This window comes from Aspergillus karnatakaensis (genome assembly GCF_047715665.1).
Source record: "Aspergillus karnatakaensis strain CBS 102800 unplaced genomic scaffold BJY04scaffold_16, whole genome shotgun sequence".
NCBI classification, from domain to species: Eukaryota; Fungi; Ascomycota; class Eurotiomycetes; order Eurotiales; family Aspergillaceae; genus Aspergillus; species Aspergillus karnatakaensis.
In genome coordinates this window covers 65,306-560,906 of record NW_027395728.1, presented here as the reverse complement: position 1 = coordinate 560,906, position 495,601 = coordinate 65,306, and the positions used below count along the sequence as shown (strand labels likewise).

The window sequence follows — 495,601 nt, the reverse complement described above, 5'->3', positions numbered from 1 at the left end:
TCTCCTTAACTTTATTTATATAAAAGTACTTAAGATTACCTATAATAATATAAGTTATAATAATATTAAATATTATTATAAATACTAGAAACTTACTTAAAGTAAAATAATCTTTAATAAATATTTTTTACTAAGTAAATATTTTTAAAACTTTTTTTTTAAATAAGACAATAGAACTAAGTTACTATCCCTAATTAATAATATAATAAATATTAAGGAGATTATTATAAAATATACTACCTCTAGTACTATCCCTAATAATAATATTATTAATATATATACCTTATATTTTTAAATGAATATATTTTTAAAGGATAATCTTAATTATTTTTAAAACTAGACTTCAAACTTAATCCCTATATATATTAATCCTAACTCTTTTATATTATAAGTTAAAGTATTTATTAGTAAATTTAAATTATTATTACTAGATAAAAAAAAACCTATTTACATATAGTTATAAAGCCTTAATTTATATTATAAAAAGTAAAACTCTAATCTTATTAAGAGTAAATATATAAAAGAATATCATTAAGCTAATTAATATTATTAAATAAATTATTTTTAAAGAGTTTATATTTTTTTAATGTAAAAATAAGCTTGTTTTTCTTAAAACTAAAATCCTAGTCCTAGACTAGAATATAATATAGTATATTAAGTTTATTTCTAAAATATTTAATAAGCTAAAAAAAATACTAATATAAATATTAATTATAAAAATATCTTATAATTTTATTATTATAACTAGGCTAGAAAAGACTTTTTTATTTTATTTATATAAATATTTTAATTATTAATCTTATTATTATTATTCATAATAATACTGCTATTATCTAATAGCTAACTAGTATTAATCTTAATAATATAAATATTTTTCTAGATATATATAATAAGGCTAGTTAGTTTATTAGCTTGTTATTTATAAAATATAACCTTATACTACCCTTAATATATAAATAAAAAAAGAAAGTTACTAGAATAAAGGTATACTATAAGCTTTATTATTATAAAGAAAATCTTAATAAGCTTTATCTAGAATTTAATAATTATTTAGTATAAAAACTTAAAGAAAAGAAAAAAATATATATTATTATTATTTCTAGTATTTCTATAAACCTAGAAGTTTTACTTAAAGGAGATTATAATAATTTAATATAATTAAATACTCCTGCACCCCTACTAGTATTATTAATACTCTTTTATAATTATTAGGCCTAGTATATTAAAAGGTACTATATATATTAAGAATAATAGAAACTTACTATTAATAATACTACTATTACTTATTTAAAGAATTAAAAATAAGTTTTAGAAATTAATCCCTGCCTACTAAATATTAAAAGCTTAGTCACTTTAATTTATATCTTTATTTTAGCTTTTTAATATTTATAGCTTCAATATATATATATCTTCTCTAGTATTACGTTTTCTTAGGGACCCCTTACTATATTATTACTTAAAAAATATAAAGTATTTTTAATTAAATACTTAATTTAATATATACTAATTATTAAAAAAATTTCTTAATTAAGCTTAAAATATATTTTTTATTTAAAAATTAAAGAATTTATAAAAATCTAAATTCTATAAATCTTAAGTAATAAAAGCTGCTAGTCCTTATTAAACTCTTTCATAACTAGCTTAAGGTATAAATTATAATTATAGCTATAAGTATTTTTTATTTATAATATAGTTCTTAAAGTACTTCTTTAGCTATTTTTCTTTATTCCTAATTCTTCTATATCTATATATTCTTTGTGCTGTATTCTACTTATACTTCCTTGTAGTAGTTTATAGTATTAAATTACTGTATTTCCCCGGGTAGTGTTTTCACAGGTTACTATAGCCTGATAAGGTATCTAGCTTATATTTTATTTATAATTCTATATAAGGTACTTCTTTATACCATTTATACTTATACTTCCTTTTTAATTTTACTTTTATTATAGTTCCCTTATACTTATCTTAATTTATAGTACTTTATACTTTTAAGCTTTACTATATTACTGCTTTAGCACTTTTTTATATTATTCTTAATAATACTCTATTTTTTTTATAAGGTGCTTTACTATATTTAATATATAAGTAATTTAGTATTATAAGAAAGGGGTTCTCATGTGCCTGGTTAAATCAGTGTATTCAGGATTTAGAGGCTTAATAAGAAAATAAAGGCTATTTTTAAGGATTATATAAATAGTATAGATTAATACTAAGGTTTAGAATCTTACTTTATAAGGATTCTAAAATTAATATATACTTAATTAACCTATAGCTAAGTTAATACTAGTAAAATATTTATATATTCTTATAATTACTTTCTTTTTTTATAAGCCTTAGTTTCTAAAACTAGGGGTTTTTACTATTAAAATTAGATATATACTTAGCAAGTGCTAGTAAAAACTTTATATAACTAGTAAAACCTTTTTATAGAGAAAAAAGCTATTATAAAAAGAGAAAAGGCCTTTTTTATAAGTAACTTATTACTATATAATAATATATAAAGTTATTTTTTTAATACTCTCTTATCCCTTATAGATTATATAATTATATAAATATTTCTTATAAGCAGCCTTTATAGCTAGTATAACTTTATAAAATATTTAATAGTACTAAAATAAAGTATAAAATAAGTACTCAAGTAAAGTATTATTTTATAAGGTATTTATAGTAATAGTATCTTTTTTAAATAATAATTATATAGGTAAAGTTTAAATTTATCTTACTTTTAGAAGAAATAATACTATTTATAAATAGATAGGCAGATAAAATACTTAAATAATATCTTAAAATAATATTTATAAATTTATATTAATTTTAACTAGAATAACTAGGTTAATTTTTTATTACTTATAAAATTTATATATAATAACTTAAAGCAGGTATTAATAAATATTACTTTATTTTATATAAAGATAAGTAAGTATTTTTATATACTTATACTAGATACCTAACTAGATATCTAGGATATTATAAAGAAGGATATTATAAATTATATAGCTAGGCTATAAAAGATCTATAAAAATATTATTAAGGCTTTAAAAAAGGCTTGTAAGTACTAGAAAAAATATTATAATAAAAAATATATTATTAAGATCTTTAAGGTATTTTAATAAGTATATATAAGTTAGTATAAAAAACTAGTCTTTAATATAATTATTTTATAAGCTAGATATATTATCCTATAGAGCTTAGCAAGTTATTTAAATAAAATATATACTATTTAAACTTACTTATAAGGCTAGATATTTATAATATTTTTTATATTTTAATACTTTATAAATATTAGGAAATAAAAGGAGTTAATTCTATAAAATAGTTTCTTATATACTTTATAAAGGTAGATAGTAGTTATTATATATTTAAAGCTATTCTTATAAGGGAAAGAAATAAGAATAGTTATAGATAGCTATATTAAGTTAAATAAAAAAAGTATAAGCTAGATAAGAATAATATTATATAAAAGCCTTCAAGCTATTTAAGGTTAAAAGTAGGCCTGTAAGACTAGAAAGAATTATAATAAGAAAATTAATAAATAGTTATTTAAAAATTAACTTTATTATTAAGAATTTCTTTATAAAGCTTTATAAAGCTTAATAAAGTATTTACTTAAGCTGCAGGTTAGTATTAAATGTTTATTATAATAACTATAAATATCCTGCATATTATAGTCTAGGGAGGAAGGTAATTAATAGTATTAGCTTATAATTATATATTATTAAATAGTTATACTTAAGATTTAATAGGTTATTTAAGAGATTTAACCCTTATTAAGTAATAAAAAAGATAGTAAAGATAAGGAAAGCAGGACTAGTAATAGTTATTATAAATTTATAAACTACCTAAGGTTAGCTAATACTTTTATAAAGCTAGAAATAAGTAAGGTAATTACTAGAAAATAAAGTAAGGTAATTACTAGAAAGTAAGTAAGGGAAATAAGTAATATAAAATAAGGAATTAATAATAGATTAGTAAATTATAGAACTATATACCTACTATTAATATAATATATAAGGATAAAGAAAGAAAGAAGAAGAAAAAAAAGAAAGTTAAAAAAAAATCTTATATAAGTATATAATACTTAATAATTACTTAATCTTAAAATAATATATTGAGTTAGACTAGAACCCTAGTATAAAAACTAATCTATAATTTATTATAATATTTATAGGTACTTTATATAAGTAAATTATTTTATAAAGTATTATCTCTATAAGCTATACTTCTTTAATTATTTTATAAATAAAAATAAAATAAGTTATCTTACATAAATAATTAATGATAATAAGAATTATATTATATAATTACTAGTTAGGATTTATAATCCTTATACTAGCTAATAAATTAGTAATAAAATTTATATTAATTTGTTTTTATATTTCTATAAGAATTAGTAAGGGTTATAACAAGTTTTATTATTTATTATACTTAACCCTTATACTTAAGTATATTATATAAGTTTAATAATATTCTTTAATAAACTTATATATATATAACTACTAGAATTATTAATAAATAAGTTTTTAGATTCTTTTTAAAGTAAAGTATTTTATTAAAGAATTATTATAAAACTTTATAAGTATTTTAAGATATAAGAGTTACTAGTCTAGGATATATATTTTTTTTATAATAAAATATATTATTTTTATCTAATTAGAGGCTTAGCTTTAATTTACCCTTTTTAAATATAATATATTTAATATTAGAATTTACTAGGCCTTTATAAATATTTTATATAATAAGGTTATTTTCTAGTAGTATTAAAAGCTTCTCTAGTAACTTAATAAAAAAGTTTTTATAAAATAGTTTTTTATTATATAAGATATACTAGGCTATTACTCATATAATCTAATATTATTTAGTATTAAATTTATTAACTATTATAATATTTATAACTAGTTCTTTACTTAACTTTTATAATATAAATATTTATTCTAAAGCTAGTATTATAGCTATATCTTACTTTATAAATAAGCTAAGCTAGTTTTATAACTTATTAAAAATATATTTTTAATACTTTAACTTATCCTTATAATAAGTGAAATTTATATAATCTACTTTATATAATAGGCTATTTACTAAGTTAAGCTTACCTATATAATAAACTATCTTAAATCTAAATCTTGCTAAGAACTAGGACTAATAAATCTATATTTATAGAAGGCTTTAGTTTATAACTAAAAGCTTTATAATATTTTATAATTTATAATAATTTTCTTTTCTTATAATTACCTTCTAAATAGTATTATTACTTATAAAATAATCTTATAATAGCTAGAAGTTCCTGCTTATTAATATTATAATTATATTTAATAATAGTTATCTTTCTAAAAAAGAATATTACTAAGTATTATATATTAATTTTTTATAGCTAAGTTATTATACTATAAATATTATCTAGCTAGAAGTATTACTCTCTAATTATATAAGAAAGAACTTATTTTAATAAGTTAGCTTAACTATCTTATAAAAAGCTTCAATCTTCTAGAATAATTTGCGGGCTTTATTTATTATAATATTATTAGGACTCTTAATAAATTATAAGGTATTTTACTTGCTAGGCTTTTTTAGTAAATTTATAAATAAAGTTATAAAATAAAAGTACTTTTTTATAAAATATTAATACTAATTTATAAAGCTAATAAATATAAGAATATTATAAGTAGTCCTAGGTATAAGCTACTTCATAATATATACTTATTTATAGGGGTTTTGTCTTAATACCTTTTAATATAATTATATACTTCAAAAAGTTAATCTTTATTATTATAAAGCTATATTTACTTTACTTATAATATAAACTTATTTTATATAATTAATCAAAAACTTTTTTTACTTATTAATAATATTTCTCTAGTATTTATAAAAATATAAATATATTATCTAGGTATATAATAATATATATATTTAAGATATTACAGAATACCTAGTTTATAAATCCCTAGAATATTATAAGGGTATCTATTAAACTAATTAATATTATATAGTATTTATATAAGTTATATTTTATTTAGAAAGCTATCTTTTACTTATATTTATAAGTAATATAAATTTAACTAAATATATTATAAAGGTTAAATTAATTAAATTACTTACTAAGTCTTTTAATTATTTTATTTATTAATAATAATAGATACTAGTTCTTAATAGTAATAATATTTAGCCTATAATAATTTATATATATATAAATACTACTATTTTTCTTTATTATATAAAATAATAATACTCCTGCAGGTAACTTAGATAATTAGATCTACCTTCTTATAAGTATTATTAACATATACTTATGAATAGCTAGTACTTTATAGAAAGAGTAATTATATAAAAGGCTAAATAATAATTTTTTACTTTTTTCTAGTTTAATCTGCAAGTTAATTTCTTTATAATATAAAAATAATTCTTCTAATTTATAGTCTAAGAAAATATTTATAAATTTATAATATTACTTAAAAATATCTTTTATTAATAATTTATTTATTTAGATAATATTAATCTAGAAAACTTTTAATAGATTATAAGTAATACCTATTTTTTCAATAGTAATCATGAAGATATATAAAGAGGAACTATTATAGAAATTTAGGATCTTATTTATCTAGTAAGTCTTTAAACCATAGAGTTCTATTTAAATAATACTTAAGAAAGGCTTTAAAATATCTAGTAAAAATATAGCTAGCTTATAAAAGATTTTTTAGATGTTATAAAAATTTTTAAGCTTTATTTTAGCCTTTATAATCTCTTTATTCTAGAATTCCTAGTTATTTATTATTAATATATAAACTTAGTATAATAATATCTTCTAGCCTGCTTGTTTTACTAATATTATAGGTATAATATTTATTATACTACTACTATCTACTAATACTTATATAATATAAATAATATTATTATTAAGCTTAACCAAGGCAGGAAGCTACATTTATTTTATAAATAACTTAATACTAGTAGGCAAGACCTTAGTGTTATGGAAGAACAGACCCTTCTATGTCTTCCTAACCCTGGTAATCTCTTATAAGCTTATAATACTTAACTTAACTTACTTAATCCTTTCTTTAAATAGCTTCTTATCTAACTAGTATAAAAACTAGTTATAGTTAGGGTTAAGCTTAGTTAAAATAAGTAAGGCTAAGTATCTTATATATAAAAGACTTATAAAATTGTTTATATAAATATATTACTATTCTAAAAATAACTTTGAGATAATAATTTATAATTAATTATAAAAAATAAGTAAGACTAGATATAATAATAATAAGTATCTTTTATATTTTTTACTAGTATACTATTTAATATATTATTTATAGTCCTTTCCCTAGTCCCTTAGTATACTATATAGTAGACTAATTATAATACTCTTAATAATATATTTATATATAACCTTTCTTTATAAATATCTTATTAGGTAATCTTTATTATATAATAATTAGTATTTATCTAAGCCTGTTAGTATTATTAAGCCTATCTTAATATTAAAGGTAGTTACTATATTAAGAGCTTAAATATTATAATAGTATAATCTTTTATAGCTAATAATATTTCTCCTTTAATAATAATATCCTAGGATATTATTATCTTATTATAATATTACTAGTCTGTATTATTCTACTGTGTAAACTACTTTAGCTAAGTTCTTAATACTATCTCCTCTTTTTCTTGCTTTTCATCCTGGAAAGCATAAGTATTATAGATTCCCTATATATTTATAAGTTCTGTCTTTTTCTTTTATTTTCCTTATAATAGCTTACTATGCCTCCTAAGCAGAATTAGTACTAAGAGTGTGTTTATTAAGCTAATAAGATTCTTTCTAAAGGCTTCCCTATTAAATAATCCTGTAGTTATTACTTTATTTATGGTATTTTTTATGTTATAAACTTAAAAAGCTAAAATTATGCGTCCTGTACTTATTAGGGTTAGAAATATAAAAAATAATTTTATAGTAATAAGGAATAGAATAACCTAAGTTATAATTATATTAGGTTAGATTAAAAGCTTGTATAGGCCTTAGCTAAGCAAGCTTAGATTACTATAAAAGTTACTTATCTTTTTAAATAGTAACAGTATCTCAAGGAGCATGGTGCTAAGATATTAGATTATAATATAGTAGTAATAGATTAGTTAGATAAGGAAAATCCTTTAATTACTAAGAATTATTCTAAACTTAAGTATCTAGCTAATAAGTATAAGGCTATAATTATCTAGCTAGTTATAATATTAGACTAAACTAGTCTAACTTAAATAATTAAGTCTTTAATATTCTAGTAAAATATAGATTTTTTACTTTTAAGATCCCTAGTAATACTTCTAAACCTTCTTCTAGTAATTTATTAGGTTCTTAATAAGTTCTTATATATTTTTAAAAGTATTATATTTTTTTTTACTTTACTAGGTATCTAGTTCTGCTACTAACTTATTTATAGTCTAGAATCTTTTTAACTTTATATTTTATGTTATTTATTTTTTTAATTTCTATATATTTAGTAAGTTTAGTATTAACAGGTACTAATTCTAATAATAAAATATAAAAAACTAGGTATATATATTTTATAAAAGCTAGTAACTTTAGTTAATAATTAACTAGTCTTAGTTATTTCTTAAAATTTTAAATAATCTTAAGTAAATATAGTCTAGCTTTATACTTAGTTATTTTATCTTAATATTTTATTATAGGAAAAAAATCTTTCCTTTTTTTTCTAGATCTAGTCCCTTAAATCTTTTTTATTATAATAAGTTATTATTTATATATTAATAAACTCTAAGTCTCTTAATAGTTAGGCTTAGATTATCTTTAATTTATTTATAAAAAGTCTAGCTTTCTTAGTTACTAGTTCTTTTTATATTAGTTCCTTATATATATTTAGATAATATTTATGATTAGCTTTAAATAATATTATACTAGTTATATTATAAATTAAAATATTATATATAAACTAAGTTATTAGTAGATTATCTTTCTAGTTATCTTATATATAATTTATATAATATTATAAATATTACTTAATAATTTAGTTTACTTTTTTAGTTTATTTATTTAATTATAGTTAGTATATAATAATTATTTATAACTTAATTCCTATTTAGTCTATAACTAATTTCTAGAATTTTATAATAAATAATTTATTTCTATCTAATATAATATACTTTAGCATGCTATAATTTATAATAATAATATTAATAAATAAGTAACCTATATTTTTTATAATTATAGTTATTATTATTAGTACTAGGTAAATATATTTTATAAGTTAGTCTATAATAATTATAAGATAGTCCTTCTTAATACTATAATTAGTAAAGGACTTATAAAGTTAATTATAATTTATTCTTATAGTTTTATTAGTACTTCTAGGTTTTATAATTACTTATATAAAATATGCCTTGCAGGCTTGTTCTTAATATAGCTTTTATATTTACTAATATATCTTTTAACTTTTTTCCTTATATTTTTATTTTAATAATTTCTTATAATCTTTTTATATATTTTATTAATTCTAAAATATCCTTCTATTAAATTATTATAATATACTAAAATAATCTTGTTAATTAGTATTAATAAGATATATATTAATCCTTTAATTTAAATTATACTATTTTAATATTTAATCCTATTATTTAATATTTCTAGGATCTATTATATAAGTTTATTATTTTTAAAACTTTTTTAACCTTATCTAGGACTCCTAGTCTACTAACTTCTATTATTATAGCTAGGATTATAGGGTTATTCCCTAGTATTCTATTTTTATTAACTTATAGGATTACTAGTTTTAGACTTCTTTCTTTATTTTTATAGTTTAGTCTTTTACTAAAAGTATCTACTTGTATATTCTTAGTTTTTTTATAGTATATAATTTTATAATTAAATTATAATAATAATTTAGCCTACCTAGCTTGTCTTCTTATTAACTTTTTAATTATTTTAAAGTAAGTTAAGTTTTTATAGTCTAACCTAATTATAACTTAGTACCTTATACTTTCTAGATAGATTTTCTAGTATTTAAATATTATTATAATAGCTAGTAGTTCTTTATTATAAATATTATAATTTATTTTTAGTAGTATAAACTTTCTTAAGTAAAAAGTTACTAGTTTTTTTTATTATTAATTTTAATTTAAGTTATTATAGCTCCTAAAATATAATCTAATATATTTATTTTTATTATTATAAATAAGATAGGATTATACTCTTTTTAAAGTAGTAAGTTAATTAGCTTTTTTTTTAGCTCTTTTAAAAACTTATTATTACTTATTTATTTATTTATATAAGATATCTTTCTTTAATAGCTTAAATAAGGGTTTTATATTATAAGTATACCTCTTAATATAATATTAGTAATAGTTTAATAAACTAATAAATTATTATAATTCTTTAAGATTTTTAGGTATAGGCTATTCTTAAATTACTTTAACTTTTAATATTTTTACCTAAATACTATCCTTATTAATCTAGTACTCTAAAAACTTTATCTCCTTAATATAAAACTTATATTTCTTAAGCTTATACTTAAGATTTACTTTTTATAACTTTACTAATATTTCTTATATATTTAGTATATATTACTTGAAGGTTTTTAAGTAAATAATAATATTATTATTATATATATATATCTTAGTAAAACCTTCTAAAGAACTTCTTTAATATATTATTAAAATAATACTAGTATATTAGTTAGCCTAAATAATATAACCTAATATTTATAAAAACCTTATTTTATTTCAAAGGTAGTCTTCTATTCTTTTCCTTTCTTAATCTTAATATAGTAATATATATTAGTTATATTGAGTTTTATAAACTATTTTAATTTATATAATTAGTTTTAAATATTATTAATTAAGAATAAAGGGTACTAATCCTTAATTATTATATTATTAAATAATTAGTAATTAATATAAAATTACTTTTTATCTTTTTTTTAGTATGAATAAGACCCTATATCTTATTAATAATTTTAATTTCTAGATAATCCTAATTGGTTCTTTAATATTAATATATTCTTTTAGCAACCTATTATATTTATTATTTAATAAGATTATTTATTAGTAATCTAATACTTTTCCTTCTTAAATAGATATAATATAGTTATAAGGTGTTAAGACACAACCAGCCGCGGGAGCCTGACAGCCTATTAAGTCCACCGCCAACAGGAAGAACCCTGACCATACTAACAAGAACTAATTAGAAGGAGGAACCTTTATTGCACCACCAAGATATTTAGTATACGGGATAGTATATAGATAGTAGGGCCAAGAGTAGATAATATACTAAACTATTTACTACTAATATACTAAATAGTATACTACAGAGGATATTTAAGGACGCTTATTACTACTATATCTAGTCTTGCTAGTTCTTTGTAATTAATACTATATTATTATTTAGAGTTACCTTTAAAATAGTAATATACTCGTATAAACTACTCTACAAGTATTCTATATATAAGATACTTGGCCTTGCCTACTTTAACTAAGCTTAACCCTGATTATGACTAGTCTTTATACTAGTCGGATAAGAAGCTATTTAGGGAAAGGATTAAGTAAGTTAAGTCAAGCGTTGTGTAAGGACGCACGTCAGGCACGCGGTGCGGTCACGTGGTCGCTTACATAACCCGCTTGCGCTACTTAGTTAAAGTCTAGGGTGCTTGCAGCTAGCTTACAAGTAATATAATCTTTTAGTTAAGTATTACTCTTTATACTAACTTATTTAGGATTTGTATTATATAAACCCCTAGATTTATATATTTTATAATTTACTCGCAGGCTATAATAAAATAGTTCCTAAGTTTAATTCTAGGCAGGCGCGAAATAATATTTTTAGTTATAAAATATACTTAGTAAGCCTAAAAACCTTACTAATAATACCCTAATAAGCTAGCCTAATCTAATATTATACTTATTTAAAAAAAATAACTAGGGGCTATTAACTAAGCTAATTTAATTACTAGTAATATAAAGTCTAGTATACGCGTAGTAGTTTAAATATATAATTAAAGTAGGGCTCTTATATAATATATAATTAAAGTAAGGCTTTTATATAATAATAAAAGGCCTAAGGCCTTAGTTCTACTTATTATATAATTTTTTATAAGGCTTTAGGATAAAGCCCTAAAAAAAAGGTAATTATAAGGACGCACGTTAGGCACGTAATATAGTTATATAATTACTTATATAACTTACTTGCGTTACTTAATTAAAATCTAGGGTACTTATAGCTAGCCTATAAGTAATATAATCTTTTAGTTAAGTGTTGCCCTCCGCGCTAACTTATTTAGGATTTGTATCACATGAACCCCCAGATTCACGTGTCTTACACGTTGCGAGCTAACGAGAGGTTACCAGGGTTAGGAAGAAGCCAGAGGTTGGTTCTTCCGTAACATAAGGCCTTTATAATAATAGTACTAGGTTCTTAAGTTTCTTAAAAATATTTTAAAATTAACTATACTTTTCTAGGACTTTTTAGAGTAGCTTAATATTACTTATAACTACTACTAGCTACTAAGCTTCCTCTTTATTTTTTTTTATTTTTAATAATTTTATAATATTATCTTATTTTGCTAGTAGCCTAAATAGAAATATTTATTAAAATTATATTTACTTTAATAATTACTTTATTACTATAATAATAGAAATAACTAGATTTTTTTTTAAAGTTATATAATTACCTTTAGGTACTAATCTTTCTATAAGTTATTTAATTATTTATTTAATCTTATTTTTAAATATATTACTAGCTGCTAGCCCTAACTAGTACTTTTTTTATTTATAAGTATTTTTTTCTTTACTAGAGTATTTTCTTATTTTAGTTAATATTTAGATTATAATCCTTAAGCTATAAAATCTCTAATACTATATTATACTTACCTAAAGGGGTTATATTGAAACTTAGTTTATAATATTTCTTATATACTACTATAAGTAGTAATACTAATTTAATTATTAGTTTAAGAGTTCTTAAGTTCTTATTATTTAATTTATTAATTAGTATAAGAACTTTTTTTCTTATACTTAATAATTTATAAAAGTTTATAAATTTATGGTTTATAAAATTACTAGTTACTCCTAAATTAATTATAGTATTTACTAGCTATCTATTAACCTAAATTAATAATTTAAAATATTATTTTTATTATATTATTATTAAGGATCTTAGTAAGGCTAGTTTATTATTTTCTAGAGATTCTAGTCCCTAGTTAGGTACCTTACTATATTATAATAGTATTAATACTAGTCCTACCTCTTTCTTCTTTATAATATAATAAAGATATAATATTTTATAATAATAAAGCTATATTTTAAATATATAGTCTAGGTGCCTCTTATACCCTTTATATATATAGTTTATTTAATAATATAAATACTTTATATTATTTTTTATATATCTAGGCATGACCAGGCTATACTCTACTAGGTCTTTTAAAATATTATACTATAATACTAGATATCTTTATTTATAATAGGTAACTTATAGTTATTAATTATATTCTAGGTATTTAATATAATACTTATAATTATATTATTAGTAATAATAATATTTATAATTAAGTATGCTTTTCTATTTTTTACTAGTTTCTTTAAGTTATTATAATAATCTTAATTATTTTGTTTATAGGCTTTATAAACTTATAAATATTTATTATAAATTATTGTTACGGAAGAACAGACCTCTCTGCGTCTTCCTAACCTTGGTAACCTCTTGTAAGCTCGTAACGCTTGACTTAACTTACTTAATCCTTTCTCCTTATAATTTTACGTCTAACTAGTATAAAGACTAGTTATAGTCGGGTTAAGCTTAGTTAAAGTAGGCAAGGCCAAGTATCTTATATATAAGATACCTGTAAAGTAGTTCATACGAGTATATTACTATTCTAAAAGTAACTTCTAAGATAATAACTTGTATTAATCACAAAGAATAAATAAAACTAGATATAGTAGTAATAAATATTCTTAAATATCCTTCGCGTTATATACTATTCTATATACTTTTCTAAGGTATACTAAGTAGTATACCTAATAGGGGTACTCTCTTATTTACTATTTCTTTACTAGTCCCTGGTCTGCTAGATAATATTTATACGTGATTTCCCTTATAAGTATCTTACTAGGTAAGCTCTATTATATAATAGTTAGTACTTATTTATACCTGTTAGTATTACTAGATCTATCTTAATACTAAAAGTAGTTAATATATTAAGGGCCTAAATATTATAATAGCGTAATCTTCCGTGGCTAATAATATTTCTCTCCTGATAATAGTATCCTGGGATACTATTATCTCGTCGTAACGTTACTGGTCTGTATTATTCTGCCGCGTAGACCGCCTGGCTGGGTTCTTAATAATTATTTATATATTACTTAATCTTTATTAATCCTGTCCTAGTATATTAGCTAGATATAATAATATTAAAATATAATTTATTATTAAAGTTATTATTATTCTTATTTAATTTTAATCCTCTTATATTCTTAGTAATCTTATTTTATAAATAAAGTTAGGCCTTTTTTTATTACCTAATAATTTAAAAAAATCCTTAAATCCTTCTTATATAAGGTTTTTTATTAGGATTTTAGGTATCTTAATAAGTTTTTCTCTATTAGGATTAGGGCTTTCTACTTAAATACTAAATTATTTATTAAAGAGGCTAAAATCTTATATAATAATTTACTATACTCTTTTTCTTAAACTAGTTTAATAATAAATTTATTTTTATAAATCTTATTTAATCTCTTAACTTAGTTACTTTATAAAGTTTATTAAAGTTAATATTCTCTTATATAATACTTATATATAAGCTTATAAGCCTTACTATTATAACTAGTATTATATTTCCTAGCCTAGATATATATATAAGCTTCTAGCTTTATATTAATTATAATATTAAGAGCTTATTTATTTTATTTATTTTAGTTTAAAAGTAAGTTACTTAGGTATTCTCTTACCTTTAACTCTCTAGCTTAATATAATATATACCTAACTAGTTCTTTTATTTTCTAGGTAATTCTTATAGCTTCTTTATAAATTAAAAGTAAGTTACCCTCTTCTTCTAGGATTTCTCTAATAAGGATAATTTTTTTATTATATTAAATATTATTAGCTTTATAGTAGTATTTAGTTATTTTTTTTATTTAGAACCTTTATAATTTTTCTAGCCCTACTTTTTTTTTAAAAAGTAGTCTATTACTTTATAGCCTAATTTATTATAAGTAAAGTATAGATTCTTTTTTTAATACTATTCTCTTTCCTTCTTAGAAAGTATTATATTAAGTTTTATTAATTAAGGTTTATAAAGATTATTATATCCCTAATTTCTTAACTAAAATTATTATTTAATATTAGTATAGTTTCTTCCAGTCCTACTAAATTAATAAAAATATAGTACTTAGTATTTATTATATTATAATTAATAATAACCTTCTCTTCTTATTTATAGATCTTAGAGTTACTTATTAATTTATACTACTTACTTAACTATTTTTTTTAATAATTTTAGACTTATTTATAATAGCTATTTTTTTTTAAAGATCTCTTACTTAAGTTTTTTTTTAAATTACCTAATAAAGGCCTTGTTATCCTAAGATATATATAATTATGATTATATAAACCTAGATATATAGTAAAATATATTACTTATTTATCTTAGTTATTTTATCTCTTTTTTAGTATTTTAAGTAATATTTATATTACTAAAAGTATTTTTTAAGTATTTTTTAAAAATACTATAGTTTATAAAGATTTCCTTAATATTATTAGTTATATTATTTATTTTAGTAATTTAATATTCTCTTATAAAGAGTTTAAACTATTTATAAGCTACCCTAATAAAATAAGTAAAAATAAAAAAAACTTTATCTCCTTATTCTATAGATTTATTCTTATTAATATTAAGATAAGTATTTATCTAGGTCTATTAGTACTTAAGCTTAGATTAAGTATTATTAGTCTTAAGCTTTATATTTTTTTATAATAAACTAGTTATTAAGTTTAAGAACTTATTTTTAGAGCTATTTAATTATTTCTTAAGTATTACTAGTAAAAGTAGTATTATATTAATTAAGATTATTAATTAAGCTATTAATAATTATAGCTTAATTATTAAGTTACTTATTAAAAACCTAGCTAAGGTAGTTTATATAACAGAATAATACAAGCTAGTAATATTATAATAAGATAATAATATCCTAGGATACTATTATTAAGGAAGAAATATTATTAACTATAGAAGATTATGCTATTATAATATTTAGGCTCTTAATATATTAATTACTTTTAGTATTAGAATAGGCATAATAATACTAATAAGTATAAATAAATACTAATTATTATATATTAAAAGTTACCTAGTAATACGCCTATAAAGGAAGTTATATATATATATTATTTAGCAGACCAGGAACTAGTAAGGAAATAATAAATAAGAAAATATTTTTATTAGGTATACTACTTAGTATACTTTAGGGAGGTAGAGGGATAGTATACTAGCACAGATATTTAAAGATACTTATTACTACTATATCTAGTCTTATTTATTTTTTATTAATTAATTATAAATTATTATCTTAAAGTTATTTTTAAAATAGTAATATACTTATATAAACTATTTTATAAGTATTTTATATATAAGATACTTAGCCTTGCTTATTTTAACTAAGCTTAATCTTAATTATAACTAGTCTTTATACTAGTTAGATAAAAAGTTATTTAAAAAAAGGATTAAAGTTAAGTTAAGTATTATAAGCTTAGGAAAAGTTACTAGGGTTAAGAAAATATAGAAAGGTCTATTCTTTTATAATACTACTCTTATATAATATAAATAATAGACTAAAGTTATTTTATATTAGTAAAGGGTTAGTTAGCTTGCTAATTTCTTATAAAAGTTATAATAATATTTATTTTAAGTTAAGATAAGATGCTTATATTAACTAGTAATTAATTTATTATAAAAGAAATAAACTTTTTATATTTTCTTAACTCTAGTAATCTTTTATAAGCTTATAATACTTAACTTAACTTACTTAATTTTTTTTTAAATAATTTCTTATCTAACTAATATAAAGACTAGTTATAATTAGGGTTAAGCTTAGTTAAAGTAAGCAAGGCTAAGTATCTTATATATAAAATACTTATAAAATAGTTTATATAAGTATATTACTATTTTAAAAATAACTTTAAGATAATAATTTATAATTAATTATAAAAAATAATTAAGACTAGATATAATAATAATAAGTATTTTTAAATATCTTTTACTAGTATATTATCTAGTATATTATTTATAGTTCTTCTCCTAGTCCCTTAATATATTATATAAATAACTAATTATAGTATTCTTAATAATATATTTATATATAACCTTTTTTTATAAATATTTTATTAAATAATCTTTATTATATAATAATTAGTATTTATTTAAATTTGTTAGAATTACTAGGCCTATCTTAATACTAAAGGTAAATAATATATTAAAAGCCTGAATATTATAATAATATAATCTTCTATAACTAATAATATTTTTCCCCTAATAATAGTGTCCTAGGATACTATTATCTTATTATAATATTACTAGTTTATATTATTCTGCCGCGTAGACTACTTTAGTTAGGTTCTTAATACTTAAGTTTTTTTACTAAAATATTAATTATAATTATCTCTAGCAGGGGAGCTTAGTAAAAATACTTAATAAAAAAAATATTAAAATATTTTTATAAATAACTAACTATAGCTATCTCTAGTAAAGGAGCTTAGTAAAAATACTTATTTAAGGCTTTTTTAAATTCTTAATCTTTTATATAAATATAAATAATAAAGTTTTTTTATATAAAAAATTAATTTCTTTTTATATAGGGTAATCCCTTGCCTAGTACCTACTTTTATAATATTTATAATAAGTATTTTAATTTTTAAACCTTCCTCTATAAGATCCTACCTAGTTAGTAAGTAGTTTAAAATATTTATTTTATAAACTTTAGTTTTTAGTAAGACTACTAAGTAGCCCTTATAAATATCTTTTTAAAAAAAAATTATTATATTTATAGTTATTATTTTACCTCCTTATAAGACTAAGGTTATTATTATTTAATTTTTACAAGCTATTATTAATACTAGTATAGATTAGAGGTTAAAGCTTAATAAATATATTTATAAAATCTTATTATATATATAATATTTCTAGCTATTTATAAAGTTATTATTAGGTTTTATAAGATAATAATTTATAAAATATATAAAATTAAATTAGTTTAAGATTTTTTATATTCTTACTTAATTTACTAATTATCTTATTAAATTACTTAAAATATATAAATTTAGTTTTCTTATTAGGCTTTATATAAGTATAAAAAATAGTAAACTAAAATTCTTAAAGTCTATTTTATAGGTTTTCTAGTTACTTCTTAAAGAAATTATATAAAATATTCTAACTTTATAATATTCACACGAGCTTTTATTTTCTTAAGGTAGTAAGTATATTATCTAAATAAAGTATTATATAGTTTATCTTATTTTCTTTATTAAACTAGTTTATTTTTATAAGTATATTTATTTAGTCGAGGAATATCTAATAATTAGTATAATTAGTAGTTAAGTAAAGTATATTTTTTAATAATAAATAATTTTTAAGTAAATAATTTTTATAAGACTTTTATAAATTATTTTAGATAATTAATAAATATATTTATAAGACTTAAATATATTAAGCTTAGTAAGTTACTTATAAGTAGTAAGTTTATATTTAAATATTATAATATATTATTTCTTAATAATTAATAGTTCCTTACTAGCTATTTATAATTTAAAAGTAAGAGTTTTATTAGATATAGGCCCTTTTATTAGGGAAATACTTATTATAAAATTATCTTATTTTATAAGAAATACTTAACTTATTCCCTTAGAGATTTAAGCTAATTATAAAGATTTTCTTAATTTTTGTGATATTATAAATAAGCTAAGTTATAAGGGTTAAATATTAAATTATAAGAAAAAAGTTTTTATATATTTAGTTAAATTAGTATATTTAGGATTTAAAAGCTTAATAAAAAAATAAAAGCTATTTTTAAGGATTATATAAATAATATAGATTAATACTAAGGTTTAGAATCTTACTTTATAAGGATTCTAAAATTAGTATATACTTAATTAGCCTGTAGCTGAGTTAGTACTAGCAGGATGTTTGCGTGTCCTTACAAGTATTTACTTTATAAAACTAGCCTTTAACTTAATTACTTTAAAATAGTATTTTATAAAAAAAAATTTTTATTTATACTTATTTTTTATAACTTAAGCTTCTTTATTTTTTATTATATAATATATAAAGTACTAACTTTAAATAAGCTTTTTAATTAATATATCTAGCTATTCTAAACTAAGAAAAATTATAATAGCCTTACTTATTTTACTAATAATAATAAAAAATAATCTTAAGGGATATATCCTAATAGTAGCTAGATTATTAATTAATTTATCTTATTAGTTTCTATTACATAGTATTCCTGCCACTGCCACAACAAAGCTAAATTATATAAAGATACTAAGGCTAAATTATATAAGAATACTAAGGCTAAATTATATAAAGGCGCTAAGGCTATAAAGATAATATAAAAATAGAAGTACTAAGCTAATTTATATAAAGGTATTGAAGCTAGGGAAAAGTTATAAAAAACCCCAAAAACTAAAATAAAAAAGTAAGATATAAAGTTAGTTAGGTTTTACTAGTCCTTTTTAATCATATATATAAGAAGTAACTAAGTAACCAGAAAGACTTTAAGCAGGGAAAAAATAAAGAATAAAGCCTAGTTAAATAAAAAAAAAAGGCTATTTAAATTTTATAATAGATTCTGCTAGATTTAGGTTATTTAAGAAAGATATAGCTAAAAAGAGGTAAGGGCAAGGAGCTAGTTATAAAAGTTATATTATAAAAAAATATTAAAATATAAGTTAATAGCCACAGTACACTATAAAAGGGTGTAGAGATATAATCTATTAGTTAAAGGTAGGGCTTTAATTAATATTATACTATTATTAAGGTCCCCCCTTAAGGGACCTTAGTACTTTTATATAAAAGGTGTGGTTATATAACCTTACTAACTAAGCAGGGCGTGCCTTAGGCCTCTATAATTACACGCCTGAGGCGCTGTAACAGCTGTGGTGGCCCAACATAAAACCTAGGAAGGTATTATTAACACCTAATTACTCTAGTACACCCCAAATTTTAATATCTTATGTGGATGCACCTTTCTAATTTTAAGTAGTAAGTTTATTACCCTACCTGTTTTATATAGTAAAGTAAATATAGACTAATTTAAACCAAGTATTTTATATAATACTTTATACTTATAACCGCAACCTTTATAGTAACATTTTATAACCTCTATAATAACTATAACCTCTACAGTAACCTCTACAGTAACCTCTATAGTAATCTCTATAGTAATCTTTATAGTAACCTTTATAATAACCTTTATAATAATCTTTATAATAACCTTTATAGTAATCTTTATAGTAACCTTTATAATAATTATAACTTTTATAGTAATCTCTATAATAATTATAACCTTTATAATGACCTTTATAATAACTATAACCTTTATAATGACCTTTATAATAACTTTTATAATAATTATAACCTTTATAGCAACCTTTAGTAACCTTCATAATATTTATAATCTTTATAATATAAGGACTTTTTAAAAGTAATATACTTAGTAACTTATTTTATTATATAAAGTATATAGGGTAGTAAATATACTACTAAAAAATAAAGGGGTCCTTTAGTACAAATTTTTGGAGATTTGGGGTGTACTAGAGTAATTAGGCGGTATTATTAATAGCTTAATCTTAAAATTATTAAGCTTATACTAATTGATTGAATCACGCGGACAAGGGGATCTTAAGCAGATAAAAAAATATTAAAATAAGCTACTATAAGTAGGCTTTTTGATATTAAGGGCCCTAAAGGCATGAAATAAGGTACTAAGCTAATTATAAAGGTAAAGTAATAAATAAAGTTAATAAGGCATTTTACTTACTAAAAAAAGAAAAAATAAAGTTATTTGAGATACTTATATAATAGGAATACAAGGATTTTAGTATTATATTGAGAATATACAGCTAAGCTAGCATCCCCCCTTTATATAAAGTAAGAAGGAGGGATATCTAAATAGCTTTAGCTAATAAAAATAATAAAAGAGCTAGAAAGATTATAACCTATAAAAAAGGGCTTATAAAGAAAGAAAGAATGAATAGAAGTATTTAAAAATAGAAGATAAATAGATAAATAAAGCTATAAAAAGCTAGTAAGGAATAACTATCTATAATGGAGATAGTGAGAGAGGAGCACGTGATCCGACAGGATATATAAGTAATACCTATCATAAACTATATTATTATAAAAAACAGATCTTCCCTAGCTTCTAAAGAGTATTAAAAATAGGTTTCTATAATTTCTAGGTAATATTAGGGATAAATCTTCTTAATATTCTAGGATTATTAGGGGTAGGTATTCCCTAGCTTCTAGATAATATTAGAAATAAGTCTTCCCTAGCTTGTAAATAATAATCGGGGTAGGTCTCCCTTAATTTTTAGATAATGCCTAATATATTATTAATGTAGAAGAGGTGTTCTGGTTAATAGTGAGATAGATAATCTTATAAAGTTCTTAGAATAAGTAACAAGACTGGTAAGCAGTAGATCAGAACAGAATAACTAATTACTAGCGGTAAGCTAACTTCTAGCTGTACGGCCACGGTGTCGGCCACGGTGTCGGCGACAATTAAACCATAAAATAAGAAAACAATAAATAATTATTAAAAGAAATGTAGTATAAATATAAAAATATACCTATTATATATAAAAAGGTAGGACTTTTTAATTGTATTAAGGGTTTTTCTATATCATTTAAGATTATGCGGACCTCTCTAATACATACGCCGAGGTGGTAGCCTATTGAACAGCCTGGAGATCGTACAACACCGGTACTGGAACTATGTTGTACGTAGGCACCGAAACCCGGACTTGGCAGAGTTCGGCGAGTTAGAGCTTCATAGATATAGAACCTGACAGTATGGGCTTGGTGAGTGTCAAAACTTATAGAGCATCTACAATTACCCCGCCCAGTCGGCTCTACCTTGTACAAACCCAGCAAGTCATCCCGCCTGTCTCGTTCCACTCCATCTACGGTGGCATTGACTTAGGTCACTTATTAGGGAGACACGATTTGAAATGATCTGCTTGACAGTGAGACCACTATCCCGATTTTTACTTATTGACACACTGGAAAAGCATAGATAGCTAGCCGTCCAGGGCTCTGCGAAAGAGAGCAACAAGCAAAGGGCCCGACAAATCCCATCCTTAAACACTCTCCAAGACCTGCTCCTTGAACTCCCGCTCCACCTTTTGTCCCTTGTCATCGGTCGTTGACTCGCCGTGCAGGTTGAGTAGCGCACCGAGGTCAAACTTCGGGGCTTTGAGGAGCTTGACCTTGCGAATATGGACCTAATAACAATTAGATATAAGATTATATCAGCACGCAAGGGGAACCTACATGCTGCAGAGGGTAAATTCCCTGGGTGGCCTTCTCAATTTCGCGACCGATGACCTCGGGAATAAGCTTTGTTGTCAGCTGCGCGAGAGAGCAGGTAGAAGCTTCCCGTTGGATGATTTCGGTCATCTTCTTTCTGATGGCGCGGATCTGAGAAGAGCGAGCATATGTGGTTTTCTTGATCTGGTTGGGGCGTCTCTTGGTAAAGGCAATCGCGAAGAGGCGCAGCAGATAGTCATCGGTGGTCTTCACGGTAACATTGGCCTCGATAAGCGACTGCCATTTGCGGACGAGGGATCGCAGCTTGTCGGTGGTGAAATCCAGACCGTGGAAGTTGGTTAGACAGTTCTTTCCCTGAATTTCATCGACGCGAAGCTTGACCTTGCGGAAGGCGTGGTCCTCATCGTTCTGCAGATCGGCGAGCGAGACCTCGAAGATACGGCCCTTGAGCGAATCATTCGCGTTCTTGAGACCGCTAGTCCGGTTCACGAGAGTCTTTCCAACGCTTTACACACCTAGTCAGTGCACGGCTCCAGGAATAGTTCGACAATGCATTGCGGCGGATCGGTACTTGACTCACTCTCTGATCTGGAAGGTGGAGGGGGCCTATTCCTGGTCAACCATTGTGCGAGAATGTGGGAGTGACTCGATTACCTTCACGGAGTACTCATCCTTCCTGGTGAAAGGGTCGACGGTCCTCTTCTTGATACCCTTCTTGCCCTTCGACAAGCGCTTGTTCCTGGTCGTATATTAGCAAAAGGATCAACAATTCTGCTGACAAGTGACCGGGCGCTGGGATGCCGTACTTTCCAACAGCCATAATTGCGATTCGAGTCTATTCGTCAGTTGTCGAGAACAGACGAGAGGTTCACACCGCGCAATTTGGTGGAAGGGTCGGGTCGTTTCGTACTGCTTGCCGCGGTTTCGACAGACACAAGAAAGTTGTGAACGAAATCCCACAGAAAAGTTCCGCTAAGCGAGATACTGGCCCTATAGTTTTATTATGTAATTAGCTACCCACAGACCACCCTTGTGTCATTGGTCGAAAGCTGTCTATCACGTGACTACATACTTCAGATCTCCCTTGTCCATGTGATCCGCCTAACATTCCAGAATCAATACAGAATACAGAATACAGAGTACTCGCATTCCACTATCTATTAGTTATTTTGAAGCTCTTGTCTAGTAGATACTATTAACTGCGATGTGACACCTACAGCTCTAGACTATGCTCGACTGATCAAACCAATATCAGATGCTCAAATCTGCTCCAAGGAACCACGTGAAAGCAAAATGCTCCAGGAATGTCTATTGCATTCATTAGCTTTTGAAACTGAGGATCATTGAGTGTTGATTCGGAGCATTTGCTCTTCATCGCACCACAAACGTTAGGGCGATGGAATATATTCTTGTTTGATAGGCTCTAGCACTGTTTTTCTAAGGTGCTACCTTGAAAGTACTATTTATAAAACGCAGCTTAGTGTTCAATTATAAGGATCCATATGTCGAGCTGCAGGATGGGACTCCCAGCTTCAAGTACTTTAGGTACGTACTCCGTACTGTATTACCTACATACTCGGTAACTAGCGCTGTTGCAGGTGGGGTTCTACGTTGCTGTTCAGTGATAATTACTGAAGTAGTGAAGTGACCCCACCCACCGCCGCCCGGCGTCTAGAGCCATGGAGTGCGGCAATAGTTTGCACACTTTGCACCACTTGAACCTTTGCACGATACCTACACGCCTTGGACATCTTTAGGTGTATTGAACCTCCACCTATCTACGCCTTATTGCACGCGCATTTCTAAGCATGGTATGTCTACACCCATCCTTGAGCACCACCTGGCGCGACTAGACCACTTGGGGCTTCTAGTCTAATGTAATATTTTCTAGGGTAAACGTAAGAAATCAAGCCGCCAACCCCAGCAGCCTAGAAAGGTGACATTATTTCAAAGATCCCGTCTACTATAGAATTGGAGCTAATAAAAAGCAGAAAGAGCCTCTCCCAAGCACATTTGCGTGCCTCTTCTGCAACCACGAAAATTCCATTGTGGTCAAGTTGGATAAGAAGCTGGGTCTAGGGCATCTGTCGTGCAAAGTCTGCGGGCAAAGATTTCAAACTGGGATCAACTGTAAGCTTCAAATCGTTATTTGGAAGAGCGACCGTGGCATTGACCATCGTGCAATATTAGATCTTTCTGCTGCCGTTGATGTCTACTCCGACTGGGTTGATGCTTGCGATGCGGTCGCCAAGGACACTGCGAACAAATACGAAGAGAGAGATACTTTTGTCACGCGCCCCAATCACCGCGGCATTTCCCCAGATGACGAGGGTGGGGACTTCACAGACCACATTGATTAATATACTCTGGAATTCTGGATCTATCTTCAGGCATTCAAAGTACCGAACTGACGAGAACCCTGTGATTATCTTTCATACCTATAATCCACCTCGACAACCCTTTTTTTTCTCATTGAGCCCCATGCCCACGTATATACATGCGGATAAACCGCAAGTGCCGCTTTCGTGACGCTGTTGGTCTGAAAAGCATAGTCTATAGGGGAGGTGGTTGTATAGTGAGTGGGCTTTCGGATGCTAGAGTGTGTAATAACGGTCACCGAAGTCACCCAAGCCAGGGATTATATACCTGTAAGATGATATAGTGTTGTTAGTTGAGAAAGTCTGCAGTCGAATTTGAATCGGCAAGGGGTCTCACTTCTTTTCATCCAAGCCTTGGTCGATAAAGGCCGTAACGACTCTGAGAGTAGGGAACCGCTCTGCAAAATCGGCAACTCCTGAAGGGCTTGCGATGAGATTGAGGAACAAAATTCGTTCCTCAGGTACACCTTTGGCCTTTAGTATCTCGACAGCAAGCGTTGCGGACCCTCCTATTCCAGCTTAGTCGTGCACAGCATCTTGAGAGCCATGACACCTACCTGTTGCAAACATTGGATCCAGGAGCAGAACCCATCGATTAGATATATCAGCAGGAAGCTTCTCATAGAACAGCTTTGGCTTGCATGTTTCCTCATCTCTCTGGATGAGAATTTTTCCTATCCGCACAGACCGGCAGCAGTCTCTCAGTCCTTGTTCCATGGCTTCACCCGCCCGCATGATGGATACACCACAGATCTTCCCCTCGAACCTGACGCCGAGATAAGAGCGACCCACGGGGGTGGTGACCGCATGTTCGACAACCGGGAGATGGTTCAGCCCTTCTTCTACCAAGAGGCGGATTATCCGGTTCGAATAGAAGATGAAATCAGCTCGGCTAGTATTCTGGTCTCTAATCATACTACGAGACTGTTAGCAAAGGTGCAGAGTTATGGCCTAGATAAACTTCGACCCACGTCAACAGTGCTATCAATTGAGGTGTCTGGGGCAGGACGTGAACATTTTCGTAACCTAAGCTTTTGGAAACGGTGGCTGTTGGTTTTTCCCTGTCTGATCGGTAGACTGGGCCAACACCTTGTGCCGGCGAGGGTATGGATTTTGTTGTTTCGCTCATCATGCACGAGCTGGGTAGGAAAGATGTATGCCTTGCAGCCGAGTATATTGGCACTACTGAATGTGGCCGAGAGGTGTGTGCCGAAATGACTCTCAATAATCTAGAGAATATTTCCAGTCATTGTAACGCAGAAACCGCGCTGAGATATCCGATCGAGATTGAAGTGGGGAATTCGCGTTTGATAGAGATAAGGCACCTGCCTACTTATCCCGTGATCTTATTCTTTAAGGTAAGTACTATGAGACGACCCTCAGTAACCGGGTACCCAGGTAACGACATTATTTGAAGTTATAGGTGGTTATAGTAGTGGTTTGAAACCGGTGATGTTAGTGTTGAACAAGTTGAAGGCCTGCTGAATAGGTTAGGTCAGGGAAGAAAATCTTATTTGTACCGCAAGCCTGGAACGAGTGTGTATCTTCTTTTCATTCTTGTCCTATTGGTCACTGGTGATAACAATCCAACTAACCAGCCCGGTTCGTCCCTCTCAAGGGTTGAAGCATTGGATTATCCAGCTACACGACGTAGTACTGTATTGTGCTAAGTGGGGGATTCGGCAAATCCCGAGGATTACCTACGGTAGGTATACTCCGTATCATGGCACCGTGAAGTAGTTCATCAGTGCCATGCACAGATTTGGCCTGGAATCCTGGATGATCCGGAAACTGTTATGAGAATACAAACATTCGCCGCTTCGATGTGGCAGTAGATCAACGCTATTGTCTCCTTGCTTATTTTACACATTGTTCATCTGACTGTTCACTATTAGTCATCGTCCCAGGAGTGTACTCTATGGATGAAAGTTAAGTCGACCATTCCGGCCTTGGCTCGTGGACCTCATTTGATCAACTACACTGGGATTCGAGGACCAGTGTGAAATAAAAGCTCGCCAACTCACCGAGCTCGTCTCACATCTGACTTCCTTCTTTATCTTGACCAGAATGTCTCGGAATCAGAAGCGGCCAGTGACATATGGTAAATCGCCGTTGAATAGACTCGAAACTTATCTGGACGGACGAGACCAACCTAACAAGAAACCGCAATCGCCTGCCACTTATTTGGACTCAACAGCAATATTCACGTCTACCTCCTCAGTCTCTTCTGTCGGGATCATCACAAACGATCTAGGTTAGTACGTCAGATTCCAGTATTAACCACAAGTACATAACTAATTCACTGAAGATTATCAAAATGAGCACAATATTATGCAACGGAAGCGAAGAAGATCATCACCAGTCAAGTTTCCTGGCGCCGATATGGATAGTAGTATGATTCCAAGCGCGGCTGCGGATATGGACTTGGCGGACCTAGACCTTGATAACGATGGGAATAATCTTTCAACCATTCACCGGGCTGAGGGCGAGCAGGATGGCAAAACTTCGCTATCCTTCAAAACAGAAAAAACCACTGAAGCGAAACTAGCCCGCCCAGCCCAATCCCCACACTTGAGCTCTGCTCGCCGAAGGAAAGCCCCTGGTCATCCAAAAGATCAACACCACAGGAACCTTGGAGATCCCGTGGGTACAGACCAACTTGACGAATCAGCCCTCACCCGAAAGAGGCTGATCGATTCGTTAGGTGTGTCGGCATTGGAAAGCAAGGAGGTGCTAACCCCAGGATCGTTGGATGATGTGCCTGCATCCCCGAAACCGCCTGCTGTTGAGATCCTTAATCAAACAGCTTCGACACCTAATTCCCAGGAACGCCAAAGTCAGCGACCACGCAGGATTCCAGTATCTCCCACATCCCGCGCGATGCTGCGGTCCCCTGGGGTCACTTACTCGCGACAGCGCTCTTTTCTGGAAGAGTCCTTTAGCTGGACCGAAACTGAACCAAACAACGTGGAAATATCCCACCTGTCCCAGACTAGATTAGATGCCCATAATATGCTTACCTCTCGCCTTATATCCAACGATGATAATAACGGTGATAGCAAGCCTGTTCGCAGCATACATGAGCTTCGACAAGCCGGTGATAACGCTCGATATCGGGAGATTGTCGATTCAATATTTGAAGATATAGAAGACTTGAGTAACTCAACATCCGGGAGATGCGGTAGCCTTGCCGAGTTATGCCACAAGCTCCTGAATCCCCAGTTCGCCTATCGATTTTCTGAGCAAGGCTTCGACGAACGACTCTTGAACAGGTTTCAAAGAGGCTGTGATATAGTATCAGTTTCTCTTGCGTTAAGTGCGTTTAGACTGGTATTAGCTGGTGGCCGCAGTTCTCATGTTTTCTCTATAACTTTATTGTCATTGATAACAGATCTCCCCCCCCTAGTCTTGGACTCAGAAGATGATCTGAGTACCCTTGTACGAGAGCCCTCTCTAGGCCTTTCAAAGGCTGCACAGGCTTCGATAAGGGGAGTCCGGCCCCGTTTACTGTCTGCCATCGACTCATCGTGGCCGTGCCTGTCGCCTCGACTACTAGCACTTGCATGCATCAACACTTCCTTACACTCTCTTCGAGAGAGAGGGCACGCCATTCAACCTTTCAAAACAACGTTCCTGGAAAAGCTAGTCGATTTTCTGGTGGCCAACACCCCGAACGACCTACATACGCCTTTACCAAGAGAACAATCTCAGTTCTTAGAGCTGGTGTTCTCTATCGTCGAAGACTATTCGGTCTTATCTGAATCATTTGATCTTCACCATTGCAGATGCTTCCAGCGTCTTTCGCAGCTCCATAGGCTTTTGAGCTCAAATCACCCTGGCTGCAACCGACAGATCCGGCTGGCCTATATCCGAGTGATACTGAACCTTACCAATAAAGAGCTAACACTTTGTGGCAGCTTTGCCATACCAGAGCTTATTTCCGGACTTTCACGAATCGTTACTGAAGAATCTCGTGAAATCCCCCAAAAAACCCAAGCCGAGGAGAATAGCACGTTGACTGCAGTCATCTTGGCGCTAGGCACACTCATCAATCTGGCAGAGAAGACTGTGCAATCTAGGGTTATGCTTCTACGTTCCAGTGGCCGTACGAACGCGATTTTCCAACAGCTCCTTGAGCAGTTTTCCCGCAGCATTAGCTCTATGGACCAGGTAAGGAGACAATGTGGTAGCCGGTACTATTTTTAACACGATGTAGGCACACTCCGTTCCTGAGGTGCATGGAAATGTTGTGGCTGGATATCTGTCTATCCTAATACTTACAGTTTGCCTTGATGAGCACGCGCTTGACCAAGTTAAAGCGTCCGTGGAAGGAGACGGCCTCACTCCGGTTCTATCAACTGCCGAACAGTTCCTCCAGTATCATCGGGAAGTTGAAAAGGACACTCGTATGCATGATACCTGGGAGCAGGAAGACTCGAGACTCACAGCCAGGATAGAGCATATTATTCAACGAGTACGTACATTGCACCGATCCACAACTGGAGAAATAGATGAAGTCACATAATGCAGACAAAGCTAAGGGTGTTTCTCGATTATGTATACGTCCATTAATCAAAGCCCACATGTACCACGAGGGCCAGAGAATCCCGTTGGTAAAACTTTGTCGACGTACATGGTCTTGGCTTGATACCTAAATCGTAGGTAGGTTAACTATTCGCTAAGTTCGGAGTAAGAGCTGCGGAGTGCGAAACCCTGCGAAGTAAGCCCAACAATAATTGAAGGCGATGACTTCGATCCGATTGTGATTGGAAACCCCCGATTCAATGATTATAATGCACTGTAAATATCTACACCATAGTTGAGGGTAGAGCGAGTTCATCGACGGCCATACATTTGTGGGATGTGTTTGCGCCCGGAAGTCGCGACTTCATCCCAGTTCTCGAGACTTTGCCACCAACCCTCACCTAGGTGCTGCCTGAGTCAGCCATAACTAGTACCGCTCCTGACGGTCAATTGAGGCTTTATTCCACATTTCTGACGTCGCTCTTGAACATTCCTGCTGGCCTTTGTGGTCTCAGATTAGTGGTCATCTGTCCGTCACGAACCTGGCCAGCTTCGCCGGACGCATTGTATTTGTCCTCACGCACGAGTTCTAACCCTCTGCCATTATTATTATCCTGCTTTCATCTCCGCAAAAATGCCGAGTGCACCGAAACAACGAAAGATAGCCATCGTGGGGAGTCGCTCCGTGGGTACGTTTCGCTTGCTGTTGCTTTGGATCCTCACTCACGCTTACCTAGGTAAATCTTCTCTCACGGTTCGCTTCGTCGAGCATCACTTTGTAGAGAGCTACTACCCGACAATTGAAAACACTTTCAGCCGAATAATCAAATACAACGGCCAGGATTACGCAACGGAAATTGTTGACACAGCCGGTCAAGTGAGGATTGCAATAACGCGTTAGGCGCCCACGAATGGCTAATTCGAAGCTCTAGGACGAGTACAGCATTCTGAACTCGAAACATTTCATTGGGATCCACGGGTATATTATTGCCTACTCCGTGGCATCCCGCCAGTCTTTTGATATGGTAAGGGTTATTAGAGACAAGATATTGAATCACTTGGTAAGTGGTCTTACTTGTTCACCTAGCGTCTCACCTAGCTCAACGGCTTTAGGGGGCGGATTATGTTCCTCTTGTCATTGTGGGAAATAAGAGTGACCTTAAGCCGGAACAACGCCAAGTTTCCCTGGATGAAGGCCGGCAGCTGGGCGAAGAGTTTAGTTGCGCATTCACTGAGGCTAGTGCTCGTCTTGATTATAACGTTGCAAGGGCTTTTGACTTGATGATTGGTGAAATTGAAAAATCACAGAATCCTTCGCAACCAACCGGCGGCAATAAGTGTGCTGTAATGTGACGACAAGCCATGGAACTCCATAGACTGGGTCTTTTTGCTTGCTTTGCCCGAGCGTCATCTGTTTTAAAACTCCAGGTGACATGTCCTGCTTCCACCTCAGCATTTTCGGCGTTCACTTTATCTACTCGGGATTTCTGAACATCCTCCACCACTGATTCTATTTCCGGTTGTTGTAAGGGGAGTTTGTTCGCTGCAGAGACCGGACCCAGTTGAAACTCGAGAGAAAGTTCCGTTAAACACTAATTAGAAGCGTTACAATTTCCACCTGCTGGTGCATGTGAGTAATTTGGATAGCATCTGAATAACTGTCCCACTGGTCTTTTGTTCCTAACCATGCTTTTAATAGGAATTCGCCTGCTTCGACGGGTGTAATAGGTTTCTTATAGACATTGGCCTCGGGGGGCAAGGGCCTCGATCCTGCACAAGCAGCCTTCCCTTCTCGTGCATGGCATATGATGTACGGCTTTCATTTATAAGAACCATGTGGGTTATATCTAAATTTTGGGCTCATACTCGTAGATAGCCTGAGGCATCCGAACCATCGATGGCGGGAATGGGATAACGTGACGTTCCAGTGTTATTCAATTCTGCTCGATACGAGTAGACGAATCCATTAGTCCCTCACGGACCTGTTAGTTCTGACCCAGAACTGATAACGTTAGAGGCGCGGGGGCCCTACTATGAAGTAGCAATGGCAGTCTGTAAATGGGTATCGGAGAAATACCGCAGAATCCGTCCATGCCCCTCAAATCTCTCCCCGCTCGGGCTGAAATTTAATCGCTATCCGCACTTCAACAACATATTACCTCGAACTACAATCGTTCACACCTATCCCACTCTGGAAGCTAGAGCTCGCATAGAGGAACAAAAAAAATGCTCGACCTTGCTGATTTCATCACCGACCGCGGTGGTGACCCGAACAAGATAAAGGAGAGTCAGAGGAGGAGATCTGCACCCGAGGCTGCTGTTGACGAGGTTATTTCTCTATACGAGGAAGCTCGACGGGGTGAGCTCTTGCCACTGCGATTGTTTCTGAGCTAGGTCAAGTGGTGCTCCTGCAGGCTAATCCGGGACTCTGTTATAGCACGGTATGAGGTCTCTCAAATAAACTCCCAGCTCAATGCCCTCCTTAAGGAGATTGGGAAAAAGAAGAAGGCATGCTTTCCCTCCTTCCCTGGGCTTTTGACGCCCTGCCCCGACCATAGCTGACCATTTGGGCTTAGAACAAGGAAGACGCAAGCGGCCTCCTAGACGAGAAGGCCACTCTTGAAAATCGGCGAAAGGAGGCAGAAGGCCTTGCTATTGAAAAGGAAGTTGCCAGGGATAAGAAAATTCGAACCATTGGGAACTACGTGCATGACTCGGTTCCTGTGAGCAGCAATGAGGTTGGTCGAGTCCCGTGCAATTGGTGACAGATTGAGCAGTGCTGACAGCTCTACGCAGGACGATAATGCCATTGTTCGAACGTGGTCTCCTGATGATTTCGTCGCTGAAAAGCCCAACTGCCTGTCTCACCATGAAGTGCTCACTCGACTTGATGGGTACGATCCAGAGCGTGGAGTCAAAATAGTTGGACACCGTGGATACTGTCTGACTGGTTACGGTCTTTTCCTGAATCTTGCGCTTGTGAATTATGGACTGGAATTCCTGTTCAAACGAGGCTATACGCCGAACCAACCCCCTCAATTTATGCTCAAGGAAATGATGGCAAAAACTGCCCAGCTTGAACAGTTTGACGAGGAACTCTACAAAGTTACCGAAAGCGAGGACAAGGCAACAGACAAGTATTTAATCGCAACCTCCGAGCAGCCCTTATCCGCATTGCATGATGGCGAATGGATTCAGGACAAGGATCTCCCAATCAAGTATGTTATGCTGCCCGTTCTTTCGTGCTTCTAGCTCACCAGACGCGCACTAGGTATGCTGGATACAGCACTTGCTACCGCAAGGAGGCAGGCTCCCACGGCAAGGATGCTTGGGGAATTTTCCGCGTTCACCAATTCGAGAAGGTCAAGCACCGGCACCTATTGCGGCAATTCTTGGGAACTGACGAATTATAGATCGAGCAATTCATTCTTAGTAAACCCGAAAACTCCTGGGAGATCTTTGATGAAATGATAGCAACATCGGAGGAATTTTACAAATCTCTTGGACTTCCGTACCAGGTTGTTTCTATCGTCTCGGGCGCTTTAAATAATGCCGCCGCGAAGAAATTTGACCTCGAAGCTTGGTTTCCCTTCCAACAGGAGTATAAGGAGTTGGTATCTTGCTCGAACTGCACCGACTACCAGGCTCGGGCACTGGGCATTAGGTACGGTACGAAGAAGACCACGGACGTGAAGAAATCATACGTTCATGCTCTTAACGCTACACTGTGTGCGACAGAGAGAACTCTCTGCTGTATCCTTGAGAACTACCAAACAGATGATGTACGATCACTATATTCCATCTTGATCGAGAAGACTTTGCTAACAACGGACAGGGATTTATGGTACCTGAAGTCCTGAGGAAATATATTCCAGGCGCACCAGAGTTTCTTCCCTACACCAAGGAGCTACCAAAAGATAGCACGTCGACCAAATCACGAGGCAAGTCCACCAACAAGCCCGCGAGTGGTACAGATGAGGCGTCCAGAAAGATGCAAGGCATGCAACTGTGATCGGGCCCTCAACTGCAGCGCGAAAGATATACGTTGACGCTGCTTCCGTATCTGGTCTTTGAGCTCGATTTAGACTAAGTAGGGCGACAAACTGCCAAGTTACCCATATTCGAATTAGGGGGAAATGTCTTGCTGAATCCGAATCATGGCGTAGACAGGTTTCTATGCATAGTTTCTGTGCTTGAACTTTGTCATTTGAACTCAACAGCATCCATAACAGGTGCCAACACCAGTTGTTAATATATGCTCTACTCTCAGGACTCGCGAATTAAACGTAAATTTAACGCTGTTACCACAGTGACTTGACGCCTCATAAAGACCCATTGACCGCGACCGACCCATCCCACGACTGGTTAAAAAAACCAGTCAATAGCTACATACTACTACGCTACCTGCTACTACGCCCCGGCCTTCGGAGTGTCGATCGGAGGATGTTACGTACCGTAGCTGTTGTCCCCGGCTTGCCCCTCAATGTGAAAAGCGGCGGCCCGAAGTGCACATGATTGCCCCTCCAAGCCTCCGACTCCGGAGCTCGGAGCTCAATAATATTCGTGGTGCCAAAATGCCGCTCAATATTTTGTTATGTTATGGTGCTTGGTGCTTCAAAGAAATTCTATGAAAGCTATAGGTAAAAGTGCTAAGCCTTGGAAAGATACTGTAACCATTATCTTTCTCGGTTAATAATTAGTGTCCGAGTTGGTTGCATTTGCAATGCTTGACCTGATGATTCCGGCTGCGAACTTTAGTATGACTCAGTTTCCTGGCTGTCAAGACTCTGTTGCTTATTAAATTTTTCGTATAAAGTAGATAAAGAGAAACTTCCTTCGACACTGCCGCCTCGCCATTCTTCATTCAAGTCCCATCCAATTACTTCAAGACTCGAATCAATCAAAACGTGACCGGTGAGAACCCTTGATTCACAAGGGCTCCTCGTCCCTCTTTTCCCAGCTTCCCCATGCTACGAGATCCTTGAGAAGTCTAATAATTTTTCTTAAATTCTTTAGCAACCACTCTAACACCATACAACGACCCTAACCAAGTCTTCCTGGCTATAATTCAAGCGATGGCTGCCTCTGCTAGGGACATCAAGTCCAGCAAAGATACTCTAGGCTTGAGCGTATCGCAAAGCCAAAGCTTCTCGATGTCTCCGAATGCTTCTTTCCATTCTGGGCCATCCAGCCAAAGTGGCTCTGTTTCCGTGAACCGCACGGCTTCTGCCCTCAATGCGAAACACCTGAAGCCATTTGCTACTGAAGATATCAAAGTGTTGCTCTTGGAAAACGTCAACCAGACAGGCCGGGAAATTCTTAGCAAGCAAGGCTATCAAGTGGAATTTCTCAAGTCATCACTTCCCGAAGACCAGCTTATAGAGAAGATCCGGTAAGTGAGTCATGGGTATGCTGCTAGATCCTCCACTTATTGTCCCATTCTCGTCGAACAGAGACGTTCATGTGATCGGAATCCGCTCGAAGACAAAATTGACAGAACGCGTCTTAAAAGAAGCGCGCAATCTAATAGTCATTGGTTGTTTCTGTATCGGAACGAACCAGGTTGACCTACAGTATGCAGCAGAGCATGGCATCGCCGTCTTCAACTCTCCATTTAGCAACTCCAGGAGCGTGGCTGAACTGGTCATTTGTGAAATCATCGCGCTTGCTCGGCAGCTTGGTGACCGTTCAAATGAAATGCACAGGGGCATGTGGAACAAAGTGAGCAACAAATGCTGGGAGATTCGTGGGAAGACACTAGGTACTTACTACATCCTTGTTGTCTCTTTGGCATGAACTCGGTTACTGCTTCCTTCATTATGATCTAATGCTGATTCTAGGAATTATCGGATATGGTCACATTGGCTCCCAGCTGTCGGTTTTGGCGGAGGCCATGGGAATGTCGGTAATTTTCTATGATGTGGTAAACCTCATGGAAATGGGAACAGCCCGCCAAGTTTCAACCCTAGATGACCTTCTGTCCGAAGCCGATTTTGTCACCTGCCATGTCCCTGAGCTTCCTGAAACAAAGGACATGATAGGGCCAAAGCAGTTCGAACAAATGAAAGCTGGCAGCTATCTGATAAATGCCAGCCGAGGAAGCGTTGTCGATATTCCCGCCCTGATACATGCCATGCGGTCTGGCAAAGTCGCCGGCGCTGCCCTTGATGTGTATCCGAACGAGCCGGCTGGGAATGGCGACTATTTCAACAACGACCTCAACGCATGGGGATCTGACCTCCGTGCCCTCCAGAATCTGATCATAACCCCGCACATTGGTGGTAGCACCGAGGAAGCTCAGCGTGCGATCGGCGTAGAAGTAGCGGAAGCTCTGGTAAGGTATGTTAATGAAGGTACAACACTGGGCGCCGTCAACCTCCCTGAGGTTACTCTTCGTTCTCTAACCATTGATGAACCTGACCACGCGCGGGTATGCAACTCCCATTCCTGCATAATAATGGTGCCTGGGCGTGTTGTACTAACGCCATCTCTAGGTCATTTACATTCATCACAACATTCCCGGCGTTCTTCGCAAAGGTAAATGAAATAATTATTCTGCGATCGAGTGTCTGCTGACCAAAATAGTCAACGAAATCCTTGGCGACCACAATGTTGACAAGCAAATGACGGACAGCAGAGGTGATGTAGGTTGATTCTGTATTGTCAAAAAATCGCAGACGTTAACCATGGTCAGGTGGCTTATCTGATGGCCGATATAAGCAACGTCGACAATGCAACGATCAAAGAGTTATATGAAAGACTTGAAAGCTTGTCATGTACTGAACCCCACTTCACCAGTTGGTTTGTTCGTTGGCTGACTGTCATCTCCTTTAGCCCGGATTATGACAAGGATACTATATTAGCACAATTCGTGTCGAGCTGTGGAGCTTGCCTGTATCAATTATTGCACATAGATAAAATCTTCATTTCTATCAAAACGTTGGGCGACAGGCGGGCCGAGGGATTCGTGAGCATTTGTTTCGTCTTTGGCGGGGGTGGGGGTGTTCTCTTAACGGCATCTGTCCCAAATGCCACCAAAGCTTCACAAATCTTGAAGTTTTCCAGGTCGAATGCGCGTTTTGCAAGTTTCTGTGGACATCGTAGATGAAACCGTTTAACAAGTCTTTTCTCTGTGGGCATTTCTGTTCATGCTGGAGGTTACAGACCACAAGAGCGCATGTATCACGTCAAGGAGCTCCCCAGTGCTCGCCAGAGGGAGACATTGTAAAATTTGCCGGCTCTCGGAAAACGTTAAAGAAACGAGAAACGGCAACTGGCTGGTACGATTTTCACCAGCGATAAGAACTCCTGTCCATTCGGTCTCTATAGCTCGGACTTCGGCTTCGCTTCCTTGATGTATCCTCCCTCGAATAATCAGGCTTCGTCGCCGGATAGGATTTATCATTTTGAGAACCACGCCAATCTTGGTGGTTTGAACCATGATCCCTCTCGCGATTTCTATCACTTGTACTATAAGCGGGAACGTACGAATCAATGCTCGCTTCATGACCCGCATAACGTGTTCCATATGCTCGGTCCCGTGGCCCTTTCTCGGTATGGTTTGCCCAACTCTGGTGAGTCGGCGCAGGGGGTTTCGGGGGTAAGCCGCCATCCTTATGTCGAGGAGGGAGGTTCTGATTTGTCTCGTCATTGCCTCTTCTTTGCCGGGCCCTATGTGGTTCAATATTCCAAGAATCACGCCGCTGATTATCTTGACCACCACTGCCGTTGACCTTGACCCCACGCGCAGCACCAGGGATTCGCGGATTTCTGGATTCGGTGCCCATTCTATTACCCGAACTTGTTGACCAGCCCCCATTTCGGCCCATCCCAACTGAACCGCCGGCGGGTGCTGGGGGTATGGCGGCTCGCTGGCCACGGAATCTGCGCCTATCGAGCTCGTGCGAATCCTCGAAAGTTGGAAGGTCACCTGGTCGTGCTGGGAGCGGTGGCGTCGAGAAGTAAGGATGTTTCAATGCGTCAATCGCATTCACTCTTTTCCGCCAATCGAGTTTCAAAAGCTCGGTCAAAAGAGAAATGGCAACGGGACTTTGACTGTAACAGGTTAGAGCCGATTTGAAAAAGGGCTCATGGAGAAATTCATATCTTACTTTTTGAATACCTCTGCGAGGTTACCTGGCCTATTGCCGAAATTTTTCACACCTTCACATCCGGGGAGCGAGCTCCAGCCTGGCATGTTTTCTTCCGAGGGTGTACCAACGAGACTGAATATAAGCTGTGCTTGGTTGAGATCAGTGTTACCGGCAAGAATTGGCTTGCCCTTGAACATTTCCCCGAAAACGCACCTGTTGAAGTCAGAAAAAGCGAGGAAAGGGCATGGAATGTGACCTACCCTACGCCCCACATGTCGATTGCAGACGTATAGCGACGGAGCTGGAGAAGTAATTCCGGGGGGCGATACCATCTAGTAACGACAAGTGTGGTATAGTCTCTTTTCGCTTCCCCTCCGCCTTTGCCCGCCTGGGGTGGCGGTTCGTCGAATGGCCGTGCTAGTCCAAAGTCGGCGATTTGTAGAATACCCTCGTTGCTTATAAGCAGGTTGGCAGCTGTACCAGAGTCAGTAGGAATACTGGTTATACCATGGCAGTAAGGCTAGCCTTTCATGTCCCGATGCAATATGGAGTTCTGTACCAAGTTAGAAGAGCCGCTGTTCTCCGCATCTGCACGTGCAACAATACCCCGTGTAAGTACATCAAGCCTTCGAGGAGCTGCTTCATATAGCACTTGATTTGCGCCTCGGTAAAATGAACGGCGGGGTTCTCTAGGAGACCTGACAGGTCGTGTGCCATGTAAGGAAAGACCATATACATGCTGGGCTTCTTGCGTCCCTCTCCTTCACGAAGGTTATTCAGTTGCTTCGACGAAGCCACCAAGCTGCGCATACCTTTACTCCGCTCTACTGCCATTTCTCTGAGCCGCATGATATTTGTGTGTGACAACATTTTCAATAGTTTGATTTCTCGGAGAGCGGTTATCGGAAACTTTCAGGCTTGTTAGTTGTAGACCTATGAATGAAGCTAGATATGAAAATACCCCATCACGTTCATTGTGCATCAAGATTTTTTTGAGAGCGACAATGGTGCCGTCTTTCTTAGCCCTTGCCTTGTATACCTCTCTGACGAAAAATGCATGTCAGCTAAACTCAGGACAGCCAATGAAAAACCTACCCAAAAGTACCTTCACCTAATTTACCCAGGAACTCAAAGTCGCGGATGCTGTTACACCCAGTGAATCTCGCGTAGCCATTGCTATCTCGTTCGACTGGCGCTATACCCATGTTGCATCAATGTGTGGTTGGTAAAAGTAGTGGTGCATTTAATGAGACTTTCCACGCTGGGACACTTGGCTAGGGCATCGATGAGGAGCCGGATTATTCCTATTCAGTACGTGACTGAGGGTATTCGAATATAAGTTCAGGAAAGTGAGATAAGGAAAAATCGAAAGACTGTCAGAGTCTGTTGGCAAACGCCGTAAAAGGTGTGTCTGGAATGTGCTTGATTGGATGTGTATATGTTTTGGTATTTCTGATCACACGTTGAATAACTTCCAATGACTTGACTGAAAGGAAAGGGGTAGCTGGAATACAAGTCTGGATGTACTCAACCGGAAAGCCGCAGGCCGGTACCTACAATTTGGCGTAAGAACTGCCTGGTCACGTGAGATAAACGGTGATGGGCCTGACCTCACGGGGAGAGGGACCCGACCTCACTTGACCGCAACGGTTTTAGAACTCCCAGCGTTCAGCGTTATTGGTAACGCCATCAATCGAGTAAGAAACCCTACTCATGTTATTTCAAGCCTACTAAATAAACCTGTAGATATGGCTGCAAATCATCCAATCCACATACACCCTGCCCGGCCTCTTTACCGCTTCACGGCTACTGCCCTTGGCGCCAGCATGTGGTTTTTCGTGAGTCTGCCATTGTTCATAATATGCACCATCTGTCGTCACTAATTATCTTCTATTCTTGCAGCTCATGTATCGTGCGAGGAAAGACGGGCCTGCTCTACTCGGCTGGAAGCATCCGTGGGACCATTGAGGCCGTGCGAAAGAATATTATCCTCTTGTTGACATACCACCATACTGTCCCTTCGCTCTTCCAATGGAAATTGTATTCATATTTCACCTATATACTTTGCGTCTATTTCTCTGTCTGAGGTGGACCTTGCTGTTGAATATGTCTAGTGTATCACTTCGATCAGTTATGTTCTTGAACCAACCGAAGTCAGCTATTTCCTCATCTCTTCAAGCAGCATTTTGTACTGCCGGCGCTGCTTTTGATACCCCGGCCGCAAGATGGTCTTGAGGCGCCCAAGAACGCGAGCAAGTCGTGGGAAAAGCTGGCGCTCTGCCAGCCAAGCAATCAGAAAGCTCCCTATAGCAAGTCCGAACAGCCACGTTGCAAAAGCGTTAGATAGATAAGTCAGTTGCATAAACCGCTTGATCCAGGCCGAGGGAATGAAGAGCATATAGCCCGAGAAAATCAGATCTATCACTATAACGGTAAGGAAAGGCCCTGATTCAAAGGGTCAGCAGCTTCGACAATAGGTACATTGCAAGGAACACTTACTATTTGACCTCATTGATCTCCGGAAAGGTGGTCCCACGCTCAGAACAACACTAGCCAGTATATACTGGAAGCTAGAGATCAGAAAGAGGACCGTATTCTCCGAGTTCTCGATGTTTTCCTCCCCCAATTCGACGTCAGGAGCTCTAAACCTGCATAAAAGTGAGAAGGAGCCCCAAACTTTTGAGCCGGACTCCAAATACCATGGTTGTGACTGGACGGTCTTGTATGCTACGAGCTGAACCAAAATGGCTATAATGATTTGTCCAAGTAGCGGCGTCAAGACCTTACGGGAAACGAGGTCTGCAGTAGGACGCTTCCGAGAAAGGATTGGGTAAGGAGCGGTCCATCCCACTTGAGAGAGTAGAGCGTTAGATCAGAGCATCTGAGACAGAGATGCTTGGCTAGACTCACTGAAAATCGCAATTGGTAGTATTAAGGCAAGGTCGATGAACAGAAACTTATGACTATGTTTAGTGACCCGTCTGTCCATAACGCAAACAAACTCACCTGAAAATCTCCAAGGTTAGACGCGGAGGTGTACAGGAAACTGACGGTCGCAAATTGTATAGATGAGTACAAGCTCATATATTTGAAGCAGCAGAAACTCGTGACCAAAGAGCTCCGACCCTCTCTACGCAAAAATTAGCTGATCGTAGTTTGTTATAGAGAGGAGAGTATTTTACCTGATAAGTGTCGGCACGCAAGAAACATCAAACTGTCGACTGGTGAAGGGAGCAGCCACAGAAGCTTCGGCTTCGGACAGAGATATACCAACGTCCGCAGCCTTTAACGCTCCGCAATCATTGGCACCATCGCCACAAAAACCACAACAGTAATCGAGGGATTGAAGTTTTTCGACAAGCTCATGCTTCTCGTCTGGTGACATTCTCGCGAAAACATTCCCGCGGACAAGCATCTATATATGATACGACATGTTAGCAGACACTGTTAAAAATCCGGGACAGGATATTGCTGCTCTACCAACCTACCCTTTTTACAACAATTTCATCTTCATGATCCAAAATCCACCTGAAAATATCGCCACTAATTGCAAGCGAGTATTTGTGAGCATTGTAGGCATTTTCGGGAATGGACAAGTCGACTTCGCTAGCGCCCAGTGTTGGCTGTAGTTGGTCAATTTGGGGGTTCTTTATGATGTGGAATAGAACATACCATTAATGTCTGTGGGTTTAGCGTTAAGTCTGGGTTTTCTACGCTCTCCCAAGTCAGAGACCTTTTAGGATCATCAGGATGACCTAAATCAGTTAGTTATCGGGCAATACCGCTGCAGACAATGAATACCGACCCTGTAAAAGCCGTGGTATAAAACATTGTTCCTCAGTGCTCAATATACCACACTCTCGAGCCACGCTCACAGCAGTAAGGATGTTGTCGCCGGTGCACATGACAGTTCGTATGTTTGCCTGAGTTAGCTCTGCAATTGTCTCGGCGGATCTCTGTTTCAATTTGTTCTCGAAAATGATGAAGCCAACGAATTCCAGGTCAGACTCCGCATCCGTTCGTGTCATTTTTTGGATTTTCATCCAACTCAGTCTCCGTTCGTATCTGGCTGCGCAAGCAATGACACGATAGCCATGGTGCGTGTATTGGCTTAGAATTTCCTCAAAGTCCGAGGGCACTTTGCACGTAGATTAGTACAAACACGATAAACCAAATTGACCGAAACTGACAGCTACTTGGTACACATATATCTTTCACACTCTCCGGTGCACCCTTAACGAAGACAGTGGCACCGCTATCACCAAACTGTCTAACAATAACACTTGCACGTCGAAGTTGCGACACGAACTCAAAACTGCGTAGAAGACCGAGTTCCACAGTTCCCTAGAGTTAGGTTCCTCTATTAGTATTATATGTCTGGGGGGATCTTCTAGGACTGCTCCTTACAGTCATGTTGTTACGAGCACCATGGTCCAAGGGTGAGGTAGATTTGGGTGGTCGGGCGATAGACGGAACGATGGTTGCATGTTCATTGTGATGTTCAACCGCACTACTTCCACCTTCTTGGAAAGACCACCCTGTAAATTGAAACATTTTGACATCCAGAGGGTCACCTAGAAGCTCTTCGTCTACCACTCGCAAAGAGTGGCACGTTGCCATGACCCGCATAATCGTGTCATACTTCCCAGACCCCCGAATTGACTCAGAGTGTTCTTCTGCGAAATCCTGAGAAGACACGTCCAAGAATAGCTTTGATAATCTAGTAAAGTCAATGACAGTACGCAGAGACCGCTGGGGCCGACGGTTGGGGGGTGGGGAGCGGGCTAACCTCCGCTGTTCAGTCATTATGCGTATGCCAAGTACGTCTAGACCATCCTCAGTAAGAGTCCCTGTCTTGTCGAAGCAGATTACGTCGAGCTTCCCGCCCACATTCACTCTATTAAACTCGTTAGAATGAATGCTATGCGATCAACCATGCTGTCTGACCTCTGGGGGCTAATGCAGAATATCTTTCTGCCCTTTAGTCGAGATAGGGCAAAGTTGGTACCGATAGTTAAGGTGGCTGGTAGTGCTGGGGGTACCACGATTGTGATCAGGTCAAGGGCTCTGACGATAATCAAGCGCCACGAAAGCTGCTAGAATATGAGCCGATTAATTTGAGGAGATAATTGAGAGGAGACTCACCCCCAGGCGTATGAAGTTGACGAAAGACGCTATAAAACCCATGATGGCAATCACGCCCATGACAGAGATATAGCGAAACGAGTCCCGGTAAAATTTGAAGCCCGAAGGCTTTGGGAACAGCATCGAGCGAATAAGGGCCCCTTTAGTGGTAAGAAACCCTGTTCGCATGACGATCGCCAGTGCAATAGCTTCGTCGTCATCAACTCCTTGCGGGCGGCGGGCTCTTATTATCTTGGTCCCGTTGAAGAGAAAGTGCTTGGCAATATCAGGATGAACAGAAGGAGCACTCAGATTAAGATAATCCAAAGCGTCATCTGTTAATGGTGTCTTTGAGACTGGAACAGATTCGCCTAAGTCCTTATCAGCTCCCCTGTCGCGATCGGCACTATTATACAACATACCTGTAAGCATGCTTTCATTCACAATACAATCGCCCGATAGCAGGATACAATCACAGGGAACATGGGTCAGAGAGGGATCGGAGAACTCAAAAACATCACCAGGGACAAGCTCGTGAGATGTCACAGATCGCCCTATACACGTTAATCTCTGGCATGCTGATAAACGATTCTATACTGACAGAACCCATTTCTAAGGACACGGATATCACAATCAAAGAGGGACATCTCCTTCAAACGACTCGTTGTCTAAGACGATCAATGTTAGAGGCAGATTCATGGCAGATACGGAGCTTCTACTACATACCGCAGTTGTTTCAACAATTGTCGTTCCTATGCTTATAACTGAAATAAGAAAAATGCATGCAGCATAGTAATAGTAAGAGTCAAGAGACCAGAGCACAAGGCTTGCAAGCTGGAATATATAAAAAGGATGGAAGGCCTTTATCTGTCAGTACGACGAGTCATCCGTTTATGAGAAGCACTCACTTCGTCGACCAAGAGCTGCAAGACAGACTTTTGCTGGACATCAATAGCATTTGCGCCAAAGACCTGTTCGCGGCTGTCACGGTCTTCGGCATCAAGCCCAATTCTCATGGATTTCGCATTTGTCCATGACGGATCCTTCCAGCCACTAATCAAGAGGAACTTGTCCTCTTGGGGATGATAGAAGAAACGTAGGTACCTATAGTCGAGATGCCTTAAATACTCTACATTAGGGTCGCTGTCCTCATCATAGAGATATCGATAAGAGTCGGCGAATATGGTAGACAGCGGCCGTTCATATAGACGGTCGGAGACATCACATATGCTCAATTGTCTCCATTGGTCCTTTACATGATCAAAAAACTAACCACAGATCGGAGAGGGATAGCATCTCTTACCTCAACTACTACCCAGCTGCACATGCTTAGAGGCATCGGCTTTCCAAGTAGGCTTATTCTCCATCGTGGTAGCCAACGGAAGACGAGGAAAGCGAACCCAAGAGTGAAGGTACATAATAAGGAATAAAGGACAGCTCTAGCTGCGGTTGTGGTGAACCCGGTAATGACAATGGTCGTATCCTCTGAAGCGATATATATCTTCTGTTTCGTCCTGCCCTCGCCGTTCCATTCTCGACCTGTTGAGCCGACAGACAATGACCGTCGTGGAAGAAGCGGATCCTCGACTGAATTTCGACCATGAGGCGATTGCCTTGACCTGTACGAGATCTTGGTGCTTTCATCCCTGTCATCAACCTCGGAGCTAGTTAGCTCGTCGATATCTTCCCCGGGACTCAGAGACTCGCCAGGCGGCCAGTCAAAGGCCTCTTCCTGCTCCGGGTAATGCAAAAAGCTGGTGGTCGATTCTCTTCTATTGCGACGTCGCGAAAACGAGGCGATGCTGGATGGTACACTCTCGGATACTGGACCGTCGAAAATCTGTCGAGAAGATTAGATATAATTCAAAGTTTTTGTAAAATGAACGTACCTCGCTGCGAGCCATCCCGACGTCTGTGATAATGCTGTAACTGTCCTGATATCAGCCGAGTTAAGGTAGATTATCACAAGAGCATTGACCTGCTTCGCATCGAGTCACGTCGCCGCGCCATTGACATGGCCGTGGGTGGTGGCTGGACGCCCGGTCCTGAATGTGAATCCTCCATCATACAGTCTGGATGTGAAAACGCGTCTTTTCACGGCAAAGCATAGAGCATGATGTTTAGCCAAGCACCATCGCAGTGTGACCAGAATATATCTGTGCAGCTTGAGGAGGCTTCCAAGTGGTATTCATTAGGTATGGAGCCTGACGGACCTTGAAGGCTTTACCTTCTCTCTCCAGGTTTCCGACACGTGACAGTGGACACAAATTGACGTCTGTGTGGTATCAAGTGGGTAGCTACCTACGTACTCCGTAGGGTAGCCTTCCAACTTCCAAGTCTCGTGAACTGATAATAGTGCGGCCTCTTATATCATCAGTATGAATGTTTGATCGCGGTCTATAGCAATAATATATCATAGATTGGAATAGATCAGTCATTTGAGATGGCCACTAGTACGTGGTCCCCAAGGCAAAACGCAAATCCACTGGAGTATTATGTAGGTATATAAAATATCTACTCCGTAGACTATAATTATAATGTACGTGCGCCGCATGAAATATAGACCATCACGCCACTCCAAAAAAAAAAACTCAGCGTGGGCATAATTTATATTCAAGGTTCATTAGTTGTGGTAAGAGGTGGATATAGCCAATTTGAATCGGTGTCCCTTATAAATAATTCCCGTGTGGACTTGAAAATTGCCCTTATCTATTCTGGAGTTATCCTTGGATCTGATTATGCTAGACGGTTCCTAGTTCTCAACAGTCGAGCTATAGTTGAGAATTATTCCAGACACTAATCTCATCGATGATGAATGGGCTGAGTGTCGAAGTTGTGGAAATAAATAAGGGATATTTTCGAGTTGAGAAAGATCACCACCATCCACAGACCTGAGTGCCTGACTCCGATAGTCAACGGGAACACGCGTGTCTTCGCCAGCCCTTGGAGCGACCTGTGTGAAGGACAAATCTATCTACAGGTAGTTCATCGAGGTAATCAGTTGTTGGGGCTTACAGAGTATGAGAGATCGTGGCCCGGCACTGCTCCTCTAGTTTGATTTTCCCTCAACAGCCACGCCAAGCCCCTCGGCCCAAAGGCGCTAAGCCCACCAGGTGAATTCCAGGCCCAAAATCTCAGCGTATCAAATTCTTTCAACCCTTAACATCCCTCTCCGCGACAACCCCTCAACGGAATTTTATCTTTTTGAGGTCTCCGTATATTTTCGCCTCGAACCATCAAGATGTCTGAACCCATCAGGAATAAAAAGGCAGATTTCCCTGTTGCCCCGTATGTTACTCACCCTGCATTACTCGACGAGGAGCATGCGCTAGTATTTGTCATAACCTGGCTCTCTAACAATTCTGACAGGACACCCCAAAACACACCTGCCAACAATGCTCCCATCTCGTCCCATGCCCAGCAACCCGGAGTCTCCAGCATTAAAGAAGGTAAACACATACCGAATTCCAGGCTGAATCTACGATTATCCAAAGAGGTGCTAACCCGTCTTGATTATTTTATAGAGTCTCTTGACCATGCCGCAGCCGCTTCTCTATTTGCAAGAAATCCGGGACTCGTCTCCATGATTCAAGGCAAATTAGGCACACTTGTTGGCCGTTCCTCCGGATACATCGAGTCGTTACCAGTCTCTGTCCGTCGCCGTGTTGCCGGACTGAAGGGCATTCAGAAGGAACATTCTAAACTCGAAGCCCAGTTTCAAGAAGAGGTTCTTGAACTCGAAAAGAAATACTTCGCTAAATTCACACCTCTTTATGAGAGACGCGCCACAATCGTCAACGGGGCTACTGAGCCGACCGACTCGGAAATCGACGCCGGGAAAGGAGAAGACGAAGAAATTGATGCTAAGGATGATGCCGCAAAGAATGAGGATGAGGAAAAAGAATCCATTACAGCCGGGATTCCAGAATTTTGGCTTTCTGCGATGAAAAACCAGATTTCGCTCGCTGAAATGATCACTGATCAGGATGAAGAAGCCCTGAAGCATCTGACCGACATTCGCATGGAGTACCTTGATCGTCCAGGATTCAGGCTTATTTTCGAATTCGCCGAAAATGAATTCTTCACCAACAAGAATATCTCAAAAACCTACTACTACAAGGAGGAGAATGGATATGGTGGCGATTTTATCTACGATCATGCCGAAGGCACTAAGATAGATTGGAAGGCTGAAAAGGATCTCACCGTTCGCGTGGAAAGCAAAAAGCAGCGAAACAAGAGTGAGTTGGCATTCTTCAATCATATACTGGCAGGGCTGACCCATCAACAGACACAAAGCAAACTCGCGTTGTCAAGATTACTGTTCCAACAGAATCTTTCTTCAATTTCTTCGCTCCACCACAGCCCCCGGCGGATGATGATGATACAGTTGCCACAGACATTGAGGAGCGTCTCGAGCTTGACTATCAGCTTGGCGAAGATATCAAGGAAAAGCTTATCCCTCGAGCCATTGATTGGTTCACCGGCGAAGCTCTCCAATTCGAGGAACTGGGTGATGATATCGACCCCGAGGAGTTTGACGAGTTTGACGACGACGATGATGAAGACGACGACGAAGACGAGGATGGCAGGGGGTCTGATCGGGATGTTGATGACTCGGATGAAGAGGTATGTTCCAGCATATACGCAAATCTCACATTTGTGTACTCGTAGTCTTCGGGATAGATGCTAACCCTAGTCTTCCAGGATGGTACTTCAAAGCCTAAGAAGGAGGCCGAGTGCAAGCAGAGTTAAAGAAAGAGGCCGTTCAGCGTTCCACAGTCCTAAACCAAGTATCAGTTTGCCTCCATTGGCACGCAACAGGATTTTTCATCCATCTCTCTGTCTGTTGTCCTCGTTTCTCAAATTGTGCTTAATTACCTTGCCACCAAGGTCATCCACCGACCCTCTTCTGACAATCAGAGTATGTATCGAACATACAGGGCCCTGCAGTCGATAGATAGACGGACGGCGGCCATCTCTTTACTTGTGTGAGGTCGGCAAAGATTGTTTCCCCTCATTATTTTGTCACCTTTCTCGGTTTCTCCTTTTATATCTTAATGTCGAGTCATTAGTGGCGCGAGGAGTAGGTGCTCTCTTGTCTATTTGTTCTTGAACAATCGTGTTTTATAACACAAAATTAGCGCAAACGCATGATAAAGGCTCGAAATTGCGTCAATACCGAGGTCAGTAAAATCTCAAAAGATTGGATCTCGTGAAGTTCTGGTTCGTTGTTAGACTCCAACTCGTAGAAAACTTAAGTATAAGACGTTGCGATACCTATTGTTTACTCTACCAAGTTCTAAGAGGGAGTACGTAATGGGGAAACCTTCATGCAGACAGCTCCCTCGACACCAGCGGTGTACAAACGGGACTGTGAGATATGGATGTCACCGGCTTGGCGTTGGTCAATGTGTGGGGATCGGGTCAGCCAGTGGCGCGGACCCCGAGGCTCCTCAGGGGCTGCGCTGAAGCGGCCAGTCTGGTCATCCATCATTCTTGGAATTTCTGCTTCAGCGAAGCATGAGAGAGCTTTCTTCATCAGACCGACAAAGTGTTAACCGCCGCCCTGGAAGGCAAATTTTCCTTTCTTTTTCGTTTTCTCTTTCAAGTCTGCCATTCCATTTTCTGTTTCTGCTTCCTTTCTAGATGCCTTTTCTAGACTCGTTTTGAGCAACCAACGTACTACCCTGTCATTTCCGCATTCGAGCTCTGTACAAGATAAGGTTGTTACAATGGCGCACAATTATGAGGCTGGAACTAGGGCCTGGCAACCCGATGCGACGGACGGTTGGGTAGCCTCTGAAGTTAAGGAGAAGGTGGTAGATGGAGACAAAATTCGACTTATTTTTGTTCTAGAGAATGGCGAGGTTCGTTTTCGCTTATACCTTTTCGGGCGCCCCAAAAATAATGAGAAGTGCTGAAACTGATGATATAATTTGGAAAGGCCAAAGAAATAGAGACCACGCAAGCTGAATTGCAAGTTGATAACAATCCCAAGCTGCCGCCATTAATGAACCCTGCGATGCTGGAAGCTAGTGAAGACCTCACCAATCTATCGCACCTAAACGAACCAGCTGGTAAAATCAAGTTCTCGCATGTTCTACCGCAGCCCGGACTAACTTCGATTCAGTCCTACAGGCCATCAAGCTGCGTTACGCGCAAAAAGAGATATATACTTATAGTGGCATTGTGCTTATTGCGACCAATCCTTTCGCTCGAGTCGATTCGCTATATGTCCCACAGATGGTTCAGGTGTATGCTGGAAAGCATAGGGCTTCACAGGCACCACACCTTTTCGCGATAGCAGAAGAAGCGTTTGGGTAAGCAATTCTCTCTTCTTGCGAAGTACGGTGGCTTACTGATGGTCCTGTCATAGTGATATGTTGCGAGATGGGAAGAACCAAACAATCGTAGTATCAGGTGAATCTGGAGCCGGGAAAACCGTGAGCGCGAAATATATAATGCGATACTTTGCGACTCGTGAGTCCTCCGATCAACCTGGGAAGTATACGACGAGTAGAGCCGATGCGATTAGCGAAACCGAGGAACAAATTCTGGCCACAAACCCTGTTATGGAAGCATTCGGCAATGCCAAAACTACGCGCAATGACAATTCTTCACGATTCGGGAAATATATTGAGATTATGTTCGACGACAAGACCAACATCGTCGGTGCCAAAATACGGACTTACCTTCTGGAGAGGTCTCGCTTGGTCTTCCAACCCCTTAAGGAACGCAACTATCATATTTTCTACCAACTTGTGGCCGGTGCTACCGATTCGGAAAGGCAGGAGCTTGGACTCTCATCGGTCGAGGACTTTGATTATCTCAATCAAGGCGGAACACCCAAGATCGATGGTGTCGACGATAGAGCGGAATTCACTGCAACAAAGAAATCCTTGGGAACAATTGGCGTGCCTGAGAAGACGCAATCCGAGATTTTCCGCATTCTTGCAGCCCTACTGCAGCTGGGCAACGTCAAGATCACTGCAACAAGAACGGACTCGACTCTCCCAGCTTCTGAGCCCTCACTTGCTCGAGCTTGCGAAATGCTCGGTATCGATGCCAATGAGTTTGCTAAATGGATCGTGAAGAAACAACTCATCACAAGAGGGGAAAAGATCACGTCTAACCTGACGCAGCAACAGGCAGTTGTTGTTCGAGATTCAGTGGCCAAATTCATATACTCTAGTCTCTTCGATTGGCTTGTCGACAAGATCAATAGTGGTCTAGCAACCGATCAAGTTCTAAGCAAGTTCAAATCCTTTATCGGCGTCCTTGATATTTACGGCTTTGAGCATTTCGCGAAAAACTCGTTTGAGCAGTTCTGCATTAATTATGCCAACGAGAAGCTGCAACAAGAATTTAATCAGCATGTCTTCAAACTTGAGCAAGAAGAATATGTGAGAGAACAAATCGACTGGACCTTTATAGATTTCTCAGACAATCAGCCATGCATTGACCTCATTGAGGGCAAACTGGGTATTCTATCTCTACTAGACGAAGAATCTCGGTTGCCCATGGGATCTGATGAGCAATTTGTCACCAAACTTCACCACAATTTCGCCGCTGACAAACAGAAATTTTACAAGAAACCCCGTTTCGGAAAGTCTGCATTTACAGTATGTCATTATGCTGTCGATGTGACCTATGAGTCCGACGGTTTCATTGAGAAGAACCGGGATACTGTGCCGGATGAACACCTGGAAATTTTACGCAACTCCTCCAATGACTTTGTGAAGGAGATATTGGATACTGCTGCCGCTGTACGGGAAAAGGACTCGGCCGCTGTCTCTTCCAAACCAGTTTCTGCTCCGGGTCGCAAGATTGGGGTTGCCGTGAATCGCAAGCCTACGCTAGGTGGGATCTTCAAATCATCCTTGATTGAGCTGATGGGCACCATAAACTCCACTGACGTACACTACATCCGATGCATCAAACCTAACGAGGCGAAAGAGGCTTGGGTCTTCGAGGGGCCAATGGTCCTTAATCAGCTCAGAGCTTGTGGTGTCCTTGAAACCGTGCGTATCAGTACAGCTGGGTACCCGACGCGTTGGACGTACGAGGAGTTTGCTGTTCGTTATTATATGCTCTGTCACTCGTCGCAGTGGACATCGGAGATCAAAGACATGTGCCATGCGATCCTACGGAAGGCCCTTGGTGAGGCCACCCAGCAAAAGCACGATAAGTATCAGCTAGGTTTGAGCAAGATCTTCTTTCGGGCCGGAATGTTGGCATTTTTGGAAAATCTTCGGACTTCAAGGTTAAACGAGTGTGCCATAATGATACAAAAGAATCTCCGCTGCAAATACTATCGACGCAGGTACCTTGAGGCACGCTCTTCCGTACTTGCTACCCAATCTCTGGTCAGAGGATTTCTCGCTAGACAGCGTGCGGCCGACATACGCCAAGTCAAGGCCGCCACGACTATTCAAAGAGTGTGGAGAGGGCAGAAGGAGAGGAAAAAGTTCAATCATATTCGCAACAACGTTATTCTTCTCCAGTCACTTTCTAAGGGCTTCCTTTGTCGGCGGAACATTCTGGATACTATACATGGTAACGCGGCGAAGACTATACAACGTGCCTTCCGTTCCTGGCGGCAGTTGCGGGCGTGGCGCCAGTATCGCCGCCAGGTTATCATAATCCAAAATCTCTGGAGAGGCAAACAGGCAAGAAATCAGTACAAGACTCTCAGGGAGGAAGCTCGAGACCTGAAACAAATCTCCTACAAGCTGGAGAATAAAGTGGTTGAGCTAACTCAATATCTTGAATCCTTGAAGCGAGAGAATAAGTCACTCAATTCACAACTTGAGAACTACGAGACTCAGTTGAAGTCTTGGCGAAGCCGTCATAACGCACTGGAAAACCGGTCCAGGGAACTTCAGGCGGAAGCTAACCAAGCTGGTATCACCGCCGCTCGACTGACAGCCATGGAAGAAGAAATGAGTCGACTGCAGCAGAACCATGCTGATGCACAGGCAACTATTAAACGGCTCCAGGAAGAAGAAAGAGTTTCACGTGAATCCATACGATCCGCAAACCAGGAACTCGAAAAGCTCAAGCAATTGAACGCGGAGTCAGAGAGCGAAAAATCCTCTCTGCGTCAACAAGTTATTGAGCTCGAGGAACAGCTGGAGGTGGCGAAGAGGACTTTACCTGTTCAAACGATCAATGGAGACCCACAGAATGGAGGTCCGATTCTGCCACCCCCCAATGGGCTCATCAATTTAGTCTCCTCGAAGAAGACGAAGCCGAAGAGACGCAGCGCTGGCGCTGAAAGGATTGATACTGACCGGTTTAGCGGAGCCTACAACCCTAGACCTGTATCAATGGCAATTCCAAGTGCACTAGGCCGCCAGGCTTATTCCGGTGCAGCACTCTCCTCGGGGCTTGACTCCGTGGAGGCAGAGCTTGAGACCCTATTGTCCGAAGAAGACGATCTTAACGAGGAAGTAACAATAGGTCTAATTCGCAATCTCAAGATTCCTGCCCCAAACTCGACCCCTCCTCCTACAGAGAAGGAGGTTCTTTTCCCTGCTTATTTGATTAATCTCGTTACTTCTGAGATGTGGAATAACGGCTTTGTCAAGGAGTCTGAGCGCTTCCTAGCTAACGTCATGCAGTCAATACAGCAGGAAGTCATGCAACATGATGGTGAGGATACCATTAGCCCTGGGGCCTTCTGGCTTTCCAATGTGCATGAAATGCTTTCATTCGTATTTCTGGCCGAAGACTGGTATGAGGCACAAAAGACTGATAATTACGAGTATGATCGTCTTCTGGAAATTGTCAAGCATGACTTGGAAAGCTTGGAATTTAACATTTACCACACTTGGATGAAGCTGCTGAAGAAGAAGCTCTTTAAAATGATTGTTCCGGCTATCATCGAGTCTCAGTCCCTCCCTGGCTTCGTTACGAACGAGACAAGCAGATTTCTTGGGAAACTTTTGCCGTCCAACAACAATCCAGCTTTCAGCATGGACAACCTCCTTAGCCTCCTGAACAACGTTTATAAAGCGATGAAGGCTTTCTACCTAGAAGACTCGATCGTTACGCAGACCGTCACTGAACTCCTGCGCCTTGTCGGCGTCACTGCTTTCAATGACCTCTTGATGAGACGGAACTTTCTTTCCTGGAAACGTGGGCTCCAGATAAACTACAATATAACCCGCATTGAGGAATGGTGCAAGAGCCATGATATGCCGGAAGGTACTCTGCAACTGGAACATCTAATGGTAAGCTGAGACTTTCAAGCTTGTTATTGGCAGTATTTTAATGAAGGTATAGCAAGCAACAAAGCTCCTCCAGCTGAAAAAGGCTACGTTAAATGATATCGAAATCATTCAGGATATCTGTTGGATGTAAGACTGCCTGACCTCCTTCATATTGGTTGTGAAATGGCTTTGACCGAATTATGTCTAGGCTTTCTCCAAACCAGATTCAAAAACTCTTGAATCAATATCTCGTGGCTGACTACGAACAACCCATTAACGGCGAGATTATGAAAGCGGTAGCCTCCCGCGTTACTGAGAAGAGCGATGTTCTTCTTCTTACTCCGGTCGACATGGAGGATAGCGGACCTTATGAGATTGCTGAACCTCGAGTTATTACTGCCTTGGAGACTTACACCCCTTCCTGTGAGTTGCTCAAATATGTTGTCAGTGGCAATGAACCGACTTTCCCTAATACGTGTTTTCTTAGGGCTTCAAACACCGCGTTTGAAACGACTCGCTGAGATCGTTTCTGCACAAGCAATGGCTCAACAGGATAAGCCAGATACCCAAGAAACTGGGGTAGTTCCTGCTGATTAGCCCTTATTAATAACTATCTAGTCGTTCTCCACATCCAGCGCCGCGAATAATGATGAAGCCTTTTGCGGGCGAGCTCGACTGGTACATCCTGAGGATAAACACCATCTTGTCAGATATATGCTGAATTTTATCGGATGTCCTTTTTATGACCTATGTCCGATGGGATTGTCTAGCGAATAGAATCTTGTTGCCGCTGTTGGCTCTTCTTCGCAATATCATGGGCAGGAAATCTAGCTTGTAGGTTGAATAGGTTCCCACTACGTAGGTCTTAGCGATCCATGTGGGGATGGTGGAAACGCTGAGGTTTTAACATCCATCATCCGTGGCGGTCAAGCTAGTTCTCCTGCGCAGCATCTGCTTTCAGTGCTTTTCAATAATTACATACCGAAGAAGCAGCGCACAGTCTTACCCAACGAACACCGCTCTAGGAGAATCATAGCTACCGCGACCAAGATAATCCACGTACCGTTCACCGGACCAACAATTTGAGTCAGGCGCTGGTCGCTTATAATCCGTGTCGCAACCTCTAGGCGCACTTGGCAGAACCATGAAGACCCTTAACTTCATCACCGGCAACAAGAACAAATTAGCGGAAGTGAGGGCTATACTGGGCGACGTTATTGACGTCCAGAACCAAACTGTCGATGTTCCTGAAATCCAGGGATCGATAGAAGAGATAGCACAGGAGAAGTGCAGACATGCAGCGAAAGTGGTAGGTCGCTCACCGAGACGCCCCTTGTTGTAACGCTGAGATTATATAGACCTGCTAATACCGCTATTTTGATGATAGGTGGGCGGCCCTGTCTTGACTGAAGACACGGCTCTAGAATTCCATGCCCTGAAGGGTCTGCCTGGCCCATACATGTAAGGCTCACTCTTCGTTTGAAAGGAGACAACATCCCGTCCGCCATCCATTTCCAAGCTGACAGGATCACACATAGTAAATCGTTCCTCGAGACCCTGGGCCATGAAGGCTTAAACAAAATGCTTGACTCGTTCGAGACCAGAGGGGCAGAAGCCGTCTGCACGTTCGCGTTTTCTTATGGCCCTGATTCCCAGCCGATTCTGTTCCAAGGACGAACGGAGGTATGGACCATCAACGGAAATTGTGAAGTCCCAGCAGCTGACTATCTATAAAGGGAGCCATTGTAAGGCCCAGGGGCGCAGCAGATTTTGGTACGTTTCATTGCCGGAAACTGAATATTGACAAGGAAACGACGTTACTGAAGTTATCTCCTTCTAGGTTGGGATCCGGTATTTGAGCATGATGGTAAAACCTACGCGGAGATGACAAAAGAAGAAAAGGTGCTGTATCACTCTTTACTTTCTTCTGCGAGTATTTGCGGTCTAATCCCAAGCAGAATAGGATTTCTCACAGATACAAAGCTTTGGTTAAACTGCAGCAGTGGTTGGCTGAACAGCAATCATGAAGCAACGCTTGACAAGGTTGGTATCGTAATGTTACAGGAGTCTCTGTGAATACTTCACTCGGGGTTCTTTGCTTGATCGCTTTTCCAATTTTCCACCCATGAAGATATCCTCGCACAATTAGCTTCTACATCCCCATCCTCCTCACTACTTAGCTCAACGACGATCTCATCATCGAAAGCTTCTCGTGCTTCCTCAATAAGGACCCCGAATATCTCCGCATCCAGGTTCTCTTGTAGTTTGGTTTCATGATAACCTCTGCAAAATATTATATCATCAGGTTATCTTGGTTTGACAAATCACAAAGGAGGAACGTGAATTTTCTTAGAATTAAAGATGAACAATGCTGGAGAAAATTACCTTGAGTCAAGGCGGTCATACAATGTAGAGGTCGAAGGGCAGCGCAAGACCACAACAAGGTCGATCCAGGACTTAGGGAACAAGTCACAAGCATGCCAGTCTATTAACAGACCGCCTTGAAGTACTTCGTCTTCAATCGCATCTAGAAGCTGTAGGTAACCAAAGGTAAGTAATTATGGGGAATACGCCCAGCGCAGCGAAGTAGAAAACATTGGAGATAGACCAACCTTGTCCTCATCCACAACCCATGTCTTCAACTCTTCGTCATAATTCTCATAGCAACCGCGGTCCTTCGCGACTTGATTTATTGAGAGGTGCCGCAAGCCGGTGTCTTCGGCTAGTTGCTCGCAATGTACAGTTTTCCCAACGCCAGGAGTACCAGTAATAATGATATTCGGAGACGTGCGCATCTCGTATCTCTCCTGGAAGTGAGGTGCGCTAGAGTGGTTAGAGTCTAGGAGGTCGTCGTTTCGTTTATCTGATATGGATGGATATTTGTGACGGCAGGAAATTTTTGGCGGGGTTGTAGATCCTCAGGCACCAACCGGCGAACGAAAAGTGGGGCCAATCGGCTCACGATTATGCCATGCAGCCATACGGACTCTGGAGACGATCGCTTGAAAAGTTGAAATCCCAGAAACCGCTCAGATTGTCAGATAATGTGATTAGTTTTCTGGCGGAATACCCGGTGGCAAAAGTCTGAATTGTCGGTTGAGCTGCCTATGGCAAACCAGAAGTTGGGCACTTACCTGAGTAGTTCAAAGATTTGATATTTCTGCAAGTACTTCACGTCCTTTCTGTATCCCTTGAGGATATGGGCAGGGTCGGAGGTACTGATCTTAACGCTCGTGGTATGTTTGATCAAAGATGGTGTCTTGACAGCTGGATCAAGCACTAGAAGATTGGCTTTCCCTTGGTCCCGGATTTCGAGCCCAACAATTGTCATCGAATGTCCTGCGTGTTTCAGCCCCTTTAGTGATATTCAACGAGATAATAAATAATAAACAAAGGCTGTGAAGTTTACGAACCATGATGTTGGAAGTAAATCGGCGGCAGACTCGTCAGAGTCACTTTATCAGTGTTATTAAAAGGACATGCGCTTCTAAAATAGGTGGCGATTTGCGAAAGTAAGGCGCTATGAGCAGGCAAATCTTTCGTCTTTCCGATACTCCCGGCTTCGCATCTGCAGGTGTCAGAAAATTGTCTGGGCCTGCACTGAGATGCGCACATACTGGATACCGAGACTCAGAAACAAAGCTTGGGCCTGGAAGCAGGGAGTTAGATGGCGACACTCCAAGCAAGATCAGTTGCGATCATCGTACCTCGGAAGTACCAATGTATTTTCTGGTTCCCTTAATACCACCAGTCTCAGTCCTTCCCACGCTGTTGTATCCCGAATCCCAGGCGTGCTCAATCATATCTTGGAGTTGCAAGATGGTTGGCAATGCGCCCGGGAAATGCTCGCTTCCGGGGCTGCGGGACCCTTGCAAATAAGACACTAGCATTTGTATGTTTCTGTATCCACAGAATGACCCTTCTCTTGGAATTTTCGAGATATGATGAACGTGGGAACTGCACAGAAAAGCACGGGTAACGGTTTTATCTTGTATGCATAGCTGAGCAAGCGCTGGTATGATATTAGGCGTTTCGTTTTCGATGATGACATGCCTGGAGAGCCGGCCATCCTGTGTGATTTTGGTCAGGTTAGTTGTCGTGTTGCCTTTCTCGAGCATTCGGAGGAGCCACGATGGCATTTTCTTTTCATGAGCATAGGGCCCTAACTCTGCTCGCTAGGCTAGTAGTTAGTAAAGGTTTAATAACATGCAAACATAGAAACTAGAAGAGTAACAGAGGCACACACGCCGAGTGTTTTCATTCTTTCAGTGACTGTTGTGCTCTGCTTGGATGGTAAGGGTGAAATCTTATGACCATCAACTCGTGATAAATTATGATGGGCGCTTCTGTCCTGGGTGTGTTCACTCCGGGGCTGAGTACGGCGCACGGGTTGATGTTTGTCAAGGCTTGTAGATTGGTGTTCTTTCGTCATGAAGGCAACGGACTGCAGATACTCAGCCCTTCCAAGGGACATGTATGCATTCCCGTAAAGAGTTGATGCTGGATCTTCCAGGCGTGTTCCTGATTTTTCATGATCTGAATCATCTCGCGACCCATTCTCGGGATGACAATATTGTACGTGCTCGGTGACATGCGTGCTGTCCGGATCGGAGAATGGACAGAACGGGCATACCGAATCACTCAGGCCTTGCTCATCCATTCTTGATGCGATGTACCGGCACCTTGCTGGATGTGGGCCTTTTTTCCTCCTTGTGTTCAATTGAGGACAGAGAAGACAAACTAAGTCAAGAAGAAAGACAAATCGGAGCCAGTTAGATAAACCTATGCAAGTGCGCTTGGGGTGAAGAAGGAGTTTGTAGCCGTAGCCGGGTCGGCCTGCAGGGCGAGGCTCGCCGCTCAATCAGACTGAAGGAATAAGCATGGCCCAGAGTCAGGCTGATCAGCAGCCGGAAAGTGACGTCGCCGTCACTAATCTGTAACAGCTGCGAATTTCGTCAATCAGTGCTATTTGTCGCAGTAGTTGAGAATCTTAGGATAATGCCAGAAAGGATTTGTAGAATGCTGAAGGTAGCACTCCGTAATGCGTACCACTACCAGCTACTAAAGATGTCGTCGTCATTCTCTCGCGCTCAATCCAGCCCTCAGTTTCAGGCACCCGACCAAGCACTGTCAGTCTATTTCTGTCCAATCAACATGGCGACAAGCCCCCGACATCGTCGCTGTGGGGCAAGGAACCCTGGCGAGTTACTGGAGGACCTTATTAATGTGCAGCAATTGCAAAAGGTTATCGGTCTCCACATCAATGGCGGAAAAAGAAAGAAGAAAAATTGTCTCCTCCGCTTTCGCAACCCCGCCGGGCCACATAAAAAAGATCCCGCGGCCGGCCAGTCATAGTTATTTGCTTGCAGCTCCATATACTTGCAATCATACCTGCGATCAAGCCCTCTGAAGATGAACGGCCATCTGCAGTCAAGTCCAGATATTTTATCTACCTTAAATGATGCGCCAACGCACTCTACCACAAGCAATTGGGTTGTACAGAAGTTCGGGGGCACAAGTGTCGGGAAGTTTGCTCACAATATCATTGACCAAGTTGTCACGTAAGTACACATCCTTTCCAACCCCCCCATTCATGCAATCCGCCTCTGGCTAAACTGTCGTCAATATAGCCCGAGTTTATTACAACACAGAGTCGCTGTAGTTTGTTCTGCGAGAAGCAGTTCGACGAAAGCCGAGGGTACCACTAACCGGTGAGTCACACCCCGCTACATTGCTCCCCGCAAACCGACTCTCCGCAACATACGGAGGTTTTGGTGTATAGCTGACCCCGACTTCTATGCTTAGCTTACTGCGGGCCGCACGCGACGCCGAGAACTCCCAGTCGAAACAATACCTGTCCTTCGTTGAGGCAGTTCGGTTGGAACATGTTGGCGTTGTCGAGGGCCAGATAAAATCCGACGAACTAAAGGCACAACTCACATTGGAGATCAATGCCGAATGCGAAAAGGTCCTCAAGGTACTAGAGGCCGCTCAGACTCTGGGGGAAATCAGCGCACGGTGCGTGGATAAAGTTATCAGCACGGGGGAAAAGCTGAGTTGTCGGGTAATGGCTGCATTCCTTCAAGACCGAGGGATCGACTCGCAATATGTCGACTTGTCTGAGATTATCGATTTTCATATTTCCGGGCAAGGTCTTGACCAGGGATTTTACGACAATCTTGCCGCTGCTCTTGGGCGCAAGGTTCACGCTTGCGACAACAAGGTTCCAGTCATTACGGGATACTTCGGAACAATACCTGGCGGGCTCCTTGACCAGATTGGACGTGGATACACTGACCTCTGCGCGGCGTTAGTTGCTGTCGGTATTCATGCTAAGGAGCTCCAGGTGTGGAAGGAAGTTGATGGCATTTTCACCGCAGACCCTCGGAAAGTGCCTACTGCCCGTCTTCTACCAGCTATCACACCTGCTGAAGCTGCTGAGTTGACGTTCTATGGCTCAGAAGTAATCCACCCTTTCACAATGGAACAAGTCATCCGTGCGAAAATCCCAATTCGAATAAAAAACGTGATGAACCCCAAAGGCAATGGCACCGTGATTTTTCCTGATTCCACTCATGAACTGGAGAGAACGACCCCGGGTCATGATCCAAGATTGTTCCGCACGAGGAGCCCAAGTCTTCTACAGCGTCCGAAGCGACCGACTGCCGTCACAATCAAGCATAACATTCTTGTTATTAATGTACATTCGAACAAACGCTCGCTCTCACACGGCTTTTTTGCGGGGATTTTTTCCGTCCTGGATCGTTGGAAGCTATCGATTGATTTGATATCTACCAGCGAGGTTCACGTATCGATGGCACTTCATTCCGAGAGGCCGCTCCTGAATGGTGTTGGGCGAGATGAATATCAAATCATCGACGAGGATTTGAAGGGAGCTCTAAACGATCTCCAAAGATATGGTACAGTCGATATTATTCCTGGCATGGCTATTCTTAGCCTTGTTGGGAAACAAATGAAGAACATGGTTGGGGTGGCTGGAAGGATGTTTACCACCCTCGGTGAGAACAACGTTAATATTGAGATGATCTCTCAAGGTATTTGTCATCTTATCCGATTCTGCTTGACCTGGCCCTAACTCGCAGGAACTTATCAGGTGCAAGCGAAATCAACATTTCGTGTGTCATTGAGGAGCGAGACGCCGACCGTGCACTCAATATTATACATACGAGCCTATTCACGTTCCTGGAATAAATAGAGCTCACTTACGCGAATTCGTCCTGCCCTCTAGTTACCCTTTGTACAATTCAGCGAACTCCTTTCTTGTTTGGGATATCCACCATCTTCTTATCGGCCTCGAACCCTTGCAGCCTTGAATCTTCCTGCTGTTCGAGGGGTATTGAACGCCTTCAGCAACTTTTCTTTTTTGGTCCTGTGCATGGCGGCGTTCGTGAACTTATACATCTAATTCATCAGCCAGTTTTATAGTTTGTTGTTTTGATAGATCTCCTCCTTGTTGAGGTGTTTTTCAGCCTGCAGGATAGAGCATATTTTTCTGGGGATTTTTGAGGTGAAAATTTTGCATTTAATGTTTGCTGGTGGTATGTTCTGTGGTCATGGCCGATCTCGTGAAGGATTCTTAATGCACATTTGACTCCTTGAAGGGGTTCGAAACTCTGACTCTAAATAATACCTGGACCACTAGGGGACGAGTCATCTCCTTCCCAATTTCTATGTCTTTCCGTCTGTCGTATAAAGTATCACAGATGAAGGAGTGAGGGGCGGAGTGTCCCTTGATTGTCGTGAATATTGCCACTTCTTACCTTACTGAGGTAGGGAGCACATGCCTTGGAATAAGAGAGTACTGGAATCATGATCGTATAGAAGTACGACCTTAATTGCGATTACAATGGAGTTGAGGCTGCCACGGACGGACAAAGAGTACTGTGCGGGGTGTTTATGAAATGCTCTTATGGCGAAAGGCAAGCTGAATACATATCGGAGCGCATTGGAGCCAGGTGATCAGCCCAGATCGCCAACACATCGAAGGGCGGGCACGATAGTCTTGGTGGCGGATCATCAGCCGGCAAGGGATCCAACGAGAGCCACTCGTTGGCCAAGTCCAGATGGTCAATGCCCCTTTCAAGTTTCAAGCCAGCAGGCTGTATTTTGTGTTTTAATATAACGGTAATTTAAATTAGTTAGTTGGGCGAGACTGCTCGAAAACGCGTGACGCGCTCGCGTTGTAACCATACCATACTGAGTTGCGAGTCGCGCCGACATAGTCAACACGGTCAGGCCTCCAGGCTCGTCTTTCTTTCATTCCCCAATACAACATAGATTCATGATTCAGAAAGTATTTTGCACCACCCCACTTGGGCTGCGCAACCTTACCAAGGCAGAGGGAATTTGATTAAAAGACGAATCGCCCGCGATCCAGATTACCTCGCCCCTCGAATTCCTCTTCATTCTCCATCTATTCGTTTCGCGCCGTGACTAAAGCCTACCCGCGCCTACCCATCATCACCACATCCTCCACTTCATTTTAATCCCGCGCTGTTCATTCCGCAAGACACCGTCACTCCATCGCCTGACCCTGATTGTGTTCACTTGAGCCTATACGCGACTTTCATCGCAACCATACTCTATCCCGACCGTCAAACACACGACGGAGTGGGAGCAGGAGAAGTGAGAGACCGAACTACTTTGCCGGCAATCCTTAGATCCCAGCGCGTCACAGGGCTTTTGACCGCCGGCCCAATACGAATTAGAGTGCGCCATCACCATGAGCCCGAAACAGCCCCTATCACAGATACTGGAAACACCTTTATCTCTAGATCAGGTGGTCTCCAAGCCACGACCTCGCCTGGAGCCATCGCCATTGCCCCTACAACCTAGCGAAAGGCCTTTGTCGGCCAACGAATGCGTTCTGAGTCCAGTATCTATCAGTCCCAAAAGGGCGTCGCCGATGAAAGCATCGGGCGACTCGAAAAATTCACTCTCCTCTCAAGGGCGATTAGGTTTCGTTCCAATCACAGCTCCCATTCCACCCACCTTCACGACCGACTCTCCAATCAAGAAGATACCATTTGACACCTTCATCCACTCTACTACTTCGATACCCGCTCCGATGCCCCAGCCTGCCTTGTTCACCACATTTTCCAGCGTCAGCACCGACAGTCAGGCTTCAATAAACCACCAGCACGTTGATGTCTCCTCAGCGGAGACTTTTGCCGACTTTCCTGAGCCGTCTTCGCTTTTCAAGCAGTCTCTTAAGCGATCACTTTTAGAAGCCGCTCCACTAAAAGAGCGGTCAAAGAAGCAAAGGCGGGAAGAGACCACCACAATGCGCCTACCAGAACCTCATGAGCTACCGCCAGTTGAGGACGATGGCACGAAACCTCCTTACAGTTACGCGACGCTTATCGGAATGTCTATACTACGCGCTCCAAGCCGAAGGTTGACGCTGGCGCAAATATACAAGTGGATCTCAGACACCTTTTCATACTACAAAAACAGCGATCCAGGATGGCAGAATAGCATCCGCCACAACCTAAGCTTGAACAAAGCGTTTATTAAGCAGGAACGCCCAAAAGACGACCCCGGTAAAGGGAACTACTGGGCCATTGAGCCAGGCATGGAAATTCAGTTCATCAAAGACAAACCTTTGCGCCGGGCTACAATGTCGAGCGTCCCTCTCCCCGTGGTGGCTCAGCGGGAGCCTGCTCTACCCCAGACCTCAAGCACCACTACCTGGGCTGTACCTCCAGTTGTCCAATCAGCTGTTGCGAAGAGCTCTAAGCATGACGAATTGTCGTCTGACGCAACAATCCCTGCTTCTGATCCTGCTCTCCAGGAAGACGCCGTCGATGAAAATGCTAATGGGTGTTCAACTATCGCGCCTCCACCACGTTCTTCTCCTCCACAACCCATCCATTCTTCTCCTCCCGTTGCTCCGCCGCGCTTTACCCGCCCAGGTACACCGCCCACCCCATCGCATTCCGCCATCCCAAGCAATGTTCACCGGCATCGGAAACGAAAGTCGAATGCCATGAACGATAGCGGCTATTATTCGTCACTGGAGTCTTCTGCAATGCGATCGAATAAGGCAAGCCATATCCTCACATCCGACCTCGATATCGAACCTCCCCGCATCAAGCGTGGAAGAGCAGAGGAGGAGATTGCACGGATACGGAGCTCCTCTCATGACATTAGCCCGAGTCACACAAGCTATTTGAAGGACACCAGTATCACGGTCGGATCGTCTCCCATCCGCAACGGATATATTAGCATGCTTCCGCCTCCGATTACACCCCTGATCAAGTTCAAAAAGCCAACGAAGCCTCCGCCATCAGTTTCTCCAAATACTAATCTTCGGAACCACCGCAAAAAGATTCAACAAATGGTTAACTCCCCTATCAAGCATCTCGGTCTCATGGATGAGGACCTCCCTTGGAGCCCGGCCTTCAACATCCAGGACGAGACCTACACTCCACATGATAACCACCACACCACATTCGATGTCTTTGCCGACCCAGCAGAAGATCATATCTCTACGCCAGCTTATGGATCTCCTGAAAGACGTACCGCCAAGCGATCCCGCGTTGACGCAAATGCGTCAACAAGTAACGTACTGGCCGACATCACCGCGATGAGCGCCAACAATCGAATAGGAAGTTTCAAACCTGCCTCGCCTGCCAAGTCAAAAAGAGACCTTTTCCCTGAATCACCGTCAAAAGTTCCCGAGTCTGTACGTTTTCTCGACACCAACCACGATGACTTCTTCTCATTCCATCTGTTTGATGACAGCCCACAAGAGGTGGACGGCGTCGACCTTCTGCAAGGGTTTCAAAAGATCGGGGGCTCGGGCAGGGATGATACGTCAAGACTTCGCCCACAGGTTTCGCGCCCACAATTTCAACGCAACGGCAATGCATTGTTCTGAATCTTCCATCCACCCCTCTCTTTCTCGAGTTCGTTCTCTTAGGAAAACGTCTTGGTTCACGTCAGTCATGTTCTGTTTTTGATTATTTGCAACCGGTTTTTCCCCCTGTTTTTGGCGGCGCACACTTTCTTAATACCTAGCGCCTATTGGTTTCCAGATGGCGGATTTGGCGTTGGTGATATTTCGTCTTGCTTTACGGTTTAAACAGGTTTGCACATTATTTTTTTTCCCCTGGAGTTTTTTGTTGGGGGTGAGGTTAGGTGTTGGATTTGACTTTAGCCAGCCTCGAGACGACCTTATGACGACCTTTACGACGATATCTGCTAGGATGTATATGAATATGCGACGTCCAAATGAGCCTGTTCTTATTTGATTATCATTGTTTAGCATTTCTCTAATTCACTGCGCTTGTTTTTGTTGGAAATGGGCTTTTTACAGTACATAAAGATCATGAAAGAGGAACGATAATTCCAGTCAGTTCATATCAGATATGTCGTTCATGTTCAAAGTGCACCCTTGTCGCTCTGTTCCGGGTCTGTTTTGGCGCAGCATGACGCTTTCATGGCAGAATCTAACTGGCGACAGTGATGAAACAGGAGAGATCTTAACATCTCGAGAGAGTCCAAGTGCTGCGCGAAAGAATCAGTTCAGGTTGACCACAGTGCTCAACTTCATGACAACCATCACAAGGTTTCCGCCCAGCCGATGAGTAATTACCGAGTGATCTGTCCTGGTGAGGCCGGTCATTGATCAGGCGTCATTGCCTTCTACGTATACCTCTTTTGCGAGCCCTCGTCGACTTCAGGACTATAGCCGAAAATCCCCACCTGTCAATTAAGTTGGTAGCAGCAAAGATCAAGAAAAGCCCCCTCCATAGAAAGCCAAAGCGATCCTTCAAGAAGCCCATCAAAGGGCTGATTCGATAGCGCGGGAATGACCCATCAAGCTGGCACCTTAATCGCTACTCGCGCAACCTCGGCAACCGCAGCTGACACACTGTATGACTTGATCCTCCTTGAGCTGAGCCTTAGGCACCCGACAGATGCACGTAGCATTGAAATTGGTCTCTTTGGTTTGGATGCAGCGGAGGCAACAAAGCTATGAAGTAGGGTTAGTATAACACCCCCGGTAATGTCATTTTTCGGTCAATGTTCTGTAAGCTCATACCTTCTCATATCCCTGCTTCTTCCACTTCGCGATCAGATTCGCATCCCCATACCCATTTTTCAAGAGCCAGTCATAGAGTTGTTTCGAGATAGCTTCCTTCTCATAGTAAAGTTCGTAGATATACTTGGATCCTATAAGAAGATCGGTATTAGTTTTGCTGGTTTTCCCTCCAGTTTCGAAAAGAGAGGTAATGCTCACGCTGATGAGTGATCTGAAAGATAGGCCAAAGAATTTCGTGCTTCTTCTTTCCCTCATGCGACGCATTTTCGGCATCCTTCATCTTATTGCTGAATTCGAGGAGAGTGTCCTCAATGTCATCGAACCCTGCTGGAGGCGGTTTGCGATTGCGGGATGTGCGGACTGGAGGCATCTTGCGAGCGCAGCTCCAGCTGAAAGCGCAAACTAGGAACTAATGAACCAAGATTTCTGAGACTCAAGAACTATCTTTTTTTTTTTTTTGTAACAGAGGTAGATCTCCAGGTGAAAGTTCAAGATCGTTTCTGTTGTTCTTGCGAAACGCAAGGCCAAGAGATGTTATCGGACTTTAGGAACCCTCACCGCCTTCCACTCACTGTGCCCCCAGCCTGGATCTATCATTTTTTTCGGCGACACCCGGCAATCGCAGCAATATTTGACAAAACTACTATCTCGATTTACCAATTGTTTATTTTTTGTTCTCGAAAGATCAGCAAAAGCTAATTCCCATCGAAATTATCACTTTTTTTTTCTACCTACCTTATAATGGACCAAACCCTGGACGTCTCCAAGCTCAGCGAGGCCGACAAGAAAGAGCTAAGCCAGCATCTGCAAAACGAATCTCAGAAGGCCGCCATCCAGCAGAGTATGCCCCCTCCCTTATAGTCTGATTCCTGTCAACAGCATCTCAAAGACGACATTCCCGAAGCTTCGCTAACAGACACTCGTCATCTAGATGTCCATCACATCGCAGACACTTGCTGGAAGAAGTGCATTACCTCGAAGATAACCTCCGGTCGTCTAGATAAGAACGAAGAAGCGTGTGCGTCTAATTGCGTCGATCGGTGGATGGACACCAACCTTGCTGTTTTGAAACATCTGGAGACTCTGCAAAGGCAATAGACGTCGAAATGCATCTTGGCTAGGGTATATGACTTCGTTGAGAGGGGATATAGGGGACCGAGCAAGTGGCATCGCCTAGGTTGTTGTCGTCATGCAGTATAATCATGCTAGCGCAGCTTTCTCACGACGTGATAGAGCTAGAATTAATTGAGCGGCGGGTAGGATTGCCGGCAGACCATATACAATATCAAATGGAGTAAACTAATCTTGTTTGGGTCTCTGTAAATAGCCGAGTTCGATTACTGCCTGGAATGCATTTGGTATGGACAAGAATATCAAGCTCTCGGGGAGAGTCTACGCTAGTATCCACCATTGGGGCTCAGCCAGTTTGTGTTTACAAAACAAGATCATGCATCAAACTCTTTGTTTTATTCATTCAGCCATTGTGTACCGCATGACAGAAGTTAACTGTGAGGCTGGTATTTATGCCACCGCGCAAAAGAAAACCATTTCCCAGACCCAAAAGGAAATCAAGCACTTAGACGATAGCAAGCTTAGTAGCAGCAATGTCGAGAGCGTCAACATCGGGTGTAAGACGAGCAAAAGCCTTCTTCAGTCCATCGGGCCTGTATATCATTTATTAGAAACATCCTGGTATCATCTTAATTACTGCTCGCGGGGCGTACCTGACGAGGGTGTTGACCTTGACGGTCTCAACATCGTACAGCTTCTTGAGAGCGGCCTTGATTTGGCGCTTGTTGGCCTTCACGTCGACGATGAAAACGAGGGTATTGTTCTCTTCGATCTTCTTCATAGCGCTCTCGGTGTTGAGAGGGTACAGAATGATCTTGGCGGCATCGAGACGGGGTAGGTGAGGGACGGACACGCGGGGGTACTTGGGAGTCCGAGACAGCTGCAGGGTCTTGGGACGGTGGAAGGTGGTGGAGGTGCGAATCTTGCGAGTCTTGTGCGCCTGTATATATCGAATCGCGTTTTAGCCATGAAAGTTTCTCCGCAAAAAGCATCTTTGCTGGTGTAAACATACGCCTGCACCCTTCAAGACTGCCTTGGCAGCGGCGCCAGCCTTGTCGCTGGGCTTCGACTTGCCTATTCATAAAACGAATTGTAAGCGATCTGTATAGATTTCAAGTTTCGAGTTCCCGTTTGCTCTCGCAGATAGAACAGAGGAAACCCTCAAATCAACCATAGACATAGCGAGATCGAGGATATGTGCTGAAATGCCGTGTGCCATCCTCAGCTGTTTTGCGCGTAACGGATTTCATGATGGTAGCGACACTCCAGGCTCTCGCATATATCTCAAAAATGATGACAAGGGTGTCGCAAGTATGTGTAGAACATTTGAGTATGCATACCTGTCTTCTTCTGTACGGGGGCCATGGCTGTCGTTGGGCGCTGTTGTCGTGATTGTCGCAGTGTCGAAAGTCGAATTATTCGGAGTGTCTTCGCTTAGCAGAACCCTCGCGGCGTCCTCTGTGGGTCACCTGACCAGCCCGCCAAAAATCTTGGCATTGCCTTCTTGGCTTCACCGCCTTTTTCAGCCTGCAAATAGCCGAGGCGGTCTGAAGTTTTTTACTGTTCATCAATCCAGTACTTCGAACCTCTCGTTATAGCAAGTTCCGGATATTCTTCCTGAGAAGATAATAGGCTTCGAGAATACATTATGGCCATAAAAAAGCAGAAGAATAAGCGTCCCGCGCTTCTTTCTCACACTCGCCCTCCAACTGTCCGAAAGAGCCATGCGGCCTTATCAGCGAAAGCGACACGGTCTCTCATTCGCTCCCATCATACACTCCTCAAACAGCGAGCTCAGGCCCTAAAAATGGGAGACACTGCTTCAGTGGCCAGGATTGAAGCAGAAATCGACGCACGTGGGGGGCTAGAAAGCTATCAAATCGCAAGCAAACTCGGCCAGTCGATTGATCGCGGTGGTGACTCGAGCAAAGTCCTCATTGACTGGATCAACCCTGCTTTACGCGAAACAACCTACAAGCTCCGAGTACTGGAAGTCGGTGCCCTCAGCACGAAGAATGCATGCTCTCGGCATGAGCATCTCGATGTCACAGGAATTGACTTGAACTCTCAGGAACCTGGGATCCTGAAACAGGACTTTATGGAACGACCGCTTCCTCATGATGATAGTGATCGGTTCCATATAATCAGTCTTTCTTTGGTGCTGAATTACGTTCCAGATCCAGTTAGCCGAGGGGAAATGTTGAAACGCTGTGTACCCTTCTTGACCAAGTCACCACCAACTGGCTCTTCTGTATCGATCGTGCCCAGTTTGTTCCTAGTGCTTCCTGCCCCCTGTTTGGTGAATTCGCGCTATCTCACTCAGCGGAGGTTAGGCGACATCCTGACTAGCATCGGTTTCACTCTATCAAGAAGCAAGCAAACATCGAAATTGATATACCAGCTTTGGAAATACACGGGAAAATGTGAATACAAGCAATTTAAAAAGGAGGAGCTAAACCCTGGATCCACAAGGAATAACTTTGCAATTGTTGTCAAAGGCGGGGCCAGATGAAAGGGTCTTTGCACTATCCGCTTAGCTGCAAAGCTTCACATTGAAACAATCATTTCCTGCGGCAAGAATGCCCAAACGGTTCCAATGACCGCTAAAACGGAAGACGCCACCAGAAGAGACCAACTCAGGAGCCGCTCCTTCGGGCTGATCTCCTTGCCGAATATTTTCAGATAAAATGCGAGCGGCAGGATGATGCATATCGTAAAACACAACGCGGAGCCCATCAATGCCATTATGCGGTCGAAGGATGGGAAAGCGATTGCCGCGACGACGATCACAGCCACAACAATCACGCGAATTAAGGCTCTCAACGCTTGGCGAACAAGCAAGCCTCGACCTCTAAAGTCAGGACTGGAATCTTTGAGTGATTCCAAGCCACAAAGGACCTCGACCGTGGCGACGAGCGGCCGGCAGCTATTCCCCATTAGCACCTTGAGCTTGATTGTGAAGGTCTGAGACCGAAGCCAACTTACTTCAAGGGCACCTTTGTGATGGGGATGATAGCAATGAATATTATGATGCAAATGGATAAAATTTGCGGGTACTCATCCATCAACAGCACGTTTGCTGTGACTTCATCTCGAATCGTGCTCCCGAACATCATCCAGCCTATGATGGCCATCGAACAATCCAGAGAATACTATCGTGATCGTATTGGTTAAGCAAAAGACCACAAGACGATAAATGAACAAATGTTACTCACCGTAAATATATAGGTTGCCCACAGACTTCTTGCATATTTATGTGGATGTCTCATATCTCGATATATGTTAGGAAAAACACCATGGCCACCCCAAGGCGCTGAAGATTGTGAGTGTTCAGTTTGAATTGGTGGATTGGATAAGTCTTACACATGATAAGTCCAAAACTTAGAGGCAGTGTGCCCCAATTTTCAGGAAATAGGTAGGTTTGTGCTGGCTCGCGAAGTGAGCCCGGCGGATGTGGCTTAAAGAGACCATCAATGCATATTATAGCAACAACTAGAACAGTTAGCTCAGATACGCTTGATTAAGAAGGCAAAAGGTGGATGTACTAGATGTACAAGACAGTATACCTAATATACTTGTCACGCTCAAGAAGCGTAGAGGGACGAAGCTCAAAGGCACAAGCATTAGCCCACATATCATCTGCCATTGAGGGATGCTTAATCCCGGTAAAAGCACATGGAGGCTGTCTGCAAAAAGGACAACAAGGGCAACGCATGCCCCAAGCAGCTCCAAGCAGAATAAGAAACTTATTATCAAGCGAGCGCGTTGCCCAAAGCTGATGTATGCGAGATCAGCGTATGTGACTAGACTTCGATCAACGTCCAGACATTTTGCCAAAATCCTAGCTGTGTAAGCTGTGGCTATTGCCGCAAAGACAAGGAATAAGAGGCCGAGTAGCCACCCGGCATGTTTCATCGCCAACGGTAGACTTAGCAGCCCGACACCGATAAGTACGTTGACTGAGTTGAACACCGTCTGCGGCACAGTTGATTGGCCAACCACAATGTTTTCTCGTGTCCCATCCTCATGCTGCACTTGCTTGACGAGCAAAGATCCTCCATCATGGCCGACAACAGTATCGGGATGAGCTTGCTGTTGCCTGTGAAATTCAATCACATTTTTCCGAGCAGATTCACTAACACGCGAAGATATGGTCCCATATGAGGATCCGAGGGCTGGTTCCAGGTAACTATTGTTCAGGCCGCCATCTCTCTGGCCAAAGCTCGAGGCTCCATTGTCGCTCAACAGCGGCCGAGTGAGCGCCGGATCTAGACCAGCGTGCGGCGAGCCTTGTAGCCTAGGGAAGTCTCCAATGGAATGGTGCCAGTCTTCACTGGAGTCGGTTGTCAAGACTGACGGACGCCGAGGGAAAACCTCTGGAAAACATGCAGCTCTCTGCCATGACCGAGCAAAGCTATCGATGCTATTGACGCCGCCCACTTGTCGAAAGCGTATTGAGAAAGAGGCCGATCCGTGGAAAATATGAGTCCAAGTCTATGCCATTTGGTAGAGAGAAACATACCTCAATCTCTGGGGATGGTCATCAGTGTCACTCGGCCGGCGGTTAGATGACACCACTGAGTCCAGGAGTGAACTTGAAGATGGCGTCCCGTTAGCTGCTGGGCGTTGACTACCAAAAATCTCAGATTCTTCGTCAAACATCTTCCTTAACTCCCCCCGGTAGGTCTTGTCACACAAAAATCGTAACGTTCCAGATGTTATAGAGCCGAACCAAACGGGCGATCCCTTGATAGTCAACCTAGAAGGATATGAAATTTCATGCTTCAGCGAGACCTTGCCCAGGATCTTTCGAGATAAGAGACAATTTCAAGGCGAACCTACTCCGACATTCGGGGCAGAAAAGTGTGGGGATCTCCGATAAGGAAGAGCACGCTACGGAGCATTTAGGCGTACGGTATAGATAAGTTGACGGCGTGGCTTGACACCTACGTAGGTACTAACTTAAGTACTAAGGTACCGAAGCCACTGGAGTCTGGCAGCTTGTAGACATCAAAGTCTGGTAATGAGGCCCGGGTTACCACCTGATTCCTGTCACCTACTATGGGTGCTAATGTCAGTCAAAATATCTGTTTTACCATCCACTAGAGGCTATCTAACACGCCGCCGGGCGTTACATTACCCTTTCTCCTTATTTTTTCGACGCAGTGTCCGTCGCCAACCTTTACTTAGGGGGGGCTAAGAGGGTGGTTATTTTGTATTTTGTATACTTGCGAGGTTTCAATTCTCTGATGATGTGATGTGACGCCCATGATCCACATTTACAACTTAGGCTTTTAAAAGATCTCAAAGCACTCATAAACAATCATATAGCGAAAAATTAACGAGGGTCATATCCTCTTTAGCCATCGGACTGATAACAGATGGCTTTGAGTCCAATATCCAGCAAATTGTCTCGTACAAATTGGGAGTTGTCGTTGATCCCTAGCGAGCTTACATCATCCGGTACCGCGCCCTCTCATAATGCGGCTGCCACCCCACGGTGCCTGACAAATTTTGTTAAACACCCCGCTGGACTTGGACGGCAAAGTGACCTGCCCTGAGGTATGTCATGTCCCCTCTTCCCTTTCTGGTCTCTCATAGCGTTTCAATTTTCTGCTTCCACCGTCAGCTTGAAGTTCTCTCCCAAACCTGAAGAGGCTTCTCTCAGTTCACGGCACGGTACTGACATTTTACTCTAGACCCAGGTGGCCCACCTATAATCTTCCATTCAGTGCCACATAGCACCGTCGCCCTCGCCCAACATGAGCGCGGTCCAGCAGGCGAACGAAGCGGAGAAGAATATTGAGATATGGAAGATCAAGAAGCTGATCAAGCGCCTTGAAGCCGCCCGAGGAAATGGGACTTCCATGATCTCTCTCATTATTCGTACGTTTCACTTCTCTGCAAGCCCAGTGCTCTTGAAAAAACGCTAACTTGTTCTCCCTCTAGCCCCTAAAGATCAGGTATCCCGAGCCGCGAAGATGTTGGCCGAAGAATTTGTGAGTCGTACCTCCAGCGAAGTATGCTATAGTTGAGTAGTTTCTCATTATCACGCATAGGGAACTGCTTCCAATATCAAGTCTCGAGTCAACCGTCTCTCCGTCCTCTCCGCTATCACGTCCACCCAACAACGCCTGAAGCTTTACAATAAGGTCCCCCCGAATGGCTTGGTTGTTTACTGTGGTGAAATCATTACGTCTGAAGGAAAGGAGCGGAAGATTAACATCGATTTTGAACCATTCAAACCCATCAACACATCGCTCTACCTCTGTGACAATAAGTTCCATACTGAGGCCCTGAGTGAGTTGCTCGAATCTGACCAGAAATTTGGTTTCATTGTCATGGATGGTAACGGCGCGCTTTTTGGTACCCTGAGCGGTAACACGAGAGAAATTCTTCAAAAGCTAAGTGTCGATCTGCCCAAGAAGCACGGTCGTGGTGGTCAGTCTGCCCTTCGTTTTGCACGTTTGCGAGAAGAAAAGCGTCACAACTACGTCCGGAAGATTGCCGAATTGGCTGTGCAAAACTACATCACCAACGATAAAGTCAATGTCGCCGGAATCATTCTCGCCGGTTCTGCAGATTTCAAGAACGATTTGAATCAGTCCGACATGTTTGACCAGCGACTGCAAGCAAAGGTCATCAAGGTTGTTGATGTATCCTACGGTGGAGAGAACGGCTTTAATCAGGCCATTGAACTTTCTGCTGAGACGTTGAGCAACGTCAAATTTGTTCAGGAGAAGAAGCTTATCGGGAAGTATTTTGAGGAAATCAGCCAAGACACGGGGAAGGTCTGCTACGGTGTCGAGGATACACTCAAAGCATTGGAGCTTGGAGCATGCGAAACCTTAATTGTGTATGAGAACCTAGACGTTACTAGATGGGTCCTCAAAACTTCCGAGGGCTCTGAGGTAATTGTTCATACCACCAAGGCTCAAGAGGAAAACAATCGAGAATTTTTCCTTGACAAGGAGACAGGCGCAGAGATGGAGGTTGTGGATCATAGCTCCTTCCTTGAGTGGCTTGCCGAGAACTACAAGGACTTTGGAGCTGCTCTGGAGTTCGTTTCCGATAAGTCGAGTGAAGGAAACCAGTTTGTCAAAGGTTTCGGTGGTATCGGAGCACTTCTGCGATACAAGGTCAACTTTGAACAACTGGCGGATTATTCCGACGAGGATGAGTTCTATGACGGTAAGTACCTTCTTCATGATAAACTTTACTACACCTTGCTAATCATTTTCCTCTTTTAGATTGACGGTTGAGCGGCCTCGCAGGGAGCGAGGATGAAAAGCCAGAAGTTCCAAAGTCGGATCTTTTGACGGCTCGCCCGATGCAGTATATATGCGGCTCCGAAGCCAGACCCGTAGCATCCACGGCTATTGTGATGGGACCTGGACCAAGCTTTGTGCAGCTGCTCAGAGGTGTGTGCTTGTTACTCGAATCGTTCCGCGGGCTGCGCTAATATACTAGCAGGGCCATCCAAGCTTCAAAACATGGTCATTGAGGTTGCCTCGACCTCTAGTCAATAAGGGATAAAATCCGCTCAAGGACTGGACTAGATCAAGGTTTCCTAAAGCGGATCATTGAGCCAATTATAGTTTGAGCTGGCAGTGAAATTGTTTTGTTCTTTTAAAATTCCACCGCGACCAGAGTTGCCCTCGTTTATGTTGATCTCGTGCCCGATTATCATTATTCTTAAAAGAAAGGAAAGTCCATACCGCTCACAGTAGCTACTTGAAATGACTTTTCGTAATTTTCGGAGACCAGAAATTCTGATTGTGCCGCCGAGCTGCATGCAAGCTGATATACAACCCGGCTATGGGGCGTTGATAGGTGAACCGTCACCAGGACCTCGACTTAAGTTGGTTGGCCCATGTTCCCAGATGTCTACATGTCTCAGTAACGTTCCTTAGACTATCCATGACATCAGGCACCACTTCTCTGGTCTGATCAGTTTCGCTTTCCACTAAGAAAACATACTTCCAGGCATGTATTTGACTCGGTCGAGTACTTATGCTTGTAAGATTCATTCCAGAATCCTTGAATATTATCAAGGCGTCCGCTAATGTCCCAAGAGTGTCCTGGCGCACCATGAACGAGATCAATGTCTTCTTCGTTTTTGAGACGGTAATGGGTCTTTCTTCGGATGTGGGCTTCTTATGAGGTGACAGATGAAGAGACGACGTATGTTTCGAATTTTTATTCGCCAGAATCAAAAAGCGGGTGGTATTATTGGCGGTGTCCTCGATGTTTTCCTCCAATATATCAAGGCCGTAATGCTCTGCCGCGAAGCGACTAGCTATAGCGGCATTGACCTCCGTTGTCGTATTAGAGACTGCCTCGCCAGCTTTAGACGTAGACGACACATCCTGTCTTTCCACTCCCTTGAACGTTTTCCCTAAAAACCTTTCGCATTGGCCCCATGCTTGCGGATGTGTGTATAGCTTGGTGATGACGCTGTAATCATGTCGCTCTGCAGAAATGAGACCTTTCCGGGCCAAAAGGCAATGGTGGACCGTCAAATAATATTCACTACATACTTCCAAGTCACTGTAGGCCCCGTGGCGGTCCACGAGAAGATCTAGCGTCTGTACAACCGATCCATTGGTCGAATTCTCGAAAGGAACGATAGCATACTCGGCCTCCTCATTTTGAACAGCAGCAAGGGCGTCTGCAAAGGACAGGCATGGGACGAGCTCATAGGAGTCTCCAAATGTTTCAACTGCGGCCTGGGAGCACCCGATCAGTTGTGAACTTGGGGAGCTTGAATTGTATGCGGACTGGGTCTGACCTGATGGGAGAACGAGGCCATGGGGCCCAGGAATGTGACTTTGGGGGATGCCATAAAGTCACCAGCGGCCGTCCTGCGAGCTTCAGTTATGAAAAAATGTTTCAGTTTATAGCTTCAAACCATCAGATGGCCTGTATCAGAAGAACCGCGCAGTTGGTGCATTTTTCTTAGACTCTGCCTGACCTGCACATCATTGTGTGGGATTCCGGGGTAGGTAACTTAATTCTTGAACAAACAAGTCAAACTTCCGTTGCGGACAAGATCGTGGTTGGAGCTCTTGGTCCAACACGGTCTCTGCTACATTCATTCCAACTTCCAAACCTCCTGATGAAGAAAGCAAATTTGGGGCTCCTAGGCTCGATTCATCGATTCGGAAATGTGTGCTGCGCACGAGGCTACTCTTCGAAGCTCGAAGGACAATACGACGAATTGACGCTCCGCCAGATCCCCTTGTTCTTCGATTACCTCCATCCCCAACCTTCTCATCTTCTAGATCTAACATTAACGTCTTTCTTTACTAAGCTAGACACTTCTCCGCCTACACAAACAGCGCTTCCATCTATTACCTGCCCAGCACCTTTACCGCCGGCCCATCATCTTGTCTATTTCCCGCCACAGGTTACACTTTCTCAGCTCCTGCCCGATGGTACTGATATTTTACATTCACCCGGCGCACCGTTCAATAGGCGTCTCTGGGGTGGAGGTAGTGTGACGTTTGGCTCTACAAACAAGCTACTGCTCGACGGCAGCCGTGCTGTATGCGTTGAGGGAATTCGTGATGTCACTATTAAAGGTGAAACGGGACAAGAAAAGGTGGTTCTCAAGATACAAAGACGAATAGGGAAAGTGCCAAGTAAAGAAACGGAGTTCGAAACCAGAAAACGGATATGGAGCAATGAGCAGGATGCGGAGGGGCATACAGCGATCATCGAGAACAGGAACCTAGTGTTCATGCGTGATAAAACCCCCGACCAGCTGGAGCATGACAAGTCAAAGTTTTTGCAGCCCTCTAGAAAAATCAAATGTGTGCATAGCTCCATTAACAGACCATATACGTTTTTCAGCTAACATCTCTTGCTCCTCTCAAAGCACCCACGCGTGCGGAATTCTGTTATCATATCAAGCCTAGCAAGGCCCTACTCTTTCGGTTCTCCGCGTTGACATTCAATGCTCATCTAATTCATCTCGACCAGACATATACTCGGGCCGTTGAAGGCTATCGAAACCTTCTCGTACACGGGCCATTGACATTAACGCTACTCCTGACGGCTATTCGACACCATCTACATGGAAAAGGTCTGGCTATCATGAACATTGACTACAAAAATCTTGCTCCTCTCTATGTTGAAGAAGAGCTAGCGATCTGCGGCAAACCAAAGCCTACCAAAGAGGGCATATTTTGGGATGTATGGATCGAGGGCAAGGATAGCGGTCTCGCTGTCCGAGGGACCGTTCATCTCAGAAAGAGTCTTCAAGGAAGCTGAGTTTCGTGTCAATTCAAGTTGTTGAGCACCATTACCACTAGACCTCGTCTTCCGGAGAGAACAGGCAGGCCCTCCAATACTATTCCTGTATCTCGCAATCTCTGAGTTGAAACGGAGCAGCTTGGGCAAATTTTGAGAATATCACACCGTCGGGCCACTGCAAGGATTAAGTTTCTCATTCCTCCTCGCCCCGGTTGGTCGAGCTGGATGGTAGCAGGCCGCCACTTGAACCTCCAAGGTTGTGGTGCCTAGTCCAAGTCAATGCCTCCTGGTTCGTTAATCATAATTGTGGATCAAGGCGGCTCTAGCGGAACGGAAGAATGATATACCAAAAGGCCAGACAATCGCTTAAATCTCCAAGCTGAGTCTTTTTCACTTTCTTCTTCATCTAACCAGTTTTTTTGGCAATTGTCCTTCCACAAACTGTTCAGTTGGTTCAAGGCACAGAATGAGGTGTCGGCAACTGTAACTAATCACATCCGATACAACATTATCACACAAGTTAGCGTACAACCTCAAAGCTATCTACTTACTGTAACAGCAATGGACGACTTCTGGTCCCTTCCTCCTGTGTCCAGGTATGTGATTCTTTCTTCGAACTTCGTCTCCGTCCTAATATTAGTGGAACAGGACACTCACCGCACTCACCTTTGTCGAGTCAGCTTTGGTTCACAGTCAATCAATCAGTTACTATCTTGTTCCATTCATTCCCAAACTTCTCTTCAAGTTTAGGTCTGAAATATGGAGGGTCGGCACCCCGTTTCTTTTGACGGATCCAAAACTGAATTTTGTGTTCGACCTCTATTTCTGTATGGTATACTGTCGCTCCTCCCTCGTCGCTCATGCTAACGTCGATTCCCAGTGTACACTTATTCCAGCAGACTCGAGTCTGGCTCGCCTCGGTTCAGTACACCAGGAAGCTTCTTCGTGTATGTGCTCTTCGTCGCAACCGTGATTATGGTAAGTTTCCGATATCCGGATGAATGTATCTACCACATGAATTTCCACATGCTTCTTGGTGTCTGTTCGCGCTCTTGCTCTTGTCGTTTTACTACCGCTCTACACAAACCTCGCATATCTGCCCGCCCAGCCACAAACTAGCTGAAGCGGTTCCTGGAAACGAGGGAGATAACCCCTGCATCGCACATGGTACCTACTTCTTTGATCCTTAAAGGACCATGTACATGCAGGCATGGTGGGACTACCAGTGAGATAGCCTGCGTAATAAATTCGTTTACGCAGGTGGTTTTGGTGCCCTACATCACTCTAGACCATGTTTTGCATAGCAATGTACCTGACTTGTCGTAAAATCCTGTTTTTCTTCACGAATGCAAGCACACATTAGTGTAGCCCGGCTGATGCTGACCGCCTGAAGCTCACTGCAGGATTCTATCTGGGGGCCGGGGTGTTCACACAGGGTAAGCCCAGTCAATCTGGTATCCTACCTGATAGTTTGCTGACTCTTTGCAGCTCTAATCCTGGCTTTTGCCTATACGTACTCTCAGGATAACAAAGGCACTAGGACGATGTTCTTTGTGGTCGAAATACCTACTCTGCTATTACCGTGGGCGAGGCTTGCCCTGACTTTCGTTGTGTCGGGTTGGTACCGCGCTTCAATTGAGTTCACAGGAATAGTTGCTGCTCACTTGTATGATTTTCTTACACGAATCTATCCCACTTTCGGTGGTGGGAAGAACTACATTTCCACACCAGGGTTTGTTCGGCGCTGGTTCACGAGATCCTTGCGAGGTGGGCAGGAGCGCGTATACGGGCAAGCATTCCGGCCGCCAAATGAGGATGGAGAATCTTCCAGCGGTTGGACTTCAGCTGTACGAGGTGCATGGGATAGCAGAGGGTCCGGACGAAGACTTGGAGGAAACTGAGTGTCCTGTCCTTCAGGTTGATTTTGAAAAGCGCTGCACAGAGACTCTACGCGCAATTACTGTTGATATCCGTTGCCCAAATATACTTTATCTACATAGAATCGCACCTTGTTCTGACATGATCGATTGTTTAATCTGAGCTACGGAGTAGATCCCAATATTTTGTAGACATTATTGGCGTCGATGTCTTTCATGGTCACGTGACTGTATGCACTTTTTTTTGTGGACTAACCCAATCTGTCACTGGAGCTTCTTGCCGCACTTGAAATTTTTCTGGATCTTCCTCGCACGCGGCTGAACAAAATTTTGACCAGGAAGTGCCTTTTCCTGTACTTTTTCTCAACCTTAACATCTTGCCGCCTTCCTCAACTCAGTGAGCCAGCCTGTTCGCAATAGCAGTCGCAATGGCCCAGGAAGCGGTAGACTACACAATCAAGCCGGAGGCGACAGCCTCTAACATTAACACGGAGGACTGGCCGCTGTTGCTCAAAAACTATGACAAGCGTATGTTAATTGCATTTTACCTTGAAAGTGGTGCTATCTTGCATGACACTATAGCGATGCAGTTGATCTCATCTGAGAGGATTGGCACTGATGATTTTAATAGTCATGGTCAGGACGGGGCATTTCACCCCAATTCCCGCTGGTTCTTCTCCTCTAAAGAGAGACCTCAAGTCGTACATCAACTCTGGTGTGATCAACCTTGACAAGCCCTCGAACCCATCCAGTCACGAAGTCGTTGCTTGGATGAAGAGAATCCTAAGGTAAAGTCGTATCTCCGAATATGCCGCCGTTCGCTAAATATTTCTTTTTTCTTGAACAGGGCCGAAAAGACAGGACACAGTGGAACTCTCGACCCCAAGGTTACCGGATGCTTGATCGTTTGCATTGACCGCGCCACCCGTTTGGTCAAGTCCCAACAAGGTGCCGGAAAGGAGTACGTTTGCGTAATCCGCCTTCACGACAAAATCCCTGGTGGTGAGGCCCAGTTCAAGAGGGCTTTGGAAACTCTTACTGGTGCCCTTTTCCAGCGACCCCCTCTTATCTCCGCCGTCAAGCGTCAGCTCCGAATTAGAACAATCCATGAGAGCAAGCTTTACGAATTCGACAACGAGAGGCATCTCGGTGTTTTTTGGGTCAGCTGCGAAGCCGGTACTTATATCCGTACACTATGTGTTCACCTTGGTCTTCTTCTTGGTGTCGGCGCTCACATGCAGGAACTGAGACGTGTCCGGAGCGGAGCTATGGATGAGAACAAGGGCATGGTCACTCTGCATGATGTTTTGGACGCCCAGTGGTTGTACGACAACCAGAGAGATGAGACATACCTGCGCAGGGTCATCAAACCTCTTGAGTCTCTTCTTACAACCTATAAACGTATTGTCGTCAAGGACAGCGCTGTGAACGCTGTTTGCTACGGCGCCAAACTCATGATTCCTGGTCTTCTGCGTTTCGGTAAGCAGTCTCTTTCTCTTCCTATCAAACGAATCAGGGGTCGCTAATACCAATCCCAGAGGCTGGTATTGAGCTTGGAGAGGAAGTCGTGCTCATGACCACTAAGGGGGAGGCGATCGCAATTGGTATCGCCCAGATGTCGACTGTTGAACTTTCTACCTGCGACCACGGTGTTGTTGCCAAGGTCAAACGCTGTATCATGGAGCGTGATCTGTACCCTCGCAGGTGGGGGTTGGGGCCTGTTGCTTTGGAGAAGAAGAAACTCAAGTCTTCCGGCAAGCTTGATGTGAGTTGATCCATTTCTGCCGCTCATGAATTCGCTTTAGACTGACGTTCTCAATTCTAGAAATACGGACGGACCAACGAGGCCACTCCTGCAAAGTGGAAGTCTGAGTACAAGGACTACAATGCCCCTGAAGAAGACAGCTCTGCGCAGTCAGCAGCGGAAGCAGTCTCTAGGGATGATGCCGCACCGAAGGACGAATCATCCCCGGATGATACCAAGATGGATATCGATGATGAGAAGGACGATGATGACAAGAAAAAGCGCAAGCGCCACGAAGGCGAGACTGCTGAGGAGCGCGCTGAACGTAAGCGCAAGAAGAAGGAGAAGAAGGAGAAGAAAGAGCGCCGGAAGTCCAAGCAGGAGAAAGATGACAGCGACGACAGCGATTAGGTCGCTCCAGGAAGCCACTTGCCAGATCCGACCTCATCTCGCGAGAGATAAGTTGCTGAAGCAACCTCGGGCAAGGTTCCTGTATCATATTTGTTTTCTATTTTGGAGTCTCGGGTTGAAAAGGGATTGAGTTCTAATCATCTGTCTGCTTATTCACACATTTTTTACCGGATATTACGCAGCTAGTTCTCCAAAACGTGTATCAAGTTCTAGGCTTCTTAAGACACTTGTGTCTAGCATACAAATATTAGTGGGAACTAATCCCAAGTGTAGGTTCAATATGTGTGTAGTTCGTACGGCCTACGCTATTTATTGAGTGGAGTCGACTCAGCTTAAATAGGTAGGTGGTGTGACCTTCCAAGTTCCAACCTTGAGGATCTCCGCATTTTAAACATCTTAACGACGTACTTCTATCCATCGACTCCGATAACTATCCTACAGTCCACGGCCCACGGTGGTTGCTGCGGGTCTTGAACATTTTCCTTTCAAGTTCAAAGCATACTAGTGCGAATATCGCGCTTAGAGAATACTCCAATACACCATACCGCCATGACCGCAGAGCTCACGTCAACGAAGCTCAATGCGGAGAATCACCTCCTACTAGTACCACTCCAACCCCGCTGGAGTTATCCCACCTCAGTACTGACCAGATTGAATCTTAACAGGATCAGCCCCTCCTTCGGCTACCTCATGAACTTGCTCGACGAAATCTAAAATCAGTTCAGCGGATTGTTGAACGGGAGAAGGAGTATGTCCTCCCCGCACTCAAAGAGGCGGCCAAAGCCTCCATGTCCAAAAATCAATCACCGGACCAAGCACTCGCCACACTTGATGCCATGATATCTCGCATGCAGGGCTTAAAGCGGAAAATGGAAAATTTACAGCAAGAAGAAAAGAAGATACATCACCAGTCGAGGAAGCGTATACAGCATCTGGACCAACTTTATCACATTCCCAATCTGACTGACGTCAAGTACGACCAATGGTCAAGAGTTCGGCTGGACCGGCTGGTGGTCGACCACATGCTACGCTCTGGGTACACAGAGAGCGCTCAACAGCTTGCTCGAGAAAAGAATATTGAAGAATTAGTGGATCTCAACGTCTTTATACAATGTCAACGGGTCGCCGAGAGTCTCCGCCATGGAGAAACCAAAGATGCTTTGCAGTGGTGTAATGAGAATAAAGCAGCACTGAAGAAGAGTCAGGTCAGTGAATTCACCATTGGCGCACTGCTTCTGATGCATATCACCTAACCTTGTGACTGCAGTATAATTTGGAGTTCGAGTTACGGCTCCAGCAGTACATTGAGATGATTAGAGCCGGGAATAAAATCAAGCTTGCCGATGCACTCATCCATGCCAAAAAGTACCTCAGCCCATATTTGGAGACGCAGAGTGCAGAGATCCATCGAGCTGCTGGACTGCTTGCATTTCCCCCGGGTACAAAAGCTGAACCTTACGAGGTACTTCGATCCAGTTCCTGCAAGAAGATAGAACTAACATGCTATAGTCGATGTACGCATTTGAGCGATGGACGTACCTTGCTAACCTATTCATTCGCACACATCACGAACTGCTCTCTCTTCCTTCTCGACCTTTAATTCATATCGCTCTATCATCGGGCCTATCTGCCCTGAAGACCCCTTCATGTCATTCAGCTTACACCTCTTCGAGCTCTAATCCACACTCGACAACGATGTCTGTCTGCCCTATTTGTTCAACGGAGCTAAATGAGCTCGCTCGAAATCTACCGTACGCTCACCATACAAAAAGCTCCGTTGAGAGTGACTCGGTTGTCCTGCCTAATGGTAGAATATATGGTCTCCACCGTTTGCTGGATATGAGCAAAAACATCAGCTCGCTTGAGACAGGCAAAGTGAAGGATCCTACAACCGGAGAAATATTCGATGAAAATGATCTCAAGAAGGTCTATATCATGTAATACTCATGCTGCTCGACTCAAACAGTTCCTCTCTTCATGGCAAACACAAGGCAGGGACCTGGGCAATATCGTTTGTTTGTTGTACATATGATGTCTACAAGGTTAATTGCTATCAGAATCATCAGTTTCTGCGAGTGCTTTCTTCCTCTTTTCAGTGATACCAGTGGTATGCTCGTCCGTCTTGACTTCAAAGACGTACATCCTAGCTTCCCTATCCTCGCCCCGCCATCCCCCCCTTCCACCATTCTTCCCCTCTACTTCTCCCAGCGTCCGCGCGTGGGAGTACCCTTGATAGCACGCCCAAGGAAATATGAAACTCGTCACAACTCTCAACCCAGCGTGTCGTGCTAGGTCTCGAATGTTCCATAGCGTATATGGCTCCCCCTCGAACAGCGTGACCAGTACTTGGCCTGGTTCGGTCCTATGCTCGTTTTTTGCCCTAACAGTGCCATTACCATGATCGTTGTCATTATCGCCATCGCTTCGGCTCGCGCCCATGTTCTCATTGTCGTCAGATCCATTCTCCGTGTCGGATTCCCATTCGTCGTCCTCGTCCTCACCCTCATCGACCGCCTCAGGTCTCCCAGCCAAAAGCGGCACACAGGCCTTGAAGAACGAAACAAGAAGCTCTTGGTTTGCTCTAACCTGCCGATTCACATCCGTCGAGAGTCCACCTACATGCGGGAAATTGAAACAGATCATATCCCAAGGCCCTCCTTTATCTTTACCATCCCCTGTACTCCTCGTCTTACCCTTCTTCTCCCAGGCGGGAACTTTGCGCTCTTCTTTTGGGAATCCATTCCGAATTTCTTTCCCACCCCCAGATGGCAAACCAAGTTTCTTTGCGTCGACAGAGTATAGGACTTTCGCAGTATTTGAGGCCTCGCCAGTTTTAAAGACAGCCCTTGTTCTGCTTCTAGTCTTAGAGGAGTGGAGGATGCCTGCAATGTTCTTCTCCGCTTGTGGGTATTTCGAGCAGAGGGTTTCTTCTGAGTCGTAGCATGTTGCTACCAGATATTGGCACTGGTGATGCGTAGCTAGAGAATGCGCGAAGGAGAAGTCGCCTATTTACAGGGGCCAAAATATGTTAGCCTGGCCGCTCCAATATTTTTCATGGCCTATGATGCTTCTCGAACTTCAAAGGGCCCCGTGGGATAGAGTGTGCTCTCATCGAATGTGATCGTAGACTTCAAATGTATATGCGCGCGCAATAACCTGCCACAATTGGTCATGCCTCCGTAGAACAGGCCTCATTTGCAAGCTCTGCATATACACACGAAACCAAGGACAGATAAATAAACAGCAAAGTTGCCAAAGGAGAAACTCACCCTCCCCAACAAGTAAGATGCGATCCCCCCTCCGAAACGGCACAATGGGTCTCCGTTGCTGCTTCTGCTTCAGTTGATTCTTCTTCACGTTCTTATTGCTCGCATTAGCTTTGGCGCTAGCATCTTTATCCCTAGTCCCAGAACCGATGTTGTTACTGTTGTAGTTATTTTTGGTCGAGAGTTTCGCAAAGGAGCTCATCTTGCGGCGTTTCATGCCTGCGCCATGGCCTGTCGGGGCCGCATGGGAATGTTGTTGGGTTCGGGCTCGCTTCGATTTCGTCATTGGCCGTCTTGCTGTGCAGGTTTCTTTCAAGGGCGTGGTATATGAAATATTCAGCGTTTTGGCTGAGGTTTTGGGGTGGTTAAAAAAATTGCGGTTGGGAAAGCTGCCTGTGTTGCCGAAAGTTATAAATCCCGAGCTGAGAGCGCTCCGGCCCACGCGAGCGGGCCCTGCGAAAGGCAAAACTCAATATCTGTACTTCCGCAGTCTAGGTATAGGAATATATGAATGTCCAGGTAGTTAACGTATTTTGTCCAAAAACGAACGCTTTCTATGCCCTGACTGAGAAATTAAAAACAATATATACACCACTTATCACCAGATAGTGAAAACCTGCGGCCATAGACAAACCCACTCCTCTTGCAGCGCGTTGCAAAGCATGTCCTCGACCGGGTAGAAAGGCAATGGTAAACCTGAGTATTAATAAAGCATAGTCACGCGGAGGTTTTGTGGGCCGCAATGGTAAAGCCATTACTAGCATATAATGGGACGGATACGTGGTACCAGAAATGGGAAGCAAAGAGCACCGCGTCCAACTCAATCTTTGGGCACAATAGAATACAAGACCATCAACACCTACTAATGAGGAAGCAGTCACAGATCGGTCAAACCAGCAGAGTCACATCCGCAAGCATGAAACGTGATCACATATCACATACATCGAGTATAGATCGTTAGAATTGTTTGTCTCTCGAGGTGCGAGAGTATTTTATCGATCGCTCAGGAGCGTAGCGAGTCCCTCATGCTCTGGCTGCTAGCACTAACTGGGTTTGAGGTGGGCAGAATCCCGACCTTCGGCTTCGCGTTCTGCTTGATTTTCGCAACGGCGTACACGATACCACTGACGAACCCAATCATGATGGCGGACACGCTAGGGAAGGTGACGGGGGCGTCGAAGAAAATCAATCCAGAGAGGGCGATAGGAAGCTTGTTCAGAGCGCCAACCATGGAGTATGTGGTCGATGAGGTTACACGAACACACCAGGCGGAAGTATAGGAGATGAACACCGTTGACGCTCCGGACAAGATCATCGCGAACATAATGCTGTTACGATCGGCAGGAGGGAAATTCTGGGCGATATTCTTGGGCGACCAGTCTTCAAGAAAGCCGGAACAAAGGATAAGGACGGGAATGGAAAGGAGGTTGTTGTAGAACATTGCTATATGATTGTGTTAGAGGGGAGAAGCAACGCATCGTAGGGAGCACTCACTGTCGAAATCTTTGAAATTGGTCAGCTTAATCCGCTTGCGCATTCCCAAGACATAAGATGATGTGCAGAGGCAGTTTATCAGCATCCAAAGATACCCGGCATTAAGTGTGGAAACCTTTGAGGTTGCATCACCTGTGCTCTCAACAGCATGCTTGATATCGGCCCAGGCGGCAATGATGGAGCTAAAAACCATCAAGCCGAACGAAAACAGAGTGAGGTTCGTGACCGAGCCGCCGAACCAAAGAACTTCTCCGTAGGCAATGAGAATAATTGTCAGGTTCTTGAAGATAGTGTAGACCGGAATGGAAAGAAACTGCAGCGCCTTGGATCCGGTGTAGATCATGCCGATAAGGAGAAGAGTGATTGGGAACCCTATACAATTAGATCGTCAGTCGAAACAATGATGGCTCAAAGTTTCCTAGGACACGTACATTTCCTGGCCTCGTCGAGGTTGAAATCACGGTAGGTGATAAGACCAAATGTTTTGCATGTTTGAATCGCGAAAATACACACAAGAGACTGAGTTAGTCGCATCATGATCAGCACAAAGCCCGTCCGTGATTTTGGTCACTGCAACAAATACAAACATACCTGCACACACAGAAGGAAGAAATTGAGGTTAAAGTCTGCAGAAAGAACGTATTTATTCATCACAGTCATCAGAATGGACGAACCGCAGTAGGCGAGAACGGATAGCGCCGCATTGTTGACAACTGGACTCGAAGGGGCACTCCTCGGCTGAGGCGGCGGCGGCGCCTGAAAGTTTTTGTGCTGATCCAGCTTCCCCATCTCAATGGCGTACTCGTCTTGCTTCCTGCTGTCCGACATTTTATCACGAAAGGGCTGGGGTCGCTCGCCGGGGGAATGGGGGTAGTGGTGCGGAAATAGGACGACGAAGAGGACTTCGCGGCAAAGACTCTCAGAAGCACGTTAATGTAAGGACTCTATGTAAAGCTGACGAGAAATGCCGGCTGGAGAGCGGCGAGAATTTTGGGATAGGAGAAATAGATTGTATGCAGAATAATAGGAGGAAGGAAGTAGATCCAGAGGCGCTCCGGAAATCCATGCACTAGAAAGGAGGAAAAGTTGCTGGCTGGCTGTCGGAGACTTGGAGTAAGTAATTAATAACGTGACGATACGTACACTGCTTCGAGATTGAATAATGGGCTTTCCTACTTGGACTTGGCGGCTTTTCCGAAAACAGCACTCATTGCTTGTCCCCGCTGGCCGCACTCCGCAGCAACTACAGTCAGGTAGTTAGACACTTCAAAGTTCACCCAAGGCCTGTATATCTGGTGATAATGCTTTAGGGATAGTGTATATTTTACCTCTGATGAGAATAGATATGCTCGAGCTAAAATGGTTATGGCACTCAGGATACCTATAACCCTAAACTTACTGGTCGATCGAGACCTGTAAAGTACTGTACCTGCCAAGATCGTGTCTAGCTCATATGATCGTTTATATATATTTATTACAGATTATGAACTTTTGGACATTGAAGCCCTGATCTCTCACCCACCCCCCTTCCCTGCACAGAGCTCATTCCAACAACGAATTGGATAATAAAGTCAGTTGAGACACAAATGCACGGATCAAAAAAAGAAAAAAAAAAAAAATATCATAAGAAAAAAGGAACAGTCAGCCACACAATGCCCCAAGACTTTCCCTCGAAACCTCTTCAAAGAGACCTCGACGAGCGCGACCTGTCCGACGATGATGCCCTATTCAAGGCTCTCGAGGAAGAAGACGATAACAGCTACCGCGCCCATCGTATCGAACAGCTCAACGCTGAATTTGCCACAGCTCATAAAACCAGTTGCCAACGAACTACACTTGTCGAAGACTCTCTCTACCCCACGCTGAAAAGCGACCAAGCCCTCCTAGACCTCACGACACAGACGCACCGATGCATAATACACTTCGCCCACCCAGATTTTGCGCGTTGCGGCACGATGGATGAGCATATCCGGGCGCTTGCGGCGCGGCATCAAGATGTGCGGTTCGCGAGGGTTGATGTACGGGAGACGCCGTTCGTTGTTGAGAAGTTGAAAATCCGGGTTCTCCCTTGTGTAATTGGCTTCATGGATGGGCAAGGCGTAGAAAGGGTACTTGGATTCGAAGGGTTAGGGGCCGGGGGACGTGACGGGGCGAAGGGGTTCAGTACATCTACGCTGGAAAAGAGGTTTTTGTGGAACGGGATCCTGTCCCAGACGAAATTTAGGAACGGGGATGACGATGACTCTGAGGGCAATGGTGAAGAGGAGGAGGACGATACCAGGAAAGGGAGACGCGGCATCCGATCAGGGAATCTGAGGGCCACCAGGGACGATGATGAGGACGATTGGGACTAGAGTGAGCAGCTCCTGTGAAACCCGGAGCTCCGCTATAGAAGTGGATGTTTTCAGACCAGACAAGGCTCGGGCTGATGTCGGTTTTCGCTGCGCATGTGCGCCGATAGAGTACACCGATCTGTTATGAGACAATCCACCAACCTTTCTCCATTGGCCTCTCCTAGGGTCAACCGACTGCCAATTCATACAAACACCCTGAGGCTTCATTTCTACAGCGGCAAACAATGCCACAGCGGCACCACCCTCAAATACCAGTAGACTCCGGTTTGAGGCATACCGAAGGCCTACTGACTGGCTACATAGGCGGCTAACGACCGGATAGGGCACGCCTTCTCTAGGAGGAATAAGGCCAGCAGTGCCGTGCTGCCAAGGTAAGATTCGACATTAGATAGTAGTATAGATCTTAGCTTGCTAGACGTGCAATGCCCGATGGTTAGACCAAGCCACCGAGGAGGAGCAATTCTAGTAACTTGGAAATATAATCTTGACATAAGCATATGGTGACAGTAGCAGAGGACATGGAGTGAACAGAGGAAGCTAGAAAAATCGACGACTAGCACTGCATGATCGTGGAGATAAAGTTACACGCAAGGTAGAAGAACAGGGTGTCAAGCGTGACCAGACCGGGCGAAGATCAGGTGGTTCCCAGCAAGGCCATAGAAAAACAGGATGAAAGTTGAAATTTATACAAGGTTATCGAAAAAAAAATCTTCATGGACACCCTATCGTTTCCACATTTGCGCCGGATGCACTTCAGTCGTCAACAGCAATCAAAAGGCCGCGCGAAAACAATATGATGAAGCTGTTCATGATATCAGACCCAAAAAAGAAAGAGACTAGGCATACAACCACCGCCTAGATAGCGACATTCTTCATCTCGCCCAGGACCTCATTATCCATACCGGGCGTAGAGGTTCCCTGGTTCGATTCGCGTTTCTGCGTCTTCTCAGACTCCGTCTTACTTGCGGGTGGTTGGTCCCCAAATCCTTCGTCCTCCTTTCCAGAAACTTGAGGGGTGACGACCTCCAGTAGATCTTCACTACCGCGTTCTTTCGTGATCGGCATAATGGAATTATCTGAGGGCTCGGCCTCTGAGCTTGTGTGAACTGGGCTGGGAACCTCCTCGGTCACGCGAGCAAGGGGACTTGATAGGCCGAATTGTGTCTTGGGGCTTTGAGTGGAACCGCGATTTGGGAAACGGTGCGGGGATCTCCCACGCTCTTCACTTGGGCCGGGACTCCCGTACGGAGACTCCTTGCCAGACCTGCCGCTAGTGTTAAGTCCTAGACCGCTGGGCGCCTTGCGACGTGGCGCCTTCCTGCCATATTTTTGATCTGTCCTCCACCGCATAATTTCCAGGTAGGGGGGTTCCACATTTTGAGACTTGAACTCCAGAAGCTTCAGTTCGTTTGAATCCTCATCCACCACAGTCTTTCCGCTGCAAATGTCGTCCGCGAAGGCGGCGAGAAAGGTAGCCCAGGAGCGAGCGATCACATATTTACAATCGTAGTCTCGACCAAATATAATGACCTGGCCCCATTTGCCGGCGGGCCCTGGTGCTAGGTCAATCGCAATGCAATTGCCTCCCCAATCGCGAGCAAGTGGAATCCAGGCGGGATGTGCATAGGCCTTTTGGACTGCGCCCGGTGGCTGCGAGTCTTGTCGTTCAATCAGATCATGCCTCCACAATGGGTTTGATGCCTGGACGGGTGGCGTTGCAGACGAGGAGCTAGCCGTGGCCTTCGATATAGGCGTGTTGACCATGGTTGGAGATGTGAGAAATTCCTCGTTGACAGTCCTCCAATTCCTCCATTCTTGAACTATCTCCTCACAATCAAGCAGCATACAGCCGAAGATGACACCAGTGGGTAAACCTGGACGCTCCTGGCCATCATGATTCATCAGTGATTCTCGGACTTCTAGAGGGAGGCTGCAGTCTAGTTCGTGTTCTAGTTCATTAATGTCGTTCTGGGTGCAACCTTCGCAAAGATTATCATAGAGTTCCTGGTAATTATTCTCCAACCATCGTTCTATCTTTCGCCATGAATGGGTAATAGGAGGAGGAGGTGGTGCGCCATCGTGAAAGCTTTGCATTTGGATCTCCGGGATCCCCTCCGCGGCGTTATCTGCAGACTGTCGAGTGTTAGAGGACATCGACCGCATCCCGGGCGAATAAGGGCGGCTCGGAGAGCTGATTCCGTTTGGCTGCTCATCCTCGTATGGGCTAGTGAGATCCGGCCGGGACTCGATGGCGCTCGTTGCTATCGAAGTAAGAGGCTCGTGACGACTCTGACTAAGAGGGACATGCCTGCCGGTTCGATAAGGGGAATCGTGAGACGCGTGCCGATCGTAGGAAGTCATTGTATGCCAGAAGGAGCGCCATGCTGAGCCGAAGCTGTAGGTGAAGGGAGATATTAGCATCGGGAGTGAAGATACACTGAGCTTACAAGGAATACTCACGCGTTCGACATGTTTCCAGTTCAATGGGAGAGATGCAGGGTGATAGCAGAGAGAAAAGAGTCCCCAGTTCCAAGTCTTTATGCAGAGTGACGGAAGTTCATTGGGTAGTGGACATGCACGAAGGGCTTAGGCCGAGAGAAAGAAGTCGGGCGGCTAGGAGAGAAGAAAGGGAGAATCGGAAGGGTTTGATGGGGCGGAGTATGGGTCACTAGGAGTAATAAAGAGTGTACTAGGATGGGATTTGGTCTTGCTGGCGAAAGATGTGCGGCGATGAAATTCGAGAGAGGGGGGAAAAGGAAAGAAGGGACTTGAAGTTGAAGGTGGATGGAATGGCAATGCGATAGGAATGATGTCGCTGCTTGAAGAAAGAGGTGGGAAGAAGAAAGCGACCAAGCAATAATAATGATGATCAATGCCTGTCCTTCGAATTATTCTCCTGGGGCTAGTCTAGTGTGTTCGGTGAACTGGGCCTTTTTTTTTTTTTGCCAGTAGTAATATGAATTTTAATATTCTTCTGCTTGTCGAAATGATGTTAATTTTACTTCGCTCGAGTACCTAACTACTCCAGTCTCCAACCCCTGGGAAGGAGCACCCATCACCCCTGCCTGCGTATCTCGACTCTTCGTCACTACGGAGTACTTTGTTCCTCCCCATTCATGCTAGGTATTATCTATGCATAAGGTGCTTCACATACATATTTACTTACATAGATGATTGCTATATTTGTCAGGCCATTCGCTCACTTTTTTGGTAATCAAGTAGGTAGGGGGTGGGAATCTGTCCCGTGTTACTCCTGCTGCAACAAGCTCCTTCCCAGGGGATTTGGACGAAAACAAACACCCGCATTCCTGGCCACAATAGTAATCCCACATAGTCCTTAAGATAGTAATTACGAAAAGAGAGCTTGGAGAGTAATGGATCCATTTTGACATAAGAGAATGTGTGCATATTTAATATAGGGACTGCGCTGAGAGACTGGGAATCAGACAATCCAGTAGTAGATTGTCGAATGAAGCAAGAAACTAGAGGACACCGAAAGATAGATAGACGGAGAAGCAGACGGCTGCTGCCAGGTAAATAGGAGGATGAATGAAAGAAGTAGAAAGATACGGACAACGAGTGTCTGATCTAGAAGAGAGGGCGAGGAGCGTAGGTAAATCTAGGTTTGGTCAAAAGCCAAAGTCACAGCTGGAAATCGTAGAGTCAGAGAAAGGTGCAAATCCACGATGCCCCTCTTGCAGGTTACCCTTGAAACCAAAAAAGACGTAACGGACTCCACGCCTGATGCAACCAACGGTACATTTGATTTCCCATTAACAAACCAATCGACCTCGCTAATCGCAAAACCAGCCGCTGGTAACGTAAGCCTTACCGAAACACCGAACCCATACCACATAAACATTGATGCATCTAGCTGCTGGGGGAAGTAACAAGGGAGAAAGGGAAGGGCGTCGAATCTGGGATAATCGAGTCCAGCATGATCCAAATGAATGTCAAATTGTTGAGATTGAAAAGCTATTGCTCATATACACATATTGACGAGCGGAGATCGCTCATACCAATAGCGGTGATACGATGAATCATAATAGAAGGGCCATGTGCTTTGCACATTGCTCATGTCGAATTCGAACGACTGGGCTCACGCAAGTGAGCTTTGAATGCCGTTCGATGGGAGCCCCGAACTGCCGTCAATCTTCAGAATCCGCCGGAGGTCATCCTCCATCCTCTTGGTATCAAGTGCCAGAGTTTTTGCATTAGTGGGCAAATTCTGTGAAACAGGAGATTTAGAGTGGAGCTGAGAATAATAGCCTGGACTCTGCTGAGAAGTTGGAAACTTGGAATAAGGATAAGCGGAGGAGGGAGAGCCGTATGGTTGTCTCAGGGTGACTGGAGTATTTCCGGCATGAGAAGCAAGGACACCGTTCCCTGAAGTATGGTCTCGCGGGTGCTGCTGCTGTGGGGACATAAGTTGTGCATTATGAGGTCCGGGTTGCGGCCAGTAGCTAGAATGAGGTGGGTTTCTACCAATCGGATCTCCATGAGAGCTGACCATTGGCGGACCAGAGCTCGTTCTCATGGGAGTTGCGTAATGCGGTACCACAGGACTGAGAGCAGGCCGCTCTTGATTGTGGTCGAATTGACTATAATGTGACTGAGAAACGGATAACGGCCGCTGCGGAGGGGGGTTGAGCAATAATGACTTCAAAGCTGCGGTTTTCGCCTTTCTTTCGTCCTCGTCAAGATCTTGCAGAATCGGAGACGGAGAGCTGGCTGAACGTAGAGCATTCATGCGGTCTTTGTACGACGGGGCAAAGGAGGGTCCAATCTGGGAGTGATGTAGATCCGAGCTACCTAGCTCAAGCGAAAACATCCCATTACTTTCGCCATTGAATTTGCGACGTTGAATTGCCTTTGAATCGGTTTGCGGCGATTGAACTCGTGGGCTCGATCCGGGGCTTCGTTGAATCTCGGATTTCCTGGACTCGACTGCAGCTTTGAAGAGAAAATCAAGAGGCGTCGACTCACGTTTCTCCGGTGAGATGGACGGACGCGATTTGGTTTTCGAAGGAGTATTCTCGACATCGGCGTCGACATCGAAACTATCGTTATCTTGCTCTAGTGTAGGCGCAAGATCCGAGTCAGGAAATGACTTTGAGAAAAAGCTTGGAATTGGTAAGGCGGAGGGCGCTGGAGATGCATGAAAGGTTGGACCGGCATAATGTGTGTCCTTCAACTGAGGAGTGGTGATGTGATTGTTCGGGTGTGAGGTGGTGTGGCGATGGCTAGGTTTGTTGACTGGGGACGTTTTGGATACATCTCGGGGCTTCCTCGCGGACCGGCTGCCCTTCTTCTTGGACATAATCATAGCGCCTGAAGAATCAGTCGCGGTTTCTCGAGGACTCACAGCCCTTGGTGGTGAGGAGGGTGGTGTTGCAGGGGACGGGACATTCTGGACGGAGGGGGTCGCAGGTTTCCTCTGATTGCGACGATTATTGCGAGGACCTTTCGGCGTTAGAGGAGTTGGGGATTGTGTTGACATAGCGTCGAATCGGCTTAATAAATAAACAGCCTTATTTCGAGAGGATATATGACGCAGCAAGGGAAGGAATATCGTTGCGAATGATACCAATAAAGATGCGGCGATGCGAAAGGCAGTAACAAAAAAAGAATCACTTCCCGATAACCTGTACCGGAGGATACCTCAAACGCAGTATTGCTCTCAAGAATGGTGGTGGTGATGGAGGCTAACCTGGTCGAATGAATGCAGCTCCGTCTTGACTGAAGGAACAAGAAGTGGATAGGAAGGGCGGTTTATCAGAACTCGAGAAGACGCTCACATCTAGTATAAGCACACACAAAAGAAAGACGGTAATAGGACAGAGGCCAGGGCCATTATAATATGTTTGTCGGCATCAAGAAAGGTGTGTTCGTAAGATTGGAGGAGAGTTCAGGAATGAAGCCTTGGGTTGAGGCTGGGATGATGAATCGGGCGGGGATCTCATGGCAGGTCGCAGGTCACAGGTCGCAGACCGCCTTCGCCGCCACCATACGCGGCAGTCTTAAGCTAGGTAGTAAGCTGCGAGTTGTCACGTGACTATCCTGCTGTACCAGTAAGATGGTCACTAACCATAGGTTCTCGTACGAGCCCCGAAGCTAGTTTGGTATTTTAGATTAATATAAACTAGATACTTAACCTAGACCAGGTTATTACTTTATATATACAGATCTTAGTATTAACAAGATATAATAATATATAGCTAACTAAAGGTATCTATTATATAATAAGGCTTAGTAATAGAATTTACTAATAGGCTTGTAGTTAAAGATACGGCCACTTATTATATATATATAGTAACTATAAAATAGTTTTAATAAGTGATCTAGCAAAGGTTTACTTTATAATAACAAACTAATATTAATCGCGAAGAACTAAGAAGTAAACTAAGTATATATACAAGAATAAGTATTCTTATATTCTCTTATTAACTCCTAGTAGCTATAGTAGCTATAGCTACTATTTAATAGCTAAGCTATTATTTTAGTAGCTAGGCTACTAATTCCCTTAGCTAGCTATTATTATATAATCTAGTTTAAGTAATTAGTTTCTGCCTGTAGTATTATATTATCTTACGCCTAATTAGTTCGTGATTAATTAGTTATAAGTATTTCTTAGCGAACAGAGGCTAGCGTCGTAATATTACCTTCCCCTCTCGAGGTCTTTGTTCCTAAAGATATTTAAGTTTTGTCGGTCCCCCGAGTTGTAGTCCTTAATTCTTTCTTAGTAAGTAATATTATTCTTTCCTGTTAACTATATCTCTTAGTAAGAACAAGAAAACTAAGATCTATCGTGAGCAGCAGTCTTGCTGTATTTTTTAGAATAGTTTCCTCCTCGAATTCCCTTGCGCTTGTTGTGATTGTTTAGGTTAGTCTTGTATTATATTATTAAGCTATAAGAAGTACGCTGAGTACACGAAGCGTGGTCGTCCTTGTGAACGTCAGTTCTATAGTAATAGTAATTAAAAGAAGTTAGAGAAGTCTAAATAAAAGATCTTTATTAAGCTAGAGAAAGCTTTAGCTAAACAAGCTCGGTTGTCCGCGAAAATAAGCCGGTTATTTAAATAACAAAAGATATTAAAGCTGCGTGGTTCCGCGATATTAGGTTATGATGGTAAAGTATTAGATAAGATAGAAGAAAAAGTAGCTAAGGATTAATTTAATATTAATCCTCACGTGTTAGCTATAATAGCTGGTCCTACTAAGTTATTTAACTAGTTACTTGCGCAGATATTACCTAGTTTCTTAGAGTAGTTTGCTCTTGCTGGTAGTAACAAAGTGTTACGGAAGAACAGACCTCTCTGCGTCTTCCTAACCCTGGTAACCTCTCGTAAGCTCGTAATACTTGACTTAACTTACTTAATCCTTTCTCTAAATAGCTTCACGTCTAACTAGTATAAGGACTAGTCACGGTCGGGGTTAAGCTTAGTCAAAGTAGGCAAGGCCAAGTATCCTACATGTAGAATACCTGTAGAGTAGTTTGTACAAGTATATTACTATTTTAAAGGTAACTCTAAGATAATAATTTATAATTAATCACGAAGAACAAGTAAGACTAGATATAGTAGTAATAAGCGTCCTTAAATATCCTTCACTAGTATACTATTCCGGCATACCATCCCTATAGTCTTTAATCGGGTACCTAGGTACTATCCTGGTATACTATTCCCTTAGTCCTTTGCTATAGTATACGCACGTGATTTCCTTCATGGGCGTCTCGCTGGGTGGTCTCTATTATATAATAGTTAGTATCCGTCCGTGCCTGTTAGTATTGCTAGGTCTGTCCTAATACTAAAGGTAGTTAATATATCGAAGGCCCGAATATTATAACAGCGTAACCTTCCGTGGCCGATAATATTTCCTCCTCGATAATAGTATCCTAGGATACTATTATCTCGCCGCAATGTTACTGGCCCGTATCATTCTGCCGTGCAGACCGCCTGGCTGGGTTCTTAACACAAAGTATCATTCCCGCGAACCTCTCCAAGTTCTCGATAGTTTCCCATGTGTTTTTAGTATGTGGTTTTCCTTTTTATTTAATAAGATAGTAGTTGCGGTTGCGTATTAACTTTCGTCCTAATATAGATTCAGCTTCTCTAGTATTTTTATTTTCGACTTTTATATCTATTAGGAGTCTGGCGTTTTCTAGTACTAGTTCAAGTAATAAGATATAAAATACTAGGTGAATTTTTATATTTAGCGGTAGTTCCAATTTGAAATTTACTTATCCTCTTTTTTCTTTAATTTTAAATAGTCTAATTTTCGTGTAGTTAAGTTTTTTGTTTAGTTATCTAGTTTTGATATTATATTGAAGGAGGTAAACTCTCCCCCCCTTTTTAAAGTTAGGTCCCTTTTAATACTTTTTATTATAGTAAACTACTATTTATAAGTTCACGAATTTGATATCTCTAATAAGTTCTTAGTATATTTTTTTAAGTTTATCTGCTATTAGGTCTGCTTCTTCCGTAATTATTATTTTATTAAGCGGGTCTCCTAGTATTCTAGTATAGTATCTGTTGCACGTATAGAACAGGCTTGTCTGTGTTATTTTATTAAGGCTATTATTATATGCTAATTAGGTGATAGGTAGGAGATCTACCTAATTATCCTGTGGGTAGTTAATATAACATCTCAGGTATTATTTAAGAGTCTGGTTTATTTTTTTTATTTATCTATTAGTTTGCGGGTAGTAAGTTATTAATAGCTTGTGCTTAGTTCTAATTTAATCTATAAATAATTATTATAGGTTAGAGGTAAATAAGGTTCCTTTATTAGTTATAATCTTTTCTAGAAATCTATAGTGTGCGAAGATATTATTAAGTATGGTTATCACGAACTCCTTTGCATCTGCGTCTCCTTTAACTAGGATTATATATATATATTTTATAAGTTAGTCTACTATAACAAGTATCAAGTTATAGCCCCTTAAGTTAGGTAGTTTTATAATATAATTTATTATAACTTATTCTTATAGTCTAGTTAGTATCTCTGCCGCTTGCAGGTTTTTGTAAGGTTTATATCTGCTATTCTTAGTTTGATTATAGATATTATATTCTTTAATATACTTGGTGACTTTCTTTCTTATCCCTAGGAAGTAGTAGTGTCTGCTAATAAGTTTAATAGTTTGTTCGACCCCTTAATATCCCCTTATTTACTTGTTATAGTATTTCTTAATAACTTTTTAGACAAGTTTCTTTAGTATATAGACTAATCTATGCATGTAGGCGTATTTTTTTTTATCTAAGCTAATATTTGCTCCTTCTAGTAAGTTTTCTAAGATATCTTAGATTACCTTGTCGTCCTTTGTTTCCTATTAAATCTTTATTATAAGTTCCAAGGGTTCCTCTTTAATAGTTGCTGCGAGTACTTTTTTATTATACCCTATAGTTCTGTCTGGATTCTTTTTTAACATTACTAGGTATGCGTTCCTTTTAACTTCTTTGTAATCTAGTCTTTTACTAAGTGCGTCTACATGTCTGTTCTTAGTTCCCTTGTAGTATACTATCGCGAAGTCGTACTAAGATAGTACTTCCACGTATCTGGCTTGTCTTCTTATTAACTCTTTAGTTATTGTGAAGTAAGTTAGGTTCTTATAATCTAATTTCATAATAATAGTATGTTTTGCTCCCTTTAAGTATACTCTCTATTATTTAAATACTATTATTATAGCCAGCAATTCTTTGTCATAGATATTATAGTTTAATTCTACTAGTATTATTTTTCTAGAATAGAAAGTAACAGGTCTAGTTTTCTTATTAGCTCCTTGCTGTATTATTTTAGCTCTAATAGCGTAGTCTAAGATATTAGTTTTAACTATTATTACAAGTTTTAGGTTATATTATCATAGTATAAGTACTAATATGATCCTTTCCTTAATTTTATTAAATATCTTTTCTTGTTCTCCTGTCCACTTAAATAGTATATCTTTTTTTATTAATTTAAAGAGTAGTATTATAAGCTTAGTATAACCTTAGATAAATTATTAGTAATAATTAATTAGTCCTGTAAATTATTATAGTTCTTTTATATTTCTTAGCGCGGGCCATTCGCGTATTATTTTAACTTTAGTTTCTTTTATATGTATTCTATCTGTAGACACCTAGTACCCTAGAAATTTGGTTTCTTTAACATGAAATTTATATTTCTTGAGTTTACACTATAATTCTGCTTTTCTTAGTCTTCTCAGGATCTTTCTAACGTGTTTGACGTGTTTTTCCTTATCTTATAAGAATATAATAATATTATTAAGGTAGGCGATGACAAACTCGTCTGTTAGCTTATTATCCTCCTTTTTTTCTTTTTTCTCTTTAAGTACTTTATTAATAAGTCTTTGGAACAAGGCTGGTGCGTTAGTTAATCTAAATAGCATGACTAGGTATTTATAATATCTAAATTATATTCTAAATACTGTCTTTTATTCCTCTCCTTCTTTAATCCTTATACAGTAGTATGCGTCTGTAATATCAAGCTTCGTGAATATTTTTACTCCGCGTAGTTTATCTTAGATATCTTAGATTAGAGGTAACAGGTATCAATCCTTAACTATAATATTATTTAATAGTTTATAATCTACGCATAGGTGGAGTTCACCTCCTTTCTTTAGTATAAATAGGATATTATATCCTGCAGGTGACTTTGATAGTCGAATATTACTTTTATAAAGTTAATCTTTAATATATACTTTAAGCGCGTCGAGCTCCTTTCCCAATATCTAGTATAGTTTCTTGTACGTAGGCTCCTTGCCTTCCAGAAATAGTATTATATAGTCGTGCTTTCCGTGCTTTAGCAATTCAGGGGTTTCGGGTTGTTAAAATACGTCCTTGAATTCCTTATATTCCTGCGGTATGTTCAGCTTTGCTGCCGTATTTTTTTAGATTAGTCCTAAGCTTTCTGCTGAGGTAACGCTTTCCCGATTAAGCACTTCCCACTCTTCTTCTTAATTATTAAGGTTATAGAGGTCCTGATTTTCTAGCCTCTACTTAAGATACTGTTATCCTAGGCCCTTAATATATGCTTTTTTATTCTCGGGTGCCTATCCTAGAATCTCTTCGAGCCACGCCCTTTCTAATAGTCTTGTTATTACTACTATAACTTGTATTACTAGGCTGCCTTGCCAGTCTTCTAGATTACTATTATTTCTAGGTCTTAACCTCCTTATAAGTTGCTTGGCTTCACGCGGTGCCGTCACGTGCCGTGCAGTTCTAGGCCTTAGTATAAAACCTCTTATTAGGCTTTACTTCTTTCTAATACACAGGTTTCCTATTTTCTAATTAATTATTAGGTTATAATCCCTGAGTTATAGGATTTCTAATACTATATTATACTATCCTACAGGGAATACGTTAAAACTTAGTTTAAGGTAATATCCCTTAACAACCACTAGTAACAGTTCTGTTTTGAACTTTATAACGCGAGGTCCTAAACTCTTGCTACTTAGTCTAGTAATCTATTTAGCTACTACTTTCTTAACCTTTTTAATACTAATCTACTTAAGGAATTTAGGTTTTATAAAGTTTCCTGTTACTCTAGAGTTAACTAGTACTTTAACTAGTTATCCGTGTATAGTTACTTTTATTATTAGGTGCACTCCTTATTACGTTCCTGCAAGGTACTTTAGTTCCCAAGTAGGATTATATAGATTTATTAGTTTTCAGGGATAGTATCCTATAAACTTCCTGTTCTCGTACGTTTAATAAAGGTCTTCGTAGTATCCTGTCTAATATAGTTATTTATATTCTAGGTATTTCTAGTATCCTAAGCATAAATACTTATCTTCTTTATATAAGCATAATTTACTTGTGCCAATAATTCTTAGTCTTATGGGTTTATATATTAATATTTATTTAATTAGTCGGTGGATTTTATATTTATTATTATAATATATTATCCACGACTCTATATAGTGTCGAGGGTATTTAGCGTAGTACTTGTATTTATACTATTATATATTATAATATTTATACTATTTTCCTTAGTTTTTATAAAGAAAGACTCTAACTAGTGCCTAATAGTAGTCTATCCTGCTTCAGTCACAGATTAGGCAATATTTTAGATATCCTCCACATATCTTAGTATGTTTGTTTTATATATTAGTAAGTTTATCCTAGTATAACAGGTTAATATATAGGCACTCTTATATAGCTTTTTAGAGTTCTAAGTTTATTATTTTTAGGTATTTTTTAATAAGCATGCAAATTATATCTTATGTCTATAGTATCTTATCACGGGCATCTTCTTCTGTGGGGTACTTGTTACTTTTAAGATCTTTTTTTAGGGTTTCCGGGATCTTACTAAGTTCTTCCTTATTAGGATTAAGGCTATTTAACTAAGTCCCGTATACTTTATTAAGTAAATTAATTTATTAAGGCACTATAGCCTGCTAATTACCGTGCATCCTTGCTTGAACTAGCTTATATTAATAGATTTTATCAGACTTATCCGTCCGTGTACTCTCTATGCTTAGGGCTTCGCTTCTAAGTATATTAGTTATCTCTTATACAACGTCCTGTGTTTATACTAGATAATCAGGCTCTTCCTAGCTGCTCTAGAATTTATTACTATTTTCTAACTAGCTATTATTAACATAGTGCTAGGCAGCTATTTCCTAGTCTTTATTTATTATTATTATAACTTGTTTATCTTATAGCCCTTACTATAAGGCACTAAGGGATTTTATAATAGTTGCTTGCAGCTACTTTCCTTTATATTCTTTATTACTATAATAGGTCTTCCCTCTCTGTTAGTAGTCTTTCGAATAATAACCTAATTTACCGCAAGAGAAGCATAATTTCTCCTTTAGGCGCTATTCTCTCTTGCCTCTCAAGAGTATTATATCAAGTTCTATTAGTTAAGATTTATAAGGGTTATAATAGGTCTAAACCCTCCTACCCTTATTAGATCTATAGTTTTGTTGGCTTTAATTATTAAGGTTCCAGTTTACTATCCCCCGGATATATCTTATTCCTTGTTAATATAAGTTAAACGTTCGTGGTGGTTAATAGTCGTGGTATCCTTGCTTCCTAGCTCTTAAGTCCCTGAGCTAGTTATTAATTTATACTACTTGTTTAATGGCTTCCTCCATAGTTTTAGGTTATTTTATAGTAACTATTTTTTTTATAATCTCCTACTTAAGTCTATCTTTAAACTAGCTAATAAACGCTTTATCATCCTACTAGATACAGGATTATAGTTATGCGAATTAGGAAGTATATATAAATATATCACTTGTTTACTTAAGTTGCTTAATTTCTTGCTTAGTATTTCTAGCCGTGTTAATATCTCCGAAAACTTTCTTAAGGTATTTCTTAAAGATACTATAGTTTTTAAAGATTTCCTTAGTATTGTCCGCCATTCTAGTATTATTATTTTCGTTATTATTATTAGGAATCACTCCTCCATACTCTAGGTATTCTTTTAAGAAAGGTTTGAACTACTTATAAGCTGCTCTTTTAAGGCAGGTAGATACGTATATAACCTTGCTTATATTATTAACGAACTTGGTCTAATTAACATGGATATAAGTATCTAGCTAAGTAATAAAGTATCGCAGCTTAGATTAAGTTCCTTTAAATAGTTCGGGTAGTCTGACTTTAATTACTTTACCCTAAACCTAAACTTCTAAAAGCGCGATTTGTTCCTAGAGTTAAGACAGCATCTCTATAAAGTTAATCCCCTTATTAATAACCTGGCTGTTAGTGCTGCTTGCTGGAGTAGTAGGTACTATTATTATTTAATAGTTGCTCTAACTATATTCTGTAATATTAATTAGTTTTTAAATTAATCTAAGACTTTACTCGTGCTGACTAGTAATTAATATATCACGTGACTATCCTGCTATACTAGTAAGATAGTTACTAACTATAGGTTCTTATACGAGCCCCGAAGCTAGTTTAGTATTTTAGATTAATATAAACTAGATACTTAACCTAGACCAGGTTATTACTCTATATATATAGATTTTAGTATTAATAAGACGTGATAATATACAGCTAACTAAAGGTATTTATTATATAGTAAGACTTGGTAATAGAATTTACTAATAAGCTTGTAGTTAAAGGTACGGCTACTTATTACACGCATGTAGTAGCTATAAAATAATTTTAATAAGTAGTCTAGTAAAGGTTTACTCTATAATAACAAACTAATATTAATCGCGAAGAACTAAGAAGTAAACTAAGTATATATATAAGAATAAGCGTTTTTATATCCTCTTATTAGCTACCAGTAGCTATAGTAGTTATAATTACTATTTAATAGCTAAGCTATTATTCTAGTAACTAGGCTACTAATTCCCTTAGCTAGTTACTATTATATAATCTGGTTTAAGTAGTTAGTTTCTGCCTGTAGTATTATACTATCTTGCGCCCGATTAGTTCGTGATTGATTGGTTATGAGTGTTTCTTAGCGAACAGAGGCTAGCGTCGTAACACGAGTCACGCGCTTGCAAACAAGACAAACCTCAGCCAGAAGGTAAGCAGGTACCTAGCACATCTATCAGGAGCCTAATGTTCTCCGTAGCTTTGCTTGCTTCCATAACATCGTTGATCTTCTTGAAAGTACTCCATTTCTCTGGCTTTGTTCCTGTTCATACATGAGCTGACGCCCATAAGCAGTTCTCATCATCCACCCACCGCACCTGTCTGAACCACGCATCCCCAAGCTACGTAATCCGCCTCGTTCTGCCCCTCGTTCTCCGCCTCAAGGTCCCCGGTATCAGCAAGCCCTGTGTTCAAAATGGCCGACGTGGAAATGAAAGAGGCTTCGTCCTCTAAGTCGAAGGCTGCGTCGAAGGCCGAAGGAGCTAGCGATGGCAGGAAGAAGTTCGAAGTTAAGAAGGTACGTCTACACCGGCATACTTCAAGATAACATAGAATGTCCACAGACTAATTTGAGGGCTCCCTTTAGTGGAACGCCGTTGCCCTGTGGGCATGGGACATTGTTGTCGATAATTGTGCCATTTGTCGCAACCACATTATGGACCTATGTATGTCGTCGCTATGCTTAACTGCTGCTCACCTCGCGGAGCTAACATCCATTTTATAGGCATCGAATGTCAAGCAAACCAAGGCTCATCCACAACGGAGGAGTGCACTGTCGCATGGGGAATATGTAATGTACGTGCAATCAACATGGTCTTCGTTGAGAACGCATACTGACACTGCACTAGCACGCATTCCACTTCCACTGCATCTCCCGGTGGCTGAAGACCCGTCAGGTGTGCCCACTCGATAACAAGGACTGGGAATTCCAGAAGTACGGAAGGTGATTGCATGTACTGGAGGATAAGAGACGAAACTTTCTGATGAGGGACTGAAGGTTCTGGGGCGGCGTTTACGGTCATCGCTTTTTAGTTCCACGTGGTGTATTTCGCACATTTCCAGCTCATGACTTATGGACATGTAAACCACAGCGAAAAAGCATTGCTATTTCATGAATAAAACAGACTCCCCTGTGCACCTCAGGCGACCTTCAATCCATCTACCACGAGCCTTGCTCCACTAGCACCCCCCGACAACGGAACCAGCCATTTCTGGGGATGTTGATTGTACCAGGGCCACGGGGGGATAACAATGATTGCGGTGATCAGCGTGCCAACTAAACCGGACCAGAGCGTCAGGTAGATATCCTGGAATATGTACCCGGCAACTGAAGCAACCACCTAATGGTTGATCGGAGTCAGCAAGGGCGTCTTCTGGGAGTATGGGATTGAGCGGCTCGAACACACCCCCGATATTATCAAAAGCGTCGTAGATAGGGCCTCGGTGATTCGTTGTCCATGGAAATCCTACTCAAGGAGAAGTGGCCAGGTTAGTGCTGGGTAGGCGCGATGCTCATTGGAGAAGGGAGATGCAGCATACTACTTGGCCTTCGAAAGCATCCTGGATGGGAGCTAGGATATCATCCATTTTAGGAGAGTTGTCTTCAGTCGGTGGAAGGACCGTGTCTGGAAGCTTGAGGGTATAATAGTCATGGGCCTCAGATATGGCTTATTCTTGGGGCCAGATAACTGGTAGCTTTATCAGCAGTCCAAGTATGTTGCCTGAGGCATGAATATTTATCGCCTTGATATTTATGCCGGTCATAACTTTGTACGGAGTCCACCATAATCTAGTTAATACGTGTTGCCGAGGTAGTACCTATGCTTGAGGAAAGCTTCCTATCTCTGTTTTCAATAATCTCCACTGCGTCTTGCTGCAGTAAGTAGCTATTCTGCCAAGGTCGAAGCCATAGTTAAAGCATTATTAAACAGTCTAGGATATTCGCGAGCCATGATGGTCAGGCACTCGTTGATGCCATATGTGAGCTGAATGCATGTCCGAAATTCATGTCCAGATTCCAATCTATCTTGCGGGTGTCTACTGAGCTTGTGAGAATGTTTGATGGCTTTATATGGGTATATTTATCCTCGTTCTTCCATGGCTTCGAGGATCAACCGCACCGCAAAAAATCAATGTCTGCGGGTTCAGTAATGCACTGTGGTTCCATCCTGGGCGGGTTCCAGCAATTTCCACTGGCAAGAGATGTTCTGCGAAGTGAAGCGAGCGATGATAAGTTCTGCAATCTCGGAGAACCTATCCGTGGCCAGGGCCAAAATAGTCGGCCCAGCCCCTGATAGGCAAATACCAAGTAGGCCAGGTTGCGTGCTCGGTGTCATTGAGCGGAGGATTTCTGTGAGTCCGGGAATAAGTGTTTGACGGTAAGGTTGATGCACCTTGTCTTGCATAGCAAGATATATCATGTCCGGATCAGGGGGAGAAGAGCCTAAGGCAGCTGGAAGCAGGGCCGCACGTTGCAAATTGAACACCTGGGAGAGTTAGATGTCCATCTTGACAGAGAAAAATGCATGAGGAACTTAACGTACCACATCGGCCCGTGAATAGCTTGTTGGTAGGACATTGCGGGCATTTGCAGTAGGCACTACAAAGTCGGGAATGATAGCAATTGCCTTAATCTCCTTCGCCCAATGGAACTTCCTGTAATGGCCGATTCCGAGGGGTGGCTCAGGTGGTTGCCGCCCAGTATCTATTCCACCAGCCGGGGCGGGAAGTACCTCACTGAGAGGGATTTCCTTGCGAGCTACATCTTCCGGCTTCAGCTCGTTTAGGTAGGTTCCAACGAAACCTCCGAATAAGGACGCAGCGACGTTGTCTGGATGGCGCTCTTTTAATAAATTAGCGAGCTGGAATGCCTCTCCCTGAGGTCCAACTTACCAATCATCAAGCAATAATCCAGTAGCCGATCCTTGCTCAAGCCCAGTTGACCGACTTCATTTCCCAGCATTACACCCGCTACCACGGCAGTTCCTGACGACCCTAAACCTCGACCCAGCGGAATGGGGTTTACGATATGGACTCGAGTCTCAAGAGGGAATGCCCTTTGGTCATGGCATCTAAGTACGTATAAGGCTACACGAGTGATCAGGTTGACCTCTGGGTCCAGACTGATCTTTTCGGAACTGTTGCTCTGGTCGTCATATGTGATGGCACAGTTGAGCGGCTGTTCGGAAGAGGTCTTGGAAGCATCGACAGTCACCTGCAGCTCCAGGTAGAGGGATAAAGCGAGACCGATGACATCGAATCCGGGACCGATATTGGCAGATGAGCAAGGGGTCCGAATGACGAACGATTTTGAAGACATTGCGGGGAAAATTGCCTGAGTCGGAGGGGTAGGAGGGCGGACGGTGCGTGATGCAGTAAAGCTCAGCGGAAGGAAGTTGTCAATTGCACTGCAGTATTCAAGGGTGGTAACATTCGCAGCAAAGCTTCGTCTTCTACCCTTTCTCAAGCAAATGGGCGTGGCGGCCGGTGAACAATGTTTGATAGACTAAATAGTGAGCTATGACTACTGCTGGACTTGGCGCACCGAAAGTATTCAAAAAACTTCGGTTCCAGGCCGACTTCGGGGCCGTCTGTTGGCACTGGGCAGGTGCCAGGACTGTGGACATGGTTAACTTCCGTCGTACTCGGAGTCGGGACCTCAGGTTTGTTTCTTTTGCCCCTATCAGACCCGGAGAAAATCAGTCTGCCCACTACTACTGGGTCACTAGTCACTACTATCCATATCCTGGTGGCCTGGACGGATGTCTCCGCTGTTCCGTAGAGGACGAGATGACAATGATAGGGTATACATGGATATACTATAGATTGAGAGACACTGTTTCTTTCAGACCAGTTTCATTCCGGGTCCCAACCGAGTTTCAGTTGAAAAAAATGATTAAAAGGAATAGTCGCAGCCCCTGCCAGACTGACAATTCAACAATGATGTTTGTTTCGACTGCTTTCGGCCGTCTCGGATGCGCACTGATCTGAGTTGGGCTGGCCTTTTTTTTTTGACACACTAGCTCACACTCTAACATGAAGTCTTTCATTTTTATCCCTCAATGCGGAAATCTCTGCTCTCTGACTCGCCCTCTTTTTCTGCCATCTTCCACCCACTGTTCTCACCATCTCTCCTCGTCCTCATTTAATGAGACTTGATCTCTCTTGAGTCTCACCTTCAACTTCATTACTCCAGGACAACTCTCTGAGGTGCACCCTTGGAGTCCAATTTGTTACTTTCAGTTTCCAGCCAGTGTGGTTCGTGGCAAATTGTCTTCGTCTGTTCTACACTCCATATTTGCTGTACTCTGCAGTAACCGCAGGTGCCCTTCTTACTGTTAATATATTCAGCTGAAGGCTCGACACCGACCCCCTATCCCCTATCCCCTACTCTCGAGAGAGCGAACTTGACAACTCGTTTTTTTTTTTCTTTTTGAATTCTCAGTTGCGGGTGACCTCCGTTCTCCCTCGATCATTTCGAGCTACCGAAGCCCGATCGTTACGTCAAGGATAGTACACTGCGGTAAAAACTTGTCGCAGAACTTGCATCGAGGCGTTTTCCCATCAAAACACCCTTCCCATTGCAACCACGGAGCGCCAGCGCTTCTTTTCGCCTTACTCAGTCAAGTTGGCGGGCCTTCGCTACTCTCAGTCCTCTTTCTTGCATCCTCTCCTGGGCCCCAAATTCAGGGTCTTTTGCGGGGGAGACACTAGGCCTCCCTAACTAGGCCATACGCGACAACTTCGAATCTGGCACACGGACGCACATCGGTAATGCCAGGCCCTTGCGAGGGGTCTGGCTGATGGATGGAGGAGCAACTACTCAGGGATTAGTTTACTCCTTGTTCCTTCTATGATTGGATACTGCACAGATACTTGTGACTCTCCACGATATTGAGGCTCTGTGGTTATTTGCGCAAGCAGCAACAGCTTTCTACTTAACCAATCACTTTTCAAACCGGCAAAAGCTCCCGCAAAAATGTCCGAGTCGGCAAGGTCCGAGAAGTACATGGATCTAACCAGGTTCAGCACGCCGGTACCTGAACTGGATGATCATCGGTTTCATCTTGATAATCAGCCTCGCATCGATGCGGCCCCGGATGCGACGTTGAGCCGCCAGAATACCGCCCAGCAAGCGATGAATGAGGCGCCGCAGCGCCCCGACCTTCTTCACATACAAGATGTGTACAGAGACTCAGGGCCGTTCTCACGAGACTTTGAACAAGTGATAATGGACGATGATCGGTCTGTCAATGATCTCAATGCGATGGGACGTCGCTTCTCCGCCGATCCTACCGGAAATGCTCGTCATGGTCGGGCAATTAGCCGGACACATCAAGACGTTGGAAACAGGTCGCGGGAGAGTTCTGTCTCCGCTAGGTCTTCGTCGCCGCCTAATTCCGTCGACGCATTTGCTGACCCTCGTCGCCGCGAGCGTGCAAACACCCTTGAGAGTCACGCCGCGCCAGACTTAGAAGCTATTCTTCAACGCACTGTTTCTGGCGGTACGAGACGACCTACCTTCAGCAATGCCAGTGTCATCCGCCCGCAGCCAGGTGACATACAATTGGACTCTACAGAGGACACATGTGTCCCTTTCGAGGAACCTGGAAGGATTCCAGTCATAGATTATGAAGAACTGGAGGAATTTGTAGCCTTGAACCAGAAGGTGAAACCTTTAGTCGGCGGGCGAAAACAGAGTCTGGGTTCCCAGAACAGGTACTCACGCGTTTTCCACGACCTTCGGCCCGGTGTTGACAAGCCTCTTGAAGTCGAAGAAAAGCAGTCAAGCCCTGAACACTCATCGGATGACCTTGTTCTGCCCAAGTTCAATGAAAAGATATTTGATCAAACGAACGAGAAGGGATTGTTAGACAAGCTGAAGAACGAAAATGAGCCAACTCGGTTTGGCTTCTTCTCTTCTGAATCTCAGAGTACTGTTCACGCAGCGGAGCTTGGAGATCTTATTCTACCTGGAGACACCTTCAGGGACCTCTTTCAACTAGGCCCAGACGGCGGTGTCTGGTGGTTGGATGTCCTTAACCCAACGGAGGCTGAAGTTAGTGCTCTATCAAGAGCATTCTCCATTCACCCTTTGACAACGGAAGATATCCTCACCCAGGAATCGCGTGAAAAAGTTGAACTTTTCAAGCAGTATTACTTTGTTTGTTTCCGGACATTTTATCAACTCGACAAAACGAGCGAGCATTTTATGGAGCCAGTGAACTTTTACATGGTTGTTTTCCGCGATGGTGTTTTATCGTTCTCATTTACTGAGAACCCCCATCCAGCAAATGTCAGGAGGCGAATTGGTAAGCTCCGTGATTATGTGTCGCTCAGTAGCGATTGGATATGCTATGCTATGATGTAAGTTCTCTCTGTTTTCGATGACAAACATCGTGATGTTAACTTTTATTGTAGTGACGACATCGTGGATAGCTTTGGCCCTGCGATTCGGGAAATTGAAGTCGAGACCGAAGCGATCGAAGATCTTGTTTTCATCGCTCGTATGGACGACTTTGAATCGTTTTTACCTCGAATTGGCAATCTCCGCAAGAAGGTTATGAGCTTGATGCGCCTGCTTGGAGGGAAGGCCGATGTCATTCGCGGTTTTTCGAAGCGCTGCAATGAGCAATATTCGGTCACACCGCGTGGCGACATTGGACTGTACTTGGGTGATATTCAGGATCACGTCGTGACCATGATGTCTAACCTGGCGCATTTCGAAAAGATGCTCAGCCGATCGCACACCAATTATCTTGCACAGTTGAACGTGACAAATCTTGTGCTAGGGAACCATGCCAACAAAGTGTTGAGCAAGGTAACACTCATTGCTACTATACTGGTTCCGATGAATCTCATTTGCGGTCTGTTCGGGATGAATGTTCACGTACCAGGTGAGGGTGTACCAGGTTACGGATGGTTCTTTGGCATTGTTGGAGTGCTTGCTGCTGTTGTCGTGATCAGTGGCTTGGCTGCTCGGTTCTATAAGCTTGTGTAAGACAGGCTGAGCTCATGTGCGGCTTGTTCCTTGGTATATAAAATCAGTTCTTTTGTTTATAATCTAGTTTCCAAATGATCATGAGATTTCAATTCATCGTATCTACTCATACCTGCAAATTGTTTCTTGGCAGTATTCTCGACACCAGACATTCCAAGACGGAGTACTCCGTTCGTACTCCCGGTCTATATTTAGGGTGGAACCTGCCAAGACGTGGCGGTGCGCACTACGTACAAGCCTATCAGCATTCAGTAATGCTATAATGTGGCTCTGTGGCATCGCAGGAGCAGGTTATCTCCAGCCAGCCCAGGCAGAGAAGAATACTGTATTGAGACAGCTTGACTTTTTCCAATCGAGTCTTGTGAAGTTTGAAGAGTAGTATGAGGACGCCTCCTCCTTTCTACAGAACTGGATTCCCATGATATCACTGCGCGGCTGCATCGGATACCTATAGTTACCTAATGAAGCCACCTCCTTGAGTCTAGCGTATGACTCGGTCTCGCTCTCCTCAACTTCCGCCATCACCACTCGGCCGCTCCGCCGTGGGAGGTTTTTGCTATCATCCTTCAGCAATCTGATGATACTTTGATGTTTCCGATGGCCTTGGCCTGGCGCGGACCATCGGAATCTCCTATGCGAAGGGAAATCTCAGGCCGAGGGCATTTTTTCGGCGCGACAGTGTCCCTCACCATCCTCCTCGCCGTACACGCCTTGATTAGTCCTACATTAGCCACCGTCAACAACTTTGCAACCCATGGCCGTTTAATCGCCCAAGATGATACGCCTTCTGAGTTTCCGTATCTCAGCTCTTTCAACGGTTTGATTATAGAGGACGAGGAAGATGAAACTGGACAAGCACGCGGTTTGGATCTCGTCAGGCGAGCTCCAGATCAAGCTTATGCTCTTCAGAACAATCGCTATGAGACGAGGGAGATCTTGATGGGTGAAATTCAATATTTTTCATTTTCACAGAGTTTCGCGGCGAATAATAGTTTCGCCAACGCTACCAATAATCGAAGCAATAACACTTCTAAACGCGCTGCCACCACCGTCTACCTCTCCCTCACCATCTGCTCGAAACCCATTCTCAACGAATCAATTCCGGACAACTCACGCAAACTACCCCAACTCACAGCCTATGTCTCGACTTCAACCTCTCTTCAGGACCCAGGTCCCCACCAGAGCAACGCAGATCAAACGCTTTACCACTCTGACGAGGGGTACATGAGCGCGGTTGTGTCTACGGAGTCTGATGTGTACATTGGTCTAGTAGCTCCTAAAGACGAAGCTTTCTCGGGCTCGTATTCATATCAGATGGCAGCTTCGACGGTTGATTTCTTCCATGCTGTGGATGACCAGGACACTTTGATGTCGTTTGTTGATTCGGGCTCGCAAACAGCTCTTCTTGTTACTAACAGCAGCCCTACCAATGAAAACCTCAACGAGGAACAGCTGAATTTTCGGGAAAATAGCACAGGGGTGTATACCATCTTCATTAACAACGCGAATAGTACTGCTATATCCGGCATGTCACGGTCATACTGCGCGCTCGAGCAGCATTCACAAGCTAGCAAGGGCCACAATGTTCAAGCAAGCATGTCTACCCGTAAGGGAGTTCAAGAGCAATTTTACGTTACCGGCCTCAACCGCAGCTCTGCATATTTTGGTGTTCTAGCAAGTGGGAATTCGACCGGTTTTGAGAATGGTATTGTGGGTGGCGGAGGAAGAGTTTGGAAGCCCGAGAAATTCATCACTAAAGCAGGTAACCGGCTGTTCACTTGCCTCCTAGATATACCCACGACTAATTACTTTAGATGGCAACTGTGATCTCATTTACGACTTGGACTTTTGCTCTGAGGTTGCCTACGCGGTCCCTTCGAACCCATCAATGAACATGTCTGAAATCCGTACCAAATACGACAACTACGCAGCAGGCCTTTATGAGAACTTCAGCTACTCCCTCCAACAAGTCCAATGTAACACATCCAACGAAACCATCTTCTCCATGGCCGTCAACTGCGATGACTGCGCCTCCGCCTACAGGTCCTGGCTATGTGCTGTCACCATTCCGAAGTGCGACGACTACTCCAGCACCACCAACTCCTCTGCCGTCATGATCCGCAACGCCGCTCAACCTTTTCCCAATGGCACAGAAATCAATAATAAAACCTTACTTGACAACCCGCTCACGAACCGCCCAAGGAACACTGGTCTCATAGATGAAGAAATCAACCCAGGTCCTTACAAAGAGGTCCTCCCGAATTTTGAAGTCTGCCACAACCTCCTCCGCAAGTGCCCCATGACACTGGGCTTCGCCTGTCCAAAGGGTAAATGGCTAGCTTATTCATATGATACCAGCGCGGGCTCGAAGCTCCGGTTGCCAGATTCGTTCGGGAAGATTATGATGACGCCTATTGTTGTTACTCTTTTATTCTCGTTCTAGCGATACATTCACCCCATCTTTACCTCTTATACCCTCACACGCTGTGTATTGCTGCCTTTGTTCTCTTTCAGGGGTCAGGGTCAGTCTTCTGGTGTATTTTTTTGTAGCTTTCTCCTGAGATGTTTAGACTTGAACATCAATGAACCAGATAGTCCTCCTTTCTATGCTTCTTTAGCATTGAAGTTATAGGTTATATATGTTTTTTTTTATAGAAATGGTAGGAATTTAGAAGGTAGATATCTTTCATAAGAGGTATAGTGTGGCCACTGACAAATGTGGTGTTATAATTCCCCATCATGGTATCATCAGGTCAATCGATCGAATAGATAACAAGCAAACCACTTTGCTCCTTGGCGCCTCTCTAATACAAATGATTCTAAAATTTCAGGCTCAAAGCATCGTCACGTAAACAAATTAATAGAAGGAAGAAATTATCTCTGTTTCCTCAGCGTAGGAGTCCACAAATCTTTCAAGCCCGAAGCTGCCGACGAAGACGTCCCCCGCCCTGGCGTCCTCTCTACCCTAGACAACAGTCTCTGCGCGGCCGGCGTAAGCGCCTTATTCGCTCCCCCGGAGCCCGGCGTCGCCGAGACAGGCGTGCGCAGCCCAAAGTCCAGCCTTGGACTGCTTGCGAAGCGCGGCGCGTTGCCCGAAAGCGGCACCTTAATGGACTGAAAGACCTTCTCGGCCCGTTTTGCGCGGGCCACGCGGTCCACCATGCGGTGGTGGAGATCTTCGCGGCGGCGGTTCTCTTTGATCTGGAATGGATTTGGGGTGGCCTCGCTGGGGCCTAGAATATCAAGGTCGTTGTGGTAACCCGAATCGGATTTTTGAGGCTGAGTGTCAGGTTCGACTTCATCAACGAATGCGTAGCCGTTGACACGTGGGGTTTCGCCTCCGGTGTAACCTGCTTCTGTTTCTGTTTGGCGCGGCCGGCCAGCGATGGCGTCCTGGATGGCGGATATTGATGGCGAGAGTGGCGGGGCGTTGCTGGGTTCTGAGACACTCTGTTCTGGAAGTCTGGTATTATGATATACGACTCGCTTTGCGCCGGCGCGGGAGGCAGCTTCGGCTTTCTGTTGGATGGTCTCGTGCGAATCCTCGATGGATGAAGGTAGGAACATCAGCGAGTTCTGTGCTTCTGGTTTCCATCCATCCGGTTTTGCAGGCCGGGCGTCTAGATCTGTCTTAATAGCCAACTGTTTTTGCTGATCCAGGCTTCCACCCTGAGCTTCAATGCGTTTGGTCTCACGCTGATGATGAGCGATCTGTCGTGCGGTAGGAATCTTATTCCCACTCCAGAGCCAAGCATATTTCTCTCGACGCGTTGAATTCTGCTTATCCAACAATTTGTTGAAAGACTCATTATCCTCGCTGGTATATTTCGCCTGAAAGTCTAAGAGCCCTATCTTTGAAACGTCCGGCGCAGGGTCCTTCTTTGTGGTATCTGTAGCCGCTGTTGTCGCGGAAACTGTAGACATGGGTGTATCGCCGCCCCAGCTTGCTGGTGTGTCCCCCAATGCACCGGTAGCTTTCGGTGTCGCGCCCTCGAAGTCGAGTCGTGGTCGAGACCGTTCAGGAGTCATCATTAGATCTGTGAGCTTCTTTTTTGAACTAATGATCCATTCTTTGTCTTTCGAGTCCAGCGCATCGAGGTATTCCTGCTTCACTTGTGATTCTAATAGACCCGGGAAGTAGTCCCGGGCGATAATATGTGATAGAGCGTTTGTGTATACATCTTCGTCGAGGACGGTGGCGGGGCGTTTGATGCGCTTGGGTGGAGGGGGAGGCGGCATTAAGCTCGTCTCACTGTCACGCTTGACAACCGCCTGGAGGGACGACATATTGGCTTTGAGAGTTTCAAATAAGCATAAGCCAAAAGATGAGCGTTCTTAAGGAATGATGAAAAGAGTGAGCATTTTAAGAGAATCGAGAGAAGGCATTCGTTGAGGGGTGGTCTACAGAAACGAAGTCGCGAAACAATGATTGAAACCGGCAGAATACTCAAGGCGGTTGGTATATACAGGCGGTGAGCTTTCAGCTATGACATAACGCCGTGGTTGACCCCTTTCGAACAAGACAAAGATAAATAATATTGGGCCCTTGTGTTGCATTATTTGATTCTGGGGTTATTTCTCCAGATCGTTGAATAATAATGAGAGCAGTGAACTGACTCTCCCGTTGAATCTATTGTATAATGTAACATACCCAGACGTCGACCAACAACGCTGACGGTGAACAAGACAGACCAAAAAGAAACCCAGATTATTGATGTGAATGCGTCCCAATACAGCCCTCTTTTTCCGGTCCTTCCATGCCCATGAATAATGACCTAGTAGTACCCTTGATGTTTTGACCCTTCTGGAATAATCCGCTGAGAAATGCTAGGATGAATGCAAACAAAGAAAGTTGTCCGTTAACGATCGCAAGAAATGAATAGTGTCAGAAGGAAATCATCGCAGAAGATTGTGTGTGATGCAAGCCAGTATAGGAGTTCATAAAGTCGTTGAAAAGGTCGACAATTGATGCTGGAGACGCAAGGTCTCCGATCCTCATAGACCGATGAGAGGAGGCGAATGTGAAGCCCGACGAGGTGACTAGTTTGCGGGCGTGGAGAGAGGTGGAGTTGGGAAGAGGGAGTAAGAAGTTGTGCGACCTTTTTTGCGTTGCGCGCTCTTTGCGGGAAGCTCCGGCTTGATGGCCTTCGGAGCAGTTTCCACGTCGGATGTGGATTTGGCGCGATCATGAGCAGGGACGCCCATCAGCTTGGTCGAGTCGCTGCTGTCGTTGCCATCCGGGCGGGACATGATCTGAGTCTCGATCTCCCGTGCCAGACTTTTGGTTTGCCGGTGATGGGACGAATGTGATGAGGAGTTCTGGCGCACAAGGCCAGGTTGGTCTCCAGGCAGCATTAGGTCCGACACAGAAAAGTCGCGGCTGCTTGCAAGGCTATGAACTAAGTCCGGCACGCTCGTAGTCGAGACCGAAGACCGATGCTTACGCACGATCGAGGCAGCGCGGGACAAAATGAGGCTCTCTTGCGAATTATATTTGCTGATTGGAGAAAAGCTGCTTCGAGGAGAAACGGAGTGCTCTATAGCCTGGAATCCGTTTTGTGAGCAAAAAGAGAAGTGCTTGTCTGATTCTCCATCGGCCGCCAGGTAATCCTCGTACAGACAATCCGGGGAGATATGTTTGCCCAGAGCTCCCGACAAAGCAGAAGAACTAACATGTTGGAAAAAACCTCCGTCCTTCTGAGTACCCAGTTCATTATCGTACCCGGCACTCAATGGAGTTATGGCTGAGCGTGAGCTCGGGGCTGAACGTGAGCTCGGGGCTGAACGTGAGGAGCTAAGATCCAACTCAGGAGTCGACAAAACCGAGGTACTTAAGAGCCCTGAGTTTATTGAGGCCACCGAAGGTAGTGCTGGCATGGTAGCCGGGTCGGAGGCAGTGATAGTGACCTCGCCGTCTTCTCTGCGGGACTCATCTATCGAACTTCGCGCCCAGTCAAAGTCCGAATTAGACTCAGCTGCGTGTTCGTAGCAGTAGTCAATATCATCATCCCAAGACTCATATATGGTCTCATTGATAGTTTTTTGGCGGACCGAAGATTTCCTTTGCAGTGTCGACTGAGCACCTCGATCATCAGTGGGCATTGTGTTGCGATCAGATCGGTATTGGGGAAGGGTGGGTGACCCCAAGGCCTCGGTGAATTTCTTCGAGAGCTCCCTCGCCACCTGGATGGACAAGCGAGATTTCGGAGCGACAGTGGTGCTGTGCAGGGTTCCGATGGGATGGGGAGATGCTGGACTCTCTGAAATCGCTGGCGGCTGAGATTGAGGGCTGTCATGCCAATGAGTTGCTTCATCCTCTTCAGGAACATCTTCCAAATCCGAAGTAGGACTTGTCAAGGCTGATGCCGTTCTGGCATCCACAATCTCAACAGCCGCACCGGTAGTGATAGCATGACCGAAGCTAGAGTCAACCATGCCCTCCATGTTGAGGCTTACAGGGGAGGAGCCGCGAATCAGGTCATCCTCTGTGGAGTAGACGTTTTCCGGATATGTTTGCTGGGTGTTGAAGCCTAGAATCTCATCGATAACCCGAGGCGAAGGCTCTGGGATTTCAGGAGACGATGCTAAACGTGGTGAAGAGGCGCGCGGTGAAGAGGAAATTGATTCAACGCGAGGATATCTTGAGACGGGACGCGAGAAATTCTCATATATTCGAGACTCCCGCAGAGGCCGCTCTTGTGGGCTGGTAGATGTCGCGCCCGGGAAGCGCGGTGGGCTGGCGGGGAATTGGCGCGCATTGTCGTGTTCTACCACGCCATGAGTAAGATCCTCTGCGGAAGGGCTTCGTAGATGGAGGTCTTCCGCTCGAATGCCTATCAAATTGGAGACGGGCTTCTGGGAAGCTCGAATGGCGGAGAATTCGGTCACCAAGTCATTTTCACGGGTTCTTCCCAGTGCCTGAAATTGGGCTGGACTTGTGTGAGTTAGATGGTGAAAATCAAATGGGTCTGAGATCATTCGCTTCATATGCTCGTCTACAGGTATCAATTGAGCGCGGGTCAGCCATTATAACTTCGCCAGGACAGAGTACGGTGGTTTCTCTCCGAGAGCTTTGCTAGGTGTGGTAAAAGGGCACTTACGGGCATCATTTGGCCGTGATTTGGTGTTACGACCAAAGAGGGGCTTGTCGCGCTCCGATTCATCTTCTTCCTCCAGAGCACCGGCGATATTGATCTTACTCCCTTGACGGCGCAGTATCCTGCTTCCACGTAAGAGGAGAGACTTGGTTACACTCTCATGTCGGTCGTGGCGCACACCCGCTGCCGAGGGCGTGCGATCCTCCAGACCTAAGGGCAAGGCTGTGGTCTCGTTGGCCGTCATGGAGGAGGTGGGTGAACGGCGAGAGGAGATAGAGGGAGAAGTAGAGGTGGTGGTATTGCTCCGGGAACGACCACTGAAGACAGACAACCTCTTAGGGCTCTGGGCATGTGTAGACGACCTTGAGCGCATATGAGCGGAGTAGTCGGCGGATTCACTGTTGGACGCTCCGGTGGATGGACGATCGAGATCCTGCGCCATTGGGCGAGAGGCTGAAACAGCGAAGGGAGGGCTCAATGGCATGGTGGAACAAGGCTAATATCACACAGCACACACGCTGTTAAAATGGGCCGGAAAAATCAGAGAACCTTTTCGAGAGTCGATGAACCTTGGTAAGAAGAGAGTCGACTAGAAAAGTGACTGTTACGCCTTCAATGTGTTTGACCGGGCTCTGGCATGGGGCATGGTAGGAGTTGGTTGATGACTGAGACAATGGGATTGTCGCGGTGCAACTATGTTTATAGAGGAAAGGCAGAAGACTCAGAGGGAAGGTAAAGAGAGCCTGAGAGCAGGAAGAGAGAAGAAGATCAATTGAAGTCAAATGAAGGAATGGAACGGCGATTGTCACAGACACCAGACTCAGAGAGCGTGGAAGCGGAAGTCTGGATCAGAACAATTGGAAATTGGTGGAGGGAGCACACTAGTAGCCTCCGCAGGGTCAGCGATGAGACGGGACTACACGATGGTCGATGTATGGACTATAAAGACCGGGTTCTGAGGAAGGAGTGAATATAATGAGCGCGACAAAGGTCAGAATGAAGCGATCCAAAGAGTGATTGATCGGGTTGATTGTGGATGGGAAAAGGAGAGGAATGGGGGGGAAAAAGTGGGATAGCCCGTGTTGAAGAGCAACAAGAGTCGCGATGGTCAACTCAGGTTGTTAAGTGAGGGAATATCCGTGCTAATAATTGCTGGGAGCCCAGTAGAGCGAATAAAAATAAATACAAATTAGAATAAAATATTAAATAATATAATCCTGAGCCTTTTCCCCTGCTGAACTAATGCATGATGTGCGTAAGTATTCCAGCTATATGGGGTTTGGAGCACAGCACCGCTTGGTATCTACTCCAGTCTCCAGCCTCCAGCCCGCGCTCATGGTCTTTCAGTCCCTCACAGCAGCCCTTCGACTCCTGGGAGAAGTACGCTTGAGGTCCCTTCATATACTTGAATCCCATGTGAATCGCATTTCGCACCCTGGTCGACGCCACAGACACAGATCCCGTTGATTTGCCATGGCAAGGGGACAGCTGTGCATCGTAGGTAGGGAGACACGCGACGGCACCCTCTCGTGCATTATTGGCACGGACATCGGTATACTATTCTCGCGATGTTCCGTGGTACAGACTCGCTACCTCGTAGTGTGTGTCCCCTGGGCCCTGTCGATGTTGAAAGAACCAGAGTCGGAGTGCCCCGTCGACTTCAGCCGTCGATCGGATCCTACCTATCTATCGAGATAACCGCGTACCATGCAGCTTAGGCCGTCGTTCTACGGGTGCTCAGAAAAAAAGTAAAGAAAGCATCTGGGATCAATTGGCAACTGCCATCAACGAGGGACGGCAGGGATGTGACATGAGACTCCCGCCCCAGCCTTAGCCCCCAGGCTACGATGGCTAGTCGCTCCTGGCTGGGGCTGCGGGCTCAGGGCTGGGAAGAGTCGCCGCTGCATCAACGCTTAGTCTTTTGGGTTTGGGGGCTTGCCCGGCTTGGAGAGTCGACAACCCTTGCAAGTTGCACGGCGGTTCTGAAGCTGGGAATTATGAGTTTTGAGGGCCTGACGATCATCGCATTCCAGACTCGTTTCGCATCCCACACGCGGGACTGAGTTCGGTAGGTATCAGCAGTGGGTTCTTGTGTGCTCTCCGAAAGCAGAATAGATGATCCATGCTCCATCCAGATTCATGTCGCGGAAATTAGAGCCCGAGCTAAGCACGATGCATCGAATATCCATGGAAGAGATTGGCTGTGCGACTATCCCCTCTCGTGGGATAATATATTATAATATATCTGGAGATCTGAGAGAAGTTAGTCCAGAAACTCCGTGGGAACGCCTCCTCCTACTGTCAAACCATTACCCCTCCTTTATCTAAGACTGTTGAGCATTGAGCCATGGCTGCTGCTAAGCTTCTACCCCATCTCAGGAAAAACAGCCATCCGAGGAAGAAGCCCGAGAGAGCCCGAGGGTCCACGGCAAAGATATGGAAGGAAAAAAAAAAACCCAGAGAACTACTCCGTACTGAACACTGGAACAGAGCCGGAGGATGTCAAATGAAAGTCAATTCAGGCACTTCTTGGTCCTCATTCGCTTCCACCAGAAGAGTTCAACGTCCCCCCCACTTAGAGTTGGCCTATTGGTGGTCGCCCAGTGACAAGACGCTCTTCGAGCGGTTTGAAAATCCTGCGGTTTCTGGCTGTCGGAGAGTAGTATCGGTAGCGTGTTCTGGTCTGCCCTCTTTGTTTACTGAGATGGGCATGTCGATGAGATCCATATCCATAGTTCAGTCCTGACAGTTGTCCTCTCTCGGTCATGATCGACTACATCAGTACATCTGAACCTTTTTTAGCCTTGGAGCCTCCGAGGGCTTGAAGACTTCCATGGGAACAATAAAATTGCTGGGACGATCTCTATTCGAGAGTGTGCAAGAGCAGCATCGCGTTCAGCCTCGGATCGGAAAGCAGCATGTGTACCGGCAGTTTGCGACAGAACAACAACAGCAACAACAATAATATAATAATACAACCAACATCCTGGAATCAGACACATGCGGACGGACCCAACGCAGGATGACGCAGGACGACGCAGCACCACGAGGCATGAGCAGAGCAGTGCAGCTCTCCGTTCGGTCCAGGGCTTGGTCGATCACACCGCCAGGCGAGGATCAAATCAGTATCTGTACTGTACGTACCTGCAGCAGCTGTCTGCCCATTATTGTTACGAGATCTATCACCTCGTGCTCACATTCCGTGCTCACTTGCTTTTTTTTTTTTTACCATGCGGATGACGGCTGACCAGTCTCTCGGGTCGCTCAATTCTCAAACTATTGACAGGTTATTCCATACAAAGTAATGAATTTATTCACGCCCAATGCAAGGCTGTAAATGCTAGGCTGAGAGACTGAGAGTTCTGTTGAGTCGCCGGCCGAGATTTATGACTCGCGATCAAAATTCCCTCGTTGATCCACTTAAGTTTCAGTTGTCTTCTCCATCGCGATGGGTCTGACTAGGAGTCTGGACAAACATCTAGCCTTTGATTAGAACAGCTATTTTGGGTCTTTGTGTTGCCTGAGCCTCGCCTACATTGTAACTTGAGGCTTCTTTAACCTACCATAGACTGATAATCAACAATACCGCGCGTTGTTCCGACATTACAGATCTACAGACGCGCGTGTCCAACCACTTCGACAGGCTAGATACTAATTACGAAATTTTTCTTTCCTGGCTGCTGGTATCAGTAGTACATACCTGATATAGATAGTCAGACAAGGATGGCAGTGGTAGAACTCTCCGTCTCTTCCCCAGCTTTCACAGGTCTCCGGTGCTGTGAGTCGTGAGTCGTGAGTCGTGACAGGGGTTGATAGTTGATACAGTCCGTTGTCCAAGGGATCGGCTTAAAGGGACAGACGCTTTGAAAAGGGGCTCGCCGCGGCGTTCCATGTTCCAACCTTTGTCTTCGTCCATGGAAATGCCATTGCCTGCAGTCAGTCAGTCAGTCGTACCTACTCCATAACTAGCCGAAGGAGTTACTCCAGTCAGGAATCCTTTGAAGTTTGAGTTGACCCGACAATCATCCGACCTTGGGAGTCTGGCTGAAAACCACACCAGCGTCTCAGATTCGAACCTTAACAGCGCCTTCGCCCGTTGGTTCGTTCTTGACTTCTACTCCTGAACTGCACCTACGTAATGCTGGCGAACCACCATCTAGTAAAAAACTTCACAGACACGTATAGACTTTGGAAACTCCGGCAGATACGAACCGAAGAGTCGTCAGGTTAAACAGGGCCAACACGCCCATATCCGATCTGTAAAAAGTTGAGACCCCTTTGTCTTCGCCAAATTCAATAGTCTGATAGAGCTGAACACCGAGCCAGTGAAATTGGCATCGGTCTCGTACTCTTCTTGATCATCAGCGCTGTCATACTGAAAGTAGTCCTATTTGAACGATCGATCTTCAATCCCCTATCAAGACTCCAGATCGCAAGCTACCGGGAAAGGAGATCAACTGCCCAGATTTCGGATCTTGTGTATTGCACATTGCACGCATTAAACTCAATATAATGCTCAACCAAGCTGGAACAGGTACACCCATACCAACGCCGAAAGACATATCGTATGGGACAAGAAAAAAGAAAAGAAACAAACAAACATATGGAGAGTAAACTACATGGACATGAAATAGATGACGAGTAAAACGCAGAAAGATGAAAGAAGACGAAGAATGGATGAACTACTCATCGCCATCCTTCATTTCTGTGTCCTCCTCGTCTTTCTCGCTGAATAAACCTTCATCTTCTTCGCCATCACCAGCAGGCGGTGCGACCTCCTCCTCTTCGTCCTCATCGTCATCTGCAACCCGCCTTGAGACTTTCGCTCTCCGCCTCTGCACGACATCTTCATCATCTTCCTCATCACCAACAGCCGGTATGCCCGCAGCCTCTTCCTCATCATCCGAATCAACCACCATTTCGGAACTCTTATACTTGCCCTGTGCCTTCCCTCCACCCCCAGCAGCATGCCTCGACCTCCTCTCCAAGCGTCTCCGCTTCTTGGGCGCGCTCTCTTCCTTCCCACTCTCATCAGGCTCAGAGCTCCGATCGCCACCCGCAGCACCTCCATCATCATCATTGATAAAGTCGTCCTCATTGCGACGTCCCTTCTTGCGTTTCCCACCGCCACCAGTGCGCTTCTTCCTCTTGACCTTCTCGCCGGTTTCAGACTCTGTTGTGAGCTCGGCTGCTTCACGGGCTCGTTCTTCCTCCGCGCGCTGGGCAGCAAGTTTCTGTGCTTCCTCAACGAGCTGCTGGCGCTCTTCAGCGACGCGCTGTTTCCGCTCCCTTTCAGCTTCTTGGGCCTTTTGGACTTCAGCCTCGCGGCGACGAACCTCGGCTTCACGGGCTTCGCGGGCTTGTTGTAGTTTAGCGGCGTTCTTCTCTTCGTACTCCTTTTGGCTCTGAAGAGCGCGGTCCAGCTGTTTGATGATTGTCTTGGACATGTTGGCGCGTTGCTCTAGGGATTCGGCAGGATAAGGCGGGTTCTTGACCTGGGCGATACGCCCAAATGTCTCAACAGCTTGACGGAGACCCTCGGCAGCGTCTTCGACGTCTTGCACGGTGCGCTGTGTTTCAGGGAGGCTGTAGGTGAGGGAAGCGATTTGGTTTTGGACAAAAGCAACGTTGAACTCGAGGTGGGCTTGCGTGGGAGCCACGGAGTGCGCCCGCTGTGCGTAATCGAGGGCTGTTTTCATGGCAACGAGACTCATTTCTTGCTTGCCCCTTAGAAGCCAGACACGGCCGAGACACGCGAGAATTTGGGCGTCGCGGGCGCGGTCTTTGGAGAGAGCGGCCTCATAGTGCTCGATTGAGCGAGAGTATTGGCGTAGTTCTGCGTAGACGTGACCGAGATTGAGATATACACTGGCGTCTTTAAGGGAGTCGCGAATCTTAGAGAAGACGTGCACTGCCTGGCTGAAGTCTTTCTTGTCGTCTACCAAAGCGATAGCGATACCTTGTGCGGCGTATACGTTTCGAGGATCTAACTGTAGAGCTTTGTCAAAGAACTCGACGGCCCGCTCGTACATCTTGCGTCGCTTCTCTTTCTCCTGATCTGTTTCTCGGCGCATGTCTCGAGCAAAGAGAAGATGTACGTTGCCCATTCCAGTAAGAGAGTACCGATCATGCTTGTCGTAGTATTGCAGTGTGTGCTTGTGATGCCGCTGCTCGTGGTCCTCTGCGATGTTTGACGCCCGTTTCTTAGACTTACTTAGGTACCACCCAAACAGGGCCCGAACCTCAAGGTTGGTCGAGTCAGTCTCGTAAAGCTTCGCCATCTTCTTCGGCCCTTCGTCGGTTGGGCTGCGGCGAAGAGCGAGGTATGTCAGTCGTGCATTCGCCTCTGTGTAATCGCTATGCCGCTCAAGGACGTCCTCGTAGGATTTCTTCGCCTCCTCAGACATATCAGATGCTTCATGCGCCCGACCCAGGTTGTACCCTACTGTGGTGAGGAGAGCATCTGTGTCGAAGTCGCTCTCCTTCTCTTGCGACCGTACACAGGCGTCCAGCGCGGCTTGGAACATCACGCGAGCTAGACTTAACTTCTCGCTCTGGTATAGGAAGCAGCCCATGTTGTTGAGAAGTTGCGGTGGGAGTTTCACCCGGAGCGCAGCCTTGATTTCCTCTTCGTCTTCGACACCATCGGGTCGCTCTTCGTCAGGTATCTCGGCTAGTTGCATTTCTTCTAACTGAGTCAAGCACTGCATGCTTTTCTCGGGAGAAGACTGCTCATACAGTCGGGAGAGGTATACCAAGACAGACTCGTCTGGCGTGATCTTCTTGGTCTCATCCTTCCAGAGAGCGCGAACGCCTTCCAGCAGGGTGATGGCCTTCTTGGTCTCAGCCGACTTATCTTCTTTGGTTCCGCTCCTTTGCGCGGCGAAAACTTCTTCAGCGTGGAGAGCTCCAAGGAGCATCATGCATTCTGGGTTCTTGGCTTGTTGAATTATTTTCTCCAATTGGAACTTGGCTCCGTCATAGTCTTTGTTAGAGATCTGCATTTGTACCGAGCCAAATTTAGCCGGGAGATAACCACGGTCACCCCCCCCTCGAGCTTGGTCAGAACGATTGTAGTACTCTGCCGCTTTGGTCAAGTCGCCCTCATAGTGGCACTTTCGACCGAGCAGATACCATCCATCGCTGGCTATTTGCATCACGTCCGTGTTCTCAATCGACTTGCGAGCAAGGGTATCGACTGTTGAGTAGGACTTTCTCAGCAGAAAATAGCTGCCGAAAAGAGCGCAGGTCATGGGATACTCTTTGTCAAGTTTGAAGGATTTTTGTGTGTATTGCGTCATGGCCAGCTTGTACAGGGAGCCGAAGGCTGGATCTGTCGTGGCATGTCGAGAGCTGTCGTAGAGATAGTATACCGCGAGCAGTATATTGGCAACCTTGGAGTCGGGATTCTGTAAACAAGAAGAGTAACGGGATTAGTTGGATTGCGAGAAGTTCCATCAAGGTCATAAATAAACATACCAGTGCTAAAGCACGCTCCCAGGCAACCTTAGCTTGGTCCTTGAAGCCCAATTGCCATAAGCAGCACCCAATTCCAATCCGGGGATCTGGATCTGTCAAGCCGGGCATCCTCATCAAGACTTTCTGGTATTCTTCCAACGCCTCTGCATATCGGCCGAGTAGGTAATGCGCTCTTGCACGTCCGAGGATCGCCATCACATTTCGTCCACCGAAAGCTTTCGACGACTCATCGAATTGTTTGAGAGCTTGTCGCAGCGATTCCAAACGTTCTGAATTATCAACGGCTCCCGGTCGAACCGGCCGTGGGGGGTGCAATGAAGCGCGTAGAAGAGATAGCACACCACGAGCAAGGAATAATGGCGGGAAAGACGGGTTCAAGCGCGAAGCCTCGTTCAGTATCCCCGTCGCCTGCTGGATATAGTAGTCCTTTGTCTTTGCTTCCGATCCCAATCCGCCATCAGACACCACGCGAGGCGCTTGCCGGCCTTTAAGTAGATATAGCCAGCATACCCAGCCCAATAGACCCAGCTTTTCCTTTGTAGCTCCTTGAGCAACCGAGGCGAGACCTCTGTTCAGAATCTCAATGGCATGGTCTATCTGTTTTTGTTTGGCATAGGCAAGCGCGATAATCACCCAGAAGTTCTTCGCCGCTTTCTCGTTCTCTAGCAGTGTGCAGAGTTCGGTTGGGTCGTCGGGGAGCCCTTCTAGGCTGACTTCGACCTCGGTGTCGAGAGTAGATGCGGGAATGTCAATAGCAGAAGGAATGTCCGAGAAGCGAAAGTTGGCCAGAGAGCCAGATAGAGAAAGCGTATCCTCATTGATGCCATTTGAGTATCCGTTTTGCAGAGATGCCATAGTGGAAGTTTGCTGGCCCTGCCGGTTGAGCGCGAGCTAAGAGGCGCGGAGGAGATAAAACTTCGGTCGGAAGAGAGTGATAGGTCCTTGTGGAGAAGCTCAGAGCTCAAGTCATGTTCGTTTTTCCGTATCCAGATTCAACAGTCAAATGCCGAAACTGCCATGTGAGCGCAAGAGAATGTAATGAAGGCTTGAGCTGGCAGTTTTCCGGCGTGCTGTTATTGCCGCGAATCAATAATGGAGCGATTCAGAAGATTTGACGCCTGAGGCTTGAACAGGCCATTGCGTGGCTGTGTTGCACCGCCATCTGTGGCGCTAGCTATGGCTATATAGTTCAGTACTTCAAAGTAGTCAGTAGTATTTCATGCTTGAAAAAGACCCAGTCCTTTTTTCCATGAAGGTCTAAACGGACTCGAATAAAACTAGAACAAAAGGGTCCTGGGGTGGCTTATTAGAACTCAGGGAGCTTCTTGCTTGAACACATCATGTGTACTTCTAAATCTATGGATCGAACGCCTGAGCGGAGAAAATGTTAATTCCAACTCTAATCGGTAAAAATACCTAGTCATCAGTCATAAGGATAGGATATCGTTGACAGTATAGCAAGCCCAAGAGTAGGATGTGAAGTCAAAAATCTGTCCCAGTTTTAAGCATTCGAGCTTCCGACTCCCAACAGTTTCGGAACAACCTGGCAGAGAAAAGCGATGCCAAAGATCACTCTGAATATCCGGCCAACCTCAGTCCAATGCTTCAGCCGAACATGGGCTTCGACATACCCACTCTCGGCCGCCGCTAGCTGCGTGGCGTCTCCATGACCTACATCGATACTACCAGCCAATTCCGATGGGAAGCGTCCGGTTTCAAAGTATTGTTCCAATAGGTTATCCTTTTCAGTCCAGCGAGCCCTGAGCCACTCATCAAACTCTGTCTGATCATCGAGAGGAATGTCTGCAACCGCAAAACGTCTCCAGTGCATATTGACCGAAGTTGGCGGTCGCCCTTGTACATACGTTGACCGGAGTGTGAAATACTTGTCTGCATAACTGCCCCTTCTAACCAGCCCAAACAGCAGACGTCAGCGAACCTTCAGAGCGGGTAAGGAAGACCAAGAGTGCCACTTACGGGGGCCCTTCATAGCCGACAGTACAGTCGTATACCCAGTCAACAGTCCCTCGTAGTTGCTGTAGGCAGAAGAACAATCCGGTCGAACGAGGAAGAACCTGGTGCCGCAAAGGCGGGAATGAGTTCTTTGCACCAAAGGCATCACTTCGCCGTTTCGTGTTTATGGACAGGTTTGTTCCTTCCGGGAAGATCAGGAGCCACATAGGATCAAACTTGAGGACGCCTGAGTCAGAAACAAGGTGCCGTTTCTTCAGTTTTTCTAGACGGTGTTGGAGTCGTGGCTTGTCAGACAGCCATTTTCGAGCCATGAAGATGAAGCCATAGAACATCATACCCTGGCCGAGGATAGGAATGTACTTTAGTGACTCTTTGAGGATGATAAAAATATGGCCATGCATCGAATTGGAGTAAGCGATCCACCAGAGATATATCCAGTCAGTGTAGACCTGATGATTCGCAATCATTACCAGACGTTCTGGAAATGCCGTCTTTAGTCGACCATCCTCGGCAATGTGAATCTGTCCGCGTACACTCTTATCCCCGCTCACCCTAACATAGGTCGGGCAACCCCACTCGGTGAGAGCGGTTATAACTAGGCCGAATGAACGTTTCGTAGACGCCATATAAGCGTAATAGTACTCTTTGTTGATGAGATACAGGGGAGAGCCAATAAACTGCGTCACCAGAATTATGGCGCAGCAGCAGTTGAACCAAGTTGCGAGCAGCAGAGAGCGAAGCACTTGCATAGGGATTCCATGTTTGAGATGTGGCTCACTATCTTTCGAGGTCTGGGGATCGTTTTGTGCTCGAGCCGCCGGCTTCCGCTGTCGAAGTTCTGCACCGTTCATGATGGCGGGGGCTGCGGACTATATAGAGGGGAGCGAAGCACGTCACTATTTCTACTCGAGAACGAGAAGACTGTTTGACCGATAATCAGTTTTTTTTTGTTTGTTTTTCTTCCTCTGCTAGAGCCATCACGCGACCATGTTGCATGGGGGTAGAAGACCGGAAGGTACCATGTTTACTTACTAGGTCAGGTACTCTAAGAATAGCCCGAGTAGGTAGGTGTAGGGCGAGAGAAGGATAGCAGAAGGAATGATGAGTAGGCTAGGCCATTTCATCGGGTAAAGAGAAGGAAAAGAAGAGTAAAATATAAGAAGGGCATTCCAGAAGAATCACATGGGAGACATTGGGAGATCAAAGAGTTTGAAAGCCCAAGCATCCAGGAAGCAGAACGGCTGCTGCACCCGATCTTGTGGACAGCCCAACTTCGGCTAGCAGGAACGCCGCCATGACGTTGGAAGCTGCTAACCTTGCTAAGCCTCCAAGGCGGTCAGCCGAACTTGCAGATCATTCTGGGGTCTTTACTCTTTGAGTCTTTGGACCAAAGACTCTGGAGCTTCGATCTTGAACTCTCGCTGCAACGATAGCTATACATAACCAGATTTCGAATGAATGGGAACATCTCTAAAGCATTGGGAAGCCTTGGACCTAGCCTCTTTCTCTGCTATTCACCCTTTCGCGTGGCGAAAAGGATGCACCACGCTCAAACCTAGGTAAATCCCCACAGCCGGATTTTTAATATATATCGACTTGCTGAGCTGGAAAATGTCATGAGCGCATCAGTTCACGATATATGAGCAGATGTTGACAATATAACTCCACTATTGTCTCTCAATGATTGTTCTGCTGCTTCACCCCTTCCAAAGATAGAGGTCTAATTATTAGGCCGCTCAATTTCCGTCCACAATGCAGCCGGTGGTCTACCGCACGCGGTTTATGATTAGCCACACGCAACTATTATTACAGAGGCGGACCTTTTCAGTTACATCGCGGCGACGAGAAATTCGAGATATAGACTCGCTTCCCGCGCGCTTGATTCCCAGCTACCAAGGTGTGCATTACTCTGAGTGTCCGGCTTTCTTTTGCTGACTCACGCGCAATCTTAAGAGTCAAACGAGAACGACCTACTTTCCCTTCATTGGCCTGCACCTCCTAGGAACGTGTTTGTTGTGAAGAAAGACTGCGCCCCGGAAGTGACTCGGTCGCTGGTCGAGTTCATCAGGTACGACCGGATGAGACACTCAGGAAACACACACTAACCTGTTTGGAACGATAGTCACACCGTCTCTACATATCCTTCCATTGGTGTCATCCTAGAGCCGAAGGTTGCTGAAGAAGTACACTCATCTCTGGCCTTTCCTATTTATACGGCTTCCCTGGATAGGCTGCCTTGTGCATTGCATAAAAAGGTGGACCTAAGCGTTACACTCGGCGGCGATGGGACGATTCTACATGCATCCTCACTGTTCGCCACGTGCGTCAATGTTCCACCAATGCTGTCGTTCAGCATGGGGACTTTGGGGTTCCTTGGCGAATGGAAATTCAATGAATATAAACGCGCATTCCGCGAGGTATACATGTCTGGCGCAGGAGTAGGAGACCGCGCCTCTATCCTTGGGGTACCGCATTCCTCAGGCTCCGAAAGACAATTGGAAGGGATCACTGGATGGTCGTCAATCCGTGGCAAGTCAATGGGACTGAACAGGGGTGCCCGCATCCTTATGCGAAATCGTCTCAAAGTTGCGCTGTATACTGCCGACGGTAATCCCGTTGATGCGGATAAGTGCTCCGAGCCTAGCCAAGGGATAGGAAGTGAGGGTTTGTATGTCATGAACGAACTACTTCTTCACCGTGGAAAGGAGCCACACCTTGCCATAGTGGACGTGTATGTGGGAGGGAGATTTCTAACTGAAGCTGTGGCGGACGGGATCATCATTTCTACACCAACCGGCAGTACAGCGTACAGCCTCAGTAGCGGAGGTAGCATAGTGCATCCTCTGGTGCCGGCCGTGCTCTTGACCCCAATTTGTGCTAGAAGTCTCAGCTTCCGGCCTCTAGTTCTCCCAGCTAGTACACCGATCACACTACGGCTGAGTGAGAAGAACCGCGGGCGGGAACTGGAAGTTAGCATAGACGGTGTCAACTTGACCCAAGGAATGACAGCCGGCATGGAAGCCCGGGTGTGGAATGAAGAGATGCGGCACGGCAAGAACGAGTGGCAAGGAGGGGTGCCATGTGTGATGCGCAAAGTTGTGGGCAGTGAGGCTCATGATAGCGAAGCCCATGATGGGTGGGTAGGAGGCTTGAACGGGCTACTCAAATTCAACTATCCGTTCGGGGAATAATAATAGCCATGGTTTCTAGAAACTCGTTGAAGCTTCTCCACCGTCTTATATATAACAACAGCATATGAACATACGTTCATCGGGACATATACTCCCGGTCCTTAGCACGGTATCAATAGGACCTCTTGAGGTTAAATAATAGTGATTGCGGACAGTTTGCCGAGACTTCCTACGTCAAACACTGCATTGCCATTTTTTTATCGTTTTGACTCGAAAATTGGACAAGGGAAAGGTCTGGAGTGCGTGGGTCTGTTTATAAAACATTGGAAGTGGAGTAGTTAGTAGTAGAACCATTATCATCCATTTAAATGTCCATAAGCGTCCATAAGCGTAAGCTCGTAATCACAAGCATCTGGTAGTAATTGGGCTCTACATAATATTAAGATAGACTTGTACCTCATGTACAGGAACACTGTTGAGAAGGGGGATTTTATCCTACCTAATGCTCCTTGATACCGGAGCAGAGTATGTACGCTCAAGTTAGTACATACTTACATACGTACCGAGGAGTAGTATTGCTTGCGCCTAGGCCTGTGGGGTGCCTCCCTTGATTCAGATATGTGCCGATTTGCATTAAGAATGCCGGATCGCGATCAGATCGCTGTTTCAACTTCCAAGAGGTGAGTCGAGATGAAACATCGCGATGGGCTCGGTTCATGCTCTTGATTGAAGGGCGAACTAGGGTCGCGAATAATTATAAGCTGGGGTTCAGCCACCGTTGGGCAAGGTTGAAACCCTAGGTAGCGGAGACGGAAATTGGAATATTCTTTGGGATCTTGAGCCTGCTTCAATTCAAGTTCTTCCTTAAAAGTGGTTTATATCAAATTGGCGAGTCGAGGGAGGCTCGACACATAAAAATACGTTACCGTTATGATAAAAAGCATTGACTTCAAGAAAAAATAAGAAAAAGATCCAGAGGACAGAATCGAACCGTAAAAGGTAAGTTGATGTTGTTAAAAATGGAAGAGCCGCCGTCTCCTTCAGGGATTCTGGAGCCTCCCGAGTCCCCAGCCGGCGGTGGTGAAACCTCCCGTCTACGCCCTCCACCATCTACAACACTTCCCTCTTTCTCATCCCCTCTCCGGCTCAAGAAGAAGCCTGGATTCATCACCAGTCCGTCCCTCTTGACCTTCTTCTTCTCTTTCCGACTTTGCTCATTCTGTGGCCTGTCCCTCTGATCTTTTACTCAGACGGTGCCCCCCCCGCTCTTTGTTTAAGGAGTTACACCTCCCGATTTGGCCCCTGCTTCTTCTCACCCCGTTGAGACAAAGAATATTTGCAAAGGTGTATCCCGCAGTCGAGATACCGTCGCAAGCGCGGGGGTTATTGCTTTGAATTCCCGATAAGCGTTGGTAAGAACTCAGATCACCGTTGAGGCCCAACCCCTATTATTGTTCAACCGTGTCCCCGTCTCCGACCCCAGGCTTTCACTGGTTGATCCATATCCCCTTGGACATTGGATCCAGGTGCAAATGTGCCACGACCCTTGGATCGCAAGTTTGGCCCTGCGCAGAAGTCTCATTTTTGACGACCCTTAGAATGCTGATACACTTTATAGTCAGCTGTTTGAGTCTTTCACCGACCCTTCGAGTTCAGCCTCCCTCTCACACCCGAGGTGAACCCCCCCAACTGGGGCGCCCGCCATTCGAATCATAACACGGAATGGCTTCATCTTATGGAAAGTAAGTCAACATGAGCTTCCAATCCTCCCCTGGCCTCGCTGTTTGCAATTCGCTTATCAGTCTTGTACGTCACTATTGTAATTGCCAATTCGACATAATTGACTTGTTTCGCAGCATGTATTCTGCAGACCAGTTCATGAACCCTGGCCCCGCCCCTCGCCCGCCAACCGACCGTCCGAAACTCAACCTCTCCGCAAGCACAAACGGTGCAGTCACATCGTTTGGGCAAATGAGCCTAGATTCTCCCAGTACCCCGACCGCAAATCTCTCGCTTTTCCCGAACACCAGCAGTCCTTCTCTTGTTCGGACAAAGACAGACCAGTTAGGCCAGGGTGGTGTGGCTGTGGTTAAAGAGGGCCATGTTCGCTGCAAAGAAGATAAATTTTTGGCTACTTGGAATCAACGATACCTGGTTCTTCGGGAGTCCCGCTTGGACTTCTTGAAAAACGATGCAGGAAAGGTTGTTCTCTCCATTCCTCTATCCGCAGTCACAGGGGTATCTCGCTCAGAAGATACACGTATGGCATTTGAGATCGTCCGTTTAGCGAACCCAAAAGATGCGACATCTAAAACCGCGCTAATTACCCGTGATGTCCCCACGAAAAGCCTGACATGTGAGGTCAAGACGGACGAAGAAATTTACGACTGGATTGATAAGATCTACGAGCGCTGCCCTGGTATGGGAGGTGTAAGTAACCCCACAAACTTCAGTCATCGTGTGCATGTCGGCTTCGATCCGCGAACTGGAGCCTTTGTGGGACTGCCTCCCGAGTGGGAGAAGCTTTTAACTGCATCCGCTATCACCAAGGAAGACTACAAAAAGAACCCGCAAGCTGTTATTGAAGTCTTGGAATTCTACTCGGATATCAAGATGCGCGAACAAAACCCACAATACTACGCCGGCTTGGGTTCTCCTGCTGGCCAGGCGAAGCCATATGGTAACAACACAGTTGGGGGCTCGATCGCGCCTCCAAGGCCGCCTCCACCAGCCCCTTCGCAACGGTTAGATAGCGGCCAATCTTACTCTAGCCGCTCGGCCTCATCCGGCCATTCCCAAAGTAAATCTGGCCCTGATAGAAACATGGAGCAACAGCAGCAGTTGGAGAAGATGAAGGAACTGGCTGAACATGAACGCCGGCGGGTTGAGGAAGATCGTCGTAATCGGCAGCGCGAGGAGGAACAGAGCAGACTTGAGCAAGATGCCTACAATGCCTCTCTACCAAAGTCCCGTGTACCTCTCGCAAAACAAGAACTAGGAGGATATGGGCCTTCTGAACCGTCAATGAATGACCGTTACAAGCCAAGCCGTCCCGCTCCACAGGCCCCTGGCGCTGCTCGTCAGCCTCAAGATTCACCTCGTCAACTGACTGCTCAACGGCCAGCCCCATCCCCTCCAACTGCAGCACAGAGACCTGGCGAGTACGCATCCAATGGCGCACGAGCTCCGGCCTCACGCCATGAGGATCTATCTAGCTCAAGATATGCTCCTCACGATCCCCGGGCTCAAGCGCCAGCCGCTCGCACTCAAAACAACGGCAAGGCTCCGCAGACCCATGGCCCTCCTCCGAGCAAGCTTCCTGCTCCTGTGCAGCCTGTGAAACCCCTGAACATTGCGAACAAACAGGCCTCCAAGAAGACTCCCGATGGCGTGAAGCAGGCAGAGGCTGCTTTGACGAAGAAAGCCGATCCTCACAAGAAGGAGGTCCGCATGTCAGCCATGAGTGAGAATGAAGTAATGGACAGGCTCAGATCCGTGGTCTCCAAGGATAATCCAAATGAATCCTACAGCAAGCAACGGAAAATCGGACAAGGTGCCTCCGGCTCCGTATATGTTGCGCGGGTTAAAGAGAATGCAACTTCTGGTGTTGCTCGCGAGCTCTATCGGCAGTATGGCCCTCGGTGCCAAGTTGCCATCAAACAAATGGATTTGCGCAGTCAGCCACGTAAAGAGCTGATTGTCAACGAGATTATTGTCATGAAAGACAGTCAGCATGCCAATATCGTCAACTTTTTGGATTCCTTCTTCCAGGAGCAAAGCAATGAACTTTGGGTGATCATGGAGTTCATGGAGGGTGGAGCACTGACGGATGTCATTGACAACAACCGTGTGATCCAGGAAGATCAGATTGCTACAATCTGCGCGGAGGTAAGTCAATCTCCGCTCCTTTGAGTTCATCTTTGGCTAACATTTCCATTAGACTTGCAAAGGCTTGGCACATTTACACAGTCAGAATATCATTCACCGCGACATCAAGAGTGACAATGTTCTTCTGGACCGAGCCGGTCATGTTAAGATTAGTAAGTCGTCCTTATTCTCTCTAAAGAGAACCGTCGTTACTGACATATTTACTAGCCGATTTTGGATTCTCTGCGAAACTAACCGAGACAAAGAGCAAGCGTGCCACAATGGTTGGCACCCCGTATTGGATGGCCCCCGAGGTGGTCAAGCAGAAGGAATACGGTCCAAAGGTTGACTGTTGGTCTTTGGGCATCATGGCTATCGAAATGATTGAGTCGGAACCTCCATACCTCAACGAGGAACCTCTCAAGGCGTTGTATTTGATTGCTACGAACGGCACTCCCCGACTGAAGGCGCCCGAGAAACTTAGCAAAGAACTTAAGTCGTTCCTTAGCGTGTGTCTCTGTGTGGCGGTGGACAGCCGTGCTACAGCACATGAACTGCTGGAGCATGACTTCCTCAAGATGGGCTGCAGCCTCGCGAGCCTAGCAGAACTGCTCCGCTGGAAGAAGAACACCGGCCAGTAGTGCGGGATTCGACCACGTCCGTGAAGCGAGTCCGTGCCCTAGATCCTCTATCTTATGATTTACGCGTCCTGCCCCACGCACATGTGGACGACATCTACGCGTCGCCGAAACTTTACGACAACGACATGTGAATATTTCTTGCCCCGAGTGATACAGCTGGCTACACTTTTCACGTTCCTGCGCCGCTTGGCATTTATAAATTTGGCGTTATGTTTTGGCGTTTATTCCCCTTTCTCGTTCCTTCGTCTTGATCTTTGACCTTGAGCCTTATCGACACGTGAACGACGCTGGGTGCAATTCATGCTTTGTGTTGCAATTTCCTCACAACCCGAATAGCTCTCGGTGTTCAGGCCCCCGGTTATGATCCATCAAAATCGCTTTTTGACCTACTACTATACTACTGTGACCGGTGCTCATTCTCCCCACTCTAGGTCACTGAGTACAAGTTCTTCTTGAAAAGGCATACATTTGACTGAAAATAGGATAATCTCCCCATGTTTCTTTCTAAGTGACGAGTCCATGACGGAAATAGTTTGTTTATAAGCAGCCAGCAACTGCCTACCTAGCTTTTGCGTGGAAGAAACAATACATAGACCCCACCTATTCATGTCCCTAGAGGAGAGAATAAATCATATGTTTATTGTCCTGATTTATGTTTAAATAATTATCAATGTCTTTGTTCTAAAAGAGTATATGTATCCTTGTATTCTGTATTATCTGTACACGTACACTCGTAGACATACATATGTATCATTATAGAAGAACAGAAGCCAAGCAAAACTAAACAAAAAACATTCTAAGTTGAGAGAAACAAAATAGAGAAAATAGAGTAGGACATGACTATCATTCACTCCCTAGCGGTGTCAATGCCACCGGTATGAACGTCGCCATCGCCATCACCATCACCGCCACTAGGCTGAGGGCACAACTCTCTAAAGAAGATGCCTTGAAGGATCGACTCGTCCTCGTCTTCCTGCTGGTCCCAGAGACCGGAGTTGATGAGATGGGTTTTCCACGACAGGCGGTCCTCAGCAGAGAGGTCTGTCCATTGCCGTGCGGAATGAAGCGTCGAGTCCGATTCTAAGGAGTATGACTCTTGCGCCGTTTTCGAACCCTCCTCTTCAAGTTTAGAAGCGGGGTTTGGCGAGTGTGGCTCAATGCGAAGTTCGTTGTTTGAGGGGTTGCAGGAGATGAGGAGGGATGGTCCTGACTCGGGAATTATATCCTGGAGAAGCTGGGGCTCGGGTCCGATGACTTCGGGTTCAGCGGATATGCCTTGAGTCGTTAATTGTGACTCTGTGATGGGGGATAGAGGCGAAGGAAGAGGTGGTGGTACGTTGTATGGCACTGCAATGGCGTCGCGGATATCGGGTGGTAAGTACGTGCTTATACCGAGGTAAGGAGGCATGACACCTCTGATCTCTGTAAAAGCCTGGAGGAGGAAGATGACGAGAGCGATGGAGAGTGCAGAGGTGAGGGTACCGAAGATGCCCGTTAAAACGTCGGACTCGCCTGGCCGGACGAGAACGTAGCGTGGGTTGCGGCTTGAGGGCGGCGTAGGGGATAGGGCAAATGTGTGTACGACGACGGTGTTGCCCATGCTCACGGAGGCGAGCTTGACGTATTGTGGAGGTGTTTCGGGGGTCACGGGGTGAGGTGGAGGAGTGAATGGCGAGAAGCATATTCTTGTCATTGAGAACGGGTGAACATCACGGAGAGTCGTATACACTCGGAAACGTGAGTACCCTCTGCTAGTGTTTTCCAGGGTAAGGACCTCAAGAGACTGGTCACTGCCAGAGACAGCAATCATTGATTGCTGCCGGCCCTCAGAGTCGGCCCCTAGGTTGCATACATCGAGACCGAGGCCAATTTTGATCGACTTGCGAAGCTTATATCGACGGGTTATTGTTGCCTGAGAGGCAGCAGAACGTAGATCGAGAAGTACGAGTTCGGCACCCTTCCTTTCCGGGGCGTTTTGGAGAAGCAATAGTGTCGTGGGGGAAAGAAATCGCACTGCACGGAATCTTGGCCGTGGTCCCTTATCATTGGCGCCGGTTAAAGGAGAGTACACGCACTTCACTTCTGGTGCGGCATTCGATCGAGTCTCGGGAGATATGCGACAGGTGAAGACTTCGGTACCATTGGTATACGCCACAGTAAAAAGACTCTTTTCCTCGTGCTGACTAGCTATGTCGATATCCTCCGCCTCCTCGCCGCTCTTCAGACGGATCCTCCCAATTACATCCTTCTCGCTCGGTTTCGTTGTGTGGGCATTGAAGAAGACAATCTCTCCAGACGAAGCCAACCCCGTCGTGATCGCACCAACACGGCTAGCCCCCTCATCCTTCCAAGGTGACAATCGAGTAATCCTTTGATATGTATCTGTTGTGCCTTTCGGCCCAGCAACGGTTCTGAACAGCGACTCCTGCGACAAGCTTATAGTCTGTCCCGGTTTCCGGTCTGTGTTGGGCTCTTGAGAGGAATCTGTCCTGCGAGGAGGGTAGTCGATTTGGAAGGATCGCAAATGCCGGTTCTTGTTTTGTTTCTGCAGCGCGAGGGAACTGTTAATACCGACAAAAGCGACAATAGAGGCGTCGTTGGATCGCGCCACAGCTAGGGAAGTCGCTGAATCCTCATCGCGCGAAAGTTCGATGTCGACAACCTCACTGAGTTCGCGGCGTTTGTAGGCGTTTAGGAGCACCTATATCGAACTTAGTACATACTGGAGCCAGAATTCCAGTATCTGGAGGCCACTTACAATCTTATTCCCCACGCCGCTGCGACCTTCTCCGCCGCCACCGGCAACAAGAAGAAAGGCATGATTGCGCGGGTCAAAGTCGGCGGCGAATAAAGGGCAGGAGAGGGTGAGTTTGGCGGAGGGAATGTTAGGTGCCATCTTAAGGACCACCTGCAAGTCCTATGGCGCAGAAAATGCTTGTTGAACGACTGAGAGGTCGAATAGAAGGTGAAGTAAACGAAGATGAAGCCAACTTGGCGTATGTTTGGCCGGCCGGTATGACGTTTCGGCCTGGATATCTTGGCATCTAACCTACAGTCCAAGTACAAACTTTCGGCTCTATGACCGTACGATATGCTTTAATACTTCTGATTTGACTATGAAGGGGCTCGGAAGAGAATGAAAATTGAATTTTTTTGATAGAAGATTTATAGTCTATTCCACGTCCTGGCCAGTGAACTCGGGCAGGCGCTTCCGGATGTCCTCCCAGGTCTCCTCACCTTCCACCAGGGACTTGAGGGCCTGCAGAATCTCATCCTCACCCCCGCGCACCTGCTTCGTGGAGTCACGGTCACGGAGCGTGAAGGTATTGTCCTTGACGGACTGGAAGTCGACAGTAATACCAAATGGTGTTCCGAGCTCATCGTTGCGGGCGTAACGCTTGCCAATACTGGCAGACGAATCATCAACACGGCTCGAGACGCCCAATCGTCGAAGGCTAGTCGTCAGCCGTTGCACGAGAGGACGGAAGGCGGGGTTTGTAGATAGAGGGACGAGAAGAACTTTAGTGGGCGCAATGACCGGAGGGAAGGAAAGAACCTAGCGTCTAGTAAGTACATAAACAAATCGACCAAGAACGGGAAACTTACACCGCGGGCCTCATCGCCTTCACGGTACCAGTAGACGTGCTCCATAACACTGTATAGGATACGGCCGATACCGAAAGAGGGTTCGATCACATTTGGTGTGTACTCTCGGACATTCTCAACACGTGTGCGCTTCTCGATGTTGATGACGTCCTTCTCGAGCTCAACCTTGCCAGAGGCAACACCCTCGACATCAATTTCAATCTTGCCGTTTGACTGAAGGTCAAGAGACAGCTTCTCTCGAAGCTCCTGGGATAGGGCATCAATGGCAGCTTCAACGGTCTTGCCGTCCTTCTTGAAGCGAGGACCGAACTTCTTCTTGTCTAGGTCGATTTGCCATTCCTCAATCTTCAGTGGCTCAGAACGAACCTCACGGACAACCAAAGGAGCGCCAGTCTTGTTCTTGTGCACGTTTAAGTCATAAGCGCTGCGGTCAGCGCAGCCAACGCACTCAATCCAGCCATAGCTGGTTTGCAGCTCGGCATCCCAGCAATCGCAAGCGTAATGGGCCATCTCATTGGCCATATGCTGGCGGAAACGGAGCTTGGTGGAATCAACACCGAGCTTGAGTAGGAAATGTTGGATGCGGGCAAGGAAATATCCGAGAGTCTCATTGTCCACCAGGCCAGTCTCAACAGCCTTGCCGACTGTCATCTTCTCAGTCTGAGTGCTTCCAGATAGCTGCACTTCACGGTTGAGCAGCGTCAACTCGGTATCCTTGACCTCATCAAACCGAGCATGTTTCTTTCCACCCTCCGGGTCGACAAAATGTTCAATCTCGGCCATGAGGAACTCACGAACACGAAGAAGACCTGCACGGGGCGAGATCTCATTTCGGAACGACTTGCCAATAGATGCTGAAGCGAAAGGCATCGCCTGCTGGTTGAATTCAAGCAGCTTCTGGAAGTTGAGGAACTGTCCCTGGGCTGTCTCAGGACGCAGGTAGCCGGGCATGTTGCTGCTGGGTCCGATCGAAGTTTGGAACATGAGGTTGAAAGCCACGGGAGGAAGGACATTGCCGCCGGTAACAGGATTTCTGATGTCGTACTTGGCGATAATCTGCTCTAATTGAGGTCCGTCAAAGTTATCGATCTGAGCAAGAGTCTCCTCGTATTCCTTAACGACCACATCGTCCAACTTCACGGCCTCGCTCTTCGCCTTCTTCTTTTTCTTCGCCTCCTTCTCCACATCAACGACAACCTTCTCGCCTCGGGCCTCCTTGTCGCCCTTTAGACGAGCCTCAAGCACTTCCTCTACCAAGTGATCCGCACGGAAGATCTCTCCAGTTTTGGGATCCTTACACATCCAATCGGCGAACTTATCGACGTGGCCGCTGGTCTTGAGCACTTCGTGCGGGGTCAACATAGTGCAGTCGACCTCAAGCATATCCTCCTCCAACACGAAGTGTTTCCGCCATGTCTCGACAATATTGTTCAGAACGGCGCAACCGGGTGGGCCATAGTCGTATAGTCCGGAGACACCTCCGTATATCTCGAAGGAAGGTGTATAGAAGAGGCGGCGGCGGAGCATGGAATCGAGAACGGCTCGGTCAACAATTTGACCGGCCTTGGTGTTTAAAGTAGCCATGGCGGACTTCTTTGCGGACTGTTGGGAATTGAGGGCGCGGAGGGAGGGGGGGGAGGAGGAAAAGTGTCTTCTGCTGGCGGGGTACCAGCAGGAAATCTGTCGGCGGGGAAGAAAAAGAAATCGAAACGGCGATTGAGTCATCCGCCGACACGTGAGCCGTTCCTTGATGAAGTCAAGGAAGCTCAGTCCGGGCTAAATGGGGGAATAGATGGGGTGATAAAAGATAAAACCGAGAAGCCCCCGGATCTTAATGGTTATATATGCAAGAGAATCCTCAAAAACGCTCGGTTTCAATGTCAATTGAGATCACTTCAAGCTTCCAGGGGCAGGACTTCGGGTCAGCTCATAGCCTCATACAAAAGCTTCCTGTAATATATGTACGGTTAATACGCGATCTTACCGCCGGTGAAACATTTATCCCCCCAAAAATATCTCCGCAAAAAAAAGTTTAGATTGACGCTGTTGATCACAAGAACACATTCCATATCAACAACGCCCATCATGGTTTCCAAAAAGTCACTGTCAAGGCCTCCGTCAAGCGCGATTATGGACTTCAAAACGCGCAACAAGCAAAAGCGTCAACTCGTCCATATCAAACGAAAGCGCGCCAAGGACGCCGCTCAACGAGCACGACGATACGGAACCAAGAAGGAAGAAGCCAAAAATCCCAAGTTAAAAGAAGAGCGGCTCCGTCGAAATATTCCCCTGACTTTGGACCGCAAGCGTGTCTGGGATGAGGTCGATAGTGATGCTGAGGATCCATTAGGGTTGAGTGTCGATGTCGAGCGGATAAAAAAACAGAAGCAAGAAGAAGAGGAAGAGCTCAACCGTCCGTTAGACTCAGCGTCAGACGACAAAGACAGCGATGAAGAGGAGGACGAAGAAGATGATGACGACCTCGACAGTATGTTGGCCAGCAGCGACGAGGAAGACGAAGAGGATGAAGACGAAGACGGCGAAAGCAAAAAAGAGAACCGCGGTCGCAAGCCCTCCTCTCTCCCCACGGCCACCGAGCGCGCAACGAGTCCATCCCAATCAACTCGGAGCACAAACCTCAATCTCGCACCGGAAGCTCTCGCCGCAAAGTTCCCGTCCCTCTTCTCCCCCGAGTCTCAACGAACCCCGAAGATCCTAATCACCACTTCCCTTAACTCAACCCTTCACCACGAAGGAAAAATTCTCACCAACCTCTTCCCGAACAGCGTCTACATCCGCCGGACCGCACACGCCCACTCACATAAGTTTTCCATTCGAGATATCGCCCAATTCGCTTCCAACCGCGAATACACCACCCTCGTTATTCTGCAAGAAGACGCCAAGAAGCCCTCAGGGCTGGATATCGTCCATCTGCCCAAGGGTCCCATGTTCCACTTCTCCATTAGCAACTGGGTCGAAGGCAAGAGAATTCCCGGCCACGGAAATGCAACCGAGCACTGGCCCGAACTCATCCTTAACAACTTCCGTACTCCTCTCGGTCTTCTCACGGCACACCTTTTCCGTACTCTTTTCCCCCCTCAGCCAGACATCGAAGGCCGACAAGTTGTCACTCTGCACAACCAGCGCGACTACATCTTCGTCCGCCGCCACCGCTACGTTTTCCGCGAGAAGCGCGAGACCGAAAAGGCTGTTGTCGGTGCCGACGGAAAGGAGATAAAGGGCGCCGAGGGTATAAGAACTGGATTGCAGGAGCTCGGACCGAGGTTCACGTTGAAGCTGCGAAGGGTTGATAAGGGAATCCAGAGGGCGAGCGGGCAGGAATGGGAGTGGAAGGGGAAGATGGAGAAGAAGAGGACGCTATTTCAGCTGTGATTGTGTGCTTTATATTCACTTGCATCGCACGGAGTTCGGTTTCAAAAAGAAGTTGCTATCTGGTCTGGGTGTCGAATGTTCTGAATGTGTGTAAATACCACTTTGTAGCTGTTTTTAGACTAATCAACGAAGCATACCTGTCAACTACCAGTGCGAGTGGCCTGCGAAATATACTGTTCGGACTATTATATTCAAGGATATGAGTACATGGTCTAGGCACACCAGGCCGCGCTTTTCATCTATATAAAGAGACATAAAACCAAATGGGTATAAACTACAAACAACCGCCCAAGCTCGAGCCTCAGTCGAGCAAACAGTCAATCATGTCGAATCCACATTCATCTCGTCATCAATCTGCATCAACCGCTGCAGCATATCATTCTTGCGTGGCGGTCGAGTAAATGGTTTTCGAGCCGTTACCGTCTTCACGCAGCATGTACCCCGCCCCGCAGCCAAAATTTCCAGTTTCACTTTCTCGCAGAGGTCTCGGACGCCTTCGGCCGTCCAATTTCCTGTTGCGGTGAGATGGCGCAGGCTATATGCTTCTAGACCCTCAAGGATGGCGATTAGAGCCATCTTCCCGAGGGTTTTCTGGCGGGGTTCCTCGGGCCATAGTCCAACGGGCGTCGTGCGTTCTAGGACACGGACGTCAACAAATCCTGCTTCTGTAAGGGTGCTAGGGAGGAGATGGCGGAGATCGCGCGGGTGGCCTGCGGCGTCGGCGGCGGACCGCATAGCGGCTGCAAATATGCTGAGGTATGAGTCCCCTAAGCCGGGGATGGAGACCGAATCAGCAGCGAGATCTGCGTCGCTGATCTCGATATATCCACCCGGAGTAAGATGGCGGAAGGCTTGCTGATATATAGACGACCAATCCGAGAAGGCGCCCGCCATGCCGCGGAGATGAATGAAATCGAATGGCTCATGGTACGTCCACTCGTCTCGGGCGTCGTCAAGCTGAAAGCTCACATTCGGAAGATCGATGGTGCTACCGAGACCGCTATCGAAGACACCAATGTCCGTCGCGATGATTGTAGCGCTGGGATATGCGGCGCTCATCTCAATGGCCCAATCACCGGGCCCTGTGCCAATATCTAGGATACGGGGGTTCTTTTTGGCGAGGGGCACGTTGATCAGGTTGCCGTCGAAGAGGAGGAGCATAATCTGATGGGCGACGTTCAGTCGGGTTTGTTCAGCTTCATCGCAGGGCATGAAATATTCCGAGTTGGAATACAGCCGGCCATTCTCAAGTACAAATTCAATGTTTTGGGCTTCGAGCGACTTTGTAGATTTTCTGCCGCGGTTAGTTTCTGATTTGCATGTAGTGGAGGGATGAGGGATGCCAACATTGAGATCTCGTCAGAATCTGTATCAGAATCTGGATCCGGTTCCTCTTGGTCCGTCCACGGACGCTTTCCGGTTGTTTTGGCAGGGCCCGTCTCGGCAGATTCAGGCATAGTTCTGGTTGGCTGTGGGACGGCTGCCTCGTCCATGACATGACGAACTCTGACAAGCGACCATGTATAATATAGTTAGCAGCTTGGCAGATTGGAAGGCTGGAGAGGAGGAAGCAGAAAAACAGAACGATGGAGCTCAGACATGGGCGGGGGATGGAGAACAAATAATACCAAGCATGGTGTTGGCGGGATCTAGCGGAGAGTGAAGGGAGCAAGCGAAGTATGAAAGGAAAAGCAGGATGAAACAAGGGGAGAGGAAAAGACCCAGATGATTTGATGTTCTTTTCTGTCTAACTCGAACTTAATTATGGGACGGAAGATGCCATTCCATTGAGTGCTTGCACTTAGCTTGCCGGGCTAAAGATTTAGTATTAGTAGAATCAATCAATCAATCAATCAATCCCTCCTTGGGTGTGACAGCTGTACCAAACGAGGCTCTCGAACGCCTACCGACAAACGAGTTTCAGCTTTCCCCACCTCCCAGACTCTTGGATTTAACAAACAGGAACCCAAATCATGCAATCGCCCATTGTTTTTCCTCTGAGCACCGCACGCGGAAAGCGAGCGAGCCTGACAAGGTCCTGAAGTCTAGACTCAAATCACAGTGTCGATCTTCCACACTTAATATGACAGCAATAATGGCAGCAAATGAAGCCCCCCAGGCGGATCAGTATCTTCGTACTTCTGACAGATTGACGTAGAGTATTACCGTATACTCGGGCACCCATGAGGCATCACCACAGACGTAACATTACTCACCTATCACCGCCCATTGCCTGCCTGCAGCACAAAAACGTGCAGCAATCGGAACGCAGAACGCACCTGCAAAGCAGGCCCGTGAAGGTTCGACGCCGGATTTGCCAACCCCAGACATCCGAGTCATTCCACGATAGGCAGGACTCAGGGAGGAACAACCAACTTGAAAGTTCCAACCAGGTTCTAGCCAAGGCGAGCTAACGGATAATAACGATCCTTTCATACCGGAAGCTGGCTCGTGTAGCCCCGCGCTCCTGGGACCACCGTCGCCGTCTTTGTATGGCCGGGTGTCGTGGTGCAGGGTCGAAAATCGGTCCAACACGGCACGAACCCTGGCAATGAACCTGGACTCTGGAGCCACTGGTCGGACCCGACGGAGCGGAAGAAATGGGGAGAGGGCATTCCAATCAGATCTAAAGCTTGGTGATGTGCTGTTCGAGCTCCCCAGGGATTTGAAATCCAAATATACCTGACTCGACCAACCCGTCGATCTCCCGCCGCAGCATTCCGCTCGGGAGTCGGGACAAAAAAAAACCCTCGAATTTGTCAATGCCTCCGTCCCTGCTTCTCCACAAGATCACCACAAGGCACAAGCGAATCAAACCTTCATAGCCCACGGGCACACATCCCTCGGAGCTCGATCGTTTCCGATACTCCAAGCACAAGGAAAAGAAAAGCAAACCAGAATGTCCCGAGTCCCTCTTCGCTCGCTCTTCATAGCGTCGATCGGGAACCCTGGCAAATACCGCAACACGCGCCACAGCGCAGGCCACATCCTCCTCGAAGCCATCGCTCCCCTCCTCTCTACACATCTTCCTCCGGTCTATACAACATGGCAGAGTCCGTCCTACATGAACGAGTCCGGCAAGAAGCTCATCCGCGAACTCGAATCCTACAAACGAAATGACACCCTCTCAACACCCCTAACCCTCGTTATCCTCCACGATGAACTCGAGAAGCCGCTCGGCAAAATAGTGGTCAAGCGCGGGGGTCCAGAAAAGGCGAGTCTGCGCGGTCATAATGGGCTGAAGGATATTTTCCGCTGGCTGGAGAAGAAGCAGATGTACCCCGCGCTGTCGGTTCTGCGGGTTGGGGTTGGCATTGGGCGGCCTGAGAGCCGGAGCCCGGAGGATGTTTCTAATTATGTGCTCGCGGCTATGGAGGGGAGGGAGTTGGAGGCTGTAAAGAGGGCGGCGACTTTTGTCGTGGATACCCTGGTTGAGGAGGCTTGGGGAAGTGAGAAGGGGATTCCGACGCGATAAAGTCGCTGGGCGCAGAAGCTCTAGCGCAAACCCGTATAATATGACTGTGCATTATTAAGAACAATAGATAGATAGATACCCGAGCAATTCATGGTTTAATTTTACCCAGCAGCGATTGGTATGGATTGGCTAAGAATAATGAAATAGAGGACATATCAGCGTACAAATGAATTACGGTTGCTATCATACCAACCAAGTGAGCCACATCAAAAGACAGCCCTTAGACAGTACCCGCTATGCTCAAATCCCGAATCTCCTGCAGCACCTCTTCCACCCTGTTGTCCAGATCACCACGAGCATATTGATCTCTTGTCTCCGCATCGAGATACTGTTGCACCTGAGCCATACGCGAGTATGCTTCCGCACAGAAACGCAGTTGAATCTTCACCAAGGCTTCGAAACTCGGGTCGAGGTAGGGAACACGGAGGTCGATCAATTGAGGAAGTTCGTTGAATAATTGTTCGTTTAGCTGTTCGTACGCCTGCTTGGCCATCTCTAGTTCGCGCTCTGTGCGGGGTAGCTTTGTGGCATCCTTGTCGGGTTTCTCAACCAGTCGCTTGACCTTGGCCCTCATCGCATCGTAATCGAGCAACTTGTTGTTTCGCTTCTTAATGCATTCATTGACATCAGGGAAGTAGGCACAGAAGCGGGATATCGGTTCGAGCACAGTTGATCTGGTGCAGGTCAGTCAAGGTTGCAAACGCATCCATCACTAAAGGGGATCTGCACCTGTAAGGACCATCCAGCGCTTTGATTGTTTCGGCATCCAAGTCTTCGACGGCCTGCTTATAACTCCTGCTCACACCATCCTTGGCACCGGCGTCGCCGTAGAAGGCATCTATCGTCTCTGCAATGCGCATTTGCGAAGCCGTCATTGCTAGGAGAAATGAATCAGCACGCCCCGTCCGGAATCATCAACCAGTGTCGACCAACCTCGAAGTGAGTCCAGATAACCCTTGGCTTCCTTTTGTAGGCGGTTCGCAGCAGCCTCCATAGTCCGGTATCGTCTGCAGCGCATCTATTAGACACTCGTCGTTCCGTATGACTTCCAAATTCTCATACCGTTCCTCAATCTCATAATCACGATCATTTGTCTTCTCCACATGACCTGCACACCGCAAATAGCAATATAAGTAACCGCTTTCATCTCGTATCCGGACATCTCGACCCAAGTACATCGGTTTCTGCGGGTGTTTCACGGATGTGGCTGCGGGGCAAGTTGAAACATACCCGTCTTCATCATCACCTGCGTCGTGGCACGGTTCACATTCTTCTTAAAGCCTGTATACAACGCCTTTATCAGCATGATCTCCTCGGGAGGCCATCAAGCCACAAGTTGATCGCGTACCTGCCCAAGACATGATGGGCGCTTAATCAATCGTATTGTCAATTCAGCGACAGGGTGAATGACAGTCGTGAGTGATTCAAGCGCAAAAGTTGCAAGGCGGTATATAGTTATTTGTTAATAGAGCCGATGAATCAAATGTGAACGACCGTGGAGTTGAAGATCCGAGGGGAAATCAAGGCTGAAGCCTAATGCGGGACGATGATGATGTTCTTGTTCTCTAAAGTGGCTGTGATGTGGCTGTGGCTGTGTATTTTGATTACGGCTTGTATCATACTGGCAATTTCAGCCGCTGGATCTATAGTTCGCACCAATTTAATGCCAATGTCGAATCTATTGCGATTGAAGGGCATTTATGTTGTATAAATATTACTAGATCCACTAGATACTTCTCGAAGAGAAGATGGATACTCTGTTTTGTGTTGCGAAGCGTGTCTATATTGCCTTGGTTGCTGTAATCACGAAACGAGCCGGCGACACGGAGTATGCCCAATATTGTTCTGGCCGTGTATCTGTCCTTTTATTCAGCCAAATAGAATTTAAAAGCATTAACCATGTTCAGCTAGCATAATATTTGAATTCTGGTATGGGCAATGGTCTCTCAGGCGACGTCAAAGGCCTAGCGACATGCTCATCTTGGGTCGGCTGGGCTCTGAGGCCTGACAATCGCTATTGAACATATCATGAGCAAGAAGGCTGCGTCCTGGAACATCGCTTGCTTGACTTTGTAGATGATAGTCAAACTGGCGGGTAAGGAGCAGGCATCAAGTCATTTTACACACACCTGGCGCATCTGTGTCTTGCAGTGATGTGGTATCAGCCAATATGAGAGGTTGTGAAGTACCTTTTCTAGTAGCGAAGCTTTAGAACCAGTATAGCTGACAGTTGAGTGACTGTGAAAAGAAAGACATAGCTAGTATGTAGCACATATTTGCTGGATTGAATGCTAGAGTAGGTACTGCTGGAAGTACTGGTTCGATGTCATGAGAAGCCGCATACTCGACCAGCGGAAGGGCGCCGCCCCTGCAGAGAAAGCCAAACCACGAACTCGCAGCGGAACTGTAGCTATCGATGCTTGTTCTCAAGGACAATCCACTCATCCAAAAGCTTCCGCAGATAAGTTTTGGTCGGACATTCTAAGCACTTATGTGTCTTCGGGTCGAGTTTGCGGACTGCTGCGCCGAGTTCGAAGTTGGCACACTGATCCTTTTTCCTTTAGTCACTTTGCGAGCAACGCAAGCTGAGTTTAGAGAAAATCATGCGCCAGAGCTGAAGTATCGGGGTTGGGTGTTTGGCTGTTTGAATACTCTCTGCAACTTGTCGACTTGTCAGCTAGGTTGCAGACCAGCGAGGTCGGATAGGACCTCGAAGAGAGCTGAGCTTCCAAGGTCGATTGGTTTGGCTTCCACGGCCAGCCAAAGAAGTATCTGCAGTAGGCGCATGTACGGAGTATTGGAATGCAGTGAGAAGGTCGGCTGCCCTGATATTTAATCTGACGTCAGGGAAAGCGTTTCCCCTCTCCGCTGACCTCTGCTGCGCCATCTTCCAAGCGAACTTTAGCCATGATACAGACAGAAGGCAACCTACCTAACTGGTACTTGTGGTCTGGTAATTACAGAACATGACATGTTACAGAGCTAAACCACAGCACAGCCCTATGGAACAAAACAATGCCTAACGGCTCGGGGTTTCTTTGTGTGGCTTGCACTAGTCAGATGATCACAAATGCAGAACAGCAGCGCGCATAAATTCGAAAACAATCTGTCCTATCATCGAGAAGATTTGGTCGCTCAACAGGAACAGGTGATATTTGGCATGCACGGGCGTCCGATAGCCACGGTTTGCTTGAAGAAGCGGACTGTGTCCCCCAGACTCGTGGTGAAGGATTGACAACCTTGACCGAAAATCGTTGAACCGGAAGGCTGGTTCTTAAGGCTCTTCGTTAAATTATACATGGATCTCGAGATATACCATGAGTATGCTCTCGGATTCTACTTATATCTTGTTTGGCGGCCTTGATCACAGCACACACGCTTCGACACTGCACGCCCTGCTTGTGTTTGTGTCCATTGCCTTGCCCCGGTGAAGGCTAGACCTCTGCACCGCAGAATTAATGTGCTACTAAACTGGATAACGCTCCGGTCCGAATCTGAAGGCAAGATCTGACCCGGGCTCGGCCCAACGTGCTGAACATGCGACTCCGTACATCAGAGAGTCAGTCCCATGCAGTGTACGGCCTTGCAGCTGCTGTCTCACAGTTCGCTATAGTGGCATGAATCTTGTTGCCTGTTCACGCGAGGTCCATTGTACTCTCAGATGGAATCGAAGGGCTGGGCTATTGATCAAATCTCCCCGAAGGGAGAATGCGGTGTCCGCGGATTCAGCGTTGGTTTCGATACGAACACGGAGATGTCCGCAGTGGATCATACAGCTAGGAAATGTTCATAATACATGCGCCAGGCAGCCACTTTCAAGACAGCAGCGCTCGCCTTCGCACCTTCGTTGAGTTCGTGTTGGCTGTCACAGTCTCTTGGGCAAGATACGGTGTGGCCGGTGTGGTACAGACTGGAAGAAACTAGTTGCACTGGGTGAGTGTCTAGCCCTTTCACCGGTGCAGCACTTCTCGGCGCGTCTAGCTGGTTTGCGAATTGAACGAAGGTAGCTTATCGGACGCGGTAAATGCAGGCTAACCGTATCTTTTCAGAGTCATCATCGCCCAGTTCTCACTTCAACGGACAACGCTTCGGTAGAGCGGCATGCCAGGACATCTCATGGCTCTGACGCAAGATGAAGACTTTGCGCCGGATGGTTGCCCAGATTAGCCCATGTTTCACACTCACATATTAGTGCAATGTGCATAGGATCACAAGCAGGTAAGCTCAAGGTTTTGGGTCAACGTGCATACCCCTACCGACATGCCCCTTGCTGCTGAGCCGTACCAGGAGGATAGACCTAGGCTAGATCTATGCCGGCTTCTGTTGTTGTTCTATGCATGTCAGCAAACCCAAAGCCTGAGGTAGCATTGAACAGACAGAGCTGGGTGTCTAAATATTTACTACCACGCTACGAATTGGAGTTACACCCGCGACAATGTCACTTAGTTCTGAGAGATTGGGATTGAAATACCCGGAGTCGGCCACAACTGTAGATCTAAAGAGTGTTCTAGACTGTAAACTCCATGTTATTTGTTATGCCTGTGCCTGGAAGTCTTTGGTAGAGTTCGTTAGCCGCAACCTAACTTAATCTATAATTAGGGAACTTGAGCCGGACTACATTACCGTAAGACAAGATTGAGTCGAGTACGAAGGTTGCTGTGCTCTGGACTCCGTAAGCGTTTATAGCTGGCAGATACCTACGGACGAGACGCGCATCGGCGTTTCTAACCAAGTCACCATGGCCATCCAACACCTGGGCAACGTCGCTCCAGCAGCTAATGGATGCATTGAATGTACAAATAATGAACTATTTGCCACAATATAAGGGGTAAAATATATACTATCAATATAGCCCTAAACACACCGCTAATACTTGTACCCTCGATGCCCAGAGTACGCTGCATACTTCCAAGTCCGTAATATACCACCTTTGCATAAACCCTGCACAGATCTACAACCTGCATGGATTTAGTTTAACCCTTCCATAGAAAGAAAGTAGCTAAGCCCCAGCATGTGACAACCAACCATCAATCTTATATTCTGGGTATTATCGCCCTGACAATTCTTAGAACATTGACGTCTTCGATGCCGGGTAACCCCCTCTCTCATCCACCCCACAACGAATCTCCAATCCGGAAATATTAATAATGCACAAAAACGAATCTAGGTACGGCGTGGACCAAGAGCTCAGGCTGGACAAGGTACGGACCTAGGTAGGTTCAACCGGAGCACGGCTGAAAGTGGACCTATCTGAGATCCCCTTGTCACAGCAATACGATTGAGTAGGGATGAAGTCATCGCGACAAAACCGGCCGTCGAACCACTTAGCCCAGCCCAAATAACCAGTAATTAGTTGGAGCATAGTTACGTTAGCTAAAGCTAACCATTTCGGCCTGGAGTTCCGGTAGGTAGCGTCGCCATGGATGATGTTCCTCAAGACTTTATGTCGTCCTGGCCGGAAATGGTTAGAATTGAGGGGGATGATGTAATGAATGTCGGGAATCACATGATTTTTGATTTCGCGTCCATCGCGACAGCAATTGAATAGTAATCAATGTAAGTGGCGATGATGTATTCAAAGCAAGCAATGCAAGGTTGCTTGCTTTTCATGTATTGATTAATCTGATCTATTATCTCAGTAAAATGTAGTGTCCCAACCCATACCCTGAAACCTGAATAGAAACGCCGGAACCGTACCCTCGTAAAGCATGGCTAATTGTAGAGAAAGGAAAGGATGATCGAACAAAGAAACAACATAAAGGCCGTTAATATAGTGTATATGTTTGGACTGGGACCGAGACTAGTCAAAGGTCATGATCTTCGTTGCATTAACATGAGAACGTGACGCCAGACTAACCCCATAAACTAAAGGTGGGAAAGGAAAAAGACGTGGACAGGCATAATTTATAATAAGATCACAAGTCCTCCTTCTATGGTTGTATAGGAAGGATAATACCTCCAGCAGGAAAGAAAAGGGGAAACACATAACCACCCAATTCTATCGTAGAGGTAGACAGGATGGGGTAACCACCAGGGTTAAGATTGGACTGGCTGAGACAAGCCCGACACCCTCCCCGAAAACGAATACAGCGCTGAGTTGCTGCGAAAGGCCCTAGAAGCCTTCCTCGCCGGCTTGACAGAGCTTGATCTCGCGAAGCCATTCGGATTTCAGGATCTGTGAAGAGTTGATACGGCGAGAAGGATTAGGGTCAAGGATGGAATAGACCACATTGCGGCAGCGAGCCTGGGAAAGCATGATTAGCTGCGATACGTCGCTTCTCAGACTTGAGGCTTACCCGATGCAAGGTCTCAATAGGACCGTAACCATCCTCGTGCTTGCGACCCTCGAGGTATCTTTTGTAGAACTCATCCTCATCCTTGCGAGCCAGTTTCCACAAGTGCCGCCCAGTTCTCATAGCCATGTAGATAACACCGCAGGCCCAGATGTCGACTGCTCTAGGGTCAAACTCTCTTTCAATATATTCTTCAGGTGCGATGTAGGGCGCTGAGCCGCAGAGTCCAGCTGTCATATGCGCTTCCTTCTCCCAGGCCATACGGAAGCACTCGCCGTTTCCAAAATCTGTAATTTTTAGGGCACCGTGGGTGGTCAAGAGGAGGTTCTCGGGTTTGAGATCGCGATGAGCGACGCCCATTTCATGCATATATTCGACTCCTCGCATGAGTTGTTTAAACAGACAGTCCGCCTCGGCAACCTCTAGCTTTCCCGCAGCCAGCACAAGAGTGTAGAGATCACCGCCAGCACAATACTCCATAACTTCGCAGTAGTCGCCCTTGGCATCTTGTAACAGGTCGAGTGTGTGGATGATATTAGGGTGGCGAAGCGACGACGAAATACAGAATTCCGAAGTCAATCTTTTTTGATACTTCTTGCTTGTCTCTTGGGGACGACGGCGGAATTCTTTAACGGCGTAAAGCTGCTCGAGCTTGGAGTCCTTCGGATCTACCTTGTGAGAAATCCTGACAATACCAAAAGCACCGCGCCCGACAATCTCCTGGCACTTGCCGTACTTATCGACGAGTGAAGCGGTCGCATTGGGGCCGCCCTTCTTGTCGGCAGCCAGCTTATCCCGCTCGCTCTTGAACTGGTCAATCCAGGTCGACATCAAAGATAATTGTTGATCCTCGGCATGATCGTCCTTTTTCCGGCCACCAAGCATATCCCGAAGGAGATCGGTCAGCTTCTCCTGGCGTCGAGTACTTTTCAGATGATGGGCGTGGGTGTTGTCCGGGAACGCCTCGAAGCGCTTCTGTACAATCGATCCTTCCTTTTGGTCCTTACCTCCAGCGGATTTTGGTTTCTTCTCGTTAACATCTTTGGTAGATGTTTGCCGTGATGGTGCTCTCGATGGCGGCTTGGATGTAGGTCTCGAAGGAGGTCTCGACTGTTTCCCGGAGCCATTAACACCGGATTTGCCGCCATCAGAACTGCTGTCTGATAGTTCGCGCGACGATTCTGGTTCTCTAGGGGTGGACTTTCCGGTGCTCGAAAACATGCGTGAAATGCGATTTGCCATGGTTTGCTTGGGGGGCTTCACTGAATGAGGAAGCGCCGCATCCCCATTCAAGGCAGACAAATTCATGCCCGCCAAAGCCTGTGTTACCTGTCGCTCTCCATGGTCGCTAGAAATCTGTGAAGTTGCGGCGGAGGAGACTGTCGAGGGTACAGGAGAAGCAGTGTGTGGAGTCATGTGCGGTGAGTAGAAGGAGACGGCTAAAGAGGAGGGAATTAGATAGTCCCCGATGAGATGTATTGAGTCTCTGAGAGAGATAAGAGAAGCTTGGGAAGACTTCAAAGCCTACAGCACAAGGCTGAGAGGCCAAGTATGACCAAAAGTAAAGAGCTGAAAGTTGGAGGGAAAGAAAGAGGAGGTCAGGAAGGGCGAAAGGGAAATTATACTAGAAAAAAGTGGTGGCCGCGGCGGTGGTGTCCGGCGGTCGGCCTGAGGCTGCAGTAGTCTCTGACGGAAGTGACTCTGGGAGCTGCACGACCAAAAAAAGAAAGCAAAAAAAAAAAAAAAAAGAATAATAGAATAATGAGCGAGGCACGGAATGCCCAGATGGGACGGTGCTCAAGTGGAGAACCACACAAAGTCTTGGCTTCTATAGTCCCTAAGGTTTGAATCAATGCTCACTTGAGTCAGATGAAAGACTTGCTATTATTATGCGGTGAAAGGGGTGCGTTAGAGAAGACAAGGAGCTGAAGATGAATGGGAAGCAAGGTTTGCCTCCTAGGGGAAGAACAGATGGCAAAGGGAAGAAATAAGAGCAGAAATCAGGCGGTACTTGTGGTTCTTAGTGTAGTTATAGTACGTATAGTATGTAACTACGACACTGCCAGGCTGGGAATCGAGGTTATTTTACATTTTGCAGGTTGGCTGCGACTGTGGGAACAGTTTTCATCATCCATTATCCACGCTTTCTACCGCCTGCAGCCTGCAGCTCCATAGATGGTACTGGCTAGGAGGCCGCGGATCCCTGACTTGGAGGGTGTACCAGTACTTGCTGGCACTGCTGTGGCTGCCTCAGATACCGGTATGGTATCGAAAGAATCTCGTATCATACTGTTACAGCCACAGATCAGGAATCTTACAGCGACAACGTGGGTGGCAGAATGATCGACGCAGCGTATCATGATCTCTCTTCTCTATCAAATGACAATTCGACTCGAACAGCCGGCATGGCCAATGTTGCCTGTGCTGCTCATCAGCTGCTCGCATAGGTGGTATGATATCAACAGTACTTCTTCAGTATGCAGCGCTCCCAGAGAGACCAAGAGCTTCAACCACGATAACGCAGTGGACACACTTACTCCTACTTTACTCCATGCTCTGAGCTAAAGTGGCGCTCGTGTGCGGATTAATAATGCTCACGCATACTTCCACGACTTTCTCTCTCATCTGAAGCGTCGGCAATAATATACCAGGTGGCGCGCCGCTCTCCCTTCTCCGGGACGCTCCGCACACAACGTGCTCCATAAGGGAGCTGTATCCTCTCAGAGAATGGTGCCTTAGATGAAACTCTGGATCGTCGACTGCTTGAGTGATGTGTTGTTTATGGGGTAATCACTCTTCCACCTTTGTTTGGCGGGTTGCAACGGGATGGCGATTGACGAGGGACATACGCGACCAGTCATTGTGGTTCTTTCTCTTGAAAGAAGGCGGGCGACCTCGAAAACAAGTCGGATGATGCCCTCCGTTTCTGGTATGATGTCCTCCAAAAGGATTAGAGAATGGATTGATATGAACCAAAGAACCCGTTGTGACTACTTGTTAGTCAAGCCAATTCCCGACTCGAATGTTGAATTATTGAGGCTGTGCAGGAGTCAACTCCCCGCATCTCGTTATTTACTCCAGCAAATGGCCTCCCTCGGGCTGATTAGATGCGGTTCAAGGACCGCTGGGATTGGTGGCTGATGGTCGTTGAGCTACAACTGTGGCGGTAGGCCGAGAGAGCTTTACTCCGTACGCTGGTCGCCAAGATATCGCTCGTTCAAGGCATCTGAGGGGTAGCTCAGGAGGGGAGCTGAGTGCGATTACGCTTTCCACCAGACCATGATAACATTTTCGCTTCGCAGGTCGACTCGTATAGCACCTGTTACACTGACAAATTTGGCTAGCTTGGCCTTTTTCCTTATTCCATCTGCAAGCAACGGATGGATCTCTTGAAGGATGCCAAGCTGAAGTACTCGATATAAACAGGGTCTGGTTGGAGGAAGCAAATCTACAGATGACTTTATGCTGCCACTGTGCAGCTTTTCAGTTGCCTCGCACCGGCAGCATTCTCCTGCTTGACTAATTAGCATCTCTCAACATGCCTCGATTACGCAGAACCCTTTGAGTGAGACTGTGTGATCAGTCACGGGCCTTTTGACCGGACGAAATATGGTAAAGTATGGGAGATTGTCATCGAGAGCTATGCACATTTCCCCATTTGGTTGGGGATCCGTGTGGGGTTAGTTAGCATGTGTCAGAGATGCGGATGTACGTATTATGGCTGAAGTTGTTGCTATGGTTGATTATAGGATGGAATGTCTTCCTTTGCGCCCAGATAGGCAGTTCTATGATGGAATTAAGCGAGCAAGCAGTCCGCTGGGCCGTTGGCAGCTGGCAGCTCAGTAGTAGTGTAGACTCTTAGAGTCACAAACCCGGTCGTTCGACCTTGAAAGTCGACGGTCTGATACCGTTCCGATACCTTGGTTGGAAGGTGGATATATGAGGAGTATGCTCAGCTTCCATTCTTGCGTTAGACGCATAACCTGACTCCTGAATCACAACCATCATTTACTAACTATTATTCCCAAATTCTCCAGCTCCGAAGTACGGCTGAGATCGACTCCCTGTACCCCAGACCTCGGCCGTTAATCGGTCCCGCAGCACTCGAGGAGGCTAGCAGCACACAGCTGGCCGCGGGATGGAGTAGTAGCGACTGTCGTGCAACAAGACCTCGTTGTAGACCACCACGAATTCCCCCATGTGCAATTGCCAATGGTGAACCTTCTCCACTGACGCTCTGACCATGCTGCTGGGGATGGCAGATATTATCCCGTCCTAACGTAAGTAAGTAAAGCACGGTCGATAAAGTCCGGATGGAGCAACTCAGGTTAATGCGAGGGATTTTTCTAGGCCAATCAAAGTGAACAAAGATGGGGATCCAGGGAGAAAAGCAACGAGTGGTCCCGACAAGATGGGTTTAGCCACAGATTTCTTACTTTGTTTGACCACGATGCGTGGAGTGGGGCTTGCAGGATTTCAGCATTCAACAGGGTCGTTGTTGCTAAAGCTGCAGAGTTGGAAGGACAACTGTGCGAATCCTCGCAGCCTCGGGGTGTATCTACCTCTCTTTGACTGTGGTGCTGTCATGAACTTGAGGATGCGCACCCTTGTTGCTATTGCATATGCATACTGGAGGGTACTGCTCCGTCTGAGAAGCCGATTGTTATCTTGGCATATCTAGGGCCTTGACTCTGGATCTTCTATCGCCAGAGGGGTACTCGAAGTCTTGAATCCGTCTTTTGGTCGGTCCATGGTATTACGGTGACAATTCAAATTACTCTTATTTAGATATCCATCCAACTTCACCCGATCATGGCCTCCGCTTTTCCTGAAACTTGACGCGTGACCTCAGAGAAGAAGTGGCACGTTAGTTGGAACTCCAGGTCTATTTAATGATTTGACAAGCCAATTGGACTGATGCTGCCGGCTGAACCTCATTGATTGATCATTATCACCGACCGGATTAACTCAACTATATCGACTCCTCTAAGATCAAGGATCTGGCATAGGGTTTCTGTCCCTTGGCCCGTTTGATATAGCGGTGTCCAAGTTCCCTGCCTGAGAACACCACTCATCCTCTGAACTTTGAAGCCGACCATTTGCCAGACAAGGGCAACCCAGACCGAAATCACCATGTCTGAACCCAGTTTATCCCCCGTTCAATCCGGTAACGAGCCAACAAGCGGACTTCGGTCCCGTCGCGGAAAGATCCATGTTGAATCCTGCGTGGTTCGACCACACCCCGTATCTACTTAGTCCCATGCTAGTCCGTTGCCGCACCGGCTGCTTTGGTGTCTTTACTCCTGCGTCCTTCCCGACCTGGAAAGGGATGTCCATCCCAAGCTACGCAGCATTGATCAGATTATCTCACGCTGTAATCAACCTTAAGGCCAGAGAAATATACGCCTTCGATTGCGACCGTGGCAGAAGCGATTGGTTCAAGTGAAAGGAATAAACCGCGCATTCGTGCCGTGTGCACACTGCGGATGTGGGATGGATGGGGACGGGGTTGACTAACACGATTGAACTGACGGTGAGGCCTTCGCCGCAAAGGCTCGGCGACAAACCGACCATCGACTCCATCATCCGACATCCCAGAATTTCAAACTCCAGAAAAATTTGGAGCCTAAAGTGGAGGAGATGGAACCGCCCTGAACGAATAAAATCGGAACAGCCTACAATATGCCCGTTTCAACGGCTCAAGCTTCGGCTCTGCTCTTGAGCCAAGCCTTGCTAGGTACTGTGGATTTTGGACAATTCATCAGGCACTCCCTCGGACTCTCGTTCTCAGCCTTCAAAGGATTAAGCTGCTGGAGACGGGCAAGGATCAAATCCAAGCTGATCTTCATATCAAACTGTGATGGACCAAACTCGCAAGGGCATCTCACCGGCCGGCGGGATACCCTCCTTTCATCGGCTCTCAATCCCTCCTGCATGCACCTGCAGTGGGCGAGCTCGGTTCGGTTGCATGGAATTGGAATTGATCTGTTAGATGCATATGCAGCGGTGCTGTGGCGCCTGCCTGTCTGCTTTATATACCAGGCATGGTTCTTGGATTCGGCCGGTTTCTTTGTTCAATTTCCCCGTCGAGTCCTGAGCCCTGCGATTCCTGCACTCCTGTAATATGCCGCTCGCAATTATAGGATATAATGAGCATCTTATTGGTTTGTGGGCGGGGATGCTAAAGCGCTAAGATTTTTCTTGGCTTTGGCTTTCCCTCCGTTTTGTTGTGGAGCTATCCGAGCTCCGTTGAACCGGCTTGGAAGGAGTATACATCTGTAGTATTAGTAGACTGGCAATAGCTGTAGAGGTGATGGCAGTTAATTGAATCAGTCACAATGATGTATTGGAGTCGGCGGACTCTACCTGGCTATCAACTGCTCAGCATTCGACATTGCCCAAAGATATAACTATCAGGTTTCTACTGCATCCTTCTCGCTCTGAGGTATAGCAACGAATATCTACAAATCATGAAAATACACTGTGATTTATATCGAACCTTGACAGCCGCATTTCTTCTCCTCCATTTTCTTTCGATCATATATCTCATATTCTGCCTACCACCAATTCTAGCATGGGTTCCAACGGTTCGCCCGTCCACCCATGTCATCCAACCCTTGACACAACCCTGACGTGCGGTTGAAGTCAAACTTGCCTCAAGACCAGAGGTAAGAGAAGAAATGCGCGCGCATAAGTATGCGTCGTAGGCCGGAGTTCTTTCCCTTCGTTTCCCCCACATTCAACCGCAATCCAGACATCCCGAAGAACATAGCAAGCTAGCCAAAATGTCCAATCGCGCTGAGCGGACCGCCGAAGACGCCTACGAGCGTGAGAGCGACCGCACTGCCCCTGTCTCCGGCGACATCCACGACAACAGCTACGCCTACGAGACCGGCGACGCGACTTTCTCGAAGGGTATCCCTGTGCAGAGAGACGAGGCCGAGTATGATGATCCGATGCAGTCGCCCTTTTCAAATAGCAATCAGCAGCTGGGTGTGTCTTTCCTGTCGTAATCTTGCATTCTGTCATAATTTTGCCGTTTTCCCGTGTCGGCGCTTGGGCAGCTTATCTAATTCGAGTTTTGTGTAGCCAACGATGAGAGAGAGGCGATTGATAAGTCGAATATTTTGAGGGGTAAAGGAAGAACACGCCGTCATGCGAAACCGCAGGCTGCGAGTGGGTATAATGAGGGACCTGACGAGGATGATTTGCCTGATATGGCGTTTGAAACGGGTCGATCTGATACGAAGAGGACTACCTAAGTTGTCCCTGAGCGCGCTGGCGAAGAATAAAAATGTAATTCGTCTGTGATATTGTCTTGATATCGCTGGTTATGTTTCTCCCTTCTGTTCTGAATACATATTCGTTCTTCCCCCTAGTTCGAGGATATCGGCTGAGATTTCAAGGCCGCTTGCTTGCTTCCTGCTTCCCATGCGAGCTGCTACTGCCATTATCCTGACTCTGGCGACCGTTCGATCATATCGTTCGATCTTGGGGGCGCTCATCTTGAAGCGCTTCTCCTGGGCGAGGTTGCGGGATGTGCTATTGTAGTACGGCTGTTGGCATGACATGAGCAGCATCTGCCAAAAGTGGCATTTCTAGACTAACTTTTCGCCGCTTGGCTCGGTAGCCGAGGAGTTTAACACATGCGAAAGTGCTGTAATTGAGATGATGGCCTTGTGAATACCTTTAGGCAAGAACTCGTGTCTGCGAACGTTAGGCCATGATGGTACGACGTTCAAAAGATCGCATACCACAAATTGCTCAAGTGACTGTTCGAAAAGCTCATTGTTCACACCGACACCACCGGGGTGCTCAACGGGAGATAGCGGATTTTTGACCACTGCTTTCATTAGCTAAAGGGATTCCGGTCGCGAGATGCAAGCCGCTTTACCGTATTCCACGTAAAGATTGATGTAGATCTGTTGCAAAGCAACCCTCATATTCGGGCTCTTGGTATCCGTGAGCATCACAAACTTGATATTTGTAGGAGTCTCGTAGTAGTGCAGTTTATATTGGCTGGTGCTGTACGTGACGAAGCTGGAGTCGGTCAGTCGCCATCCGTTACTCATAGACAACCGTAGGTAGAGCTCTCACTTGTCATCCTCCCCTCCCAGCTTCCGCACCATATTTCTGAGTGAAAAGACCGTACCGAAAATCAACTTCGCATCGTCGTCTGTTGTTCGTGTGGATTGGTCGGCAGCTGGGGCTAGTCCATTGGCTAACGTCGGGGTATCGGAAGTAGGTCGTGATTTTCCAGCAATCGAGGGAGGCCTTGGAAGCCAGCGCCGTTTATATATGCACTCAGCTAGTAGTGATGACCGTCAGCAGCCGTCATGAAGTTCAAGGGCGTCGGGCCGTACCATGGCGATCGAAGATATAGAAGGAGTAGACCGTCATTGTTGAGTGAACGGCACACTTTCAGATTCCGAAACTGCAGGTCAAAATTCTCGAGGTGAGATTCCTAAGAACCAGGTAGATAAATTGCAGGTAGAGACAGGACTAGAGCTGCTTTGATAGAGGCAATCGGAGTCGAGCAGTGATGTGCCTGGAAGGATGCGGGGCGGTGAACGACGAATGTTTACATGCAACAAGCAGCTTAACAACAACTAATACCATTGATCTTGTCCTGGTGAGCACCTTTAGGGGAAATTGAGACTTTGAAGAATGCAGTAGACGCTGCAGCAGAGTTGAGAAGGGTCAGCTTCGCAGTTTATGGGGTTGACGTTCTAAATATAGGAGGGAGGGTACTTGTTCGAATTCACCAAATCATTTGATAGAATTTCGGCTTCGACCTTTCTCTTGGAGCCCCTCTTCATTCATATCCAACGGCTTCCGACAACAGAGGCTCTGGCAGCCATTTTGGTCCTTCTTTCGCTTCTTCCCCCCGATACCCTCATCAGACCTAATATTGCTATATAGCTCGGTGAAGTACACGCCGCAAGACCTCTTCTTATCTCTCCTGCTCTGCCCCTCCGCTTCCCCCACACATCTCCGATCCGACCAGGCAACCGGATTTCAGCATCCCTCTCTGCTCGGACTCTGAACATTAGTTATTATTATTACCACAACTGCCGTGCTCACACTCACCGCTGAATCTCCCTTTCCCGTTGCGCAACATTCGATGGCCAACGAGAGTGCTAGCTCTCTACAACAGGATGCTAGTCAAGGGTCCGCTGCCCATCCAGATCCTCAACCTCCCCGCCCAACTCCAGCTCGTTATGCGTAAGCTTCCCTTGAGGATGATTTCTTTTGATTTCGAAATATATATGCACAACTTCTGCAAAAGGTTGAAGCTGTAAGCTGCTGACAGTGTACTCTATCTCAGCTCCACTCCTTCTTTCGAGAGTCCACACAGACACCATCGCCGTAACCCAACAGCTCGACGTCCCGTAAAGGTTGCTATCTTATTTTCTCCTCCTCAAAACACGTAGTTCTCACTAACCGCAACCAGGAAACGCTCAATGCTCGCTCGGAGTACACTCTTAGCCAAGATGATGGCACTGCCGAACACAGGATCAACCAATATGTGATCAAACAGGAGATTGGCCGTGGCTCATTCGGCGCAGTGCATGTCGCTGTTGACCAGTACGGAAATGAATACGTAAGGCTGCCCAGATATTGACTTTTTACGGCGAAATCATGCCCACCTAACTGCCCATAGGCCGTCAAAGAATTCTCCAAGACACGCCTGAGAAAACGTGCAAAATCGCACCTTCTAAGGCGATCCCGTGGCCCAAAACGATCAGCCGAGGGCTTCAACTCACCCCTTCACAGGCAGGGGGCGGGCATTGGGGATGAGGAAACGAAGAATGCTCTCTACCTGATCAGAGAAGAAATCGCTATTATGAAGAAGCTGCACCATAATAACCTGGTCTCGCTTATAGAAGTCCTGGATGATCCAACGCAGGATTCATTATATATGGTCATGGAGATGTGCAAGAAAGGTGTTGTCATGAAAGTCAGTCTTGATGAAAGGGCTGATCCATACGATGACGACCGCTGTCGCTGTTGGTTTCGTGATCTCATTTTGGGAATTGAGTATTTGCATGCTCAAGGCATCGTGCATCGGGACATAAAACCAGATAATTGCCTGGTGACGAATGATGATGTGCTCAAGGTTGTCGACTTCGGGGTTTCGGAGATGTTTGAGAAAAACTCGGACATGTTTACAGCCAAATCTGCTGGATCTCCTGCATTTCTGCCACCAGAGCTGTGTGTTGTAAAGCATGGTGACGTCTCAGGAAAAGCAGCAGATATATGGTCTATGGGCGTTACCTTGTACTGTCTACGATATGGTAGGCTTCCATTTGAGAAGGAGAGCATCTTCGAACTCTATGAAGCCATCAAAAACGAGTCAATTGTTTGCGAAGACGAACTTGACGACTCGTTCAAGAATTTGATCACCAGGATCTTGGAAAAGGACCCTGGGAAGAGAATACGGATGGATGAGATCCGTGTATGTCCTCCTGATCTGCTTTGCGTGCTTCTCTAATCGAAATTGCAGGAACACCCCTGGGTAACCAGAAACGGCACAGATCCTCTTCTATCCAAGAGCGAAAACACAGCAGAGATAGTAGAGCTCCCGACAGAAGAGGAGATGAACTTGGCTATTACGAACAATTTCGGCCATGTCCTAGCCGTGGTATGTACCGTGATGTCTACCCGCATGGCAGAAGGGTTAACAAAGTATAGATGAAAGCTGTGAAGAGGTTTAAAAGTCTTCTTGGTTCGGTCAGGGCCGAAACACCCATACAAAGCATACTTGGCCAGGAATACGAGACTCATTTCGTTGAGCCTCCAATGGAAATGGACCCAGAAGAAAGTGTCTCCGTGCCTAGTGTGACGAGCCCAAACAAAAGCCAGAGCTTGAACACATATAACAGAAAGGCTTTGGAGCGTGATGACGTCCTCAAAGGGTATCATCAACAGCGGCGCGACCCTATATCAGCGCAGGAAAACGCCGAACCAGCGAGCGGATATAGTGGGATCATGAACAGGCCAGCAAGGAAAGACTCTGGCTCAATACGAAGCATCAAAATAAGAGAGGATTCCTTTGATGAAATTCGATCAGCGTCCCCCCAGATACCACTCTCAAGAGCCAGTTCAACAACCACAAAACGCAGTATTGAAGGGACACGAGGACATGCCCGAGATCCTTTGGAAGAGGACTGTCCCTTCTTGTTTATTGGGCCTTCAACATTCACCGGCTCGAAACCGATTGACATCAAGAGCACAGAACGACCGCCGATAATCTTAGGATCAAACGACCCTACATCCGCAAAACCTTTTGAAGCAGAACCAGATGAACTCGATTACCCCGCAGTAAGCGAATCACCCGGCGCCGCAGAGTTCGACATCTATGAAATCGCGTACCGCAAAGAAGTCGAGCGCATCCGAGCAAATATCCTACCGCGACAGGGCACCCTCCCGCCAAAGGTGTACCTAACTCGCCGAGTGGACGGAAAAGATGAATTGATGAAACTAGTCCGTGAAACCACCATGAGCACCCCCGTCGTAGGGATAGGCAGCCGAACCGCCGTGCCATCAGCCCATAGCTTCGGCGCTGCAGTAGGCATGCTCCGAGCGCAACTGAAACACGGTGGCCCCAACCAGCAAAAAGGAGACGAAGAGAACCCCAGGCCACAGTTGGAAGCCCCAGTGTCGATTGCCTCCCAGGCTGTCTCAGCATCAAGCCCAGAAGAACCCACCACATCCACCTCCACTATTGCCATAGCCGGCACCACAGTGGGAACAGGAACCCCTCCCCCAGAAGGGCACAGGGGTAAACTGCGCAGTTTTCTTGACCGTGCCAAACGCCATTGAACTTTGAAGCCCCTATCAAACGATCTAGATACGGAGCACTTGGACACACTTACTCCGCTTCTTGGCCTTGGACACACCTCCGCTACACATCCATATAACTAGACTTGAATAACAACACATTCCTCCCCCAGAACTCAAGGGAGTCAGTTCACTACCAATTATGCTCGTGCGATACCCAGTCACAAACTCTACCCAAAACACGTAAAGTAGGACCATCTCCCGACCTGTAACCACCGCCCAGCACTGAAACAAGAATCCTCCGCGCACTAAAACGAGCTTAATATAAATATATCTCCGACCCCCTAATGTACTAAGACACTAGCTCGAACCACTCTGATATCATTAGATCCTGTCCCTCCAGGTCTAGATTCTTGTCCCCCTCTAGCTCTCACATAAGTACTCCGTACTAACTCCAAGCTCATTCCGCAATAGGAAGGAGCTACTCGATTACCGTACCCCGCCCGCTGTCTACTAACAGCGTTAGGTAGCGGCCATGACCGTAGGGCCCCCGGCCTGCAGCCAACTTAGCGCGGCGTTGGTGAGATCGGGGCCGACGGAAGGTCCTGCCAGGATAAAAAGTAAGGAGTGGATGTTTGGAACTACCTACCCACTGATTTGGAATGAATGATATCAATGTGAGATGGAGCAGGCTGCTCCTGTATATACGCTACATTTAAGTAGCCCTTATATTGAGGCTCTCGCCCCCAAGACTAACCAGAAACTAGTAAATACATGTACATAAGACATTAGAATCTAGACACGTGAAGGATAATGGAAGACAATAGAGATTCATAGGTGTAAAAGAGGAGATCGGATCCAAAGCCAACAACGAAATCAAGCGGAACTGACCCAGAGTGCCAGTAGAAAAAAGAGACCCATGAGCAGCGTCATAATCATCAAAGCTTCCATGTCCATCGGTTCAAACGAGAAGGGAACAACGCTGAAAGCAAGCGATTGAGATGCGGCGGATCGCTTTGCGAAAAGGACCAAATTCGTCAACTCAGAGCGTCATGGAACAAACACATCAATGGGCAAGAGGTGCAAAAAACCAAATTAAGAATATGTCCAGGAAGGAAGTATGTCCGCGACCCAGTTGGCTGGATCGCAGAGCAGATGCGTGGCAAAGCGGTAAGCCAAAGTGGATTCCCCGTTCGCAGAGAATCTGGCTCACAAATAGATATATCAATTAAGAAGGTCACCGATATGAGCAATCATAAATCTCAGTCGAGCCGCCCATTGGAATAACAGAGTATTAAGTAAGACAGTCGAATTGAATGAGAGCGTAAAGGTTAAAAGCAGGGTGTCAAAGAAGATATTTCGGGGCAAAGACGGGCAGGTACTCTCGTAAGAGCATGCGTTAGTCGTAGTTTTCGTCCCTTGTGGGAAACACATAATTCGTTTTGATTCTGAGTTCGGGCGGATGTAGGTGGGCGAATCAATGCTATCTATCGCTGGTAATCGATGTTGTGTGTAGCTCATTCATCGTATCACGTTGAAATAGGAAATAAAAACATGGTGCCGTGGTTGTTTCGCGACGAGGAAGTCATTCTGTGCGTTTCTCGGCCGTTGTGGTTAAGGGAACTGCAATGTCTGGCGCGGGGCCTGCATCCGTGTGCCGAAGAGGGGGATGAACAAGGCTTCGCCGACTGCTATCTGTAAAAGGAAGTCTATCGGAGGGTAAAGGTTCGTATGGTCGATCACCAGGCTCTATGCGTGGGATGGTCTCTCTGGGGCCTAATTGCATTGCGTGGGGAGAAGGGAGTGTTTGTCTGATGTCTGTAGGGCGTGGTAGCTCTCGTAACGGTGCAGGTATGTCGCGATTCTGCATGGATCTCATCCGATCCTCACCACTGGGGCCAGACATCGACATCGTTCGTAGCGGTGGCTGAGGTACGTATCCCATCCCAGGTTGTGGTACGGTTGGAGGTCGAGCATTCATTTGAGAGGCAAACATTGGAGGACCACCAGCTTCAATGCCGGAAGGACTAGTAGGCGTGGAGGAAACTTTGACTTTGCCGGTTCGTCTCAGCGGAGGATACGTTTCGCCCCGGGCTTCGGCTTCTGCCTTGCGTCTCTCAGCCTCGGCTTTGCTTGGTCGGCCTCGTTTTCGTGCGGGTTCGCCTCGGGCCGTCACAGCACCTGTGCCAGGAGAAAGTATAGCCGGAGCACCACTCTCGTTGCTGTAAGGAGCGGTGCTGGTAGCCGGCCGGGGTTGGATTAGGGCGGGTCGAGGAGCTAAGTAGGGCTTGTCTGATGAATAGAAAGGCCGCTTTCTACCACCACCTTGGTCGGGATGGGGCATTTGCTGTACCGGAACGTGATGGCGTGGCGGAGGTGGCCCTACTGCATGATTGACTGGAGGGGGCGGCAGCTCATGGCACATATCCTGAAACGCTGACTGGCAAGAATTAAGGGAACGGCCTAGGAAAAGCTCATGTTTAGCAAAGGCCCAGACAAAGAGACCAACGTTTAATATAAGGTCAGGACTCTGAGGTAAAAGGGTAAGAATTTACCTGAAGGAAGAGGGATATCAGCCCAGCTTGGGGCGATGTTCATGTCTTTAATCATCTTGACAAGCATACGCGAGTGAACTCCTGCTTTCTTCAAGATTTCGGTAAGGAGGGCATACTGGACGCGTAGTCAGCTCGTCTCACTGTCTCAAATAAAGTCCTAGGATATATCGAGTCTGGCATTTGTTACATACCTTCTCGTCCTCAGTCCATGGTCTTTCTCGTGGATTCGACATATCCAGTTGACCATGGAAGCCGCGGATACCCAACTTTTCTCAACGGACAGACAGACCTAGTGCGTCTCTAGATCCAGGATGACAATGGATTTAAGAATTGACGCGTCGCGCGTACAAGCCGCTGAACGAACCACAAGTATAGAAAGGAACGTCAACGAGTGCAGGGTCAGCGCAACGACCGTGGATCTGACCTAGATACTAACGAATGTTGAAGCGAAAGGGAATAAAAAGGAAATAGAAGAAGAATAATAACCACAGAGCCTCCCAAACGGAATGATGCGTCTACACCAGTGTATCAACACGTGGTAGCTCACGAATGAATCAGAAATTGGGCTGGCAACGCAACGGAGGAAGACAGACCCGAATGACGACAATCAGTAGAGAGAATGAACAGCGAAGAGGAGGGGAAGGGGGCAATTATTATGCAATCGACAGTATACATTGAAGGCCAGGGCGGGGAACAAGAAAAGGAGCGGGACTCATAGAGGGTCTTGATGCTAGAGCCTGGAGGATGTGCAAATGCTCCAAATGAGGGAACGGCCAACTATCAAGCGGATAAGACGTGATGCTCAAGTGCGCGAAAGCAAATGGGTCAAGTTGCAGTTACTCATATGCTTTAAATCAAGGCGAAGAAACAGAATGATGGTATCCAAGGTTCAAGGGTACAAAGAATGGATCAGACACAGCGATAGGAAAAACAGAGTGGATCGTGACCCTGACCTCGAGAGGGACCGGGGGAACTGTCGTTGCTGGAGATCGAATCGACGTCAAGAAGAAACACCTTGAACGATGCACATGGTCACCAAACAGACGTAAGAATGGAATTGAGAAACACGGCAAAAGAAGGAATAATGGGGAACGGGTGGACAAAGTGAGGACGGTCGAAGAACGATAGACGCAAGAGAGACAAGTGACACTCTATCTCTCCCCAGGAACTTTCTCTCTTAGCCAAACGGACGTTCAGATCGAAATTGCACAGGCCAGTACCGGAACGGAAACCGTAGGCATGTGTCCGGAGGGGTGAGAGGAAAGCTGCAGGGACTGTGTCGACTTGACTTCTTCTCGTTCGTCTCTGCGTTCTCCAAAGTCGATGGGGAAGGAGCCACGGGGAAAGCAAGACAAGACTTCTCAGAGAAGAATAAACAGGAAGAATAAGAAAAGAAAAAGAAATAAAGTCTGCGGAACCAACCAGACCAGGGTGGATCAGGCCGTGTTCAACCTAGAAGAGAATAGTGTTTCAAGAACGATGGTTTCAGATGATTCCAAGCGCCCACACGCGTTCTGCAACGAGGTTTGAAAAGGATCCGGGAGGAAAGCAAACAGCCCTCTCGTTCAAAAAAAAAAGGGGGGTGTACGATGCGTATTTTGAGCAAGGGTGTGAGTACTCAGTACGGAGCAGGAGGAAAGGGCGCGAAGAAGTAGGGAAAATAGGGAAAAATGGACTAACAATGCACACGACTGCGAAGCGCTGGGTGGTTGACGGGGTTCAGAAGAGCAGGGGGGGGGGGCAGAACAACAGGCTGCGGCTACTGTTGTACTCCCTGACTACGGCGTCAGAACGGGTAAGGAAAATAGATTCAAAAAAAAGGGAAAAAAAAGACAAGATCATCCAAAAGCTAAACGCCGGAAAATTCTAAACGATTCAATCAAACACACTGCAAAGGCAAGTATGAAAAGGTTGAGAAAAAATAATGAAATATTGCACCATCGGCGTCAACAGCAAAGCAGAAGAGAACCTCAGCTCAGCTGGATGTCGTCTTTGCTCTTGCTCTTGGAATGGTCGCAGGAGTCAAGATATCCTCAAGGAAGCAGCGCATTCCGAATGTATATCATGGAGGGAAGGCGATTGGTGATAAGCGGATACTGACGCCCCAGGACGTTGGGTCCGGAGGGGGTAATCGACATGACGGGTGTTTTGGAGACAAAAGTTGCTCAAACTTCAAGGAGAGCGAGGTTCGGGGCCAGCTCCCGGAAACAGATAGCGCGGGCGATCCATCCCGACACCAACTCCTTTCTGCATGGTTTTATTATTAGCGATGATTGCTGTGAGCCTGTGCTCCATCGAGCTGCAGTTACAGGAAATGCAGCGGCGTGCATTGGCCCTATTGAAGATAGCGGGAATGCAGCCAACGATGACTGGCAGAAGATGGATGGCGGCGGAGGCAGTTGATAACCGCAGGCAGAGTGGGGTTGGGGGCTCCGCAATAGGCGCAGGCGAGACCAAAATCCTGAAGGCTGGGACTTCGGAGCCTTGAGGTCAACGAAATAATCCAGGAATCATATGGAAACAGTTAGGGCCGTGTCCGGCTCGCCCAGCCGTTGATTATAATTGGTCAAGGTCAAGGTCAAGGCCCAGAGGTCGTTGGAACGGGGAGTTGAGGTAAAATGCGAAGAAGGGCAGGCCCGTCTCATAAGAGGCCAGCGCAACAATAAGGTTAAAAGAAGAAACAAACCTATCAGAAACTTGGTCTCTGTGGCCCGTTGCTCCCATCAAGCGACTTGGATCGTCGTCAACCGAAATTATCATCTTCTGGTCGATGTTTTTAGCCAGGGAAAAGCGCCCGAGGGAAATATGTTCCAGAAGACTTCAGGCCCATGATAGTAGTGCTACATCAACGGGGACGTTGTAGACGGGACGTTGAACGAGGTAGCATCTGGCCACCTGGGGGCCGTTGGCGGGTTGACTCTTGACTCTTTTATTTCATGGATTATTATTAGTAGGATTTTTTTTTTTTTCATGTTTCGAGAAAGGAGATTCGATAATAATACCCAGTCAATAATGGTCCATGCACGAGGAACCATCGGCCATGCAGGAGAGGCAACGCCCCGCCGAGTTGAATCAACCGTCCGGGAGTAGCCCGGCAGGAGGATGCTGCTGCTGCTGACAGGTCGAGTTGCATTGAGTTGGAGAGAAGAATGGAGAATAATGCAAAAGGTGATGTAGATGGCGACACCCGATGCAGACTTCGACTGAAGAAGCAGCTGATGCTGGATAGAGAGGGTGGGATTGTGGAAGAGAGCAAAGGGATGTAAGTCTTAAGAATTGGAAGCAGCACAGGCAGCCAGGCGGAAAGCAAAAAGGAGGATGAGGAGCCTGGAGGAGGAGAGCCCCACCTGCTCAGGTACCCGTCTGCCTCATCCTCATCCTGATCCTCCTCATCGGACATCCTTGAATCCTTGGTCCTTGGTCCTCATCCTCTTCGCAATCCTCACGCCTATGCTCCAATTGCTGGTTAGTGCAACACCTCAAACACAAGAATCGTCCCGGCTACCAGGATAGCACTTCTGATCGTCCTCTGTGTAGCATGATGAGACACTCGCTGCCCTTGGTCCCCTTCTAGCTGCTTCTGAAGAACCATGCATTCCTCGTTTATTTATTGAGATGGTGCATGTATTACTCGATAAGGAGGACTGATGATTTGAGTTTCCCCTGATCAACTGCACTTCAAGGTTCAATCGGCTCGGTCGTTCATGCACGACTCTCCGTCTGGATTGGCGAAGGCCAGCCAAGGTCCACGACTCCGAGGCTAGAAGACGCCAGAGTCAACACCGGACAAATATCTTTTAGACTGCCTGACGGCCTGTACAGAATGACCAAGGTAGGTACTAACTCAGGTTCATCTACATACAGACTCTGCAGAGTACCTCTGCATTCTCACCCTCGCTCATGCAACATTGAGAATAGGATGCTTTTGTCCAATCGCTAAGCGCCGCAACCCGCACCAATGCGAAGGCAGTGGGAAATTCCCCGAGTCGTTTGCTCGTCAAGTCTCAGACCACCCTTGTTCACCTCTCGCCGCGTCTCATCTCAGTTTCCCTGCATATTATTCTGCCCATGGTCTTCGGTGTAGATTCGTTCCTCGTCCATCCCCGCCCCATGCCGCGTTGTCCTGACCATTCCGCCCTTCTGTGGCCTATGATTGCATGCTGACATGCAGTGGATCAGGGATTGGTTGGATGGCATGAAAATGTCGTCTTTGTTGCTGCAATGCAGAGTGTTGCCTTAAAACGCCGTCTCTTCGCTCGCAAAACCTGCTAATCTGCTCCAACCCACAGGAAGCTGAGATTTCCAACTTCGTCCACTATCTACACCCGTACTGGGGTACAATATCTGGCCACGTTTTCGCTGGAGTCCGACATCAGTGCCCATGGTGGCTTGCCCACCCACATGCGAACTGAACGATAAGGGTTAAGTGCTGAGACCAGCAGAACCAGATCCTCGGCCGCTGTCAACCGCCGTATCTTGGATGCTACGTCCCGGCAATTCTAATTGCCATAGTGGACGCTGAGTTCAAGAGTGGGAGTTAAAGCTCACGTTTGACATGCCCATCTACTTAGTGATAGAGAGAACCCCAGCCGAATGGATTCGAATCAGCTTTCCGTTCTCGCCCAGAGCTGACTTGTCGAGTATTGGCCGTCCAGTCAGCTTGACACGGGGGTGTTCTTTTCATCGGTGAATTGATAGAAGTTTTTGAGATTCAAGGGGCCTTTGTTGGCATCCGGGCTTTCAAACGACTCTCCATGATACTGACTTAACTGCTATACGGAGGCGCATCTGATGAGCGATGGCTGGGGATGGATAATGGGAATGGGGATGATGTTATCGGTGTTCTACAGGCAAAGATGAGAGTGAGATGTATGTGAGCAGGCTGAAGATAGAGAGTAGAGAACAAATATTATTTGTCTTGGCAACCCGCAAAAAGAAGCTCGACGGCGGCGACTTGAGAGAAAGAACAGAACCTCTACCAAAACTTCCTCTCCTCAAATCTCTCTCTCCCGCTTCAAATCTTCTCTTCTTACTCGCTTTACTCTCCCTTTTTTGTTCCACTCGACCCTCGAAATTTAACACCTTTTCTTTGTTTTTTTTTTTCTTCAACCTCCTTTCTCCCACGGCTTGAGCTCCTCCAATTCCCGTTCTGGTCCCGCGTGCCACGCCGTCTCTGGCTCTGATAGTTTTGCGCGCCCTGTCCGTGTCGTCATGTCCACTCATGACAACGCGGACCCTCAGTCAGAATCTGTCGCCGATGCAGTTACCGCGATGAAACTGGAGCCCTCCGAAAATGCTACCGAAGCTCCGATCTCTAATGGTGGAGGGGCCACGCTGCACCCCGACTCGCACGCCGCGTCGCCGGAACCCCCAATAAAGGACGAGAGGACGTCTCCATCCCTAGGCAAATCGCGCCCCGCTTCTCGAGCGTCGCTTAAGAAAGAAAGCTTAGAGACGGACGAAAGGGTCTTGAAAGACGAGGGTGAAGATGATGCGTCAGGCACAGAGAAGGTCGGGGGTGGCATTTCCGTCAAGCTGGAACCAGGGCAGCCTCCCAAGTTGGCTCGCAGCTCCTCACAAAAGGTCGTCCCGCGACCACCACAGCTGTTTTTGCATTTGCCGGATAGCACGAAGGAGGCTCAGAAGTCGTTCGAGGTGATCGACTACTGCCAATATGCCAACAAGTACATGGGCTATACGGAACACGCGATGGAATGTGACTGTGCGGAAGAATGGGGTGAGTTTGAATCTCTGCAATGTCTATCTTGCGACTTTGGTCCTCGTCCTTTTGCGATTTCATCCCAAGTATCTCATCGCTTAATAACTCAACAAATAATGGTTCTCCCCATACGACACCGATCATGGCTATTGTCGTATTGCTGAATGCTCAAACTAACAATTATGGCAAGACCCTTCTAGCTCTACGAACCGAGCCTGCGGAGAGGATTCAGACTGCATCAACCGTGCGACGAAGATTGAATGTATGGGTGACTGTGGGTGTGGTCCGGGCTGCCAAAATCAACGGTTTCAACAACGAGAATATGCCAATGTGGCTGTCATCAAGACCGAGAAGAAGGGGTATGGCCTCCGCGCTGAGGAAGACCTCCGTCCACACCAATTTATCTTTGAGTACGTCGGAGAGGTCATCAACGAAGGCCCGTTTCACCGCCGTATGAGACAGTACGACGAAGAAGGGATCAAACATTTCTATTTCATGTCCCTCAGCAAGGGCGAGTTTGTGGATGCGACCAAGAAAGGTAATCTGGGCCGATTCTGTAACCACTCCTGCAACCCAAATTGCTATGTGGACAAGTGGGTTGTCGGGGAGAAGCTCCGCATGGGTATTTTTGCTGAGCGACACATCCAAGCTGGTGAGGAGCTCGTCTTTAACTACAACGTGGATCGATATGGCGCAGACCCTCAGCCCTGTTACTGTGGCGAGCCCAACTGCACAGGCTTCATCGGTGGGAAGACCCAAACGGAGCGGGGAACCAAACTATCGAACGCCACGATTGAAGCTCTGGGAATTGAAGACGCGGATGGTTGGGACACTGCCGTAGCCAAGCGGCCGAAGAAAAAGAAGATGGGTGAGGATGACGAAGAATATGTGGACAGTGTGCAGCCCAAATCGTTGGACGAAAGTGGTGTTACAAAGGTCATGGCGGCTCTTATGCAGTGCAAAGAGAAGTGGATTGCAGTCAAACTTTTGGGACGTATTCAACGTTGCGACGACGAGCGAGTGCGCAATCGAGTGGTCAAGATGCACGGTTACCAGATTCTCAACTCTCAGTTGGGCATGTGGAAGGATGACCACAACGTTGTGCTACAAATTCTGGACATCTTGGACACATTCCCTCGCCTGACACGAAATAAGATCATTGACTCTAAGATTGAGTCAACGATTGAACCGCTTACAAGCTGTGGCGATGAAAGAGTAGAGCAGAAAGCCGCCGTCTTGTTGCAGGTATGGTCAACCTTGGAAGTCGGCTATCGGATTCCTCGCATGAAGCGTGATCCCAATGCTTCTGCACAAACGGTTAGCCAGTTTCAGAGGCGTGAGCATGTCTCAGACGACCGACAGCAACGACCCAAATCAAGATCACGGTCGAGGTCAATCGAGGCTCCCCGCGGCCCAGCAGCGCAGAAACGAGGCGTACCCCAGGGTCCAAGAAACTCGCATCACCACGCGCCTCGGCCTTTCCGTCGAAGATTTGACCCTCTGCCGCAGGGCTGGTTCGCGGCCGAGTCGAACGGCCGCACGTACTACTACTCAGCACGGGGAGACACCACGTGGACGCGGCCAACGAAGCCAGCTCCTCAACCGCCACCACCACCAAAAGAGTCAAGGGACAAGGCGCTACAGGATATCATTGATGGCATCATGAACGCGAAGGAGCAGACACCTAAGGAGAAGACTGGAACACCCGCCACTCCTCAACCTTCCAGGCCCACGCCAGACAGCAAGGACGGACAAGAAAAGTGGAAAAACTACAGTGAGGAGAAGCGAAAGAAGCTTTACGAGAACACGGTAGGATGGCTTTATATCACGTATGGCGGCTGGAATGCTAACAAGTATAGCTTTATCCCCATGTGAAATACGTCGTCGACAAATTCAAGCACAAGCTACCAAAGGATGATCTCAAACGATACGCCAAAGACGTGAGACTCCAATCCCCTAATTTCAAACAGCTGTTAACCACCTCCAGGTCGCCAAAAAGCTCGTCAACTCAGATTTCAAGAACAACCGAGTCACCGATCCCACCAAAATCGACGAAAAGCAACAAAAGAAAGTTAAAAGGTTCTGCAAGGAGTTCTTCGACAAAGCCGTGGCTAAGCACCACGCGCACGAGCAGCGCAAGGCCGACAAAGCCACGAAGGAAGGCGGATCCGATCCCAAGCCCACAGTACCAGCCGGAGGGCAGAGCGAGGGCGAAGACCGAACACCAGACGTGCAGATGTCAGACGATGAGGGCAGCACCGGACTAGGTGGGACGAACAGTCTCAAACGCAAAAGAGATGAACTTAGTGTCGGAGATGCGAATACCCCAGATGATACGCCCACTTCGTCAAGTAAACGGCAGCGGTCCTTGACGCCTCCGCCACCTCCGCCACCCGCTATGAGTCCTGGCAACGAAGACGACGAAGACGACGACACTAGTATCAGGAGCGATGAGCCTGACGCTGATGCTGATGAGGTCGTTCTCGTCGGAAACCCAACACCACCACCCCCTCCACCGCCGCCTCCGCAAGAAGATACCGATCTGCCAGACGCTGACGCGGACACGAACGGGCACGACTACGAAGACTACAACAGAATGGAGCAAACTCACCAGGCGCAGATCGGAATTGAGGGGAAGGTATAACAATCAACCACGTCCCCTTCCAACCTACCTCCTCTCCTTCATCCCTCGCTCACCCAAATCCCTAACCCTCTTTATCTTTAATAAACTCGAGACGGAACCTCCATCCTTTTCGAGACTTCAGGCATATCTTTTCTTGGGACGGTCGTTAGGTCAACAGGTCACACTCGGAGCGGCACGGCGGCAGCATAACTTGCATCAGGAACCGGAGTTCTAGTCTTTTTTTTTGCCCTCTCTTTTATTTATTCCTCTTTCTCTTTCAACTCCCTTGACCCTCCTATGTTATTTATTTACTTGATTTTATTGCCTAATTCGCGTCAAGATGGGGTTGGGGCTGGCTGCCTTGCTCTTTACAGATGAACCCTTTTTTTTTGCGCCTATATTGTCTATTTCTATTATCTTCAATATCTATACCCCTTCTTACCTTGAGAATTTGTTATTCCATATCCGTATCTTCGGCCTTACTATCTACTTACTCGGTGACTTTTATTACATGCATATCTAGGATGGGAAGGCATCCAGAAAATCCTTAAAGGAAGGAACGGAAGAGGATCCTTCCAAACCGAGACGAGGCGAAGCAGCATATTGATCTCGTGGCTAGCGCTGCTCGCTGCTCGCTGCTCGGGCGGCTCTTTACATCGAATGTATTAATAGCTTTACTTTTATAACTCTAGGTATACTGGAAGACAAAATGGGCTGCTTTTTCTCTCGGTTACTGCTCTGTGGGTCTGTAGTCTCTCTTCCCATAATATTGAGAGTAGAGAGGAAGAGGGATAAAATCGTGGTATGTACGTAGCTGCAGCAGAGATACCGCAATGCCATGGTTATTCATTTGTACCGTACCAGCTCGTACGGACCCTGGAGTTGCCGAGTCAAATTCTAAGAACCGACCCGGTCATCAATCAGGGACGATCATGTTCATGCTCATTTCCAAATCCATAACCCATCACAGCGACGAACAAATGCAAGAAAACCGCGGAAGAGAAGCAGAGAGAAAACCCTTAGTAAAAACTCTCCACAATGCTCTCCTTGTTCGCAGCATTTTGCCCAACACCCCTTGGACCCATCTCGCCGAGTCTGAAAACGCTCTCGATAACACTCAGTTCCGTAGCTGTTGTGTCGAGACCGGTCACGGCAAGCCAGTCGTTAACCACCATTCCTGCGCCGACGACGGGAGAACCGCGGTTGACGGAACCAGCGACGAGAGGAACTTGCAGGAGGGAGGAGAGCTCATCCTGGTCGCGAACGGAGGTCTTGGGGTGCACGATACCGCCCTGGTTCGAGAGGGCCATGTAGGAGCCTGTGAGCACGTTGTCGGCGACTGTTTGGCGGAAGACTTCGACGCCGAGGACGTCCGCAATACTATTCGAATGAGTTAGCCATAGCCCTTGAGAAGATGGTAGACATGAAGTAGGGAACATACATCTCCTCCGTCTCACGCTCCAGATCCGGGTGAATAAGCGCAACATGGTCATTGCAGCAGATGACATTACCCAGCGCCGACAGACGCTCCTCTATACGTTGAATTTTGACCTCATCCGGGAGCGTGTTTCGCAGGTGTTGCAGCTCTTGATCTGTCGTTGTTGTGGGGACGAGGAGGCCTTTGCGGTTTCTGCGCATGGGGTTGTCAGTATACAAGCGTCGCTTGAGGATACGGAAACGGGAGGGCAGCGTACCCTGCGGTTAAACGGCCGATAATGCGTGTTCCTGCAATTGTGGCATGGCAGATGGGAATGACATCTTGAAGTTCGGCTTCGAAGACACTGTAGCGCGTTAGGACTGGGGTTGGCAGATAATAATTTAAGTGGAAAAAAAAGTACCTGTAGAAGTTTTCCGAAGCACCAATAGCCACAAGGGCATATGAGTTGGTTAGTCGGGAGAAAACGCCGACCCTAGATATCGGTCAGTCTCATTGCTGCGACAAGTAATGTCTAGAGTACATACTCGTTGGAGTTCTCGAACTGAGCGCGGACAGCCATGGTTGAGTTGGGTAGGAGGAACTGAGGGGATATTATCGTCAATATGTCGGAGAGGCGGGGTACAAGCGGGACAGTCAGCAAGCGACTGTGCGTAGGGGGAGTGGGAGAGGAGGGAGGGGGATGTCGTATGATTAGAAGGGTATCAGGATATAACAGTAGTTAAGGATGAGTTCTCTGAGGCAAACAAAGAGCTAACCAGGTGTTTATATAGCAGTAGACGAGGCTGAGTCTCGACGATGGCGTAAAAATGAAAAAGATACAAAAAAGCTTCCGCCACACCGCCTACCGAATCGGAACAGGGAGGGTGGAGCAGCTCGAGTCACTACTGCGCTGCAGTCATCGCCCGCTCCGCTATGAGTCACGTTGAGCCATCCTGACCTGAGATTATGTTCAATTCACCAGGATGATCTTGAAGGAACAAGCTGAAAATACATTATGTAGTACATCGAATAGTTAGCCAACCCAACACCGCAATCCTTGCTAATTCCAGGAGACCAATTTCCAACAAATCTAGTACAAAATGCAATGCAATACAACCTAATATGGCGGCCGATGGGGTTGGGGAGGAGGATAGTATATCGGATGATGGTGTCCAGTCAAGTACCCCGGCAAAGGAGGCCGCTGGAAGTTGGATCCTGGCGGAGGAGGAAGCTGCGGTGGTCCACCGCGGGACGAGAACGGGTCAGGAAGGCCAAGAGACTCGTTGATCGGCGGAATCTGCTGGCCGGCGGGAAGCAGCCGTCGCGGTTGCCCCCGTGGAGTTGGTGGGGGTAGCACGAACGGTCGAGGTTCTGGATGCCCATGGTGTATTGGCGGTGGCTGGGGTGGCTGAGGGAGGATGGCACGATGAGCTGCAAGTCGAGGAGTAGGTTGCGATATCAGAGGCCGGGGCGCCTCCGCAGCAGCAATATCAGCCAGCGCTGTCAATGCTGTAGGTCGCACGTCTGTAAAAGCTGGGGGAGGGTACTCCTTCACAGCGACTCCATCCCGTACTTCAACAGCACCTGTGGCTTCTAGCAACATGTTGATAACTTCGGTAGCAGAAAGTCCCGCAAATGGACCGGCGTCTCTGATCTCTTTCATCTGAGGATTAATGTCATCGCCCAGTTTCGCTCGCTGAACAAAGTCGTCCCAGCCGAAAGCAGCACGCTCATAGGAAGTCGCGCCGGCGGGGTTTCGCACAAAGGACGATATGAATCCTCTATATACTTCTCGCGGAACTGGAGCTCTTCTGCCGCGTTCATTCTCTGTTTCGGAGCCGTCGGTCTACATTATCAATTAGCGCGAGCAGGTATTTAACATGGGATTACTGACCTCTGTATGTTCGTCATCCTCCGCAGCGCGACGGCCTTCTATGAACGTCATATACTCCCCATGGCTTGCAAGAAGATGCTCCTCTTGAATGTAGCGACTCGACACCTGTCCAGATCGTTAGCGATGTAAGTCATTGAGATTGTCAAACCTACATGACAGCGGTCTTCGATGGCTTCTTTGTTAGCTTGGAATAATCTGTGTTCCTGTGCGACCTTGAGGTCGTATTCTCGTTTAAGTGTGTCCTGCTTCTCGCGCAATTGTGCTTTCAGGATCGCGTTTATATCCTCGTACTCGGGGACAGCCTTGTGCGCGTGCTTGTCGCGAGCCAGGCGTTTCTCGGACTGTGTGGCGAGTACAGCCAACGCCAGCCGCTGAGCAGCCGCTAATCTCCTAAATGCCTTATCCAGTTCACGCTGGCGATCTCTCAGCTTCTGGGTAGCGGCACTAGGCGACGGCGAACGTTCAAACTCTATATCGCTAGACCGGTCATTCAGACGGCCAGTGCGTGCCGAGCGTGCAGCCCGGGTGCCTCCACGGCCTCGTCTAGTCACTCCAAAGCGCGCGGAGGTCCTATTTCTAGCTCCTCGGCCTCTACCTCGGGTACGTCCGCCGCGCGTAGCTTTGACAATAGTAGTCTCTGTAGCATTGTCGGGCGTAGTTGAATCGTCAGCCTCTTCTGTGATTTGACGTGAGCCCTCATCAGCCTTGGAGGCTACACCTTCGTCAGGTTGGGACAGAGCGTCTTCTGCTCTGCGCTGGTCACCGTTCTGCAGTTTTAACTCTGATGCATGATTTGGCGCGGTATCCTCTAGTTTCGGCTTCTTGCTTGGTGAGCTAGAAGTAGATAGAATTGCGGCATGAGTATCCGACTCCAGAGATTTGCGTTTTCGGGATAAAAGGGGACTAGATCTCGTCGACAATGGCTTCGATTCTTCTTCAATCTCAGGATCTAGATACTCGGCTCTGTCAATGTGTTGATCTAAAAATGCAGTACCCTTAGGCGACTCTTCAGCTGGTGGTGTGGGTTCTGGCGCATGAGAAGCCTCGACATCCATGGGTACGGGCTCCTCGACCGACTCCGGAGCCACATCTTCGGGAGGTGGCGATTTGACAACAGTGATTGGTGGACGACTACGAGTCGACACATTAGTACTAACATCCGTTACATGTCGATTGCGATTCCTCGTTCTAGTGGAGGCAACGGGTGCTGAGGGACTAAGGTCCAATTTGGGGGCGGCTGGCGTATCCGAGACCCCATTTTCCGCAAGCGTCTCATGATCAGTCCCTTTCAATCTTGTAGACTGTCTTGTGCTTCTGGGGGTTTCTTCGGCCACCGAAGGCCGTTTGAGGCGCTTAGAACGCGGTGTCTCGGGAGCCGCGGCGACGGAAGGTGTGCCATCGAACTGGCTTAGACTGGTCTGAGCCGCAGGAACCGCAGGAGTGGCGGAAGCGGCAGCCCGTGCTCGACTATTCCGCGTTTCACGAGTGCTGGCGGGAACACTGGAAGTGTGCGCGGCAGCCGAAGGGGTTGCAGGAGTCACACGGTTTGCATCTTTTGATAAGGTGCTCTTTGCGGGCCCATATTTGAGCGTTATGATGTGCGACGGCCGATTGCTGCCGTGCTTGTTAGTGGCATCACCCTTTTGATTGCCAGCGCTAATGTTACTGCTGGCAGTGGTGTTGGCCTTAGTATTATCATTCTGACCAGCACGCGCATCGCGGCTCGAACGTAAATTTCGAGTCACACGAGTGCTAGAAGAATCATTGCTAGCAGATTCTACGAGAAATTAGTGCTGAACTTATGTAAAAGGCACAAACTTACCTCTTGGAGTGTTATGAACAGTGGACGTGATGTTGGTAGTGGCAGTGGCTGAGCTGTGAGCAGCACCAAGCCGTCGTTTGACTCCTGCCATCGCTTTCCTCTATTTGCTGTTAGAACGATTTAGTCCAGATGGCTGATGAAAAGGCTATCGGAAACGGAGAAGAAAGCGACAGATGCGCCGCTTTGTCAAGGAGACACGCTAAGAGAATGGAAAGAAAAGTTCGGATACAAGGCTACAGAAAACGAGAGGAGACAATAGAAGGAAAGAAAACAGAGGGGGGGGGACGAACGGAAGACAGAACAAAGCGAGAAACGTCAAGACATTGAGCAATGAATAGAATTTAGTGGCAGGAGTACAAGGCGCTTGGCGGCTAATTGGGAGGCGATCAAGACCAGGTGCAGGGGAACGAAAAGTATGAAGAGTTCCGTCTGGCGTTATTGGGCGCCCATGCGATTGGCAGGGCAGACAGGTGGCCGTTCCGTGATCCAAACGTATGGCTGATGGGATGGATGCAAGGAGGATCAAGAGATAATAGAGGAAATAAACACAAAGCAACAGAAAAGGACAGGAAAAAGAAAAGAAAAAGCACAGTGCAGGCAATATGCGGTGCAGGAGAATAAGGCTGGGCTGGAGAAAATGGGGCCAGGGACAAGAGGAGACAGCGCGCGAAGACTTACCTCAACGAGGAGAATAGAAGCGCGACGGAGGAGCGACAAGAAGACAAGGATGGCAGCAGGCGTAGAAGAGGCGGAGATGAAAGGCGATGGATGATGGGTTGATCGGCGACTGGGGGAGGATGGGAAGCATGAAGTAAAAAGCGGGTGAGAGCCTGGTTTAGTGTTCTCCAGTGCTAGTAAGACTAGGTAGTTATCAGCCGCCGGATGTAGAAGTACCACTGCCGCCAGCGAGTAACAATAAACAGGTCGATGGCAATGTACAGAAGCTGCCAGGTGTGTCTTCTGATCGGAAAAAGAAGACAGAAATGAAAGCAAGTCAAATAATCCCTGTCGCAGCGCTTAGAATCTTCATCAATTAACAGACAAGGCAATGTTGTTGGTGACGGACAGGGGAAGGGTAGAGAGAGAGAGAGAGAGAGAGAGAGAGAGAGAAAGGGATGATGGAACAAGTAATAAGTGGAGAAGGGAATGAAAGACAAACTAAAGATTCGATCTCTCGAGCCGTCGTAATCCAGACTAACGACGCGACAGAGAGAAAAGGAAAGACGAAATGATGATGAGGATGAGGATAAGAGGAAGTGTAGAAGAGGAAATTTGACTGGGGTCCGCATTTCTTTCCACCTCCCGGCCTGTGGCGCAAAGCTATACTAGCATAGTCCCGGCTTCTAATCAGCAGACAAAACACTCAATCACGTCTTATCATTATATTGTCAGAATGTCTGTTTTCCAATTATTTTTCTTCTCATTCGACATGCAACCCATTGCAAGTTTCTCTCTGCCAGCTTTCCCTCCCTTCCTACCAGCGCTAGACGCAGCCTGGAAGAGCTGAACTAGTTTCTCGTGTCATCACGGCTGCCATAAGCGACAAGCACCCTCCATACAATCACAGATATCTGCTCAGCTCCTGACCATGACCGTAGACCCAGTGCGGCTGATCAAGGTGATCGTTTTACCTTGGTGAGCAGAGCGCGATATTGCGGCTGAGAGGAGAATGGAACGTCAGGAATGAATCTACTAGGTAAACTCACCTAACCATCCTAGACCTCGAGCACATCAGATACTAACTAGAATTCTTTTGTTTTTCCACTAATATATTGGCTACAGCTTTCACCACTGGGATTTTATGCTTAAAGGTCTCTCATACAGTATCTAGTTTCTGAGGTCTCTATTTATCAGGCCTGAGCTTTGAGATTCACCTTCAGACACCAGACAAAAGAAATGAAGGTGCTATAGAGAACATGATACTTTCAGATTATCAGATTAGTTTATGTGTTCAGCAACAGTCAATCCATGATTGACCCTCTGGTTGTTCACGCACTTGCCATGACACTCTCACGTACTAACCACACAGAGTCTTGGATTCCTTCTGTCCAGAGCTCTTTGACTGGGAGTCCTTCTTTACTTCCAGATTCTGAGTTTGTTTCATCCAATATATCTATCTACATAGGTACTCAGCACATTGCCGGCCTTCTCATCCTCATGGACATGTGTCTACAAGCTACATATATTCCTACTAATTTCCCTATCTCGTATAGTTGTTACCTCGACCTCACTTCACTGGGGTAACTGCCGGGGCCCTCTCTTCCATCGACTTTTGAATCCAGCAACTGCCCGTCTCTTTAAAGGCCATATGTTTCTTTTGGGCTCATGCCCAACCAACACAATGGAAAACATCAAATCAATGATTCTTTACGCCCATATATCCGGCATCTTGGTCTCGAGGTGTGGCAGGTGAGTTTCAGTCAAATATTCTCCATGAATATGTCTGCTAGAAGCTCATCTCAATAGGATTACCATCAATCTCTATCCCCAAATTACGGTAGGCGATCAACTTCCGCAAAGAGCCTGCCAAACTACAATAGATCTACAGTTGGATTAGAATGTCACCTGGGGTGGGCGGCAGTTTACTGTTACCAAATACATTCCAAAAAGAGGCACTTGGGCTGCTTGTCTCTGGAAATCAGCTTTGCTACCCCGACAGAAACATGGCGTGATTCTTGATGTGTTTTTGTTACCAGGTTTTGATTTTCCGGCAGAACTTACCACTGTTATTCATGGCCTCCTAGCGCTAGATCTGAACTCCTACTATCCAAGCTTGTGGAGGATGGAGGTTAGTGCATCCTCTGCTAAAACAAAGATTGTTGGCTAATAGTTTGTAAGTTGCTTCATAATTTGTTCTCCAAAGTTAACAGCTACATGAGTAGACTGGGCCATGGGTGATCTTAAGTATCTTGCTTTGCATAATGTGCTACCCAGCACTCTAGCCTTTTTTTTTGAAGCTGAACCTGAGCCACATCAGCTTCCTGCAACCAGATTCCCAAACTACACGATTACCCTTCGCGCGAGACAATCAGCGGCCCTTTCATGTACCTTAGGCTATCTCCAATGGGGTAGCTCTGCGGGAGCTTTATCTTCATGATGTGACATCATAACTAGATTACAGGCAACCAAAGCAGGAAGGTCCCTATTGTCGCTCCCTTCGAATAGTTCAAGAGTGCAAGTATCAGAGGACAGGTGCACATACATGTATACGAAGAGCAGAAGCGACTACTCTACTATAATCAACGGGATGCACCACACCTACGCTACCTTGGACTAGGATGGTGTCTTGGAAATTGACAGTCCTTCGTTCCGGGCTGAGGTTTCATGCTGCTGCAGGTACCTCACGGTTGTGCAGGGACAGTTTGAGCCTGAGGGTGCATATACCGTCCTGGATAGCTGTGAACTGTCACGAGGAAGTACTGACTTGCCGCGAAGGTATATGGAGCAATTATAGATCTGAATGAATATGGCTTAGTACTAGGACCTAGAAGGCTTTGGCGTTTAGTAGAAGTTCTGGGTGTTTGGTTTGAGAAGCATATCGCGGTTGATATTCCAAATGTGTCAGTGAGTGGCACGAAAAGTATGTATAACTATAGTTATGTCCCTGTACTACTACCGGTGGTTGTATGGTAATTACCACTTGATACCAAAACCCATTAATTTCCTTACGTCGTATAGTTACTTTTTTTTCTTCTAACTAACCTACAACTTCTTCTCCAACTTCTTACCATCCGACATAACCACCACAAAATAGCCAGAGCCGCCTTCCTTCAATCCCACACGCCCAGCAATTCCCTTACAGGCTCACATTGACTATCACAATGCCAACCCGCCCCCCCACAAAATCTGACTTCCCCTCCTCCCTAACAATAACCCTCACCCCACCCCCCCAATCCTCCTCACCAGCTACCTCCCGCCCACCCCCAAACATCCTCCTCCTCCTCCACGGCCTCGGCGACACCCACGCGCCCTTTACATCCCTCGCGCAAAACCTAAACCTAGCAGAAACCACCATCCTCACCATTCAAGCTCCGCAACCGCTCCCCTTCGACCTCCCCGGCTTCCACTGGGGCGACGACATAAACTTTGATTCGCGCACAGGCGCACTAGATATGGACGCCGGGTTCGAGAAAGCATCTAAATTGCTTGTCGAGGATATTGTGCGCGATATACTGGTAAAGAAGTGCGGGTATGCGCTGAGAGAAATACTGCTCTGGGGGTTTGGGCAGGGCGGGGTGCTTGGTGTTGTTTGTGCGGAGAGGGTGCATGGGTTGGGGCTGGATATTGTAGGAGATGGCAGTGGGAAAGGCGAGCTTGGTGGGATTATTTCGATAGGCGGTGCGTATCCGCTTTCGCTTGTTGGGAAGCGCACTGGGGGGTCTGCGAAGGGGAAGAGTCGGACGCCGATTCTGTTGATTGCGGGTCGGGACTCGGATGTTGTGACGGAGGGTGCGGTGAAGAGGACAAAGGACGTCTTTGAGTTTGTGGAGACGCATCATTATTCTAGGAGGGGGGATACGATGCCGCGCAGCCGGGAGGAGATGATGCCCATTATGCGGTTTTTGGGGAGGAGGCTGCGCAGTTGGCAGGGTGTTCCGGAGGGAAGTGTGGAGATCTCATGAGTTATTTTCAAAGGATTACAGAGGCTATGGTTACAGCTCAGAAGATTGTGGGAGATATGGTGGTACATATATTGGTATCAAGGCTAGTGTACATTATCGAGAGCTTCGCGGGCCTGGGTGATGGCCTTTCGGGCTTCGTGCGCTGTGACGGCGCCCTGGACTTTCCCGCCTTCACGCACGGTTGTGCGCAGCTGCTCTTCTGTCTCGAGAAGGGCGGTTCGACCGTTATCACGGACTTCCTCTTCCCAGAATGTTCGAGCGGCCTCCCATTTGCGCTGCTGTCGTCGGAGGGAGTAGAGCAAACCGACGGCAGCGATGGTGCAGGTCTCATATATTGATGAGGTCGGCAACGAGACGTAGGTCAGGATAGAGAGAGCGGAGGTCAGAGATGTTGTTGACAAACTGAAGAGGACTAGGCGTTGCGCCATTGCTTGCAGTGATGGTACCGTTGTGTCGAGCAGTCGCGCACGACTTTGTGAGATTTGCGTTGGCCAACGGATTTGTTCCTCCTGCGGAGTCTCTATAATGGCCACGGCGACGTTCTCTTTGCTGTTGTCAAACGGTTCCTCGGTAGGAACTTCCTCTGCAGCAACGATGACCGTCTCTTCTTTCACGAGCGACTCATGCAGGCCAGCCTGCTCGAGTTGACCAGCGGTCCAGATAATCCCCTTCTCAGCCCGAGGTAGGTAGTGCTTTTTTAGAATTTCAGAAGTGATCATACCAACGTCGTCGACACGCCAGAAAAGTTTCCACCAAGCTAGCCCGTGCCATTTCTTAGTCGCAAAACCCTCCTCCAACGCGCTGTTCAGTTCCGTATGCGCTTTCTCAGCCCACGTGGTCACGGTCCGGTTCATGCTTCCTCGGACATCTTCCGAGACAGATGCCTCTTCTTGTTCCTGGGCCTTCTGGCTCTCCGCCGCTATCACGCCCTGCTCCGCAGCGTCGATTAGAGAGGAGATCAGTGTCCTTATAGATGGATCTAGCTCCCCTTCTTTGCCCCGGAAAGAGGACAGCCAGTTTATGATCGATTGCACTCCACTCCCGGTCCACCCGCGCTCGTATAGCATTGCATTTTGCACGGATTCGCGAAACTTGGCTAGAGCCTCGTCCGCCTTCTCAGTATCCACAAACGCAAGTCGTTTGTCGTCGACGAGCGGAACATTAGAACCTAGCTCAACAGCCCCGAGAATTGAGTTCGCTTCATTCCTTAGATCAGACTGAGCAACCAGCCCACTGTAAGCGAGTAACCCGTCCACTCCTTGTGCGCACACAATGCTTTTGTGCACCGGATACCGCACCATGTTACTCCGTCCTGTATGCGAAGTTTGGATCGTCACCGTCGGCACGAGGAACGTATCGGCCGTTAACTGCGCGTTTGACAAGTCGGCTCCGGCGTTTAAGGTTGTAACTAAGATTTCTATATTGTTCTTCTTGAGGACCTGCGACGGGATCGAGATCGTAGGTAGCAGGTGGTTCGAGATGCTTTCTGAAACCTCGCCATATCTGCAGCTATTAGCCAATCCGCTTCCATGATTTGGCGAGTACAAGAACAAGAAACATACCTAATCAACAAACCTCTCTCCAAGCCCGCATCACCCTCCACAGAGTCCAACATATCCTCCCAGTCCTCTCTGCCTTTCAGCGGATCGGCTAGCAGGAGCCTCACCAGCTTTCTCGCCGAAGCAACATCATTCAATCCCAGAACTACAACCAACAGTCGAGTCAGTAAACAACCTCTCTAGTGAGCGAGGATAAACCAAGAACCCACCGGCAACCCTTATCAATGCATCCTCCGACTCTAAGCCCCGCAGCGCCAGCTGCACCCGACTCAAATTCACCTGTTCCGGTGCAACAGTCTGGATCTGCGCGAGAGATTCGTATAGGTCTCGTAACCGCGGCGGAACATGGCGGGCTGTGAGTGCTGATGACGGGGCGGTTGAGTATGAGCTTGACTTAGGGAGGGACCGTAGACATGGCACCGGACTACGTATTGGTGTTTGCGATTGCGGTATCAATGAGGATCGGAGGTGAGAGGGAAGCCGACGCGTAGAGAGGTTTCGACGTTGCGGAGGGGCGGCGCAGGAGGGACAGTGTGTAATTGCCCTTGATGCTGTATCTCTCTTATGTGGCAGGCTCTTTGGGAGCGAGCCGCGGAGTTTGAGAGGCATTGAGGGGGTTGCAGTGGTGGTTTTGGTTGTTGAGGTGGTCCGGGTTGGATTGATCTTTTATCATCGGATGAAGTTGGAGCCCGCAGGTCTTGGCGCGCGTATGCTAGCTTGCCCGTGACCCTCCATACAAAATGTATAGTCTACATCTAGCAGATAATTGAGGTCTACTGGGTTTCTGAGACTGAAAATTGAAGGTAAATTCATAATTTGATTCATCATCTCATACTACCAGCGTCACAGACGTTGGAGCTTCTGTGGAGGACATACAGTGGTGGTCTCCCGTGCTTGCATCCCCGGTAACAATATCAAGTACATATTCGTGTATCTCATCCGACAAAAGAAAGGCGCAGCGGTGGAGTAGAGTATATCATACTTCTCCACCATGCATAGACGGGCATTCTCCGATTCCCAAGCATTATGTCCCCTGCCCCGCGGAAGGGTTTCTATACAGGTCCGGTGTCACCAGACAACAACGGTCAAGGAAGCCTTTCGAGTCAAAAAGTCTATATAGGCAGTCAAGTCGGATCGGCATGATACTAGTCATTATCATTAGTTCACTCCCGGCCTGCGTCCCGTTGCCGGCGGCTTCTGCCTGAACCGGCAGACCTATAATTTATTAGCTTGAATGTTGATGATAAGGTTCGATGTACTCACATGCTAATACGCCTTGCGACTGTCGCCAGGGCGGGGTCGTTGTCAGCTTCCTGTTGGGCGCGGTCAAGGGCAATGCGTCTTTCTTCTTCGCTTCGGCGAACCACTTCTTCGTGCGAAGGTGGCAAACGCTCGTTCTGCAAATCAACCTTGCGAGCATCTTCAAAGTTCGTGATAGCCTGCTTGATACCCTCCGCTCCGAGCATCAGAGTACCAGCAGGAAGACGGCCTCCAGCCGCGGTCTTGAGCTCAGTAACGCGCTCGGACTCCTCACGCAGTACTTGGAAGACACGAGACAAACGGCCAATGGCCAGGATCTTGTTCTTGATAGCTCGTCGCTTGAACTCGGGGCTCTCTGTATCCATGGGCATCGGTGGGGAAGGCTCAGATGGCGACATGGTCGAGGGAGTCTCGTCCTCGAGCTCCTCCTTGGAGCAGGTGTTGAGAATGGCAATGAGCATGTCGGTGATCTTCTCACCAACAAAAGGAAGGGACCAGGTGAAGACATCCATGAAGTTGGGAAGCCAGTACGGGTGAGGGGTACAGTTAAATTGCCGGATGTTCATGACGTTGTTCTCATACTTCAACACGGCCGCTTTGTTGTTGTATACATCCAAGTAGTTCGGTGCGCTGAAGATGGTCATAACACTGGGGAAGCCTGTAGTCCGGGTCTTGCGATACATGCGGTAACCGGCGTCCTGTGCTTCGTGTGCTCGAATGACCGACAGCAAGTTGTTCTTTTCGAGGAAAGCGCATGCGGCCGGGTAAGAGAAGAAGTATGAGCATCCTCGAACACTGTTATGGATGAAGTAGTCGCCAGTTTTCTCTTGTCCAAAGTCCTCCAGCGGATCGGCCCAGAGAATATCACACATCAGACCGTGGGTCGGAGGCTCCCTGAATCGGTCAATCTGCAAAAGTCAGTTATTGTCTAACCCACAACTGATTCTGGACACTCACCGACTTGATATCCTCCAGGGTGTGCAACTCCGGGCTCAGACCTCCATGAATGCAGAGGAATTGCTTGTTCATAACAGCCGCCAGCGGCAGCGCGCAGAAAGACTCAATGCAGGCTTCGTAGATGCGCTCGCTATACTTGTGCTTGCATTCTAGTTTGAAAGTGAAATAATCTGTCAAGTGGCGACATTCGTGGTTTCCTCGCAGCAACCAAAGCGTATTCGGATACCAGATTTTCAAAGCCCAAAGATAGAGAACACACTGAAAGGTTAGATTAGCTTGGCAAAAGAGAAAAGCAGACTTACCTCAATACTGAAATAACCGCGATCGACGTAATCGCCCAAAAAGAGATACCTTGTTTCCGAAGGGTCTCCTCCGACTTCAAACAGCTTCATCAAATCGTAATACTGCCCGTGAACATCACCACATACTGTGATCGGCGCATCCATCTCTAGCAGATTCGGCTCCGCTTTGAGTACTTGAGTACCGGCCTGTATGATCCATAGCGCCTGGTCCTCAGTGAGGCGGCCTTCTCGATAGAAATGTTGTTTGAGAAATTGCAGGTTCGGCTTCGATGGATCCTCAGGGTCCCAGAACTGTTCGTCCGATGGAGTGTTCAAAGCGGGTGCTTGCACCTCTAGAAAAAGAAAGCATTGATCAGGATGGTTCCAATATAAAAATCAAATTTGTCACTAGTTGCTTGGGACACACCTTTGACAACACGCTCAAGGGTGGAGACCTGGGTGCCATCTTCCATTACATGGAGGGAGAAGTCGATCTCCGGGACCGGCTGCTTATCGGTCACAGCCCGCGCGATGTTGCGATCCATCTTGGGCAATGGAAAAAGAACTGGCAGACGTCAAATCGCACGAAGCTATAACACTCGTGGCTGGGTCGAGACAGGTCGAGCCGAGCGGGGAGGAGAGGAAGCGAAAAAGGGGAGAGGAGGCGACTGTTAGACTGTTGGCGTTGGCGGTGGTGGGGTTAAGCGCGGCGGATTTTCGAACACACGACAGAGTGAGCGTGGAGGCTAGACTCGGGCCAGGAACAGGTTTGTTTATGCTTGTCACGCGATAGGGCGATTAGGAAGCATATTCTAGCGGGGTGTCTGGTGTGAGGTTCGATCCAAAATGTGGCTGGGGAGGGGAAAGGAGGAAGAATTTGAGGAAAGGCGAATGACGAGAGAGCTGAAGGATGAAAAGATCAACGTTGGAGCTGAGAGGAGATGGAGGCAGCCTGAATATTAAAGCCTTAATCAGCGACACTACGCAGATACTACTCTGTACGTAGCTAGACCAAGGCAGCACTCGATGCTTCCCACAGGCAAACTAATTTTAACTCTGGAGTCAAGGACCCTGAATGCTGGCTGCTGCTGCTGCTGCTATACTTCGTACCACTTCCGATTTCTGGATAGCTTCGTCTTCAAACGTGGGAGCCTACCGTCCATCCACTCTAACCATCCCCACCACTATTATTACATTGTTCTATTGCACATTTGAACTCCCTTAACCGCCGCTCTGCCCACAGCATCATGTACGAATCATACCGTATGTTCATCGGAGCCCGGGACTTTCCCCCGCACCCCAGTCTAACGCATCCCAGGACCCCATCCACTACTCGCCCAGGTCCCTTTGACCGTCTCCCCCTTCATCAACCTCCCGACCACAGTCACCCTCCCTTACACTTACAAATCCGTGCCATCTACGCTTCCACCTTCCGTGACCGTCGACCCGAGTAACCCAGATGCAAAACCCCGCTACGTCATCTCAGCCAGCGGGGAGCATGCTGCATCGCCGGAGGACATCCTAGCCTCATGCAAGGCGCTTGAACAACACTTGAACAACACAAAGGCCGAGGCAGACAAAGCCATTAAAGATTGGCAAGAGTCAATTTCAGTCCGCGAACTCGCAGAGAAACGCCGGGTGGCTCCTGGTTGGCTTGATCGCGATGAGAAGCTCCTGCAGCCGGTTAATGCGTCGTCGAATCGACATTCACACAGTCAGCCCAGTGAGAGCTTACTGGACAGTGCTGCTCCAGACTCCGCAGCGGCAGACTTGCCGTCCATGTCTCCAAGGAACGAAGGTGAGGAATTGGATAGAGCATTCGGAGGGCTGGACTTGAAGTAACTGTCTCCCAAACTCATCGAAACCACGCCGGGTTGTTGTACCCAGAGGTCAGCAAAATAGACCTTTTAGCATCTGGTGGTCTTACTTACAATGTGCCTCGTAATAAGAGCTTCAGTAGTCTGATAGCAACCCATAGATGTCGTTTGGGACAGCACGAGGCGCAGACAGAAGCTTCCGCCCTACTTATCCCCGTGGTTATCCATATATATCTAGTGATGGCACCGGGTCAACGACCGATACGCATTTTACGCCTACGATTAGACCATCCAAGTATATGCTGTAGTATTTCTAGTATCCATAAATCGACTGTACAAGAAGAGTCTGCATCAATACAGGTGCAAGATAGCTCCCTAGATATTGGACAACCACCGAAAGCGGCTCCGCACTGCGCCAAATCTCCGCCCAAGCTCCAACCCAGACTTTAACTTTTCCGCTCCGCAACATCGTCCTTCTCAAAATTTCCAACAGTAGAAGAGACACCATGGAGTCTCTAAGTTCTCCCCCCGAAACATCCTCCTTCGTCCCCATCTCCGTACACCAGTCGCGCACCCCAGACTCCTTCGTCTCCGGCCCCGCAATCCTCCACTACCACGCCGCAAACTGCAAACTCGTCGCTCTCGAGCGCGACCTCACCTCAACACCCACCCTCAATGCTCTCCGCGGCGCCGCAGTCAACGGCTCTACCGCAGCCCAGAATGGCGCCAACGGAACCGAAGACGAAGCCGACAAGGAAACTGTCATCGAGGGGCTAGACCTCTGGGTGACTTCAGAGTATGTCCTCCCTTCGCTCAACACCTTCTCACCAAGTATACTAACAGGACTACAGCAAATTCCTCCTCTACAACACCACAACATCAACCGGCCTCTCAATCACCTACCCCTCCATCTCCCTCCACGCCATCCAGCGCCTAAAGCTCCCCACAGACTCAGACTCCCCAGCAACCGAACACCAGGGCCTCTACATGCACATCACCAAACCACCCGCGCAATCCTCCTTCCCGCAAGAATCCGACGAAGAAGATAGTCTCACCGTGACCCTCGTCCCGCCTCCATCATCCACAGAACCCCAACCCACCGACCCAGAAGAAGCCGAGTCGGAGCCCGAATCAGAAACCCAGAAACTCTACAACGCTGTCTCTGCCTGCTCGAACCTCCACCCGGACCCGGTTGAGGAGGAAGAAGATCAAGAGAGTGCTTTTGCGTCTGGGCTTATCTTTCCGGGGTCCGGCGAGGGAGGCTTGCCGCCTCCTGTTGATGGGAGTTCCGGGTGGATTACGGCGGATAATATGCATGAGTTTTTTGATGAGGAGGGGAACTGGATCGGGGGTGGGGAGGGGCCGGGCTTGCCGGGTGGTGATCTGGGGCCTGGGGCTGGGACTGTGAGGGGGAGAGAGGATGGGGAGGAGCAGGGGGGTGAGGAGGGGGTGGATGGTGATGGGGATGAAACGAAGTGGAGGAGGACTGATTGAGTGGTTGATCCCAGCTTTAGTCTGAAAAGGAAGAGCCAAAAATAAAAACTAGGTTAAGTTTCCCTGGTATAGAGACCTTTAGGCTTGACATAGACAACCAATTTCGAAGAGAGAGGTATTATTCAATTACTATCTAGAGAATGGAGCTCCCCAAACAAGAGCATGAACAAACTATACAACCAACCAGGGGAATTATGCGCAACGCCGCTAAATCATCACCCTCATACACCATAACCCAAACGCAAAAGACCCGAGAACCTACTCTCGCTCTCGTTCTCTCAAGAACCCATCCCCGTCATACAAGCTCCCCGGCGTCGTTGCGCCAATCCCCAGCCCCACAGCCTTCCGCGCAGGCGTCGTATATCCATGTTTCGAGTTCCGATAACTAGACATGCGCGCCATCCTAGTACCCTGACCGCGCTTCGGAGATGCGTCACTCTTATCACCCCCCTGCTGATCCGACGGGTCGTGAACGAGCGACACCGTGGATCTTCGCGGGGTAGACTGTGCGTTCTTCTTGGCTTGGTCTTCCCAAATCGGCACGATTGCTTTCACTGATGTACCGGGGGTCTTCTGCTGGGCAGTGCCATAAGACGACGTGCTGGTAGTATAATTGCTGGCTCGCTTCCGGTCTGCTTGGCTTGGGCTGCGTGGGGGTGTTTGGTCACGGGCTTCGCTCTTTACACGGCGGAGGGTCTGAGAGGGTTTCCTGGTTGACTCCTTGGTGCTGTTGGTGCGCGGTGCGCGACTAGATTGCGGAGACGCGGGTTTGGAGTCCTCGGATGGGATGAGTGATTGGTAGCTGTTGCGTGCTGGCTTCCCTGGTTGGCTGCGCGGGCCCATGACCGCTGACCGGCGCGGACTCCCAGGCGCTGGTGAGTTCTCGAGGGTAGCGGGTGAGACTTGGTAGTCGCCGACTGTCCATACGGGTGGATTTCGTTCTGGGGATGGAGTGTGAGAGAGGCTGTCTTTGTCTGTAGTTGTTGGCAGGCTCGTGAAAATTCCTGGGAGCGTTTTCTCGGTAACAGTGATGGTGATAGGGGCTGACTCTGACTGCGTTTGCCTCCTTTTCTTGGTTGGGCTGCCGTAGGAGTCTGTGCGGCTGGTATCGAGGGGCTCGATGATGCGCGAGATGGGGCGGTCCGGCGAAGAGCCTTGTATGCTGTTCCGGTTCGCGGTAGACATGGCCGATACGCTGGAGTTGCGGGAGACATTCGAGGTCGATAAGTCAGATATCTCGGACCGGCGGACATCGACTTCTTCGACTTCCTCTGGCTCTTCAACCATGGGTGAGAATGCTGGTCCTGCGAATGTTATGGGTGGGTGGATTGAGATTCGCACACAGTTCTGTCGTCGGTGCCCTTTGCGGTGCCCGCTACCTTTGAGAGCAGAAGTCAATGGCGGTTTGGATTGGCTGCTGGGATTCTGTGATGGTGCGTCTGGTGAGAAAAAGCTGCTGGCCCTTCTTCCTGAAGAACGAGGGTTGTACGTCAAGTTTTGCGGTGCTCCAGCCCCAACTCCATTGTAAAACGGATCATTATCCCTCGGGCTTCCATGCATCGAGTGGCGCTGCATTTGGCTGAAATGCGGTAGCAAAGCGGTGTTGCGGCTTGTTATATTCAGAGGAGGAATATGGTCCAGGTCCAGGTAAGGCTTTGGTGTAGTGTCTCTGGATTGCCTAGCGGATAGCGACTCACTTCGCCGTGGTGGTGGGCTAATACGTTCGGACGAGCGAGTCGGGCTACACGCCGTCAAACTGCGGCGAGGCGAGCCACGCTCGGAGTCTACCCTTTGTCCCCTGCGAGCAGGTGAGTTGGGAGGGAAAATATATGGAGCCGCATTAGCTGCTAGGCTTCTGCGATCATATCCTCTGCCGACATCATTCGCACTGTAGGGAGCGAATGTAGGGCAAGGGGGTAAGGCTGGCGATGTTAGGCTGCCTTCGATTGCAGAAGCCCTTCTGCTATCATCCAGGATAGAGCTATCTGCGGTTTCAAGGCTCACGGAAGAGAATCGTAGAGAGTCGTTTTTCGACAAGCGGAAACGGTTTGGAGGATATGCGCATGGCGGAGGTGGAACCGGCTGGTCTGGCGCCATTCCTGCTGTCTGGGATGTGATGCTGCTACCGCGGATTCGAGATCCGGCTGGGCCAAAGCCCTCATGGTGGTCCTCAAAGACAGGGAAGAGAGCACTGGAGCGCTCCCTCGGTTGAAGCAACGGCCAGGCTCCAGAAATCGGACGGATCGTATTTTCTGTACTCGATGGCTCTTCTTCTCTTTCCGGCGTTTGCCGGGGGGTTGTCTCTGTTGGCAGTTCCATAACGCCTTCCACCGCGGAGACAACCAGGTTCTCCTTTGAGGCAGATACTTGGTTGTGTGAAGCCTCAGACGCCTCCGCCAGTGTTGTCAATGATCCGAGCCTAATTAAATTCTTGGAATTCCGCTTCGACTTGGACGAGAGGGAGTGTTTAAGCGAGAAGCTGCGCGTCTTCTTTAGTAGCTGGACAGGGGACTTGTCGCCTGCTGATTGAACTAAGCTCTCTCTCGAAGCAAGTAGGCCCCATTCGGTCGGTCTGCCGTAAGGGAGTTGTCCATATTGGCGTAGCGCGGAGCCTTCTTCACGCGATAGCTCCGTCAATGTCTCGGCTGGGAAGGTCGCAAGTCCATGCGCATACGGTCCTTGTCTTTCCTTTATCAATGCAAGTGACCTGCGCTCCTGTCGTATCTTGACCCAAATGATAGTGATCACCACGGCGGAGACCATGAAGATAACGGAGCAGGTCACTGCTATCGCAACAGCGGTAGTTAAGGCGATCATAGTGCTGTTTCCCGCTTTGGAGCGCCGTATATCCTAGGAAAGCAGTCAATAGGGCTATCTCGACTGTTGACCCTGCTCTTCCTTTCCGAGTCAATGTCGAAGCCCGCGCGTCCAGGCTGTTCCAGATTGCTGCAACGTTCGGCTAGAGATGGCATAGAGACAGGACAGAGACAAAGCAAGGTTTGGAAGCGGGAGAACCGTCCTAGGGTGGGTGCTGGCGTTTGTTGTGGAAGTGTAGAGGAATGTGCCCGCATTGCCCCCTAAGGCGTCAGGAATGCGATGATAATCCATCCATCCCTTGAAAGCTCAGATAGATTTCTGAACTCTTGCTGGTACTACTACCTTGGGGGCGGCAGTTTCTTGCTTTTATCCATGATTTAAGTGTTCAACTATGCTGGAGCGTAGTTGACCGCAGAGAGAGGCATGGCAGCAGCTCCCATTGCTACTCGAAACAAGAAGAATAAGGAACATACCAGCGAAATGAAAGACCATGCTTAATGGCCAACAAGCTACGGTTATCATCGAATTATACTTCGTAGCGAGTCATGATCTCCAATGGGTTGTGTTGATCACACGCGAGCAACGCAGATGGAAAGCCGAAAGCCACATAGTGGGTGGGAGCCATTGGCGAGTAAGGGGCAGTGATGTAAATGGGTGATAAGTTAAGTAAGATTGAGCGTCACGTTGTGTCCGAGCTGGCACACCAGCCTACAAGTGCAAGGCAGCGATGAGGAGGGTGGGAGTGTCGTGACTGTCGTCAAGGTTCTCCGTATACTCTCAGTGAGTGTCTGACAGAATCACGTGAGCATAGGTGACCGGGGTCCGCTCTGATTAGTGATCCTTGGTCAGGCGCCCAGCCCTGATACCTGACGGTCTGACCAGCAGCAGCAGCGCTTGACAAGGATTCGACCCTGTCCGCCATTTGCTGCGGCTCTGGGTCGTGTAGCGTCATCCCCAGCCCGGGCCCAAATTAAGCTTGTGAAAAATGGGAAGGTTGGTGAGTGGGCCAAGCCTTTCCTTGGAGTACCAACACCTTGGCGAGGTCTGTTGGCTTCTGGCTGTGGCTCAGAGGGACAATTGCACAAGCGCCAGTTGGTATATAAGTCAGTTAACGTGGCCCGCCTGATCGTCGCTTCTTTCCAACCATACTTCAATTCTCTCTCCTTTCTTATATTCAGCTCTTTCCCACCTGTCTTCATACCATATAATGTCCGGCGTGCCCATTAATGCCCATGGCCGCCCTGTCCCTGGCAACAGTAAAGCTCCGGCGCACTCAAGTCTGCACTCAAAGTTCTCACTAAAGGGAAAGACTGCTATCGTGACCGGCGCTGGTGCCGGCCTTGGTCTTACAGGAGCGAATGGCCTCGCCGAAGCTGGTGCTAATGTTGCGCTGTGGTATACCACCGGCACGAAATGTCCTGAGCGGGCCCAGGAAATCGCCGACAAGTACGGCGTACAGGGTTGGTTTATGGGCCGTGATCGCTGAGACTTCACTGATGGTTATAGCCCAGGCCTATCAAGTAAACATCACAGACCCCGATGCGGTCAAGCATGCCGTCGAGCAGAGCGTGATAGACTTCAACGGCCGCTTGGATATCTTCATTGCTAATGCGGGAATACCCTGGACTGAGGGTCCTGCAGTCAACGGCCCTCTGACCCGCTACTCCGATGTCGTGGAGATTGACCTGAATGGTACATACTACTGCGCCAAGTACGCTGCCTACTACTGGCGGAAACAGAAGGAGGAGGGCGTTGACCTGAACGGTAACAAGCTCGAGGACTATACCTACGGTAGCTTTGTTGCGACACCCACCATGAGTGGACACAAAGCCAACATTTCTCAACTAAAGGCAGCTTACGACGCTGCAAAGTCCGGCATTATCCACCTTTGTATGTCGCTCACGAGACATTTGGTTTACCAAGCTAATGCTACTGACCTACAGGCAAATCGTTGGCCCTAGAATGGGTCAAGTTCGCTCGCGCAAACACCGTATCCCCCGGCTATATTGCAACCGAGACCTCCAGCTTCGTCCCTACGGAGCTGAAGAACAAGGGACGTGAGAAGATTCCCAAGCGTGGTGAGGACCGCGCCGAGGAGCTGAAAGGTGCATACCTTTATCTAGCTTCTGATGCGTCCAGCTACACGACAGGATCTGACCTGGCCGTTGACGGTAGCTGACGTGCGCATGAATAGTGCTCTGCTTTTACCCCTTTACCTCATGAATACCCCCTCTCGTAATACTCGATGATTGATTGATAAAGATATACCGAATGCTACAAAGACCCTCTCTAAGACCGCGCTATCGTATTACATACCCCTGTCTTGTTCCTAGATATATTCAGCGAATCATGGAACGGCTTGCTTCCCAGTAAAATAACGTTATCATCAGCCCTGCGCGCCAGGGCTCTGGTCTTCTTGAGGGGTCTAGTCAAATGTAACGGATGCAGCGTTTTTCTGCCTGACTAGATATAACCCCTAGCCACCAATGAGCCACATCAACGACCCCCCTAGCACCCGTTCCGCATACAGGATGGCCACTCCAAACCTCAAAACAGACATCAAACCCGCTTCTCACCCCCCACAACCACCACCGTTCTCGTTTCCGCGTGCTCCAAGCCCTTCTTGACAATCGGAGCGGCAATATGCCCCCCAAACAACTGATCCATCTGCTCAAGCGTCTGCCCCTTCGTCTCCGGGTAGAAGAAAAAGTAGCAAACGGCGGCGATCAAGTTCCACGCGAAGAAGAAATAGAAGAACCCGAATTCGAGGTCTTCGAGGGCTATCGGTGCGCACTGTGCGAAGACCAGGTTCAAGCTCCAGTTTGTCACTGTGGAGAGGGAGTTGCCGCGGGCGCGGATTTCGGCGGGGAAGATCTGATGGTTTCGTGAATATTGTTAGAGAATGACACGATCATGTGTTGTTGAGTGTGACTTGGGGCGATGTTGGGAATTGAAACTGAAACTTACCTCTGCAGGATATACCCAGGAGATAATGCCGATCATTGTGAAGAATAGGCTGAAGACGAAGTTCATGGCGACCATTGCGCGGAGGGCGTTGTCGTTCGGGGATGGGTTATTGGCTAGGACGAAGTATTTTGAGAGGATAGAGTTCACTAGAAGAGCGGCAGCCATGCCGATGGAAGAGATGATGAGAGGCTTGATGCGGCCGACTTTATCGAGAAGCCAGAGTCCGATGATACAGTAAACTATGGACAGACTGCCAGAGATACCGATGATTTTCAGAGATGTTCCTGTCTCGATCCCCAGTATCTCATAGATCTGGGGGCCATAATAGTTTCTATACTCCGATTAGCCTGGTTTGGAAGGATGAAAGTAATAGAGAACTCACATGACGTTGACACCAGATAACTGACCAAAGGCTTGAATGCCCATACCAAGCATCAGCCGCTTTCGCCAGGCTGGTCGTGCAATAAGGTCTTTCCAGCTCCAGACGGCGAACTGCTTTTCAGCAGTGATGGTGTCCACTATTTCACGGAACTCCAGTTCAAGAAAGTCATGATTCGACCCAGTTCCGTGTAATTTGTGCAGTACAGACTTTGCGTCCTCGAAACGATCCCTCTCTACGAGCCACCTGGGAGACTCATAGAGGAACCAAATACCGCAGCCGATAACGATACCAGGCACAGCTTGAAACGCAAGCGGGAACCGCCACTGAAAATGACTGTCCACCTGAAAGCACCCGTACCCCAGCCACTGGGCCACAAAGAAGCCCCAGGAGAGCATAAACTGCAAAAGACCAGAGAGCTTTCCCCGGTCCTGTGCTGTTGCAATCTCTGAGCAGTACATCGGAACAACAGCGGAAAGTAAACCGACGGAGAAGCCAGCAATCAGCCGTCCAGCAATAACCATTGCCACGTTGGCGGCGCCGCCTTGAAGCGCACTACCTAGGATGGAAACAATCGCGCCAATGAAAACCGACATCTTGCGTCCGTATCTGTCAGCAAGGAACGATACGGAGAGTGCTCCTAGGATGGCACCCCCAGTGAAGGAAGAGACGATGCCTCCTCTCTGCGCCGAGGATGGATCGTTCATGTACTCAACAAAGTGCGGCTGGGCTATACTTGAAGAGATGATACCACTGTCGTAGCCAAAGAGAAAGCCTCCAATGGCCAAAAAAACGGCGGTCCCGGCAGTCTTGAGGCGACCCATCGCGTAGCAGTAATAAAGAAGTGGTCAAAGTTCGAGCTGGCGTGAGAAAGTCCTGAGAGGCCATCGTACTTAGACAGATTCCTCTGCCTTTATAAACCAACGCCGCCATTGTCCGCCAGGGAGTCCCCTGCGTCCTTTTCGAAATTTGTCGGAAAGATCACTCGGGATTAAATGTGCCGAGTTGAACGTTTCGGCTCCTGTTGTCCACATTTACTAAGATTGGACGGCCAATGCTCGATGCCATTTTTGAAGCATCAACCTGCTATGTTACCAAACAGTGCGTGTATGTAATCGCAGACTTGACGGGATGCTGAAGCACTTAGCCCTAGAAGGCTAAACCCCCACCCCCACCCCCTCAACTCATGGAACAAGATTTCCCGAACACGCCCTTGCTGATGTATCTGCGTTGATTATAGGGCACCCTGATCACTTATACATTCGGGATGTGGAGATATCCGAGAAAAATCATCCCTAAGCAGCTGCAAGCCTTGCCGAAACAGTGACAGGGTTCTCCACGTTCTGACCCCGGAAATGAGGTGTGGAGTGCATGACAGATATCACGATGCAGGGTTATCAGATAGCGGTCAGATGTCCACCTTGGGGTATCCGACCTGCTATTCTTGGCAGCTGGTTCGCAGTGAGCGCTGTCAATGCCGTTTCCAAAATGGCCGTTGCCGATGACGATCCATGAGGTTCGGTGAGTAAAGCACCGAGGTTGCTGCTTTTTTGATATAAGAGAAGGGTGTTGCTGGGGCTTAAATAGCCCTCGAAGAGTACACTAACATTGACATCAATTCGATAATATTCTCCCAAGGTCAAAATCAAACATATTCAGTCACAATGACACGGCTATTCCTCGCTTCCCTTCTTTTGCAAGCCTGCAACCTTGCTGTCGGCCAGTATTTGGATTGGAGCACATACAAGGCAAACGGTGTCAACCTCGGCGGATGGCTCGTGCAGGAGTCCACCATCGACACGACCTGGTGGGCGCAATATTCCAAAGGGGCACCGGATGAATGGGGTCTCTGTGCCAACCAAGGGTCCCTATGCAGCGCTGTCCTCGAACGCCGTTATGCAACATGGATCACACCCGCTGTTATCGACGAGTTGCACGATGCCGAGGTTAACACCCTTCGCATCCCGACCACTTATGCAGCGTGGGTTAAAGTCCCGGGTTCGCAGCTACACTCTGGAAACCAGGTCTCGTTTCTGAAGAATATCGCCACGTACGCCATTGCAAAGTACGGTATGCATATCATTATCGATGTTCACTCGCTTCCCGGGGGTGTGAATGGAATGCCCTTTGGCGAAGCCGAAGGACATTATGGCTGGTTCAACAACCAAACAGCTTTGGACTACTCCCTAGATGCAATTGACGCGGTGATCGACTATGTTCAGACGTCTGGTCATCCGGGATCGTACACCATCGCGCCCATCAACGAGCCGGTCGACAATAGAGATATGTCCTACTTTGGAACACCGCTTGCGCTGTCCGATGATGGAGCCGCATGGGTTCTGGGGTATATCCTAGCTGTCATATCTCGCGTGGCTGCGGCGAACCCTAATATCCCGGTCATGTTTCAGGGAAGCTTCCGAGGCGAGGCATACTGGTCCCCACGGATTCCAAGCGATGCAAACGTTGTGTTTGATGTGCACCACTATTACTTTGCTGGTCGGGGAGTAACGAGCCAGACCATCACATCATACATCTGTTCAGACGCGGAAGAATCGCCGGGTGATGGCAAGTTTCCTGTTTACATCGGCGAGTGGTCCATCCAAGCTGAGATTGACAATGAATTATCTCAGCGAGCGCGCGCTTTGAACACCGGGCTGCATGCATTTGCCACTCACACTCGCGGAAGCTCTTACTGGACCGCCAAATTCTTCGGAAACGCACCTGTCGACGGAGAGGGCACCCAGGCGGATTATTGGAATTACTTGACATTTGCGCAGCAGGGTTGGATCAATCCAAGCGAGGCGGAGGAAGAATGCTCTTGATGTTCTGGGGATTTGTATTTCGGAGGGTGGCCTCGAGCTGTCCTGTCTGAAAAGCTGCAGAGTAGAGCCGACAGGGTTCAGGCACAAAGGCCAAGCCCGCTTGGGCTCTTAGGATAAGCATTACATCCAGCGAATAAAATCTCTTGTGTCCAAGCTTCCAGCCGGGCTGAAAATTGTGCTCTTCCCGAATTTCCTATAGACGTCTTGAAAAGTAAACGCGTGGTATCTCCGCACTGTCAACCCCGGATCATCTCAAATTTAAGTGTATGGCTGCGGGGGACTGCTAGACTGCGGCCTGACCAGAGATGAAAGTTGGCGCTTGAGTGAGCGCGTGCGAGAGGGGGAAACGATGATCGAACCCTCCTCCCCTCCATGTTAGTCGGAACTGGGCAGCAGGCTGCATCGGGATCTGCGCACCATGGAACGAGGAATGTGGGCGACCGTGGGAAAAGAGTCAGAGAGCCAGTCTCAGCATACCAATGGCGTCACTGGATGAGCAGCCTGTTACAGGCGATCGTCTCGAATTTTTGAGGGGGATGAAACCCCGCTCTTTTTCTTTCACGCGGTGAGGGTTGAAGAGGAGACTAAAAGACCGAAAGTGAAGAGGTTACTCCGTAGAGGGGACCGGGAAGCCGTACAGTAGTACTACTAGGAGTGGAACATGACGTAGAGCAAAGCAGCCTCTGAGGTTCATCTCCCGAACCACTACTGTAGCCCATTCAGCCATTCAGCCACTACCTGTCTAGCATTCGACGCCGGCCCGTGGCGATCCTACCTGGGCACTCTCTGCAAAAATTCTCATCACACCATGACCACAGTGAAGACAAAAGACATGACCCTTCCTGAATGAATTGGCTACAAGGTTGTTGCCAGACACTGACAGATGATGTTTTTGTCTCCTGATCATAGCGATGGAGAACATCAGAGACATTCATTCGCGGAGCACCACCAGCCGGTCGTCATCTCTCGCAGGAGCTTAACATCCACAGTCGACCCACCGCCGGCCACTTGCGATACCTGAAAGAGTGGGTATCCAAGTGGCCATCCTCGGTGGGACGCTGCCCTTTATAACGTCGATTCGTCCTAGTCCTTGATTCTGTGCTCCGTTTTTGAAGAATCATCATCATTGTGATCGAAAGGCTGCAAACGAGCCCGATTTCAACCTTGTTCCTGCTCGCTCGTCTTCCGTCTTTCTTTCATCTTCACCTCTATACATTGTCGAAAACTCTCGCTCGCCTTACTCTCTACAATCACATTGCCGCTCGAACGTCATTATGTCACGGACTACAGTTCTACTGATCGGAGCTGCGGGTGAGACCGGAGGCTCTATCGCAACGGGCTTGCTAGAGCACCCGACTTTTGTAGGCGATCCCGAGGTCTCTTTGTGATAGTAACAATTTCTGACTTATTATCGTTGTATAGGAGATCCACGCCCTTATCCGACCACGCTCTGCCCAAAAACCCGCAGTTCTCGCTCTCCAAGACAAGGGAGTTCATATTCGCAAATGTGACTTGAAAGCTTCCGAGGAAGAGCTAGAGAAGGCTTTGGCCGATATTGATGTTGTCATCAGCTGTGTTGGTTCTGCAGAGCAGCAAGACCAAATTCCGTTGGCCAATGCGGCAAAGAGAGCCGGTGTCAAACGATTCATCCCTTGCGGCTTCATCACTGTGGCACCACCCGGCGGGATCATGTGGTTGAGAGACGAGGTATTTGGCGATATTGATTACTATTCTATGTTGGCATAATCTAACAGTCCTCACAGAAAGAGACGGTTTACAACCACATCAAGCAGCTCCGCCTCCCATATACCATCATCGACATCGGATGGTGGTACCAACTCTCGTACCCCAGACTCGAATCTGGGAAGCTGGATTACGCCATGACCGCTGCCAACAACGAAATTGTCGGAGATGGCAACACACCAATGGCATTGACGGATTTGAGAGATATCGGTCGCTACGTCGCCAGAATTATCTCTGACGACCGCACTCTGAATAAGATGGTCTTCGCATACAACGAAGTGCTGACACAAAATCAAATATTCGCCCTACTTGAAGAAATCAGTGGGGAGCAGATCACTCGAAACTACGTAAGTAGCAGTGCCAGTTCCTCATGTAAACAACGCTAATTTGTCCACTAGATTTCGGAGGAGCTCGTTCAAAACAGAGTGCTCGCTGCTCGCCAGTCTAGCGAGACCTATCCTTTCGACCCGGTGAAATTCATTCCCCGTTACCTGGCTGAGTACCAGCTTTCATGGGGAATTCGCGGCGACAACACTCCGGACTACGCCAAGTACCTTGGATACCTGTCCGCGAAGGATCTCTACCCTGATTTCTCGCCTATCGAATTCAAGGAATACCTCGCCTCAGTCTTCGGGGGCACTGCAAAGGGTATTTACACAGACCGGACCATCTCCAAGGCTCAGCAACGCATGTTCCCACGAAGCGAGTCCTCCGACTCACTGCAGGGTCGATTTTTCCCGAGAACTGAATCTAGCGACTCTCTATACATGTCCCGATAGACGTTCATACGCCGCAGGAACAATTTACGAATATCACGAGACGTGTGAACGAGTCGCAGCACCTGTTTGAAGATAGATCGGTCCGACTTTTGAGGGTTTTCAGGTAATTGCTTTCTATTTATATGACTACAGGTTTCTTAGATTTCGGCGTTCGGACATCGTTCGTGATCCGGTTACCTATCGGAGATCTTTCTATACCTGTGGCATTCCTCTCTTCTTGGTCATAGATGTATACAATAGGGCTTCTTACAATATACCCTTTTATGATTTGTTACGACCTTTTCTACATATTAAGTTCAACAACAGCCTACGTATTCAGGGGAGGAAAGGACAACAAGGCAACCAAGCTGTTAGATAGGAAGGCACGCACCCGCCTCAGGCCCACAACAGTTCAAGCCCTCTGGTGGCCTTTTGTCATTAATGCTTTCATTCCAAATGCTGCAATCCCACTTCTTCTCATCCCCTGGCTGGACATGTCACCATCGGAATCTTCATCTTCACCTCCGTCGGCCGAGTTACTCACACCGAGCAATCCAGAATCAACACGAAGCCAACCTTCGTACGAGCTCAACCCCGATGCCAAGTTGAAACCGTACGAGGTGACTTTGATAAGTTCGTTCCTCTCCTGTGCCAAACGAGCACCCTGCTGAGTATCTAGCAATTGGAGGAGCAATCAATACAGGTCTGATGATAGCTTTTGGGAATGCTCTCTCACGGTAAGCCTTCCACTTCACTCATATGAACAAGCCCATTCCTGAACAACAGGCATAGGTCGGGTGTAAGTCTTCAGTCGAAACATGGGGTGCGTTCTGACCCGACTCAACAGCCCGCATCTACTTTGATATCCTACACATTCGTCGGTTTCATCGTCTTTCTCGTCCTTTCTGCCCTAGGCGAAGTCGCGTCCTTTTCACCTGAACCAACTACACTACATACTCAAGCGAATCGATTTTGCGGCCCGTCGCTGGGCTTTACACTGGGATGGATGTGAGTTCGCAATGGTCTATTCCATTGATCCTTGACTGATGTTGGTCATTGTTCTGTCCAGATACTGGCTGAAATATATGATGGTCATCATCAACCAAATGACAGCAGGCGTTGTGGTGATCTCGTACTGGACAACAGTTCGAGTCGGAGACAAAGCCGCCTATATTACAGTGTTTCTAGCTGTTATTATCGGCATGAATTACTGGAGTGGGCGCTTTCTCGGCCGCTATGAAGTTACTCTCTCCTCGTTCAAAGTTCTCATGGTCATCGGGCTTATGATCTTATCGCTCGTTCTCGCCTTGGGCGGAGGCCCAGATCATGAGAAAAAGGGCTTTCGCTATTGGAGATGGCCTGGGGCGTTTGCCAATGACGAAGACAAGACCTCTTTAGGAATCTTTCGAGCCATCTTCCGGACCTTCCCCTCAACCACGCTATCGTATCTAGGAACTGAGTTGATTGGAATGGCCGTACTTCACACTCAAGACTCTCGAAAGGCCGCGGCCCGGGCAATCCATCAAACCTTCTATCGGATTTTGGCCTTCAATCTTGTCATTGTGACTCTACTAGGTATGGCGATACCCTATGACGAAGATATACTAGCACTGCCTATATATACCTCGAAGCGAAGTGCTTCAGCCTTCGTGGTGGCCGTTCAAATGGCGCATGTTCGAGTATTGCCAGATATCCTCAACGCCTGCATTCTCGTTTTTGTTGTGTCTGCAGCAAGCCGAGCTTTATGTATGGCGACAAGAATCATCCGCGAGCTTTCCCTGGAGCACAATGCGCCTGTTTTCCTTCATCAGACCGACAAACGTGGAGTCCCAGTTTATGCCCTAGGAGCAAGTTGCGCTCCGGCCCTGATGGGATTTCTAAACCTCCTTAGTATATCGGGGCGACTCTGGAGCTACCTTGTCAACTTAGTGACCATGTTCAGCATACTGACTTGGGTGTCGATCCTTGTCATGCACATATCGTTTGTACGTTTCTGCAAAGCCAAACAAGTACCGGCTCAGGAGGTCCCATTCAAAGCCCCCTTTGGGATTGCCGGCTCCTGGATAGCGCTAGTGCTATGCATTTCCATACCCATCATGCGTGCAATCGAGCTATGCGACCGAAACTTTTACAGTCATGGGCTCGATATTGGCACATTCGTCACCTCATTCCTTGGGATCCCTCTCTACCTTGCTCTGGTGCTAGGATACAAGTTCGTATCGAAACAGAAGAAACTGCGAGCTATCACGAAGGCGGAGTCATTACCAACCGGTCATAGAAGGCCCAGTCGACGTGAAACCGAGACAGACGGCGCAGGACCAGGGACAGCCACTAAAGAGAAAACACCGTGGAGAGTTCGAACAATGCCTATTTGGCTCATATGAGCGCACCGTCAACTCATTGGGGCACCCTGCTATCGACCATGCCTCATTATAAGTCTAGGGCGCAGATGTTGGGGAGCGAGCGAAAGGCTGTTGAAACCAACAGCCTGCGAATACTCGAAAACCATCGAGAGCCTTTGGTAGAGTTTCCAGCGTGAGTAACTCTAAGCGAGACTGGGGTACGGAGTAGTCGCAAACATCTGTATATTCGGAGTATATATAGCAATTGATGCAATCAGAGAAGATCTTGGTCGACAGCCTCAGCGTCAAGAGCACCAACGAGAGTTCATCTCGCGAAGGCTGACTGCGGGTCCGCCTGCAGCTCTCCTTCCCCTCCATCACTTTTCCCCCTCTGCTCCTGATATTTGCTTCTTCGACGGTGCCATCCGGCGGCCTCGACACTTCCAGTCACAGCCACTGCCCTGCAACGCAAATAAATGCCCCAATGCGCCCGCCATGACCATTGCTGACTCTTGAACTTTGGTGTTGACACTTACAACCTTCCTTTGAATTTAGCGGGGCTCCGCCAAAGCTACCAACCACCAAAACAAACCCAAATCCATGGTGACCAGGTCAACGACTCTGCTGGTGTTCAATTGCCCCCGCTAGACAGCTATCATTACCCACACCATCGCTACCTTCAGGATATCCACAAGAACGGAAGAAAAAGAAAGAATCACAGTGGAAAGCTAAAAGAAAATAGAAGAATGCCCCTCTACCTCCACCACCACCATCAAACACAAACACAAACACAAACACAAACACAATCACAATCACAATCACAATCACAATCACAATCACAATAATGCTACAACCACCAACAACCCGGCTCTCACCACCACCCCAACGCAGAACCTCAATGTCTCACCCAACAACACCCCAGAAATCCGGCCAGGATTTCACTCGCATAATCACGCAGTTGAACTCCCAGTTTTCCCTGAACATCCCCAACCCGTCTTTCTACTCCCCCTCAACAACGAAAGAGAAAAACGCCGAGAATCCGCTATGGAAAGCCTACCACGGTCTGCAGATACTGTATTACAGTAAGAGTCCGGTTGTGGAGTTGGGCAATGTGCTGAATGGGTTTGAGGAGTGGGTTTGCTCGCGGAATGCGGGAGATGTGGTTCGGCATTGGGATGGGGTTGGGCGCAGTCGGTATGGAAATGGGAGTTCGAATGGGAGGGAGATCGTTGTGCAGAGGGAGAGGGAGGAAAGGGTGGCTTATTTGATGAAGTTGATCGATGATGAGCTTTATCTGCTTGGGAAGGGTTCATTTCCGAGAGGGAGAGTTGATGAGAGGGAAGAAGTGAAGGAAAAGGAGGAAGAGAGGCGGAGGAGAGGGCTCTCTGAGTCACCAGTGTTGGTCGCGAGGCCGTTGAAGAGGAGGTATTCTGTGGAAGATGTGTCGTCGGATGAGTATTTGACGGCGCCCAACTCACCAGAGAAGGCAGGGTACGATAGTGCGGAGTTCCTGGAGGAGTCGCATAAGGTGACAAAAACTACGAATGGAGCAAAGCAGACTTTTGTTGAGCGATTGACGGCAGGGTCTGAAAAGTCAACGCGATATGGTACCGTGGTTGCTGCACAGAATGGTCCCAACTTCAGTTTCTCGACCTTCACCGCGGACACGCCATCTTATCTCCTCGAATCAAGAAACAATCCGGTGCAAACATCGTTTAATTCAACAGTCACGTTTGCGACTGAAGCCGTGACCGACTCGGGGTCAACTTATGATGATTCAGTCGTAGCACACATTCTCAGTGAAGAAGTTACATTTACTCAAGACACTACCTCATCTGGTCTCTCCGAGTTGCCGCGTTACTCTGCTGAAGGAGACATAGTGTCCGAGCTGCTTCAGAGTGGGCCTTTTTCACTTGACCACTCCCTCCCACCTTCGATCTCCTTGTTGTATCGATATGAACTTGAAAGAATCGGGCGAGCATGGAACGTCCCATTCAATCGCATGCTAGTTGGTGACAACATGTCTTTCAAATACGACGAGTTTTGGGATTGGATTGAAAGGCATACTCAACGCAACGGAAACTCAGTGCCTGAAAAACCCAGCCGCAAAGCGTGGGATGCCGCTTGCGGGAGTTTCAGGACGGACAAGCACTCTGAGGCTGTTGTTTTGACTGGAGAACTTGAATGGTGCTCCAAAACCGAGCCCGGAGTATTGAAGCTCAAACTGAATCCGTTGAAAACAGAGCGATCATGTCGCTTCCATCGTCGCTTCGGGTCTGATCGGTTTCTGAGCCTGACTATACCAGCCCCTGCCCGTCCACCAAACCACCTTCGACTTCCATCCCATCCTGCTCTTTTGCGCGAAAGCATTGCTCTGTGGCTGACCCATCATTCGCATAACTGCTTAGGGAGAATATGGAAACCTTTCTGTGTGGAAGAAGTCAAGCAGAAGCGGAAGGTGAGAGCAGAGCCAAAGTTTAGGGTCGACTTTTTTGCTATCGACGGCATCGACTTTGTAGGCCGCTCTATGCCATCTTCAATGAGGCTGGCTGCAAAAAGTGAAACATCCGATAACCGCACTCCAATGACTCTGGAAAATCTCCTCGACTGGCACCTGGCCCCAAGGTCAAACAGCAATCAAACCAATCTGAAGCTGTTCCAACGCATGTCTCTCGCTTTATCCAAAACGTTCGCCACGGTTGTGTTGAAGCCGAAGCAAGTCTTCTATTTGAAAGACGACCCTAACCATCGTGTCATGAACGATGGTTGTGCTTTGATGTCTCGGCAACTTGCCAATCAGATCTGTGATTCACTAGGAATCACAGGAAACACGCCGAGTGCTTTCCAAGGTAGAATCGCCGGCGCGAAAGGACTATGGATGGTCGATGCGCATCAGTCTCAGATCATCACAGAGGATGACATCTGGATCCAGATTTCTGATTCACAAATGAAGATCAACCCTCATCCACGGGAGTGGCAAGAGCCAGTAGACGATGAGAAGCTGACGTTCGAAGTCGTCAAATGGTCGAAGCCCCCACATCCTGTAGATCTCAACATACAGCTTTTAGCAATCCTAGACCATGGAGGGCACATCAAAGAGTACATTGGGGACCTAGCTCGACAGGGCATTCAGGGCGTGGCACGAGACTTTGAAGAGGTCCTCAAACACAACAGCCCTATCCTCTGCCGCAGCCTTGCTCAAAAGATCCGACCAAGTTCGGACAGCGGTGCAGGCTTCCTTGCGCAAAGTGTGCGACGTCTGGAGCAGTGGATGACTGACGACGTGGAGGCGATTATTCGATTCTCGGAAGCCGGGTTTACACCTCGGGATTTCTATCCGCTGCGCAAACGACTTGGAAGGTGCATGAGGGATCTGCTGGAGCGATATGTGGAAGAAATGCGCATTGAAGTGCCATTGTCAACGTATGCGTTCTGTATCGCGGATCCATACGGAATTTTGAAAGAAGACGAAGTGCACTTTGGGCTTTCCATAAACTGGCGAGATGATCAAGGCCAGTTTGAAGACAACTTACTCGATGGTATAGATGTCCTTGTCGGACGCCTTCCAGCCCATCTCCCATCTGATATCCAGCGTCGAAAGGCGGTTTGGAAATCAGAGCTTCGTCATTTCAAAGATGTTATCGTGTTTCCAACAACAGGGGACATTCCGTTAGCTGATATGCTGTCTGGAGGGGATTATGACGGCGACACGCCCTGGATCTGCTGGGACCAGAACATTGTCCGGAACTTTTACAACTCGAGTCCGCCCAGCGGCCACGAGAACTACCCACCGGAGCATTTCGGGCTCACCAAGCATTCCGTCCCTATGGAGGAAATACAATCCATGGGCGAGTTCCTTGAAAGTTCTTTCACGTTCAACTTGACCCTGTCGAATTTGGGTCGGTGTACGGTGGAGCATGAGAAATTGTCGTACGATGAAACTCTCAACTCGCCGAGCGCAAAGGAGCTCTCCTTCCTTCTCAGCCATCTTGTCGACGGCCGTAAAGCTGGCGTACAATTATCAGAGTCAGCCTGGCAGAAATATCGTAAGAAAATTAGTCCTAGAGTCCGCTTGTTACCGGCTTATAAAAATACGGAGCGAAAGCCAAAACGTGACAATATAATTGACCACATCCGATTCAAAGTGTCTCACTCTGCGCGTGAGGAGGTATTGACCAATTTGCAAAGGGCGTTCCCTGAGGAAGAGCATTCTCGCTCCAAGGATCAAGACCTTATACGGCCGTGGAACGAGGCTCGAGAGACAGCGGAGACAGCTCGGCACGAGGGCGATGTGTCGCTCTATGCAATACTAAAGCAGGCTACTCGCGAGATTGAAGATCTTAATCAGCGATGGAACCGATCTCTTTCAGGCGGGACTGGCTCTTTCTCTCCTCTAGCCCTAGAGGCAGCTGAGCAAGCCCGAGCCATTCCGCCCCCGAAATCAGGAAAACATCCGATGCTTCACGCATGGCGGCATAACCAAGCAACGTGGCTGGAATTGCTGGCATCTTATGCCTATAGGAAACAGCCGCAGTCAAGTTTTGTTATCCATGCTTTCGGCGAGATCCTATGTCAAATCAAAAGCAGGAGTGCCCCATTCCGAACAGTATCAAATGAGATCCTCGCGTGTTATCGGATCAACAATAAGGTAATTGCACGCCTAAAGGTCAATGATGGGGAAGAGGAGGAGCAGAGTGAGAGTGCTGAGTATGAAGGGCATGAAGCTATTGAAGCGATGTTGTATGGAACGACAGGCGTAGGCGGATACTACGACCCTGACGATCGGCTTTCTGTAGAGTGATTTAGGTTGTCTTGGATACCCTTTGAATAGCAGTAAGGTAGTCAGTCATATGTAGAGTACTCTGGAATACATGAGACATCAAAAGTAGCTTGTTGACTCCTGCCCAAGTATAATATCACGTGAACCACTTCCAAATGGATGAACCATGCTCCTTCCTCTTTTGTTGCAGCCCGGGATACTACAGACAGCAGGCGGTGAGGCGGGTCAATACTACGATCACATGTGAGATCCGACCGATTGAGTTCGAAGGATGCATAACGCTAGTCCCCAGAAGAAAAAGGGCAGGGAAGATCCACCTGGGTGAGACGAGGGAATGCCCCCAGCAGATGATGATAAAAGCTCGTGAATGGCGCTTTTGCAGGATCTCAATACCTAGTAGTAACTTTCTATTTGCCTCTGGAGAGCGGCACTCTGCAGCGGTGTCAAATCAAAACTAGCGTCGACTGATGGTTCATGGGTCATCTACTCATCTACTGGTGGTACTCCGAGCTTAACATGTGATGTCAGATGCCGATGACGGTGCTTCCATCAATCACATTCACGATGCCTCCTCAAAGATGTTTGCTTCGGCTCAGACGGAGGATATGACGGATGCTGCTGTGATAGATCGCGCTTTGATCAACCTTGGGCATTCTCCGTGGGGAAGACATTCCTGGGCTTCGACTTGGAGGGGGCTGATGGCGTTAATTAATGAATGCTGCCTTAATTCATACTGTAGTTGCAGACCACCAAGTCGGGGGTACTTTTGTATGAGATCCGTGGTAAAGATTGGGATGAATCCAGCTCGGACTCGACTTGCCATTTCTTTGATAGTCTCTCCTCTGGAGTATTATCTTCATTTTTATGACTGTAACTCCAACTTCAGGCGCCTGTCCGGCTATTCTGCTGGTTTGACTAGTACAGGGAAAATTCTTCACGTGAAAGTGCTCTCAGCCAACTCCAAGTCTCCAACAGGACCAACCCTTTCACTCCCAAACGTCCACTCGACTCCTCCCACTCCTTGATTATTGTTATTCCTCTTCACGAGGAAGGAATTGATTGCTTGCCTCCGTCCTTGATCGTCCCCTCACTACCTCTCCCGAGTCCCGATTCGCACTGCCCTTTCCCTTCTCGACTTTCGCCTCTGGGCAAACGTCTGGCGATGGATCGGAGCTCAGACGGCATTGCTACCCTAAACACCTCCCTCTCTTCAGTCTCCGTCCAAGACGCCACCGCGAATCCTACTCCCTCAGCGGCAACGACTCAAAGCTACTCGTCTAATTCGTCTTCAACCTCCCGCGCTCCTTTATCTCTTTCTACCTCCGTCTCTTCGACTCCTCAACATGTGCCCTCCATGATGGAAGTGGATAGTACAGCCGTGGCTGAGGACCGCTCTCGTCGCGCTGCTAGTGTCTTATCTATGGATGACCTCGAAGCTGCCCAAGCTCTTGAAGGACTTCGCACGGGTATGTCTCCTCTATCAGCTTGTTGAGCAACATCAGGCTATAAGCAAAGGCTCATGGATTCAAACTCATTCCAGACTTCGGCGCATCTCCACGAGCATCGCAACAGACCACCGCCTCCCCCGAATCTCAATCACAGCCAGAACCGCTACTCTCGCTATTAACCTCCACACATCCCTTGATCTCTTCCGCCATTAACGGATCGGTTTCCGCCTATACCTCCTCCAAATCATACTCCCCTCGCTTCAAATCCAGCGCCGAATTCATCGAGCGAAATATCGGCTCCCCTGTCGCCAATACTGTGCATTCTGTGGGCCGTAAAACAGGCGTCGAGAGTGGCTTACGCTGGGCTTTACAAAGACACGCATCTAACTCATCCGAGTCGAATCGTTCAAAACGTCGCAAAGTAAATAGCGACAAGCATCCCACCGAACGCGATCTAGAAATCGGCTTGAGTGTGAACATGGATGCCAAGACACTACCAGAGACCCCAGACCTTTATCTCAACGAGGATCTGCCTGCGTACGACAATGAAAAGTCCCCCAACTATGACGAGGTGGACAGAGATGACTCTGCGCGCCAATCCACCTGGCAAAGCAGACTCATGATCTCGACCTCCGGCCTAGGAGTCGCCATGAGCGAAGAATCACTGAGAAGTTTACAATACTGCTTAACCTGGCTGAAGTGGGCCAATGGCCGGTTAGGAAACTCCATTGTGGCTCTGCAAGAGACTCTTAAAGAGTGGGAAGCTCTCCCGGAGAAGAACGGAGACGGGTCAACGAACGGCCAAGCCACCAACCAGACCCAGCTCTCACAGCGCATCCAAGCTCTTAAGCAAGATGTGCTTTCCACTTTGAAGCAGGTGGTCGATGTCGTCTCCAAGTACGCAGGCGGCGCGCTCCCTGAGAATGCGCGCAATCTCGTGCGCCGCCACCTAACCTCTCTTCCACGCCGGTTTCAAGTTGCGACCACCACCTGCTCATCGCCAGACGGATCTGGTGCATCTTCCGAGCCCTCTAGCAGTGCTCGTCGGATCTTGGTCCTCGCTCAGGAGGGGTTGGATATGATGTCGCAAGTCAGTGGTGTCGTCAACGATACCCTTGTCAGTGCCGAGCACTGGTGCGAGCGGCTGGGCCGCAAGCGTCCGGAGAAGAGCAATTCGGAGAAGAGCAGCTTGGAAAAGACTAATGAAGGCCAACCGGTACTACAGCAGTATCCTGCCGATGTCAAGCAGCCCATATCGGATGTTCCACGGGACGCCCCAATGGTTGATGTGGAGAAGGCCTAAGCATGTCTAGAATGTCAGATATCATACAGCACGAGCGCTACTTTAGTTAGAGCTTGCCGTGTCACCTATACTCCAACCTACACCTTTACCGTCATTTGAACCGACAAGAGACCAATCTGCAGCATCATTCTCTTACTTCATTTTATTTCCTTCGGTGCATAAGGAGTACCTACCTCCCACTTGGTTATCAATACTCCCTTGGTTAGCTTCCCAACTTCGAGGCTTTGAATCTCGGTCTAAATAGTTTGTCTACTGGTCACGCTATGTCAATGGTTGTATCGCATTGCTACTACTGTATCTAGCTCGGTATCAAATGCCAAAAATTGACGTTCATTCTGGATCGTGCTTGATCAAACATACAACCATTCTATGCCAAACAAAACTCTAACCCCGAATCATTCAAGCAAAAGTCACATAAACCGCCAACCAAAACTCGAACAGCCCTCTCTTTACCCAGCTACTGAGCACAAATTGCCCCCCTCCTCTCCCCACCCTTAGTCGCATCCACCACCCCCTTCTCACAACAAACCCTCCACATCTCTATCTCAACCTGCTCAATCGCCTCCTCCATCTTCACACTCTTGTTCGTCGCCCAATAATGCAGAAAGATATGATAATCCATCTTATACTGCGAGAACTCCCTCACATCGTCCTCACTCTCCTTGAGCTTCGCCACATCCTCCGTATTGTCATTCGGAAACAGATACTTGTCCACGCAGTCCGGCCAGATGATCGCCCCGATTCGGCAGTGGTATAGAGACTTTGAGCTGCCCTCCATGGGGATGGGTTTCTCGCCCGGCACAGGAGAGGGGAGAGAGGGTAAGTTGAAGGGGGATGTGGAGGTCTTGCCGGGTGTGTAGCGCCCAGCGCGCTTCTGGGCAAGGTATTGCGCGACAGTGGTGTTTCGGATGTGGGTGTAGGATGGGCATTTTTCTGCCTCGCAGTATATGGCGTTTTGTATGGCGGCGTTGTAGGTTAGGGACCTTTTGAGGCCGGGGAACTGGTCGAGGGCATAGGAAGGCATGATGATGGTAATGTTAATTGTGGGAGGTTTCTTGGTTAGGTTGAGATTGAGATTGAGATCAAGATTGGAGGTGTTGTTGACCAGAGATGGGTTGCTGTTAGGATGGTGGTGGATTTTCAGCCTATATTTATATCCAAGGGTTCTACGATGGGATGCGTGCTTCGAGACAGGAGAGATTATGTTTGTTCTTTGAGTAACATTCAATAGGTATATTTGGATTGTTTCTCTTTCTTTGTAGTGGATTCCCTGTGGTTAGATGATATGCTTGACCGTGCTTTGTTATCTGAATCATGATGTGTCTTTGGGCATTGTATGTTTTGTTTACTTGAAGAGAAACGGCTGTGATAATAAAGGCCGACGAAACGTCTTGTCACACAAAACTGTAACAGTTCATTTGTCTGATGGTTCTTGGCTGTGAAAGAGTAGGAGGATTGATGTCCTTGGAAGTACACCTGCATGGATTGATGTAGGAATTCTTCTCAAAGCTGTTTTAGATCCTCAAAGCAGTCCAACCCAATGAGTCAAGATCACACAGAACAAAAATAGCCATGTCTTTCTGCGAAACTCTGGCAGAAAATACTGTCCTGGAACTCTTCCAATCTCGGTGATATCGATACCGTCAGCGGCCATTAACAAGCCCCTGCGAGCGAAGCGACAAACACCATGTCTCAGCCACCACCACGAGTTGACCCCCAGGCGCAGCCGAATGCAGAAACTGGACCATTCCTATTCGTCTACTTCCCCTGGCTATGCTTAACACTTTCATTCGTCTTTATTACGGTAGTTTACTGGAAGCAGTTCGAGCAAACCCTGGGATATCTATGTGGTTTGCGTGAAATTGTCGCCAGAACGAAGGACTTCATTGAACGACGAACAAAAGGGGCTTACGCACAGGTTGAGGATGGCAATGAGGAAGACTTGGGTAATGATTTGCAGTACGTTGAAGTCTCTCTTTGGAGTACAATTGCACACCAGCAGAGCATCAACCGCTAATACTTTCCCAGAGACGACCAAACAACCACTCAGTTTACCTCACAAGCAAGCGAGGACGAAGACGACTTTACCCTACTTGGCGAAGATGGAATGGCGCCCAATAATTCAGCATCTGACTCCGACACGGATATTCTCTCCAGTCCGGAGACATCCATCCTCGACGAAGGTGTCCTTGAACCCTCATCTTCATCACTTCTGTTATCACGACTGGTATGGGAAAGGAATGTAGACGATACCGAGGATAAAAGCATCGATGATGCGGAGTCCAACACACATATATTCACCAGATCTTTCCAATCTTTCGTCGAGAAAACAGTGCAGTACTTCAAAAACCAACACGAAATGGAAGCCCCAACCAAGCCTCAAATCCCTGTAACCGACACAACAGAGTAGAAGAGGACATCCGGCTTTTACAGTGCGTTGGACTCGTATCGAATACTGAATAGCTTATGCCCGAGCTATCAATCGAGCGGTTAAGTCGGTGGATCAATATTCGAGTATACATAATGTGGTTGTTCTCTTCGCTGCTGGACCTATACACTTCGAGAGGCACTTGGAGCGAGGTTCCAAGACCTGCAGCTTTGCATCCATGAACCTAGGATTACTGAGATATTAGAGCCCACGCTAAGTATAATTACCACCATAATGGTTTGTAATACTCTGTCAATGTTTCTGCGTAGCTTCTAATAATTGGACTGCCACTTTGCACTCAATTCTTCGTAGTTAGATCTAGATGGCCGCCCATTCTATAGGCGAGCTCACCCGCGCTCCCCAATCTAGATTCTTTCATGCACCATCTAACTTGATTCTATTGAACGAAATGTAGTATGTGGAGCTTTAGGAACTCAGTACCGAGGGGCAGAATTGGCTAGCAAGTGTTTCCGGAGGCGAATCCATATATCTCCCATTATAGAGCAGCCAAAGCACCTAGTCACCGATACTGGCACTGGGGGAAACTATTAGAAGTAATAGAGAGAATGGATTTATCATTTCACTCACCATATCAACTGTATATGGTGACCTAACACTCAGATTTACCTCATTTAGTATGAGTCAAACTCAGTGGACAACTCTCTTGTCACCTTTCCCCAAGCCAGGAACACAACCATGTTCTTCCCTCGAAAGCTCCTCCGTCTACAATCAACATCACCCACAACGATACCGGGTGAACATCAAGCCATGTCTCTTCATTCTCTGCCCCCAGAAGTGCTTCTGGAGATTGTGAAGTCCCTCGACTCTCTCCCAGATATTTACCATCTTTGTTGTTCCAGCCGTTACCTCCACAACATTTCGGTCAACCACCTCTACTCAGTTGACGCCAAACACAATGGCAGCTCTGCACTCATCTATGCTGCATACAAGGGCGAAGAAAACACTGCACAAAGGTCTATATCTTTAACTACGGATCTAAATTCTGTTGGATACTCTTGCCCACCGAGATGGAATGGCAACTGGCCTTCCAGCATGAGATTGACGGAATGTCGACCTCTCTTCATCGCTGCGACACACGGATACACGAAAATAATAAAGCTCCTACTAAAGTCTGGGATCGATATCAATGCGAAAGATCGACAAGGGAGGACAGCGTTGGTGCTCGCATTGGAGAACGGCATGCCAGGCACGGTCAGGATGCTGCTCGGCGAAGCACAGGTTAGCCTGAGCACGAAGACCGCAAAGTGTGCGCTGTATGCAGCATGTAACAGAGGGCATAAGAAGATGGTTCGCCTGATTCTCAAACATGGTGGTCATAGGGTGGACGTCAACACGAGAGCAGGCCCTACGTCCAGCAAACCGACGGCGCTTACAATTGCATCGCAAAAGAACTATAGAAGCATGGTGCAAGCTTTGGTCGATGCAGGTGCTGATGTCAACGCCTCGAAATATGAGACAAGAAGCGCACTTCAATGCGCGGCCGCAAATGGGAACGTTGGTATCATGAAAATATTACTTGAGAGTGGAGCGGATGTGAATCGTCGATCAGAGTACTCAGGGCCTGCACAGCTTCTACTTGCCGCCGCGTCAGCGGGTAGTACGAAGGGCGTACAAATGATTCTGGAGCATGGGGTGATATCAACGCCTCGAGCAATGACCCATTGGTTCCCAACGCGCTTTCTGGAGCAGTATTCGCCTTCGAGGAACGAGCGGTTGATATACTTCTCAAACAAGGCGCTGACGTTGAGTCCCCGGCCAGACAATTTGGCCATGTGCTACAAGCGGCTGCCTACCTGGGACATTTATCCAGTGTGAGGTTACTACTCAAGGCAAAAGCGAACGTCAATGCACAAGGGGGAGACTACGGAAATGCGATCTGTGCTGCAGCATATCAGCGACATGTGGACATGGTTAGATTCCTTGTGAGCCATGGCGCTGATCTTAATGCCCCAGGAGGAGCGCTGGTCGGGTTTGCGAACTGTAGGGACGTGATCAGGGAGGAACTCGGGCACGATTTTGATATGCAAGATTGTGGAAATGGGAACAACCACAAAAGGTTTGAGACTGCCTAGCTATGCATAGACAAGTTCGAGACCGAGCCCTAATCGAAGAAATAACGCTGCACTTGACTATTTAATAGATCTTACCTACGTAGCTCTGGTCAAGCTGGCATAGACAACAACAACAACAATGCGCCCTACGACATGATGCGCCCGCCCTGCGACATCATCTTGGTATTATTCGATTGTATAGCAGGAAGTCGGGAGTATATAACTCAATGCTTCATTCTCGAACCAATAGTTTTACAGAGAGTCTTCGTCGTGAGATCAGAAGACCAGACTGCAGCCGAGCCATGTAAGAAGCAAAATACGAACAATTCGAATCTTAACCGCTGAAGCCTGCCTGACTCCAACAGTGGCAAACATGCAGCTGAAGATGCCGATCAAAGAAAACCCAAGAGATATATCACTTGTTCCAAGTTCTTTGTCATGATAGTCATGCGGTGAGTGCAAGAAACGGCGGCGTTTGCAGTAACTCCAATGCCACGTTTTCGTCGCATTCTAGTTCTGACTGCAGAATTGGGCTGTGAGTGGCTGGGAATTCTATGCTAGAATCTGCAAACTGCAAGCTGTGCATGGTGGAGACCGAAGAGTCGAGTTTCAGCTTGAAATTGCTTGGAGGTGGAAAGGTAGACCGCACCTGGGCAGCGTAGATTTATTCCTAAATGGGAAATGGTGAGGTTGAAATTTGGCCCGCGGGCTTTCTCCGGCTAATCACCTTCCCTTCCTTCTGCTCCCTCGCAGAGTCGAAGACTCTTCCGCCCTTTCTCGAACACCCCTGAATCGCTGATAAGCCGTCTCTCTTGAGTCATGACTCATACTACTATCTCAAGACAGATTGTTAATCTGTCCCCCGAATGATAGTTCCACCAATGTCTACGAAAAACATCTCTTGGCATCTCGTCGAGCCATGGCAAGCCCAGCCGGCTGTCGGCAAAAGCCGACTCTGAGTGTCCAGTCTCTGTCAAAAGACTCGGGTCTGTTGGGCGTCTGACACATTGTAAGTCAATACGACCTTCTGCTTGGCCGTTAGCGTGGAAAATTCTAACAGCCCAGTTTCCCCAAGTGGTCCCCGACGACCCCTAAGCAAGATCTCGATCAGTTCATCCATGATAGCTCACACAATCCCACGACGGGATGCAGATGCTACTTGAAACCACATGCAGCCGGCATGCCACGCCGGCCATGATGATGCGGACCTCTTGTGTCCGTGCCCAAGTTAGAGGTTGAAACTGTCGAATAGGCTACTCACCCCCAAATCAGGCTAGGATTCCATGTGGAGTATTTGAAGCCTGGGGCAAGGTTCGTTTTCCGTTGCCCCCTCCCCGACCCTCGCTAACTCGCTTGGGATTAAATTATAGTATGGCTGCTAAGTGTACCTTCCTCCTAGTGGGGAACACCACTTATCTCCGCTCCGCTGCTGGAAACTGATTTATAACAAAGATATTCCCTCAATAATCTAGCCTCTTTTCTATTATTATTTTGTTCTGCGCAAGCCCCCCGTTCACCAGCCCATTGTTGTTCATAGCACTACTGTGCTACTGCAGCCATGGAAGAGAAACTGGGGGCGTCTACCAGCTCGGATGCGGATACTCTCGATTCGAGGTTCGAGCAGAATCGGGAGTCGGTCCGACACAGCAACCCCCAAGGTGTTGTCTCTCACGACTCGGGCGTCAATGTTGAGAGGGCCGAACAAGAGTTCGCCGAGCTGAACAGAGAGCTTTCTGCCATTTCTTATCAGGCTCAGCGTCTCTCTAAGCACGCTTCTAAGGTGTCAAAGAATGAAATCCACAGCAAGGATATCGAGCGGTCCGCTAGCTCGACTGAATCAGTAGAGCCCTGGGACCTTGAAACCTCTCTTCGAGGGAATCAAGAAGCGGAATCAGAGGCTGGGATCAAAAGCAAACACATTGGTAAGTGGTGCCACTGCTTCTTACCCAGTCTACGCTGACGATTTAGGTGTTATCTGGGACAAACTTACTGTTCGTGGAATCGGTGGCTCCAAAAGTTTCATCAAAACGTTCCCTGACGCGGTGATGGACTTTTTCAATGTCCCGGGTTTGATAATGGACTGGACCGGATATAGCAACAGAGGCAAGGAGTTTGACATCCTCAAGGATTTCCGCGGTGTGCTACGACCCGGCGAGATGGTGCTGGTCCTTGGTCGTCCCGGCTCCGGTTGTACTACGTTCCTGAAAACGATCACGAACCAGCGATTCGGCTACACTGCGGTAGATGGCGAGGTTTTGTACGGCCCCTTCGACCACGATACATTCTCGAAGAGGTTTCGCGGGGAGGCGGTCTATAACCAGGAAGACGATGTACATCAACCGACCTTGACTGTGAAGCAAACGCTTGGATTCGCATTAGATACGAAGACCCCTGGCAAGCGGCCAATAGGCGTGTCCAAAACAGAGTTCAAAGACAAAGTGATTGACATGTTGCTCAAAATGTTCAATATCGAACACACTGCCAATACCGTTGTAGGAAACCACTTCATCCGAGGAGTGTCTGGAGGAGAGAAACGTCGAGTCAGTATTGCGGAAATGATGATCACAGCAGCCACCGTTTTGGCATGGGACAATTCTACTCGTGGTCTCGACGCCTCCACAGCGCTCGACTTCGCCAAGTCTCTGCGTATTATGACCAATATTTACAAGACTACAACTTTTGTTTCGCTTTATCAAGCATCGGAGAGCATCTACAAGCAGTTCGACAAGGTCCTGGTGATTGACAGTGGCAGACAGGTCTTCTTCGGACCCGCTAGTGAGGCACGTGCATACTTCGAGAACCTCGGATTCAAAGAGAAGCCTCGACAGACTACTCCTGACTATCTCACGTCGTGCACAGATCCGTTTGAGCGAGAGTACAAGGAAGGACGTGACGAAAGTAATGTTCCTTCCACGCCCGAAGCCCTCGCTGCTGCATTTGACGACTCGGTCTATAGCCAGAGGCTCGCTAAGGAAATGAGCAGTTACCGACAGCAGATTCAACATGAAAAGCAGATCTACGATGATTTCGAACTGGCCAACCAAGAGGCAAAGCGCAAATACACCTCCAAATCGTCGGTCTACCTCATCCCGTATTATTTGCAGATCTGGGCCTTGATGAAGCGTCAATTCTTTATCAAATGGCAGGACAAGTTTGCTCTCAATGTCAGCTGGATTACCTCGACTGGCGTCGCCATTGTTTTGGGAACTGTCTGGCTCAATCTTCCAAAAACAAGTGCTGGAGCATTCACCAGAGGTGGTCTGTTGTTTACCAGTTTCCTCTTCAACGGTTTTCAGGCTTTCTCAGAGCTTGCTTCAACGATGATGGGGCGACCTCTTGTCAATAAACACCGACAGTTTGCCTTCTACCGGCCTAGTGCGCTGTTCATTGCCCAGATTATCGTCGATGCTACATTCGCCATTGCCAGAATCCTCGTCTTCAGTGTCATAGTCTATTTTATGTGTGGCCTTGTTCGGGATGCAGGCGCATTCTTTACGTTTGTGTTGCTCATCTTTACTGGCTACATCAACATGACCGTTATATTCAGAACAATCGGCTGTCTCTCTCCGGCTTTTGATCATGCGATGAACTTCGTCTCTGTCCTAATCACCTTGTTCATTTTGACGTCTGGTTACCTTGTCCAGTGGCACAGCGCACAGGTTTGGCTGCGCTGGTTCTACTATATCAATCCATTCGGGCTCGGCTTTGCAAGCTTGATGGTCAATGAATTCAAAGGGCTCAACATGACTTGCACGAGTGAGTCACTGGTTCCTAATGGCGAAGGATACAACGATATGGCTCATCAGGTCTGCACCCTTGCTGGCGGCGAAGCGGGATCTCCGATCATTCCTGGTCAAAACTATCTGGCTACTACCTTCAACTATAAACGAGAAGATCTTTGGCGAAATTTTGGTATCATGGTAGCTCTTATTATTGCGTTCCTCGCAATGAATCTCTATTTCGGCGAGGTGGTTCGATTCAATGCCGGAGGAAGAACAGTTACCCCATTCCAGAAAGAGAATGCTGAGCGGAAACGACTAAACGAAGCCTTGAAGGAAAAACGAGCTACCAGACAGACAAAGGAACTGGATGGTCCTGGAGCCGATAATTCTCTAGCCTCGAAACCGGTATTGACTTGGGAGGACGTATGTTACGATGTACCTGTGCCGTCTGGTACCCGGCGACTGCTGAATAATATCTATGGCTACGTTCAACCTGGCAAACTGACAGCTTTGATGGGTGCGTCTGGCGCTGGCAAAACGACCTTGTTGGATGTTCTGGCGGCGAGGAAAAACATCGGCGTCATCACTGGCGATATTCTGGTCGACGGTGCTAAGCCCGGTACATCTTTCCAGAGAGGCACATCTTACGCGGAGCAGATGGATGTGCACGAACCTATGCAGACTGTCCGCGAAGCACTTCGCTTCTCCGCTGATCTTCGTCAATCCTACGACGTGCCACAGTCTGAGAAGTATGAGTATGTTGAGGAAATCATATCACTACTGGAGCTAGAGAACCTTGCGGATGCTGCTATCGGTTCGCCCGAGACCGGCCTGTCCGTGGAAGAGAGAAAACGGGTTACCATTGGTGTTGAGTTGGCTGCGAAGCCTGAAATGCTTCTGTTTCTGGATGAGCCCACTTCAGGGCTTGACAGCCAGTCTGCGTTCAATAGTAAGTTGGCCCTGATACCCACTAGTTGATTAGCATGTCTGACAAAAGTAGTCGTTCGATTCTTGCGTAAGCTTGCAGCTTCGGGACAGGCTATTCTCTGCACTATTCATCAGCCAAACTCCGCGCTATTCGAGAACTTTGACCGGTTGCTGCTGCTGAAGAAGGGCGGCGAATGTGTATACTTTGGTGATATTGGTGATGATTCAAGCACACTGCTTTCCTATTTCCGCCGCAACGGTGCCGAGTGTCCGCCTTCTGCGAATCCCGCTGAATGGATGCTGGACGCTATTGGTGCCGGACAGACTCGCCATATGGGAAATACTGAATGGGCCGATTTCTGGAGAGCGTCCCCGGAACTTGAGCAGACCAAGCGCGAGATCATTGAAATCAAGCAAAGGCGTGCTGAAGAGGCTAGACGGAACCAAGCGACAGATGTTGCTGAGAAGGAATACGCTACTCCGCTCTGGCATCAGATCAAGACTGTTTGCAAGAGGACCAATGTCGTCTTCTGGCGCTCTCACAAATATGGCTTTACTCGACTCTTCACCCACGTCAGCATTTCCTTGATTACCGGTCTCGCCTTCCTGCAACTTGATGATTCCCGAGCTTCTTTGCAGTATCGAATCTTCGTGCTGTTCAACATTACCGTTATTCCAATCATCATCATCCAGATGGTTGAGCCTCGGTATGAGATGTCCCGCTTGATCTTCTTCCGAGAAGCGGCATCGAAGACATACAAAAACTTTGCCTTTGCAGTGTCCATGGTTGTCGCTGAATTACCGTACTGTCTCCTGTGTGGAGTCCTGTTCTTCCTGTTCATCTACTATATTCCAGGCTTTCAAACCGCTAGTGACCGGGCAGGTTATCAGTTCCTCATGGTTATGATCACTCAAGTCTTCGCGGTGACTCTCGGCCAGATGATCCAAGCCCTAACCCCGAACAGCATGATTGCGTCTCAGTACAATCCTCCGCTTATGATTCTGTTCAGTTTGTTCTGTGGTGTCATGATCCCAAAGCCTCAGATGCCTGGGTTCTGGAAAGCCTGGTTCTACGAGCTCGATCCGTTTACCCGCATCATCAGTGGTATGGTCACGACTGAACTGCATGGCCGCTCTGTTGTGTGCACTTCAAGTGAGTACAACCGCTTCCAGGCTCCTCTTGGACAGACCTGTGGCGAGTACATGCAGGCGTTCTTTGACAGAGGCGGTATTGGGTATTTGGCCGACAACGCGACTCGGGATTGCGAGTACTGCGCGTACAGAGTGGGCGACGAATATTATCAAGCATTCGAGATGAGCTTCGACAACAGATGGAGAGATCTGGGTATTTTTGCTGCGTTCATTGGGTCGAACCTGATCATCTTGTTCTTGGCTGTAAGTTGCCTTCTATTCAAGTTTTTGTTTTGTCCAGTACTAACTGTTGTAGGCTCGCTACCTGAACTTCAACCGACGATAAGTCATTCAGAGGGGATAAGAAATGGGGGGAAGTGGGGGGGCTCGGAAGGATCGTATGATGTGTATAGAGAAAGCAGCTTAAAAGTACATACAAAAGTAATGAAACAAAAGTGAGGTTGTTGAACCCCGGATTCTCCCCGCAAATTAGAGAGATAGAGATTACAGACTCAGAGAGAGTGACCCCCACCGTCCCACGTCCCCCACCCCTCTCGATGCAGCTCCCTTCCTCTTTCCTCCTCTTCCTTTGTCCATCATCTCTCTTTCACTCCCATTCTTCCACCTATTAGCCCACGATTTCCAGCATTGATCGGCCTTTGTCCGACCATTCCTTGCCTTTTCCACCCAATCTTCTCCTCACACGCCGGTACACCCTCGTCGGAGTTCTCGCAGACTTCCGCAGCCACCCCGAGCCCAAGCTTCCTTTCACCCCCACGCCATGACATGGCTCTTTCACCATATGGGGGACCTTTGATCCCCGCGAATACCCCAATCCCGCACCTCCGCTGTGGATACAGACCAGTGGACCTCCGTTGCAGAGCTCCCATACACTTGACGTAGATCCGAGGCACTTCATCCATGTCCAAGAACTCTTTACCTTGGTTATTCGCGGAGAAAGCTCGCTCCTGTTGGAGACTTGGAGTACAGAATACGGGTCCGTATCAACTGATCGCCATAATGTCCGAGACCCTGCCCAACTTTATTTCCCCTACCCCAACATTCACGCATTTATAAATGGCCGTGGTCCACCTTTATCATTCTTTCTCGTCAATTTCCTTCTGGCGGATAAGACGCATAGAGCAATGCCAAAAATGGGTCTGACCTCTCGATTCCAGTCGCTCGGCGGCTCCGATATCAACAAGGACAACAACAACGCACCTACCGCCAACCATGACGAAGATGCTCCCGTTAAGCCTCCGATGACGGCTGGCAGGGAGGGCGATACTGCCATGGCGCTGTTCAATAACCCGGATGAGCTTCATGAGGAGGTTGACCCGGCTGAAGCGCGGAGGGTGCTGTGGAAGATTGATTTGATGATTTTGCCCTACTTGGCTGTTTGTTATGCGTTCTTTTACATTGACAAGGTATGTTCTGTTTATTTTACCTCGTCTAAAGCAAGATAGTTACTGACTTCTTGGTAGACTACGCTGAGTTATGCTGCTATCTTTGGGATTGTGGAAGACTTGAACCTTCATGGCACGCAGTATAGCTGGCTGAGTAGTATTTTTTACTTTGGTTTCTTGGCCTGGGCGTTGGTATGTCAGACATGATCGTGTGATAATGTCCTTACTGACCCTGTTAGCCTACTAATCTCATGCTACAACGATTCCCTATTGGTATGTCTTTCAACAACATACCTACAAGCAGAATGCTGATGACCTACAGGAAAGTATCTCGGCATCAACATCTTCATGTGGTAAGTTTTATTCATGTCATCAACCGCTCAAGGGTCACTAATGATCCAGGGGCGTCTTCCTCATGATCCAAGCGGCATGCCATAACTTTACCACTCTGGCCGTCCTCCGGGCCCTTGGAGGAGCTGCAGAAGCCTGTGCCGACCCAGCCTTCATGCTCATCACATCCATGTGGTACACGCGCCGCGAGCAGCCCGTGCGTATGGGTATCTGGTATACTGCGAATGGTCTGGGAATTGCTCTCGGTGGCCTGCTAGGTTATGGAATCGGTAATATAAAGGGTGCTCTTCCGTCGTGGAAGTACGAGTTCATTGTGATGTATGTTACCTGCAAGCTCAATGCAATCAGGTTGCTGATTTGAAGCAGCGGTGCCCTCTGCTCGACTTGGGGCATTGTCATGTTCATCTTCCTCCCTGACTCCCCTGTCAATGCTCCTGGACTTACTCCTCGTGAGCGTCGAATTGCGGTTGAACGATTGCGGGAGAATCAAACTGGTATTGAGAACAAGCATCTCAAGCCCAAACAGATCATTGAGGCATTTACTGATTACAAGCTCTACTTCTTCTTTGTACTTGGATGTGTTTGCAACATTCCTAACGGTGGTATCTCAAACTTCGGAACCATCATCATTCAGGGCTTTGGCTTCTCTACCCTTGTGACGACCCTGATGCAGGTGTGTGGCAATTCTCGATTCCATCTCGGGAAAGAAAGTCTAACTATAGAATAAGATCCCCTACGGCGTTCTGATCGCTATTTCTATCCTCGTCTGCGTGTATCTGAATGACCGCTTCGAGAACCGTCGCTGCGTCTTCGTCTTGCTCTTCCTGATTCCCAACATCGCCGGTGCATTCGGACTCCGCTACGTCCCATCAGACCGGACAGTCGGACGACTAATCTGCTACTACCTCACGGGCCCTTACAATGCGGCGTTCGTGCTTATTCTGAGTATGCAGATCGCCAACACTGCCGGTATGTCTGCCCCAAATTTTTCTACAAGCACAAAGACTGATAAAAAGACAGGCCACACAAAGAAAGTCGTCACAAACGCCGTTCTCTTCCTCGGCTACTGCACAGGAAATATTGCCGGCCCATTTTTCTATTGGGATAGCCAGAAGTATAGCCCCTCCCCTGCACCCTTTCTCGAACCCCACTCATCCCAAATGACAATCAATCCCAAACTAATGCATCCTACAGACCAACATACCCCCTCGGCATCTGGTCCATGATCGTCTCCCACCTCATTGAGGCAGTCCTTATCACAGCGCTAGGCCTCCTCCTTCGCTGGGAAAATAAGAAGCGCGATCGCATCCAAAGCCAGATGGAGGGCGGTCTGGAGGGGAGGGATCTTGGTGCAACGGCATTTTTAGATTTGACGGACCGGGAGAATTTGAAGTACGTACTTCTTTTCATTTCATCTTTCGTTTAAGACTGGAGTCGAGTGATATGGATTGGTTATGGGACTAATGATGTTTTCGTGCAGTTTTCGGTACATCTACTAGGTTCCTGGAACTGGAATTGAGCGGATTAGGAAGGAAGGGGCTTTACTACAGGAAGGAAGGAAGAGTGGTTAGCTGACTTTTCTGCCTTTTGCTGCCTCCAAAAGGTAGCAGGAGAACTAGACATGACTTTCAAGCTTGAGTAGTTCTTAGGTACACTGGATTTATACAGCAGGTGATTCTGTGACGAACTGGATATATACTTGGAACCCATATATACAATAAAGCAAACCAACTCCACGCAAGGATTCAAGAACAACACAACGCCCAGACATCCCAAAGACCATTTACCCCGAATTCTCCTCCCGGATATGATGTCTCCCCACAATCGTCAAAAACACCTGATCCAGCGTCGTCTGACTAACCGAATAATGCTCAACCCCCAGACTCGCCTTATTCATCTCAAGCCTCGAAAACAGCTTGCTGACACTACTCCTTCCTCTGATATTCTCACTCCCAACGAGCGTCGAAGCCCCAGAGTGAAGTGAAAGCGGATGAATTTCATCCGAAGCCGAACTCTTCTCATCATCCGTCTCTTTATCTCCAGTATGAGATTGCGACTGATCCGCAGGGACACTAAAGCGCAGTTGTCCATGGTATGTTTTCTGCTCGATCACAGCGCCAGGGAAGGTATCCGTGACCCAATCGCGGATCCTCTCCATCGCTTCATCAGAGGTATGCGGTGCAGCGGCATGGACAATATGCACGTGGTACATATTCCCGTACTTGCTGCGGAGAGCGTCTGTTGTTCCGAGCGCGAGCATCCGTCTAGCCATGATGCCCGCGCGATGCGCAAGGGCATCTGCTTCTTCCATCGAGTGCGTAGTGAGGACGATCGAGCGCCCCGGTGCCACTGCAGCGAGAGTCTTCCACATAACGCGCTTCGACGCCGCGTCCATACCGGAGGAGGGTTCGTCCAGGAGAAGAACCGAGGGGTTACCCATGAGCGCGATGCCGAGGGAGAGCTTGCGCTTGTTTCCGCCGGAGAGCTTAGTGGCCATGCGGTGCTGGAAGGGGGTTAGGCCGACGGCGCGGACGATCTCGCGGACGTTGTGGGTGACGTCTGGGATGCCGCGGATGCGGGCGTAGAAGATGAGGTGCTCGAGAACGGTCATTTGGTCCATTGCGTCGAACTGGGGACACACGCCTAGGCGGGAGCGGGCGGTTGCGAGCTGTTTGAGGACGGAGATGCCGGCGACGAGGATCTCGCCGTTGCCGCGGGTTGGTTGGATGTCGCCGCGGATGAGGGAGATGGTTGTGGTCTTTCCGGCGCCGTTGGGACCGAGCAGGGCGAAGACTTCGCCCGTGCCGACGCCGAAGGTGATGTCTTCGACGGCAGTGAATTTCTTGAAGGTTTTGTTGACGTGGAGGAGGCGGAGGTTATCTGTGGAGTTGGACGCGCGGCTGATTTCCTCGGCGATGTCCTTGTCTATAGGTTCTTTCTCTTCGAGGTCTTCTGGTTTGGATTTGGCTCTCAGCCAGGTGAAGATTGGAGAGCCGCTCTCGACCCAGACGAGTAATGCAAATAGAAAGGCGGACTGGGCGAGGAGATAGAGGATCGGTCCACCGTACAGACCGATCTCGCCTGGGTACGACGCGATTTCTCGGCCCGCAGCGCCTCGACAGAGGATGGAGAAGAGATTCAAGGAGGTGAACAAGGCGCGAAGCAGGTTACCTGAGGGGGAGACAATGGCGATTGTGTAATGAGCGATATCAAGGTAGGAATCGATCTTGTCCGTCGGCGCGTAGGTCAGAACCGACATATAAGCAATGAAATAGACGAGAAACATCACGCACTGGCCTCCTGCGGCGAATGCAAATGCTGCTAGTTGACTCTTTGTAAAGAGGCTCACCACATACGAGAACAATGTCCCGGATAGGCCGTAGAGGAAGAACACCACGAAAAGATATCCAATATGATACCAGATATCGGAAACGGCTCTGAAAATAATGATGGCCAGGACGCTCGAGGCCACGACCATGCAGAAGTCGAAGGATATGTATGCCAACCACAGGGATAGGCCCCTGACACCGTTGCTGTAATGTAGAGCGCGCACGTTCCGGAGTCGTTCAATGGTTGGGTACAATGCAAAGAAAGCCGGATACACAGACATTGCCAGGCCAAAGTACACAATGAGCTGCATGATATCGAAGAAGTCGGCCATTAAGGGAATGTCAAAGAACTCGAAGCCGATATTGATGGGCATGCCTGTTATAAGGCGGTCCAGCACATTCTGTGTGAGCGCGGCAAGAGGGAAGTTTGCGTTGTCCCCCTTCCATGCAATAGTGGGTTCCCAGAGCGAGTCGCCTAGGTAGACGCCCCCGGGGGTCACATTGTGATAGTTGTCGGCTATCCAATTGGTGAAGTCAGGATAATTGGCCGCAATGTGGAAGTGGGATTCGATGCTGGACTGGTTTGTGCCGTCTGACTCCCCTGGATCAGAGTCGAGTCGGTTACTCATGGACGAAATGAAGCTCTCGAGAAGTTCTGGCTGTACTCTATCTGCTGGGCCGATCACAAGGAGTAGCTCGTCCCACTGGTCCGCGATGGTGGACTCCGGTGTTCTGTATGAGTCTTCCCCTCCGCAGCCTGGTCTGGGAACTCCCTGGAGGAACAATGTCACTAGTCCAGCTGCAATAACAGGAATTAGGAAGGCAGCAAGATAAGGGAGAGGATTGCGACGAAGAATGGTCATTCGTTTTCGAAAAAGGAACCAGGCCTGAGATAACAAGCTGATACGGCGGCCAGTCATCAGTTCCAACGAGCTATTCTCGCCCTTCTCGCTTGGGCCATCGACGATATCTTTGCGTGCATGCTGAGTTGTATTGACGTTCTCACCAGAAGAACTCAAGTCGACTTCGCTCGCAACCTTGAGGAAGACATCTTCAATTGTAGGTCCACTGACTCGGTACTCGGTGACACCTTCTTGTTCCAGCTCCGACACAAACCGAGCAGCTTCGGCAGAACCTTCGACTGTATATACCGTCTCATCAAAGTGGACTTCCTTAGGAATGTTTGTGAACCGGGACCGAGTGGCATGTTCAGATCCAGGAACATTCAAAACATGGATACGATAACCGGAGCCAAGTCGATTCTTCAGCTCAACACTCGACCCATTGGCCTTGAGAACACCCCTCGAGAGGATAGCAATATGATCAGCAAGTAAATCTGCCTCATCTAGGAAATGTGTCGTCAAGACAATTGTCCTCGAGCCTCTCTCAGCCAGCAAGATATCCCAAATCTTCCTCCTCGATAACGGGTCAAGACCAGATGAGACCTCGTCAACGCAGCATACTGAAGAGCCACCCGTGAACATTATAGCTAGCTGTACCTTTCTCTTCTGGCCACCGGAGAGCGTCTTAGAACGTGCCTTGATCTTCTTGTTAAGGTCGCAATCTTTCAGCAGTTGCAAGATTTGTCCATCACTGTCCACTTTTCCCGTCGATTTGAGCTTGTTGAAGATCCTGACATGTTCCTTGACTGTTAGATTATCCCACAGAACATTCTTCTGCGGACAGAGGCCAAAGCTCGGGTCTTTCCGGCCATAGTTGATGCTGATGTCTCCAGAGGACAACTTGGATAGGCCTGAAATGGCATCCAGTGTTGTAGACTTTCCTGATCCGTTGGCGCCCAGCAACACCATAATCTGCCCCTTGCTGACGTCGAGCGAGAGGTTGTTAACGGCATGTACACTTTGGCGGTTGCTGCCAAACCACCTTCCAATCGTCCGGTAGAACCATCCTGGTTGGTATATTTTTGAAAACTCGTGGATACTCAGTGCGACGGAAGCGTCGGCATTGGAAGATTGTCGATTCTTTGACGCCGTTCCGTATAATATACGTTCGACCACGGCGGCCAAGATCGGATAGACGATAATCTGAACAATGAGGAGTATCCACAAAGCTATCCCAGGGAGGTTCCAGGGGTTGTTCGGCGCGGCTTCGGTCAGTGACGCGGCTAGGTTTTCTCTCTCCCAGCGAGCCACAAAGATTGAAAAGTAAACATAATTCATAGAAGGAAACAGGAGTCCAAGAATCACCACCACCCCATTACTAGATGCTGGCACCATCTGGGCTACCACGCCCAGGAGCAGACATGCAAGCACGACGGATATTCCACTGAGCTGCGCCCTTTTGAAAAAGGATGCACCAAATATAGAAAAGGACGAGAGAGCGAGACCAGTCAAGATGTGGTAGATTATCGTGATACCAGCCGAGGTTCTGGCATATACACCAGCTTTCAGGATCGCACCCATGATTATCCATCCCGGACCGTAAACAATATCCAATGCAAGATGGGCGGCGCAGAATCGAGCGGCTTGGGATTTCCAGGGTGATGAATTCGGCATCATGCAATCGATCAATTGACTCAATCCAATCTCCCTCTCCGATGCAATTAAACCCGTAAGCTGATAAGTCACACCCACTATGCCAATGAATATGGCCACCGCGATGACATCTATGATAGCCCCCATGTACCGAGTCCGGATCTGGTCTTCCCGTTCTTCTTCATTCAGGGAAGTGAATGGATACTCTAGTGTCTAGGTTGGGTTAGCATAAGACCGAGAATAGAGAATGAAGATGTCAAGACCTCTTGCGGAAGATCACTTGTATCGAACGACGAGTTAGTCCGTGCAATTGCCCAGTCTATCGACCTCTGGAAAGGCAAGAGGTAAATCTGCTGGTCGTTGTCCGTACTATCCACATCAATACCCTCGCCTAGGACTGCGTCCGTTCGTAATGTGTAGTTCCATGCCTCATCTGGGCCTTCTGTCGGGGACGAGTAGAAGATGGCCGCCGCAATGCAGCTGGACATACCGCGAAGCGACGTTCGACATAGCTCCCGCACCTCAGACTCATCGGAAAGTATGTGAACTTCATGCTGGCTTTGCCTTACCGGCTCCGCAACCTCGTTGATTACTTGCTCAATGGGGCCGTCGACGAAGCCGTTATGAACAAAGACCAATCTGTTCCTCCCTGCGCCAACAGAGCCAAGCGCATCACCGAACGAGCGTACACGGGTTGGATCGCCGATTCCGTAAGTTGCAGGTTGTATGAATAGGTTGCGCGCATAGGATCTGTGCCGATATTGTTAGATTCGAGTTTGATCTTGAAAACTTCAAGGCTAGGGGAGGCAGACATAAAGGCCACAAAAGCCACCGGCAGAATCAGGGCACGGAGTATAGTTGTAAACAGAGGACGGACGAGAACGACCAGCAGATTTTTAACCGTCAATGTCCATGTTTGACGAAAGAAGAGGACCATCTTCTCGCATCAACGGCCTGGTCGTGTACGGGAAACTAAACGCGGAGGCTCACCTCCGGATGCCAGAACTCACGCGACTAGAACTTCGGTAGAGTTCGAGAGAGAGGGGGTGAATAATAAGTTTAAATGGCATCATCTTTAGGCTAACAGATTCTGCCAATCGAGACGAGCAACTGCCAATGCCTTGTCCGGGTCAAAGAGCAGCCCTAGCATTATTGTCCGCAGGCCAGGATCAACCGTAATGGAGAACATCTCACTAGTGTCCGTCCCCAAGAATTGCGCTTCATTTAACGAAGTGACCTTCTGAAATCGATCCAATCAGTTAGTGAACATACGATGAATCGCTTCGTAAATTCCACTGACCAAGGCATGGCGCGGTTATAGTGGGTTGGCGCCCAGAGCCCGATCGGTTAGCTGGGGACCCCGCTCTCGACTGGACAAGGGGGAGTTGTCGAGGATGAATTAAATGCCGGCCGACCAACCTAAAATAACAATGGAGTCCATCATGCTGCTCGAAGTTGACGGTTCAAAGCCTCGCTCGCTGATGGTCATTTGTTGAGGGTACAGCTGAGCTGGTCCTCTTGACTTGTTTTGCGGGGAAAAGCCGCTGTCTCCTCGGAAGTCCACCTCGAGCGCAGTTCCTTCATGTGTTTCACATGTGCAGGATGGTTGAAAAGTAGAAGGCATGCTACATGATAGCGAGTCGGGCCACGGATATGGATCAAAGCCCTTTTCGAGCTTTTCGAGGCACCTTGACTCCCAATGCTTTAAGCTTCGGAACAAAATGAGAAAATCACTCTGGCAGCGCAAGAGATTGTGTACCTTGACGGGTATCCTGAACATTTGCGGTGGCCGCTGGATGTGCCCGGGTATTATGAATTATGTCGAGAAGGACCGAAAAAGGGTGTCATCATATTGAAAGGTTCAAATGTACATGTGCTGGTAGTAATACAAGGGTAAGACATCAAGACTAAAGGCAGCTGTATATGCAGACCACTACCTCTTCCCGCGGTGGATGGTCCTTTGACCTGTAAGAGCGGACTTTTGCCGGAGGTAGTTATTGACGATACCCTCGACGCTGCGCATGTCGTGCTTGGGCTGTCTATTAGGGCTATTAGAAAATCTCCTCGGAAAGAATGCGCCTGGTTTGGCTCCGGTCGGCAAGGTCTCGTCACGTATACGTACCTCATGAAGTACAACCTCGCCCTTCTTCTCCTCTTCGCAGTTCTCTGCACAATCTCGATACTTTCCACATTTGGACTGTAAACTTTGACCATCATCTCAACGCCGACTCTGGAAAGCTCGTTACGCAGAAGGAAGGACGTATCGACACCGCAGAGTTTGATACTCAAACAGACGCCGGAAAATGGATCGCCATTCTTGAACGTTACTCGGAGAATATCGCCGACTTTGACGCTCCTGGGGTTCCGACGGTAGTCAGCAAGCGCTGTGCGTTCCCCCGTGGGATCGAGTATCGCTAATTGTTGTTCCCTCACTGTTGTTAGGGGATCCTTGCACTTCGATGCGGCGGAGGGCGGAGCAGGGTAGACTTTGATCTTCTTGGGCTCTGAAAACGTTGACGTTAGATAAGATCACGTACTCTAGATTTGAATAAGGCGTGGGACTGGTATGTACCGTGAGGCCTGAATCGTGCGGGTATCTGAGAAAGGAATTGGGGTGGAAGGTCTGTAGGGATCGGCTTGTGCTCCGGTTTGGGGGTGTATTTCGTGGAGATCGACCGGCGACAGACGTCAAATTGAATCGATGGCTGAGGTTTCGCCAGTGACCTCAAGCAGCTCAGCTGCCGAGCCAGCTGTGAGAAATTCGCCATGGTTGTGCAGAGAGCGTCGTTGACTGACCACTCCGATGCTGGAAGGAGAACAATTGTCTCGAAGGCGGAAGCTCAAATTTCCGCCAAGACCAATTCCGTACCTCGTGATAACTACCGCCCGAACTTTTCTGCCGTCAATAGCTAGATTACAATTATCGGCATCAATTCCATCACTCCAACAGCCATCTAGAAGTCAATTGAGTGCAATCAGCTGTTCTCTGCAAAAGTATAATCTCTGCTGGAAGCTTTTCTGAGATACATTTGTGAACTGATATGGCGCCCTACGCCATGAGCAGCCTCCTCCGCGGCCAGACTGCGAACGGTTTCCGCCAATCCGTCTTCCAATTCACGCAGAAACGCAGCTGGTCGGCAAGAAGTGAGAATCCGCAAAGAAAACCTACACCCGTCAAAGGAAAAACCATCTAATGCTATAGCAGCAATCCCGTCGTTCTACCCTACCGCGTCTCCCGAGCTTGACAAAGCCCTCAACCGTTTCCGCGATGAAGTCTTCGTCCCTCACTCGCTAAACACCGAGCAGAAGCGTATGATTTATAAACAGAGATTTGCCGATAAGCTGAGGGAGAATCCGATTACAGTGTCAATTGGTCCGAAGGACGAGCCCTACCTCCTTCGTCCCATAGATGTGGAGGCACTACCGTCAAGACAAGATGCATACGCGGCGCTCTACCTTATGTTCGAGGCGAAAAACTGGTCCAACCTTCCCCTTTTCCTTACTGGGCTTTACAACGCAAACCGAAAGATCTCACGTACTCGTTGGGAGTGGCTCATAAGAAAGGCCGGCCAGTCCAACGGCCTTGGTGCGCTCCTTCAATGTGCGCAGACCCCGAAAGAGACGCATTTTTGGCTCAAAGACACTGAAATTGTCAAGAAGCTCTTTTTACAGCTCCACTTGCTCGCCCTGGAAGGTGTCTCTTCGGAGCCCGATGTCGAGAAAGCGCATAGACTCGCGACGCAATTTGCACTTCAGATGGAGACTGATGCGCACGCTGTCAATTCCCTGGAGAAAGACCCTAGGAAGAGTCCATTCGTGATTGGTGCACTGCTTGAGCTCAATGCTGCTTATGCTCTTCAAGAGCCAAGCAAGGAGCAGGGAGCGGAAGTCCTCAAATTCGCGCAACGATTCTTGGCTAGTTGGGAACCACCGGTTCAGCCGTCAGCAGATGCCAAATGGGCTCTGATTGATGAACTCCTACAAGAGATCGTTATGAGTTACAACGGCATGCTTCTTGCATTGAGAGTACCCGAGATTTCAAAGGCACAGGATGTTTCTAAGGGACTGAGGGAGCGGGTGGCGGAATATGGCACTTTTATCAAGAAGTTGAAGAAGATGGCACCTGCGAAGGTCGTGGAAAACCCTACCCTTGGTTTTAAGCAGGCTACCCTGCTGCATAAGGAGTAGAAAGTCTAGTGATCCAGGAACATTTTGTACATTATTCAATAAGCGATTTTTGAGCTGTATTACTATCAAATGAGGATTTCTTGATTACTTTCGATGCCTCTGCGAACTTTCCACTATCGCTGCGTACATCATCAACTTCCCTTAAAGCAAGCAACGCCGACATAGATACTGTGCATCATTCGCTTCGGCGCTAAAATATCTCAAACAAGATCAAACGTATTGTCATCACGAATCCGGGCCTGTACTGGAAGGGTTGTCTTTCCTGAGACAACAGCTGGTCCAGAAACCGTGAGCTAGTAAAATGAGTTAGCAAGACATCGATTTTAGACCGCGGACTATATCCGAATTGCACATACCTGTCCTTGCTCTGTCCCTTCAGCAACGCCTGTCAGGAGAATCTCGACGGTGCTCAATGGGGCACCGAAGTGGCTAGTCTCATTAAAGCGGCGGTAGTCAAAGACGTTCGTCTGAGAGATTGCACCAGCGACTCCTGGACTAGTCAAGGCGTACACCACACGTGCCCCGGTGAGTACTCTGAGATCAGTCAATTGCTCGTGGTCAAGACGAGCATCAGGCTTCTCATCAATACGGTGTGCAATGCAAAGCAAACGAAGCCTATCAAGAGAAAGCTCTGCGGTGGGACCAACGTTGGCTAGCCGACTGAAGAATCCTTGAGATGGCATGTTTCCAGCGTCTAATGATCGCACTTGAAACCAGCGCGCAATTGAGGAAAGGAAGCCGGAGTGTGGTTTCATGAACTTAGCGTGGTACTCAGATATCGTGCGGGAGGATGCGATGATGACAGTAGGGGACACTCCGACGGTAGCAAGAGCGAAATCAACATTGTCGCCAGCAACGGAGTTGAGTGCAACGGACGCGTTTGTGAAAAGGGCAGCCAAAACCTGACAAAGAGGGTAAAGTCGTGAGAGAGAGTCGATCGATAGGACCAAGTCGCTGCTATTAAATCGTTGTGTGCGAGGTAGGGAGTAAATCAAGCCGGCAATACCTGCCACCAGGTTCTGTTACGAGGCTTATCAGCAAAGCCGGACTTGGGAGAAATTCTGGCAAGGCAAAACAACTTACCTTTGGCCCATATTCGATGAATTCGCCGGACCACAGGGTGGATAGCGTAGGGGTTGGGGAGTTAGGGTCCCATTCTGGGATCTCCAGACCGGCCAATTCCTTCTTCTCATCGACAAGCTCATGCCAAACGGCAACATCAAGGCGACCTTCAACTTCCTTTGGCACGTCGTTCCAGTCCATATGTCTACTTCCAAGCTTTGCAACCCAGATTACGTGTGAAAGCTGTTTATTATTGCCAGCCACAAGGGTGAGGTCGAGCGAGCCCGCCTCCGCAATCAGCGAATCTGCCTGAGCCTTTTGTAGCAACCCAGAGAGTTCCTCCGCGCCGAGGTTGTGGGGAATAATCACGATCTTGAATCCATAGAAAGCTCCAGCTAGCCGGCTCATTAGCGACGACCCTAATCACAATGACTACCTATCAACACTCACCAAAGATAGAGGCCAAAAGTTCGACGGAATCGGTCAGACATACAGCGACAACCTTAGCCTTTCCGGACTGCAGACGCTTTCCAATAACATTGATTTCGGCTGTGATTTGGTCCAACGAATGCTCGACGGCCTGCTTTCCAAGCACCGTGTAAATCTTGCCCTGTTTACCAGAGCTAGAGCCGTCCTCTTCAACCTTTCCGCGCACAGCAGCCTTCCAAACATCACGTAGATCGCCGTTCCGCCCGCTGGTCCATTTGGGGGCACCCGGGTCCTTCACATTTAGACCAGATCGGAGGGGAAAGCCATGCGGCGTCTCCAGGCTCCTATGAGCAGCTGACTCACCGGGCTGTCGTACGGGAAACGAAGTCGACTGACGAGCGAGCAAGAAGGGATGGATTTCCGGGTCTTTGGAGGTAACGAACGAGGCGACGGCGAGGGTGACAATAGCGCCGGCGATTAAGCTCGTGTATATATTCCAATCAGCAAGCGCTTCATTAAGCAAGCCGTCAAGCTTCTCAGCAATTGACACTGGCGTAGCCATTTCGAGAATCAATAATGACCAGGACCTTCGCTTTCGGTTTCAATCATTAACTCAAGGCTAGTTCAACTCTTGCTTTCAAAAAAACCATGGGACGGAGATGTGTCGGATCATCGGATGACGTGAGATGGTGAGCTGGTGAGCTGGAGATGTGGGGAAGATGGGCGCGTCTACTGATACGGTGGTACCTAGGATATTTCCTGATTGGTAAAGGCATCGCGGTAACGGCGCTTGTCTCTCCGGTTGCCAGAGGGCTCTGGCCGTGCATTTACCAAAACAATCACCTTAACCCAAATCAACCCCAAATCAAGCAATCGTCAAACGAGATCCAAGCTCTCGTACAGATGGAAGAATAAGGCGAGGCCATTCATTTCATTCAGGTAAGTTCAGTAAATTTTGCGTTTAGTTTTCAGGTGAGTCCTTGTCCCATCCCCCTGTAGCCCTGAAATGCAGACTCACCTTTGACAGTTGTCTCTTTACTCAACTCCATGTCTTCTCTTTTCCTTCCCTCAACCCCCAAATCTGCGTTGAGCCCTGCGCCTGTCTCCGAGCAATCGCAGACCCCCGGAAAATGGCGCCATCCACATTTGAATGAGATTGTGCGACGACAGCATGCGGGGACTTTCGGAGATCGTGATGTGAAGAGAGTTATGTGGAATGGTGGTGCTTTGCTTGGTACTTGGGTCTTTGGGAGCACCTTCAGGCACTAGTACGTAACGGCATGGACTGTTTGCGACTACACCTTTCGCTAACTAGACTGCCCCAGCGCTCTTTGGATCCAGGGAAAGATCGAGTTTTCAACCTACCCCGATGTGTCGCTGCTGCTTCTGCGATTGATATTTATCCTCAATATCCTGGTGGCACTTTTCCCTCTCTTCCGACCCAAAGACGACATGTCCGATATTCCTCTCACCCCGACCCAGCGGGCCCTTCTCGGCCTCGATCCCTCCAAGTCTTTTGCCTCAACACCAGCAACATCTTACGCGACTCCCCCAAAATATAGAGTGTCGTCTGTCTCGAGGGCAGCAAGCCCTGCAAGTCTGTCTGGGTCGCCATTGTCTGCCAGTGCGAGCGCCTCCAGTCTTCGGTTCTCTACTAGCATGCCCTATTCTCCGTCTCCCAGCCCACTTCTGCACAAGATGGTCGCCAACGGTGGTAGGGAAAGTGTACGCAGGCCAAGCTTTGGCTCGTCTTCGCCGCACAGCCGGAGCTCACCTTTTAAAGACTCAATCTTCGTGCCGGCTAGTCCTTCTCCAGCGACAGGGAAGCGGGGAAGCTTGGGACTGAGCAACAAGTGGTTGTATGAGCGCAGTAGGCGCTTGTCTGCAAGCAATGGCAGTCTTTGAGCGTGTCGTATGTGGGCGAAGTATTCCTACATGCGAAATTATGTAAACCATTTCCACAAGGTGTTCTCGGGTCGGGTTGGATTTTTTATGTGTGGCGTATAGAGCATTGCTGGTTTTATCTGCTATTCCCATTTTATATTTAGAAAGAGTTCAATACAATGAGTCGAGAATCAAGGAAACTGTGTACCTAATGTTTGCTGTGACGTTATACGGTTATAGTGGCTCCTTTCCCATGAAGTGGTGGGGATAGGCCGCCCCGGATACAGATCTCCAGCTTTGAGGCCAAGTTCCCAACCTTCCAAGAAAGCCAACATTACGTCCCTCATCTGCGCGCCGCACCCGGCCGTCCGGTCTCGTTTTCAAAATCCCTTTAACTCAGAAAAATTATCTTACTCGAGAATCTTCAATAATTTACCACGCGCATGAAGTCAACAGCTCCCTGAACGTCATTGACGGTTCAAGATGGGAGCCTCGGAGTCGAAGCTAGTCTTCAAACAGGGGATCTTTCGCCTTTCGGAGGAAAAAGAAATCCCCGCAGACGATCAATACTGGGCCAGAGTCAGTGTCTCATTTTGATAGCTATCGCTTGGGCTGGGTTTCATCTGTTAACATCTACATGTAGTTCTGGGAGCTCCCCGAATCAACGGAAGATGTCTTCAGCCTGTTCACCCCGGCCGATATCCGGCGGACGCGCGACCATGCCTTAGGGAACTTCGAAACGTTGTTATTATCTATTACATCGCGTCTTACAGCCTTGAAAAACCATCCGTCCTTTCCAGACCCAGACCTGGCCCCCGACCGAGACGCATTGAACTGCATTCGCATCCTCACACGCCTTCTCCCATACGTGTACGAAGCCGATCATCTTGAAGACTGGGAGGAGAAATTCTTTTGGACTCGCCGAAGGAAAAAGACCAGGAAGGCCCAGCTGGCTGCAGATGTACTCTTCGACGAAGCGCAGGGCGAGGAGGGTCAAGATCAAGCATCACCTCGTGTGAGCGACTTTGAAGATGTCAAGCCCTTAGCTGAGGAGTTGATTGATACGCTCATGGACTTGCTCTTCTTTACGGACTTTACTATTCCAAAACTTCCCTCGGCGACGTCCAAGATTTCGTACTCCATCTGGCAGAGCGGTGTTGGCTGCAATACCTCGATGGGTTCGACTAGGGAACTGGAGAGCAACCGCTGCGAGGTTCTCCGATTATTGCTCACCATTACTGGAAAGGCAATGTACATGTCTTCTAGTAAGTCTCCGCCTGGAGAATTCCCGACTAGGACTAACCACAATGCAGGTCTACTTCCAGTTCAAGGTGTCAGAGCTATTACATACATCACCACCAACCAGGAGAAACAGCCAGTGTTGACGTTGCTATGCTCACTGTTGAACACAGTATGTCCTAGAATCATCATTGATGATGCGACCGCTAACTCTTTGCCTGCACTAGGCGATCAAATACAACCCAGCCTCGTGGAGAGTTCCGTATGACCATGTTGTCTGGAAAGATCCAAGACAGATATTGGTTATTTACTCCCTTCAATTTCTCCTTGTACTCCTTCTATATCCTGTGCCGGAAGATGGTCGGGGAAATCCTCCCAAGAACTATTATCGTCACTACTTCGGTCGCCTCCACCGACCACAAGACTTCCAGTTCTTGGTTGACGGCATGACCAGAATTCTTAACCAGCCTGTACGTATACATTATCCGCTGCTGATATCACTCCTAGCTCACTGTTCATCAGATGCAAGCAACGACAGCATATCTTCCAGGTAGCCAGAAGTCGGTCAAATGGGCACCAGAAATGCTGGTACTCTTCTGGGAAGCCCTGCAGTGCAACAAGCGATTTAGGTCTTTTATCATTGACTCGAACCGGTCCCACGACTTTATAATTCTCTGTATATTTTATAGCATCACATATAAATCCGATCCAGCGAAGCAGGGCGTTGTTCGGATGTGCATCTTCATCCTGCAGACCATGAGTGTTGAGCCTACTTTTGGAAAGAGTTTGAACAACAAATTTGAGGCACAGGAAACGCTACCCCAGACAGTTCGGATACCAGGCTTCAAGGGCTCCTACGCGGATTTCCTCCTCATTGTATGGTCCCCCTCGCTCGCTGGCCTCAAAGCTACTGAACTAACCGTTATAGTCTATTCATACTTTGATAACCACGAGCAAAGGCAAGCTAAACGCGGTGTATCCAGCCCTCCTTGCCGTAATCAACAATATCGCGCCGTATCTTGAGCACTCGGTTCCCGAAACCGCGTCAAAGATCCTGCAGCTTTTCTCGTCAATGGCAGCACCCAGCTTTCTGTTGGCCAACGAGACTAATCACGCGCTTCTGAGTTCTATCCTCGAATCCATAAATGCTATCCTGGAGAATCAGTTCACAAGTATGTCTTGAACCAGATTTTGCTTCTTCTTCTTCTTCTTCTTCTTCTTTACAAGACGTTAATGATGCATAGAAAATCCCTACCTAGTATATGCAATTCTGAAGCACAGGAGACGTTTTGAGGCGGTGCGGGAGTTTACTCTGGAGAGCGGCCAGCAAGAGATTGAACGTCAGAATGAACGGAGAAAAGCCGATAGTCGCGAATCTTTTGCCAGTCCGGTGCTCTCAGCTGCAGATGATGACTCGCGTCTTTCCTCGGGGACTCGGTCCCCTCTGGGTCGTATTCCTGAGGAAAACAACAATCTTTTTGCCATCGGTGGGGACGACTCAGAAGATGAGGGTGAAGGCCAGCACACACCAGCTCAGGACTCAGCCTCCGTGCACACCTCCCGCCGGCAGTCAATAGCATCAACGGTCGATGAAAGCGTGCCGTTGCAGCTACGTGGGATGTCCGAGAAGGCGCGGGGCAAGATGCCCGCGGGACAACCCTCTTTCTCGAGGCAAAACAGTATGACCAGTCAAATCAGCATGTCGACTGTGTTCCCACCATCGTCGAGTGGCTTCACTCCCACTACCGGTTGGGTAAGTAACAGTATCTCCTCGGTCTACATAATATAGTATGCTGACACCCAAACGATAGCTGGAGTCCTGGTTGCCAGAACTTCCTCTCCACACAATCCTCACCATTATTGCAGCCATCGTTCCAAACGTTCCCGAGTCCGCATTACAATCGTCTTCTAGCCCTGAAGCCCGTACACTCATCGGTAACCTCGAGCCTTTCGCGCAAGATCCGATGATTCGGAGTATCATATCAGAGCCAGCTCCTGCTCGCGTGCACTCTTTTGAATGGTCAGCACTTTCAATGGGGTGGTACGAATCGTTGCTATGGGGTTTCATCTTCTCTGCCGAAATGGTTGTTGGATCCGCATCCGGCGCTACGCCCGGTACGGTCGGTGTCTGGAACGGAACCTTGATCAAACTGTTCAAAGTCCAAGAAGCCGCTGCACAAGGCCCAACACTGCTCGCGCCGAAGGGTGCTGTGGATGCTGTGGGAAGCAACCTAGTGCAGCGGATCGGGAACTTGAGTCTGCGACGAAATAACACGGCGCCAGACTCTCAGAGTAACTCGCGGCCTCCATCTGTTCGTGAAGTCTAGCTATAACGTACGGCCTTTTACCTTCCCTTCATGTCATTTCCCAGATCGAGTCTGGGATTCATGTTACATAATCTATTTTTGATTGTGATTAATGACTATTGTTCTGTCTTATGATACTTGATGCATTGAATGAAGTATGAGCCGAATAGGCCCACGTAGATAAGCGCGCAATCAAGACAAAAACGATAACGTTCTCGGAAGAAATGATATCAGCTTGAGTACATACTCCATACCAAGCCTTGGGGCGGCAGCAAAAGGCGCAGTGTGGGTGAATGCTTGCTTCTTGCTGGGTTGCTGACATGCCAAGGCTGCCGGCAGGATGGCGACGATCTTTCATCCAATCGATCGTGCATGCTCTCAACTCTCGGCCGACCTACATAAACCCTGGGGAAGCTCTTCTTTGGCCCAGGATTCACCAGTTTCCTAGGTATCTTTTACATCCTCGACTATTGACGCAAGACTCGCAAGATGGTTCTCTCACGGTCGCTCCTCGCCGCGGTCTCCGCGCTGTACCTTGCATTGCCGACAGAAGCCGCCGCGGGCTCATCAGAGCTGCAGAGTATCTTAAAGAACACCCACAAGAGCTCCGAATACAGCTATCCCACGGATTTCACCAGGGGTATTTTGCCTGTAAGTCTGCTTTTTGCCCCTGGAAGAGATTTCGTGGATGAACCACGTCAGGAGACGGAATTGAACCACTAACTCAATTGCCCCTTATAGATCCCTGTTCACTCTCACAAGTAAGTTCTTTGTGACTCGGGAGATGCTTGCTGGTAGCTAACAACGCGCAGTGATTACTGGAGGGACATTCCTTTCTACACAGGTATTTCTTAGTGGCCAGTCATCTATGGCCGACTACTAACAACTTCGCTACAGCTCTGTCAAAGGGATGCATTTCAGTCGAGGCTGATGTCTGGCTGTACAATGGCACTCTTCATGTGAGTATAGCGTCTCGCAGTGCCCTGTGCTCATTAATTAACTTGGTAGATTGGTCACGACGAGTCTTCCCTGACGGAAGAGCGTACGTTCGAGTCGCTGTACATCAACCCCATCCTCGACGTGCTTGAGCGTCAGAACCCTAAGAGCAGATTCCTGTCTGAGCCTACAAACAAGTAGGTACATTGGCCCTCCCACCGGATCTCTACTGATTGATTACAGCGGTGTCTTTGACGCTTCCACCGGCCAGACGCTCTACTTGTTCGTTGACGCAAAGACATCCGGCCCAGAAACCTTCGAGGCCGTCATCGCTGCTCTCGAGCCATTGCGCAAGAAGGGCTACTTGACCACCGTCAAGAACAACGACACCCTCACCGAGGGCCCCGTTACCGTCATAGGAACCGGTAACACTCCTTACGACATGGTAGCTCCCGTCGCTGACCGTGACTACTTCTACGACGGTCCTCTTGCGACCCTTAACGAGCCCGAGGGCGAGGGTATCACCTCGCTCATCTCGCCAATTGCCTCAACCAGCTTCACCTCAGCTGTTGGCGAGCTGACTCTCGAAACCGATAGCGTTCTAAGCGAGGAGCAGATCGAAACTATTCGGGCGCAAGTTTCCGCCGCGAAGGAGAAGGGTATCCTTGCCAGGTACTGGGGTGCCCCATCGTACCCGATCAGAGCCCGTAACATCCTCTGGACGGCCCTTCTCAATGAGGGTGTCGGGTTGTTGAACGCTGACGACCTGGCTGCTGCTGCTGAGTACTTTTAAGTCCACAGCGCGATTCCATATATAATGAGAAACATGAATTTCTCGTCCTGCATATAGCATAGATCATTATAGAGATCTCCTATCAGCACGAGTAATGTTTATTGGTGTATAAACGCTTCATAGGAAATCCACAAATTTGAGAAAGCAATGAAAGAATGAGCGCATTCTGCAGTAGAGAGATGCACTCCCAAAACACAAGGCTGGGGGCACGTGATCCCAGGCGAAAGGAACGCGTCTCGAGGGGCAAAAGGAAAAAAAGAGGAGGAAAATGGCAGAGAAGAGAGAATCATTAACCCACCCGACCCTCAATTGATGACAATTCATGACTGGACACAGCGATGTCCAAGGTTGACGTTGATCTGGGAGATCTCCTAGCCAAGGTGCTCCCGACCGATGCAAAGGTCACTATCCGCCATGTCTCATCGACGCCCACCGCAACAACGGCGCTCTTTGCGGCGCCACCAGGCGAAGAGCCAGAGCCCACGTTCCTTGAAAATCACTTCCTTTCTGCGTCTGTGACTGTCACTCCCAAGGATAAGGATGAAGGAGAGGAGATCATCGTCTACGGCATTGAAGTATTGATTTACACAGCCGCGCATCTGACGACAATCTTCGTTTCCAAGGCGGACTCAACCGGACACCTGCATCTGCTGAAAGCCGCGCCTAAAAGCTCGATTTTGAGACTGATTACCAGTACTTTCCTTTCTTTTCTCGTCCACACACATCAGAGACCTGGCGTCCGCTTGGTTGTGTCTCTCTTCGCGCGAGCTCAGAATCAGTACCTCTTCCCAGGGAGCATCGAGAACTCAGAAAAACATGTCCTTGACGACCGTGGGCTAATCAAATGGTGGTGTCGCGCTCTTGACCCTATTCTTCGTGAATATGAGCCTGAATCTGCTTCCCGGGAGCAGGACAAGAAAGCTGAAGAGTCTTCCCGGAGCTCCGCAACGGCCTATCTCATTGTTCCTTCTTGCGACAAGTTTGAGACGAGAGGATTCTTCCCTAGCACGGCTAAACTTGACAATAAGGAGCGGTCTCGATGGCTGAACGCTTATCCTCTACGGCAGCTGTGTAGCAGGCCTGATGCACCGCCGCGGTGCTTGGTTCCGAGGTTTCCTGATGACCCCAAGACGCGCTTTCTCATCGATCTTGATGATGAGCTTCCTGATGAGAAGGACCTGAAGGGGGCGAAGGCGGGGCAATGGAGGAGTGTCAAGTCATTGGATCAGTTTTGGGAGATGATGTCTTTTCGCCAGGAGTGTTCGGCTGGGAGGTTGGTGGGATTTCTGTGGTTGGTTATTAACCCGCCTGGTGTGGTGAACTCGAATCCGATGTTGAGCAGCAAGACTGGACTCACGGAGATCAAGGATGCGCCGAAGGTGGAGGCTAAGCCTGCTGCTGCTGCTTCTGCTTTGGATAGCACAGAACAGACGCAGCCTTTGGAGGTCTCTACGAGCAGTGAAATTACGCCTGCTGAAGCCAAAGAGCCCAAGGCACAGCAAGCCAACGATGGAAGTGCCTTCTATTGGCCCCAAGCTGGGAGAGGCCACGCGGTACTGAGCGAGCAAGACTACAAGGCCGCGAACGTCTTTCTTCTTGGACAAGACTTTTATAACGAGGAGGTCTCTTTTGCCAGTACAAAGGCGTACAACGACAAGGTTGCTGCTCTTGCTGACGAGCTCTGGATAGGTCAGCAGGTTGTTGGAAAGGGGGTCGAGAAGGAGTCTGCGACCCCAGCACAGACGACGAACACAATACCCACTACATTGCTGGTACGAAAAAGAAAGAAGGACGAAGGCGAGGCTTCAGACAAGACTCAAGGTGCACCGACAGAACCAGCCCAGGCTTCCGGGGTCAATGTGCTCGGGGGTAACCTCATTCGAAAGAAGAAGAAACCTTGACGGACGTAGTCTGCTATTTCACGATAATGATAATGAACTTGGGGGCAATTGTACAATATCAATCTACAGACTAGGCTCAATAATTCATAGTTTTTTGAAGCTAAGCCTTTTTCTCATATATCCCAAATACCGCCATCAGCACTCAGCAGAGCTCAAGCAATCTCCAACTCCTCCACAAGCTCCTACTCATCGGGTCTGAGAGTCATCATGCTCCTGCAGAAGATATGCCGTTGCCAAACATAGCCACGCCTCAGCTGCCTCATTCTCACCGCAAGCGGGTCCAACAGGGCAAACCCGCCGTTATTATTTGCGGTCCACGATCCAAAACATGATCCGTTGCATCCGAAACTCCGAAAGGAACCTGAAATCGTCAAGCTAGGCATGAAATCGAATTAGCCTGAGCCGATCGTTATTGTTGCGCTTGCCAGTGACAAACAAACCACAAGTACAAAGACTGCGCTGACAGCCTGACACCAACCGCGTTTTCTTCTCCCTTCTCTTGTCTTCCCTCCCCTCACTCAACAACTCAGGGCCCTGTCTCTCTTTCAACCCTGCCGTCTTTGTATCGCCTAAATTATAGAATGGTTTATTGCTATCGCAAACGCCTATGATAAAGCTTCACTTGTTTTTGGACGCCGTCGGTTTAGGATCAGCCACCCGCCATGGCGGATTCCAGTGGTCGATCGCGCTGGGGTGGATAGGTCTGATCTGGTACTCTACCGTGACGACCGTGTGTGCTCTGGGCTACTACAAACTGTACTCCTCCCTCATTCGTTTCAGCCGCCGCTGGAATCAATATCCGCGACGATCCGGACTAATAGTCTCTCCTTAGATGGAAACACTGCCTCCGCCGACCTCAGAAGTCCTATTCCGCCACGGCACCAGATGCGCCTCATGTCACCGTCATTCGACCAGTCAAAGGCCTCGAAGCGAACCTTTACGAGTGTTTAGCGTCGACTTTTCGGCAGGAATACCCCCGCGATAAACTTACCGTTTGCCTTTGTGTGTCCTCCCGGAGTGACCCTGCTTACGCGACACTTGAGAAACTGGTTACCGATTTCCCGCACGTTGATGCGCGCGTCTATGTCGAGGAGGAGGATCCGCTTCTACAAGATGGGAATGAGCAGGCTTATGATCTGGGTCCTAACCCGAAGATTCGGAACATGAGTCGCGCGTATAGAGAGGCGAAGGGTGATATCGTTTGGATCGCAGACTGCAATATCTGGGTTGGAAAAGGTCTCTGCGGCCGGATGGTCGACAAGTTGTGTGGTTTTGGTGCCGATTCGGGCAAGGAGAATAAATTTGTGCACCATCTGCCGGTTGCTGTGGATATTACAGGCGCCGACACTTGGAGGCAAGAGCAGCATGTGCTGGCTACGAACGGGGCTGGAGATGGCGCATTAAAACCGGGCCCACTGGCTATGGGCGGCGGTCGTCTCGAGGAATTGTTCCTTTCTTCCTCGCATGCTAAGATGTATACCGCGATCAACACGGTCCTGATTGCGCCATGCATCGTGGGCAAGTCCAACATGTTCCGCCGCTCTCATCTGGACTATCTGACCGCACCTTCTGATGGCCGCCGACGCAACCCGGGAATCGACTACTTCTCCAACAACATCTGCGAGGACCATTTGATTGGCGATTTACTCTGGAAAAACAAAGTTCGTGAAGAGAAAGAGGAGGGCAGGCGTCTTGGAAAGCATGCGCTTGTATACGGAGACCTTGCCTTTCAACCCATTGCCAACATGAGCGTTCGATCATACATCGCGCGCCGGGTCCGGTGGCTGCGCGTCCGAAAGTACACCGTTATCCTCGCGACGCTCGTTGAGCCTGGCACGGAGTCCATTCTGTGTTCGCTATATGGAGCTTACGGCGTCACCACCGCACTAGCTCAGTATCTCCAAGACAAGGGTTTCCAGTTCGCCTCCGACCTCTCCACCTGGAAAACATTCTTCACTGCCTTCGGCCTCGGCCTTTTGACATGGAATCTTATCGACTGGACTGTATACATCATGCTCCACTCCGGAAAAACCGTTGAACTGGACGAAAATACCCCTACCTTCGTCCGTCCTCCGCAAGATACAACGAGACGGCGGTACCGGCACTGGCTTGCCGCTTGGCTCGGCCGCGAAATACTTGCCTTCCCTATCTGGTTTTGGGCTATCTGGGGCGGTGAAACTGTTACCTGGCGTGATCGCAAGTTCCGTGTTGGATATGATATGAAAGCCCATGAGCTTGGAGGTCAAGATATCCAGGCCGAGGGCTCCTTCCCGAAGGGTACATCCGTACTCTCATCATCTACGAAACGTCAACGCAACCCACGAAAGAGCTAGCATGTATAGAGATAGAAGCATGGGTATGAGCACGAGCATGGCATGAGCATATAATGAAGCATGAATTTAATCGCGTTACCGTCTATGTATATCAAAATTTTCCCTCCTCCTTAACAACTCATACTAGTCATAAATGCGATCAAGCCGGTCCATCATTTACTTCTTCTCAGCTTCTCCCTCCTTCGAATCCTCCCCAGACGCACCCACCTTCTCATCCTGCTCTGCAGCCAGCAGCCACTCCGCAACCTCCCTCCCCTTCGTCACCGGCGCCTTCTCCTTCTCCTGTTCATCCCCATTCCCCCCCTCACCAGCCCCAACATCCAATTTCCCAATCTCAACCTCCACCTCCTGAACCCCCTTCTCTTCCTCCTCCTCCTCCTCCACCCCCTCAGGAAGCACATCCCAATCCGCCCTCTCCGCCAAGAAAACCGCATCTAGCCCCGCCTCATTCTTTACCCCCACATCCGCCCCAGCCTCAACCAGCGCCTTGACACACTCCAAATGCGTATTCAGGGCCGCCCAGTGCAGGGCCGTGTTTCCCGAGTAGTTGCGGTGGTTGAGCACCTTCTGGATTTCTTCTTTGCTGAGCTCGGTGGCTGGCGAGGAGGTAAGCACGTTCAGTAAGTGGGAGAGGATCTCGATGTTGCCGTTTGCAGCGGGGTAGTGCAGCAGGCAGGAGCCGCTGCCGCCTTCTTCGGCGGGCGAGGTGTCGATTGCCGAGGCGATGATGGTGGATTGCGGGACGCTGTGCTGCGCGCTTAGCGTTGAGAGGTCGGATTGCAGGGATTCGAGGTCGCCGGCGCGCGCGGAGTAAATTAGATCGTCGATTGAGTCGGGGGTTAGGCTGATTGGGGCCATGTTGGGTGTGAGCTGGATGATGATAGCCTGAAGATGACTTCTGGTGCTGAAAGCCGGTACTTGAAGGTCTTTGTGGACTTGAAGTTGGTGGGCGTTCAGATAGTGGGGGATATATATTTGATATGATCCCTTGATTTGGTGTTGATGTTGGTATTTGGATAGTAAATCTGTGAGGTGGTTAGTTCCAGTTCGTCCGGTAATGATGCCATAATATCAGATAACGAGCTTCAGAATGAAGCGAGAAAGTTGATGTCCTTTGTATGCAAGGTCAAGTCAATGGAGCCATAGTCCCCCGAAGACCGAAATGTCGAGATGATACGCATTACAGTTCAAACATATAAGATGCCAAGCACAGTTGACACCAGTGATAGGTAGCCTCTTTTAAAAAAAGACCCTAAGCCCGTGTACAACAAAAGTGCATGTTGAGTGTTATACTCTGTATATCACCGGCATGCATGTCGAGGCTCAAGCCAAACCGCCCAGCCCGCACGACGAGGGAGCCGGAGAGGGCGAAAACAAGGTGCCGGACTGAGTACCAAGGAAAGATCAGCTTACCTCAATGATAATGTCTTAAAACAGTGCTGCTCGTAGTGTAACTGTATATCAAAATTTGAATAATTGGGTAGAGAACTTTGTGAGGATCATGTGAAAATCTAACAAGGACCAATAGCAGCAGAGCCTTTCAATGTCCACAAGGAGGGGTCACTATAACTGCACATCATGGAAATCAGATTCATAAGTCACAATAGTGAACAATCAAAATGTTGCCGTCAGCGTGCCCGAGTGGTTAAGGGGGCAGATTCGAATACTAGCTTCTGATTGGTCGAGCTTTCTTGACCTCTGATTGGCTTATATGTCTCGACCATCTGCTGGTTTCGGCCGCGCAAGTTCGAATCTTGTCGCTGACGCTCCTTGTTTTTTTGTTATCTTTTTGCTTCTGATGCCCACGATTCTCATTCGTCTTTAAGTAGAGCACTAAATATAAGTATCAATGTGAGATTACTCGTATGACTTCAAGTTTTATCTTACTTTCGTTATCGCATGGCAGCAACCCTGGGGGTTAGTTTTCGTGGCTTGTGATTGGGCATGTATCTCATAGGTCAGCGGAACAATATTGTTCCTGGTCGCTCTCCGCATGAAATCATCTCCAGCTCCGGTTCTCACTTTCATTTCTGGATTACAATCATATCGCGTATAACATCGACCATGTCCGAGAGCTCAAACAAAGCCGCCCCTCGAGGCGAAGCCCCATCTCAGTCTCCCCAGGCTGAGGCAAACGACAACACACCCACTGACCCGACAGTGACGACACAATCGCGCAAGCAGGAAGAAGAAGAGGAGGAGCACACACGAAACCACGACTCAGCACAAAAACAAGCAGAAAGTGACGGCAACGACGACGACGAAGAAGAAGAAGGCGAAAGACAAGAATCCGAATCCGAGGCACCCCCATTACCGAACGAGATCCCACCACCCCTCCCGAACGAAGCGCCCCCAAGCGACGACGACGGCTGGGAACCCGTCTGGGACGCAACCGCACAGTCATACTACTTCTACAATCGCTACACAGGCGTCTCGCAATGGGAGAACCCCCGGGTTCCGAACTCAACTGCTCCTGCTCCTGTTTCTGCTCCAACTGGAGCTCTGGAACCTGCGATTCCCCCTGCCCCAGGCACGGAGGATGTAGCTGAGAAGACTGAAGCACCGCTGGGCGGGTATAACCCGGCCATTCACGGTGATTACGATCCGACTGCGCCGTATGCGCAGCATTATGAGCGGCAGGAAGAGGATGCGTTGGGGGCTCCGGGAATGGTGAATCCTGCAGGGTATGAAGCGGTTGGATCGTTTAATCGGTTCACGGGGAAGTGGCAGGGGGATTCGCAGAATCCGGACTATCACAACGATGAGAATAAGTCGCGGCGGCAGATGAATGCGTACTTTGATGTGGACGCGGCGGCCAATTCGCATGATGGGAGGAGTCTGCGGGCGGAGCGGAGCGCGAAGAAACTGAGCAAGAAGGAGCTGAAGATGTTCAAGGAGAAGCGGCGGGAGAAGAAGGAGGAGAAACGGAGGGCTTGGCTACGCGATTGAGGCTTCTTCTACACATTTCTTGAGCTCCTCGGCTCCGTTCTGCTTTATTTCCTTTGAGATACCTACTGGATTAGACCTCGAGACATGAGAGGTTGGGCGTTGGCGGCATTGTATCATTGCATATCTCTTCCTGCTGCATAGAAGCGGCCGGCACAGCACCGGCATGTATTTTACTATCATCATTGAATGAACATCATCATCACCATCATCAATATCATCATCATCATCATCATCAAGTCATGAAGACATCCCATCCGTAATCGAACACAATGGATTACTCCTCCCTCAAAACCGCCCTCTCCCTCAACAAAGCAACCGCCTCATCCGCCCACTCCTGACACCTCCTCAACCTCTCCTTCGGAAACAACCTCTTGGCCCCCTGAAACTGCTTCTTCGGCACCTCGACCTCCTCGCAAATGGCCTGGACCTTCCCGCTCTCGTAGTCCTCCATGGTGACAATGCCGATCCTGTCTTTGCTTTGGAAGACAGGCTCGTCCTCGGGGACTATGCAGGGGCGGTGGTTGAAAGTCATTCCTTCTTGGATGTTGCCGATGACGTGGAAGCGGTGGCCGGTGAGGGGGCCGTCTTCGTTTGTCTCAATGAAGATGTAGTGGTGGTCTTGAGGGCCGAGGGAGGTTTCGGCGATGCGGTAGGCGGAGTATGTAGATGTGGATGTGGGTGGGGTTGTAGAGGTCATGCTGGTGGTTTGTGGTTTGATCCAATGGGTAGGATGAGAGGTTTGAGGATGTTTCTGAGGTAGAGGAGTGGTAGAGAATCAGTAAATAGGATATAGAACTAGAACATATATCTTGTGTTTACTCAAGGAAAGTACCGTGTGGTAGCTGCCTTGACTGTTCTTCCTTGGTGACTCGATATATATATTTCACTTCAACATCACAACTGCAGTAATCTACTACCACAAGAATCAAACTGATATATACACCGGCACAATGCTCATCTTGTTTGACCAGTGTCCGAGAGCTTAACTTACTGATTGTCTACACCCACCTCTATTCTCACAGTATCTACTATAGGTAGCACGTGCAATACATACAAAGTCGACGCACCCAGCATCTGAGAGCTAGCACCTGGGATGAAGCATCTACAGAGTACGCTACCAGTACGCTAAAAATCTCCTGCCGGGTGGCTCAGAAGAACCGAAAGGCGGGTAAAGAAAGACCGCCTCGCTGAGAGGCTATCTCTAAAGACCGCTCTCGACATGAACTTAGTCGCCCCAGAACATACGCGCAATTCATGACACTTCTAATCGGTAAGCCAGCTTGGTCATGCAATGCTATCAAGCCACTGACGTAGAACCAGTGGGCTCATTCTTGAAGCAGTTCATGGCTCGTCTTGAGCAAGGATACATGTGATTACCAAAAACAGCACGTCAAAGTTCTGAATCTTCGAAGAGGCTATGGACGCCTCAATGACTCGATGACTGTCCAGTGTCTCGCCCGTGGTGCTACCTCTAGGATCGACAAAGTAAACAAGGCCGGAACTGTAGATGATCGACATAAAACCTGGAGTACATGCAGGAGGTTCCTGTCTCCCTAGCTGGGAGATTACCATCATGCTGCCCCTTGCCTCTCCAAGGCAAAGGAAATGAAAGGTACCAGCGCCCACATGGGTTTATGTCTTGTCGCTTGCCCGAGCTAACCCCTTGCAGATCGAGCATGCAGTAGCAGCCCCGAACTTTGAACCTTGATGGTCGACTAACCTCCGAGAATGCCAGAGTCATTACCTGCATACCGCACGAGATACTGCGGCTGATCTGTCATGGATGCAATCAAATCTGCGCTTAGCACGCAATACCGTGGACACGCGAGCTATACGTCCATGGAACATTATCATATCTTGACACACTATAGACAGACGGAGAGATTCTGATGCAACGTAAACGAAGAGACTGCCGGTTGCATAATGATCTACAGAGACTGGCGCACGGAATGAGACAGTACCACACGCGCAGCGCCCACCAGTCTCGCCGAACTAGGTCACCGCCACTCACTGGAGGGTATCAGCTAGCTGATCCATACCTCTTACTGGGTCTCAGCTCCAGGTACGGTGCGCCCTTTGGCGAGAGAGGAGCTTCCAAACTTGAGAGGCTACATCCTTGCGTGGTGCATTCCACAGGGGCTTCCAATGAGAGGAAGAATTCTCTGAGCCAGGGAATGCTTGCGTCCTCGACCAAACTCAGGACCACAAAACACTCATCGGACAGCTATATAAGGGCGTTGAGGTCAGCAGTCAATCCTACTCATCATCACACTCTCTTTTAGCAAGACTTTCCTCACAGTCCAGTCTCTCGTTCCAATTTCTTCTCAAAAAAAAAACCAAATTCCGTTCTATCCAGCCAAAATGAAGTTCTCCATCGCTGCTGCCGTTGTTGCTTTCGCCGCCTCCGTTGTGGCCCTCCCTCCTGCCCACGACTCCCAGTTCGCTGGTAACGGTGTCGGCAACAAGGGCAACAGCAACGTCAAGTTCCCTGTTCCCCAGGATGTGACCGTCAAGCAGGCCTCCGACAAGTGCGGTGACCAGGCTCAGCTCTCTTGCTGTAACAAGGCCACCTACGCCGGTGACACCACCGAGGTCGCCGACGGTATCCTCGCTGGTGCTCTCAGCAACCTCATCGGTGCCGGCTCCGGCGCTGAGGGTCTCGGTCTCTTCGACCAGTGCTCCAAGCTCGATATTGCTGGTATGCTCTCTAGTATTGATGATCCAAAGAAACATGCTAACAATACCAGTCCTCATCGGTGTCCAGGACCTCATCAACCAGCAGTGCAAGCAGAACATTGCCTGCTGCCAAAACTCCCCCTCCAGCGCGGTACGTATTCAGTCTTGGACTCACCATAACCACCGTCTAACATCATCCAGGATGGCGATCTCATCGGTATCGGCCTTCCTTGCATTGCCCTCGGCTCCATCCTCTAAGCTATTCATCGTTGGTGGACTTGGGCTGGAAGCAGTCTACAGATGGAAAGTCCGGTCCCTCCCTGCTTAGGGGAGCGGTACTGGCGCTTCTCTATCTTGTAGGACTGTCTTGATTCCTGTTGACATATTTGTATCTTAATTCGTCATATGACGCCGGGAAGCAGACTGTTCTTTGGATTGTCTTGTTGTGCATTGGTGACTTGCCATGGCATATATCCTAATTAGACTTGGTTTTGTTTTATTTTGGATCTGCTTTGCCGTAGCCACTTGAGTCTTCCATCTTCCTTATTTGGTGACTGGGATGATTCCCTCGAGGCATATCCTCACGCCGACAGCCCATAATCTGCAATCCTTTCTTCAAAGTACACCTCCCTGACCCTCTCAAACCCAACTCTCGGTCCGCTCACTGGCCACGGCTCCCCATTCCCACTCGCAAATAGCCCAAACATAGCACCGCTAAACACGAACCAGTCCGGTGGCGCAGTCGCCAGATATGACGAAGGAAATGAGGTGAGCCATGTTACCTCAACATGCGAGTCGGAGTATCCCTTGCTCGAACTGTAGCTGTACCCCATCTTGTACTCATGCGGTGCTGCGCGGATATACAGGGTTAACCCATTTTCCTGTTTGCCATTCGACCGAGTCCGAAGGGGATGCTCAGTGTACTGCAGCATATCAGCATCAGTTTTCTATGAAGAAACAAAGGAGAAATACATACCTCTCTCGTCCCATTATTCAACATCTCCACATAAACACACAACCCACCCCGATTTCCCGTTTCAGTCCGACACCCCGTAATCCCAATATCCTGATGCTGCAACTCACTCAGATAAGCCGACACGCCCACCGTCTGTCTCGGCCCTAAGCTACCCCCCTCGAATGGAAGCAGCGTAGCAGCAAACGTCATATTCAATGACGTCTGCTTCCGAAACACCGCAGCTGGCGTATCCCTATCACTGAGAGAGAAGACATTAGGGCGCAGTATCAACCCGCTAGCCCTCCCCTGGTTTTTTACCACTGTCTTGCCACGACCCTGAGGAGGAGAAGGAGGAGGAGGAGGAGGGGGAGCAGGCCTATAAACCTCCGCATACGGCGTGCGAAGCAAATACCACGAGCTCCCCAACGCCTCGCCCTCAAACTCATCCACAAAATCCCCCGGCACAGCTTTCGGGTTCTCCTCACTATTTAGCAGAATCGGCCCGCCACGATTGAAAACCGGCCACCCACCCACCCACTCAACAGCACACAGAAACGTCTCCCTCCCCAGCGGCGAAAAACCATCGATGTTCCGCCTCGCAAGGAAAACTGCACACCAGTCGCCCTCCGGCGTATCGAACATCGTTGCGTGCCCTGTAGACTGCACAGTTAGGTTCGTGAATCCATACGCCCCGTTATACAGGAGCGGGTTGTCTGGGTTCGATTCCCAGGGCCCCGTTGGGGATGTCGAACGCGCGATCGTCGCGCGGTGAAGTTCGTCGGTGCCGCCTTCGGCGATCAGGAGGTAGTAGTATTTTCCGCGCTTGAGGAGTTTGGGACCCTCGGGGCGGGAGGAGGGGGTTTGCGGGAGTGTTCCGTTCCAGATTGAGCGGTAGGGGGAGAGGCATGAGCCTGTGTGCAGATCGACTTCGCATTGCGAGATGCCCCAGAGGCGGTCAATGTTGTTGTTTGGTGCCATGAGGGTGAGGTATGTTTTGTTTGTGGCGGGGTCGGTGAAGAGATCTGGGTCGATGCCCCAGGGGTCGGCCCAGATGGGCTCGGACCAGGTTTTGAGATCGGGCGAGGTGACCCAGAAGACGCGCGGCCAGAGTTTGGCGATGGGGTCGTAGGTCCAGCGGATTGTGAGGGTGAGGTGGTATGTGCCGTTTATGAGGGAGAGGGAGGGGGCCCAGGCGCCGGCGGCTGTGGGGATGCCGTGGAGGGGGAGTTGGGTGGGGGTTGTGAGGGCGTGGGAGTGCAGGGTCCAGGTTTGAAGGTCGGTGGAGTGGTAGATGGGGATTCCGGGGTGGTATTCGAAGGAGGAGACAGCGAGGTAGTAGTCGGTGCCGACGCGGAGGATTGCTGGGTCTGGGTTGAAGCCGGGGAGAATGGGGTTTTGGATGGAGATGTGGGCTGCTTGGTTGCCTTGGGCGAGGTAGAGGAGGGGGAGGAGGGCCCTCAGGATGAGGGGGAGCTTCATTGTGGAGAGGGATCTGGGGTAGAGGCTGTGGATGTAGATTGAATGAGGGTTTGGGTTGATTTATGGGCACTTCTGTTGATCTGTCCGGTATATGGGCCGGCCAACGGACGAAGGGCCGGAGGGTGTCCGCAAGCTGCTGTAGGTCACGGAAATCAGGAATCGAATGTCTAGCCATGAGTGATGACTAGAGATAGTGGCCAAAATCATGGATGGCCATTGAAAAAGGAGTAAATGAATCTTGAGGATGTGGTTGTCTCTAGCCCTAACTCGGCGCAACAATATATGGTAGATTTCTTGAACAACACGAAATTTCACACCAATCTACTAGGGGCATAAACACAGACACATGACCACTAACTAAGCCTAAACACAAGAGTCTGATACGCCTGAAGCGTACGCTCAACAGACGCATTGCTTCCCCACGACTTCCCAGACCACAACTCCCTAGCACGCACCTTTCCACGGATCCCCAAGCCCAAATCCTTCAACGAGACAGACACGTCCTGAGGATAACTCTTCTCATTAAAGACCAAAACAACACTCCCCTTCTCCAACTTCCCCGCCCAGACCTGAATACTCCCTTCCTCACTCACACCCTCCACATAATGAACCGGCAGCCCCAACGGATCCTGATTCAAGGCAATAATCTCTTTGTTCTTCAAGATCTCAAGAGTCTCTTCGCTGAGACTGCGTATATCTGCCCCGATAATAAGAGGCGATTTCAGCGCAGCCCAAAAAGCAAAATGTGTCTGCTGCATGTAAACAGTCATATCCCCCACGCCAACCTCCAACATATCCATATCAAGCCAATGCCCTTTCTCTTGGTAGACGCTAATCTCACGCATCTTGCGAATAATGCTCGTGACTGAGCACCCCGCATACCCGGTGTTCAGACAGTACGCCGTCTTGCACGGACACCCCGTCTCATTGATGAACGACGCCGTGATATCTCCGGACATCCGATACGAGTGGCCAATCCCTGGGTATCGACTGTCAGAAGCTAGCACATAAAGGCTTCCATATCCTCTTTGCAAAATAAAGAGGAGAGAAGAACATACCTCCCCCCCAATGCCACGGAAACTGAAAGCCCCACTCACAAACCGAATAGAAGATCTCCCTCCCACTGTCCATCAACGCCCTCGCCATAGTGTTAAACCTCTCCTGCGGCGCATGCGTCATTGCTTGAAAACCACCGCAGTTATCATATTTCCAATAGTCCACCCCCCACTCCGCTAGACTGTTCGCATCCCGCTCTTCATACCCCCAGCTTCCCGGCCGGAATCCGCATGTTAGAATCCCGCTGTCTCCGTACAAACCGAGCTTGAGACCTAGCCTGTGGAGCCGGTCAGCGAGGGGTTTGATGCCGGAGGGGTAGGTGGTTTGGTTGGATTGGAGGAAGCCGGATGCTGTGCGGGTGTAGTCGGACCAGCCTTCGTCGAGGATTAGGTAGGTGTAGCCGGCGTCTTTGAGGCCGGAGGAGATAAGGGTTGAGGCAATTTCGTGAGTGGTGGATTCATTGTGGTTTGCTTTGAAGGTGTTCCAGGTGTTGAAGCCCATTTGGGGGGTGGAGGCGAGGGGGGGCGCTGAGGCTGTGGTTGTGGCTGTTGTTGCCAGCGCAAGGAGGAGAGCCTGTAGGTACATGGTGATGCTTAATTCTCAGTGATCAAGCGACTGTTGACTGTGTAGACGAGACATCGAGGTGAAGTTCTGGGTAGGTTGAGGAGGAGCTTAACTATACGGATGGGGCTCCGGTACTTAGTCCGGGGTTGGAGCTGTGGGGTAACTCATCCCCGCGGGGATATCTAGTTGATCCTGACTCTGGATAGACTGAGAAGGATTGATAGATCATAAAACCATTGTTGACTACGGTCTAACTCCCGGATCGACCCCGTACACACTACAAGTATATGACCGCCACAAACCCGATCCAGCCCTACCACATACAACACCACCCACAACGTCGAAACCGCAATGAAGCTCCCTCCGCTCCTCATCTCTCTAATCCCCTTCCTCTCTCTATCAACAGCCCTTTACTCCTCTCCCTCCTGTGACCCCCTAACATACCGCCACCTCGAACCAGCCTACACCCTCCCCAAACCCGCCAACGCAACCACCCTCCTCGACTTCATCTCCTCCCGCCCCGACCTAAGCCAGCTGCGCGCTGCTCTCAATCAAAGCGGCGGATTCGAAGAAGCCTTCGACACAAATCCAACATGGAAATTCACCTTCTTCGCACCCAGTAATGCCGCGTTTGAGAACACGGGGAGTTATTTTGAGACGTACAGGGAGACGCCGTATGTCCCCCTCTTCTTTAAGTTTCTCACTACGTATGTAAAAGAAAGGTAAATGACCGATTGGGTGATGATGATGATAGGAAAGGGAAATGGTGGCTAGGGAACACCATCATCCACCATTATATCCCGAACTCGGTGCTTGAGATGTCGGCGTTTAATGAGACTTATCAGCGGATTCAGGTATATTCTATTCTCCATTTCACAGAGGGAAAAATTCTCATTGATGAATGGAATAGACAGGGACATACCTCTTCATTGGCGCACAGAAGCAGAACGACGAGCTGGTGTTGAACCAGGTTGCGCGGGTGGTGGAGGGTGATATTCCGGTTACGGGGGTGAGTTACACTCGATGATTCACTCTCGTGAGAATAGGTATGAGGGATGAACAAGAACTAATTAACGTGGTCAGGGAGTCGTGCATATTGTTGACAGGATTCTCGAACCTGCCGCGCAGATCCACGAGGCTGATCTCCCTTGGCTGAAGCAGACGTTTATTGCAGGAAGTTGTTCAAATCCGTTGTTGCCTTATTGTTAGAGCTGGGTAAGAATGATCTTGGCTTGTGGGTTTGAAGATATATGAGAGGTAGGGGATGTTGATATTAGGGCTTGGTAAAGGACTATCTACAAGAAAAGACAAAAGGATACTGCTATCAGGCCTGACCTGCACCTAGACAGCAAACCAACTATCATCAAGTTCTTGGTACATCATCAAAATTCACATCCACTTACCTATCCTCTCTGGATCACAGATCAATAATCACCAAAACGGCTGCTCCTACCACTGGCGCACCCGGCGTGATCAAGGCGAAGCATGGCGTCGAAGAGTCCCTTGTGGAGGATTGACCCGGCTCGTTCTTCTGTCCCCATTGGTTTCGAGCTGCTATCCTGCATGCCTGACCTGCAGAGCGCAATCCAGCGCTATGAATCGGCATATCTTCTTCTGTCTCAGCTATCGCGCGGGGTTTCGTATATGTCGGAAGTGGGCAGAGAGTATTCATAAATCACGAACACCCCCGAGCCTCTTCAGTGTTCGAAATCATGCCATATTCGGCGAACTCGCGGGGCCTGGGCAGGAACACCGGGAGTCGGACCTTGCAAAGCCGCAAGCTTGCTTCTTTCCAAAAAAAAAATAGCTGGAAATAAGGTAAGAACACGACCCAGCTCGTACGAAAATAGCTGAGTTTATTCGACAACCAAACTACGGATGAAGGCGCTCAGCACCCGAACGGGGTTCGATACCACAGCTTCTGCTCAACTGCAAGCTCAGCCTCGTATTGACGACCGAACGTGCGCCACCATATCGAGGTCATGACACCGGGGGCAGCCATGGAAGAGCCATACATAGCTTTCGTGAACTCCTAATACTCAGGTCGAAATCCTGCGGATTCCCAGTCCACTATACCGCTCAGGCGACCATTCACAACAAGCAAGTTGCTCGGGTGTAGATCTGAGTGGGTAAAATAGAAGTGCTCATGCTTCCGTACAGTCAGCTTCTCCAACTCCGCAAAACCAGAGAATGGTGCGCCAAGGTGACTGGTGAGGAAATCGTTGAAGTCGTCTTCTGTCTTGAGGGGCCCTCCCAGCCCATCATTTGGAACACGATGGTCACGAATCTGCCCACCCAGCGAGTCACAAATCAAATACGGGGTGGTGTTTGGTATTTTGCGCAATTGTTCCACGCAGGCTCTCACGTCTTCGGCAAACTGCTCACGTTCGGTGTACGACATCAGGTGGCAGATGTCGCCAACCCGCGCACCAGGAACACGCGTCATCAGAATTTGGTGGCGACCATTATGCTCCCAGGCATCAATTAGACGGGGCGCTGGGATAGATGTGCAGTTTTCTATAAGTTTGAGGGTATGTGGTTCATTTGCGGGGGCCCTGGTGCATTCCTTCACATACAAGCCGAAGGGAAGGCGTTGCGCCCAGAGTTCTGCTTCGAGTGGGTATAACTTTCGTCCCATAGTCCCAAGTAGCGTGTAGCATAATATCCGCAGGCGCTGAGGAAGACATAGCCATAAAGTCTTGAGCCGTCGTGTGACTGGCCTTGGAATGGAGAATGCTGGATTGAAAGGAGTTAGCTGGGTGTACTCGAATGGGGCTTGCATTCTCACATGGTGACAGTCGCGGCCATCCACGGTCAGCTTTATCCTTAATAAAAAAACAAATGCAATCCCTCGGCAAATTTGAGGTGTAAGTTCAAGAGGAACTTGCTTGGTAGGGGGAAACAATCGGGATTTGAGGTTGACATGTGCCAAAAATGCACTGTACTCATGAACTTGGTTCCGCCACCAAGATATAGGCCATGGACTGCCTCAGGGTATTGTCGAGTCATCATATACTTCGGCAAACCAATTAGAATACACAGGAGACCGGGCGACTCGTGTATATCACATACCTTCTCATAATACCCATCGATACAGCCTGGTGCGGAGCCGCCAGTACGTGGGTCAAACTGGTTTTTTATGACGACATGTCCAGCACGAAAGGCTTTGTGTATTGTTGGTGGTAGCAGCAGGACGTTGTCGAGAGAGGGTCTGTTCTCCTTCGCCTGAAGTAGACATCTGAGGCGCTCAACGCCAGCGGTGGAGATGAATGCCTCTATCAAAGCAAATAGATGCACCTTTTATTCCTTTAATGAATGTTTCAACATTGGATAACAGGAAGACACTCACATTTTCAGCCGATTCTAGACCCTGGAATGTGGACGGTGGTATTACATATGCAGGCTTTACATCTGAGTCTGGAACATGGCTTGGATACATTCTCATCGCAAATCCTTCGCCGTCCCTTTCGAAAACGCGGTCTCTGGTATCATCGGAGATTGAGTCGAATGCAGATACTCGGCACAGTCAACAAAGCTCGACCAGCGGAATATGATTTTATTCTCACTTTGACTCACAAGCGTCCTCTATCGTGACAGAAACGCGCGCAAGGCGACTTCTCGAGACTCTGTAAAGGTCGTTTGCGACAGAAGATGATGTGCTGCAGTCTCTGGGTCGGTAGCTTTTTCGAGAAAGTGTTCGAGGATCAGGTGTTCGGTCGGCGAAAGATCAGCCCCAAAGACGATATCTCGGGCTAAGTTGGAAGCCGACATTTAGTATTAGAAGTAGCAAGCCCTTTAAAAGGAAGAGGATTGATGAAATCCGTGGATGAGAGGGAGTTGAGAATGGTGTTTAATACAGGTTTGCCCGATGGGCCGCATGACAACAAAGCCTGTTCCGTCATCAGATTTGTAATTGCAAAGGAGTAGTTCTCATTAGGTCTTCAGTAGTATTAAATTACATATTCTTCCATTTTCATGATCTCCTCTCTTTTCCTTGAAATAAAGGCGAGTCACTCGGCCTCTTTCACTCAACCCCACGTCGTCAGGAAACATCACCTTGTCCCTCCGAAAGCAGATGCCCCAAATGTAAGTACACAACTATAATACATAGAAAAAGTCCCTCCCACAATATAATAAAGAATATAGGTTAACAAAAGAGAGAACCACCCTCACCAATCAAAAAGAACCCTACTCCAAACTCCCAAATCCCCGAAGAAAAAGAAACTCCATGGTAAAAACCGCCACAAACGCCAGCACCCGCACCCGCACCAACACCAAGCACCAAACCTAGCAAAAAAGAGATCTTCCAGAGCCCGTACTATCCCGGTTACTCGCGACTGAAGACCTCGACAGCAATGCCAAGGGCGGGAAGAGTACTGTGCCCATCCGACGCTCCTTTTTCGTTGTCGTCGAAGTAGCGGAGATTGTGATTGTGGTGCTTGGTGTTTGAGTTAGGGTTTCGTGAAGGGTAGCTTTTTCTTCCATGTGGGGGATGGTGGTTGATGGTGGGAGGACGGACATTGACATAGGTCTCTTCTTCTCCTTCCTCTCTACATCTTGATCCTGAGGGGTCTGAGTTTGGGTCTGCGCTTGCGTCTGCGTCTGAGACTGACTCCCCCAAACAGGCGGCAACGGAAACCTGAAATTCAGATTCGAGAACGAAAGCGATAAGCCGGGCATTCCAAGTCCAGCGCCTGAACAAGGACGAGAACTCGATCCTGAGCCTGAGCCTGAAGCGAAAGGAGACGAGAGATTAAACAGTTCGATCATCGACTTCCGTCGACTTGTCGTCCGTTTATGCCGTTTTGCTTCTTCTGCTTCTTGCTCTTTTATGCACTGCGCAAGATACTCGTCCTCATCTTCTTCGGGGATTGTTTCCTCGATGAAGCGGGTTTTGATCTCTGAGTGTTTTCGCGGGCTTGAGCTTGAGGATGTACTAGGTAGAGGCGGGAGAGGTCGATTTGAGAGCGTTCTCTTTATCGCCGGCTGTGGGCATTCGGGGAGGTCGAGGTCGATGTCGTCGTACCCCGATATGCAGGCTTCACAGCCACAGTCGTGGCCGTCTTTCGCGAAGTCGTGGTCGTGGTGGGGGCTTCCGCAGTCACATCCGTAGTCAGAGAGGGAGCTTGTATCTGCGTCTGAGGAGGTAGAGTCGTAGTCAGAGCTGGAGTCTGATTCCACGATGCGGATGGAGGTTGTTTGGGTTATTGAGATGGAGTTTAGTGTTGGGGCTGGGTTCGGGTTGTAGGTTGTTCCTGCTCTGGGGACTGGGGGAAGGGCAGTTGGGGTGGAGTATCGGTGAGTGCATGTACATGTTGGTGTTGTTGGGGTGGGGTGTGCGCAGGTCGAATCAGAGGAGGTATGTGGGATTGCATGGGGAGTTTTATTGCGGGATTTCTTGTCTTTTCGGGCTTGGATACACGAGAGAAAGAGGGATGATAGAGAGGATGAGAAGAGACATTGTGAGGAAGAGAAGGGAGTGGGAGATCGTGATGTAGACGAAGTGGCCATTGTGTGGTAGTATACATGTACACGTAACAGAGAGAGAACTTGCAGGGCAGTTGATGTCTTATATAGACTTCATAGTTTGATTACCTGCGCTTTGATGTGCGTTTACTTTGTTTATGAGATTTACAGCTTGCATCGCATTGCATCGCATGAGATGAAGATGTGCTTGTATTGAAGCAGAACACTGCAGCTGTGAGCAATTTGATTTCTATCATTCAAGAAGAGAAGCTTTATATCCATCAACCACGAGATTAAGAAAGATGGCATTGAATGCCTCAGTCTTCTAATAACCTCTATAATATTTGATGATATTGTAAATGAACCTGAGACCTGAGTGTTGTTTTGACTGTGTCATTATGATCCGCACGCCTGCTGCAAGGGTAACTCGAGCTTCAAAGCTAAAGGTTCCTCGTGCCATGCAAGGATCCGATTAAGCTTCTCCGTTAAAAATCGCGAATATTGAGAGTCATATTACCGATATCAAATTGACATAGTGCTCAAAGCCCAGAGCAAGGGGCGCAGATACACGCAGAGTGCATTTTGCACGCAGCACTTGGCAGTTCGGTTCAACGGCGCTTGGGATATCACTATTCATCATATCTTCACATGCAGGTACAGTTCAAGACAACTCATCCCTTGTTGAGTCGCAAGGGATATGTATCAAGCAGGGAGAGTAATCTAGTAAATACAAAGCATGGCGTCAATGTACGAGTCTAGCTCTATAAGCACAATCTAGAGCTTGCTTTGCGGCGTTGCCGTGTACAACGACTGTGTCTTGGCCAGTGTCTCCGAGGCCTCTTTTTCAATCCGAGACAGCAGCTCCCCGCATGTAGGGATGTCGTGGATCACTCCGATGACCTGGCCGGCGGTCCATACCTGTGAGTCGACATTGGTTAGCCTGGTCTAAGCCACAAAGATAACGGAACGGCTGATGGGTAAGACATACTCCAAAGTTGATATCTCCATTCAAGAAGACTTCTCTTCCGCGCTTTCCGCTGACAAACGGCGCAACCTCAGAAAACTCGCCCGTAGTACTCTCCTTTTCGACCTTCAAGGCCTGCTTCGTCACCTCGTTGGCAAACAATCGCGAGGTGTTCTTCCACCGCCTCAGAACCAGCGCCGTGTCCGTCTCCTCAGCGTTCACAATTGCCTCTTTCACCTTCTGGTGAATGGGTGCCTCCACAGTGCACATGAACCGTGTTCCCATGTTGATTCCCTCAGCGCCCAGCGCCAGCGCCGCAGCAAGCCCATACCCATCAGCGAATCCACCCGAGGCGATAAACGGCACGCCGAGATCCTGACGCGCGCGGTTGAGAAGGATGAAGTTTGTGATATCGTGCTCGCCAACGTGTCCAGCACATTCGAAGCCATCGATAGACAGGAAATCAACACCGAGTTTCACGGCCGACTTGGCGTGGCGGATCGTCGTGCACTTGTGGAGGATGGTGATGCCCGCTGCCTTGAGCTGCTTGATAACAGGGCCCGGGTTGTTTCCTGCGGTCTCAACAATCTTGATGCCCTCGTCGATGATCACCTGAGCGTAGGCGCCGTAGTCCGGGGGAACGAGAGCGGGGAGAAGCGTGAGGTTCACGCCGAAGGGGTTCTTGGTCATGTTGCGGCATTTTCGGATTTCCTTGCGGAGGTCTTCGGGGGTGGGTTGTGTGAGGGCAGTAAGCTAGAAGGCATTAGTCCAGTGGTCTTGGGCTTTTGGCTGGTTCAGACGTACGATTCCGAGGCCTCCTGCGTTGCTAACGGCGGCTGCGAGTTCTGCGTATCCGACCCATTGCATGCCACCCTGGACAACGGGCACTACTGTAGTCAGGTTGTGTTCTCCAGAAACCGAATGAGAATGCCAGACTCACCCTTAATCCCCAGCGCTCTGGTTAAAGCAGTGTTGAAACCCATCTCGCAATAGTTCGCCAAAGAGCGTCGATAACGATTTTCAAAGAGTTCAAAAGGAATAACACAGTCACAGAGACGTATAGAAAAGCAGAAGCAGAATGGAAGCACACGCAATACGAAAAAGGCCAATATTTGAAGTAAGACCAAGCCACGCGATTCTACCGCGGACCTCTGCTGCGACGCTGAGGGGGAGGAATTGCCGAGGTCTGGCTGGTGGAGGTCGGGCCGACCACTTTGATTTGTCTTTGAGTCGTCGGCTCGCGGGGGTGGACCGTCGGCATGTTTAGTCTGATTTAGATCATTGTGCTGATTGAGTAAAACGGCTCGATGGAGCTTCTGATGACACGCTGCAGCTGACTTCGTGGCCGGAATGATGCTAGACAACGGCCGTTGGCATGTGATCGGCTACTCTGCACGTATGACCTGCCAAGAAGTATTTGAGAAGGTCACTCAAAATGAAGGAAACACGGTCTAAGTAGAGTATTCATAGCTATAACCTCATGCTGCCCTGGATATTGATATTGCAAACGCCGTCCATGCAAGATAAGCCCGGAACTTTTCTATCTAATCAAATCGCCCATCACTGCTGGCTCGCCAGCCACGCCTCATGCGCCTTCTTCTGTCGCTCCCAGTCCTTGCGAAGCTTCTTCGCCCGGCTCTTGGTGATTTCTTCACCCCCAGCATCACGAGTCGGCAGACCCTCCTCGTCCCACGCGCTGTACTCGTTCGTCCGGAACATCTCCAGATGGCTGAGCTTGCCCTTTTCCAGCTTCTGCTGTGCCTCCTTTGCTTTTGCCTCCTTCTCGCGCTGCTTCTGAAGCGCCTGAGCGGCCTTTTCTTCACGCGCCTGGATGAGATCGCGGCTCACGGGGCGGACAATGGCAGGTAGGTTCTCTCGGTCTTCGAGATAGACACCTAGGTCAAACAGATCGACGTCACGAACGCGGTCGCAGAGCGAGAGGATCTCCTTCTCGAGGTTCGCAGATCCTAGTGAGGAGACCTTGGTGCGGAAATTGGTCACGAGGGTGGCATAAGGCTGGGTAGCCTCTGTTACTGTATCCGGCACGCTTCCTTGTTCTAGGATCTCGGAGACCTTCTCCGCGCTGATTTCCTTAGCACGCGCGGCCTGTCGTAGCGAATCACGCATGGTAGATAGGGGGTACAAGAATGGCTTGGCCTCCTCGGGAACGTCAATGCCACTCCATCCAATCTCCTGCGAGTCAGCGGGAGTTTGCCCATTGAGACCGAACATGTTGACTATGGAAGTAACCCATCGGGCAACAGCTTCGACATCTTTGGGATTGAGGGTTTTCTTGTCAGCACTGTTGTATTTGGTGATCAGCTCCGAGATCGTAGCCATAACGCCTGGTGTGTTAAATGAATCGGAGAGTTGCTCGTTGACGGCAGTCTTGGCAACTTCAAACGCTTCGGCAAGGCTGGTGTCTGTGCTTGAGGTGGTAACCTGAAGCGCCGCGGGGTCTCGAACACGGATGAAGAAATTGTTCAGCTTGTCCTCCCAGGAGTTACCAGCACTGACAAGCTCATCAGTAATCTCCACGCCATCTTTCCATCCACCAAGGAGGAAGACGATTCTCAGACTGCGTGGTGTCCATTCCTTCTTCTCCAGCGCCTCACGAATTGTCGTAAAGTTCTTCAAAGACTTCGACATCTTAGATCCTTGGATAGACAAGTGACCCATGTGCAAGAAGTAGTTGACCCACTGGTCGTCGTGCGAGTGCCAGTACGCTTCGCTTTGTGCCAGTTCGTTGTCGTGGTGAGGGAACGCAAGATCAATACCACCAGAGTGGATGTCCATCTGCTTACCTAGACGCGCAGACGCCATCGCGGAACACTCAATGTGCCATCCAGGCCGACCGCGGCCCCAAGAGCTTGACCAACTAGGCTCACCGGGCTTCGATGACTTCCAGAGCGCAAAGTCAGATTTGGACCGCTTCTCAGTGGTCTTGTTCGTCAATGCACCTTCTCCTTCGGCAAGAAGCTTGTTATCCGAACGACTCCATGGCTCAAGGCGCGCATAAGGGAAGCCAGCCTCCTCAAAAGCATTGATGTCGAAATAAACAGAGCCATCCGCGGAGACGTACCCGAATCTATTTTCCACAATCTTCTCCACAAAGTCTGCAATCTCCTGGCCATACTCGGTCACCCTCGTCAATTCGTCAGGTCGTAGCACGTTCAGGTCGTCCATGTCCTTCATGAATCGGTCTTCATACTTTCGTGTAAGCTTCGTAAAGATCGAGTGGTCGTCCGCGTCAATCGAAGACCCTTCCAGCGCATCAAGATATGGGAGCAGAAGGTCTTGGGCGTCGGTGTAGAATCGCTCAGGGAAAGCTCCCTGCGCAGAGGCGTCCAACTTCTCTCCCTGCGCGATAACGTTCGCTGCTGATAGAGCAGTCTTAATGTGCATCTTGACCTTTGCCTCGTCATCTCCGGCTTTCTCGTTGCCCGGTAGGGGTCCACCACTCAGTATGACCGCATAAGCTTTCTCCACCTCTTTTGCGTATTGCGCCGGAGGAAGCTCGGGGCTTAACAGCGGTAGGTTCTTTTTGAGGTACGCGGTATAGGCCTTTTTAGCAACATCCAAGACTTCCTCGTTGATCGTAGGGTGGGCCGTCACGAATCGGGTAAACAGGTGCTGTTGTCGAGCGCGGAGGATGATCTAACCAAGCCCATTAATACCACGCTCTACAGCAATGGCTAAGCTTGCATACCTTATCGTCGACATCGGTAATGTTCATAACAAAGTGGACGTTGAATTTGAAGTAATCCCGCATGATACGTCGAATGATGTCGGTACTGACATAGTTCCTAGCATGCCCCAAATGGGCATCGTCGTACACTGTCGGCCCGCAAGCATACCACGCAACCCTCTTGCCTTCTGGATCGATTGGGACGAAAGGAGTTTTTGATTTGGTCAGCGAGTTGTAGACCTTTAATGACGGCAGACGCGACTGCACTTCAGGATGGACAGGTGGCTGGCGCCATGTTGGCTGCTCGCGCGCGGTAGCCATGAATGTAGAAAGAAGCGACACTTGGGACAAAAGAACCGGCCGGGGTTTCCGAAAAGAAGAAAGCAGGCGAAGATGCCGGAGGGGGATGAGGGGCATCAAGAAGAAGAAAGGGACAGGAAAAGAGTGGGGGTAACGGAGGACTGGGCAATTATAGAGGGGTTTGACAACATGGGACACTCCTGCAAAGAGTCATACTTGATTGGTGGCCTGAATCTTCAGGGACAAAGCCACATCAGGCGGTGAGAGCTCTCTCCAATCACAGCGGATGACATAGCTTCCCCCCGATCTGCCACGGCCCTGAGCCCTAGCTGATCCCCCAAAGAGGCCTAGCCTCGAAGATTTGTCTAGATCTCGATGAATTCGTTGCGACAAGATACCAGCAGAGCCGTCGTCTGGAGATCTTGTCTATGACATTAAGCTCCTAAAAATGCCGTCTCCTTTCCTGACACCGAGCGCTACTTCTCAGCTCGACCAGCTGGCCCTCCTCCATCTCCGCCGAGACAGCACCGTCCCCACCATCCTCCGACTCCATGACGATGAAAACCTAGGATACAAAGAAGGAAACGTCACAAACACGCGCTTCGGCTCGTTCCCTCACAGCACCCTCTTCGAACAGGCATGGGGCTCGCAGATCAAAGCCTCAAAAGTCGATACTGGCTCAAGAGGCCGCGCTCTGCCCGCGCGCCAATTGAAGAAACGCAAGGCGAACGAACTTGATTCCGCCAGTGGCACACCCGGCGATGAAGACGCTGACAGCAGCAAGCCTGCACCTTCAGCTCCTGTCGCTGCAGCAAGCGGCTACCTCCACCTCCTCTGCCCTACCCCCGAGCTATGGACCGCCTCCCTCCCACACCGGACGCAGGTTGTCTACACCCCCGACTACAGCTACATCCTCCACCGCATCGCCGTCCGGCCAGGCTCAACACTCATCGAAGCCGGCGCTGGCAGTGGATCCTTCACACACGCCGCTGCGCGCGCTGTCTTCAACGGATATCCTTCAGCAGATACCACACCGAAGCGCCGCCGCCGCCTCGGCAAAGTATGCAGCTTCGAATTCCACGCCCAGCGTGCCGGGAAAATCCGCGAAGAGGTTCACGAGCACGGCCTCGACGGCCTCGTCCAAGTCACCCACCGTGACGTCTACACAGACGGCTTCCTCCTCAACAACCCCGAAGGCACACCCACCACATCACCAAAGGCGAACGCCATCTTCCTTGACCTCCCCGCCCCCTGGAACGCACTCAAACACCTCGTCCGCAACCCGCCAGCAGGCACAGAATCGCCCCTCGACCCCAAATCCCCCGTCCACATCTGCACATTCTCCCCCTGCCTCGAACAAGTGCAACAAACAGTCAGCGCCCTCCGCCAACACGGCTGGCTACACATCAACATGGTCGAACTCCAACATCACCGCATCGAAATCAAGCGCGAGAAAACAGGCCTCGAATACGAAGGCGTCCGCGGCGCAAACGTCTTCCCCCGCAATGTCGCCGATGCCGTATCTAAAATGCGCGTCGTCGATGAACGCTCAGTTCTCTTCCGCGGATCGCTCGGGACCACACAGGACCAGGACCAAGACCAGGATGACGAGAACGAGCCCACAACTACAACTACAACTACAGCGCCATCAGTGTCAAGAAGTACAATTCCCGAATCCGAATGGCCGACCTTCACACCCTCCATAAAAACAGATGATATCCCGCCTTACGCTCAAGGCCGTCTCGTGCATTACTCTGAGGCGAATCTGCGGACACATACCAGTTACTTAGTCTTTGCGGTCTTGCCGAGGGAATGGAGTGAGGAGGATGAAAGGAAATGTGTGGAGAAGTGGCCAAGCCAAAATGTTTCCGAGTCCGTGCAGGTGCCGGTCAAGGGGAAGAGCAAGAAGCAGATGAAGAGAGAGGCGAAGGGGGCGGAGAAGGAAGGGTAATGCGAAGGATATACTGAATCAATAGAAAGTATCGTATTGAATTCATTGGCAATACCCATGAGGCCAATATGCCCTAGTAAACCTACTGTACTATCCATCTTACTTTCCAAGTGTATATCCTATATCATAGGTACGGGAGGACAATGAGGACCGAGATCCGCGTTTAACACTTCTCTACCTGTTTGCTGGACTTATTGATCTGATAGATCAGCTCGTACTGTGCTGTTGATATGTGAATAGCTTGGCAAGTGCGATGTTATGTATATCTATGTACAGCATATGGAGTATACGTGGGGGAATATCTGCAAAAATCGTATCCAGCTCCTCGAACTGCGGTAGGTCTGTGGGCGCTAGGATCAATCAAGAGGAATCTAGTGGATAAGTTGTTAAGAGATCAGGCTGAGAGAGTAGGATGGGTGGGTTTGCGCAATAAACGTAAGGCTAATTGTCAAGACCAACAAGCAAAATGCATGCAAAGGTGTTTCTCATAGGTTATTCTCCGCCTTGAACTTGTCCCAGGCTTCGTTGAGCACGCCGAAGACGGCGCCCGCAATCATACGCTGCTCCGTCGTAGCGTTTGTGGGTATCTAGAAGTGTTGTTAGGTATATTCCGACATGGTAGGGCTGAGGGGAAAATACCTTATCGGGATGCACCTTGGCAATGCCCTTCATATACTGAATCTTCACCTTGCTGGGCATGATGAGTTCAGACATATTAATCTTCTTCCAATTGGCTTCCGGCCACAAGACTGTATCCAAACTAGCCAGCAGCGCGCGAAGATTGTCCTGCTTCCCGCCCTTCCACGCCGTCAGACGTGCATCGACACTGTCTGTCAGAGCAAACTTCTCGTCGTCACTGCGCTCGGCGGCTTGATTGGCCGCTCGTAAACGGTTGACAGCTTCGAAGGATGATGCAGAGTTGGATGCAGACGGGCCGCTTTGTAGGTCGTCCACGGCGGATACCTTCTTCTTCGGAGCAGGTGCTGGAGGTCGTCGTGCAGGCGCTGAAGGTTTCGGTGCCGGTTTGCTAATGCCAGCAGCTTTCTCGCAGCGGTTGCGGCCTTGAATACTCGTGCTTCCGCCGTGACCGTTCTCGACGGCTAGTTTCCACATTTGCGCGGCATCGCCCCATTTCTCGAGCTGTTCAAGAGCTTCGGCCTTGCGCATCAAAGCTTTTCCGTAGAAATCCTTCATTGGTTTGTGAGCCTCTCCGTTGCATAGATCAATGCTTTCCGTCTCGCCCTTTGCGGGGCCAATAAGATCTAAAATCAAATCTGCGTCGCTAATCGCGACTTTCGGCTCGCCGACTTTCAGAGCGGTCATCGCACGGTTGCTACGGATGACGATGATGATAGGATGCTTTTCAGGAAGGCCATTGAGTGCAGCCGTAAACGCCTCGTGTGCAACACCGTAGTCTCCCCTCTTGTAGGCTTCTGCTGCCTTTTCTCGTTGAGAGTGTACTGACGTAAGTGCGCTACTCGAAACCTGGGGTATATTTCGAGGCGGGGCTTTTGGCCGTGAAGGTAATGACGCAGCAGAAGGGGTAGGTCGTGAAGGTCGAGATGATGGCGGTGGGGTTGGCCTCGTGGCAGGTTTCGGAGCTTCCGAATCGAATAGATCAATGCCCTGATCTGCTGCCGGCTGAGGAGAAGGAGTAGTTACAGGGCGTTTCCGTCGTGCAGGGCTCACATAAGCCTGTGCAGATTGCTCTTCCACTGCTAGTTTCGATAATCGGGACCGCGAATCCCGGTGTTCTAGTTGTGGTTGTTGGCGCATGAAGGCAGGCTGCTGCATGCGCTTTTCGCCGAATGAACTTTCCTGTCGTCGAGTTTCACTGTTGACACGGTCTGCGGAACGTTCGTTGGATCGTGTAGCTTGACGAGGTGGTCGCGGCGGACGAGGCGGGCCGTTCGATTCAAGCAACATCGCCTCGTCTGTGAAATCGTTCCGGGCTGCTTGGGACTGAGGGGCCGCCTGATGCTGGGGGCGTTCCCTCGGGAATGCGTCTGGCGTGGGCGCAGTGGAAGCATCTCGCATCCATTTTGGCTGGCTTGGGTCGTGATCCGCATTGAACTCATTCACAGCTTGTTGAAACTTTTTGCTGCCAGTCTTCCAAAGCGAGTTTGCTGTCTTCAGGAAATTATTGCCAAATTTTGCGGCAATTTGTGATGGATCCATTTCTGCAGATGAGGGTGATCTCGCTTCAGTACGGCTGTTTGGGGTGCGCGAGCGCTCAGTCTGCATCCACGACGGTACATCACGGTCTGGTCTCTGGCTTCGGTCTCTACTCTGGTCTGGCTGATTGGGGCGCCGGTCGGCAGAGCTTGTTCTGTTTTGCGATTTTTGTCGGGACTCCTCGTGCGCCTGGGTGAGAAGTAAACCAACGGCGGCCTGTACATCCGTACCTGACGATGTCATACTTAGCGCCTGGCTAGCTTTGTCCGCGGTAAATCCCATATCGACTAGTTCCGCAATAGCACGATCAACCCCGTTCAACGGCTTTGGAGACGATTGATCCTCGGTCTCAGTTCTCAGTGTCGGCTTAGGCGGTTCTGGTCGTGGCACCTCGGATATGGGCTTGCCCAGCAGGCCCAAAAAATCATCATCGTCCGCTTGAGAGGGCTGTGGCGCAGGCTGTGACTTAGGCTTGAGCTGGTTGAGACCGAAGGGATCATCATCATCTGGAAACGACATATCATTACTTTGGTGCAATGGGCTTGGTCGAGTTGCGCTTGGCAGCCCGCTTGTCGACACTTGTGGGGAAGGGCTGTGACTTGGGATTGGAAAGTGAGTAGAGGCATCCACGGGTGCAGAAGCATTGAAGGCAGCAAGAAGGTCATCCTCATCCGGTGATGAGGCGCCTTGCCGTGGAGGTCCAGCGCTTGATGCAAAAAGATTGTTGCTCCCTCCTTTCTCTAATTTATCCCAAAACTGAGCGTTTTGCCCTCCATACTGTGTTTCGTATCGAGCACGGTTCTCTGCTTCTTTTCTTGCCTTCTCCTCCTGTAACTTTTTCTGTTGCTCAAGAAGCGTGAGGTTCTTATTCGAATTCGACGAGCCAAAGGAAACCAAGTTCGCAAAGCTGTCCCCGCTGGGAGTGGCGGGCTTGGATGGGGGGTTCGATGGCCCGGAAGAGGCAGAGAGAGGGGTGGATCGGCCGGAGACATTTTTACGTATCGCCGTTGGAAATAACGAGGCGGAACTCATTGGTGGAGGCTTGCGTGGCTCATTCTGAGAGCTGGAGTTCCAACTAAGGCCGTTCAGGTCATCCATCGTGTATGCGTGTCAACAGGTGGTAGCTAAGAGTCTAGATATGTTAGGCACCTCCGACGACAAACGCTCAGGGCTAGCTCACCATCAGAGGTCAGATTCGTCCGCGTAGAGAGTAGCTGGTCTATGAAATACAAGACCACATCTATGCCGGATTGAATAGATCAAGAAGCCATATAGATAGAGCTAGCATCAATTGAACTTTCCCCTGGAGCGTCATGGCGGCGGCTCATGTGGCTTGTGGGCGTGGCTGATTACTTTACCGCTTTACTGATAGCAATATTCTGCCTCGTATTTCACACCGCTTTTACTATCGCCGTACACTCACGTGCACTCTTCTGAGTCCACCTGGCAGCTTCAAATTGACATCCAAGTAGAAAACGATGCGAGGCTTCAGTCACCAGTGCCCAGGAGGCAGGAGCACAGTCCATCAGGAAGGGTAGCATCTTCTACCGGCAAACATTCAATGATCTCATATTGGATATTTCGCAAACGTTGACTTCACAGCTCAAAGCACTCCGCTCCGAGTCCTTTCAAAGTTTCAATACGTTTAGTACGAGGCAGCCAATCATTAAAATTTCCGAGAGTCAAGAGAAGGTTTGGAACTTTGGATAAATGATGATAATTGATCCCATCATCGAGGATGATGAAAGAGGCGCCTTCATTGACTCCACACCCAATTTCAGTAGTTTCACGTTGGCAGAGCAAGACCAGCTCCCTGGAATCTGGCATCCGCGATGCTGGAAGCTGGAGAGAGCTGACCAGGCTGTGCGTCTGTGACTACTGAGTCTGACTGACTGTTGGAGACAGTGGGGACAGAGCTGTGCAGTTCTCTCATTTCGATGGAGGCCCAAGGTGGGCCAAGCATCGAGACTCTCGCCTCCATAATAGATCCATTCGTGTCATATTATTCTTTGCTCCCTTTTCAAAGAGCAATTGAGTACAGAGACGCTCTGTGGCATAACTTCAGGCATAGCACGATTTTCGGACAAGGATAAGAAAATCATTGCGTGCCGGAGAAAGCCGGAAACTGCGACTCGAAGAAACTTCCTGATATCGAGTAGTCTTGAACCTTGTTATCCAGGTACAACAATACATATGAACGGACCACCGTTATGGCTATGCACGTCCAGAATCGGGCACAGTCCGCTGGACCGCACCGTCAGTGCTTAAATGAGGGCGGAGTCTCCGTCCGGCGTCCACCTAGACACAAGCAGTAGTGAAGGACTGAACGGACTTCGTGTTGAAAACAGAGAGATTCGTTGAAATCTCATGCTCTAACTGATTTGAGGGTGCAAACTTTAAAGATGAAACGGCGCCGGCTGACCCAGCAGTATGGCCAGGGCAAAGACTCCCGCATTAGCGGCCGTCCAGGTTGTCGACATTTAGAGGGGTGGTGTGAGTGTCATACTGTCACTGTCAGTCGTCTGTTACTGAAATACAGGAGATGAGAAAGTAGTATCATACGGTTCGTCCCGACTCCTCCCATGTCATCAAGGCTCAAGCAGCCTGAAGGATTCATCAGCGCTGTCAACGACTCAACGGTACAAGTTTCCGGAGGGTCGCTAAAGGTGGGCCCACAACCAGACACTCAATGCCAAATAATGCTGAACTTTTGGCGAGGCATTTTCTTGGGTCAATAATTATTAATGTTGGCCTGGATTTGCATGTTGAGTGCTCTGCTCTGCTAAAGTGTTGGATTCACGGCGGTAACTCCGGCCGTTCTCCGGCACCTAGCAGTCGAAGGCACTACTCCTTTCTGGTTTCGTTATGGTGGAAAAGTCACTGCAGAAAATCCGAGAAATAATACTAAGTATAATATGATAATAAAGGATGCTATAGGCATGGAATAGTGCCCTCATCCCGCGCGTACCTTGCATGGTGAGTCCAAAGTCCAACAAGACTACGGAGTAAACGAGGGGCCTAAGCAGAATAGTATCGGAGTGTTTTCTAGGACCGTTCAGCGCTGGATTCTAGATCTGCAATCTTTTCCCAAGAGAGTTTTTGTTCGCGGAAATAGCAGGATCACCAGCATAAGAATGAGCATTGTGCCATACTGGAAGGGGTTTGGTGGGCAGAGCTATATCAGACGCTAGGCACTTAGACGCCCTGCAAGCTCCCCACCTCCCGACTCCGAGGTTCTCCCAATTGACGAGTTATAACCAACTATAACTCTGCCTCGTCCAGGCCTTTTGTCATTAACGAAAGGAACCACCTCCTTACCCCCCCAATTCTGGCCCATCATGGCCTCTTAAATTCGCCTTTTGCACCAGCCCGCCCCGCTCTGGCTTCTGCCACCAAGTGCCACTATTTGTCGCTCCTCAGGTACCACGCCCACCTCTGCGTTCCCCTACCACGGCTCTCCTTCATCTCCTCCTCCATACTTTCGGACCCTTTGCGATTTCTCTGTCCTCCTTCATCCGCTGTGAAAAGGGCCCTCGGACTCTCTTGCAGAGCATGCAGTTGACTTAAGATCTCCTCCGAATCGAGAAGCGAAAAAGAAATCTAAAGGAATCGCACCTAGCGGGCAGTCCTGCAGATCATTATCTTTTCATGTATCTCCCCTCCCCTCTCCTATCCGAACATGGTCCTCCTGGATCGATGGTGGTTGTGCATCTCCACTAACATGCCGGGGCTTCCCTCTTTAGCTCGACCCTCCTCAGCCTCGCCTGCAGCACAGAAACAATTCGATTGTCCTCCCCCTCAGCAACAAAGCAATTCTCGTCTTTCTCTGTCGCACTGACCCCTTCACGCTTCCGCCATGGGTATCTTCAAGCGCAAAGACTCCAAGAACTCAATCCCGCCGGAGAAGGACGACCGTGACTCGTTCGTATCCGTTAACAGCGCCCGTACATCTAATGCCTCGTTGAAATCGCCGGGCTACAAGGGGGGCGGCTTACCCTCCTCTATTCCTGAGCTGTCTATCGCGAGTCCCCCCGATCCGGCCCTAGATCCAGCAGCCTACTTGCGCAGTATCCATGCCGTTCGACAGCGAGCCCATGTCATAACTAGAAAGGCCAAGAGGAACGCTCTGAATCATTTCGATGTTGACATGACCAAATTCGCTGAAACGGCGTCCTACGTGGTGTCGATTATCAAGGTGAGCTAGCCCCATTATCCATGCCATTGCCCCTCCAAATCATGTGATACTCTTCTCGCTCGCTTTTCGATGTCGCTCACATTTTCTTTTCTTGCGACAAAAGCGAGACTACGCTCCCGATTACTCGTCCATTCCTCCTCATGGTCGCTGGCAACATTTTGATGTTGGCGGAAGGCCTCGTGTCAATCAACTACTTCAATCATGGCCGAGCACAATCGATGCGCAGGAACGGACCCGCCGATTGATCGATCTTTTCGTGGTGTCGGTGCTTTTGGATGCCGGCGCGGGGAACAAATGGTCGTACAAATCCAAGGAGTCCGGTAGAGTTTACTCTCGGAGTGAGGGTCTAGCTGTGGCCTCGTTGGAAATGTTCAAGAGTGGACTGTTCAGCAGCGACCCAACGGAACCTTGCCAAGTTGATGGAGCAGGGCTCAAGAAGATCAGTGTTCAGCTATTAGCCAAGGGATTCCAGCACTCAGAGCAGAACCCGCTCGCTGGAATTGAGGGCCGTGCTGGGCTTCTTATAAGGCTTTCCGATGCGCTAAACCACCAAGAGTTCTTTGGTGTAGATGCACGGCCGGGCAACATGCTCGGTATGACTACCAGTCTTCAAGCTTTGTGATTTCCAGCTAAACGTCTTAGATTACCTCCTTTCCCACCCATCAACTTTAGCGTCTTCGGTACCGATCGTCCCGATAACAACACTATGGACGGTTCTCATGGACGGTTTCGCTTCAATTTGGCCCCCGTCTCGGACGAAGGTTGATGGGTTGTCCATTGGAGATGCCTGGCCATGCTCCGCCCTTCCTCGGTCGCCCCCAGCACAATCCTGGGAGAACATTGTGCCCTTCCATAAGCTCACGCAGTGGCTATGCTACTCAATCATGGTTCCGATGTCAAAATTGATGAAGATCCATTTTGCCGGCAGCGAACTCCTTACCGGTCTCCCAGAATATCGAAATGGTGGTCTCCTCATTGATCTAGGGCTGCTGACCCTCAAAGAGGCCGACCTCGAGCGAGGCCTTGCAGCATACAAAGAGAATGCGCGAATCAAAGGGCAACCTAGCATGGAAGTCGTGCCTCTCTTCTCGACAGATGATGATGTAGTTGTCGAATGGCGAGCGGTCACTGTCGGTTTCCTTGATGATCTTCTAGACGAGGTCAATGGACAACTGGGGCTTCTAGGTGAAGACCAATTGACTTTGGCCCAGATGCTTGAAGCCGGCACATGGAAGGTATGCTCATATCTCATCTTTTCTGTTAGCGCTGCTTATACTGACGCACACTCTCAGGGTGGTCGGGAAATCGCCGAAGTCTCGAGACCGAACACGAAAGAGCCACCTATCATGATTCGCTCCGATGGCACTGTTTTCTAATTTGCGCATTCTGCCGAACTTCTGTTTAGATACCAGACACCATCAGCGTCATACTTTTTAGAATAGCTGGGTGTCATTTTTACGAAGTTTAACGACCATGTGTATGCTTTCTACTTTCATCCACCCACATTACTTTGTTTCCCCATACCATATTATCTTCATTTCTTATACACAATTCGTGTTCATTTGGTTTTTGGACGGTTCTTTTGTACGATTTCGTGACCATGAGGCAGCAATTTCTCCAATTCTGGGTTCTTTGGGGCTGGCATGATCATGGTGATAAGTGTGAGGTCTCAGCTACCTATACCAGAAAAATGACAAGGCTAGTCTAGCAAATCCGCACAGTGCATTGGCAAGACCTAAGGTTTATGATCCTTCTGCAAGGCCATCTGTATATCGTAGGTAGGCACGTGATAGCTCGGAAGATAGTTGAGCCGAAAATGCAACGATATGACGAGGCTGGTCCAGTGATTCGTCCCCAACTTCGAGGTCCATGCAAGCCATAACTACTTCCTTCATTACGAAGCTCCGAGTTTGACACATCTTCGACAGGCCCCGATGGGAACAAGAACCATTGGATCCTGAGCCTGAGGCCATACAAAAGCTGTTCCCCTCTCCAACGGCAGCTGCGGGGTATCCGTGTATCCCAGTAACACCTCCACACCACTGATAACAATGGACGGCCGGAAGAAGAAGAGAAAGGTCCTCTTGATGGGCAAGAGTGGCTCGGGGAAGTCGTCTATGCGGTCAATCATATTCAGCAATTATGTTGCAAAGGATGTACGTCGGCTAGGAGCAACAATTGATGTTGAGCATAGTCATGTCAAGTTCATGGGGAATCTGACGTTGAACCTCTGGGATTGCGGAGGGTGTGTACTCTTATGGTTACAGTATGCGATACTTGTACTGATAAATGTGCGTTATAGACAAGATGCCTTCATGGAAACATATCTCGCATCGCAACGGGGCAACATCTTCTCCGATGTCGCCGTTCTAATCTACGTCTTCGATATCGAATCCCGCGAAGTTGATCGTGACCTCGACACATACAGCGCGATAATCTCCGCTTTACGAGAGTACAGTCCCCACGCATACGTCTTCTGCCTTGTACATAAACTCGATCTCATCCAAGCCGAACACCGTCAGCGAATATACGACGAACGCTCCAACCTCATCCGCAGCCGCACAGAACACTTCACAATTGACACTTTCGGGAGCAGTATCTGGGATCAATCGCTATATAAAGCTTGGGCGGGGATAGTCCACAAACTCATTCCAAATCTCACGATTATCGAACGATTCCTGCAAGCCTTCGCCAAGCGAATCGATGCCGAGGAAGTCATCCTCTTCGAGCGCTCCACCTTCCTCACTGTAACCTCGGTCTCGTCTGAAATCGGCGACCTAAACCCCATATATGACCGCCATGAACGACTATCAAACATCATGAAGGCATTTAAGCACTGCGCTGCTCGCAATACACACACAACCCCCGCCTCCGCCGGCTTCGTCGTCATGCATACCAAAACACCGCAATTCAACGTCTTCCTTGGCCGTTTCACAGACAACACCTACATCTTCATCGTCGTTCCTCCCGGAGAGGCAGCATACAACTGCGCCGTCTTGAACACCATGCTCGCCAGAGAAGGGTTCTCCAAGGCTGCAGGTGCCACCCACGGCGACGGCTTCCCGCTCCCTGCGCCTGAGTCTCCTCAAAACGACTCAAATGGCCACTAACCAAGCATCGCAGCTCAAAAATTGCATCAACATTATGTGCTCATACACAATCTCACCACCTTCTCTCGCCTCTCTATCACCCGCGAAGGAAAGACTGTCCTATCCTATCCTACCTGCTTACATACCAACCCAGCTAGCCACCGTTTTGAGATACCCAACCATCCTTCAGACCCAGTACGATGGGAATTTGTATGTTTACCAAAATAAAATGAACCTGAAATGGAAAACATGATTCAAAATTCTTGATATCAGTAGTCACCACCTAATAGGTCGGTTTTCAGAGAGAGCTCTGGGCATGGTAATCAAGCTATTTGAGCCGGAACAGACTAGTTGAAGCGTAGGGTATAGTCTAGAACTTCAATGTATCTGACCTTCAGATTAGCGATTCTTATTTTTCAGTGTTGTGCTCTAGATCCCCGGCACTAAAAGTATCCGTGTTAGAAATATATATATTGGTGTCTCGGGAAAATCACAGTACATAGAAAAGAGATTCAAAGCCACCAGACTCGACCTACCAAGAGCACTAGTGTACATCAATCGAGTCCCTGAGTCAAGTTGTAATTCCTACATGTATTGCCTTATTTCATACGAATAGACAGGAGGAAGTTTCATACTTTCCTAAACAGAACCGGAACACAGAGTAAAGAAGTCATCTATTTCAACTACTGGAAACGCATATAATAGTCGCAGGCAAAAGGGAAAGGGAAAAAGGAAGTAAAGGAAAAGTAAAAAGAAAATAGAAGCAACAGAAAAAAAAAAGGCTTATACATCATTGTACATCCGGCATCCGGACCGCAATATCCCCCGACTGCGTAATGTAGCGAACCCACGGAAGCGAAGGGTATTGTAACTAAGTCGCATGAATGATTAGCATAAAGCTTCTGAGAATAAGAGAGGGTAAAGTAGGGAGGAAGTCAAACCTTCGGCTCCGTGATCTTCAAATACCGGACCTGAATCCCACTAGTCGTGAAATAAGGAATCTCAAACTTGACGTTGATTGGCCTTTTGGCTTTCCCCTGGAGCGTGCCACCCATGCTCCCTCCGAACCCACCGGTCATACCGCCGCCGTGCTCGTCGTCGCCCTTGACGGAGGGGAGACCGAGCTCGGCGCGCATAAGGAACTCCTTGCCGCCGCCGAACTGCTTGATTTTCCACACGATGGCGGACTTTTCGGGGGCGTAGTGGACTGTGCCGATGTTTGTGCGGAAGCGGGGAGAGTCGGCGTCGTCGGGGACGGGGACGACGATTTCGACGTTGTTGGCTGTGCTGCGGCGTTTGAATTGGGCTTTGGCCTGGGCAGTTTGTTAGTGCTGATTCTACAATTCAAGGGGGGAAGCATACCTTCAACATGTACTCCATTCGGGAACCAGAGTGTGATTCAACCAAGCACTCAACCCAGATAAGTGGCTTGACTTGTGTGTTTAGGCGGTAGCTCATCAGCTCGAACTCTCCGTCCGGCGGGATGAAGCTGATTGTGCGGTCGTTCTCGAATCGAGAGAGCCGGACACATTGATGGAATTTTACATCCTCCATTTCGACTGCCTTCCCGCGCGTGGCTCGCCCGGTCGTTTCAAACATGGCCTTGTCGTTTAGACCTAGACGGAGCTCTGGCATACCACTCAGATAACACTTCATCTTGACAGCGCCGAGGATCTCCGAGCGCAGCACGCTACCAGACGAGGAAACAAGGAGGTTAAGCGACTCGACCACATCGAGGAAGACTTCGTTCTTGCGGTAGCGAATTCCTTCGCTTCGCCAGGAGACTGCGTTCGTGACTGCGATGGGTGGCCGCGCCTGCACTTCCAACTTGTGTGATTCTTGTGTGATGTATCTTCGCAGAATAGGTTAGTTATGTTTGTCAGACAGTATATATCATCGAGCATACTCTTGTAAGATCTTGCTTTCTGTTGTTTGCGGGTAGCCGAAATCCATCATCTCATCGAGCAGTTCGTAGATAACCACGAAGTTGTCCCGAATACTCTCCTCCTCCAGCACCTTGAAGTACTCTGTGAAGACCTCCACAACCTTGTGGAGGAAGAGGAGTATTTCGGTCGCATTGGTGTTTTTCTTCGTTAAGGCGAGGATGTATAGGTTGCTGTGACGGATGTAGAGGTACTAGAAAATAGTCAGCACCCCGCAAGACATCTCGCTCCTCCTAATTATACTCCCAGCGTTAACTCCCCGCCTAATGTCCCTGAAAGCGCAGTTGTGGAATGCACAGAAATCACACCAGAGGGCGGGTTGCGGGGAGCGGCGGGGGAGCCGACACGTAAGGAGCTCGTCGCCAATCGCCAACAGCATCAGACGTACATTGATTCCTTCGTGGGAAAAACACGGCGGCACGGCGGAGCTTTCTTCTTCGGCGTCACTGAGGAGGATAGGGAATTTCTCGACGGCGGACATAGGAATGTCTCCGCGGTAGTTTCGGGCTAGGAGGGTCTACATTGGAAGAAGTCGGTCAGCATGAGCAGCAGGGACAGGCCGAGAGCTTGCGGCTAAGGCAATTGAGAGGAGATCTTGGTCTCAGCAAAGACGACATACCTTGCCCTTAAGATCGAGGAAGAAAATGGCCGACGCCATTGCGGAGGACGGGGGAGGAGTGGTCGAAGAGGTGAAGGCGGAGGTCAGGAGCTCTTGGGCGGTTTAGGCCAGCGAGACCACTAGTCGATCAAGTAGGGGAGAGCAATGCATACGCTTGAAGAGACGTGAACGAATGTATGGAGGAACGGTAGAGATGACGAGTTGCGAGGTACGAAGATCAGGTATATGATTGACCAGCTTTACTTTTTTGAGACTCAAAGGGACTAGAGCTGTAGGGCCCTTGTAGCCTGATTAGAGTGGCATCTATAGACGACTACGTAGACTGATATACGGGATTTATAGCAGAACTGTGCTTCGCGCATCAGTAATTGAGATATAAAAGATGCAGTCTTCTAAGATTTATGAGTTTTCTTCTAGATTCAACCCCTTGACACCTCATATTTAACAATCAAGACCCTGCTAGCATCTCGACCTGCGTAACCCCATCACGTGCACCTAGCCCAGTCCTGACCCAGCCCAGCGGCCAGCCAAGCCCAGAAAACCAGACTAACCGCATCGGACCTAGTGCATGGCTATATAAGCCCCAAATTTTCTCGCACTCTGGCTCGTTTTCTTTTTCGTACCAACGCTCCCACAAGACAGTGCAAGCTAGTATGCTCGCTGGTGTCCGGCATTCTGTCGGCCCAGCTCCGGGTTTTCTATTGCTATTTTGCGATACAGAGGTGCGCAGACGATGCATCGTTTATTCGAGGGTCCCATAAGAGCTGGCCGGGTATTTTGCGCTGTTACCCGGGCGGTGTCAGAGGGACCGCACATACTTTTTATCTTAGATCAGTATGATTGTGATTGTTGTCTTGAATATTTTGTTTTCCGTAGTGAGTGCCCGAGCTGAGCGTACTGTAAAGCGTGGTTGTCTGTTGTAGAAGTGGTGGTATTGCCGTCATATATCACAGACTAGGTAGTTAGTAGGTAGTTAGGTAGTAAAAGTACAAGTGGTAGTATATCCCCTGAGATTTCCGTCCCCTTCCTTCTTTCGTCCAACACGTACAGAGAAAATATCCAGAGAAACGAACAAAGATAAACGCCTTGAAAATGCTCCTGCAGCTATTTTCACACGAACCCGAACCCAACGATTTATGCCGTCACCAAGAACCCTAGAGGGGCTAATATCCGCTCGCGCGCAAGCTTGTTCGCGGCGAGCCCGCCCTTCTCCAGAGCAACGGCGCCAACAAGCGCGTAGAGAGTGTGTGCGAGGACGAGATCAATACCGGAGCCGTCGAGGTTATCGACCTGTTTAGGTTAGCATTATGCTTAGAGATAGTTGGAAATAATTGCGAGTGCAAGCCCACCTTCTTCGGACGCCATCTCAAGACCTTCCGTAGGTCGTGTCGGTCCGCAATCTCAGCTAGTCGGGACTTGTTTGTGAGGAATTTCTTGGTGCTGGAGGATAGGTTGTCTAGCCCGTCAAGGGCAGGGTGGGTGAATGGCTCGCGGCCAAAGGAGTCGGCAACTGGGGTGCTGTAGGTATTCGCAGGGCTTTGCGCGAGAGCGAGGGAAGCCTGGAGTTGGACGATGCGTTTTCCTAATGAAAGTCAGGGTTAGATCATGTACCATCGCCGGCATTGATTCGGCGAAACTGCGGAAAGAGAAACGTACCCAAGAAAGCGAGACGATCATTGAAACCTCGACGACCCTGATCGAAGCTCTTGTGCGTCACTGCAAGCCATTTCACCTCATCAGAGAGGACCTGGTCGCCGCCTTCGCCGAGAAAGTCAATGTAGAATTGGTTGAGCACCGCAGGATTTTGGTTGACAGGGAACTCGCGCCTGTTTGTGTCAAAGCGAATAGAGAAGGGAGCCTTCGCGCGAGGAGGTGTGTACGACCACCGCGGCTTGTCTGAGTAGTCGATTGGCGGCTCCTCAGCGGGTGTCGAGTAGGTACGGCGGAAGAGAGGAAGGGTGATGGACGCCGGGCTGGAGGAAACGAGAGAACGGCATGCGGAGCAGGAGATGGTCCTGGCTGCCCGAGCCGGGAATAACGAGGCCATGAGGTAGTGAGTTGGTGGGAGGAGCGGAGGCAATTGTCGTGATCGGGTCTTTTTTCAGAATGGTCGGCGTGGAATTCGAGATGTCTGGAAAGAATTCGGAGATGCGGCGCTAGTCCCGCTTAGGCTTAGCTTACTCAGGTACCCTCTACTTTGGCTACCACCAACATCATGCGATGTTTCGATGTGCCTTGTACTTGTGCTACAGCTGGAAATTTGGAAGAAAGTTTCGGTGTCTTGGAGTGTTCACACTGAGGTCTATTCCCTGAGATGGTTTCGGGCATTCTGGAATGACCTATCATCTTTCAAAGCGACCATGTTCGCCGGAAGACTGACTGGGCCCATGGTAGAATAACAGAATACACTCAAAAGTACTTCGTGCTTCTGACGGCCGGCCATGTTGAAAAGTTTCGCCATGTCTCTCACCGCAAGGTGAATCCTGGGGGTAGTTCTGATGATAAATCTGCCTACGAGAAACCCTGCCAGTGTGTTACACCTGAAGCTAGGGTAAGAGGCTGGAGACCAATGACGCCACGCAAACACCGCACCGAGCACCGGACAATTGCACGGCAAAAATAACCTCGAGACTCTGATGAAGCATTTGCGGCAATGAGAACTCGACGAAATGTGCATCAATACCCCTGGTTTAGTACTTTTGCTTGCGTGGTTCCAGCCACCTCAGGCTTGTCGTTGAGGAAAAGAAGGTTAGGGATAAGCGGTCTGCAAGCTGCAATTCCGGGCGTTGAGTATTTGGTAACATCCGGTCAGTAAATATGGAGCACACTTCTAGAATGTCGCCACAGTGGAAGTTCAATGTCACAGCCGACGGGGAATTTTGCCGTCGTGTACTTGCTCAGCAAGCGTTCTCCATAAGCGATACAAGAAAAAAAGAAAGGTTGAAACCCGCAGTTCCTCATTCTCGTCGGGGCGATCCCGTCGATTCGACTGAGCTTAAGCTGCTGAATCGCAAAGCAATCTTTATATTGGCCGCAGATGAAGCCGACTTGTCGGAACCAAGGCAGGATCCGAACCGTGTCCGCATTTGATGCAAGGATGGTAGACCGTAGGCCGGGTAGAAGTCAGTTGTTGGTGAAGGAAGGGTTCTCGCGTATCCGCTGCCAGTAGAGTATCTTGTCTTTCCGATGATTTTTTTGTTGCGGTTGCCGACAGCTCTTGCACCGTCAATTATCCGTGAACAAACTATGAAAAAGGCGTCAGATCAGATTGGTCAGAACTGATCTTCAACGGAGGTAGCTGTACCTAAGCCCTACTCACCGATAGGAAACCTGTACAGGGCTCTGCTATACCCGTTGTGCGACCCAAGAAGAGGAGCGATACGCTTCATGAAACCTTCCGCGTGTCCGTGTTGCTTGCAACGCGCAGCAACCTGAAGAGTCTGTGTTGTGCAGAAGCTTCCTTTCCGCCGTCAAAAAGTTGCAACTGCTCGAGCATCTGCTCCATTTTCTCGGAGGACCACCGCTCAAGAACCAGAACAGGGGTTGATCGGTTGGTGATCGGATGGAAAAAGCAAACCTCAGTCTGAAGGAGTCGAGAACCTGGGCCACACGGAGATTTGACATGGATCTGTAAGATACCCTAGGCAGTTGTGGATCTTGCAGGTTTCTGATGAGTCTTGCTTGAGACGGAGCATCTGAGTTCGAGGCTCGCCTCATTATCGAGAGTCCGTGCACTAGGCTGACGGCGAATTGAAGGCGGGCGAAGCTCTTTAAGTAGCCATAGGACGATACGGCTGTATCAAAGCGCAGTACAGAAACGGGATGAGGTAGATAGCGAGCTATGAGCTAGTGACTGGGACAGAAGTGTGGTTTCGGATATAGTTCAAAGAGAAAATCCATGCCCAACGGGTTGAACTTGCGGATTGTTCGCGGAAGAGTTCTCGTCAAAGAAACAGCTGGTTGGCCAGAAATTTTTATGATGACCACGTATGAACCAACCAGGTAAATCTTTTAGGAAATTTTCTGCAGCAAACCGGTAGACTCCCAGAAGCGTGGTGGCACTGATCAAGCGTCTGCATGTCTGGGTGACAGCGGTCAGACAAGACAACCGTCTAACCGTGCATAATGCAAGAGTGGAAAGCCCCTGTGGCAATGCATTGTGCAGTCCCCGATAAAGGGAAAAATGACCTTGTTGTATATGGGCAAAGTCGGCCGGGAGTAAGCACTCTGTCTGACCTCGGGACTCTATACAACTTGCCTTCCGTCGGGCCCTTGCAGGAGAGGAGAAGATGGCTTCCATCCAACGCCATCTAGAAAGCCCGAATGAGTGATTGCCATATCCACGCGGTTCCTTCCCGTCAATCGGATCCAGTAGTTCTGGCGGTGTACAACTTGTCTCAGGGGGCATTCTCTCTTGGGATCGTAGCTGGTCTCGAAACCTGGGAGTTTAAATAGGCGGTTAGGCTGATGGTAGAGAAAGCAGTTTCAAGATCAGTGTGAAGTCTGTTTTTCGTTTTGATCCTTAATTTCGCGTCGCAAAAGTCACTCTCATTGTACATTGACCCTAGCCCGCGTCAATATTTTCTCTCAAAATTCGCCGAAGACAGTCTTTACTCCGCATTGTGGCTTTAGAATCAATCAAGATGACTTCACCCATCGTGCACTGCATCTGTTTCGACGCTGCTTTGGAATACAATCCGAGAGCACCACGTACCCGCGAGGACGACTTCACGATGAAGGACTGCTCTGTACAAGACCCACCATCACCTCGACCGTTCCCACCGAACCCTCCTCCAAGCCCAGCCTAAATGCATGCCATCTGCAATCTAGGACTCAACTCGGGCAAAACGATCATAGGTAGGGTCTTTATGGTTGAATGCCGGATGACAGACTGACATGTCTCGCTTAGAGTAACCGAAGCATATCAACGGCCGTCTATACAACGATAATATAAAGCGTGGGCGAGCGACATCGACTTTAGTGCCATCTCGACAATGGTTAATCTGAGAAAATGCGGGATGAGGGGCGGATTATAGACTGTGCGAGGAATGATCTTAGACTGTTGCGGAGGAAGCAAGAATGGGCGATTAGAGACGGCACGAGCTGGTTCATTTGCCTGTTATTTCACTAGTTTTATGTCAGCAATCAAATAGCCATCCCTCCCAGACCATCCGCAAACCAAGCAAAAAGGTTCGCCTTAACTGCCGACGAGCAAATATCGTAAGATGAATCGTGTCCAAGCCTCTGTCGGTATCGAATACCTTCTCTTTTCCAAAATGTCAACCCTTTTCGTAATCTGCAACGAAGCTTTTCCTAGAGACACCCTACGCCTCAAAATGCTCTGAGTGAGCGAGCATCGCATCTGACAAAAAACAAAAGGATTTTCATTCAAATCAGTCCTCAAACGACCTGTATAAAATATATTGCAAGAAAGATTTTAAAAAGCAGAACTCAGAGGTATGGCACAGGAAAATCACAGCAGAGCAAGGAAAAGAGCGCTAGCAACGCTCAAGCCAACAACAGTCCAGCCGGTCTGGATGACCTGCTTGTTGGTAATACCACGGCCGGTATCCCACATCAAGTGGCGAAGGCCGTTAAGGGAGTGGAAGGTGAAGGGCAGGGCGAAAAAGCTCTTGATGCCGACTTTCGCGACGATGGGAAGGGTAGCGAAAGCGGCAGCGATGGAGGCGGACTCGAGGTGCCAGCCGAGCAGCGGCGAAGCGAGGTAGGCAGTCGCGAAGAGGTATAGAGGGCCAGAGAGGATAAGACCGGTAATACGGTTAAGACCACTGAGGTACCAGGTAATCTGGGGACGGTAGATGGTAAGGTGGGGAGCGACGGGACGCCTCAGGCGCTGCTCAGCGAGGATCTTGGTGGGATCTGAGGTTTTTGTGCTGGTAACGTTGTGTCTGCCCAGGTGTTAGCTCTGGTCCTCTAGCATGCTGTTGCGTATCGTCGGTTTCCGGTGCAAGGGATTCGGCGCATGACGTAGAGATCGGAGCCATTGCCAACATGCATCCACCGAGATACCACCATATGAAGCTTCGAAAACCCTCTCACCTTGTCTGAATGTTCCTTCCCATGGCAACGGCGGCGGGGGAGGCGGCGTTCATGAGAGACCACCGCATGGCATAGGGCTGCTGGACGGCAACTGGAAGAAGTTAGAAGCGCCAATTGCCGGGATCGCGATTGTTGGAGGTACGTACGCCGTCGCAGCGACTGCTGGGCAACCTTCTGAGAAATCATGACTATTTTGCTGGACCAGAACAACGACAAGGGAGCTGAAATCCACACGCGAGCTTGAAGGTCGTCGTCGTGAAGAAAGTGGCCTTGAATTCCCGAGCCTCTTCGTAACGGCTCGGAATCACGGGATGGACAACCTCGGGTTTAGCTTAGGTCACGAGACTCCGCTTGTTGCTGTCCTCGACCAATCATGACAGATGTATTTACCATACGGGAGATTGTTCTTCCACTCCATCACAGACCTTTTCTTTTGCTGCTCTTTTTCTTTTCTCTTTTCTTTTCTTCCCCAAGGGACTCAGCCCACGTTGTCTACCATCCGGGATGATGTTGACGTGCCCAGCGTGGCCTCACTGATTTCGGCATTCTGTCGCGATCGCAGAGGTCAATGAGTTTCCTGAGAGGAAATTTATCCCGTCGTTAATCGCCCAGTTCTTTCTTTCCATGAAAGGAAAGGGTTTCATATCAGGGTCACATATCGTTTGTAGAATCTCTTGTAGACAAGTAACATGATGCCGTGCTCTGTGTCTGAAGGCGTCTAAACGGTCTGACAAGAGCTGCAGCCAGCAATGGAATGACGGGTTCTCGTCCCGGGCGCGCCAAAGGTGTACACAGGCGACGGCTCATATCTGATCTGACCCTGGTAACACCATATGCCGGCAAGCATCTGCTATGGGCTGAGGGTTCGTTTCCAAGGCTTCTTGGTTAGAATCTTTCAGAGCGAGCAATCTCTCGAAAGCTTGTAAATCTTCTGTTGGATAAACCTTTCGTATTATTATTACTGGTCTGCTTCCGTGAGCTCTTTGGGATGTATACCAATCTTCCCGTTGTCTGTTTATGCTTTGAGAGGCAGTTTCCTCACTGGAGACGGATACAATCATGCAAATTGAATGATCGGGTTGCGCAACATGGCACGCCTCGGTTCCATCTGAACCACCTGGGCAGCTGATCTGAGCGACGAAGCTAGACTGTATTCCCAGTCCTCTTCTCGACTGACTAGCATACCTACATGCTGGATACCACAACCGTCTCTTACTGCCCGATGCTCTGGGGTATCCATCAGCTCACCACTTTGCAACATACCCTCTCCTGTGTTGATTATTATGGCGAGCCAAACCAGACTTGACCTCCTCCGTCAGAGGACAATCGTGGATTGCGACACATTGGATGAACAGGGTAAGCTATTTCAACCGAAGCCTTGTAGACCAGTGTTGTCGTCGTGTAGATGACTATGAACACGGATTCTGATCATTCACAGTTGTCAGAGACCTTGGGCCTTTTCAGGACTGTACCTCCAATCAAGTACGTGGTATGAGTTCGCCTGGAATCCATGGCTAATATACTAGGCTATTGCCTGTGGAGAGCTCTCAAGCCAGAACATACCGGGCTCATTCAAGCCTCCATATCTGATGCAGAATTTCTCGCTCCTCGCTTCACAGGAATCGAGGCCTTGGAGTTGGCTGTAGAGGTAGCGGTATGAAGTTTGTCCCATGGAGGGTTGGAAGGAGACTGACCAACGACACAGACGGCCAGACTGGCATTGAAGATCGTCCCTCTCATCACCGGTTATGTCCATATTCAGACGAACCCTTATAACGCTTATTCGACTGGGAAGACAGTTGCGAATGCCTTCAGTGAGTTCCGACTCTGTTAAATGAGCCAGATGTCATTGAACCAATCCTATTTTTCCAGGGATCATTTTTCAAATATTCCGTAACTTGGATCCCGCTGTTGAGGCTACTCGGATCTGTGTTAAGATACCGAGTACCTGGGAGGGGCTGATGGCATGCAAAATCCTCGAAACAGCAGGAGTTCGCACACTAGCCACAACTCTCTTCGCATTCGCGCAGGCCGCTCTGGCTGCTGAAGCTGGCTGCACCTATATCGCGCCATATGTAAACCAGCTCAAGGTTCATTTCGAGCTGGGGTAGGTCAAGCAAGTCATAGTCTCTATCAGTATCGGGAGCTTTTACTGACTTGCCTGAAGATTTGTAGACCGGCAAAAGCTGCTCCCACTCTGTGTCTCCATCCAGAGGTACTACGAGGCTATCGGATCCAGGACCCAAGTTGTTTCTGCCAGCTTGACATCAACTGATGAGATTTTTGCCCTAGCTGGCGTTCATCATATCACGGAAGCCCCTTTCCTGCCGCAACAGCTTTCCTCGCCTACTTTGATTCCAGTGGCTCTTTCTCTTCTTGATTCTGATCTACCGACAGCATCCTGCAAGGCAATTTCGTATATGAACAGAGAGTCTGAGTACCGGCTAGCATTTAGTCGCGCGGAACGCGGAGGGAGCGAAGGAAAGCTCACACAGGCCATCAACATCTTTTGTGAGATGCAGGATAATCTGATTGCGCTCTTCAAGGCGGCGTCATGCCAGTGAATCAACGAGGACATGAGCACATAAGGACATGAGCACATGAGCAAGGATTAGTACGAACTGCTCTAAGCGAATAAAATCTAATGAATTCGTTATGCATCGGCTGAAATACCTGTGAATATTAACCAGTGGTTTGCTTTGCTTACCCCGAATCCTTGAGGGCTCGACTCCGAGCTCGGAGCCTACGTCATCGCATTGAATGCTAAAGTGGCCAGGATGATACACAGAGTATCATGGATAATGATTGCTGGGATCTGAAGCAATTGACGAGAGCTATTTTCGGATCCAATCAAGTCCAAAGTATCAATCTGATAAGATCAAGAGGACACGCAATGTAAGAAACTTAGAAAGTGCAAAGCTGAACGCGCGGAGCCGGTCGGGAGTCGAAGCCCACCCGAACCGACAAAAATGCAGGCAGTCTGGCGTGAGCAGTCAGTCAGCGCATGTCGGGTTTTCTCTGCCGGATTAGTAGTTTGGAGATTCATATACGAAGAGGACCAGTCAACTTCACCTGATTTCAATTCACTCACACACTCTCTAAAAATCTCCCCTCACTTCTGCTCACTCTGTGCATTGCACCGGAACCCCGGACTCGACAGCATTATCGACGTGATGGGCCAGTTTCGTTTGCTGGAGAATTACATTGTGCGCCGTGACGAATCCGAGCTTGCGGATTACTAGTTTGATTATTTATTGCTTCCAAGGTTCCCCTGAGAGGCATTAGTGAAGCTTGAATCCCTGGCAGCGGTGGTTGAGCCGTAAGGTCGCCGTTTGGGGGAGATGCCGCTGACGCAGCCCCTGTGGTGGAGGGCCCATCCAGCACCACCAGCTCAAGCTTCACTTCTCCTCCGTCGTTCCATCTTGAGGAGCCGACCCCGTTCGACTCGTCCTCTGCTTGCGCGTTCGCCCTGTCAGTCTCGTGTCTTGCGCACAACAGCCACGTCGCTCCTTCGTCCCAAAAGTTCATATTCACCGACCTGTTCCCTCCCTTTGTCCTCCAATGTCCGCGTCCGTCCTCTTCCGCCATTATCCTTGTTGACCAATTCTACAACCTCCGCCGCGATCCCCACCACACTTCCGCTCATGGCGACACAGACAAGAGACCACGGTGGCCATGGCCACCACCACCACCATCATGGTGGAAATGCCTATCTGACCTCGACGAATAAAGACGACGCCGGCGTCCGGATCACCCGCCTTGGCCTGGTTGCGAATCTTGTAATGGCCATTGGAAAGTTTGTCGGTGGTTATTTCTTTCATTCGCAGGCTCTCATTGCGGACGCCTATCATGCCCTGACAGATCTGGTCTCCGACTTCCTCACCCTTGGTACTGTTGCCTGGTCATTGAAGCCCCCTAGCGAACGATTCCCGAACGGTTATGGAAAGATTGAGAGTATTGGTGCGCTGGGAGTAAGCGGGCTTCTCCTTTGCGGAGGTGTATTTATGGGTTTGAATGCCGGACAGGTATTACTGGGCCAATTCTTCCCAGATGCAGCGCATGCGATCTCTCATTTGGATCTGGGTCACAGCCACTCGCACAGTCACGGAGCCGATGTTCTTGGGCCTAGTATTCACGCAGCCTGGCTTGCGGCCGGCTCCATTGTGGTGAAGGAGTGGCTCTATCATGCTAGTGAGTTTGTCGTTCTCTTTCTTAAAACATCCGCTGACCGAAATCCCCACAGCAATGAAGGTTGCCACTGAACGCAAATCGTCCGTGCTCGCTTCGAACGCTATCCACCACCGAGTCGACTCTCTTACAAGCATTGTCGCGTTGTTTACCATTGGTGGGAGCTATCTCTTCCAGGACGCCTCTTGGCTGGATCCCGTGGGCGGCCTGCTCATCTCGCTGATGGTCATCAAGGCCGGATGGGGAAACACCCGCACCTCGCTTCTCGAACTGGCTGATACGACCGTGGATGATGATATCAGGGCCTCCGTACAGAAGGCAGCAGCCAAGGCCCTTGCCGTCATCAACGAAGGAGATGTGGTCAAGATAAGGGATGTGCAAGGCATGAAGTCGGGGCAGAATTACCTCATGGACGTCGAGCTAGCCGTCCCGGGTGTATGGTCTGTCCAGCGCTCTCGTGAAATTGAAGAAAAAGTTCGAGCGACTGTTGGGTCTACCGTTCGCGGCGTCAAGCGAGTCAAGATTCGATTCATTCCTCTTGAGCAGGAGAACCTGGACTTTTCCGAGGAATTCATTGCACCTGAAGTTACCAGCCAGGCCAACCCAGAGCCCGAGGAGAGCCTTGAAGAAGAGGCGCACCACGATCACGATCACGATCACGATCATGGGCACGACCACAAGCACGACCATGAGAGCAGTGCCCGAAAGAGGCGTTGAACCGTGAGCAAAACAAAAGCCAATGAATGGAACTCCATTCTCTGTATTCGTTACCGCGTTCCAATTCTTTCACTTCAGGTCCTGTTGTATTTTGACCCCCGAATCACCGAGGGCTTGGAAACCTTGATACCCCAAGTTCTTGTACAACATGGCACCCGCCCAGAATAGAAGCTTCAAGGCTGGTGCGAACATTGGTTGGATAAAGCACTTTTCGTTCCGAGGTTGCGTGATCGATGGTACCTCACTTAGAATGGCCCAGGAGAAGGGCAGAAGCTCGCAGCCTTGAGCCTGAGCTCGCGCAAAGAGCAGCGCGAGGTCACTGTTACAATATACCAGGATAGGATGGACCGGGCATGTGCACATTATCTACATCAGCATACAAGCAAAATTTCCAAATCAAAACCTCTTGAACAAGGATTAGGATCTAGATTCTAGAATAGTTCTGCAACAGTAGTGCACCAAACCGCTGGATCTCGGTTGAATTGCCAGCGGAGCTTCTGGTGGATGAATCCAGACCCCAATTTAACCGGGGAAATTCCCGGTGGGATGCCACTCGATCACCTGGACAATGCAATTGCCTGAGTCCGGAGGAGATTGGTATATGGATGGCAATTGCAAGATGGGATACTGTGTTCTATCAAAAGAATCCCAATCCATCCAGGCACACAACATGGCGGTGGTTTACGTAGGCTTTACCTCAGAAGGGTCCTCGGTGGGTGACATCAGCCGGGGATCACCCCGCGGTTCTCTTTGCCAACGCCGAACGGCCCTACACGATGGAGATGGAGCTGATCTTTGGCTAATTGGTCTATAGGGCGCCACTCGGTGAGTATCTGGATGTGATAATCATTATTTTAACTTACAAAAGAATAATAAAATTCAACCTTGTCATGGGGCAGTCTCCTCCGGTATAAAGCTTCGCTATCCCACCGCCACTGCGAAGGAGCTTGCATGCATTTCTTTTCTGCTCCTCTTTTTACCGAGCATTTTCTCTCTCAGCTTTCTAGACTTTAGACTTATCTCGAAACTGCATACCTTCGACTTATTACACACGATTCGTTGACTACGAGCTCTGAAGCTCGCGACCACTCACCCCTCACCCCGCAAAACCGCCCGACCACCACAATGTCCACCTCCGGCCCTCTCTACATCGGGTTCGACCTCTCCACCCAGCAGCTCAAGGGCATCGTCGTAAACTCCGACCTGAAGGTCGTCTTCCTCTCCATTTTCGACTTCGATGCCCACTCCAAAGGTTTTCCCATCAAGAAAGGTGTCATTACAAACGAAGTCGAGCATGAAGTGGTTGCGCCCGTTGCGCTATGGCTGCAAGCCCTCGACAGCGTTCTGGCCGACCTGAAGAAGCAAGGCCTCGATTTTAGCTTGGTCCGTGGAATTTCTGGCGCGGGGCAGCAGCATGGTAGTGTTTATTGGGGCGAGGATGCGGAGAAGTTGTTGAAGGGCCTGGATGCGCAGAAGGGGCTGGAGGAGCAGCTGGCCGGGGCGTTTTCGCACCCGTATAGTCCGAACTGGCAGGATGCGAGTACGCAGAAGGAGTGTGATGAGTTTGATGAGAAGCTTGGAGGGGTTGAGCAGCTTGCGGAGGCAACGGGGAGCAAGGCGCATCATGTAAGTCTGCCCTCAATTGAATTGATTACAGGGATGCTAACGAAGTTATAGAGGTTCACAGGCCCCCAGATTCTCCGATTCCAGAGAAAGTACCCCGACGTGTATAAGAAGACCTCTCGGATTTCGCTTGTCTCCTCCTTCCTCGCCTCTCTCTTCCTCGGCCACATTGCTCCCTTCGATATCTCTGACGTCTGCGGCATGAACCTCTGGAACATCCACAACGGCGCGTACGACGAGGAACTCCTGAAGTTCTGCGCCGGCCCTCACGGCGTTGACGACCTCCGCCGTAAGCTCGGCGATGTCCCTGAAGACGGCGGCATTGACCTAGGCAAGGTCCACCCATACTTCACCTCCCGCTACGGCTTCAGCCCCGAATGCACAATCATCCCATCTACCGGCGACAACCCAGCAACCATCCTCGCCCTACCCCTCCGTCCCTCTGACGCAATGGTCTCCCTAGGAACCTCAACAACCTTCCTAATGTCCACCCCTAGCTACAAACCCGACCCAGCAACCCACTTCTTCAACCACCCCACAACCCCAGGACTATACATGTTCATGCTCTGCTACAAAAACGGCGGCCTAGCCCGCGAACACATCCGCGACGCAATCAACAAGGCCCAAAACGACGACCACCCCTCAAACCCCTGGGTCAACTTCGACAAAATCGCCCTCGACACTCCCCCGCTAGGCCAAAAATCCCCATCCGACCCCATGAAACTAGGCCTTTTCTTCCCCCGTCCGGAAATCGTCCCGAACCTGCCCCCTGGTCAATGGCGGTACACCTATAACCCAGACACAAACACCCTGACCAGATTATCTGACAATGATTCCCAATGGACCGAACCCACCGACTCTGCCCGCGCAATCATCGAATCCCAACTCCTCTCCCTCCGCCTTCGCTCCCGCGGCCTCACCACACCCCCGAACCCAAGCCTCCCCGCCCAGCCGCGCAGGGTCTACCTCGTCGGCGGCGGGTCAAAGAACAAGACCATCGCCAAGATCGCGGGTGAAATCCTCGGTGGCTCCGAGGGCGTATATAAGCTCGAAATCGGCGATAATGCATGCGCACTAGGCGCAGCGTACAAGGCTGTTTGGGCGCTGGAGCGCAAACAAAATGAAACATTCGAGGAGTTGATCGGAAAGAGGTGGAGAGAGGAAGAGTTCGTCGAGAGGATTGCAGACGGGTATCAGGAGGAGGCGTTTGAGAAGTACGGACGGGCAGTAGAGGGATTCGAGAAGATGGAACTGGAAGTGTTGAAGGAGGTTGAGGAGAAGAAATGAAATCAACAAACACAGGTGCGAAGATTTGATCGTTAACTGATATAGAGCCGCTATGCACATTTGAATCGAAACACCCTTATTATAATACCTTTAGACACCCAAACTCCCCGTCTCAATGAATATCATCTCATCTTATCTCATCTCACGTCGTAACCCACGGCTCCCTTTTGATCATCACCTCGCCCGGCCCTAACCCGCGCTCCTCTTTAAATTTTATAATATGCCCGTTCGAACTCTTATCATTGCGGTTATTTCTGTACGAAAGATGCGGCTTTTCCTTCTCCTTCTCCTTATCGCTCTTTCCACTCCCACTGCTCCGCACCGAACCAGCCGATAAACTGGGCGTCCGGGGCCTCCTCAGCGGCGCAGGCTGGTTGGTTCTTCGAGACCCATTTCTAAGATTCTTCTTAGACTCCGTTACCGATTAGGATGTTCAGAAATGTATACAGTACCTCAAAGGCCTCGTCTGCCTCCCCGGCTTCCCCTCAGGGGTCTTGGTCAATACAGGCGGGATGGCTAGACTCCAGGATGGATCGTAGGAGAGATGGGAGAAGGGGTTGCGGAGGATTATGGGGAAGGGGAACATTGACAGGCTTTCTGTGGAGATCCTCAAGAGATTCCAGGGCTGGTAAATCCTAGATCTCATTTAGGTAGGGTAGGTAGAGCTGGAGCTGGAGAGAGCTAGGTAGGAGTTAAGGTTGGGTATGCGGGAAGCGGGGCTTGGTGGTGTTGAAGTATGGATAGCCGGGGGTGGCTGGACCACGCCATTACCTATACTTGGACTCGGAGCGTTTGCTATCTGTGGGTTGTTAATGGTTGCGTTAATGTGAGGCTGCTTACTTATGCTGGAGTTATTATTGGGGGTATGTTCTTCGTGTCGTGTCCTGGTTTAGAGACTCACTACCGTATCCTCTTACCAGGAGCCGTGATAATGAGTTATATATATATTGATCTGTATATTGTCCTCTCGATCCATGTTCCAAGCTTCCAAGTCCTTATTCCTCGCAATTAATACAAATCCAGTCCTGCTGGAACGGCGTCATCTCCACATGTTTGCCCTCTCCAACCTTGGCTTATACTCCATGATATTATAACTCGTGTCGTGGTGCTGGACTGACACGTCACACCTGCCCACTTCCACCCACCAGAGTACTGCAGTATTCCCGCCAGTATCGTATACTACTTACTACAACTGAAGCCTTGAGGCATTAACAACTAGTAACAAGGGTATTGTATACTTGAGAAACCGCCAAGGTCTCTACGTGGCAAAACCATTGCTTATTCTGCACTGCTTGACGAAGCGGGGAAACATGCTGCATACAGAGTACACGCTAGAGGAGAGGTTGTATGTATAGGGTAGGCTTGAGTCTAATAGGGTCATGACTTCTCCGGACTGAAGCATTGCAACTCTGGAGCTGGAGTTTAGATTAAATAGCTAGTCAGGTGTGTCGTTCCTTGACTTGACTGATCAAGTCCGCAGTCTATTTGTTTGTGGTGCAGAATGAATATAGATGTTAGGCTTTACTTCAGCTGAGTTTGAGTTGAGTTTGTTGGAATGCGTGGCCTACTGCCTTGAGCCCGCCCATGGGTCCGAATACTCTATTCTTATCTGAAAATGGGATTTGCCGAGCTTATTCTGGAGCTCCTTGGGGAGTCTGGGGCTTGAGATCAGGTTCCTTCGCTGTAAGGGTGATCTTCGATTCTCATGATCATGATCTATTCTTCTCTATGTTTATTGCAGGTGAGTTGAGGCAACTGGATATGTGGGCTTGGATTGTGTACATAGATAAGACCTAATGATGTTCTAGGTATCTCCCTTGATATACCAATCAATATCACTATCGAGCCTTGAAAGGACATGATCAAGTTCGCAAAGAAGTGTTCGGACCTATTTATCTCTATATTTTGAGTCCGAGCCTCACGAGATTGTGCCTAGCTTCCTACTACCTAAGCCACCAAGAATACGAGCCTCAATCATTCTCACCACTTACCGTATAAGTACCCAGGCAGCAGTCCCCTATTAGAGACATACCATCAATTAATCATCAAGAAGAGAGAGGAAAATTCACCCAAAATGTCGCCTACACTTACACTCCTCTCCCTTCCCCTTGAAGTCCTCCTCGCTATAACCTCGACACTCCCAACCCAAGGTGACATTAGCGCTTTATCTTGCACATGCCACTACCTGCATACCATTCTCTCAGAACCTCTACTATCATTTCACATCAAGCACCACAAAAGCTCCGCACTGCAATACGCCGCCTCAACCGGCAACCTCCCACTTACCCGAAGACTACTTGACCTCGGCGCTGACGTCGAAGCGACAGGCGAAGAGGACAATGAAGCGCAAGGGACGCCTCTCTACCTCGCATAATAAGCCGGACCCGCGGATATAGTTTCGTTTCTTCTCTCCAACGGCGCAGATCCCGAGGCTGAACTCGTAGATGGACGGACGCCATTATTCCATGCCGCTGCGGGTGGCCATAAAAGTATAGTGCGCATGTTGTTAGAACGGCCAGAGGTAAATCCGAATGGAGGACGAGCAAGCCCGGGTAGAGCGCACGCCCAGCTTGGCCCGACGCTATTTGCAGAGGCCTGCCATCGGGGCCATATAGGTGGGACGCGGATATTTCTTGCGCTCCAGAATCCGCGGCTGGATGTGACGCTGGGCGGGTGGAACACGAATCCGCAACTATTGGCAATCTGGAGCGGGGATATAGCGGTCGTGAGGACTTTGCTGGAGGATGAAAGGTCGAGATTTGAAGTCAACTACTATGACACGGAGCAGCATACGACGATGTTGATGTGGGCTATCCAGATGGGGTGGGAGGAGATGGTCAAGTTGTTGTTGGAGAAAGGGGCAGATCCAAATTATGGGAATTTGAGCTATGCGGCGTCGGCTCGGACAACAATATCGGATAGCGTGGAGTGTTTGAAGCTGTTGCTTGCCCTTGACGGCGTAGATGTGAATCGCCTGGACAGCAGAGGGACGAGTGGGCTGTTGCATGTTGTATTGGTGGGAGTGAGAAGATATCAAAGGCCCTGTTGCAGACGCCAGGCGTGAATCTGCTTGGAAAGAATAGCGAGGGTCGAAATGCACTCATGGTGGCTATTGACGCGGCGAGGATAGGTATGCTAAAGGTGCTATTGGCTGATGAGCGAATTCCCTTGGATGAGGAAGATAATGGAGGGCGAAACGCACTGGGATGGGCAGCTTGAAAAAGGGGATGAAGAGGTGTTGGAGGTGCTCGAGAAAGCTGGGGTGAGTTGGGCTTCAGTTGACCCCTTCGGCCGCACGCCGCTCTGTTGAGCAAAAGCGCCAGAGGTTGCTTCTTTCCTACTACAGAAGGGCGTCGAGGTGGACTCTAGGGACCACAAAGGTCGCACCCCGCTGTCTTGGGCTGCGCAACATGGTTCCCCTCAAACAGTGGCTTTTCTCACTGTCTTAGGAGCAAAGGTTGAATCTCAAGACCAGAATGGTTGGATACCCCTTTTCCACACACTCCGATTCTCCAGAAACAAGCCTTTTGACTTCCTCCTCGAGCATGGGGCCGATCCAAACCGGAGAGACCATGCAGGTTGCACATCATTGCTCATTGCCGCAAAGTATTCGTGGTTTCCATTAGGACGGCCGCACATTGTCAACGCATTGTAGGGGAAGGGAGTGGAGCTGAACGTGAGAGACCAAGATGGTCGAACGCCACTGTCATGGGCTACTGGCTTTGCCAATTGCGAGATAGTGAAACTTCTTCTCGAAAGAGAGGGGATTGACAGAGACACCGTGGACAACCAGGAACGGTCAGCTGCGTGGTGGGCTGATCATATGGAGGGTGAGGATTATGAGGATAAGGAAGAAGACGCGATTCGGGAGACAAAAGCACTGTTGAAGGAGTGAGGAGGAGCCCTAAAAGACACTCTAAGTCAGAATCATTCCCTAGTAGAATGGATGTCTAATGAGCTCAAGGCTCGTCTAGTCACCTCTAGAGATGGTTATGGCCTGGATATCGCCAAACTTCGTGGAATCTGCGGTGAGCATAGAATTGCATCAAGACCTCCCAGACGGCACAGCAGTGAGACCAAGGGTACAGCCGATTGTGCACTTTTACAATGAGACAAAGGGTGTGATTCAGGCGTTTGTTGTTGGTGTACTCAAAAAAAGGTGATCTATACCCGTCTGTTACTGGGGGCTCTACACGACCTTTCCAGCAGACACTGTCTTCCAAGCCTGTTTACTCTCTCGCTTAGAGTCGACTTGTCGCCCATGTGCAAACCAGGAGCCCTGTGACGCGCTGCTTGGCCATGTTGGTGTCTTGTCGCGTCAGTTGATGTGACGATGTGAAATGCTTCTGCCTGCTGCAGGATAGACCCTGCCCAGCCATGCCCCCTCACCCGAGACCCTGGCACGAGTCAGTCAGTCAAGCCTCATGCAGCGCAACAGGCAGCAAGATAACACTCCGAGAGCCTTGAATAGATCAGAATGTGGCACACCCGAAGGATGCCACCCTGCAGGGTCCGAACTACCTCCCGTGCACCAACCACAGAGTTCGCTCCAGGGTCCCGTCTGCGCCTGCGCCAATGCTTGGAAATAGAGTTATATTTAGTGACCAACCTTAAGTTATATTTCCCGAGTGACAGGGGATTATTACTAGCTGTTCCTGAGATAAAGTTCTGAGGGCTGCTGCAGGGTCTGTGGCAGTGTAGGTAGGCAGACGGATAACCGAAACCTGTCGAGTGAGGGTTCGGCGTTCTAGTACTTCTGGACCCTGCTTTTTGTTATTCGACCCCAGGATATCTCGGTTCCTAGACGGAGTCTCTGGCTGCTTTGTCCGAGACATGGCGTAGGTGGAGCTGGACCCTGATTTTGATATCACACCGCAGCTGAAGCCATCTATGCAAACATACAGCCACAAAATGAGGATCTGGAGAGCCTGTAGATAGTCTAGGAAATGTCACGAGGGCTGGGAAGTGAATGCCTGTGGCTGCTGTAATTGACTGCTAGCGCCCAGGGAGCCGAAATAGGGCCTTGGGGAGAAAGGGTCATCAAGCGCACTGGGTCGACAGACCTCCAGACTCCTTGGCTTGAAGGGTCTCGTGTTCCGCCTCCGCTATGTTATGCCAGTTCGTTTTGTTGCTGGTTGGGGCTGAGTCCTACCGGCGCAATGAACCGGTTGATGATGTTGATGGCATAACTGCGAGAGTAAAGTGAAGGAATAACACAACATACACCAGAGCCCGAGTATAAAAGCCTGCTTCAATCCCACTCAATCTTCTCCCCATCAACAGCAATACTCTCAAAACAAAACAACTTACTAGTCTCTCGTTAACTTAACGAAGCAATGCTTCTCTCCTCTCTTTTGGCCGTTGCTGGTCTCTCCCTCATCAATGTCGGAGTACCAGTCAACGCCCGTGTTACCCAGCCTTCCGCGGTTGGAAGCCTCCTCCATGGTCGTGAGGCCTGCGCTCCTGGCAGCGTCTTCTGCGTGAGGTCTGCTCGCGCTGACGATGATGATGACTGGGACGACCACGATGATCATGATGATGATTGGGATGATGATGACGATGATGATCACGTTGTTGTCCCCGGTCCTGCCTCGGTTGCCACTACGACGACCTCCTCCGTCGTACCGACTGTTCCTGTCCCTGTTCCTGTGCCGACTGCCGTCCATGGACATGATGATGATTGGGATGATGACTGGGATGACGATGGAATTCACGATGATGATGACGACGATGATGACAACGATGGCATCTGGGACAGCGACGATGACGACGATGATAATGATGGCATCTGGGACGATGATGATGATGACCACTGGGATGATGATCACCACGACGACGACTGGGATGATGACTGGGACGATGATGGAATCCACGACCATGATGATGACGACGATGATAATGATGGCATCTGGGACAACGACGATGACGATGATGATAACGATGGAATTTGGGATGATGATGACGATGACCACCATGTCCCTATTCCCGTTCCTGTCGTCCCTACCACCACCACCACCTCGACCTGGGTTCCTATTACTACTACCACATCAACTTGGGTTCCTACTACAACTTCAACCCGGACCTCAACGTCGGCTCCCACTCCGAGCACCTTCACCCAGACCACAACCTTCACTCGTCCTCCTCCCACCCAGACTCCTGTCAACGTCTCCCCTGACGACTTCCACGGCGATGACCCCCATGAGGATGCCGCCGGCATGGTTTCTGTGAAGAATAGCGCCGCGGCAATGTGGGTGCTCGGATTGGTTGGTGGTGTCTTCTTGCTGCAGTAGGGGATTGGATATACAGCTTAGGGTGGCCATGGTGCGGCGGACACTGGTGCGGCGGATATGGACCTGTTGCAGGTTTTGACAGATAATGATGGATAATGATCGGTTATAGGGCCTGATCAAGGGATAGCTCGAGAATTAGCAAGCTAGCTTGTGAGATTCGTCACTGCGAGAGTCTAGTCGATCCTTTCAATTCAGACTCATATATGTCAAGTCGTTCTTGATGGTATCAAATCAGGTAGCAGTAGCAGTGCTTCGAGGACTGAGCGGGTCTTTCAATGCCATCGAGCCCCTTAATGAACCCTTGGGGAAGTCTAGCAAGAGATCAGTAAGAGCAATTGGTCGGCACTCCGCCCTGGAGCAAACTACCCTATTAGGGATTGGTACTGGGCGTTGTTTTGACATAATTCAACAAAGGCCCGGGCATCGCACTGGGAGTTATTGATTTCGGTTCTGCGACTTGAGGCGTAGTATGGCCGCCTAGTCTTGAGCTGCTTGTAGGATACTCAACATCGCAGGTTCCGTCACTTCGAGCAATACCTTCAACCTTGTCAGACGTTGTGATGATGACGATGAATGCGGCCCTGACTCAGGCAGGATATTTTATACTCCGAGGTGCCTGAGGCTGAAGGCAGCGATCTACCCTTTTAGGCGGACCCAAACGTGCATCACACAACGTCAAAAATCGAGCAAAAATCTAGGTTGGAAGCTCAACGACCGTGGGGAAAATATCCTAATTGTATTTATGAACTTTCCGAGCTAGATCAGACCGGAAACAACTCTCGAATCAACAGTCTCAGTGTCTTTGGGAGACTGGAGGCCTTGTTGGTCGAAGCAAAGGCGCCGAAAGCACCGCCCAACGGGTCACCGTCACTCAAACTCGACCTTTCAACCAACTTTCTTTTCATGCCTCTCCCTCTGTATTTCTCGCTGTCCAAACAAACAAACAAGCCATGATCCAATAGACCTTTTTCTTCTCTTAATGTTATGACCATCTGCCGCTGTACAGAATATCCCTTTCTCTACGCTTGATCCCAGCCACTTTTCGCTCCCCTCGTGATATTTTTTGCTTTCCGGGGTCGCTCAAAGACTCTGAAGGCAACCCCCCCCCCGGCCGGTCGACGATGGAAGAGCAGGTAAGGACCGTTTGATCCTCTACGGAGCTTGTCTCTAGATTCCTTCAATTCCGACACATCCTCTCCCCCAACAATGGCAGCAAAGGACAGAAAACATTTGAGATTTCAACCCCGCTGTCTCCGATCTTCCCCTCGTGTGCCCCTCTTTGCCAGTGACGACGCATCTCGACATTTCCACCCACTTACCAACAAATCTGACTGAACTCTGATTACCTAGGTAGCAAATGCTATAGAAATCGCCGGGAACCCTACCTCCGACGCTACCCTCAAAAACCAAGCTTTCGACTACCTAAACCAGCTCCGCTCCGATCCCTCAGGCTGGCAAGTCTGCCTTGCCCTTTTCACCAAGGTCCCGCCGCAGTCTCACATCGTCCGCCATGTGTCGTTGGAGGTGGTCAACAGCGCCGCCCAGGCGGGGTTGATTGACCCGCAAGCGCTGGGATACGTCCGGGATGGGTTGATGGGATACGTGCGCCAGATGGTTGGCGGTGAAAATGCAAACCCGGACCCCCCGAATATCCAGAACAAAATCGCTCAGACCATCACTTTCCTGTTTTCTGCGCTGTACGGTAACGGATGGGAGACGTTCTTCGACGACCTACTCAGCCTCACGCATAAGTCGCCGGCCAGCACGACGCGGGACAATCCGCTCGGCATCATCTTCTACCTTCGCGTGATCAACTCTATCCATGATGAAATTGGTGATGTGCTGGTGTCACGCTCTCGCGTAGAGCAAGACCGGGCAAACGCGCTGAAAGACTTGATTCGAGTGAGGGACATGGAGAAGATCGCCAACTCTTGGCAGGAAATATTGTCGCAGTGGATGGATGGCAACGACGTTATCGTTGAGATGTCTCTTAAGGCGGTTGGAAGCTGGGTGAGCTGGATCGATATTGGATTGGTGGTAAACCAGACCATGCTCGACCTGCTCTTCCAGCAGCTAGGCCGGGCGCAAAAAGCCGATCTCCGCGAGGGAGAGGACAAGATTCGGGATGCGGCGGTGGATGTATTTACGGAGATCATCAGCAAGAAGATGAAGCCGGAAGACAAGATCGATATGATTGCCTTCTTGAACCTCGAGAACGTGGTGGCCCAGATCTCCTCCAGCCCTCCGCTCTTCGCCAACCGATTCACCTCCAAATACGATACCGATCTTGCGGAGACTGTTGCAAAGCTCGTTAATACCACCGTCGTTGATATTGTTCGAGTCTTAGAAAATGATACGGTGACGGCACAGTGCCGGGAGAAAGCCAACGGGCTTTTGCAGGCTTTTCTTCCTCATATTCTCCGGTACTTCTCTGACGAGTACGACGAAGTCTGCTCGACTATCATTCCATGCGTCAGCGACTTGCTTTCGTACTTGCGCAAGGTCGCCAAAATAAATCCTTCCCTTGCTTCTCAACACTCGTCCATCCTCCTCCCGATTCTCAAGGCAATTATCTCCAAGATGCGATACGATGAGACTGCTTCCTGGGGCGATGAAGACGACCAGACTGACGAGGCCGAATTCCAGGAGCTCCGCAAACGCCTTGGGACCCTCCAGCAGATTGTCGCCTCGATTGATGAGACACTATACATGGAAGCAGTGTCGGAACTCGTTGGGGCCACGTTTGAAAACATGCGTCAGCCCGGAGCTCAACTCGACTGGCGAGATCTGGACCTTGCTTTGCACGAGATGTACTTGTTCGGTGAACCCGCTGTTAAAAGCGGTAAGGGTGGAAGCCTATACACTAAAGGACAGCCAAACAATGCATGTGCGGAGAGGTTAATCGAGATGATGCTGCGGATGGTGGAATCAGACATCCGGTCTTTCACCCACCCAGCGACTCAATCACAGTACATGGAGATTGTCGTTCGCTACAGTTCCTTTCTCCAGCATCACACCCACCTGATTCCCGGCGTGCTAGAGAATTTCCTCCAGCTTGCGCACCATCCGATGAAGAAGGTTAAGACTCGAGCGTGGTACCTATTCCAGCGCTTAGTTAAGCAACTGCGCGTCTATCTTGACAATGTCGCTCATACTGTTGTTGAGGCACTGAGTGATTTACTTGTCATTCAGGCTGAGTTGCCTTCTGAGAATTCTGACGGGGACGAGATGTCATCAGAGGACCACGAGGGCTCCGCCGACGCCGTCTTCAACAGCCAACTCTATCTTTTCGAAGCGGTCGGCTCTATCTGTTCCATTCCCAACACGCCAGCAAACAAACAGGTTCTCTACGCGCAGTCCGTGCTCTCGCCTGTATTTGTTGACATGGAAAAGAACCTCGGTCCGGCGAAGTCGGGCGATGAGCGAGCTATTCTTCAAATACACCATGATATCATGGCCCTGGGCACACTGGCAAGGGGCTTCTCGGACTGGATGCCGGGGACTACCTCCCCAACAGGGCAACTCCCGGCGCCAGAAGTTTCCGAGGCGTTTGCCCAGGTTTCAGAGGCCACACTCGTGGCTCTGGAATCGCTCAAGGGATCTTTTAACGTTCGGACGGCTTCTCGATTTGCTTTCTCTCGACTCATCGGTGTTCTCGGTGCTCGGATCCTGCCCCAGCTGCCGCGCTGGATTGACGGCCTGCTTACTCAGACTTCAACGCGAGATGAGATGGCTTTGTTCTTGCGTCTGCTCGACCAAGTAATCTTCGGCTTCAAGGGCGAGATATACAACATTCTCGATGCGCTGTTGACCCCATTCCTGCAGCGGGTGTTTGCTGGCATAGCAGATCCGATACAGGGTACCGACGACGAGATCCATCTAGCGGAGTTGAAGCGGGAGTACCTCAATTTCTTGCTAGCGGTGCTCAACAATGAACTGGGCGCTGTGATCATCAGCGAGCGTAAGTCTTGCCCTTCTTCAGACCTAGCTCTATTTAACAATTTCCAGGAAACCAGCCCATCTTTGACACGGTCATTACGACAATCGAACACTTCGCGAAAGATGTCGAGGACTTTACAACTGCTAAAATGGCGTTTACAGTACTGGCTCGGATGGGCAGCTCTTGGGGTGGACCGGACATCGCCCCATTAGCTCCGAATGGAGCTGATGCTACACAAGTGGCGCTCCCAGGCTTCGGTCAGTTCATGATTACGCGCTTTTCTCCGCTGTGCTGGGCGCTCCCGGCAACCCCGTCTTTCAACTCGAAAGACCCATATGCGAAGCAGGTTCTCGCGGAGGCAGGAGCTTTGCAACGGACAATCTACAGCAAAACGGGGACGGAATATCTTGAGTACCTCCGAGATCGCGAGTTGCCGGGAATGGGTATGGGAGGAGATCTTGTAGAGGAGTACGTGGGAACTTTGAGTCAGTTAGACTTGAAGGCATTCCGGCAGTTCTTTCCAGTACGTCAACCAACACTCCCAAGCCTTTCACAAGATGGATAGAGTGCTAACGAACCTGCAGACATTTATCCAACGATTGAGCGCATGAACATTCTCGTCATCTATACATACCATACCGTGTTCTCCTACTTCCCAAATATCCCATTCTATTTCCAATTCCCTTGGTTTATTTCCACCTCTACCATTCTGTTCCAATCCTCTTAACTAGATATCCCCTCGGCTTGATTTGATGACTGATGTATGTTTTCCCACGATTCGACTCCCTTCCCTTCCTCACCCTCACCATGTCGGTGGTCTATATGTTACGTTTACCATGTTTGTCTTATTGCCATATCTCGCTTCTCATGAATACACGGGACTCAGCACTTGGGATAAAAGGTATATAGTTGCGAGGCATTTGCATGACCTGGGCGTTGCCTTTGTGCAGAGTATTACAGATTCCTCTAGCATAACAAGGGAGAAAATGAAATAAAAGAAAGATCAGCGAGAGGTATAAGTACTGAAGTGAAGTAGAGGTCTAAGATAAAGCTTGACTCCCCAGGTACCCGGTGCAGAGGAGACAGAAAGGCAACGCAATCGTTGTTGTACAAGTGACGAGGTATTCAGGGGAGGTCTTGACCAATGGTTGCCCAGTTCGGAGCGCTCGGATGCAGGCTGGCCTATGCTGGACACAAAGACAGCTAGCTCACTTCTTTTTTTGGGCTTTGGGGATCTTTGGGCGGATCTGCAGGGAGTTGGTGCTGTTGTCCGATACGGAAACTGGTCGTTTGACCTCGGGAGTTATGAACCATGGCTAAGGGATGGGATCATGGTGTTTTGCCAGAGATGGATTTGCGAAGAAGGTCGGTGGATAGATAGCTACGCGTCTATCAGTTCTTAATCTTCAGAGGATATTTTGACAAGCGAATTCTCTCCTTCAACCCGCAGTGGCTATGTCTGTTATTTGAGACAAAGAGGGACACAAGAAAGCCCAGGGGGACCAATGCAGCGTGATGACGGCAGCTGCGCCCTCCCTTCCCTTCATCTCTTCACTTCATCTCAGTTCTTATACCGCTGGCCTCCTCAGACAGCCTTGTTGTCTTGTATTCTTTCTTTTCTTTCCTGGTCAGCCTACTCTTACTCTTATGCTTTCCTATCTCAGCACTCTTGCTGTGCATTCTCTCTTTCCTGCGACCTCGTCTATTTCTACATCATGGGGGTGTTCAAGAACTTCCTTGAACCTGGAGGTTTGCGCCCAACTTCCTCGCACGCTGGGGGTAATGGCTGCTAATGTTCTGTTTCCCAGCCATCGCTGCTATCTTTACCGCAACGACCCTCTATAATCGCCGCCGCCGTCGTATCGCAAGAGCTTCCAACAGCCCAACCGTTGAATCGCCGCTGCTCCCTGATGCAGACGACGTGAAATCAATAGAGGAGGAATACGCGATCAGGTTCGCCGGAAACAGCCTAACAATCCAGTCTTGCATCCTCGCGCGCTTCCCATTCTTGATAGAGATTTGGTATTGGTTGTTGATATATTGGGTATGTGATACCTCTCGAAGGACGCCTCGTCTCACATCTCGCAGATCTACCAAGGCCTGCGCGCCGTCTCCGCACGAGCAATTAGCGGGCACGATGACATATTCGCAAGAGCCGAGTATCACGCCCTCCAAATCCTCTCCTTAGAACACTTCTTCCACATCGACGTCGAGTTGGCAGTCCAGAAACTCGTCCTCGTCAATGCGCCCTGGATCATGCCTTTTCTAGCACGCGTGTACTACTCGCACATCCTAATCGGCGTCCTCTTCTTCGTATACAGCTACACCTCCATGAAGCGCGACAAGTTCCAGGCGATTCGCCGGACCCTGGCACTTGAAAACGTCATCGCCTTTACCATCATAACCCTCTGGCGCTGTACATCTCCTCGTCTTCTTCCGGCAGAATACGGCTTCATCGATGTGCTTCACAGCAACCACGGTGGCTCCGCCTGGACGCAGAACAAATTCCAGCTCACTATTGCGGCAATGCCGTCTCTGCATTTCGGAAATTCGGTATTCATAGCGCTGTGTCTGATCAAATTTAGCTCTCATTGGTACCTGCGGCTAATCGCGCCGCTGTGGCCGATGCTCATGATGTTCACGATCGTCGCGACGGCGAATCACTTTGTCCTTGATGCTGTGGTTGGTGCGTGTGTGGTGCTTGTTGCATATCGGTATAATGGAGTCATGTTGGGGTTGTTGCCGCTGGAGAGGTTTTTGTTTAGGCTGTTACGCTTGGAGAAGCCCTAGATGTATTATCACGAGATCAATATTGAAGGTCATGATGGATGGAACTGATGTGATGAATTCGTAGAGTCAGTAAACATGTAAGTTAGTCACGTGTCGAAAGGAGCGGAGCGCTTTTCCGGCTTCATGGGCACACGACCTCGACCTATCGACTTATATGTTCGTATATCGTTGATCTAAGAGCTTGACGTGATACTGTGAGATGTAGACTTAACTGACAGGATTCAAGTCCCGTCTGTCTTCTGTGTGCTCACATGTCATGTCCGTCGCTGTCTGGCTTGGTCCACGATATATATTTTTGTTCCCGCCACGCGCGAGACCTCGAATCTGGGCAAGTAAATCTGTCATCCATGGATCGAAAAGCTACGAGGGGAGGCTCCATATAACTGAGTTGTAGATCTCGTCTTTTTCTATCTAGATAGTAGTCACAGCCAGTCACAACAGCAACAGCGCACTCCCAACACGCCCCTCGCCCAAAGCATCAGGCGTAACTCAGAAATGGATACTCTTCGTCTTATCCAACTCCTCCGGCCGCACCAGGTAAATCGGATCCACCTCATCCGCATGCCCACACACGGGGTCACTCATGGAATACCCAATGAATCTCTGCGTCTCGCGATCGTACTCGCGCACCCGATCCATCGGGACAGCCAGGTACTGGTTTTCTTCCTGCCGCAGGATACCCCGGATCACGCAGGTTGTGAATACGAGCCGGTGATCATCAGTGGTCGTGTTGTGCCCGCCGCCGTGGTATACGGAGGAAAATAGGATCAGCGCGTCGCCTTTTTCCATGCGCGCATGGACGCAGGAGGATAGCGGGGGTGCGGTTGGGCGGTCGTTACCCCTGGTTTATTCGTTTATGTTAACAAGTGCTAGAGTGGCCTTTGGTAGTGTGGAATGGACTGGCCTGGAATGGACTGGCCTGGCCTGGACTGGACTGGACTGGAACAGAACATACCATAGATGGCTCCCCGGGATGAGCTGCGTGCCTCCGTTCTCCTTCGTCACCTTGCTGCCAGCCACGAGCATGGTCATGGCAATCTGCTGGCGGTAGTCGAACGTGTCAGACTCGACGATGTAGTTGTGGTTTACGTAGTCGTCGCGATGGAGCGGCTGGGCCCTCGCCCCAGGCCCGACCCTAAGAGCTGAGGTTGAGCTGAGGCACGGGCGGGACACGGACTCGGTGCGTTCGTCGCCCCACCAGTTCCAGCTGCGTGTTGTCAGGAAGTGGTCGCAGAGCTGCTGGAAGAGTGGGTTCATCATTTGCGTTCGTGTGTATGTTGGGCTGATGGAGACTAGGTTGGGGGTTCGCTGGGTTTCCTCTGGCTAGGGTTAGCAGGGCTAGCATGCTTTTTCGGGTGTTATGCTTTACTTGGGAAGAATGTGCCGTCCCATCGTGGCCATTGTTCGAGGCGGGGATGGACTTCCGCGTATGCTTGGTCGACGTCGGCGGGGGTGACGAGCTCACGTACAATGACAAAGCCATCGCGCTTCATGTGGGCGATGATGTGCTCTAGGGGAGTGTCCTTTGTCACGTACTGGATGTTGGGACCGTCTTCATTGTTAGGTGTGGCCATAGTGGGAGTGGCTTGGGGCTATTGTTATGGTCTCAATGAGAGGGGGGTCTTCAGAGTAGCTCAGTAGATATTTGAATGAGAAACATGTATTGAATACAGTGCGGAAAAGAACGAGACTGTCGGAGGGCAGATACTTGGAAGCATATGTATTTGCATTAAGGTAGAAAGAAACTAGATTGTCTCATGGGCACCAAGCAGACTGGTATTGGTAGCGGCAATCTGCAGGGTGACGAACCTCAATAGATTCGAAACTGGACCAGATTGCTCCCCTGAAACAAAAAGTCTACTTGGCTTCCGAACATGCGTATATATGATGGATTGGACGATCTTCAGGAGAGGAACCGGTTACCGACGGCATCAATTGCTGGTATATTCTGGGACACTCTCAAGCGCCGACCTCTAGTTGTAAGGCTTCAATGCTCGCGACTTTGTTCTCATTAGTGACTGGGAGTTGCAAGGTGTATTCTGGTTGTTTGTATTCCGGCATAGAACTAGTTCGATCGCACGTCAGCGTTGCACAAGCTTCTTTCAGAGGATCTGCAGTCGGGATTGCGATCACATTTAATCCAACCAAGTAAATACCTTAGTTTTGGAAGTGGTCCTGCAGTTCGCAGTATTGACTCGCACGCACTTGAGCTTGGCGTGTTTAGAGGCCATAGCTGGAGAGACGCGGCAGCTCGAGCCAGCCAGGGTTCTATCCCTGTTTGACTCCACAAGCCAGGCACAGCGAGTGACAACCAGAAGCAAGACTCGTTAGTAGACGGCGAGGCGCGGTTTCGAGTGAATCTGGCTGCAAGCAACGTAGGCTGCACCGCGTATGCAGAGCAAACATCGATGAGAAATCGGATGACTGACGATCATCTTCGCAGGCAATCGACGTGCTTGGTGGCTTCAGAAAAAGACGTGCAGCTGTTCCGAGATGTCCGTAACAGACAGCATGCTATAGCGCCCCAACCAGACTGAGAAATATATCATGCCATTGCAACCCAAACACACTACCGTATGTCTTCCAACCTCTCTGGGTAAATCCAAGCTATCAGCAACAATGGACAGCAGTCTTTATGCTATTCCTGTGGGCGCTACGATTCTGGTCACCGGCGCCAATGGCTACATTGGCTCGCATGTTTGCAATCTTCTGCTCTCCATGGGGTACCAAGTTCGAGGCACCCTCCGCTCTCCTAAGCCCTGGTTAACCGCCTTCTTTGACGCCAAGTATGGTGCCGGCCGCTTTGAGCCCATCCTCGTCCCAGACCTGACAGAGAGGAAGGCATGGCAGATCGCCGCAGAGGGAGTCCAGGGAATCGCGCATGTGGCTTCTGACATGTCAATGAATCCCGACCCTGAGCAGGTCGTGCCCCAAATGGTGCAAGGAATACGGAATGCGCTGGAGACGGCAATGCAGCAGCCTCAGGTGAGGAGGGTAGTGTATACCGCTTCGTCAACCGCGGCGTTCATCTCGGTGCCGAATAAAGAAGGGGTGCGAATTACACGAGGTAGGACGGCAATTGAGCAAACTGAAAGGAGCTGACGCGAGCACCAGAAACTTGGAATAATGCCTGTGTTGATGCCGCCTGGGCTAAGGACACCCCGGACGACAAGAGAGGGTTTCTGGTATACAGTGCCTCCAAAACATTGGCTGAAAAGGAGGCGTGGAACTGGGTGCACCAGAACCAACCTCGGTTTGAGTTCAACTCACTTGTGCCCAATACCAACTATGGCCGCATTCTGTGCCCCGAGATATCTGCTGTCACTATGGTCGGGACCGCCAATCTGCTCCTTGGAGATGGCAGCATTATTCGACGCTTTCCGCCTCGTGGGTCACTACAATTCCCCTTCTATTCTCTGGCTGATTTCCCTCAGAGTGGTTTGTGGACGTAGAAGATAGCGCGAGGCTTCACGTTGTTGCTCTTCTCAGCCCGTCTGCAGTAGGAAAGCGCATCTTCGCGTTTGCGCAGCCATTCAACTGGACCGATGTCCTTACCATCCTCCGCGAACTTCGACCGGACAACACTCTTCTCCCACCATGTCCTGAAAATGAAGGAAGGGACCTCAGCGAGATCGAGGATGCTCCGGAAGCAGAGTCAATGATGAAAGAGTTCTTCGGTACCAAGGGCTGGGTTGGCTTGAAAGAGAGTCTGGAGGCTGCCCTCGAAGGGCGTTGGTAATCTGTATCTAGGAAACAGATGGCTACCAGGCTAGCATGTTTCGCTTGTAGCAAATAATGCGGCCCTTATGAGCTTGTCAGTTGATGAAAGCTCAAGATGCTCGGGTGTCGGTAGGTGTGCGTGTCGAATGCCCCGGTTGGGAATGATACAGGGGAGATCATGTGATCGTCAGGTGAAGCTGTTTCGGCCTTGTTTTCCAGGTGCCTAGGTACGACCTTCTCAAAAACCCCAAGAACACATTCAACCAAGGACATGAGTGGTGGCTAAACTCACTTTGCACTGTTACCCATGGCCCGATGAAAGACATTCCATCCCCTTAAAACATATATGACAAGAGCACCCGATGTCCGGTACCCCAATTAGGCAGGGCTAAGCACTCCCGCCCGCCTCCAGATCTCCAAGGGAGGGGAGCACGCGCGCTAGAACTCAAAAAGCACATCGCACATCATCCTCCGGGATTTATCTTCCTTCGACTCTTGGGCTTGGAGAGCATGGCATGTCCATCTCGGCCCGGTGAGAGAGTTGGGGAAATCTCCAATCCCCCCTCACGAGCGGTTCCGAAGTTTGCCGTAGGTGCGGAGTTGTATGACTACTGCGTTTTAGTCAGCTCGGTGGTTGTCCGTTTGGTATTTCTGTTCTCTTGCTAACAGATGACTGTTTTGACCGGTGTCGGAGGGTTCATGTCATATGCATGGACTATTGATCAATATGACTCTGTCTGTTGATTCTGTATTGCTGGCAGCTAGACGAGGGTAATAATGTACCTTCATCGGCGGCTCGTCCGATGTTTATCGCAGGTCGGGTAATATCGAGACAGTGAGGGGGCGGTGAGCTCGTGACCCTTGAGGCTTGGGCCTTGGTTGTGGTGGGTGGGTGTCACTGTCTGGGCCATGCCGGCTGTGCTTTTTCTGGGTTCGGCGGCACTTTGAACCTTGCCTTGCCGTTTGTTTCTGTTCTTCTGGTAGGGCGGAGGTTCGCCAGGGGGGCGTGCGCCTATTATCCGATCTTGGACTCTGACAAGGGGCAAAGAATAATAAGAGTTTTTTTTTTTAAACCCTTCAAAGACTGTGACAGCTGAATGGAAAGTAATATGTATGGGCAGAGATCCAGAAAAAGCAAATTGGCCACGTAGATTTTATTTGCTATTCTTATTGCTCACCTGATGAAATTTTCATCTGATATTATTGTAGGAACTGCAATCCATCTGTAGATGATCTGCCCCCATTTTCTCGTCCTCCTCTATAATTTCCCTTCTCCACACCTCTCTCTCTCTCCTCCATCCCAACCCCTTCCCTTTCTCCTCTCATTCGTCTTTCGCTGCATCTGTCTTTACTTTCTCTTTTCTATTCTTATATTGCTTGCTTTCCTAGACCGTTCTGTCTTGCATAGAGGATAGACATTTTTCATTATGGCCATGACGAGCGTCAAGGAAGCTGTTAAAGAGTCCTTGGTCGGCACCACCATTGACGAGCCGAACCTCTCCCAGCAGATCAAGGCCAACTTCCAGCGACACGCTCGAAAAGATGAAGAAACTGGCGAATTGTACATGACCGAAGCCGACTTTGTTGACGCCATTGCCCCGAAACACGAAGACTACGTGGGTGCCCCGATGTGTCATACGACCATTTGGCCGAAACTAACATGATTAAACTCTCTGCAGCATAAAATCAAACGCGAACACTACGGGATTCTCTTCAGAGTCGCTGACTCCCGCCGATCCGGCCGCATCAGTGTCCGCGAATGGGCGACCTTCGAGAACCTGCTTGCGAAACCTGACGCCGAGTATGAGATTGCCTTCCGCCTCTTCGACACCGACGGCACCGGCACCGTGAAATGGGAGACATTCCAGAAGCTGTACAACGAGAACAAGACAAAAGAGAGCATACCCTTTGATTGGAACTCGGGATGGGCGGCTCTTTACACGGGCAAGGCCAAGACCCGGCACGACATGACATACCCCCAGTTCGCGCAGATGCTTCGAGGCCTACAAGGGGAGCGCATCCGGCAAGCCTTCCACGTGTTTGACAAGGACGGCGACGGATACATCGAGCCGGAGGATTTTCAGCGTATCATCTTGGAGACCTCGAAGCACAAGCTGTCAGACTACGTGTTGGAGAACTTACCGAGCTTGTGTAACATCTCGACTGGAACAAAGATTTCCTATGCTACTGTGCGAGCCTTCCAGAATGTCATGCGCGAGATGGATATGATTGATTTTGTCATTCGTGAGGCGACGGATAAGAGTGACGATGGAAAGATTACTCGGTCTGACTTTTTGAATGCGGCGGCCCGCTTGACGCGGTTCTCCCTGTTTACTCCTATGGAGGCGGACATTCTGTTCCATTTTGCGGGACTTGATGCGCCGTCTGGTCGCCTCTCGCAGAAGGACTTCTCCAAGGTCATTGATGCTTCGTGGCGTCTGCCTGTGGCTGCTGCCGAGCAGGCTCTCTCGACTGCATCGGGTGCTGCGCACAAGGCGGCCGATACGGGCAAGTCTGTGCTCCACGGTATTTTGGAGTCTGTTCACCACTTCGCTCTTGGTAGTATTGCTGGTGCTTTCGGTGCTTTTATGGTTTATCCCATTGATCTGGTCAAGACCCGCATGCAGAACCAGCGGTCTAGCCGCCCGGGCGAGAGGCTCTACAAGAACTCTCTTGACTGCGCGAAGAAGGTCATTCGGAACGAGGGTTTCCTCGGGTTGTACTCGGGTGTTATTCCTCAGCTGATTGGTGTCGCCCCGGAGAAGGCCATCAAATTGACGGTCAACGATCTCGTCCGTGGATATTTCACGAACAAGGAGACCCATAAGATCAAATGGGGTCATGAGGTGTTGGCCGGTGGTACCGCAGGTGCCTGTCAAGTCGTACGTTTATCTGTCTTGATATATGGATATCGCTAACAAGCTAGATCTTCACAAACCCTCTCGAGATTGTCAAGATCCGCCTGCAGGTCCAGGGTGAGATCGCCAAAAACGTCGAAGGTGCTCCCCGCCGCTCCGCGCTGTGGATCGTCAAGAATCTCGGTCTCGTCGGTCTCTACAAGGGCGCCAGCGCCTGTCTCCTCCGTGACGTCCCCTTCTCTGCAATCTACTTCCCCACCTACTCGCACCTGAAAACCGACTTTTTCGGCGAATCCCGCACCCACAAGCTCGGTGTCGTCCAGCTCCTCACCGCCGGTGCTATCGCCGGTATGCCCGCCGCTTACCTCACAACCCCCTGCGACGTGATCAAGACCCGTCTCCAGGTCGAAGCCCGCAAGGGCGAAAAGGCCTACACCGGTCTCCGTCACGCCGCCGTCACAATCTTCAGGGATGAGGGATTCAAGGCCTTCTTCAAGGGCGGTCCCGCTCGTATCCTCCGCTCTTCACCGCAGTTCGGATTTACCCTTGCCGCTTATGAGGTTCTTCAGAAGTGGCTCCCCATGCCTGGCTCCCACGACGTCTCACCAACCGGCAACGTTGAGCCTGGCGTCGGCGTCCCCATTGCCAAGGAACCCCTGCCTTATCTGCGGTCACGGAACGCCCTGAAACTCATCCTCGACCTCGATGAGAATATCGGCCGCGTCCCCATTCCGGATGCCGAGCGGTGGCCGAAGTTTATTCGTCCCGGTTCATCGAAGCAATAGATTAGAGTAGAGAAGAGTAAGAGATATCTTGTTGATTTACTAGCGATGCGTTGTCTGCTTTACTTTCTTTTTCTTTCTTTTCTATTCTCATTTTCGTTTGGGATTGGGTTGGGTTGAAAATACTTGCTCTTTGTCTTGTGTATCTTGTGAACAGCGTCTAGCTTGTTCGGACGGCTTGAACTCAATAGTCAGCTTAAGCATCTTGCACCATGTACTAAAAGAAGATAGATTGGGGATGACCTACATATCCAATTGGACACGACGTACCATATTGACCGTTATCGCGCTGCGTTATTATATATCTCCTCGGCCTTGGGATTGCTTAGCCTCCTGAAATTGACCGGAGACTCTCTCCACACGTAAAGATAATTAAAAGTGTGGTCCTGTGTTGGTATTCATTGCGTTGATGGTATCGCTGAAATTTATAATACAAGGGTAGATTCTACATGGCAGTTCTTGACTAGATGAGCTGTCATCGTATCCTGCCAATGATGTTGGCACTCTTAGGGTTATATGTTGGGTGAGAGTGAGTCCACACGCGCACTAGATAGGCGTCCCAGGTATCAAGAGTCCCCGGAGCACTTCTGCCCCAAAGATTCGTAATGCCTGCTTGATTTTTGGTCAAAGCACAGTTCGGCATACGGTCCGGACATGCTAGAAAGTCTGGCCTAGAAAAATCCGGCCCTCCGTTTCGGCTGAGCGTCTATCGCCAGGTCGTCGCTCCTCGAAGCCTCCTTCGCTGCAGCCTGCGCCTGCGCTTGCTTCTGCTCCTCTAACTTCGCAGCCTCAGCCCTCTCCTCCTCCTCTAGTTTATCCCTTTTCGCCTTTTGCTTCTGATGCCATAGCGAATCCTCCTGCTCGATTTCCCTCAGAACTACACGGCACACCCGTTAGCAGCCACACCTTAACCCGAAACAAAAGAGAAAACCTACCCTCCTCCCACTCCCTCTCGACCCCCTCATCACCCTTCCCTAGCAATTTCTCAACATCTACGTCCTCCCCACTCTTCACCTTCTCAATGACCTCCCTCAGTAGCCGGATCTTCGCCTCCGTACTGCGCGTGTAAGCGGTATATTCGTTCTTGAGCGCAATCATCCGGATCGCTTGCGACCCGATCAAGATAAAGATAACAATATAGAAACTTGCGGGGTTCCACTCTGTGGATTTTGGTTTCGTGGCGTGTGAAGAGGGACTTGAGGATGAGGGGGAACGGGAGAAGCGCGAGCGCAGGAATTTCGGCATCATCGAGGACCAGAATGAGGGCGAGGCGATCTTGGGTAGGGAGGGAGTGCGGCTGCTGTAGGTTCTTTGCGTGGTGTAGAGGGTATGTGGTGGTGCTTGTGGCTGGGGTTGTGATCGATTGGCGAGCGAAGCGCGGGGTCGTGGTATTGAGCGGAGAGGGAGGTTTGTTCGAAGGCGTGTGGGGTTCATCTTGCCGGTGGTCAGGTCTGACTGAGTCGAATTGGGTTGGTTGGAAGTCGTAATATTGAAGAGGTTGAGTGAATAGATAGCCTGCGATGTCCGCGGATAATTTGCTCGCCGCCTCAGGCACCAAGGCCGAGAGCCGGGGACAAAGACCGCTCGCTCAGATACGCTAACCCACCTTCGGCGACGGTTGCTGCGACAACGCCGTTGGGACTCGGCTGGCTGGACCCAACTCACTCAATCGACAACGTCAAGCCCAAACCAGACCGACCTCAAATCATCACTAACCGCCCAGACTCAAAGGCATGATATAGACTCAACTATTATGGCCGTCACACCATTCCTATCCGATTCTCCTGTGGAATTGGTCAAACAGACCATCCAATCCACGTCAACATGTACCAACGCAACCGTCTTGTCGCTCCAAACACTATTCCGGAATTCACCTACAACGACAGAGAATGAAACTACCACGACGAAACGAACTGCAAGGGGAACGAAGACAACGAGCTCAAGTACCGCGTCATCAAGAGCGAAAACGACGCGGACACGGACAACCAAGACAGCGGTTCCGGAACAGATCACACAGGAGAATGCGCGGTTGTTGTCGAATCAGGAGAAGCTTGCGCTTGCCACGGAGGTATTCAATACGACGCTGAAGACGCTTTCTGAAGCCGTGAAGGTGGCCACGACCATTTCGAAAGAGCAGAAGAAGAACGCCAGTCCGGTGAAACGGGGGACGAAATCACAACGGTCGGCGACGGGGCAAGCAGAGGAGAAGAAGGAGGCTGATAACGGGGTCTTTGCGGTTGCGGAATGTGCGCGGTTCTCTCTTGCATCGTTGCGGATGTTGAAGGCCGAGCAAGGGCAGGGAGATGGGATGCCCAATATGCAGCTGGAGCAGGGCGCTGTTGTGCTGGCTGGGAGGTTACTTGCGCTGGGACTGAATGATAGCGCGTATAAGGAGCTGAGGGGCTTGAAGAGGAGGATCCAGAGTTATCTTGATGGACCAGTGACTGGGAAGACGAAGGAGGCCAGGGATGCGGAGGAAGAGCCGAAGGAGCGGATGTCCGATCTGTTGTCATTCTCGAATCTGGCCAATGCTCGGTCGGTACTTGGATTACTGGTTTCGTTTCAATCGAACGCGTTACGACTTATAGCTGCAGAAAAGCGACCGGCTACGGTGCAGAAAGTTCTCTCCTCGCTTCAGTTGACGGACAAGAGCAGCCCTGCGAATGTGATCACGGATGCGATGGAGGCGGGAGCTCTGCCCAAGGACAAGGCGGCTGTACAGCTCCAGCTGTTGGCCAGCACGGTTCTGACTCTTTCCACCCACCAACAGAGCGTTACCGGCAGCTCGGCCAAGGAACGCTTGAAACCGGTTACCGTGTTAATAGTACAGCTGTTATCCCTTGAGATTCGATGTTTGTCTTGGAAAGTTTCAGGCCATGTTTGCGAGGACGGGAAAGAGATGTGGGATCCTCTAGCACGATACGTCGGAGGTTTTGCGCAAGCGACGAAAAGCATTGAGAAAGCCGAATTCGCTAAAATCTACAAGGCAATCGTTCGGGTCCAGTCCGCCTTTGCAAAGACGCAATCGCGCACGGCAGCCAGCCCCAAGGACAATATTTCTGTTGCTCGGGTTGCTACAATTCTCGGAACGCTTGCACAGGATGCTGGTTGTTTCAATGAAGGTCAACAACTGTTTACGGAATCACTCAGCCCCCTCTCGGCCGGTCAGTGTCTCGGTTTGGCATCTGTCCGGTGCAAGATTGCATCCCTTCAATTTCAGGCGCTCAAATCCTCAGCTAAATTTTCAGCCGATATATCAACTACGGTTTCTGAAGCAACGAATGCATTGAGTTTACCATTAAAGGGAAGTGCCCAAGATCTGGACGAGCTTCTGGTCCACGCGGCGAAGCTGAAGAAGTTAGCCATGGCATGGTTTGGAGACCTAGTCTCAAGAGGAGAGGATGGCAGCGAGCGCGAAGACTTTTCACCTGTATATGAATATTTGAACGGCTTTGTACGATTCTTGCGACGATATATTGGTCGGCGGCCCGCGGATGATGAACTGGAGGCTCAGCAAGTATTTTACAAACGTATCGATGCGGCACAGAATATAGTCCTCGCAGCAGTGGATTCCACTGTCGCCATCGGCAAGCTCTCTGTCATGTCACAGAAGCCGCCATGGGACGACATGATTTCCACGTTGCTCGATTGCCAACGACTTCTCACAACCATTGAGCCCCAAGACTCAGAAGCCGGAACCGATATCACCGGCATGGCCCTTGTCAAGTTGTCAAACCTTTTCTGGTCGCGCTATATCAGAGAGAAGGAGTCTGGGAAAGGTGCGAGGGAGCTTTTGCCTCTGCTAAAACAGTCCACCAACTTCCTCGCCGGATGCTCGCCGTCTCAGCGAACGACTGGTTTTGCACCGCTGAAATACGAACGACTGGCGTATACATATGTGGAGGGTGGTATGGTCTCTGATGCTGAGGTTGCCTTCTGCCAGTCAGTTGGGGAGCACATTGCGGCCGGTGCCCTGGGAAAGCTCACCTCATCTACAAGTGGGCTTTTTGCCCATCAAACCAGCTTGGATCCGAAAGATAGTACGTTCACACTGGGACGAGTTCTATCTGCGTATCTCAAAGTGAAACTGCGTAATAAGAGGACCTCGGTACATGACATTTTCGACGACCAGACCCTGCCATCCGCACAACGTGGCCATGCTCTGGAGTGGCAGCTCGGTATTCTTACCGATCTCCAGATTTCTTCTTATAATGACGACATCTTCAGATCTGTGTTTAGGGAAATTGCTTCCCGACTTTTCGAAGTTTACTCTTCTGAGCAACATCCTCTTCGCCGCTTGCGGGTAGCACTCCTAGGGTTACGATTCTCCCTAGAGCAGCCTGGATCTGTGGATGCACCTCTGCTTAAGGTGTTGATGGAGGAGGCCGCAATTGGGCTGGAGAACGAGGATATAGGAGAAGACAACGATATATCTTCTCTAGGCACTCATTTACGGAACTCGATTCGCCTCACGCTCGGTCTTCTTCAAGGGACTCTTGATGCCGACCAAATCAACCTCTTAACATCGTCATGGAGCTCATTGTTGCGCAAGAGTCAGGATTTCAAGACATTGGTGGCATGTGTCGGAAACGTGGATTACTATCTTCTCCAGATGAAAGCCGTGGTTGACTATACTGAGATACATGGGCTCTGGAAACTCCAGCTGTCTACACTGGAGTTGGTGTTGCGTGTTGCCGAGCTGCAGGGAACGGTGGCGTTCTCGGAAGCCATCATGATTCTTTCCCGGCTTGTCCTTCAATACTGCCGTCTCGGACTCTGCACTAAAGCCCAATTGCTGCTTGGTCGAGCGGAGGGCTATATTGGTCATTCTGAGGTCTCATCTCTAGCAAGGCTATCTCTTGAGCTAGCCCGCCTAGGATTCTACATCGAGACTGGGGACATCCAACAAGCGGCGAGCGTTCTGTCGGCTGCTAGAATGGTGTACGAGAAGAACCCCCCAAGTCAAGACCTCGGCGTCTTGGCCAAGATCTCCTGGGAGAGGCTAGTGGCTGATGTAGCTTATATGAGCTCGCGGCTATCTTTTGCCCAGGGGTCGATCAAAGATGCGCTGTATTTCGCCAAGCTGGCCGTGAGACTGAACTGCCGGATCTGGGCAAAGGTTGAGAAGCTCGCTCAGAAGAAACAGGAAAAAGCTGCCCCTGCCGACAGTTCTGAACTCGAAATTGTCGTTGAGGGGATGGCGAAGCTGGAGGTGTCTCAGACGCCCTCAACCTACTCGCAGGGTGCCCCATTTTGGCCTCATGTCGGATCACACCACAGCTCGTTACTCAACCTTGCAAATTTATCTGCCCATCATGGGCTGTTCCAGGATGCCATATACTACGGAGAACAGGCCCTCAAGATTAACAAGTCACTCAATGCAAATGCGCGCTTGATTGCTTCTCAGGCGCAGCTTGGTTCTCACTGGATCCTGGGCGGTCATATCTCTAAAGGTCAGGAGCTTCTTGAATCTGCCAAAGCGCTCTCCGAGCAGCTAGATAGCGGTATTGAGCTTGTTTCATTGAAGGTGGGTCTCGCTGCTCTGTACAGGTCACAGGGTGATTATCACAACGAATATCGATCACTTCGGGAGGCTGAAAAGCTTACCACCGGTTTTCTGGAGCCTGAGCTAGCTGCGACTGTGCCAGAGCTAGAGGAGAAGATGGACAAGCTACGGATTCGGCCAACGAGCAGATCGACTAGGCAACCTGCTACAATCGCCCCGAGGAGAACACGCAGCGGCACTAGTGGCACTACATCTACACGAAGTACACCAAAACCGCCTCCGGCCGAGGCGAATGCGGTTGGCTCGGATATGCTATCCCAGGTGAAGAGTGACATTCTGCGACAACAGGCTGTCTGTTTGCGTGCCGATCGAGAGTTTGAGAAGGCTTCAGCCTTGTTAGTTGAGGCTCGGAAGCTTGCAGTGACCCGGGACAGCAAGATATCTGTGCATTTGGGTGAGAGCGAGCATCTTCTCGCCGATGCCATTCGACACTTTGCTACGCACGCGGTATACTGCGTTCTACCTGAATCGACCATTTCTCTACCCTCATTACAGCCGTCAAGCAGGCCTGCTAGTGAAGCTAGCTCCGGCAAATCTACAACACGCAAGACTCGAGCACCGACCCGAGGAACACGCTCCAAGGCCTCGCCTGCGACAGAAGATTTTTCGGTCATGTTATACAAGGCTGGTGAATGCCTCACCGAGATATTCCAGACTGCCACTCATCTGGGGTCTACTCTTGATAGCCACTCCGCTTCGCGCTTGATGAGCCGGATCTCCATGCTGTCACATGTTACTGCTTCTCAAAACCAAGCTTCTGGGCCGCAGTCTGCCGCAACCATGAACGAAATTGGTCGCATTGGCGCCTTTGCGAGAGAACGTGCCGCCATTGGCATTGACAAACAACTAGCAGACTACTGTGACCCGCTTCTGTGGCCACGCTCGGAGCTGATGGAGTCAGAAGACGTCAACATCGATTTTACTACCGAGTATGTCGACATCCTACCGGAGAATTGGAATGTGCTCTCCCTATCTCTGAGCGCGGACCAGACCGAGTTTGTTATTTCGAGGTTACATCAGGGCCAGTCTCCGTTCTTGCTCCGCCTACCTTTGAGACGTGGAAACTCTGAAGACGATGAGGAGGAGCAGTTTACCTTTGAAGATGGAAGGGATGAGATGAAGGAGCTCATCCGACTAGCTAACGAGAGTGCCCACGCGGCAAAACTACAAATTGACCGACACATGAAGAAGGAGTGGTGGAAGAACCGGGAGGCGCTGGATCGCCGAATGGAGAATCTGCTCCAGAACATTGAGAACGTTTGGTTTGGAGGGTTTAAGGGGATTTTCTCTCCCGTCCCGCATGATAGCAAGTCTCTTGCACGGTTTGCTAGCTTTTTTGAAAATATTCTCGACAAACATCTTCCTTCGAGGATGAAGGGCAATCGTGCGGAGAGTCCAAAGCTGACGCTTCACCCGAACGTCTCGGAGCTGTTCGTGGGCGTTAAGGACCTGGTGGAGCAGGAGGATCCGGAAGATGCAGTCATGGACTTGCTCTACTTCGTCGTTGATATTCTCCAGTTCCAAGGTGAACGGAATGCTTATGATGAGATTGACTTTGATCTGATGGTCGTTGAAACGCTGGATCTCGTGAGGGCTTACCATGAGACAAACAAGAAGACGCGGCACCCGAACAACACTGTCCTCGTCTTGGACAAGTCTTTGCATCTGTTCCCGTGGGAGTCTCTCCCTTGTCTGCAAGGACTACCAGTCTGTCGCGTGCCCTCTTTGGAGTGTCTTCGTGATCGGGTTCTACAGTTCCGATCTCAGAAGAAGACCGGCTACGGAATTGACCGACAAAACGGTACCTACATCCTCAATCCGACTGGCGATCTGCAAACGACGCAAGCGACCTTTGAGAAGGATCTGTCCAGCTTATCCGGCTGGAGTGGTGTTGTCAATCGCCAGCCCACCGAAGAAGAATTTGAAGCGGGCTTACAGTCTAAAAGTCTCTTCCTGTACTTCGGTCACGGCAGCGGCGCACAGTACATCCGCGGCCGAACAGTGAAGCGCCTCGATCAATGCGCAGTAACCTTCTTGATGGGCTGCAGCAGCGGAACCCTTACGGAAGCAGGCGAGTACGAGCCATACGGAACCCCGATGAACTACCTCCAGGCGGGAGCCCCTGCATTGGTGGCCACGCTCTGGGATGTCACTGATAAAGACATCGACCGGTTTGCCAAGTCGACTTTTGAGCATTGGGGCCTGATACGGGAGGAGTGCGGAGAAATTGGAGATGATAGAGTAGCTCTGGACGCGGCGGTTTCGCAGTCGCGGGGGGCTTGTGTGTTGAAGTATCTGAATGGGGCGGCGCCCGTGGTTTATGGCGTTCCCGGTGTTTTTCTAGAGTAGTTTCGGGGGATATCCATAGAGGAGTTCTGTGCATTGTATATACGGAGTTATCAATATCATGACCATATTTTATCTTCAGTTCTGCACAAGACATGACAAGACAAGGAAAAGACTGCCAGAAGGAGACAACGGATGCGGGGGAGGGAGGGAGTGGGGAGCATTACGACAAAAACGAATAAAATACGGCCCCTCATTCCCCTCATCGCCCAGCTCTTTTCTTGACATCACAGCACTGCTCACCTCAACCTCCCTTCCATCCTTCCCGGTTCCTCTCTCACCATCAATCCTAGAGCAAATCCACATCCACAATGTCCGTCACAACAAAAGCTTCAATCGCCTCCTTCGGCGGCAAGCTGCTCAAGCTCAGCCACCCCGCCAAGTCCACAAACTGCGAAATGAACTTCAACCTGTACCTCCCGCCGCAGGCCCTGAAGTCCGACGCCGCCAAGATCCCCGTGCTTTTCTACCTCTCCGGTCTGACCTGCACGGCCGATAACTGCTCTGAGAAGGGGTTTTTCCAGCATGGGGCGAGTAAGAAGGGCATTGCGGTTGTTTATCCCGATACGAGTCCTCGTGCGTTTACCATTGGTTCCTTATCGCACTTATTCCTCTCGATGTGTAGGAAGGAGTGTGTTGAGAAAAATAGAATGTATGACTGACAAGAAAATGCAGGCGGTCTCGACGTCCCTGGTGAGAACGACTCGTGGGATTTCGGCACAGGAGCGGGGTTCTACGTCAACGCGACGAAGGAACCTTACAACAAGGGCTATAACATGTATACCTATGTCACTGAGGAGCTTCCTGAGACGGTGTTCAAAACTTTCCCGCAGTTGGATAGTGGGCGGGTTAGTATTACGGGACATAGTATGGGTGGGCACGGTGCTTTGACGCTGGTATGTTCTGTCCTCTCCTTGATAAAGCCGTTGAGCTGGTCCTTTCGGGCTTAGATGTGCAAGGAGTGCAAAGCTGACTGGAGAAGTTCCTCCGCAACCCGGGCAAATACAAGAGTGTTTCTGCTTTCGCGCCGATCTCGAACCCCATTAACTGTCCCTGGGGACAGAAGGCGTTCGGCGGGTATTTCGGTGAGGAGCAGAAGGAGAAGTGGAGTGAGCATGATGCGACGGAGTTGATTAAGAAGTGGAAGGGCGAGAAGGTTGATATCCTGATTGATGTTGTAAGTCACTCACCTTTTCCGGAGGCATTGTTCTCAAACAACAACCACCCCTGCATGAGACGGAACAAACCTAACGATAATAGGGCACCGGCGACAACTTTTACAAACAGGGCCAGCTTCTCCCCGAGAACCTCGAGAAAGCTGCAAAGGAAGCTGGCGTGTCTGGCGTGAACGTCCGGTACCAGCCTGACTACGACCACAGCTACTTCACCATGGCGACATTCTCAGACGACCATGTTGAGCATGCGGCGAAATATCTCTTTGCATAGTGGGTGATCCTCTCTCCCGCTCTCGGTCTGGGAGTGGATGTGCTGGGATGATGGTGTCTGATAGTGGCCAGCGACCGGCGGGCGAATCTTTGATATGAATGATATGGGCTGTGCTGTGATATAGATAAAATGGATATGTGATTGTGCCTGTGTGGTATTGGTGATGGTATCGAAGTAGGGAAACCGCGGACACGCCGAATGCCCAAATGTAACACTAGGCATCTGTCACCAGTGTGGGTAGAGTGGCGATGAGCGAACTATGAAGCGCTGTGTAACTTCCAGCGAGGCTATGCTATGCGATCAAGTTTTCAAGAGAACGGATTGCATTGCAGATGCTGGATGAGACCTCAATGCATATTGTCGCACTATGGAATGGCGACTGCTGTCCAAAGAACGACCAGTTTTTCATCATGATGATACACAAGATTTCTTCTCAGGAACGAGGGAGGCTGGGAACTGCCCACCACTCCAGCAATACCATCCGTTGCCACCCTCCAGAATCCAAGCACATCACTCCAAGTCACACACAAGCCCTCAAGGAGTCAACAAGGGCCAACCAAGCGGGGTACCGCAAGGCTTAACCCATCCTCGCTCCATCACATCCTCCCACTCCCCATCACCCACCCCACCACCTCCACCAACGGATCCTTCACCAAGCCTTGTAGCAACCAATTGGCCATATGCCGAGTGTATCACACTCCCAAACTCAAACTTCCTGAAGAATGTGATTGGGATGTGATGGCCTGCATGTGCACTGTCCCTCCCTGCCGTGCGTCCAGAATAGTGATGGAGGGGGCTGGGTATCATTGGCCCCATGTCCCGAGTTGAGTTCGCCCACCACTCTTGATTGGGAGAGGAGAGCAGTGATCGCGATGCAGACGGTATCTCGGTGTCTGGGAGGTGTTTGGTCGCGAGAGATGATTGGATCAGGCTGATGTGACGGTGTGCTGGGCGTGCGTCTTGTCGGCGCTTAAATAGGGCTAAGGGGTGTTATTGGCTAGCAGTTGACCACCCTCTCCAGCACCCCCATTGCTCTCCTCTGAAGCTGGTGAAGCCTTCGAAGGGCAAAAGGTATATAGCCGCCCAGCTCGCCACCATCTGCAGGAGCTGGTTTTTCTGAAACACGCTTCTCTTCTTCCCTTCCCCTTCCCCAGTGCCCACCTTCTATTTTTGTCCCTGGCTGGTCCAGATATCTTCTGTCTTTTGCCGCTGTTGGGTCATCGTATCTATTATTTACTACAGTCGACGTCGTTGATCGAGGTCTTCTTGTTAATTACTCCGTATTCTTGTCTGTCTGTCCGTCCAAGTCGTGAATAATACTCAACACTCACCACTATCTACACTACTGCTCTGCTCTTCATACCAACTCCACCTCCACCTCCACAACAACAGCCAAAATGATCCGCTCAACAAAACCCAAGCTCGCCCTCTCCATCTCCACCGCAACCTCAACCACCCGCCCCTCCCTCTCTCTAAACATGAACCTCAACCTCAAATCCCCCGGCCTGCAAGTCCACTCCCCGCGGAGTCCCCTGCCACCTTCCTCCCCCGCCACCTCAAAACGCTTCTCAACACTGCAAGTCCCCGCGCCAAACTACAACTACACAAACACCTGCTCGTCAAAATCCATCCTGAAGAAACAGACAGGCTCAACGAGCTCGGGGAAACGAATCCAGTTCCAGGGTGCGCCGACGGTGCATTGTATCACCCCGATTGAGAATGCCGATGCCGAGGCGTATTATGGGAGTTCGAAGCGGTTGAGTAGGGAGGAGAGGAGGTGGATTGTGCGGAATGATTGAGTTGGGTTCGGGTTTCAGGTTTCAAATTTTGAGGGAGGGTCTGGGTTGATGGATTGGCTGAGGGAGTGGGATTAATGCCAGGACGCCGTGTCCGGGTTGGCGCCGGCTCTGTCTGTTTACTTGATTGTCTGGTCTTCTGTGACTGGATACCTATCATTGATATTCGACGAGATGCTAGATGGAGCCGGGCTGCTTCGCTATCCCTGCGTCTCGCTGCATGGAGCGGGTTTGACCAGCAAGGAGGGTGGAAGAAGGAAGGAAGAGAGCAGCGAGATGGTGTATATTCGCGCCTTATGTACTTACGACTGACGACATGATAAGAGATGATATGATACAACCATACTGTGGCAGTTATGGATCCAATCCAACAATTTATTACTATTATACAGTCCTACCACCAATCGTCCTTCTTCCCATCCCCATCCTCTGTTGTTCCCTCCTCTTCTCGTCCCTGTCCCTCCCACTGTCGTATAGCCTGCTCCCTCCTCTCCTGCCTCAACTTCCCCTCCTTCTCATCCCACCCCCACCTATCCTTCGTCCACGGCGTCCTCAGTGGGGGCGGCTGTTTCCCTCCAACCTCGTCTCTCCAGATCTGCTCTCTCTCAAGCTCCTCCCCGCCACTCTGCACCCCCCCACTGACACCACCCTCCCTCGGCCACAAAATATCCGCCCTCTTCGTGACAACCTCTCTCCTCCTCCGGTTGAATTCCCTCCGGAACATCTTCTCCCTCCGGGCCTCCCTCTCCGTCTGATGGAATATCTCGCGCATCCTGATCGCTCTCTTCGCATCCTTGTACGTCGTAGTATTAATAATCTGCGGCCGCGTCACAGCCGGCATAGGCGGGAGCTCAATCGTCTGCTTTCCCCAGCTCTCGTCACCAACACCATCGGTCTCAAGCGACCACTTCTGTAGCGCCTTGACATCAATCTCGCCCCGCCAGCCGGACTCGAACATCTCGATGCCAGCCCACCCGATCATTGCCGCGTTGTCTGTGCATAGCCAGGCGGGTGGCGCGATGATTGTGATATGGTTGTACCCGCGCGCTTGGAGGAATGAGGAGAGCACGGTGGTGAGGTAGTTGTTTGCGCCGACGCCGCCGCTCACGACAAGGGCTTTGATTCTGCGGATGTTCTGCCCGGATGAGGAGAGGGCGTCTAGTGCGATGACGATCCGGGATGCGAGGTGTTCGAAGCAGACGCGCATTGCCTCGCGAGCGAGCAGTCTGCGTTCTTCTAGGCCTGCTGGAGTAGGGGGTTCTTCGGGTTTGGCACTAGGGTCGACGAATCTGTGGATGCCTGGTCCTGTGGCCTCAAAGGGGTCTTTGGGTTCTTCCTTTTTCTTTTTCTCTTCCGCGGGTGGGGCGGGTGGTAATTTGAGTTCTTTTGCCCGCTTGCGTACGATGTTCGTGACGGCTGTTTCGAGGGATGCAAAGCTGAATTCTAATGTTCTTGTTTGTGCGAATGGAACAGTCAGGTACCACCCGTATTTGCTGACCTTTTTTGACGAGTCAATTTCTTCCCCCCTTGTCGTAGGGGCGACGTAGTCTGCGTAGTCCGAGGGACCGTTGGGAAAGGCGAATTGTTCCAGATACTTCCCGTACATGGTATTCCGGCATTTCTCAAGAATCTCGTCTGGAAGAATCATCCGCGCAGCTTTATCTAGCGCCTCTCCCACCGCGATATCCGCCGTCTCCGCAAGGACTTCATGCTTCGTGAGCCCAGTTGAAGAGACGAGCATCGTATGCCCACCCGACGCAAGTAGCGACAGAAACGGGAATTGCGGCTGCGGGCGAGCGAGCCTGGGTTCGTCTCCATCCTCTTCCAATGTCTTTTTATCTGGTCGAAAAAAGGGGTGATCGATCACAGGACGGTACACGTTTGGCTGTGGGTTCGGATTTGCATCTGCATCTGCATCCGCATCCGCATTCGAGATCGAGGCCGAGGTCGAGGTCAAGTTTGCATCACCCTCAGCCGCTGTCTTCGGCTCCTTCAGATGCGCCACAACCGCAGAAACAAGCCTAGGCGTAAGCAAATGCGCCTGCATATGGTGCACCGCCATGAACGGAATCTGCCACGCAACAGCCAAGGCCTTTGCCGTGTCCAACCCCGTAAACAGCGACGAGCGCATCCCCGGCCCGCGGGTGACGGATATGAAGTCTGGCTTGCGCAGGTTCTGCGGGTTCCCGAATTTATCAGGCGCCTCGATCCATAGCGATTGGATGGGATGTGAAGCTTTGGGGTCAGGGCTGGGAAGGAAGGTGATCGCGTTTTGGATGAGCTTCGCGAGGTTCTCTTGGTGCGACTCGAGGGCTTTTATGGGATGGATGCCGCGGTATTCGGTGAGGTTTGCGGTGACATTTTGGCAAAAGTGGATTTTTGCGGTGCCGGTTTTCTGATTTTTCTCGACGAGGGCGACGGAGGTGTCGTCGCTGTTGGGTTGGTTGGTTAGTTGGTACGGTTGTGGGCTGAGGCGGAATGTAGAGGCAAGTGGACAAACCAGGATGTTTCAATGGCTAGGGTGAGAATCCCTCGCCGTCGAGGAAGGGCAGTCCATCGTGAGCTCTGCCAGAGAGGTTTACGATGGAAAGCGATTGTAGGACGTAGGGGGAGCATGAGGCATGAGGAGTGTTGGAGAGAAATTCTTGAGAGGCGGCGGAGTTCCAAGTCACTTCCGCTTCGCCTCACGTGCACGGACCACCTGCTCTCCCTTCTGAACTATGGAGGAGACCGCGTACTCCCTTCTGCTATCTGTTTCATTGCTATTTATTTCATCGAAGCAAGAGAAGCTCCATTCCAATCAATCTAGAAGCCAAGCGAAAGTTGCTATTTTATTATTGCGCGCGCCTAGGATGAAACCAACATGGCATCGATCCTCCTCCAATCGTGCACCAGGCTAGAACTACTTATAATATCAGGTTCGCATTACCATCATCTCATCTTTGTTTCGATTTCTACCTACACATTCTTCCTATATTATCATATATTGCCATCAACATGCCGTCGAAAAACTTGGGTAGAAAGTTTGTAACCCCACAGAAACCCAACGAACAGACTGCTAACGGCATACAGCACCCTCTCCAGTGGAATCATAAGCCTAACCGTCGGAGAAGCCTCAATCCCCTTTGACGCCCACATTGAGCTCCTCTGCGACTGCTCCCCTTACTTCGACCGTCTCCTGCAAGACCGCTACAGCGAGAAGTTCACTCCTGAGATCATCCTCCCGAATGCAGACCCCGATGCCTTCACGAACTTCCTCCGCTGGGCGTATAGTGGCACTATCGCGGACATAGACCCCGTTCTGGCAAACTTCACTGCTATCGTCCGCTTATTCCAAACATGGACTCTCGCTGGGAAGTTTGAAGCCTCTGCTCTGCAAGATCTGGTTTGAGCAAACCAAACCAGCAGCTCCAGAGTTCATTTTTGGGACCCCGCCAAAGTCTCCTCGGGGGTTTACTCCTTTCGGATACGAGGGTCTCACCTTTTTCTCTTCTGCTGGCCAGGGCAACAATGGTAGACAGGAACCAACGGTAAGGCCTTCAATGGTGGGAGCTTTGTGAGGCTGGAAGATCGATATAGAAGGGGGTAGTTTGCGATTCCGTAGGAGTAGCTCGCGGTTACTGATTTGTTCTCTGTGCTACTTCTTTGTACATACGAATGGGAATTGGCAGCAGGTCTGCATTGTATTCAGTCGTGCTTAGTTGCCGACAACCCCCTAGGGCATTATCACAAGAGATGTAGTCAGTTGCAGCGAAGGGCAAGCCGGCAAAGTAGGGACAGCACCACTCACCTCAACCTTTGGCTCCTATGAACTAGCTAATGTCATACTGTTTTCTCTGTGCTGACAATGGAGCTAACTTTCCGGCTCTCTTACATGTTTCTCTCGATGTTATTATGGGCCCCACCGGAATCTCCTGTACATGCCACTCCCATGGACTTTGCGAGACAACTGCACAGCAAGCCCTCCACGTTTTATTCCCATGACAGCTATATCAAACAATTAGGTTCCGCACTACATAATGTCTTCATGGAGGCTGAGCAGTGTCTCCAGCTTATGCGTAATCCCCCAATCACTAGTGACTAGGGACTTGAGTCTGCAGATGATCTATCTTGCATCATAACGCGTATCTAAAATCATATATTATAAAGTATACATGTTGACATCTCTCCCACCCCCACCTCAGTATAACCACAACATTATCATATTCCTATCCCAAAAAAGTGAAAAAAAAAAAAAAATCTATAACAACCCCCTCAAAACCCCCCATCCTCAATCATCCTCTAACAATACGTCGCATTCCGCACAATCGGATGCACAACGCCCTCCTCCAACAAATCCATAAACGACCAATAATCCCTCTGCATGCCCTGCCCATCCACAACAACCGAGGAATTATGCTTGATGTTCCAGAACGCGCCACCCTGCGCATACAACATCCACGCATACCGCTGCGTCTCAAACAGCGCCTGCCGCTCCTCAAACTGGTTGTTGTAAAGAGTCTGCAGCGCCCACTCGCCCACAAAGACAGGGAACTTGCCATCGCCAGATAGCACGGACGCCTGACCGCAGATCGCGCCATTCGCCCACTGGCTGTACACTCCCGAGGCAGCGAAGTAGTAGACGTGCTGGTCGATCACGAGGTTCGTCCCGGCAGGGAAATAAGGCGACCAGTGCTCCTCGCTGAGGAAGTTATCTTGGAGCATGAGCGGGATGCGCTTGTCGACCTTTGCGATGGCGGCGAGGGCCTTGTTGGTGTATTCGACGACGTAGGCGGTGCCGTTGGCTGTGAGGGTGTTGGGGCTGGCGAATTCCTTGGGGTTGTCGCTGGCTTCGTTGATCGGGCTGAGGGTGAATGCCCATGGGTAGCCGGTTTCGACGATGAAGGTGAGCATCTCGTCGATTGCGGAGAGGGAGTAGGCCATGTTGGTGGCGTTGTAGAACCAGCCGTTGTTGCCGACTTTTTCGCCGATGTCGAGGCTGTTGACGCCGCCGGGGAGGGAGTGCAGGCCGACGATGATGCGCATGTTGTACTTTTGGATCGCGTAGAGGGCGATCTTGCGGAGGTGGGCTTTTTGGTTGCCCTGGTAGAGTTGAGAGCCGGGGACGGAGATCCAGGCGGCGTAGGTGGTGGGGATGCGGAGGGTGTTTACGCCTGTTTTTGTTAGTGGATTGGGTTTTATTTCGTGAATACTGTTGCGGGAGAGAAAGATTGGGCTGGTGTACGTACCAACAGACGCAAGCTCGTCGATGTCAGCGGTGGTAACGAAGGTCTCGTAGCGCTCCTCGAGAACAGGGCCGCAGCGATCGCCGAGCATCTCGCAGAAGGTCCACTCGTCTTCGGCATCGGGGGCGTACTGATCCCACCAGTATTGGTTGAAGACGCGCTCCTGCTCGAGCCAGCCGCCAAGGTTCACGCCGTTGGCCTTGAACTTGGTCCAGTCGGTCCATTCGCCGGCGTGAACGGTGGGTGTAGGGATGGCAGAGGCGGTAGCGGTGTAGGTTTTAACGGTGCTGGTGCCGTGGCCGTAGATGGTGGTGGTGACGGTGTGGGCGGGCTTGGTGGTGGGACGGACGCTGTACAGGTCGGTGTTGATGCCGGTGCCAACAGCGGAACCGCCGGCAACTGGAGCGTCGGTGGTGGAGGTGGAAGGAGTGGTCTCAGATCTATGTATGAGGGTTGTTAGAGGGCTCTGTATGAAACGGGGTGTGAAACTTACGATCCGGCAGACTGGGTCTTGGTGCTGATCTCGGTCTTGACGTTTTCGCTGCTGCCGTTACCGTTGCTGTTGCCATTGCTGCCACCGTTGACAGAGGAAACGACCTCGGTGTTGGTGTCGACTTCAGTCTTCGTGATATCGACACCGCTGCCGTTGCCGTTGCCGTTCACAGCGGTGACGGGAGCAGTGGCAGGGACAGTGACAGTAGGGGCGGAGATGGTTTTGGTGATGGTAGCAGTGCTAGTAGCATAGACAGTGGTATGCAGACGAGTAGGCGCGTTGGTCACACCAATAAGGAGCGTGTTGTCGATAGTAATGACAGTATCTTCCTTGAGCTCGACATCAACGATGATTGGGTACTCAATGACGTTCAGTGACAGGTGCAAAACCTCGCCGGTGAAGAGCTCGTTCGAGCAAGTCTCCTCAGACCGACGGGGGATAGCTCCTGCGACAGCGAGGCCGGCTGTGGCAGCAGCGGCTGCGACAGTGGTGAAGCGCATGGTTAGTAAATTCGCAAGGAATGACTGAGGTAAGGGTTCAACGAGGGACTATGGCACAAAAGCCAGGAAACGAGCGCACAGTTTTAAGAAATCAGATCTAGGAACTCATTCAATTTATAGAGACAGAACGTGGTGAAAAAAATCAACAAAATCCCAGCTGAACGGTTCGGAGACGCACGGAAACAACAAGAACCCGACTTGCATCGCCAACATTTCCCTAACGGCCATCCAGAAACTCGGAAAACCCGAATCTAGGCACGACTCGCCAACGGGGTACCATGGACCCGTCGGCTGGCTGCCACATGGCGAGTCGCAGAAGAATGACTTGAACGTATCGGCAAGCTTTGCCATGCTTTGGGATCCACAAACCTTGGAAGTTGAAGAGAAGCTAAGCTTTGGTGCCGGAAGCAATAGCCCTAATGCGGTGTTTCCGCCGGTTGGTTCCTGATTGTGGCATCAAAATGGTTCCTGGTCCCTGGGCCTAGCGATGCTCGATGATGTAGTGGCCCACTTTAATTCAGATTATCCAATGTCCGGAGTATTGCCGGCAAGGCGATTGCAATCTGTTTATTCCTGACCTTTCGGTATAAATGTCAGCTGTAGAAGAAGGCGAAATGAGAGGCCCGCTTGTTGCTGTCAGGCAGATGTCGATCGCTCTTACTATTGCTTTCTCGGTGGAGACTGCCGGTAATTGGTTGTGCGATCGGTTAGCCGACTACACCTGAATCGCTGGCATAAATGAGATCTAACTCTTCGTGCTGCAGATTCATTACTGCCGTCTAATGATTGTGGTGTCAACCTCGGCAGAAACAATCGAATTAGGGTTGTGTGAGCCAATGCCCTGACTCCATACCCGATCCCCCAGTGTAAACGGGGCAGTTTCGATGCTCAAGCGACAAATTTACGCAGTAGATAAGAACTTCGATTTCCATACCTAGTTCCCTGAAACAAATTGTACGGAACTGCATTAGCAGCATGACTGAACCAAACCTTACGACAACAATACTCTCGAAACACGCATGAGACGGACGGCGCCCGCGGGAACCCGCGAGGACCCCTCGCTGATGGGACCATGAATGTTAGACATTAGTATCACCATGCACGGATTGTTCCTGTTTCTTCTCTGAGTCTGGTGCCACGGGAGCAGTATTCGTCCGTTGAAACATTTGTTTGATCGTTTCTTTCCTCTGTGACCAATCCATCTCCTTGAAACCCTTGAAAGCGCTGGCTTGGAACGCAACAATCATGAAAAGCCCCGACACTATGGCGGAGGTTCCGACTGGAGGGGTAGATGGTAAGTGATGGATCACCAATAGGGGGTGTACTACATACATAGGATCGGAAATATCCACCACCCCTGATAAGCAACCTCGTCGCCTTTGTGGGGGAAGCTGCTGATGTTGAGTGCGAAAAGACTGGTCAGGAAAGATAATGGGAGCTGTAGAGATGGAAATCGTCAGTTTATGGCCGAGACACACAGTATAGGCTCGGAAACCACGGGTGCCGTACAAAGACAATAGTAACCATGGGAAAAACCATTATGATCTCAGACTGCCTAGCACTATTCTCAGCCTGACGAGCAGTAGTCTCAGCCTGCTTAGCAGTATTTTCGGCCTGTTGCCGCGCAAACCTCGCCTCGATAAGATTGGCCTGCTTCTGCTTCAAGTCGAGAAGACTGTCTATCGATTGCCGGACAACCTTCGCTTCGTGGATCATCTCCATAATATTGTCTTTCACTTCGGTGGGTGTAGTATATGTAGATAGGGAGTGTGAGGCAAGTTTTGACTTGCAGGCTACCCTCCACACGCGTTCCTGATCTTCTGCTAGATTCTTGAGAATATTGAGCTCGTCGCATATATCTTTGATTTCTTGCAGTAGCTCAGTCTCTTCGGTGATATCCTGATGCTCGTTATCATGCTCTCCTTGACTTTTATCGTCCGTGCTAGCAGCGTTTTTGGTCCGTTCCATCCGGCTGAGTCTCTGATTCTTCGCAGCGTTAACCGATTCTTTAAAACTCTGGTAGAGGGTGGCCTCTTGGTTGCGCTATAACAGCTTAGTGATAGTCTGTTCAAAGACATATAGGCTGCGATACTCACGACTAATCGGATGGAGTTACTGAAGACCTCAAGGGGGGACACTTTGGTTCCATTAACGTCGATACGCCTCCTGTCGAAATAGCCGACAGAAACGCTGAGGATCAACTCAATCATTGATTGGGCTGATACCTCCGAACCTTTGCTCTGGGACCTTAGCGCATCAAGCATGTTCTGCATGAAGCTATTGTCTGATCCGGGAGCTTCCCTGGTCGTACCAATGATGAGGGTTTCTATATTGATGCTAGTGTTAGGTATAAAAGAGTAACTAGGAAGAGACATACTGTCATCTAGACCCCATAGCCACAGCTGATTGACTACGAGGATTTCTGTTGGCGTGTCCGGCGTATGGGCCGCGTTGTTTTCTGGCGCATTGCAATTTGTATCGTGCTTGGTATCATCCCCCTTGACCTGCTGTTTTATTTTTGTGATGTATCTGCTTAGTACCTGATCCTTATCGCGTTCTTCGGTGTTATCAAGGGACGCGTAATAGTATTGGTCCAGGGTCATTGACGTATGTTCAGGTACAATCTCTGGTTGCATATGATTGTCGTTAACCATTCGCTCAGATGATGCCCTGAGTGGATCAACGTCTGGTGGAGGTGGCAGGGTCCAGGATATATAGGGCATCTAAATTAATGGGTTAGTGAGCCTTAAAAGCCAATCACAATATAACATACGTAGAGAGCAACTCTGGCTCCGCGGTATATTCCAGACGAGTTTACCAGCTCATTTGTCGGCTGTTTAAGAGGATCCGTCGCTTTCTTCAAATGTGATTTAGGGGTAAATGTTCCTCTAGCTTCGCTATCTGGCTCTTGCTGCTGGAAACTCACGACATCGAAAAGTTAGCTACTGACTCGAAATCTTGAGGTTACATGGCATGCTTAGCGTACTACGCAATGCGGCTTCATGTAGGCCTTTTTACCCCCAGCTGGTAGTTGAGCCCAGCTTCGACGTAGAAATTCCGCTAGTGGTCGATGCTCTTTGTTTGGTACATTCCTTTCCTGAGATATAGCAACTGTGAGATTCTAGGAAGAATTAGTTTTGAAGCAGCAGCAACTTGGTATAGAGTACCTCAAGAGCTTGTAACTGGACCATGACTATCAGCTGATTTAAATCTTAAGAGAATCTTGGGAAAGCACTAACGTCGTTGATGGGAAGATGGATCCACCTTAGCTCATATTCTCCCGCAGGAACCTGGTGCTCTTCTTCTGCTTCTGGTGTTGAAAGGCCCATTGATTTCGGCTCGATGTGCTGGGAGCGATAGCCTTCGTCGACTCTCCTCCCAAGGTAATCTCGAAGTGATGAAAGGGAGTGGAACTTGGTGTGTTGCATAATCCTTTGGGGGCCATACTAGTATATCAGGTCGAAAACCTCGCGTCGCTTGCACTGAAATTTGGCCCGATTTGTATCATGATAGTGGTCAATGATGGCCCCGTATAGGTTCTTGAAATTGAGCGGATTGCCTCGAAACGTGGGGTGTTCATGGTCAGTTCCGCTGTTTTGGGTCTTCAACACTGGCGGGGGATCACAAAGCAGAGACTCTATGACGGATTCGGTTTCTGTGGACTGTATCTCCCTTCATCTGTCTAGCGTGGGCGAGATCGCGTTCGCTAAGATATCCTCCGTTGGCGAGAAGCCACCAAACTACAGTAGGGAGCTGGTGGTAAACAGCCCAGTGAAGAGCGTTCTTTCCGGCTTTTAGTGCCAACTTGTCTGAATCTTTGGGTTCAATGGTAGGTAATTCGAACATTATCTCAGAGAGTTTATGTAGGCGGACTTCATGGGCGGGAGTATCGACTTGTGCAGCGAGTTCGAGGAGGCGGTTGCCAGCAGCTCCCGGCTCAAGAAAGAAGCTCAGTATTCTCACAGAGGGGGTTTGCTCCATGTAACTGTATAATGATTTCCATAGAAGCTCGTTAATTTGCTTATGGTTTTCAGTGCTCCCCGATGAAGCTAACCCGAGTGGTGTCTTGTGATCAGCTGTCTCCATAAAGCGGTATGCAGAAGACTGTCAGTGGCACTCGTTTGCTTATCATTGTGTGATGGTCCAAGCAGAATTAATACCATGTGCTTCATTAAATCGAGATTGCCGACTTTTGCAGCAACATGTAGAGGAGTTACTCCATCATCGAATGGGGCAGTCACATCGACCTTGGTCTGGAAGAAAAATCTCCCTAACTCGACTGCTGGACATAAAGCGGCTACATGTAACCAATCGCGTTTCTGTGAACCCATATCAAATATGTCTTTGGATTCTAGAAGCCCCATGTGTCCGTTCATAACGGCCCAATGAACGATGGATCGTCTGTGCAATTGAATTTGCTCGGGATGCTCAGGGCCTACTTCGGCTTTCCACTTCATCAGCACCTCTCCTACCTTCCGTGCTTCTGACTGACTGGACTTCAGTAAATTGCTTTGAAGAAGGAGGTATGGACAATACGCTGCATCAAGAAGCAAGCGGAGGATGACTTCAGGGTGATTTTCCTTTGCAGCAGACATCAAAGGCGTGTCACCAGCCAAATCGGTCTGCGCGAGGGCCTTCCTAGTAGCGTTCGGGCTGTCTTAAACTGTATCTCTAGATAGCAAGTTAAGTATAGTGTCACAAACCTTGACATGACCTTTATAGCAGGCTGCGTGTGGAGCATTTTCAACAAACGGAGGAAGCGCGATAACCCTCGCCCCACCTTCAAAGAGTGCTTGAACAACGTCACAGTGACCTTTGCTTGCGGCAATATATAGTGCGTCTTTCCCGTACACATCGCGAGCAGCGATTTCGGCACCTTTAGACAATAAGTAGCCCACAGCCTTCAGCTTCCCTTCATAGCTAGCTCGGATCAATGCAGTCCATTGCAACAAACCCCGCGTATTTAGAAGAGCTGCGTTCATGCGTAGGAGAGCTTCCATGACCTCCGTTTGATCATTCCCGGCTGCATGGTGGAAAGCATTGTGTCCCAATTCATCTTTCTGCGAGGCTAATTCCGCTTTATGACTCAAAAACATCTCCACCATCTCCAGGTGCTCTGAATAGACAGCATCTAGGAAAGGGGTGAGGCTGTCGATTCGATCGACATCGCTAATTGCCTTCTGGCCAAGCGCTTCTTGGCTCTCCAGTATCTTTTTGGCCTCATTGATATCTTTATCTTCCACGGCCTGCGTCAGCTTGGCTGAAAGACTCTTCCCATCCACCCCATTCGATGTCGTCTCGGGTGCATCGTCATGAACCGTCGGGGCATCCGCTAATGCATCCTGCAGGTGCCGCCGTGTCAGCGACTCCGGGTACAAGCACAAGAGACACAAGAGAATAGACTTACAATCGGGGCTTCGTGGTCAGACATTGTACGAGCGAGTCGAGGTTTCAAAAAGTTGTGTGTGAACGATGAAAAACAGCCCAGCAATTGTCAAGAAAGCCAGCTACGGAAAGAATTTCAGGTGGAAGTGGCTCACCTCGGCATGAACCCCTCTTTACCATTTTGCGATCAGCAAGCCAAAAGGCAAACATGCAGGCTGAATGCATAGACACGAACCATACCCATCAAGTTCTTGGATTCAACCAACAGATCATACATATGCACCTAAACTGCGCTACTGCAGCGGGACGGCGCGTGATTAGAGTTCTTGGTGATAGTAATGGATGGCCAGCATTGCGTGAGATTCAATGTAAGCCAATCGTTTCGAGATCTTCGATCAGCCTTGTGTTTTCATGCATCCGAACCCGCCTTGAATCTCCCGTTGTGTTCCGGTAGGAGCGTCTGTGAACTGACGGGCACACACACATGTTAAGGTGTAGTAGATACGAGGCAAAGAAAAAAGCCGGGTGAGTCTGTCGGATACTACTCACAGCGGTGATCTTATAAGCTCGATAAATGATTGTAGCTTGCTGCTGCAGCCCGTTGAGGCTAGATGTCCTGAGCAATGCCTTGCTTACATGCAACGAAGCTGGTGTGCTTCTAGCTCTTACTTGTACAAGGCTGCTGAAGGGTGTCTTACCGTACATAGGCCACGAAATCGATTGTCGTATTGAAATCATGCTATATACTATAGCTGAATGTATGAGGTTCAGGTAGCCGGATCACACTTATTTCACTATCGCTATCCCTATTATACTTAGATAATTCAGATATGGTTTTACATGGAATAATTATACAATCAACGAAAAATGATCACCCAAGTAATTCCATGTTACAATCAACCCATAGCCTGCCTCACAATGCGTATCATGATTATTTATCATCCTCCTCATCTCGAGTCATATTCTCCAAAGCCGTAGTAAGATACTGTTTCCAAACCTTCGTTACAGCCTTTGAGATCTTCGAGACCGGACCCTTGGGTTTCTTTCCCGACTTCTTTCCACTCTCCTCTCCCTCCCAGGCGGTATCATCACATTGGGGATCAAATGAGATGGCATGGAACAGCACGTCAATCAACTGGTACTATTAGTCACGCCCTATAGAGCACGAAGACGTCATATGTGGTGCTCACCCATTTGTCAAATGCCTCCCCAGGAGGCTCGAAACGTGCGAGTATTTCGTCGAGAGGTTCTATCACAGGTGTCAGATGTGATCATAAGCCAGATCAAGCTGGAAATAGTTGAAACCTACCTGTTTCGCAATAAACTATGCCGCGCAGAGACTGATCGCTCTGGACTTTCTGAAGAATTTTGAGTGCACTCGGATCTTTCCCAAACCGCGAAAGGATGAATCGGACAGCTACACTTCCAAGTTAGCTTCTGCAGATACTAGGGGGAAGAGAACAAACCACTACTAGGATATTCAAGCTCATCCAGCGATTCCATACACTCGACCATAGTGTCACGGAAAGACTTATACTCCACATCCGGCTTGCCTCCCCCAATACCAACAAAAACGAGCAGTGGCCGAGTGAACGTATCGTTCTCCATTGCCTCAAAGACGAGCGGCTGTAGTATCTCGTTGGAAAGGCGGCTACCTGCAGAAATCGATGTCTTCTTTGATGCCAAGCTGGTGTTTTTCATACACATACCAAGATCCGACCCCGTCAGGTGTTTGGCTAAAGGAGGTGTTCCTCCTGAAAAGCCGAGATGGACACCCTCGGAGTCAGCGCTCGGTTGAGAGAGCATGGTCGTGAGGCGCGCCATGCGTCTGACGATAGTCGTTTGGTTGTCCATGAGTTCCAGGTTCATCCCTGGTGGGCGGTTATCTTTGAAACAAATTAGTGGATTGGGCGCAGAGAGGATTGATTCATTGGCAATTACCGCAATAGAAAACCGGCTGGTATAAAGCTAAGGAGGCCAGCTTGATGAGTGGGTCACGAGCCGTCAGACCGGTGCTTTCTTTGTATGATAGTTTAGCTGCAGACTCGAGCACCGATTGAACGTGAGCATCCCCGGGCTGGAAGAATGTTTTTAGTTGCCGATCCTGGATGAAGAAGTTTAGATCAGCAGTGATAGTCTGCAAGCTGTATAGGCGTCAGTTTTCAGAATCAATTGGTTTGGCAGGGAAGGTATTACCATTCCTGATAAGTACGCTTTCTCTCTATGGACTCGTTCAGGGGGCGTATCTCCATGGGCAGTTGCGCTGCAGAGTCAGACAGAGATCGTGGAGCTGTATCTGGGCTCTCAGACTGGCAATCATCATCATGGCAGAGTTCTCCAAGGTCTGACGTACGACGCCCCATCCCGTGGGGGTAATCTGTGAGAGGGCGCCATGGGACATCAGCTGCTGACGGCCCTGAGCGGCTGCTGCGGTTCGAAGATGGTGGTTGTGGACGACTCAAACAGCCATCCTGTGTATAGCCTTGAAAGGATTAGCTCATCGTATGAATTTCGGGAGCTCGCGGCTTACTGCGCTGAAGATGGACTACAGAATCATTCCACGGTAACCCTGGTTGTTGATCAGTCATTTTGTTTTGGCCTTGGAAGCTTCATGGTTACCTTGAGCGCTCGAACCCGGTGATATCGGTCTCTCTTGCTGGGCTGTGCTAGGTAAGCATCGTGCAATAACTAGATCAAGGTCTGAGCATAACTCACGGTACTCATCAGGGTTTGAAAGATGGCCCAATGATGCTAGTAAGGTTAGAGAGACAGAAAGGTGGCTATGCTCTGGGAGAAAACGCACGGAATCTTGTTTGTACTGTGGACACTGCTTGTCGACGGATATCATCCAGGTAAACCTGTATAGTCCAATAGTTCTTGTCAAAGGGGCCGCAAAACTTTGGCAAGTCTGAGTGATTTTGATTGAAGCCTTCCTTATCATGTTTGATGGTTGTAGGGTAGCTGCCTTGAGCAGACTCACGAGATACTAAAATATCGTAGTCTCCGGTCAGCTTCCAATCGCCAGGCTCCTCTTCCTGTGTATCCGTGACTAGTAGGTGTTTTAAATAGTGATGTTATGCTTCTTACTTTTGCAGTTTTGCTAGACATGGTTTCGAAGATTGTGATGACCCGAGAGCCAGGAAGCTGGCTAAATATCCTCTCAACCTTCTTCGTCAAGTCTCTCAGATACAGCGCTTCTGGGTCCAGATTATTGACGAGTCGTTGGTTTGGCTGATTCGCGACGATGGGGCGCCAGTGCGAGGTTTTGATGCCCTGGTGCGGCACGCCAAAGAGCATCAACGCGTAGACGCTGAGAAAGTTGTGGCTGTGCTCACGAGATTCAAAAGCTCTGCAGACGGCCTACCGATGTGAGTTATAGGTTACAGCTAGGATGTAAGCAGTATGAGTACGTACATCTCTGACGACGATTCCTCCCAGACTCTGCGCGATGAAGACTATGGGCCTTGGCTCGTAGTTGATCTTGCCCTATGATTCATTAGCCGCGTGCTAACCTCACGGCATGAAGGATACTCACAGACTGAGGGCGCCGGATTAGGTTGATATCTTTCAAGAGGCTATCGGCGATATCATCCATGTCTTGGAATGACGTGCTTCCGACTACAGTAAGACTCGAGCGCCTTTATGATTTCTGGCGAGATCGTCTCTGATCCACATGAACTGGCTGTTTCTGGCTTTCCAGGAGCCGAAAGGATGGCTGCTAAGTCCGCTGATGGCGATAATACTACAAGATTTTAGTTTGCCGTTCTGATCTATTCACTTAGCGACAGGGGACTAATTACTTACTCCATTTTATGCTCCTCGTCACCCTTCACTGAGTTGAGGGGAGTGAACCCCAAGAAGCGTGTGTCAATTGAAATGGTTATACCGTGTTTTGGCACTTCAAAGTTCCATTCCCCAGCCTGAAGCTGGTCGACGGTCTGTGGTAAATCTCTCAGAATCTGCTTGAATCGAAGAGTGGCAACAGTGTGTACATCACGTCCAGGACTAAGAGGGTCGAGACCGACTGCGAATACAGTAGGAAAGGTTTCACATTCCTCCTGATCAAGGACTTCGGAAAGGAGGTTCTCGATGTCCTTGGCCAGATAGTTGGCTGGGAACCCCTGCGCCCGGAACGTCAGGTCTGTCGGTTGAATGGTCATGGCGAAGAAATTACAAATGATATGGCTGTAGTAACATTTGTAGTTGGCATGAGCAATTAGAGAGATCGACTATAACCGACAGTAGGTCAGGATTTCTAGCCGGGGATATATAAGAACGTTACTCTCAGTTTCACTTCCCCAGAAGAACCACAGCCATTCTTCGCAGCAAAAGCAGAACCTATAATTAGAAAGAGCAAGGCTGCCAAATGGGCTAAGCCAGACTCCATGGCCACTGAAGGGGGTTTCTTATGCTGACATGCAGTTGACAATTCACCCTGTCGTACAGTATCACCCACCTCAATGTTTCATCAACTGCGCGTATCCAGTCTCCAGACCTACATCATTCCAGTGTTTTGCTCTGCTCCAGGCTTGACCATCGATTGTAAACTGTGAGGCTCTGTATCTCCTATATTATCCCAAGGCAGAAAGCACTATTATTAGACCCTTGCCGGGGCCACGTTGACCAGGGCATCAAACCTTACCGCTTCGTCACAGCCTCGTCTCAGCCATGAGCTGCGCATCTCCGAAGTCTATCCTTCCACACTATCCATCGCTCTCCAGCCCTGGCATTAGACACTTCTCCCCAGGACCATGCTGGACGAGCACCGTATTCGTCATATATCAAAAGCCAGGATTTCGTTAGCACTGCCAGCTCCAACCCTCTGCGCTTGAAAACCCGGGGCTGTAGGCGTCAGAATGAATCCACCGTTCGCGAGTAGGAGGGGATATTCGCCTTGTCGTTTGAAACCCGAGCCTTCCGCACCCTGACTCCCCGCACCCCCATCTTTTGTCTGACCACTCTTGTCCAAAATTAGTCCTTGTGTACTACGATCAGAAAAGAAGGTTTCGCACTATAAGAAGATCCGACACTATGGTCCTTCAACAGTACCTGCGCCACGATTTGGATGTTTCACGTCTGAATCAAATGCATAAGTATAACTACCGTACGCTGCATAGCCAGATTGTCATACGACGTGTGGTTACGAAGGAGTCAGACCTTCATCTTGTTTGGCACGACAACATTATCCACTTCGAGCCTCTATCCGACTATCCTCTCGAGCACGGCATATGCAGATATCGTATTACCGAGGACAAGATTGTGTCTGAAGACGCCCGGGGATTCTTTCTTCCTTACGTTAAATTGGTATGCACAAAGATCGACTTAAAGATTGCGCATGACTACAAGCTGATGTCGCCAGAGGTTGATTGGGAGAAATGGACCGCATTCAGCGCTGCCGTCCTATCACCCATCGACTGGGAGCAGCTCAGCGATGTCAACCCCCGTTATCTCTACGGCGAGATTAGACTCGCACGACTGAATGTCATCGATCTTGGGGCCTTTGGCTCTTTTCGCTCTAGTGGTTGTTTCACGGTCCGCATTGGCATTGTTCAACATCCGATATGCTCTGAGAGAACGGAATAAGTCGATCAGAAAATACCCGCTGGTTGTCTCTAGCGAGAGGATCAGAGAACACTAATAGCACGCGATGCGCTCACCCCGGTTAGGTTGGCTAAGATAGTAGTGTCTAGGCAGGACTAGGGCGACGCTATGAAATGAACCTCCCTGACGCGCGACGAACCTTGGCTCAGCAACAACGCATGAAAACGCGTTCGCGACACCACGCTTGATTTCAAGATGTTATTCCTCCCTTTACTCTTAGTGGCACAATGCCAGTTGTCGTTGGGATATATCATACATGATCCAGGCACCGACTGCTCACCGAAGCCATGGCTTCAGCCAATTCGATATTCCTCGGATCAGACATTGTGTCAGTGATATTCCACAGTTCTTAATCAGGCTCTAACCGTGGTAGAACCGCTACCTACGCCGAGTCCGAAAAGAATGTCACCACAATTGCAGCTCTCCACCCGGTTGAGGGATCCTCGCCTTTAACCGAGTACCGTGAATTCATGACCCAGTTGCGCATGGAATTTGTGGAGGATTACTATGACAGAAACCACCCAGATATTGCTAATGCAATCAAAACCCACGATGAGACACTGAAGCACGACCACGTCTGACCCCCAAAGGCTTCAACGACCCGCTGATACGGGGTATGGGTAATATGGGCCCTCAGCACGTATCCCTCCTGAAGGCTTTCACCAAAGCATTCCAATCCCTAAAGGACACCGTCGAGAGGGGATACAATATAACGATATCCTCTGCTGTGATTATACAACCTGAATTTCTGGATCGATTCTTCGAACCTATGGTGTTGAAAGCTGCCATGGATGCAGGGATCAGGCCTATAGGCTCACTGGTTACGTCAAGAAAGTTGGTTTACGAAGATTTTGTGACGTCGCTGTATTGGAAAAATCATTCCGGTAATGGAGGGAAGAAGCCGAGTCTGCTATTCTTTAATCAGGGTTGGGGGTGGTTAGAGATTATGACTGCGGGCCGGGATGGGTGGGAGTTCTATCCCGTTGATCATCTTGGGTGTCAGTGGGTCACCTCAATGCTTGTAGAGAGACTGCTTGAGAGGAGTTTGGTGTTAAAAGAGGACGTTGAGAGGGGTGCGGATGAGTCGATGCTTGCGAAGATCATACTGCGCGCACGAACCAGCTTGTTGGACAACATGGAGAGTCCGACGGAGGCAGCAAACGACCAAGACGACCAAGCACGAGTGCTCGAGTGGCCTCTCGATCTAGATGGCTGGCTGGTCAGCGAAGAAAGGGAGCAAGTCAATCTACACTGGAACGATATCGACGCCGTGAATACAGGTTATGTGGACGAGCTAGCCAGGTCCCTAGGCAAGGCTTTTCGTGTCCTCAAGAGTCAGTGTGTGAGCCCGCATCTTTGAGGGATTTCGATGCGGTGGTGATTCTCGGAACATCATGTGATAGATCTCTTCTTATTAGATCTATAGAGCAAGTTTTCGGGGAGGAGATACAGATGTTTAGTGGTTTCTCGCCTAGCGATCTTATGGCAGCTAACATTGGTGCTCGGGTTGCGATGCGGGAAGTACAGGGGGTGTGTGCGAAGGAGAATGGGCATGATGAGTTGTGATATTAGACAAGTCTGGGGTTGAAGCAAGAATGTTTTGTTTTATTTTTGCGGTGGTAGTCTAGGACTATATATAGACTATATATATCCACTTAGGGCTTCATGGATATCGCGCCTCAACTCAACAAACAGCGCCACACTCTAGCAAAGATCAACCCATATACTCACAAGAATCCCAATAAGATAAAAGACAAAGCTACATTACAAGAACAAAAAAAGCCATCAACCGTCACACAAACCCCCCCGATCGGCGCAGCTCACCCTGTTTCAGCCGCGGCACGCTAAAGCGGCAGCAGCCAATCGCTTGCGCATTCTGCAAGCTCAAGCTCCAGCTCAAGCTCCAGCTGATCGTTCGCATTTCGCCGCGTCTCACTCTCCAAACTACGATCCATCGCGTCTAATCCGCAGGCGGACTTAGACTCCATAAAGAGTAAACAGAATGGCCGCTAGAAACCGTCACTTGTCCGATCGCGCTATCGGCGACCGAGCGGAAGTTATCACCACCCATGTTGACGTTGAGTCCGGATCAGCATCAATCGTCGAAGTCGACACGAATTTGAACACGACGAACGGGGATTCCCATGGGGAGTCGGGGGTAAGTTGTGCTCTTTTCCATATCAGAGCAAATAAAGAAAGCCAACGACTAACGCTGACTAGAAACAACCCATAACTCAGCTCAACATCCAACTCCACCAAGCCGTCTCGCAGGGAAATCTAGAAGAGCTGACGAGACTCCTCTCCCTCGGCGCAGAAGTCAACAGCGCCGACGAGAAGAATGGTGAGACGGCGCTGCATAAAGCGTGCTCTAGCAATCTGGGCCCAACTTCCGAGATTATAGCCGATGCGCTTTTACAACACGGCGCAGAGCCAAACCTTCGGACCTTTCTAGGGGACACGCCGCTTCTTCTTGCTTGTTTGGCCGGCGAAGAATCTCCAATCCAAAGACTCATGCGAGCAGGCGCGGATGTGCGCGCCGCGCATAATAATGGGGATACGCCGTTGCATATTGTGTCTCGACAGGGTAAGATATCTATGATGGGGGTATTGTTCGGCGGAGGAGCGAGGGTGGATGAGAAGAATAATGCTGGGCGGACGGCGTTGCATGAAGTTGCCATTGCAGGTGGGGAGGGGGCAGGAGATGCAGCGAAGCTCCTGCTACAGTCTCTGGCGTTTGTTGACGAGACTGACCACTGGGGGAATACGCCGATGCATTTGTCGGGTTTTGGCAAGAGTGTCGCGGTTATGCAGGCGCTGTTGGAGTATGATGCGGATGTTAATAGCAGGAATAGCTATGGGGAGACGCCGCTGCACGAGGCTTGTCGGTTGGATTTCCGGGAGGGAGTTGAGTTTTTGCTGAAGAATGGTGCTGATGTGAACCTGGCGGATGTTAATGGCGTCACGCCAGAGAAGGTCGCGATGGGGCGGAGGCTTGGTGGGATTGTGCGGTTGATCAACCAGTGTGCTGCGTCGTCGGATTCAGTATCGGATGAGAAGGGCCCCGATGAAGATGGTGATGAGCCCGAGTCTCCGAAGCGATATGAGATCGAACGTCCTACACAACAAGAGCCGGAGAGCCCTGCAACAGAGAAGCGATCGATCGAGCCACATACCGACGGCCAGTTATCGAATACAGCTGATTTCCCTCAAATCTCAGATCTGGTCTGGGCCGGCATCCGGCGCGACAACGGCGACGGCTTTACCCTAGCCACCTACAACAAACACGACATCAGCTTCGACGCCAAACTCGAATCAATACGGCCATGCGTACACGAAGGAACAGACATGCACGAGATACAGCTGCTCGTCAACTTCATGAGACCATACTCAATGGACTATCGCATTCGCTACGCAGAAGTCAACGTTCTGCTGCACCCCAAGGACGAAACAAATGCACCCCACCTCCGCGGGATCATGCCGCAGGCTGACCGGGTCGAAGTCTCTGACCAGGAAATCACATCAGGGAAAACACTAAAGGTCGGCGCAGCGGGAAACGGCGGGCCGTCAAGCGTCAATATCAGTATGGAGGGATCCAAGAGCCGGACGTCGACTTTCAAAGGCGTACGGATCATCCACGGCGCTATCAAGGACCGGATGCACGCTTGCTGGCGGATGTACGAAGAACCAGGGAGTAAGAGCGGATTGCCGGAGATAGTCCGGCTCCTCATGCTCGTCCGCTGCGACGGGGAGTTTCAACTCCGCCTTAACCTCTCCGTCAAGGCGTGCCACTCCTTTACGTTCGGCATCCCTCGCACACTGACAGCACCAGCTGGCCCTACCTACAGCATTCCAGATTTACCCACCATAGCAAACATGGAACAAGCATCTCGGCTAAAACAGATGCTCGACGTCGCAGACCGCGCAGCAACCGTCGTCGAAGAAGCAAGTACCTTCGAAACCCGCTTCGCGCACGCAATCCGCAACCATGCAAAGAAGGATCTCATCATGCAAGCCGGTATGAAGGAAAGCTATCTGCAGGAATGGACGGATATCCTCGACGCATCGAAGCTTTCAGACTTTACAGTTCTACGAGATAAGCTCGTTGAGATGGCTGAGAAGGAAGCGCCCCGGCGGGTTCGCGAGCACATCGTATACGACCGGACTGAGCGGAGATGGTCGCCTTTGGATGAGGATATACCCTATCGAGATCTACCTTATCGGCGTGAGAGGGAGAGATCGAGAGGGAAGAGGCGGGGGTATTCGTATGTGCCGGATCGGATTGAGATTCGCGGTCCTTCGCCGGATCGGCTTGCACGGGTAGAAGGGTATGAGTACCGCCGATCTCGGAATGCGCTGCATGGGTTCTCGGCTGTTGGGCCTGGGTATCATGTGTCGAGGTTGGCTTAGAAGTGTTTGGAAACGCTTGGCCTGGAAATGTATGAACGTCATAGGGAGGGTCTTGTCGGGCAGCTCACCACGAAAGTGGATTATGAAGGCAGCTGGAATATCCCTGGACAAGGAGGACTCAGCCCGAAATAGCTTAGGCATCTTTGGAAGCGTGTGGCTGCTGTGACTGTTGTACATTTACGATCGATGCAACTGCTATCATGTGGTATAGATAGTAAGATAACAAATGAATAATGGGATGTAAAGTTTAAACACCGACTAGATCTTCTCATCGTTCATCCTCGAATATCAAGCCCTCCGCTGATCTAGATATCGACTGCTGATCGTGTACCGGCCATCGGATCCTTGCACTCAGGAGTAAACTACCTCGCCACCATAGCCTTGAAGCAGCCGGTCACAGTCTGTGTGATTAAGATTGTTTGGCCGTTGAGCAATAGTGCGGCTCGCCTGCGCAGCTCGCTTGCAATTTATGTATAAGCAATGACCCTGTCACCCAGAACCCAAGATCCAATGCGGGTTGTGCCTTTTTGGACACCCAAATAGTAACCATCACCGAGGGCCCCGGTAAGGTATCGCAGCAGTAACAAAATATGATCTCGAGTGATGCACACAGTCACTGCCCGCGGTAGACGAGGGATGATCCGCACGATGAATGAAGGGCCATCGAAACTGCTGCGGATTGGAGTCAGTAACTGATATCACAGCAGCAAGCACAAGCCAACACTCCGCACCCTCCACCTGGAGCAGTGTGGAAACTCACCTATACTGTCATGTTCAGTGTATTGCTGACAAACTGATTTTCCCCCTCGTCTGAGGTTACCCCTAGGGTAATCGTTTTATTCAATCCAACTTCCGTCTCTCAACAAACACTATCCTCCTCCCTTCCTCTTGTATTCATATGCATCCCCCTTCCACCCCATCCATCCCTCCCAACCTGCAGACGAAGCATTTCAAAGTTCCTTTCCCGAACACCACGCATATACCGCCGCTGCTCATCAAAATATTGATTCACGAGATCCCTCTTCGGCGGCTTGACGATGCTGTATATCGCACTTGCGCCGGCAACGGCAGCGAGAAGACCGAGGAGGATGAAGAAGATGATCCAAAATTTAGACATCGTTGAGGTCTTGAGAGGTCCCTAAGGGGGTTGAAGCGTGGTAGTCCTGAGTCATGAGAGAGGCCCGATATGGTCCTCCGGATGATATTGTGTGGTTGTTCTGCAACTGTGGTTGTAGTTCTGAGTTCTTCATAGTTCCATCCTGGGTTCTCAACGATATTTATACTCCCAGTCGAACCGCGATCCGGAATACGGTGTGCTCGATAGTCATACGACTTCTTCGACAGCCTTTGGCCTAATTCATCTGCCCTAGATCTCAGCAATTACAGTTTTGTAGGTAGATCTCCATCATCAGCCTCAGTCCAGTGAATAGTTGTTCCTGGATCCGGATGAGGCGTTTAACCGCTAGTATAATGCGCCAGCCTTGGCAATAATGACCAACCAATAGTACTGTACAGTCTATACGAAATACGGTACGCTAAGCCTAAATGAGTGGTCAGCCAAGGGAGACTAGAACTTGCCCAGCATGCCCAGTCTGTCCTGTGTCCAGTGCTGGCCTTTATATCATCTGTATCTATGCCCGGCGTGGCACTGCCTGGATTGCGGAGTTGTTTGTTGGTGTCTGTGTCTTGAGGTCCTAGCTTTTTATGATCTCACTCGATGGCATTGACCGAGCGCAAGGGATAGATTAATGCGCAGACATACTCAGCGAATAGCGACAACACGTTGACGAGGCCGGATACGAAGAAGATATTATGCTCATTTCCATATAGGTATGATCTCATAGGATATCGCTGACGGACCGACTTAGTCTGAGCGTAGGAATTAAAGCAGCAGATAGGTAGCAAGATTAATTACATCCATGGCAGAACCTCCAACCTGACAGCACAAATACTCAACCACACCGTAACTCCAGACCATTACCCCCCCTACCCTTTCTAAAAGACGCCCGAGATAGAACAGAAACCCAAGACAGCTAAGCTGCATCCCGCCCCGGTCCATCTCACGTAGAAATCATACATGCACTACCCCCCGTAGCAGGACAGCTCGCCAGCGCCGCCTCAACAACACCGATTAATCCCTCCGGGACAGCCTCCTCGTACTTCCCCGTCAAGAGCTGGCGGACAAGGAGCAGACCAAGGTCGCTGAATATCCAGACGTCGCCTGTACCGAGATGCAACCACACCGCATACGGTAGGAAGATCAACCTCGCAATCAAGTCTCCTTGTTTAAGGAGCTCGATAAACGGCTGTGGAACGATGACCGGCCAGAGAAGCATAGAGTCGTGTCCGGCTTGCAGGGGGAAGGAGTCGCTGATGATTGGCTCTAGGGAGAGGCGTGCCTGTGTGTATGCGTCGAGCCGAGATTGGGAGATTGGGTGGGGGGAAATGTGGAGGAGACGGTCGACTTGGTCGAGGACTACGGCTGCGAGGTCTCGAATGCAGGAGCCGATGCGGGAGAGTCTGGGGTAAAACGTTAGCCAGTCAGTCTAGAAAATAGGAAGGGATCGGGAACGAACTAACCTCTTCTGCCATTTCTTGGGCATCGCTTGCTCTCCCGCTGGTGTCCCGGAGTTGTCTTCCCACGGGAGGGCGGAGGCGGTCTTTGCGGATGCGTGGAGGAGCATGCATCCGCGGAGGAGCTCGCGCACTTGGATGATTTCCGAGAGCGGGTCGCGGAGTTCAGGCTTGGCGAGGACTTTTTGCTGGCCGAGGAATCCGAGCAGGATGAATGTTGAGCAGACGAAGGCGGGCTTGATCATGGAGTTGGAGATGCCGATGATGACGTTGCGGAGCTCGGCACTGGCGGTGCTGTTGTACCGCAGGGCGACCTTGCCCCAGGAGTGTCGCTGGCTGGGTTGGAGGTGGGCGAGATGGAGGGCGGATAGCGCTAGTAGGCTGTCGAGGACGAATGTGTGGGCGATGGCGATACTGGGGAGCGTGGTCTGCCATCTGTAGAGGGATGTTTGGTCGCCATCCTTGGTGAGTGATTTGCAGGTGACGGTTGAGTAGTGGTGAAGGAGGCGCGAGTCGAGGAGGCGTGAGGTGGTTGTGAATGGTTTCTCGACCTCGGGGTGTATGAGAGTGAGGTCTGGATCGGAGTGTTTGATGGAGAGTTTATGACGCGAGGCGTCCTTGGGGCCCTTCTGGATCCGGGCGTAGCTGCACTCCAGCTGGCGGGTGGCGCAGAAGGTGCACTTTGGCAGGCCCTCGTCGCACTGAAGGGTGTTAACAGATCCACAGTAAGCGAGCGTTAAGCTAGCAAACTCACCTTGATGTGTCGGACCTTGCATGATTGGCACCCGTTGCGAGACTTGCGGTGGTGTCGTCGTGGGGACATAATGACTGGGATGAAGTGAGTGTCGGGTGACTCTGAGACAGAAAAGAGGGAATCAGAGGGGGAGAAATACGAAAGCAGGCGTAATTCTCCGTGGATGATGATCTTGAACGGTGGGGGCCGAAGGAATGATAGTTAACCCTAGCAGTGCCTTGGCTCGGAGACCCCGATTGGAGTTGCTTGCACCATTCCCTGAAGAACAAGGCAGATCTCAAGATTAAGCAAAATTAAGACCCTAGTCCATGCCATCTCAATCTCGTTGCCGCGATCTCCTGAGATTTACTGGACTCCTGCAGTGATTTGGAATTGTCGATGCCCATGTGGCCGCTGATCTCTCTCCACGTGCTTGGGTTCTGGCACTTTCAGCCCCATCGAATCTCTGGCTGAAACAACGTCTGGGGGCGGAGGGACCATGTTATGGTAAGCAGACCCGTTATCTCGTTGGTTTGGACACGTCCAAGCGGCATTTCCGCTGCACAATGATACCATCCGCCAGACTGTCACCAACAAGTGCTTGCGGCGCAGTCGCCGCCAAGTGTCCGAGCGACATTTTACTGTAGGGATTTGGCTCCTATCTTGCTATCAAAAGGCTAACGTTGAGCGAATCGAAGTCGTTGAGAAAGACATTCGTAGGAAATCGAGCCCTATCCCTTCCAACCTGGCACGCTTGGCTATAACTAGTATACAGCTCGTCGCGGTCAGTCCTCCAATTCCGGCCGTTCCCCGTCAACTTGCAGATTCATACTCGTGTTTAATTGAGAACAAGCGTGACTGACCCCATGGAGGATCCCAATGCTTGTTAGGAATGACCAGCATGCTAGAAAGTGCTAGAAGAAGTTTCTTTCGTCGAGGATTGGAGCGGGAAGGGCAAACTTGAAATCGAATTCAATGCGCCTAGCTTACCAATGTGGTCTCTCGAATCTAGATCAAAGGCAGTGCAAGAAAGGCGGGTTATTGAACGCCAGGTTTCATTCGCCGGCAGCAAAGACGACGTCTATTGAATCGACTCAATAGCCCATCTCTCAGGCGGAGAGTAGCCATGGACCCCAACATTGACAACATTGGGGCCAGGAGGATCTGAAAATGACAATGCTCTTGCGATATCTCCATGTAGGTCACACTTGAGAACGAAACCCCATTAGAAGCACACAGATTGGTGAACGTGAAGAGAATGAACGATGCAGCTAACCAACCCTGTTGGAGTCCCATTGGCTCCCAGAGCGCTGAATGGTGCTACTCAAGGACTCAGAGGTCTACACACGCTTGTATGCTTACTTGCTAGCATATAGTAAGAAAACGGTATGTTTTATGCGAAGCACTAGAATCCAATCATCCACCGTCACCAACCACTACAGAAGCATAAATAGCCCGATGTGACGCTCCAACCAAAGCTATTAACGGCTCGGCCTGAATTTCCAACACCCACCCTGCACCCCTTTAGTCTCTATCCCTCCTCTGACTCGCACTTTCCGTCCCCCATGCACAAGCCACCCATCCTGCTGCAATACAACCGACCCAATCGTACCCCCAGGAGTACAAAACTCAAGATCTTTAATCCCACCCGTGCCATCCGCCCTGATCTCGATCGAAAATCTGCCTTTCCCGGTCCTAAACCCCGTCTCAATCCTCTTCAAATCCCCAACAAGCGGCTCGACCCGCCAGCTAGATCCCCCGTCCTCAATATGGATCCCACCCACATAGCTCGTGAGAAGATACGTCGGCGCCGTAGACCACCCATGAGCATGACTGATGCGGGAGTACTCCCTGTATGCCCGGTACACAAGACTCCCGTCCGTTGAATACCCTTCTACAAAGGTTGAGTTTGTCATCGGCTCGCCGTCGAGCATGTATCCCCATTGTAGACGGATGAGGTCTAGTGCACGACTGGCTTGCTTGATCTGGAAGTTTGCTTCGCATTCAAGACCGCTGATGAAGGGGGAGATTGTTGTGCCGTAGGCCTCTGGGGCTGGGGCGCCGTATGGACCCCATCGGGATGCGAGGGCGTCGGAGATGGCAAGGGATTGGGAGGGGGTGGATGTGAGGTTTGAGAGGATGGCCCAGACGTTGCCGTCTTGCGGGTGGAGGGTTGTTGTTTCGTTGTCGGTGTAGAGGTTGGCGGCGGCGTCCCAGTGGTGTGTGAGGGTTTGGGTTTTGATGGTTTCGGCGTAGGTTGACCAGGTGCTCACGGCTACGGCGTCGTTTAGAGAGTGGGCGAGTTTGGTGCCTAGGTTGAGGATGTGGTAGAGGATTGCGTTTGCTTCGATGTTCTAATGAGGTCAGTGTTTTGTTTGTGAGGATGAATCAGTGGGAGACTTACATGGCCGCCCATGCCGACTCTTAGCCAGTCTCTATTCGACGTAACATTCATCAAGCCCGAGTCGTCGATATGACTCAATGACCAGTTGATACCTCTTTTGAAACTCGGCCACTTCGCGGCTAGGTACTCATTGTCACCGGAGTATCTAGCATAGTGCCCCAGCGTGATGAGGTTGTGGAGGTGGTACGTAAACGAGATATAGCTGTGTTTTCGTCCCTGAAAGTCCCAACCAAGATACGGTAGCATTCCATTGTCATGTTGCCCATAGAACAGAGACTCAATTGAGTCTCGGAGCGGAATCATATCGTATGTGGAAACAGCTACCGTCTGGGCTTGGACAACGAGGTCACCTGGCCAAACCAAGCGGTCTCGTTTAGCGCCATCAACAAGGCAAGCAGCTTTGGATTCGCAGACTGTCGTGTTGAGCGACCATGTGTATGTTCCTTCTGCCGTTCGGCCACCAAATTTCGATTCGCCTGTTGTTGGGTCGATGGTGTTCATTTGCGCCGTGTATGCACCTAGTACAGTGCTTTAGCTTTATTTAAGAGAGTGCAGTGGGGCTCAAAACATACCTGCGTACCATATCCGATTCAACAACTCGTCATCACTGTGGAAGTACCCCGTGTAATCTCTCGGGTCACGATGGGGAACCGGTGTGTAGTGAGTCGTGAGGGAGCGGAGTTTGATTGCCTCGTCAGTGCTCAAATTGACTGACAGCGTGACAAATCGGAATCCTCCTCGAATCCTATCCTTGGGTAAGGTGTATCTACCCTTGCCATCCTTCACGTTGAGATAGATCTTCTCGCCTCGTCCACCATCTGATTGACCATCGCTTGAGTTCGGGCTAATGAAAACCGAGGATTCGGAGAAGGTGATACCGATGAAAGCATCTGCAGGCTTTCCTACCAGACCCGCAACGTCGATAGAGAGTAAGCCCCCTATGTTCTTGCCGTAGTCGAACGTCACCCAGCTATTCCCACTAAAAGTGGCAATCCCTCTGCCTCCATCCAGTAGGAAATCTGCATGATGAACAGTACCATTAACCTCCCTAACAGAAATAGGCTTCAGTGTCCTCGATTTGGGCGCAAGGATGTACTCTTCGTAGGGTATAGCCGTCGTAAGAGCACAGCAGGCTAGAGCCGAAGCTAGCTGGTACAGCGCTTGGAGTCGCATCCTGGAGAAGATTGAATCTGTTTTTGACCAGACTAGCTCAACACGAACCCCATGATCTACTAGAGCCTTGGAATTCTTTTATATGCAGCCTCGGTGAAATAGCAGCCGATATTTAGCCTGACGCCAAGTGCCAAAGATAATACCCCAAGGCCTCCCCGCGTATTACCCCCACAAACAACTACCCCAACGGAAATTGCAGGCGGATTTCGGGGCATTGCGCTGCCCAGGATCTTCTATTTCAACCGAAGGGACTTCCTGCCCAGGCAAGATATGCTCTCTGCCACCTGATTGGCTGGTTCAGTTGCCTGGCTCGCGTGACTAAGATCCCCGTCATCTAACTAGTTATCGGACATGCGGACTTCCCTTTCCCGCCCATCTCAACATGTCCAGTCCGAAGGCCCCATGTCCGCTCCAATCCAATCAGACGGTGTGGACGATCAAAGATCTAGTCCTCGTACCCGACCAGAGGCTATCTGCCGCACCTGCGGGAACTGCCGTCGGAGAAAGGTGACTCCTCCTGTTTTGCACCCTTCCCAATGCGCTGACACACCCGGACAAAGGTAAAATGTGACGGGCAACAGCCAGAATGTAAGAAATGCCAACTGCGGGGACAGTTGTGCGAGTATCCACAGGATGCCAGGAAGACCGCCAACCGATCAAAGAAGACGAATGTACGGGCGCTGCAACGGCAGCTCGAGGATCTGAGGGGCCAGATACAGGAGCAGATTACCTCAGAGCAGGCGCGGGAAACTGAAGCCTCAATACATGGCAATCGTGGCCTGAACCAGCCGATTCAACTCGATCATGGACACAAGAATCTGCGCTCCGCAGCTAGAAATGCCCGGCAGTCCTCTACTGCAATACACAACGACCAAAGAGGCCCCAGGCTGCAGACGGCAGCGCCTCACTCCCCAGTCGAACAACGTGTCGATGGACAGAAACTAGCGACTGGCCCTGAGCCCGCGAGAGATGCATGCGAAGTGCAAGTATATGGCGTCACTAGTCTGCTGCAGGACCATGCTTCTCATTCGTCTCTGCCAAACCCACATTCCCAACAGAGTGATCAACAGAATGTCTCAGAGTGTGCTGTACAGGATCGTCTTGTTTCAAACGCCGTGCTAAGCCAATAAAAAGAGATTACGCTATATGTCACCCCGAGCATACTGAAAAACATAGACTTCGACGGCGTTTCGGCAAATCTGGCACTGCATTTGCTAGACTTGCACTGGAATCGTCTACATCTGTTATATCTCCTGACATATCGCCCCGCGATTATGGACAGTCTCATTAACAATGGGCCGTATATTAACAAGCTGCTCCTGAATGCGATCTACCTACAGAGTAGTCTTTATACCGATTGCGTTACTGGGGATGTGCATTCCCGGCCAGAAACAAGCGGACTAAGATTCTATGAACGATTTAAGAATCTACTCGTGGGGTACATTGATCAGCCAAACATGCCGATAGTGGTTGCGCTACTGGCCTGTGGCGCCTGCTTGTTACAATATGGCAAGCAAAGTGCTGCCTGGGTCTACTCTGGCATGGCTCACCGGATGATCTTGGATCTCGGCTATCACTTAGACGGCGTCTCTCCTCAAGGCGAAGCTGAGTTCACTACCTCCTGCATTGAAACGGAAATGCGACGAAGAGTCTTTTGGGGCGCATACGCCAATGTCAAATTTCAATCCCTCTTCCTCGGCCGACCGCCATCTATCCACCAGGATGACTGCAGCATCCCACAACAGTATCTGGATACATACGAGGAGATGGAAGAATGGCGGCCTTATGTAGATCCTCAAACTCCAGTGCTCGATTGCACCACACCTTACCGAGGTCGACCGTCATATGCGATTTCCACGTTCCATTCTCTCCTCCGCCTATCTATCATCGCGGCGCAAATTATAGATTCATTCTACTCAATCAAAAGCAGTAAACGGTCGATATTGGATCACATTCAGACTCGAGGCGAGATCCGCGCAACACTAGCTGAATGGAAAGACACTCTACCTCTCCACCTACGATTCGATCCTAACGTCGACGATACCCCTCCGCCGAACCAGATAGCCCCCCAGTAAGAGCCCCAGGTTCTAGCATAATTGATTCGTGCAAAGTACATATGCTAATTACTACAACAGCACCACCTACTACACCCTGATCATCCTAACCGAGCAGGCATTCCTCTCCGGAACCTACTTCGACCACACGTCCAACCTAACTCCCGCCGAAGGCAGGATCAAGTGTATTGACGCCGCTTTCCGAATATGCAAGCTGATCGAAGCTTACAAGAAAGCATTTACTCTGCGGCGTGTACACTACGGGATCTCCTATGCAACATACAGCGCCGTCCTTGTCCTTCTGCAGCAGAGCGCTCACATTCAAGACGGTGAGCACGAGAAGTACCTTGAATGTATCCAGTTCTTCTGGACGGCGCTGCTAGAGATTGAGGCAGGGTGCAGCCACTCCCTCAAGCGGCCAATGAAGCTACTCAGGACACTCATGCGGCGGGTGAAGGGCGTGGCGGAACGAGTTGACATGGACGGGCCTAGTACCGATGGCAATGGCAATGGCACTGGCAACGGCAATGACCTGACCATGAACAACAATCACCCCACACCTCCCCTTACTGAAATGTACGGTATCTCGGGTCTCGACGGAACGGCACCCGCACATCCAGACAACTGGGACAGCCCTTGGTACAGCTCCATTGCAGACGACACGATATTTGGCATTTTCACACAGGACTAAACCGACAGCAGCATGGACCAAGTGAGTCACTTACTTGACATACATCCAAAAGCAATGACACAATGCCTACTATTCACCGAGGGCCAAATCATCCACCCCCCTTTCCACACCACCCGCTCCCCTCTCTACCGTTCCATTCCTCTCTGCCCTCCCATTCCTCTCTACCCTCCCGTTCAGCCAACTCACATAAGACTGCCAAAACACCGCCGCAACCCCCGTAGCAACCGCCCTCGACCTCGCCGGCACATACGTAAAGTTAACCGCCGTCACAACAGGCCAGTAGAGAAAACTCCTGGGAATACTCTCCGGCACCGTCTGCCGAACCCTCTTCCACGGCACCATCAACACCCTCACCAGAGAGCAGAGCATGAAAGCCAAAGAAATAAACATTAAATAGCGGCGTCTAGAACAGATGGTTCACAATGACCTTCGCACCCGTTGAGAGAACCGCAGAGGAGGGGTAGTTGAACTGCCGACCCAGGAAGAGGAACCACTTGTAGCTTGGCAAGGAGGTTACCAGGCCGATGATTATGCTTCGAAGGGAGCGGTGCGGGTCGTATGTGTCTGGGCCGAGAAGCTGGGCTGAGAAGTCGCCGAGGGAGTAGATCACCGGGGTGCTGCAGAGTTGGGTGGTGTAGGGTCTGTGTTGCTGCTGGTGGGCGTACCAGGTGAAGAAGCGGGTTAGGGGTTGGAAGAGGCGGTTTAGGTTGCGGCGTGTGTTTTGGGCGTTGGGACTTGCATGGTTATTGGGTTTGGAGGAGGTGTAGCGGCGAGAGACTGGGAGTGAGAAGACCGTGCCCGTGCGCTTGAGCGAAATGCTAGCCGTTGGGTGGCGGGAGATGGAGGCTGGCAGTGCTTAAACATTGTTGTTGTATAGGTATGTGTCAGGGTCGTGTAGTGTACAGAGCTGGGCTGCGTGACTCTTGAGAAAGTTCTGAAGTAGCAGAATATCCGGGCCCTGGCTGGCGACTTCTATTGGGTTCGGACACCCTTCGGACTTTGTATTGCCGAACGGGTGATGTTGTTGGGCTGCCTTCGATCATCTGTTTGACTCGTGCAGTAATTACGGCTTGGGTATAATAGCCGGGCAGATGGTTCATATAACTTTATACTTGGATCTATATTCGGGTCGAGTGGCCTACTGTCTGATATCAAACTATAGCGAGCTTATTTGGGTGCTATGGGAGGGGTTGCGGATATCCGGACGTACATGTCCGAGCGAGTCGCTTACAGAAAGCTTGCGATTCCTATCGACGAACTGGGCTGGAACCTTTGGAATTAATTAGGAAGTGATTCAAAGGAGTATTCCCACAGATTTCGAGCATTGCTTTGGGCGTAGGAAGCGATTATTAGGGCTATCACCGGTACTCGAATGGATCTCCGAACATATACACCCCCTCGAATGTTTAGTGTGATCCAAACGAGGAGTGAAACGCCTCAGCAACATCTGCCTTCTTGAACCCTGGAGCTCGCCCAAGTATAACGAGCCCATTCAGCAGTCCTAGCAGGGTTAGAATGACGTTAGTCCAGGACACGGAGCAAGGGCACAACATACTCGAGATGAAAAAGCCCAGATCAAAAGCCCGATTCCCCAAGCACTGGATGTTCTGGGAACCACCGACTCCTTGCTCACGGAGATAGCCCTCCACATCTCGACAATCAAACCACTCCCCATTCATGCCCCAAATTTGTAGTAACTCCTGTCTGTCTCTCTCGCCTCCGGTAGAAGCTGGCAGGATCCCTAATATCCGGCCCGGCTTCCTCATATGCTCAGGATATACCGGCTCGCCGGCGTCATCGTGATTAGGATAATGCGTACCTGCTCCGCCGAGAGTATAGAATGGTAGACCGGCTACCTCCAGCGGATCGGAAGAGCCACCGCTTAAAAGCTGCTGGAGCCGAGGGAGCATTTGTGAGGGGTCTTTGATGCAGGGAACTAGTCTGAACATGCGGTACACTTCGTGGGGGTGTGAGTGGGGGCTTGTGAAGGTTTGATATGCTCGCTCAAGAGCATGTCGCTGTATGCGGCGTGATAGCCGGGATTCGAGATGGGAGTATGTGTGGTCAGACGTGCTCAGTGTATAGGTGGGTGAAGGGGTATTTGGTGTGGTGGGGATGTTATGTTCGAAGTGGATGACTGGTTCAAAGGTACAAAGGCTTGCGTTGCCACTGGTACCATACTGCATGATTTGAGACCCTAGTGCCTCGGTATCGTCAGAAAGACTCTGTTGCATAGGTGCTTGACTTGCTTCACACGAAGACCCACTAGTTGCACCTGGGGGTGGCGTTGCGATCTGGGCGAGGGACTGGCGGATCCGATTTAGTTCCGTGTATACACCAGGATGCGAGAACCGGAGATCCTGGCATTCGGGGCCACCACAGAGATCATTCAGATCCCGTGAGAGTGTCTTGAATTTAGCCTCCAGCTCCTCAACCCGTGCTGTGGCTGCACGAAAGACAGCCTCCTTCTTCACCCGGTAGGTGCGCTGGGCGCGTCGAATCTGGGTCCGACGATCATCCGACAGCACCGCTTGGCTATTTGGGTCTAGACGAGGCCGGCCTGTATGCTTTGAGGCGGGTGTTGTAGTCGGCATGATAGGGTTTGGCTTGGAGCTATTGTCGAGGGGTTCATCGGTTGTCGCCAGTGAGTTTGTCGGAGGAGCTTCTTCCGCCTCTACGGTGATGGACCAGGCCGAAGATGACAATACGTTTCTTTGTATGGACATATTGTGCTGTCGGCTCATACATTCCCGGCTTAAGTGAATTCTGAGTCGCTCAGAGTGGTCGAAGTGCAGGTGGAGAAGGAAAAAAAAGCTGATATTGTAATCATGGCTCCTACCTCGGCTATCCAGAGAACCCTCAACGTTGGGAACTGCAGCGCTCCTAGCAATCAAACAGAGCAAGAACAACTCTAGTTCTCATGAGCTGGATGTAATTTAAAGTGCTGGGGAAATTGACATGTTCAAAGTACGCGAAGGTATAGAACATTCAACCTGGGTGTCGTATAGGAATTGCAGTCCAGAACCTTTTTCTAAGCAGCCCTGGGATTCTGAGAATCAGGAACAAACCTGGTTCGCTGCGCGTAATTTCTGGCTCTACTGGGTTATTAGCATCCCTCTGACGATTCTTACCGCGTTGACCTGGGTCTATTCGGACTATTTAATGCATCTGTCTCGACTAGCCCGAGCATTCATTGGTATCGCGATAGGAGTTGCACAGCCATTGGAAGCCAAGTGAGAGGGCGAGCCGCGTGATCTCTAGCATAGGCTGGCCCTCGGGCTACAGAATATAGCAGGGAGCAGAGGTTAACAGAAGCGAGGGTACTATCAAAAGAATATTGCTTATAGAAGCTTGAAAGGAACCTCACTGTTAGTATACTGCGTCTGTGTCCAAGATGCAAGTTTCCATGATAGAAAATTCAAGAACACAATGATCGTAAGGGCGAGACAGGGCTAGCCTTGGAGCTTCCTAGGTGGCAGTCGAGAAACACACAGGTTGGAAAAAGCAAACCATGCATGCGCACCATGGGCGAATCAAAGCGCCAGCCCACACCTGTAACCTATTGCACAGCCCTATAATATACCTAATAAGCATTGCATTACCCCGCCATGAAGGCACTGCTACCTGAGGCTGACTTTCAGGCGAGCTCACCTACCATCCAGAAAGCTGACTTTGGCTCTGCATCAATCGTTCCCCAATACTCTCATCCAGATATAGCTCTTATTGCCCATCTACAATGTCTGACAAGATAACCAAGACACTAATCGGCTGCCTGCTCGATGTATCAGGCTCCATGCGCGAAGTACTGGAGTCGAAAACGGCAGACGAACGCCCGATCGATCGTCTTCATGCTGCTATTTCGGCAGCCCTACGGGTCGCTGAAACCGAGCTGCAGAGGGATCTGCAAGCCGTGATGTTTGTTGCTGCTTTTGGGCTCAAGGAAGAGCATGGACGCCCATCGGCTGTTGACCTGTGTGGGGTGGCAGAGGCTCTGCTTGGTAACCAGGATGGTGGTCGATCAGGTCATGATAGGCTGATCGAACTAGCAAACACGAGGAATTTGTCGCACATTACTGAGTATATTAGGTCGAAGCTGACGAGCAGCGAAGCCGGCATCGTCCACGCGTACCTCGATGTCCATACCGGCCGTATTGACGAGTTTGTCAACGCGATACCGACGCAAGAGCAGCTCGATGGTATACAAAGTGGAACTAGGGGTACCGGTGCTGCTATCGACAAGTTCGTTAACGGCGCAGTCTCTCAGGTCCCTGTCGTGGGTTCCTATATCCTCGACATGGTCGGGACGGACAATGGTAGAAGGCTCGGTACACACGTCGAGGATTTGATTGTCGATTCTTCGAAGGCCTTGAAACTTGCACATGAGATATGCAGCGACTGGCTGCAACAATTTACCGAGTTTGTTCCTCGCCCTGTGGAGGATGTGGTTCACCTGCTTCAGAGGCTCAACGCGCGCTCTGCTGCAGGCAATACCGATGCCTTGAACAGCCTAGATGAGTTCATCTACGGGGAAACGCCCTTGCAATATGCACTGAAGCAGGCTCTAGCAACATTTCAAGGTACGCCTGTCACTGAAACCCGTCTGCTGCTACTCGTTTCCGATGGAATGTCAACGGACGTCGACTACCCATTGCCTATGGCTCGCGACTTGAAGAAAGCACAAGTCACTATCGCGAGTTTGTTCCTTACCAATCATACTAATACTATCGAGCGGCGACTCTACGATAGAAAATCCAGTAAATGGCACAAAGGTCAGAAATTGCTCTTTGACAGTGCCAGCGTCGTCCCCGTGGACAAGCATCCAATCCCCGTCCTCACTTCGGTGGGCTGGGAAGTTCCCTCGTCTGGCGAGTGCTCATTGTACGCTTCAGTCTGCAGCACGACAGCACTAGATGAATTTTGCTCGCTTCTCGTATCCGCACAGCTTGGTAAGACCGATGCAATGCTGGACATTATCGGCCGCATCAAACTGGACAAAATCATCAACAGCAAACTGGTCGAAACATGCCAGGACCCCTCTGATCAAAAGCAATCAAAGACCTGCTATGCCCATGCCATCGCGGCAGTAATATACATGGCTCTTTTGCGCATTTACCAACCTGAGGGCGTTCATCGCAAGACTGTTGAAGAGATCAGAAACCCTATTCTCAAGTTGTTTCCACCCCGAGAAAACGGACGTGTCACAGAGCAAGTTCTGAAAGCAGCAGTAGCAACTGATCGCCTTCATTATCGTCAGGTGGATGAGGCTGGCGCACGACAAGCAGTACTTCGTCGCCGACCGGTAGTAGCAACGTTCCGTTTATTGAAAGCGGGCTATGGGCAATTTAAAAAACACTTTGAGGACCCACAAACTTGTACCGAGATTCTCACCTACGCTGAAATGGAGCCTTATCACAATCAGTCTGATGGCGGTGGGCATGCAGTGGTACTGTACGCCTGTACCCCGACATCACTCTCTTTCCTGAACTCATGGGGTAAAAAGTGGGGGCAGAATGGCTCTTTCAGCATCGAAAGCACAAGGGTTCTCGAGAACTCGCCCGAAATAGCGAAGATGCGTTTCTATGATGTCTTCTGGTACGAAAACGATCTCTCTGACCAGCAAAGGCAGTGGTACAGGGATAAAACGAAGCAGGATGTGCGGAACTGGACAAGCTCATATCCCAGTTTACTTGAGATCGCGGCGCGGTGTCCTTGTTGTCAGCGCGACTCTCCCGTCGGGGATTTCTCGGGCACTATCTACGAGGCTGTGTGCCCTCATTGCTCAAAATCGTTCAAGCCAGAGCCGGGATATCTGGTGCAAGCTTTGTATGTTCGTGCTGGGATGGGCCATACGGCGTAGTCTAGCGAGCGTACTTGACTTGTATAGAGCATTGCTGGGTACTCAAGCCAGATGTCGAGACTACTGAAGACTATCAATTCCACTGTCGACTTGTCCAATGGCGAATATCTGCTAGCAAGGGTTCGCTGGCTGCTGCATGGTCACCAAAAGTCCAGCTGCTCACAGGAAAGCTTTTGCCAAATAGCAAGTATACCAGACCGGCCGTTGGATGTTTGACAAAACAGCTCCAGAGGTCTATTATACATGCTTTGTTAGTGCTTCTTCCGTGCGCTGGAAGCCAACTCCCTTCAAGACACCGCTCACTCCCACATATCAGGATAGACTATTGAGATTCGTGCTTACACCAGCTACAGGTGGCACAGATCCAGTATACTTACTCCCCCAGCACTCCCTCACCGGGTTATGATTCTAATTCTTATTTCGCTCCTCTAAATTCTAAATATCCTCGAGACACCGCTCTACCCTGCTCCAGCGCGCGCGAGTACTCAGCACCCTGCGAGAACTTTCCATCTCATGCTCGGAGTTCACACTGGCAAGCGCCGCAACTTCACAATATACCGTCCAACATGCAGACCAAAAAAAAAAATGAACCAGCCTGTCTTTTCCGACGTGCCACCTGCACCGCCGCAGACCCCATCCGCGGTGCATGGGAACTGCCGAGTCGGACTCGAGGCGCGGTTGGTATTACTCTAAAATCCCAGGCGCCCTAATGCAAGGCATGGCTAATGACGTCCATGGTATTTCCCAGGTTTGCAATGCACATGTAGGGGCTGTACGTGCTCTGGGGGACTTGCGTGTTTGTCCATTCGTCTTGGCCACATTCGGCCGGTCCAACTCAATCTACGACATTCTGGCCGTACGTACCCTCGACGAGTTACGCGCGTGTCCGTTCGTCTTCGCCACAATAGTCCCATCTATCTCAATCTACGACAGTTTCGCCGCCCGTCCTCTGGAGAACCTACGCGTGTGACAATTCGTCTTCGCCACGATTGTCCCGTCCATATCAATCTACCTCAGCTTCGCTGCCTTATCACTCACGGTGCAAGCCTTTCAACGGGAAGGATTATCCGACCGAGCATATTCGGAGAATGCACGAGGCTTTAGTGGGGTATAAGGGACATGTTTATGGTTGTTTGCGTTCGTCTATCGCGCGTTTGGTACTTGGCCTTTTTTCCCCTTCTTCCATTTACCAGTGTGTCTACCGACAAACAAGCCTTGGGGATAAATTTGATTTAACATCAGGACTATGAGTGCCACGAAATAAGACCCGTCTCAAGTTAGTTATGATTTTACCAAGAAAGTTTTTGGCCCTGTCCCTACCAGTTCACCGTAGAAAAAATCAACTAGGTCGCCATCCCGCCCAGTAAGCCCAATAGATCATTCAAATGACTATCAAGGCGTTTCTTGCATCATGTCCATTCTCAACATCACTAGATCAGCCAATCCACGAAGGGGCTCACAAATCAGTCCAGATTTAATCAGACGCACTGTTGTCATTTTCTCAAGGAATGAACAAGGATGGCGACGTTGAGACGTGATGCTTTATCTGTCGCTCTACCGCCCCCGTTCTCTCCTCTCCTATTTTACCTCGAGTCAGTCCATGGTTGGGGGTTTACAACATCCCGCCCTATAGAACTTGGCTAACAGTACTATCTTAGGTTCCAGCTAAGCTTCGTGCATTGACTAGGATGGACACTTTTCAGGATGTTTATTTCATAGTCTACAATAGCCAGCTGCAAGCTCCTTTGCCCATTTTAGTTCTGTTACGGGAATCTAAGAGTGGTACAAGGAGACTGATCCCTCACCTGCGGTCTGTTCAGTGTACATAGTAGCATCTACCCGACCAGCTGGCAAAGACAGTGTAGTGGATCATTTCAACACATGACCTTGCTGTTCGAAGAAATCCAGCCTTATTTTCATCTGCCAGGCTTTTCGATAACTGAGTTGTTCCTCTCACATATGTACAGAATACCCGTCCTCGCAATTCCCATTCCGCCCACCCACGACAACCCTTGCAATTACCATCACACGCACACTCACACACATACACACAAACATCAATCAACACCCCAAGCTAGAACGCGCGCCCTATCCACTCAGGGCTCTCAATTTTGATTTTCTTAAAAGAATCCTGTACACTTCATACTCTTCCACCCGCCACCCCAGTTACTCTTGCAAGCGGTCCCAAACTGCGACTGCGTTCCCTGGCAGCCCTTCTCCTGGTAGAACGTGCATGTGCATCCCAGGTACCCCTTGCAGTCAGCGATCAGGGCGCTGTTTGTCCCGGAGTAGTCGTAGTCGTAGCACTCGTCGTTGTCGTAGGGCCAGATGGAGGTGAGGTAGTTGTCGCAGCCGCCGTCGGAGTAGTAGTTTACTTTCAGTTCGAAGGCGAGGACAGAGGTTGTTAGGGCGGACAGGAGGGGGAGGAGGGCGAGGGAGGCTTTCATTTTGAGGATTGTGGTTGTGTTTGTGGTTTGGTTGAGTTTGGTTTTGAAGGGAGGCTGTTGCTTGATGATTTATGGCTCGGTGAGGGGCTATGGGGTTTTAAATATTCTTGATTCCACGTATATGTCGATCTTTGGTGAAATGAAGGTCTCAGTATACCGTCGTTACTCAGCGATTATGTCTCAATATACTATATGTTTCTGCAGAATCGTTAGCCTAACCCAAACACGGTAAGATGTATTGTCCAATAGAAATCCACGCAGGGAGCTTGTTTCAAGCAAGAAGTGGCATGACAGTGGAGCTGATACTCCAAGAGGGATAGTAGCGTAGTATGTGGAGATCTTAGGAGATCATTACATGAGAGACCGTAAGCGAGCGGTGAGTTGACTTGGAGGTCGAAGATTAGATTAGATTAAATGGTATGTTGAGCCCTAACCTTTCATGACTCTATGATTATGTTGGTGATTCTATTGTGTTTTTCCCCATACTGATATTGAGGAGAATGAAATGAAGCTAGGAAAGCTGATATGAAATTAAGGAATCAGACGCTCATAATGTGTCTGGTTCTTCAACGTCGGATGAGAATGTGACTCTCATGGTGGTGACCCAGATGCATGCGGGCTACTGAGGTGCCCTTCAACACCCAGCACCATCTACAATCTCAGGGAACAAAAGCACTATCGTCACAAGGCGGCACAAAAACATCCAAGTCCTCCGGATACACCCTCCCATTGGGCGTGGTAACACTGACCCGATTCGCCGCAGGGCCCTGCCCATTCGCAAATATAAACGTGAACGGCAAGAACTCCCCCGCTACAAGCTCATACGCAACCGTATTCCCAACCCCAGAGATAGCCCGCGGCACCGCGGCGCCGTCAACATTCTCATCGCCGAATTGTGAGTATGCCTTCTCTCCACCCCACCAAAAGCCCGCGTTGTCTTGCCAGTTTGGTGAGTCGGCGGCTGTGGGCGAGTGCACGGTGTATACGCCAGGGACAGATGCGAAGATGAAACCCTGGAAGACGACGGTCCACTGCGTGCAGTCTGTTGCGGAGGATTGGCCGGGGAGTTGGCAGACTGCGGGGCCGGTGGGCCAGGTGGGGGATTCGAAGTTGATGTTTCTTGCTAGGCCGGAGGTGTAGTAGCTGCTGTTGAAGGACCAGTGGGAGGATGAGAAGCCGCCGCCGCCGAGGCCGGTGGTGTCGCTGTTGTAGTTGTAGCCATTGATGTATTGGTAGTAGTTTAGGCCTGTTTAGTTAGTGATGCTGTGTGAGGGGACATGTTGCCTGAAGATGAGTATTTACCATCGTGGCTTGTTGGTGTTGGCTGGATCCAAGTTTCCGTGACTGTTTGGGTTTCTGTTGGAGTTGTGGTTGTGGTTGAGACACCCTGTGTTGTGGACGTCACAGTGGTAGTGCTTGACCCGGTATCAGCTTTATATAGGGTGTAGCAAAAGAGAGACATGCGTGATATCGAAGTCGCCGTCAATGCGAGTACAAGGCCCACTAGACACAGTTGGGGGAATTATAGTCACTGTTGGCACCGACGGGCACAGGGTAGGTAGTGTGATCTGTGGAGCCCGCACCTCTAAGGTTCCCAACAGGGCCGGGTAAGGCGAGAATGTCGTTGCTGTGCTGAGGCAGGTAATCGATGTTGCGCTTAGAACAGTGGTCGTAGATCGCACAACAGATACCTACTATGGTCAGAGACAACAATGCCATGAAATGGACAATGGACATACACTTGGAGGGGCCGTCACTGTGATCGTGCTGGTGGCCTGGGAACTGTTAGCTGAGGCCCATTATCAGAGAGATGATACACACCGATGTCACGGTACTGGTAGAGGTCACAGTGTAAATGCCTCCCAGGGTGACAGTAGTGGTCGAGGCACAAACAGGCAGAACCGGAAAATCAATAAGCAAAGGCTGGCCATGTGCTGCTAGGAGGAGCGAGAATACAATTGGTAGCCACTTCATGATATTGAGAAGGTTGGTCGACAGTTTGTTTGGTTGAAAGGAAAGTAAATTCTGACTGCAGAATACAGGTCTCCTCTGCCATCGACTGTGTTCCTTTTATATTCATCCAGACTCAATCACGTCAGGTTCCATCTCCGCTATAGTCAGATGGACACTTCCTACCCCACTTGCCATTCTCGAGTATTGTGATGGAAAGGCATCTCCGGGGTATGCTCACCCCGCGCGTGAGTAGTCATCTCTCTCCTACAGAAAAAAAGAAAGTTCAGCAAGCCATGTGCCTTGCCTTTCCGTATGCTGGTCCAGATTGCTATACCGCAAGTGATCATCTGATTGCAGACCAATTGCGATGAGCTGGCTGTAGTGATACTGCACGTCCGTGCATATTCACCTGCATAACGACCAATGGAAAGCCGATAATCTTGAGAACCGGTTGTTCCGCAGCCGCATGGTCTCGAGCTTGTGCTACATGCACCGTCTGACCTGCATCTGTCAAATCTCCACTTCGTGCAATTGTGCATAGCAGCCCCCAGCATATAACCGCCATTCAGTTGTGAATTCGACTGCTTGCTCAAACGATGCAGCACATAGGCGTCTATTCAGGTCAGATGGGTATATGCTGTCTCGGAATCATGGAATATGACCAGCATTTCAACCTAGTATGAGGAGACCACACAGGTCATACCATTCCACTCAGCCAGCCACTGATCAATTATCAGTTTGCTGGGCACTTTCTCACTCTCAGCCCTTGTGGAGCATGGCCATCACCCCTGCAACACCCATCTACCCCTCCCCCTCCTCACCAGCGACACCTCAATGCCACCGGCAATGTGCTCCATCCTATCCAGGCTCTTCCCAAGAGAAAGTCCTTGCAATGGCCCTGATCCATCTCTTCTACTACTTCCCTCTTGTCCCTCCTCCCGATCACGCGCACGCAACTCTATCCCCTCATCATCCGTATCCACACCCTGGTCCGACGCATTCCTTGCCAACTTCCCCTCCTGCAACCCGCCAACAACAGCCCCCACCAACGCCAGCGCCGAATTCTTCCACACCCCGACCCCTCTCCTCCCAGATCTCTTCCTTGCTGACATTGCAACCGTTAATGCAAGAAGGACGGCCACCCCAATCTCCACCAAGAACGTCGGCACTAGATACCCCCACTCAACCTGGATATACGTATCCGTAGATGTACTCCGCCCTTGTGCTGTAGTCCGCTCGAATCCCGGCGGTAGCCTCTCGGGGTTTCGAATATATGTCGTGAATGACGTAGCTAGGTTCTCGAAGACAGTTGGGAGTCCGTCGATGCCCTCTAGTGCTAGATACTGCATTATATCCGAGTCGTACTCCGTACCTGATGAGATTTCGTCGGAGTTTGTTGATACAGTTCCTGATAATGTTGTGTTTAGGAAGCCGGCGAGGACGATATACGATGACGCGTCGATGAAGAATGGCGGTCGTTCAGTGCTGTGCGGTGGTGCTGTGAGGTTGAGGAGTGGGTTCGGGATATTGGTGATTTCACTCGCTTGCCATCGCCACGGGCGAGTATCTGAGCTCGTCTCGTTGGGATTTCTGGTAAATGGGGAAGTCCAAAGGAGCTCTTCCTCGAGTCGGCCGTTTATCACAGTGGCGTTGTACTCGTTGACGCAGAAGTAGAGCGCGCATTCGATTGCTTTGTCTCGTTGTTGTATTGCTGAGATGTTGAGCACGGAGGTGTAGTAGGCGTTGAGGGTTAGTAGGTCCAGCCCGCCTTTCATGACAAAGGTCTCGTTTAGGATTGGACCGGGCCAGTAGGTTTGCGCTGAGAGGCCGTTGGGAAGAGTGTACGTCTCGTAGTTGGAGTCATTGTGGAACGTTAGTTTATCAGAGAGGTCGGAGCATGTGCTGCACATGGCGAGGGTGGTATATGGGTCTGACCAGGTGCAGTTTCCTGTCGGACATGTCGCTTGTGTTCCGAGGACGGTCGTGGAGTCGTTGCCGTTGTATAGGATGCCGCGGTAGACGGGTCCAATTGTACTAGTACTGAGTCGTGGGACTGCAGAGACGGGGTTAGTATGCTGGCGACGCAGGGGTATTATAAGACTCACGTCCTCTACTCTCCCTTGTCAATGATGGGGTGTAATATTGAGACCACGGGAGAGAAACATCCCCAACGGTGGTGGTTAGTGACGGATATGTTATAGCTTGCTGGGCGATTGTGCCTGTTGCGACAACCAGAATGGCGAGGAGCGATGCGACCGAGGCTAGAATCCTAGAGTGCCATGTCAGCGAGAGATACACTATTAGCGTGGCGGTACGCACGCAGTTGGCCTTTTGAATAAGAACATGGCAGCACCCCATGCACTTCGGCTCGCTTCGTCGAAGATTTCGACGTCGAGCAACGCTCTTTGCTTCTCTGAGAGCCACAGCCATTTCAACTGACCGATGCAACACGCGATGGGGAACACCAAGGCAGCTCGCGACACGGTTGCTGCGAGAGAGACGAGTGTATTGAGCGTGATTCCGTGCTTCCATGACGAGAGGAGTTCGTCGTCGTAAGAATCTAAAGTTACAACCACGCCGATCCAGAAAACAGCGCTTAGCAGCCAGGCGAGAACCTCAAATACCCACCAGTCATTACTGAAGTCGTACCATGAGAAGCCTTTTCTACCTGTCGGTTGATATGGTGCGATACCATCATTTCTTCGGCTTTCAAACGAGGCTAATGGCTGCAGAGGAGGAACTTGCTCGGTCGGTTGCCGATTTCGATCGTCAAGTAGCAAAGGAGATATTGGGGGCGATTCGCGAGCATCTTGCTGCGCTGGTTCATCGGTATTAGGTAGGTCTCGTGGTACTTGGTGATAGTTGGACTCCATGTCTGGGCCGAGTGGAGGCAGAGGTGGAATTGTAGACCTGGCTTTGGACGCGCGGTCGTTAAGATATAGGAGAGTTTGGCAGGCAAACTCAGCCTTTAGCTTGGAGGCGCAGCTCCACACAGGATCGCATTGACGGAGACTAACTGGAAGGCGTCATCGTGATTCGACTGTTCTGGTTGGGGGCGCAGCATAGGTACGCCGCTTAGATAATGGCCGGGCGCCTATTTACAACTGACGCGATGGTGTCTTTGCAGAGGTTATAGAAACTAGACCACCTACACGGCAAGTATAGGTACACGAAGGATGGAACCATAATGGGATCAAAGGTCGACTGCAGGTGGCAGCATGGGGTTAGACATCGAGGGTCCCCGCATGGTATGACTTGTTAGTAGATGCCGGTCATTCTTTTGCCTTACTTACATCTATAACCTTTCTCCTCAATCCATAACTCTCTCAGACTTCACCAGTACGCTACTTCAATGCCATTCCTTGGCATATAATCTCCCAACACGACCAAAGAGAGGACATCCCAGGTAGTATACACCAACCACGACGGCCGGTCTTGACTCTAGCAAGAACCACACATTTATTACTTTTTCACTTAGAAGACAAATAGTTTTGATTTGACAAGCAACGAACCGAAGTCCTCATCATATGTCATTCACAGTTGCAGCTCAACATAAAACAACAGCAATACATTTTGGCTAATTCTAACAAACAAAAGAAAATCGAGCATTCATTATACATAATCACCCCCAGGTCTCCTCTCAGCTCATCACACATTTCACACCAACCCTATCGAAACCGCCCAATCTCCCTCGAAACCCCCAACATACTCCTGGGCCACCACCCCTCCCCGCCCTCCTCCCCACCCACCGCCGCCCCACTCGCAATGCTAATATTGATCGCCGTCTCCCCCGGCCAAATCCTGCTCACGAAATCACTCCCAAAGCGATTCAACATGCCCGCCAGCGTGACGTCTGCTAGTTTCCCGATCCACCAGCTCTCTTCTTCGACGAGCAGCATGAGCACGGACCAGTGCGCGTAGATGTCGAGTGCGAGGGCTTGCTCTTGGGATAGTTCTGGCGGGAGTGGATGGCCTTGTGGTGAGAGCGGAGTTTCGAGGCGTTGGTCTAGCAGCGGGAGGAGCAGGTCGAGGTAGGATTGCGGGACTTGGACAAGGAAGTTGAGGAAGGGGCGGGTGAGGGGTTCCGTTGGGGAAGGGGGATCAGGCCGGGCGGTTAAGGTGAGGAGCCATTGGGGGATGTGTGGGTGGGTGATGACGGGTGGGTCGGATATGGAGGTGTTTTGGAAGAGGATTTGGAGGGACGGGGAGAAGGTGCCGGAGCGGATGTCGGAGAGGACGTTGAAGGCGGCTGCGCAGGCGGAGAGGTCGTCGTTTTGGGTTGGCGAGTAGAGGATTGCCGAGTCGAGGCGGTCTTGGAGTTTGGAGAAGGCGGCGGCGGAGGTTGAGGCGATGATTGGGTACATGGGGTGGCTGTGGGAGAGGGGGATTGGGGATGGGGGCATGCTGGGGTCGATCAGCGAGGGGGGGTCGTCGTCGACTTCGAGGTCTTCGAAGGGCTGGGGTGTTGCGGGGGAGGGGGAGGTGCTGGGGCTGATGTCGCCGGATTTCAGGGCTATTAGGGTTGCGCGGATGCCGCGGGTGATGATGATCACGTCGCGGGGGGTGGTGGAGAGGCGTTTCAGTGGCTGTGGGCCGATCATGTTGCTGGAGATCCAGTGGTTGATTTGCTGGCTGGATGTTGCAAAGGGGACCAGCAGCGGGGGTGCGGCGAGGAGAGGGCCGGCTTTGGCGGCTGTTGGTTTAGAGATCAATTCTCTGATCTTCTCGCTCGCGGCGTTGTAATGGTGGTAGCCAGTCATTAGGACTTGGTGGACAATGTTCACATCGGGGGGATTTTCTCTTGCGATCATGTCGCAGCACATGCATGCGGCGGAGACTGCCAGGATGGAGTGAAAAATTGTTTTGCTTCGCAATGCCAGTGTTGGCAGGCCGATTTGCAATGCATACAAGTCTTTGGCGTTTTGAGTCAGATTCCGACTTGTATGTTGCAGGTAGTGGTGGTACAAGCCGGTGTCGGTCAAGTCAAAGTCAAAGTACTGACTGGGAGGACTACTTGATCCTGCAAAGACCGGTGGTGATAGTCGCGGCGCCTCCATTGAGGACGATCGCGATGGAGACTGAGTCCGCGGACTTGGAGTCGGTAGAGTCAGGGACAGCCCCTCGGGTTGAAGCTGGGCGTCGTCCTCAATAGATGATTGAGATGCCGGCGGCCAGATACATGGCTGGCGAGTCAATACACATCGCGAGCATGACGGTTTCATCTCATCGCACTGGAAAGATGTCAGTAGAGCTGGTGTCACCGGTGCGGGGAGCTCACCTTGATCCTCCGACGCTTACATTCCATGCAGCCATTCCTCGACTTGCGATGGCGGCGACGAGGACGGAATTTGCTCTGGGCGTCAGCAGTCAACATTGTGTATACAGATTGTTCGTTCTCGTTTTCGTTTTTGGAATTGTCGAGTGGATGAATTGTGGGCGAGGGGTGGGTTAAAATCCGCAGGCCTCGACCACCAAGCCACACCCTGATCATCAGCCCTGTTCTTCAGCCTCGGGCACCTCTTGACAATTTGGAATACTTTAATTGTTCTGGTGGGTTGGAATAGCCAATGGAAACGCTGGACATTCTGTGGGGGCCGAGCTCGTGTTTAGGGCATCGATTGGACAACCCCAGCCAACACTGCCCCGGTTGGAGCAATCCTCAGTCTCTGAGTCTCACCGTCTTTCTTCACGTCGATGTGAGAGCCTCAGTGGGATACCGTGAAAGATTGATAATCACCAGCGTTGCAATGCAGAGTGTGTGTATTGTGTTCATGCACACTCACGTCAGCTGCCAGCCACGTTGATGGAAGTCATGAGTCATAGAGAATTATGTTACATTTCACTCTTCTCTCGTTGTTCTAGAAGCCGCGGGGCCTCGGAGGCTCCGTGCCCCCGGATATCATGGAAAATATCCAATACAACCAATAACTCCCTCCCACCGCTTCATCCTTCCCTTTTCCACCATTCCCTGGTGAAGGATACCCAGCAAACAGATGCCGCTCACCACTTTCCTCAACCGGAACCATAAACCACTTCAGCCCCCGAATCACCTTCCCGCCAGGCATATCCCTAAACAACCCCGTATCCACTCCAGACGGGTAAGCATGGACGAAGCTCGTCCTCGGATATCTCGTCGCCATCCCCTCGAGGTAGAAATTATTCATCAGACTCGCATGGTCCCCACACGTCTTCAACGAGAAGCTATCTTTTAAACTTGGATCCTCAAAGTTGAGCCTCCCTGCACCACCAGCCCGCACACTAACAACCGGGTCAAGCACCGAGACCACACGCGACAACCCCCCGTCTTCCGAAGTAGTAGACAGTAACGGAAGCAACCGATCAACAAACCTCATCCGCGCATAATAATGCAGCGAAAACTTCCCATCTAGTCCTTCGGACGTCTCATCTCTCCTTTCAGTGTCATATACCCCGGCGTCATGAACAAGAGATTAACCCTCTTCTCTCTCGTTGCGATCTCCTCGCAAAATCTATCCACATTCGCGAGCAGGGATATGTCACCCTGCAGGAACGTGGTCTCGGCGCCCGGGTTTAGGGACTTAATACTGGCTATGGCCGAGTCGGCGGCTGGTTGCGAGCGGCCGACCAGGTAGATTTTCGGCGATAGCGTGTCTCGGGCGAGAGCGAGGGCTGTGCTTAGCGAGATGCCGGAGGTGCCGCCAACTGTGGGAGTAGGTGGATGAGAAATAAGCTCTGGTAAGACATGCGGCTTGGTTTGCTTGGTGGAGCGTGATGTGTAGATAATTGCCTACCGAAGACTGCGACCAGGCCAGGGGCTAGGGATTGGAGTGATGCGTTGTGGGAACGGATTGCTTGCAGGGTGACCATTGCATCGGATACAGTAACTGGAGAATGATAGTTAGAGTTGACGATGTTCACACAAATCTAGCTATACAAGCATAATGCGGTCTTCTCATATCCAAATGGCTGACGTGGCTGATAAGAGCCATTACACAAACATTCTACCTATGTGATCTCCAGAACCAAACACCAAAATCCAAGTCCATAACTCCTGATTAACGAAGGCAGAAATACAGAATCATCACTAGATCTTCTCCCCTGCAGCTGACAAGCCCCACTCAGACCCTTGACTGCTTAATCTCCCTCCCGGGCCCGAAACCCCGTTCCCGACGTCATCATGCTCTCCCGGTGCAAGTTCACGGTACTAGATCGCTGATCAGTCTCGGGTTACACTTTCCGCAAGCACAAACGGTGAACTCACTGCAGGCGGACCCATATACGCCGGAGGAGCCTCATCCATGTCTCGTTCTGCTTCGTTCTCTGACAGCGACTCTGACCCCGTGACAGAGCGGTTTCGCGATCGGCGGCGCTCGTGCCAGTAGCGTCTTGTCAGGATGTCGCGTTTTGACAGGGGCTTGCTGGATGGCTCTGACTCTGTGGTGTGGAAGTTTGCGCTGTCGTATTCGATGATTGGAGAGTCGGCGATCTGCTCCTGCAGTCCGGCTTTCTTCTTCTCGTGTTCTTCGGCGACTTTGACGGCGATGAGAATGCCCGCGATGAGGAGGATAGAGGCCATTGGATGAGGTAGTATTCAGATAAGGATAAAAGTAATCTGAGAGGATCTGTAATGCTTTGAAGCTTGATTATCTGTATACTTTCCCTCCATCAAGATTCCCTTCGCCAATATATATATCCATCCAACCCCTTCCATCGCAAGGCGCAGCAACCCGCTCCACGATAAAGCTCAGCCCAAAGTATCTTCTCTAAACGCATACACGTTGAGGGCATTGAGCGTATACACGAATTCCAAATCTCAAAACCCTTCAAGCCTCAAGGACCAGGTCCAAGGCCAACTCCAAGTCCAAGGTGGTGGACCCCTCAGCGTAAGCGTAAGCGTATGCGTATTCGAATGCGCGCGTATTCGCTGCCAAGCATCGCACCAGCCACACCTGGACCCACATCGCCGTCTAGACGGTGGGTCTGTTTGTCCTGGACATGTCTCGTGCAGGAGTCCGTGGAATGCGTGGGAAATTCCGAAGGATGAGGATTTTTTTCAGGAAATTGGAAGCTTGGAGTGGACTTGGCATATATATTATTCTGTGTCCTGTGGGATTGACAGGACGTCGACGTTCTTGATAGTGTAGACGGATAGTATTGTCGAGCATGGACTGTAGGCTCTTGTCGATCACTTATTCTGCAGGGTACCTGAAGATAGAACTGAAGATGGAAAGTGTCTTGACTAGGAGTCCTGCGGGAATCACCTGCAGTCCATCTGTCTCTCGAGCACGAGTCAAGCTTCTTGGCACTCCCGACGACAACAGCATTGATGTAAAGTTCTGTGATGGCGTGAGGAAGATATCTGCTGCATCGGAGTGCAGGTCCATACCACAAGAAACAATAGAGCTATGTAATCAATAATTAGAGGAGAACGGTCTGCTGCTCAATCACCGGAGCTCTGAATTTCCTGGCTGAGAACACCAGATTATGCAGTACAGCCATCCTGTTTCTTTGGGTGTAAGGAATAGTCCAACAAGCCTACGTTCGGTCCAGGTAAGGAGGAATATATAGAACATCTCAAAGAAACTTAGCTATTATCAACTGCTCTATCCAGTCAGGAGCTGTCTAGTCGCTCTGGATGCTCTAAAAATGCACATAAACAATGCATGCTAGGTAGATCCGGGAGTTCGAGTCACTCATAGCATACGCAAATCCATCGTGATAAACCTTGGTTACAGTACCACGGATATCACGAGCAGAGGAACATTTATGCTCAAAGCTCCCGCCCAACATTTCACATACATACCATACCCACTTCCACTGCCCCAGCGAACAACGAGCTCCGTAGGCTGCACCAAGATATATCCACCGGTAACTGAGTATGTATCTGTGGATCCACGCCGTGGCAATGCAGCTCGGAAACTAGTGAATGCACAGCCTAAAGTCTAAACACTGCATCAGCAAGGACCCGTCCCAGTCCACACCTGGAAGCAACCCGATACGGCCCATGTATCTGGGTCACAGGACACCATCATCTGCAGAGCACATACTGATGCACATGAGCAGGTGGCTGTGCAAATACTCATTGAGCTTAGTCTACAGAAGAGCTGCAGGTCCCTCTGGGCCCACGAGGGGCCGCGGATACATGCTTCGGTCGCCGGGGGGAGTTGTTTCCCCGGAGCTAGCGGGTCAAGATCACTGTGCATCATGCCACGCGCGTATGGGATGTGGTTTTCTCGTTCTGTAGGGCAAGGGAAGTCACGCTGATGCGTGGTGTCACCTGATCTTGAGGATTTGGGGCTATTCTTTTGTGTGTTGATGGATGAAGGGGTGGCGATAGGGGCTGTCGTGCTCGTTCTCTTAGATTACAAGCGTTTGGCTAAAGGATTTCAATTATTCCAGGCTGCCTATACATATATTTATAAGAATGAATCATCAAATATGCGTGGTACCTCCTTCTATTCGCTTTGTTGGTTGTCTAAAGCGGGTTGCTGGACTATGTTAGGGTTATATGCGCCCGTGACCCGTCCGCAGCCCATGCGACAGTCCACCCACCAGGAAACTGATGCGATAGAATCGCACACTCCGGTAACACGTGTGCTCTATTTCAATGCCTTTTATAAAAAACAAGTTTCAGGAGCTATATCCTGCTCCAGTGGAGGCTTGGCTGGCTAATCCGAATACCTTCACGGCCCGCGATGTAAGCCTCTTGGCTATCGGTGACCGCGTTCAATTTGGTTCGAACGTGAGAGGTTACCTATATCTATATAATGTTAGTATTCTCTTGAGAATGGAGTTTGTTTAGCTAGTGCTCCCGTCGTTTGGGATGAATGCCGGATTTGAGGGCATGTTATTATGCCTCCTGTTCTAAGACGGGTGAAGGGTGTATGATCAGCGCTGCGTGGTGGGCACGAGTTCATCCGTTTTCGGTCACCGTGGGTAGTCTATGTAGGGCTGTGAAGAATGCCCAGTCTGCGGAGGAGGACAACAATCGTGGCAATGCGTGTAGATATATGCTGCTTGACGATAGGCAGTAAAAGCATTGGTCTTATGGACTGGGGCATTGGCGGGGAGGTGCATCTAAATGATGGTCTGATTAACACAAGGCTTCGTCGTTTGCGAGTCGTTTACAGTAAAATGTTTACCTATCAGATAACTGTGCTGCTACGATGGTCAGAGTGATTTTGTGTCGTAATGCAATGAATGCGCTTTTGATTATGTACAATGGAAGCGGTATGAATCATGCAGTGTATCGGAGCAACAATACTGGGGCAAGCCTACTGTTTACGTACTGTTTCTGGCGTCAGGAATTCCCAGTGGACAACCAAGATATGTACACTATTCCGCGACCTTCAACTCCAGAGCCTCCCTGACGGCATCCAGGCCGGAATGCTCCAGAAGCTTGTCAACTCCCAACCCAATCAATATACTCCTCAACGGCCCACCAAGCCTGAAGAAGTCGAGAGCTCTGCTATAGAGCCCGACCACCTTGAAAACCAACAACCCGACTGCCGTGACAATGCGGAAAACTAGGTCAAATAGCGTTGCCCACAGGCGGCTTACCCTCCCTCTCGCATGAGGTATAACTGCCAGTAAATGCTTCGGCTTTTGCATCAGGTCGAAGACGGTCTGTAGAAGTTGCCGAACAAGGTCCGCTAGCTGGTAGCCCAGAGCGAGCCTCGGAGATGCCCCACGAGTACTGATAAGGGCGGCAAGGTCACCGTCTGGGTCGATCGCTTGCAGGGCACTGTTGCACTCTTCTAGCACATTGCCCGCTTCTTGAATGAGTGGTGTCAAGTCATCTACGACTTGGTCTTCGTCGATGCCCTCCTTCGGAGCTTTGGCTGCGTTTTCGATGTGCTAGAGATGTAATCGGCGCGGTTAGCATGCTTCGTCACACGGAATAGGTCAGGCTCAGGCTCACCTTGGTGATCTGGACACTCAGAAGGCCGACCGAGTCCTGGATCCGCTGCACGACTTCGCACATCCTCTCTGCCACTTGCGTATCATCGTGCTTTTGATCTGTGACACGTCCGTCGGGAGACAGCGTAGGGTCGGACGACAGATTCGAAGGGGACTCGAAATTTAAGCCTTGTGGAGTGTTCCCGAGGGTAGCATCATCGACATCAGGTGCTTCCTTCTCCACCAGCCTTTGGAGGTTCTTCTCTGCTAGCGTCTGCACCATCTCCCCCTCTGCATCGTGCACCTCGACATTGAGATTAACCTGGCAGCCCGGCATGAAGCTGACGTCGTGAGGTAGACCTTCTGGTATCCAGCGCTCCGCCTGGCCTATTTGCCTACCAGCTTCGTCGAAAAGTTTGCCGTCCCCGTTAACGACCTGTCCTTCCAGCGCCTCGGGTTTCCCATCTATCAACCTCCTGACCACCTGTCTGGAATGGTCAAGCACCATACCATCCTTTCCCACGGTAAGGCTCTTCAAGTCTGAGAAGGTGCAAGATGTCCCGCGCTCCTTCTCTGCTAGGGGTTCAGCCTGTCCGATCAGCTTGCTAGCATCACTCCAAATCTTTCCCTCTCTATCGACACGACGGCCAACGAGCTTCTTGGGCGCTCCAGCTACTACACGTCCAACAATCGAGCCTTCCTCATCAACGACATTGCCCAGCTTGTTGACCGTCATTCCATCTAGAGCCGAGAAATCCTCGATAGGCTGCTCGCATCGCTCTGCGAGACCTTTTATTTCTCCGTCTTGGTCCACGATTTCCCCGCGCCCGTGGACTGAGGCCCCTCGAACAACCCTCGGATCGCCCTCCACTATGCGGCCAACGATTGTCCCGTCTATGTCTTCGACAAACCCGGATGCAGTTGCCACAAGATCACCAAGCCCACCGAACTGTCCCAATTGCTGACGCTCATTCTCTGATATCAGAGACACCCGCCCAACAACCTCCCCACCATCGTTCCGGATCTTGCCATCTTTATCAATGGGCTTTCCAGCAGCGGCTGCTTGATCGCCAGTGTCGACTTGAGCTATCGGGCCTTGAGCCGAGACAACAAACCCCTGCTTGTTCGGCGACAATCCTTGAAGAAGGCTGAGATCAACAACCTCTGATTCATCCCAGGGCTCCGCGTGCCCTATCACATTCCCTCGTTGGTCCAGAATGTCGCCATCCTCGTCCACTGAAGACCCCACAACTCGAGACGCATCGCCCTTGACAAGCTTCCCTACTCGCATACTTTTCTCATTCTGAACCCAGCCATCCTCAGCAACAAGAAGACATCGTTGTTCCGCAAACGGAGCAGGCGGTGCATTATCAGCCGAGATTGGCCTTGCCGTTCCTATTGCCCTTCCTCGATAGTCCCGAAACAGTCCTTGTGCATCCAACTGGAATCGTTCACGGCAAATACGCTTCAGATCACCGTCGATGAGCTCTCCTACAGCGACTCCATCTGGAGTGACAACATTCCCAAGGGTGTTGCAGGTTAGTCCCTCCAGTGCCGAGATATCAGGCATTCCCCCGTCCGGACTTTCGTCATCGGCTTCGTTGTCATCTTCGATCGCTTCCTCAGGCACCACGATTGTCTCTCGAATATCGGGTTTCCTGTCTGGTTCAACCTTTGAAGCATTCTGTTCCATCGGCATCACAGTGGGCCCTCGACTGGGCTCTCGATAGTCCTGCTTCTCGGCAACTGGAAGGTACTGCAAGTCCCGCACCCCGCCCTGAGCGCCACGCCGTGATGGATCAAGCATCCGGAGCCTTGCCTCGGCCGTATCAGGATGAAGAATATCAACAAGCCCAATCAAGTCGCCATCCTCGTCTAGTATCTCCCCGTCGCGACTCACAGTCTGTCCTAACAGATCTGCCGGGTCGCCTTCAACAACCTCGCCAATCGGTCGACCCAGCTCGTTGAGAATGTTTCCGCCATCGCCAACATGGAGGCCGTTCAAGTCGGATAGTCTGGGCACCCTATGCGGCGTGCTTTCCGCCGTCGTTGTGGAGGGCACATGTACACCATCCAGATCATCCTCAATTGGACCAAGGAGATCGGCGTTTGATGGACTGACAATGTCGTACGATATATCCTTCACTGGTCCACGAGCGCTTGTCCCTGACTTCTCTTCACCGCTAGCTGTGAGCTTCCCTAGCTTAGGGAGGGCGGGAGTTCTCGGTGCGTTGAGGTAGGAGGTGCTCTGATTACTCGATCCGCTGGCCGACCCAACATACGGCTGACGTTCGTGCAAGAGCCGTCTCTGTTCTCTAGTAATTCCGTATCGAGGGCTTCGTAGATTTGCGTCCTTTGCCGAACTGCCGGGGTGCGGTACGGGTTTAGCCGTTATAAGGGAGGCCATGGCGACCTCTATTGCAGGGATTGGTATGCTGGAGATCTTGTGGTGTATGTGCGCAGTGCTCATTGCTGTAGCTGAGGAATACGAAATGCTGACGGGCAATATAAATACACTCAACACGAACGCTAGCACAAGCCATATGCTGCCTGCGTGATATGCAGACGACCCCCAGACCAACCAAACTGACAGATAATTAGCCCCAGCAGCCGCAGCTGCATCCACCCTGCCATCACCACTAGAGTTACAGACCTAGGTACACGAATCCGGGGATCTCAAACCTCCAATTACGTTGAGTTACCAGATCGATCTGCCGTTGTCTCTCCGGAATCAGATGGCTCTGTCAACCTTGGTGGGTTCTCTCTGGGGTAGACAAAAAGTGAACATATTCTAGTCAATCTCACTGGTGGGTTCTAGACCGATCTCAGATCTATCTGACTTTGGATGAGGTGGAGGGATTGAGATTAATCTAGCCAGCAGACCAGTCTGGAGGAGCATCGATGAGACCTAGGTTATGGCCGGGGTGGTTCAAAGCTAATCTAGATCAACGCTGCTCCTTCCGAGGGCCAGAACCAAGAGGCTCTCGCTAAATATAGCTATGTTGAAGGGAGCTCTTATGCTGCGTTGTGCCATAATGTACAGTTATGCAGTTATACAGTCTCAAGCAGCTCACCACCCGTTGGATCTTGAGTCTCATGGAAGGGAGGTTGTCTGGTATATGTAACGAAATATACCAGTGGACAAGGAAAGTTATGAATTAGAGATTAAGACATAATACGAGATATGAGTGGAAGAATGAAGGATGCAGTGCTTTATATTGTACAGCTATATATGCATGTCTGAGTTCACGTTGATGTTATATTAATGTGCATGTTCCTATAACCCCAACGCCCAAACACCAAATCGTTATCCACTTTCTATAAGCCAACAATGCCAATAGCATGTCACGACCTAAAGATAACCATCCATCAGTATCAGTATCCAGAACAACGGACCTCTAGCCCAAGAAGCCTGATATTCCATATCAATAGCCCGAGTGCAGGAGTCAAGAACAGGAAGAAGGAAAGGTGAAGAACACACAGCAAAGCCAACGTCAAATCCCCACTAATCTTCGCCTTCAGCTCAACCTCGATATCGAGATTCAGATCCAGCCGCAGTTTCAACCCCGACTCTCCGCCCTCGAACACCTGCACCTGCTGCTTCTCTGACACCTCCTGCCGTTGAACCTGCCCGTTTTCGTCGGAGACTGTTGTAGACACCCGGCGCGAGCGCACCTGCGAGCGGTCGTAGCGTTGCATGGCTTGCGCGTCTGGGTCGGCGGGGGTCGCTTGGAAGGGGTGTTCGTTTGGGAAGCTGGTTATGTTCTTGGCTGTGGGGCGGGCGCGACAGCGGGAGAGGGAGGGGGATGGAGCGTATTGAGGTTGAGGGTGAGGGTGAGGGTGAAGCTGAGGCTGGGCCTGGGGTGGGTATTGGCGGTGGACTTCCTCTTCGGGGGAGGTGAGCGGTGGCGAGTAGGCGTCACCACGGTTCATTGTGGGTGTGTGGTTGTTGGCGTAATGCTTGAGTCGGAGGCTGATGTGGTGGGATGCAGGAGGGAGCGCGGGTTGCTGGGTGAGGTAGGGTGTTATGAGCAGCTCGGTGTGAAATAATCATGTTGGAAGGCGAGGGGATTAGAAAGCAGGGGGCGTGGTCGTGCTGGGTTGGGAGGTAGGGTGGGATATATGTATGATGCGGAGAGTATGTCAGGTGTGGTTGCAGTAAAGTTTGGGGAGACCATGGATATGGCAGCTTCAGGTGTTCATGTGAAAGAACGAAAGGACGCAGGGCTCGGATCTGAACCCTGCTGTGAGATAGATTGGATCGGATGACTTCCCTGCAATCAGTGCACTGCAGCATACTCGGAAGGTCCCTGGTCCGAGAGATCATGGGCTTGTCCCTTGGCCACGCTGGGGTCGAGCGCCTGTCGAGCGATCTAGTCCCAGTGACACCGTTGGCTTGACCAGATCTGGGCTAAACTATCCCGTATCGAACTCCCCAAAGGAACCAATGCTGTCGCAGTCAGCCACATTGACATCAATGGCGTTGCCTACCTGCACACAATCACCGTAGCTAATAGCAAGAATGTCAGCTGTCAGGCAAAAAGTCTGCCCGCGTATATAGGTGCTCCTGCACTCGAGAATGGTAACGGTTATATGCTGAAGCAGCATACATACCTCAATGTTTCACTTGTACTTTAGACTATAATGGCGGAAGTGCTACGACAGGAAACCGGATCAGACGGTATCAGGAACAGCTCCATCCTGGAGGCCCCCACCAAGCGACGCCCACCAAAGCTTAAGCGCAAGAATACGGTCGAGACACGGCCGGACCATAATGCCCAATATCAGTTTGGGCGCGGCACACATGAGCAAGGGTTCTTTGACAATGTAACATCTAGCTTGCCAGGTGTTCCACAGTCCAAGTCCGACTCTGATTCACCTTCATCTGGGACCACCAACTACTCAACTCCTGCAGCCCAGATGTTGGAAACAGCCAAGGGGAAGCAAGCAATCGTCTTTGAGCGGGAAGTCGGGTCTTCGCCTGACACATCGCGCAGGGGTAGCCAGCTCACGCAGCAGCTTGTGCAGGTGGATGATGTGGGTGATGCTGTCAATGGTGCCGGGGAGCTGGTCCAGGATGTAGGGACCAAGACTGTCGAAACTGTTGGTGATACTGCGGGCGGTGTTGTCAGCTCGGTTGGGAACGCTGTTGGTGTTCGCGGAAATAGGTCTGAGACCGAGCAGTTGCGCCTGCGCCTGGACCTGAATCTTGATATCGAGGTCCAGCTGAAGGCGAAGATTCACGGTGACCTTACTTTACAGCTACTGTGAGTATACTTCTTTTAGCAGTACTCTTCTGCCCTTGACTGACTGTACGGGGTGATAGAAACTAAAACGCGTTTATGTGAGTGGTCGGTTATCTAAATGCAAAAGGTTGATACCCATGCTCCTGTCATTCTGTGGTGAAGACAGTTTGACTGGACGGCAGGCAACGTCCAGCTCATGCCATCTGGGAAAAGCAAGCCATGTATGACTATTCTAAGCCGAAGTCGACAGCTCAATAAAACCGAAAACCTCTAGCGTTAGTTCACATATCATCATCCAATAACAGAGTCTTACCATTCTGGCCATCTCGTATTCGAATTTCAAGCATGTGGGTAACTGCTATAAGTATTCTTTCAGCCCGCGGATGCCTGCTCGAAATCGATCTTCTTGGCCCTCGCACCTTGACTTTATTACCATGGGCCTACCCTTGAGCACCGCGAAGTTCGCGAAAGTCGGTCCAGCCATTGGGCCGTCGTCAAGTCGACAGCTTCCTCAGGCGAGCAACAGACGATCTCGTCTCCATATTGCCGCCGAAGAAGGATCCGCCGAGCTGGTGCAGCTGCTCCTGGACACCGGTGCCGACACATCATCTACGGATTTTGTACTCGGGCAAACGCCACTTCACGTCGCCGTAACATTCGAACATGTAAAGGTGGTTGAGAAACTACTGAATGCTGGGGCACCTTTGGATATTCCCGACTGGACTTACAGATCGCCTATACACCAGGCTGTTAAAGCGAAGAATATCCAGATTTTGCGACTTCTCGTCAACGAGTTTAGCAGGCGAAGCACCATCAACCGCTCTACATTACAAGGATTCGGCAGAGAGCATAGCGGGGAAGATCCATTCACCAGATGGCTACCCCAGTACCACGCAGACGGCACGGTTAGCTACTTCAACGCGGGCTCTGCGCTCCACGACGCGGCCATCCACGGAATCGACGACGCAATTTTACTTCTCCTCTCACACCAACCTGATATATACTCACTTGATCTCTACGGCCGAACCGCACTCGATTATATCCCGGACACCAACCCAGCGCTCCGAAACGGGATGCTCGACCACTGGAAACAACATCCTAAACCGAATAGAACCGAACAACAACGAACCCTCCATCGCACCGTCAAAGTCCTCTTCAATAACCTCTCACTCTCTCCGTCGCATCAGAGCTCCCCAGAGACCGACATCCATCTCTACGCCCTCGGCAAATCCCTTCTATACCTTGATAACGAACAAGCTGCGAAAACAGTCTTCACTCTGCAAGGCGACCCCAAGGACTGCGAGAATGCTAGATACAGCACAGTAAACTGCAGACGGTGTCGCAAGAATCCAACCGTATCCGGCGGCCGATGGGTGTGCAAGACCTGTCCGGATGTCGATCTCTGCAGCCGCTGCGCGAGAGCCTACGCCGATTACCTCATCGCGAGTCCATCATGCGTTGCTCATCAATTCTTGGAAATCAGACCGGAGGATCAAATCGGTCTCGGCCGTGATGGGGGTTGGAAGTGGAGTGCAACGAAGGACTTGTTAGAAGGGATAACGATTACGGGGATCTCGCGGTGATATATAGCCTAATGCAGAACCTTCTTTCCCCATATTACAAGGCGTGCTGAAACGATAGCTGTAGAATTCTGCATCACCGGACGTTCATCACCCCGAAGTGAGCGGGAAACGTATTACCTAAAAGAGAAGCATTTGGCGCTGGCGGATGGCAGCTTACGCCATGATTAGTTGATCCTCAGGAATGGTCTAAGGCTGACGCCTGGGCATGCACTGCCCCGACGCTTGGCCTGGCTGCTGCGCGGTTTAGTCTTCTGTTAGTAGGGCTGAGCGGTGTTGAAGATTCTGTACCAGGGTCTGGCGGGATTGCTGCGCCAGCTGTCGCTACAATCCTCTTTCTTTGGCCTCAATGCACGCGTTTAGTGTTGATTTTCTTCAGCTGGCAATATAGGGACAGTGACGATCAGTAATAGCAGCCAATTGGAACCTAGGTTTGCCGAGTCTATAGATCTTGGCCTGTGTTTGCATCTGGCGAGGATATGAGTATAAGAATGGCCCAGCGGTTTACTCTATCTGCAAAACAACACCTCTCAAGACAGCCATTGAATGTACATCCTTCACCATGCTCACAAAACATATTCTGCTCTCTGCACTCGCGGCCATTGCCTCCCTGACCTCCATTGCCACAGCGCAAGAACTACCACCCGGCATGACAATCGGCAGCGACGGCCCCGCAGACCCCGAGACAAAAGGCTACCACATCTACCACACAGGCCTGAACGTGCGCGACCTCAACGCAAGCAAGCACTTCTACGGCGAAATCCTCGGCATGCGCCACATCTTCACAATCCAATACACACCCTCGTTCTCCCTCACCTACATGGGTTTCGCGCAGGGCGGGAAGAACGGAACGGGGTTCCAGACCGGCCCTGAGCTGTTACAGGAGAAGAATAACAGCGGTGGGATGGTGAAGTTGCTCTATTTCAACAACGGTCCGGAAGAGACGTTGGTTCCTTCGACGAGGAAGACGAATACGTTTGCGAATCTGGGTCTTGTTGTTCCTGATATCGAGGATGCGCAGGAACGGTTGGATCGGTTTGGGGTGAGGGCCGTCAAGCGGTTGGGGGAGCGCACTGCGGCGTTTGATTCGGCTTTGGCGAATGCGACGAATGTTGGGCCGGGGTCGACGGGGAATCGGGGGGAGATTGAGGCGTTGATTGAGGGGTTGCTGACGACGGACTTTGAGAATATTATCTTTGTGGAGGATCCGGATGGGAATTTGATTGAGGTTGTCGCGCAGAATGGGTTCTAGGGGGAGCCCAGGAGCAATAAATACTAGGATCTCAATCCGTTTCTAGTCTTTGAATACGTGCGATGTTACTGATTCATGTTCAGCCTGGCGGGTGGTATGCAGCTGGTCTTTACTCTTTATTTAGCTGTGTGTTTAGATTTGCTTTGTGTAGGACATGCTGCAAGGCAGCTGATGCACAACATACTAATAACGACCAAGATATATTGAGCGACTAGTGAAAAGTTCGAGGATTATTGGCGATCTTCAGTATCAGCGCCCTAGATGTAAGATGGCATGTTAGCTGTGCCCCTAGGTTTTGACTATGTACTGTACGTCGTTGATCTAAGGGTAGTTTGTGGACACCACACTGGCTGATAAGCACTACGTAGTCACTACTTGGCTCGTGGATAATAGATGCTACCCTTCACCCAAGCAGATGTTAATCCTCTTATTCATGACGCTTGTACTATGTTGTTGTTGTTGTTGGTTATATACCAACAAGCTAGTGTACCCACCTAACCACATGCTCTCTGCCTAAGAATCTAGGATTATTTAGTATTAGCGGCTTTTGAGCGAGATACTTAATGGGGGCCTATCCCACGCTTTCCGCAATGACTCAACATGGCGCATCAAGCGCATGCCATCCGCTGGAATGTCCTGGTCGCTCACCTGCAATATCAACCTCAATTGGATTTACATACCGGCAAGCGTTGCGACATCGTCTTTGGCTTCCAAGGAAACCAGGGGAAAGATGTCGCATATTCTGCCAATTCCTTTGCTCGCAATATCACCCGTCACACCATCACTGAGCGTGCTAAATACCCAGACATCTGTGAGCCACCAGAGACAAATAATATCCTTATCAGTGAAAAAACCGCGCAAAGAATCGTAACAACAGTCTACAAATGGCGGCGAGCATATGCGAAGAAGATTGATCTTCCGGTTCATCCGCGGAATGGTATTGGCCACCATGACCAAGACACAACGGAACCTCTTCCAGCAGACAGCCCCAGGCAGAAAAAGAAACAACAGGATAGCTTTTCGTTCGCTTGCACCTGTCCAGTGTCATTGAGAGAACGCAAGGCATCTGCCTTCCTCTGACAGCATGTCGACAGCGCCTGCTATCGCTTCTACAAGACTAATCGGGGAGCTTTCCTCAACCTTGAGCTTGTCAAGACATCACTTATCTACGGCGAGACGTCTAGATGTGGGTTTTGCGCGGTGCAGTATGAATAGACATCACTTTAACAAAGATTGAAAGCTCCTAGGTAGGAGAAACAACAAACCCAGTTATAGAGCACCTCTTCTTACGATATCTTCAACAAGTAGCCCGGCTAGCTCAATCGGCAGAGCGTGAGACTCTTAATCTCAAGGTTGCGGGTTCAACCCCCGCGTTGGGCTTTCATTTTTGCATTCTTCTTGCTTTTTGGTGGTGGTGGTGGTGGTCGTGGTTGAATTTTTTGTGGTGGGCCGGATAGGGACGGACGGTTTGGGACCCACTCGTTCCACCCATGCCCTAGTTGAAGGATTGCGCGGTGGAAAGAACTTACGGAATGCTATTGCTCTATGGGCACCATGGAACTTGGATCGTCCACTGTAATGCAACGAGCGCTGGAAGCGTATATTGGGTTCAACATAATCTATTCTTTGCCAGGTCTATGGGGTAAGGAGTCTGAATGTCAACAACAGTCACAAATAACGACATCCAGTAACTTGACAATCGCTGATGAGTTCTGCAATACCGCAACATATCAACGTATGGTATATTGCTGTACAAAGCCAGCTGCATCCGAGGTAGCAACATACCCACACAGGGAGTTCCTTACAGCGGCTGGACCACACCGACTGGGCTACAGTGCCCGGGGCTGAGCAGGGCACCCCACACTCTGAGCCCGGAAATCGAAATAGAAGTTGACGACTTTCTATTTGGGCAGATCCTGTTTGAGGTCTTTCTGAACTGCCGGAATGCCTCTCCTTATCTACCCTCTTAGGGCGATATCAACGAGGTGTCTGCCGTTCTCTACAGTAAGCACATGCGCACAGAATTGGTCGTCCGAACCCTCAGACTTGCAGAGTACGATACAACTCGACGCCGGCTACCTGTCGCCCACGACCCTCTACACCCGGCGAATGCGGAACAGTTGAAAAAGTACCTGGCATACTGCTGGTCAACGCTAGTGCGGTACAACATGTTTGCTCGAGAGCTGGAGATGGAGATAAACTGGAAGTTGGAAACTATAATCTGTCTGTCGAGGATTGTGGGAGTTCCTCCGGGCCGGAAGCTGTTTTATAAGGGTGGGCTGGATCACAGGATCAGTGGATGTATGAATTTCGGGATGCGCATGGGCAGAATGTCCATGTACTCCCCGCTGGTGTTTAGTGACCTTTACACAATGTGATCGACGGCAAAGATCCTGCTTGAAGAATCATGTGCCTATTCAGTGCAACTCAACGAGCTACTGAGGCTGATGTAGGATTTGGGGCCGCTGTGATGTCTGAGTTTGCATCATTTATGTTAAGCGAATGGCATAGGGAAAGGATACCAGAAGCCCAGGACAATGTACGGGAAATAGATGGCACTGTCGCAGAATTAAACCATGGTGATATGCTGGAAAGTATCAATTCAGGAGAATATACGTATTAATTGTATTGAGGACTTAGGTTTAATCAAAGGTCACTCCCCCTGTTGTACTGGGACGAGCTTATCACCGTCTACCTGGCCAAATCCCTCACCACATTCGCACTAGAACTCGCACATTTCTGGCAATATTTCGCTCCCTTCGGATTACCAGTCGTAATGGCCATGGAACAGCGGATGCAGTTGTAGCACCCGGTGAGAGAATCCTCGTTGATCTTTGACACGGCGCAGGTGGCGCATTTGCTTGCGGTGGATGACAGGGTGTTGTGGCTGGTGAGTGCAGTCCAGCACTGATCGCAGGCATCTGCACCGGGCATTGTTATTGAACTGCTGATGCGGCTGATGACTGGGTGCGGTATCTATCAGCAGAGTTCAGATATTCAAGTAGTAATGTGGGGCCAAGAACGTGCGACACGGGAGAAAATAGCTCGAAGCATACCGGAACTCGGTAATAGAAGGATGGTATGGGGCAGTTATCCGTGGACTTAGACCATGGAATGGGGTTCGGTCAATTCTTCGCGGGTAGGGACAGCCTACTTATATTCCGTTGTCAGTCCCTTTCGTTGGCACGAGGCTGGCGAGGCTGGCGAGGCTGACGCTTATATATGTCGGGTTTTTGCTTTTCATCATGTACAGTTGGACACGTATAGCCTATCATGTTACGACATGTCACTAGGAATACGAGGGTGCCTCTCTGGGCGAGGCTGACAAGGCTGCTATAACCATTGCAGCCTCGTCAAATTCCCGAGGTCATGACGCCAAGAATCCAGATATGGCGAGGGCGGCCGTCTGTCCGTGCCTATTGGTCCTAAGGTACCAGTCTTGGTTGAAATTCGGTGCAAACGGGGCTTTTAAATCATCCCTATGCAGTTGATCTGCTTGGCGACCCCGTTCGAAGAAGACCCGAAATGCAACGGCGGGTGAGAAATTGAGGGAATTGCCCCCGCGTGCTTGGAGCTTGCAATGACTCTAATAGTTACTGTATGAATGGACAGAAGGGTGCTGACCGTGATTAGTCCCATCGGTGCTAACGAATATGATCAATTCCTGTGATGAATGGACAATCTCTATCAAGCTCCTGCAGCATGACGTACACGCGTCGGTATCATCACTTTTGCTCTATTGATTATTGTGGATTGAGTGAGTCTGCGAGCTGAACTGTAAGGGCGAGAAAGAGACTCCATGCATGCTCCCGCTTGCGTATGATAGATGAGCCAAGAATGGCTCAGATGATCGACATGCCCCCGACATGGATTACTGATTTCCCATACGTGGCAACTGGTAACCGTTAGCGGATGCCTTGGTCAACAAACACCAAAGAGGGGCATCTAATGATCGTCTGTCGTGCCCTCCGATCGTCATTGGATTAAGGCTTCCGCTTAGAGGTAAGCTTACGACGTCGATCAGGGGCGACCTACTGCTCTTGTAGGCCGGCAAACTAGCCAAGAATATGTCTACGAGGCAACAATTTGCATGACGGTCAGTAGATGCTCACACGCACAGCCGAAACTTTCTATCCCTGAATTACCCAAGTATCACATTGTACACTTTGAAAGCATGCCCTCGCTGTACGCCGCTGGTCAGGCCAACTAATAACTTGAGCCGTTCGACAGCTTGCGAGCTTACGGTTCCCCTAAGCTTGTGCAACAGGTTAAAATGAAAGAAACTCAAACACTGTGGGTTAATATATATGGTCGACGTCTTTTATTCCTGTCTCTTTCTTCCTATTCTCCGCAGCAATAATGGCCTCTTACCTCTTCTACGCTGTGGGCATCCTGAGCCTCTGGACGGCCGCCACCCAATATTCCTGGCAGCGACCTCACACGACATGCCAACAACTTTCCATCCTCCTCAAAGGAAAGGTATTCACTCCAGAGACCTCATCCTACCAGGAATCACTCTCCTCGTATTTCAGCCTCCAGGAGCAAAGCCTAAAGCCTGCATGCATCGTCCGCCCAACATGTCCTCAAGATGTGTCCACCATCATCACGACCATGGCCACCGCGCACCGCGAATCCGCCGAGAGGTTCGCAGTCCGCAGCAATGGACAAGCAATCTATGCCGGCGCTGCTAATATTGACGCTGGAGTAACCATTGACCTCCGCGCTATGCACGACGTCCGCATCGCCAACGACCGGTCAACCATCGAGATCGAATCCGGTGCCGCATGGCGCCAGGTCTTTACCGAGCTCGACCCACAGAATCCCACAGTGGCAGGCGGACGGTCCGGCAAGATCGGAACGGGCGGATTCCTGTTTGGTGGTGGCTCCTCCTTACTAGGCCCGGCTGTGGGATGGGCCTGCGATACCGTGCTGGCGTACGAGGTTGTCCTCGCCAGCGGCGAGATTGTTACCGCAACAAAGGACATGCACAGCGATCTCTTTCTCGCTTTGAAGGGCGGCTCCAACAACTTCGGTGTCGTCACCAAATTTATAATGAAGGCATACCCATTCCAGGGTCTCTGGGGTGGTCTCCTCGTCTACGCAGGCGAGCAAATACCGCAGCAGCTCCGCGCGTTTTCGGACTTCATGAAGCCAGGGAGTCTCGACGTGCATGCCAACCCAATAATCAGCGTTTCCTGGACATCCGAGTATGGCGTGTTAATGGGGACGAATGTCCTCTTGTACGCGAAACCAGAGGCGCGCCCGGAGTCATTAAAACCCTTTGCTGACGACGTCCCCGCGCTCTTCAGCACACTGCGCACGATGACAATGGTCGAATTCAACGACGAGGAGGACGGGAATCAGATTCCGGGGTACAAGTAAGCCCTTCCTCTGCTGACTGCTGAGATGATTTGGTATTAACGGACTACACGCAGCACACTGTACTATACGACAACATTCGCGCACTCCCCTGCGGTCTACACGCCCATAATATCCGCCTTTACCGACTCCATCCCGCTTGTCTCATCGGTGCCAAACATGCACTGGCATATTACTATGCAATCTACCCCCGCTCTAACCGGTTCGAATAGCCTCGGTCTCGACCCTAAGGATGGCCGACTGGTTGTATTTATGCTTATCGCGTATTTCCCCGACCAACAGTACCGAGATCACGTCCGCAAGGCCGCGGCACAAGTCCTTGACTCTATTGAGCTTATCACCAAGGCAGCTGGCGTTTATCGGCCTTTCAAGTATATGGGGTATGCGGACGATACCCGAGATGTAATTGGGGGATATGGGAAGAATAGTGTGCAGCGCCTGCAGGCGGCGAGCAAAAGGTATGACCCTGACGGACTTTTCCAGCGAGTTGTTCCGGGGGGGTTCAAGGTGTTTCAGTGAGCATATCATACAGCCGACTGGACTAACTGTCACTTAGATGTTGAAGAGGTTGGTGGTGTCTTGATGAGTGTTGCTTGATTACCCACTCTGGTCAACCCATCACAATGTAGATTTGTTCTATACAGATACAGGGCTTACTTCCTATCTGTCATGCCAATAATAAGGGATTGTATATTTTACACCCGCATGAGGGAAGGCAGCGGTGACGCCGACCCTCGTGCTTGGCCCATGCGATCTGACACTATTCTGTACCAAGTCCCCAGGTCCCTTCTTCGCCTGTACGTCACCTTGCCCAGTGGGCATTTGCGGAAGTTTGCGCTGGTGATAGAAGGTGTCAAAATACAAGTTATTGCGCGCGAATCATGGGTAAAGGACTGCCGGCATTTCTAGGCTGTAATTGAAAGCGGGAACCGATGCGTCCAGTGTGTGGGGTTCTACGCAAAGGAGTACATCAGGAAGACATCCCAGAAGGCATGACTACATATTCGACAAGAGACAAAACTCAGGCGGATACTTGATGGTATTCTATTCTCCGACTATGAAAGATCCCTGAGCCGCAGAATCGGCAAGAACAACGGCAGGACAGGAAAGGGAAGCAATTACCCCCTCCAGCTCTCTCCCAAAAGCAAATATCCTAGACTATACTGGTGTGCATTTAGAGAACACAAGTCGACCCGCACATGCCCGCCCAGAACTTCATCTTCATCAAACACGGGTCATGCTCGTCCACTGACGACTTCACGCTCCACCCCCGGCTCGATATTATCCTCTCCATATCACCCCAGCTCTCAAGGATCCGATCTACAATCTCCGGTATCGCTTCATACGGCTGCGGGAAATCAATCATGAACTTAAACCTGACTGCACCTCTAGGAGAAGGGTCCAAGGTCCAGTGTACATCGACGTTGGCACCTCCGCAGGCTGCAGAAGCGCGTGGCTTGATGATATCAGTCGTGAGGTACATGACGTCTTCCAAGTTTGGGCGGAAGGCTACCTCGCGCTCGAAGATCATGGGGTAGTAGTCGGGGCTGTAGCGCATTAGGATTTTCTCTGGAACCTGGGTTCGGAGTGCGGTGATGTAGGCGGAACATTCGCCGCAGTAGCCGCTTTGGGAATTGCAGTCCTTGAAGAGGTCGATGTTGGAACTCATTTTGGCGTTGTCGGGTTTGGGATTTCGAGTTGGTTCTTTGGACTTTGTGTTGGTGGTTGGTCGAGGAAAGAGACTGAGAACCCGGTGAATTTGGTTTATCTATACTTGCGATCGCTTGCTGGAGTGCTTGAAGTCTTTGTTTACTGTCCGAGTTTCCTTATTCTTTGGTGAATGGTAGTCTTTATGATGGCAACAATGGGATTGACTTCGATCAAAAAGCAACAAAACGATCTTTTGAACCCATTAAGCAAACAGACCGTATCAGAATTGACTGCCCAAGACTCATTGTGACAAAGCGCAAAGAACTACACTGTAGTATCAAGGTAGCCATGCTCGTCAGAAGTTTAAAGCATCTCTCTTATGTTCCCAATACCAGGCTGCCCTCTCACACTCCCCACTACGGATATGATGTAGCAGCTGTTTCCTTCCATACCACTCACACGCCTTGTATTCCAAATCCTGCAGCTTATTTCTCCAACGCGCCTCTTCCTCACGGTCAGGCAAAGAGCCCGTCAACGGATCACAAAGCGCGCTGTAGGCATACCCCTCATCCGCCAGCACACACCAGCAAACACGACACGCCCGTGCAAACTCCACCATGTCGGTCTCGGAATCAATATATGCAAGCGGGACTCTGCAGAAAGTCGAACACCACCACTGCCTCTCTCCACCCGTATATGGATTACCACCCGGCAGTCGGGAAGCAGGCTCATTAAAATCCGCTTCGAGGACATATTCAGAAACCTCCCCCCATGATTTCATTTTCTGTAGGGTATTGACAATCGTCTGGTGTTCGGAACTGAACGATAGTGCCGGGATTACCCTGTTCATGGGTGTTGTCCCAATGCAGCGCCCACAGTATCTCTGACAGGTGAACACGAACACATCGCCGACTAGTCGGTTGCACCCGGGTGTTGCGCATGTGGGATTGCACAGGGCGGCATAGACACCTTTCGCGCTGAGGATATGCAGGAATTCCATTTCCCGCACGGTGTTAAGAAAGGCGTGGCCATATTCCAGGATGAGCTTGTAGTATGGTGCATTCTTGATGTAGCTTTCCGCCTTGGTGCTCGTCGCACACAGACGTGACAGGGAAGGATAGTCTAGTTGCATGAGAATAGTGTCGAGCAGCTCGGGTGGTAATATCTCAAAGAAGCTGGAGGCTGATGCAATGCACGCGCTGTACTGCTTCCTCGGCGTGAGGTGGAGCGGCCGAGGTTTTGTTTCTGGCTCCGCCACACCATGGAGGGGGGCGGGGATAATGCTGAGGAGTTGCGAGTCCGAAGAATCTTTGATATAGTGGGGTAAGGGCTCCATTCTTTCAGCTGGTACATCAGGGCGTTGAAGTTCAAACCTTGGGCGCGGGGGTGGATTGTTTTTAGGCTACGGAATGAATGAATCACAACACGAACCTTGGAGGGCTAATCCGGGCTATGCCATAGAGCGTTAGCCTGGTGCCACTTTCCCCTGATCGATCAGATCTCGCCGCCGAACCCTTTTTTTTTATTTCTCTGCGTTCTCGCAAATTCACACATCTCACCTTTTCCCGTCCGACCATCAGTAGAATTCGCCATGTTGATATCAGCATTCTCCTTGCTAGCGTTGTTCCGTCTTGCAGCAACGGAGGATACAGTAACTAGCATGTACCTCTGGGGCCTCCACACCACCAAGACGATCCTCGGCTCCATCATTGACAATGTCAGCTGCGCCACTCCCTTCAGACAGTCGTTTGAAGTTCGAACTGATTAGTCCATCAGGATGCAACCGCAATCACTTACTACCTGACCTGTCCGGCTGAGGAGCCCTCATTCTCGTGCGGGTTTGGGCCGGGCATTACGGCCATCGATGCAGGCGATACCTACACCTGGTGGGGTGGACGCGGTGGATATGGCGGGCAAAATGGGTAAGATTCGGAAATAACCTACTATCAATGCTCCAGTTGCTTGAGAGTCTCTTCTTTAATCTCTGAGGCCCATGCTAACAAGATCATATACAGTGACGGCACGATCGCGTGTACGCCCACGACCATGCACTCGGCCGTCTGCGCCATGACAACTGCCGGTATAGTGGATGACAATATCACGATCGCAAACATATGGACATGGCACTCGGTCACTGTTACTGCTGGGTCGACGACCGGCTCGATGTCTCGACCTACTCCGACCACCACTCGAAGGCCCGCTTGGACGGGTCCCTCGGTGCCTACTACCGCGAGTGAAATGAGTAATGACGAGTCAAGTACGACAGAATCCATTCCTACTGGGGCTGCTACGAGACTATCTAGTATCGGTGTTCATGGGTTGCTGGGTGCGGGTGCGGGTGCGGGCGTGTATTTGCTCGAGTCCTTGCTGTAGACTGTATAGATGTATGCTATCATGTTGACGAGCCTATCAAGGCGTCTCTGCCCTAGCCCTAAGCAGGCATGCAGACTAAAAGCAACCCTTTTCCACTGCGTACGCATGTATCGGTCCAGTGTAATATATCTCGTGTAATCTATTCCGTCCCCCAGTGGCTAAAACACCAAGAGTGGCGCAGGGCTTGGCTCACCTACAGGCTACCGTCGACCTCGAGCGTCGTCCTTCACCTCCACCACTCCGTCCATTCATATCATACAGTATGGATCGCCGTGTCAACCGGCCTGGCAAAGTTCGCCGCATTGGCGGGGCTTGTTCAAAAAGGCCCCCTAGACCAATCCAACCATCGCCGCAGCTAATATCAGAGAATGTGATTCCTCGTCGGCGAGTGACGATGACACTGGAAGACATCGCCGAGACCTCTGAACAGATATCCTATATGCAGCCATCTTCGCCGTTTTTCAATAAACTTCCCCTCGAGATCAGACACATGGTTTACTGCCAGGTCCTGGCATTTCCGGTGCCGCTCTCTCTGGTTCCCGCCCGCTGGGAAGACGTCATTTGGAGCGAAAGGGTTGATTGGGAATATATTGGCTCGATTGCTCGCCTCCCCAACAGATGGACTCTGGACCGTCTCCATAGACAGAGTCTGAACTGGACCATCTGGGGACTCCTTGCCAGCTGTCGTCGGATGTAAGTTCCACATATCGAGAATCCTTGTCCAGGCTACTTGGGCTAACCCCAATTCACAGATACTCCGAGTCAATAAGAATCCTCTACGAACAAAATACCATTCTGATAACAGACCTACGCACTACATCAAGCATCCCAACAGCCATTGTTCCTCACCGCTTAGTGACTATCCGTCTCTTAGAGGTTCATCTACTCTGGGATATCACGCGCATGTCAGATTGGGACTACGCCTGCTCGGTCTTTGCTACGATGACCGGTCTGCGTTCATTCATCGTCAACTACAAAGGCATAGATTCCCCAATCAACCCTGTGCCCTACCTCGAAGGCATGGAGTGTATTAACATACCTCACGTTGAGATTTTTATTGCAGCTGGCAAATCGTACTCGGCTGTGCAGGATGGAAGGTGGGTCTTTGCTGAAGGGCCATGGAGGCTACTCAAGGGGCCTCGGACAGAGTTCGATAGTCCGAACACACAGGTCGTCATATCGAGCTCCCGTTCGCAACAGAAAACGACTTCGGATTCTCGCTTGCGTCAGCGGGTATGGATATCCCAGTAACACCTTCCATCACAACCCCAATCCAATCAATGCACCCACTACCGCAGCCACCAAGACCATACGCGGCCCAACAATCCCAGCCGCATTATTGTTATCCTCATCACTCCCCACTACCTCTTCCTGCCCAGGTTCCTCTTCAGAAACTTCATCACCCCCACCTTCCACCTCGCCTTCAACGCCATCCTCAACCCCCATTCCTCCAGATCTGGAAAATGTTCATACCGACACCCCTCGGGCAGCCACTGCGCGTATCTCGCTTGTCCCTCCAGCGTGCAGTTATGCATACACTGCGGTTGCCCTGTTGCAATCAAAGAGCCGCAAATACACGTATCGACCTCCTCGGGGTCTGTCACGTCAGGGAGACAGACGTGGGGCGCGGCATAGTCGTTGATGCCATCTTGGATGCAGCGTGAGTAGTCGTAGCCGGTTTCGATATCCTCCTCTTGAGCAGTTGTGAATGCGAGGAGGCCAAGGGTGAGGGCGTGAAAGAGGGTGGTGGTCTTTGTGCGCATGATTTGCGTAGTCGTCTTATAAGCGTTTCAGGGTGTGGTTGAGGGGCTTTCTGCGGTGAGATCCAGGGTTTGCGAATCAATATGTACTGTCTTGCCGCACAATGCTGGGGATTGGTTAGGAGCCACGATACCTATTCTATGCTGACGGCCAGAGATTATCAATTTGTCTGAGCTGGGAAACCTCGGATTTTATACCACACGTTCATGGCCAGGGCGCCAAATTCCCAGCGCTCAAGGAGATATCTTTGGTCCCTTGAATCCTGGAGACTCTTAAAGGCGCTTGGTCTTTGACTCTTTCGGTGGTGTCTATTCAAAATGGCTGAAGCTAACTGTAGCCAGCCATATCACCGCCGAATACGAAGGCCAAGACGGCGAGTGCCTGGAGCTCTAACAAGAGAAAACCTACAAATATCGCACTCGGTTAGCCAGCTTCTGCTTATGTGCGTTCTCTTTCGATGTAACTCTCGATTGTGCAGTGATACCTTCGAGTTCTCTGGTCGTGTTGGATATAATCTCTCTCGAATTTACGCTGCCCGCTGAAAGACTTGCTCCACAGCCCTATTATATTATTTTCTGCTATATTGTTCGCTGATTGTATAAATCAGGACACTTCTTGCTGATCGTTCCTGTGTAGCTGTTCTTCCCATGGATTGATTCCAAACATATCCTCTGCTTCGAACAAATTGTGATGGATTATTCATGATATTTGCCCTGGAAGTACTAATCCTGCTAAAGATATACTTTGCACGGCATAGCCGCAGATTATTCAATGCCAGGCGTGCTTTGTACCCTAACTGAAGTAATCAGATATGCACTATACACTACCCACCAAAAAAGGGAGGGAATAAGGGATGACCTCCAGAGGGTGCTTACCAGTATCCCTGCCTACAAGGTGTCGCGTGACACGTTAAAGGGTCCGGGGTACAGCCAGCTGAGTCCACACCAAGTAGTCTATAGCTCGCTATCGAGGGCCGTGCAGCGTGCCCGATTCTTGACATTACAGAATTACCAACCTTGAAGCGAAAGTCGCCGCGAGGGCTGAGAACGCTTGTAGGGATTAAGCGAGGCACTAAATTCTCAGCCGCAGGGTTCCCCTCGTGTTACCTCGCTTCTATACGAGATGTTGCATCTACCAAACACTTACCATGCAAGCTAGAGTAGGCTGTGTCTTTTATCTCCACGGAGACCGAATCCAGTACTTTTACTGCATGCAAAGAAGCGATCAAAGCGTGGCCTCTGAGTACATAAATTTGGGGTTTTGCCCATCGTTTCTCAGAGACACAACAATCCCTCAACCTTTATTCAAGTCCCCGCGGATATTCTACACCCCAGCCTACCGGCTTATACTTCTTCACCAATTCTACCTATTACAGAAATGAAACTCAACTCTCTGCTTGGCCTAGCAGGCCTACTATCCATCTCCTCGCCTGCCTCAGCGGCAGCAGCAACAAAATGCAGTAAAGTCCAACACAAGGAGTTCGACACCATCGGATTCAACCTCGACCTCTCCGTCAAGCTTTGCGTTCATCGCAGCGCCTCCAACTACTACCACGCCTACGCTGATGTTTCGTGGAAGGACGGAGGCGGCGGGCTGAGCACGGGGATGGAAGATCTCGTGCTTAACCTGCGTCTTGAGCGAAACGACGCGGACAAGAGGAATCAAAACTTCAACATCGCGGGGAGTATCAACTACAAGGAGTCTGGGTCTCTCCGTATCACGGGCGACACCTTCCATAGCACTACTACTGGGGGGTGGACCGCGGACGGGCATGTCAAATGGGATATTCAGAATGATGGAGCGGGTGGGGGGACTTGGTCATTGGGTGGTTCGCCTAAAATTTGATCTTAGCCAAGTTAGGTTTGGGATGGTGAAGCTGGATCTGCAGCTGGGGCTTTGTTTCTGAGTCTGTTTTTGTAAGCAGTTATCTGCATCCTGTCGTTACGATTCTGAGGCGAGGTGAGGTCAAGTGCTTGAGGTAGCATATTAGGGTGGACCGCTTAGCAATGCATGTTTGTTCGCACTTGGGCCTATAAACAGTAGCAGTTATGGCGACCATTGACCACTTTCTGTCTTTTGTCGCAATCTCCGATCTGAATTGGGGCTATATTGCGAATACGGCGCAGTATATTTGGTTTTCTGTTGCGCTTTCATGATGACATAGGCGCAATAGAAAGTGCATGCAAAATACCAGCAAATAATTCGCGGACTGACCCGCTGTTTATTCTGTGCCTAAACTCATTCGCCATGTACTACTTAAGCTAAACCTGTGCCCCAGCCTCGAGGCTGCGTATTGAACCTCTCCACAAATCCCCTGTGGGCCATGAATAGCATGCCAGATAGCACTCAGCATTTCCCAAGAGCAGCTAGCGTTCTATTAGAGTGCAACAAAAACGCATTACTGACAGAAACTCACCAGCTGTACACTTGCTGTCGGTGTAATACCCATTGACATAGCAGTAATGACCTCCCTCTAGAGGAACCTGTTGCCAGGTGCTAACCAGGTGCAAATAATCTTAGACGAGATTTAACGCACACAGGCTAGATCAGACTTGACTTACCAGTTTCCCTCATAGCAATCTCCGCTCTGATAGCAGTTGAACGGATAGCTGTATCCAACCTTGACGGATCCCACGACACTAAACTCGAACCGGGGTCCAGACCGGCAGTTCACTGTGCTGGAGCTGGAGTTGACGATCTTGCAACGCACAGCACGCTTGACGAGGCCCAGGGCCTCCGGGGAGATATCCCTGACTTCGGAGACAGGAGACGCTTCGGCGACGTCGAGGTCCAGAGAAGACTCTGATGTGGGCGCCGCAAGAGCGGACGCGAGGAGACCGGCAATTGAAAGGAATTGGAGCTTCATGATTTGGTTCTCAACGTGGGTCGGGTAAATCTCTTTCAGTATGGGTTTGACAATGATGCAAGAATGAGGATATATTGTACATTCTACGGAAATATGGAAGCTTTTATATGTTGATCTGCAGAGGCTCATAGGTATCTATCCGCTGGGCCTGTTCACAGCACTCGTCCAGGCGAGCTGAAACTTTCGGGGGACGCTGCGTGACGAATTCGCCTGTTACCCGCGTCAATTCGTATTCACCAGACCGTCTATGGGGCTGGGGGCTGAAGAAAGATGTGATCCACATTTCTTCTGTAACCTCAATATATTCTCAGATGCTACGTTATGCAGCTGGTCTTTTCCCCTGCGGTGCAGAATGTACTATGTGGAGCTTGACCTGGATCACATAATTGACTGTATTTGAGTTCGAGACAACGAACGCCCATCAAAGAGTTTAAGCAAAGTCGAAGATTCATTGAATCTGGGCATTCGACTTTGAAACTGTTTCGGTCAATGTGTCAAAACACCACAATTAGTAAAACGATATGCTTTCCGATATGATTATGAGTCTGCCACGCATAGGGGTTATCAATCAACGCAGGACCATGCTCATGTGGTAAATATCCTGATCAAAACTATTTTTACATTGAAATGCGGAGAAAATGCTTCTTTTAGATCAATATGGATCTGCACGGCCTGGATACGAGATGCAGCTCGTGTTCGCGGCACCATATCTATTATCGAAAGGCCATCATTTCCAAAATCGGAAAATGCTCTATTTTCTAAGCCGCTTAGACCCATCGGTTGGGCGAGACCTCTACAATGTACTCTCCTATCGCATTGGGGACGCATTAGGGTTACATTGGGTGGAGCTGGGCGACCTCGGTGATAGCCTGCTGCCTGAAGGGCTTTCATGGTGAGCCTCGTGTATACGAACATTATTCGAGCGAGAAAGATTCACTGCCAGGCATATGTAAGAGCCATCAGCATTACCTGGGTCACCGGCAACAGCAGAGTAAACGCAAGTCCCCTTAGGCGTTGCAATACACATAGCCTCACCGAAGAAGCTGAACTTCCCCGGTAGCTCATGGAACTAAACTTCAAGTCTTAGAAACTGCCTTGCGGTGCTGTATGTCACTACAAGTGCTACGAATGGGTAACTTGCGGAGATACTTCACTTCTCAATCCACACATAACCCAAGTCTTCAATGTTGGGGTGCATAATAACAATGGATCCTTACGGCAAGCACTTGCATGGATGGATAGAGCGGAAAACCTCATGCACCACAGGCATCATGATGACGCTTGATATTGCATGGAGTTACACTCACTGGTGCTGTATGCGGCTCGTGCATGGATATCTACTTCGCCTCTCTCTGCACCTGTGCCAAATAAACAAAATCGAGCACGACGAGTCACTGTCCCATCAATTGTCAAAATACAGCGAAGTAATAACAAAACAAATATCTCAACATCTTTGGACAAACCGCAGAGCTAGCTAATCGCTTCCAAAAACCTCATCCAACCTCGAAACGTGTGCATATAACAGCACACACGCCATCTTCATCGCCTCACTACTATCCCCACAATCGCCCCCAAAGTTCGTCTCAAAGACCTCCCTTTCTGTCGCCGGCGTAACAAATTCATCATGGAACCTGAAAAACGGTCCATCTCGCGTAGGCCGCACGTACGCGTAGCCCACTCCACCATCAGCGCCCTCGTGGACAGCTACGCTGATAAGGCGGTATAGCATCTCGGACGATGGCTCTGCTGACTCGGACATAAAGGGAGCAAGATCGATTTGCTCGGGATACTCGAACAAATCTTGGATTTTGACATGGCGTTGTAGCCGGGGCTCGTATTCTATCCGGTTGAGGAAGAAATGAACAATAGGCGGGAGATGGTCGATCGTGGTAGTTTGTCTTGTAGGCCATCTGCCATGCTCAATTGGTTGTTTGGAGGGATTAGTATAGGCACGGAGACTGTCGGATAGCGCGCGGTATCCTTTGACATTGAGGCAGAGGGATAATTCAGTGTATGACTTAGGTCTCTTGCCGGATAGGTCTCTTCCTTTGATGGCGAAGAGATTACTGAGCCCGTGTTCTGACATTTCGGGCATGAGAGAGGTGTGCCATTCGCTGATCACGTCTTGGATGTCCCGTGGCTTGCTGGCAGGCCAGCCGCCTACCTCTAGTAGCTTGTCCGGAAGTACGGCGGTCGTAGAGGAGCGCATGGCCGTGAAGGTATGTGCCAGGGCATGTCCAAACTCTGTTGGTGTTGGTCCTGTCGCAGCGTCGTGCACCAGCTAAGTGAACCGTCAATAGCGTATGTATGTTTCACAGGGGTCTCATACAATTTTATAGGCAGTAATGGGGTAATATATCTGAAGAGCCACGCTCAGCCACCCGGTATTTCCCATGTTCTTTATACCAACTGGCTGTCTACCCGTCGAGAGGCCGTAGCTATTTCGAAGTCAGTTACACTTGAGCTAAGTATTGTCGAACGTTATAAGGCATTACCAAGAGGATGTCTTGTGCGCGCGGAGTAGCTTCAGATCAACCTTGATATTGACTTTTCGATCGAACATCCCGATCGTTTTGGCCAGGTCGATCCCGCGGCAAAAGCTTCTAAACCCCCAACTTGTCTGATCAGGACGAAAATAGTGGATAAGATCTAAGTGATGTTCTATCAGCTTTGAGTCCCTCTTGATAGTCGGCACAATCATACCGCGAGCTAGGTATCTTGAAGGGTCGTCGGGTTTAAGAAGAACGACCGCAAAGCGCACGAGACCCTGCCACGAAGGCGGCGCATGTAGGTATACAGATATATTCTTAGAGTTGAGCGACCCGCGGAAAGTCACTTTCCTTCAATATTTATTAGACTATGTTGACCGCATACCATCGGTTGTTCATTGGACCACACACCATTGGAGCGTGTCTTCCTCCTTGTCCCCGTCTGTTCTGAGCTCAAGATCATGTGGCTGGTCGATCATGTCAAGGTGCCAGGTATGGGTTAACCTGCGTGTGACCTCGATGAATGGGTCGAAAGGACCAGTTGAATACAGGAACTCCATGTCTGCTCGGTTTGCAAGTTAGCAGGTTGTCATATCGACCACTCTACGCTCCCATGTGTATAGTCTTCTTATAGACAGCTTTCTGGAGATAGAGCAGGATAATTGAACTCACAACCATCCTCTACAGCTCCAATGCCTTTCGAAGTGAGGCTCTGGGAGGACTCTATTGGGCCTCTGGCGGTCTTTTTCACCACCATTCGTGGATCGAACCCTGGCCGGTCCTCAACATGTGCTGATTTAGAGGCTCTTCCAATACCTGAACCTTTGGACGTGGACGTCTTGCGCCATCGCAGTTTACGCAGACCGGCTGATAGACGTTCGGACATGATGATGTGTGTGCTGCCTATAGCATGAGGCGCTGAGTTGGGAGATGACAGGTATGATGGATGACTGGCAAGGCAGACTCCGAGATGAGGCTGTGATGATGGGGCGTTTGGCGCCAAGTCGAGCCTGAAAACGTCGGCTAGCACGAATCGGGATGTCCTCTTGGCACCAGTGATTTGGGAGCATAGGGGATCTTCAGCGTGTCTTGAGCTGGCTCTTTTCTGTCCGGTACCATTGGCCTCCTCTTAGGCCAGTTTAAGAACTAGAGCTATGTATCTACTGCCTAGGGCCAGAGCAACAATGCACCTGCCTGCAGTCTAGCCTACAGGTTACGCCGAGTGAACAATCGCAAAGCTACTCGTCTCTCTATTGACTTTGGCTGTAAGGTGTCTGCCGACAGTCCTGGTATTCACTTCTAACAACCATGAGCTATACTTCTCTTTTAACTTAGTAGGCGTGACTTACATGTTATCCACCTAGTTTACAAAGAGCCAACCGCCCGCTAGGCCCCATTCCTACTCCATATGATCCTGTATCCCTTCTTCCACCAATAGCCACCGAATCTATCAAATCAACAAACAAACCATCGAACCCGATAGGGCCCGAGATATTGATTGCATGATTCAACGGCATCCCGAGACTCCACCGGGACGGGAAGCTTCCGAGTTAGCCGTTAGAGTGGGACGAACAATATCTCGATAGCCTATGATGACCATCGGTTTAATCAGCCGTCCCAAAGGTTCCTATCAGTAATCACCAATCCTTACAGAGCTGGAATGTATCCGTGCGTTGGGAATTTTTCAGCTGTGCCTTTCATCTCGCTGGTCCTCCGTGGAACTTTCCGGCGCCTTTAAACTCGCTGGATTCCCGTGGAACTTTCTGGCCGAGCCAACTATTTCGAGTCAACATGTCGCAACTCAATGGATACATCCTCCCGATTGAACTGCTGCAGATCATCATCCAGCTTCTTGATATCGACTCGTTTCATTCTGCTTCGCTGACGTGTGAGCTATGGAGGGCGATTGCCTTGAGCATCCATAACATGCGGCTGCAACTCAAGGACGTTCCCAAGGAAGTCTTACCACGCAACCTAATTTCTGACGCGACAACACCATGCCAAATAAACGCCTTATTCCGCAAAGTATGCCATAAAAACCTCATCGGCATGCGACGCACAGCTAGAATTCAATCCCACCACTCAAAACCACAAACACGCCGAGTAGGAGACATTCCAATCCGCTCTCACCAGCAACAGCTCCAGTTCGCGCGACTGCGCGGCCTGACACTCGAATTACACGGCCCAGGAGGCATCTCAAAAGCCACTGAAATTCAACTCAACCCATCAATATACCCAACCTTCGACGCAGTCCCGCAAATATGGAGCCATAACTACAACCAAAGGCTTTTTGGGGCCAGGGCGTCCGCTCGCTTCCAAGTTGCTGTTTCATCGTGTGGCGAGCTAGTTGCTGTGGCACTGGGGACGAAGATTAATGTATACCTTCTTCGACCTACGAAGGCGCAAACGGTGAAAACGCCGTTATTTGCGGCAGCACAGATAAGCGATGACTTGCTAGACTCGATACAGAGTCTTGAGTTTACATCGGACGACCAGCTTCTCCGCTGTGACATTCACGGTGCAGAGGGCGACTATGTGAAGTACCTTGGGAGCCGGGAGTCGGGTCGGAAAATCCCGGTCGCGGGGAGGGATATGTACTGGATGCGAGATTGCACGGGTGGGAGCGAGAAGGTTCGGCAGTGGCGGAAAGGTCTGACTACGGTCTACTTGGACTCGAGGATTGTTGAGGAAGGAATACGCGGTGGCCTTGGAATGGCTGTGTCGTTGCGTGGACTGAGGGTTTTTAACCCACCCGGAAGACCAGCGGGGGATCATCCGGACGAGTACGCTAGCGAGAGGTACTTCTTTGCGCTCCTGCGCGAGGGGCCTTGCGGGGACCGATACGTTGTTGGCAGTTTGACCGCTGAAGGCGCGGTCAGAATCCTACAGCAGATTCAGTCGCGTCCAACAGCCCAGGGGTACCTTGGTGGCTACAGTGTGACGGAGAAGGCGATTTCGATCGAGGAAAAAGGCGAGCAGGTAGACCGATGGGACACGGCAAATCTCCCAACGGCTTACTGCTACGATCCGTTACTCGCGATATCGGATGACGGGAAGATGCTGGCAATCTTGGAGCCGTCGCATGGCCAGGTACAGGGTGCTGGTTATGTTTGCGCGGCCGATCTATACCCCGATACTGAGACTTCAGAGCGGGTCAAGGCGTCGCCACTTGTTCTTTCCACTCTTGAACACGAACTTGACTCTTTACATATCAGTAAGGACCCAGACGCTGTTAGTTATACTGTCAGGGCCCGGTCGCATGAGCAGGAGATGCAGTGGGAGCTACAGTCGGTGTGAAATGGTTGAGACAGTTGATGTAATTCGCCACGGATGTGTAATATAGTAATAGTATCACGAATTATGAATTATGAACATTTGAGAACAACAGCGGTACTAGGAGTATCTCTCCGAAAACTCATGATCCCGGTGTGGCTAGATTGCCCGGTTCATAAGACAACATCGAGCAGTACCCGAAAATATATATCTTTCCACGTCCCCAGACCAACGAGCCTAATTACACCCGCAACCAGTTGCCATAATTAGTCCTGGGTTAGACCCTAATCATGGTTGAGATATATGTCACAAAACATCAGGAGAAAACAAAAACAGAACTAATGTCATGGCATGAAGCTTGTTGATAAACCCACTACAGTCCGTCATCAGGTATCTGGCCTGTCTCACACCTGGGCTTTGATCAATGCGGCTAGCATCGGAATCGTCCGTAAGGGCAGCCAAACTGCCTTGGGCAGAGACAAACAAAACGGATACAATGGAGAAGCGCCGATTTGCTGGTAAGCAGCCACTGAAGGCGCATCCATCTCAATTTCACGCGAAGGAAGGGTTTAAGATGCGGACTCGGCTTTCATTAGTGGCAGTTGACATACAAGTTGTGGTAGGTAGCACGGGGCTGAAAGGGACTCAACACAGCCTTGGTGGCTCATGCTAGCGTTGATGCAGTATGACGTGTTGATGGGGGTGGACGGATTGTGCAGTCTTTAGTTTGGTCATAAGCTCTAGCTCCCCTTTCGCGCTGGGTTGTGCGGACTGTCAACAAGGTCGATTATGAAAGGAAAATGGTTTGTTTGATCGAGCTAACAAAGAGAGTGGCGTTGGACTTCGGCGGACTGCGCAAGCGGGTTGTATGGAGTAATTGTTATTCGGGTGAGATTGGGGCTGCCGCATGAGAGCTGTTGTGGAACGCCTGGGGAATGATCGATGAGAATAATGCTCGAGGTGGCGGGGCGTAGCCAAGGGGGCTAGGATCTAAGTTGAAGAAAGTGGTCTACGATTAGTTAGCATTCTGATGGAGAAGGCTATGTCTGACAGGGGTTATACATCTGACAGTTCAGCCAAAACAGGTCCGACAGCGAGTTCGACGTAAACAAGATCATTTCCGTTCCCTAAGTGTGGCTTTTGTGGAGTGGTGAATGATTGATGATGCGAGGCCTTTGCCAGCTGTCGAGTGGACAGCCTTGTGCGTTCATTTGCCGTTTGTCAAGTCTTGTCAAATCACCAAGGCTGTATACCCAGATCCTTGGTCAAAAAAGCAATACATAATGGAGCTGAGAACCCAGTCTACCCGCAGCCTTACTCTTGGATCTCAACAACGCCAGCTCCCCCGCCTTTATCACTTTTGTTCTCATGGAAAGCAATGCCGTCCCTCCCCGTCAGTCAACGCCACGGGTTGAATTCGTCGCCAAGTTGATGCGTTCAGCTAGCAATTTGATCCCGACCAGAAGGCTCAGCGACCTGTCGGTCACCAAGTTGGTGAGGGCTTCAGGGCGATGGCTCAGTAGTTCCACCCTTGTCTCAGATCTAGCGCCCGTGAACGGAGTATGTCTATCTTCCTCTCCCTATTTCTATGCATGGGAATCCTCAGGGACGTAGCTTACTTTGAAGTCAAAGCAAGACAGGGAATCCAAGCGAGCGATTCTTCGAGAAATCTTCCGCAAATGGCTCCAGAGTCAGAGCGAACGAGATGGAAGTGACGGAAAGAACGAAACAATCGGGTCGACGACATTCGTTGCCTTGATCAAAGATGTTCTCCGAGAAAACCATACCCAACCTATATCAGTCGGAAAGATCTGCAAAGAAATCGCACGGAGGAATGAGTGGTGTCGAAACCATCAACGCGATGGCTGGGAGGAGACTGTTGCTTGGGAGCTGGAACACAACCCGGCCTTCAAACCCGTTATCGAGTGTCGCGAGGGTCGAATCAGAAAGATCAAAAGTGTGAAATGGCGACTCTCATCCACAGTCCCATACATGCAGAGATCCTCATTGAGCTTAGCCCGATATCCCTCAGCAAGACAGGTGGACGTGCCAGTGAGTATAATCGAGGAAGCGGCAGATACTACCACACTGCGTTCCCTTGATACCTGCAGCCCAAGTGCAACTCGTGTATCACCTGGATTCCCTGTGCCAGTATTGAGACGTTCCCGCCGTTTCTCTCCACCAACGAACTCTCTATACAGTCTAGGGGATATCACCTGTCCCAGCGAGTCGATCACCAAACCAGTCAACCTCTCGCCTATAGTGGAAACTGCCAGTGAAGGTAGTCAGAAATCGGCGGCGAATGAATCTGATTCCGCGGGCCATGGCTCAGGACACATGGTACACTCGATCGGAAACACCTTGTGGGCTGCCTCGCCCACTAGCCACCCCCAAGGCTCTGGGTCACCCGGAGAAGATAGGCCCATGGACACCGGTGGGAATGGTGATGGCAATGAGTCAAATTCCGCTCTGCTTGGGCAAGACAAAAAAGGCCCCAGGTTTCCTTGCGTCTATCACAAATGGGATCCACAGAGATACGGCCTAAGCGAGCGGAAATACAGGACATGCCCTGGTCCGGGTCCGCCAGGCTTCGAATTCATCTCAGGCGTGGTGTAGGTTCCAGCACCGCTCATCTTGATTCTCATGCTAACTCTTTAGCCGCCACTTGGAACGAACACACAAACAATTCACCTGTAGGAAGTGCTACCATTATTATCACAGCGAGAATGAGTGCGGCGCTCATATGGCCCAGTGCCGCGTCGAACCTCCGCAATCCCAAGAAGCCAAATGGGCAACTTTATGGCATGCACGGTTCCCCAATGTCCCTGTTCCTCAAGATATTGGTATATTTGTACCCATCCCTCCCCGACCAAGGGATTGCTGACATGTTTTAGGCCTTACGTCACGACAAACGACGTCTCTTCTTCCCATAGCATCTCACTCGCCAACGCCGCCTGGTCCGTCACCTGAAACCTTGTACCAGTCGCACCTGTTACCGTCATCTAGGGGAACATCTATTACACCAAGCTCCTTTGCTCCAAATGTCCACACTGATGAACAGGGGCTCTCCTTGTCGACGACTTTGGAGTCTCTGCTGGCCCGCGTCAGCTCGCTCGAGCAACGCGTTGCTACCCTGGAGCGGCCATTTATCCCTTCGCCTGACCCTATGCAGACCACGGCCCTTGATGGATTCGGAGATTCAATCCTCAATACAGCCTACGGGAACGACCTGTTTCCTGGGGCCACGAATCAGCCCACATCCCTCTTCGTTCCATCCACGGCAACGCCCTCCACCTGCTCTCTCTCGGAGCTCTCTATCGACAACCAGCCGCCGACAGCAAATACATCCTACCTCTTCAACGGCGACGAGATTTTTGGTAGCAACCTCGGCCCAGGCGATAGAGTTTACGGTGATGGCCAGTCGATATTTGGGGATATTGATCTCGAAGCCCGTGCCTCAGACTCGCTGCCCAGCTTTCTCTTTACAACCCCTTCTGGATAGAGGATTTATTCGCTTGACGAGATTCCCTTGTTACTGAGGAACGACCCTACGCCACGATTCACGATTATTTCGGTTATGTCCTTGTTCTACGCTCTTAGTGATAAAGTTCCATGATGCTGTGTAACTATACCAGACCCCTTTCTACAAGACCATTGTACTTCAGATTTGCCCAGAGCCAATATTTATTTCAATAGTATTACGGATTGGCTTTCACTTATGCGCTTTTCATCCCAGCTTGGCGGTCGTTCTTTCCAGGGTAGTCCTTAACATATGTAGTATTTTCCAGTAAATCTCTTGTACCGAAAAAGAGAAAGGATTGAGTATAATGGAGAAGGGGGTACGAGGCTCACTCAGCCCTGTTTGATGGTTCCGGCAGCCATGACAGGCCTTATAACCAGCCTTACACGCACATAGCGAGTGACAGTATTATGAAGTGTGCAGCAGTTATGATTGATTACCCGCAGGATGATAATTACAAGAGCTTCGAAGGGCTAGAGGTACTAACAGGAGTTGAACCACCCGAAAAGATGACATACTTTAATTAAGTTAAGGTCTATACCTAAATTGACGACATTGCTTGTCAAAGACTCCGTTGATCAGTGGTGCCTCCAACGCCTGGTACTGAGCTTCTTACTGGTTCGTTACGCTGCTCAATCAGCTGTCATGACTAACCGCGGCGGTCTCCCCCCCCTTGTATGATACTGAGCTTCTCACTGGCTCGTTGCGCTGCTCAATCAGCTGTCATGACTGACCGTTGCCGATGATCTCTGCAGGAAAATGTTAACTGTTCTATCTTTTGCTATAAAACACTCCGAAATCGAGGTTTTCTCATACAATGAACGATACCATTTTGACATCTCTCCTTCCGCTGATATGTCCCTTTCATCTGAGGCCATAATTGCTTTGGCCGCTCTCTTCATCGCATGTGTACCAGGGATAGTCTACACCGTCAAGCAACTTCGCCGTTGGCATAAAGCAAAAGCAGACGATGCAGTTTCCCTTCTACCTGTTCAAAGTATGATCAACTTCTTGCACTGCTCTCGCCATGATCGTTTATCCTGTCGAGTACTATGGAGCTAATCATGCTACACTTAGACCAAACTAACCACGAGGAGCTCCGTACGCTGCATTATACACAGACCAAGATGACCGCCGACAACGGCTCAAACTTGGCGGATCCTGTTCAGCTTCCCAGCCCGTCGTCGCATTTCTTGTTTACGCATCCGATAGATACTCCAATCGCATCCCAACAGCCCGACCTCCTCCAGTCACCCCGACCGCCTCACGGAACCCCGAATAGGGACCGACAATCGGTAGCTGTCGAAGCCAGATTTATATACTACACAAGCGTATAATACCATGGGTTTCGCAATGCGACTAGACACTCGTGGATGCATGGCGGGTGTTCTATTTGGACACTTGACCTCACTCACATACAATGATGCCTCGCACGGCATCTCTATATTCATGTTGCTATTGCCCTGGTCTGAATTGAATTTTGGTTTTTTTTTGAAGGTATCTAAGCGAAGCTTATTGAGCGTGCAATGTCATATGGTCTATAGATTTGGATATAAAGGTATTATATACTTCATTCTGCAGGTTCCTGAATTCGTCCAGAACTCATGAGTCGTAATGGCTTTCTAGCCAGGGAGCCTAGCCGTAAGCCTCTGGCGTTTCATACACCCGCAAAAAAGAACAACCTGAAATCAAAGAACTGAACTTAAAATTGAGATCTTAAAGGCTCACAGTATGATGGCGGTTTGATCTTTGAAGTACACTGCTACGGTCACTACTATCCGGGAAAGTACCAGGATGCTTTCTAGGAAAGCAAAAGTAATTCCGAAGGAGGTCGCTGGTCAAATTATAGAGTATAATCGATATCTCATAAACATTATATGCACATACTATCCCAATCCCATCTAAAAGGCACCTATTGAGCCGCCTCAGCAGCGGAAGTAAACGCATGAACACTACCCCTGGGATGGAACGTGACCCCAGCCGTTCCCCCAACAGCCTGATTTACTCGACCATTGACCGACGGATCCTCCTCACCCTCAAGCGGCCCCCATCCACCACCACCGGGTGTATGAATCAAAATCCTCTCACCCGGCTGCACAAGCAACTCCATCTTCCCTCCAATATTGATCACCCTCTCCGTCCCATCCTCCTCCTTCTTAACATAAAGATTCAACCCAGCCTGCCCACTCCCGCCACCATTCAACCCATACGGCCTCGTGACCCTCCTCTCACTCAACATCGACACAGAAAGCGGCATCCGAAACTCCAACTCCCTAATCACTCCATTCCCACCAACATACCTCCCCATCCCACCAGAACCCTGCCTGATCGAGAACTGACGCAGTATAACCGGATACCTCAACTCATAAACCTCCGCATCCGTAATCCGCGTATTCGTCATATGAACATGCACACCACTCGTCCCATGCCACGACGGCCCAGCCCCCGACCCACCACAGATCGTCTCCCCAACACCAAAACCAGGAATATCAACCCCGTTCTCATCCAATCCACCCATGCCAAAGGAGATAATATTGCAGCACCCCTGACTAGCCGCACACGCCTGGAAAGCACCAAGCACAACATCCGTGATCCGCTGCGAGGTAATCGGGTTCCCCGCACAGACAGCCGCATGGCCAGACGGGTTAATGAGTGTTCCTTCAGGGATAATAACCTTAACAGGCGCAAGACACCCCTCATTCAAAGGGATATCCACATCAATTAGTGCCCTGAGCACATAGATAATCGCCGAATGCGCAATTGCCTTTGGTGCATTCAGGCAATTAAACGTCTCCCTCCCCGTTCCAGTGAAATCAAACTCCGCAGAGCCCGTCTCGCTATCAATCCGGATCTCAAGCTTTATCTCTGTCCCATCGTCCATGAAATCGCTAAACCTTAGCGGCTTCCCACCATTTTCCTTTCCAATAGACTTGAGCAGATCCCGCACCGCGATCTCAGCGGTTCGTTTGATCGCGTCCATGTAGAAGTGTACGACCTCGAGAGTATTCTCCGCAACAAGCCCTTCGAGCAATGTCGCACCTTTGTGGTTCGCTGCAATGGCGGCTTTCAGGTCCGACACGTTGTCGTTGTAGGTGCGTGTTCCCGAGCACTTGGGGTATGAGGCTGGTTCGTCGTGCAGAAATTTACGGACCAGGGACTCGTCGAAGCGGCCTTCTGAGACGACTTTGAAGCCCATTGTTTGCGCGCCTTCTTCGTAGAGGAGTTTGCTGTTTGAGGGCATCGAGCCGGGGGCTATGCCGCCGATTTCGGCTGGGGTGTGTTAGCTTCAATAGATAATGGAATGGGTGTTGGTGGGAAAACTCACCATGGTGTCCGCGGGAAGCAACATAGAAGATGATTCTCGTGCCTTCTTGGTCCCAGACGGGGGTGATGATTGTGATGTCTGGAAGATGGGTTCCGCCGGCGAGCGGGTGGTTGGTGAGGATGTGGTCGCCGGGTTTCAGGTTGCCGCTGTATTGTTGGTGTTGGTAGCGGACGGCGTATTCCATGCCTGGATATGTCTGTGAGTATGCGCTTCTCGATATTATTGAGCTTGTATGAAGTAGACTTACTGCCCAGATGCACCGGTACATTCGGCGCGTTTGCGACTAACTTTCCGTCGGGGGAGAAGACTGCACACGAGAAATCCAGCCGCTCTTTGATATTTGTTGACACGGATGTTTTTTGAAACATGCGGCTCATCTGGTCAGCCACGGACATGAAGCGGTGTCCGAAGATCGAAAGCTTGATGGGGTCGACAACTGTAGGGTCTGCTGTTCGCTCCTGTTTCTTTGAGGAGCGGACATTTAGAATGACGTGGCGGGAAAGGACTGTTGCTGTTGCGTTGGGTTCGACGACGACTGTTTGCGTTTTGTCGATGATCATGGCTGGTCCGTCGATGAGGTCTCCGGGGGTAAGCTTGTCGAGGAAGAAAACGGGTGTGGTGACTTTTCCCGTGCCGGCGAAATAGACTTCTGAGGAGTCATCTTGCTTTTCACTACCAATGGACTTTGTAGTTAGGGTTGCAAGTTCAGGCTGAGGAGCTTCTGGGGGTACAGCGGTGGCCTTGCCGACACCACGAACGCGGATGTCTTCGACAAGAATGTTGCGACCAGGGAACGTAAATGAGAATTCACGGTGGTGCTCTTTCACGAATTCCTCGAGGAAATCGCCGTGCTCGGGTTGCAGGATCATGAGCAGGTTGTCGGTTCCTTGGTATCGCAAGTTGAGGTACACTTCATGGGAGATCTGTGTTGCTTCGATACCATCGCTGACCAATGCCTCTGTCACTTTAGTCTTCAAGGTAGTGATTCGCTCGTTGATTGAGGCCATGGCCTCCTTGGTCAGAACACCCGAGGCCGGCTCTTGGGACTCGTGCACCACATCGGCAAGCGCCATGCCATAGGCAGAGAGAATGGACGAGTATCGGTGAACGATCACGGTTCCAATTGATAAGGACGATGCGATAGCGCAGGCATGCTGACCACCAGCGCCACCAAAGCAAGCCAGGTTGTGGGCAGAGGTATCATAGCCACGGGCTTCTGTCAGGGCGCGGATAGGTTTCGCCATAGATTCGTTCGCAACCTGGATAAAGCCAAGAGCAATCTCCTCGGGCGTCTTATCCTTGTGTGACTCGGATTGTTTCGTCTCGGCGTTGATCTGGTTTGCCAACTCGGTGAACTTCTGGCGAACGATCTCAACATCTAAAGGCTCGTTTTCGTGGGGACCGAAGATCTTGGGGAAGTACTCTGGGAGAAGTCGCCCAAGGAACAGGTTTGCGTCGGTGACTGTGAGGGGGCCGCCCTTGCGATAGCATGCAGGGCCGGGGTGAGCGCCTGCGGACTCTGGGCCAACGACGAAGAGACCGTGGCGCCAGAACAGAATGCTACCACCACCTGCTGCTACCGTGTTGATATCGAGTTGTGGGGCCATCACTGTCACGCCTGAGATTGTGTTTTCGAATGTATGTTCGAGCTTGCCGTCGTATCGGGAGACGTCTGTGCTGGTGCCGCCCATATCGAATCTATTCATTGAATCAGTAGCTGCACGAAGGATTACAGCGAAAGGGTTCTCACCCAATAACAGGCTTTGCATCTGTCTCGTCATATGAAGTTCCTGCATACCCTACAACGCCTCCTGCAGGGCCTGATAGAACGGCTCGAAGACCGTTAAATCTGTCGTCGTGTTAGGTTCGGCTTCCCCAACGCCAGAAAAAATTGGCATACTTATCAAATGTCGCTAGACCACCATCACTTTGCATGAACTCGCATCTCGTGTCCGCAGACCGCAGACCGTCCTTAAATCCCGATCGGAAACCCTCGATATATCGCTGGATGACCGGGGTGAGGTATGCATCCGCCGTGGCCGAAGCACCACGCGAGGTCATCTTGATCATTGGCAGAAGTTGACTTGAGAGAGAGATCTGAGTGAACCCAATCTCCTTCGCAATGCGCTCGATAGCCAACTCGTGCTCTTGAAATGTATATGCGTGAACAAGACAGACCGCGACCGAGCGATATCCTTTCTCATAGAGTTCTTGCAGGTTCTTCCTTGTCGAAACCTCATCCAAGGGCTCTAGGACTCGAATAACCTCCCCACTCACACCTCTCTTGAGCGCTGCGTCACTTGCTAATGCTTTCTCTAAGCTTTCCTTGTCAGGCGAGGGATTCTGCTGGTAGTCTTCCACTGTAACCCTCTCCTCAACCTCAACAACATCCTCATAAAGCACATCCGGCCGCTGAATGTTTAGCGCGAATAGCTTCGGACGAGACTGTGTGCCGATGCGCAACGCATCCTTAAATCCTTTCGTGATCAACAATGCATGGCGTTCACCTTTGCGTTCTAGGAGGGCATTCGTGGCAACAGTTGTTCCCATGCGAATGCTTGCTGATGAGAAATCTGCAAGCGACAGTTTCTCTTCTCGAGGAAAAGGTTTCCCGGTCGCTTGTTCGAGAATCCGCCTGATACCCTCGATAGGCGCGTCGGCGTAGTTGGAGGGATCTTGTGAGAGCAGTTTCACGACGATGTCATCGCGGCCGTCGACAATGCCGAGGCAGTCTGTGAAGGTGCCACCGCGATCTACACAGTTATCATGTCAGTTCATTCCAGCTGTGCTGTATAAGGGAGGAAGCATACCGATAGCAATCTTGATGCTAAGACCATCGAGCTTGTGAGGAGACATAATGAGCGTAATTCGTACTTGGTATCTTAGTTTCCAAGCCTCCAAGCAGAGCAAGTGGCGCTTGGAGGTCTTATAGAGATAACCGAGTTGGAGTCAGTTGGAGTAGCTGGTCAACGCCGAGGAATATCCTTTCTTATCTTAGTCTCGTTCCGACCTTCCTCTCGTGTTGAAAGTTGGAGGCGATTGTTTAAGGTTATCAGCAGCTGCTATCTCCTATCTTGTCTGGATCCTGTTTCGTGCCGTGCGTGTCCGGGGCATTTATAGTCGCCTCAACCTGGCCTTCATCGCCATTCCATCTCCACTCGACATCATTTTCAAAATCATGGCAGACACAGCGAAAGAGATTCAAGCTGCTCCCCCAGAGGACTTTCAAGCCGGTGAAACCCTCGAAAAGCAAGACAATACCAACAAGGATGTTGCCGCGCAGTTCCTCTCCCGTCTCGACGCAGCCATCACCGACTCTCCTGTCACTGCAGAAGAGTCCCGGCGCGTATTGTGGAAGATCGATCTCATCCTCATTCCCCTCATCATGATCACCGTAATCCTCGCCGCCGTCGACAAAGTCATCATCTCCAACGCCTCCATCTACGGCATGAGCGACGAGACAAACCTCACAGGAAACCAATACTCCTGGGTCGGCTCAATCTTCTACTTCGGTTACCTCGTCTTCGAATACCCAGCCGCTCTGCTCATCCAGCGCCTCCCCGTCGCGAAGCTTTACTCCGGCATGGTTCTCGGCTGGGGCATCCTCATGCTCTGTACAGCAGCAACCCAGAACTTCGCCGGCCTCGCCTCCGTCCGCTTCATAATGGGCATGCTCGAAGCAACCGCCTTCCCCATCTCCAGCATCCTCACCGTCATGTGGTGGAAAACCAGCGAGCAGCCCCTCCGCGTCGCCTTCTGGTTCAACCAGCTCTCCTCCGTCTTCGCCGGCCTCGTCAGCTACGGCATCGGCCAAACAAACACCTCCCTCAGCCCCTGGCGCCTGCTCTTTATCGTGCTCGGCGCCTTCTCCATCCTCTGGGCAATCACCCTCTACATCTTCCTCCCCGACTCCCCCGTCAACTGCTGGTACTTCACCGACCGCGAGAAATTCGTCTGCCTGCACCGCGTCAAAGACAACAACACGGGAATGGAAGACAAGACCATCAAATGGTACCAAGTCCGCGAGTGCCTCCTCGATCCCAAGACATGGCTCCTCGCCCTGTTCGCGCTAGCTCAGAATATCCCCAACGGCGGCCTCGTCACTTTCTCCGCTATCATCGTCAACGGCCTCGGCTACTCCCGCCTCATCACCACAGTCCTGGGCATCCCCACGGGCGTCCTCGCAACAGTCTGGCAAATCATCCTCGGGTTTACGGTCTCTTACATCCCCAACTCCCGCTGCGCAATTATTTTCCTCGCAGACCTAATCCCCATGGTCTGCGCAATATTGATGTGGAAGCTGCCGCGCGAGAACAAGAACGGCATGCTGGCTGCTTACTACGTCTTCTACACCTACTGGGCGCCGTATGTCCTCTCGACTTCGCTGCCAATGGCGAATACATCGGGGCATTCGAAGAAATTGACTATGAACGCCATCTTCTTCCTGGCGTACTGCGTGGGGAATATTATCGGCCCGCAGGCGTTCCAGGAGAGCGACGCGCCGAGTTACTCGAAGGGGTATGAGGGGCTGCTTGCTTGTCTGGTTGTAGCGATGTTTTCGATTCTCGCGTATGGGGTGCTTTGCTGGTGGGAGAATAAGAGGAGGGATGCATTGGGTGCGGAAGAGCAGAGTGAGGTTGTGGCTGAGGGGGCGTTTTCGGATCTGACGGATAAAGAGAAGAAGGGGTTTCGGTATACATACTAGGAGATTGTGGGTTGTGGGTTGTATATGGGTGGTTTGTTGAATTAGATGGTTTGCTGCTCGTTAGGGTTGTATATCTGCTGATGTTGGTGGAACATACTTCGACCACCAGTACCAATGCCTTTTACTATGTTGGAATTTTTCCGTTTCCCGTAGGTTAGCCTTCTATCGATGCCTTTACCTACCCGTCCGTGTCATATTGATCCATGGTCTCGTTGCTAAACGCCTAATCGGACCCTCCGGTCAGAAATGCAACCTACCCCAACCCAACCCCAGGTTATCACGCAAGACCCACGTGGCATTATCTCCGATCCACCTGATCCTGATCCTGATATGCAGTTACCGGTTATCAGTTTAGCGGCTTGGTAGATAAGCTATCTTACTTGGCCACGGCAAAACGCTTAAAGGAAGGTCGGAGCGAGTTGGAGTAAGTTGTCGCCTCCCCCGCATCTTGACCAGTTCCTTTGTTTGCCAGAGGGCCAGGAAGGTCGGAGCGATGTGTATGTCTCTTATCTGATAATCTTGCATTTGGTGGTAGATGGAGTTCCAGGGTAGTCACTTGCTGTCAGTGGTCCTATCTATGTATCTATCTTGCGGCTTTCGCCATGGACTTTAAGATGTTTAAGCCACGAAGTAAGATAGGAAGCATACTTAGGGAGCTATGATCTTCACAATTACTTGGCCACTTATAGATTTATAATGTCTTGTCCCAAGTTGAATTCCGAAGCGGCGCGCATTTAGGAAGGTTGTGGGACATTTAAAGTTAAGGAGGGACACAGATAGCTTAACGCCATGCGGTTGGTATAAGTCAGATCGCTAAAGAGAAGGACAGATTGTATAGATGTGAAAATTACGTCAAACTCAATTTCCACCCACCCATCATAGTCATCGCTCGCTCCCATTCAAAGCGTGCCGATATTGTACTTTTATCTTGCCGTTTCCGCTCGTCTTGGGCAGCAAGATCCCGCTGGCGCCAGACCATCTGGACTACTTCCATGGCTGGTGCAATGTTCTAGCTCTGTCAGTATACTATAAATCAATTCCACATGTAGAACACGTACACCAAACCTCCGTCGCCCCTCTAACTCCTCAAACAATTGCATGACGAGAACCCGCTCTTCGTCGTCGCGCGCGCAGCACCCGGCAAGGAACAACGGCCATAAAGGCAAGACAGCGGTGCGCATCATGATTGACCGTTTCTCTGTAATGAGGTTTAGTATTTGCTGAACGCACGTGTTTCTTGATTCGGCGTCTAAAGTCGGAAGGCTCGTGCTGGCGTGTCTTTTCAATACCGTCGGTGACGAACAAACTTCGTGCAAGAGCAGAACGGCCCCGAGGCGGTTTGCTTCGGCTATGGCCACGCACTCGCTGTTTGTATTGCTGTCGCTCTCAACCGGTGGAGTCTGCCGTATTGAATCGAGTTTCTCTGAGAGGTATTTGGCTCTTTTGCTGTCGCTGTCACTCCCGGCTATCTCGGCGATCTCGTTGATAAGGAGTAGGAGGGAGTGGCTGAAGCCCATATATGGGTCAATGATATCTTCATCGTGAGGGGCGAGTGTATCTGGTAGTTGAAAAACGGTTTGGTCGATTTGGAAGGCTGTTCGGGCCAGGACGTAGTGAAAGGCGAAGTAGCGGTTGAAGAAGCTTGTGAGCTGTTCGCTGTGTGCTGATTGTGTAGACCGCTCCTGTCGTGCCCGAAGCAGGTCTTGATATCCGTTTAGATGTGTGACCCATGAGGCGGAGCTTTGGTTTGATATCTATTGAGGGTATTAGTAAAGTTCAAGAAGATACAATGTAATCTTAGTTACCTCAAACCAGCAGAGCATCAGCACTAGACCTGTCATCTCGTCTAGTTCAACGTCATCCCACACATCTTTTGCTAATAACAGTCGGAGATAGCCAAGAGCCTGATGGTGATGCTCTAGTGCTGAGAGACGATACGAAGGGTTCGACAAGCGGAGGGTATTCGCTGCTATAGCAAGGGTTGCGTGGTACAATCCGGGTGAAGTCAATGCCATGGGGAGAATAAGGTAGCGATAAGGATTGCAATGGGCGTCGTCAACAAGGGTTGAGCTACTGCAGATAGTATGGTCGAAATAGGATAGCAATGCGGGGTCATACTGTGTTCGAGATTCGACACAAGGTAGAGTGGTCAGCGAAGGAGAGAAGGAGAACGGTCGTTGCGTATCAGCCTCAGATAGTGGCTGGAGGTTGAGATACAACTCAAGATCTGTAGTGGAGGTATTTAGGAATACCCAGTCTCGAGCTGTGTGCTCGCCATGCGGGATTTTGCTTCGGTTGTGCTTGTGCTGTGGCGATCCGCGTAGATGATCGCCATGCTTGTCCCGCTTAGACCACACAGCTTCTCGTCCATGACAGACCCCTCGAGCTATGGACTCATCATGCCAGATTAGGCGCACTCCGTACCCACAGGGGACGTTGAGCCGCGCACATCGGCGGCAAATCGGACGCGCCTCTGCAGGGGTGATCAGCTGGGGGTTAGCGCAGACAGGGTCAGGACTTACCATCGCACTTGATCCTCCGGCCACGGCAAGTCCAACAGCCAGTTCGAGCACGGGAAATGGGTGTAGTCATCATGATAGTTTCGAGGAGGAGGCATAATCTGCAGGGTTGAATCAGAAGGTCGGGTGAAGACAAAGTGGGAAGATAAGGCCGACTCCAACTCCACGGCCATTGGGAGCCGCCAAGATTGCGGGGGAGATAAGCGATAAGTTCCCTAGAGCCAATGATACGGTATATTGACGCGTAGATAGTGGGTCAGGATTGAGGGCATTCAACACGCCGTGGAAGTGACAGCAAAATCACATGACACAAAGGCGCGACGCGTCGCCAGGTAACGTCCGTAGCAAGGGATCGGTGTCTTTTCATCTCATCAGCTCGAGCTTTGCAAGGATAGATGGGTAGATCAGAATGCCTTCATCCAGCTCCAGACGTCTCTTGAGCTTGCCAAATGAAGTGCTCTTGAGCATCTTCTACCAAACGTCTTCGATGCCAGATGCCTGCCATCTCGCGCAGTCATGCAGCCAGCTTTACCAGCTTTTCAAGAGCCCGAGGCGGAAGATGATGATCTTGCGCTCCGCGGCGGGATTGTGTGAGCGGCCTGCACTGAGCTTGCGTCCCCTCTGCTCTGGTAATACCTCTTGTCCAGAGCTATATAGTCTCTTTGCTAACAAAGTTGAGCGCTCAAACGACTCCCGCAGTCAAACTGGTACCTGAGAAGCTCAGAGTCCAAATCCTGGCTTCTAGTCGAGGTCAACTATGGCAGTATTCCACCGGAACAGGAGAAATATGCTTTCCATAGTCTATCCACGATTCCCAGTGCACCCGAAACCCCCACATTCCAAGCGAAACTACACGAATTCCTGCAACAATTTCGCTCGTTCAGCACACGCTGGAACGTCCAGCACGAGCATACTACCCAAATAATTCTGCAGTCTGCAGCTGAACTTCAAAGCGAGACTCTTCGACGGTTTGGAACGGATGCCATAGTAGCAACTGACTTGTCTGGCGAAAACACCATCTTAGCTCTGGCACTACACTGCTTCATCGTCACCAGGGATTTACATCTTCTCTACGGCGCAGTCCCGCCGAACATGGTCGAGTATGATCTGTTTGGAACAAGGGACACAGCCACTCCAGTTCAGGGGGGACTTGATGGGGAGGTCCTACTGCCTACTTTTAAGATTACCAAGCACAAGCGGCCGCAGACTCGCTACATTGCAAGGGTCGATGACCAAAACGGGACACGTGGCCACACTCTACCTCCCTGGCACCTCGACGCTGGGATAGAGGACATGGTTTCTCACATTGCCGAGCTATCATTCCGCTTACTGAACACGCAAGATCCACGGCACTGGCCGACGGTTTTCTACGTCCTTACTATCATTTACCATGTTGCCGCATCTCTGTGTTTCACGGTCCCATTCATGGAGAAGATGGAAACCGTCTCTCTATCTGTTCGTCGGGTATTCCGGAACGTATCGCGATATTTCTACATATCCACGGAAGGGGGGTTTATCTTGGACTCGCGCTGGGACGAGGATGCCTATGCAGACGCAGTGGGGAATGCGGAGCTTCCCATAAAGTATGCTGCGATTCTACGTGATTTTTGGACCCAAGATGGTGAGTTCACCGTGGACCTGGACCTACGCTGACTCTGCTGTTGCATGTGCATCAGGTCTGTGCTAATAAGAAGCAGATGGCCCAGAGCGCATTACTGAGTGGGGTAGTGGGAAGGTGTACGAGGGTATCGATGGTTTCTCGAAGAAAGTAGGCTTTTTTGCTCGCGCGCTCTTCCAGTAAAGGCTCTTATACGACATTGCACGAACTGTCTGGGGTCGGATTACTTAGTCTTCAACATCAATTCGCGTCCAATCATCTGCCTTTATGTCTTGGAAGTCCATCACCTTGTTTGGTCCTCCGCTTCGTCCCTGAGTCGAATACCAGTCGCGGCCGATGGCTGTCTCCGGACGCCAACGTACGCTATCTTTTATCTCTGCTGAGAGATTTCCTTCTAGCGCATCCGAAATGAAGCCTCCAATCGACGGCATCTGCATCGCCCCATTGCCAGATCCACCAACGGCAACGATGAGAGACTTGTGCTCGGGATGCTGGTCAATCAAAAATGCACGATCGGGCGTATCAGCGTCCCAGCAGATCCTCGCAAACACCAATGGTCTTTCAGCAAGATCCGGCATTGTATCACGAAGAAAGCCCCTGGCGCGCTCTTCTGCTTCAAGAGGAATCTGCTCCTTTACAAACGGGACACTCCTCTCTTCGCCTGGATGCTCAGGATCCGCAACCAGATTGCAGTACCCCGGATGCTCATCGCAAATCTTCAACTGATGCATCTCATCATCCGGCTCCATGAAAAAGCCTTTCCCAAGATTAAACAAAACCGGCAGGTTCCGATACCTCTTACTCTCCTCCTCCGTCATCTGAATATGGCACAGCGTCCAAGCCGTCGGGCGGAGCTGCTTCTTAAAGTCAAGCAACCTGTCACTCCCAGCACCAGCAGCCAGAATCGTCCGATCCGCACGATGAATAACACCATCTGCCGTGCGTGCACCAACAACATCTCCACCCTCATAAACCAACTTCTCAACCATACCGTCCGGAGACCCAGCAATAAACTCAACACCAAGCCTCTTCGCTTCCGTATGAGCCGAAACCATCGCTTTCCGCGCGTGAACCCACCCCGTACCAGCTCGACTAATCCACCCCTTCCAGTTTGGAAAATCACCCGTTAGGACTCCCTCCGGCATGGTCTTTCGGAAATCCTCTGCTGTTTCGAGAGCCTCGTAGTCGCCATCATACACATCAACTTCACCCTCCTTAATATGCTGTACCAGCTCGGGTGTGTGCCCCGCAACGATGAACCCTGTTTCGTGAAAATAAGGCGAAAACACAGGATCGGTTTTCCAGCCTTGCAAAGCCGCCCGTGTGAATGTTGTCCAGGCCGAGGATTTGCCGTCTGCATATCACGTTAGTATATTGAGGAAGGTCTTTGCGGGCGAAGGGGCAAACCTTTCAGCTCCTTATGCTCCATAATCTTATTCACATCGTTGCCTGCAGCGATCGGTGAGGGGACTTTGTACGGATCGAGGACTTTGACGTTGGTGTAGCCGCGTCGAGCGAGGTGTAGGGCTGTGGAGCAGCCCCATGTTCCGCCGCCAATTATCAGGATTGAGGAAGTGGGTGTTAGTTGGTTTGGCATTCTTGTGGTTGTTTAGTTGTAGTGGCGAGATATGGAGGGGAGGGATGAAATATTTATATTGCGTGGTGGAGAACTGTTCGTGTGGACCTTCCTTGCGCTGTCGGGATGTGCCGCGCCAATCATCCTGGACTTATATCAGGCCATCATATTATGTAGCATCATCGTTGGGTAGTTGTAGCACAGATGTAACACTGTGTAAACAGTGTATAGGGACTACCTATCTAAAATCCATCCAAACCACAAGCACAGCAGCACCCACAAAACTATCCATCACCGCCCACACCCAAACCCACATCCAGCTTCAAGGTAGACTATAAGTATGAATGAGTACAGGTGTATCTATATATGTATCTACATCTTAATACCCGACCACTACCCCAACGGCATTCCTGTCCCCACCATACGCCCCGATGCCCACCTCCTGCACCTGTTTCCCATCCACAGGGTCGAAAACCACAACCGCCGCCTCTGTGGTTCCATTCCCAGGACTCAACGCATACACAAACCTCCCCGCGACAGCGAGGTCAATATACCCGGGGTTGCTATTCGGGAGCAGCGTATTCGCAATAACAGTGCCATTCTTCGCATCAAGTTCAACGAGATTGTTGACCAGAACATCAGTCACAAAGACGCTGTTCCGCTGGCTGGAGTACGCAGCCCAGCATGTCGCTTGCTGGTTCGTGATGTTGATGGGTGTTGTCAGTGTTGCGACGTTAGTGTCAGGATTGACATCGAGGATCACGGCACCGAGGGTTGGGTCTGTTACTAGCACTCTATCTGATTCTGAATGTTGGTTTGAGGGAATCACAGCGGCGCCGAAAAGCAGTGGTGCGCTCGCGAAGGAGCTCCGCGTATCGTGTCTTCCAAGTCTCGCTTTCCCGGAGCTTTCGGGATCGGTTTTATTGGCGCGACATCCTTCCCCGCCATTTAAGACTGGGAAGACAGAGAGAAAGCCGTTGTTATCTGTGTTAGGAATGCCCTTTACAGTAACATATAACCGGCTCTCGTCGTCTGAGAAGAAAGCTTGCGAGACGGTGTTGGGTGGTCCGACTGGCGGGGTTGTTTGGTTGAGATTGTATGGCCGGAGAGCGTCGAAGGGGGCGATCAGGCCGTGGTCGTTGAATGGGGCGCAGGATATACCGGCTTTCGTACCGGTGGTTCCGACGCAGACGAGGCTGTGTTTGGGGGATGCAGCGACGGTGTTGGGGAAGGAGCCAGGGACTGAGACTGGGTCATTGAAGAGGGTTAGGGAGGTTGGATCGTCGCTGTTGGGCTTTAGGATGGAGAGGGTGTTGGAGCCGGGGTTGAGAGCGAAGATGAGCTGTTTATAATACCTTGTTAGGGGATGTCCAAGTCGATTAATATAGAGGTGTTGAGAGGAGAGCGCATACATCACCAGCAATAGCGAGTGGCGCCTGGCTGAAGAGGGCATCTGGACCGGAGGGTTGGCCCGGTCCGTTGAGGGCGGTTCCTCCTTGTCCGGCTGTGAGGGTGAAATGGCCCTTTCCAAGGGTTCCATCGCCGCTTATGGGGAGACTGATGATGGCGTTTTCAGCGGTGTTTCTTAGAATGTGAATGACCTTGGGATGGTCGGATGGCGAGTGAGGGTATGCCTGGGCGAGTGAAGCCACGAGAAGCAGGGTGGTTTTACTGGGAACACGCATGTTGAAAGTGCAGATATGTTCCAAAGAGATCCAACTTTTACACCGCAGTTGAGCAAAGAATGTAGTTGAAGGTATACCTGTATTCAGGAACAGGGAGGATTTATATACGCCTAGAGGCTCCAACCGTCGCACCAAACTATACAAAACCAGACAAGGCTACAAGGATAGATGACATATCGCCGCATTTCCCATTCAGGTCAAATATCCGTAGCTGCATAAGTAGCTAGGGCCTCTCCAGGGAATGCAGGCTCCGCCACACCCAAAACGGGGCGTCGGATCGCCGCAGGATGGAGCTGAACGCTTGGCTAGACAAGGCTTAGGAAGAGCCTCTCGGGTGAGACAAGATTACCTCATCTACTTATTTCCATCTTCAGCCCGTTTTCTACTTTCTTTCTTCTTGATTTCCACCTCTCCAGTGCTAATCCGAAGAACCTCTAGAAATGGATAAGATCAAGGAGTTTACGACCCGGTGGTCTCTGAAAGGTGACTGGCTATCTCTTGCCCCTTCAAGCCCCTAGGAGTTGCAGTTTCCTATACCAGAGCAATGCTAACCGACCTTGCCGAATAGACGGTGACAATGAGCCCAAGGACCCGATAGTCCGTCGCAAAGAACAAGTTCGGAAGGCCCAGCAGTACGTCACTCCACATTTTAGCGTTATTTCTATGAGCTAATCGAACTAGAAACTACCGCCAACGCAAAGAAGGCTACATCAAATCCCTCGAGCGGGAGGTGATCCATCTCCGGACCAGCCGGTCGGAGCTCCAGGGTGAGACCCGAAAGCTTACTTTCGAGATCGAGTGGCTGCGCCACATTGTCGCACAGCATAGCATTACTCTTCCTCCTATGCCGCCTGTTCCGGAACCAGAGGTTGGGGAGCATCCGCCAGTTTCCGGCTCTGTGTCTCCCGCTACGGTGTGTGTTGGGAGAGATCATTTGAATAATAAGCGGATGATTGTTCTGGGTGAATCTTCGGGGACAGACAGTCCTACCTCCACGCATGATAGTGTGAGGGCGCTGGATTTGGTGTCGACGGGTGCTAAGGGGGATGTTGTTGCTGGGATGAACTTCATTCTTAGGTGTGTTTCCTCTTTCGTCCCACTACTCTATACATTAAGTGAGATTATACTGAAGCGATATAGCCTCGAAGGCCCCTGCCTCGACCACGTCCGAGACGCGCTGGGAGCCCACGATCCCGAGGGCAGCCACGGGCACGCCCTAACCCTCACAGCATCAGTCTTTCAGTTCTACGACGGCCCGTCTGCCACACCAGCTGAGGACGAGCTCGTGAATGTCTCAAAGCAGACTCTCGATCGGCTTCTTCAGCTCTCATCTCAGCTTCCGATTGGAGAAGAGCTGACGCCGATCCAAATCTGGGCGCATCTGTGCCAGAGTGGCTGGGTGGAGTCTGCGCAGCCTCAGCAGCGGATGGCTGTTGCGGAGGAACTGTTAAATCACGTTAAGTGCCATGGGTAAGTTGACTACCTTGGGCTCGCGGTTTGTGCTGATGATCTGATAGATATGGCGCGGTTATTCCAAGGGAGGTTGTTATGAGTGTTATTGCCAGGATTATGAATGATAGATAATTGAGCTATATGTGATTACACGCAGCTTCAGCGTTATTTTTTAAATCTCTCTCAAGACTATGTGTATGTCTCTACGAGGCATTGTAGGTGATTTTAAGTACAGGGGCACAATTCTTTACACTTGGTCAAGAGTGCAATTTACTCTGATACAAGACTCTCTATTCTAGAGTGCTTACTATGCGTAGTGAGTGCCAAATCGAATCCACCGCCTGTACCATGTCTTTATCTCGAACATACTATTAGATATATATTCTTTTGCAAGGTTAAACGAGGGAAGCAAACTGAAGAATGCTATAGACGACACCGGAATAGAGTTCTGGGAGGGCGGTGCTCAGTGAGAAGCATAGGAGCAGCAGCCCCTGTGAGAGTTCGACCTCAAATCGAAACGAAAGACTCAATATGCTCGTGGTTCATCTTCACCTCGACGAGAAGCGACTTGATCAGGATGCTGACCAATCACCTCGAGATGCACGTGACCGTTGTACCTGATTACGTCATCCCAATACCATCAAATTTTGATTTCCAATCAACGCGCCTGTCTGCAAAGTCCCTTCAGGAACATTTCAACACCCCTTGTATATCATTTTCGACATGCCTACGACACGTAAATCAAATTCCCAGAATGAGACAGCGGCTCCCTCAAAACGACCGCGTCTTGAACCCGCTCCACCAACGCCTTTACCACGCCCACGAGACCAAGTCACCACCTGCGAGGAGCAGCGCGCTATCAATGTCGGAGTCGGAGTTGGAATTGGAGCCGATCCCTCGAAATGGCCGATTGCAGTTTCGTTGTCGCGGCATAAAGAGTGGAGGGGTGAGCATTTACCACACCTCGACCCATTTCATCTTGTGCATGAATGCATTAGTAACAGCCAGTAGAAGCCGGAAGCCCCCACGACACCATGTGCTTCGTGTGCTTCAAGCCGCAGAACCTAGAGGGCTGCGACACTTGCCGAAGGGCGTACCATACCGACTGTATGCCGGCTAGCGGGTCGAGAGGTCCTGGAGAGGGACCACGGGCTAAGGCTTGGTATTGTGATGTTTGTGTTGACCGTGGGTGGCATGAGAATCCGCCGATGATCACGCCGCCCGAGTCGCCGGTTCTTAGGCCATCTAGTACAGTACAAGCAGACCAGTCTCGCATTGAGGAGTCTCAAACGAGAGGACCTGGCAGTCAACAGCTTTCAAATCCGCCGGCGCTATCGGCTATTGTATCTCGTCCGGCTCAGCCGGTGACCACTCAATCGGTAGCAGCGCAGCCTATTGCTCGCGCGTCTAATGTTGTTTCTACGGCTAATGAAGGGGTGCGGAGAGGACCGAAAACGAATACGCCAACACCGGCTTCTGCACTGTTGGCTTCCCGCAAGTCGCGCTACAACACCCTGTCTGAAGACGTGGAGTCTGCGTTGACTGTTCTCTATCGTGAGCTTGAGAAGATCCCGTTCCTCGAGCAGAAGATTACAGACCTCGAAAGTGAGCTGTCACGCCTAAACCAGGAAGTCCGGATACAGCGAAACGAGTTGGCATTGAGCCGCAGAATGAACGTATCGACCACTGAGCTACAAAGACTGCGAATGGAAGCAGCAGGGAAACAAGATGCCGAGGATAAGGCTGCGCAACTACAGTCAAAGAATGAGGAGCTCGAAGCTCAACTAGCGGAGCTGCGAGACCAGTCAACGAAGTCTAATCAGAGCCTACAGGATTTGAAGCAGAAACTGTCCAATCTGATTGGAGACTAGCTCAGACGTCGTGCAGGTTCTCCCTCTCTATACGTAGGGCTAGCTATCTACGCTCTAGCCTTGAGAATCCACCCCGTCTTTGCCACCCTGGCAGCAACGGCAGCAACAGCACCAACAAGAATCGACACCCCCGCAAACAGTTGTGCATACAAATAATCGCCACCACCCCGTTGAATCAGCGCCCCCTGCACAGACGGACTCGTCAAACAAGGGACCCCCACAATACTCATAATCATCCCCAGTCTCGTCCCCGTCTTCTCCATATCCGGCGCCATTGTCGTCGCAACAGCCGGAAACAACGACTGCAACGCCGCGGCAACAACCCCATACACAGCCGCAAATGCATACAATCCGGCCTCCGTCGTCACACCCGCCCAACAAAACATCAGCACAGCCGCTGCAAAGCTCAAAGGGATAACCATATTCAGCATCCCCGTAACCCGATCCCCAATAACTCCGGGCACAATCCTCCCCACAACACCAACCCCATTCAACACCATAATCAGATTCACCGTCGAATCCACCCCAATCCGATCCCTTGCAAACGTCCCCAAATAGAAGAAGGCCAGATACAGCCCCCAAAACGTGCAAAACCAGCTCAGCGTGAAAAACACAAACGGCTTCTCCCTAAACGCACTCCATTCAACCAATGGCCCTGCCCGTCGCGGCGGTAACCGCGGCTTGAACAGTAATATGCAGGGGATCTGCGTAACAGCCATAATCAACCCAACAACCCTCATTGTCCACGCAAACCCAATCTTTTCGTGGTAAAGCATTCTATCCACGACAACAGGGTATATAAGCCCACCAACCGCACTCCCCGCCGCCCCAACTCCAACCGCAAATGCTCGATCACGCACAAAATAACTCGACATCACAGCGAGTCCCGACGTAAAGGTGAACCCATTGCCGAACCCCACGGAGACGCCCTGCGCAAGCAGAATCTGCCAGTATTCGGTACACAGTGAGGCCATGAATATCCCGAGGAGCTGCAGGAACACACCGAGCGTGAAGGTCTGGTAGAAGAAACCTGCGTCTGTGGCGCGGCCGGCGAACACGCCGATGAAGAAGAGGAGGGAGGTTTGCACGCCGCCGATCCAGGAGATTGTCGAAGGGGACACGGCGAGGGTGGCTGTGTAGAGGGTTTGAAATGTGCCGAAGCTGTTGGAGATGCCCCAGGTGTTGAAGCAGACGAGGTGCATGCAGAGGACTTGAGTCCAGGCGAGGAGGGGGCGGTCTGGTTGTTGAGCGGTTGGGAGTGGGTGGGTGGTTTGGCCGGATTCGGCTTCGGGGGGCTGAGTTGGGTCAGGTGAGGGCATTGGCGATGGCATGTTGAGACTAGTTTGTATGCAATGATGCTCTATAGTCTCGTAAGATGAATGTTGAGGCGAGGCGAAGTACTTCGTTAATCGAGGGTATAGGAGAGATTGAGCTTTGTGGTCAAATTTGTAAGCGAATTTCCCCTCACCAGATTAACCCGAGGGTATAGGTGCTGAGATTTGTCATCAGTTCTCAACAACCTGGGTTTGCCAATGTGCGAACAAACCGACCAATAACAACAGAACTACACTGTTCAGCCTTTTCCTGACATCCTTACTCGGCTCCCATACAAATACGCAATAAAAGTACCGAACACGCCAGGGATAGCGTACTCCATCTTTGCTGTCGAGCTTATCTTCAATGACAACCAGCGGAGTTTAAGGGTGCCGAGAGCGCGAGGGTCAGCTAGGTCGGAGATAATGCGCGCCTTAGTCATTTTACCACGCAGCTGTTATCTGATGGTGATTGGAAGAGTTAGAAAGCGTCCAATTAGGATGTTGTTTCGCAGGCCTACTCTCTTATGTGCCTGTGCCATTACCGTGTGTGTATCATATAGAGTAGCTGCATAGCCACCGCGGATGGGACAAAACGTGTGAGGTTAGAGAATACACTGTATTGCAATAGGATATTTATTAGGTGATGTATAGCGTCCGATGCATAACAATCCTCCTCGAGGTTGGATGGTAGACCTTCGGCAATAGGGCGCCAAGGCCGGGCATGATGAGAAATCAATAATCACGATCCGCACCTGACGTATGCGTATGTAGCACCAAGTAATTGGTAAGCGGTGTCAGCCCTAGGTACCTCCCACCCCAATCCACCAGCTGCATCATTCAGTCCCCAAGAATCACAAGAGGTCCCTGGACGTATATAAATCCAACCATACCCCAGAGCTTTAGACCCTGCATCAATCAGATCTCGCTTCAAGAATAGCCGGACTTTCAAAACTCAACAAAGAACCGCACAAACACCACCAACAACCCACCATGTCCCCCAAAACCGCCCTCGTCCTAATCGACCCCCTAAACGACTTCCTTCACCCAACTGGAAAACTCACCTCAGCCCTCCCCGACCTTGCGACTCGCAATACTATCTCCAACCTTGAGACCCTCGTCTCCGCAGCCCGCGAGAACCAAATCCCTATCTTCTACGGCTTGCACCAGCAATGGACCCCGCACGCCTACCACGACTGGCAGCACATGACAGACTCCCATGTCAAGCTCAAAGAGTCTAAGGCATTTGAGAAAGGAAGCTTTGGAGGAGAGATATACGAAGGTCTAGGACCAAAGGAGGAAGGAGGGGATGTGGTTGTTAGTCGGCATTGGAATAGCGAGTATGTTTTTCTCCCCTCACTCTGTGCAACGTCGGAGTGGGGTTGAAGTGTTCCAGCACGGTGCTCACTTAACATTCCAGCTCCTTCCAAAACACCGACCTGGACTTTCAACTCCGACAGCGCGACATCACGAACCTGGTTTTCGCCGGGTTGACGGCGAATACCTGTCTGGAGTCGAGTGCGAGGCATGCTTATGAGTTGTGAGTCCTTTATTTCCCTTCTTTTTTGATTCCTTTTTTCTTCCCCTGTTTCTATTGGTGTCGGACCTGTCGCAAGACTATTCGAAGAAGTATGCTCGCTGGGCAGGTTGACTGACAGATACGCGCTAGGGGCTACAAGGTAACAATTTTGAAAGACGCCACAGCTGGATTCTCGAAGGAGTTGACGGATGTCGCAATTGACTTGGTGTGGCCGCTGTTTGCGAGGGTTTTGAGTGTTGCAGAGTGTATTGAGGGGAACTTTGCGAAGGTGGATGGCTGAATAGCTCTTGGAGCTCACTCTAATTGTTGAGACGGAATATGTATTCGTGGTAGTATATGAATCATTCCGATGGCGCTTAGTACGGTGCGAATATGAGATAAGAATTCGTTTGTCTTTGGCTTCAGAGTCGAAACCTAGAAGCCAGACGTGATTAAGATGTGCGCCAAAAAGGAGAACGTAAAGGGAAGGCTAAGTTACATGGCCCCAGCGTTAGACGCCCAAGGTTGGTATGGTATAACAATTATAGTCCTCTCTATTTATGACCTCGGTGAAGATAAATGCACCGGAGTTTGCTCGTAACGAGATTCTGTTATGGTTTCTATTTGTACCAAGTCGTCAAATAATAAGTGGTATCCCTGCCAGGGGAAGCAATGTCTTGTCATCTCCTCCATGCACCAACAGAGGCTTAACGTCCTCATAGTATGTGGGCAGCGAAGTGACTCAACTGCAGCAGACAATGCGAAATACATCTACTGGCACATTTCAAGGATGGAATTCTTGGCCTCATTAGATGAAAATTATGCTCGAAGATGTGCAGAGGGGGAATCGTCCGCCAACCGTCAGGTGCGTGTATGATTAGGAATCCATCAGCATCCAGTCCGGTATGACTGTGGTCGTGTGAGATCTAGTATTTTTTAAAGAACAGATATTTCATTTGCTAATTAGACTTGACGCGAATCATATAAAAGTGACAGCCGTAGAAAGCTCAGCCTCCAGTGACTTTCGTCTCTCCAGGTCGAAGCCCTCGACACCTTCCAGCCACATTCAGCCTGCCCATGGCAATTCGCCAAAGCATCAACTCATCCAATCAAGTGGGTAGACCCAATAGAAGATACCAGTAAATTTGACCCCACATCGCGAGCAGTTCACTTCATGACCGGGACTCTCACTCTTTGGCCCGTTGTGCAGCACATCCGCCATGAACTCAGGGGAGTGGATGCCACGCGAGAGGGCGTTCTCGACCAAGTCGTCAAGTCCGGTGGGCTTTCCGCAGCCGGTACATAATTCGCGGTCTTGGACCATGAGCGTCGACTTGATGGAGATGTTTGAGGCTGTTTGATGAGTTGGGCTCTATCAAAGGAAGCAAAATGGAGATTGTAGACATACGATTGCAATCAAGCATCAAAGCAATATGTTCACGTTCCTCGGCAGTGAGAATCCAGCGATAGCCGCCATTTGGAATCGGCTCTGAGATGGGACCTGGGGCAATGCTGGCCATTGTTGCGTGATTATGGAACAGGTTGATTAGAAAGTGTCGTGGAAGTAAGTTGGGATTTTCAGTCAACAGAAAGGGTTTTCAAAACGGAATTTCCTCCCTTTTTATGTTGATGCTCTGATCGACCCCTGCCACTCATGATGACTCTGGGATTGGAAGGCTGAATTGTGACAAAAGTAAAAAGGGTCAGCTGGAGCCAAACACTGCGCTGGCAGCTGCATCTATTCGTAATACAAACTAGTCACACCTGTTCCGACTTGACCTGACACCAGGTCTAGTTGCATTTCTCGTCATGGCTGTTATGCATCAGTTTCTCATATACCATGTTGTCTAAAATGCGGAGGTGCTTTCTGCTACCTCGCACAAGGGAATCTGTTGAAAAAATGTGGGATATGCACCCACTCGGGCTGAAAACAGGGAGAAATAGGTGATACTGAGGTCGCCGGACAATGGCCAATACGAATGGTTCCTTTCGTCTAGAATAGACAGGGGTAGAACTTCAGCTGTTCTAAAACAAACTGGAAATACCCTCAGGATAGCAGTTGGCGATAGCGGAAGCTGGTATTGGCTGATGACAGTGGGACAAACCTGTGATAAAATCAGGGATTGCGAATATGGCCAGAAATGCGACAAGTAAGAGACTACGCTTCTTGTTGGCTTTCATCTCATCCTTAGTCTTCCCAACGTCCTGATGGTGGTAGAGTGTTGAATCTGGAATCATAACCAATACAACGCTCCATTTGTTGTACACAGCATGAGCCAATCGAATGCATCTGAGTGCAGTGCATTGACTGAGTCTTCATTGTGAGCCGGCAACGAGCAACCATGCCGCCGAAAACCAGAGCATCATGAGGTAAGCGGCAAAGTATAGTGAAGAGAGAAATGGTCAGCGAATCAATACCATTGCTGACTAGCGCTGATACCTACGCCTCGGGAAGTATGTAACAATTGCTTAGCAGCTGTGGTCAGGAGGACTTTGAGGAGGGGCACGAAATAAGTGAATGTTAATTCGAACTCTGAGCATATTACACAGAGTACCCTTATCTCAAATACCAAATACATATGACGAGTCTCTGATGTTATCGATAGTTGGCTGAAGAAGAGACAGTACAGTAACTTACGTACTTTGTTGGAGATAGGTACTCCTATTCGGATCCTGCCCTACCAATGATGCGTCCTTCCTTTTGTCAGTCTATTTGCAACCCCAGTTTACGGATTATCTTATTGAAACAGGGATCCCCAAACTGCCTGTTATGTTTTATTTCCCACATATTCCCGCGTACTTGCACTATAGCTCGTAGCGCTCGGATCAAGAGCTCTGAGATGCCCCCAGGGCTCCCTCTGGGTAGTGTTTCTATTGTCCATACATACTAACATGCACGTGTGTTTCCTGTCAGGTAACAGATTCCGCAACCTGTACTATTCTGAGCCTCCACCTCAACAATGTGAACAATACTAAGGACTTTCCATGGTTACACTGTCTGCGGCTCCAGGGCGATCAAACCTGATATGATGTGCAGTGGCACAAAGAGCGTAACGCAACTGGCCAAAAACAGCGGAAGCACGGGGTTGGTGGCGAAGGAGTTGCTTTGTTAGTGGTTCGCGAGTCCCTGTCACAAGAAAAGAAGCAATGCAACAGGGGGAGGCCCGAGCAATCCATGGGTTCCCCGTCTTTGTGGCTGCGGTGGTTTGCCTATCAGAGTAGGCGTGTGGGTAAATTTAGTATCAGGGACACACTTGGGGATGAATCTATAACTGCAGGGTCTTCTGCTTGTTGGTGATGCTCATACTCACATTCATCTACTATCTACTACTCCTCCTGCTATAAAGCCTACTATGGCCATGCGATCGAACAATATGCTTCCATCCTACGGAGATTCGACGCAACTTAGCGCTAAGCCGGTCTACGAGATCATCAAGTTGCTGAGCGAGACACGAGACACAGTTCCCTTCTGGGACTAGAAATCCTATCCTAACATTTATGCTACCGAGGGTGCTTTTTAATAAGTGTACTACACATTGCGCACTGCAGCAGCAAAGCTAACGGATGCATTATAGTCTCTACAGGCTTGACGCCTTCCCCACCTCCACCTCCACGCGCACTTTACCCTATGACTGGAGATACAGTACCTCTACTTTACCGCCACGGATGAATAGAACGCAACTGAAACAGACAAGGTTGTCGGAGGCCACAGGCAAATCCAGAGTCAAATCCAGCATTTATCTCCCCACGGAAATCCATACAAACTAAAAGTCAATACCAACAATCCAACCTCATCCCAACTTCGTCCAAACATCCTTCGTAAATCCCAGCGCAAACCCCTCCCTCTCCAGATTCCGCGCACTCACTCCCCCAGGCCACGTAGTCGCCGTCGCAACCTGCATCCCATGTTCCCTCGCAACCCGCAACCTCTCTATAACGAGAGCCCTTTGCACCCCTCTTCCTCTGAATTCTGGGACGGTACTGTCAATGTAGAGCTCAGCGACATTGCCCAGTTCCGTCTGTATAAGAGCCACCCCTGCGCATCCAGCAATCTTCCCTTCGATGCGCGCAAAGTACAGAAGCGTATCCGTGCGCTGGATTGCAATTTCTGCCAACGTTCTCAACAGCTCGAGGGGCTGATTTGTTGACTCGAATCCGAGAATGGATGATTTGATAAACTCTGGATATTCGGCTGCGGTTACGGGAGTGATGGTGATATGGCTGTCGTCGAGGGACTTTGCCGGCCCAGTACGATACTCATTCGTAGTCTTCAGATCCAAGTTCAAATCCAAGTTCAGATCCAAAACGTAAACACTCATCTTCGCAACAACCTCCCACCCCCTCTGCCTCAATACCTCCTGGGCACTCCCTTCAGCAAACGGACAAAGATTGATCTCCGGGTGGACGCCAATTGCGCCAAAGAGCTCTTCTACCCGCTCAAGGTCAGCCTCCGTCACAGGACCATTCATTCCAAAACCAGCGACATGGTTGAGCTTTCTCCCGAAGGATGCCTTTGTTACTGCTGCTATACCGCCGCCGACTTGCACGGCTTGAAAGCTTTCTGCTGGGCAAACAGCTTGTGCGCCTGTGATTTGCGCTGCTATGAAGGCGACTTCAGCAGTTTCGATTAGCTGGGCTGTTTGTGCTGTCGCTATTGTTTCGTTTGGGGGCTGTGGTGGGAGACTGGATGGGGGCATGGTGATTGCTGCTATAGGGAAAGCAGGAAAATCTAATGTAACGCAAAAGTGGGATTTTCTTTAGGAGTGGTTAGTGAGCTTCTTATGTGTTTACGAGGTGTCTTGGGGGGCAGCCAAGAAGATAAGTGCCGGGGATCCTCGTATTGACTCCGATACGACTTGACCCACCTTGACTCATTGTGTTCGAGCTAGAATAGTCTCGTGTGGGCTAATTGATGTATGGAGAAGATGAACGAGAAAGGTTAGTGCAGAGGATGAGATGGGTACTTCTTGCTGGAGGGTATGTGCCGTGGCTATTAACCATCGATATTATCTCGACATGCGGCTGGGATCAATATTATAGCCTCACTCAAGAGCTGCTAGGGCTGGTAGAACATATAGCATTGATTTGTTTGCGCCACTTCTATCAGGTATTGATCACACCGATCATGGGTGGATGACAACCTTCTCACCAGAAACACCCGCCCTATTCTTGTCCAAAGCATCATCAATCTTCTCCAAACCACCCTCAAACAGCACAGCACGGTTCGGACGGAACTTCCCCGTCGCGATCCAACCATCCTCACCACCAAGATTCTTCATCAGAGGCTCACTCAGATACCGCAAGTCCGGCTTGCTCCCTAGCCCGATAATCTGACGAACCTCCACCTTCTGCCCCTTCTGCTCCCCCAGCGCCTTCGCCTCATCGTTAACAGGCATGACAGTAATCACCGAGCTCGCAACACCAGCCGCAGCCAGAACCTCCACGCCCAAAATCTGCGTATCGCGCAGCGAAATCGAGTCAAAGACAACATCAAGCGGCAGTCCACCAATGGCATCGACATAATCCTTCGCGCCAGCGCTCTTGCGATCCAACACAACATGCGCACCGAGAGTTTTCAGAAGCTCGTGATGCGCCGCGCTCGACGCCGTTACAATCCGCTCATATCCCGACAGCCTGGCCAGCTGAATCACATACTGCCCAACAGACGAACTGCCACCGAGAACAACAATCGCCTTTCCGCTTCCCGCGCGCTCTCCACCTTGCTGCCAAGGCGGCGGCGTCAGCCCGTGCCCGGTCTTATCATACAGCCCGACCAATCCGGCAACAGTCGCAAGACAAACCCCTGCCGCCTGGTCATCTGTAATCGATTTCGGGGTCTTCGCGACCAATTCAGCCGGCATCACGCAGTACTCCTGGAAGGTACTCGCGTCATAGTTGGTGATAATGCCCTGGAAAAAGACGCGGTCGCCGACGGAGAAGGTTGAGACGTTGGATCCTACAGCGACGATCTCGCCGGCGGCATCGGAGCCGAGGACTGCCGGGTAGGATTGTAAGAAGACGCCGTAGTCCCTGACTTTCCAGTCGACGGGGTTAATTGCGGTGGCGGTGATGCGGATGCCGACTTCATTTGCGTCGAGGGGTTTCGGGGAGCGGGTGGTGAGGGTGTGGCGTGCGCCCTTTTCTGGCAGGCTGGCGGCTTTGAAGGAGGATGGGATGGACATTTTGGAGAGTCTACGAGGTGAAAGCCACTGAACTTGAAGACAGTGAGGGGAGCTCCTCATTTTAAGAGAAAAAGACGACTGGGTCCACATAGTGGGGGATTTGTGACATCATCATCTTATCTGTCTACCTCGGTTCAAATCGCAGCCCTAAGTCCAGTATTCCAACTAAATGGAGACATATACAGGTTTGTTTCTCTACGAGAGTGTACTCAGGCGAACACCGACCGGCTGGAGGCTGCGTGACATGGGTGTCTTTCCTAGGGCAAAACTCCACACCTAATTTGTATGACCCTCTCAACCTCGAAGATCGTAGACAGTCTTTGCTCGGTCTTTAGCATTAGTCGTATGAGCGCCTGGGCGGCTACCTGACGCCTCGTGCTAGATTTTACTTTGCAAATACGGTCGGAGGTTAACCTAACTACCCTCAGGCGCAAAGTCTTCAGGGAGCACTGGACGTTCTCAGGATTTTTGCTCGTCACAAGGCAAGAATATAGTGGCACCAGTCTGCAAGGGCAACCCGTTATGAGATCGCACTACCCCGAAGACAAAAGTCTAAACCATCTTTCAGACGGAAGCTCGACAAACGAGGCTATCGGAGGGAATGCGGCTCTCTCTGGTGCTACTCCAGTTTGATCCTGCCTTTTACTGAAGCAGCATAGTCGAGCTGTGAAGGCATAGGGCCTACGGGTACACCAAATCGTGCTAGAGGGTACCTAGCCACCGGGCCAAACTCACCCATTGCTAGTATCAGTAAGATGGCCTGTGATGTTGGGGTAATGCGATCTGGAGAGCATCTGACCAGACAAGCTATTGAGGATGATGCTCTTGTTATTGGGATAACATTCATTGCATTAGGCAAACCTACGTAGTGGTAACTGCTGCTTTCTCTTCAAAGTCACGCATTCCTCTATTTCTTTCACTATCAAGTACAGTAAGTGCCTTGGCCAGATATCTGTAGGACCCTATGCAATGGACAAAATCTATGCCAACGTCAAGCTGTGAATTTCATAGCTGCGCCGCAAAATACAACCCTTTCTTGGCTTGAAAATCGGGCGTAATTGGTTCATTGATCGAGTGCCCAGCCGCCGACTCCTCCTAGTTATAGTATCTTGAGGCCTAATAACGCTAGCAAGCAATGATACCTCTTGGCTGCTGCAGGTCAGGTCACGCCCCAGAATCCCCCTAAGAATCTTTCTTCCTTTCTTATTCTGTTCTTTTCGTCGCCTGAGAAATCAATAATATAACATCGCTATCCCATTTCGCCGCCCACTTCATCATGCACTGGTCCTCGGCGACCTGGTGGCTTTTGGTCAGTCTATGGGCTGTCGTTGACGCCTCTGACCTACTGGAAGTGGACCTGGTTTTCCCTCTCAACCAAACCTATGCACCCACCGAGTGGTTCCCCGTTGTCATTGGCTTCCAGAACCCCCAACTTGCACCCCTAGTCGACCTCAGCATCTCCTTCTCAATAAGAAACTGGGACAACAGCAGTGACATCATCCACTGGCCCACCGATATCGACTGGACCAACGATACCCGCCACGACCCCCACATCTTCTACGCCTACTTCCCTCAATTCCGCATCCCAGGTCGTTGGTGGCTGACCTGGCATGCGCATTGGAAAAGCTGCAGCGAGCAGAGCACCCCCGTCGGTCATCGCTGGGTAGAGCTTGCCACCAACTCCTCGGGATGGTCAACCATGTTTACTATCGAGGAGGGCTGGGAACAAGTCGATCTTGTTGCCGCGACGAGCAATACCTCCTGTCCTGACGAGTTCGCTGTTCCCATTGATCTCACTGGCAAAACTTTCCGCGTTCCTACGGGGGAGCAGTGGAATAGTGACGGGGACTGCGCGGAGGTGGTACCCTCGGCCACTTCCACGCCTGATCCCTGTCGGATCGATATCACCCCAGCTATGGTGGAGAGCATGGAAGCTTTCTGGCACGCTCGGGTGTGCAGGGCTATTAATCCACCTGATGACTGTCCGGAGGATGATGGGAATGGTGCTCAGCAACTCCTGGTAGTTGGGGCCTCGCCGGCCATAGCTGCGATATCGGCGGCTGGCTTTATCTTTATGCACATGTGATTGAACCATCTCTTGTATTTCTATCTAGCTAGTTCTTCTGCCGCTGAACCGTTGTGTGCGAGAGGTCTAGTGTAGGTTTGTTATGTGTTCTATTCCGACAGGACTTGAAAACTGCCAAGCAACAAATATCATTATGTGTTCAGGATCCCCATTTGAGAGCAGGGGTCTTACAGTACAAACTAAAGGCCGGGAGATATCAAAGATGAACTGTCATTACATGAAGTCGTGGACTATTAGACTTCAATATTGACATAGATTCGACTAAAGCACTCGCAGGAGCACAAGCAGCAGGCGTAGAGGAACAGACATATGCAAATATCTTAACAGATGGATGTCGTGATTTGTACTTCAATCAAATCAAACGGATACGTTCGCTTGTAAAATTACAGTCTTGGATGTGACTTCGTTGTCACTGGGACTGGGGTTTCGAGTGTTTAGATCATGACGAGCGGGTGCATTCTAGTCAAGATTAAACTGTTAATGTAATGGGTGGTTACTTCTTGTTACCAATACCAGTATATCTATCTCAACAACACTCCATACACTACTAGGCAATGGATAAAGAATCCCTTAACCAATGCAAAAGATACAGTCGACTGGTTCCTATATTATCCATGCCTGGAAAAGTCTCTGCTACGGCAAGCACCTCCATCTGTGCAGCTACTTTCATCATCCTTTTGATATCCATAATGATACTCCGCGGCGAGTTTGCCCCCTATTTATACAAGCATGCCAGCACCCCAAGCACCAACGCCTTTCATAGCAGGCTTTTCAAGATTAGCACGGTCTCTATACATTGTCAAGAGAACTAGCATACAAGATAAACGCAGCTTCAATTGTTATTGAGCAACTTCCCATACTCATCCTTATCCTCTTTCTTATCCAGATCATGCAGTATAACACCAAGCTCACGCAGCCCGTATATCTCACTTTCCGTCATACTCCCAGACTTAAAATTGTTAACCCTCGGCCAGACAACCTCCTCAATATACGTGTGGAGGGATTGTTGGGAATCGACATATCCATCGACGAACTCCTTGACAAGGGTCTCCAAATTCCGTACATTATCTTGCTGTTCTTTTTGAATCTCATTGACAATCTCTGGGTCCATAACAGTGTCGTAACCTTTATGCAGTTGGTGGCACGTATGAGTAAGATCAAGCTCGTGGAAGGTAATGTATCGGAGGATGACCTGTGCGATATTCGCGTCAAAGGAACAGTCAGTGGCCAAGAGTTCTGAATTTCGAATTCCCTCGAGCAATTTCCAAAGACATTTATAAGGGCCCCGAAGACCTCGTCGTGCACGGGAAATTCTCCAATCAAGACTCGTATCACACATCCCTTGAAGCAGTTTCGTGATGGCAGAGCACCCTTCGCGCGAACATGGACAGGAACAATCATCCCGGAAATTATCCAGCACAATGATGCGCAACATTGCTAATCCCTTGGATTTACCCCAAGACAGCCCGCGGCCGCAGATTACCCCGACGGCGTGGCTGAAGTAGAATATAGCGGGTACGTTTGACCGGGAATTTGGCAGATGCAGATCCGCGCCCTTGCTGATCAGCCACGCAGCCTTTACGAGCAGGTTTAAACTCCACGAGCCGCTCACGATACCCGGACCAGCCAATAGTGACCAGTCTGCGAGATCTATATCTCTGAAGCCCGCTTGCCACAACTGTTCGGCGACCTGGGTTGTCAAACACGTGGCATCATACACGGAGCACACGTCCTCTTGTTCCAGCCCGGTAATATCGACGCCGTGGTCCCGTAATAGTTGACATGCTGAGAAGGCGTTCCGATCTAGAAGGGTCCCAGGTCGGATGTTCAGGCTGGATATGAGCTCCGAAGACAGATTCTCCTCCACCAGATCAATCGCACGTATGTCTAATGCCAAGCTTATAGATTGAAGAATATTCTCCACGCTCGTGTAGCAGCGCTCGCTGCAGGCTATCTCGAGTGTCTCAAAGCTGGGTTCAATGCCTGCATCCAAGAGGATTACAAGGCCTTCAGGCCAGCCAGCATAAATATCAATCCAGGGTCTGTAGTCGACGCCCTGGCTGAGAAATAATTTCAGCTGCTCTGACGATTTTGAGACAAAGGGTGCAAGCGGCTTCACTGGACTGCCTATATCTTCGGTTACAAACATCAGTTCATCGTCAGTGCACTATTACCATTTAGTATGGGGAAGTTTGGATTACCTTGCAATCCATTTCTGGCAACAAGGGACCATAGAAGATGAACGGGAATACTTTGCGAGAGCTGACTCGTCCCTCTTGTTATAGAAGTTATTCTGAAGGCTTCTGACTGAGTCAAGCCAAAAGACATCGAACGTGACAAAAGAACCGCGAGATAACAGTTCCGAGCATATGTCAACTGTTGCATTAAGTCCCTTGGGATCTCCGTGATCCGTCTCATAGTCCGTCACGATGACCCTGAAATGATTTGCGAGGAGGTCTATAGGGGTTTCTCCACGATCGTTCACACAGTCTGGAGACAGGCCGGCTTCAATTAGTTCCCGGATAAGATCGAAGGCTGGGGAGTCGTCGGGCACGATAGCCCAAACTTGCAGATTGGGGCTAATGGAGCAGCCTCCTGCTCCCCAGGTAGCCTTCAATGAGGCCTCTATCGCGTATTTTAGGAACCTGTTGCACACAATAAACCGAGCGACGAGATTTATAGTCTTCTGACTCTGGGCATGTGTGCATTTTGGTCGACGCTGCTTCTTAGACCAGGCATTTTTGGCCAAGGAGGTAATGGAATCATAGTTCGCATTGTGATCCTGCATTAGCAGGCCCAGAGATGCGGGGCTAGGCGATGGTTGGCTAATCGTAGTACGAAGATTGGACTCCTACTCCAATTAGTAGCCAGCAAACTTCAAGCCTTAAGGTGGTGCCACTTACAATGTTCGTCATGCGATCATGAATTACGGCCAGCGATTTATCCAGTTGCGTCTGTCCCTGGCTGAGACCCTGGGCTATCTGCATCATTGCATTTGTGTTGGATGCCGTAGAAGATGAAAGTCCAACCAGCACGTCCATATTAGCCGTTCCGGAGCTTGACATAGCACTGAAGGGTGATCAGCCATCTGCGGCGGGAGAAAAAGGTGGAACCTGTCAACTCACATTTGCAGAAGCAACAATGAGGTGTTCACATTATCCTGGAGCCAGGTCACGGTGCCCATAAGCTTCACCAGCGTTTCTCGCCGAAAAGGGTAGAGCAGTCGGTTGAGCTGGCTAGCAGCCTTTGATTGCGTTGCGGGTGATTTCGAGCGACACTTGTCAAACATCCCATCAAGCTTCTTAATACCTTGACTACACGACTGCATACATTGCGTCGCTGCCTGGATGGACTGCGTGGTGGGCTGGGTAGGAATGGTAAGCAAACTGCTGAGGACATCGTGTAAGGTCGCCAAGAGAGACGATGCCAACGGTGCCTCCGGCGATGGAGAATGGATCCGCCATGATGGGCAGGTGCGGACGTTTGACAAAGAAAGCGGGGGAAGGAGCGAGATTTGAGCAAAATGAACAGTGAGGCCAGAGCCTTGTGCAACCTGGCAGTCACAGTCAGACTATCCAGTAGGCAGCCTTGCGAGCCTTGTGAGCCATTGGAAGCCTTCCTTCCAATGGGAGCCTTGGGCGCTGAACAGCACCTGCACCCAATCTCACCTGCCTGCATCATCCTTGTTCGCCGTCGCTTGCTATTCTCAGTTACTGGCTAAAGAGTCAACTGGCGGTAAATGTATCCAAGATACGAGCTCGCGTCCTTGTCGCGATCGCGATTGCCGCAACTGCAGCTGACCAAAAGCTTGATTCCCTGCCTCTTTTGCAAGCTATTACGCAGGAGGCGCTGGGTTATATCCGCAACAGGATCTCCTGGGAAGTACTGGGTCCCCGGCCCGGGAATGTGCGGGTCAGCGCGGAAGTGTCTGGGCGGCCCTTTTCTATATCCGAAGGCGGGAACTTGGAAGCCTGAGTGGTAACCAGATGAGCACTGGCAACCATTCCAGCAATGTGGTCTTAGGCCATTGGAACGGCCGGCGGGTATGCGGAGACTAGGCCTTATTCGGCTGCTTTTAGTGAGTGGCGAGATCATTCAAGCTTCATGTACCTCAAGTGCACAAAAATATAGAGCGATATCTACCTCCATAGTAGGTAGGCTTACTGAGAGTGGGATAGATCGGATCAGATACTACCTATCGGATTGCCGATCTATCAATAGGGATCTATCATTTAGGCCCTAACTGATAGATCAACAATCCGATGACGCAGCCATTGACCAGTAATGTCTGCAGTAGCCAGCGCAGGACCCGCACATAAGCAGTCTACAGAGTGGACCCTGGTCATCTTTTAGCGTGAGGAGTGCTATTGTCCGTCTTAACTCCAGGAAACCTTACGCGATGAAATCAGGGCAGGCATCTATAAGTATCCATACTCTCCCAAGGTCCTCTTCAATCCCATTCTACGCGCACTTATATACATACAACATGACTGACTACAAATTCGAAGGCTGGCTTGGCGACTCGCCCGAGTCAGTGAAAGGGCAGATGAAATGGGGCGAGTTCGAGCCCAAGACGTGGACCGAGGATGACGTCGACATCAAGATCACCCACTGCGGTATCTGTGGTTCTGACCTTCACACCCTGCGCTCCGGCTGGGGCGCTACAGACTATCGTATGTTCCCTCTGGATATTTCTACAAGGTCATAACTGACATTTATCAGCCTGCTGCGTCGGCCACGAAATCGTTGGCACAGTAGTCCGTGTTGGCAAGAACGTCAAGCAGCACAAGCTTGGCGACCGCGTCGGTGTCGGTGCGCAAGCCCGAAGCTGCATGCAGCCCGACTGCCCCGACTGTTCCGTCGGACAGGAGAGCTACTGCAAGATTGCCAACATCAACACCTACGGCGCCCGCTTCCCCGAGGGCGGAAAGTCCTACGGAGGCTACGCCGACTACCACCGCGCGAACCAGCACTTTACTATCAAGATTCCTGAAGGATTACCGTCTGAGCATGCCGCGCCGCTTATGTGTGGTGGTATCACTGTCTACTCGCCGCTAAAGAACCATGGTGCTGGGCCTGGCAAGGCCGTGGGCATTGTTGGTGTAGGTGGACTCGGTCATTTTGGTGTGCTGTTCGCCAAAGCGCTAGGTGCTGATAAGGTCGTGGGCATTTCCCGACGGGCATCCAAGCGCGATGAGGTGCTGAAGCTTGGTGCGGATGCGTACATTGCGACGGCGGATGAGGAGGATTGGGCGAAGAAGCATGCTTTGAGCCTCGATTTGATTGTCTCAACGGTTTCAAGCCCGAAGATGCCTTTGGCTGAGTACATGGGTCTGCTCAAGACCGGTGGCACCTTTGTGCAGGTTGGGTAAGTTGGACTCCTCACAATTCTTCATCGGATCATCCGTCTAACCGGGTTGTTTCCTGCAGAGCCCCCGACAACGGAGAACTGCCCCCTATCAACGCCTTCACTCTGCTCGCGAGTGCCGTTAAGGTCACTGGCAGTGCTATTGGACCCCCTGCCCAGATCAAGGAGATGCTCGACCTGTGTGTTGAGAAGAAGATCGTTCCGTGGGTGGAGACGCGGCCATTGTCCGAGGCTAACAAGGCCGTTGTCGACATGGAGGAGGGCAAGGCCCGCTACCGCTATGTTCTTGTCAACGAGAAGCATCTGTAAAGAGTTATATAGAGGTACTATAGATAGCGCGATTAATAGATTCTCTCTGTTTTAGAGTTCTGACAAGCCCCCACTCGGCCCGAACTTCGGCCGAGAATGACGCAGGCCTTCCGTTTTTTTTTTTTTTCGGCATCTTCGGATATACAGCTGCACCTTCATGACTCGCTGTAGCCGGAGTACATCCACTGCCAGTCATCATTCTTGGCTTCTGTATCTGATTGCTCTGTCAGTCATGGCTGAGAGTGCCTATCCTTACGACACCAATCGAGTACGCGAGGAACTGAAGCACAGGCGCAAGCGCCGCGGGATCCGGTCGTGCTTCCCATGCCGCCATCGGAAAGTGCGATGTGATGGCGATGTTCCTTGTGCTAGCTGTGTCTCGCGGAATCATCCTGATTTATGCAAGGTGCCTACATCGACCGGGGAGCAGGGACATCACGAACCGTTGAGGACTGTGATTTCGCCTCCACAGCCTGACATCCGAGTCAGTCATGATGTGTCGTAAGTGCAACAATCCTGAGCTTTATGTGGTCCCTATACTCACTGTTCTTATAGACAGCTCGTTTCAGAGGAACACTCGACAGATGCTGCGAGCATGATCGCCCGACTGGAGCAAATTGAGCAGCAAATCTCTTCACTGAAAGCAGATCTCACAGCAATCCATACTGCTTCTTCAGCATCTCCAACATGCGCCACCACAGTCATGGAACCTCTTTCGAGGGAGCACAACAGACCTTCGGGACGTCATGTCATTGAAGACGCAACAGGCGCTACCATTTTCCTCGGCAGTCATTCAGATACCCCATTGACGCTCGGATGTCGAGAAGCAGTGACTTCCGGTGACAGTATGCTTCACAACGCCATGATTGATCAGTTCGTTCCGCGAGCCTATCCATTCACGAGCCTTTGGGGTCCCGAGGCGACAGTCAGGGAGGTTTGCGAAACATTGCCAGATGAGTCAGACATTATTAGGTTAGTTCTTCTCTTGCATCCCAATTGCTCATGGAAACAGGATGTGCTATGCTGATTAATGTAGATACTGGCAAGCTTATCAGTCAACTGCGTATCCATTCTATCCGGTTCTTGTCGACGTTGATAACTTTGGGATCTCCATATTTGAGTTCTTGAATAATAGAGCATCCTCCCAAGATCAACCTGATCAGGAAGACGAACCCGATCCTTCTTGGTTAGCCCTCCTATTTGCTGTCCTGGCGTGCGGTGTACAATTCACCCACGACCCTGTCAGAGAAAGGGATCTGCGATCGAAGGTCTTCAGTATGGCTGCCTTTGCCCACGCCAGTGTCAAAGCTAACAGTTCAGTCTGCTCGTCCTTTCACTGCCTTCGCATGTCAAACTTCTTCAATCGCACGAACCTCAATCAAATCCAGGCCATGGCGCTGTTGGGCCACTGCCAACGCAATAACCTCGACACAAATAGTGCTTGGATCCTGATGGGTATGTTCCACACTCTTCTCCTTACGGCGTAGACTAACTGCAGCAGGCGCAACAATCAGACTGGCCCAAAGCATCGGTCTACATGAAACGTCTCCCTCTTTACCGGTGACTGATCAGCTGCAGCGAGGTCGGCTTTGGTATTGTTTTTCCTTTTCAATGAGATTGAGGCACGACTGACCCTCACAGGTGGACCCTTATATGGCAAGATACATTCCTTTCATTTACCTACGATCGCCCCCCCAGCTGTTTCGCCACCACCAGCTGCCCTATCCCCTACATCTCAGCCTCGGCCTTATCCTTCCAAGAGTGCATATTCAGGATCTGCCAGATAATCCTAGATAGCACACAGCTGAAAGCTAGAGCAACCGAGGCAACCAATAGACCAAGTCCCTCCAACTCCAAGAGCCAGCTTGAGGCTATCTGGAACACCGCAGCAAGCCATCTCAGCAGCAAAGCCCATTGCAGGTCACTCCAAGACCACCTCGGGCGGTTAGCACTAGGCATTCACCTCAATTATGCCATTTGTCGTGTCACCCAGGGAGATCTCGATATGCTCAATCCCGAGCCAATACACACTCCCGTGGCAATTGATTGCCGGCGTCGCGCTATGCAAGTCGTCGAGTGCTTCCTCGAGCTACACCGGTTCTCCCCTATTGTCTGTCGATCTTGGGCGTTTGTGCATAATGCCGTCAGCTGCGCCGTTATCCTACATAACCTACAGAACATTCAATCCGACGACCAAACAGACCCTACCTCCCTACCGCGACGGCTAGTCACGGTCCTTGAAACCGAAGCACGAGAGTCAGAATGGCACGACGCAGACACTAACGTGCGCTATTTCGGCCCTTATTCGCGCGCCCTCAAGGCTCTGAAGGAGATATACGGCGACACGCTAGGTCCACCAACTCAATAGCAATCAGAACGAAACTCTGTATTCGTACAATCTACACTCTGATTTATTTTCACAAGAAGAACATAATCTATCTAAGTCCTTCTTTTCGCCCTAACATAAAAATTCAACGGCCTCACCAGCTGAAACTCGGGATCATAATCCACACTCTCGACCCCCTCTCTCACAAACTCATACCGACTCACCAACTCACTAAGCAAAATCTTCACCTCTAGCAACGCAAAATTAAACCCGATACACCCTCTCGCCCCCGTCGCGAACGGCACATACGCGCATCGATTCTTGCTCAACATCTCCTTCACTTCCTCCGTTTCCCACCGATCAGGATCAAAGCGCAGCGGATCACGCCAGATCTTCGGGTTTGTGTGGATCGCGTAGAGGGCGGGGACAATGACACTCTCTGGTGGTAGCCTGTAGCCTCCTGGAAGGATTACGGTAGATTTCGTAGTGCGGCCGGGCTGGAAGGAGGGGTTGTGCAGGCGCTGCGTTTCTTTGATGAAGTTGTTGAGGTAGGGGAGGGAGTGCGCGAGGTCGGGTGTCCAGGTCGTGGTGTTTGTTTCTCCATTACTACGCACGATACCGTGTTCGATGAGTTCGGCGTAGAGTCGCTCCTGCGTTCCTTCGTAGGTTACCAGGCTGTAGATCAGCCAGGAGAGGAGCGCGGATGTGGTTGTGAAGCCTGCGCCGGTGACGATGATCATGTTTGCGAGGATCAGGTCCTGAGGGAAATGGGCGCCCTTGTCGTCTACTGCGTGCAGGAGGTAGTCGACGACGCAGGAGGCCGAGAGGGCTGCGTCGGCCGTGGGTGCGTCGCTGCTTGTTGAGGTGGCGGCGACGGAGTCCACGGCGTCTTGGAGCATGGTGTAGATTGTGTGCTGGACTGTGCGTAGGCGCGCGGGGTCGCCGAAGGGGAGGTGGCGGTACCATTCCCCGCGGGCTGTGATCTTCTTGTTGAGTGAGAGTAGGGAGGCGATGTTTGTGACGATGGGGTGCAGTTCTGAGTCGATGGACTTGAAGTGTCCGAATTCTTTCCCTAGTGAGAACGAGCCGATTGTTTCGGAGGCGAGCTTCACCATGTACTGGTACACATTCCAGCACTCGCCGCGAGTATCGAGTTCGTCGAAGATAGGGAGGGATTTGCGGACGCAGGTCTGCATGAGAGTTGTGTAGTGCCGTACTGCTTTTGGACCCATGGCCGGTGGAAGGTACTTGTGCGCGAGTCGCCAGTTTTCGGTTTCAGTGTCGCCTATGAAAATGGCTGTGTTGTCCTTTACGCCCCAGAGAGGGTGGTTTTCGTTGATCTTCTTCGTCATGTAGACTGATTCGGAGAAGCAGGTTGCGGCGACCCGCGGGTCGTCGGTTAGGTAGATGGTCTTGCCCATGTTGGTTGTTCTGATGACGGGGCCGTATTTGCGGAAGAGACGAGCGTGGTTTCCGAGGTGGTCGGGATAGATTTCATAGAAGCTGCCGACTAGAGGGAGGCCGGGGGGTCCTTGCGGGTCTTGTACAGGCTGGGAGTCGATCCGAAGGGAGAGGGGGGTGTCTGGGGTGGTATTTGCTGCGAGGATGGATTCAACGGTGGTGAGGCTTTCGGACGCTGCATCGTGGAAGGAGATTCCTGGAAACAGCATATCAATGATTGACTCGAGTAGTAGAGACATTTGATAGAAGACATACCCAGTGGCTGTGCGACGCGGAAGGCCAATCCTACCGCACGCTGTAGATCTTCAAATTTCCAGCCGGAGTGAACTTCGACTGCTTGTGCTGTAGATGGCTCATCGCCAACAAGGTAGAAATGACAGGCCATCGTTGGGGGATGCATTATGAAGGACTGGTCTGCTCTGAAATGAGGTGAAGGCGCCCATCCTGCAACTGCTTTTTATAACCTCTACTGCCCCCTTCGATGACGCTCTCCGAACAATGACCGATCAAGAACATTCGTCCTCTGGATCCTCCGTTTCATGTTCTCTAGTTTTTCTCGTCCGAACTTCGTACGAACTTCGGTCATCCACCGGATGAGCCGGGAGCGGATATGGGTAGGCTATACCAGCCCCATAGGGTAATAATCGATTTGAAATCCAGGCGTCTGGACCCTGCACCTGGAGAATAAATAAATCAGAAGATGGCTCTCGAGCATCAGTGCAAGACCGACAGCCACTTTGAATATGCCTTCATATACACTCGAGCAAGTTCAAGCGCACTGCAAGCCAAACGATGTCTGGATTATCTTGCACAACAAAGGTGTGTAGTTCTTCCCCCGAAAGCTTTCATTATTAAGAGATAGCAGTCTACGATGTGACCAAGTATCTTGAAGACCACCCCGGTGGCAGCGCGATCCTGATAGAGGTTGCTGGGGCTGATGCCACCGAGGCCTTTGAAGAAGTCGGCCACTCCGATGAGGCCCGCGAACAACTAGAGCCTTTCTACATTGGTGATCTACCTAACGAGGAGCACGCCGATGAGGTCGAAGTATACCGTCCGACCTTCGAACAGGTCTCGCAGTCCGCTGTGATTAACACTAAAAAGTCGTCTACCTGGTCGACTCTTATTCGAGCCGCAATCAGGCTCGGCCTGGGTGGCCTCTTCGCAACAGCTGCTGTAAAAGCCTATCGTCAAGGCTGGACACCGTCAAAGCTTCTACACCCTCTATCCTCTTCACTGCAGACGCTTTCTCCCTCGACCTCCCGGACACAAGGCACATCAGCCACTTTCTGGACGGGCGTTGGCATCGCCACCATCACCCAATTGTCCCTCACCCTAGGCCTAGGCATCTGGGCCTCCACAAAGCTTGACGTGCAGAAGGAGTTCACCCACTATACCTCCCATCTCCCCTCCTCTCCAGCGCGCCTCCTCCACCTCAAACCAGTCACTCTCCCTCCCAAATCCTTACCCCCCATCCTCAACCCCCGCCAATGGCGCCCCTTCACACTAACAGCGAAAACCCTCGTCGCACCCAACGTCTACCGCCTAGTCTTCGCCCTTCCGCAGTCCACCGACATTCTAGGTCTGCCCACCGGCCAGCACGTCGCCCTCCGCGCAACCATCAACAGCGTCACAGTCCAACGCTCCTACACCCCAATCTCAAACAACACCGACACAGGACGACTCGAACTCCTGATAAAGGTCTACCCACAAGGCGCACTTACCCAATACCTCTCCAGCATGTCCATCGGCGAAACAATCGACATCCGCGGCCCCAAAGGCGCGATGAAATATTCCCCCGCCTACGCAAAGAATATCGGCATGATCGCCGGTGGGACCGGTATCACGCCTATGTACCAGCTTATCCGCGCGATTTGCGAGGATCCGGCTGATAAGACCAAAATCTCGCTGCTGTATGCGAATAATACGGAGGAGGATATTTTGCTCCGGGAGGAGTTGGATGCCTTTGCGGCGGGATATCCGGACAAGTTTGAGGTGCGGTATGTTCTTAGTCACCCTGGTGAGGGATGGGAGGGGTATAGGGGGTTTGTGAATGGTGATGTGATAGAGAGGCATATTGGGCCCGTTGCTGAGGGTGGGAAGGTGCTGCTTTGTGGGCCGCCACCTATGGTGAATGCCATGAAAAAGACACTTGGGGGGATGGGGTGGGAGGTGCCGGGGGCTGTTGCGAAGGCGGGGGATCAGGTTTTTTGCTTTTAGTTTGATGTAGTTAGGAGTCAACAATATTTCGCTTGTTCATAACATTGAGTATTCCATTGGTTTCGATGTTTCAATCATTAGTCAATCTACGCATTGGGTTTAAGTTTTGCTCTTAAAGCTCTTAGAGCCAACCGCGGGCGGAACAGCATGCACTGTGAGGCCAGATTCATGTTGTGCTTTTATTATACTATCTAAAGAGAGTATACATAAACTGCACGGTGGTAGTAAGGTACAACTTTAGTTCTTGCAGAGACAGATTGATCTGGAACTAAACACTCCCACGAGACTTTGTATGTTCCGATATACCCGGCATGCCGATATCCGTTCGCTAGGACATAGAGACTGCATCGAGGAAGGGGCAGGGCGAATGAGGATCACTTGTTTCAACAGAAACTTCAGAGTCCAGCGCGAGCTTTGCATGAACCTCGGAGACATAAACAAGAAAGAAAACACGGGGTGGAGTAAGCATTTGTAGGAAGCGGTCCCGATGCGATCTGTCTCCGAACCGAGTCCGTGCCGTCTCCGAAGTCTATCCGAACTATACATCCTGTACAGATCCCGGTAGAGACGGCACAGGCAGAGGATTGTGTAATTGTCTGCAGTTACATCACACTCACCGGGAAGGAAGAGGCTCTCCGTATATCCGTATATAAACCCCGGGCTGGTCAACTCCGTATTTAGCCATACCATCACTCACCTTCCACCATTCCCTTGTTAAACCGTACCACAAACCTTGCAGCATTTGTCAATACTCTCTCTATTCCTCCCTGTCTTCTGCTGTTCATCTATTTCAATGAACTACACGCCACCCATGACCCGCCCAGTTACCATTCTCGGCGCCGGCGTCCTAGGCCGGCGCATCGCCTCCGTCTTCCTCGCAGGGGGCCACAAGGTGCACATCCGGGATCCCTCACCCCAAGCCCTCCAGGACACCGCAAAATTCATCGACACTCACCTCGCCGACTTCACCGCTATTCTCCCTCTCACCACTACCCCCTTCAGCACTAGTCCCCCCTCCTACGCAACCTTCACCGAGATCCCACCCGCCGTCGCAGACGCATGGCTGGTCATCGAAGCCGTTCCCGAAAAGCTCGACCTCAAGATCGCTACCTTCGCTGAGGTGGATGCGCATGCACCATCCGACTGCATCATCGCAAGTAACAGCAGCAGTTTCAAGAGCCGGCTGTTTCTTGACGGTGTGAGTGAGGAGCGGAAGCAACGGGTGCTGAATATGCATTTCACTATGCCGCCGGGGAATCGCACGGTGGAACTGATGACCTGTGGTGAGACGGAAGATGCACTGTTTGAGATGTTGAGTGGAGTACTAAAGGTGTGTGGGATGGTGCCGGTTGTTGCGAGAAGGGAATCGACTGGGTTTGTCTCGCGTTTCCATTTCTCTCAATCTTTCCATTAACTTGACGTCCAAGCTAATATGAGTGTGTGGAAAACAGATTCATCTTCAACCGCCTCTGGGCCGCAATTAAACGCGAGATCCTCTACATCCTTGCCGAGGATGTTAGCACAGCGCGGGAAATTGATCTCCTGTGGACGAATATGTTCCAGCTTCCGGAGAGTCTGCCGCCCTGTCAGTTGATGGACAAGATCGGGCTTGATACGGTGGCGTTTATTGAGGACAATTATATTCAGGAGCGGGGTCTTGATGGGTCGATGACTGTCGACTGGCTGCGGGAGAGGTATATCAGAGAGGGGAAGCTTGGGGTCAAGAGCGAGAAGGGTGGGTTATATGGACGTTCTTTGCCAGGTAAAACTCCAGGTAGTCTCAGCGACCAACAGCGGCCGTTGTATGTGCTTGATGTTGGGTTGGGCTCGAACAATTCGGATATCGCAAAGATACCTACATCAGGAAGGATCTTGCACTTTGATCCTGTTACGAAGGGTTTGACGACGTTGGTTAGTGGGCAGTCACTTCCAGATGGGATTGACATCTCTCGCTCTGCGGGCCTGATGTTTTGGACGAATATGGGTCATGCGACGTCGACGTGTGACGGCTCAGTACATTCGGCACAGCTTGATGGGACGGACATTCAGACTTTGCTCGCTCCTGGGGTAGTACATACGCCGAAGCAGTTAGTGGTGGACGATGAGTCCGGCCGGTTGTATTTCTGCGATAGGGAAGGAATGGGTGTTCACCGATTGAGCTTTGATGGCTCGCGGCATGAAGTCCTAATTCAGACCGGTAACACGGGAAATTCTGGACATCGGGGTGATATGACGAGGTGGTGTGTGGGCGTTGCGATTGACAAGCCCCGGGGGTACGTGTACTGGACACAGAAGGGGCCTAGCAAGGCTGGCAAAGGTCGCATCTTCCGCGCGGAAATTGAAATTCCTGCTGGTAAGACTGCTGAGAATCGGACTGATATTGAGTTACTCCTCGATGGGCTTCCAGAACCCATTGATCTTGAGCTAGATGTCAAGACGCAGATGCTCTACTGGACTGATCGAGGTGAGCATCCTACTGGGTGTTCGTTGAATGCTGTGGATCTTGGTGGCTCGGTCAGGCCAGAGGATCTCAAATCCAAGAGGAAGATACTCGCTCGCCATTTCAATGAGCCTATAGGTTTGAAACTTGGTGCTACCGGGGAGGTGTATGTCACAGATCTTGGGGGGAGTGTTTATTGTGTCAGGAACGGAAAGAAGACACTGCTGTTCAGGGATGACGCATGCTATACAGGAATCTCTCTATAAACAAGCATACATAGTTCTCAAAATATGATCAACGTTGTCTGTGTACAGGAAGTTACCTACATAGCCGCCTAGGGCTTCCCCTTCCAAACTTCCTCCAGAAAGTCCTGCGCCTGCGTAAACTTATAGTCAGGCAAGAGCTGATTCCACTCATCGGATGCATCAAACGACCCTTTCGCAAACCCCATCGCCATCCCCGCCGTCCCGAATCGACTGAAGACCTCAATCTGGTCCTTTGGAATAGACGGGTGATCAACCCAGGGGATCCAGCTCGTTTTCCAATTTCCGCTCTCAAAGTCCTCCGCCTTCACCTTCTCGACATTGAATGGCTTGCCACCACGCACCCTCTCACCGAGCTTGATCACATCTCCAATGGTAATCCTCGTACCTCGGATTCCGGAAGCGACTGGCCACTCCCCCTCGTACTCAACTGCCTTTGCCACGACAGTCGCAAAATCATGCACAGTTGTCAGGGTGATGTAGCCGTTCTCGCCGCCCTCCAAGATGATTGCGCGGCAGTTCTCAAAATCAATGGTGCCTTGAATCAACGTAATGTGCTTGGTGGTCTGATAAGGCTTAGCTAGGTAGTTTGTGAACAGACCGGGCTGGAAAAGCGTGTATTCGAGGACTTTTTTGTCCTTGTTGAGCTCGGCGAGGTACCCACGGATGTCGGCTTTGTACGCGTACCAGGGGAGGTGAGCGGTTTTCGAGCTAAAGTGAGGTGAATGGTTAGTATAATATATAGTAGATATATTATTCGCCTAGTTAGAGACTGGATGAGAACGTACGAAGCCCACTCGCTAGGCGCGAAACGTTTCACGCCCGCTTGGACTGCCGCGTCGATGAGGCGGCGCTGGATGGGACTGGTCTGGCTCTCTTGTTCGGTGACAAAGGAAAGAACGGTGTGGACTCCTTGGAGCGCTTGAGTCAGTTGGTTGGTTTCCTCGTAATTGGCCTTGACCCAAGTAATGCCGTCAGGGCCTTTCTTGGAGTCAACATCCTAACAAAGGGTCTCAGTAGGTGTGATCGATAGAATTACTGGCACACTAACAAACCTTTCTAGTAAGGATCACAATCTCGTGCTTGCCGGTAGCAACGAGGGCGTCGATGATTTCAGAGGCAACGTCTAGCCAGTGTGAGTAACATGAAGTCTTCTAGGTGTATGAGATGGGCGACGGAGGGGAGCATACTGCCAGAGCCACCTGCGAGTGCGATCTTGACCATTTTGAGACTAGTTATGTTCCTTAAAGAAAAGAAAAGCCTGGGTGTATTTGTTCGAATGATTGAAGTAACGGTGAGAGAGGAGCATGGTTCTGAACTCTGGAAGGCAAGCGGTTTATATACATCATTTCTTCCACCGAGGGTTCGGCCGAGCTATCTCTGACCACGATGGCATCAGCATCCACCCCGCTATTGCAATTACATTCTCGTGGCTACTCTGGCCCACTCATTCTCCAAACATCTTGCCTGTGTTCAGCTCTTTTGAAGACAAATCGCGCCCCGCGCATACGATGCGCTGAACCCCCAATGCCGGATCGACATTCCTGTGCAGGACTGTCCAAGTCACTGTAAAATGTGAGATAAGCCAAACTCTATTTCTTCATTGCCTGTTTTATTCTCCTTGTCCATCGCATAGATTCTCCCGATTTTGGGGTTATTTGGCGCCAGCATGTGAGTCTGACAGCTTACCCTGTGAAATCGTAGCTTGGCAACAGTAGACCTCCGTAAGCCAGCAAGCCAGGATGAATATGACGGCTGCCTACTTGTGCTTTTTGGATTTATGCTTCTATCACATCTGTTTAGACGCCTCAGGAGCATCTTCAGCTATCGGTTCTGGATTGTAAGAGCGCTGGCTCGATGTAAGGACTGTCGGCCTTCACTGTCCAAGACATCGGTGTCCGGTTAATATTTGCTTGTTCGTCGGTGTCAGCGCCCTACCACTTCCTTAGGACACGTTAAGCTTTTCACGGAGGGCCATGTATGCCGGTAAGCAAGATCGTCATGCGTCCGTTTGCATTTATCTCGGGGATTAACCCGTGTCGTGTCAGCTCTACGTAGGGTACTGGATTCGAGGCAGATACAGTCAAGGTCTTTGAGTCTCACCCCGATAATCTAGGAATATTTCTCCAATGATCGTTACTCGTCGAATGCTGGTCAGGGAGATACAGGGTTTACTATATTGATGGTCATTATTATATTTCTAGGAAATGGATCATCCATGCCATGAAGGTTACCGTACACAATGGAACAAAGGTTGAGGGCATAGGAAAATATATATCGTTCGCGCCAGCCGATCTCTTCGTAGCAAACACCCCCCCCAGGGTTCATACCAAGACTACTCAGCACAACTTGTTAATTTATGAGATGGGCAATAGTGAAAATCAACCGAGTAGCTTGTTGTGAATGTCAATGGCATCGATCTTCTTCCACCGAGGTTCGGGGATCGGATCGGCTGACAAATGCCTCTCCGACCGAGATCTCGGTCGAATGCAACCTCATCTCATCTTTCCAGCTGCATCCCATCCTCTCCAACTACATTAAATCATGCAATTTCATCTCAAACTCAATGAACTGGTCCACTGATCAGCGGCGCAAGGTCCGCAAAGGCACCCAGAGCTGCTGGGAGTGCAAGCGACGGAAGGTGCGATGCATCTTCGCTTCGGCCGAACACGCCATCTGCAACCACTGTCGGAGAAGGGGCACTGCCTGCGTCAGCCAGGACCTCCCCGACACCAGGATCCCGCCCTCATCCAACAGTACCACTGATGATGTGGATTTGAGGCTCGGTCGCGTGGAGGATCTCATTCAGCAGCTTGTCGATAATACTTCGACCCAGCGCCCGCCTACGCCTGCGCTTCCCGCTAACCCGCCCGTGACCGAAAGAGTGGTAGTAAGCGACGGGCGCCAGGTCAAAAGACCTCACATACCAACCGACCGAGAGACACAGATAGAGGGTACTCCTCTTCCAAGGTCTATACCCTCAAGCCGAGGTGCAGGGAAATATGATGAAATCTGTCGCGACCTCATCAGCGCGTGGCCGAGTGAAGAAGAACTCGATTTCATCTGTACGCTCCCAACAGGCATTGCGGCGCCTCTCTATTGGGGAGTCTGTGCACCTTATGATGACTTTATCATCCAAAACCCGCCCCCGCCTAGAGATATGCTGCAGTTACCGCCACTAGGTTCCCATCCAGTGCTGATCGCGCGCAAGCTGCTGGTCCTTGCTACTTTCTTACAGGGCATACCTCCTTCTGCATTGCGAGACCTTGGGAGCTTGGGGTCTTCATATCGTGAAATAGCATACCGCGCTATTGAAGTCGTCAGGCTCGTGACCACCAATGACGAGCTCATCTGCTGCGCCGAGGGCATCGAATGCGCCATGATGGAGACGATGTATCAGAACTATGCTGGGAATCTGGACAAAGCATGGATGGCTATACGTCGAGCGAGCGCAGCCGCACAGCTGATGGGCATGCAACGTGGTGCCAATTCGCCTGGCCTCAGGTTCATTGAGCCCGCAACCCGAGCGAACTTTGACAGCGACCATATCAGTTTTCGTCTTGTGCAGATGGAACGGTACCTGGCAGTCATGCTTGGTATACCGCACGGCCCGCTTGACGAACGTTTTGCTGCGCCTGAAGTTCTAGAGGGTTGTCGTGACATACTTCGCATGGAACGCATGCACTGCCTGATAGCCGGTCGGATACTATCCCGAACAGATGCGGTTATCAACGATCTCCCCAAAACCCAAGAACTCGACAGCCTGCTACAGACTGCAGCAGCGGAGATGTCCGCTCAGTGGTGGCTGAATCCTACCTTTGCCAACAAAGACGAAATCCTCGGCGACACAATTCGCATCTTGACCCAGTTCACCCACTACCACCTGGTTGCCCGATTGCATCTATCGTATATGCTCCGATACTCTCCTGACCACAAATACGACCACAGCAAGTTGACAGCCGTCAACGCGAGTCGCGAGATCCTGACCCGGTACATCACCTTCCGGTCATCGAATCCCGCCAACTTCTACTGCCGAGGCTGTGACTTTCTGGCATTTGTCGCCTCGACGATAATGTGTCTCGGCTACATCAGCTCTCGCAGTGAGCAGCAAAGCTCCGTACTTACCTTCCTGTCACACAGCCGTCTCAGCGATCGCGGATTAATGGAGCGCACGTCGGAAATCATACAATCCATGGTCCACGAAAACACAACCGATGTCATTGCGACCAAGCTAACCCGGATCATACACTACCTACTCGAGGTAGAAGCAAATGCCGCCAGTGGAGCAATCTACAGCACGAGCTCATCAACTGGTAACGAGGGCGAGATAGAGGGCAACCTTAGCCAAGAGGGTAAAGCTCTACACATCCACATTCCATACTTCGGCACGATAAACTTTGAACGAGGGGGCGTTACAAAGACGGTCCAGGCTGAGATAGATGATATTCCCCTCCCGCCTCCTATCGGAACAGTTCGCCCTTCACAACTCAATGGGAACGAGCATGAGCCGCTTGCGTGGCGGCAGAGCTACACCGATCTCGGAGTAGGCCCTCTTGACCTAGGCACACAGCCCACATTCCCTTCATTTTCAACCGCAGACGAAGACTGGTATCTCCAAGGGATTGACATAGCCCTGTTTGACAGCATGTTTCGCGGTATCGAGTTCCCTGACGTTGGTGGTCTTTGAGTGGGGATAAACGCATTGGGCGCTTCGTGGATATGAATACAACAAACTTAACCGCAAGCTCTGCGTTCATAGGAAGTTTTCGATGACGGTGCGTGTACAGAGGCCGTCGCAAAACGAATTGTACTTGGGTTTCAAACCCTCAGCACCAGTTTCGACTTGCAATGGATAAGCGAGGTTTTACTTGATGCAGCTTTCACCAACAACCCACCATGTCACCTCCTCTCCTCGCTCTCCGACATGAATTGTCGTGCCCGGGCAAATAATGTAATGATGAAAGCTGGATGGACCCCTACGCCCCGAGCAGCAGCCTCCAGGTCGTGATACCTGTTTCTGGTATATTACGCCAGCAGGCAGGAGATATCTATCTCGAGCCTTGATTGAGAAATCAGAACTGAGACTCAAGGAATGAGAGAGATATACGCCCTAATCCTGCAATGAATGTGTGATCCGTCATTTTATCTCGTTCAGCTGTATTTAAAGTCGACCATAAAAACCAGAAACATCATCCATACCTACTGCACGTTAAAACCACTCTCCAACCAGCCCCTAAACTCGCCATGCCCTCGCTATTTATGTAATATACCGACAAAATCTTCTCTAAAGTCCACGTAAGCAACTCAACTTCAAAGTGCGCAATCCGGCCCGAACCCCTACACCTACAATCTACAAGTCCATCCCGAAAACGAGAGAGAACCACCACTTCTGGTGAGTAGTCAAACACGGGCCGAGTTGGTGCGAGTGGAGTACCAGTAAGTCAACCCAAGGTGGATCAGCGTGAGCAGAAGTAGCCTAGCCTAGTAGTTAGTAGCAGGGTCTTTCGACTTATCTGCCGGCGGCCGTTAACTCGCAAGAGATGAACCTAGACCAAACAGCGTTACAGTATACCCTAGCGTGTCTGGAATGCTGCAGCTCTAGTACCAGACTGGAAATGTTAGGCGAGGACCCATCCCCCCCTACGTACGTAGCCTCCAGTTCTAGTTCTACTCCGTACGTCAACTAAGGCAAGCTAAGATTCAGGATCGAGGGCGGCGGGGCGGCGCGGTATGACTAACGGTCTGACTATCCACTCTGCAGTGCAGCGGCTTGACTGCTGACATGTACGTAACTAGCTTACTATACTAGTACACGTCTCCTAAACTATGTTGATGCCTACCGGCAGGTGGCTAAGTATAGAACTACAAACCTACGTAGAGATAGAGACAGTGGCAGTGCTTAGCAGGGCAGGGGTCCGGGTGGCTTCAGGATTATCCCGGTAGTACTGGAAGTATACGCAAGCATGCTAAGAATAGAATGGCAGGTAGCTGCGTTTTCCTGTTCTGTGCACGTTGCTGGGATAGTCACAAACTAGGTCTAGAGTATTTTCTTTCCTTACTGGCTCTTGGTCATCTGACTATCTACGTATGGCGACGGACCTGGAGTAGAACAGGCAGATTCCGAAAATCGTACGTGTGCGAAATACTGTGATATTGAGTTCATCAAGGGCGTTGATGGTCCTTACAAGACGACCATCATACACGAAGCGGAGCAAAATGGCTTCGCCTGTCGGCAGTGAAAGGCCTATGTACTGTACTGCCATGGTAGAGCGTCAAAGCAGATAGGGTATATTCGAGTGCTGTTTCCAAGGCAACATTTATTGAGAAGGGTTGGAGTACAGTATAGGCTATACAAGCAAGTAAAGAGATGAGGTTCGAAGGAATAACATTGAACCGGCCTAGTTCGGTGCAGTTCGTAGGTGTGGAAAAGGGGTAAAAAAGCCAGAGAGGTCCATACCCGGCGCTGTCGATTCCCAACAACTCAATGCTCTTCGACAAAATGCTGCCAAGCGTTTCAATACTTTTTGTGGCCTCAGATGGTACCTAGATATTCGCGACTGCCTGGCCCCGGATATGTGGTTTTGGCGCAATAGATCGATCTGCTCCATGTTAGCACCAGCACACGAACAGGAAAAGTCAAACTCACAACCCTCCCGAACAACGATCTCATTCCAAAGCGCCTCCTCGGCCTTCTTCTCCTTCTCTTGATCTGTATAGAAGAATCCTGCCAGAATCCACCGCGCTTCGTCCCACTCCTTCACACCCAATATCTGCGTGACTTCAATGAGATGGTTCACGAACCATGCGTGGCTCTTGTAACCTTGTGACGCGAGGCCGCCGATAAACAGGACCCAGAAGAGGAGGTCTGGAGATGTGCCGAGGAGGGTTGTGAATAGAGGGACGGGGGCTATGAGGGATTGCCGTAGGCGCTCGGTCATGAATTGCATGAAGCCGAAGGGTTGGAGATGCCAGATTCGCATGTTCAGGTAGATGAGGAGGGTGAGGCGGAGGGGTTCGTTGAGGGTGTGGTGAGTTTGAGGTGGGTTGGAGAGGGAGGACGACATAGTATCCGAGGGGGATGCGGATCTGGAAAAGGGGTCGGACGGTGAGGTAGAAGGTGAGGCTGAGATTTCGGCGTTTGGTGTGCTTGTATATGTGGTTGATAGGAGTTTGTGTTCGAACAAGATAAACAGATCGTTATCATTAGGCGTGACGAGGTGTGGGGAGAGCACGACGGATTCGTAGTAGATGATGAGACGGGAGAAGACTAGGAGAAGGGTTTGCATGGAGGGCTCGAGTTCTGGGTACCAGGGTGCGCTGAAGATTGCTGCTCCGAGAGCTTCGAGTGACTCTGGGGTCTCGATTTCATGTCCGTTGGGCTCGAAGATCTTCGCCTGTTGAACGATTTCATCGCGCCACTGGGAGATGATAGGGAAGGCGGGTCGGGTGTTCATCAGGGCTGCACTTTTGACATCGCACCTGTGGATGAAAGTTTAGGTCGATGCAATATAGAAAGCATAGTGGTCTTACTGGTACAACTTGGAGAGCCAGGTATGGTCTAGATTGTTCATACCACCGGCCAGGCTAATGAGCCTCCGTAACCCGGAGATGTGGGCGTTGAGGGCAGTGAAATTGGCATTTGCAGCCTGAGGGAGGGTCAACAAGGGGCAGTAAGTTGGATATGGCGGGACTCACCTCGATTGTCACCAGTGAGGCCACAGCGAGGGCGGTTGACTCGGCAAGAGCCCGCTGAGGATCCTGCATCACGCTGTTCAAAACCTTGAGAGTCTCACCCCTCAGGTAGAGGCAGTCTCTCATAGACTTTTGCACTACGCGCGAGGAGAGCCCATGGGTTGTTTCCATGGTCGCTTGGTGGCCCGCCGCCAGGAACAAGAGAGCCCGGAGGAGAGCAGGCTGGGTAGTACCCTTTTGCCACCACCAATTACTCATTCGAGCTGAATCAAGGGGGTAGCAGGCAGGCATAGTATGCGTACGAACTACAGGGAGTCAGCTTTCAGAGGCGAGATTCGGGGAAGCTATAGTTATCCCTACAGTGGTTCAGATAGAGATTAATCGAGTCCGAGACGGCAACCCCGCAGGACGAAAAAGGGTCGGTGTAGCCCTGGCTCACTTCCGGCATCAGGGACATCATTCCAATGCCCGAGATTTCGTCCAGGTCGGCGGAGTTTTTTGCACACTCGTCATCCTCGTCCTTGGTTGAGGTTCGGCGTTTAGCAACCGCCTGGTCGCTTTCAGCCACCCGGGAACGTCCCCGCGAAGACTCTGACGGTTTGAGTCTATCTATAGCAGCCTGCCTCCTGCGTCGGTTGTAGTTCTTCAGGAGGAAGGCCTGCTTCTGTTTCTTTAGTTCTTGGTTCTCCGGAGTATCCGCCTGGCAGTCGATGAACAGGAAGGCCTGCTGTTTCTCTGCAGGGGGCGGAGCAGGTCTGTAGGGTAACTCCGGGGAGGGACAATGGTCCGAAGAGCCAGAAGAACGCGAACTTTCAGAAAGAACCGAGTCCGAAACCGTCGATCCTGAAGGAGACGACATGACTAGCCGGCAGAGAATGCGATTGAGGGAATGAGAGTGGTTGTAGAGCTGATCTCAAACTGGGTGAGATGTCGCGCCCCCAACGGCTTATAGCGGCCGCGCAAATCGCGCCTCCGTCTTCCCCTCCTCTGAAGTTGCGGTGCAATGATCAGATGCTAGATGTCTCGGCCGCGTCAAGACTACTAAGCGAGCACTCTGCGACAATTTTCGGTGCGATCAAAATGCATGGACCGGAAACGCTTCCGGCCGGCTTCTCGGGCGCTTGCATCGATGTGCCGTACCTAGTCAACCTTTGTCGTTTCGTATTGCGAATATAAAATAGAAGTCGCGCTCGACCCATCTGTCCTGGGAGAGAAATGAATTGGGTCTGCTTCGGTTCGCTTTCGCCGGGGAGGACGATGAGGACGAGGAGAAGCGCAGAAAAGATCCATTCGCAAGCAGTAAACTCATCAAACAACGGCTACAACTTCCCCGCCGGAATGTTCTACCAGTCGCTGGCAGTGACAGTAGTGGGCAGTGCCTTGGATGTTAGGTGGTTCATCGGCAGGGACGCTGCATATTGAACGATGGAGGCTAGACTCCATGGCAACGCTCGAATCAAAGCGCTGCGACTTGCTTCCCAATCCGTCCAGCGGCCCAGTCGCACGGTGTCATTCTCACGTAAAAAGCTATTATTCGAGTTTCGCCTTATCGCTTCGGGGTTGGGATGATCGGTGGCGTCTTGGAGGGAATCGCTCTGTTGATCCTGCGGACACGAAATAAAGGGGAGGGAATAGACAATCTTAGGTCGTCCAAACGACCTGCCCGAATGGTACAATAATAGATAGTGCTGTCCGTTTGCTGCAGGAGCTGGGCTGGAGCCGGAGGTCAGCCGGGTGCGTTGATGGAGGGCAGGGAGAGAATCCAACGGCCTCCAATCACGGACGGCAGAGTGGAGATGGGCCTCATGGATAATATAGTACTAAGCAGGCGAAAGGAAAGTAAGAAGGGACAGGACAGCAGAAGCATCAGGGAAGAGTCGCGCGGAGCGACAGAGTGTTATAAGAATACCACCGCCGGTCGCGTTCTGAGGCGGCATTCTGGTGAGTTGATCCAGCCGGGTTTTCCTGAAGAATCATCAGATCCTCGCAGGACTGTCTCTGGAGTTGACCAAGCAGCAAAGGAGAAAGCATCACCGAGAAGGGATTAGTCCAGCCACTGCAGGAGACTGCTCGCTTCAAGCTGCTAATTAGGGCTAAATATACTGAGCCAATCGAACTGCAACACGCAGCGGGGCACCAGCGACTAGTGGAATTTGTCAAAGCTGACTGATTTGGATCGTACCATTCATTAAACTAACTATTATATCGAACTTTTGTGAACAACGCCTCCAGGACCGTCTATTATGCAAGGCTGCTAAATCGAGCAAACAAATCAGAATTCAGAATCGACCAGTGGTCAGGTGTTCTTGCTCTCCGGGATGAGCAGCGCATCCAAGCAGCGCAGATGCCCATCCAGATCGTCCACCGGCGGTAACCCAGCCTGCTCGCTTCCAACCAGCACCGACAGGAACTGCAAACTCTGCGGTCGCTGTAGCAAGAGAATCATCGTGCGCCATCGCTGTTTCAAGTTCTGAATCTCTGTTTGTAGCCCCTCATTCTCGCTCTGCAGTTGCGACGCCTGCTCCGTCTTCAGGTTGTATTTCTCCTCCAGCGCATCGTATTTCGCTTGAAGCTCCGCTGCCTTTTCCTGCAAGACCTTGTTCTGCTCGTCTCTGCGCTCGCGGAAGCGCCGCTGTGCTGCGCGGTTCTGTGTGCGACGCTTAGCCTATCAGGAGGGTTAGCTTAGAACTAGACTCGTGGTGAAACCGCCGCATTGCGACCATGCGACAGGAATATAAGAATAGTACAACGGTGGTACTTACAGTCTTTTGACCCTCGTCCCTCGTATTTGACTGGCTGTTATCCGAACTCAAGCCGCTTCCTTCCGAGACTGTTGGCGAGACCGCGTCCCGGCCGGAGCCAGCGGGCCTTGACTTGGCGGATGCAGGTTGGAAGTTGTGTCTGATCATCTCCGACCAATCTCCTTTGAAGTCGGAATCTTCACTCAGAGACAGTGGCGAGATGGGTTGGCTGGGGATATCGGTCTCTTTAACGATCGGTTGAAAGACACCAGAGGTGTGCTGTGCACGAAAGTCAGCATGAGTCAAGGTAGTCTCCTGCCTATCTGGGTGCACTTACCAGGCCGTAGGGCAATTGATATTGTGGCAGATCGATGCCTTCGGTAGAGAGCATGTGGAATGGTGGCAAAGGCAAAGTGCTGGGACCCTCAGTAGTGGCCCAGTAGGAGTAGTCTTCGAGGGCTTCCATTGTGTATATATAGAGTGGTGATGTGCAGCAGAGAGTTTAGAATGGAGGCGTAGTGACTTGGACGCTTGTGGCTCTGATGATCTTGATGATCTAAAAAATTACCCAAGCTGCTGGAAACGAGCTCTCTTATATTCGTCGCATAGTTGCATGTCCAGCATGTTTTCTAGTTCCTAACCGAATTTCCCGCAACCACAGGAGACGCATTCTGGCATCACCGCGAAGGGAATAGACTGGCCCCCACGAGCTCCCAGCATCCAAATCCCTGGATCGTCCGTCGGCGAGTACACGCCGAACAGATAGCTAACGGTGATCGACTGGACGCAGAATTGGTCCCTCGCAGCCCGTGCCAGAGCGTCCGCCCAAGGAGAGCGAGAACCAATGCCACCAGATTCGGTTTAGAGCAGGTGGCTGAGTTGCATCAGATAGTCTCGAGTTTCGACAGCGGTATTATCCGCCTGTCCACCCGTAGACGAGCCAGCACGGCCCAAGGAGAGCCTAAGCAGAGTGCACCTTAAACGAACTAGTCAGCGGTCCTTCATTCTTCATGCAAGTCAGGCAGCCAATGAGCATGCGCAAGGGATATTCTGAAAAGGGTTTAGTCGCCATGTTGGATCGTTCTCCAACATTTGATCGTTGCTTAGTGCCGCTGCTGGGAGCCTCCTGTCGCTAGACCAACCCTGGTCATGCCTGCCACTCCTCAAGTCATAAGGCTCTTCCTGCCCTGTCAGCTATGCCTAATCCGGTCATGCCTCACTCGCAGAGTCATTAAGCGCGGACTTAACGGACCAGATATGAGTCGGGATCCTCCAGTCTTCACGCACAAACTGTATTTGACAAACCTTACTAACAGCCATTCTAGACCTAGGATTCCCTCTGTTTCGTTTTTCCGGCAATAATCGTTGGGGAAGACCTTGTATACTATCTGTCGTCAGACGCCAGTAGCCCTTTACTCAGCATTGTGGCGTGTTTCTTAATCTAAGCTTTTGCTTCCTTGCAGTGGTTTCTCAGTCCTCCTCACTTCTCTCAACAAGGTAATGTCACATTCTGAAGCGAAAACGCCACACTATCACATATCCGCACTCAATGATATTTACATCCGAAGGAACCGTCAGAGATTTTTCCATCCTCTCACCGCTGCTGTTTTCCTCACGCTCTTCTTCCTAGCCCACTCTCTCGTGCACCCTACAACCTCAACACCAAACCATTTCCCCTTGTACTCAGAGTAGCTATCATGAGAGGCAAATAAATCACTATCCCCGTCTCTAACTATGCGAAACCCCGGTTTCACCATCTTAACCCCGTTACCCCTCAGAAACAACCCCTACACACAACGGTAGACCAACCCACCACCCGCCGAAACGCGCCGTCTGCGTTCACGTGCCCCTTGAGGAACCAGAGTATGAGATGCATGCATATGTATAATACAACAACTAACCTCTCCAATTTACCCAATTGGACAAGATCGATCAGATCATTGATTGGCCGCCATCCCAGCCCCGACCCGGCCGAAGATCTCACCTGCAAGCGCATCACCAGGCCCAAATAGGTTGCACATTCGCTTGGCTTTTTCTTGGCCTGGGAGAGTAATAACCCTGTCTGTGATAGAGTTGCTTTATGCACGCTTGCAGGCTGTGCGCTTGTTCGCACGGACAGGCAGGGATGGCAGGGTCATCGTCTACTAAACACGGTATACCTGTACCTCTCCACATGGCACCAGCGCACAGGCTTGGTGGCAGCTTACATGGACAGCGTGGTCTTCTGACAGGGTAGAGGTGCTGCTGCACTCGCCGGCACTCGCCGTCGAGGACCCACTATTGCTCGGAGATACATTTCCAGCGTCTCTATCTAGTTACTAGCCATGCATTGGTAGAGGAGGTTGGACTGCTGAGTAAGGAATTATCTCTTACAGCTGTAGATCCGCACGATGAAGGACTGTCGGCGTCTTGTAGCTAGAATGGGTGATGCTCGTGGTCGTTTCGTGTTAGCAGTAGTCTTAGTGATGACGCGGTTCCTGGTGCAATTGCAAGATAGAGGTCTGCCAGAACCAATACAGCCGTTGAGGTCGCAGAGGGAGCTGGATATCCAGATGCCGCAAGATTAGATCCCGTGGTTCCGGGTTTGACATGGTGGCTATTGCGCCTCTAGAGGGGGCCTGTAGTGTCACTGAGCAGAGCTCTCTGATTCGCACAGGGTTACAGGGTTCGTCGGGCTCTTGGGACTGAGACAGAGTCTAGGCTTCGGAAATATGTTACGCAGGGACAAGCTACCTAGTCCCAAAACGTAGATGTTCTGGAAGGACGTGAATCGATCGGTGTGACGATAGCGGCTGAAGGGTGGAGGAGCCTTGTCTAGGGCCAGCAGCAGCGGTGGACCCCCGGGGACCGGGCGTAGAAGGTTCTCAGTCCCGTCACCTGCACCTGCAGCATGGACCTCCTCCACCATTCGCTTAGGAGGCCTGACTCAACCTTTGGGCGTATGCAGTGCATCTGACTCAGCTCTTTAAAGACACGCCCGCCAAGCAGCACATCGCTTGGATATCCAAGAGATTTGTTAAGGTAAGCTGCAGCTGACAAAGCCCTTAAACCCTTCTCGAGCGCTCCTTGGATTCTCTTCAAGAAGGACTCAAGCCCTTGGTACGCGAATCCCCCCGCACAATGCCTTTCCATTCTGGGTTCCGCGCTGCGCTCGTTTCTATACCGTTATCTATATTGCGCTCTGGATATAGCTCTTTGTGTGCTGCCCACGTTACACTTTCCGGATTGCATTATCATATCCGGTCACTCTGCCCGTTCTCCTTTTCCTGTCTCCGAGCTTCTGTGTTGATGCTGTCCCTATACTGGCTCCATTGGCATGCCAGGGGCCCCTCGACACCGACTCAACCCCGCTGTAAATATGTCATGTCGAGGGCATTGAGTTGTTGCGCTGTTAAGAGACAAAAATGGTTCATCACACTTCCTTGGCTCCATTCCATGTCCAGTGATCTTAAGTGATACCCGTTTGGCATATCCCAACTCCATGAACCACGACCGCATGAATTGCGATATATACGGGGACAAATGAATTTAGACCCCGAGATCCTTCATCCTTATTTACTAAGAGCTGCTTCGGGGGATTTCATACTCACCCAAGCTCAGCAGTCCGTGGAATGTCATCACTAACCTCCACCATATGTCACAGGGAGTTGCCGGAGGGCATGACGGAGGATGGAAAGAGAAAAGGAGATCTGATGGGAGAGATCAATGGATGCACGTATGCCACCAATCAACAACACTATCGCCCTCATCACCATGGGTGGAAAAGTTAGAACTATGATTCCAACAAGCTACCATGCGCTCAATCCTGAACGCCTCTTTCTGCATTCATCCATTTCAAGAAAGCCCATAATATAAAACGAGTATTACGGCAATTCAACATGACGTTTGATTGTTTTCCGCAGATGCCGCCGGTTGTTTATCTCCACGTTTCAAAAAACGTGCATGCACATTCAGGAGAAAGCTATGAAGGGACGTACTGTGCGACCTTGAATGGTAGATGGCCTCTGCACTGTAGTCACTACCGCCCCCAGAATGTGCTTTGCCAAGTGCTTTGGGGATTCGTATTGGATAGGCTTGTCCCACGTATCTACAGAAGGTACAGGAGTGTGTGGCCCTTGATGTGTGGGAGCGGGGGCTTACAAGTGTAGTTGATTTTGGTAAGGAGTGTCGCAGGTGAAGTAGTTGGTCTGAATTGGAGACGTCTCGGCATCCTGAAGATCAAAGAGTGAATGATGAAGGCTGAAATATTTGCACGTTACAGCGGACACGTTTGATCTGCTGAAAATAGTAGTCAGGCTCGGTTGACTGATCCTGCTTTAGGAGAACACTTTATCGGCAGTGAACTGCTCATCATTTTGATATCCATGCATCGAAGCTGGGTTGCTGAATCTATATTGCTAGCTAACAGCAGAGGCTGTAGGAGTGCGAATAGAGAATTCTCCTTCTGTGTTCTTGTATCGCACATATCCACGAAATATATACCCCGTGTGTCCTCGGCCTGTCAGACTCCCGTCGCGTCCTGTTGTCGAGAAATACAAGCTGTGAGCGAATGGGTCGACACATCCTCAAAGCTATACTCGTCTACCAGGGCGACAGCTCGATGTATCCGCCGACATAATCTAGATGCCAAAGTTCTCCATCCATATGCACCACCTGAGTACGAAAGAGGGGACATATCACCCAGAACCAGCATGTCACCAATTTTCTCGTTTGACTAGCTTCGGCGTCCGATCGACACAGCACCCACAGATTAACTCTCCGATACACTCCCCGGAACAGACATGAAGGCTACAATCGATGCAGAGGGTGAAACTTCCGCAGCCGGAGAACCGGCGCAAAAGGCACAATGTGCACAATACTTTGCTCTGCATCCTATCGCAACCAGGAAAATATCTCCACATTGTAGATCCTCCAAAGAAGCGCTCGCAACCTCAAAGACAATACCTTGCTCTCCGAGACCCGCTATCTTATCTGGTCCCTCGCACACAAGTCGCAGCAGCATGCATCGGGCTTTGAGAAGATTTGATTCTGCGCGCAGCGCGGGGAGGGGGGGTTTATAGCAAGTTGAAAAATCAAAGAGGAAGGTGCATTTGCCATGATGAGTCTCAGTACCGACTGATTATTTCGGAATCACCCCCCTTCCTGTTGTAGACGACACTCAGATCCCACCGGTCAGTCCTTTCGGCTTCGAAGACGACAACTTTGGCGGTAAAGTGCAGCTGAATCTAAGGTTGGGAATACGCCTTGATTCTATTCCTCTGACCAAGCATTAAAAAGAACGTTTTAATCTTGGGGCGTTCCGTTCCCACTATATACCTCCGCATCAGGGCTGCAAGATGTTAAGGCATGCATGAAGAATTTACCTACTCGGTCCGGTACATCTCCATCATGAGCTTATTTTCCCGCCTGTCCCTATACATCGCCATGGAGAGGTCCATCTCTGATTCAACTTTCATCATAGGAGCGGAGTGTACTCGAATCGCTAGGTAGTTAGACCGTCTTCAACTGTGGCGCAGCACCTCTGACTCAACCATTTCGATCCATTCAAAAGACAAACGCTTCTCATCCACTACCTACTCTTCCAATTCAATCATGACCTCTTACTCCCCCTTCGAGCTCCTCCCACAGGAACTCCTCGAGGGAATTTTCCAGTACGTAGATATACACACTCTCCTTAACCTAGCAACATCCATAACGCGACTACGCCCACGACTCGAGCGAATCATTTTCAAAGACGAAGAAAGTCGAGACGATGCCATGCTCTGGGCATGCAAGAATGGGGCAGTCTGGGCGATTCACCGTCTTGTCACGGCATACGCTATTCCCGTGAGCAGCGTCGTGATCAAGCCAGTGATGTTCGACCGTCCTCCAACATTGATTGAGAAGCGCGGCTTCCGTGTCTTAACGCTCCAACTTGCTGCTGCATCCGGCAAGGTCGATGCCTTTAAGGGACTCCTTCAGTTGGGCGCCCGAGTTGATGTGGAAGGGCTTGAACGACACTCCATACGTCGACTCGTCGAGACAATCGCCGGGACAGGCCCAAGGGCTAAGAAGCTAGAGACTAAACCCTTGGAGCTGTTGCGTCTTTTCTACACCTCCGGGCTGGATACGCAGTTACGCGGTCGGTTCGAGTCCAGCATGTATCTCCCGCTAAGCAGGATTCTCACTCTACCCGAGGAGCCACTGGCAGACGTCCTCCAGATGCTATTTGACCGCGGCGCAAGCGTGGACGAGCTCCGTGGACGATACGGCAACCCCGGCCGTGCATACACAACGCCCCTAACAGCAGCAATCCGGCAGACTGCCTACGATCCAGAGCGTGTTCTCGACCTTCTCTTCCAGCACGGAGCCAACATCCAAGGCAGGCGCTTCGACCACCCTCTCGGCGACCCAAAGCACATCCCTATCTTTGCTGCCGCCGAGGCCCTCCATTCAACAGGTCCATCCCGTCTAGAGTGGTGTCTACGCCACGGCGCAGATATCAACGACCAAGCCCTCGTCTACAACAAATACTACCTAACAGACAAACGGACCAACTATTTCGCAACCCCAGCAATGATCTACGTCGACTCCATCAAGAACTGGCACCCGAACATAAAGCACAAAAGTTGTCCAACTCCAACCATCCGCCCTGTCTCCGGCCTCAAACTCCTCCTCTCCCACGGCGCAAAGCTCGACCCAGGCTCGGACTCCCCCTGACCAGAATGGATGACCAACCGCGACGCACCGCTGCAGCTAAACCATCCCAACGCACGACTCGACATCTCCAGCTGGAACCCGCCGCCGTGGTGCGCCGAGCTCCTAATCCACAAATGGGGGCTACCGATACCGACAAACGGCTCTGCCATCTCCTCCTCATTCTCAGAGACCATCCGCTTTCTATTCCGGCATAGTAGTGTCGACAACAAACACGGAGGCGAGGCTCTCGCGCGCTACGAGCACGCGTATATTCGACACATCCGACATAGCGACCGGAGCTGGGACCAGAGGGAGATAACCGAGGACCATGCGTCGAAGTGGCGGATCTTCCTGGAGTTTCTAATCCCGTCTGAGTTTGATAATGTTGCCCTCTCTACGCTGTTGACGTCGTATATCTACCATAAAGTCTCCCGGCAGGATCCGCTTGAGCGAACGACTTCTACGACGGTGACGTATCTGCAGAGCATAGGGGCCGACATCAACATGCCTGTTTCAGGGGATGGAGCGACGGTGCTGGATCAGTTGTACAGGATGTATGAGGAGATTGATGCTGAATGGCGGGATCGAGGCTACTATGGGCGGGGGTCTGGCAGGATGATGCCGGCTTGGCGGATGGAGGGGTTTGGGGATCTGCAGAAGGAGTATGAAAGGTTTATGAGGTTCTTGATGGGGAGCGGGCTGAGGTCGGTGTTTGGGGTGGGTGGGTGGGAGAAGTTTCAGGACGATGTTTGGAGAGGCGGGGTGGGGGGCCTATTGAGCAAGCTAACCATTGGGCTTTGATAATGGTGTGACATCTCTGTCTGTGAATGTGTATGTGGCTTTTCATCCTACTACCGTGTTTCTATACCCCAGACACAGCTCCTTTCTGTGTGATAGGAAATGAGAGATCATATGCTTGTGTTAAACACCACGACTAGCATCAATGTCATACAGTGTTCCATCAAACCCAGCAAGGGGGTAGCTGGGATCAAACAAAGCCATCAGATCAACGCCGAGAAAGCTCAAGTCATCGAACTGGCCCTGTTCGTCAACAGCCGGGAAGGGTGCTTCACTGCGATACTCATATTGGCCTATTGGCATGTCAAAGATTGCCGCCGGTATATCAGTGCGAGCTGAGATGAGAGCTTGAAAGGGTGCTTGTGTGGGACAGTCTGATGTGGCAGGCTGTTTGTTGGTAGATGGCAAATCAGTTACAGTACTGCTGTCCAATTCCTGGCCCATGGGTGTGATAGAGGATGAAGGCGTCATGAGGCCATCGCTTTGTTGCTGAGTACTGTTCTTCCGTCTATATAGATGGGAGTGTTGGCGGTGGCTCATAGGCTCGCTACCGGTCGATGAACCCTGTTGGGAATTATGTCGCCGATCATAGATATACTGGCGAGCCAGATGTGTGAACTCGGAGATCAGGCTTCCTGGAAGGATGCCTTTGCTGGCGTACTCCACGCGGCTAAAATGGCCGCTGGCAACATCAAGCATGGCCAGATTGAGGCTTGTTTCAGGGTGGGTGGGGTGTTGAATGACCAAGTCGAATAGGACAACGAGGGCAGACAGTGGAGTGAGAGCTAGCATCCTGATTTCAAGGTCAGCTCGGATGCAATACCTACAGACCTGCAACTTACCAAATCGGCGTCGAAGGCGCGACTTCGATATAGCTTGTTAGTTCAAGCACACTCCGAGCAGTGTGCATGAGGTCGCTTTTCAGGCGGGACAAATCAGCTGATTCTAGTCTGTCACTGCCGCAATGGAATAGAGTCCAGACCAAGGCTAGATGAGCGTAGTGGTAGTAGTAGCTGGCCCGGAGGGCAATCGCCATGGCATGAGGCTCTGGTAGCATTTGTGGACGGAAGCGCTCGCCAGGCCGAAAGCGAAGAGGTATCGAGCTTTTCCATCGCTCGAGTTCACCTTGTAGTGATTGCAAGGTTGAATGACATTCAGCCCAAGGTTTTGGAACAGATGTAATCCCAAGCAATCGGCCGTGAATCTGCGAGATGAGTCGAGAATATTTGACAAAGCTATAAAACCAGTCGTAGTCCGCAAAGACTGCAATGCCCTCGTCAGGCAAGGGACAGCTAATATGTGAGTCTTGGAGAGTCTAGTTTATGGCAATCATTAGGCCCGCGTGCCCAGCTCTGGAAAGATCGAACGCACTGGAACTTTGCCTGTCATGAAGCAAGATGTCTTTTCCATATAGTACAGAACCCAGAATGTCCGGGTCGACGAGCTTTCGATCGACGGCATGAATCGATTTATCCCCAGACTCTGGGCCATAACAGCAGCTTCTGCGATGACCACTGACTCGAGCCCAAATCCGGAGATTGATTGGCAGAAAATAGCCTGTCAGGCTGAAGTTAGTCTAAAATAGGAGACCAAACAGAGGATAAATGGAGCTACCATGGACATCAAAGCCTGGAGTATTCTTCTTATTAGCCTAGCACGAAGATGCAGCTAGAGAGGCCCATCGCATACCTGGATTGCAGTCAACGATGGTTTAGAAAATGTCAAGTCTCTGAAACTAGCCACGGCATGCTCGAAATAAGCCCATGCGGTGCCGGATTTGGCCTCGTAGCTTCCACCGTCGGTATTCTGACAGCCGACTGCCACCACAGCATAATATAAACAGCACCAGGCTTTATCCACGGCAAGGGCTTGAAGGTGGTCCGCCCCATACGCCTTTTTCTCGAACTCCTCACGACATAGAAATGGAAAGAGAGGGTGGATCATCTCCATATAGGCTTGTTGTTTGTGGGCATCAGCGTCTGTTGGCAGCGTAGGAGAAGCTGGGGACCAATTGCGCTCATACCTTGAACATATCGCCGAGACGAAAGGTCTTGTCCTGACTCTGATCCTATACTTGAGTCAGTTGTCAAGGCCTGAACAAGGCCGAAGCTCGTCGATGGCCCCGAGCTCTTCAGCTTGGTAGCGATCACGCCTCGAATAGATTCGAGCACACTCTCTAATCTATTATGGCCCAGCCTTTGACTGATAGCGTGGACTCGTCTCGCAGGGAAGAATGATATGTTTGGGCTTGGCCCTACAAAGTAAGTCACACTCAGTACGGCCAAGTGGATGAGATAGCATACCGAGAAGTGTGGTGAGCTAGAACAGGCCGACTGTGAGCCACTGACATCATTTGCAAGAGCCGGGTTGATTCACCTGATCATGGCTGCTACTAGGCTTATATGTTTCATATGACGTGCCACGTTCAAGGAGATAGTCAATGTACAGATCTGAGTTGGTGCTGGTTGCTCCCAACACTGGGCGCGGCGCTTGATTGGGATATTGCGTAGCCGGCGCAGACTCTCTTGCTGTTGTCACTCGGACTTTCGGCATTCAAGTCTTGTTAGTCTGGATCCGTGGAGCTCCGGACAGTAGCCGGAAATCAACTAGGGATAGGACACCACGAACAAATCTGATCGGGATTGGCTCGCCGTAAGCGGCGCTTCTGGTAGCTGAAGGTGCAGGCCAGATTATGGGACTGAGATAGCAATGCCAACTGTTATTTCCGTTCATCGCATGTGAAAGGGGGCGTACCTGACAGTATCCGCAACTAGATTCAGGTCGAGATTCTAGATGGAAACAATGGTTAGCTTCAGTCATCATGGATATGCGTCATACGTACTGCACTTTATCTTCTTAGCACGGCAGCGGTCGCAGGCTTTGTTGACAAGCGCCTGCATGATTGCATCGCAAGCTCGGGTCCGAAAAGGAGGAAGGCTCAGATTGCCAACGGGGCTTCGGAGCTTGATATAGAAACTTCGGCGTCCAAGTGGGGACAATGACATCTTTGGCTGGCTGATAATCCGACTTGAGCCCCCACTTAATTTCCGTGCCCAGAGGCTATACTCCGACCTCAATATAGGGCTTGCACCTGAGCGGCCGGTAAGTAGCTATATAGATCCCCTGCCGTAGGAAATCTTCATGGTAAACATCATGATTTGGAGTTTCATCGACGGGTCAGATATCCTATTCGAATTTGGACAAGAATGATGGTTTCAGAGGCGGAGAAGGCCAGGTATGGCGAGAGACAGGAGCCTTCGACAGACTCGAGCAGCACTCTTGAGAGGATTGACGGAGCCTTGAGCAGGCAGATTACAGCTGAAGGTCAGGACCGAATCTCACACCTCGCGCGCACATTATCTAGTCACTCGGTCTCTCGTTCCCGTGTTGGGATGCTGTCACCCAACCCTTTCCTCGACGCCAGTGATCCATCCCTTGACCCCCACTCCGACAAGTTCGACGCTGCTAGCTGGGCGAGGCAGTTCTTACGGCTGACCTCTGGGGGCCCTGACCTGAATCCAAAACGCACAGTTGGTGTCTCATTTCAGGACCTTGGTGTTTCGGGAAAGGGTAGCCCCGTTGCTTATCAAAAGACCTTTGCGAGTATCGTAACACAGCCTCTTGATTTGATGCTCAGTCTCGCGAATAAAAAACGACAGACCATTCAGATTTTGAAAGAGCATGATGGGCTTTTGCGGAGTGGCGAAATGCTACTCGTTCTGGGACGTCCTGGAAGGTGCGACACTCCGTCCTCCCCTCTTTATACAGTGCTTAACCTTGACTTATAGCGGTGTCTCAACACTTTTGAAGACAATCTCTGGCGAGACGAGGGGGTTGCAGCTTGATTCGTCATCAAAGTTCAACTACCAAGGTAGCACAACGGCAAACTTATACAAGGCAACAGTACTAAATAATACCAGGCATACATGTAAAAGACATGCATCGTGAATTCCGAGGCGACGCCATCTACCAACCCGAGACAGAAGTACACTTTCCCTACCTGACCGTCGGGCAGACGCTGCAGTTTGCGGCTATAGCCAAAACCCCACAGGACCGCCTTCCTGGTGTCTCGCGTGAGGTGTATGCGACTCATCTTCGTGATGTAGCCATGGCAGTCTTTGGCATATCCCATACCGTCAATACGAGAGTTGGCAACGACTTTGTGAGAGGGGTGAGCGGTGGCGAGCGCAAGCGGGTGAGCATTGCAGAGGTTGCCCTGGCCCAGAGCCCACTTCAATGCTGGGATAACAGCACGAGAGGACTGGACAGTGCAACTGCCGTGGAGTTCATTCGATCCATCCGACTGGCAGTCGATATCATGCAATCGGCAGCTATTGTCTCTCTATATCAGGCGCCGCAAGAGGCCTATGATGCGAGTACCCCTTTCGTTTCTGAACAATCCGGCTCTTCTAACTTCACATAGCTATGCGATAGAGTGACGGTACTATACGAAGGTCGGCAGATCTACTTTGGCCCCGCAGACAGAGCTAAGCAGTACTTTGTTGAGATGGGATGGCATTGTCCGGATCGACAGACTACACCTGACTTTCTCACATCCCTGACTAGTCCTTCGGAGAGGCAAGCTCGTGCGGGATTCGAAGGCCGAGTTCCTCAAACAGCAGATGAATTCGCTGCACGATGGAGGGAAAGTGAAGTGAGGAAAGAGCTACTCAATGACATTGCTGTCTTTGACAAAAGATACCCAATTGGGGGACCTACAATGCATGAATTCCGGTCTTCACGAAAGACTGAGAAATCTCTCATGATGTAAGCCATCAATCCTCGCTGTATTCCAAGTTAACACGCCGCGTTCGTCTGAGCAGGACATCCAAGTCCCCCTACACCATATCCGTCCCTCAGCAGGTGGCTCTGTGCGTTAGAAGAGGCTTTCAGCGTATACAGGGCGAAAAGATGTTTTTCATCGTTACCGTGTTTGGAAATCGTCTTATATCGCTGATTCTAGGGAGCGTTTTCTACGACCTCCCTGATAGCACAGAAAGCTTAAACAGTCGCTGCATATTGCTGTTCTTTGCGTTATTGTTTAATGCCTTGAACAGCTCCTTAGAAGTTGGTTCTACTATACAGTGGCTCAAACCTTGCTGATCATAATAGATCTTGGCTTTATATGCCCAACGGCCCATCGTCGTCAAGCACACAGCCTACGCATTCTACCATCCGCTATCAGAGGCCATATCCTCCATGATCTGTGACCTACCATGCAAGATCCTCAGTACCTTTGCCCTGAATCTCCCCTTGTACTTTATGTCCAATCTGCACCGGGAAGCAGGACCATTCTTTATTTTTCTGCTATTCGGCTTTCTGTCCACTTTGACCATGTCCTCGATATTCCGAACTATTGGTCAGTCCACTCAAACCATTGCGCAAGCATTGACGCCAGCTGCCCTGTTTGTGATCGCTCTCGTCGTGTACACTGGTTTCGTTCTTCCCATACGAAACATGCAAGGCTGGCTTCGCTGGATCAACTACATCAACCCTCTTGCATACTCATATGAGACCCTCGTCGCAAACGAATTCCATGGGCGTCAGTTTCCTTGCACCAGCTTTGTCCCTAGTGGGCCCGGATACGAGGACGTCCCGAATAATGAGCGCACCTGCTCGGTTGCCGGCGCGGTTCCTGGAAGTATTCAAGTGAGCGGCGATACATATGCAGCCGCCAGTTACGAGTACCAGTACGGGAATGTTTGGAGGTGAGTTGTGGATTTATATTCGATTCACGTCTCGATACGAATGCTTACTTGTAGAACAGGAACTTTGGAATCCTGATTGCCTATATCGTTTTCTTCACTGCGGTATATATCCTCTGTGCTGAGTATATCACCACCAACACATCCCGCGGAGAGGTTCTTCTCTTCCAGCGCTCCCACAAGCGGGAGATGGATGGCCCGGTTGGGCGCGATGAGGAAGCTGCTATTAATTCAGCTCCTCAAAATGTGCAGACCACAGCGAACCAGTCGCAGGCTAAAAAGAGTGAACAGACCAACTGCCTGCAAGAGCAAAGTGGTGTACTGCATTGGAAAGATGTATGTTACGAGGTGATAGTCAAGGGCGAGCGGAGGGTGATATCCGATCATATTGATGGATGGGTGCGTCCGGGAACACTGACTGCATTAATGGTCTGTACTTCCTTGGACAACATTCTGACCTCCGTCTCTCATCTCCCATCGTGCTGATCCAACATAGGGAGCTACAGGAGCAGGTAAGACGACATTGCTCGACTTGTTAGCGAACAGGGTCACCACCGGTGTTATTACCGGCGATATCTGCGTCAACGGACGGCCTCGAGACGCATCCTTTCAAAGGCAGGTTGGCTACGTTCAGCAGCAGGACTTGCATCTAGAAACAGCCACCGTAAGGGAGGCCCTCCAATTCAGTGCCTGTCTCAGACAACCAGCGAAGGTACCCACCGCGACAAAACTAGAGTACGCCGAGGAGATCATCACCTTACTTGAAATGGAGAAATACGCTGGTGCAGTGGTTGGTGTTCCTTGGCGAAGGCCTTAACGTGGAGCAGAGAAAACGACTTACTATTGGCGTTGAGCTTGCTGCAAAGCCCGACCTTCTCATATTCCTGGACGAGCCAACGTCAGGCCTCGATAGTCAAACAGCGTGGTCAATATCAACATTACTTCGAAAGCTTGCGGACCACGGACAGGCCATCCTCTGCACCATACACCAGCCATCAGCTCTTCTGTTCCAGCAGTTCGATCGACTGCTTCTATTAGCAAAGGGTGGTCGAACCGTTTATTTTGGGGATATTGGTGAGAACTCGAGAACACTGATCGACTACTTTACACGAAACGGGGCAGAGCCATGTGCAGCAGATCAGAACCCTGCTGAATGGATGCTCCATGTTATCGGGGCAGCCCCGGGCAGCTCGGCCATTTGTGACTGGGCGGAAACCTGGAGATCAAGTCCTGAGTTTACACAGCTTCGTCAAGAGCTGGAGTTGCTCGAGATGTCTAATGCAGACTCTGCTGAGCACGCTGTATCATCCCAGCAACAATATGCTGCACCTTTCTACACTCAGCTGTGGTTGTGCACCAGACGGGTGTTTCAGCAGTACTGGCGCACTCCATCCTATCTCTACAGCAAGCTGGTTCTCTGTTTTGGTACCGTACGTATAACTCCCCTCGCTCCGCCTCTATATTGACCATTCCAGGCACTGTTTATTGGACTCTCCTTTCTCCAAACAGACATCTCCGTCATGGGCCTCCAGCACCAAATGTTCGCCATCTTTATGCTTCTGGTGATATTTGCCTTTCTCGCATACCAAACAATGCCCAACTTCATCATGCAACGCGACCTCTATGAAGTTCGAGAACGCCCATCAAAGATCTACTCCTGGGCCGCGTTCATGCTCGCCAATATCGCTGTGGACATTCCCTGGAACAGCCTGGCTGCCGTGATCATCTTCCTTCCATTCTACTACCTCATCGGCATGGACAAGAACGGCCAACTTCTCGATAGCGCTCTCACCGAGCGAAGCTGGCTCATGGTCCTCCTCCTCTGGTCGTTCCTAGTCCACTGCGCAACTTTCACCATGATGGTCGTGGCCAGTGCACCAACTGCTGAAGTCGGTGCGATTATCTCCTTGATCATGTTCACCATGTGTCTGATATTCTGCGGGTATGTGCTGCCTAGTCCATCCCCACAAAGCCCCTTGTATATCTTATAATTACCTCCAGAGTAATGTCTCCCCCAACCGCCCTCCCAGGCTTCTGGATCTTCATGTACCGCATCTCGCCCCTAACCTACCTAGTCGGCGGGATGCTCTCCGCTGGTCTCGCGCGCACTCCAGTGACATGCTCCGCCATCGAAACCGTCCTCGTTCAGCCACCAAGCAACTCTACGTGTTCCGACTATCTCTCTCCCTTTCTACAGATTGCTGGTGGGGAAATCTACAATCCCAACGCGACAAAGAACTGCCAGTACTGCCCGATGACGGAGTCCGATACATTCTTGGCGTCTGTTGCTGTGGAGTATGGCAATCGATGGAGGGATTTCGGTCTCATGTGGGTCTATATTGTGTTTAATGTTGGTGCTGCGTTGGGGGTTTATTGGCTTGGGAGGGTGCCGAAGGAGACGGGGTGGTGGGGGGTTGGTGCTCTGAGAAGAAGACTGCAGATACTGTGGTATTCTGTTTGGAGTAGGTAGGGCATGGTAGGTAGAGTGCGAGAAGGGGGCGTAGGTACTCTTGGTCTCTCTTTGCTATTAATCTTTCTTTCTGTCTCGCTGCGCATCCATGCTTATTTGTCTCTCATTATCCTGCTAGGCCCCATGTCGAAGGGTTCATATGTTGATCATTTTTCTCAATTTCCTACCATGTATTTAGGCTATGTACTATGTAATTACTCACTCCAGTTCTAGATAGGCTCCGTCCTATTGTGCTTGTGGTAGAAAATGGCCTCACATAATCTGACTGGACGCCTTGCGACAACCAGCCGCCAGCAGCCATATCGGTACACCACTCTACAATGGATTCAAGTTACATTATCGCAGTGATACTCCGAGAGGGAAGACGGGCTCCGAAAATGCAAATGTAATCTATTTAAAAAAGTTCGTGGTCGTATCGAGCAACGAAAAGCTGGAGAAACAGAAGCCCTGATTCTAATTCGACGCCTCCTGCGCCGCAGCAAAGGCACTCAAACTTCCCGACGCCCTCGGATACTGGATCTTACCTTCAGGAGCAGGATTCCCTACTCCATTCTCTTTGATATGCCCATTAGCATGCCCATTTAGCTCCCCGTTGACACTCCGTCCAACAGGAACCCCCCACCCCCCACCACCAGGCGTATGAATCACACACCGATCCCCCGTCTGCATCCTCACCATATTCTTCGAGCCCATGTTCACCCACCTCCAATCCACACCACTTCCATCCTCCCTCTCCACACGTCTAACCCAGTAATTGGCCCCCCGCTCACCCCCCTCACCCCCCTCCATGCCATAAGGCTGCACACTGCGCCGCTCAGTAATAACACTAAAGCTCAGCGGCGCCCGGCACTCAATATCCCTAACCACGCCATCACCACCATTGAACCGGCCCTTCCCGCCTGTATTCGGACGAATCGCAAACTCCCGCAGGATAACCGGGTACCTTTTCTCCAGAGATTCGGGGTCTGTGATTCTCGTATTTGTCATGTGTGTGTGGACGCCTGAGGCGCCGGCGTGCGTGGCTGTTGCGCCGGAGCCGCCGCAGATGGTCTCGCCGAAGGCGTAGGCGTACCCTTTTAGCTTCTCGCCGGAGGCGGAATCTTTTCCGCCCTCGCCGAAGAAGCCGAGGCAGTTCATGCAGCCGTGGGAGGCTGCGGCGGCGCGGAACGCGCGCAGGATTACGTCGACGACGCGTTGGGAGGTTTGGGTGTTTCCGGCGCAGACGGCGGGGCCGGAGGAGGGGTTGAGGAAGGAGCCCTTGGGGAGGATTACGGTTATGGGGGACAGGCAGCCTTGGTTGAGGGGGATGTCGGTGCCGATGAGGAGGCGGAGGGTGTAAATGATTGCGGAGTGGGTGATTGCGGGAGGGGCGTTGATGTTGCTGAGCATTTCGACGCCCGTGCCGGTGAAGTCAAATGTTGCGGAGCCATCGGCGGAGATGGTGATGGAGAGGTTGATGAGGGTGCCGTTGTCCATTTGGTCGGTTGCTGAGAGGTGCGAGGAGAGTCGTTTGCGGGTGGAGAGGAGGTAGGAGCGTACGGCGAGCTCGGCGTTGGATTGGATAGCGCGCATGTACATTTGGACGACGGGGAGTGTGTATTCTTGGATGAGGGCTTGCACGAGGGTCATGCCTTTGTGGTTTGCTGCGATTTGGGCCTTGAGGTCGGAGATGTTGTCTTGGATGTGGCGGCTTCCGGTGCATCCTGGGTAGGTTCCTGGGTGGAGGAGGATGTCCGTGATGCCCTTTTCGTCGAATGTGCCGCCGTGGATGAGTTTGAACGAGCGGATTGCTGCGCCCTCTTGCCAGAGCTCGGTGGAGTTGGGGGGCATCGATGTACCACCTAGCCCACCGATGTCTGTGTGGTGGCCGCGCGAGGCGACGTAGAAGGCAACGGTGGTGGAGGTGCTGCTTTCAAAGACGGGAGTTATGACGGTGATGTCGGGGAGATGGGTTCCCCCGGACTCGGGGTGGTTGGCGACCAGTACGTCCCCTGGGACGAGTTTCCCTCTGTGGAGTTCGTGCTGATGTTTTACGGCGTAGCTCATTGAGCCCAGATGGACAGGGACGTGTGGCGCATTCGCGACCAGGTCGCCTTATAAAGTCAGCTCAGCCTTGTAGAGGGTTTAGGGATATCATACCTTCAGGTCCAAATAGGGCGCAGGAGAAATCAAGACGCTCTTTAATGTTCAATGACACAGCTGTCTTCTGCAAAGCCAACCCCATCTGCTCAGCGATGCTCATGAACCGATGTCCAAAGACAGACAGCTGGATGTGATCAACGACTGTAGGCCGTTCCGAGACTGCAGACTCTACAGCGGTCGATAGGATCTCTATAACGATATGCGAACGAAGAATCTTCGCAACTGTTCCAGGAGCCACAACCAAGGTCTGAGTCTGATCCACGATGATTGCTGGTCCTGGAATCGATAGACCAGGGGGCAGTTTCTGGACCAGGAAAACCGGCGTTTGCTGATGTCCTATCTTGGGGAAGTAGACAGAAGCCTATCACTGTTAGTAAGCCGTGTGCTACTGTAGAAGACTCTAGATAACGTACTATACTCTCCGCAGGATGCGTCTTTAAGGGCTCAAATGAGGTCTCGTTCAATTGTTGGCCAAGTTGCTCGCCCTCCCAGTCCTTCCTCTCACTCGTACCAATACCGCGTACCCTAACATCATCGACATAGATAGGCTTTTCGTCAGGGAAGCAGAAGGAGAACTCGCGAAGATGAGTTTTCTGAAACTCTTCTTTGAAGTTACCGTTTGGAGGCTGGAGGACCATTATTGATGTCTCGGTGCCCTGGTATCTCATATTGAGATACATCTCATATGCGATGTCTTCCTCTCGTACACCCTGGGAGAGGAGCTGATCTTTGACACTACCTCGTAGATTGGCCAGTCGACTTTCCAGTTCATCATGCGAAGCCTCGTTGTATGTCTCGTTGACGGGCTCCTGGGCTTCTTGGACGACATCTGCTAGCGCCATTCCTGCAGGCTGTCAGTATGACGAGTGACTTGCAGGATTTGAAGCTCCTTACCATATGCTGACAATATACTAGAGAATTTGTGAATGATGATAGTCGAGATTTTCAGCGTCCGTGCAATATCGCATGCATGTTGACCTCCTGCACCACCAAAGACAGCCAGGTTGTGGCTCGCTGATACTGTTAGCAGGGTTACGATCAAGGTGTCTCGACACATACAGATATTATATCCCTTGCCCTCAGTCAGCGACCGGATTGGCCGACACATGGCCTCATTGGCAACATCAAGAAACCCACAGGCAACTTCCTCTGGCGTAAGGGATTTGCCGGTGTCATGGTTAATCTGCGCGGTCAGCGCTGTGAATTTCTCCTTGACAATCTCCACATCTAGCGGCTGGTTCTCATCCTTGCCAAAGATCTTCGGAAATAGCTCAGGGATAAGTCGACTGAGGAATAGATTGGCATCAGTCACAGTCAATGGGCCCCCTTTTCGATAACAAGCAGGCCCGGGGTGGGATGAAGCACTCTCAGGGCCCACCACAAATAGCCCATTGCGCCAGAACAGGATAGAACCACCACCTGCCGCGACGGTATTGATGTCTAGTTGGGGGCATTGAATGGTGACCCCAGCTGTATTGCTTTCAAAGACGTGCTCGAAGTGTCCTCCGAAGCGCGATACATCGGTGGAGGTTCCTCCCATATCGAAGCCTACCACGGGTGTTCCTGAGTTACCGTCGTATGATGTACGAGCGTAGCCAACCACGCCACCTGGTTTGGATTAGCTTGACTGTGCCGGTGTTAATCTAAGGGGGGGTTCTTGCCTGCTGGTCCACTGAGGATTCCTCTTAGCCCGCTGAATCGGTCGTGGCTCACAAGTCCACCGTCCGACTGCATGAAATCACATCGAACTCCGTTCAGGTTCCCACCCTCAAATCCTCGGGCAAAGCCATTAAGGTATTTTTTGATCTCAGGGGTAAGGTACGCGTCGGCAGATGATGAGCTCCCACGGGGCACCATCTTGATCATCTTTGCAGCGACCGATGAAGACAACGAAACATGAGTAAAGCCTTCTTCTAAGGCAAGCTCCTGTATGCGGTTCTCGTGGTGTGGAAAGACATGCGAATGTGTCAGGCAAACTGCGACCGTATCATAACCTTGTTCGCGAAGCTCCCTCAGAGTTGCCCTGATCGTAATTTCATCCAATGGCTTCAAGATACGAACCATGTCGCCACTTGATGCTTTTAGAAGGACACCAGGGATTTCTTTGGTAGATGTAAACAACCCGTCCAAGTCCTCGTCAAATCCTTCAATTGTCACTCGCTCGTCGATCTCGCGTACGTCAGAGTAGAGGACTTCTGGCTTGACAATGTTAAGATCGAATAGCCGTGGTCTCGACTGGTATCCAATCTGCAACAAGTCACGGAAGCCCTTGGTGACAAGGAAGGCATGCTTGGTTCCTTTTCTTTCTAGAAGGGCGTTTGTCGCGACGGTGGTGCCCATGCGAATCGACTCGAGATCATCTTTGGGGAGAGGAACGCCGCGGGGGATTTCCTGGCCGCGATAGAGCGAGAGAACACGTCGGATGCCTTGAGAACAGCTCTGTCAGTTCAATCCTCGGTCGAGTGTTTCATCTCGTACTTGCCTTCGGTTGGGGCATCAGCATAGTTGGTCGGGTCAACAGACAACAGCTTGAGAACAACATCTGGTCTCCCAGGCAGACTTGCCCACACGTCTGTGAATGTGCCTCCGCGATCTAACCAAGCTCGAGATAAGCATTTTTCTGGCTCGAGTCAGGCCCTGGCAACCTACCAATTGCGATCCGCGCACCCCCGGTACTCGGATTAGCGACCGTCATTCTGTCCTGAACTGTTGGACGATTCAATCTGGCTTATCTTCATCACCTTCCGGCTATCAGTCTGTTTATATGTTGTTAAGCTACCCCTCATGCTTGACTCCAACTCTTGTAGAAGGTCGATACGGCCCCTCGCCAGCCTGTTCCATCGGGCCTCTTCCGAAACGAGCTAATCTCGAGCTCCGCTCTGCACGAAAAGTGAGGAAGGTCGATACGGTACTATCTGTCCAATTACAGCCCTGATCATCCCCAGGATTGGGCGTGGAGTGGGTCTAGTTCTACCCCAGATCCTTTATCAGAGTTGGAGTAAGCCGGCATGGAGCAGGCGATCTCTTACCGAGGAAGAACACCGTTATCAGCATGCTATACACGGGGAAAACTGTGTCAAACCTATAAAGTCTACCTCAAGCGGTCAGCTCCTAGCCAAACCATCAGAGAATTTTCATCTCACAATGGCTGACCCGAAGAACGCTCCCGTCACGGAGGCTGCGCAAGCAGAGAAGCAAGATATCCCCAGCGAGATGGACCAGGCTGCTCAGTTCCTGGCCCATAATGCTGGCCACACCCCGTTGTCACCCGAGGAGGAGCGCAAGATGATTCGCAAGATCGATTGGATTCTCCTTCCAATGGTATGTATCTTAATGTACAAGACACATCGATATGCTGACAGACAATCTATAGTTGTTTATGACTGCTACTCTCGGTGCTGTAGACAAAGTCGCCATCAGCACTGCAGCTATCTATGGACTCAAAGAGGACCTCAATCTTGTGGGCCAGCAGTACTCCTGGGCTGGCTCGATCCTATCCATTGGTGTTCGTTTCCCTTTCTTAGTATTGCTGATTGTACTCGCTAATGTCCTACAGGCAATTGTCGGAATGTGGCCTTCTACTTACCTTGTCCATCGCCTCCCGTCTGCCAAATACCTCTGTGGATGTTCGGCGGGTTGGTCTGTCATGGCCCTTCTAATGCCTGTGGCACGAAATTGGAGCGGTTTGATGGCTCTCCGGTTCTTCATGGGTATGTACACTCTTTTACCCTTAGGAAAAGTCCGCTAACGATACGCCCAGGTTGTCTCGAGGCCATCATCGTACCGGCTATCTCGCTCATCGTGGCGGGCTTTTACACGAAAACCGAACAACCCCCTCGAAACGCCCTTGTATTTGCAGCTGTTAGTTCTGTCTTCAATGGCTTCCTCTCGTGGGCTGTGGGACATATTCCATCCTCTGCCCCTCTGTCAATTTGGCAGTACCTGTTTATCATTACTGGTATGCTTTAGCCGTTATGTTAACAGCCATCTCACTAACTGAATCTGCTGTGTATAGGCTCTGTCTCTGCGGCATGGTCGATCTTCGTCTTCATCTTCCTTCCCGACTCCCCGATGAACGCTGTCTTTCTAACAGAGAGAGAAAAGTTTCACGCCGTTCAACGCCTCGCTGAAAATAAGACCGGTATTACAAACAAGCAATGGAAATGGGACCAAGCTCTCGAAGCGATCATTGATCCCAAGACGTGGATTCTGTTCTTCTTCAACATTGCGATTAACATTCCCAACGGCGGCCTCACGACGTTCAGCGGGATTATCATCAACAACCTAGGCTTCTCGCCGGTTAATACTTCACTTCTCAACATGCCGACTGGCGTCATGTCCACTCTATCTGCATTTGTCTTCTCCTGGATTGCGGCCAAGTGGAGTAACCGTCGTTGCCTTGTTACAATGATCGCGTCTTGTGTCCCAATTATTGGCGCTATTATCGTCTACACTCTTCCCAGAACCAATATCGGTGGGCAGATGGTGGGCATTTACCTGGTAAGCCAGCCCTTTCCACGCCTGTCATGTTTCTGCCCTAACGGTCTTTTCACCCCCAGCTGTACACCTACTTTGGTCCATACGTAGTTGGGATCTCCATGGCCCAAGCAAACACAGCCGGAAACACGAAGAAAACCGTGCAGTATTCCGTGCTATACATCGGATACGCGGTTGGCAATCTTATTGGCCCTCAAACATTTCGCGAGAGTCAAGCACCAGCATACACAGGTGGATTCATTGCTATGTTGGCATGCTACTGTATCTGCGTTGTTCTAATGGCTACCTACTGGGTCGTCGCATTGACCCTCAACCGCCGACGCGTGGATAGTGTCAATGCAGTTGAAGAAGAAAGCGATGAAGATTTGGTCGGCGCGTTTGCTGATAAGACCGACTTCCAGCAGAAGAGCTTCAGGTACACTACATAGATAGCCTAGTTAGTGATTGCGTCGCGTGGACCTTCGTCAATGATAACATATGCCCTGCTTATCCCTTCTAGAGCTCATTCCGGTTAGTTCCAAATCTAGTTTGCTTGGTCAAAGATAAAATCGCCACTAAAAGAAACTAAACGTGGAGTAGGCAGAGATAAGAGGGTCATTGGCCCCCGCATCGACTTGTCTCCAACTCCATCCCTCTTCCACCATCATGCCACGCAGAAGGCAGGATATCCGACGCCGGACCGGGTGTTTTCAATGCAAGGGTAGGATGAACTGCGCCAATCTGATGCTTAATGCTGATACCCTTTAGAGAAACACCTCCGCTGCTCCGAAGAGCTCCCGCGATGTAGACGCTGCGAGATACACGGCCTGCACTGCGTTCGGGGCCTCAAGTTGATCTTTCGCGAAGATGCTATTCAGCGAGGACTCGCATTCGGACGAGAAGGGATATATACACTCTACATGCCGCAGATATTTGACTAACCTCTAACAGGATTGTGGACGAAACACCCTCGGCCAAAAGGACAGGACAAGAAACCTACCTTTCGAGCTCAACCTTTAAACGACTATATCAATCGCTGGGTCTTTCTCAATGTGACAACAGATGATTTAAAGCAATCGTATGAAGCCAGTGACGCTGGAAGTCAATCGGCACGGCTCGAGAGCCACCATCACTTTATGGCCACCCCTACTCTCCAAGCATCCACATACCACCACCCCCTTCACTCCTTCCCCGACACGGACGCCTATCTCCTCGACTATTTCATACGAGGCATCAGCCCCTCGTGCTCACTGAGCACTTCTCATAACCCCTACATCTCCCTAATCATTCCTCTGTCTTTCGTGTCTGAAACCCTTCGGAACGCACTATTAGCTGTGGCCGCGAATCAGATCTGCCTTCTTGGCCGCCCTCAATTTCGACGGGAGGCGTATCACTACAAGGATAAGGCGCTACAGGGTCTTAGAAGAGAGATTCATATGAGTCTACACGATGAGGGAACGGTGGCTACCGTATTGATGCTCTGTTTTCAAGACGTGTGTCTCTTCCACTCTGGCCTGTTTGTAAAAATCCCATCGCTGACCTTGGCCTAGATATCCGATGGCTGCTCGCCGTCGTGGATGACGCATCTTCGCGGTGGACTGAAGCTCATGAACTCCGAGTATACTCAGACTTTTCCCAGTTTGTGGAAGTTCTTCCGAATGTACTTTGTTGCTCATGATATCATGTCTCGGACCGCATTCGATGACTGTGAAGGAGATGGAGACGAGTCTCTTCAGCTTTGGTCTGATGGTGATGATCTTGAGGAGGTACGCTTCAAGCCTGCATTACACCCCCACACACTAACCGATTTCATAGATTGACGTTCTCATGGGCTGCTCGCGCGGCCTCATGTCCATTATCCACGAGATCTCTGTACTCGCATCCAGACGAGACAAGGTACTCTTTATAAGCCTACATACCGTCTCTTCCACAACTAACGCTACAATCAGATCCTAAAACACCGCCCTCTAAATCCATCCGAAACTAACCACTACACAACCGCCACCACAGCCCTGCACACATCCCTCTTCAATCTAATCCAAACCCTCCCTCCCCATTCATCCGACCACCAAGACCACATCCTCGAACGAATAGCACACATAAAACGCCTCGCCGCCATCCTCTACCTGACCGAACGTCTTGGCTCCTGTGTTCTATACGACTCGAGCCACTCCCTTTCAAAATCTAGCCTCATCACTTCATTAATAGAAAGCATCTCCACCCTCCCGACACCCAACAAAGCAACCCTCCTCTGGCCGCTCTTCGTTCTCGGCAACGCATCGCTGGAGAACGAAGAGCATCGACGATTCGTCCTTGATCGGTTGACTGATATTCAACAGAGTAGGAATTTGGGGAGTGTGAGGAGGACGATTGAGGCTGTGAAGTATGCCTTTGGGGTTGGGGGTTTGGAGTTCGGGGTTGGGGTGGGTGGTGATGGGGAGCGTGAAATGAGGGGTTGGGGGTGGGGGTGGGCTTGTGGGGGGGAGAGGCTGAGGTTCATTAGCTTGGCTTGATGCCCGAGGGTACTTCCATATCAGATTGATCTATGTGGGCTACAGGTTATTGGCACTCTACTGTGGGGTTGGCGTTGTCGACATTGCAGTTATCATGTATCTAGGAGTTGAGGCATTGGGATATATAAAGTTGCCCGCTACAGCCTAACGTGACGCTCGTGAGCAGTTCATTCTACAGACACTCAGCCCAAATGTCTTCCTGAGCATCATCCTGGTTCTTGCGTCTTCCATTGGTTTTAAAGCCAGTACCTCTGGCCCGACAGCCACGAGGTGGTTGCAGGTGACGAGGCCTCGAATTTTCGGTCGCGCCCCACGAAAATGATTAGTAAGAGGCTTGGCGGTCAGGTAACCCATAATATAGCTTTGGGAAATTTTTAATTCACACCACCTCTTTTAGAACTCTTACTAATACTATTAACTTTCTAATAGCAGTACTTTCTAAAAACATGAGTTAAGTACTTTAAAACTTCTTAATAATTAGTATCTTAAGCCCCTTTTCTATTATAATTACTTAATTATTAATTTAGAAGTAGTATTAGTAATACCTTTATAAAGTTAAAGCTAGGTGCCTGGAGCTGCCTGAGTATAAAAATATAAGTCTCTGTTAAGAACCCAGCCGAGGCGGTCTACACGGCAGAATAGTACGGACCAGTAATATTGCGACGAGATAATAGTATCCTAGGATACTATTATTAGGGAAGAAATATTATCGGCCACGGAAGATTACGCTATTATAATATTTAGGCTCTTAACATGTTAACTACCTTTGGTGTTAGGATGGACCTAGCGACACTAACAGGCACGGACGGATACTAACTATTTGTTAAGGACCCAGCCGAGGCGGTCTACACGGCAGAATAATACGGGCCAATAACATTGCGACGAGATAATAGTATCCCAGGATACTATTATTAAGGAAGAAATATTATCGGCCACGGAAGATTATACTATTATAATATTTAGGTTCTTAATATATTAACTACTCTTAATATTAAGACAGACCTAGTAATACTAACAGGCACGGATAGATACTAACTATTATATAATAAAGATTACCTAGTAAGGCGCCCACGAAAAAAAGTCACGTATATATACTATAATAAAGAACTAAGAAAATAGTATATTAGGATAGTACCTGGGTACCTGGTTAAGGACTATAAAGATAGTATACTAGAGTAGTATACTAGTAAAAAGTATTTAAGGATACTTATTACTATTATATCTAGTCTTACTTATTCTTTGTGATTAATAAACTATAGTTATTTAGAGTTACCTTTAGAATAATAATATACTTGTACGAACTACTTTACAGGTATTTTATATATAGGATACTTAGCCTTGCTTACTTTAACTAAGCTTAACCCTAATTATGACTAGTCCTTATACTAATTAGATATAAAGCTATTTTAAAAAAAGGATTAAGTAAAGTTAAGTTAAGTATTACAAGCTTATAAGAGGTTACTAGGGTTAAGAAGAAGCTAGGGGTTAGTTCTTCTATAATAAATTAATCACTAGTTAACACGAGTATCTTATCTTAACTTAAAATAAATATTATTATAGCTTCTGTAAGAAACTAGCAAGCTAACTAACCCTTTACTAATATAAAGTAGCTCTAAGCTATTATTAATATTATATAGGGGTAACTTAATAGTTAGGCTAAGGTTATTAACTACCTAACTAGCGACCTTAATTAATATAGTACTACCCCTACTAGTAATACTTAAGGGATAATTAACTAGCTCTAGGAGCAAGTCCTCGAACTTAGTAACTAGCTTATTATAAAAACTATAAAGCTTAAGACCCCTAAGCTTTTTAATAGTACTTAATCTAAGCTTAGGTACTAGTAAACCTAAATAAATACTTATCTTAATATTAATAGGGATAAATTTGCAGGATAAGGAGATAAAGTTCTTTTTATTTTTACTTACTTTACTAGGGCAGCTTATAAATAGTTTAAACCCTTTATAAGGGAATACTAAACTACTAATATAGATAATATAGCTAATAATACTAAGAAGATCTTTACAGACTATAATATTTTTAAAAAATACTTAAAAAATATCTTTAGTAATATTAATACTATTTAAAATATTAAACGCGAGATAAGATAACTAAGGTAGATAGGTAATATATCTTATTATATGTTTAAGTTCGCGTAATTATAATCACGTATATTTTAGGATAACAAGGCCTTTATTAGGTAATTTAAGGAAAGACTTAAATAAAAGATTCTTAAAAAAATAACTATTATAAATAGACCTAAGACTATTAAAGAAATAGTTAAGTAAGTAGTATAAATTAATAACTAACTCTAAGACCTGCGGGCAAGGAAAGGAGATTACTATTAGTAATAATATAATAAATACTAAATACTATACTTCTATTAATCTAGCAGGACTGGAGAAAACTATACTAATACTAGGTAATAATTTTAGCTAAGAAATCAGGGATATAGTAATCTTTACAAACCTTAACTAATAAACCTTAATATAATACTTTCTAAGAAAGAAAAGGAATAGTGTTAAAAAAAGAATTTATATTTTACTTATAGTAAATCAGGTTATAAAATAATAGACTACTCTTAAAAAAAAAACAGGGCTAAAAAAACTATAAAAATCCTAGATAAAGAAAATAACTAAATACTATTCTAGAGCTAATAATACTTAATATAACTAGAAAAAAAGACTTTTTTATTATATCCCTAAAAGAAGTAAAGTAAGTAGAAAATATAAATATACCTCTAACTTATAAAAAAGCTATAAAGATTACCCGGGAGATAAAAGAACTAGTTAGGTATATACTATACTAAGCTAGGGAGCTAAGAATAAGAGAATACCTAAGTAACTTATTCCTAAACTAGAATAAATAAGATAGACAAGCCCTAGATATTATAATTAATATAAAGCTAGAAGCTTATATATATATCTAGGCTAGAAAATATAATACTAGATATAATAATAGGGCCTATAAGCTTATATATAAGTATTATATAAAAAAATATTAACTCTAATAAATTTTATAAAATAACTAAGTTAAGAGGTTAGATAGGACTTATAAAAATAAATCTATTACTAAGCTAGTTTAAGAAAAGGAGTATAGTAAATTCCTAGTTATTATATAAGACTTTAACTCTTTTAATAAATAATTTAGTACTTAAGTAGAAGGCCCTGATCCTAGCAGGGAGGAACTTATTAAGGTACTTAAAACCCTAATTAAAAACCTTATCTAAGAAAGATTTAAAGATTTTTTTAGACTACTAGGTAATAGAAGAAAGCCTAACTTTATAAAATAAAATTATTAAAAATATAAGAAGATTAAAATTAAGTAAGAATAATAATAACTCTAGTAATAAATCACGTTTTAATATTATTATATCTAGCTAATATACTAGGACAAGACTAATAAAAATTAAGTAATATATAAATAATTCTATAACAAATACTTATAATTCTGTAGAGCCTGCGGGCGAGATAATAAAAATTATTATAATAACCTAAGAGAAACTAGTAAAAAGTAAAGAAGCCTACTTAACTATAAATATTACTATTATTAATAATATAATTACAAGTACTATATTAAATACCCTAAGCATAACTAATAATTATAGGTTACCTATTACAAGCGAAGGTATCTAGTATTATAATATAATACTCTAAAAGACCTAGCAGAGTATAGCCTGGTCGTGCCTAGGTATATAAAAAATAATATAGAGTATCCATGCTATTACATAAATTACACGTGTAAGAAGTATAAGAAATACCCGGATTATATATTTAAAATATAGCTCTACTATTATAAAATACTGTATCTCTATTATAATATAAGAAAAAAAGAGGCAAGATTAGTATTAATATTATTATAGTATAGTAGGGCACCTGACTAGGAACTAGACTTTTTAAAAAATAATAAACTAGCCTTACTAGGATTCTTAGTAGTAATATAATAAGGATAATATCTTAAAATATTAGTCTAGGTTAATAAATAGCTGGCAAACACTATAATTAACTTAAGAGTAACTAGTAATTTTATAAACCCTAAAATTATAAACTTTTATAAATTACTAAGTATAAGAAAGAAAGTACCCACGCTAATTAATAGATTAAATAGTAAGAACCTAGGAACTCTTGAACTAATAATTAAATTAATACTACTACTTATAATAGTATATAAGAAATGCTGTGAACTAAGTTTTAATATAACCCTTTTAGGTAAGTATAATATAGTATTAGGGATCCCGTGGCTAGAAGATTATAACCTAGATATTAATTAGAGCAAGAAAATACTTTAATAAAAAAAATACTTATAAATAAAAAAGAAGGTACTAGTTAGGGCTGGCAGCTAATAATATACCTAGAACAAGGTTAGGCGGGTAGTTAAATAACTTGCAGGGAGGTTAATACTTAGAGATAATTATATAACCCTAGAAGAAAAAAGTCTAATTATTTCTATTATTATAGTAATAAAGTAACTATTAGAGCGAGTATAGTTAATAAATATCCCTAGTTAGGCTACTAGTAAAATAAGATAATATTACGAAATTATTAAAAATAAAGAAAGAAATAGGGAGAATACTTAGTAGCTAGTAGTAGTTATAAATAATACTAAGCTACTCTAAAAAGTCCTAAAAGAGTATAATTAATTTTAAGATATTTTTAGGAAACCTAAGAACCTAGTATTATTACTATACAGGCCCTATAACTATATTATACTTATTTAAGAAGGAAAAGTACTAGATTACTAATAAATAATCTTATTAAATAATAAATATAATAGGTTACTAAAAGAATATATTAATACTAAAGAACCTGTTAGGATTATCCAGAAGTTAAAATCTTTAATAGGACACGGGGTTTTATTTATCCTAAAAAAGGGAGGAGAGGAGCAACTTTATATTAATTACTAACTACTTAATAATATAATAATTAAGGATTAGTACTTTTTACCCTTAATTAATAATATCTAGGATTAACTACGCAGAGCAAAATAGTTTATGAAACTTAACGTAACTAACGCGTATTATTATATTAGGATTAAGGAAGGGGAGGAATAGAAGACTATTTTTAGAATAAAATAGGGTCTTTATAAATACTAGGTTATACTATTTAGGCTAACTAATATACTAGTATTATTCTAATAATATATTAAAGAAGTACTATAGAAGGTCTTACTAAGGTATACGTGCGTGTATATTAATAATATTATTATTTACTTAGAGACCTTTAAGTAATATATACTAGATATATAAGAAATACTAGCAGAGCTATAGAAAGCAAACCTTAAATATAAGCTTAAAAAATATAAGTTTTATATTAAAGAAATAGAGTTTTTAGGGTACTAGATCACTAAAAATAGTATCTAGGCAGAAATATTAAAAGTTAAAGTAATTTAAGAGTAGCCTACGCCTAAGAACCTTAAGGAACTATAGTAGTTTATTAGTCTACTAAATTATTACTAATATTATATTAGGGGATATGCCTATAATATAAAACCCCTGTTCAAACTATTAAAAAAAGATATCCTATATAAATAGATAAATAAGTAATAATAGGCTTTTAAGAAAGCTAAGGAAAAGCTAACTAACCTACTAGTTTGGAAATAGTATAATCCTGCCCTACTTATAGTAGTAGAAACAAATATATTAAATTATGCTTTAGGGGCTGTGAGAAAGGGTTTCTCATAGGCTTGGTTGAATCAGCGTATTCAAGACTCGGGAACCTAATAAGGAAATAAGGGCTGTTTTCAAGGATCGCGGAAATAGTGTAGATTAACGCTGAGGTTCAGAATCTCGCTTCACGAGGATTCTGAAGTCAGTGTACGCTTAGTCAGCCCGCGGCTGAGTCAGCACTGGCAGGACGTTCGCGTGTCCTTACAGGGGCTGTAATAACCTAAACTAGAACTAATAATAAGAAAAGATTAGTAGCTTTTTATTTAAGGAAGTTTATACTACTAGAAATAAATTATAATATTTATAATAAAAAACTACTAGCTATTATAGTAGTATTTAAATATTAGAAAATCTACCTAAAAAGTATAAGGCACTAAGTTATAATTAGGTCGGACCATAAGAATTTAACTTACTTTATAATAACTAAAGAGTTAATAAAAAAATAAGCTAGATAGGCTAAGCTACTATTATAATTTAACTATAAGATAATATATTATAAAAAGACTAAGAATATATAAGTAGACACCCTTAGCCAGAGACTAGATTATAAAAATAAAAAAAAAAGTCTAAAACTAGTAATCTTACAAGTTAATAAAGATAAAATACTTAGAAATAACCTTATAATCCTAGCCGCGATAATAAAAGTTAGCAGACTAGAAATCCTAGACAAGGTTAAGAAAGCCTTAAAAAATAATAAGCTTGTATAACAAATCCTAGAAATATTAAATAACAGGATTAAATACTAAGACAGCATAATTTAAATTAAGGGACTAATTTATATCCTACTTATACTAATTAATAAGATTATTTTATTATATTATAATAGTTTAATAAAAAGATATTTTAGAATTAATAAAACATGCAAAAAGATTACAAGAAACTATTATATTAAAAATATAAGGAAAAAGGTTAAAAAATATATTAGTAAATATAAAAGCTATATTAGGAATAAGCCTGCGAGGCATGCTTTATATAAGAAATTATAAAACCTGGAAGTACTAATAAAACTATAAGAATAGATTATAGTTAACTTCGTGGGTCCTTTACTAACTATAATATTAGGAAGGGACTATCTTATAATTATTATAGATAGACTTATAAAATATATCTACCTAGTACTAATAATAATAATTATAATTATAAGGGATATAAGTCGCCTATTTATTAACACTATTATTATAAATTATAGTATGCTAAAATATATTATATTAGATAGAGATAAACTATTCACTATAAAATTCTAGAAATTAGTTATAGATTAAATAGGGATTAAGCTATAAATAATTACTATATACTAACCGCAATCTAATAAATAAATAGAAAAAGTGAACCAAATTATTAAGTAGTACTTATAATATTATATAAACTATATATAGGATAACTAGGAGAATAACCTACTAATAGCCTAGTTCGCATATAATAATTTAGTTTATAGTATAACTAGTATAATACTATTTAAA

General features: G+C 48.7%; 185 protein-coding genes and 2 non-coding genes across 187 annotated transcripts; 100 read left to right on the top strand and 87 right to left on the bottom strand.

Moving 5' to 3' along the window:
* Positions 1 to 21,805: 21,805 nt before the first annotated feature.
* rps1 (40S ribosomal protein eS1) lies at positions 21,806 to 23,579 on the bottom strand. The gene is made up of 5 exons (XM_073710817.1): positions 23,327 to 23,579; positions 23,175 to 23,259; positions 23,101 to 23,126; positions 22,524 to 23,025; positions 21,806 to 22,474 (listed from the first exon to the last, which is right to left on the bottom strand). The coding sequence occupies exons 1-5, from the start codon at positions 23,338 to 23,340 to the stop codon at positions 22,331 to 22,333; spliced, it is 771 nt and encodes a 256-aa protein (XP_073572939.1). The 5' UTR covers positions 23,341 to 23,579; the 3' UTR covers positions 21,806 to 22,330.
* Positions 23,580 to 24,328: 749 nt separating this feature from the next.
* On the top strand, positions 24,329 to 24,880 carry BJY04DRAFT_206715 (transcription elongation factor 1 family protein; the record flags this gene model as incomplete). The annotated part of the gene is made up of 4 exons (XM_073713755.1): positions 24,329 to 24,331; positions 24,412 to 24,456; positions 24,512 to 24,650; positions 24,711 to 24,880. 4 exons carry the CDS (start codon positions 24,329 to 24,331, stop codon positions 24,878 to 24,880), a joined length of 357 nt encoding a protein of 118 aa, XP_073572938.1.
* A 351-nt stretch (positions 24,881 to 25,231) lies between these two features.
* BJY04DRAFT_216834 (uracil phosphoribosyltransferase) lies at positions 25,232 to 26,027 on the bottom strand (the record flags this gene model as incomplete). The annotated part of the gene is made up of 3 exons (XM_073715863.1): positions 25,232 to 25,407; positions 25,456 to 25,814; positions 25,870 to 26,027. 3 exons carry the CDS (start codon positions 26,025 to 26,027, stop codon positions 25,232 to 25,234), a joined length of 693 nt encoding a protein of 230 aa, XP_073572937.1.
* A 698-nt stretch (positions 26,028 to 26,725) lies between these two features.
* BJY04DRAFT_33922 (WAPL family protein) lies at positions 26,726 to 29,809 on the top strand. The gene is made up of 3 exons (XM_073720170.1): positions 26,726 to 27,152; positions 27,207 to 29,068; positions 29,115 to 29,809. The coding sequence occupies exons 1-3, from the start codon at positions 26,966 to 26,968 to the stop codon at positions 29,421 to 29,423; spliced, it is 2,358 nt and encodes a 785-aa protein (XP_073572936.1). The 5' UTR covers positions 26,726 to 26,965; the 3' UTR covers positions 29,424 to 29,809.
* Positions 29,810 to 31,370: 1,561 nt separating this feature from the next.
* On the top strand, positions 31,371 to 33,741 carry BJY04DRAFT_33900 (serine--tRNA ligase SES1). Its single transcript, XM_073720169.1, has 7 exons — positions 31,371 to 31,781; positions 31,860 to 31,930; positions 31,999 to 32,160; positions 32,219 to 32,640; positions 32,694 to 32,784; positions 32,836 to 33,204; positions 33,258 to 33,741. The coding sequence occupies exons 1-7, from the start codon at positions 31,649 to 31,651 to the stop codon at positions 33,432 to 33,434; spliced, it is 1,425 nt and encodes a 474-aa protein (XP_073572935.1). The 5' UTR covers positions 31,371 to 31,648; the 3' UTR covers positions 33,435 to 33,741.
* A 461-nt stretch (positions 33,742 to 34,202) lies between these two features.
* On the top strand, positions 34,203 to 36,198 carry BJY04DRAFT_185896 (uncharacterized protein). Its single transcript, XM_073710816.1, has 5 exons — positions 34,203 to 34,336; positions 34,439 to 34,814; positions 34,876 to 35,183; positions 35,263 to 35,959; positions 36,008 to 36,198. The coding sequence occupies exons 2-5, from the start codon at positions 34,498 to 34,500 to the stop codon at positions 36,036 to 36,038; spliced, it is 1,353 nt and encodes a 450-aa protein (XP_073572934.1). The 5' UTR covers positions 34,203 to 34,336; positions 34,439 to 34,497; the 3' UTR covers positions 36,039 to 36,198.
* On the top strand, positions 35,981 to 36,620 carry BJY04DRAFT_33825 (uncharacterized protein). The gene has a single exon (XM_073720167.1). It carries the CDS (start codon positions 36,129 to 36,131, stop codon positions 36,528 to 36,530), a length of 402 nt encoding a protein of 133 aa, XP_073572933.1. The 5' UTR covers positions 35,981 to 36,128; the 3' UTR covers positions 36,531 to 36,620.
* Positions 36,621 to 39,031, bottom strand: BJY04DRAFT_33838 (CDC2/CDK family serine/threonine-protein kinase). Its single transcript, XM_073720168.1, has 8 exons — positions 38,611 to 39,031; positions 38,477 to 38,558; positions 38,328 to 38,424; positions 38,122 to 38,276; positions 38,041 to 38,068; positions 37,776 to 37,989; positions 37,534 to 37,728; positions 36,621 to 37,477 (listed from the first exon to the last, which is right to left on the bottom strand). The coding sequence occupies exons 1-8, from the start codon at positions 38,718 to 38,720 to the stop codon at positions 36,712 to 36,714; spliced, it is 1,647 nt and encodes a 548-aa protein (XP_073572932.1). The 5' UTR covers positions 38,721 to 39,031; the 3' UTR covers positions 36,621 to 36,711.
* Positions 39,032 to 39,158: 127 nt separating this feature from the next.
* Positions 39,159 to 45,203, bottom strand: BJY04DRAFT_185877 (putative P-type ATPase). Its single transcript, XM_073710815.1, has 23 exons — positions 44,618 to 45,203; positions 44,529 to 44,568; positions 43,943 to 44,479; positions 43,548 to 43,889; positions 43,366 to 43,500; positions 43,241 to 43,307; positions 43,062 to 43,193; positions 42,661 to 43,010; positions 42,463 to 42,608; positions 42,305 to 42,412; positions 41,923 to 42,235; positions 41,706 to 41,859; positions 41,321 to 41,653; positions 41,188 to 41,270; positions 41,004 to 41,138; positions 40,698 to 40,930; positions 40,522 to 40,645; positions 40,426 to 40,471; positions 40,215 to 40,365; positions 40,015 to 40,163; positions 39,418 to 39,960; positions 39,262 to 39,353; positions 39,159 to 39,212 (listed from the first exon to the last, which is right to left on the bottom strand). Exons 1-21 carry the CDS (start codon positions 44,704 to 44,706, stop codon positions 39,674 to 39,676), a joined length of 3,954 nt encoding a protein of 1,317 aa, XP_073572930.1. The 5' UTR covers positions 44,707 to 45,203; the 3' UTR covers positions 39,159 to 39,212; positions 39,262 to 39,353; positions 39,418 to 39,673.
* Positions 39,170 to 39,578, top strand: BJY04DRAFT_33734 (uncharacterized protein). Its single transcript, XM_073720166.1, has 2 exons — positions 39,170 to 39,353; positions 39,418 to 39,578. The coding sequence occupies exons 1-2, from the start codon at positions 39,264 to 39,266 to the stop codon at positions 39,481 to 39,483; spliced, it is 156 nt and encodes a 51-aa protein (XP_073572931.1). The 5' UTR covers positions 39,170 to 39,263; the 3' UTR covers positions 39,484 to 39,578.
* Positions 45,204 to 45,800: 597 nt separating the features above from the next.
* nap1 (histone chaperone NAP1) lies at positions 45,801 to 47,827 on the top strand. The gene is made up of 5 exons (XM_073710814.1): positions 45,801 to 45,927; positions 46,009 to 46,088; positions 46,164 to 46,877; positions 46,928 to 47,265; positions 47,344 to 47,827. Exons 1-5 carry the CDS (start codon positions 45,881 to 45,883, stop codon positions 47,389 to 47,391), a joined length of 1,227 nt encoding a protein of 408 aa, XP_073572929.1. The 5' UTR covers positions 45,801 to 45,880; the 3' UTR covers positions 47,392 to 47,827.
* A 448-nt stretch (positions 47,828 to 48,275) lies between these two features.
* On the top strand, positions 48,276 to 53,525 carry BJY04DRAFT_33680 (type V myosin). Its single transcript, XM_073720164.1, has 7 exons — positions 48,276 to 48,506; positions 48,584 to 48,716; positions 48,770 to 48,959; positions 49,016 to 52,874; positions 52,927 to 53,000; positions 53,062 to 53,276; positions 53,341 to 53,525. Exons 1-7 carry the CDS (start codon positions 48,372 to 48,374, stop codon positions 53,448 to 53,450), a joined length of 4,716 nt encoding a protein of 1,571 aa, XP_073572928.1. The 5' UTR covers positions 48,276 to 48,371; the 3' UTR covers positions 53,451 to 53,525.
* A 238-nt stretch (positions 53,526 to 53,763) lies between these two features.
* BJY04DRAFT_33562 (non-canonical purine NTP pyrophosphatase) lies at positions 53,764 to 55,146 on the top strand. The gene is made up of 6 exons (XM_073720163.1): positions 53,764 to 54,162; positions 54,241 to 54,314; positions 54,392 to 54,536; positions 54,590 to 54,626; positions 54,694 to 54,755; positions 54,812 to 55,146. The coding sequence occupies exons 1-6, from the start codon at positions 53,998 to 54,000 to the stop codon at positions 54,878 to 54,880; spliced, it is 552 nt and encodes a 183-aa protein (XP_073572927.1). The 5' UTR covers positions 53,764 to 53,997; the 3' UTR covers positions 54,881 to 55,146.
* Positions 54,935 to 57,513, bottom strand: BJY04DRAFT_206704 (DUF1671-domain-containing protein; the record flags this gene model as incomplete). Its single annotated transcript, XM_073713754.1, has 8 exons — positions 54,935 to 55,136; positions 55,239 to 55,387; positions 55,466 to 55,655; positions 55,988 to 56,192; positions 56,267 to 56,421; positions 56,471 to 56,502; positions 56,561 to 57,028; positions 57,100 to 57,513. 8 exons carry the CDS (start codon positions 57,511 to 57,513, stop codon positions 54,935 to 54,937), a joined length of 1,815 nt encoding a protein of 604 aa, XP_073572926.1.
* A 631-nt stretch (positions 57,514 to 58,144) lies between these two features.
* Positions 58,145 to 60,423, top strand: BJY04DRAFT_33547 (aspartate kinase). The gene is made up of 4 exons (XM_073720162.1): positions 58,145 to 58,414; positions 58,484 to 58,564; positions 58,659 to 59,908; positions 59,968 to 60,423. Exons 1-4 carry the CDS (start codon positions 58,266 to 58,268, stop codon positions 60,063 to 60,065), a joined length of 1,578 nt encoding a protein of 525 aa, XP_073572925.1. The 5' UTR covers positions 58,145 to 58,265; the 3' UTR covers positions 60,066 to 60,423.
* Positions 60,424 to 61,146: 723 nt separating this feature from the next.
* Positions 61,147 to 63,820, top strand: BJY04DRAFT_33533 (forkhead box transcription factor). Its single transcript, XM_073720161.1, has one exon. The coding sequence runs from the start codon at positions 61,597 to 61,599 to the stop codon at positions 63,754 to 63,756; it is 2,160 nt and encodes a 719-aa protein (XP_073572924.1). The 5' UTR covers positions 61,147 to 61,596; the 3' UTR covers positions 63,757 to 63,820.
* Positions 63,821 to 64,417: 597 nt separating this feature from the next.
* On the bottom strand, positions 64,418 to 65,432 carry BJY04DRAFT_33531 (BUD31 family protein). Its single transcript, XM_073720160.1, has 3 exons — positions 65,122 to 65,432; positions 64,924 to 65,054; positions 64,418 to 64,854 (listed from the first exon to the last, which is right to left on the bottom strand). The coding sequence occupies exons 1-3, from the start codon at positions 65,291 to 65,293 to the stop codon at positions 64,711 to 64,713; spliced, it is 447 nt and encodes a 148-aa protein (XP_073572923.1). The 5' UTR covers positions 65,294 to 65,432; the 3' UTR covers positions 64,418 to 64,710.
* Positions 65,433 to 65,664: 232 nt separating this feature from the next.
* On the top strand, positions 65,665 to 66,021 carry BJY04DRAFT_206700 (Tim10/DDP family zinc finger protein; the record flags this gene model as incomplete). Its single annotated transcript, XM_073713753.1, has 2 exons — positions 65,665 to 65,764; positions 65,855 to 66,021. The coding sequence occupies 2 exons, from the start codon at positions 65,665 to 65,667 to the stop codon at positions 66,019 to 66,021; spliced, it is 267 nt and encodes an 88-aa protein (XP_073572922.1).
* A 478-nt stretch (positions 66,022 to 66,499) lies between these two features.
* BJY04DRAFT_216820 (60S ribosomal protein uL23) lies at positions 66,500 to 67,359 on the bottom strand (the record flags this gene model as incomplete). The annotated part of the gene is made up of 4 exons (XM_073715862.1): positions 66,500 to 66,587; positions 66,648 to 66,934; positions 67,007 to 67,068; positions 67,335 to 67,359. The coding sequence occupies 4 exons, from the start codon at positions 67,357 to 67,359 to the stop codon at positions 66,500 to 66,502; spliced, it is 462 nt and encodes a 153-aa protein (XP_073572921.1).
* Positions 67,360 to 67,561: 202 nt separating this feature from the next.
* BJY04DRAFT_33461 (25S rRNA (adenine2142-N1)-methyltransferase) lies at positions 67,562 to 68,600 on the top strand. Its single transcript, XM_073720158.1, has one exon. It carries the CDS (start codon positions 67,643 to 67,645, stop codon positions 68,504 to 68,506), a length of 864 nt encoding a protein of 287 aa, XP_073572920.1. The 5' UTR covers positions 67,562 to 67,642; the 3' UTR covers positions 68,507 to 68,600.
* On the bottom strand, positions 68,524 to 71,147 carry BJY04DRAFT_226848 (putative transporter). Its single transcript, XM_073718502.1, has 6 exons — positions 70,629 to 71,147; positions 69,540 to 70,433; positions 69,358 to 69,486; positions 69,210 to 69,307; positions 68,980 to 69,146; positions 68,524 to 68,920 (listed from the first exon to the last, which is right to left on the bottom strand). The coding sequence occupies exons 1-6, from the start codon at positions 70,654 to 70,656 to the stop codon at positions 68,542 to 68,544; spliced, it is 1,695 nt and encodes a 564-aa protein (XP_073572919.1). The 5' UTR covers positions 70,657 to 71,147; the 3' UTR covers positions 68,524 to 68,541.
* Positions 71,148 to 71,407: 260 nt separating this feature from the next.
* On the top strand, positions 71,408 to 73,381 carry BJY04DRAFT_33411 (translation termination factor eRF1). The gene is made up of 5 exons (XM_073720157.1): positions 71,408 to 71,556; positions 71,694 to 71,880; positions 71,944 to 71,993; positions 72,054 to 73,185; positions 73,245 to 73,381. The coding sequence occupies exons 2-5, from the start codon at positions 71,757 to 71,759 to the stop codon at positions 73,247 to 73,249; spliced, it is 1,311 nt and encodes a 436-aa protein (XP_073572918.1). The 5' UTR covers positions 71,408 to 71,556; positions 71,694 to 71,756; the 3' UTR covers positions 73,250 to 73,381.
* Positions 73,382 to 73,722: 341 nt separating this feature from the next.
* On the bottom strand, positions 73,723 to 74,987 carry BJY04DRAFT_185810 (prephenate dehydratase PHA2). The gene is made up of 2 exons (XM_073710813.1): positions 74,786 to 74,987; positions 73,723 to 74,723 (listed from the first exon to the last, which is right to left on the bottom strand). Exons 1-2 carry the CDS (start codon positions 74,837 to 74,839, stop codon positions 73,836 to 73,838), a joined length of 942 nt encoding a protein of 313 aa, XP_073572917.1. The 5' UTR covers positions 74,840 to 74,987; the 3' UTR covers positions 73,723 to 73,835.
* A 125-nt stretch (positions 74,988 to 75,112) lies between these two features.
* On the top strand, positions 75,113 to 78,152 carry BJY04DRAFT_206694 (uncharacterized protein; the record flags this gene model as incomplete). Its single annotated transcript, XM_073713752.1, has 8 exons — positions 75,113 to 75,163; positions 75,194 to 75,809; positions 76,001 to 76,216; positions 76,811 to 76,847; positions 76,900 to 77,078; positions 77,132 to 77,229; positions 77,655 to 77,687; positions 77,775 to 78,152. The coding sequence occupies 8 exons, from the start codon at positions 75,113 to 75,115 to the stop codon at positions 78,150 to 78,152; spliced, it is 1,608 nt and encodes a 535-aa protein (XP_073572916.1).
* A 292-nt stretch (positions 78,153 to 78,444) lies between these two features.
* cbf5 (pseudouridine synthase CBF5) lies at positions 78,445 to 80,496 on the top strand. The gene is made up of 5 exons (XM_073710812.1): positions 78,445 to 78,656; positions 78,760 to 78,916; positions 78,976 to 79,607; positions 79,667 to 79,893; positions 79,954 to 80,496. The coding sequence occupies exons 1-5, from the start codon at positions 78,557 to 78,559 to the stop codon at positions 80,281 to 80,283; spliced, it is 1,446 nt and encodes a 481-aa protein (XP_073572915.1). The 5' UTR covers positions 78,445 to 78,556; the 3' UTR covers positions 80,284 to 80,496.
* A 163-nt stretch (positions 80,497 to 80,659) lies between these two features.
* On the top strand, positions 80,660 to 82,443 carry BJY04DRAFT_185801 (CTLH/CRA C-terminal to lish motif domain-containing protein). The gene is made up of 4 exons (XM_073710811.1): positions 80,660 to 80,886; positions 80,949 to 81,488; positions 81,551 to 81,745; positions 81,793 to 82,443. The coding sequence occupies exons 1-4, from the start codon at positions 80,833 to 80,835 to the stop codon at positions 82,222 to 82,224; spliced, it is 1,221 nt and encodes a 406-aa protein (XP_073572914.1). The 5' UTR covers positions 80,660 to 80,832; the 3' UTR covers positions 82,225 to 82,443.
* On the bottom strand, positions 82,276 to 83,941 carry BJY04DRAFT_33349 (25S rRNA (uracil2634-N3)-methyltransferase). Its single transcript, XM_073720156.1, has 2 exons — positions 83,553 to 83,941; positions 82,276 to 83,288 (listed from the first exon to the last, which is right to left on the bottom strand). Exons 1-2 carry the CDS (start codon positions 83,833 to 83,835, stop codon positions 82,327 to 82,329), a joined length of 1,245 nt encoding a protein of 414 aa, XP_073572913.1. The 5' UTR covers positions 83,836 to 83,941; the 3' UTR covers positions 82,276 to 82,326.
* Positions 83,942 to 84,531: 590 nt separating this feature from the next.
* On the bottom strand, positions 84,532 to 86,121 carry gmtA (GDP-mannose transporter). The gene is made up of 4 exons (XM_073720155.1): positions 85,635 to 86,121; positions 85,475 to 85,562; positions 85,044 to 85,415; positions 84,532 to 84,992 (listed from the first exon to the last, which is right to left on the bottom strand). The coding sequence occupies exons 1-4, from the start codon at positions 85,869 to 85,871 to the stop codon at positions 84,553 to 84,555; spliced, it is 1,137 nt and encodes a 378-aa protein (XP_073572912.1). The 5' UTR covers positions 85,872 to 86,121; the 3' UTR covers positions 84,532 to 84,552.
* A 574-nt stretch (positions 86,122 to 86,695) lies between these two features.
* BJY04DRAFT_216809 (thioredoxin domain-containing protein) lies at positions 86,696 to 87,397 on the top strand (the record flags this gene model as incomplete). Its single annotated transcript, XM_073715861.1, has 1 exon — positions 86,696 to 87,397. The coding sequence occupies one exon, from the start codon at positions 86,696 to 86,698 to the stop codon at positions 87,395 to 87,397; it is 702 nt and encodes a 233-aa protein (XP_073572911.1).
* Positions 87,398 to 88,073: 676 nt separating this feature from the next.
* On the bottom strand, positions 88,074 to 90,304 carry BJY04DRAFT_33321 (SMI1/KNR4 family protein). Its single transcript, XM_073720154.1, has 2 exons — positions 89,858 to 90,304; positions 88,074 to 89,792 (listed from the first exon to the last, which is right to left on the bottom strand). The coding sequence occupies exons 1-2, from the start codon at positions 89,866 to 89,868 to the stop codon at positions 88,253 to 88,255; spliced, it is 1,551 nt and encodes a 516-aa protein (XP_073572910.1). The 5' UTR covers positions 89,869 to 90,304; the 3' UTR covers positions 88,074 to 88,252.
* A 598-nt stretch (positions 90,305 to 90,902) lies between these two features.
* On the bottom strand, positions 90,903 to 91,377 carry BJY04DRAFT_33313 (uncharacterized protein). The gene has a single exon (XM_073720153.1). The coding sequence runs from the start codon at positions 91,257 to 91,259 to the stop codon at positions 91,017 to 91,019; it is 243 nt and encodes an 80-aa protein (XP_073572909.1). The 5' UTR covers positions 91,260 to 91,377; the 3' UTR covers positions 90,903 to 91,016.
* On the bottom strand, positions 91,378 to 93,330 carry BJY04DRAFT_33312 (uncharacterized protein). Its single transcript, XM_073720152.1, has one exon. It carries the CDS (start codon positions 92,895 to 92,897, stop codon positions 91,497 to 91,499), a length of 1,401 nt encoding a protein of 466 aa, XP_073572908.1. The 5' UTR covers positions 92,898 to 93,330; the 3' UTR covers positions 91,378 to 91,496.
* An 8,815-nt stretch (positions 93,331 to 102,145) lies between these two features.
* On the top strand, positions 102,146 to 102,677 carry BJY04DRAFT_206685 (SCF ubiquitin ligase complex subunit HRT1; the record flags this gene model as incomplete). The annotated part of the gene is made up of 4 exons (XM_073713751.1): positions 102,146 to 102,247; positions 102,317 to 102,395; positions 102,455 to 102,525; positions 102,579 to 102,677. The coding sequence occupies 4 exons, from the start codon at positions 102,146 to 102,148 to the stop codon at positions 102,675 to 102,677; spliced, it is 351 nt and encodes a 116-aa protein (XP_073572907.1).
* Positions 102,678 to 103,516: 839 nt separating this feature from the next.
* On the bottom strand, positions 103,517 to 105,230 carry BJY04DRAFT_185784 (homoserine kinase). The gene is made up of 4 exons (XM_073710810.1): positions 104,623 to 105,230; positions 104,274 to 104,572; positions 103,668 to 104,216; positions 103,517 to 103,609 (listed from the first exon to the last, which is right to left on the bottom strand). The coding sequence occupies exons 1-3, from the start codon at positions 105,047 to 105,049 to the stop codon at positions 103,875 to 103,877; spliced, it is 1,068 nt and encodes a 355-aa protein (XP_073572906.1). The 5' UTR covers positions 105,050 to 105,230; the 3' UTR covers positions 103,517 to 103,609; positions 103,668 to 103,874.
* Positions 105,231 to 106,708: 1,478 nt separating this feature from the next.
* Positions 106,709 to 111,173, top strand: BJY04DRAFT_206683 (magnesium transporter CorA family protein; the record flags this gene model as incomplete). Its single annotated transcript, XM_073713750.1, has 4 exons — positions 106,709 to 108,096; positions 108,151 to 108,724; positions 109,280 to 110,492; positions 110,545 to 111,173. 4 exons carry the CDS (start codon positions 106,709 to 106,711, stop codon positions 111,171 to 111,173), a joined length of 3,804 nt encoding a protein of 1,267 aa, XP_073572905.1.
* Positions 111,174 to 111,602: 429 nt separating this feature from the next.
* On the bottom strand, positions 111,603 to 113,131 carry BJY04DRAFT_33241 (splicing factor ESS-2 family protein; the record flags this gene model as incomplete). The annotated part of the gene is made up of 1 exon (XM_073720151.1): positions 111,603 to 113,131. Exon 1 carries the CDS (start codon positions 113,015 to 113,017, stop codon positions 111,605 to 111,607), a length of 1,413 nt encoding a protein of 470 aa, XP_073572904.1. The 5' UTR covers positions 113,018 to 113,131.
* A 111-nt stretch (positions 113,132 to 113,242) lies between these two features.
* Positions 113,243 to 116,518, bottom strand: BJY04DRAFT_33232 (uncharacterized protein). Its single transcript, XM_073720150.1, has 2 exons — positions 115,831 to 116,518; positions 113,243 to 115,725 (listed from the first exon to the last, which is right to left on the bottom strand). Exons 1-2 carry the CDS (start codon positions 116,309 to 116,311, stop codon positions 113,771 to 113,773), a joined length of 2,436 nt encoding a protein of 811 aa, XP_073572903.1. The 5' UTR covers positions 116,312 to 116,518; the 3' UTR covers positions 113,243 to 113,770.
* Positions 116,519 to 118,355: 1,837 nt separating this feature from the next.
* Positions 118,356 to 118,854, bottom strand: BJY04DRAFT_185772 (uncharacterized protein). The gene has a single exon (XM_073710809.1). It carries the CDS (start codon positions 118,827 to 118,829, stop codon positions 118,626 to 118,628), a length of 204 nt encoding a protein of 67 aa, XP_073572902.1. The 5' UTR covers positions 118,830 to 118,854; the 3' UTR covers positions 118,356 to 118,625.
* Positions 118,855 to 120,509: 1,655 nt separating this feature from the next.
* BJY04DRAFT_206680 (putative RNA polymerase II transcription elongation factor (Ctr9)) lies at positions 120,510 to 126,131 on the bottom strand (the record flags this gene model as incomplete). The annotated part of the gene is made up of 4 exons (XM_073713749.1): positions 120,510 to 123,236; positions 123,307 to 124,197; positions 124,898 to 125,213; positions 125,284 to 126,131. The coding sequence occupies 4 exons, from the start codon at positions 126,129 to 126,131 to the stop codon at positions 120,510 to 120,512; spliced, it is 4,782 nt and encodes a 1,593-aa protein (XP_073572901.1).
* Positions 126,132 to 126,489: 358 nt separating this feature from the next.
* Positions 126,490 to 128,759, top strand: BJY04DRAFT_185764 (NADH kinase POS5). The gene is made up of 4 exons (XM_073710808.1): positions 126,490 to 126,839; positions 126,910 to 127,177; positions 127,234 to 127,348; positions 127,403 to 128,759. The coding sequence occupies exons 2-4, from the start codon at positions 127,033 to 127,035 to the stop codon at positions 128,469 to 128,471; spliced, it is 1,329 nt and encodes a 442-aa protein (XP_073572900.1). The 5' UTR covers positions 126,490 to 126,839; positions 126,910 to 127,032; the 3' UTR covers positions 128,472 to 128,759.
* Positions 128,760 to 129,518: 759 nt separating this feature from the next.
* On the top strand, positions 129,519 to 133,558 carry BJY04DRAFT_185761 (serine/threonine protein kinase CLA4). The gene is made up of 5 exons (XM_073710807.1): positions 129,519 to 129,823; positions 130,030 to 130,153; positions 130,268 to 132,299; positions 132,352 to 132,451; positions 132,507 to 133,558. The coding sequence occupies exons 2-5, from the start codon at positions 130,134 to 130,136 to the stop codon at positions 132,917 to 132,919; spliced, it is 2,565 nt and encodes an 854-aa protein (XP_073572899.1). The 5' UTR covers positions 129,519 to 129,823; positions 130,030 to 130,133; the 3' UTR covers positions 132,920 to 133,558.
* Positions 133,559 to 133,766: 208 nt separating this feature from the next.
* On the bottom strand, positions 133,767 to 138,109 carry BJY04DRAFT_206677 (uncharacterized protein; the record flags this gene model as incomplete). The annotated part of the gene is made up of 4 exons (XM_073713748.1): positions 133,767 to 135,620; positions 135,678 to 135,827; positions 136,101 to 136,475; positions 136,526 to 138,109. The coding sequence occupies 4 exons, from the start codon at positions 138,107 to 138,109 to the stop codon at positions 133,767 to 133,769; spliced, it is 3,963 nt and encodes a 1,320-aa protein (XP_073572898.1).
* Positions 138,110 to 138,580: 471 nt separating this feature from the next.
* Positions 138,581 to 140,060, top strand: BJY04DRAFT_185756 (rRNA-binding ribosome biosynthesis protein RPF1). Its single transcript, XM_073710806.1, has one exon. It carries the CDS (start codon positions 139,016 to 139,018, stop codon positions 139,916 to 139,918), a length of 903 nt encoding a protein of 300 aa, XP_073572897.1. The 5' UTR covers positions 138,581 to 139,015; the 3' UTR covers positions 139,919 to 140,060.
* A 179-nt stretch (positions 140,061 to 140,239) lies between these two features.
* BJY04DRAFT_216793 (class I SAM-dependent methyltransferase) lies at positions 140,240 to 141,375 on the bottom strand (the record flags this gene model as incomplete). Its single annotated transcript, XM_073715860.1, has 2 exons — positions 140,240 to 141,212; positions 141,266 to 141,375. 2 exons carry the CDS (start codon positions 141,373 to 141,375, stop codon positions 140,240 to 140,242), a joined length of 1,083 nt encoding a protein of 360 aa, XP_073572896.1.
* A 1,210-nt stretch (positions 141,376 to 142,585) lies between these two features.
* Positions 142,586 to 143,488, top strand: BJY04DRAFT_32994 (aminoacyl-tRNA hydrolase). Its single transcript, XM_073720147.1, has one exon. The coding sequence runs from the start codon at positions 142,818 to 142,820 to the stop codon at positions 143,391 to 143,393; it is 576 nt and encodes a 191-aa protein (XP_073572895.1). The 5' UTR covers positions 142,586 to 142,817; the 3' UTR covers positions 143,394 to 143,488.
* A 1-nt stretch (position 143,489) lies between these two features.
* Positions 143,490 to 144,840, bottom strand: BJY04DRAFT_33054 (amphiphysin-like protein RVS161). Its single transcript, XM_073720148.1, has 6 exons — positions 144,742 to 144,840; positions 144,624 to 144,674; positions 144,456 to 144,501; positions 144,327 to 144,400; positions 144,123 to 144,270; positions 143,490 to 144,067 (listed from the first exon to the last, which is right to left on the bottom strand). Exons 1-6 carry the CDS (start codon positions 144,752 to 144,754, stop codon positions 143,614 to 143,616), a joined length of 786 nt encoding a protein of 261 aa, XP_073572894.1. The 5' UTR covers positions 144,755 to 144,840; the 3' UTR covers positions 143,490 to 143,613.
* Positions 144,841 to 149,505: 4,665 nt separating this feature from the next.
* BJY04DRAFT_206673 (serine/threonine protein kinase SAT4) lies at positions 149,506 to 151,102 on the bottom strand (the record flags this gene model as incomplete). The annotated part of the gene is made up of 2 exons (XM_073713747.1): positions 149,506 to 149,637; positions 149,690 to 151,102. The coding sequence occupies 2 exons, from the start codon at positions 151,100 to 151,102 to the stop codon at positions 149,506 to 149,508; spliced, it is 1,545 nt and encodes a 514-aa protein (XP_073572893.1).
* A 5,369-nt stretch (positions 151,103 to 156,471) lies between these two features.
* Positions 156,472 to 156,948, top strand: BJY04DRAFT_216789 (uncharacterized protein; the record flags this gene model as incomplete). Its single annotated transcript, XM_073715859.1, has 2 exons — positions 156,472 to 156,679; positions 156,776 to 156,948. The coding sequence occupies 2 exons, from the start codon at positions 156,472 to 156,474 to the stop codon at positions 156,946 to 156,948; spliced, it is 381 nt and encodes a 126-aa protein (XP_073572892.1).
* A 69-nt stretch (positions 156,949 to 157,017) lies between these two features.
* BJY04DRAFT_216788 (TRAPP subunit BET5) lies at positions 157,018 to 158,086 on the bottom strand (the record flags this gene model as incomplete). Its single annotated transcript, XM_073715858.1, has 5 exons — positions 157,018 to 157,228; positions 157,295 to 157,529; positions 157,581 to 157,726; positions 157,784 to 157,994; positions 158,050 to 158,086. 5 exons carry the CDS (start codon positions 158,084 to 158,086, stop codon positions 157,018 to 157,020), a joined length of 840 nt encoding a protein of 279 aa, XP_073572891.1.
* Positions 158,087 to 158,810: 724 nt separating this feature from the next.
* BJY04DRAFT_206672 (putative calcium/calmodulin dependent protein kinase) lies at positions 158,811 to 161,512 on the top strand (the record flags this gene model as incomplete). The annotated part of the gene is made up of 6 exons (XM_073713746.1): positions 158,811 to 158,911; positions 159,015 to 159,084; positions 159,141 to 159,290; positions 159,351 to 160,145; positions 160,194 to 160,331; positions 160,382 to 161,512. 6 exons carry the CDS (start codon positions 158,811 to 158,813, stop codon positions 161,510 to 161,512), a joined length of 2,385 nt encoding a protein of 794 aa, XP_073572890.1.
* A 1,366-nt stretch (positions 161,513 to 162,878) lies between these two features.
* On the bottom strand, positions 162,879 to 164,517 carry BJY04DRAFT_32673 (putative AT DNA binding protein). Its single transcript, XM_073720146.1, has 3 exons — positions 164,217 to 164,517; positions 164,026 to 164,140; positions 162,879 to 163,933 (listed from the first exon to the last, which is right to left on the bottom strand). The coding sequence occupies exons 1-3, from the start codon at positions 164,256 to 164,258 to the stop codon at positions 163,056 to 163,058; spliced, it is 1,035 nt and encodes a 344-aa protein (XP_073572889.1). The 5' UTR covers positions 164,259 to 164,517; the 3' UTR covers positions 162,879 to 163,055.
* A 1,892-nt stretch (positions 164,518 to 166,409) lies between these two features.
* On the bottom strand, positions 166,410 to 167,283 carry BJY04DRAFT_185703 (uncharacterized protein). Its single transcript, XM_073710805.1, has 2 exons — positions 167,028 to 167,283; positions 166,410 to 166,951 (listed from the first exon to the last, which is right to left on the bottom strand). The coding sequence occupies exons 1-2, from the start codon at positions 167,156 to 167,158 to the stop codon at positions 166,846 to 166,848; spliced, it is 237 nt and encodes a 78-aa protein (XP_073572888.1). The 5' UTR covers positions 167,159 to 167,283; the 3' UTR covers positions 166,410 to 166,845.
* Positions 167,284 to 168,729: 1,446 nt separating this feature from the next.
* On the top strand, positions 168,730 to 172,548 carry set2 (SET and WW domain protein). The gene is made up of 4 exons (XM_073718501.1): positions 168,730 to 169,762; positions 169,935 to 171,553; positions 171,604 to 171,684; positions 171,732 to 172,548. Exons 1-4 carry the CDS (start codon positions 169,237 to 169,239, stop codon positions 172,386 to 172,388), a joined length of 2,883 nt encoding a protein of 960 aa, XP_073572887.1. The 5' UTR covers positions 168,730 to 169,236; the 3' UTR covers positions 172,389 to 172,548.
* A 491-nt stretch (positions 172,549 to 173,039) lies between these two features.
* BJY04DRAFT_185697 (translation initiation factor 6) lies at positions 173,040 to 174,644 on the bottom strand. The gene is made up of 5 exons (XM_073710804.1): positions 174,330 to 174,644; positions 174,206 to 174,277; positions 174,062 to 174,148; positions 173,809 to 173,997; positions 173,040 to 173,747 (listed from the first exon to the last, which is right to left on the bottom strand). The coding sequence occupies exons 1-5, from the start codon at positions 174,362 to 174,364 to the stop codon at positions 173,387 to 173,389; spliced, it is 744 nt and encodes a 247-aa protein (XP_073572886.1). The 5' UTR covers positions 174,365 to 174,644; the 3' UTR covers positions 173,040 to 173,386.
* A 257-nt stretch (positions 174,645 to 174,901) lies between these two features.
* Positions 174,902 to 177,591, bottom strand: BJY04DRAFT_206669 (uncharacterized protein; the record flags this gene model as incomplete). The annotated part of the gene is made up of 4 exons (XM_073713745.1): positions 174,902 to 175,630; positions 175,679 to 175,783; positions 175,831 to 177,455; positions 177,501 to 177,591. 4 exons carry the CDS (start codon positions 177,589 to 177,591, stop codon positions 174,902 to 174,904), a joined length of 2,550 nt encoding a protein of 849 aa, XP_073572885.1.
* A 3,638-nt stretch (positions 177,592 to 181,229) lies between these two features.
* On the top strand, positions 181,230 to 182,164 carry BJY04DRAFT_32602 (alpha/beta hydrolase). Its single transcript, XM_073720144.1, has one exon. It carries the CDS (start codon positions 181,322 to 181,324, stop codon positions 182,120 to 182,122), a length of 801 nt encoding a protein of 266 aa, XP_073572884.1. The 5' UTR covers positions 181,230 to 181,321; the 3' UTR covers positions 182,123 to 182,164.
* BJY04DRAFT_32607 (uncharacterized protein) lies at positions 182,164 to 184,462 on the bottom strand. Its single transcript, XM_073720145.1, has 3 exons — positions 183,891 to 184,462; positions 183,685 to 183,826; positions 182,164 to 183,625 (listed from the first exon to the last, which is right to left on the bottom strand). The coding sequence occupies exons 1-3, from the start codon at positions 184,288 to 184,290 to the stop codon at positions 182,206 to 182,208; spliced, it is 1,962 nt and encodes a 653-aa protein (XP_073572883.1). The 5' UTR covers positions 184,291 to 184,462; the 3' UTR covers positions 182,164 to 182,205.
* Positions 184,463 to 184,478: 16 nt separating this feature from the next.
* On the bottom strand, positions 184,479 to 186,964 carry BJY04DRAFT_32596 (serine/threonine-protein phosphatase 2B catalytic subunit). Its single transcript, XM_073720142.1, has 5 exons — positions 186,607 to 186,964; positions 186,201 to 186,532; positions 185,899 to 186,156; positions 184,945 to 185,849; positions 184,479 to 184,896 (listed from the first exon to the last, which is right to left on the bottom strand). Exons 1-5 carry the CDS (start codon positions 186,722 to 186,724, stop codon positions 184,845 to 184,847), a joined length of 1,665 nt encoding a protein of 554 aa, XP_073572882.1. The 5' UTR covers positions 186,725 to 186,964; the 3' UTR covers positions 184,479 to 184,844.
* A 137-nt stretch (positions 186,965 to 187,101) lies between these two features.
* BJY04DRAFT_32599 (uncharacterized protein) lies at positions 187,102 to 188,119 on the top strand. The gene is made up of 2 exons (XM_073720143.1): positions 187,102 to 187,442; positions 187,498 to 188,119. Exons 1-2 carry the CDS (start codon positions 187,427 to 187,429, stop codon positions 188,019 to 188,021), a joined length of 540 nt encoding a protein of 179 aa, XP_073572881.1. The 5' UTR covers positions 187,102 to 187,426; the 3' UTR covers positions 188,022 to 188,119.
* Positions 188,120 to 188,502: 383 nt separating this feature from the next.
* Positions 188,503 to 189,490, top strand: BJY04DRAFT_216779 (Voldacs domain-containing protein; the record flags this gene model as incomplete). Its single annotated transcript, XM_073715857.1, has 2 exons — positions 188,503 to 188,792; positions 188,848 to 189,490. 2 exons carry the CDS (start codon positions 188,503 to 188,505, stop codon positions 189,488 to 189,490), a joined length of 933 nt encoding a protein of 310 aa, XP_073572880.1.
* A 177-nt stretch (positions 189,491 to 189,667) lies between these two features.
* Positions 189,668 to 192,350, bottom strand: BJY04DRAFT_185683 (uncharacterized protein). The gene has a single exon (XM_073710803.1). The coding sequence runs from the start codon at positions 192,305 to 192,307 to the stop codon at positions 189,749 to 189,751; it is 2,559 nt and encodes an 852-aa protein (XP_073572879.1). The 5' UTR covers positions 192,308 to 192,350; the 3' UTR covers positions 189,668 to 189,748.
* A 1,112-nt stretch (positions 192,351 to 193,462) lies between these two features.
* On the top strand, positions 193,463 to 194,848 carry BJY04DRAFT_32222 (putative carbonyl reductase). The gene is made up of 3 exons (XM_073720137.1): positions 193,463 to 193,767; positions 193,814 to 194,197; positions 194,251 to 194,848. The coding sequence occupies exons 1-3, from the start codon at positions 193,515 to 193,517 to the stop codon at positions 194,484 to 194,486; spliced, it is 873 nt and encodes a 290-aa protein (XP_073572878.1). The 5' UTR covers positions 193,463 to 193,514; the 3' UTR covers positions 194,487 to 194,848.
* BJY04DRAFT_32190 (sugar transporter) lies at positions 194,568 to 196,897 on the bottom strand. Its single transcript, XM_073720133.1, has 3 exons — positions 195,657 to 196,897; positions 195,275 to 195,605; positions 194,568 to 195,181 (listed from the first exon to the last, which is right to left on the bottom strand). Exons 1-3 carry the CDS (start codon positions 196,475 to 196,477, stop codon positions 194,867 to 194,869), a joined length of 1,467 nt encoding a protein of 488 aa, XP_073572877.1. The 5' UTR covers positions 196,478 to 196,897; the 3' UTR covers positions 194,568 to 194,866.
* On the top strand, positions 196,898 to 198,846 carry BJY04DRAFT_32196 (putative cellulase). Its single transcript, XM_073720134.1, has one exon. The coding sequence runs from the start codon at positions 197,318 to 197,320 to the stop codon at positions 198,473 to 198,475; it is 1,158 nt and encodes a 385-aa protein (XP_073572876.1). The 5' UTR covers positions 196,898 to 197,317; the 3' UTR covers positions 198,476 to 198,846.
* A 732-nt stretch (positions 198,847 to 199,578) lies between these two features.
* BJY04DRAFT_32271 (aromatic alcohol reductase) lies at positions 199,579 to 201,111 on the top strand. The gene is made up of 4 exons (XM_073720139.1): positions 199,579 to 199,836; positions 199,898 to 200,182; positions 200,239 to 200,565; positions 200,617 to 201,111. The coding sequence occupies exons 1-4, from the start codon at positions 199,750 to 199,752 to the stop codon at positions 200,995 to 200,997; spliced, it is 1,080 nt and encodes a 359-aa protein (XP_073572875.1). The 5' UTR covers positions 199,579 to 199,749; the 3' UTR covers positions 200,998 to 201,111.
* A 359-nt stretch (positions 201,112 to 201,470) lies between these two features.
* BJY04DRAFT_206661 (putative amino acid permease) lies at positions 201,471 to 203,360 on the top strand (the record flags this gene model as incomplete). Its single annotated transcript, XM_073713744.1, has 4 exons — positions 201,471 to 201,609; positions 201,656 to 201,713; positions 201,769 to 201,984; positions 202,046 to 203,360. 4 exons carry the CDS (start codon positions 201,471 to 201,473, stop codon positions 203,358 to 203,360), a joined length of 1,728 nt encoding a protein of 575 aa, XP_073572874.1.
* An 856-nt stretch (positions 203,361 to 204,216) lies between these two features.
* On the top strand, positions 204,217 to 208,119 carry BJY04DRAFT_206660 (RNA dependent RNA polymerase; the record flags this gene model as incomplete). The annotated part of the gene is made up of 2 exons (XM_073713743.1): positions 204,217 to 204,645; positions 204,685 to 208,119. 2 exons carry the CDS (start codon positions 204,217 to 204,219, stop codon positions 208,117 to 208,119), a joined length of 3,864 nt encoding a protein of 1,287 aa, XP_073572873.1.
* Positions 208,120 to 208,492: 373 nt separating this feature from the next.
* Positions 208,493 to 209,322, top strand: BJY04DRAFT_32182 (uncharacterized protein). Its single transcript, XM_073720132.1, has one exon. It carries the CDS (start codon positions 208,620 to 208,622, stop codon positions 209,121 to 209,123), a length of 504 nt encoding a protein of 167 aa, XP_073572872.1. The 5' UTR covers positions 208,493 to 208,619; the 3' UTR covers positions 209,124 to 209,322.
* BJY04DRAFT_32205 (putative clock controled protein (Ccg-8)) lies at positions 209,067 to 211,078 on the top strand. Its single transcript, XM_073720135.1, has 2 exons — positions 209,067 to 209,564; positions 209,639 to 211,078. The coding sequence occupies exons 1-2, from the start codon at positions 209,261 to 209,263 to the stop codon at positions 210,847 to 210,849; spliced, it is 1,515 nt and encodes a 504-aa protein (XP_073572871.1). The 5' UTR covers positions 209,067 to 209,260; the 3' UTR covers positions 210,850 to 211,078.
* Positions 211,079 to 211,138: 60 nt separating this feature from the next.
* Positions 211,139 to 211,659, bottom strand: BJY04DRAFT_185649 (uncharacterized protein). The gene has a single exon (XM_073710801.1). It carries the CDS (start codon positions 211,625 to 211,627, stop codon positions 211,307 to 211,309), a length of 321 nt encoding a protein of 106 aa, XP_073572870.1. The 5' UTR covers positions 211,628 to 211,659; the 3' UTR covers positions 211,139 to 211,306.
* Positions 211,660 to 212,536: 877 nt separating this feature from the next.
* Positions 212,537 to 213,259, top strand: BJY04DRAFT_216769 (uncharacterized protein; the record flags this gene model as incomplete). Its single annotated transcript, XM_073715856.1, has 2 exons — positions 212,537 to 212,808; positions 212,878 to 213,259. The coding sequence occupies 2 exons, from the start codon at positions 212,537 to 212,539 to the stop codon at positions 213,257 to 213,259; spliced, it is 654 nt and encodes a 217-aa protein (XP_073572869.1).
* A 714-nt stretch (positions 213,260 to 213,973) lies between these two features.
* On the top strand, positions 213,974 to 215,113 carry BJY04DRAFT_216768 (ankyrin repeat-containing domain protein; the record flags this gene model as incomplete). The annotated part of the gene is made up of 1 exon (XM_073715855.1): positions 213,974 to 215,113. The coding sequence occupies one exon, from the start codon at positions 213,974 to 213,976 to the stop codon at positions 215,111 to 215,113; it is 1,140 nt and encodes a 379-aa protein (XP_073572868.1).
* A 1,644-nt stretch (positions 215,114 to 216,757) lies between these two features.
* BJY04DRAFT_32168 (putative ABC transporter) lies at positions 216,758 to 221,500 on the top strand. Its single transcript, XM_073720131.1, has 4 exons — positions 216,758 to 217,271; positions 217,318 to 220,020; positions 220,072 to 221,393; positions 221,446 to 221,500. The coding sequence occupies exons 1-4, from the start codon at positions 216,908 to 216,910 to the stop codon at positions 221,473 to 221,475; spliced, it is 4,419 nt and encodes a 1,472-aa protein (XP_073572867.1). The 5' UTR covers positions 216,758 to 216,907; the 3' UTR covers positions 221,476 to 221,500.
* A 783-nt stretch (positions 221,501 to 222,283) lies between these two features.
* BJY04DRAFT_216766 (putative MFS allantoate transporter) lies at positions 222,284 to 224,385 on the top strand (the record flags this gene model as incomplete). The annotated part of the gene is made up of 10 exons (XM_073715854.1): positions 222,284 to 222,556; positions 222,614 to 222,727; positions 222,775 to 222,808; positions 222,858 to 222,888; positions 222,938 to 223,204; positions 223,253 to 223,559; positions 223,615 to 223,855; positions 223,907 to 224,000; positions 224,081 to 224,278; positions 224,367 to 224,385. 10 exons carry the CDS (start codon positions 222,284 to 222,286, stop codon positions 224,383 to 224,385), a joined length of 1,578 nt encoding a protein of 525 aa, XP_073572866.1.
* A 284-nt stretch (positions 224,386 to 224,669) lies between these two features.
* Positions 224,670 to 231,478, bottom strand: BJY04DRAFT_216765 (putative ABC transporter; the record flags this gene model as incomplete). The annotated part of the gene is made up of 5 exons (XM_073715853.1): positions 224,670 to 228,923; positions 228,974 to 229,460; positions 230,648 to 230,749; positions 230,833 to 231,214; positions 231,283 to 231,478. The coding sequence occupies 5 exons, from the start codon at positions 231,476 to 231,478 to the stop codon at positions 224,670 to 224,672; spliced, it is 5,421 nt and encodes a 1,806-aa protein (XP_073572865.1).
* A 288-nt stretch (positions 231,479 to 231,766) lies between these two features.
* Positions 231,767 to 232,898, top strand: BJY04DRAFT_216764 (uncharacterized protein; the record flags this gene model as incomplete). The annotated part of the gene is made up of 2 exons (XM_073715852.1): positions 231,767 to 231,854; positions 231,916 to 232,898. 2 exons carry the CDS (start codon positions 231,767 to 231,769, stop codon positions 232,896 to 232,898), a joined length of 1,071 nt encoding a protein of 356 aa, XP_073572864.1.
* A 36-nt stretch (positions 232,899 to 232,934) lies between these two features.
* Positions 232,935 to 235,059, bottom strand: BJY04DRAFT_185638 (uncharacterized protein). Its single transcript, XM_073710800.1, has 4 exons — positions 234,411 to 235,059; positions 233,982 to 234,355; positions 233,255 to 233,917; positions 232,935 to 233,191 (listed from the first exon to the last, which is right to left on the bottom strand). Exons 1-4 carry the CDS (start codon positions 234,949 to 234,951, stop codon positions 233,099 to 233,101), a joined length of 1,671 nt encoding a protein of 556 aa, XP_073572863.1. The 5' UTR covers positions 234,952 to 235,059; the 3' UTR covers positions 232,935 to 233,098.
* A 180-nt stretch (positions 235,060 to 235,239) lies between these two features.
* On the top strand, positions 235,240 to 236,470 carry BJY04DRAFT_185635 (nuclear pore complex component-domain-containing protein). The gene is made up of 3 exons (XM_073710799.1): positions 235,240 to 235,361; positions 235,417 to 235,657; positions 235,715 to 236,470. The coding sequence occupies exons 2-3, from the start codon at positions 235,437 to 235,439 to the stop codon at positions 236,292 to 236,294; spliced, it is 801 nt and encodes a 266-aa protein (XP_073572862.1). The 5' UTR covers positions 235,240 to 235,361; positions 235,417 to 235,436; the 3' UTR covers positions 236,295 to 236,470.
* Positions 236,471 to 236,619: 149 nt separating this feature from the next.
* On the top strand, positions 236,620 to 239,952 carry BJY04DRAFT_185634 (Hid1 family protein). Its single transcript, XM_073710798.1, has 8 exons — positions 236,620 to 236,852; positions 236,917 to 237,538; positions 237,587 to 237,684; positions 237,740 to 237,982; positions 238,035 to 238,388; positions 238,441 to 238,684; positions 238,757 to 239,265; positions 239,324 to 239,952. The coding sequence occupies exons 1-8, from the start codon at positions 236,757 to 236,759 to the stop codon at positions 239,837 to 239,839; spliced, it is 2,682 nt and encodes an 893-aa protein (XP_073572861.1). The 5' UTR covers positions 236,620 to 236,756; the 3' UTR covers positions 239,840 to 239,952.
* Positions 239,953 to 240,307: 355 nt separating this feature from the next.
* Positions 240,308 to 243,448, top strand: BJY04DRAFT_206653 (H3 histone acetyltransferase RTT109; the record flags this gene model as incomplete). The annotated part of the gene is made up of 6 exons (XM_073713742.1): positions 240,308 to 240,469; positions 240,617 to 240,662; positions 240,716 to 240,777; positions 240,827 to 240,951; positions 240,998 to 241,352; positions 241,895 to 243,448. 6 exons carry the CDS (start codon positions 240,308 to 240,310, stop codon positions 243,446 to 243,448), a joined length of 2,304 nt encoding a protein of 767 aa, XP_073572860.1.
* A 90-nt stretch (positions 243,449 to 243,538) lies between these two features.
* Positions 243,539 to 246,069, top strand: BJY04DRAFT_185620 (putative ceramide glucosyltransferase). The gene is made up of 2 exons (XM_073710797.1): positions 243,539 to 244,204; positions 244,281 to 246,069. Exons 1-2 carry the CDS (start codon positions 244,056 to 244,058, stop codon positions 245,779 to 245,781), a joined length of 1,650 nt encoding a protein of 549 aa, XP_073572859.1. The 5' UTR covers positions 243,539 to 244,055; the 3' UTR covers positions 245,782 to 246,069.
* Positions 245,938 to 246,639, bottom strand: BJY04DRAFT_216757 (ankyrin repeat domain-containing protein; the record flags this gene model as incomplete). The annotated part of the gene is made up of 1 exon (XM_073715851.1): positions 245,938 to 246,639. The coding sequence occupies one exon, from the start codon at positions 246,637 to 246,639 to the stop codon at positions 245,938 to 245,940; it is 702 nt and encodes a 233-aa protein (XP_073572858.1).
* A 769-nt stretch (positions 246,640 to 247,408) lies between these two features.
* BJY04DRAFT_t59 lies at positions 247,409 to 247,547 on the top strand. The gene has a single exon. It is a non-coding gene; the product is annotated as a tRNA-Ser (tRNA).
* A 274-nt stretch (positions 247,548 to 247,821) lies between these two features.
* BJY04DRAFT_185619 (WW domain-containing protein) lies at positions 247,822 to 248,935 on the top strand. Its single transcript, XM_073710796.1, has one exon. The coding sequence runs from the start codon at positions 247,846 to 247,848 to the stop codon at positions 248,728 to 248,730; it is 885 nt and encodes a 294-aa protein (XP_073572857.1). The 5' UTR covers positions 247,822 to 247,845; the 3' UTR covers positions 248,731 to 248,935.
* Positions 248,936 to 249,004: 69 nt separating this feature from the next.
* On the bottom strand, positions 249,005 to 249,427 carry BJY04DRAFT_216755 (uncharacterized protein; the record flags this gene model as incomplete). The annotated part of the gene is made up of 1 exon (XM_073715850.1): positions 249,005 to 249,427. The coding sequence occupies one exon, from the start codon at positions 249,425 to 249,427 to the stop codon at positions 249,005 to 249,007; it is 423 nt and encodes a 140-aa protein (XP_073572856.1).
* Positions 249,428 to 250,733: 1,306 nt separating this feature from the next.
* On the top strand, positions 250,734 to 251,896 carry BJY04DRAFT_32057 (hydrophobin family protein). The gene is made up of 3 exons (XM_073720130.1): positions 250,734 to 251,428; positions 251,478 to 251,557; positions 251,608 to 251,896. The coding sequence occupies exons 1-3, from the start codon at positions 251,092 to 251,094 to the stop codon at positions 251,662 to 251,664; spliced, it is 474 nt and encodes a 157-aa protein (XP_073572855.1). The 5' UTR covers positions 250,734 to 251,091; the 3' UTR covers positions 251,665 to 251,896.
* A 91-nt stretch (positions 251,897 to 251,987) lies between these two features.
* BJY04DRAFT_206650 (beta-xylosidase) lies at positions 251,988 to 253,840 on the bottom strand (the record flags this gene model as incomplete). Its single annotated transcript, XM_073713741.1, has 3 exons — positions 251,988 to 252,329; positions 252,383 to 252,667; positions 252,746 to 253,840. The coding sequence occupies 3 exons, from the start codon at positions 253,838 to 253,840 to the stop codon at positions 251,988 to 251,990; spliced, it is 1,722 nt and encodes a 573-aa protein (XP_073572854.1).
* A 353-nt stretch (positions 253,841 to 254,193) lies between these two features.
* Positions 254,194 to 255,535, bottom strand: BJY04DRAFT_206649 (glycoside hydrolase family 27 protein; the record flags this gene model as incomplete). Its single annotated transcript, XM_073713740.1, has 3 exons — positions 254,194 to 254,819; positions 254,899 to 255,429; positions 255,520 to 255,535. 3 exons carry the CDS (start codon positions 255,533 to 255,535, stop codon positions 254,194 to 254,196), a joined length of 1,173 nt encoding a protein of 390 aa, XP_073572853.1.
* Positions 255,536 to 255,811: 276 nt separating this feature from the next.
* On the top strand, positions 255,812 to 256,669 carry BJY04DRAFT_216751 (uncharacterized protein; the record flags this gene model as incomplete). Its single annotated transcript, XM_073715849.1, has 4 exons — positions 255,812 to 256,167; positions 256,215 to 256,314; positions 256,371 to 256,469; positions 256,544 to 256,669. 4 exons carry the CDS (start codon positions 255,812 to 255,814, stop codon positions 256,667 to 256,669), a joined length of 681 nt encoding a protein of 226 aa, XP_073572852.1.
* Positions 256,670 to 257,348: 679 nt separating this feature from the next.
* BJY04DRAFT_206648 (kinase-like protein) lies at positions 257,349 to 259,231 on the bottom strand (the record flags this gene model as incomplete). Its single annotated transcript, XM_073713739.1, has 7 exons — positions 257,349 to 257,492; positions 257,532 to 258,180; positions 258,300 to 258,475; positions 258,533 to 258,757; positions 258,810 to 258,976; positions 259,027 to 259,045; positions 259,076 to 259,231. The coding sequence occupies 7 exons, from the start codon at positions 259,229 to 259,231 to the stop codon at positions 257,349 to 257,351; spliced, it is 1,536 nt and encodes a 511-aa protein (XP_073572851.1).
* A 233-nt stretch (positions 259,232 to 259,464) lies between these two features.
* BJY04DRAFT_185611 (uncharacterized protein) lies at positions 259,465 to 261,088 on the bottom strand. Its single transcript, XM_073710795.1, has one exon. The coding sequence runs from the start codon at positions 260,969 to 260,971 to the stop codon at positions 259,748 to 259,750; it is 1,224 nt and encodes a 407-aa protein (XP_073572850.1). The 5' UTR covers positions 260,972 to 261,088; the 3' UTR covers positions 259,465 to 259,747.
* Positions 261,089 to 261,110: 22 nt separating this feature from the next.
* Positions 261,111 to 263,191, bottom strand: BJY04DRAFT_185610 (NAD(P)H-dependent flavin oxidoreductase). The gene is made up of 4 exons (XM_073710794.1): positions 262,831 to 263,191; positions 262,695 to 262,777; positions 261,915 to 262,643; positions 261,111 to 261,844 (listed from the first exon to the last, which is right to left on the bottom strand). The coding sequence occupies exons 1-4, from the start codon at positions 262,871 to 262,873 to the stop codon at positions 261,701 to 261,703; spliced, it is 999 nt and encodes a 332-aa protein (XP_073572849.1). The 5' UTR covers positions 262,874 to 263,191; the 3' UTR covers positions 261,111 to 261,700.
* Positions 263,192 to 263,339: 148 nt separating this feature from the next.
* BJY04DRAFT_185609 (cysteine--tRNA ligase) lies at positions 263,340 to 266,036 on the bottom strand. The gene is made up of 2 exons (XM_073710793.1): positions 265,600 to 266,036; positions 263,340 to 265,547 (listed from the first exon to the last, which is right to left on the bottom strand). The coding sequence occupies exons 1-2, from the start codon at positions 265,993 to 265,995 to the stop codon at positions 263,451 to 263,453; spliced, it is 2,493 nt and encodes an 830-aa protein (XP_073572848.1). The 5' UTR covers positions 265,996 to 266,036; the 3' UTR covers positions 263,340 to 263,450.
* A 252-nt stretch (positions 266,037 to 266,288) lies between these two features.
* Positions 266,289 to 267,880, top strand: trm61 (tRNA 1-methyladenosine methyltransferase subunit GCD14). Its single transcript, XM_073718500.1, has one exon. It carries the CDS (start codon positions 266,327 to 266,329, stop codon positions 267,827 to 267,829), a length of 1,503 nt encoding a protein of 500 aa, XP_073572847.1. The 5' UTR covers positions 266,289 to 266,326; the 3' UTR covers positions 267,830 to 267,880.
* Positions 267,881 to 268,314: 434 nt separating this feature from the next.
* On the bottom strand, positions 268,315 to 271,102 carry BJY04DRAFT_216746 (UBA/TS-N domain protein; the record flags this gene model as incomplete). Its single annotated transcript, XM_073715848.1, has 2 exons — positions 268,315 to 268,416; positions 268,469 to 271,102. The coding sequence occupies 2 exons, from the start codon at positions 271,100 to 271,102 to the stop codon at positions 268,315 to 268,317; spliced, it is 2,736 nt and encodes a 911-aa protein (XP_073572846.1).
* Positions 271,103 to 273,296: 2,194 nt separating this feature from the next.
* On the top strand, positions 273,297 to 275,945 carry BJY04DRAFT_31993 (URC4/urg3 family protein). The gene is made up of 5 exons (XM_073720129.1): positions 273,297 to 273,654; positions 273,748 to 274,199; positions 274,303 to 274,792; positions 274,842 to 275,434; positions 275,492 to 275,945. The coding sequence occupies exons 2-5, from the start codon at positions 273,861 to 273,863 to the stop codon at positions 275,573 to 275,575; spliced, it is 1,506 nt and encodes a 501-aa protein (XP_073572845.1). The 5' UTR covers positions 273,297 to 273,654; positions 273,748 to 273,860; the 3' UTR covers positions 275,576 to 275,945.
* Positions 275,946 to 276,068: 123 nt separating this feature from the next.
* BJY04DRAFT_31976 (Rag GTPase GTR1) lies at positions 276,069 to 277,629 on the top strand. The gene is made up of 2 exons (XM_073720128.1): positions 276,069 to 276,444; positions 276,502 to 277,629. The coding sequence occupies exons 1-2, from the start codon at positions 276,251 to 276,253 to the stop codon at positions 277,307 to 277,309; spliced, it is 1,002 nt and encodes a 333-aa protein (XP_073572844.1). The 5' UTR covers positions 276,069 to 276,250; the 3' UTR covers positions 277,310 to 277,629.
* Positions 277,630 to 277,943: 314 nt separating this feature from the next.
* Positions 277,944 to 280,088, bottom strand: BJY04DRAFT_185585 (AP-1 complex subunit mu). Its single transcript, XM_073710792.1, has 6 exons — positions 279,851 to 280,088; positions 279,620 to 279,748; positions 279,195 to 279,424; positions 278,651 to 279,140; positions 278,230 to 278,601; positions 277,944 to 278,159 (listed from the first exon to the last, which is right to left on the bottom strand). The coding sequence occupies exons 1-6, from the start codon at positions 279,887 to 279,889 to the stop codon at positions 278,079 to 278,081; spliced, it is 1,341 nt and encodes a 446-aa protein (XP_073572843.1). The 5' UTR covers positions 279,890 to 280,088; the 3' UTR covers positions 277,944 to 278,078.
* A 674-nt stretch (positions 280,089 to 280,762) lies between these two features.
* BJY04DRAFT_185583 (mitochondrial 54S ribosomal protein mL57) lies at positions 280,763 to 281,946 on the bottom strand. The gene is made up of 3 exons (XM_073710791.1): positions 281,507 to 281,946; positions 281,200 to 281,432; positions 280,763 to 281,140 (listed from the first exon to the last, which is right to left on the bottom strand). Exons 1-3 carry the CDS (start codon positions 281,895 to 281,897, stop codon positions 280,985 to 280,987), a joined length of 780 nt encoding a protein of 259 aa, XP_073572842.1. The 5' UTR covers positions 281,898 to 281,946; the 3' UTR covers positions 280,763 to 280,984.
* Positions 281,947 to 283,650: 1,704 nt separating this feature from the next.
* Positions 283,651 to 284,366, bottom strand: BJY04DRAFT_31952 (uncharacterized protein). The gene has a single exon (XM_073720127.1). The coding sequence runs from the start codon at positions 284,256 to 284,258 to the stop codon at positions 283,734 to 283,736; it is 525 nt and encodes a 174-aa protein (XP_073572841.1). The 5' UTR covers positions 284,259 to 284,366; the 3' UTR covers positions 283,651 to 283,733.
* Positions 284,367 to 285,017: 651 nt separating this feature from the next.
* On the bottom strand, positions 285,018 to 286,193 carry BJY04DRAFT_31881 (succinate dehydrogenase cytochrome b560 subunit). Its single transcript, XM_073720126.1, has 3 exons — positions 286,057 to 286,193; positions 285,911 to 286,001; positions 285,018 to 285,759 (listed from the first exon to the last, which is right to left on the bottom strand). Exons 1-3 carry the CDS (start codon positions 286,094 to 286,096, stop codon positions 285,324 to 285,326), a joined length of 567 nt encoding a protein of 188 aa, XP_073572840.1. The 5' UTR covers positions 286,097 to 286,193; the 3' UTR covers positions 285,018 to 285,323.
* Positions 286,194 to 287,193: 1,000 nt separating this feature from the next.
* Positions 287,194 to 288,474, top strand: BJY04DRAFT_216740 (uncharacterized protein; the record flags this gene model as incomplete). The annotated part of the gene is made up of 6 exons (XM_073715847.1): positions 287,194 to 287,266; positions 287,349 to 287,378; positions 287,437 to 287,564; positions 287,616 to 287,724; positions 287,783 to 288,017; positions 288,078 to 288,474. The coding sequence occupies 6 exons, from the start codon at positions 287,194 to 287,196 to the stop codon at positions 288,472 to 288,474; spliced, it is 972 nt and encodes a 323-aa protein (XP_073572839.1).
* Positions 288,475 to 288,947: 473 nt separating this feature from the next.
* Positions 288,948 to 290,850, top strand: BJY04DRAFT_31868 (cation diffusion facilitator family transporter). Its single transcript, XM_073720124.1, has 2 exons — positions 288,948 to 290,101; positions 290,154 to 290,850. Exons 1-2 carry the CDS (start codon positions 289,252 to 289,254, stop codon positions 290,813 to 290,815), a joined length of 1,512 nt encoding a protein of 503 aa, XP_073572838.1. The 5' UTR covers positions 288,948 to 289,251; the 3' UTR covers positions 290,816 to 290,850.
* Positions 290,851 to 291,281, bottom strand: BJY04DRAFT_31869 (uncharacterized protein). Its single transcript, XM_073720125.1, has one exon. It carries the CDS (start codon positions 291,176 to 291,178, stop codon positions 290,885 to 290,887), a length of 294 nt encoding a protein of 97 aa, XP_073572837.1. The 5' UTR covers positions 291,179 to 291,281; the 3' UTR covers positions 290,851 to 290,884.
* A 659-nt stretch (positions 291,282 to 291,940) lies between these two features.
* BJY04DRAFT_206640 (xylulokinase) lies at positions 291,941 to 293,725 on the top strand (the record flags this gene model as incomplete). The annotated part of the gene is made up of 2 exons (XM_073713738.1): positions 291,941 to 292,441; positions 292,493 to 293,725. The coding sequence occupies 2 exons, from the start codon at positions 291,941 to 291,943 to the stop codon at positions 293,723 to 293,725; spliced, it is 1,734 nt and encodes a 577-aa protein (XP_073572836.1).
* A 1,867-nt stretch (positions 293,726 to 295,592) lies between these two features.
* BJY04DRAFT_185564 (ankyrin repeat domain-containing protein) lies at positions 295,593 to 297,539 on the top strand. Its single transcript, XM_073710790.1, has 2 exons — positions 295,593 to 296,869; positions 296,928 to 297,539. The coding sequence occupies exon 1, from the start codon at positions 296,226 to 296,228 to the stop codon at positions 296,787 to 296,789; it is 564 nt and encodes a 187-aa protein (XP_073572834.1). The 5' UTR covers positions 295,593 to 296,225; the 3' UTR covers positions 296,790 to 296,869; positions 296,928 to 297,539.
* BJY04DRAFT_216737 (uncharacterized protein) lies at positions 295,800 to 296,099 on the top strand (the record flags this gene model as incomplete). The annotated part of the gene is made up of 1 exon (XM_073715846.1): positions 295,800 to 296,099. One exon carries the CDS (start codon positions 295,800 to 295,802, stop codon positions 296,097 to 296,099), a length of 300 nt encoding a protein of 99 aa, XP_073572835.1.
* A 1,290-nt stretch (positions 297,540 to 298,829) lies between the features above and the next one.
* On the bottom strand, positions 298,830 to 299,630 carry BJY04DRAFT_185559 (uncharacterized protein). Its single transcript, XM_073710789.1, has one exon. The coding sequence runs from the start codon at positions 299,602 to 299,604 to the stop codon at positions 299,035 to 299,037; it is 570 nt and encodes a 189-aa protein (XP_073572833.1). The 5' UTR covers positions 299,605 to 299,630; the 3' UTR covers positions 298,830 to 299,034.
* Positions 299,631 to 300,854: 1,224 nt separating this feature from the next.
* BJY04DRAFT_226810 (Ran GTPase-binding protein LOS1) lies at positions 300,855 to 304,744 on the top strand. Its single transcript, XM_073718499.1, has 4 exons — positions 300,855 to 301,148; positions 301,366 to 303,976; positions 304,024 to 304,478; positions 304,540 to 304,744. Exons 1-4 carry the CDS (start codon positions 301,137 to 301,139, stop codon positions 304,564 to 304,566), a joined length of 3,105 nt encoding a protein of 1,034 aa, XP_073572832.1. The 5' UTR covers positions 300,855 to 301,136; the 3' UTR covers positions 304,567 to 304,744.
* On the top strand, positions 304,615 to 305,035 carry BJY04DRAFT_31840 (uncharacterized protein). The gene has a single exon (XM_073720123.1). It carries the CDS (start codon positions 304,708 to 304,710, stop codon positions 304,948 to 304,950), a length of 243 nt encoding a protein of 80 aa, XP_073572831.1. The 5' UTR covers positions 304,615 to 304,707; the 3' UTR covers positions 304,951 to 305,035.
* Positions 305,036 to 305,055: 20 nt separating this feature from the next.
* On the top strand, positions 305,056 to 306,955 carry BJY04DRAFT_31813 (phosphatase PAP2 family protein). The gene is made up of 3 exons (XM_073720121.1): positions 305,056 to 305,704; positions 305,764 to 305,999; positions 306,044 to 306,955. Exons 1-3 carry the CDS (start codon positions 305,461 to 305,463, stop codon positions 306,743 to 306,745), a joined length of 1,182 nt encoding a protein of 393 aa, XP_073572830.1. The 5' UTR covers positions 305,056 to 305,460; the 3' UTR covers positions 306,746 to 306,955.
* A 1-nt stretch (position 306,956) lies between these two features.
* BJY04DRAFT_31832 (phytanoyl-CoA dioxygenase family protein) lies at positions 306,957 to 308,404 on the bottom strand. The gene is made up of 3 exons (XM_073720122.1): positions 308,115 to 308,404; positions 307,701 to 308,064; positions 306,957 to 307,586 (listed from the first exon to the last, which is right to left on the bottom strand). Exons 1-3 carry the CDS (start codon positions 308,317 to 308,319, stop codon positions 307,235 to 307,237), a joined length of 921 nt encoding a protein of 306 aa, XP_073572829.1. The 5' UTR covers positions 308,320 to 308,404; the 3' UTR covers positions 306,957 to 307,234.
* Positions 308,405 to 309,364: 960 nt separating this feature from the next.
* Positions 309,365 to 310,966, top strand: BJY04DRAFT_226806 (uncharacterized protein; the record flags this gene model as incomplete). Its single annotated transcript, XM_073718498.1, has 3 exons — positions 309,365 to 309,812; positions 309,860 to 310,132; positions 310,180 to 310,966. The coding sequence occupies 3 exons, from the start codon at positions 309,365 to 309,367 to the stop codon at positions 310,482 to 310,484; spliced, it is 1,026 nt and encodes a 341-aa protein (XP_073572828.1). The 3' UTR covers positions 310,485 to 310,966.
* Positions 310,967 to 311,695: 729 nt separating this feature from the next.
* BJY04DRAFT_185548 (citrin) lies at positions 311,696 to 314,384 on the top strand. Its single transcript, XM_073710788.1, has 3 exons — positions 311,696 to 312,081; positions 312,145 to 313,347; positions 313,392 to 314,384. The coding sequence occupies exons 1-3, from the start codon at positions 311,893 to 311,895 to the stop codon at positions 314,106 to 314,108; spliced, it is 2,109 nt and encodes a 702-aa protein (XP_073572827.1). The 5' UTR covers positions 311,696 to 311,892; the 3' UTR covers positions 314,109 to 314,384.
* Positions 314,385 to 314,776: 392 nt separating this feature from the next.
* Positions 314,777 to 315,539, bottom strand: BJY04DRAFT_216730 (DUF5321 domain-containing protein; the record flags this gene model as incomplete). Its single annotated transcript, XM_073715845.1, has 2 exons — positions 314,777 to 314,982; positions 315,041 to 315,539. 2 exons carry the CDS (start codon positions 315,537 to 315,539, stop codon positions 314,777 to 314,779), a joined length of 705 nt encoding a protein of 234 aa, XP_073572826.1.
* Positions 315,540 to 315,858: 319 nt separating this feature from the next.
* Positions 315,859 to 322,020, top strand: BJY04DRAFT_216729 (C50 family peptidase; the record flags this gene model as incomplete). The annotated part of the gene is made up of 1 exon (XM_073715844.1): positions 315,859 to 322,020. One exon carries the CDS (start codon positions 315,859 to 315,861, stop codon positions 322,018 to 322,020), a length of 6,162 nt encoding a protein of 2,053 aa, XP_073572825.1.
* A 188-nt stretch (positions 322,021 to 322,208) lies between these two features.
* BJY04DRAFT_185538 (S-formylglutathione hydrolase) lies at positions 322,209 to 323,766 on the top strand. The gene is made up of 4 exons (XM_073710787.1): positions 322,209 to 322,593; positions 322,693 to 322,913; positions 323,000 to 323,194; positions 323,278 to 323,766. The coding sequence occupies exons 1-4, from the start codon at positions 322,329 to 322,331 to the stop codon at positions 323,461 to 323,463; spliced, it is 867 nt and encodes a 288-aa protein (XP_073572824.1). The 5' UTR covers positions 322,209 to 322,328; the 3' UTR covers positions 323,464 to 323,766.
* Positions 323,767 to 324,722: 956 nt separating this feature from the next.
* Positions 324,723 to 325,505, top strand: BJY04DRAFT_31731 (uncharacterized protein). Its single transcript, XM_073720119.1, has 2 exons — positions 324,723 to 325,351; positions 325,447 to 325,505. Exon 1 carries the CDS (start codon positions 324,861 to 324,863, stop codon positions 325,260 to 325,262), a length of 402 nt encoding a protein of 133 aa, XP_073572823.1. The 5' UTR covers positions 324,723 to 324,860; the 3' UTR covers positions 325,263 to 325,351; positions 325,447 to 325,505.
* Positions 325,506 to 325,653: 148 nt separating this feature from the next.
* Positions 325,654 to 327,875, bottom strand: BJY04DRAFT_216726 (N(6)-L-threonylcarbamoyladenine synthase family protein; the record flags this gene model as incomplete). The annotated part of the gene is made up of 2 exons (XM_073715843.1): positions 325,654 to 327,691; positions 327,760 to 327,875. 2 exons carry the CDS (start codon positions 327,873 to 327,875, stop codon positions 325,654 to 325,656), a joined length of 2,154 nt encoding a protein of 717 aa, XP_073572822.1.
* A 381-nt stretch (positions 327,876 to 328,256) lies between these two features.
* On the top strand, positions 328,257 to 328,650 carry BJY04DRAFT_216725 (BTB/POZ domain-containing protein; the record flags this gene model as incomplete). Its single annotated transcript, XM_073715842.1, has 2 exons — positions 328,257 to 328,282; positions 328,332 to 328,650. 2 exons carry the CDS (start codon positions 328,257 to 328,259, stop codon positions 328,648 to 328,650), a joined length of 345 nt encoding a protein of 114 aa, XP_073572821.1.
* Positions 328,651 to 329,540: 890 nt separating this feature from the next.
* Positions 329,541 to 331,477, bottom strand: BJY04DRAFT_216724 (glycoside hydrolase superfamily; the record flags this gene model as incomplete). The annotated part of the gene is made up of 3 exons (XM_073715841.1): positions 329,541 to 330,412; positions 330,488 to 330,924; positions 330,978 to 331,477. 3 exons carry the CDS (start codon positions 331,475 to 331,477, stop codon positions 329,541 to 329,543), a joined length of 1,809 nt encoding a protein of 602 aa, XP_073572820.1.
* Positions 331,478 to 332,556: 1,079 nt separating this feature from the next.
* BJY04DRAFT_216723 (uncharacterized protein) lies at positions 332,557 to 336,908 on the bottom strand (the record flags this gene model as incomplete). Its single annotated transcript, XM_073715840.1, has 11 exons — positions 332,557 to 332,756; positions 332,810 to 332,915; positions 332,987 to 333,520; positions 333,574 to 333,803; positions 333,855 to 334,200; positions 334,251 to 334,391; positions 334,464 to 334,598; positions 334,645 to 334,659; positions 334,717 to 334,923; positions 336,181 to 336,819; positions 336,885 to 336,908. The coding sequence occupies 11 exons, from the start codon at positions 336,906 to 336,908 to the stop codon at positions 332,557 to 332,559; spliced, it is 2,577 nt and encodes an 858-aa protein (XP_073572819.1).
* Positions 336,909 to 337,793: 885 nt separating this feature from the next.
* BJY04DRAFT_216722 (uncharacterized protein) lies at positions 337,794 to 341,022 on the bottom strand (the record flags this gene model as incomplete). Its single annotated transcript, XM_073715839.1, has 16 exons — positions 337,794 to 337,997; positions 338,053 to 338,111; positions 338,172 to 338,279; positions 338,329 to 338,517; positions 338,572 to 338,748; positions 338,804 to 339,006; positions 339,059 to 339,344; positions 339,393 to 339,431; positions 339,482 to 339,523; positions 339,578 to 339,613; positions 339,666 to 339,897; positions 339,950 to 340,222; positions 340,277 to 340,348; positions 340,398 to 340,437; positions 340,485 to 340,604; positions 340,667 to 341,022. The coding sequence occupies 16 exons, from the start codon at positions 341,020 to 341,022 to the stop codon at positions 337,794 to 337,796; spliced, it is 2,436 nt and encodes an 811-aa protein (XP_073572818.1).
* Positions 341,023 to 341,893: 871 nt separating this feature from the next.
* BJY04DRAFT_216721 (uncharacterized protein) lies at positions 341,894 to 342,445 on the top strand (the record flags this gene model as incomplete). The annotated part of the gene is made up of 1 exon (XM_073715838.1): positions 341,894 to 342,445. One exon carries the CDS (start codon positions 341,894 to 341,896, stop codon positions 342,443 to 342,445), a length of 552 nt encoding a protein of 183 aa, XP_073572817.1.
* A 643-nt stretch (positions 342,446 to 343,088) lies between these two features.
* BJY04DRAFT_216719 (uncharacterized protein) lies at positions 343,089 to 343,823 on the top strand (the record flags this gene model as incomplete). Its single annotated transcript, XM_073715837.1, has 1 exon — positions 343,089 to 343,823. One exon carries the CDS (start codon positions 343,089 to 343,091, stop codon positions 343,821 to 343,823), a length of 735 nt encoding a protein of 244 aa, XP_073572816.1.
* Positions 343,824 to 344,465: 642 nt separating this feature from the next.
* BJY04DRAFT_216718 (ankyrin repeat domain-containing protein) lies at positions 344,466 to 346,870 on the top strand (the record flags this gene model as incomplete). Its single annotated transcript, XM_073715836.1, has 2 exons — positions 344,466 to 344,621; positions 344,684 to 346,870. The coding sequence occupies 2 exons, from the start codon at positions 344,466 to 344,468 to the stop codon at positions 346,868 to 346,870; spliced, it is 2,343 nt and encodes a 780-aa protein (XP_073572815.1).
* A 303-nt stretch (positions 346,871 to 347,173) lies between these two features.
* BJY04DRAFT_185532 (uncharacterized protein) lies at positions 347,174 to 348,112 on the bottom strand. Its single transcript, XM_073710786.1, has 2 exons — positions 347,631 to 348,112; positions 347,174 to 347,542 (listed from the first exon to the last, which is right to left on the bottom strand). The coding sequence occupies exon 1, from the start codon at positions 347,985 to 347,987 to the stop codon at positions 347,730 to 347,732; it is 258 nt and encodes an 85-aa protein (XP_073572814.1). The 5' UTR covers positions 347,988 to 348,112; the 3' UTR covers positions 347,174 to 347,542; positions 347,631 to 347,729.
* An 818-nt stretch (positions 348,113 to 348,930) lies between these two features.
* Positions 348,931 to 350,267, bottom strand: BJY04DRAFT_216716 (Zn(II)2Cys6 transcription factor domain-containing protein; the record flags this gene model as incomplete). The annotated part of the gene is made up of 3 exons (XM_073715835.1): positions 348,931 to 349,390; positions 349,451 to 350,145; positions 350,199 to 350,267. The coding sequence occupies 3 exons, from the start codon at positions 350,265 to 350,267 to the stop codon at positions 348,931 to 348,933; spliced, it is 1,224 nt and encodes a 407-aa protein (XP_073572813.1).
* Positions 350,268 to 351,658: 1,391 nt separating this feature from the next.
* On the bottom strand, positions 351,659 to 353,969 carry BJY04DRAFT_226802 (putative alpha-L-rhamnosidase A; the record flags this gene model as incomplete). Its single annotated transcript, XM_073718497.1, has 4 exons — positions 351,659 to 352,531; positions 352,582 to 353,099; positions 353,154 to 353,714; positions 353,921 to 353,969. The coding sequence occupies 4 exons, from the start codon at positions 353,967 to 353,969 to the stop codon at positions 351,659 to 351,661; spliced, it is 2,001 nt and encodes a 666-aa protein (XP_073572812.1).
* A 187-nt stretch (positions 353,970 to 354,156) lies between these two features.
* BJY04DRAFT_226800 (transcription factor domain-containing protein) lies at positions 354,157 to 356,670 on the top strand (the record flags this gene model as incomplete). Its single annotated transcript, XM_073718496.1, has 4 exons — positions 354,157 to 354,261; positions 354,315 to 354,857; positions 354,891 to 355,825; positions 355,890 to 356,670. 4 exons carry the CDS (start codon positions 354,157 to 354,159, stop codon positions 356,497 to 356,499), a joined length of 2,193 nt encoding a protein of 730 aa, XP_073572811.1. The 3' UTR covers positions 356,500 to 356,670.
* A 1,235-nt stretch (positions 356,671 to 357,905) lies between these two features.
* Positions 357,906 to 359,093, bottom strand: BJY04DRAFT_206630 (bZIP transcription factor; the record flags this gene model as incomplete). The annotated part of the gene is made up of 2 exons (XM_073713737.1): positions 357,906 to 358,636; positions 358,676 to 359,093. 2 exons carry the CDS (start codon positions 359,091 to 359,093, stop codon positions 357,906 to 357,908), a joined length of 1,149 nt encoding a protein of 382 aa, XP_073572810.1.
* Positions 359,094 to 360,235: 1,142 nt separating this feature from the next.
* Positions 360,236 to 362,356, top strand: BJY04DRAFT_216712 (uncharacterized protein; the record flags this gene model as incomplete). Its single annotated transcript, XM_073715834.1, has 1 exon — positions 360,236 to 362,356. One exon carries the CDS (start codon positions 360,236 to 360,238, stop codon positions 362,354 to 362,356), a length of 2,121 nt encoding a protein of 706 aa, XP_073572809.1.
* Positions 362,357 to 364,331: 1,975 nt separating this feature from the next.
* BJY04DRAFT_185526 (uncharacterized protein) lies at positions 364,332 to 364,856 on the bottom strand. The gene has a single exon (XM_073710785.1). It carries the CDS (start codon positions 364,801 to 364,803, stop codon positions 364,477 to 364,479), a length of 327 nt encoding a protein of 108 aa, XP_073572808.1. The 5' UTR covers positions 364,804 to 364,856; the 3' UTR covers positions 364,332 to 364,476.
* A 432-nt stretch (positions 364,857 to 365,288) lies between these two features.
* Positions 365,289 to 366,441, bottom strand: BJY04DRAFT_31651 (GLEYA domain-containing protein). The gene is made up of 2 exons (XM_073720118.1): positions 366,106 to 366,441; positions 365,289 to 366,049 (listed from the first exon to the last, which is right to left on the bottom strand). The coding sequence occupies exons 1-2, from the start codon at positions 366,263 to 366,265 to the stop codon at positions 365,463 to 365,465; spliced, it is 747 nt and encodes a 248-aa protein (XP_073572807.1). The 5' UTR covers positions 366,266 to 366,441; the 3' UTR covers positions 365,289 to 365,462.
* A 3,983-nt stretch (positions 366,442 to 370,424) lies between these two features.
* On the bottom strand, positions 370,425 to 372,130 carry BJY04DRAFT_216709 (Zn(II)2Cys6 transcription factor; the record flags this gene model as incomplete). The annotated part of the gene is made up of 2 exons (XM_073715833.1): positions 370,425 to 371,987; positions 372,035 to 372,130. 2 exons carry the CDS (start codon positions 372,128 to 372,130, stop codon positions 370,425 to 370,427), a joined length of 1,659 nt encoding a protein of 552 aa, XP_073572806.1.
* Positions 372,131 to 373,141: 1,011 nt separating this feature from the next.
* Positions 373,142 to 373,602, bottom strand: BJY04DRAFT_216708 (uncharacterized protein; the record flags this gene model as incomplete). The annotated part of the gene is made up of 2 exons (XM_073715832.1): positions 373,142 to 373,437; positions 373,527 to 373,602. The coding sequence occupies 2 exons, from the start codon at positions 373,600 to 373,602 to the stop codon at positions 373,142 to 373,144; spliced, it is 372 nt and encodes a 123-aa protein (XP_073572805.1).
* A 217-nt stretch (positions 373,603 to 373,819) lies between these two features.
* BJY04DRAFT_216707 (uncharacterized protein) lies at positions 373,820 to 374,311 on the bottom strand (the record flags this gene model as incomplete). Its single annotated transcript, XM_073715831.1, has 2 exons — positions 373,820 to 373,939; positions 373,997 to 374,311. 2 exons carry the CDS (start codon positions 374,309 to 374,311, stop codon positions 373,820 to 373,822), a joined length of 435 nt encoding a protein of 144 aa, XP_073572804.1.
* A 2,628-nt stretch (positions 374,312 to 376,939) lies between these two features.
* Positions 376,940 to 380,041, bottom strand: BJY04DRAFT_226791 (DUF3659 domain-containing protein; the record flags this gene model as incomplete). Its single annotated transcript, XM_073718495.1, has 5 exons — positions 376,940 to 377,592; positions 377,657 to 377,823; positions 377,995 to 379,275; positions 379,423 to 379,649; positions 379,767 to 380,041. The coding sequence occupies 5 exons, from the start codon at positions 380,039 to 380,041 to the stop codon at positions 377,071 to 377,073; spliced, it is 2,472 nt and encodes an 823-aa protein (XP_073572803.1). The 3' UTR covers positions 376,940 to 377,070.
* Positions 380,042 to 381,009: 968 nt separating this feature from the next.
* BJY04DRAFT_216705 (uncharacterized protein) lies at positions 381,010 to 381,567 on the bottom strand (the record flags this gene model as incomplete). The annotated part of the gene is made up of 1 exon (XM_073715830.1): positions 381,010 to 381,567. One exon carries the CDS (start codon positions 381,565 to 381,567, stop codon positions 381,010 to 381,012), a length of 558 nt encoding a protein of 185 aa, XP_073572802.1.
* A 711-nt stretch (positions 381,568 to 382,278) lies between these two features.
* BJY04DRAFT_216704 (uncharacterized protein) lies at positions 382,279 to 382,905 on the top strand (the record flags this gene model as incomplete). Its single annotated transcript, XM_073715829.1, has 1 exon — positions 382,279 to 382,905. One exon carries the CDS (start codon positions 382,279 to 382,281, stop codon positions 382,903 to 382,905), a length of 627 nt encoding a protein of 208 aa, XP_073572801.1.
* A 409-nt stretch (positions 382,906 to 383,314) lies between these two features.
* On the top strand, positions 383,315 to 384,463 carry BJY04DRAFT_216703 (ankyrin repeat-containing domain protein; the record flags this gene model as incomplete). The annotated part of the gene is made up of 1 exon (XM_073715828.1): positions 383,315 to 384,463. The coding sequence occupies one exon, from the start codon at positions 383,315 to 383,317 to the stop codon at positions 384,461 to 384,463; it is 1,149 nt and encodes a 382-aa protein (XP_073572800.1).
* Positions 384,464 to 385,022: 559 nt separating this feature from the next.
* Positions 385,023 to 385,712, top strand: BJY04DRAFT_216702 (VOC family protein; the record flags this gene model as incomplete). The annotated part of the gene is made up of 1 exon (XM_073715827.1): positions 385,023 to 385,712. The coding sequence occupies one exon, from the start codon at positions 385,023 to 385,025 to the stop codon at positions 385,710 to 385,712; it is 690 nt and encodes a 229-aa protein (XP_073572799.1).
* A 534-nt stretch (positions 385,713 to 386,246) lies between these two features.
* On the top strand, positions 386,247 to 386,953 carry BJY04DRAFT_185517 (uncharacterized protein). The gene has a single exon (XM_073710784.1). It carries the CDS (start codon positions 386,313 to 386,315, stop codon positions 386,790 to 386,792), a length of 480 nt encoding a protein of 159 aa, XP_073572798.1. The 5' UTR covers positions 386,247 to 386,312; the 3' UTR covers positions 386,793 to 386,953.
* Positions 386,954 to 387,019: 66 nt separating this feature from the next.
* On the top strand, positions 387,020 to 387,092 carry BJY04DRAFT_t60. Its single transcript has one exon. It is a non-coding gene; the product is annotated as a tRNA-Lys (tRNA).
* Positions 387,093 to 387,642: 550 nt separating this feature from the next.
* On the top strand, positions 387,643 to 388,247 carry BJY04DRAFT_31596 (uncharacterized protein). The gene has a single exon (XM_073720117.1). The coding sequence runs from the start codon at positions 387,725 to 387,727 to the stop codon at positions 388,088 to 388,090; it is 366 nt and encodes a 121-aa protein (XP_073572797.1). The 5' UTR covers positions 387,643 to 387,724; the 3' UTR covers positions 388,091 to 388,247.
* A 1,824-nt stretch (positions 388,248 to 390,071) lies between these two features.
* Positions 390,072 to 391,610, top strand: BJY04DRAFT_216700 (FAD-binding oxidoreductase; the record flags this gene model as incomplete). The annotated part of the gene is made up of 2 exons (XM_073715826.1): positions 390,072 to 391,090; positions 391,148 to 391,610. The coding sequence occupies 2 exons, from the start codon at positions 390,072 to 390,074 to the stop codon at positions 391,608 to 391,610; spliced, it is 1,482 nt and encodes a 493-aa protein (XP_073572796.1).
* A 655-nt stretch (positions 391,611 to 392,265) lies between these two features.
* Positions 392,266 to 392,760, bottom strand: BJY04DRAFT_216699 (uncharacterized protein; the record flags this gene model as incomplete). The annotated part of the gene is made up of 1 exon (XM_073715825.1): positions 392,266 to 392,760. One exon carries the CDS (start codon positions 392,758 to 392,760, stop codon positions 392,266 to 392,268), a length of 495 nt encoding a protein of 164 aa, XP_073572795.1.
* Positions 392,761 to 392,948: 188 nt separating this feature from the next.
* Positions 392,949 to 394,113, bottom strand: BJY04DRAFT_31584 (uncharacterized protein). Its single transcript, XM_073720116.1, has one exon. It carries the CDS (start codon positions 394,075 to 394,077, stop codon positions 393,097 to 393,099), a length of 981 nt encoding a protein of 326 aa, XP_073572794.1. The 5' UTR covers positions 394,078 to 394,113; the 3' UTR covers positions 392,949 to 393,096.
* A 175-nt stretch (positions 394,114 to 394,288) lies between these two features.
* Positions 394,289 to 395,146, top strand: BJY04DRAFT_185512 (uncharacterized protein). The gene is made up of 3 exons (XM_073710783.1): positions 394,289 to 394,458; positions 394,518 to 394,663; positions 394,757 to 395,146. The coding sequence occupies exons 1-3, from the start codon at positions 394,333 to 394,335 to the stop codon at positions 395,112 to 395,114; spliced, it is 630 nt and encodes a 209-aa protein (XP_073572793.1). The 5' UTR covers positions 394,289 to 394,332; the 3' UTR covers positions 395,115 to 395,146.
* Positions 395,147 to 395,508: 362 nt separating this feature from the next.
* On the top strand, positions 395,509 to 396,365 carry BJY04DRAFT_216696 (uncharacterized protein; the record flags this gene model as incomplete). Its single annotated transcript, XM_073715824.1, has 2 exons — positions 395,509 to 395,807; positions 395,867 to 396,365. The coding sequence occupies 2 exons, from the start codon at positions 395,509 to 395,511 to the stop codon at positions 396,363 to 396,365; spliced, it is 798 nt and encodes a 265-aa protein (XP_073572792.1).
* A 55-nt stretch (positions 396,366 to 396,420) lies between these two features.
* On the bottom strand, positions 396,421 to 397,035 carry BJY04DRAFT_31579 (uncharacterized protein). The gene has a single exon (XM_073720115.1). It carries the CDS (start codon positions 396,875 to 396,877, stop codon positions 396,476 to 396,478), a length of 402 nt encoding a protein of 133 aa, XP_073572791.1. The 5' UTR covers positions 396,878 to 397,035; the 3' UTR covers positions 396,421 to 396,475.
* Positions 397,036 to 398,252: 1,217 nt separating this feature from the next.
* Positions 398,253 to 398,720, top strand: BJY04DRAFT_216694 (uncharacterized protein; the record flags this gene model as incomplete). Its single annotated transcript, XM_073715823.1, has 1 exon — positions 398,253 to 398,720. The coding sequence occupies one exon, from the start codon at positions 398,253 to 398,255 to the stop codon at positions 398,718 to 398,720; it is 468 nt and encodes a 155-aa protein (XP_073572790.1).
* Positions 398,721 to 399,148: 428 nt separating this feature from the next.
* Positions 399,149 to 399,796, bottom strand: BJY04DRAFT_31575 (uncharacterized protein). The gene is made up of 3 exons (XM_073720114.1): positions 399,437 to 399,796; positions 399,292 to 399,371; positions 399,149 to 399,241 (listed from the first exon to the last, which is right to left on the bottom strand). The coding sequence occupies exons 1-3, from the start codon at positions 399,739 to 399,741 to the stop codon at positions 399,222 to 399,224; spliced, it is 405 nt and encodes a 134-aa protein (XP_073572789.1). The 5' UTR covers positions 399,742 to 399,796; the 3' UTR covers positions 399,149 to 399,221.
* A 1,270-nt stretch (positions 399,797 to 401,066) lies between these two features.
* BJY04DRAFT_185506 (uncharacterized protein) lies at positions 401,067 to 403,513 on the bottom strand. The gene is made up of 6 exons (XM_073710782.1): positions 402,903 to 403,513; positions 402,642 to 402,792; positions 402,445 to 402,581; positions 402,237 to 402,390; positions 402,071 to 402,179; positions 401,067 to 402,022 (listed from the first exon to the last, which is right to left on the bottom strand). The coding sequence occupies exons 1-6, from the start codon at positions 403,114 to 403,116 to the stop codon at positions 401,216 to 401,218; spliced, it is 1,572 nt and encodes a 523-aa protein (XP_073572788.1). The 5' UTR covers positions 403,117 to 403,513; the 3' UTR covers positions 401,067 to 401,215.
* A 396-nt stretch (positions 403,514 to 403,909) lies between these two features.
* On the top strand, positions 403,910 to 405,613 carry BJY04DRAFT_185503 (F-box protein). Its single transcript, XM_073710781.1, has one exon. The coding sequence runs from the start codon at positions 404,022 to 404,024 to the stop codon at positions 405,525 to 405,527; it is 1,506 nt and encodes a 501-aa protein (XP_073572787.1). The 5' UTR covers positions 403,910 to 404,021; the 3' UTR covers positions 405,528 to 405,613.
* Positions 405,614 to 406,871: 1,258 nt separating this feature from the next.
* On the top strand, positions 406,872 to 409,005 carry BJY04DRAFT_216690 (uncharacterized protein; the record flags this gene model as incomplete). Its single annotated transcript, XM_073715822.1, has 4 exons — positions 406,872 to 407,063; positions 407,130 to 408,115; positions 408,162 to 408,346; positions 408,398 to 409,005. 4 exons carry the CDS (start codon positions 406,872 to 406,874, stop codon positions 409,003 to 409,005), a joined length of 1,971 nt encoding a protein of 656 aa, XP_073572786.1.
* A 793-nt stretch (positions 409,006 to 409,798) lies between these two features.
* Positions 409,799 to 410,619, top strand: BJY04DRAFT_185500 (uncharacterized protein). The gene is made up of 2 exons (XM_073710780.1): positions 409,799 to 410,020; positions 410,101 to 410,619. The coding sequence occupies exons 1-2, from the start codon at positions 409,879 to 409,881 to the stop codon at positions 410,358 to 410,360; spliced, it is 402 nt and encodes a 133-aa protein (XP_073572785.1). The 5' UTR covers positions 409,799 to 409,878; the 3' UTR covers positions 410,361 to 410,619.
* Positions 410,620 to 410,935: 316 nt separating this feature from the next.
* BJY04DRAFT_226786 (Hydantoinase B/oxoprolinase-domain-containing protein) lies at positions 410,936 to 415,204 on the bottom strand (the record flags this gene model as incomplete). Its single annotated transcript, XM_073718494.1, has 6 exons — positions 410,936 to 412,293; positions 412,349 to 412,534; positions 412,596 to 414,046; positions 414,099 to 414,197; positions 414,249 to 415,101; positions 415,159 to 415,204. The coding sequence occupies 6 exons, from the start codon at positions 415,202 to 415,204 to the stop codon at positions 410,936 to 410,938; spliced, it is 3,993 nt and encodes a 1,330-aa protein (XP_073572784.1).
* Positions 415,205 to 415,526: 322 nt separating this feature from the next.
* On the top strand, positions 415,527 to 417,053 carry BJY04DRAFT_226785 (major facilitator superfamily domain-containing protein; the record flags this gene model as incomplete). The annotated part of the gene is made up of 1 exon (XM_073718493.1): positions 415,527 to 417,053. One exon carries the CDS (start codon positions 415,527 to 415,529, stop codon positions 417,051 to 417,053), a length of 1,527 nt encoding a protein of 508 aa, XP_073572783.1.
* An 847-nt stretch (positions 417,054 to 417,900) lies between these two features.
* Positions 417,901 to 419,645, bottom strand: BJY04DRAFT_216687 (Zn(II)2Cys6 transcription factor; the record flags this gene model as incomplete). The annotated part of the gene is made up of 4 exons (XM_073715821.1): positions 417,901 to 418,062; positions 418,112 to 418,807; positions 418,859 to 419,526; positions 419,576 to 419,645. 4 exons carry the CDS (start codon positions 419,643 to 419,645, stop codon positions 417,901 to 417,903), a joined length of 1,596 nt encoding a protein of 531 aa, XP_073572782.1.
* A 336-nt stretch (positions 419,646 to 419,981) lies between these two features.
* BJY04DRAFT_216686 (uncharacterized protein) lies at positions 419,982 to 421,373 on the top strand (the record flags this gene model as incomplete). Its single annotated transcript, XM_073715820.1, has 3 exons — positions 419,982 to 420,201; positions 420,252 to 421,193; positions 421,270 to 421,373. 3 exons carry the CDS (start codon positions 419,982 to 419,984, stop codon positions 421,371 to 421,373), a joined length of 1,266 nt encoding a protein of 421 aa, XP_073572781.1.
* On the bottom strand, positions 421,172 to 422,858 carry BJY04DRAFT_185496 (NAD(P)/FAD-dependent oxidoreductase). Its single transcript, XM_073710779.1, has 2 exons — positions 422,598 to 422,858; positions 421,172 to 422,544 (listed from the first exon to the last, which is right to left on the bottom strand). Exons 1-2 carry the CDS (start codon positions 422,785 to 422,787, stop codon positions 421,418 to 421,420), a joined length of 1,317 nt encoding a protein of 438 aa, XP_073572780.1. The 5' UTR covers positions 422,788 to 422,858; the 3' UTR covers positions 421,172 to 421,417.
* A 287-nt stretch (positions 422,859 to 423,145) lies between these two features.
* On the bottom strand, positions 423,146 to 424,451 carry BJY04DRAFT_216684 (YncE family protein; the record flags this gene model as incomplete). Its single annotated transcript, XM_073715819.1, has 2 exons — positions 423,146 to 424,108; positions 424,179 to 424,451. The coding sequence occupies 2 exons, from the start codon at positions 424,449 to 424,451 to the stop codon at positions 423,146 to 423,148; spliced, it is 1,236 nt and encodes a 411-aa protein (XP_073572779.1).
* Positions 424,452 to 424,824: 373 nt separating this feature from the next.
* On the top strand, positions 424,825 to 426,097 carry BJY04DRAFT_31513 (bZIP transcription factor). Its single transcript, XM_073720113.1, has 5 exons — positions 424,825 to 424,934; positions 425,020 to 425,083; positions 425,133 to 425,528; positions 425,592 to 425,921; positions 425,969 to 426,097. Exons 1-5 carry the CDS (start codon positions 424,892 to 424,894, stop codon positions 426,033 to 426,035), a joined length of 900 nt encoding a protein of 299 aa, XP_073572778.1. The 5' UTR covers positions 424,825 to 424,891; the 3' UTR covers positions 426,036 to 426,097.
* Positions 426,098 to 426,591: 494 nt separating this feature from the next.
* Positions 426,592 to 427,919, top strand: BJY04DRAFT_185492 (uncharacterized protein). Its single transcript, XM_073710778.1, has 2 exons — positions 426,592 to 426,849; positions 426,915 to 427,919. The coding sequence occupies exons 1-2, from the start codon at positions 426,627 to 426,629 to the stop codon at positions 427,772 to 427,774; spliced, it is 1,083 nt and encodes a 360-aa protein (XP_073572777.1). The 5' UTR covers positions 426,592 to 426,626; the 3' UTR covers positions 427,775 to 427,919.
* Positions 427,822 to 429,530, bottom strand: BJY04DRAFT_206623 (MFS general substrate transporter; the record flags this gene model as incomplete). The annotated part of the gene is made up of 2 exons (XM_073713736.1): positions 427,822 to 429,011; positions 429,404 to 429,530. The coding sequence occupies 2 exons, from the start codon at positions 429,528 to 429,530 to the stop codon at positions 427,822 to 427,824; spliced, it is 1,317 nt and encodes a 438-aa protein (XP_073572776.1).
* Positions 429,531 to 430,080: 550 nt separating this feature from the next.
* BJY04DRAFT_216680 (cysteine hydrolase family protein) lies at positions 430,081 to 430,907 on the top strand (the record flags this gene model as incomplete). Its single annotated transcript, XM_073715818.1, has 3 exons — positions 430,081 to 430,427; positions 430,508 to 430,627; positions 430,757 to 430,907. 3 exons carry the CDS (start codon positions 430,081 to 430,083, stop codon positions 430,905 to 430,907), a joined length of 618 nt encoding a protein of 205 aa, XP_073572775.1.
* A 678-nt stretch (positions 430,908 to 431,585) lies between these two features.
* BJY04DRAFT_216679 (uncharacterized protein) lies at positions 431,586 to 432,126 on the bottom strand (the record flags this gene model as incomplete). Its single annotated transcript, XM_073715817.1, has 3 exons — positions 431,586 to 431,659; positions 431,744 to 431,959; positions 432,015 to 432,126. The coding sequence occupies 3 exons, from the start codon at positions 432,124 to 432,126 to the stop codon at positions 431,586 to 431,588; spliced, it is 402 nt and encodes a 133-aa protein (XP_073572774.1).
* A 2,020-nt stretch (positions 432,127 to 434,146) lies between these two features.
* BJY04DRAFT_185487 (GNAT family N-acetyltransferase) lies at positions 434,147 to 435,383 on the bottom strand. The gene has a single exon (XM_073710777.1). It carries the CDS (start codon positions 435,301 to 435,303, stop codon positions 434,398 to 434,400), a length of 906 nt encoding a protein of 301 aa, XP_073572773.1. The 5' UTR covers positions 435,304 to 435,383; the 3' UTR covers positions 434,147 to 434,397.
* Positions 435,384 to 435,630: 247 nt separating this feature from the next.
* On the bottom strand, positions 435,631 to 436,805 carry BJY04DRAFT_226777 (zinc-binding alcohol dehydrogenase family protein). The gene has a single exon (XM_073718492.1). The coding sequence runs from the start codon at positions 436,786 to 436,788 to the stop codon at positions 435,730 to 435,732; it is 1,059 nt and encodes a 352-aa protein (XP_073572772.1). The 5' UTR covers positions 436,789 to 436,805; the 3' UTR covers positions 435,631 to 435,729.
* Positions 436,806 to 438,064: 1,259 nt separating this feature from the next.
* Positions 438,065 to 439,319, top strand: BJY04DRAFT_226774 (uncharacterized protein; the record flags this gene model as incomplete). Its single annotated transcript, XM_073718491.1, has 2 exons — positions 438,065 to 438,791; positions 439,264 to 439,319. 2 exons carry the CDS (start codon positions 438,065 to 438,067, stop codon positions 439,317 to 439,319), a joined length of 783 nt encoding a protein of 260 aa, XP_073572771.1.
* A 319-nt stretch (positions 439,320 to 439,638) lies between these two features.
* Positions 439,639 to 441,651, bottom strand: BJY04DRAFT_31490 (uncharacterized protein). Its single transcript, XM_073720112.1, has 2 exons — positions 441,076 to 441,651; positions 439,639 to 441,007 (listed from the first exon to the last, which is right to left on the bottom strand). Exons 1-2 carry the CDS (start codon positions 441,290 to 441,292, stop codon positions 439,707 to 439,709), a joined length of 1,518 nt encoding a protein of 505 aa, XP_073572770.1. The 5' UTR covers positions 441,293 to 441,651; the 3' UTR covers positions 439,639 to 439,706.
* A 1,575-nt stretch (positions 441,652 to 443,226) lies between these two features.
* On the top strand, positions 443,227 to 444,596 carry BJY04DRAFT_185481 (NAD(P)-dependent alcohol dehydrogenase). The gene is made up of 3 exons (XM_073710776.1): positions 443,227 to 443,547; positions 443,597 to 444,242; positions 444,305 to 444,596. Exons 1-3 carry the CDS (start codon positions 443,274 to 443,276, stop codon positions 444,549 to 444,551), a joined length of 1,167 nt encoding a protein of 388 aa, XP_073572769.1. The 5' UTR covers positions 443,227 to 443,273; the 3' UTR covers positions 444,552 to 444,596.
* A 124-nt stretch (positions 444,597 to 444,720) lies between these two features.
* Positions 444,721 to 446,946, top strand: BJY04DRAFT_185478 (Zn(II)2Cys6 transcription factor). Its single transcript, XM_073710775.1, has 6 exons — positions 444,721 to 445,052; positions 445,107 to 445,523; positions 445,588 to 445,826; positions 445,872 to 446,006; positions 446,053 to 446,143; positions 446,193 to 446,946. The coding sequence occupies exons 1-6, from the start codon at positions 444,784 to 444,786 to the stop codon at positions 446,917 to 446,919; spliced, it is 1,878 nt and encodes a 625-aa protein (XP_073572768.1). The 5' UTR covers positions 444,721 to 444,783; the 3' UTR covers positions 446,920 to 446,946.
* A 44-nt stretch (positions 446,947 to 446,990) lies between these two features.
* Positions 446,991 to 448,723, bottom strand: BJY04DRAFT_226773 (cytochrome P450; the record flags this gene model as incomplete). The annotated part of the gene is made up of 2 exons (XM_073718490.1): positions 446,991 to 448,534; positions 448,594 to 448,723. The coding sequence occupies 2 exons, from the start codon at positions 448,721 to 448,723 to the stop codon at positions 446,991 to 446,993; spliced, it is 1,674 nt and encodes a 557-aa protein (XP_073572767.1).
* A 358-nt stretch (positions 448,724 to 449,081) lies between these two features.
* BJY04DRAFT_206617 (putative cytochrome b5 reductase) lies at positions 449,082 to 450,558 on the top strand (the record flags this gene model as incomplete). The annotated part of the gene is made up of 2 exons (XM_073713735.1): positions 449,082 to 449,157; positions 449,204 to 450,558. The coding sequence occupies 2 exons, from the start codon at positions 449,082 to 449,084 to the stop codon at positions 450,556 to 450,558; spliced, it is 1,431 nt and encodes a 476-aa protein (XP_073572766.1).
* Positions 450,559 to 451,166: 608 nt separating this feature from the next.
* On the top strand, positions 451,167 to 453,276 carry BJY04DRAFT_185475 (putative 3-hydroxyacyl-CoA dehydrogenase). The gene is made up of 2 exons (XM_073710774.1): positions 451,167 to 451,932; positions 452,010 to 453,276. Exons 1-2 carry the CDS (start codon positions 451,352 to 451,354, stop codon positions 453,262 to 453,264), a joined length of 1,836 nt encoding a protein of 611 aa, XP_073572765.1. The 5' UTR covers positions 451,167 to 451,351; the 3' UTR covers positions 453,265 to 453,276.
* BJY04DRAFT_185473 (uncharacterized protein) lies at positions 453,277 to 454,560 on the bottom strand. Its single transcript, XM_073710773.1, has 4 exons — positions 454,452 to 454,560; positions 454,317 to 454,387; positions 454,050 to 454,261; positions 453,277 to 453,972 (listed from the first exon to the last, which is right to left on the bottom strand). The coding sequence occupies exons 1-4, from the start codon at positions 454,483 to 454,485 to the stop codon at positions 453,333 to 453,335; spliced, it is 957 nt and encodes a 318-aa protein (XP_073572764.1). The 5' UTR covers positions 454,486 to 454,560; the 3' UTR covers positions 453,277 to 453,332.
* Positions 454,561 to 455,484: 924 nt separating this feature from the next.
* BJY04DRAFT_206615 (uncharacterized protein) lies at positions 455,485 to 457,948 on the top strand (the record flags this gene model as incomplete). Its single annotated transcript, XM_073713734.1, has 3 exons — positions 455,485 to 455,496; positions 455,849 to 456,031; positions 456,209 to 457,948. The coding sequence occupies 3 exons, from the start codon at positions 455,485 to 455,487 to the stop codon at positions 457,946 to 457,948; spliced, it is 1,935 nt and encodes a 644-aa protein (XP_073572763.1).
* A 1,716-nt stretch (positions 457,949 to 459,664) lies between these two features.
* On the bottom strand, positions 459,665 to 461,990 carry BJY04DRAFT_31365 (uncharacterized protein). Its single transcript, XM_073720111.1, has 5 exons — positions 461,314 to 461,990; positions 460,957 to 461,258; positions 460,792 to 460,907; positions 459,911 to 460,740; positions 459,665 to 459,860 (listed from the first exon to the last, which is right to left on the bottom strand). The coding sequence occupies exons 1-5, from the start codon at positions 461,810 to 461,812 to the stop codon at positions 459,805 to 459,807; spliced, it is 1,803 nt and encodes a 600-aa protein (XP_073572762.1). The 5' UTR covers positions 461,813 to 461,990; the 3' UTR covers positions 459,665 to 459,804.
* Positions 461,991 to 463,124: 1,134 nt separating this feature from the next.
* On the bottom strand, positions 463,125 to 464,239 carry BJY04DRAFT_185453 (bZIP transcription factor). The gene is made up of 2 exons (XM_073710772.1): positions 463,716 to 464,239; positions 463,125 to 463,618 (listed from the first exon to the last, which is right to left on the bottom strand). Exons 1-2 carry the CDS (start codon positions 463,860 to 463,862, stop codon positions 463,250 to 463,252), a joined length of 516 nt encoding a protein of 171 aa, XP_073572761.1. The 5' UTR covers positions 463,863 to 464,239; the 3' UTR covers positions 463,125 to 463,249.
* Positions 464,240 to 465,549, top strand: BJY04DRAFT_185451 (uncharacterized protein). The gene has a single exon (XM_073710771.1). It carries the CDS (start codon positions 464,844 to 464,846, stop codon positions 465,054 to 465,056), a length of 213 nt encoding a protein of 70 aa, XP_073572760.1. The 5' UTR covers positions 464,240 to 464,843; the 3' UTR covers positions 465,057 to 465,549.
* A 3,742-nt stretch (positions 465,550 to 469,291) lies between these two features.
* BJY04DRAFT_185447 (uncharacterized protein) lies at positions 469,292 to 471,070 on the top strand. Its single transcript, XM_073710770.1, has one exon. It carries the CDS (start codon positions 469,452 to 469,454, stop codon positions 470,391 to 470,393), a length of 942 nt encoding a protein of 313 aa, XP_073572759.1. The 5' UTR covers positions 469,292 to 469,451; the 3' UTR covers positions 470,394 to 471,070.
* Positions 471,071 to 471,187: 117 nt separating this feature from the next.
* BJY04DRAFT_185432 (transcription factor domain-containing protein) lies at positions 471,188 to 474,185 on the bottom strand. The gene is made up of 11 exons (XM_073710769.1): positions 474,013 to 474,185; positions 473,925 to 473,959; positions 473,799 to 473,868; positions 473,547 to 473,713; positions 473,474 to 473,489; positions 473,194 to 473,424; positions 472,860 to 473,125; positions 472,785 to 472,799; positions 472,542 to 472,727; positions 472,013 to 472,485; positions 471,188 to 471,963 (listed from the first exon to the last, which is right to left on the bottom strand). Exons 1-11 carry the CDS (start codon positions 474,173 to 474,175, stop codon positions 471,294 to 471,296), a joined length of 2,292 nt encoding a protein of 763 aa, XP_073572758.1. The 5' UTR covers positions 474,176 to 474,185; the 3' UTR covers positions 471,188 to 471,293.
* A 191-nt stretch (positions 474,186 to 474,376) lies between these two features.
* On the top strand, positions 474,377 to 479,345 carry BJY04DRAFT_206613 (ABC-2 type transporter-domain-containing protein; the record flags this gene model as incomplete). Its single annotated transcript, XM_073713733.1, has 12 exons — positions 474,377 to 474,405; positions 474,478 to 474,906; positions 474,959 to 475,041; positions 475,091 to 475,557; positions 475,594 to 475,937; positions 475,994 to 476,237; positions 476,283 to 476,878; positions 476,938 to 477,304; positions 477,372 to 477,665; positions 477,703 to 478,305; positions 478,351 to 478,817; positions 478,877 to 479,345. The coding sequence occupies 12 exons, from the start codon at positions 474,377 to 474,379 to the stop codon at positions 479,343 to 479,345; spliced, it is 4,392 nt and encodes a 1,463-aa protein (XP_073572757.1).
* Positions 479,346 to 479,798: 453 nt separating this feature from the next.
* On the bottom strand, positions 479,799 to 484,182 carry BJY04DRAFT_226767 (Hydantoinase B/oxoprolinase-domain-containing protein; the record flags this gene model as incomplete). Its single annotated transcript, XM_073718489.1, has 9 exons — positions 479,799 to 479,858; positions 479,892 to 481,438; positions 481,485 to 481,848; positions 481,901 to 482,331; positions 482,382 to 482,507; positions 482,547 to 483,095; positions 483,149 to 483,913; positions 483,970 to 484,080; positions 484,137 to 484,182. The coding sequence occupies 9 exons, from the start codon at positions 484,180 to 484,182 to the stop codon at positions 479,799 to 479,801; spliced, it is 3,999 nt and encodes a 1,332-aa protein (XP_073572756.1).
* Positions 484,183 to 484,631: 449 nt separating this feature from the next.
* BJY04DRAFT_226765 (MFS transporter/fungal specific transcription factor domain-containing protein) lies at positions 484,632 to 488,699 on the top strand (the record flags this gene model as incomplete). The annotated part of the gene is made up of 10 exons (XM_073718488.1): positions 484,632 to 484,808; positions 484,861 to 484,990; positions 485,248 to 485,445; positions 485,503 to 485,987; positions 486,047 to 486,399; positions 486,641 to 486,684; positions 486,915 to 487,456; positions 487,514 to 487,729; positions 487,779 to 487,859; positions 487,913 to 488,699. The coding sequence occupies 10 exons, from the start codon at positions 484,632 to 484,634 to the stop codon at positions 488,474 to 488,476; spliced, it is 2,790 nt and encodes a 929-aa protein (XP_073572755.1). The 3' UTR covers positions 488,477 to 488,699.
* Positions 488,700 to 495,601: the final 6,902 nt, after the last annotated feature.

Bases quoted from the DNA above. Each gene is read 5' to 3' on its own strand.
- BJY04DRAFT_185635 (XM_073710799.1), top strand. From the start codon at position 235,437: ATGTCTTCTCTTTTCCTTCCCTCAACCCCCAAATCTGCGTTGAGCCCT. The intron at 235,658-235,714 runs GTACGTAACGGC...AGACTGCCCCAG, and splicing joins GGGAGCACCTTCAGGCACTA to CGCTCTTTGGATCCAGGGAA.
- BJY04DRAFT_32196 (XM_073720134.1), top strand. From the start codon at position 197,318: ATGACACGGCTATTCCTCGCTTCCCTTCTTTTGCAAGCCTGCAACCTT.
- BJY04DRAFT_185432 (XM_073710769.1), bottom strand. From the start codon at position 474,175: ATGTCATTGTCCCCACTTGGACGCCGAAGTTTCTATATCAAGCTCCGA. The intron at 473,960-474,012 runs GTACGTATGACG...GTTTCCATCTAG, and splicing joins TGCTAAGAAGATAAAGTGCA to AATCTCGACCTGAATCTAGT. The intron at 473,869-473,924 runs GTACGCCCCCTT...TTGCTATCTCAG, and splicing joins CTAGTTGCGGATACTGTCAG to TCCCATAATCTGGCCTGCAC.
- BJY04DRAFT_33461 (XM_073720158.1), top strand. From the start codon at position 67,643: ATGGCCATAAAAAAGCAGAAGAATAAGCGTCCCGCGCTTCTTTCTCAC.
- BJY04DRAFT_32994 (XM_073720147.1), top strand. From the start codon at position 142,818: ATGTCCCGAGTCCCTCTTCGCTCGCTCTTCATAGCGTCGATCGGGAAC.
- BJY04DRAFT_31365 (XM_073720111.1), bottom strand. From the start codon at position 461,812: ATGTCGTCTCCTTCAGGATCGACGGTTTCGGACTCGGTTCTTTCTGAA. The intron at 460,741-460,791 runs GTAAGACCACTA...TTTCATCCACAG, and splicing joins TGGCTCTCCAAGTTGTACCA to GTGCGATGTCAAAAGTGCAG. The intron at 459,861-459,910 runs GTTGTGAGTTTG...AACATGGAGCAG, and splicing joins TGAGATCGTTGTTCGGGAGG to ATCGATCTATTGCGCCAAAA.
- BJY04DRAFT_185697 (XM_073710804.1), bottom strand. From the start codon at position 174,364: ATGGCTGTCCGCGCTCAGTTCGAGAACTCCAACGA. The intron at 174,278-174,329 runs GTATGTACTCTA...ACCGATATCTAG, and splicing joins CAGTTCGAGAACTCCAACGA to GGTCGGCGTTTTCTCCCGAC. The intron at 174,149-174,205 runs GTACTTTTTTTT...AACGCGCTACAG, and splicing joins GCTTCGGAAAACTTCTACAG to TGTCTTCGAAGCCGAACTTC.
- BJY04DRAFT_185564 (XM_073710790.1), top strand. From the start codon at position 296,226: ATGTTGTTAGAACGGCCAGAGGTAAATCCGAATGGAGGACGAGCAAGC.
- BJY04DRAFT_185506 (XM_073710782.1), bottom strand. From the start codon at position 403,116: ATGTCCGAACGTCTATCAGCCGGTCTGCGTAAACTGCGATGGCGCAAG. The intron at 402,582-402,641 runs GTGTGTGGTCCA...TAAATATTGAAG, and splicing joins GAGGAAGACACGCTCCAATG to GAAAGTGACTTTCCGCGGGT. The intron at 402,391-402,444 runs GTATGATTGTGC...AACATCACTTAG, and splicing joins TTCAAGATACCTAGCTCGCG to ATCTTATCCACTATTTTCGT.
- BJY04DRAFT_32607 (XM_073720145.1), bottom strand. From the start codon at position 184,290: ATGCCTCTCAAACTCCGCGGCTCGCTCCCAAAGAGCCTGCCACATAAG. The intron at 183,827-183,890 runs GTGGGTTCTTGG...TGTTGGTTGTAG, and splicing joins TGCATTGATAAGGGTTGCCG to TTCTGGGATTGAATGATGTT. The intron at 183,626-183,684 runs GTATGTTTCTTG...TAATAGCTGCAG, and splicing joins GAGAGAGGTTTGTTGATTAG to ATATGGCGAGGTTTCAGAAA.
- BJY04DRAFT_185761 (XM_073710807.1), top strand. From the start codon at position 130,134: ATGGCTTCATCTTATGGAAA. The intron at 132,300-132,351 runs GTAAGTCAATCT...CATTTCCATTAG, and splicing joins TTGCTACAATCTGCGCGGAG to ACTTGCAAAGGCTTGGCACA. The intron at 132,452-132,506 runs GTAAGTCGTCCT...CATATTTACTAG, and splicing joins AGCCGGTCATGTTAAGATTA to CCGATTTTGGATTCTCTGCG.
- BJY04DRAFT_33838 (XM_073720168.1), bottom strand. From the start codon at position 38,720: ATGGGTATAGCGCCAGTCGAACGAGATAGCAATGGCTACGCGAGATTC. The intron at 38,277-38,327 runs GTATGCGCAGCT...ACCTTCGTGAAG, and splicing joins GGCAGTAGAGCGGAGTAAAG to GAGAGGGACGCAAGAAGCCC. The intron at 37,990-38,040 runs GCTAGCCTTACT...ACTCTGGTACAG, and splicing joins ATTGCATCGGGACATGAAAG to CTGCCAACCTGCTTATAAGC.
- BJY04DRAFT_185896 (XM_073710816.1), top strand. From the start codon at position 34,498: ATGGCTGCCTCTGCTAGGGACATCAAGTCCAGCAAAGATACTCTAGGC. The intron at 34,815-34,875 runs GTAAGTGAGTCA...CTCGTCGAACAG, and splicing joins CAGCTTATAGAGAAGATCCG to AGACGTTCATGTGATCGGAA. The intron at 35,184-35,262 runs GTACTTACTACA...TGCTGATTCTAG, and splicing joins GATTCGTGGGAAGACACTAG to GAATTATCGGATATGGTCAC.
- BJY04DRAFT_33547 (XM_073720162.1), top strand. From the start codon at position 58,266: ATGAACGGCCATCTGCAGTCAAGTCCAGATATTTTATCTACCTTAAAT. The intron at 58,415-58,483 runs GTAAGTACACAT...TCGTCAATATAG, and splicing joins ATCATTGACCAAGTTGTCAC to CCCGAGTTTATTACAACACA. The intron at 58,565-58,658 runs GTGAGTCACACC...TTCTATGCTTAG, and splicing joins GCCGAGGGTACCACTAACCG to CTTACTGCGGGCCGCACGCG.
- BJY04DRAFT_185517 (XM_073710784.1), top strand. From the start codon at position 386,313: ATGGCGCATCAAGCGCATGCCATCCGCTGGAATGTCCTGGTCGCTCAC.
- cbf5 (XM_073710812.1), top strand. From the start codon at position 78,557: ATGGCCCAGGAAGCGGTAGACTACACAATCAAGCCGGAGGCGACAGCC. The intron at 78,657-78,759 runs GTATGTTAATTG...TGATTTTAATAG, and splicing joins GCTCAAAAACTATGACAAGC to TCATGGTCAGGACGGGGCAT. The intron at 78,917-78,975 runs GTAAAGTCGTAT...TTTCTTGAACAG, and splicing joins TGGATGAAGAGAATCCTAAG to GGCCGAAAAGACAGGACACA.
- BJY04DRAFT_185634 (XM_073710798.1), top strand. From the start codon at position 236,757: ATGGGAGCCTCGGAGTCGAAGCTAGTCTTCAAACAGGGGATCTTTCGC. The intron at 238,389-238,440 runs GTATGGTCCCCC...TAACCGTTATAG, and splicing joins ACGCGGATTTCCTCCTCATT to TCTATTCATACTTTGATAAC. The intron at 238,685-238,756 runs GTATGTCTTGAA...AATGATGCATAG, and splicing joins CCTGGAGAATCAGTTCACAA to AAAATCCCTACCTAGTATAT.
- BJY04DRAFT_33313 (XM_073720153.1), bottom strand. From the start codon at position 91,259: ATGTTTATGTGGTATGGGTTCGGTGTTTCGGTAAGGCTTACGTTACCA.
- BJY04DRAFT_185453 (XM_073710772.1), bottom strand. From the start codon at position 463,862: ATGATCAGACACAACTTCCAACCTGCATCCGCCAAGTCAAGGCCCGCT. The intron at 463,619-463,715 runs GTAAGTACCACC...CCCTCCTGATAG, and splicing joins GGGACGAGGGTCAAAAGACT to GCTAAGCGTCGCACACAGAA.
- BJY04DRAFT_31881 (XM_073720126.1), bottom strand. From the start codon at position 286,096: ATGATTTCTCAGAAGGTTGCCCAGCAGTCGCTGCGACGGC. The intron at 286,002-286,056 runs GTACGTACCTCC...AACTTCTTCCAG, and splicing joins CCAGCAGTCGCTGCGACGGC to TTGCCGTCCAGCAGCCCTAT. The intron at 285,760-285,910 runs GTGAGAGGGTTT...ACACCTGGGCAG, and splicing joins GGAAGGAACATTCAGACAAG to ACACAACGTTACCAGCACAA.
- BJY04DRAFT_33825 (XM_073720167.1), top strand. From the start codon at position 36,129: ATGGCCGATATAAGCAACGTCGACAATGCAACGATCAAAGAGTTATAT.
- BJY04DRAFT_31490 (XM_073720112.1), bottom strand. From the start codon at position 441,292: ATGAGACGGATCACGGAGATCCCAAGGGACTTAATGCAACAGTTGACA. The intron at 441,008-441,075 runs GTAATCCAAACT...TTGTAACCGAAG, and splicing joins TGCCAGAAATGGATTGCAAG to ATATAGGCAGTCCAGTGAAG.
- BJY04DRAFT_31832 (XM_073720122.1), bottom strand. From the start codon at position 308,319: ATGGCCACACCTAACAATGAAGACGGTCCCAACATCCAGTACGTGACA. The intron at 308,065-308,114 runs GTAAAGCATAAC...AACCCTAGCCAG, and splicing joins GGACGGCACATTCTTCCCAA to AGGAAACCCAGCGAACCCCC. The intron at 307,587-307,700 runs GTATGTTCTGTT...CGAATAAACCAG, and splicing joins ATCCCGGGGAGCCATCTATG to GGGTAACGACCGCCCAACCG.
- BJY04DRAFT_185451 (XM_073710771.1), top strand. From the start codon at position 464,844: ATGCCTGCCACTCCTCAAGTCATAAGGCTCTTCCTGCCCTGTCAGCTA.
- BJY04DRAFT_226810 (XM_073718499.1), top strand. The intron at 303,977-304,023 runs GTAAGTCTTGCC...AACAATTTCCAG, and splicing joins CGCTGTGATCATCAGCGAGC to GAAACCAGCCCATCTTTGAC. The intron at 304,479-304,539 runs GTACGTCAACCA...ACGAACCTGCAG, and splicing joins CATTCCGGCAGTTCTTTCCA to ACATTTATCCAACGATTGAG.
- BJY04DRAFT_185610 (XM_073710794.1), bottom strand. From the start codon at position 262,873: ATGGGTTTCAACACTGCTTTAACCAGAGCGCTGGGGATTAAGG. The intron at 262,778-262,830 runs GTGAGTCTGGCA...TGACTACAGTAG, and splicing joins CAGAGCGCTGGGGATTAAGG to TGCCCGTTGTCCAGGGTGGC. The intron at 261,845-261,914 runs GTATGTCTTACC...GTCGACTCACAG, and splicing joins ATGGAGATATCAACTTTGGA to GTATGGACCGCCGGCCAGGT.
- BJY04DRAFT_185496 (XM_073710779.1), bottom strand. From the start codon at position 422,787: ATGCCAAACCAACTAACACCCACTTCCTCAATCCTGATAATTGGCGGC. The intron at 422,545-422,597 runs GTTTGCCCCTTC...CGTGATATGCAG, and splicing joins GGAGCATAAGGAGCTGAAAG to ACGGCAAATCCTCGGCCTGG.
- BJY04DRAFT_185801 (XM_073710811.1), top strand. From the start codon at position 80,833: ATGACCGCAGAGCTCACGTCAACGAAGCTCAATGCGGAGAATCACCTC. The intron at 81,489-81,550 runs GTCAGTGAATTC...TTGTGACTGCAG, and splicing joins CAGCACTGAAGAAGAGTCAG to TATAATTTGGAGTTCGAGTT. The intron at 81,746-81,792 runs GTACTTCGATCC...AACATGCTATAG, and splicing joins CAAAAGCTGAACCTTACGAG to TCGATGTACGCATTTGAGCG.
- BJY04DRAFT_185492 (XM_073710778.1), top strand. From the start codon at position 426,627: ATGCCTACGACACGTAAATCAAATTCCCAGAATGAGACAGCGGCTCCC. The intron at 426,850-426,914 runs GTGAGCATTTAC...AACAGCCAGTAG, and splicing joins GCGGCATAAAGAGTGGAGGG to AAGCCGGAAGCCCCCACGAC.
- BJY04DRAFT_31731 (XM_073720119.1), top strand. From the start codon at position 324,861: ATGATCCGCTCAACAAAACCCAAGCTCGCCCTCTCCATCTCCACCGCA.
- BJY04DRAFT_226848 (XM_073718502.1), bottom strand. From the start codon at position 70,656: ATGTTTGACGAAGAATCTGAGATTTTTG. The intron at 69,147-69,209 runs GTGAGTAACATT...CGATCACGATAG, and splicing joins GGGCAACCTATATATTTACG to TATTCTCTGGATTGTTCGAT. The intron at 68,921-68,979 runs GTAAGTTGGCTT...AATGGGGAATAG, and splicing joins ATCACAAAGGTGCCCTTGAA to CTGCCGGCCGCTCGTCGCCA.
- BJY04DRAFT_185481 (XM_073710776.1), top strand. From the start codon at position 443,274: ATGAAATCAGGGCAGGCATCTATAAGTATCCATACTCTCCCAAGGTCC. The intron at 443,548-443,596 runs GTATGTTCCCTC...GACATTTATCAG, and splicing joins CTGGGGCGCTACAGACTATC to CCTGCTGCGTCGGCCACGAA. The intron at 444,243-444,304 runs GTAAGTTGGACT...TGTTTCCTGCAG, and splicing joins GGCACCTTTGTGCAGGTTGG to AGCCCCCGACAACGGAGAAC.
- BJY04DRAFT_185559 (XM_073710789.1), bottom strand. From the start codon at position 299,604: ATGGTCGTGGATTCCATCATCGTCCCAGTCATCATCCCAGTCGTCGTC.
- BJY04DRAFT_31976 (XM_073720128.1), top strand. From the start codon at position 276,251: ATGGACGGCCGGAAGAAGAAGAGAAAGGTCCTCTTGATGGGCAAGAGT. The intron at 276,445-276,501 runs GTGTGTACTCTT...TGTGCGTTATAG, and splicing joins AACCTCTGGGATTGCGGAGG to ACAAGATGCCTTCATGGAAA.
- BJY04DRAFT_33533 (XM_073720161.1), top strand. From the start codon at position 61,597: ATGAGCCCGAAACAGCCCCTATCACAGATACTGGAAACACCTTTATCT.
- BJY04DRAFT_33232 (XM_073720150.1), bottom strand. From the start codon at position 116,311: ATGCCATTGAGCCCTCCCTTCGCTGTTTCAGCCTCTCGCCCAATGGCG. The intron at 115,726-115,830 runs GTAAGTGCCCTT...TGATACCTGTAG, and splicing joins ATCACGGCCAAATGATGCCC to ACGAGCATATGAAGCGAATG.
- BJY04DRAFT_185532 (XM_073710786.1), bottom strand. From the start codon at position 347,987: ATGTCTAAATTTTGGATCATCTTCTTCATCCTCCTCGGTCTTCTCGCT.
- BJY04DRAFT_33562 (XM_073720163.1), top strand. From the start codon at position 53,998: ATGAAGACCCTTAACTTCATCACCGGCAACAAGAACAAATTAGCGGAA. The intron at 54,163-54,240 runs GTAGGTCGCTCA...TTTTGATGATAG, and splicing joins GCAGACATGCAGCGAAAGTG to GTGGGCGGCCCTGTCTTGAC. The intron at 54,756-54,811 runs GTGCTGTATCAC...AATCCCAAGCAG, and splicing joins AGATGACAAAAGAAGAAAAG to AATAGGATTTCTCACAGATA.
- BJY04DRAFT_32222 (XM_073720137.1), top strand. From the start codon at position 193,515: ATGTCCGGCGTGCCCATTAATGCCCATGGCCGCCCTGTCCCTGGCAAC. The intron at 193,768-193,813 runs GTTGGTTTATGG...TGATGGTTATAG, and splicing joins CGACAAGTACGGCGTACAGG to CCCAGGCCTATCAAGTAAAC. The intron at 194,198-194,250 runs GTATGTCGCTCA...ACTGACCTACAG, and splicing joins GTCCGGCATTATCCACCTTT to GCAAATCGTTGGCCCTAGAA.
- BJY04DRAFT_31840 (XM_073720123.1), top strand. From the start codon at position 304,708: ATGACTGATGTATGTTTTCCCACGATTCGACTCCCTTCCCTTCCTCAC.
- BJY04DRAFT_31952 (XM_073720127.1), bottom strand. From the start codon at position 284,258: ATGCCCCCTGAGACAAGTTGTACACCGCCAGAACTACTGGATCCGATT.
- BJY04DRAFT_31651 (XM_073720118.1), bottom strand. From the start codon at position 366,265: ATGTCTCTCTTTTGCTACACCCTATATAAAGCTGATACCGGGTCAAGC. The intron at 366,050-366,105 runs GTAAATACTCAT...CTAACTAAACAG, and splicing joins AACACCAACAAGCCACGATG to GCCTAAACTACTACCAATAC.
- BJY04DRAFT_185487 (XM_073710777.1), bottom strand. From the start codon at position 435,303: ATGCCCCCATCCAGTCTCCCACCACAGCCCCCAAACGAAACAATAGCG.
- BJY04DRAFT_185585 (XM_073710792.1), bottom strand. From the start codon at position 279,889: ATGGCGTCGGCCATTTTCTTCCTCGATCTTAAGGGCAAG. The intron at 279,425-279,619 runs GTACGTCTGATG...ACTATTTTCTAG, and splicing joins TTTCCCACGAAGGAATCAAT to TACCTCTACATCCGTCACAG. The intron at 279,141-279,194 runs GTATGCTCGATG...TATTCTGCGAAG, and splicing joins GAAAGCAAGATCTTACAAGA to ATACATCACACAAGAATCAC.
- BJY04DRAFT_32168 (XM_073720131.1), top strand. From the start codon at position 216,908: ATGGAAGAGAAACTGGGGGCGTCTACCAGCTCGGATGCGGATACTCTC. The intron at 217,272-217,317 runs GTAAGTGGTGCC...CTGACGATTTAG, and splicing joins GATCAAAAGCAAACACATTG to GTGTTATCTGGGACAAACTT. The intron at 220,021-220,071 runs GTAAGTTGGCCC...TGACAAAAGTAG, and splicing joins CAGCCAGTCTGCGTTCAATA to TCGTTCGATTCTTGCGTAAG.
- BJY04DRAFT_32190 (XM_073720133.1), bottom strand. From the start codon at position 196,477: ATGGGTCGCCTCAAGACTGCCGGGACCGCCGTTTTTTTGGCCATTGGA. The intron at 195,606-195,656 runs GTGAGTTCTCTA...ATCGGAGTATAG, and splicing joins TTATCTGGTGTCAACGTCAT to AAACTATTATGGCCCCCAGA. The intron at 195,182-195,274 runs GTAAGTTTCAGT...CGAAACCATCAG, and splicing joins CCTGGGTATATCCTGCAGAG to ATCTTCCCCGCCGAAATCCG.
- BJY04DRAFT_31868 (XM_073720124.1), top strand. From the start codon at position 289,252: ATGCCGCTGACGCAGCCCCTGTGGTGGAGGGCCCATCCAGCACCACCA. The intron at 290,102-290,153 runs GTGAGTTTGTCG...AAATCCCCACAG, and splicing joins GGAGTGGCTCTATCATGCTA to CAATGAAGGTTGCCACTGAA.
- BJY04DRAFT_32057 (XM_073720130.1), top strand. From the start codon at position 251,092: ATGAAGTTCTCCATCGCTGCTGCCGTTGTTGCTTTCGCCGCCTCCGTT. The intron at 251,429-251,477 runs GTATGCTCTCTA...TAACAATACCAG, and splicing joins CTCCAAGCTCGATATTGCTG to TCCTCATCGGTGTCCAGGAC. The intron at 251,558-251,607 runs GTACGTATTCAG...AACATCATCCAG, and splicing joins AAAACTCCCCCTCCAGCGCG to GATGGCGATCTCATCGGTAT.
- BJY04DRAFT_185548 (XM_073710788.1), top strand. From the start codon at position 311,893: ATGGCCATGACGAGCGTCAAGGAAGCTGTTAAAGAGTCCTTGGTCGGC. The intron at 312,082-312,144 runs GTGGGTGCCCCG...AACTCTCTGCAG, and splicing joins CCCCGAAACACGAAGACTAC to CATAAAATCAAACGCGAACA. The intron at 313,348-313,391 runs GTACGTTTATCT...CTAACAAGCTAG, and splicing joins CCGCAGGTGCCTGTCAAGTC to ATCTTCACAAACCCTCTCGA.
- BJY04DRAFT_33531 (XM_073720160.1), bottom strand. From the start codon at position 65,293: ATGCCTCCAGTCCGCACATCCCGCAATCGCAAACCGCCTCCAGCAGGG. The intron at 65,055-65,121 runs GTGAGCATTACC...ATCTTCTTATAG, and splicing joins CTTTCAGATCACTCATCAGC to GATCCAAGTATATCTACGAA. The intron at 64,855-64,923 runs GTATGAGCTTAC...CCTACTTCATAG, and splicing joins AGAAGCAGGGATATGAGAAG to CTTTGTTGCCTCCGCTGCAT.
- set2 (XM_073718501.1), top strand. From the start codon at position 169,237: ATGTCCACTCATGACAACGCGGACCCTCAGTCAGAATCTGTCGCCGAT. The intron at 169,763-169,934 runs GTGAGTTTGAAT...AATTATGGCAAG, and splicing joins TGACTGTGCGGAAGAATGGG to ACCCTTCTAGCTCTACGAAC. The intron at 171,554-171,603 runs GTAGGATGGCTT...TAACAAGTATAG, and splicing joins AGAAGCTTTACGAGAACACG to CTTTATCCCCATGTGAAATA.
- BJY04DRAFT_33922 (XM_073720170.1), top strand. From the start codon at position 26,966: ATGTCTCGGAATCAGAAGCGGCCAGTGACATATGGTAAATCGCCGTTG. The intron at 27,153-27,206 runs GTTAGTACGTCA...AATTCACTGAAG, and splicing joins GATCATCACAAACGATCTAG to ATTATCAAAATGAGCACAAT. The intron at 29,069-29,114 runs GTAAGGAGACAA...AACACGATGTAG, and splicing joins GCATTAGCTCTATGGACCAG to GCACACTCCGTTCCTGAGGT.
- BJY04DRAFT_33349 (XM_073720156.1), bottom strand. From the start codon at position 83,835: ATGACGAAATCGAAGCGAGCCCGAACCCAACAACATTCCCATGCGGCC. The intron at 83,289-83,552 runs GTGAGTTTCTCC...CCCTGTAAATAG, and splicing joins CATCTTACTTGTTGGGGAGG to GCGACTTCTCCTTCGCGCAT.
- BJY04DRAFT_185500 (XM_073710780.1), top strand. From the start codon at position 409,879: ATGTCCCTTTCATCTGAGGCCATAATTGCTTTGGCCGCTCTCTTCATC. The intron at 410,021-410,100 runs GTATGATCAACT...TGCTACACTTAG, and splicing joins TTCCCTTCTACCTGTTCAAA to ACCAAACTAACCACGAGGAG.
- BJY04DRAFT_31575 (XM_073720114.1), bottom strand. From the start codon at position 399,741: ATGAAGCTCCAATTCCTTTCAATTGCCGGTCTCCTCGCGTCCGCTCTT. The intron at 399,372-399,436 runs GTAAGTCAAGTC...GCACCTGGTTAG, and splicing joins GATTGCTATGAGGGAAACTG to CACCTGGCAACAGGTTCCTC. The intron at 399,242-399,291 runs GTGAGTTTCTGT...ATAGAACGCTAG, and splicing joins CGACAGCAAGTGTACAGCTG to CTGCTCTTGGGAAATGCTGA.
- BJY04DRAFT_185756 (XM_073710806.1), top strand. From the start codon at position 139,016: ATGTTGGCCAGCAGCGACGAGGAAGACGAAGAGGATGAAGACGAAGAC.
- BJY04DRAFT_33734 (XM_073720166.1), top strand. From the start codon at position 39,264: ATGGCTGCAAATCATCCAATCCACATACACCCTGCCCGGCCTCTTTAC. The intron at 39,354-39,417 runs GTGAGTCTGCCA...CTATTCTTGCAG, and splicing joins GCGCCAGCATGTGGTTTTTC to CTCATGTATCGTGCGAGGAA.
- BJY04DRAFT_31513 (XM_073720113.1), top strand. From the start codon at position 424,892: ATGGATAAGATCAAGGAGTTTACGACCCGGTGGTCTCTGAAAG. The intron at 425,084-425,132 runs GTACGTCACTCC...TAATCGAACTAG, and splicing joins CAAGTTCGGAAGGCCCAGCA to AAACTACCGCCAACGCAAAG. The intron at 425,922-425,968 runs GTAAGTTGACTA...ATGATCTGATAG, and splicing joins AATCACGTTAAGTGCCATGG to ATATGGCGCGGTTATTCCAA.
- BJY04DRAFT_32205 (XM_073720135.1), top strand. From the start codon at position 209,261: ATGGATCGGAGCTCAGACGGCATTGCTACCCTAAACACCTCCCTCTCT. The intron at 209,565-209,638 runs GTATGTCTCCTC...AACTCATTCCAG, and splicing joins TCTTGAAGGACTTCGCACGG to ACTTCGGCGCATCTCCACGA.
- BJY04DRAFT_31869 (XM_073720125.1), bottom strand. From the start codon at position 291,178: ATGTGCACATGCCCGGTCCATCCTATCCTGGTATATTGTAACAGTGAC.
- BJY04DRAFT_185810 (XM_073710813.1), bottom strand. From the start codon at position 74,839: ATGGCATCCCCCAAAGTCACATTCCTGGGCCCCATGGCCTCGTTCTCC. The intron at 74,724-74,785 runs GTCAGACCCAGT...GGGTGCTCCCAG, and splicing joins TGGCCTCGTTCTCCCATCAG to GCCGCAGTTGAAACATTTGG.
- BJY04DRAFT_33900 (XM_073720169.1), top strand. From the start codon at position 31,649: ATGCTCGACCTTGCTGATTTCATCACCGACCGCGGTGGTGACCCGAAC. The intron at 31,782-31,859 runs GTGAGCTCTTGC...ACTCTGTTATAG, and splicing joins ATACGAGGAAGCTCGACGGG to CACGGTATGAGGTCTCTCAA. The intron at 32,641-32,693 runs GTATGTTATGCT...GACGCGCACTAG, and splicing joins GACAAGGATCTCCCAATCAA to GTATGCTGGATACAGCACTT.
- BJY04DRAFT_33411 (XM_073720157.1), top strand. From the start codon at position 71,757: ATGAGCGCGGTCCAGCAGGCGAACGAAGCGGAGAAGAATATTGAGATA. The intron at 71,881-71,943 runs GTACGTTTCACT...TTCTCCCTCTAG, and splicing joins CATGATCTCTCTCATTATTC to CCCCTAAAGATCAGGTATCC. The intron at 71,994-72,053 runs GTGAGTCGTACC...TATCACGCATAG, and splicing joins AGATGTTGGCCGAAGAATTT to GGAACTGCTTCCAATATCAA.
- BJY04DRAFT_185447 (XM_073710770.1), top strand. From the start codon at position 469,452: ATGCTCTGGGCATGCAAGAATGGGGCAGTCTGGGCGATTCACCGTCTT.
- BJY04DRAFT_33680 (XM_073720164.1), top strand. From the start codon at position 48,372: ATGGCGCACAATTATGAGGCTGGAACTAGGGCCTGGCAACCCGATGCG. The intron at 48,717-48,769 runs GTAAAATCAAGT...ACTTCGATTCAG, and splicing joins GCACCTAAACGAACCAGCTG to TCCTACAGGCCATCAAGCTG. The intron at 53,277-53,340 runs GTGAGTTGCTCA...GTGTTTTCTTAG, and splicing joins GGAGACTTACACCCCTTCCT to GGCTTCAAACACCGCGTTTG.
- BJY04DRAFT_185772 (XM_073710809.1), bottom strand. From the start codon at position 118,829: ATGTGTCTGATTCCAGGATGTTGGTTGTATTATTATATTATTGTTGTT.
- trm61 (XM_073718500.1), top strand. From the start codon at position 266,327: ATGCCGTCTCCTTTCCTGACACCGAGCGCTACTTCTCAGCTCGACCAG.
- BJY04DRAFT_32596 (XM_073720142.1), bottom strand. From the start codon at position 186,724: ATGGATCGCAACATCGCGCGGGCTGTGACCGATAAGCAGCCGGTCCCG. The intron at 186,533-186,606 runs GTGTGTCCCAAG...TTCTTTTTCTAG, and splicing joins CCTTGAGCGTGTTGTCAAAG to AGGTGCAAGCACCCGCTTTG. The intron at 186,157-186,200 runs GTAAGTCTGCTT...CTAACCTTTCAG, and splicing joins GCGGTTATTTCAGTATTGAG to TGTGTTCTCTATCTTTGGGC.
- BJY04DRAFT_185538 (XM_073710787.1), top strand. From the start codon at position 322,329: ATGTCCGTCACAACAAAAGCTTCAATCGCCTCCTTCGGCGGCAAGCTG. The intron at 322,594-322,692 runs GTGCGTTTACCA...AAGAAAATGCAG, and splicing joins TTATCCCGATACGAGTCCTC to GCGGTCTCGACGTCCCTGGT. The intron at 322,914-322,999 runs GTATGTTCTGTC...TGACTGGAGAAG, and splicing joins GGCACGGTGCTTTGACGCTG to TTCCTCCGCAACCCGGGCAA.
- BJY04DRAFT_31596 (XM_073720117.1), top strand. From the start codon at position 387,725: ATGCGCACAGAATTGGTCGTCCGAACCCTCAGACTTGCAGAGTACGAT.
- BJY04DRAFT_185649 (XM_073710801.1), bottom strand. From the start codon at position 211,627: ATGGAGGGCAGCTCAAAGTCTCTATACCACTGCCGAATCGGGGCGATC.
- BJY04DRAFT_31813 (XM_073720121.1), top strand. From the start codon at position 305,461: ATGCAGCGTGATGACGGCAGCTGCGCCCTCCCTTCCCTTCATCTCTTC. The intron at 305,705-305,763 runs GTTTGCGCCCAA...TCTGTTTCCCAG, and splicing joins GAACTTCCTTGAACCTGGAG to CCATCGCTGCTATCTTTACC. The intron at 306,000-306,043 runs GTATGTGATACC...CACATCTCGCAG, and splicing joins ATTGGTTGTTGATATATTGG to ATCTACCAAGGCCTGCGCGC.
- BJY04DRAFT_185475 (XM_073710774.1), top strand. From the start codon at position 451,352: ATGAACTACACGCCACCCATGACCCGCCCAGTTACCATTCTCGGCGCC. The intron at 451,933-452,009 runs GTTTGTCTCGCG...TGTGGAAAACAG, and splicing joins GCGAGAAGGGAATCGACTGG to ATTCATCTTCAACCGCCTCT.
- BJY04DRAFT_226777 (XM_073718492.1), bottom strand. From the start codon at position 436,788: ATGTCCATCCCATCCTCCTTCAAAGCCGCCAGCCTGCCAGAAAAGGGC.
- BJY04DRAFT_31579 (XM_073720115.1), bottom strand. From the start codon at position 396,877: ATGCGCACAAAGACCACCACCCTCTTTCACGCCCTCACCCTTGGCCTC.
- gmtA (XM_073720155.1), bottom strand. From the start codon at position 85,871: ATGTCGGACAGCAGGAAGCAAGACGAGTACGCCATTGAGATGGGGAAG. The intron at 85,563-85,634 runs GTATGTTTGTAT...CGACTAACTCAG, and splicing joins TCTTCCTTCTGTGTGTGCAG to TCTCTTGTGTGTATTTTCGC. The intron at 84,993-85,043 runs GTGAGTGCTCCC...ACAATCATATAG, and splicing joins CAATTTCAAAGATTTCGACA to CAATGTTCTACAACAACCTC.
- rps1 (XM_073710817.1), bottom strand. The intron at 23,127-23,174 runs GTAATCGAGTCA...GACCAGGAATAG, and splicing joins AGGATGAGTACTCCGTGAAG to GCCCCCTCCACCTTCCAGAT. The intron at 22,475-22,523 runs GTAGGTTCCCCT...AATTGTTATTAG, and splicing joins GAATTTACCCTCTGCAGCAT to GTCCATATTCGCAAGGTCAA.
- BJY04DRAFT_185619 (XM_073710796.1), top strand. From the start codon at position 247,846: ATGTCCGAGAGCTCAAACAAAGCCGCCCCTCGAGGCGAAGCCCCATCT.
- BJY04DRAFT_185583 (XM_073710791.1), bottom strand. From the start codon at position 281,897: ATGGCCTCGTTATTCCCGGCTCGGGCAGCCAGGACCATCTCCTGCTCC. The intron at 281,433-281,506 runs GTACGTTTCTCT...GACTTTCATTAG, and splicing joins TGATCGTCTCGCTTTCTTGG to GAAAACGCATCGTCCAACTC. The intron at 281,141-281,199 runs GTGGGCTTGCAC...TAACCTAAACAG, and splicing joins TGAGATGGCGTCCGAAGAAG to GTCGATAACCTCGACGGCTC.
- BJY04DRAFT_185638 (XM_073710800.1), bottom strand. From the start codon at position 234,951: ATGGCTACGCCAGTGTCAATTGCTGAGAAGCTTGACGGCTTGCTTAAT. The intron at 234,356-234,410 runs GTGAGTGTTGAT...TGAGCCGGCTAG, and splicing joins ACTTTTGGCCTCTATCTTTG to CTGGAGCTTTCTATGGATTC. The intron at 233,192-233,254 runs GTATGTGCAATT...TCATTTTACTAG, and splicing joins AAGGGACAGAGCAAGGACAG to CTCACGGTTTCTGGACCAGC.
- BJY04DRAFT_185611 (XM_073710795.1), bottom strand. From the start codon at position 260,971: ATGGCCACTTCGTCTACATCACGATCTCCCACTCCCTTCTCTTCCTCA.
- BJY04DRAFT_185503 (XM_073710781.1), top strand. From the start codon at position 404,022: ATGTCGCAACTCAATGGATACATCCTCCCGATTGAACTGCTGCAGATC.
- BJY04DRAFT_185512 (XM_073710783.1), top strand. From the start codon at position 394,333: ATGTTGATATCAGCATTCTCCTTGCTAGCGTTGTTCCGTCTTGCAGCA. The intron at 394,459-394,517 runs GTCAGCTGCGCC...TTAGTCCATCAG, and splicing joins TCGGCTCCATCATTGACAAT to GATGCAACCGCAATCACTTA. The intron at 394,664-394,756 runs GTAAGATTCGGA...GATCATATACAG, and splicing joins GGATATGGCGGGCAAAATGG to TGACGGCACGATCGCGTGTA.
- BJY04DRAFT_185764 (XM_073710808.1), top strand. From the start codon at position 127,033: ATGCAGCCGGTGGTCTACCGCACGCGGTTTATGATTAGCCACACGCAA. The intron at 127,178-127,233 runs GTGTGCATTACT...CGCAATCTTAAG, and splicing joins CTTGATTCCCAGCTACCAAG to AGTCAAACGAGAACGACCTA. The intron at 127,349-127,402 runs GTACGACCGGAT...TTGGAACGATAG, and splicing joins TCGCTGGTCGAGTTCATCAG to TCACACCGTCTCTACATATC.
- BJY04DRAFT_31584 (XM_073720116.1), bottom strand. From the start codon at position 394,077: ATGGAGCCCTTACCCCACTATATCAAAGATTCTTCGGACTCGCAACTC.
- BJY04DRAFT_185784 (XM_073710810.1), bottom strand. From the start codon at position 105,049: ATGTCTTCAAAATCGTTCGTCATTCGGACCCCTTGCTCATCTGCCAAT. The intron at 104,573-104,622 runs GTAAGTTGGACC...ATTTATTAAAAG, and splicing joins GGATTATTGCTTGATGATTG to AGCGCCATCCAGACAACGTC. The intron at 104,217-104,273 runs GTACGTTAAGTT...TAACTCTCCCAG, and splicing joins GCTATTCACGGGCCGATGTG to GTGTTCAATTTGCAACGTGC.
- BJY04DRAFT_32271 (XM_073720139.1), top strand. From the start codon at position 199,750: ATGTCACGGACTACAGTTCTACTGATCGGAGCTGCGGGTGAGACCGGA. The intron at 199,837-199,897 runs GTAGGCGATCCC...ATCGTTGTATAG, and splicing joins TGCTAGAGCACCCGACTTTT to GAGATCCACGCCCTTATCCG. The intron at 200,566-200,616 runs GTAAGTAGCAGT...TTTGTCCACTAG, and splicing joins AGCAGATCACTCGAAACTAC to ATTTCGGAGGAGCTCGTTCA.
- BJY04DRAFT_32673 (XM_073720146.1), bottom strand. From the start codon at position 164,258: ATGTCGAATCCACGAGAAAGACCATGGACTGAGGACGAGAAG. The intron at 164,141-164,216 runs GTATGTAACAAA...CTACGCGTCCAG, and splicing joins CATGGACTGAGGACGAGAAG to TATGCCCTCCTTACCGAAAT. The intron at 163,934-164,025 runs GTAAATTCTTAC...AGCTTTTCCTAG, and splicing joins TGATATCCCTCTTCCTTCAG to GCCGTTCCCTTAATTCTTGC.
- BJY04DRAFT_185473 (XM_073710773.1), bottom strand. From the start codon at position 454,485: ATGGTCAAGATCGCACTCGCAGGTGGCTCTGGCA. The intron at 454,388-454,451 runs GTATGCTCCCCT...CACACTGGCTAG, and splicing joins ACTCGCAGGTGGCTCTGGCA to ACGTTGCCTCTGAAATCATC. The intron at 453,973-454,049 runs GTACGTTCTCAT...ACCTCACTTTAG, and splicing joins GCGCCTAGCGAGTGGGCTTC to CTCGAAAACCGCTCACCTCC.
- nap1 (XM_073710814.1), top strand. From the start codon at position 45,881: ATGTCTGAACCCATCAGGAATAAAAAGGCAGATTTCCCTGTTGCCCC. The intron at 46,089-46,163 runs GTAAACACATAC...ATTATTTTATAG, and splicing joins AGTCTCCAGCATTAAAGAAG to AGTCTCTTGACCATGCCGCA. The intron at 47,266-47,343 runs GTATGTTCCAGC...CTAGTCTTCCAG, and splicing joins TTGATGACTCGGATGAAGAG to GATGGTACTTCAAAGCCTAA.
- BJY04DRAFT_185620 (XM_073710797.1), top strand. From the start codon at position 244,056: ATGATAAAGCTTCACTTGTTTTTGGACGCCGTCGGTTTAGGATCAGCC. The intron at 244,205-244,280 runs GTACTCCTCCCT...GTCTCTCCTTAG, and splicing joins GCTCTGGGCTACTACAAACT to ATGGAAACACTGCCTCCGCC.
- BJY04DRAFT_33312 (XM_073720152.1), bottom strand. From the start codon at position 92,897: ATGTCAACACAATCCCCAACTCCTCTAACGCCGAAAGGTCCTCGCAAT.
- BJY04DRAFT_185877 (XM_073710815.1), bottom strand. From the start codon at position 44,706: ATGATGGAGGATTCACATTCAGGACCGGGCGTCCAGCCACCACCCACG. The intron at 44,569-44,617 runs GTCAATGCTCTT...ATATCAGGACAG, and splicing joins CGTGACTCGATGCGAAGCAG to TTACAGCATTATCACAGACG. The intron at 42,236-42,304 runs GTTAGCCCGCTC...TGACTTTACTAG, and splicing joins ATAATGACTGAACAGCGGAG to ATTATCAAAGCTATTCTTGG.
- BJY04DRAFT_185703 (XM_073710805.1), bottom strand. From the start codon at position 167,158: ATGCAACTCGACCTGTCAGCAGCAGCAGCATCCTCCTGCCGGGCTACT. The intron at 166,952-167,027 runs GTATTATTATCG...ATGAAATAAAAG, and splicing joins CATGGACCATTATTGACTGG to AGTCAAGAGTCAACCCGCCA.
- BJY04DRAFT_32602 (XM_073720144.1), top strand. From the start codon at position 181,322: ATGCCAACCCGCCCCCCCACAAAATCTGACTTCCCCTCCTCCCTAACA.
- BJY04DRAFT_185609 (XM_073710793.1), bottom strand. From the start codon at position 265,995: ATGCCCCTCATCCCCCTCCGGCATCTTCGCCTGCTTTCTTCTTTTCGG. The intron at 265,548-265,599 runs GTATGCAAGCTT...GGGCTTGGTTAG, and splicing joins TTACCGATGTCGACGATAAG to ATCATCCTCCGCGCTCGACA.
- BJY04DRAFT_185683 (XM_073710803.1), bottom strand. From the start codon at position 192,307: ATGATCGCCTTAACTACCGCTGTTGCGATAGCAGTGACCTGCTCCGTT.
- BJY04DRAFT_185526 (XM_073710785.1), bottom strand. From the start codon at position 364,803: ATGAAAGCCTCCCTCGCCCTCCTCCCCCTCCTGTCCGCCCTAACAACC.
- BJY04DRAFT_185478 (XM_073710775.1), top strand. From the start codon at position 444,784: ATGGCTGAGAGTGCCTATCCTTACGACACCAATCGAGTACGCGAGGAA. The intron at 445,524-445,587 runs GTTAGTTCTTCT...TGATTAATGTAG, and splicing joins GATGAGTCAGACATTATTAG to ATACTGGCAAGCTTATCAGT. The intron at 445,827-445,871 runs GTATGGCTGCCT...CTAACAGTTCAG, and splicing joins TCTGCGATCGAAGGTCTTCA to TCTGCTCGTCCTTTCACTGC.
- BJY04DRAFT_33054 (XM_073720148.1), bottom strand. The intron at 144,502-144,623 runs GTATGTTTCAAC...TGCGGTGTGCAG, and splicing joins GCAGGTGATGATGAAGACGG to GTCATGTGGAGAAGACAAAT. The intron at 144,068-144,122 runs GTGCAGATCCCC...GACCTGCACCAG, and splicing joins GCGCTGGATGGTCCTTACAG to ATCAACTGTGCTCGAACCGA.
- BJY04DRAFT_32182 (XM_073720132.1), top strand. From the start codon at position 208,620: ATGTCAGATGCCGATGACGGTGCTTCCATCAATCACATTCACGATGCC.
- BJY04DRAFT_31993 (XM_073720129.1), top strand. From the start codon at position 273,861: ATGGGTATCTTCAAGCGCAAAGACTCCAAGAACTCAATCCCGCCGGAG. The intron at 274,793-274,841 runs GTATGACTACCA...TAAACGTCTTAG, and splicing joins ACGGCCGGGCAACATGCTCG to ATTACCTCCTTTCCCACCCA. The intron at 275,435-275,491 runs GTATGCTCATAT...GCACACTCTCAG, and splicing joins TTGAAGCCGGCACATGGAAG to GGTGGTCGGGAAATCGCCGA.